The sequence below is a fragment of the Python bivittatus genome, unplaced genomic scaffold (genome assembly GCF_059951505.1).
Source record: "Python bivittatus isolate LINGU-HERP-01145 unplaced genomic scaffold, Pbiv_v1 ctg000730_np1212, whole genome shotgun sequence".
Lineage (NCBI taxonomy): Eukaryota > Metazoa > Chordata > Lepidosauria > Squamata > Pythonidae > Python > Python bivittatus.
In genome coordinates, this window is record NW_028277109.1 from 796,089 (window position 1) to 1,321,940 (window position 525,852).

At 54.4% G+C, this 525,852-nt stretch overlaps 10 protein-coding genes and 1 long non-coding RNA gene across 26 annotated transcripts in view; 3 read left to right on the forward strand and 8 right to left on the reverse strand.

The window, feature by feature from the left end:
- Nucleotides 1–4,794, reverse strand: part of LOC112542744 (acrosin-like) — an 8,826-nt gene extending 4,032 nt beyond the window's left edge. The window contains exons 1-4 of the mRNA XM_088129069.1: nucleotides 4,716–4,794; nucleotides 4,090–4,291; nucleotides 3,343–3,611; nucleotides 1–128 (exon numbers count right to left, since the gene is read on the reverse strand). The exon at nucleotides 1–128 is cut by the window's left edge and continues 18 nt beyond it. Coding sequence (XP_087985195.1) covers nucleotides 1–128; nucleotides 3,343–3,611; nucleotides 4,090–4,291; nucleotides 4,716–4,794 — 678 coding nt within the window. The remainder of the gene's footprint in view (nucleotides 129–3,342; nucleotides 3,612–4,089; nucleotides 4,292–4,715) is intronic.
- A 3,548-nt stretch (nucleotides 4,795–8,342) lies between these two features.
- LOC148213997 (uncharacterized) lies at nucleotides 8,343–25,806 on the reverse strand. The gene is given in 5 exon segments (XM_088129070.1): nucleotides 8,343–9,842; nucleotides 19,684–19,829; nucleotides 20,327–20,595; nucleotides 21,864–22,065; nucleotides 25,645–25,806. Coding segments are annotated over 5 exon segments (2,229 nt in total). The 5' UTR covers nucleotides 25,757–25,806.
- A 718-nt stretch (nucleotides 25,807–26,524) lies between these two features.
- On the reverse strand, nucleotides 26,525–39,095 carry ARSA (arylsulfatase A). 3 transcript variants are annotated; one of them, XM_088129035.1, is made up of 9 exons: nucleotides 38,964–39,095; nucleotides 34,820–35,226; nucleotides 34,259–34,499; nucleotides 32,955–33,173; nucleotides 30,345–30,514; nucleotides 29,563–29,687; nucleotides 29,319–29,446; nucleotides 28,188–28,290; nucleotides 26,525–28,076 (listed from the first exon to the last, which is right to left on the reverse strand). In XM_088129035.1, the coding sequence occupies exons 2-9, from the start codon at nucleotides 35,053–35,055 to the stop codon at nucleotides 27,775–27,777; spliced, it is 1,524 nt and encodes a 507-aa protein (XP_087985161.1). In that variant the 5' UTR covers nucleotides 35,056–35,226; nucleotides 38,964–39,095; the 3' UTR covers nucleotides 26,525–27,774. The 3 variants fall into 3 exon arrangements, with proteins under 3 accessions (XP_087985161.1, XP_087985159.1, XP_087985160.1); XM_088129033.1 differs by lacking the exon at nucleotides 38,964–39,095 and adding an exon at nucleotides 38,416–38,539; XM_088129034.1 differs by lacking the exon at nucleotides 38,964–39,095 and adding an exon at nucleotides 37,986–38,333.
- Nucleotides 39,096–44,706: 5,611 nt separating this feature from the next.
- Nucleotides 44,707–64,938, reverse strand: LOC148213998 (uncharacterized). The gene is made up of 4 exons (XR_015793565.1): nucleotides 64,245–64,938; nucleotides 60,792–61,968; nucleotides 59,862–59,945; nucleotides 44,707–59,519 (listed from the first exon to the last, which is right to left on the reverse strand). It is a non-coding gene; the product is annotated as an uncharacterized LOC148213998 (long non-coding RNA).
- A 3,590-nt stretch (nucleotides 64,939–68,528) lies between these two features.
- SHANK3 (SH3 and multiple ankyrin repeat domains 3) lies at nucleotides 68,529–386,025 on the forward strand. Of its 5 annotated transcripts, XR_015793568.1 has the most exons (25): nucleotides 68,532–68,549; nucleotides 76,625–76,753; nucleotides 113,187–113,805; nucleotides 164,474–164,677; nucleotides 167,651–167,722; nucleotides 186,179–186,287; nucleotides 190,940–191,091; nucleotides 196,072–196,239; nucleotides 196,815–196,931; nucleotides 197,494–197,571; nucleotides 200,217–200,283; nucleotides 208,622–208,955; nucleotides 242,245–242,450; nucleotides 269,532–269,645; nucleotides 304,198–304,273; nucleotides 316,255–316,337; nucleotides 330,683–330,807; nucleotides 341,494–341,629; nucleotides 346,269–346,349; nucleotides 353,440–353,567; nucleotides 354,714–354,807; nucleotides 362,854–365,161; nucleotides 368,050–368,102; nucleotides 368,214–372,904; nucleotides 378,971–379,111. XR_015793568.1 is itself a non-coding variant. In XM_088129076.1 (24 exons), exons 3-23 carry the CDS (start codon nucleotides 113,344–113,346, stop codon nucleotides 368,075–368,077), a joined length of 5,142 nt encoding a protein of 1,713 aa, XP_087985202.1. In that variant the 5' UTR covers nucleotides 68,532–68,549; nucleotides 76,625–76,753; nucleotides 113,187–113,343; the 3' UTR covers nucleotides 368,078–368,102; nucleotides 378,971–379,108. The 5 variants fall into 5 exon arrangements, 3 of the variants coding, with proteins under 3 accessions (XP_087985201.1, XP_087985202.1, XP_087985200.1); XR_015793567.1 differs by lacking the exon at nucleotides 368,050–368,102; XM_088129076.1 differs by lacking the exon at nucleotides 368,214–372,904 and having other exon boundaries at nucleotides 378,971–379,108.
- Nucleotides 386,026–389,413: 3,388 nt separating this feature from the next.
- Nucleotides 389,414–434,952, reverse strand: MAPK8IP2 (mitogen-activated protein kinase 8 interacting protein 2). 2 transcript variants are annotated; one of them, XM_088129020.1, is made up of 12 exons: nucleotides 431,252–434,952; nucleotides 420,641–420,746; nucleotides 418,238–418,468; nucleotides 407,290–407,419; nucleotides 404,071–406,299; nucleotides 403,643–403,718; nucleotides 403,033–403,205; nucleotides 401,473–401,582; nucleotides 393,372–393,491; nucleotides 392,354–392,424; nucleotides 391,723–391,821; nucleotides 389,414–390,801 (listed from the first exon to the last, which is right to left on the reverse strand). In XM_088129020.1, the coding sequence occupies exons 1-12, from the start codon at nucleotides 431,314–431,316 to the stop codon at nucleotides 390,729–390,731; spliced, it is 3,483 nt and encodes a 1,160-aa protein (XP_087985146.1). In that variant the 5' UTR covers nucleotides 431,317–434,952; the 3' UTR covers nucleotides 389,414–390,728. The 2 variants fall into 2 exon arrangements, with proteins under 2 accessions (XP_087985146.1, XP_087985147.1); XM_088129021.1 differs by lacking the exon at nucleotides 392,354–392,424.
- Nucleotides 434,953–435,077: 125 nt separating this feature from the next.
- Nucleotides 435,078–445,101, reverse strand: LOC103067663 (uncharacterized). Of its 3 annotated transcripts, XM_088129028.1 has the most exons (6): nucleotides 444,948–445,101; nucleotides 443,798–443,953; nucleotides 441,434–441,535; nucleotides 440,614–440,739; nucleotides 436,063–436,172; nucleotides 435,078–435,296 (listed from the first exon to the last, which is right to left on the reverse strand). In XM_088129028.1, exons 2-6 carry the CDS (start codon nucleotides 443,951–443,953, stop codon nucleotides 435,239–435,241), a joined length of 552 nt encoding a protein of 183 aa, XP_087985154.1. In that variant the 5' UTR covers nucleotides 444,948–445,101; the 3' UTR covers nucleotides 435,078–435,238. The 3 variants fall into 3 exon arrangements, with proteins under 3 accessions (XP_087985154.1, XP_087985155.1, XP_087985156.1); XM_088129029.1 differs by lacking the exon at nucleotides 436,063–436,172; XM_088129030.1 differs by lacking the exon at nucleotides 435,078–435,296 and having other exon boundaries at nucleotides 436,063–436,304.
- Nucleotides 445,102–445,260: 159 nt separating this feature from the next.
- Nucleotides 445,261–458,012, forward strand: CHKB (choline kinase beta). 2 transcript variants are annotated; one of them, XR_015793564.1, is made up of 12 exons: nucleotides 445,261–445,505; nucleotides 446,725–446,833; nucleotides 447,895–448,008; nucleotides 449,001–449,134; nucleotides 449,436–449,540; nucleotides 449,928–449,986; nucleotides 450,129–450,216; nucleotides 453,409–453,517; nucleotides 455,688–455,794; nucleotides 456,039–456,120; nucleotides 456,619–456,786; nucleotides 457,816–458,012. XR_015793564.1 is itself a non-coding variant. In XM_088129027.1 (11 exons), the coding sequence occupies exons 1-11, from the start codon at nucleotides 445,297–445,299 to the stop codon at nucleotides 456,673–456,675; spliced, it is 1,173 nt and encodes a 390-aa protein (XP_087985153.1). In that variant the 5' UTR covers nucleotides 445,261–445,296; the 3' UTR covers nucleotides 456,676–458,012. The 2 variants fall into 2 exon arrangements, 1 of the variants encoding a protein (XP_087985153.1); XM_088129027.1 differs by having other exon boundaries at nucleotides 456,619–458,012.
- A 5,360-nt stretch (nucleotides 458,013–463,372) lies between these two features.
- Nucleotides 463,373–480,444, forward strand: CPT1B (carnitine palmitoyltransferase 1B). Of its 6 annotated transcripts, none has more exons than XM_088129024.1 (21): nucleotides 463,373–463,389; nucleotides 465,919–466,062; nucleotides 466,977–467,079; nucleotides 467,196–467,355; nucleotides 467,836–467,975; nucleotides 469,062–469,239; nucleotides 469,477–469,578; nucleotides 470,254–470,391; nucleotides 470,583–470,660; nucleotides 470,782–470,889; nucleotides 471,860–471,944; nucleotides 472,962–473,157; nucleotides 473,368–473,553; nucleotides 473,930–474,035; nucleotides 474,251–474,367; nucleotides 475,676–475,840; nucleotides 476,021–476,155; nucleotides 476,913–477,065; nucleotides 477,663–477,776; nucleotides 479,261–479,353; nucleotides 480,135–480,444. In XM_088129024.1, the coding sequence occupies exons 4-21, from the start codon at nucleotides 467,215–467,217 to the stop codon at nucleotides 480,222–480,224; spliced, it is 2,325 nt and encodes a 774-aa protein (XP_087985150.1). In that variant the 5' UTR covers nucleotides 463,373–463,389; nucleotides 465,919–466,062; nucleotides 466,977–467,079; nucleotides 467,196–467,214; the 3' UTR covers nucleotides 480,225–480,444. The 6 variants fall into 6 exon arrangements, with proteins under 6 accessions (XP_087985150.1, XP_087985149.1, XP_087985151.1 ...); XM_088129023.1 differs by lacking the exon at nucleotides 463,373–463,389 and adding an exon at nucleotides 463,959–464,759; XM_088129025.1 differs by lacking the exon at nucleotides 463,373–463,389 and adding an exon at nucleotides 463,959–464,759 and having other exon boundaries at nucleotides 465,919–465,990.
- Nucleotides 480,445–480,907: 463 nt separating this feature from the next.
- On the reverse strand, nucleotides 480,908–484,669 carry LOC103049704 (rheacalcin-1-like). Its single transcript, XM_088129031.1, has 6 exons — nucleotides 484,274–484,669; nucleotides 483,104–483,178; nucleotides 482,823–482,917; nucleotides 482,100–482,243; nucleotides 481,868–481,976; nucleotides 480,908–481,170 (listed from the first exon to the last, which is right to left on the reverse strand). Exons 2-6 carry the CDS (start codon nucleotides 483,159–483,161, stop codon nucleotides 481,109–481,111), a joined length of 468 nt encoding a protein of 155 aa, XP_087985157.1. The 5' UTR covers nucleotides 483,162–483,178; nucleotides 484,274–484,669; the 3' UTR covers nucleotides 480,908–481,108.
- Nucleotides 484,670–501,977: 17,308 nt separating this feature from the next.
- Nucleotides 501,978–514,469, reverse strand: GARIN1A (golgi associated RAB2 interactor 1A). The gene is made up of 6 exons (XM_088129050.1): nucleotides 514,326–514,469; nucleotides 513,471–513,649; nucleotides 512,624–512,875; nucleotides 511,262–511,354; nucleotides 510,484–510,548; nucleotides 501,978–509,988 (listed from the first exon to the last, which is right to left on the reverse strand). The coding sequence occupies exons 1-6, from the start codon at nucleotides 514,467–514,469 to the stop codon at nucleotides 509,762–509,764; spliced, it is 960 nt and encodes a 319-aa protein (XP_087985176.1). The 3' UTR covers nucleotides 501,978–509,761.
- Between the last annotated feature and the right edge of the window lie 11,383 nt (nucleotides 514,470–525,852).

The window sequence follows — 525,852 nt, forward strand, 5'->3', positions numbered from 1 at the left end:
TCCATCCTCATATCTAGCACACAAGGTGCCAGGACTCATGGCCCCATTGTACCACCAGCTGCTGTTGCATTTGTTGGTCTCCAGAATCTTCACCCTGGCTTCCTGCAAGATATCAGAGGTCTTCCTGCCTATGAGCAAAAAATACAGATCAGCTGGGCGCTACTCTTCCTGAGGGTTGCTCTTCATAACTCTTCCTTCTGTAAGATCCTTTCACCACCTTCCCCTCTCCCTACTCCATCTTCCAGCCTGAATCCATGTACCTGAGAGCTCCAAAGCAACTGCACGTAGTTTATACCATTAAACAAACCAAGCCGAATGAAGAGTAAATCCACAATAATGTCACAGGCACGAGGGTGGCCATTCACTCCCTGAAAGAGTCATAATATTTGGGCAGGAGCCTGATTTGCACAAAAGGCAGGACTGCTCACCACAAAAACCATCAGCTGTAGCACAAATAGTATTTGGTAAAGGTATAAAAAGTGAGAGCATTCGATAAATACGGGGGGATGAAATAAGTTGAGCAACCTATAAGAGCTCTGCTTTTCTTTTTTATGTTCTGGCTATTGGCCATTTCAGTCACAAAATCATACCTCAGCTCCTCTTCCTAGGTCTGTGCAAGGGAGATAAACCATCTAGACAGGTATGAAGGAGCTTTGCTAGGCTATGCTTCCAAAACAGATGTCAGTGCCAAGTTAGGTCCTAACGTATGTGATGTTGATATTGAGGTGGCATCAGGAAAAGATCAGAGTGGAGGACTTAAAGACTGAGGAGGCTCTCTCCGTCAACAGAAAGCAAAGTCTAGAGGGGCTTCTTTAATAAAGCTCTGGTAATGGAGATAAATGTCAGCCAGATAGCTTTGCATCAACCCGTAAGAGGTCAGGTGCCTAACGGTGAGAAGAAACATGCTGCCGATCCTGAAAAAGAATACTTCCAGACTTCCTCTCCTCTCTTTTCTTTAATCCAGAGCAAAACAATCACAAAAGGATAAAAATTATAAGCATTGAGACTAAAAGGAAAAGAGAGAATAAAGAAGTGGAAGCAAAGAATGGAGAAACTTCCTTAGGCCGCTCCTGCTGCGAGCAAAGGAAAGCCGAGTGGGAAGGCAGGATCCGCACTCCTTGGGGGTGCAGCTAGTTCATCCGAAGCATTTTTCATCTATGCGACATTCCCAGATGAAGCTCTGAGCAGTGCAGAAGCCACATATTGATGCACAGATACCCAGAGAAGAATCCATATTGAACCTGCCAACACAATTATCTTCAGCAATTTGAAACAGAGACATCAACAAATACATTTATGGCTGCCAGCAGGGGAGTCAGGAGCAAGCTAGCTTCTCTCTCTGAGGCCCTGCCAGATCTGGGGGCTGTGTCAAGCTGAGTTTGGTGCTGTCCCCTCAGTTCTCGCAACGTTATAGGCCTTTGGAAGCCGAGTTGATTAACTATCAGCTTCTACTTCAGAAAAGACATTACTGTAGTAGAGCAGTTGAGCCCATAGGATGGAAAGCTGGAAGCCTCAAGCCTCACCTCCCGGAAGTCCTCTGGAAGAGGTCCACCTCACGCTTTACGGTAACAGTGGCTTGATCGTTCCCACTGCCACCACCCATCTTCCAGGAGGAGCCTCACCAGAGATCCTCCCAATCCTGGCATATGCGAGATATGGAGCTCTCAAAGCCCATGTTCCCTTTCTGCTAATAAGAGATATTTTTCAAAAAGGAAATTTCTTAATTTCTATAATGCAGCCCCAGTTGTAGGTGGGGCTAGAGAACTTCAGCCCTCCTTGGGAGATTTACCAACCTCGCAAGGCATGGACGAAATCAGTTTTGTTACACACCCAACCACCCACCCATCTTTTTAAATTTTAGATATCCCAAATGCAAACATTCAGAAGTGCAGCAGATAATTACAGAGTTCTTCAGATTTCAGGAAAACAGCAGCCTGGTTTAGTATGAAAGAAAAGAAAGAAAAAAAATATTTAAAAAATCTTATGCTCTGAGCAGAGCAAAGATGCCACCTGTCTACGACAAACGGGATTTCTCCATCACAGAGTGAAAAGGCAGGATGTCATTACTATTCTTGCAATAGTGGTACAGGGTGATCTGATGGGAAACTTCAGCACAGCACGGTAAAAATAAATAAATGAATGAATGAATGAATGAATGAATGAATGAATGAATGAATGAATGAATGAATGTTTAGCACAGCATTCCCAGCTAAACATTTTTACATTTCTTTACCCAGGTAGCTATTTTCTGACAGGTTTCTCCTGGTTTCCATTTTTCTTTGGCTTCTAACTTCTTGCAAGTTCCTTCTGAGGCTGCTGAGGAGATAAGCGATGCCTGTCCCTGACCCCACCCTGGTCTGCGGCTTCTTCACAGGACTCCGCATGTGTTTTCCCGCCTCCAGCAAAGAGGGAGGACTTCAGGTCCTTGGGCATTCACAGCAATGGTAGTTTTGCATTCCTTTCTCTGGAGCTGCCTGGTGGATTCCCACTGGCAGGGACTGAGGAGAACAGATCACAGTGGTGAGGACGCTCTCCAGGGATCATGAAAGATTTGCAGAAGTTAGAGGGACAAGGAAGGTGGCTATGTGGAAGTGCCCTGAGTTAATGATAGCGCATGCTCAGGAACCCATGGGGACGTTCCAAAAACAGTTGGACGGAGTTCTTCCAGAACAGCAACGGGTAAGCTTGCAGACAGCCTATGTTGTGGACCTGATTTTCTCTACGTGTACACTTGCACATTATTATCTATGTGGTATGTATATGAAATACTTACTTCTCAGGACTATTCTCCATGTAGCTGATGGGGCAGTGTGACCTCTGGATAATAAGTTGATGGGTTGTTAAGATGCCACAAGATGCTTGGCTGGCCCGACATGAGTTATCAATCTGCAGGATCTGCAGTAGGTTGAACCTCTACTGGAACACAAGCCCGGTGGACTCAGAAGCCACGGCACAGCTTGCCGTGAGCGTCTGTGTGTGTGTGTGTGTGTGTATGTGTTCTTTTGCTTTCTACTCTTAACTCTTTTATACTTTTGTTTAGGCCGGCATCGCAACCGCATGTGGGTTTTCCACTATCAGATCAAGACTAAACACGATTACATCAAAGGCAAAATGGGTTAGAGGCAAGTCTGATACTCCGGTAACCCATTTTGCCTTAAACAGTCTGGATCTGTTTAAAATAAGCTCTGCTTTGCAACGCTGCAAAACTCAATGCAACCAAAATGCAGCCTCAGCAGCAAAAGCCGTTATCTCCTTCTCCGCTTACACCATCGACGCCGCTGCATTTTCAGCCAAACCCGAGCAAAACGCTTCCCTCGTCTCCCAACACGCCTCCTCGCTTACCCTTCTGGGCGGTGATGCGCCAGCCACTGATGTAGCAGTCTGAGAATAAGGCTTCGGAGTCCATGGTGACGTGCGGCAAGCAAGCTGGCTGAACGTAGTTGTTGAAGGTCACAGGGCTGCCGAGCTCTATCAGTGCAATGTCATTAGCCTCGGTTTGTGGATTGTAGTCATGGTAGGAGACGATGCGGTACACAGAGCGTAATTGTACGGTGTCCAGCAAATTGGAAATGTCTGTGGCACCAATCACAATCCTCAGAGGTGGCAACGATCTGTAAGTGTGAGGCCAATGGGTGCTTCAGAGAGAGCCCGGCCAGGTTGGTGCCAGAGTTCCGCTTTATCAAAACTCTTGAGGTCTACCTCTGCCTAATAACAATCCACGTGAGCTGAAGGCCATTGCACATGTAAATTATTAGTATCAGACGTGCAAATGACATGTGCATCTGGCCCCAAAATAATTGCTTCTAGGGCACGTATTAAGGTCCAAAAGGACATCCTCAGGTTAAACCCAATTGTGACCCTGTGGCTGTCCAGGAGAGTTAGTTAAACATCGGCACAGATGAACTGTGGAACATACAAATCTGGGGTAACTATGGGTGGCCTTCCAAATCCTGAAATACGTGTCTAGGAAAACGAGCAGGCTCTTCCTGAATGGTCCCCCAGGGCTGCCTGCAAGTGGCAAAATCAAAACCACCTCACGCTCCTCTGTGCTTGCAGAGACCTCTGCGGTCTGAGATGTTGCCGTCTTACCTCTTCCTGGGCTTGAAGCAGTGAGCGGCAGTGAGCACCCAGTGGGGGGCAAGGATGGATCCAGCACACAAGTGCTGAGTCCCCTCGGAAGAGGGCGCCTGGATGCTGACCAACCATGGCCATGTCCCGGGCAAGGTGTCGATGCCACCCACAAACTGCATACTGTTGCCCTTGTCAGGTGCCAAAGGCCGCTTCCCGCAGGCTGAGAAGAAACAACAAGTGCAGGGATAAGTTGTGGCTGGATGGAAACGCGAAAGCAAATCCTTGAGGAAAGTGCTAAGCAACTGGCGCGCTTAAAAGCATCTCATCTCCCAGAGAATTTGGCTTGAGCCAGATACCCCGAAAGCTGCTTTTGCGCTTCTCCTTTAGAACTGCTAACAGTCCCAGCCTTGGAAGAACCTGGTTTTCCCCAGCCGCCTTCACCAGCAGCTAATCTGAAGGGGACGCTGCGCCAACATCATCATCTACTTCTCCCTGATACTGAGAAGTCCTGAGAAATGGGTGAAGGCAGCCTGCAGTCAGACGGGAGTAGCTACTGAGCAGAGGTGCTGCTGAAGGATCCCCCGGGTACGCCTGCTAGTGAGAGCATCAGGCAGACCCCTTTCCTACCCACCGGCCCTGCTTACTGGTTGGGCTGGAACCGTGTGTGGCCACCAGCTGCAACAGGGCCCCAGCCAGCCAAAAGCACTCCCCTGGCACACCCATCTTGAGTGATGGCCCCTGGCATCTGTTCCACATTGTTCAAGTCATCCTCAGGACCCAGAGGCTGACATCAGTGGGTTCTCCTTCAGGGTTGCTAGGAGACAGGGGCTGGCCTTGGGCAGTGGGTGGGCTAGGACAAGAGGTCCTCCTGAGTGGGACTGGCAACGTGGCTTTAAGAGGCTTGTGATGGCACGGCATGGGCGGCCTCCTTCTCTTATTCAATGGACGTGGTGGGTGTGCTGGTGTAAAATCCCAAGCTTAGCCATGATCTCTTATTCATTCATTCATTCATTCATTCATTCATTCATTCATTCATTCATTCATTCATTCATTCATTTACCATATTTATATAGCCGCCTATCTCACACAAGGTGACTCTCTTCCAACCAGGTCCCAGGAAAGAAGTGTGTTAGCGGTCTTTTGGATTACACAAGTGTTGTAGGTTATGGAATTCCCATACCTTTTCTCCGAGAGCTTTGTTACTTTTATGCGACTGTAGCTTTAAGAGAAAACCTTCTTCTCGTTTCGGTTTTGTGTTTTAGAAAAAGACAAGTCTTCCTCCCCATTTCCTTCCTTCTTGCTTCTTCACCCTTGAATTCTGCCACCCTCCTGCTTTTCCATTGTCATTCCAATGCATGGCAGCAGGACTGGATCTTTCCCACCTGCTCAAGAGATCAAGTCTCTCAGTTAAGATTGACCTCCTGCAGTGTTTCTCAGCCTTGGCAACTTGAAGAGGTGTGGACTTCAACTCCCAGAATTCAACTTCAACTCAACTTCAACTTCAACTTCAACTTCAACTCCCCAAGGCTGGCTGGGGAATTCTGGGAGCCTGCGGGAAACACTGGTGTACATCCTCCTTTGATGGGCTAAGTTGCCAAGGTTGAGAAACACTGACCTACTGTATACTTGACCACAAGTATGCATTGAATACATTCTTCCTGTTTGCATTCCTCCAGACTTTCATTATTTTGTTGTTTTATTAGATCTCAATGAGTCCTGTGAATGGTTGCGTCTGGCACTCTTCTTAATCACGTTAATAGTTCAACCTTTGGACTCCTAAATGTCATCAGGACGGTCCCTCTGTCATTATTTCCATAATTTCCTCTCCTTTTTTGTAGTGTCCTATTTATTCTTATTTATTTATTCAGTTTTGATGCTGCCCAACTCAACCGACCGTGGGCAGCTATCGGTTTATAGTCTACCTACGTACAAGAAATGTGTACTTTAGCCAAGGGGGAAAAGGGGAGGGACTTGCGATGGGGAAGGTATATAGTTAGGCCGGAGTGTGTATGTGGGCGTGGCTTCTTATTTGCAACGAAGCCCACCAGCCTTTGCAAATGCTTCCAATAAAACTTTACTTCTGACTAACCCAGAGAGATTTGTGGTGCTTGTTTCACACAGCACTGTTCACCATGAAAGAGAATACCTTAAGTAGCTGCAAGATAAGCTCACCTATTTCCTCCTGGGCCAAACGTCTGACCCCCTCTTTCTGAGTGGGCTCTGGGGGTCACAGAAAAGCCACTGTACAACTGCCTGCAGCCCCAGGGCTTTCTTTTCTGCACCCCCTCTTAAGAGTTAAATGTTATACAAGTACTCATTTAGTGACTGCCTCACTTAGTGACCGTTTGCAGTTACGACAGTGATGAAAAAGTCACTTTGCGACCAGTCCTCCAGTTATGACCTTTGCAGGTCTGTAAAGCCAAGGGAAGCTGAAAGAAGATCATAAGCACCATTGCAGTATCGCTTAGCGACCGCTTTGCTTAACAACTGAGTTGCCGGTCCCAATTGCAATCGCTAAATGAAGACGACCTGTACTCAGAGGCTTGGAGAAACGAGATCCTTTCTGGAGATCTAGTCTGACCCCTGGAGCTGGAGGATTTAAATGAAAGAATCAAATGATAAATATGATCAATGCCTTACGCACCTAAGAGCCACCGTGTGCACGGCAACATAGGGCCTGTGCAACTTCCTCTATTGTCGTTGAAAGAATGGTCGCCTGAACAGGGCTGCACGCAACAGTGCTCAAAAGAACAGCCGGGGACAGCGGAGTCCCCCAACCTGTTGGGTGGTGTGCAAGGGCCCCTGAGGCTACAGGGGACCGTCCCGCAGGACACGGCCCCGTTCCAAGGGATCTCCCACATCCCCTTTCTGCTCAGCCCCTTTAACTTGCCCTTCTCTTCAGCCTTCATGGGTGCATCGGTGACTTTACGGACTTTCTGCTGACACAAGAAAAAAGAGAACTTCTCATTTACGGGTTTGATGATTAGAAAGGGTAGAATATGGAAAGAAGGAAATGATGATGTCGCCTTAGAGAGAGGGTAAAGTATAAACGTACTTGTAACTGCTGTTAAGAAGACCAGAAGTTGCTTCTTTATATTTCCTGTTCCCTTTTCTCTTTTCTATTTCTTTCTTTGCACTTCTTTTCACTTACTTATTACTCTTCTTTATTTTATCCACTTTCTTTTCAAAGTCTGTAGTGTTTTTATTCTCTTAAAAATTTCTTTAATGAAAATTATATTTAAAAAACCTTCATGGATGCAATGGTTAAAGGGAAGGAAACCGGTCAAAATGGTGTAATCCAGCGTTCCTCAACCTTGGCACTTTAAGAGGGGTGGACCAACTCCCAGAATTCCCCAGCCAGCCTGGGGAATTCTGGGAGTTGTAGTCCACCCGTCTTAAAGTTGCCAAAGTTGAGGAACCCTGGTGTAATCTACAGGGCGGCAGCCATCACAGGGAGGAGACCTGGAGGCTCTGAAGGATTCAGGAACTGCAAAAGACCCTTTCATTTTGGAGGGGGTGTAAAGAGATTCTGGTCAACTCTGACTATGTGGTGGTTTTAAGATGTGATTTCTCTCTGGAGAACTTGCTAAGACCTCTAGAGATACAACCATCTCCAAAGGGGTTCGCTGAGGCATAAAGCCGCCCAGAGTCACTTGGACCGAGATGGGTGGCTATCGAAGTTGCATAAATAAATATATACGGAGAAGTTTCTCTGGGGAATTTGTACTGGCCTCAGCTTTGATGGGCCCCAGCAAGGATCCATTTGATCCCAAAGAGCAACCCTCTCTAGATATGCAGATCACTGGGCCTGGAAGGTATCTGAATGCTGGCCGTCCCCGGGAGTTGAGTGTCTACAACTCATAACTTATCCCACAAGTCCTGCCAGACGCAATGAGTACTTCAAGGCTATGAGTCGGGTTTGTTTGTTTATATACCTTCCCTAAGATGTTTCCCAGGGCAGGTCAAATAGCATCCTTTAAAAAAAAAAAATCCATTACAAGAAACAAAGGCAGCTTGCAAAAATGGAAGCAGCAATAGTTGTAGCTGGCCTTTCCACTCACTAGCACCGTGGTCGTCTTCGTGAAGGGGCTCCAGCTGGGTAGACCAGAGTTTGCTGCTTCTTTCTGAACCAACCCACTGATTGTTTGAGTCCCATCGTATCTCCTCTGGCTAGCAGTGGGTCTCCAAGGTTTCGGGGGGAGAGGGCACGTGCTCCACCTACTGCTCTGGGGGCTGCCCCATTCGTCGCACCTTGGACAAATGAGAGGATTTCAGAGTTTGCCTGGAGGAGCTGCTCGCCACTCGCGGGAGCCCAGAGTCCCTGGGATGAGATATGGGGGCTCCAGGCCCACAGGCAGTTCCTGCATGCGTTGGCCAGCTGGAGGTTCAGCTAAGCGCTGCTGAGGGTGGTCCATGTGGGGCACCTTGGGTGGCTCCAGCGAGTGAGTTTTCCTTCGGCGGATGTAGAGGGGCTGTAGAAAGCGAACTTCCTCTGGAGGAGTGTCCAAGGGCCCCAGAGAGGCTGCTGTCTTGGGAGGGCCGTGCGGGAGCCCTGCAGGAGTCAGCAGGGCCCTGGGGGAGGCGTGGCGGTGCCTCCGGTATGGAGGCCTCTCTGGGGGAATATACGGCTCCTCCAGGAGAGCGGGGGCCTCTTCAGGAATGTAGGGGGGCTGCGGAGGAGTGTATCGGGGCTGCCGGGGGGTAAAAGGGCGCTCAATGGGATACGGTTTCTCTGGGGGAGTGTAGGGGTGCTCCAGAAAGGCGGGCGTCTCTGCAGGAACAAAGGGGGGCTCCGGAGGAATGTACCGGGGCTGCCGGGGAGTAAAAGGGCGCTCGACAGGGTGAGGCTTCTCCGGAGGAACGTAGGGGCGCTCCAGAGGGACCACAGGCACTGGGGGGATATACGGAAGAGGTGGAGGAGTGTAGGGGAGAGCCAGAGGAATGTAGGGGTCCTCGGTAGAGTGGGATTTTCGTGAGGGAACATGTGGGGGGTCTTCTGGAAGAATAGATGGGGGTCCTAGAGTTCTTTTGAAGGAGGGCTGCACAAATAGAAAGCTGTAGGCAGTTGTCTTATCAGCTGGTGTGCGGGAAATATACTTGGGCTCTGTGGGCAGGATGGGGGGCTCCGGAGTAACGTAGGGCTCCTCTTCAGCAACATACGGGGGCTCCAGGCTTACCCTCGTTTCGGGGGGGACGAACGGCACCTTCAGAGAAGGGGGAGGGATTTCTTTAGGGATAAAAGGAGGAGCCAATGCGGTGGGAGGTGAATCCTGAGGATAGAAGGGGGGTTCCAAAGTGACCGGTTGCTCCAGAGGGATATACGGGGGCTCCATAGACGGAGGTGAAATTCGTGGGGGGACAAAGGGGGCTTGTAAGGCAATGGTGGGCTCTGTTTCTTCCAGCCGCGTTTTCAACGTAGTCCCGTCCCACTGGTGATCATCGCCATTGCTGTGTTTGGTGGAAAGCTCTGGAGAGCTGTCTGTGAAGTTTACCTCCAGGAGATCTTCTGGGAGTTGGGAAGTCGCTGTTTTAAGAGGAAGGAGTGTGACAGGGTCCTTAGTTCTATGCTTTGGGGGGTGTTTCTTCTCTGGGGCTGCTCCTCCGTCTATTTCAATCATTTCCCCCAGGATCCATTCCAGGAAATGCCGAATCGAAGTGTAAATTCCCGGACTGTTGGCCTCACCACAGCCCTTGCCCCAGCTGGTGATCCCGACCATGTAGAACAGAGAGGCGGGGGACGTCCTGCACATTAGCGGTCCTCCGCTGTCCCCCTGTAGAGAGAGGGATGGGCAGAGGCAAAGGTGTCACTCGGGCGACGGGAAACAGGGTTAGGGTTGCGCCCAGCTCCCACGGACTGCAGCTCCAACACCCCCCTTCTAGGAGCCAAGCACCATGAGGTGAGGGGCTTCCTACACTTACGCTCTGTGACTGAAGCTGAAATCTTCAGGAAGCGACCCGCCTTCCTCCCCTTCCCTCTTCTCCCCGCCCTGGAGACCCCCTTGTCCGTGGAAGGGCGCGACGGCCAGCTCCAATTCGAAAGAGTCAGAGGGAGCGGCTCAAGACGCTCCGGACGAACACCAGCCTCGGGGGAGCCCAGCAATCTGGCCCCGAGGCGGACGTGGCCGAGGAGCATTCAAGGCCGCCCCAGAGCATGGAGGGCAGAGGGCAGAACAGACAGAGGAGATCGGGGGGGGGGGTTCTCCCATGGCAAGGGGGGTCCCCTCCACGCCTTGACCTCAGTATAAGACGGGCCGAGAGGAACTCAGACAGGCTTCCGAGATTTTTTTTAATTCTGCCCTACAGCAATAAAGGACGTTCCTGGAATCCCCACGGTGCCTGTTTCTTGACCTGGCCTACCTCAAAGGACTGGCTGCACGTGTCAATTATTGTTGTGGTTGTTACTCCAGTGCCCACAATCCTGTGTTGCAGCAAACGTTGGGCAGTTTTCTTCCTCGTGGTTCAGACCTACCCAGGGCTTAGTCATTTACTGTAGGCCAACCTGGCATTCGGCGGCAGCAGCAGCCGCCGGGGCCCAGGGCCACCAAGGGTCCAGTAACTTGAGAGCACTCCTGTGGGCTGCATGGGGGGATCACTCTCAAACAGCAAGGCTGCCATCCCTAAAAGACGCCCACCATATCTCCCCCTCATCGCCCCCAGGTCCCTCCCCCCCACCCTCCCCCCCAGGTAAAGGCACCCATTCATCGCGCTCCACCCTCACCAGCCACACCAACATACCACACTTGCCCCAGACCTTCACAGAAGCACTTCAACCCCACCTCCAGGTTCACCTGCCCGTAGGCACTCGGCAGCCCCAGGGGGAGGAAGTCAGCTTCAGGGGCAATCCCCTCACACGCCCCGTCACCCCAACCCCCCCACCCACCCAGTAGAGGAGCAAGATCTGTTATCAGGCTAGAAGGCTGAGCTGCCAGTCCCCGAGTGCACAAGAGGCAGTCAGGGGGCTGGCACCCGGCACCGGTCCAGAGGACAGCCCCACCAGGCTCCAGGGGGTGGCACGGATCTTCTGGTGACAAGGTGACAAAGACGACACCCAGTGCTTCATGGTATTGAACCTAATGCCCCAAGAGCAGGGGGCACTGCAGCTGATTTCTTCCACATTTTTGCAATCTCTATTTGCAAATATAATTATGCTGTAATTTATGTTGTCATCATTATTATTTCATTATTGTTGATGGCACAGCCATCCGGATGTTTAGACTGGGTTTGGCGTTTTTATCCACCTGTTGAGTCCTTCCCAAGGACCTGGGATGGGCAGATGTTGTCTGATGGGGTTAAAGGGATCGTCGCAGGGTGGAAGCCGTTCCAAGCAAAGCTGCCTTTTGCACTTGACTGATGGCGATTTTGTCCATGCCGATGGTCTTCAAGGGGTGCTCCAGATGTTTGGGATTGCACCCAAGACGCCTATTACTACTGGGAGTCTCTTTGCTTTCTTCTGCCACAGTTATTCTGCTTCTCTTTGCAGGTCTTTGTGTTTTGTGATTTTCTCCAGGCCTTTCTCTTCTCTTCTGCCGTCTCCAGGTATTATTATTATTATTATTATTATTATTATTATTATTATTATTATTAGCCACCAAGTTGGTCTCAGCCCTTGGTGACAGAATGGGCAAATGCTCCCCAGTTCAAACTGTCAAAGTTCTTCCAGTGAATGTCATTCCTGTTTCTCTTCTTTTACTTCCCTCAGATCTGCACAGCCCTGTCATTTTTTTTATAATCCATCTTTCACCTCACATGTTCCAATAGATAGTTTTCAATCAGAGACAGCTGATTGAAGTATAATGTGGCCTCACTCGTGGGCTGGGAACAATATTAGGCCAAGGGCCAACCCAGGTGACGCGTTTTTGCTCAAGTGGCACAGGGCTCCATGCTTTGGTCACCTGGCATGTAGGCTATCCAAGGCACCTTAGATGGGACTGCTCTTGAAGATCACTCAGGAGCTGCAGCTGATCCAGGATGGGGCAGGTGGGCAGCTATGGGCATACCTCAGTACACCCACGTTACACCACTGCTCTGTGAGCTGCGCTGGCTCCCTGTAGCTCTCGCCTAGAAAGCCCTGCATGGCACGGGGCCTGCCTATCTGAGGGACCGTCGTCCCATACGATCCAACAGAGTTGACCTGCTCCTGGTCTCATCGATCAAACAGTGTCACCTGATGGGACCCAGGAAGTGGGCCTTCTCTGTCACAGCACCAGCCCACTAGAATGGTGTCCCTCCCTCCCCCCCCCCCAGTTTTGTTCAGCCCCCACCTTGCTTTATTTAAACAAAGCCTTAAACCTGGCTCTTCTCCCAGGTAGACCCAAGTGGCACGTTTGATTGTGTTGCTATTTTTTTCTAGACGTTTTCTGTTTGTCCTGTTTCTATGGTTTTATACTGCACGCTGCTCAGAGTCACGATGGGAGTCAGGCTGCCTATAGATTTAATAGCAAACAAATATTTGACATTAAGCCCAGATTTTTCACTTTCAAGTCTTATTTTCATAAGAAGTCTTTGTCTTCTTTACTTTTGGCTAAAAAACGGCTGTCCTTGGCGTTTCTCAAATTCCTCGTTTCGTCCTAAAGTTTTGATTCCGGTGTTATTTCCATTTGTGCTATCCATATAAAATATTTGCTGTCTTTTCTGGGAACAACACACATCCTTGTCCCACTCCTTTTCCTGTTGTGAACCACTCTGCTTCTCCAAACTGGGTTCTTAGGGTAGTTTCTCATCCGCTGGAAAGACTCCGTGAAGAATCATCAGGGCTCCGTGACCGGCAGAAGCCTTCGCATGTTCCACGCAACCAAAGGCCTTGCTGTGGGGGATTAAGCAAAGATAAGGCTCCTCCCTGCACCTTCTTGCTCTCTCCATTGACCACCTGACCATCTGACTACCTGATCTCATGCTCCCCTGCCTTTTCCAAAATCCGTTCGCTCATGTGGCATTTCCTCCTCAGTCTGTGGCTGCATCTTTCTTTGCAAGACCTAAAGCAACATTTTGCTTGTCTGAGGAATCAATGTAATGATTCAGTAATTTGCACGTTCCTGTGCTTCTCTCTTCTTTAGTGCACTGTGCATCTGCAAACCAATATTTTCAAGTCTCTTACGGTTATGTTCCACATTTATTGATGTACAGCTGTTAGCTTTTAACTGCCTCTTCTCCTCTGCACCTCTATAAAATCACACAGCCTAAAAACTCCTAAAGGCTTGTAATAAAAATAACACAAACATAATAAAGCAATACCTTGCTATAAAATTACTCCTGAAAATTACTAGATGTCTACATCCAACCACAGTCTTAGCCATTTAGCACCTCTTGAACAGTGAGGCTTTCATTCACCGTTCAGTGAGCGTTTTATCTGTGCCTGGTGCTGTCAGATTTCCCACCCGGCCCAGCAGAACATCTCAAGTCTTCAGGCCCTTGACTCTGAATTCAGGAAACTGCTTTGAGGAAGCTCAAAGATACACGTTGGTTGGATTTCTTCTTTCATGGCAGGCACGATGAAGGCATATATACATGCAGACCATCTGCCTGGGTGGTGCATAGAACTCAAAGCTGTGATAAGTAAGTTTGCTCCAGAGTTATAGTGGATCAGTTCCTGAACGTATTCTCACTCTCTGCAAAGAGTGATGTAGTCTTTCCATCTTCCTTTAAAGTCATTAGGTCTCTTCTGTGATTACTCTTGAGTATTCCTATCTCAACCGTAAGCCTTCCTGTGACCTTCCTTCCTTCCTTCCTTCCTTCCTTCCTTCCTTCCTTCCTTCCTTCCTTCCTTCCTTCCTTCCTTCCTTCCTTCCTATTGTTAAAAGTCTTGATTACAATATCTCTCCTTGTCTTTTGCTTGATGTTGGAAGCCTGATTCAGTTGTCATGCAACCTTCTTGGTGCCCAAGGTTGCCCCCTCCATCTTTCTATGGCTATTTTGATAGCTTGCCCTGAAAGTCACTTGGATCTTTTCCTCTTTGAAATATTGGGAACATTATTTTGAGAAAGTCGAGAAATGTTGTTTCCCTATTTTCTATTGTATATTGCTCAGTCATGATGATGATGATGATGATGATGATGATGATGATGATGATGATGATTTATTGGATTTCTCCCCTGCCCATCTCCCCCACAATAGGGAACTCTGGGTGGCTGATGGAGTTGAGCAGCCTATAAATCTAAATGATGATGATGTTAATAATAATAATAATAATAATAATAATAATAATATTGTTGATAAGACAAACAAAAAAGTCCAGATAGTGGACATTGTAATACTTGGAGACAGCAGAAGAGAAGAGAAAGGCCTGGAGAAAATCACAAAACACAAAGACCTGCAAATAGAAGCAGAACGACTGTGGCAAAAGAAAGCAGAGATAGTCCCAATAGTGATAGGCAACCAACCATCATCATCATCATCATCATCATCATCATCATGATGTTTTCATAATGTCTCTTAATCTTCCCGTCGTTCCTCAGATGCTATTTTCCAAAAATTGAATGTACTGAATCTTTTCCTTAGATTGATCTTAGGTTCTAACTCTACGTCCTGAGGTCAAACCTTGCTGGCGTGCTTTCTCACTTTGACCCCATTAATTCATGGTCAGTTCCACAATTTGCACCTGGAAGTGTCCGGGCTGACTAGACTGTTGCCTGGTTCCCCCATTTCTCCAATTTTTGCTTTCCAATGACCCATTAGTCATACTGAGTCCTTTAACGATATCGCTTAGCATCTCTCGCCTTTGGCCATGGAAGTCAAGTCTTCTTCCACTGTATTTATACTAGATGCATATTCCTGTTCAATAACATTGATGCTCCTTGGATATCGGTGAATTCAGATGTATATGATCCTATCACTTATTAGGTTACAGCCAAGCACATAGTTAGCCATTTCCTTCTTGACATCAGGGCCGTGCATTCATAGGGACCCATGTTCTAGATAGCATTTATCACCAAACCACCAGAATTAAAATGGCCATTCAGATCCATTTAAACACCTGATTTAGTACATTGTGTTTCTGCTTCAACAAAATCCAGTTTTCTTTGTGTGGAGTTTAAAAGTTGCGATCCTTTAAAAGTAGACTTTCTTAGTGAAGGCATTGATTTTTCTGTTTGAATCACGTTTCCTGTGTCAGTGGAAAATTGCACAGGATTGAAAAGGAGGTTGGGATCCAACTGCACTTTAAACCAATTGCAAGGCAGTCACCCTGAGGAATGAAGCAGGAGCAGATAACGAGATGCAGACTTGCATTTCAAGGGACTGTGTGGAAAGGGTCACTTTGTCATAAAATAGGAAGGGAGGTAGATCAGGGTTGACCACAAGACCGAGGCTCACTCTGGCTGACCACATTCTTGCCATACAGAGCCAGGGGCGTTTCCTATGCAGGTGACGTTATTCTTGTTATTTTATCCCACCTTTTTTATATATAGCTCAAGGCAGCGAACATACCTAACCCTCCTGCCTCCCGTGTTCCCCACCACAACCGCCCTGTGAGGTGGGTGCTGTAGGGAGGGGCTGCCCAAAGTCACCCAGCCAACTTCCGTGCCCGAGGGTGGAGGAGGAATCTCGGTCTCCTGGTTTCTAGCCCAGCGCCTTCAGCGCTAGCCAAACTGGTGATTAATTATCCATGACTGTTGATGCCCCTTTTCTATCCCCTGGATAACCCTTTTCCTGTCTACTGTCGGGCCTCTTGGTCACTTGGGCTGGGAGCCCAATGATCACGGTTTTAGGGTGTTTTAGTAACAATTTTAAAAAACTGCTTTGGCTCATATTATAATGGATGGCTATTTTTTCCACCACAACCTGGCATAGGCTGGCAGGATATCCTGGACATCCTGGGCAGGGAAGTGTAGAGGGCTGTGCGGGAGCAAGTCTGAAGTAGGTAAGGCTCACAGCTCACCCGCCCACTCTGCGGGAGGAAGTAAGGGGTGACGTGCAATTGACAGGAAGCGTAGCTAGCAAAGTCACAGCGAGCGGGCTTAGTTGCACTTTAGACTGAGTGCCGTCGGATCAGGATAAGGAGTGGATCGGGGCGTGCTGGGATTCGGGTGGCATTTACCATTGGAAGTTATGTGTCTGATAGCCAGGTGTCCCAGGACCGGGTGTTGATTCCCATGTCCTTATGTGTGAGAAACATTTGCGTGATTTCAATGAAGGGGAAGATTTAGGTTAATTTGCTGAAAGGAGAGTGGAATCTTCAGATTTTTTCCCCACCTCTGGCCAAGGCTGCCCACTGGATCGCTTACCCATGCCCACCCGAGAGGTGTGGGAAGCCCCACCTGGTGGCCTTCTGTGGCTGGAAGACTGTGCTGCCGGCTTCACTGGTGATTGTGTTGGTTCAAGAATGAGCAGATCGTGCTACTAACCAAGGAGGATATGTATCGTAATAAAGTGTTGCAATAAAAATGGGGCAGAAGGTGTCACAGGGTTCTCAGGTTGGACTCTCTATGAAGGGGACCCCTGCCATGGCATCTAATGACATCTAATCACGGGAGCAGATGGCTCTTTACTGACAACGATCGTACGGCCCAAGTGGACAGAAGGAGATTGTGCCTTGTGTTTTCCTGCAGCAGGCACTTGAGATGTGGAACTATTAGAATACCTGAAAAAACTATTGTTGGCTAAGGATGTTGATCAAAGGATGGTAGACATCTGGGGGGGGGAGCTACAGTGCTCGGGGGGCGGGAATCTCTCATTCAGGGGTTGTGAGGTGGGCTTAATGAGGAGAGTTAGGTTGGGAAGGATGGAGATGTCAGATGGTGAAGGATGTTGAGAGGAAGCTGAGGATGTTTCAGATTTGTGTGTGTTTGTGAACCAAGTTCTGATGGGTAAAGCAGCTAGGAGGGGGTGGAGGGGAAGTCTCAGAGGAAGGGTTGGAGGGGAGGTGGTGGTGACCACCAAAACTATTACAAAAATTAGGGAAGGTGAAACAAGCAAAGAGCTTCTTGTGCAGTCCTTGGTGCTCTCTGAGCTGGGCGGTTGGCTTGCAGACATTTCATTGCCCAACTAGGTCACATCATCAGTGTGAGTGAGTGTGGGGTTTGCTCCCTGTTTATATACAGTAGCTTGCCCTGCCAGTCTGGGTGGGGTGTGGTTTTCTTCTTGGTAGTTCCCTGATAAGAGTCTCTTGTTTGGGACATGTCTCGTGAGCAGGAGTCCATGGGTTGCCACCAGAATGGATCTGGTGGCTTCCTTGCTTGAGGGCCCCTACTCCCCCACACAAGCTCTGGTCCTCCCTTGGGTCGTGGGGCCCTGTCAACAACCAGATTTGCTGTTCTTCGTGCCCTTTTATCAGCCCTTCTTAAGAAAGACGTTCCCCTTAATTGGAGAAAAGGTATGGGACTGCTTTCCAGACGACAGGTTTCACCCAACTCCCTGCTTGGGGATCTCCAGATTACAAACTGGCTTCTGTACGGTATTGTCATGAACAAAACGGTGTGGCCACAAGGGTCCTTACACAACAACATGGTGTCAAAAGCGTCCTGTGGGGTATTTTTCTTACACATTGGACCCTGCACATGCTGAAGGCATAGCAGTAGTTAAAATTCTGGAATATTCAGCTATTGCTGGTAATGATCTGGTCCTGAACTTTCTTCCCGGTCTTTGCACTTACCCCTCCCTCCCTGAACAAACTGGTTGAACTGCAAAGGAAGCTCCAGGGGCAGAAAAAATGCAAAGTTGTTCTCAGGATCACTTTGAACTTTGAAGGGCCACTGACAGATGACCTGGTGGTCCCCCAAAATTATTCCCTACTGTTACTAGGCTGGCACACACAACGGGAGGGAGGGCATGAAGCATCAGCTGCACCAAGCTTAGTTTGCACCTGGCTGATACAAGCAACACATTCTGTGGTTTGTGTTTTACACCCCACAAACTATCCAGGTGGTGCATTATGGCCACCACAGCATGGAATAGGGTGACTTGAGGCCCCTTTTTGAGCTTACAGATGGACTTTCTTGATTTGCCACTGCCAAAGGGAGGCAAACAAGTTCTTGTTTGTATGTTTTCTAAACGGGTGGAGGCGCTCCTAACCAGGAAAGCGGATGCCATTTCAGTTGCTAAATTAGCCAAGACTACAGGGTACAGACTACCCTGGTCTGATGCCCTCCCACTTACATTAACAAGCATCCAAAATTGTCCAAACGGGACTTTAGGACTTACTCCCCATGGGATCTTGATAGGCTGTCCTGTTGGCATTTTCGTGAGCTGATCATATATGGGAGCATTTTATGTTTCCCAATTGTTGTGGCACAGAATGCACTTGTTCCGCCTCCTGTCTTTCTTGTTCCCAAAGTTTTCATTGACACTTCCAGTCTAATCTTCCCCCTTTGCCAGAATGGTCTCCTTATCACTCAACTGAACCCCCTTCTTATGAATCTGTACTTGTTGGGGAGACCAAAGAAATGGGGTAATGTGGAGTTTAAAAGTTGCGATCCTTTAAAAGTAGACTTTCTTAGTGAAGGCATTGATTTTTCTGTTTGAGTCACGTTTCCTGTGTCAGCGGAAAATTGCACAGGATTGAAAAGGAGGTTGGGATCCAACTGCACTTTAAACCAATTGCAAGGCAGTCACCCTGAGGAACGAAGCAGGAGCAGATAACGAGATGCAGACTTGCATTTCAAGGGACTGTGTGGAAAGGGTCACTTTGTCATAAAATAGGAAGGGAGGTAGATCAGGGTTGACCACAAGACCGAGGCTCACTCTGGCTGACCACTTTCTTGCTGACACAGAGCCGGGGGCATTTCCTATGCAGGTGATGCAATTAATTATCCATGACTTGATGCCCCTTTTCCATCCCCTGTATAATCCTTTGCCCATCTGCTCGTGGTCACCTTGGCTGGTGGCCCAGCGATCACAGTTCTGGGGTGCTTTGTTTCAGACCTCCAATGCTTTGGTTCATATTATAGTGGGATTGCCTTTGTTTCATGCACCTCACATTCCATGTTCCAATTGTTTGTGGCCTGGAGGACAAGGAGCTCCTCCTTCAACAGTGGTTTCCTCAATGACCAGACTCCCTTGCTGCTTTGATCTGATCTGGTCATCACCTCCCGATCTTTCCTGAAAGTTCAACATTTGTCCCAGGAACTAATGGAGGGCCTTCCGAGCTGGAAGTCTCATCGTCCAGCACCAAAGTTTGTCTCCTTCAGCTATGTTCAGTTTTCCTGGCAGCAGTTTAGACCCAATTCGTCATTGTCTTCTCCTGAGTTGGCTTCAGTTATGTTTGCAGAGCCCACCAGAAATCATTCCCTTTTGACTTATGGGCACTCTATGAGGGGCTCCTGCTGGCATCTCCCTGAATGGCCACCACATCAGGGTGATAATCCCTGGGAGGGTTATGGCTGTTGTTGTTGTTGATAATGGACTTTTTTAAACTGTTCTGCGTTTATATACATTACTCAGAGATCTTCAGCTATATGGAGGATCAAAAGATTGTGAAAGAGCAGGACTAGTGGAGCTGGGCAGAACCTGAAGGATTCAAACAGAACCTGTCATGGATGTTTTAATTTGGATTTCTGCCCCGAGCAGAGGTTAGACCGAATGGCCTTAACGTTTGTTTCCAGTTCTAGGATCTCATGACTTATCTCTGTTAGGTGCCCTCGTGAGCCACGTCAATCAGAGTAAGAGCAGGGGGTTCCTTACCTGGCAAGTATCAATCCCTCCTTCCTCATATCCAGCACACAAGGTGTGAGGACTCATGGCCCCGTTGTACCACTGGCTGCTGTTGCATTTCTTTGTGTCCAGAATATTCACCCTGGCTTCCTGCAAGATATCAGAGGTCTTGACACCTCCGAGTAAAGGGAGCAGATTAGTTTGGCTTCTACCTTCTCGCAGAGTTGCTGTTCATAATTCCTCCCTTCCCAGCACCACCTGCCCCTGACTATTTAAGAAATAATAGCAAAACCTCCACAAGTATCTCAAGAACAATAGCTTATTTGACCCCTAGTTGCATAGGGGCGTAGGAGAGGGCAGGTCTGAGGGATCTTCTCAAGGTTTGCATAAGTCAGCTAAAAGAAACAACCCACTCACTCACTCACTCACACGCGCGCGCGCACGCGCACACACACACACACACACACACACGGAAGCACCACAACCTGCATGTAATCTAAGAGAAACTTTGGTTAACCCTTGTTCTGTCAAATCTGAAGGGGGGGGCGGTAAGTAAACACTGCATGCTTCAGCAGAAAAGAAAAGCCAATTAGGAATTCAGCAGTCCTCAATCTCATCTGCCCTGTGGGATTTACAAGCTCTCGTTCTACCATATGGAAGCCCATCTTCTTACTATTTTGGGCAGTGATTCCCCAGCCACTGACAAAGCAGCTTGTGAAACTGGTTTCAGAGCCCATCGTGACCCGAGGCAAGCAGGCCGGTTGCACATAGTCATTGAAGGTCACTGGGCTGTCCAGCTGTATCAGCGCGATGTCATTATCCTCCGTGAGGGGATTGTAGTCTTGGTGGAGGACAACTTTGCTCACAGAGTGTAGCTGCACATCATCTGGCAACTTGGAGAGATCTGTTGCCCCCACCACAATCCGCCAAAGATGCAATGAGCTGCAGGAAAACAGAGCACCCTTAGTGTAAGGCCCACTGGAACCCTTCCCAGAGAGCTCTCCCCAAACTCCAGGTTGTCAACAGGGGTGCTATCTGTTACGCAACAACCAGTACACATAATAATTCCTTGTGGCCAGGATAGTGTTGCCCCAGCAGCAGGCCAGGCCAGGTTGACAGGCTGCAAAGCGGGGAGAGAGGCATTCGCTGGATTAAGGCAAAGGGAGAAGATGAGACATGCTGGGCCACCACATGAAGCATCACCAACTCTGCTGTCTCCTGGGGAGAGAAGATTCTGTTCTTGGTTCCCAGCCCAGTTTAAAGGAGGGTGGAGGCAGCCAGAGACCCGGAGGTGGAGCCCCATGTAGGCTCGCAGACCCAGAAAAGATCCAGAGGAAGTGAACAGAAGTTTCTGGCTGACAGTGGCAAAGGAGGCAGCGGGGTTGGAGAAGCAGGAGAAAGGCCAGCTTCTCCCATGGGAAGTCCTGCCCAGCCAGCCTGCCAGAATCCTCCCTATGTTCCTGACCCATGGGGCTGCTGCTATTGGGATAAAGAGCACTGTGGACCTGGAGACGCTGCCCCAACAGGACAGTTCCTCAGCCTAGCACAAGTTGAACCATAGCCCTCATCATTCCCAGCCAGCTGTCAAGGGATTGACAGCTGACCTTGAGGAAGGAAGGAGAGCGCCATTAAGAAAGGTCCTGGACAAGAGATGGCACAGTCCAGAGACTGAAGAAAGTGTGAGAAAGAAACTCAAGGTAACCCAGCTTTGATTTTGTTTAGCATCAGACGGAACAGAGAGAAACTTGGGTGGGCTTTGAGGCTGATGTGAGCCCTTTGAGTTAGGTCAGGTCAAGAAACAGACATGGCTGGGATCCCAGGAATGCTACTTTATTGTCGTAGGGTAGAGTAACAGAATCTAGAAAACCTGTCAGAGTTTCTCTCTGTCCCCCCTTGTACTAGACAAAATCAAAGCGGGGTTATCTTCAGTTTCTTTCCCACGTTTCCTTCAAACACCGGACTGTGTCATCTTTTCTGCAAGTCCTCCTGGAACGGCTCGCTCTTTCCTTCCCCAAGGCCAACTCCATATTCCTTTACTCCGGCCTCTGAAGAAAGCAAGCCGAAGGCTGATTAGGTCATGTCCATCTTCAGAAAGATTGCATGTTCCTCACCCAGGACAGCAGCCTCAGCAGGTTACCCAGTGACTGCCTCACCAGCCTCCTCGCCACAGAGACACGTAGCTCCCTGTGAGACGCCAATTTCGTACTCACCTCTTCTTTGTCTTGAAGCAATGAGCTGCAGTGAGGACCCAATGCTCGGCAAGGAGGGACCCCCCACACGAGTGCCGGGGTCCCTTGGAAGAGGGGATCTGGATGCTGACAAGCCAAGGCCACATTCCGGGCAAGGCATCGATGCCACCCACAATCCGCATATTCCTGCCATGCTTGGGTGCCAAGGGCCGCTTCCCACAGGCTGAGGAGGAACAAAGGAGGGGGTCACTTGGGGCTAAGAGAGTCACCCTCTAGCTGTGTGGAACTGCCAGAGCAGATCCTTGTAGAAACCACCAAACAGTCATGAGATTCACAGGGTCCAATAGCACCTGACTCTACACTGGCATCGGGAAGGGTGGGCTGGGGCAGAAACTGGCACTGCTTCCAGTTACTTCGCTGGTTACACATCAGCCTCGGTCTCCTTGGCCAGTCATCAGCCACTCCCCAGCCTTCCTTTCTGATCTGTTTGCTACCCATCCTGATGGAACATTGTAGGAAACGTCTGTTTCCACACAGGACTGTAACCGTGACCTGGGCTAATTAAAGAAGACCTTTAATATGGATTTTGATCATTTTTTTAAATGGCTATTTCAGCACTTTTCACTTTGTAAGACTGTCAGAGCCTGGAGCTATCACCTCAAGAAGAAAATGTAATATGATTTGAGACAGTGTGTGCGCGTGTGTGCACCCATATGCGTGTGTCTATGCCTATGTCAGGTTAATCAGTCAGCTGGAACCTTGAAAGGGGGTTAGATGGACTTTTGGACCATTAGTCCAGGAGTCCCTCTGGATGACCTCCAAGATCCGAGGCAACCATTTTCCAAAGCATAAGCAGGAGATGGTTATGCCTCATGTCGTCCTCCTCTGGTTCCTGTGGGGAAGTAGGATGGGCAGTGGCAGAAGCGGCTTTGGCATGATCCAGAAGATTCTGTCAGTGGGCATTTAATTGGAAGGGCGCTCATGGGTCATTTTGTTTCACCTCTGCTTGGTGCTCTGTGTGTTTAGTACAGGAGTTGTATGCTGCTCCAGTTCCTGGTGGACTACAGTTCCCACCATTCCTCTCACTGGCCAGGCTGGCCAGCACAGCTGGGAATCATAGTTCAGACACAGCTGGAGTGCCACACATGGCCAGCCCACCCAGGAACCTAGAAACTGAACCCTCAATAAGCACTCTGACATCCTTCAGCACTTACAGTCTCAGAGCTGTGGCACAGATCCTCAGGGGCTTGCAGTAGTGACTCCGGCGTACAGTGGTTAGGAGTAAATACCACTTACATCACATCCAGTGGCTAATTTCTGGCTGAGCCCTGGAAACTTTATTAACCCACCAATAAGGCTGTCCTGGGCCTTTTCCTCATAGCAAAGTATAGCCTCTTTTAGAATCACCCGACCACCGTTGTGCCAAGATAAAAGGATGGCGAGCAGGCTTTAGAGTGGTGAGTGGGGGATGCGCTGAAGACGCTATAAGTCGATAGCAAGGAAATGTCCGAAGAGACACTCTTACAATCACACACACGGTTTGGATGTACTTGCACGACACCATTAATGGGTCCGTTAGAGACGTACCAGCTGCATTGACACCATGTGTGAAGTGTGGCTAATTTTAACCTTGTTCTGCATGTGCCTGGGTCACTGAAGGTTCTGCAAATTCTACTTTTTTGGTTCCTCTATTATCCAACATATTGTGTGAATCCAGAGAATGGGATAATTGGGTATTGAGGGTAAGTGTGCTAAGTGTGTTGGTATCGCATGCAGCACCACAACCTTTGTGAGTGCTATGCTTGTGTTGTACACCTCTCCTTCACATTCAGTCACTTAGTCAGGGTATCCTTTGACACCTTTTGGTCATCAAGAAAGTCGGTGCCCAGGAATGCACACCTGGCATCTCGAGGTTTGCCAACTGGTGGCCAGCCTGTGGCCAATTTGCACAAAGCAGTGTGATATTCCCAGGAATCCGATCCCAAAACGTTAGCTTTCTGGGGGTATCCTGAGGAAGTTTAAAATTGCCCCGAAACAATGGATTCACAACTGGGTCACATTTTAGGAACTGGCACAATAGATAGAGAGAAACCCCACATCTTTAGCTGTAATAATGCTTCCTCTTCCCATTTTCCCCACAACAACCTGGTGCGGTGGGCTGGGCTGAGAGAGAGGGGCTGGCCCAAAGCCACCCAGCTGGTTTCCATGCTGTAGGGCGGAGGAGGACGCGCAGTCTCCCAGCTTCTCATCCAGCACCTTCACCACTACGCCAAGCCACCTCTTGTCACCTTCTCACGCTTCACATGCCCTAACCCCAGCATTCATCCCTGGCTGTGGGGTGCTGAAATGTGGGCCTGGTTTTGTGGACTCTTTACCTTTTCCCTTCCCAGGTGTTGGTTGATAGGGGTTAACTCTACTGTCATTCCTGCTCCAATTGAAGCCCGTTTCGGAATGTGGTGTCTTCATACTTACACTAGAACGTGAATGCTTATGACAAACTTAAACCAACTTAAATTGCACACAGGGGCTGAGTACTAGAGAAAGAGATGGATTGTGTAGGTTACACATTTGGACCATCCTGTGTGGCCTGTCACACCATCATGCTGGACTGCAGTCTCTTGGAAACAGGAGGAGACGGGCTGGGAGCTGGCAAAGGAATTCCTGGTAGGCATTCCCAGGTCTTGATGGGCCAAGAAGATGCAGTGCATCGTTTGCCAATCAGAGGGGCCCAAAAGGTAGAAGGATGCCGTGAACGAGCCACTCCTGAGGGAATCAAGCTCAGGAGGTCCCGTCTGGAGAAAGGCAGCGCGCCCACAGGGGGGTCAAAAAGTCAAGATGGCAGCTAGGCCCGTGCCCTCAAAGCCCTGCCCCCCTTTGGACATGCATCATGCACAAAAAGGGACGGAGCTTCGACTGCACTGTCACGGTCACCATCTTGACTTTTCTGACCCTGCTGGAAAGGCAAAAGCAGAAGTGGACTTAAACCAACGAAAGTCAGGGAGCTTTGACACAGCCAGGGCTTTGAAGGAATAAAATAGCCTTGCGTTTACACACGTGAAAGGAGTTTCATCGTCTCCTTTCCTCTCAGCTGCACTTTTAGCTCTTCTCCATTTCCAGGGAACTCGAGCACCCTTGCCTCTTTCCAGCCAGACGCAGAGCAGACTGGCCGTCTTGCTCCTGTATCTGCGTCTGAACACATTCCTATTCTTGTACCTCGCTTCTGTCTCCCATAGGTTTTAGGCTTGACATGTGAAGTTGCAAAATGCCTCAAGTAAGTCAAGGATGCATAAATGCGGCCGTTCCTTGCATGTGCCCCATGGCTGCTCCCAGGGCCTGTTGTGCTTCCTGAGAGAAGCACGCAGCAGCGGGCGATTCACAGCCTGCTGAGCATGTGGCTGCCAGAAGCAGCAAATCTGAACTCTGGGGCTGGAATGAAGGGTGTTAGGGTAGCAACTGAACTTGAGAAGATCATCACAGTGAGCTGCATTCAAGGGTATCTTGCAATTATCAAGAAGGAGCGTGACCGCTCTTGGCGCTGGGACACTCTGGGAACAAAGGTGGCTTCACGCCTTGCCTTTTTGGGGTCAAAGGATGTTTAGATCAGGTCAGAGCCTTAGACGGTTACTGCTTGGTTCTGCCCACGTTCCTGCACCTGGATGATGCTCTGCGTCCCAATGATATTGAGGAGTCCCAGTTGGGCTTAAAACAGGACATTGCCTTACAGGCTCTGCTGGAGCCCCCGGGGCATGGGCCACAGCAGGGATCCCCTCCTCCTCCGGAGGAATCTCCAGATCTTACTCACTCTCTGGATTGTAGCCCTGTGTCCCCCACAACTGCAGCAAGACCACGATCGGCAGCAGCAGCCCTGGCTGGGCACCCATCCCGAGCTATGGTTCTTGGCGTCTGTTCCACATTGTTCAAGTCATGCTTCAGCACTGAGATGTTGACCTCAGCAGGTTCTCCTTCTGAGTTGCTAGGAGACAGGCCTGGCCTTGCTTCAGGAGTGCAGGCTGGAAGGAACAGGTTGCTCAACCGCTCCTGGCCCAGATGGGTGGCCTTCACCATGGAAGAGCTCCCTGAAAGGAGCCAGCCCTGCCTTGTATTCACGCTGCACCAGCCATAACAGTGGCTCTAAAGAACTACTGGAAGAGAGCTCCTGGAATCATGCCAGGGCTTGTGGAATGTCTACACAATAGAGCAGTGCTGGCTGGGGAGTTGAATTCTGGGAGTTGAAGTCCACACCTCTTAAAGTTGCCATGTTTAAAAAACACTGCAGTAGAGCTTCTGGACGCTTGAGCAGTGCCAAACTACATAAAACAGCCTGCTTTTGAAGTTTTCAAGAGTTTTATTTCACCAATCATCCCAGTGGCACCCAACCCTCAGCCATATCAGAAACTGGTGGGAACTGGGTGGTGGCTGTGACTGACTCCCACGTGGGGTGCAGGAGATTCCAGGGCTAAAAGGATCTGGATCTCAGCAAATCCAAGAGATCCTCTACTGAGAAATGGAGATACTGACCAATGGTCCTGAAATGCCCCAATACTAGACCCAATCCGGCTGGTGGGTTTCCAAGATCAGAAAGAAACTACCATTACGGTTTATAGTATGTCCTGCCTTTCCACCCACAGGGTTTTCACGCACCTATCATGTAATACGTTTAAAAAAAAAAAACTTATTGCACATTTAATAAATCAGAATTTATTTTCCAAATGCAGAAAATCACCCAAGACCCTTCTCCCCTCCAGGTAATTAATTTTCCTCCTTTTACTCAGTGTCTGCAGCATGAACATTAAACTCACAACACTTCAAGTTAAACAATTACCACGTTCTCATCTCTGGAGAAAGCAGCAGAGAGAAACCAACTTCACAGAAGAGGACCTGGGGTTTTGATTAGAGTTTTTTAAAGTGCTTTTGTTAGAAATATTCCTCACTGACAGGACTGAAGTTATGGAAAAGCCTTCCCAAGACACAGTACTGAATTAAGAAAAGAGGAAAAAAGTTAATTTGCAACATTAAAGCCAGGACGAGGAACGTCCCCCCAAGGGCTTCCATATACGGAAGGCAGATATGGCCAAATTAAACCTTCTTCCGGTCCTAACATGCCTGTCTGTCTCGCCTTCTTTTCCGTCCAGCTCGAAGGTGGCTCCCAGGCTGCACGGCTGCCTCTCCAGGACAGTGCAGTTGGGTTTGCTGCAGATTGCAGAGGGTTGGATTAGATAATGGGGGGTGGGGGCTTCCAGGTTCACCGTTCCATGATTCTAGGTCTCTGTCAGGTTCTCTTCCCTCCATGTGTGATCTTCCCCCAGGCCCTGGACATTCACTGGCCTCATCCTCACGTTCCAAAGAGAAGTCCTATCTATCTCTTGTCTAACTGAAAAGAAGATGTCTCAGCCGGAAAACCAGGAAACCATGGGAGGACGGGGAGATAATGCCCTCTCGTGGGGAGAGATGCGCTGGTACCTAATGACCTGTAGCCAAGGCAGGGCGTTAGCACTGCCCTCTGGCATGGCAAACATGATCTCATCCAACATGGTCAAAGGACACGCGGGGGCCCTACCAGCTTCCCCTTCGGATGCGTTAGGTTCCATCTCCCTTCAACCTCCGACCGCAACAGCCTTTGACAGGGAAGGATGGCAGGTGGCCTTCAATCTGTCCTGAGGTTGATTTCTTGATTTCTACCAAGGGTAGAAATGCAGCTGCAGTAGAAACCTTATCTTATCTGTGCTAAAGCTTGGAACCTGAACACTTCACCCAGCAAAACAGGTTGCGCAGGATGAGGGAACATGCCCAACTCAGAAGGCAAGATGTGATTTTTCCTGATTAAAAAAAACTGCAAAAACTCTTTGGGAGTTAAATGGAATCAGCTCTTCTGTCCACCTGCAGAAGAGAAAGGCATGGATTACAGACGGGCTTGTGCAGGGGAAGAGGGAGGCTAAGAGGCACAGCGGCAGCAGGATGGCTTGGGACTGCACTGGGGAGCACAGCAAGGTTGAAGCAGGGGGTCACTGCCCATGGCCGTTTGGCTTTCCCCGAATGTCATGGCTTTGTCAAAGGACGCCTTCAGCAGGCGGGCCTCTTTTAGGACCTTCAGAATTCCAGATGCCTGGGCACCATGCAGAAGGTTGTAGTTCTCAGCAGGGTCTGACTCAAGGTCATACAGCAAGGGAGGCTCATGGGTAAGAAGAATGATCTCACTGCAGGTGGGGTCAGGGGTCCAGCCGCTCTTTATGTCTCCTGGAGATCAAAACAGAGGAGGAGGAGACGTAAGGCTCTGTCTCATTCTAGGTTGGAAAGAGACAGAGACAATCTCCTCCCGACACTTTAGGGAGACAGGAAAGGACTCACCTTTGGTGAAGAAGTGAGCCTTGTACTTGTCGTAGCGGACAGCAAAAACTCCAAATAATTCATTGGGAGCAGGAGGGTAAAAGAACATGGTCTGGCGGGGGCTCTGTCAGAAGAATCAGAGAAGAGGCAGGTAAACATCATTAACAGGAATCTGTGTGGGTATACAAGGGGGTGGGAATCACCTCCTCCATGCATACATGGTTGCCCACAGACTCAAACTAGTCTGCGTGGGAGCCATCTTTACTCCAGAAACTTGGTGCCATCAGGAGGCTGACCTCTCCCCAAGGGGGTGCCATGTTCTTGCAGGCCCATTCCACAGTGCAAGGCTGTGGAGGACTGTTGACCATACAAGGTCCCACCTTGTTTTCTCATCCATCCTGGAGGATTGAGAAAGATCAGCTTCCTCAAACTGAAGCCCTCTACAAGTGCTGGGACTGCAATTCCCAGAATGTCCTGACAACATGGGCAAAGTCCTACCAGCTGGAATTTACAGTCCCAACGTTTCTGCAGGCACCAGGAGAGGGAAAGCAAGTTTAAGATAATGTTCCTTATGGGCTGTTTTGGGAATGTGTAAGAGTAAGCTAAAACAGAGTGGGGAGTCTGTGGGGAAACCCAGCCCTTGTCTCAGCAGATTGAGCAAATCCCATTAAACCGTTAAGGTGTATGTGCTTGGGCAGATCATGTTATATAAATGCACCAACTGCATTTGTTAATCCAGACTGGAGATTTAATGGGCATGAGAGTGTGGCTGTTAATGAGCAGGTGGCATAAGCACTGATGTGCCAGTTTCTAGATAACCATTGGGTGAAGCATGGAAGGGAGGCACGTCTGCAGAGAAAATCTTCCTGCAACAATTTCCACGTGTAGCTCAAGGAGGTGAAATGGCAGCTCTTTCCCACGCCCTGCCCCGAGTTTCCATTCCACCCTTGGCTCTTCTCATACCTCCTCCCCTCCACCACTCTGCATGGCCCAGGAACAGCCGCCTCTCCCCGGGATCATGCTGTTGCAGGGCGTGGAGGGAACCAGACTGGGGGGCTACTCGTAGTCCCAAGGCAGATCCACTGCGATCAACCCGGGCATGGAAAGTGAGGCCATCCGACCCACTGCCAGCGGACTGCCCCAGAAGCCTACCTTTCCCTTCCCAAAGAGGACGGGGCTGAGGTCATATCCATCCAGGGTGATGTTGGGGAGAGGCACCTCAGCCAGAGCAGCTACAGTGGGCAGGATGTCCAGCGTACTGGCCAGTTCATGCGTCACACCTGGCTCCAAGAGGAAGACGTCAAGGGGGGTTGGGGGAACATCCCTCTTGGACCTAAAGGCGCCCACTCTGATCCTGCCCCACTACTAGCCAAAGACATCCCATCCCATGACTTACCTGGCGCAATACGACCAGGCCAATAAGCCACAGCAGGTTCCCTCATGCCCCCTTCATAGGTCGTCCCCTTCCCACACTTGAGTAAGCCGGAGCTGCCTCCGCGGGAACCACGCATCGTCTCAGGGCTGTCAAGAAGGAGCAGAGTCGTGGTCTCCCAGGAAACCCCTCTGAACTTCAGGAGCAGTCCAGCAAGTTTCCAGCAGTTCAGCATTTAAACAAAACAAAGTTCATCGTCTCATAAAGGCTCATTAAGGCTTGGCTTATGATCAGCCAAGCCTCACTCCAGGGCTCTGTTTTAATTCAGCGTGCCCTCTTTCTTCACCACACAGAGCTTCCAAATTCTGCCTCGTCCTTTCACCCCATGCAACTGCTTCTGGGGAGACACCCCACCCAGGAAGCTCTGGATGATGGACACAGGACCGCAAGCGGGGAAATCAAGACTGGTCTTGCCCAAAATGGGATGGGTAGTTTTGAGATTCAGCATCTGGTAGGAACCAAGCCATTCCCTGAATCAGTTGGGAGAAGCTGGCCGTCTCACTGAACCATTACAGGAGTATCCAGCTGAGTAGCATGAACGCAGCCACGATGTTCTGATAAACTGGATTTCTGGTATTTTGAGAACCCATCCAAACTGGGCAGAGGTATTTTCATGGCAGCAGGATTCATCACAGATGGTCACAAATGACTGTCTGGCCTAATCAAACCTGGATGCTAAACTGAGCACCGTGCTGCAGCCCTTCCCTCATTCCTGAGCCAAAAGACTGCCCCGGTTGCACACTTACCCGTTGTCAGAGGTGAAAAACACCAGCGAATTTTCGTGGACCCCGGCATCCTGCAAAGCCTGCAAGAGGAGGCCAACCGTTCCATCAAACTCCAGGAGAGCGTCACCGTAAGGCCCTCTAGAGGACCGGCCAGTGTAGTTCTGGCTCCCAAACTGGGGATAGTGGGTATGCTGGAAAGAGAAACGTATAGGACTATCAATATTTGGAGATTTCGGCTTTCAAGTAACAGAGCAGCTTAAAAAGAAGACAGGAACAGCTCTGCTCCTAGGTCAGCCCACCCAGTCTGCTGCAGCTCAGCCCACTCGACGGAGCAGGGTTATGGAGCCCCAAGTCCCAGGGCAGATTCCCACCAGCTCTAGGAAGGTCCCCCTGTTGCTACACACACTACATCAACTAAATCCCAAACAAAGCTCTGAAAAAGAAAGGGCCGCACACATTGGCCTCCACCACTGGCATCCTATAGTCAGACTTAAAGAGCAAATTTTAGAATGTTTGGATATTGAAAAGTGCGGAAATACGGACTTCCGGTGGGGACTAACGACGGTTTGACCGATTCCTTTCCTTGGGAATCGACCCCACAGCTGTGGGGGCCGGGGCAGGATCCCTGTAGCCGAAAGAATTCTCCGGATGTAAAGGAGAATCCATTAAATCAACCCAGATGCTGTCTGGGCAGCCGTTTCCTGCGAGGAGACCCCGAAGCAGAGGACTTTCTGATCGACTTGTGGTGAGCAGGGGGGCTCTTCCATCCTGTCCGAGGCTGTGGCGTAGCCGAAATTTAGGACACTAAAACCACCACCCCATTTCAAAAACACGTTTTAAATGGTCCATCACTCGTTCAGACAGAGAGAGGCTTTTTCGGCAACAGATAAATGTATCTTCTCGGTGCTTTTCGTATTTTCAACACTTATTTAAAAAAAAACTGATTTGGGCTTTGGGATTTACATACTGAGCAAAGATCTGAAGGGCTGAATTATTGGGTGTTTGTATGAAACAAGTGACCTTTTCTTGGACTTTAAAAAAAAGTTAGTTTTGTTGAATCTGCACTTGCGAGACTGAAGCTTGAGATCGCTGATTAAAGATTTCTCTGGGAAAGCTGCTTTTTTTCACTTTCCTGTGATGCCGATTGGAGCAGCTTTGGGACCAAAAGTACTCCGAGACCTTGCTTTTCACCAGTTTTGGTTTTCCCCGTCTGCGAGGCTTGTTACGGCTGCAAGTCCAGCAAAGGGAATTTAAAGAGACACTTATACGTTTACTGGAAGGTCTCACTACTAGAATTCTACAAGTGACAGAAATTAAATCTGAAGCCTTTGAGAAAAAATTAGGCAGATTTGCAGACAAAACTGGATATTGAAAATAAGAAACCTGGCAGCGTTGCAGGGCGTGAAGTAAGGCAATCTCCAGAAGAATAGGAGATCTGGATACGGATGGAGGGCTGGGTGATTTAGTTTATCTTGAGCGTGGAGATAACGAGTTCCTTATAAAGCCCAGATTCACAACAGAAATCTTTTTTGACAATATCCAGACCGTAAAGCAGAAGAATGTTTTGGAGATTTTTCTCCTTTTGAGCATGCAGGAAGACTTATTAAACCTCTGAAGACATCTTTGATAGCAAAAAAGGACAAAGCGACAAGAAATTACTACTTGAGATTTCAGTTGAAGAAAAGATTAAATGCAAAACGAAGAAAAAGGCATTTAAAGTGGACTTATGGGACCAAGGTTAAAAAGTGCAAGTTATGATTTTGGATCAGTAATACTGGAATTTATTTTTGGACTGCGATTATATGATAATGTTTGTGGATTTTACTGCTACGGAAAATGAACAGAGAGGTGTTTTTATGAAACAGACAGATTAACTGACCCTTCAAATGCTAGCAAGGACCCTGGGATAATACGTCTGTATAAATTTCTTTGTTTCTATTTAGAAATTACTTTTGGGATTTTTGCTTGTAACTGAAAGAAATGAAATTCTGACTTTGAGATTTGATATTCAGAATTGTTTTCACTATATAAATATTGTGTTTTATTGATATTACTAGAGGAAGAAATTAACGTATTACTTCGCTTATAACTGTACCGAAGAAAGTAGGAAGTTGTTCTTTTCTTCTTTTCTGTTTCTTTTTCCTCCCCTCCCCCTTTTTTTCTTCTTCACATTTCTTTCTTTTCTACTTTTCTTCTGATGTCTCTGTGTATTTTATTCTCATTTGAAACTTAATAAAATTCTTATTTAAAAAAAGTGCAGAAATACAGAAACTGACCCCCGTGTTTCCTCTGCCGGGCGCATTCTGCTCAGCAAGGGAAGGGCTGAATGTGAAATGGGGCCTGCTGGATCGCATGAGCTGCGCCATCAACTCCCCAGACTTTGCTCTTGGGGTAGCCTCTGAGCGGGTGGGCAGCGGGGAGAGAGACAGAGAGAGACAGAGAGAGGCAGCAACGCCCTGAACAGCAAAGCTGCACCCACGGGATGCCAAGGGCAAAAGGCCTTCCAGCTGCCCGTTAGCCGCCCCAGGTGAACGGAGACCAGAAAGCAGGGCTGATGTTACCCGCCCCAACCTTTCTGCTCCAGCCCCACGTCCCGAGTCTCACCCCATCCCAGAAGCGCCTGAGACTCACGTGGGAGGCATAATACAGCAGGAACGGCTGCTTGCGCTGAGCACAAGCCCTGATGAAATCCCGCGCAAATGCGTCGTAGCGGGCCTCCAGGCGGGGGAAGTTTATCGGCTGCTCCACAATGCTCTGGTTCAGGAACAGGGGGACGGGAACCACACCCAGGTCGCAGGTCCCAAAGCACCGAGTGCTGGGTGGGAAGCAGGTCAGATTCTGGCAGGGGCCCTGCAAGAGGTGGGGGGGGATGAGGACGGAGCCACGGGGGGAGATGCCCGGCAGAGCCCTTCCCGTGGGCCAGAGGCTGCCCGGCCCCTTCCTCTCCTCTAAACAATGCCACCGCCACCCCTTTTAAGGCCAAACAGGAACGATTACAGCACCTTGGGTGGGTTCACAGGTAGCACCGAGCCACAAACGGTTGTTTAACAGGAGTGAACCCAGCCACTATTTGTAAATCCAAGATTAGTCATAAGTATAAACCAGTTACGGCAGCATTTTTGACAAACCACAGTTGGCATTTTCCTTCTTTTTGCCTGAGTCCCAAGATTTGAGCAGCGTATTAAAAAGATGTATTAATAAATAAAGTGTTTAAAAAACCTTGTGGCTTAACATGATGCACGAGCTTGGCTGCTGCATTACCAGTTCCATAAATTCCACATTGATTGAAAAGATTTCATTACAGACCCAACCATTTCCGATGCAAGGGGACTTCAGTCAGGAAAAGAACACACAGAAGCCCATGACTGGTTTATTCGAGTCTTCGGAAACAGAGATTTGCAAAGAAATTGTGTGTTCCACTAAACACATCATGCATTTCGCAGAGCAGGAATGACCCTCTAGATTCATGTTTTCCAAACTTGGCAACTTTAAGATGCGTAGACTTCAATTCCCTGCATGGAGGTCGGGGAGTTCTGGCAGCTGACATCTACACCCCTTAAAGTTGCCAAGTTTGAGAGCACTGATCTAGATCTTGCTGGGTTGTTACTGCCATCAGCAGCTGAGGCACACACATACGCTTCCATACATTCCTCCTCCGTGCCCTTCGTTCATCTCCTTTTCTGTACCCTTTTCTAGACAACTAATGTGTCTTCCGTGGCTGTTAAAATCTTGAGGCAATTGTCCTCCAATTCAGGCCACCGTTCGGTGACTCCCTCCATTCCCTCACTCTGTCATTCTAAACACAAGCGAGGCAGAACAAAGTGCCATCCACCTATTTCCAAGCTGCCTCAGGCTCTTCCTCCCAAGCGGATCCAAGCAGACGACAGCCCCAGGGAGCCCAGAACCCCCGCCACGTCACGCCTGCTGCTTCTCACCTGGTCATGTGAGTAGGGCACACCCAAGAAGTGGTCAAAGCCTTGGTTTGTGGGCAAGAAAATCCCCTTGGGGCCCAGGCCCAGGTGCCACTTGCCGACCATGGCAGTGGCGTAGCCCCGTGTCTTCAGCAATTCTGCCACTGTCACCTCTGCCAAGGGGAGGCCTCCCTTCGAGCCAGGATAAAAGACACCAGGATAGACGCCAGAACGGGTCTGGTAGCGTCCCGTCAACAGGGCTGCCCTGCGGAGAGAGCAGGAGTGGCAAACCAGGGACAGAGGCCTACGTCCAATCATCATCAGACCCGGAGCTCGAGGCCATAACCCCTCCCCAAGGAACTTATGGGCTGGAAGGTCTCAGTGGGGGCACAGGGCCTCCCGAGAGGCAAGGTGACATCTGTGGCCCCGTGCCTCTGTTGGTGCCTGTTCTCATTCATGTGGGGCTCGAGGCCAGGAGTCTGCTTCATGAACAGTGTCAGGCAAGGGGAGCAGAGGGGGCTGACAAAGAGGGGCCCGGGACTCCTCTGAGGTGACTATCAGAAGAAGAGAAGGGGACCACTGTACCTAGAGGGGCTGCAGATGGGGGAGCTGCTGTAGAAGTCAGTGAAGCGCAGGCCCTCGGCAGCCATCTTGTCCAGGTTGGGGGTGGCAGACGTGGGATGCCCATAGCTGCCCAGGTCCCCAAAGCCCAGGTCATCAGCAAAAATCAGGATGATGTTGGGGGGTTGGTAGGCTGATCCGAGGGAAGCCAGCAGCATCAGGCACAGGGCGAAGAGCCACGCTGGAGACAAGGCTGACATGGCTGTCCGAAGGGCAGGCGGGCTGCCGGGATGCTGGCTAGGCGAGGTCAGCAGACCAGCTGCAGGAAGTCCGTCTGAGCCACAACGTCACTGCTGGAGTGCTGCGGCCTCGACTGGAGTGGGGCGCCAGACGCCCAGCCTGCGGCATGCCCCACTGCTCTCCAGCCATCCCTGTGTGAGAACAGTATACAGGACTCAACGGTCACTGACATGACCTTCTGCCCAAGGCTGACTCTTAAGGTCCCCACACAGGGCACACCCCTCAGAGCTGGCCGAGACCCTGTGCTCGGTCCGAGGAAAGGCTGCAAGGGACTGGAGGAGCACATCGCATAAAAAACACACTGAAATCAGAGCAAAAACAAATGAATAGATACTGCTGAAGCCAAAGCCAGCCAGGGAACTGGAAAAGCTGCTGGGTCAGATCCAAAAGGGGGTAGAAGGAAGGTAAGGAGATCACAGGCAAGCAGAAGGAACCCTTTGCAACTAACAGGACGGCCACCTGGGAAAGTAAGGTGAACAATGGGAGCACAGGGTGGAAATTCTAGAACAGGGACCCCTACCTGAGGCATCAGACTACATCTCCCATCACATCTAGCCAGCATAGCCACTGGTGGTGGTGGGGAGTCAGCTGGGAAGGCTGGTTTAGGCCTTCCTGAAAAATGGAAGCAATTCATCCCTGAGATGAGCTATGGAATTGCCAGTCTCTAATAAACACGTGTAATATGTCCGTAAGACACCTGTCTTAGGAGGGAACTAGAAAGCAAGCCTCCCAGCAGAGGTATCGGGATCAGAAATAAGCTTAGCGGTGGACCACTGGGCGGGGAGGGGGCTCCCCTTCACTGGGTGTGCTTGAGCAAAGGGTGGACAGCCATCCGTGGAGAGCCTTAACTTGGAGGCTGGTCCCGAGGACCTCAGCAGCCCCTCCCAGTTCTGTGAAAATGAGAAGGTCCTTCTTTTCTGCTTCTTCCGGAGATTTTGGGGGCATTTATTTACTTACAGGACTTATATGGCCGTCTATCTCATACAGTGACCCTAGGTAGCTCACAACAATCCATAAAACAACAAAGGTACCCTTCCCCCAGCATTAGACCAAACATCCTCCCAGCTCAACGCTTGGAGGAAGAGCCAGGTCTTCACAGCCCTCCAGAAGGCTAAAAGGGTAGAGATCCCCCAGATCTCAGGAGGGAGGCTGTTCCAAAGGGCTGGGGCAGCCACTGAGAAGGCATGTCTCCGAGGTCCCATCGGGAGCGCACCCTATCAACCCCCATCCTAGCCCAATGTTTGGGGGAAGAGCCAAGCCTTCACAGCCCTCCAGAAGGCTAAAAGGGTAGGGGTTCCTCAGATCTTAGGTGGGAGGCTGTTCCAAAGGGCCGGGGCGGCCACCAAGAAGACGTGCCTCTGAGATCCCATCAGGTGGCAATATTTAAGGGAGGGGACCTGAAGTGCACCCACCCTATCTAACCTAGTAGGATAGGCAGATACCCTTAGAGAGAGGCGGTTCTGCAAGTAACTTGGCCCCGTGCCATGTAGGGCTTTAAAGGTAATAACCAGCATCTTGAATTGCACCTGGAAACCAACTGGAAGCCAGTGCAGCTCACACAGCAGTGGTGTTACTTGGGTGAACTGTGGGGCACCCAACACTACATACGCCACTGCATTCTGGACCCGTTGCAGCTTCCGGATGTCTTCAAGGGCAGCCCCATGTAGAGTGCATTGCAGGAATCCAAATGGGAGATGACTAAGGCATGGGTGACTGTGAGCAAGGCCTCCTGGTCCAGAAACGGGCGCAATTGGTGCACGAGATGAATTTGGGCAAAGCCCGCCCTGGCCACGGCTGCCACTTGCTCTTCCAGCAGGAGCTGTGAGTCCAAGAGGATCCCCAGATTGTACATTAGATTTGTACGGGGAGAGTGTTACCCCGTCCAGAGACAGAGATGCCAACTCTTCTGACCCTAGGAGGCCAAAAACCCACAACCACTCCATCTTGCTAGAGTTGAGTCACAGCCGGTTTCTCCCCTTCTAGGCCCTTACACTCTCCAGGCACTGAGCCAGCACCTGAACAACATCATTCACCGGCCTGGGCTAGAGATGTATAATTGGGTATCATCAGCATCATCTCTCCTGCCCCACTAACACTGACTGGTACTGGCCACGGAGAAAGGAGGAGAACCACTGCAAAACTCCCAATCCTCAGAGCCAGTCCAGCAAGAGATCATGGCTGATGATATCAAAAGCTGCTGAGAGATCCAGAAGGGCCAGGATGGACACATCGCTCCCATCCCGAGCCCTCCAAGGTCACCCACAAGCGTGACCGGTGCTGTCTCGGCACTATAGCCCAGCCTGAATCCTGACTGAAAAGGGTCCAGATAATCTGCTTCAACCAAGACCCTAACCCTAACCCTTAAAAGGGAAGGTTAGATACCGGACAGAAGTTATTCAAAACTGTAGGATCTAAGGTGGCCTTTTGAGGAGGGGACAAACCACTGCTTCTTTCAAGGCTGGCAGAACTACTCCCTCCTGCAAGGAGGTATTTACCACCGCTTGGACCCAACCACATGCCAGCTCCTGGGAGGCCTTAACCAACCAGGAGGTGCATGGCTCCAGATTACAGGTGGCAGAGCTCACAGCAGTAAGGACCCCGCCACTTCCTCAGGATTGAGTGGCTCAAATTCCTCCCAGATAACCAAGCCAGGACATGCCTCAGTCGCTTCCACTGGATCTGCCCAGCCAGAGTCCACCTCTGAACAAAGTTGAGCAACTTTATCCAACGGATGCCTAGAACAGTCCGCAGAGTGATCCTGCCTGCAAGGGCTCCCCTGCCCCCGCTTTACCCAGGAGGGCCACTGGTCGCCCAGCTGCAGACACAGTGAGAGTGGAGAAGCGCTTCACGGCTCTTACTGCCACAAGTCAGCCCTCCCACAGGCTCTTACCTGTGCCAGCCGGCTTCATCCCCAGGAGGGGGCACTGCTCCTAAAGGCCACTAGACCTCCCGAATAACACCGTGACATTATCAAGCCCCCCCCCGCCCCCCGGAAGCCTTCCCGCCCGAGATCGGTCAGAGACGCGGGTCTACGGGCCCCACCATCCCCAAGCGGACGGCAAACCTGCCGGCCCTGCCGGAGCGTGAAGCCCCGCGCAAGGAAAGAGCGGCCAGCACAGGCGAGGTGGCAGCCGCGACGGGGCGCGAGGCTCTGCCGGCACTTGAAGCCAGAGGGGCGCCCGGCACCCCGGGAGCGCCTGGGGTCGGAGGAGCCGCGCAGAGCCGCGTCGCTCCAGCCGCCCCCCGCCTGTCCTCACCGCTGCGCTGCGCCCCGCCCCGCCCCGCCCCGCAGCCCGGCCCCGCCGGCTTCGCAGCCTTGCCTCGGCCCCGCCGCCCGCTGCTGCTCGCGCCGCGGAGGTCCAGCTGTGCCGGGCACGGCTCGAGTCACGCGGCGCGGAGCATGCCGGGACTTGTGGCCTCGGCGAACGTGACGCTGAAAGGGCGGTGGTCCTTGGCTGGCACCTCGGGGCGGGGCTTCCCTTGGCGCGCGGGCGGGGCCTCTCCCGCCCCCTCGCGCGCCCGAGGGGGCCCGTCTCCCTTGCCCGGCCCCGGCCCCGGCCCCGGCGCCTCGCCGCCCGCCGGGCTGCTGGAGGGGCGCCCCCCAGCCCTCGCCGGGCGGCGCCCCCTCCGGAGGGTCTGCTCGCTCTTGGCGGAGCGCGGGCTCGGAGCCCCCGCCCCCTGCCCGCCGGGGCAGCCGCCGCGGAGGGATGCAGAGGCAGAGGCAGAGGGGTGGCTGCGCCGGGGCCGGGGCCGGGGCTCCGGTCCAGGGCTGGCCGTCCCCTGCGGGCGCGGCGCGGCGCGGGACTGGTCCGCCGCCCCGAAAGATGCAGCCGGTTGGCCGGCGGGGCTCTCCTCCGCTAAGGCTCACCTTGCGGCAGCCGAGGCGCGCCCCTTCTCAGCGCATTCGCCGAGATCCGCTCTGCCCGCCCTGCCCCCTCAGGGCGCTGGCTCGCGCTGCCTGGGTGTTGGGTGCCCTCCCTCCGCCGGAGTCTCCTGGGAGCTTTTTCCACCGCTGCCCCCCCCCCCCGCCCTCTCGGTCCCAAAGAAATGGCCAGCCCAGCAGGGCCGGTTCACGTAGAGAGGTGGGCGAGAGCCGCTGCTGTCTGGCAAAGGGTGGCAGTTCTGGGAGGTGGCACGAAGCCCAGCCAGGAGGAGGCCCCCTGCCATGCAGAGGCAGGGACAGCCAGTGCCTCGAGGGTGAGCCAGACAGCTGATTACGGGCCTGATTCCGTGCTAATCCCTTGCCAGTCCGGACCCGGCCCTTTGAACCCTGAGCTGCTGCCAAGGAGCGGCCAGAAGCAAGAGGAGGCTCTTGGGTGGCGGGACGGGAGAAATCACCAGGGCACTAGCAGGAACACCAGATGCAGGGCAGAGCTGCATGCTATACGTGTATGTCCTGATTCCCACAGCCTGTGTTTCGCCACATAAAATATCTTGGGATCATCCAATTGCAACTCTCCATTTATTAATAAAGCCGCCTGGTTTTGTGAAACTTGCTCCCCTGACAATTCCAGAACAAGAGCAGATGCTACATAGATTTCACGGGGGGGGGGGGGGGGGGGCATCCTCCTGCTTAGATTTTAAAAAGGGAAGGGTCAGAGTGGCAAACACTGGGTTCACACAATATACTAAACCAAAATGGATCTCCCTTTATGCCAGTGTTGTCCAAACTTGGCCACTTTAAGACGAGTGGACTTCAACTCCCAGAATTCCCTAGCCAGCATGGCTGGCTGGGGAATTCTGGGAGTTGAAGTCCACTCGTCTTAAAGTGGCCAAGTTTGGACAACACTGGGGTTATCCTAGTTACAAATTATAGCCTTTGATTTTATCTGATTGCCAAACAGGCTATTTGAGCATGGCTGGCTGGGGAATTCTGGGAGTTGAAGTCCACTCGTCTTAAAGTGGCCAAGTTTGGACAACACTGGGGTTATCCTATAGTAACAAATTATAGCCTTTGATTTTATCTGATTGCCAAACAGGCTATTTGAGCATGGCTGGCTGGGGAATTCTGGGAGTTGAAGTCCACTCGTCTTAAAGTGGCCAAGTTTGGACAACACTGCTTTAAGCCAATGTGTTATGCAAAAGAAGCCGCTGTGGTTTATTCGATTCAAAGCCCTGTTGAGAACCCATCAACCAGCATTCTTCAGTGCTTAATGGGAGGCTGCAGCGATGCCTCCAGCAGGCCCAGGGAAAACCTCAGGAGGCCAAGATTGCTGAACACCCTTGGCCTACTGACTCTGGACGGGCATACATGCCCATCGTGCCATTTCTTTTTTGGGTAAGCAACATCATTCAAAGTGCAGAAAAAGTCAAAAATAGCACTCCCTAGAGTGATCAGGGTTTCATCCTGGTTCTTGGAAGCTCTGCAGCCCAGTCCTGCAGTCCCACCTTCTCAGGACACACACACACACACACACCCCGCAGGCTCTTAGGTCTTGTGCGCCGTTCGAAGGACCGATCCTTGACCTCCTGGCTGAAAGGTGCCTTCCCTGCATGCGATCTGCACCAGGACTTATGTTCAACTCAGGACTCCCTCACATTTTTCTTGGCCAGTCCAAGTCTCTGCCAGGGTGTTCTGTAGCTGCCGTACAAAGTCCACGATGGCTGCTCCCTCCCACTGACAACGTCTCGGCTCCAGGGACCCTCGGACATCCTTCCTGTACATCAAGTCTAAAGGGGCCGGGCAGGACCAGGTCCCACTTGCTGGAATGCCCCTGGATAACCTCTTCATCGTGGCACCCAACGTTGCATCCCATTTTCCCACCAAGCCTTTTGTCTGGTGTCGGCAGGGGACGGAGGCGCGCCGCTCCCCGTCAGGGGCAGCCCATGACTTCTCTTCAGGGTCTGCAACGGGCAAACCGTCCCGACAAAAATGTCAGTCAAGACCCGACTTTCACTCTCAGCATCTGTCCAGCTGAGAGCTGCTGCCTTGGGCCATCTGTGGCAAAGCCCACAAGCTCAGTGCACATTGTTCCCCACAAAGACTCCAAGTCATCTACTGCTGCCTTCGCCTTCTCCTTGCTGATCCCAACTTCTGGCAAGCCTCACAGCATTTGACACATTCAGTCACATCCTTCCCATATCTAATTCAGTAAAACTGCGGTCGGCTTCATTGGGTCCTGTCCTCTGCCCCGTTTCATCTGGGTGAAGAGTTGCCCTTACAAAACCTGCTGGTCTCATCTAGTTGTCCCTGGCACCCCTCCCCGTGTCCTTGTGGGAGACACACAGTGGCCTTTTTCTTCTGAGGAACCTGCAGTTCTGAGCTTTGCTGAGCGTGGGAGTTGTGTTCTAGTTCCTCCTGGATCTCAGACAGGTCTCATGGTGCTCTTGATCTCTCTTGTGTCACTGGGCTTCTGAAGACTGCCCCTGGCATCTGTATGTCTCCCTTCCTTCCAGAGAGCCAGAGAGTTCTGTGTCAACTGCTTCTGGGACTCTGGTGGGTGAGTCCCCTCTCAGCTTCCTGAGCAACCTGCCCTTCCACCTTGCTCCTTTGCTTAGGCCTGGACTTGTATTCAGTTCTTCTCCTCCAGCTGGGGCTCCTGCCTGTATGTCCCTGGTTTCTGAGGGAGGCTCTGGGTGATTCCTTGCTATCAGATGGTCCAACTTGGTGGACTCTCAAGCCTTCTTTCCTGCTGGGAGGGACTCACAGACGTGTCCTGCTAGATCTTCTTCAAATTGTGTGGCAGTCCTCCATCACGCAAACTCTCACTGTGTGAGACTAGGCTGAGGATGCCATAACTAAAAGATGAAGCAGGCACCAAGCAGAGAGGACAAACGGCCAGGAATCTTGGCTAAAAGACCCTTTCAAGGAAGTAGGTAAGAAGGAAACAAGTCCTTAAGGAAACAAAGTGCCATCTGAACCATTCAAAGGAAGTTGGGCCTCAGCGCATGGAAACCTCCCCCTGCCCCCGGCAAATCCCATCAACAGCTACCCGACTGTAAATTAATAAGGCAAGAGCAGTTGCCAGTCTTGTGAATCAACAAAGCAAAGACTTTGGGGAATAAAAGGGGTTCCTGAAGCCCACCCACTCCTTGAGTCATCTTTGGATCTGGACTTGGTGGCTTCATCCCTCTAGCTCAGTGTTTCTCAACCTTGGCAACTTTAAGATGTGTGGACTTCAACTCCCAGGATTCCCCAGCCAGCAAAGTAGTACATATTAGTACCCATTAATATGTTTTAATGTTAATTTTGATTACATTTAATAAAAGCCAAGCTAGCTTTGATATGGCCTTTAGGGCAATAACAGGAAATAAGTAAACTTGCAAGACAAAGCAAACTGCTGATGGGAAAAGACGTGACAAGGGCGAATGGAACAGGGAAGTCTGGTAATGTATGGTAATGTATGGTAAAATTAGCACCAAGGACGTTATGATTCAGTTGCAAATCCTGGGAGTCGTGTCTGTGGTCTGTGGTTGTTGAGGATAAAAGGGATTGCAACTAAGGGGATGGGACCATTTTGGTCAAGCTGTCTTGCCTGACAGCCTGTTCTTGTTGGTCCGCATTGCAATGTGAATCTAAGTAAGTACCTTGTATGCTATTGGTTGAATTTTACTTGCTTGTTGAACTAACATTTAATAAGCTTTTAGAACTTTGAAGTGACTTATGTTCTGGTGTGTCTGTCTCCCGTGTTTAACATGGTTTTTTGCCTGACACTCTGTAGTTACGAGTCTCATCAGGAAGGCGTGATCACAGGGCTTGATGGACAGTTGGGCCTGAACAAGTTGCAGCAGCTGTTTGATTCTTTCAGCAGTTTGTTCCCACATGTTCACACCAGATAGTACAGTGGAACCTCGGTTTACGAACTTAATTCATTCCGTGACTCTGGTCATGACCCGAATTGGCCGCAACCCGAAGCAAATTTTCCCATAAGGTTCAATGTAATTACCATTAATCCGTTCTGGCGTGGAGGACAGGGAGGCGGCTATTGCTTGGAGGGAGAGTCCCCCTCCCTACGACCATGTGTCAGGGGCGGAAAAATGGCCGCGGATCCTGTTCGTGACCCGAGGCGGAATTCGCGAACTGAAGCAAAATTTTGCGGCCGGAGCTGGTCGTCAACCGAAAAGTTCGTGAACAGAAGTGTTCGTAACCCGAGGTTCCACTGTATATGCTCTTTCACTTCATGGCCAGAGTTCGACTGAATCAGGTGCCTCCCACCGTAACACCCTGAAGTTCTTCCTAGTGCTTTCGGATGACAGTCCTAGCCAAGACTTCAGTGCAGTCTTGAATTGTACATAGTTGTCTATTTTGTGGGAAAGAGCTGAGCTTTAAACACCCAATTTTATAATTTGCAGAGAGAAATAAAAGCAAGAGGCTTGACACCGTAAAGTAAAGGTCATTCAACTAAACGTAGATTCCTGGCCAAACTTATTCCTTATTCCTTAGAACTAGAATGCCCTTGAAACAGACATTCCCTCTGTTTCAACTACCTGCATATCCTTTAAGTTCTTTGCACATCCAAACTCTCAATCCGAAGCTCTGGAGAGCAACACCTGATTTTAGAAGCACTTGAAAAGGACTTTACATTTTCCAGTCTCCAGAGAAGAATTTGGGGGCCCTTCTCTGGGATGAAGATGTAAATTTTGTCTAAGATGAGGTTGTGTATTCTGTGTCTGGGATGAGGGGCTGATGAGCAGACCACTGCAGAACAGTAGTGGGGGGGGGGGGGAAGAATTATAGGTGAAAGAGAAGGGGAAAGAAAAGGAAATATAGCCAACAGTAGTTTATGCCAATGCTATTCACCATCCTCCATACTTTCTGTACTTCCAAATTCCCCTTGTTTCTCCACACCGATACACGCTTCACACAATGCCTTTTGTGCTTTAAATGCAGCTAACCGAAGAAATTAAAGGCGGAAGGCAAGAAAAAGGAAACAGAGCTCTTCAGATGTATGCCGAGGCCGCTCACGATACTTCCCCATATTGTCCTGCCGCCCTAGCTCCCACGAAGCCCACACGCCACTCCCTGAATTGCTTTTTGTTCACATTTCTCTTTCTGAGGATCTCAAAACCATCCAAACCTGACTTTCTTGACCTTTCCCTTCCTCTCAGCCCACTCACTTCGTACATTTCTTTCGAGATTCAATCCTCTCTCTATTATCATCAAGCCACCTCTATGTATTTTTTAAAATACTGTTGTATTCAGTCCGCACTCGTTCATCTTCGTGTTTGACCCCAACTCTTCTGTAAGCCATTTCTACTGCCTTCAACTTACTTTTATGTTTCTTCTGACATTCCCAACTCTTGTGTCTGTATCACAAAGGGGAGAGAAGCACGGTCTTTGAGGCAGTTTTTTGACAAACTTTCATGACTTATCACAGGCCAAATGTTATCCACTCTGCTGGTATCTGTCCACCCATTTTCCTGTCTTTAGTAAACATTCTACCACAGCGCACAAATTCTCAGCATGATGGTTGCCATTATTATTATCATGATTATTATTACTACTGCTCTTACAACAACTCCTCTTTCACTTTCAGATTCTCTTTGGGAAAGAAAAGCCACCCCTGAAATCTTGTGATTCATGCATGGGCTGCATACTCCTGCTCAATTCCCCCCCCTTTTCTTGTCCATCTTGTCAGAAAACGACAGACACGGGTTCGGTTGTCCAGTAGACAGAAGTTTTTATTGGGCACGTTTGCAAAGGTGGGTCCCTCCCGCAGCAATGGAGGAACCCCGAAGCAAGGTCTGACAGGTTTTTATACCCCCTATCTGTCCTCCCCCTCCTGCGAGGGCTTGGCTCACAATCTCACCTTTTTTACCGCCCCGGAGCGCCGCTAATTAACCGCAAAACCGCAGACATTCCACTTCCTAATCCAATCAGCGCAATACAGATTGCAATCCCCACTTGACCCGACAGCCGCCCCCTGCCGTCCCTCTTCATTCTGGTGCGAGTGTGCCTTCTGCCCATCCTCCCTCCTGCCACCCCCCCAAGGCTGCCCCATGGTGCACAGCGCTCTCCCCTAGCAAACATGGTTCGTTTGAGGCCCTCACTTCTCCCTGCCTTCTCACAATCTGCAACAGGTGGACAAGAGGTTTTAGCAGCTGGCCCAGATAAAGACTAGAGCGAGGTCAAGGAGCCTAGCCAGGCAATACCTACTAATTACTAATAAATGCTTTTAAGCTGCAGGCCGTAGTGGAGAGGCTAAACATAAGACCCCAAATGCCGCAGCTACAATTAGAATTAACACAAAATATTTCCTTAAAAATTAATGTTGTACAAAAAAAACCCTGCTCTCATTTTTCACCTTATGTATCACCTGTAATCATTCGCTCCATTTTTCCTACTGAACGCCCCCATCTCTGTCTTTGATAGACTGATCTGCCGGCTCCGTGCTCCTCACTGGGTTCTCAGCCGACAGCACGGGCTCCATCTGCACCCAAAAGTACACACCGACTTGCACCCTCAGCCATCACACCTCCAATATCACCACAGTTGTAAAAATGGATTGATTCAGCGACCAAAATGCCTGCTGCGTGAGCGGAGCCGTATTGTGCCAGCCACTGGCTGCAGGCACATCTTCAGCTTGGCTAATGGCTTCGCTCACTTTGGGGTTTGCACAGGGCTGAGCTAGAAATGAGCCAAGCGACTGGGTTTGCACAAAAACCTAATCAAGGTTAGGACTACCTGTTGCTTGTGTGAGTGCAACTTTTAACCGGATTTCTTTGATTTATCCTGGGAACATAGTTAATGATTGCTTATGCCAAACCATGGTTTGTTTAATCAGGATTTATGCTGTAATCCACAGTTGCCTGCCTGTGTTCATGCAATAATTTAAACCTTCAGTGAGTAGACCGTGGACAAGCTACATTCTGCTGTGATACGTGACTTCCAGCAATAGCCATGAGTGGGGGAGGAAGTGCTGAAAACAAGAGGGAACGCGGGCCTGGAACGGAGTGTCCTGCAAGCGGGCCCAGGGGGTTGAAGCCCTGCGCATGGCAAGACTCCGCATTCCTCTACCTGAGTTGGTGGACTGCAGCTGGCTGGCTGCTGATATGGCCCTGGGGCAAGAAAAGACTCTTCTTTCCCACAGCCTCCCTCTGCTGAGCTGGTTTAAGGAGAAGGGAGTCTCTGGGCACCATGCCACATACCCACAGAGCTCTCCTGGCACCAGCTATTGAAGGGCATGTGCTGCCTAGCCCATCGTGCCCAGGGCTTCATACCCAGGGAGGCTGTCTGGGTGGTTGCTGTAGTCGCGGGGCAAGGCCCCGCCTGTCCCTCCCACGGCCCACACTGAAGAGCCTTTGTGTGCCCCAGCTGGGGGCAGATGCCAGCAGCCGCTCCTGGGGAACAGCCAGCGGAGACTGTTAGCCTTCCGTGCCCTTCAGTCGTCCGTGCAGCTGAAATGCCAACCCTCTCCCTTGGTCCCTAAACACCAGCTGGGCCGAGTGACAGCTATACGGCTGTGCCCCGCTGAGCCTCTCCGTCAGCTGTGTCTTCCCAAAAGAGACCACGGGAACCTTCCTGTCTCCACACTTGTGCTGCCTCGTGGGGCACGAAAGTCCAAGGTCTGCACGTCTGCCCAGACTGGTGCCGATCCCATTGCCCAGGAAGGTGCTGAGTCCCTTGGGAGGGCCTTGCTCCCCACCCTCAGCCACGCACCCGATGGCGCCACTTTGTCCCGATGGCCTCCCTCCAGATCAAGGACGGGGAGCAGCCTGTTCTCTCCGTCTGGGCCAGGCTGAGAAGATGGTGTCACCTCTGGGAAATAAAACCTTGTGATTACCTCTGAGCAAAGGCCAGAAGCTAAAGTGACTCAGACACTGCAGTCTGTAAGCCGAGGTCCAGGATTAGTGTTGTGTACAAAGCTACAATTGTGGTTTATTCCATAGACCATGATTCAAACCATAGCTTAGCATGATGCATGAACCCAGCCATGAAAACCTTTCCTGTTTTCCCACTGTACAGACATCGCCCCCAGGATGCGTGTTGAGGATTCCCTCATTAAGGGATGAGATGCTAGCGCTGCAGGCGACGGTCTTTCCGTCTTCCTTCTTCCTCCATCCTCCCCGCAGCCTCCTTCCTGATGTGGGAGGCCCGCCACCCTCCAGACTTTGCCCCAGGAGCCCCCCGGCCCCCTCCAGGCACAGAGAGCCAGCAGGCCCATCCGCTTGGGCAGCCGTATCGTTGTTGGCATTAGCCCACCCGGTGAAGATGGCCATTGACATCCAACAATTCTGGGGAAGTAAAATGCACCTGGGAAGAGCTCTGAAACAAGCGTCTCCAAGCTGGGGCTTGGGCATGCAGATCGTTCAGTGCAAACAAGTGCAAAGTATTGCATGCTGAGGCAAACCACGCAAATAAATCGTCCGTCCGTCCGTCCGTCCATCCATCCATCCGGGGCTGGCAGTCACTGAACAGCAAAGGCTTCTTGGCAGCTTGGTGGACAGGTCATTGAAAATGCCAGCCCTGTGCAACTGCTATGAGAAAGCAGGACCATTTGGGAAAGAACTGGGAATAAAGCTAGCGATACCAGCGTGACTGTGCAGCAACCAGTGGGGACGCACACAATAACACGCCACTCAGCGTGCCTCTGTTGTGGGCCGGCTGAGAGCCAGGGCCTTGGCAGTTCCTTCCAGGTGGAGCAGTCTCTGCCAGTTGGGCTCGCTGGGAGGGAATGGGCCACCCACCCCCCCATCCCGCCACACAAGGGCTGGGATTGCAAGACATGTTTGGTTTGGTTCAGTTGCTTTAATCTTGTTTGGCTTTCACGTGGTTGCATGTGCTGTGCAAAAGTAGCCTCGTTGGGTAGCTTGCATTTTTGCGCATCGTGCAAAAGAAGAAATGCACCGGGGTATCTGCTCCAGTTCCTCCCCTGTTGCCCCTGTGAGGGGCATCCTCTATCTGGGCAGGCTGAGTCCTCGCAACATTCTGAAGCACAGACTAGCCAATTGTGGCGTAATCGTGCATGTTGTGCAAACCCACCCCATGGTTCATTCACAGTTTACTGTAGTGTGTCCCACAGGCCCACCCATTGGGTTGACTCTGCCACAGTTCATTTAGCATCATGTGGGCGTCCTGGGAAGACAGCCCAAGGACTTGCTCTGGGGGCTCCTCTGGAGGCAGAGGGAAGACTTCTCAGCCGCAGCCCTCCTTGGAGAAATCCAAGGGTGGGTCAGGCAGGCGGGGCAACAGAGCCCTAGCTGGGGAAGGGTTCGCTGCAGCTCAAGACAAACAAGAAGAGTGCAGGGAGGGCTTAGCTAATCTGAGCAAATTCACATCTCCAGGGCCAGATGCACGACATCCAAGAGGGCTGAAGGAATTAGCAGAGGCGGTCACAAAACTGCTCCCCATCATCTTAGAGAACTCCAGTAGGATTGGCAAGATCCTCGTCTTCAGGAAGGAAGGAGAGGATCCAGATCTGTCAGCATGAATTCTTTACAGGGCAATGTCCTCAAACAGATTATCCGACAGTATGTATGTGAGCACTTCGGTGGACATGCTACAATTAACAGGAGCCAGCGTGGCTTTGTCACAGACAAATCATGCCAGATCAGCCTGTCTCCTTCTCTGAGAGAATTACTAGCTCGGTAGGTCAGAGGAATGCTGTAGAAATGGGGTTCCAACCTCAGCAAAGCCAGCAGAGAGATTTATGAAATTCTCCTTCATAAAATAGTAAAATATATATTAAATGATGTTACAGTTAGATGAACTCATGTCTGGCTTATGATTGCACCCCAAGAGGGCTCATTAATGGCTCCACTTCAGTTTGGAGGGAAGTATTGAGTGGAGTGCCACGGGGCTCTGTCCTGGGCCCTGTGCTGTTCAACACTTCTGTCCATGACTTGTTGAAGGAATAGTAAACATGGAAGGTGGCTCATGTTCCAGAAGAGACAGAGAAGATCCCATGAAATCCAGACAGGCATGAGCAGAAAGCTGAAATGAACAGGATGGAGTTTAGCAAGTTCTGCCTCTGGGTTGGAGAAATGAGAGGCGTAAGTCTAGGATGTGGGGAGGCCCACCTTGGCTCAGGTAGATGTGAGAGTCCTTGGGCGTTCTTCTTGACCACAGGTTCAACTTGAGTCAGCAGTGAGGGGCAGCAGCCAAAAAGGTCAATGTTATCTTTGGTTAATTAACAGGAGCATATGGAAGTCATTGTCCCACCATGGTCTAGTCCCACTTAGAATACCATGCCCACTTCAGGGCGCAGCAGTCTGAAAAGGAGGTCGACAAACCATAGTGAATTCCAAGGAAGGCTACCAAGATGGTGAGGGGTTTGGAAACCAAGCCCTAGGAGGTGTGGTCAAAAGAGCTGGATAGTTTAGACTGCAGAAGAGATTGTAGGGGAGATATGATGGCTTCCAATATCTGAAGCAGCACACAGAAGAAAAAGACCTCTTCTCAATTGCCCCAGAGAGCAAGACCAGAACCAGTGAACTAAAACTACAAGGAAACAGGTTCAGGCGTCATGAGGAACTATCTGGCTATATCAGTTGCAGCCAGTGTAACGGGCTGCACATGAAGTGGTGAGTTCTCCTGGAGATCTGTTGCATCTTGATGAGGTTTTAGAGAGAGGAGAGTATGTTTGTATGTGACCTTTGTAACCAGGCTAGTTAAGGGTGCTATAGGAAAACAGCTGTTTGACCTCCACCCTTGGCTTTAGAATGAGGCAATGTTGGGCGGGGGGGGGGAAGTAATTGTTGGAATGGGATGAAGGAAAAGCTTGCTTATAACCTAGGGTTTTGGGGGGGTAGATGAGGCTCCCTCGTGGGGCTCAGTGTTTATAGAATGGCAGGATTAATGGATCCCCATACCTTTCCCTTTGGCTGTCGGAGGCTGTTCCTCCAGGAGAAGCTGTAAGTCATGAAGCCCAGAACTTGGTTTTGCCCCAGTCTTTGCTCTCCTCCCTTCCCTGCAGAAAATATTCCAGCCAAGTCTAAAAATGCAGGCTCATTGTGGGTTCTCTCCTATCAGCTTCATGCTCAGCAGCTAAAACCAGCATCCACAAGGGGTGAAGCAGAACATGGGCACAATCCCCAAAGGGCACGAATGTGCTCTCTGGCCCAGGAGACCCTCCGTGGTTCTGCAAGTTCAGGCTACAGAAGGAGGTAGGAGCAGGTGAGGGAACCTCATCCATGCTCACACTGGCACACTGCCTCCCTCCCTCCCTCTTCCAGGCATAAGAGATCAGAGGAAAGATCCCTAAAGGGCCGAGAGAGTACAGCTGTGCCCTAGAAGAAGATCCAGAATGGAACTGAAACAATTCTGTTCTCCTGACACCTACTGATAGACAAACTCTGCCACATTTGGTCCCTCCAGAAAATTTCTGACTTGCCTTGCTGGAGACTTTCTCCTTCAGAGGATGGCGATGGGCACAAGAGGATCAGCTATTGTTGACTTGATGCTAATCAGTAGCAAAGACTTAGCTGAGGAGGTAGAAGTAGCAGGAACCGTGGGGGGAAGGAACCAGTCCAGGACTTGATTTTAAGAGAAACCCAAACTCAGCATAATGAAAGGCTAATTTTGGACTTTGAAAAGTGGATTTAATAATCTCAAAGCATCCATAAGTAGGAATCCATGGCAGGAGAAGTTAATAGGAAAAGGAGCTCGAGGTGGTGAGAGTCCCTAGAGAAGAAGACACTAAAAGCACAGTTGAGGGGGAAAAGAAGGAGGACAGCAGAACAAAAGCTTGTGAAGTTTTGAAAACACAAAAGTCCCGTCAAGGAAGTAGCGAGAGAGGCAGGTCCCCAAGGAAGAGGACAGACAGGTAGCCCAGCACTGTTGAGGGGGCATCAGGGAAGGAGAAGCTCAGGATGAGCTGAGATTGGCAAATGATGCTAAGAACAACAAAGGGGGCTTCATTAGACACATTCAAAGTTAAAGAAAAGAATCCATATACCAGCTACTAATAAATGCTGACAGGTAGCAAAGAAAGAGCAGAGCAACTCTGCTCTTATTTTGGTTCAGTCCACCAAGCAGGAAACTGAAGAGCTGGCTGAAGGTGCAACTCTGAAGCTTGAGCTGGACAGAAAGATGGTCAGGGAATCTATTTATTTATTTGTTTGTTTGTTTGTTTGTTTGTTTATTTAATTTGTATGCTGCCCATCTTCCCCAGAGGGTGACTCTGGGCAGCTATTTCCTTTGAATGAGTCTAAACCTCCAGGGAGATGAACTGCATCCCAGGGTACTAAAAGAACTAGCTGAAGGTTTGATGGCACCTTTCGTAATTCTCTTTGACAAATCCTGGAGAACTGATGGTGCCAGAGGGGAGGAGGAGAGCCAGTGTTGACCTGCTCATCCAAAGGGGAGCAAGGAAGATCCAGCAAACTAAAGACCAGCCACTCTGACATTGATATCTGGGAACATTCTGGAGCAGATCGGACTTTGAAGGCCCTTGCCAACAATGCAGAAGTCAGAACAAATCTTGCCAGACTAACCTTACCTCATTTTTTGATCAAGTAACTTTCTTAATAGATTGCGGGAACGCCACAGGTGAGACAGTTGACAAAGTTACACATGACATGCTGATACCAAGCTAGTTAAGTGTAGGCATGACATATAAGTGCATACAGAGCTGGCTTGAAAATCATCCTCGGAGACTGCTCTTCAAAGGTTTCTCATCAAACTCAAGAGAGGTATCAGGTGGGGGGGCCACAAGGTTCAGTCCTTGGTCCTGTACTCTTCAATATTCTGCTTTGCAACTTGGAGGAAGAGATGAAGGAAATGCTGATCAAATTTGCAGACTGCGAGGGTTATGTTGAAAGCTAAAATTCCTCAGAGCAGGAATGCCATTATGTCTGTAACAAGCCTGAGAAGTGCAAAGCAAGAGGTCTGTTTAAGCTGTGGGAAAGGCAAAGAAGAAGAAGAAGCAACACTGGATTTAAACCAGAGTGAGTGTCGGAAGGGATTGCACCTTCATGTCGACAGAGGGCAATCAACAGCTTAAAATGGCTTCACCGTAACGGATGATCAAGACTCTTATCTAGCTATGCCATGTTAAGAGTCTGGGAAGCTTCTGCTGAATTTGCTCCAGCACACCTGATGGAGATGACACAAAACTGGGTAGGAGAGGCAATGACAGAAATACAATTCAAAGCCATCTTGAAATGGGTCAGAAGTAACAGAATGAAATTTTGCATAGACGAGTGCAACGTTCATTTAGGACACAAAAATCAAATGCATCTTTACATCTGGATTGGTGATTGATTGACTGATTGCCACCAAGTTGGTGCTGACTCTTAGTAACCACAGAGATAGATCTTCCCCAACATGGTCCTTCAGGTCTTCCAACAGTGCACCCATCACCGCTGTAATCAAGTCTGTCCACCGTGCTGCTGGTCATCCCCTTCTTCTCTTTCTGTTCACATTTCCCAGCATTATGGACTTCTCAAGAGTGGTAGGTCTTTGAATAACATGTCGAAAATATGGTAATTTGAGTTTGGTCATTTGTGCCATAAATGAGACTTGTGGACTGATTTTTTTCTATGATGCATTTGTTCATTTTCTTGGCTTTCCACAGTATTCTCAGGAGTCTTCTCCAACACCAAAGTTCAAAAGCCTCAATTCTCTTCCTATCCTGCAACTTCAAAGTCCAATTTTCCCTTCCATACAGTGTCACAGGGAAAACACTTACCTGCATGATTTGGATCTTTGTAGGTATAGACACATCCCAGCATCTGAAGATCTCTCCCAAGGCCTTCATTGCTACTCTACCAAGTGCTAGTCTGTGGCATATTTCTTGATGACTGGTTCCTTTACTATTGAAAGTTGATCCTAAAAAGCAGAACCTATTCACCACTTCAGCGTGGTTGCTGTACCTATTGTCATTAGTTTAGTTTTCCTTATGTCTAATTGTAGTCCCGTTTTTTTTCACCGCGCTCCTTGGCTTTCATTACTAGAGCTTCCAGATCATTTTCATTTTCAGCTATCGGCGTAGTATCATCTTCCTCCAGTTTTCAAACCATGCTCATCTTCTTCCAGTCCAGCTTTCCTTAATATACATTCAACATATAGGTTGAATAAATAAGGGGAGAGCATACAGCCTTGTCTTACTCCTTTGCCCACCTGCAGCCGGTCTATTTCGCCATGTTCTGTCTGGACTGCGGCTTCCTGACCTGTATATAAGTTTCTCATGAGCACAATGAGATGCTCTGGGATTCCCATTTTTATGAGCACTTTCCACAGCTTGATGTGATCGACACAGTCGAAGGCCTTTCTATAATCAATGAAGCTCATACAGTAGTATTGACTTCTTTTGGATATTCTTTCGCTTTCTCAATGATCCAGCACGCATCAGAAATAATGTCTCATGTTCCTCAGTCAGCCCCTGGCCACATGTTTGCTATTATAAGTGAACTCTTCCACCTCCCTGTAGCAATGATATAGTCGGTTTGGTTTTTGTGTACTCCATCTGATGATGTCCATGTATGTAGGTGCTGTTTTGGTTGCTTGAAGACTGTTAACAATGAAAAGATCATTGGATTGGCAGAAACTGAGATGTCATTTCCCTGCTTCATTTCTGTCTTCTAAGCCATACAATCCAGCTATATTTTCTCCCTTAATATTTCCAGCTTTGGCATTCCAGTCTCCCATCATAAGTAGCACATCTTGCATGTTCTGTTGATATATAAAACCTTTTCACCCCTATGGGTGGTCTGTGTCTTCCTCAATCTCGGGTCCTCTCTTAGAGGCCTGGGAGTTGGAGGTTTCTCTGCAGGATCTTGGCTGTTCCTAGCCCTGCACTCTTCTGGGCAGAGAGCTGTGATGTTGTTCTTGCCATCTGTTGGAGCCACTCTCTCAGCTTAGGAGTCACAGCTCCGAGTGCTCCTACCACCACCGGGACCACTTTGGCTTTTACTTTCCACATCCTCTCTATTTCCTCCTCCAGACTCTGGTACTTTTCCAGCTTCTCAGACTCATTCTTCTTGATGTTGCTGTCACGTGGCACCACTACATCTACCACCACCACTGTCTTCTGGTCCTTGTCTACTACCATGATGTCTAGTTGGTTGGCCAGTACCTGCCTGTCCATCTGGATCTTTAAAGCGGGGGGAAAGTAAAAGAAAAATAGAAAAGAAAGAAAAAAGATACAAAGAAGTAGCTTTTGATCTTCTTTACAGCAATTATAAGTACAATTATAAATTTACCTCTTTCTCTACAGTTACAACTTTCTATAATCTATCCTGTCTAATCATCAAAACCATAGAACATAAGTTTATTTTTGTCTGTTTTATGTAAAAACTCCATAAGGGTTTCCAGTCAGCAATAAATGTAGTTCTTACCTTTTCTCTGATGAAAGAAGTCAATTTGGCCATCTCAGCAAGTTCCATCATGTTCACCAACCATTCCTCTATTGTGGGCAATGTCAAATCTTTCCGTCGATTTTGGATTGAATTTGGTTCGCTGATGACAACGTGTAATCAATTCATTTCATATTTCACTGTATTGAGCTTCCCACATTCATTCTTCTTACTTTCCATGTAATTCTGCACCTTCAGATTTTGTTTTCCTGCATGGCAACATCAGCAACTAGATGTCCTGAAGGCTGTCATCTGGCCAGGTCATAAGCACCATTAGTACTCCAAAAGATCTTCAGGTCAGTTAGATGTTGGTTGCCACCCAATTTGAGGGGCCCATTATCCAGCACACGTTGTCAACATCTTGTCTATCCCTATGGTTTTCCAAAAGTGGTTCAGCATTGCCTTCTCCTTCACTGTATGAAATGATGACTTTGCTGTTGTCACTTCTGCCTGCAGCCTCTTCTTCGACTGCTGTTGCCTGGTATAGGTGTCTGCTTCCTGTAGCTGGGCAGCTGGGATGACCTTCACACCTTGGGTGACCGTGCTGAGCGTGCATGCTCTCAGCGTACACTCCCAGTGTCCCTTGCTTATCCCCTCCTCCAACCCCACCATGATGAGGCAGCATAGCAGAACTTGAGGAAAGAGGCTGATAGTATCGTATGGATAATAACATCTGTGAGAAAGTTCTTCAGATAGCAGTTGAATGAAAATTGAATGTCAGCGTGACACGGCTGCAAAAAAGGGAAACCTGACTTAGGCTGCAGGAAGAGAACTACAATATCCAAACCAAGAAAGTAATTGTTCCACTCTGTTAGACAGATGATTGCTTTGTGGAACAAAACAACAGAGGGGATGTGATAGCCCTGACAGGTTGTCACACAGCAGAAGGTCAAGGTCTGTTCTCTCCTGTACAAGAAGAGGAAGAACAATCGTGAGCCACAGGAAGGCAGATCCCGGTTGAAAGGTGGGGAAACCTTCTTCAGAGCAAGAACATTTCTGCCGTGGTACCCCTGGCCCAGAGAGGCGGGGGGTCCCCTTACTGGATGCATCCAGGAGAAGGCTGGAGAGCCGTCCCTCTGAGCTGCTTTCACTTGGATTCCTGTCCTGGGCAGAACCGGGACTCATCCCCTCTGCCTCCTATCTCAGCTGGTTAAAATGCATCAGGAATACCAAACAAACGCCATTCTGTCACTCACAAGGGAAGGGCTGGGTGCCTACGACACACTAAAGCCTTTCTCTAAGTCAACAGGTTGCTAAGAGTCCCGGAACAAGCAGGGCCCAAACAAGTGACTCATGTGATGGCTTCAGTGTAGGAGGAGAACTGGGCTAGTCTAGGGTGGCAAAAAATCAAAAGAAGTCGAGTAGAACCTTTTCCAGCTCACAAATTTTACTCAAAGGCATCTTCTTCTGTGATCCATACACATTACGATGTTTGATTAATTCTGTGCCATCAAGTCTGTGTCGACCCTTAGCAGCACCTAGGTAGATTTTCTCCATGATGATCTGTCCCTGAACTTGGTCCTTCAGGTCTTCCAACGGTGGAGTATTATCACTACGTTACTTGCAAAAAATTGGGCTCAGATAGCACATTTTCCGACTCACAAATGTTATGCAAAGGCATCCTCTGCAGCTCATGAAAGCTGATGCCTTTGAATAAAATTTGTGAGTTGGCAAAGAGGCTACCAGACTTCCTCTGATGATGGCTCTAAGTGCAGCTTGATGCCTGCTTGGGTATGATTTGGGTTCACTCAACACGCTGAGTCCGAACCAGACGCCACCTCACCCTGTTTTGGCCTATTTGGATGTGCTCTGCAAACCTGTCCCATATTTCATTCTTCCTGCCCCCTTCGGTCCAGGGCCCAGGCCTGACTCTGTTGTCGATGGTGTAAGGTCAGCGGGCTTCGGAGACAGCCCTCCTTGAGAGTATCCAGAACTCCTTTTCCATGGGCTGAGATGCCTTGTTAGTACAATTCGGGGGGGGGGGGGTGTTATGAAGAGGCCTCGTCATCTTCCACCTACAGTGCTCCCACTTTTCTTCCCTGCTCCTTGTCTCCCTTTTCCTTTTCATAAAATAGCAGAAAAGCAAAAATCTCTTCATGGGGCGGGGGGGTGGGGAGAGACAGGCTAGCTGCACAATGGCTTTTGATTGCCAGCTGAATCAAAAGCGGCTGGGTGGGCGGTGCTGCGTGGGACTCTGAATGGAGGCAGTGAGGCACGGAAGTTGGAGAGAAGCCGGTTTAGCACCCAGCCAGGGAGAGGTCCAGGCCCTCGGCTGGCGGAGGCCTCTGCTAGGACCCTGGCCGAGGTGAGAGGGGGGTTCTGGATGGGCTGCAAGGCGGGTCACCCCAAACGCTGGGAACGCAGCTCGGCACCCTTGCGAAGCCCAGGAGCACCCTCCTTCTCTGAATGAGTTCCTGCCCATTGCTGCTCTCTTCCTGGGGACCAACTGGGTGCCCCAAATGTCAAAAGACCCCAGCCAGCCCCGGCCCAGGAGCTCAGCAGTAGCCCGCTGGCCGGGGTCAGTTGAGTCCCAGGCACGGGAGGCTTCTGGCTTCCACTCCTCCCTCCCACCAACGGTCTTGCAGCGCTGGGCCTCGAGGCAGCTCCCGCGTTGTGGGTTTTCGGGCAGCGGAATCCAACGTGGCCCCTGCAGGTTGGTCCCTGGCCCTCTCCCTGCTTCCCCACTCAAGACGGCACTGGGAGGGGTCAGGAAACTGCCCAGGAGCGGGGCCAGGGTGCTAGCCCCACTCCCCTCCTGCCCTCCTGCCCGTGGCAACTGCAGCCTCGGCCGAGCCCTCTCCGTCGCGCAAGCCGGAGCGCTGAGAGGCAGAGCGTGTCTACACAGGCGCACTGGCACAGACAGACACGCAAAGGTGGGAGGCCGGCTTGCAGAGCCTGATTTATCCTCACCGAGGTCACCATGGAAACCATGAGCAAGAGCGGGGAAGACTTTCTCACCCGAACGAAGGTGCCGGAGAAGGTGTGGAAGAAGTTGGGAGGAGGGGGCCGTTCAGCCAGCAGCCTGCAAGGAGACCCGGGGGAGGCGAGCGGCGGAGAGCTACTGCAACCCGGGGGGATGCCTGCACGACCACAGGGTTGGATCTGCAAAAGCCGCTCTGGCGCTCCTCAGCGGGGCCAGCCAGGACCTCTTCCAGACCAGCTTCTTCATGTTCTCCTGGACGGCAGTGGGGTAGGGGGTAGGGCAGTTGCTTCAGGCCCACTTTTAGAGCAGAGAAGAAGGCCCCAGGCCAGCCCGCTGACCAGCAGCGTTCCCAAAACGATGGCTGGCAACTCCCTGATGTCCAGTGCAGGGAGATCTTCTGCCAGAAGCCTTTGCCCAGCTGCATCTGCTGCATCAGTTGTGGCCTTTCCTAGGCGGGGGGGCTCTTCAGACAGCCACTCATGTCCTAGTCACCTTACAGCTCAACTGTTGCAATGCACTCTGCATGGGGCTGCCCTTGAAGACCGTTTGAAAGCTACAGCAGGTCCCGAATCTAGCAGCATGAACAACAATTAGCAGGCTGTGCCATGCCCATGTAACACACATGCCTGGTGAGCTGCACCGGTTGGTCGCTCGTGGGCTTCCGGGCGTGATTCAAGATGCCACTTATGGCCTCTAAAGCCCTACATGGGCCAGGTTATCTTCCATGGCCCCTGCCTGGCCGGTATGATCTGACAGGTTGGCACGCTCTGGGTCCCCTCAATTGACTAGTATAATCTATCCGGAGGTAGGAAGTGCCTTCTCTGCCACAGCCCCTGCCCTCTGGAAGAGCTCTCCCCTGAGGCCTGGATGGCATCCTGGCCCCACCTCCAGGCCTCGGGTAGGGCAGAGGAGCGCCCGGTCAGAAGCGTTTGGCATCGATCGCGTAGGTTTGGGTGTTGGTCGCCTGGACTTCCGTCTCATTCATTGCAGCCTATTTTTCATTGCATTGTGTTTTATATTGCGAGCTGCCCAGAGTTGGTTTGGAGTCGGGCAGTGCCAATAACAGTAATAACAATAATAGTAATTCATGTGCCTAACCCACAAAGTCATGGCGCTATTGAGGTGCAAGGAGCGGAGGGGAAGGCTTGGCCCCCTACGCCTCTTGGGAGCTCCTTCTGGCCAGAATGGCCCACGCCCTTTGGACTGACCGGGGGATGCCCAGGACCTCCTCAGGCCGCCCCTGCTCCTTGTTTCCTGCTCGGGGCTTTCCAGTGGAGAACAAGAGCAGTGCTGGGCAGCACCGGGTCGCCACGTTGCATGCTTGGGCCAAGGCCAAGATGGCCCCCGGGTAGGCAAGCCCACCCAACTGGCAGATTCTGTATGCTCTGTGGGAAAGGCCTTGGGAGACAGGAGGAAGAGCCGCAGCCGGGCAGCCGTCGCGCAAAAGGAATCTCAGCCCACGAAAGGAAGGGGCCGTGGGAAGCGTCTCAGAAGGGACCCTCCCTGGCTTTCCGGAGAGTAAAAGGAGGGGAGGGGGGAGGGGAGGGGAGCAAGGCTTTCAGGCTTTCAGGCTTGCAAGGCTCCATTAATGTAACCTGACAGCAAAAGTTGTGTTAGTGCCCATGCTGTGCGCCTCTTGTCTGGGCCACCTCAAAGGGCTGGCAGACTCAGCATGGGGGCTAGTTTGCAGGGCGGCTGGAGCCTGCTCTGCCACAAGCAGAGACTGGCTGGGGGGCGAGAAGGGAAAGACGAGTTGCAGCCCGAAGCAGTTGCTTCAATAGGTCCGGCCCTGGGGCCAGCCCCACCCATCTGTGGATGCAGAACTAAAAGCAGCGAAGCAGCCTGGGGCACAGGGGGGTGGGGCTGGGGGCCACAAAAGTCAAGATGGTGGTTACAGCTGTGAAATCAAAGTCCCGCCCCTTTTTATGTCACAACCACCGTCTTGACTTCTTTAAAAACACACACCCGAACATACGTGCACACCCGACCGCCCCGGGGCAGGCCCTTCGCATGGACTAAAAGGACTTTGGGGTCCCCTGAGCCAGCAAGCTCCGTTTGGTCTGCAGGAGGAAGAGCCTCGTTGTGCTGATCACGAGAGAGACGGCCCCCCTCTTGGCACTTCCCACGTCCCCAGGCGGCCACAGCAGCTGCCACTTCCGTCAGCCCCAGCAGCTCGGATGGGCTTGGCTGAGCTCATTTCCGTAGCCCCCTTCTTGGCGGCCTGTTTTTAGCTCTGACGACGGATCCTCCCCCCACCTGCATATCCTGATAAGAAAGAAAGAAAGGAAGGAAGGAAGGAAGGAAGGAAGGAAGGAAGGAAGGAAGGAAGGAAGGAAGGAAGGAAGGAAGGAAGGAAGGAAGGAAGGAAGAAGAGGGGGAGAGAAGAGAAGAGAAGAGAAGAGAAGAGAAGAGAAGAGAAGAGAAGAGAAGAGAAGAGAAGAGAAGAGAAGAGAAGAGAAGAGAAGAGAAGAGAAGAGAAGAAAGAGTTTTCAACCTCAACCATTGAGAGCATCAACACACAATGTCCTCCCAGCCCTTCCCTCCAGCGGGGGGGATAAAGCTCCCTCCATGCCCCAATTTGACTGATTCTTCGCATTTCATGCTTACTTTTGCCTCCTCATCTGTTCTCCAGAGTCTCAGGAGCGAACAGCAACTTGAAAGTCCCTCAAGCGGAGCCTGTCTAAGGACGGCCTTGAGCAGTAAACAGAAGGCGAAGGTTAGAAGTGTCGGGATGGCCTCTTCGGCTGGTTCACACCACACGCCTGATCAGGTCAGCTATAAACCTAGTGAGCACGTTTAAACAATGCACAAAACTTGGCTTGGCTTAGTATTTTTGTGACTTAGTGTGTTAGGCAAGTCCAGCCTGTTTAACACATTTATGGTTCAAACATTACAAGAACCTAGAAAATTGGTTAATTCTGTAATCAAGTTACAGACTGTAATCAAGCTGTGTAAACTCGGCCATGGTTTCGCGTCCTGGAGCTACTTGTGGCCGGCCAGGCCCCTGAAACCCACCGAATATACCGGAGGGGTAAGCGCCCACACGCTTGGCAGGCGAGATGCAGGCGTGGTGCAAGGCGTCGGGGGCGAGGCTGGCAGAGGTGCGGGTGGAGGGAACACACATGGCGGGAGGGGCTCGGTGAACGAGGCAGCAAGGCGTGTGAAGGAGTCAGAAAGCTTGGCTGGAGAAATGGCAGCAGGCAGGCAAGGAAGGGGCACGAGGGGAGTAAGGACACAGGCAGAGAGGGGAGGTGGCAGAAGTGGAGCTGGGAAGCCGAACAAGGGGAGTCGTCTGCACGGCAGCTTACTGGAGGCTGAAGAGGAGAAGCAAGCCAGGCCAGTCAGCCCTTAATCAGAAAACACACAACATCTTGAAAAGGAAGAGCCAGAGAGTTGGTTAGGACCGCACTGAGGTCAAAAATGTAGCAGGGGTCAAGAGCAAGAATGCGTGAAGTGCAAAGCCAGATGGAAGACGGTCCCTGCGTGGTTTAAATCCTCTCCCCGCTAAGCCCGTGAGATGAAGCTTTCCTTGCTCACCAGCTGACAATAGCGAGGCGCCAGGCTTGTTTGCAGAGCCAGCGTCTTGCCATTTACTCATGAGGTGCTTCCTTGGACTCTCAGGCCGGGGTCTTCCCTGCTTCTTGGCACCCGTGTTGGCCAACAAGAGGCCAGTGCTGGCCAAGGAGGGACCTGGGAGAGTGTCAAGTGTCTGTCTACTGAATCAGCAGGTTCAGCACCTGGTGGAACCCGGTCCACCTGGGTCTTGGAGCCTGGCTCTGGGGCCACGGCAGGAACGGATGAGGCCCACATTTTGAACCCTATTTTCTGCACGTTTGGACAGTTGTAAGAAGCAAAATGGCTAGTCCTTGGAGATGCGGAAGGCACCATGTAGACCTCCTGAGCCTCCTTCAGCAAACTGGTCCTGCCCCCACTCACTTTGGGAACGTAATCCTCAGTGGCCCCCACTGTCTGGAGTGGCCCTTCAGCCAACAAAAGTTGCACAAACTGAGTGGCGGAAAATGAAGGGTACCATTCCGGCATCTGTAAGCCTTCACCCCAACATGCCTGCTTCTTGGGGGAGTTCACACAAAATGCAGACTGGCCTCAGAGGCAGAGTTTTGTGTCGTGCAGATGAGTTCCTCAAGTACTACCATTGCAAGGCGTAGAAAGGCCAGTGTTTGGATACGCAATGAAGAGAACTTGCATCCTGTCAGTCAAATAGATATATAACCCAGGCATTGCAGGAAAGTTGAGAAACAAGCGAAGCTGGAAGGGGTTTGCAATGATTGATTGATTGATTGATTGATTGATTGATTGATTGATTGATTATGTGCCATCAAGTCGTTTTTGACTCCTGGCAACCACATGGATTTTCTCCATGCCAATCTGTTCCCAGTCTGGTCTTTCAGGTCTTCTAACGGTGCACCCATCACTATAACTGACTCCATCCCCTTGGCTGCTGGTCATCCTCTTCTTTTCTTTCCTTCCACCTTTCTCAGGTTAGAGCCAACTCCAGAGAGCTGGGTCTTTTCATAATGTGTCCAGAGTACGATAATTTGAGCCTGACCGTTTGTGCCTCGAGGGAGAACCCTGGGTTCATTTGTTCTAGGATCCATTGGTTTATTTTCTTGGCTGTCCATGGTATTCTCCGGAGTCTTCTCCAACACCAAAGTTCAAAAGCGTCAATACTCTCCCTTTCCTGCTTCTCTTGCTCCTGCAAGGAAATAAGTTGGGTGCTTAAGAATCTTGGAGCCCAGTATTTGTACTTAGTAAGAGCTAGGAGAGGAGATATGAAGATAAATTGGGGGGGGAAGTAATTAGATCACAGGATGAGATAACAGGCTTCTTAGCAGACAACCGGAGCCTGCAAAGAAAGACCAAGAGGGGAAAGGAGGTCACCTTTTAAGAAGTGAGAGGAAGACACCAAGTGTACAGGTTGGGTGCAAAACCATGTGTGTAGGGTGCAGCGGGCTTCATCCTGAGAGAGGACAAGCACGGAAGAAATGTCTAGGAAAATGAAAGGAGAGGGTTTTCTTGCGGAGAGGAGATTAAAAGGAGGCAGAGATTTAAAGTGAGAAAGAAGTTACTCTGGAGCAGTGTTTCTCAACCTTGGCCACTTGAAGGTGTGGACTTCAACTCCATGCTGGCTGGGGGATTCTGGGAGTTGAAGTCCACACCTCTTCAAGTGGCCAAGGTTGAGAAACACTGCTCTAGAGTAAAGGAGAAAGGAGGCAAAGCTTTAAAGTAAGAAAAAGATTACTCAGGTGTTAGAGTTAGGGTTAGGAGATAATAAACCAAATGTTCCAAAGTAACTAAGACGGCTTGTGAACCCGAGGCGAAGGGAGAAGGCTCATGCATGCCCTGTCCGTCTGCCTGCCTGCAGCTCGGGCTCCAGAGGTGTGGAAGGGCCAGCAAGTTCCCCACAGGAGAGCATCGCCCTGCGGTCAGCTGGTGAGAGGAGGGAGGCCAGGGGGTGAGGCACAGCCAGGGTGTGGCTAGGGGAGAGCGGATTGGGGCAGGCCAGGCCAAAGGGGACAAGTAGATGACAGCATCTGGAGGAGCCAGCAGGGAGGTCTTTCAGGTCACCCAAAGGGGGCCTTTGGCCAAGCAGCCTTGCCGAGGGGAGGGAAGGAAGAGTTGGACCCTGTCGTGGATGTCCAGGGTGTCAAAGGGCTGAGCATGCAGTACGCTGTTCAGATGGGCGAGGAAGATCCTGGGCGAGCCTCTGGCTCTGGGAGCTCCAGCCCACAAAGGTCAAGGGTTTATCTTGAGTAAAGCCATTATTGATTTTAGAGACTATTGTTTTTGTTTATTTATTTTTTATTTTTATTTTTTAAAAAAGCTGTTCCCAGCCTTTGGTTATACTCAGAGTTGTAGTTATACTAAGTAGACTCAAGAGATTATTATTTTGGTACTGGTGGATTCCTTCTTGAGCAGGGGGTGGACTAGATGGTCTCCCTGGTCCCCTCCAACCATGGTGTTCTATAGTTGATGCTGGATTCTCCAGTCAGGTCAGGGCTGGCTCTTTGTTGGCCCAGAATCCATGGCCAATGACAAAGGTCTCTCATGCTGGCAGGTGAATTGGCGGGTGGGAGTGACCCCTCCCGCTAAGACCTCAGTGAAGATGCTTGGGGGGACCGGAGGAATTGCAGCAGAGCACCAGAGGTTGTTCTGAGCATGTTGGTTGCAGGGCTGTTGGGGGGCAGGGTGGGGTGGGGGGGATGTCTCAAAAGAGTCAAGATGGCGAGGGCATTCACATACTCAAAGCCCTGCCCATTTTTAAGTTGCGTGGCTGCAATGGCGGGCTTTGATTCTTGACTTTTTAAAATGAGCATTTAAGACAATTATTGAAATCAAAGGAAGCCAACTGTGGGGGCTCAATAAAGGACAAGGAAGGCAAAGATCCCCTGGGGAAAGAAGTGTAAAGAAGGGAGGGCAAGGACATTAAAAGCAAATGATCAAAGCCTTGAGGATTCTGCTGCCTGCCAGACGTGCAACGGGGCTGACTTTTGTGCAACTCGCACAGTTGTGCTGAGTCGCGGTGAGCCTTGGTGAAGGCAGGCCCGCCTGCAATGCCAGGAAGAGCGGCCCCGCCAACGCTCTCAGCTCGGCTGGAGCAACGGGGCTTGGGCCGGGGCTCTTGCAGACTCAAGGCTGCCTTGAGGCAAGTCGGGCATCTCGAGCCCCCCATCCCCGCCCCCTGTCCTGCTGTGAAGAGGGAAGCGGTCGGGGTCTCCGCAGAGGCTGGCTTTGAGTTCAGGGCACCCTCTGCCACCCTAGGGCTGACTACACGTGAGCTGCCTCCAAACAACGGGTGACCAGGATGCGCCCCCTCAGGGCCAAACAGGGCCAGACCCGGTTAACACTGGGACGGGACAAAGTGGGGTGTCAGCTAGGCTGGGGCATCAAACGGACATCCACAAGGCCACGACTCCTCTCTGGGCTGCCGAGAAGGCGCTGCATCTGCGGAGCCGCCGGAGTTCACCCTACCTTGCCTTGCTTGGCCCAGCGCATTAGCGGTAAATTAGCCAGGTGGGTTCCCTGGCGGAGCGCGCGAAGCCCCCGCAGCCCAGGAACAAACCAAAGTGAGAACCAGCCGAGCCCCCGGTGCTGTGGAAAGCCTTGGCCACTCCCTGGCGTGCTTGACCCGGCTGTGCGAACACAGCCGGAACCTCCTCTCCCAGCCCGGCCTCGCCTCTTTCTCCCAGGGTGTTCCTCACGGAGGGCAGATGCCCCCTCCTCTGCACCGAGCTCCGAGGGAGGGAGGTTTTTCTCTTTTTTTTTCTTTTCTTTTCTGGCAAGGAAAAAGGTGCGTGGTGGGTGAGTGTCCGCTCTGGAAAAGCCGAAAGTGCTAGATGGCAATATCTAGAGCCCCTGCAGAATTCTGGCTGCAAAGCAGGGCAATTGCAAAGGTTAAACCCCCAGCCGCGTTTTCAACCCATGCAGCAGGAGGCAGCCATAAAGTCCCTGCGCCTGTCCTGGAGACAGATAGATGCTCGCGCGCGGGGTCAGAAGGGGCACGCTGTTGATTTCTGCTGCCCCGCTTTTTTGGCTGCTGTTGTTGTCCTGTCCGTGAGCCAGATTCGTTACTGGGAAGACTTCCTGGCCAGGGCTTTTTCCTCTCCCCAGGACCAGCTGATGTCATTGCTCTTCCTGAGCACCGATCCCCCCAGTCCCGGGGGGCTTCATCTGGGCGCTTCCTGTCCTGACAATAATGGTTGAGGTCACTGGTTGCTCGCTTCTCAACTCTTGGCAAATAAGCCTGTTTGTTCAGCGGTGCAAGAAGAGAACGGTGTGTGTGTGTGTGTGTAGTGAGTGGGTCCAGGCCAGCTCTTTTTCCCTTTCTGTCGCCCTGGACCAAGGACCAGCAGCCCCAGGCTGGCGTTTCTTCTGGGCTGGGCCGCAGCCAGCAGGAGGGCCACCTAGTTCAGCCCTTCCCCGCCTGCTGCGGGCAGAGGGGGTGCCTCAGGCCTCTCCACCATTCGGCCTTCCAGAGGCCTTGGATTACAGCTCCCATCTGTCCCTAGCCTACTGGCCCAGGATGATGAGAGCTGCAGTCCTGCGCCTGTGGGGGTTTCCAGGTGGGAACCCTGCTTTGCTCCAGCTGGCCGGATCGCTTGAGGGGCTGCTGAGCAGTTCTTCTCCAGCGTTGTCCCACAGCTCTTCCAAGGAGGGTTATCTGGCCTCAGGCCAGGCCACTGGCAGAGGCTTCACTGGTGAGGGGCCAGCCTTCCTTTCGCCAGAATGGTGGGCAATGATTCTGGGCACACCCTCCAATCGCCCGCCGGGAAGACAGGCCAGCCCTGGTGGTGCGACGCCAATGCAAAGAGAGCAGTGGTGCAAACCAAGGAAGAGAGGAGGGGGCAGAAGCCCCCCACCGCTGCCTCTTCTGGCCCCACGCATTCTGGGAGGACCTGCTTGCTGTGAATATGCCTTCCCAGGGGCTGAGCATCAAAGAGCTCCGGGCCTCAGCAAAGAGGCTGCTCTCCCCATGAAGCCCGTAAGGAGCCGGCTGGAGCCCCCCACCTGGGAGGCCCCATCCTGCCCTGTGAGGAACGGCAGCAGCGTGTGGCCCTCCCCAGCCCTTCTGGGGAAGCGTCTCCGGATTCTGCATCTGCCCAGCTACTTTTCCTTTCTCAGGATGTTTTCTGCACATCCCTTTCGAGATTAAGGTTCGCTCCATGAGACGGGAGTCTGCAAGTCGGTTGGCAGTGAATTGAAGCCCAGCCCTGGGAGCCTGGAGGTGTGGGGTGGAAGCAGGGCGGGTTGCTGCTCTTAAAGACCCCCGCAGGTGAGATCAATCAGTCCAACTGGCGTTTCAGCGAGCAAACCTCGAGGGCCTTTGCACGGGGGCAGCAGCGGCATGAGGGTGCAGGAGGGCCACGGCTGGACCTCGACAGATCAGCAAGGCCTGCAAGGGAAAGAGGCCAGCTAGGCAGTCTGAGACGCCACCCCGACAATCGGCATCGTCCTGCCCAGAAAGGCTCCCCTCATTGATCTCTGGGGCCTGCTCTTCCCTCGGCCGCCAGCAACAGCAGAGAGCAGGAACCCCAGCCGAGGAGGAGGATCTGGATGGGATTTCCAGCTCAGCGGCTTTGGAACGGGAGGAAATTGCAATCGTGGCTCTGGAAACCTGCTTCCTGCCTGTCCTGATAGCTTGCCCTGCCTCTTTCCTGAGACCCCCGACAGTCCTTTCCCTGGCGCTCGGCCTCCAAAGGTCATGTGCAGCACCGCACACTGGCCTCTGACGCGTGACATTGCGCTGTGTGCAGGACTCCCTCTCTCCTCTTCCGTGCCACCCCGTGGAGCTGTGGCCCCTAGCGTGGATTAGAAATCCAGCCCTAACGTCACAGCCAGCCTTGGGTCAACGCGGCGCAGTTCCTCCTTTGGCAAGGACCCAGAGGGCGCCTCGTAGTTCTGGCCCTGACCAGGACGACCCCAGGCACTTGGGGCGTGACTCCACCTCTGCCTCAGCTTCAGCAGAAGCCTCCTTCCAGGGTGGACCCCCTGCTCCCAGCCGTGCAGAACCGTTGTGCCAGAGGGTGGCACTTCCAGGAGGAAAAGCGTCCTCCCCGAGCCCTTCGTAGCAGAGCTCCCGGAGAGAAAGGCTCCTCCAAACGCCTGCAGCTGGACTGGGCCAGGCCTGGCGGGCCAGAGCGGGGAGGCCTCCCCTGGGCTCTGCCAGCTGCCAGACTCCAGCTGCCTCCTGGCTGTCCCCTGGCTCGGCAACCAAGTCTTCTGACTGAGTTTGCTTGCTTGCCTGTGCCCTGCTCTGCCCTGCAGGGCTGCATCATCCTGCCAGATGTTGCTCCAGCGCTGGGCTCTCCAACAGAGTTTGCGCCTTGATCCTAGCTGGACCAAAGGGGAGCCCATTGCGTGGACTGGCCTGATTCCTCCTGGGGTCTGCTGCTCATGCTTTGGGGCTGACCCCCTTCTGCCTCCTCACAGACCTCCTCCAACTGGACTCGTGAGCAGGCAGGCTGAGGATGCTGGGGTCACGCCGAGGCGGGGAAGAAGAGATGCCTCCAAGGCTGATCTGTTCCCTTCCGGCTTCCCCAGGGGCCAGCCAGATGCCTTGATCCAGGACAGGAGGGGGACAGCTCCCGCCCCCTTGGGCTGCCAGGAAACGCTCCAAAGAGACCGAGCACATCAAAACGCCTCGTGACTAGAAGCCTCTGTGGGCCCGATTCGGGTCAACTGTAGAACTTATTTTTACCGTGAAAGATACTCACGTTTCAGATCACTGTAAGCTGTTTTGAAGTTTCTGAATAATTCCTTTTTTTTTTAATATGAGGCAAAACATAAACCAGCGTTTTCAGCTTGGTTAATTTGCCTGCTCCTTGGCAAAAGGGTTCTTCTCCAGTCCATCACCTTTTAAAGGAAAGTTCTGAGTCCTCGTGATGGTGAAGCGGTGGCTGAAACACTCAGAAGCACCGGGGGGGGGGGGGTTGCGTGTTGGAGCAGATCTTCCAGAGTGATGCCTGGCAGGAGATCCAATCCCCCTTCCTTGAAAAGCAGGCGTAAATACCCTTCAACTGCATCGCCATTCCTGATTTCCCTGCCGAGTTCAGCCTTGCTGTTTCCAGCCCATTGACTGAAGGGTCCTCAGCAGAAGGCTGTTCACCCCATGGTGGTCGGCCAGTGTTTCTCAACCTGAACAGCTTTAAGTGGTCTGGACTTCAACTCCCAGAATCCCCCAGCCAGCCTGCTGGCTGGGGAATTCTGGGAGTTGTAGTCCAGACCGCTTAAAGTTGCTCAGGTTGAGCAACACTGCTGTAGGCTGTGTAGGCATTTATACAGGCTTGACCTAACACCCATTCCTTGGACTCGGGGTGATTTGCAACAAGCAAGGCCTATTTCCAAAAATGCATCGCCTAATATAAAAGCAGGAGAGGCTAATTACCTGTGGCTGCCTGCGCACCCCGATTTCTATGGCGCACCAGCCTAGCGACGTGGTTTGGCTGGTTTGGGCTGAAGGCGACGTGGGAACCAGGGCAATTTTGTCTGGTAGAGCAATCCAGCATCAAGGCGAGCCTGTCCCAGGCCTACAGCAGCCCCCCGCAGCCAGCGCGGTGCTTTCCCAGCTACGTAAATATGGCTGGAGCTGGGAAAAGGGAAATCGCCTGTGTGTGAGTGAGTGTGTGTGTGTGACAGAGAGCGCAAGCTGGTGGGTGTCCTTTTCCTGGCAGGCTGGGGAAGGAAGGGGACGGAGGGAGGAGCTGCCCTTCTCCTCCTGGCCCAATCTTTCCTGCGTCGCGAGGACAGCCAGACGCTGACCACCAGCCTCCGTGCGAGGTAGGAAATGGGACTTTCGTGCAATTGGCATGGGGGGTGTTGCCGTTTGGCTTCAGGATCGGGCCCAGGGGTACAAGCCATCCCCGGGGACCCAACTATGCAAAACCGGAGGCAGAGTTGGATCTCCAGCCCCCAAACCGCCTCCTGCCCGCGAGGGTCGAAAACGCTTGCCCGCTGGGGCCAGAGCATACGGCAGCTTTCTGCCTAAAACACCGTAAAAGCAGCAGATCCCTGCTTAGTTCGGTTCTGTTTTCAAGCAGAGGAAGAATCTGTAAAATGGGCGCAAGTACGCGGTGAGGCTGCAGTCAGGACCCGGGGTCATCCCGCTCGGCTTTCTGCAATTCCGGCAGGAGAAATGTTGGAGGGAGCCGCCAGCGGCTGAGTTTCTGGCTTGGAGGCACTGGGGACCCTCTGAGGCCGGCGGGGTGGGGTGGGGCTGGGACACGACAGGCATTGCAGAGTTAAGCAGGTGTGTTGCCAGGGGCCAAGCCTCAGGGCTTCTCCTGGGAGGAGGAGGAGGAGGAGCGCCAGGACGCTGAGCCTCCCAGCTTTCTCGATGAGCCGGAAGCCCCCCGGCCGTGCTTGGATGCAGCAGGCTGGCCCCCCGCCGCACCACCCAGCCTCCAGGAACACCCTCATCTGGGAGAAGGCAGAAGGCAGAGGGGCTGGGACCCTCGGCTTTGCTGGAAATGGTCAAGTCTCCTCTGGATCCACCTGTGTGCTGGGCTGATCAGAGGCCGCCGGCGCTGGGGAAGCCCCCGGGCAAGGCAGAGCTGCCAGAGCACTGGCCTCCTGGGCAGCCTCGGCTCCCCTGCTGCGTGGAGGGCCTGGCACCTGGCCGGCTTCTCACGCGACCGCTCAGCCTTCAGAGTCCAGGGCCCGCGCTGCACTTCCCATGGCGAGATCAGCTCGGCGGATTTAGGGCGGCAATAAACCAGACCAGAAGCCTCCACTGGGTCGTGGAGAGAAAGGACTCCTTCTGGCTCTCTCCGGACCAGGGGCCCTAATGGGGCCAAGCTCTGTGCTGGTGCCCCTGGACCAGGGCGAGGTCTGGCCCCGGATCAGGCCATTCGCCCTGCAGCGTCGAAAGACCTGCTGCGCCCAGTGATGCCAGGCGGCCTTGACCAAAAGAGCCTCCTCTGCTCAAAGGGGGCGATGCAGAAGCAAGCTGCCCAAATGCCCCTCCGGGGTTTGCTCAATGGCGCCTGGGGGGGAGCGCGCCTCCCCCCCGTTCTTCTCCCCTGATGCGCCACCCCAGCTGGCATGATTAGCTTCCTCTTGACCAGGTCCCCCCGATTTGGCGGGAGCTTCCTTAAGAAGCGGGGGCACCCCAGGAGAGGCCGCAGGGCCCCCGGGCTAAGGGCCTCTGCCCCCTTGGCTCTGCTGGCCGTCCTGCTCCCTAGGAGGCAAGCAAGCTGTGGGTTCACCGGCCACTGTTCCTGATGGCCACCAGCCGCGCTGTAGCTCAGGGTACAGTGAGTCTGGGGGAGCAGCTGGGAGTTCTGAATTCAAATCCTATCTCATCTCAGCCATGAAAATGGTTCAGACAGCCACCATCTGTTCCCCTCTCTCTCTGCAAACTCAGTTTCCTATCTTTAAATTCCGTTGGCAGCGAGAGTGAATGACCCAATTCTGTCTCATCGGTGGGTGCAAGCAAGGACAAAGACGACCATTTCTATTAAAACTAGGCTCCTTCCCTTTCTAATAATGACACGACTCTTGATTTGTATTAATTAATCTGCGTGAATACCTTGCATTTCCTCATTAACTCAAAAACTGGTGCTTTGAGGTCGCAAATGTACATTTGAAATACATGAATAGCATATATTTTAGCAATAAAGGGGAGGTGGGAACGAGGAGGAGCAGTGTGGAGGGCATTCGCGGTTTTAAATATAAATGCTTTTCAAATTTTCACATAAAAGAAATTGGGGGAAATAGCTAACACCATAGAAGCAGATTCAGGACTGAAAAGGATCTTGACAGGCTGGAGCTAAGAAGGAGACCTTTAAAGGAGATCAAAGACCGGAGCCTCCGCTGGGGGAGTCCTCTCTTAAGTGAAGGGAATTGAGGGGCCTTCGAAAATGGCATCAGAGGCCATGACAAGGCCCGTGAATTGGCAGGCTTTCTTAACGTCCAGCACCTAGGCCACTGGGAATGCTCCTCTGCATTTGTCAGATCCTCTTTGGAGTCCACCGCCCAGTTCCATGCCCAGCATTTTAAGATGCCCTGGAGCGGGTTTCCTCAACCTGCTCCAGGGCATGGCTGGCTGGGGAATTCTGGGAGTTGAAGTCCACCCATCTTAAAGTTGCTGAGGTTGAGGAACCCTGCCCTGGGGCACGCCTAGCCCAGGAAAGTGTGGCCCAAAAGGGGATAACATCCAGTAAAGAAAATGGAAAGAGCAGGGGCAGCTTAACCTGGAGAAGAGAAGATGAGGTAACTCTCTTGAACTACCAGAAAGGCTGCTGGGCAGACCACGGGCAAGAGCCAGAGGGCAGGATATGAGCTGGAAACAAGAGAGTAGCCAATATCAGCCACGTCTTAGAAGAAACGTGGGTGAAAGCAGTTCTAGAAGCCAGGGAAACCCTAAGCATAGGCTTCCCTTTTCTCTTCCTGGAGGCATTTCTGCAGAGGATGTCCCTGCGGTGAGCAGGACTAGACCTTCCCTGCATCTGAGGGCTTGTTCCACCTGCACAAATGTGCTGTGTCCCAGGGATAGGGCCTTCATCTTGTCCCCAGCCCATGAGTGAGCCCCTCCGGTCTGTGCCAAGTGGAGTTTCCACCCAAGGGCCACCTCAAGGTGTATAAAATCTGGGCTTTGCCAGCCATGATCTTGAAGGGATCTCAGGAGACTGCAGAGGCTGGAACAGAGGCAGTGGGAATCAGATTTCACGCTGGGAGAATTTTCTATGGATGGAGAATACTTCCCCTCGATGGTGGAGAAAGTCTCTGAAGTAGGGAGTGCATATGGATGGCAGCTGCTATTAAGGGTTAAATCTGTAAAGAAGAAGACCTAAGAAACAAAACAATTTTATGTAGGGTTTTCTTAAGTTGTCTATCCACTGTTTGTGAAGGTGAAGCAGGAAGTCCATTGGATAACAGGTGGCAAGAGCTTCTCCTTCCTTTCTCTAACCATCTGGGCTTGCATGAAGCCACCAACGCTTGTCTTTGGGAAGAAGCCAGTTGACAGGAATGTAATCTACTTGTACATCCTCAGACTGGAAGACTTGGAAGAACAAGTCTGATGCCTGTGATTGTTCATGTTTGTTAAACATATTTGAGGCTCTCATTTGAGGCTCAGGTACAGTAATAAGCATTACAATTTCTGAAATTGGTGACAGTCATAAACAGCGTCGCCTTTCCCCAGTCAGAACCTTCGGCCATCCTGAAGGAGCCAATGAAAAAGAAATAATTGTATTTTGAGTGGTTTCTCAATGACTTGCAATGATGCATTCCAGAGATGACTCCCTAAAGCATCTGCAGGAATGCCTAACCTTCATCAATTAATTTGCCAAAAGGTAGATGACTAATTAGCTGATGGCTTCCTAATAATCTCTCTGCGAGTTTCTTGCTGTGAATGTCCTTGCTCCTATAAGTTTTGGTCTTGAGAGTGCAGTGGGGAGGGAGGGAGGGAGGGGTTTGCACTCCTTGCATCCTCATTCAAGCCCCCTCTAAGTAAGCCAGATGGTCCCAGGGCTGCCTGTCCTGGAGGGAGATAAAAGCAAAGAGGGCTCACAAAGAGCCAAAGAAAACAAGTTGCATGCAAAGTGTTTTTGCTGTCCTATCCTCTGCCAGAAAGAATGAATTTTCACATTGCCTTTGCTGAGCCCAAACTTCTTCTGGGATGCAGTTAATGTGCCCAAAGGCATCAGTGTGTGCGTGTGGCTGATGTCTTGAGAGAAAGGTGGCTAGTGTTAGCTATGGCCTTCCTAGTCCCTGGTGGGCTCTGGGTCAGTTTCCTAGCCTCTTAGGAATCTTTCAAAGTGGTGTTGGCTGAAAACAAGGGTTCCTCTTCCTAGGGAACCCAAAGAAGAGCAGGACATGCCCATGACACTATTGAGCTAGAGAGATCACCCCAGATCTCTGGAAGGTGATACCTCAGGGCCTCCTTGTAGACAGAGCAGCTGCAGCCACGGTGCCACAAGGGCTGCAGCCAGACTTGCTGGGGACATCCACCCTGGCCTCGGAGATGGGCAACTTTGCAGATGAGTCTGGATGGGGCTCAGAACATTCAGTCCTGACTTTTAGGAGGTGACTGGTGGGAACAGGATCAGGTCACCAGCCTGTAGTCAGTGGCCTCACCAAGCTTGATGTTTCTTTGTGTTGGACTATATGTGCTTCCGACCTTGTACTATGTTTCCCTCGTTTCTGAACATTGTTTTGATCCAGATCAAGTGGGTCATAGGTGGATTTCAGACATGAAAGGCATGGGTTGTGGGGTGAAAAAAGTCAACTTGGTGGCTGAGACCTCCGGATCAAAGCTCTGCTCCCAGGAAAAAGATCTTGCAGTCATAGTGGAGAATTCAGTGCAGGTACTGGCCCATGCATGACAGCTCTGAAAAAGGCAAATTCCATGCTAAAGATCTTTAGGAATGGGAATCAAAAATAAAACTGGTGATATAATATAAATCTATGATCTAGCTCTGCACCTGGAGTGCTTTGTACAGTTCTAGCTGCCACACTTGAAAAAGGATATAACTGAGCTGGAAAAATTTTCAGACAGCAACCAAAATGATTCGAGGATCCAAACACCTTCCCTACAAGAAAAGTGTAGAACGCTTTAGCTTGGGAAACTGGCAATGGAGGGAAGAAAACCACGGTGCAGAATATTGTGCACAGCATGAAGAAAGTGGATGGGGAGAAGTTCTCCTCTCAAAATTTTAGGAACAGGGGCCATCCATTGAAGGTGGCTGGAAAGAGGTTTAGAAAAGACAAAAGGAAGCATTCCTTCACAGATTAATTCCTTCACTGACCTGTAGAATGTTTCACCCCAAAATGTGATCACGGGTGGCCTTAAAAGAAGGTTGGATAACTTCATGGAGGACAGGTCTATCAACAACTTTCTCTCTTGTAGACTCAACCTGACCTCCAGGTTGGGGACAGCCACGCTCCAAATCCCAGAGAGAGGGGAGGTCTGCATAGTCACAAGCCTCCTGGAGGCACCTAGGTGGCCATTATGAGAAACCAAATGCTGGACCAAGATCCAGAAGGGCCTCCTGTGCAACTTCAATTGCTAACACAGAAATCTCTGTACTCTTTGGGCCAAATAGGACCCCCACTCATGACTTCAACCTCTCTTGTTCCCCACACTGACTCAGCTTGCCCTCAGTGTGTGGGCAAAGAGCAAAGCAGGCTTGTATCTGGGCTTTCGCTTGCATGAGGTCTTCAAGCAGAGGCTGATCAGCCACTGGCCAAGAAGGCCGTACCTCTAGACTTCCTGGAATAAGCACTGGTAGGTTCCTTATAAGACTTTTGTATTCCAACTGCTGTGGAACCTTTCCCAGAGTAACCCCGAATGGCTTGTTACAGCATGATCTACTGGGGGTGATGATTGAATTAGGTCCTCTGCTGTGGTTACTTGCTCTGAGAAGTTCTCCTGATCCTAGTCCTTCTAACAACCCTGGGGTGCTCCCTTGAAACCTCCCCTTTCTGGGGCCAACCCCCACCCCAGCCTTACATTCTGCATCTTTGTGACCTTCAGGTGTGTTTGGCACCCAACATGAGGTGGAGAGGGCAGGGAAACTAAACTAACCCAGCCCAGATTTTTTAATGCTTCCTTCTCAGGGATAAGGCTTCACTGAATCAATAGGAAGGCCGGTTTCACGCATTATACCTAGCCATAGTTTGCTCACTCACTGTTTATTGAATACATGCCAATTGCCTGGATTACCACAATGCGTTACGCATAAACCACAGTTTACAAACCTCAAGGCTGGGGTTTATATAACACACTTAGCCCCAAGCCTCACTTTTAGCCATGGTAAAAACCCCTGTGGTCTCCCTATAATATGCACAGGGCATCTCTCCTGGTTGCTGAAAGAATTCAGCTTTCCAACATAGGAAATTTACATGGTTTCCAAAGGCAAAGAAAAAATTCAGGCAGTTCAGGTCACAGACCTGATTTGCCAAAGAGAAAACCTTTTGCAGATTTCAGCCAAGACCATAATAGGCAGGGGAGAGGATGGACGTAAGGAAGTAATAATCCCAGGAGGAAAAGGCTGGAAGCAGAGTGCCGGTGGTGAAGGTACCACGTCCAGGGTGGAAAACTGTGTTCTTCGTGTGGCAAGATTGTAGGGCACTGCTGTGGGGGGAGCACAGGGGTGACCTCCCTGTAGGCCTTGATAGATCACCATCATCTTAACAGATCATCAATTTCTGGCTGTCAGTTCCTGAAGAGAAACAATGGGTCGGTTCTGCTTGGCGTGCTTGGAGTAGAAACCAGGAGTCGGTTTTCATGTGTGAACTTGGCCAGACTCTTTAGTCAAGTATGTGCCCAGGAAAAAAGGTAGCTGTACCAAGTGAAGTGAGTATGTGTAGCTCAGGGTTGAACTGTGGGGTCCTTGGGGTTCTCTGAGCTTGGTTCTTTTCTTGCAAACGTCTCGTTGCCCGGCTAGGTGACATCCTCAGTGCTAGAATGGGTGGGCTTTGCTCTCTGTTTATGTGCTGGGGCCTGCCCTGCCAGTGTCGGTGGGGCTGGGGGTTTTGTTTTGCTCCTCTGGTAGTTCCTCGGTTAGGGTATTGTTCACTGCTTGATTGTGTGCCTGGTGGTAATCTCTGCTTATCTGGGTGATGATGGCTGGTGAGGAGATGTCCTGGTCTTTTGTTTTCCTTTTTATTGTGTCTTTTGAATAGTGTGTAGATGCTGTTTATCTCTGTGTGTCTGTTGATGGCCGCCTTGTCTGAATACCAGGCTTCCAAGAATTCTCTTGCATTTTTGGATTTAGCTTGGTCTAAGATGCTGACAGTTTCCCAGTTAAAATTCTAGTTAAATTCCCAGTTAAAAGTCATTCTAGCACTGAAGATGTTACCTAGCCGGGTAACGAAATGTTTGCCAGGAAAGAACCAAGCTCAGGGAGCCCCAGGGACTCCAAAGGTAGCTGTGATGGACATAAATAAGCATCTGAACTTTCCACTGGCCAATACTTTGAGGAAGCCCACTCAGGGGACCTTGTTCCATGATTTTCAAGGTGTCTTCTCCTGCCCGCCCCATTTCTTTTTTATAATGGGGATCTAAGAACGGATCCCAAGCTGATCCTATGGCACGGTGAGCAAAAGGACTGGTGAAGCTTGGCCGCTCTTCCTGGTGGCGTTTCAGTCAGAAGGAGCAGTTGCTTGTCTGCATTATTTTCCAGCCAAAGTCTGACCTCTGCAAAAAAATAAACGTGGTGGGAGGCTGCAGCGCCTCCTCAGCTTCAGGCCCATCTCATCTCACCCTCGCAGGGGCAAAGCACTGATACAGCCTGGGCCAGCGAGGGGCCTCCATGAACCCTTGTGTAGCGCAAGCCCAGTCCCTGAGAGACGCACAGCCTCCTTGCAGGGCTGGCAAAGGCTCTTTCGTTCCCATCGAAGCGTGCCAGCCTCGAAGGAAGGGCTTGTCCCCCCCCAAGCCAGACATTCGCCTTGGGTGCAGAGTGTGGCAGCCTCACCCAGCCGCAGCCTAGAGCCTGCTTTCCCCGGCTGGTGCCGGGCACCCCGGCTCCCACACTTGGTTGAAGCGGAGGTGACCTTCCGGCCGGAGAAGGCCTAGGCCTCCCCTCGGGAGGGGAGCCGAGGTGGGCCAACGGCCCCGCCGGCCAGAGCCCCAGCCCGCTCCGCCCCCGGGGAGCCTCGGGGGCAGAGCGGCTGCAAAGGGCAGGCCCAGGAGGCGCCGGAAGCCCGCGAGGGTGGCGCTGCCAGGCCGGCCGGAGAGGCTGCCAGGCAGCCAGCCGGCGGGCAACTTTCCCTGCCGGCCTTCCTCGCCCCCTCGCCGCCCGTCCCTCCATCGCCATGGCAACGCTGGAAACTAACGCGCCGTTCCCGGCTGCCGAGGGGGCTGAGTTTGCGGCAGAGCAGTGATCTCTCTGTTTCTTCCCCTCCAGATCCTCCCCACCCCCGCGCCACCCGCCCCCCGCTCCGCGTTCCCTCTCGGAGCCCGCCGGAGCCCCTCCGGGCACTTGGGACCCGCCAGCCGCGCCCGACCGCCAGCGCTCCGCCGGGACCCTGCCAAGGTAAGGGCTGGGCTGGGCTGGGCTGGGCTGGGCTGGCGCCGGGCATCCTCGGCCCTGGGGAGCGGCGCGGAGTCCGGGGTCCCGGGCCGGGGGCGGGCGGGGGGCGGGCAGGCAGCCGCGCTGGGCGGGCGCCCGAGCGGCCGGCCCGCACCTCTGCTGCACGAGCGGGGAAGAGCCGGGGAGCCGTCGCGGGCGCGCCGAGGGAGCGCAGCCGCTGCGAGGGAGCTCAGCCTCCGGGGACCCCGGCGCGCGCGAGGAGGGCCGGGTCAGCTCTGCGGACAGCGCGCCCAAGCCGGCGGGCAGAGCGCGGGGCAGCCGGGTGCAGGTGGGCCGGCGCCGGCTCGCTGCTCGCTGGCTGGCTGGCTGGCTCTCGGCGCTGGCGAAATGCGCTTGGGAGCCGGCGGCGGTGCCGGAGGAAGAGCCCCGAGTCGGGCGGCGCAGCTCGCCCGTGCCGCGCCGCCGCCAGGAGCGTGGGGCACGGCCAGGCCGGGGGCGGGGTGGGCACCGAGGCCCGAGGCCGGAAGGGCCGTCTCAGACCGTCCGATGCCTGCTGGGAAGCGTAGTCCGCCCCGTCTGCCCGGCTGCTCTGCCTTTCTTAGGCTCAAGGGTGCCCGCCTGCTTCTCGGGAGAGGCGTCAGCGTGTGCCCGGCCAGCGCTCGGCACTGGCGGGGAGGCTGTGGGAGCGGGCAGGACGTGGGTGCCTGTGCCCAGGGGCGCAAAAGCACGTGCACCTTCTTGACTTTGTGGACACCCCCTCGCCCCAGCGGACGCCCCTGAAGAAGAAACTGGTGTGCGAATGCGTGTTTCTGGGAATAGATTGAGGATCAACAGGTGGCCCTTCCATAGGGGACAACCCAACCCGGGGCAGAGTGTTCAGGGAGGGAGTTCCCAGGAAAGGGGCCATGCCTGCCCTCGCACCTCCATTGCCAGCTGGAAAGCTGGGGGGGGGCTCTGCATGGTGCCCATTTTTACCCATTTCAGGATAGGCTGAAGAACATGGCGGGGGGGTGGGGGGTAGCAGCTTGCTTCCCCAGTCATAGCTGTAGGTCTTGCCGCATTGGGCCTCTTGTCTCAGAGAACAAAGGCCGGATTCCTGGGGACTCCTTGACCCTCCCTGTGCCCTCTCCCTGGCAGCCGTGCAGGGATGGCTTAGCTTGGCCTGCCTTCTTCCCAGAAATTTGGGGGCTTCCCGGTCTGGCCAGCCGCTGGGGATTTCCACCCAAGGAGAGCAAGACCAGCTCTGCTGAGCTGGTCAAGTTTGGCCAGGTTTGGCTTGGGGAGGGACTAGTCCCTGTTTCAACATCCATGTGGTGGGCGAGCCCGAAAGAGGCAGAGGGTGGTTTCCGTCTCGGGGTGATAGTTCCAGGGTTAGAAGATGGGGGTTTGGGAAACTGGTCGCTGGACTGGAGAGGAGTTCCCTCTCAGTTCCGTAGGCGAGGGGGCTGGCTTTTAAACAAAGGCTAACTTTGGGCGGACGAGCATTCTGGGGTGGCAGTACCCAGAACGGCTATTTCTGTTACACCCATGCTCATCTGTGGTCATACTGTCATGAGTCAGCTTTTGCAATGCTGTGCGTGCACACACACACGCACGCACGCCACACACACAGAGAACTCACTTCACCTCCTACGGAAAGCTCCAGAGCGGTGACCCCGTCTTATGCTGACGGGCAGGAGAAGGGCCGTTGGCGGCGGGAAGTCCGTCCCCTTCTGATCCTGGGAGCCCCAGCAGCCCTTCTGGCTCCCTCCCACCTCCCGATCGCTCCCTTGTGCAAGGGTGGCCCTTTGGCTCCCTCCCCGAGGGGTGCCCTGTAACCCGCCTCTGAGCCTGGTTGTCACGGGAGATGCAGCTCTGTGGCCGGAAGACGCGGGCTAATTGGCCAGCGCTGACTCAGGCCATTAGAGGATGGAAATCGGCTGCTGCTGAGAGGAGTGAGGGGCTGCTGTGGCCTGAAGAGGGGTTGGGTGAATCCTGAACTGGTAAGGGACCAAGGCTTGGGCTTTCCTGTGCATGTGGGGTCCCCCCCCATTTATTCTAGGAGTCACTGCCATTGTTGCCTCCCCAGAGAGCGTCCAGGAGCCCCACTCCAGGGCGCTTCCCTGGGCAGCTGCCGTTTGAGGGGCCCCTGGCTCAGGCGGGGAGCCATCCCCGCGGCTGTCTTTCCTTCTGGTCCCCCGCTGGCAGATGGGGCCCGTGCAGCTCCTGTGGCTTGTGGCTCTTCTCAGGGCAGCTCCGTCTCTCGAGAAGAGGAAGCGTGGCCCACGGGGGGTCCTTGGGGTAGCCAGCTGGCCAGGGGTGCGGGCGCCTGTTCTTGCGAGATCTTGTCCCTGGGTGGGACGTGAAAGGCAAAGCTGCATGGAGGAAGGGGGAGACGCTACTCCTATTCTCGGAAAAGATGCAAGAATATTGAACTCGGCACAGGATTCCCTTGAGTCCAGCAGCCTTGAAGGTAGCCGCTGAGTTGAGAAAACATGAGGAAAAGCAACTGGGGGGGAGCCAAGATATCAGCAGAGGCACTCTGGGCGTGTTCAGATGTCCTCTCAGCCTTGGCTGGAGACCCAACTTGCATTATTATTGCTACGGTTAGGATGGTCATGACTGGAAGCATCCGTGTGTGTGCCAATGTGCCCAACACAAAGTCCAAAAAATAATAAAGGGAGGTCGGCCCTTGACCTGGGCACTGTCAACAACTGAGGAAGAGGAGACGGGAGGGGGAAGGGGGAAGGGGCCCCACAAGCCTGGCACTGGGGCTGAGCTCCCAGCCTTCCCTCCGGGCTGGGTGGCATCAGGGAGGGCTCTACCCCAGCCTGAAGGCGCCAGGAGCAGGAGCCTCTTCCCCTGGGAAAGGCCGGCTGTGTTCGGAATTGCTCACGCTTCCTGCCCAGCGTTTTCTGCCTTTTTATAGACGCTCCCAAAGAATGTCCGGAAAAGCGTCCTTGGCCAGGCCGGCCCTCAGCCCGGTCGGCATTGTTTCAAGGGGGCAGGAAGAGGCTCCGGGCCGCTGGGCAGGCCCTGCGCCAGCTCAGCGGGATCCCAGGAGGCCCCGGAGCAAGGCCAAGCAGAGCTGAGGTGCCCAGCAGTCCGGGGGTCTTCCTCAGCAGCCCTCCAGGGACCTGGCCGGCATGCAGGGTGACAGAGTCCGTCCTTCTGGCTCAGCTCTCCGTCCCTGGAGGCTCCCCAGGAGGCCTGCAGAATTTAAATGCAAGGAAAGCAAATGGGCGGCTTTTGGGGGGCACTGCTCAGTCTCGGAAGCAAAAGTGTTCCTGGGTCCTTGGAGTGCACACGCATGTGCACACACACACACACACACATGGTGTTTCTGGACGTTCATCTGGCTGATGCTTAGCTCTCTTACTGACTGGAAGGTCATCAAAAGTACTCAGAACAAACAGGGGGGCGCGCCCTGCTAGGAGAGCCCAAAACGCCAATGGCTGTATGAATGCGTGTCCCTGCCTCTCTGCACACTGCCTTTAATAACCAAAACGGTCCCTAGATCTGCAGCAATGTTTTAAATGAAAAACGGGGGTTCACAGGTGGGGGAGGGGTCAGAAAAGTAAAAATGGCAGCTTCACCCTTGTAATAGAAGCCGCATCCTTTTCCTGTGCATTGCAACACACCAAAAAAGCCTGCAGCTTCATTCGCCTGGGCACAATGGCCCTCTTTACTTTTTTGCTCCGCCCGATTAAAGAGCAGCCGACTCTTTTGGGTTCTGAGTCCCAACTGGAGAAAACAAGTTAATACTTTATAAAGAAAGAGCGAGAGCAGTTGGACATCCAGGGGGGCAGCCTGGACCTGGAACAGCCTGCAAAGGAGCACCTGCTTGGCCCCAAGGTTGCATGGACAGAATTCAGCAGCAAAATGACCGGATTTGTGCAGCCGGATTTCAGGCTTTTTAAAGGGTGAGAATGGAAGTGGTTTCCTCCCAGGGACTTCCAGTCCCCTTCACATGCTTAAACACCTCCCCAAAGCAAATATGGGTCCAAAAATTGGAGCACTGCTTGGCCTCCTTTCCCCTCTAGAAGGTTGGGAGGCTGAGCAGCAGCCCCAGACTCTGAAAACCACCCCCTCCCCCCACTCTTAACCAAAAGCAAACTGAAGGAGGAAGTTGTTCGTGCCCACTTCAGCAGCTGGGCATGGGGATAGATTTCCTAAGCCCTTTGGGTGTCCCCCCAGGCAAGACCCTGTTTCTTGGGCCTGCCAGAAATGGCCAAGGACCTCTGGCCCATCTGGAAGGCTGGGCGGGTTCCTTCTGTCCGTCCGCATCCTCCTCCCTCGGCCGTTTAGCACTCCGGATCTTCTAACAGCCGCATTTCTTCCAGTCGTGTGGTGTTTTAAGGAACCTAATGCGAAATCTGAGATTGCCACGGTTTCGGGGCTGGAGCCGGAGGCCCACATTGTTCTTTTTCATTCTCCTCTGTGTCTGCTGTTAGCTCCACATCTCCTGCTTAGCTTGATGAAAGAGCAGCTAATTAAGAAACTTCCCTCCACTCAAAGTGAAGACTGTAGTCTCGAAAAACCTGTACAGCGGAACATAGTGAGCAGATTTTGCAAGGGACCCTCCTTAAGGGTAGAACGCGTGTTCCCCAGAACATGGGTGTCTCGGTACTGAATGTCCCTACTGGAGGGCTGCACTCTGGAGCCGCCCAGAGACAAGATTTTAATTAGACAATTTGCTCATCACTTCCGTGTAATTTTGAAGCGGGGGGGGGAGGTGTGGCAGTGCTCTTCCCTCTTTAGTTAATGGGATGTGGGAAAGACCTCGGGCCAAGAGACGCTGCCTAGGGAGCAGTCTGCAGCTGGGTAGTGGGCGGGGTGAGGGGCGCAGCAGGGGCCCTCCCTAGTTTCTCGGGCTGTAAAGGAGACGGCGGGAGATTGGTACTTGCAGACTCGCAAGATTCTAGTGATGTAGCTTTCCCATAAAGTAGAATTAGCTCATCTGGTTCTGATTCCTATCTGGTTTACCCTGCAAGGCCAACATCCATCTTGCAAGTCTGAAAGTACAATTCTCCCCCCCCATCTCCTTTGCAGCCCAAGAAACTAAGGAGGGTCCCTCCTGAGCCCCTCACCCCTCCCACTATCCAGCTGCGGGCTACGCCCTCTCTTATCTGACCGTTCCCTTGTCAGCGTCTCTTGGCCCCAGGGTCTCCCGAGGTCTTTCCCACATCCCATTACATCTGCCCATGTTTCCCTCCTATTTCTTCTGTCCTTTGTCTTACCAGAGAACATTTGTGGCAGAGAGAAAGAAGGGAGGGTTACGTGGGGCCTTTGGGTGGGTGGCACATTCAGAGCTTTCCTTCCAGAAGCGTCTTTCGTGGTGAGTTCAGCCACCTGCTTGGAAGGGAGGGGCGAATCGAAAGAAAAGTGGGAAGGTTTTGATTCCTGGAGGCGGAAGATCTCTGAGAGAAGGCAGCCTTCGAAGCCTGGAAAGCGAAAGAGAAAGTTGGGCAACTGGGCACAGAGAGTTTGGAAGTCAGTAGAGAAGTTATAAATTGCGAATCCACCCAGGTCTCCGTATTCTGAGGTTCGTGAACGGGCTTCAGAGTCGGGCCTCTTGAGGAAGCAGAATGAGGAGGAAAGTTGGCCGTGCTTCTGTCCAGGAGCGCTGTGGAATTCCTCGCTATCGCTTACGTGGAGTCTGCCCCTAGATGGCTCAGCAGAGCCGCGCGGGCGTTGAAATCAGGAGGCGAGACCTCTCTCAGCTTTGGGAAGGATCTTTTCAGCAATCAGCCACTTCTTCAGAGGGGGCCCATGGATTTGGATCCCTCCCTTCCTCCCTCCCTCCTTTCTCTTTCTATCTCTCCTTCCTTCCTTCCTTCCTTCCTTCCTTCCTTCCTTCCTTCCTTCCTTCCTTCCTTCCTTCCTTCCTTCCTTCCTTCCTTCCTTCCTTCCTTCATCTCCCAGGTCTGCGTCAAGGATCCCTGGCATGTTCTGGTAAACGTGTGTCAAAATATTCCCCCCATCTCCCTATATTGACTTTTCTATCTACTTTTGGATATTTTGAGGATGTGGAGACAGCTCTTCTGTGCATGTGTGCAGATTACTGGCAGTTAAATGCAAGCAATATAAGTGAAGCATATTGAGATCACAATCAAACCCAATGAAAAATCTTTGAAAAGTATGTTCATTAAGAATACGGTAGCCAACCAAACTCTGGACACAGATCGTTCTTGAAGCCTCATTCCCACGAATAGTGGCACTGGGTAAATTAAAACGCAACAGTTTTAAAGCCTTAATTAGCAGGACCTCTTTGGGTCCCTCAGGAACGGATTTCTGCAACTTTGGCCTTTCCTCTCTAGTTTGGAAAGCTCATCAAAATACTCCAGATTCTGTTTAATTTGGTTTCTGCTGCGGCAAGAACCCCCAGGATCGGTGCTGATTCACTTCTGCAAAGTCTCTGCCTGCTTGACTGTGTGGATCTTAAATAATCTCACCGGGATATGAAAAGACCAGAAGCACAACTAGTTAACATTATGTTTGTCTGAAGTGACCGGTCCTAGATGTCTTTGGAAAGCTTGTCTGTGGGGATGCTAGAAGCAGCATTTCCCATCTTTGTTCTTCACCATCGGAGCAGCAAGAGGCGCATCTCAACTGTCCCCCGAGGGGGATTTCCTTTTCAGTGAAAAGGGGCTAAGTGTAAATACATGTAATCAGCCACAAATCGAGCCATCACAACCGTTCCTTCTCTAAATCTGTTAGATCCTCTTTTGAAGTTGATCCTGGTAGGGACCCTCCCTACATCCTGTGAAATTGGATTCGGCACCATGTAAGGAAATCCTTTTATCTGTCATGAATCTCCCACTGTTCAACTTTATTGGACGAACCTGTTTGGTGTTATGACAACAACAACGCAAAATTTCAACCTACTGAAATTTAATTTGTATCCTTTTATAAAAGCTTGTCAGCTCCTCCTTTACTTCAACATTATCCTCTTCCCTTGAGGATCAGTGGTACTTTCCCGGGGTCAGGGTCAGGGACTGGAAATAGCAGAAGTGTGTTATGCAGCCAGGGTCCCACTCCAGGAAGCGCCAGCCCTGCTGGACCATCGTGCCGGTCCCAGGTCCAGCCACCAAGCCCAGGGGAGGCTCCAGAGAGTGAGAGCAAGGCGGAAATCGGCAGGTGTCCCTGGAAGGCTCTGCCACGTGGCTTTCTGATGTTCAGCACAGCACCGTTCCGTGGACTGGGTGGCTGCCCAGGGGTTCAGGGGGAGTCACAGGGCCTGATTCATCTGGTGCCAATGTCCTGGCCTATCTGCGCTCTCTGAGGAGCTGTCCCCAGCCTGCGAGTCTTTTCTGCACCGTTTCCAGTTCCAAAATCATCCTTAGTGCTCCGCGGAGAGCGAGTGCACACTCACCCATGGAAGTTCACTGACCAAATTATAAAATATCCATCTGGGCTTGGTTTGCCCAACCAAATAAGCCACAAAAGAACTAACCAAGGTTAGCAGTGCATGTTGTGTGAGTGCTGCCCCAAGTCTTCAAACCGAGTTGTGGAGTCCTAGCATGAAGCTGGCCCTTTTCACCCTGGGACTAAGCCGTCAGGGCACTACATCATGGCTGCAGGAGCTTTCAACTGGCCTTGTCCATGCCAGTCCTCCTGGACCCCCGACACTATGAGCAATTACCCCAAAATGTGCTGGTATTGAGCCAGGCTTCCCTATCAAGCGGGACTGGGACCAGGGAGGCAGGTTCACAAGCATCCAGGAGATCTTTCTTGAAGCCGTAATGAAAGCGTTCTAGCCACTGCTGGGTTTCAAGAGCAAGCCCCATTTAGAGACACCGTGTTGAAACCTTTTGCCCCTTTTCTCTCTCTGCCTGGCCCCTCTTTTGTTCAGGAGGGCCACTTGTCATCTGCCCCTCGGCTTGGCCACAGCCACATTCACAATTGTCATTTTCACTGACCATGTGGGAACCAGTTCTCGCCCCTGCCATTTTATCGCCCCGGCCCAATTCGGAGAAGCGGGTTTGGCCTGAATGACCCAGCATCATCTGCTTACCTGGTCCCTCAGCCGCTCATTCCTGACTCCGGGTCAGTTATAAAAAAAGTAAAAATCCAGCTCCCTGATCCAGTGTGGATCCTTGGGAATCTGATATGATTTTTCTTTTCCCACTGTTAAGAACTGTCCCTGAATATTTGCACAACTTGTGACTTTTTCCAGCATGACTTTGCCTTTGCTCACTTTATAGCAGGCAGGCAAGTCACAATATGGTCCATATGGAGGGGACCTTCCTAGGCAGCAGGACGTGGGAGAAGGATGCAGGTGTCTTGGGGGGTCCCAAGCTGAAATTGGGGCAGCCGCCAAAGAAGCCAACCCAGTCCTTGGCTGCATCGCCAAAGTAGCGTGCCAAGATGAAGAGGAGCCGTTGTTGCCCTGTCCCCTGCGCTGGTCAGAGCACACCCAGGATATGGCGTCCAGGAAGGACCGTGGCACGCTGGAGGGTATCCAGAGGCAGCAGTCCTGAGGACATGGGACCTGGAAGGAACCACTTACAAGGAGTGGCTGGAGGCGCTGGGCATGTTTAGCACGGAGCAGAGAAGAACGTGGGGAGACGCAATCGCCATCTTCGAGTATCTGAAGGGCCTCCCGGTAGAAGATGAGGCAGACTTGTTCAGAGCTCTTCCAGAAGACAAAACAAGAAACAAAGGGTTTAACTTGCAAGGAACCCGATTTCAGTTGGATTTTGGGAGGAATTTCTTGATGGTAATAAGCTTTCCAACAGTGGAACCGGCTCCCTTGGGAGGCAGCAGACTCTGCTTGGACTGTGGGGTTGGAAGAGAGGCTGGACGGCCATCTCTCAGGAATGTGGTGGCCCCGGATTCCTGCGCTGGGCAGGGGGTTGGATGAGACCATCTCCATGGTTCCTTCTGACCCTTTTGTTCTTTTCTGCAACTCTGGAGACCCCTGTCACAACCCCCTCTTCAAATGGCAAAATTCCCATGTATGACGGACTCCTAATCCCTGGAGATATCTTTTCAGCGCAAGAGGTCTTGTAGCTTCTCCCTTAAATGAATCTCCCCTCTCCTTTGGGCCTTCTCTCTTTAAAGTCTGTTTTCGCTGGACCTGGAGTTTACTGCCCAGACCAGAAACCGGCAAGGGTGGCAGCAACAGGGACGTGGTGGCATGAAGGTAGCGTGCTGTTTGAAAAGATCAAAGACGCCCCGAGAGGCAACCGGGAGAGGTCTGGCTGGAAGGAAAAGTGTTGCCTTTGCGCGAGGGCTCTTGGCTGACAGTTTCTCCACCTCAGCAACTTTAAGATGCTGACTGGAGAATTCTGGGAGTTGAAGTCCACGTATCCTCCAGTCGCTGAGGTGGAGAAATGCTGGTCCAAGGTGTGGGACGGATGAAGAGGTGGGGCTGCCTGAGCAGAGGGTGGCTTCCTTTCCATGGCTGCCCAGGGAGGGGCACCTGTGCAAAGCTCTTCAGCACTTAAGTGCCTTTGAGGGAATTCCCACGGCTGAGCTCCTCTGGCACAGTGAAACTCAGTGCTCTGGGCTGGAGGGGAAGAAGGCTGCAGAGACAGCAGAGCGCTCTCGGCACTGAAACAGGAACCATGATGGGCATGATGGGCTTGGGAGTGCCACCCTTGCCCTGCTCTCCGAGGCTCAGGAGGAAAGGGAGGCAACGTGGGCTGCATCTCCCAGCACCGAGGCCCTCGGCTCAAGCCCCTTTCCAAGTGGGTTGCAGGTGTTAGAAGGACAAATCAGTTTTGGAATGGACAGCAAGGTGTGAAATGTCTCCGCTGAGAACAGCACGGCAGTTTGGGGCACCTCCTGGCCAAGTCACAGGAACCCCCACTTTGGTCAGGAAGGACTGAGAAGCACGGCCAAAGACTGAGCCCAGAATTGGTCATGTCCCGCAAGCCGTGCTGACCACCCTCTGCTTTTGTGGCCAATCTGCTGAAAAGATACCCCTGCCCTGCTCCGCTTTGAGCGACTGGCCCCGGACTGGAGCCCAGGAAGTCCTCTGTGGTTTGGGGAAGAGGCTTAAATGTCCCCAGGACGATCACACCTGAACGTTTTTCTTCAAGATTCAGCACCAGCTCATCTGCATAATTTATTTTCCTTGAAGAGATCTAATCTATCTGTTCCAATAAAAAACACATACATCTCCTGCCAGGTTAGAAGGAGATGGGTAACGATAAGATGCATTTAATTTATCACCAGAATCACCTCCTGGCAGGATTGGCGCTCAGGACAGGCTCCCTTAGTGCTGCTGGAGAGCCATGGGGACGGTCAGGGCGATCGCTCGCTCATTTGCTAAACCGTTGCAGCCGAAGGCCTTATTGCACAAATCTAGTCTGCTTGGTTAGCTTCTGGTTCGAGCCGCTGCGGGAACCGAGGAAAGGGATAAACCCAGGAACCAGGTTCAGCATGTGTGAATGCAGCCAATAGCCCTGTTTGCCTGGCACGCTTAACTGGATCAAGGGGGCGGTTACTGTGTCGTGTCGACAGCTCCACGTATTCAGTGCGGCAGTGCGGGTGTTAGCGGGGCTTACGCCTTCACCTGGCCAACGCAGCCCCAAAGCAGCACTTTGCGTAACTGTCGTGTTTGCAGCTGACGCGTTTCTCCCAGCCTGCAATTTATCCCGTGCTAGGGGTGCTTCCTACTGGCGCTGGTAGAATATTCCCTCTCTCTGAGAGCTCAGCAGACCCACTGCCCTGCTTTGCGGGCCTCTCCTCCCTTGTATCTGAGGAGCTGCTGCAGAACCAGCGTGTGCTGACGGCCTCGTCTTCCTGCTGTGCTCCCCGGCCCGACCTCTCCACGCTCTGGCCTTTGTCTTGCGCGGGCAGCAGGGCCTGGCTCTTTTAAACCAGGCCCCCGCTCACTGCACCCGAGAGACCGATCCGACAGGGAGGGGGCGATGGGGAGGCTGCGTGGCACAACCGGAGGGCGACTCCTGCTTCACGGCGCCAACCTGCCCCCCTTCAGCTGTTAGCCAGGCTATTTTTGGACACGGGTTTAGCGCTGTTCTGAATGAATACTAGAGCCGTGTTCAGACCTTTAGCCTGACGGACGCACTGAAGGTTGCACGGTGCGGTGGAAGTTTCCCTCCACTCCACTCCGCTGCGCTGCGTTGCGTTGCAAAACCGATGTGATTCCTGCCCAGTTATGCAAACGGGGAAGAGTCTGCAGTGCAGTGGAAGTTCCTTCCTGCCACGTTGCTCCACCTCCTATGCCCGTCAGCTGGTCTGGTGAGTTGTGGGCGGAGTGGGACTCTCTGGGTTGCACCCAGAAGGTTGGTAGCCTTGGGTATGAAGCCCCACCCAACTCTGTTCAGTGGGGACGGAGAATAAAGCATAGCCATCGTGGCAGTACGTGCCCTCTTAGTGCCAGTTGCTGGAAAGTGGACGTGGGTGGCACTGTTGCTGGGACTCCTTTGGGTGCCAGGTTGGCCGCTGCAGGACCAGAACGGCCTCTGGTCAGATTGGGCGCATCCCGCCATCTCCCCCGTGGATTTGAAAGGCTTCTGCCCCGCTGGATCGCGGCCCCGGGCCCTTGACAGCAAGAGGCTGTCTGGCGCTAGACCAGCACCGTGTGAGAATGCAGCCACGATGTGTGGAAATGTCCAGAAGGAAGGAAGGAAGGAAGGAAGGAAGGAAGGAAGGAAGGAAGGAAGGAAGGAAGGAAGGAAGGAAGGAAGGAAGGAAGGAAGGAAGGAAAGTTTTATGCTTGGTGGAGTGTCTTCTTCAAAGTGGGCAGACGCCAGAGGAAGACTGTGCGCTTCCTCCCCCAGGCAGATTTGGATTCTCCTGCCCGTTTCCCTTCAAAGCACGCCACAGTGCCCCCAGACCCACATTTCCTGGGCATCATAACACGGGGGGCTAAATTCTGCCCTAGACTTTTGGGGCTGAGCCTGGCAGCAGCCCTGCTTGTTCCTATGGCAACCGTGCCTGCTCGGGCTGGCTGGGGACTCTTTCCCACCTGGAGGCTTCATTTCACCCGTTAAGATTTTTGTACCGTCCCCGGCATAGCTCGGGCAGCAACAAAAAAGCTACATCAGAGTCAGGAAATGAAGGCCGTGGGCAGAACGAAATCCTGCCGGTGAAGTCGAATATCCTTGGAAGTAGCTGGTTGGGTTTTCGAGGCCTGCAAAAGGTGCCCCTCCAGTGCCCCATGAAATGCCAGTGTAATGTCACAAGAGGAGCCACATCCCCCATAGGAGGGGGGCAGGGAGCTTGGCTTCTGGAAGCCAAGGGGCATCTTGACGCAGAAACGCCAGAAAAGGAGCAGCGTTTGGAGCCTTCGAGGGGCAAAGACGCCCACAGATCCCCCGCTCTGCCAGCTGCCTTTCTTGGCATCTCTTTCTTTCTCGAGCAGGAAGAGCCACGGCAATGGGAGGAGACGGGGAGACCCGAGAACCCGGGGCCATCCCGTGGGCTGGCTGAGAGATTAGGGCAGAGGCTCCACCTGGGCCGTCTCTAATCTGTGAACCCCCCTCCCCTCCCTGCTGCAGGCTCTTTAAAAGGCTCAGAGGAAGGAGAGGAGAGAGCAAGGTGGAGACTCCACATGCAGAGGCAGTCTACCTCTCCCATCAGCTGCTGGGAGCAGCAGCACAGGAGGGTGCCTGTGCTCCAGGGAGTCAAGACAATGCAAGCTTTACTTAAGTATTTCCTCGATGTATATACCCGCCCATTTCACATTCATGACTCTGGGTGGCCTTATTAAAATAAATAAAGACCCATACAGTGCAAAAAAGAAAAGTGAAATCAGACAGCAGCCCAGAATCGTAAACATAGCCATTAACATAATCAGCAGAGGCACACGCAGGGCCCCAGGCCCAGGCACAGAACCGGATCATTTAATTGTAAATTAAGCTTTATTAAAAATAGGGAAAGAAGAAGGTGTCTTCTTTCCCTTGTGCTCTAAAAAGTCCTCCAACGGTTGTTAGAGAAAACAGCCCTGTGGTGCTACGAAATCCCCACTCAGCCCGTTCAAAAAGGAGAATCGTTTATTTATTTGTTTACTCCATTTATGGCTGCCGTCTTAAATTTACCCCCCCCCGCCCCCCCCCCGCAGGAATCCGAGGCTAAAACCCGAGGGGCGGCAGAGCATTTAACGAGGGACACGCTTTAAAGCGAAGCATAAAATCCCGGCGGGGGGCTCCAGCCAAACTGGTTTAGGTCCCCCCACCCAGGAGGAAGGCCTTGACTCAGCAATTTCTCCTCCGTGGCTCAGGGTGGGGGGAGATCCGCGCGTGTCTGCGGGGGCGAAAAACCCCAGAAGGGGCCCGGGGGCCCTTTTTCCGACACACGGGTTTTATGCAGAGGCGTCGGCTTTCGTGACCCTGCAGCCCCCTTCGTCGGGTTTCACTCCATCGCCAGGGGAAGGGAGCTCGGCTCATAAACGCTTATGCCTTTTCAGAAAAGATGCCCCCAGCCGCCACCGCCGCCACCGCCTCAGTTTTTTCTTGCGTCACTGTGGGGTTGACTTTCTTTTCAGCTTTTTTAGCTTTTTGGGAGGGGAAGGGCCCCCCGGACCCTTCTGGCTGTTCCTGCCTCCCTTTGCCCTTTGGGACTGAAGTGCCTCCCTGGGCAGGCTGGCCTTGTCTCCCCGGGCAGCCCCACCACCCTGGCCATGCCCGCCTGGCTTAGACAGAGATGTTGCTGCCCTGCCTGGGGATCAGCTGCCAATCTGAGATTCAGCAAAGTTGGTGAATGGAGGGGAGGAAGGTTTGCCCTTTCTCTGCAGCAGAGCTGGCAAAGTAGTGGCGGGGGGGGCACCTTGCAGCCTCTTATGGCACCAGCTCTTAAAATTCCCTGTGGCGAAAATGCGCGGCTTGCTCCTCCCCGGGTGACCTGCTTGCCCTCCGTCTCAGGCCCTCTCTGTCAGGCAGCACAGGGCACAGGGTAGCTCGCCTTCATGGCAGGGCACGGATCCCTGGGTGGGTGATGCCACCTGGGTGGGGCTGAGCCTCCAGGCACACATTTCCCTATTACGCTGAAACGTGGATTCCAGCCCGGTGCACTTACGTGTCTCTTCGGTCTAATTAAGGCCAATCGGAAGTCCTGATTTGCAACCCATGTCCACTGGCATAAACCTGCTCAAAAACCGTCGTGCTGCGCGGTGGCACTTGGTCGGACCTCCGAAAGGTGTGCCTGACAGAGGTTTTTTGTCTTTTTAATTGTTTTTCACGGCTCTCTGCAGCTATCTTAGTCTTGGGTATGCCTCTGTAGGTTTCTCAGTGCGCCTCTCTCTGCCCCGCCAATCTGTTCCCCCAAACCCTTTCCCTGCGCTTGGAGTTTAAGCCGCAGGATTTGCCAGCAGATTTGTTCCGGTGAAGTCCCTCTCTCAAGTCCAGCTGGATTCCTGGGGCCAGGTAGGACTTGGGGGGAGGGGTCGGCCTCCCTGGGGTGGAGGAGGATGTCCGGGTGCTCCACAGCCAGGGAGTCTTCAGGGCTGATGCTCTTCTGGAACATTTTCTCAGTTTCTCAATCTAGCCCACCTCTTCTGCGGTAGCTATTCGTTGCATTTTAGGCAAGTAAACCATGTTAAAAGCAGTCCTAGGCATGGGGTGGCAGGAGCCAAGATGTTTCACCGATGGCGTTGGCCAGGACAGCCGGTCTGAGGAATCCAGAAAGAGGCACCAAGCAGCCGCTGTCAACAGGCTCGACTAAGCAGACCTGGGTTTAGCTGTGTCTTGATAGAAATCCGAACATCGTCTTAGCCTGTTGTCTGAACCAGGCCATCACCTTAAGCTAGAACATGGTTTATTCGTTTCTCAGATCATGTCTAGAAACACAGCTATCATGCTTTATTAACCCAGCTTTCGGGTTTAGCATATTGTATGACCCAGTCCATGAGCTTCACAATCTCCAAATAAAGCCTTTAGCCCAAAACTGTTGTTATTTCTATGTGCACTTTTAACCAAGAGTCCATCGCATCATGGCTAGCAATCTACTTGCCAGTGTTTTAGGGGGTACTGCCTGTGGCTTTTCAGATCGGATTTGTGATTATTTTAGAATATTCTTGCAACACCAATCTTTCCTTCTTTCCTTTCCATTAAACGTTTCGAAGCAAATAGCAATAAAATAGAGGTATACAGTTTACAATAAAATTACTACCAATTTATTTAGAAATGTCCCTCCTTTACCTGCTACCTGTAATTCCTCCCTGTTCAGTGTGGTTATGGCATTTATGGCAATGTGCTTCTGAACTGTGCTTTAATTAGTTCCTGTTAATCCATGGGCGGAGAGGCTTTAATAACTGGATTTTTCCCCCTTTCTTCATTGAGACAGAGTGTTACTATGGCAACCTGTCTGAGCCTTCCTGCATCCCACTGAAAACAGTGTAATGCTGATGGATAGATTCTGCATTCCGATGCGCGTCCTCAGGTTCACGGCCAGCTGTCCTCGGCGCTGAGAGGTGTTCCCTCTCTGGCTAGCAGGCGAGGGGAATAATGCCTGTGGGTGTGTCCCTCCAGCGCATCTGAGCTCGGACGGTAGCGAAGCCCAGTGAAACGGCATTTTATTCAGCAAAAACTGGACCTTGTAGAAGCTTGGCGCTATTCCCTTTTCTGCAGTGGCACAGATCCCTTGTTGCAGATATTAATTGGGAGCCAAAAGTCAACGTGCCACGGTAGAAAATTGACCTTGTACTGTGCCAGTTTCTTTCCAGTGAGCAGGTCGTGGCCTCAAATGTGGACTTGGTTGCACCTGATCTGTGCACCCTGTTTGGGCCTGTTTCTGCTCTCTCCAGGTTGCTGATCCACCGGCAGCTTTCTCTTCGAAGCCCCAGGCAGTTCTTCCTTCCTTCCTTCCTGGCCTCATCCATTGGCTCCATTGCTGCTCGCCATCGGTGCTGGCCCTCTCCCGACGGGCCTTGGGCTCTCCTGGGTTCGCGGGAACTCCTGCAGCAGAGGCGGGCTGGCTTCTTGGTCTGCTGGATCACCCGTGCACTGATAGACAAGCAGGCAAGGAGCTTCGCAGGCCAATATTTTTTCCTTGTTGAAGGCAGTCTCGTCTACTGCAATGACATCAGATGAGAGCACCACTAGTAACATCCTTGTGCAAATGGGGCAGCTACAAACTTGGGCTCTCACGGCTAACACAAGTCCACGTGTCGTGGCGTTTGTATGATGCTGTCATGCACATTTTGTCGTTTTCCCCCTGCCCCTTGCAGGTGCCCACGTGGGAGGTGTTCTGCTCATAGCACCTATCGATTCATTTGCGCCTATGATCATGCATAATTTAGGGTGGCTAACAGTCAGAACCAACGCTGAGTTAAAAGAGTTTAAAGAGAAAGCTAAGGGCAAGGCTAAAGGAGTTTATAAAAAGGAATTCTAATAAAGTTATGCAAGAAGATCAGGCAGAAATAACAGAGCTTCAAGCATCTTTTTAAAGGCATTCCCCGGTGATGGTTCTCTCTTGCAACCTTGCCATGAAAACATGCCAGTCCTGCATTCCCCTTCTCACTTCAACGGTCTCCAGCCTCGACTTGCCCCACATGTTCGGAGCGGATCCCTCAGATCAAGCTCCTGGGAATCCGCGGATGCCGTCTGTGCCCACACCCAGTCCTTCCCCTCTGTGAAACTTCAAGCCCAGCCTTCTCCAAACTGGTGCCCTTCAAATACCTTGGCCTTCGGTTCCCATAATCTTGGACATGCTGAGTTGCAGGCCAGGATTATGGGCCTCAACCATAATTGTGCAGGGAGTCAAAAAGGTCCAGAAGATGGCTCAAACTGAATGAACAAAGCTCTAAACCATTTTTTACGTGTGATACGTGGTCACTGCTGCCATCTTGACTTTTTTACCCCTCTCCCCTGTGTGGGCTGACCGTTGCCAGCATGCACACGTTGGAGACGGGCTGAGCTGCAACTGTGCGTGCCTCCTCCTTGCATGTCCCCAGCGAACAGAAGTGGTGAGATTCAAGAGTCTGAGCTCTACATTCCCTTGGAGATTTTCCATGGCTTTCCCCCTGGGTCAACGGAAGAGGATTAGCGTATTGTGGGAAGTCCAAATTGAGGTCAGTTGATCCAATCGTCTGACCCCTGGGGCTGAAAATTCAGCCTAAAACAGATGGAGTCATTGCCAGGGTTAAACTGATCCCCCCCAGTCTTGTGGGAGCACCACAACCTTTCGGCTGGGTCCTCCAAGGAAAAGAGCTGGAGCGAACAAGCGGCCAGGGCAGCAGTGCACGATGGGCAAGGGCTGGCGAGGCCCCAAAGCCTTGCCGATCGATGCTCTCCGGGGGCAAGGGCTTCAGTGGAGAGGGTCTCCCTGGAGGAAGGGGCAGGAGGGGCGTGGCACTTCCCAGATGGAGGTTGCTTTTGCCCCACTTAGTGGGGCCACAGCACCACCAGGAAGATTGGACTGGGTTCGTGGCGTGGAGGGAGCGAGGCTGCCATGTCTGAGTGACACTCGAGGGGCTGGGCAACGGGTGAGCAGATGAGGGTGGATTCTGGGCCATTGCAGCAGCCCCTTTTTTAGGGCTAGAGGCAAAATAGGAGGAATTGGGAAAGGCGGCTGTGCCAGGCATTCGGGGAGCAAGGAACAACTGTGCTGAGCCAGTCGGTGAATTCCTGCCTGAAATCGCTTGCTGGGCCTCTTCTTGCATTGACTGATGTTACGGTCGAGCAGGAGCTTTTGAAGCAGGATCCAAAGAGGGGTGTGGGCCCCCAGGCAGCATCTGGCAAGGGGCCAGCATGGTTAGTCAAAGGCCTCTTTTGAGCATTCTTCCACTTGGAAGCCCGTGGACATTTTCAAGCTTGCGCAGTCCTCCAACTGATTTTCGTGCCAGCAGGGATGGCAAGGGGCTGCCCTTCCACGTGCCACTTTGACTCCTCACGCCAGATGTTCCCAGGGAGATGCAGAGCAGGAGACAAACTCCCACCCTGCTGCTCACCCTGGAGTCAGAGGCACGTGGCTCCAAGCCCCGAGTCTCGCTTGAGCTGCTATGAGGAAAAGATCTCCTTCCATTCAACTGTCCCCCCTCCACATCCCTCTTTTGATCCTACTTCAAAAGCTCCTGCTTGACCTTAACACCCATACGAAAGGGCGTCTTGACTTCTCTGACGCCCCTTCAGGCTCCCCGGCCCTGGACAAACCATTTGCAGAGGGTGTGAATGAGAGATCGGAGGGCAGGAATGAAAGAACACCGAGTAGCTCCCTTGCCCAATTTCTGAAAGAAGCAGGGTGTAAGGGAACCTTTCTGGCAGGGCACAGCTTCTTGCACACTCAGCCATAGGCTTTGCACAGTCTGATCCAAGAAATGTGTTTTGGGATGCTGCAGGAGGGCTCAGGGCCACGACACGGCCATGCCACACGCCCACAAGGTCCCTATCAATGCCAGTCTAGCTGGAGAGGGGGTGGCAACTGAGGGAAGGAAGCACTTCTAGAAGATCCCAGCTCATCCCCAAGGAGAACAACCCTGAGGGGCAGGGGGCCTTTGGGGGAGGCAAAGAGGCATAGATGTCCGTACAATTTTGCACCTGCTGATTTGTACACAGAAATGCACATTTTGCAATTCTTACTGTGTTTGATAGGACTTCTATCGGCTCCCGTGGAGGGAAGGTTAAGACCAGGGGCTCTTGACGCTGGTGGAAACTGTATGTCCCACCCCCCCACCCCCCGAGGGTGCTTAACTTGCAAACGGTCTCAGAGGGGCACTGCATGAGCCGCATCTGTGGCCTCCCTCGGCAGCCAGATGACTGATCCATCTTCGTTTGCACAACACGATGAACCTGTTCGGAGTTAACTTGTTTTCTGGGTTGGCACAGCACACTGAATCAGCAGCATACCCAACAACTAGGAGTTGCACCTGGACTAAACCACAAAGAAATGCAGCACCGTTCATAATAAGGAAGCTTTGCATGATAGTTGTGAGAATGTATCTGCTGGGCTTTACCTGACTTGCTGAAGAACACAGCCTGTGTGTGTGTGTGTGTGTTTGTGTGCGTGTGTGTGTGTGGTTATACCCTGACAATCTGTTAGGACCTTTCTAAGGCTGGTATAAGAGCGGGCAATGGGGTGGACAGGGGCAGGGGCTGGCAGAGGAGGGTCTGTTGTCCCCCTAGACGGGCAGCCTCTGCTGGTTGTCCTAAGGGCCTTCTTGAGGCAGATAAATCTGAAGCCATGGAAATAGCTGCCCTTTTTCCCTTAAAATTTGGGGAAACAGAAATGTACGCAATATTTATTTCTTAACAGACCCAAATGTATTTTACTGCTTTAATGACATGTAATGCATAATTTATAACTTGGTTAGCGTATAACACTGCATGGCTTGGCATATCTATAAAACATGCAGCAAGGTCTTATTTATTCAAATGTTTTCCTGGCAGCGCTTGACGGGAAAGCCCTCCCAAGGCAGGTGGGCGTAAAGAACCCCACGCGGTTGCACTTGGCTGGCAAGGAGTACTTCTCAGGGAGAGCCCAGAGGGCCACACAGCAGCACAGCCTGGTGCTCGGCTCTGCCCAGCTCGGCGGGGCTTACTTCCAGGAGAGTAAGAGCAGTAATCAGCAAAGTCACAAATGCAACAGCTCCCAGGGAGGGGGGGATGGCTGCAGCTTTGGGGGCCTAAATATTGATCCTGGTTATTACTAGTTAAGGGCGGGGGGAACCTGATGGTGATTGATCCGAACCAAAATCGTTTGCTGTGGTCAAAGAACCGTGTGCTCAGATACTACCATCTTGAACTCCACACCCTGCCCAGGATTTTTTTTCTGTTGCTGTAGACTGGCCTTCACAAATGCTTATCCAATAAGTTCTAAGTGAGGAAAACCTTTCCTCAAAAAATCTCTGATGCGTTCCAGTAGAGGGGAAAGGTTTTGTGCAACAAGACCCCAAATTTCTTCTTGGCAGGTTTTGACGAGTCTCCATCCTCTTTTCCCCTCTAGTTCCAGACAGGCCACTGGGTGCCACCCAAGGTGATGGGGATGCCAGGGTGGGTGGAGAGGTGAGGGCCAAGGAGATCAGGATAAAGGCAGAATAAAAAGCAGCGGTGAGATGATGCACGCTTAAAATGTGAACGGGTTGAACTAGCTGGACCACTTTGCTGAGGAAGATGAGTCTGTCCCTAGAGCCTGTGGCAGGATCAGTTGTGCAGGAGAGTGTGTGGAAGGCCGAGGAATGCACAGGAAGGAGAACCGGGAGCAATACTGGGCAGAGTAGGAGCGCTTCTGGTCCTGCCAATCGAGCAGTGTCACTACCGGGGCCCGGGAAGCGTGCCTTCCCTGCCGTGGTGCCCACCCTCTGCACGGGTACCATCCCCAGGAGCCATTGTTTGGCTCCCGCCCTCATGATGTCAAGCAAGTCTTTAAGGACCTGCCATTCTTCCAGGCCTTGGGCCTTGGGATAAGGTGTTTGTGGACCCCCGGCTGGTCAGCTGTTGTGCAGCTGGTCCAGGTACTCTGGTCCTTTTTATTGCTGTCCTATTTTAGGAGTAAGTCAGCCAGAGTCACTCTGGAGTCAGGCGGCTTCTATGTCTCATAAATAAATAAACTAAGCCAGGTTTGGGCCAGGTTTCTGTGGTTCTGCTGGTGGACAGCTGCCCCCCTCTGGCCTGTGGACCATGCCGGGCAGGTGCATCCTTGCCAGCGGTTAGCTGGGCAAGGGAAAGGGGTGAGCAACTGCCAGCCTTCTTGACCTGCGTATGTGCAAGGGGTCTGGCTAGGCAGGGCTGGGTCTGGAGGGAGGGAGGGAGGGAGGCAGTGGAGCCTCTGGGCTGGCTGGGGGGCTTGAAGGGGCAGATCCAGTTTCTGCCCCACAAGCCTCCTCCTTGGCCGCTCCGCTGTGAGTGCCGATGGGGGTCCGGCCGGATGCGCCGTTCCGTTCTTCTTGCTCCGTTACCTCTTTGAGCCTTTGCAGTCGGGAGCCAGGAGAGCAAGGAGGAAGAGGACGGCCTCCTGAGGGGTGCTTGCCACTCAGTTAACGACCAAGCCTTCCCCCAAGATGCTAAGCTGGCTTCGGGTTTATCTGGGTTCGCTTTTTGGGTGGTGCGAACCCAGCCTGTTTCATAGATTTATTTTGCACTATTTTGTGGAAATCCAGGAAGTGGGGGAATTCCATCGGCCGTCGAGTGCACTTGGGGGGACGGCAGGGTGTTACTTCATCACGCACGGCTCCTTTGGGTTGCCTGGACCGCATGGCCCGGGACGGAGGTCTCAGTGCAGGGGGAGGCTGAGTCAGTGGGAGTTTCCCCTATTTTCCTGCCATTGGCGCCAAACTCTATCTGGGTTTGAAAGTGAGACCGTGACTGAAAGGAACGCCGCTCCCCTGCCCCGTCCTCCCGCCTCCCCAGGAGGGCCATGCGCAGAAGTGCCCGTTTCCCTTGGCCGGTTGGCTTCCGTCCCGGGCTTCAGCCTCTCCTTTGGGAGGGTCTCGGGACCTGAGCGAGGCTGGCCGGGCTGGGGAGTTGCAGCAGCCGAGCTGAGCTGACAGTGAGAGCATTTCCCTGCCTTCGGCTGCCTCCTTCCTAAGCGCAGGGGCTGCCACCCCTTCCTGACCGTGGCAGATCTCAAAAACATTCAGCGCAGTTGGGCGGGAAAGGACTCGGAAGTCCCAAAGCTGCAGGCTGGACCAGGAGCTCAGATCCACCTCCCGGAAGAAGTGAGCAGCAGGCCGCTTCCACTGCCCTGCCTCTAATGCTGAGTGGGGGTCTCTGGGAAGCCCACGGAGCTGGCCTGCTGTGTTTCCTAGGCTCAGGTCTGCACGACGCAGGGGCGTCTGCAGGGTGTGGTCAGAAAGGTCAGGATGGCTGGACAGCCGTGGCAGTGCAATCAGAGCTCTGCCATCTTGATTTTGCAACTGCACCCTACCAGGAGAAGTCGGGACTGATTTTAAACAAGTATTGCCACATGGTGCTCTCATGAGAAACACCCGAATTGACTTTGATTGCTTTTATCTGAATGATGATCCCACTTTAACCTAGATTAGGCTGGCCTTTTACAAATTCAAGATTCATGCTTATAGAAATGTCTTACCCGCCATCTGTTAATGAAAACCCTTCAAGTTTAACATCCTGGCTTCTGCCTAACTGGGGTGGGGGGTGGGGGAGCAGGGGAGAAGCTTAGTTTCCGCTTGAGCTTCTTGGGGATGGGAGAAATGGGTGTCCCACCGAAGCCCATTTCAGATGGACAGATGGCTTTGGCAAAGATGGCAGGGATGTTGGAGGGGAAGGTGGTCCGGACCACCCTCCTTCCATCCCTTTTGGAGGGCAGAGCTGGCCTCCCTCCAGGCAGCTGGGCAGGTACCCCAAAAAGATGCTTGCTCTGGGTAGGTGCCCCACGTGGGTGCAACAAAAAGAGGAGAGGGGGCGCTTCTCTTCCAAATGAACAACGCCCACTTCTCACATGGCGCGCCAGGTGGAAAGAGTGGCGCCCTTGAGCATTTGGGGAGGGTGGCCTGGATCCCTGTGGGGGGCGATGACACATTTGCCCTGTCTGTTGCACTCGGGGGTGATGTTCGGACATGCCCTGGGCCCTCTTGCCTCAGGGCCGCTGCTGCTGAGCAATGCCACCCAGGTTCCTATGGTTACCCAGGTTTGCATATTCACCAGGGTTCCTATGGTGACAGCTGCGGCTTTGCCTTCACTCTCTTCCTCTGCCTTGGAAATCTTGCTCTCCCCCCCCCCCCCCGCCGTGCCCCCAAACCGTCTCCAAAGCAGAGGCTCCTCCTGCCAGCCTAAAGAACTGGGGAGCCTGGAGAACACAGGTGCGAGAGATCACGGGCACCTTCTAGATGCCCCCAGGCAAGCCCCAAAGACTGGCATTCCCAGCAGTAGAGTGTGTTTGGCCTTTGGCAGAGCCTGGTTCAAGCCCAGGTAGCCCAGCCCTGCAGTCTCGGTTTCGTTTAAATGGAGGATTTATCTATAAGAAGCCTCTGCTCTGCATCAGCAACTCAGCCGGCCTTTGCTGATCTTGGAAAGCTGAGCGGGGTCAGATCTTCTCTCCCACCCCACAGGCAAGACTGGGAAGGCGGGAAAACAGTAATGGAGTGGCCACACACAGTGGCGTCCTTGCCCAAAAACTACACAGGCAGTCAGGAGCTGAACTCAGCCTGATGGAGGTTTTCCTTTCAGGATGGCTGCAGAAGAGGGAACAGTGAGTTGGTCGTCAGATCTCACCTTGCGTACCCAGAGCGCAGGGGACAGGTTCAGAGGGGGCAGCAAGGACAATCGGAGGACAGAGGCCGTGAAGAGAGAGGAAGGGGCCGTGATGTTCCGGCCTGAGAGGAGGAGGGCAGGACCTTGCACGTCCCCGCAAGGGCATCCCGTAGGATAAGAGCAAGGCTGCCCATTCTTCCTCATCCCAGACGGCAGGATGGGGGGTCACGGTCTGAAGTCACGGGAAGGCAGATTCTGGTTGACAGGTGGGGAAACCTTCTGCAGAGCAGCTCGGCCCAGAGAGGTGGGTGGGCTCAAGGAGGGAGGCAGGAGAGCCCTCCCCTCAGAGTCTTTCGCTTGGATTCCTGCTCAGCACAGGGCTGGACTGCGTGGCATCAGGGGCTCTTCCCAGGCCACGTATCCCACGATTCTGAAAGAAGGCAATTTTAGACGATGCTGGAGAAGTCACAAAAAATCATACCTCCACTTCATTCTGCATTAGCCTGACCTCCTCTAGAGAATACTGCCTGGCTGTTGAAGCTCCACTGAAGAAGGAGGCAGAGAAATTGGAGCAGGCCCCCAGGACTGCCGCTGGTGCAGGCAGAAGGGGCTTCTCCTCGGTTCTCACAGGCTCAGGCTGGGACTGATGCCAGGGGCACCTGCAGTGCCCTGTCCGCATCGGTGCCTGCCACACAGGATGCCATCTTGTCTGCAACTGCCTCCAGCTTCTAGGAAAGGCGGGGAGGCGATCACCTCCCCTGAAGGGATGCAGCAAGGCGGTCCCCCACCCCCCCAAGTTGAAGATGGGCTCAGCCAAGAGGATCTGGGGGCGAGCAGCATCTGAGGCGGAACTGATCAGGAGAGCTTCCTCTAGTTTACAGCTCACGACACGCTAGACTAGGCTAAATCGGATTGACTAGTTGGTCTCTTGGCATGTGTGGGGAACCCAGCCACCGTCTGTGCAATATGAACGCAGCAATTATGAATTGCGACTCCAGGGTTAGGACTTAAGTTGCGGTCTGAGCCAGCTTCGGTCTTTTGCAACAGGAAGGGTTCCACCCCTGTCCACCATGGCTACGAGGAGCACGCGGTCTGCAGGTTTTCTGTGGGCAGGAAGAAAGCCCTGGGGGAGCACCAGAAGTGGTGGTGGTGGAGCAGGAATCTACTCCTAGCGCGGATGAGCCTGAATGTCAGCAAAGAAAATGGGGAGGCTGCCTGCGGGGAAGAGAATTCCAAAAAGGCTTTTCTGGCTGACAATTACGGGCCTCACACTTCTGAAGGACTCCTGGGTGGGTTTTACCGTGGAGCCCCCCTTTTGCACTAGGGCATGGCACCGCAAATGGCCTCCGCATGCTGCTTACTGGGCGGACCCTGCAGGAGAAGCCAGGATCTCAGGGGCCAAAACTTCAGTGGCGTGAAGCCTTCACTGGTACCTAAAATGGCGAGGGCAGAAAGAGACAGGCGTATTTTACAACCTATAAAATGTGTTTCCCCAGCTTGGCCTTCCTTGTGTAAATAACAGGCTGTGCTCAACGCAGATGCAGCCATCATCCAAAAGACCCGCTGTAGGGGAAAAGGGCACGTTGAGAGAAAACAGCCCCAGGAGCATAGGCTGAGCATGGGTCGTGTGCCACCCTGAGTGTGGCGTGCGTCACAAGGATGGGATATAGCACAGGGAGTCCCCAGTTTAAGGACGAGTTCCATTCCCAAGGTCTGTCCTTAAGTCGAATTTGTACGTAAGCCAAAACAGTATTATTGTGTAATACTGTATAAGCAGCATTGTGTAATGAACTCAAATCACTGTGTATTTAACTCGAATTTTGCTACAACAGACTCCGTTCTTAACTATGGGTCGTCCATAAACTGGGCGTTCTTAACCTGGGGATTACCTGTATAGGATGTCCTGGGATATTCCTAGAAAGCTTGGTCTGCATTGCATCTTCTCCAGGGGCCAAAAAAGTCACACTGGGGGCCACAACCATGCAGCTGCAGCCTGCTTCTTCTTTACCTGCATCACAGCACACGTGAAAAAGGAGCAGAGCATCAGCCATCTTGATTTTTTTTTTTTTACTCTACCCCCTGCAGATGCCCCTAGCCTTGTCCCTCTTTTTGTGGCAGTTGCTGTGGCTGGCCATCTATTACCCGCCTCACAGAACCTCTCCTTTCCCGTGAGCTTGCCCGCCCGCCCGCCTGCCCACCCTGTTCCCAGCCTCGCAGAATCTGGCTTCTGAGGCCGTCCTCGGTCTGTCTGCCCCGCCTGTCCCTCTCCAGCTCATCAGGGCAGCACGGGGCTGACCTTGCTGTGCCGGGGGGGGGGGGGGGAAGCCAGCAGAGTCGGGCCTTGTCCGCAGCGGGGTGGGAGACCTCCTGCAAGGGACAGCAATGTCCTCCCTGCTCTGTAGGCACAGATGTTTCCGAGGCTGCGGTTTTGGCTTCCCTCGAGGGTGGTCCCCCCCAGCTTCCAGAGGCCATGGGAGCTTCCCTTGCTTCTCCTGAGACTGCACATGCAGAGCCCCTTCCGCACAAGCCGACCTATAAGAGGGGTGGAGTCTGTCTCCCAGGGGTAGGAGGCGCAGCTGGGCAGTTGGGGGCGTGGGTGCTGGAGGGACAGCTGAGCCCTTCACTCCAAGGCCTGGCATGGGAGAGAGAGGAAGAGGAGGAAGCTGGCGTGAGAGACGGACCTGCTCTTGGCTTCCCCCCCCCCCCAGCAAAATAAAGTCCTGCACGTGGTGACACAACCCCGCTTACCCTCCCCTGGACTCTGTCTGCAGAAGAGGGACTGGCGCTTGCCAGCCCAAAGTGGGAAAGAAGAAAGTGAAGGCTTGTTTAACGGGCTCCCTCGGGGTCTCCCCTAAAGCTGAGCATTCGAAGCCCTTCCCGTAGGTGAGGGGGCTCCCCCGGCGGTGTGTGCGCTCGGTGGCAACAGAGAGAAGCCGGTCTTATAACGAGAGGAACAAGTTGTAAGGAAACATGGGGCTGCAACAACCTTGCGACAAGACCTTCATGCACAAGACTGGTGAACCTGCACGTTTGACGGTGTGTCCCGTCTCTGAGTCTGGAGGTTGGGAAGAGAAGGCAATGGGCGAGGGCTTACCGTGGGAATGAAGGAGCGCAGAGTCTCCTCGGGTCCAGATCCAGGCTGGGTCTTTCTTCTTCCTCCTCCTCCATTGTAGAGCGCTTCTCCCCCCATCCCTCCTGTGGATCCGCAAAGTCGTGCCGGCTTCCATCTCCTCTCTCTTTCTCCGCCTCTCTTTCTCCAATGTCCTTGACTGAACTGCCTCAGCTAAGGGCTCAGGTGGGTCTGCCCAGTGACGCCCCATTCCCAGGGTGCTGTTGCTCCGCCAGCCGGCCTGGCCCAACCCAGCCCAGCCCAGCCCAGCCCAGCCCAGCCACAGGTCTCTCCGTTCCCTGCAAGGTAGAGTTGTGAGACTGGCCTGCTGGCGCCTAAGCAGAGAAGCCCCAAAGCTGTTCTCCAAAGTGACGCTAAAGTCCCACGTCCACTGATGTCATGCCTGATGCATATTCCTGGCAGATAGACTCCTGGAGCTGGAAGGACCTCCGAGGTCCCCAGGTCCAACCCGCTGCGCACTGTGGGATTCCCTGCCCCATGCCCCATAGAGGACTCTCCGGCCTCTGTTGGGAAACCTCCAGTGAAGGGGAAGAAACCCCTCCACGAGGTAACCTGGTCTGCTGATCGGCAGCTGTGGCTCTCAAGAAGTTGTTCCCAAAGTCTACCCATTCGTTCTCCTCTTACCCTCTGGAGCAAGTCGGGATGAGGGAGAGCCCTTCAGATGTTCGAAGACAGCCATCACGTCCCCGCTCAGCCCCTTCCTCCACAAGCTAAACAGACCCAAGTCTTTTCACCGTTCCCTGTAGGCCTCGGGGTCCACTCCGTTCACCATCCTGGCCGCCCTTCTCAGCCCACAGTTCCAGGCCCGCTGTGTTGGGGGGGAAAGGGAGCCATTGCTCCTGTGGGGACCCTGTCTCGCTGGGGCATTCTTGGCGAAGGACAAGAGGCACCGCTCAGCCTTTCTGCCAACTCGACTAAAACGTCACATTCCCGGCCTTTGCTCTTCTGTTACGCATCTGCTGTTTTCTACATTCTGTGTCACATTAAAACTTTTTTAAAGCATTGGGGCAAAGAGGCACATTAAATGTCATGTAACGCAGGGTTCCTCAACCTCGGCAACTTTAAGATGAGTGGACTTCAATTCCCAGAATTCCCCAGCCAGCATGGCTGGCTGGTGAATTCTGGGAGTTGAAGTCCACCCATCTTAAAGTTGCCGAGGTTGAGGAACCCTGATGTAACTGATGATGTAGAAGCCCAGTTTCTGAGGGTGATTCCTGATGCTGCTAGAACAGAAAGGCCCGCGTGATCAGCGGGGGCCGGATCCGTCCTTCCAGCCTAGCCCCTATACAGAGGTGTTGGCAAGGAGGGGGTCAGAACAGTCCGGATAACGGCCAGAACCGTGCAAGTAAAGCCCTGCTCTTTTCTGTGCGCGTCACATGGTTGTGGCCGCCACCTTCTGTTTTGCCCCCTCCCTGCAGACACCCCAGCCCCCAGGCCAGACACGGGAACTGTTTGCCAAGCTACGCCGCAAGGGGAATCTGGAGTCCTAGACCTGCGACGTTCCTCCGAACCATCCTCAAGCCAAGGGGCATTTGGAGTCAACGACCAGGGGCAAGTTGGTGAGGGTTGGGGCAGCAGGTGCCCGGAGTAGTCCCAACTGAGGAAGTGGCTTGGCTGGGGACAGACATCTTGTAGGGCCCAACAGGAAGCTGGCTGAGGATCCCCGGTCCTCCTGTTCCTGACCTCATGGGGCTTGCCTGGTGCCCCTGAATTGTCCTTCTGTCCTCCATCAAGCTCAGGTTATTTTCCTCCCTCCGAGGATGGCACTTGGCAGCCGCGGGCTCTGAATCAGTTGTGCATCCCTGGGGGCCCACTAACCTTGGCAAAAGGAGAGGATGGAGATCAGCTGGCGACAGGATTGCGCCTCCAACTTTGCTGAGTGTCCCTCCGTAACCGGCGGGATCAATGCTCCCCCAGCACCCCCAACCCCTGGCGTGAGACGCTTCCCGCTCCTTGTTCGCCCAGTAGGCACCGTCCATCGATGCAGCAGCTCCACAGCAGGGCTGGCCACCCACGCCAGCCCAGCCCAGCCCACAGCTGGGCACCTCAGCCCAGTCAAATCCTTGGCTTGCTGTGAAGCTTTCAGGGGAAAGAGAAATCCCGCATCTGTTTCTCGAGGGCAGGGCTTTGCCTCTACGGGGGGCGGGAGCGCTGCTGCTAAAATGCCACTGGGGAGCAGGCGCTCGGGGCAGCTGCAGCACCTCCGTCCCCAGCCCTTCAGGGGCACCCACAAGCGCAACCACTGCTGCCTTGTTCCACGGCCCAGCTTGAATCCTGCTTCGAAAAGGCCCAGATAATCCACTTCGTCCGGGGCCTTCCGCGTACCACCCTCTAAACCACAGATGCTTCCAATTGCTCAATTATATCCTTTCCAGAGAGTTTGATTATAGCCTCTGGAACTGAGGCGGATGCCACTTCCACTGGGGCAATGTAGGATTTAATCTAATTGAGTGAATTAAGGAACGATCATAGTACTCTAAGGATGCACCAAGGACTTTATCCCAGTGTGAGCGTGGTCTGCTGTGGCACGTCTTCCTTTTGGGATTCCCCTCCTGCAGATAGGAAGTCATGGGATGCACTGATTCCCTGTTACCTCGTCGCATTCATAGGAATTTCCTGGAAAAATATTGTCATCTTTATTCTGGATTCTTCCCTTGCCTTCCCACTGCTGCTCCTGTCTGTCTTCTAACCAGAAGAAGTCCGTTAAGGAGGAGCAGATGAAGTAGGTACGGGTGGAGCAGAAGGACTTTCAGCTTCTTGGAAAGGATCCAGGGACCCAGTTGCGCTTCTGCAGAATCATTTCTGCAATTGTGGGGAAGAGGCAGTACACTTCCCTGCGTGATCAGGGCCTGAGGAAGTCTTCTTCGGAAGCAGATATATACATCACAGGCCAGTGCCCTCAAGTGGAGACCTGGCAAGAGAGGCATGCTGCAGCTGGAGCCTTGGCAAACGCCCAAGGACAAGGTCACCCAGGTACTAGCTGGGTTGGTGCCACCAGAAGAGCAACAACGCTAGTGGGCCTTTGTGGCTGATCTTAAACAAAGTCAGAGGGCTCCTGGGCCACTGCCTGCAGGGAACGATGCTATCTGAGGTACCCTCACCCCAGCTGCTGGCACCTCCCAGCCTATTTCCATCCCAGGCTCTTCCTTCTAAGGAAAGTCAGCCATGAAAAGCCTTGCATTCAGGAAGGCTGTTTCTCTCCCTGGCCTTGCCCCCTCCTGGGTTCATCAGCCAAGTTGTCTTCAGGAGCGGTCCAGAAGATCAACTGCCTGCCCCAACCATGTGCCTGGAGCATCCATGATCACTGGCGCTGGTCATTCCCTGGCTATGTAGGGCAAGAAGGCTATTGGGGATACCCAATCATCAGAAGAAGAGTAACAGTATGGAAAGTTCAAGGGCTACTCCTAACTGGGAAACCTCTGTTGCATCTGCTTCCATTGGACATCTTGATTTGACTGCTCAGGCTTGAGGTTCAAGAAGCATTCAGAAGATCAGATGGATCAGTCACTATATCCCACTTATTTCACATCATGTTTCAATGAGCGAGTGAGTGAGTGTGCATAATGGGCTTCAGCAGACTGCAGAACATGCCTGGGGGAAGGAGCTGTTCCTCTGGTGAATCGATCTCTGAGGCATTCAGGCTGGGATGGCCGACAGCGGTATGTACGATGTGGAACTGAATGGTCTGAGCTAACCAGCGGAGGCGAAATCAGGAGAGGCCTTCTGATCAGTATCTGAGCTCCTGACGAACATATCCCACATCTGCTTGCTCAGTTCTTATTTTGCACTGTGGCGGATCCTGGTAAGGCCCGAGGATGGCCAAGAATCCAACACGCTTGAACGTCTCTGCTGCCACACTGATACACCCCCCAGAAAACAAGGTGACAGTCCAGAGAAGGGCAAATACTGGCTCTGCGTGTTTTTTAAGTGCATCAGCAAAAGATTCTGTGCCACTTGTGGGCTCTGCCTGTGTGCCTCAGTCGGTGGGTGAGAAGGAGGAGACAAGCAGGGGTGAGGCAGGAAGAGGAGCAAATGAGGAGGACTTGGGTTCAGACCTTCTGCAGAAAGCTTCTCAAGGCTTGGGTAGCCTGGTTTGCCCTCAGCCATAAAGGTCTCTTTCCAGGCCCAATTTTTCAGCCACCAGGGCTCAACACAGACCTCAAGAGACTTTAGAAGGTCGGTGCCCCTAAAACATTCTGAGAAGCTGTTGGCGTGAAGAAAGGAACAATGGCTGATTTCTCCCCCTTTCTAAAACCATGAAATCCAGCTCTCTCCACCCTTGGGCAGAGCACAGCCATTCTTTGGAAGAGAAGAAAGCTGGCATTTTTTATTCTTTTGAACTCAAAAGCATTTTGGAAAGAAATTATGTAAAGGGGCTTAGGACTGCCTGAGAGAGAAAGAGAGTTTCAGGAGAAGTCTCTGAAGATGAGTCGGCCGAAGAAAGGACAAGTCCGAAAGCAGCTGGTCAGGAAGAGAAGCTTCTCAGGCCGCCCCATTGCAGCGTCCCGGCAGGAGAGAAAGCCCCTCAGGGGGCAGCCAGTTGCTCCCTTCTCAGCCTGCCTCCCTCCCAGTCACATGGCCCAGAGCAGACGTGGGCAGCCCGCCTTGCGCTTCCCATTGCACACATGCACACGGGTGCTTCGTGAGGGGAGAGCAGACACCCCCCACCAGGCAACATGTGTGCCCCAACCCTGATTAGACCCTCACAGACACAGGCACAGACAGGCAGGGAACACACAGGCATATGCCCTGATGAGTTTCTGGGGAGAAAGTGCACACATGCGGATACAAAGACATTGTGACAAATGTGTGTGCATGCGTGTGAACAGACACTTTCTCTTCCTATGGTCATTGCTGGTAAAGGGAAGAGTTACAGAAGGCCCGCTCTGTCTTCTTATATTATCAGTGCTGACCATCGTTAGATGGCATACAAAAATCATAAAACTAGAGAAAAACTGCCCCCTCTGGGAACGTGGGCTGGCCGGACTGATCTTGCGCGGAAGGAACATGTCTCGGCGGCCCCTCCTTTAGGGCACGTTCGGATTGAGTCTGGGGGAGATCTGAGAAAGGAGCCTGCGTGGGATGATTCTGGAGGGGGGACAGAGAGAGAGCAAGAAGGCGGTGGAACTGGTGGGGCCCCCAGAGCCTAACGGATCGATGTAGCGAACCCCAGTCTTGGTTCAGTTGCGGCACTTGTGAAGCCACGCTGTAAGTCTCTGTGCCCCTCTTCCCAAAGAAGCCAAGGCTGGCCCGGTGTGCTTGCCCTGAACTTCTCAGCAGGCAATGCTTAGAGGTGCTGCCTGGGTAGGAAGGTGGAATAGAAATTGGGTGGGTGGGTGGGTGGGTGGGTGGGAGGGAAGGAAGGAAGGAAGGAAGGAAGGAAGGAAGGAAGGAAGGAAGGAAGGAAGGAAGGAAGGAAGGAAGGAAGGAAGGAAGGAAGGAGAACTGATGTAATACCCAATTTCATGAAGCTCGGCCACTGAGCTGTCTATCCAGATTTTAAAAATGGCAAGAATTCCTTCGAGTTGAGCTTGGCTCCTAGTGATCCATGCAGGTAGTTTTCTTGGCAACATGGCACAATGGGTTGATCACTGCTGACTTCTTCCAGGGTGTGTGTGTGCTTTGTTTTCTCAGTCTAGAGTATAGTCCTGATTTTTCCTGGGGATCTTCCATCCAAGTGCTAACCAGGTCTGACTCTGCTTAGCTAAGGCCAGCCAACTGTGGCTCTCTGTGCGCCAAATAAAAAAGAGGTTGTCCCCTAGATTCTGAAGGAAGATGGTTCCACAGCTATGATTGGAGAGGCTCCGATGACCACAGCTTGACCAGAAGGCTTGCAAAAGAGCCCAAGTTGTGTGGTGCAGGGAATTCACCCAAAGAGCTGGCAATGTCTCCCCTGGGCATGTGATGGTGGAAGTATCTGAGAACAGCTGCTCTTGGTCAGGATGTTTACATGGAGTTGAGCCCAGGGACTCCTCATTCCAGTTAACTGGGTTGCATTTACCTGGGTTGCTGAATCAACCCACTGGTTAGTTGGGTGTGTCCGCTGAACCAAACCATCAGTTAGCCAAATGGTTTGGATTTACACAGTGTACTAGGACACCTACAAAGCTTAGCCAACATACAGACCCAGGCTCTATACTTGCAAAGTGTACTTACTATGCAAATGCAGCCACGGGGCCTTTAGCTGACCTGACTGAAGCGTCTTGTGCAAACAAAGGCACTAATGGCCAAGTGTTTCTCTTCTGCTTTACCATCTGCTAGAGGAGGTCCGGAATTTTTAAAATATAGACCATACTGAATTTTGTAGAGATTCACCTCCACAATTTATGCTACTGCTGCATTTATCTGCCCTCTCCTCCTCCTCCTCCTCCTCCTCCTCCTCCTCCTCCTCCTCCTCCTCCTCCTGATCATACCACACTAAGCTGTATGTGGCATCTTCCACAGATATATGAGCTGGTCCTGCCCATAAGGAGCGTGTGGTTTCAGACACGACTAGAGAAGAAAATTAGGGAGGGGAGAACAAAGACAATTGCTGTTTCACATAATTAAAAGTTGGTCATCTTGTAATCTTGTAATCTCCATTTGCACAGCACACTTAACCTCATTACTGAATGAGCTCATTTTCTGGGTTCACGCAATACACTGAACCATAAACTTGCTAACTGTACTGGGTTTCCACATCACAATAAGCTGCAGAAAAATAACCTGAATTAACGTTAAGTGTCTCATCCTGCAAATGCAGCTGCCAGATCTTCATCTGACCTGGGTGACTGTTTTGTGTGAACACAACCCGTTTGTTCCAGGGCTAGACGAAAGTCCGAAATGGCAAACAAAACAGAAACAGGTGGGAATGTGCTCTGACACTCAACCTAATGTCCCCAACTGGTGCTATCCTCTTGGGTTGGACTACAACTCCCCAAATCCCATGCAGTGTGGGAATTAGGTCCAACTCGTCCTGCCAGGCTGGAGAAGCCTGTGTGAACAGAACCAGGATTGTTTGGGTTGTTAGCTGCTCAGAATGATTGGCATGCACTTGGGACAAATTAATAAATTAACCAGCATCACTAGTCCAGCTCAGCCTGCTTCAGCAGAAGCCACCAAATGCCTGGGGGGGGACCCTGAAGCTCAACCTGAGTGCCACGGACATCTCCTCCAGGGCCTCCGTGGCTCCTGGCAGCTTCCCAAGCACTCCTGGTCTTTCAGCTCCAACACCATCCAAGCAAAGCCCCGTCTGAGGCTGTCCATCGCTCGGGGTCTCCCTTTCAGCCCCTTCGCTGCCTGCCGGGGCTGTGTCTCGCCTACCTTCTCCAACCCAGCTGGCGGGCACCATTTTGTGAGGGGCTGATCTGGTCTTCGGCAGGCAGAGTTGCTGAACGGCTCCAGAGCATGATGTGCTGCATAACCCTGGCTCCCCAAGGGAAAGCTTCCCAGGACCTGTACAGGAAGGGTGCACCCTGGGTCTGCCATCAGCTAACAAGGATGCCAATATAAGGCACAGGATCTGCATAAACTACCTGCTGATCTTGGGAATGAAATCCTGCCCAGGAAGGGGCCTGAAATATACTCCTAATCAGGTTGTCAATCCAGGGCCCCCCTGGAAGGCAGCATCTGGGGCCTGTTCAGGAGAAGGTCTGCATGGAAAGGTATTTAAGGTGGCAGGCAAACAAAGTAATTTAAGCCCCCCCCCCCCTTACATTAAAAGACTGGAAATGCCACAACAGCACCTGGCTCAAAACTCCCCCCTCAAGTTAACTCTGTTCTGCAATCCACTCTTTTGTTGGCATACATTGGGGGGGAGGGGAGGGGAGGGGCCCCATGAAACCTGCAGTGAGTGAAAATCCTGTTCCCTTGCTGAGTGCTGGAGGCTGGTGCCCCGCTGGGCAAGAGAGCAGGAAATGCGTGCCAAGTCCAGCTGTGGCTGGTCAGGTTGTTTTATTTCTTGGGGCAGGAAATGGTCACGGGCACACACGCCCCCCCCCGCAATAAAAATAGACTGCATAACTACCCCAATTTTATAACTCACTGCACCCCCACTTCCCCAGCCACCGTCACTCCTGCAAACTCTCCTCTCCCCCCTCCCACGAGGCGCACTGCGAGACTCGGCTCCGCTTTGCCCTTCTCAGCTCAGCTCCTTTCCTGAGCACCCTGGCAAGGAAAGGGGGCTTTGCAGGGGCTGGGCTGAGGCCAGCCTCAGATACTTTGCCCGCGGCTCATTATTATTAGCTGGTTTATTGGTTGAGTTTGGATCCAAGTCTCTGGGCCTGAGCTGCAGGGCCCGCATCTGGGGGGGGGGGGGGGGTCCCTCTCCTCAGAAGCTGGGTGCTTTGCTGGCAGGCAGGCAGATCAGGCCGGGCAGAAGATGGGTGACATTTGGGGATGGGGGCGGCTGGACTGTTTGCAGGGGCTCTGAGAATCACACTGAGAACTCCAGCTTGGGCTGGGAAGCCAAAACAGCTGATTCGGCTGCCAGGCCCCAGGCTGACGGGCGCAGACTCCAGGGCAGGTGGAGAGCTCCCTGTTGGACCTGCTCAGCTTTCTCGTGACTTCTTCATGCGCAAAGGCCACCTCCTCCTCCTCCTCCTCCTCCTCCTCCTCCTCCTCCTCCTCCTCCTCCTCCTCCCTCTACCCCACTCCCATTTCCCTCCACTCCTTGGGCTGGATTCCCACAGCAGGCCAAGCCACCAAAAGTTTAAAACTGGTCAGTCTTTGCACGTGATGCCAGCGTGGCTACGAATGCTTTCACGGATTCAACTCAAACAGCCTATTTTCTGAAGATGTGTAGGACACGCTTAACCAGGTTGTGTTAGTCCAACCACTGTGTCCTGCATTGCGGTTATGTTCTCACAATACGCTAACAAAGTTTAAGACGAAGTTCGTTCTCGTGGCATTTTGGATCCTTTACAGTGCAATACCTTGTGTATCCCAGAAAATGGGTTAATTCAGATGGGTGTGCTGACAGTTAATTCTGCATTTGGGAGTCATGCAAAATGCCCCACCACACGGCCGCAGTGATTTTACTGGGCCTGGCACCCCAATGAATGGTCAGCTGAGAGCATGAACCGCTGTTCTGCCCGACAGAGCTGCCTTGAACACCTGCCTGACACATTCACACTGAGCAGTTTTATTGCATAGTTGTGAACAAGAGGGGCGGGGAGAGATGCTTGGTGAAGAAACACTTTTAAACATCTATTAGGTTGCTAAAGAAAAGCAAGCTAGATTGTTTAGTATATGCACTTATTCATTAGATATACCTTTGAATATAAATCAAATAAATAATACATAAGCACAGATATAATCTGTACGCAGTTTGTTACTGATACAACAATACAGATCTCCCTAATTCTTCCTTTCTTTGTTAGGTTTCTCCTTTCTCCCCCCCCCCCTTTTTTTTTTCTTCTTTGGGTGGGGGGTTGCTTTTTATTGAAAAAAATAATCACTCAAGGATTAAAGAAGAAAATATAAGATAATAAAAAAGGAGGATAAAAGGGTCTGCCTTGAGCTCCTGGGGGAAAAGCCGGCCAGGCTGCAAATCTAACCAATAGGTCAACGCACACATGATAAGGTTGCTGGGTGTAGAATAAGCGGGTGGCTCTTCTTGGTGAGCAGACCTGGCCCGGCCCGGCCCGGCGAGGCGAGCGAGGCAAAGGGCCTGAGCTGGTGCTGGCGCTGGCGCTGGCTCTGGCGCTGGGGAGGGAGGTTCCAGAGCCTGTGCTCAAGGAGGGGCAGGTGGCATGGAGGCTGTGGGTCATGGGCACAGGAGCGAGAGGGATGCCAGGGGGCACAAGTGAAGCACTCAGCATCTGCTCAGCTGAATCATGTTCTGATTGAGATGGGGGCCAGAGCCGAGCCAAGCCAAGCCAAGTGGGATTACCCGGGACCTCTTGCAATGTTGCCAAGGAAGCAGGAACCCAGCAGCATTGGGGCACCTGCTGGTGGCATCTGAGCAAGGTTCTTTGCCAGCTTCAAGGCCCTTGGGGCTGAAGAAAGGGAAGGGGTTACTGTCTGGACCCTGGGCCACTTTTTCCCTTTATTGGGGGTTTGGGACTTCTGAAAAGTTTTGCTTCTCTGTCTTTTAGGAGTAATTGCCCACTATTAAACAATCTCTCTCTCTCTCTCTCCCCCCCACCCCTTCTCCCCCCCATCTCTCCAATACCCTGGGGTTGGAATGTGTGCGTGTGTGTGCGCGCATGTTCTTGCTTCCTCTGGGAACCCTGCACTCCCTGCTGCGCTTCCCCTCTCTGCGGGCCCCCACCCCGCCTGTCTGCAGCCCCCTCCCTTCCCGCTGCCCTCCCCCGTACCCTGCCGGCAGGTGCCCTGGGCCGGGGGGTGATGCGTGCCCGCTAGCTGCCCTGCCCACTCCCCGTGCTTTCCCCCTGGCCCATTCTCACGCACACGCACACGCACACGTCTCCGGCACACAGAGCATGCCTCTCAGTCCAGCCAGCGGCAAACATGAGTCTCCGGAGCAGCAGCAGCAGCAGCGGAGGCAGCAGCAGCAGCAGGAGGACGAGGAGGAGGAGGAGGACGAAGAGGAGGAGGAGGAGGAAGAGGAAGAAGAGGAGGAGGAAGAAGAAGAAGACGAAGAAGAAGAAGAAGAAGAAGAAGAAGAAGAAGAAGAAGAAGAAGAAGAAGAAGAAGAGGAGCAGCTTCCGCCTCAGCACCACCGCCCGCAGCCCTGCGTCGTCAACGGCGAGCCTGGGGAGAGCACGGAAGGCAGCCTCAAGGAGGAGACCCTGTATGATACCATTACGCCTGCCGCCGCCGCCGCCGCCGGCCCCGGCCCTTGCCCCTCCGAGAAGCTGGCCTCACCCCCGCCCGGGCGGATGGACGAGCCGGCTCCCAACGCCCTGGTCGTGCGCATCGCCATCCCAGACCTCCAGCAAACGGTGAGCGGGCGCCAGGCGCGGGCCGGGGGCGGCATCAGCACCAGGGACAGCGCCCGCGCCGCGCTGGGCCGGGCCGGGCCGGGCCGGGCCGGGCCGGGCCGGGCTGGGCCGCGCCCGGGGCCGCTGCGGGCGGGGGCGGGCGGGGGCGGGCGGGCCGCCGGCCTCAGCCCCCGAGAGCGCGGGGAGGGGGGGCGCAAGGTCCCTGCCGGGGATGGCGTGCCAGCAACCTCCCCCCGCTCTGCTGCCTGTGGAATGGCTGCTGGCTAAACTTTTACGCAACTGCAGTCCGGGGAGGGGGGCAGCAGCCCCCTGGGATCTCCGCCTCCCTGGCGGGCACCTCCACTCTGCAGGTGCTCCGGGTGGTCCGGCCGTGAGCAGAGGGCGCCCCTCCCGCTCAGGCCGGCGGTTCGGAGTTGGGGAGCCTCGGGAGGGCCATCTTGGAACGCCCGCCCCAGCCCGGCCGGGCGGGCTCGGCCACCGGGGGGGCACCAAAGCTCGCCGCTCGCCCTTCTTTCCGGCGGCGCCGGCCGGGTGAGGCACGGGGTGCCTGAATGCCCCGCGGGATTTTCCGGAAGGGAGGGGGGCAGGCTGGTCTTTGCCGCCTGCCTGCCAGCCAAACCGTGCGAGAAGGGGCAGCGGGGTCCGCTTGGCTCAGGCTCCCGCGAAAATGGGCAAGAGCGATGGCATTTGTAATCCGGGGTGTCCTATTTTGTACATTCTGAGTGGGGTTCTGCGGCGCTTCAGCCGTAAGGAGTTGGGGCACGGAGGGTCCATGGCTCTTTGGAGATGTGGCATACGCCCCTCCCACGTGGGGTGCTGTGGAGGTCTTTAACCCCGTGGGTTTGTAAGGGACCGGTGGAGTGCTCCGGCTCTGTGGGGCTGGACGTCTTCGGTGGAAGCAGAGACTGGGGGTGTTTCAACTTTGGGGGAGGAAGCAAAGAAGGGTGGAGACGCTCTCTGTGGTCTCTTCTGAAGTTTGAGCCCCAGTTCTGTGGGGCTACAAGTTCCAACGCACAAGGTGCCAACGCTGTTCAGGGGCTGGAACTGGAGTGCTCCGTGTGTGTGTGTGTGTGTGTGTGTGTGCGCGCGCGCGCACGTGCCGCCAGCCCAGCAGATGCCCGGGGCTGGGAATGCAGAGGTCCTGCAGAGGGCCTGTGCTGGGGAGGAGACTTGCCTGATGGGGCAGTGAGGAGAGAAACCTTGAGGCACCCAGACTGGGTGGGGGCAGAGTTGCTTGGGAAGGAGACCCTGCCCTTCTGGTCTCCCTGGGCTGGGGGAGGGTCCCCCAGGGCTCCTTCTGGGGCTTCTTGGGCAGGAGCAGCCCCACAGCCCATCAGCTTGCACAGCCTCCTGCAGCAGCACAGCCTGATCCTCTGGCAGGCAAGAGGCACGGAGGAGGGCCTGAAGCATTTTGCCAGTGCTGCCAGCAGCCCCCCTTGGCCCTTGTGGCCATGCTCGGTCCTCTCTTGCCCACCTTGGTCTTATCCACTGCCTCTGCTAAGAAACAGAATTTCACAGGAGAAGTTCCAGAGTGGTGGGGAAAGTGGCAGGGGTCTGCAGGGCAGGGGGGTGCCATTTCACAGGTGCTACACCTGGATGGGAGAGTTGGGGGCGTAGGCAAGGATTCCGCCATTTTCCCAGGTCCCTGGTCTTCTGCTGTCGTGACGACACCCTTCTGTGGGAGGTCTGGCAAAGCAAGCTGATTCTGGGGCAGAAAACTCCTTCTTCCTCGGCCAGGCAGCAAGGCTCGAGAGGGGACGCTGTGAACAGAGGGACATTTTCACTAGGTCTTCCGGGGGGTGTTGGATGGAGGCAGCTTTTCACTGGTAACCCTGGGAAGACCTCCAGGTGTGCTGCCCCCGATGCAGAGTTTTTCCTCTTTCTTCTTTTGCATCAAGAAGAAAGGGAAGGGGAAAGGGGATGTCAAAACATCTGGGTTTCTACTGTTGAAAGAGCTTTGCCCGCAGTCCTTGAGAAAACCCTGCGAGGTAGGCCAGGGCTGTCCGTATTCCCTCTGTGCCTCTGGCGCTGCTGATGTCTCCTTCCCTCGGCTTTCAGGGGATAGAGGGGCTGCTGGGGACAGGCAGCTGATTCCCGGGAAACAAGGATTGTTGAGGGAGATTGATGAAGCAGCTGAACAGGGCGGGGGTCCTCTCGCCCGCAGCTCCCAGGCTGGCCCAGCTGGCAGTCTCCTGAGCTAAGGGGCTCAGCCCTCTTGCCGGCGTTGAGACTCGGGGAGCAGGTGGCCTGGGAGTCCAGCCAGGAGGAGCAGTGCCCACCCAGCGGAGCAGAGGGCCTGGGAGGGCATTTGGAGAGCAAGTAATTGCCAGATGCAGGGGGGGTCAGGAGGGGAGGCAAGCTGGTGAGGGGGGCTGGAGAATCACCCAACTGGAAGGGGTCCCTGAAGGCCATGCAGTCCCTCCCCCTGCCCAGGGCAGGAATCCGGACTAAAGCCTCTCTGGCAGAGGGCTGTGCAGCCATCGGTGGTGGGGAGCCATCACCCCGGCACCTTGGCTCCACTCTCCAACTGCTCTCACTTTCAAGAAAGTTCTTCTAACCTCCAGCGGGACGTGGTTACCCTGTGGGCCATCCTCGGCTGCCCCGCCTGGCCAAGGAGCAGCAGAGAGCAGCTCTGGACTTCCTTCCCTGCGGTGCCCCTTCAGACGAGGGCAGGGGTGCCCCCTCAGTCTTCTCTGAAGGCGAAAGACCCCAGCCCCCTCAGCTCTCTTCCCAGGACCCACAGCTCTTCTCAGCACCCTTCCAGGGTCCCTGGTGCTTCCGAAGCCGTTGGGGAGATTGTGGGAGAGAAAGGGGCCTCCCGCTGGGACTGCGCATCAAGGCTTTTGCCTCCGGAGCTCTGGACCTGTCTCCCCTTCCTTCTTCCTTCCACCTCCCCCAGCAGTATGCCCAGCGCAACCCCTGAGCAAGGGGGTGAGAGCGAGGCACTGATGGGAAGGGGGCTTCCCTCCACCTGCTGGAGCCAGGTTGCAAGGCTGCATGACGGGCACCTGGCCAATGGAAGGGCTTGTCCTCCTTGAAGTATCAGCTCCAGGTGGAAGTCCTTCTAGGCCAGAGGACACTCCGGTCTCATCGCTAGGTCTTCTGTTCTTAGCCATCGCCCAAGACTTGAGAGGTTTCCATATATCTCGGCCCAGGACAGTTTTGCGTCCTAGGAGGAGGTAGCCAGATCTGTAGGCTGGGTGCACAGGTGACATAAACCATGATTTTCTTCATTGTGGCTGATTCACTAATTTACGGTTGGCTGAGTACACATGAACTGCAAGGAAGCAGGTTCAGACTAGGCGCCTGGAGGGACTTCCTGGCTGTATGAGCTGTCGGCCAGCAGAGCCGGCTGCCACTGAGGCCACAGGTTCTCCTTCACTGGAGCTTTCCAGCAGCAGCTGTCATCCAGGGCTGGACCTCTAGGGCCCGTTCCCACTCCATGTTTCCGTGAACACGTGCTGGAGCAAAACAAACAGGTGTGGCTCTGAGTGCGAGTCCTTTGCCAAAAGTAGGGGGATCCCTCCCACCCTCCTGTGCCCTGCTTTGCACTCAGGGGTCCTGCTGCCCACAGAGGCCTCTGCCACTGCTTCCCTCCTGCTACAGCGAGGCCAGGGCGCTTCCTGAGCGGGAGGACTCGGGAGAAAGCCGTCCTGATCCGCCAAAGCAGCGAGGCCAGTTCAAAGGCCCTGGCTGCCCCGCCAAGCTCGAGTGGGGTGCCACGCAAGCTGCAGAGGGGCATCTGGGGGGGTGGAGCATGCAGGCAGCCCTCCTGGCACCTGGAGGAGACCCTCCGGGGTCCTTGCAGGCTGGGCTGGGACGGGCTTTTTCTTTCTTGTGGCTCCTGGCATTGCACAGACGCAACCCGAGCGGCACGCTGAGGGCACTGTGTATCCTGCAAGCTGAGAAAATGGGCCGATTCAATCCGTCAAGCCTTTTCCACTCATTCCGCCATTTCTACACTGTGCTTATGGGACGCATTTCAGAGCAGAGCACAGTCTTAGAGAAAGGAATACCAGCTAATGTTTCATTTCCCCGCCCTTCGTTCGCTTTAATCATGCCACCTCCTATGTGGCATAGAAAGAGGTTACACGAATTATACGCTGAAATTAGATGAGGGCCCCTTTAGGACAGCCGTGACAGCAGAACCGAGCCTCTGTGTTTAGAGGCAGACCACCTGACGTGGGAATGAAGGGCAGGTGGGACCTTTCTTTGAGCCCATTTCTGGATTCTTTAGAACTATCTAACTGCCCCCCCCCCCCGGTTGGACGCAGGGTGCTGGTCTGGTTGGCCCCCCTTGGACTGGTCTAGGCAGAGACTCGCCGGGAGCCTGCTGAAGGATGATGCGGCCTTCTGCCCAACTCCAGCACAGATAGGAGAGGCGCACTGGCTACGCTTGGCAAATGTGCATGGCAGAGCTGACAGCACCGCTGCTGCCCGCTGCTTCCTCTGGCCCCCCAGTCGCTGCCAGCATCCAGATCGGAGTGGTGGGGATGCAGGGCGCCTGGGTCCTGGAGAGCCACAAGGCAGGAAGGGGAAGGAGAGACTGTGCCAGATGCGAGGCAAGTGAAGCCTTCCGGGTGGAGCCTAGCGCTCCCTGGGAGCCCAGGCCAGGCGTCTTCGCCAAGACCCTCGATGCGCCTCCAGTGTGGGCTGCCTGGTGGTGCTGCTGGTGCTCAGGCCAAAGAGATCCCTGGGCAGCGTGCAGTCCAGGCTTCCTGTCTGGCCCAGAAGCTGCCCGTCCGCCCTGGGATGCGGGCTGAAGCTCTGCTCCGCCTTGCGGAAAGCACCCCCTCCCTGGCCCCATCTCCAAGCCCGCCTCTCATGCCCTGGCCTTACCCCTCCCCTGCTCTTCCTAACCCCAAGAAACAGGTGTGGGATTCCGATACACCTGGGCTCAGGAGCAACTTAGCAAGAACTCCCGGATCTGGGTTGAGAAAATCCGGATCCCCGTCAGCGCTGGAGGGGAGAGGATCTCGGGGGTATAGTTTCCAGGCAGGCAGATCTCAAGGTGATGACAAATGTTGCTGTGGGAGGGACTGGAGCCATTTTATGTATTTATTTATTTATCCATTTATCCATCCATTCATTCAGAAAATTTGTAACCCTGGGCAATAAGCAAACAATACATAAAACTCAATTAATGAAAACCAATATAAAACAATACAGAATCCAATTAAGAAGAATCGTAATACTATAACCCGAAAACCACTCACAACACCAAGAAACTCGTGGGGCTCCATTAACATCCTGGCCCAGGGAAGAGCCAGAGCTTCACGGCCTTCCAAAGGGCCAGCGGGGTTGGGGCCTGCGGATCTCGGGAGGGAGGCCGTGTCACAGAGCAGGCAGCATAACCGAGAAGTCGCATCTCCCGGGTCCTGCGAAATGGCCTTCTTTCTCAGAGGCAACGTGGAGCCAGTTCTATGGGATGGGCAGAAGCCATCGGTTAGAAGTGGTCCTGAAGTAACCTGGCCCCGTGCCATGCGGGGCTGTAAAGATGGCCCCCACCCTGAACTGCACCTGGAAGCCTACTGAGAACCAGGGCAGGTCACAGAACAGCAGTGTTACATGGGCGTACCACGGTGTGCCTAAAATTGCCTGCGTTGCCACACTCTGGACTGGCTGCAGCTTCTGAACACCCTTCGAGGGTAGTCCCACGCAGAGCTCATTGCCAGCATCAAAACAGGAGGCAATTAAGGCATGCGCGACCATGAGCAGAGCCTCCCAACCCAGGAACGGGCACCAGAAGAATTTGTGCAGAGGCCTTAGCGACAGCTGCTCCCTGCCCCTCCGGCAAGAGCCATGAATTATTTGGGATTAGAGGTAAGGCCTAGAGTTGCAGGGCCCAGAGTTAAGGGAAAAGCGAAAAAGCCCAGGCCGATGCCCAGTCCTGCTTAGCTAGCAATGTGGTGGCATCAAATCTGCTTCCTGGCATCATCAAAGCACTTCGGACAATGAAATCCCTGTTTGGGGGCACCCAGGCGAACAGAAACGCATCCTCAGGGGGACTGGGCAAGATGCTCCCAGCAGTTGTGGGCGACCGACAGGAGCAACATAAACAGGGAAGGAGGGAGGCAGAGCGCCTCCCAAGCGGGGCAGATGAGGGGCCAAGGTCTCCATCTCCGGGCCGTGGCTGGAGAGGGACTGAATTCAAGCGCCAGAACCTCTAACCGCATCGAGCATCGGCGTTTGAACGAAACCAGAGCGAGGCATCTGAAGGAGCTTACCTGAGAGCAGGAAGCCTGCTCCGACTCTAGAAATGCCCGTTCCGGTGGAGAGGCAGCCGGAGGCCCACGGATGCCCACCCAGCCACTTCTCTTGACAACAAGCACAGTTTCCGGGAGGGAGCAGCTTGGGACTTTCACTCAGCAGGCAAAAGGCAGGGGGGCTTTTTTGCCATCCAGAGAAGAGGGAGGGAGGAATCTTGGGCTGTGAGGAACAGAAAGGCCCAGCCTTGGGTTACCTGCGTGGCTCCGATCCCCGCCTGAGTTTCCAGTGATCTCTCAGTGAGTAAAGGCAGGACAATCAGGACTGATTTTAACCAGCACCGTGAGATGAAGAGCAAAGTGAGGGAGAGAACCTGTGGGGCAGAAGCAGCAGATGAGGGTCTAAAGGGGCCTGAGAACGTCCTGGAGACCGCCTGTGGGCTTCCACACACACCTTTTCGTAAACCTTGCAATCAAAACCTTGCCCCTGTTTAACATCGAGGTGCGCGTCAAAGAGGGGCAGGATTTTGGTCACGTAGCTGTGGTCGCCATCTTGACTTTTTGGCCCCCTCCCTCAGGCACCCTGGCATATCTGTGTGCGTGTTGCAGATCGCTGACCACGGGGCCGGCTCCACAGCCTCCCCATCATTCACACACGAGACTGAGTCAGCCAATGGGAAACAGAACAGCTGCACTGGCGTGCATTTTTACATGCCAGTTGACAGTATTTTTAACCTTGCTTGGCATTTTGTGGCAACACACTAGATGCAAACCCAACCCATTGGATGAGTTTATTCTTAACATATTGCACAGCCCCAGGAAAGGGGTGGGTTTGGTAAGGAGGCGAAGGGTGCTGTGTGAACGGGGCTTCCCGTGGGCCAGTTTTGTGAACAGAGAATAAGTTCCAGAACAGCCTTCAAGCAGCCTTGGAGCCCCCATTTTGTTTTCATCCTAGCTGGAGCACAGCAGAGTCTGCAGTGAGGCAGATGGGATCCTGGGGGGGGGGGTCCCCCTTTGGAGCAACCTGTCCGCTTTCTGAAAGTGCTGCCTGATATCCCCCAGTCCTTTTCCCCGGGGGAGCCTGCCAAGGCCCCACGACCTCACTAGCCCCCTTCCATTCAACAGGCGAATTGGGAGGCGTGGGCTGTGATCTTGGCAGTGAGGTCTATAAGAGAGAGGCTGGCTTTTCCTGGGGCTATTTCTCTGAGGGGGGTGAGAAATGGGGAAAAACGGGGGGGGGGTTAAGTGTCCTCTGGAAGCAAGGCCAATGCTTCCATCCCCGCCTCTTGGTCCTCTTTCTGTCTTGTTGTATTTAGTAGAGCCGCTTCTTCACGGAGAAGACGCTCCAGCTCGGTTGTTGCCCAGTTGGCCTTGCCCTGCTTGACCGCCTGTCTCTGCACAGCAAAGGCAACGAGGGCTTGGATGAAAGGGCTGGCACATGGCAGCACCTCGATGCCTCTGTTGCCAGACCTGGACTGCACGGAGATGAGAGCACCGGGCACGGCCTGCTCTTGGAAATTAGAGTCCTCTACCCAGATCTGCCGGATGCAAGTGTGGCCATCGCGGCAGCCATGGGATTCTCGCTGCAAAAGACATTAACCTGCCTTACTCAGTGGCACAGTGAATGGTTAGCAAAGCCAGGCAAGTGACCAGCCACTACAGGGGTGAGTTAGCAGTTCGGCAGATGTGGGTCTAAAGGGGTCTGAGAACGTCCTGCAGACCGTGCGTAGGTTTCCATACGTACCTCTTGTGAATTGGCAAAGGAAAGGGCCTGTAACGCCGCTCGAAGCGTCTTCTGTGCTACGGAGGGCCGAATAATCTTGCCTCATTTGCCTCTGTAGAGCTGCATCCAAAAGCCTTTGCCTCCCCCGGGCTGGACCTTCCCAACTGCAGCAGGCAGTGGGCATGGGGGCCACCCCAGGACCCCTTGCGGGTTGCAGCTGCTGCAGTGCAGGAGCTCCTCGTCAGTGGTCTTCCAGCTGCACGCTGGAAGAGGTGCCACTCTCCAGTGGGGCAGCGGAAACATTCGAGACCTCCAGAGCCTGCGTCCTGCTTCTCTGCCTCTGCCTTTGACATGGCATCACCCTTCATCCATCCCTTCTAAGGGGAGGACAAGAGACAGGGACCATATGCTCATTTCGAATAAAATGTTAAAAGGACACCAGAGCAAAAGGACGGACTTGTTGACAAAGGCCCCTGTGTGGGCCTGCAATGCCCCTCTTCCTCAGCCAGCCTTACTAGCCAAACGTTGTGCTAGCACCTCTGGGAGGTGCAGTTCTGACCCCCTCTGCTCCAGTCCCTCTTCTCCGCGCGGCTGGACTTCTCCACTCGGAGCCCTCACAATCTCATATTGTGCTCAAGTAGCTTTACAAGAGCATTTTTCTAGTCCTTAAAGCTGCAAAGATGGGCTTGAAAGTATGTGGGGCAATTTCTGCTTGAAAACGTAGCACTTCCTAGGTTGTGCCTTGCAGAGACCTCTACGGGGAGGATGGTCCAAAGCTTCAAAGTGGCTGCTGTGACCTTGCAGTCAAAGACCCCCCCCCTCCCTTTTGTGTACATATGTGTGATGCATGTAAAAAAGGGGCAGGGCTCTGATCCCCCAGTGGCAGCTACCATCTTGACTCTTTTGACTCTCCCTCTGTAGCCGCCTCTGGTGCCTTGGAACTGTTATCGGTCTGGTGGTTTATATAGGAAGGCAGCATAGAAATGACATAAATAAATACAAATCCGATAGGTTTGCTCTTGAACAAGGTTTGGAGAGACTGAAGTTAGATCAAGTATCTTGAATCATTTTTATCCATCCCAGTGTGGTCCATACCAGAATAAACTATATAACGGAATAGCAATGCGAGAAGAAATGATGCAAAAATCAAGGAATGGTGTGGGGCGACAGGTTGCAGAATGCTGGGCACAAGGGAATGGGCCACCCCTGGGGACAGTGCCGTGAGCCATGGTTGCCTTCGGTCTCAGGCCTCCTTCAGCTCTTCTGGTGGCAGCACCCCAAGCAGACCTTTCTAGATGATCTCTCAGGATGGGCAGAATCATCGGATGGGGGCCCCTAGCGGGACCTGGCACCATGCTATATAGTGCTTTATGGGTGATAACCAGTGCTTTGAATTAGGCCTGGGAGCTTAGTGGAAACAGTGCAGCAGTCGCAAAACTGGTGTTCCTCTGCAATGGCAGAGGTCTCCCACCAGCAGCCTGGCCATTGCACTCTGTACTAGATTCAGAGTAATCCTCAAAGACAGATTAGAGACTGATGCACCATGCAGTACCAACTGCATGGCAATAAGGAGGGGAGTCACTGTCAGCAGTGTCACCCGGTCCTGGTAGGATTGTAATGGGCAAAATAGCCAGACCTGGTCAAAACCCCTTTAGGCGCAGCCTCCACTTATGCTCCAGCAGAACTACAAATCCAAGAAGAACCCCAGGTTGTGAACTCAGCCCTTCGAAGGATGACAACACCCGACCTAGAGTAACCACTGCAGCCCATGTCTCAGGGAAGCCTAGACATCTATGGATGAAAAGCCATGACCTCAGTTGCTACCTCTTCATGACTACCAGCTGGAACTGCCCGCTCTGGTAGGAGCAGAGCCACCATAGATGGTGCCTCTAACCCCCAATTCTCACAGGCAGTCCAGAAGGATACCATGGTTGATAGTATTGAATGCCACCAAGATAGGACTGGGAAAGCTGCACTCCCCACACCCAGGCCCCAGCAAAGGTCATCCACTAGAGCAAGCAATGGGTCCAGATTGGAAGTGGTCTAAATAATTGCTTCTTCTAGTTCCCACTGTAGCTGATTCCCCCCCACCTTCTCAACAAACTTCCCCCTAAAATTATTTCTCAGAAGATAACCAAATGTCTTGACCTCTCCACTGGTTGCAGCCTCTTCTCCTCTGTCCAGGTACAGCTGCATAAATGAGCTTCAGCTTCCAACTTGGTTGGCACAGCCACCAAGGCTTGGCACAGAGCTCTCTAAATCAGGGAGCAAATGGATTACATGGTGGAACCGATTAGGAACCATCTGTTCCAAGATGGCCATCACAGCAGCCTGCTGACAAAGGGGATTCCTTTCTGGACAGAGCCATCTTCTCCAAGCCAAGTTGGGGGATAACCTGGAAGGTCAGGCAGTTTGCAGCAGTGGACGTTTGACACCCTCCTCCTCAAGGGTATCAGATTTTTGGCAGATGTAGCCTGCTCCATCACAGCAGACTTTCATAGAAATCAGCCTGGACCAGAGTTGGTTGCCAGGGGGAGTGCTTGTCCTCCTTTCCTGCCTCGGCAGGAAACAGCAAGGAGGAAAACTCGTGGTTTCTGCCCATCCCACCAGATCATGCCGAGTAGGCCTGATCCAGCCCCCTTGGTGAGTCCCAGGAAGCTGCTGTGTCTGTATGGAGCCTGCCTTGTGGAACAGCCTCCGCCATGAGATATGGACAGCCCCAAGGCTGCTGGCCTTCCAGAGGGTCATAAAGACCTGGCTAATCGCCAGGCATTGGGGCCAGGGTGCCAATGGCGCTCTGATGTGGGTGCAGGTGGATCTATCATGCTACTATTGAGGTTTTTTAGAAGCCTCAAATTGTTGTGGTTTTCTCCCTGTGATGGATTGTGACTTTGCTTCTGTTTTTATCTTTGTTCACTGCCAGAGTGCCTTGGTAGATGGGCATCATATAAATATGTTAAATAAATAAATCAGAAATCAGAAGCTGATTGAGGCGGGATGCTGGCAGAGGCAGATCTGAGCTCTGGCAGGTCCAAGAACAGTCAGGACCGTGGAGAGCTCCGTGCCAGGAGCCCCAGGCTGGACTGGCTCCGGAGAAGGGGGACTGTTGCCCCCGCCCCGGAGGAGCTCCGCGGAGGCCTTCAGGGACTGGTGAGGGCCCCACAGGCCCCTGAGTTGTACCCCACCCCCACCCCCTTGACCTGACTTTGGGTTTTAGGAGCCCCCAGCTCTCCTAAACCTGGCTCTTTTGTGGGTGAGGAGCTTTACAGGAATCGGAGTTTCAGAGGGTGGGAGGGCTGCTGTATCTCAGGCCAGGGTTGCTGGAAGCGGGAGCTGAGAGTTTCCCCCGAGTTAGCAGGACCTGGGTCCTTCATGCTCTGTCCCAGGGTTACGACGGCTCCTCGTTTCCATCCTTCTGCTCCGAGTCCAGAGCTCATACGTTTGAGGCTGCCAAAATCTGAGGAACCACGAGACGGCAGCAAAGCGGTATGGAAAACTGCCTCGTCGCTGCCCTCTTGTGGTCATCCAGATGTCTGCTTAGCTAGGTCAGCCAAAGCTGTAGCAGCTGCAGCCACACAACGCCTCCAAAGCCGGTCGATTTTTATCCTGGTGGTGTGGGTGGTTTAGTATGTCGCACGGATTCAGAAAATGAGGTAACGCAGTAAACAAGGGTGGTGCATTTGTACGTGGATCCCAGACACACTTGATCGCACTCATCTTATAGGCATCCCACCACACCATCCCTTTTGGGGGACAAGCAGCATTATGCAAAGCAGAGAAAAGGAATAAGAAATAGCAAGCTGAAGAAATTCGAGGCAAGATGGGATAAGAGGAAACAACGGGAAACAGAGCTCAACTGAGTGCCAAGTCAAGCTTGCACCAACACCAATCTTTATACCTCTTCATACTGCTTTATCTTGCAAGCCACCCTTCAGCCACCAGGTCCACGCACTGCTTCCCACGTTGCCTTTGGCTCTTCAGCCGTTCGCTTCGTAATCCCAGAATGCAAACTGAACAGCAAACAAACTCTCCCGGATTTATCTGAAAGGTCCATCAGGGACCCTCCATGTTGAGGCTCCAGGGAAGAAAAGAAGAAAGGTTGAGTAAGATGTAAGTGGGTTCAACATTTGCAGGTCAAGCAAGGTAGTCAGGGCCCTACCCTGCCCAACATGTGACAGCCCCCTTGCCCCCTCGGAAGGCAAAAGATGCAGCCATTTGAGACAGTGGAAGAAAAAAATCAACTTTTTCTTTCCTCTTCTTCCCACCCTTCCTCCTCCTCCTCCTTCTGAAACACATCACTTTAAAAGAGGGACAGCATCACTGGAAAAGTCGGCTTACAACGGCACCAGTTGATTATTTCAGTTAGACTGAAAATATGGCAACGATTTTGATTTAATTAGAAATAAACCGGTCTGTGGTGCTATCTGCCTCTGACGTGCAGCTTCAAGTCCTCTGCCCTCCTCTGTATTTCTCTGCGGCTTCTTTCTCTTCCCATTGCACGGCTGCCCTCTCCCACTGCTGCGGCTTTTCTGCCAGGGATGAGCTTCACAGAAACGGCCCCCAGGGGCCACCTTGCTGGGAAAGGCGCCTTTCCTTGGGGCGTTTCTGCTGGGCGAGACAGGGCCAGCTGAGCGCAGGGCAACTGGGGTCCGTCTGCCAAAAGTCCCGACTCAGGGCCAGACGCTGCCTGTCCCAGAGAAGATGAGGAACGAGACAGGCCTAAAGGCCTGTTCCTGCGCTGACTGGATCACGGAGGCCAGCGCTCTGCCTTCTTCCCATGCTCCTGCTCCTGTGCGGGCTGCTTGAGGTCCAGGCCTGTGCCTCTAAACGCTGCCTGACATCAAATTGGCCTCGTGTTGCTCCATAGTTCCTTACACCTGGACTTTCCTCTCTTTGAAGGACTGGTTGCTTTGAGCCAGTTTCTCTTCTTTTTTCTCCTTTTGTTTCGTTTCTATGGCCCCGTTCTCCCCTGCCCTTCAGGTTGCATAACGCTGAGCTTTCCATTTGCCAGCCCATGAATGAAATAGCCTTCAGTCGCCACTCAGTGCACGGGTATCAGTGTGGTCCTTCTCCCTTTCAGCGAACGCCACCCCACCAGGGTCTCAGATGCTGCTCCGTCATCCTGGAGGCAAGATCTATTGACCTCTGTGGTGTGACCAGAGGGAGTTTGGAAGTGTAGGCGGCTTTGCTCACCAACCAGACTCCACCCCGCCTTCTCCATTTGCACGTGGGTCCCCGACTTCCTTTCATACCTGTCACATCCCCCCCACCCCCACCCCCAGTTCTTGTTTCCAACCTCTGCTCCTCTCCGAGCTACAGCAAAGCAGAGGCAGCAGACCTCCGCCCCTGTTTTGTTTGTGGAAGAAGAAGAAGACAGGTTTACGTATTGCTGGAACTTTGAAATAACCAGACCTCCAGACACTATCAGGAAGAAGCAGGCGTACAGAGTCACAGAATGGTAGGGTTGGAAGGGATCTTGAAGGTCTTTTAGTCCAACCCCCAACTGGGGCAGGGATCCTTAGATCATCCCAATCTTTGCTTGAAAACCTCCATGACTCCAGGAAACAGGCTATTCCACCACTTTGTGGCTCTTACAATCAGAACATTCCTCTTGATTTTGAGCTTGGATTTCCCTCTTTAAAGCTTCCACCCATTGGTTCTTCTCTTACCTTCAGGTGCTCCAGAGAACAACGCCCCACGCTCTGCCCTGGGGCAACCCTCCAAGACCCGGGAGACTCCTATCACGTCTCCCCTCAGTCTTCTCTTCTTTAGCCTAAACGTCAATTTCCTTCAACTATTCTGAAGGAATGGCCTTGAAGGACAGGAGGAAGAGTCGCTACCAAGGCAACGGTCAGATAAGAGGGGCTTGAGCCCAGGCCAAGAACGTAACTTGAGGAAACGTCCCAGATGAGCCCTTCCCTAGTTCACCCAGAGATAAAGTGTGGGAGCAGGAGGCACGTTCAGACCTGCAAGATTCTGCTGTTACTGGATGGGAGCACTTCCCCACTCAAGAGTGGTGAGCAATCGGGGGATCCTCTTGGACTCACAGCTCCTGCTCAAAAAGGGGCCTTTGCACAGGTCCATCTGGTACACCAGTTGTGCCCTTCAGACAGTCACTCCCACCCTAGTCACTTCAAGGCTCAACTACTGCACCGTGCTCTACGTGAGGCTGCCCTTGAAGACCACCCGGGACTTCAACTGGCCCAGAGTGCAGCACCACGAGCAACGAGGCGTATGCTTTGGTATGCTCATGTGACACCTCCACAGGGTGCGCTGGGTGCCAGTTTGCTTCCGGGTGCGATTCAAGGTGCTGGCGATGACCTATGGAGCCCTACCTGGCATACGGCCAGGTTATGTGGGGGGTTGCCTGCCTCCCATGGCCTGGCCGATGTGAGCCAACAGGGCTGGCACGCTCTGGGCCCCTCCGGTCAAACCGTGTCATCTTTCAGGAGCCAGGAAGGGCCCCTTCTCTGTTGCAGCGCCTGCCCTCCGGAATGAGGTTCCCCCAGAGATCAGGGGGCTCCCCCCCACTGGGGTTCCGCAAAGCCTTGAAGGCCTTGGGCGAGGGGGAGGACCCCTTGTCGGATGCGTTTCGTCTATGTTTTTGTACGGGGCGACCAGATCCCCCAGTTTTGCTTTGCAATGCGTTTTTATGGTTCGTTGTTATTCTGCGAGCTGCTCAGAGTCAGCCAAGTCAGGCGGGGCCTAAACTGAAACCGACCGACCCGGTCTTGGCGACCCAGGCCTGAAGCGGCACCTGAAGGAGCCAAGCGGGGCATCCGCGGAGGTGGCCCTGGCCAAAGCCCGCCTAACTAACTAACGTGGCCTCCTCAGAGTAGAAAGGCCCCGCTTGGGATCCCACGGGCTGGGAAAAGGCGGATCTTCGGCGTTTCGTCATGGGGCGAGAGGCGCCTTCCCACCCGGTCCTCCCCAGGCCTGGTTGCCTGCCAGCAGGCTGCTGAAGGTCCCGCTCTGGGTCACAAGCGGGGTTGTCTCTGCAGGGCTGGCCGTGGCGTTCTGGGGGCGACACGTGCGTGTGCGTGTGCGTGTACGTGCGCCTCAGGGTCTTGGACGATGGGCTTCTCTTTTTCTCCGAAGGAGGGACTGACAGCTCCCCGAGGCGGCTGGCTGAGGGAATGGTGCCATGGGCAATTGGGGGGCAAGGAGGTGCTGGCGGTGGGCCCTCGGCGGCAAGGCTGCTGCAGTCCCCCATGTATTTGTTCTGCTCTCCTTCTCGTTTGCCCTATAACCTGCATGTTCCTGGCAGATCACAAAATTATTTAAAAATTAATTATTTAAAAGATTAATATCGAAACACTGCAAAAGTAATTTAAAAGTACCTTAATAAACAGCACAGTGAAGAGATTAAAGGCGATAATAAGTGCAGCCCGGATAAGATTGCTCCGTGCCCCAAAAGGTTTTCATGTGACGGAGAGAGTGCCTGAGCTAGTGCAGAGTGTTTTTCCTCCAGCAGCGTGGATAACACAGCCCACACACACATGCGCACACAACCCAAATTGGGCCAAGCAGCGTTGGTGCACGGCAAATAAAACCCAAAGGGACCCCCCTCTTCCCAGCCCCCACCACCCCGCCAGCAGTTAAGGTAGCAAAACTAGGCAGGCTGCAAACCTTTACAGCGCGACCCGTTTCTGCTCACCAGTGCAGTCCACGGACGTCTTGTTTTATTTTTTAGTTACTGGAAACCTTGACTTTTGCTGCTTTTCAGATGCAACCCCCCCGCTTCCAAAGCACATTCAGTGGTGTGAAATCAAAAGGCCAACTGAGCTTCACGGAATAAGCCCCCGCCACAGGAAAAACGGATCTCGAAGCCTGCCAGGCCGGGGGCTTCTGCCCGAGCACCCCCAGCTGAGGCTGGAAGAGGAAGCGAGCCTGGGAGGGGCGGGGCAAAGAGCCGAGAGGGGTGTTCCTGCTTGCTTTCATGCAAGAGGGGTGGCAGCCGCAGGGTCCCCAAGAGCCCCCGGCGGGCGGCCTGCTCCCTTCCGCCGCTCCGGCCCCCTCCGCCGGGAGACCCAGCCCAGCCCTGGCGCCTGCGCGCACCGGCGGAGAGGCTCTGGCGGGACCTGCGTTTTCCGAGCACGGTCATTAATCACCCTGGAAAGGTGTGAGCTGCAAAACTGCCACCTTGGCACTTCCCGCTCTAAAACTGGAGAGTCAGGTTTTGCTGCAGTGGGGAAAGGAGGCAGCGCCAAGGAAGAAGTCAGTGGTGGGACCTCCCAGAGTGGGGCTGGGGAAGGCCTGTCCTTGCCCTGTCCTCCCCGCGGCCCCCAGCCCTTGCCCTCTCAGAGAGGAGTGGGCATTCTCACGAAGACCTCCTGGCTGCCTTCTGCTCCGAAGGCCGTCGCATCCCAGAGCATGAGCCAGCTGAGAGGGGGACCCACAGAGGGCTCTGGAAATACGCCCTTCATCCTCATCCTCATCCTTCATCCCCATTTGTGGTCACTAAAGAAAAACAGTGCCAAGATAACTGCATAAACAGTGTTCCCAACCTCGGCAAGTTTAAGGTGGGTGGACTTCAACTCCGAGAATTCCCCAATTCTGGGAGTTGAAGTCCACCCACCTTAAACTTGCCGAGGTTGGGAAACGCTGGCTTCAAGACTCCAAAGCGGTGTGAAAAGGCCGCCCAGCTAAAACGCTTCTCCATCTCATACCCATTTCTCAGATGTGTATTTGCACCAAAGCCCCAACAAATCAGTCAAGATGCAGACAGCAAAGGTGGCTTCGGAGGCTCCAGGTGGAAAAACGGGCTTTCCACGCTCCAGGCTACTGACTCCTAGACCCGTGGGCCTCTTTGCCACCGGGAAGGGCAGCAGGCTATTCCTGCCGAAGCAGAAGCGCTCTGGGGAAGAGCAACGCTCACCGCGGGGCGGACAGCTGGGCCGACGCAGAGCGGACCGTGCGGCTTTGGGGAGGCCTCCTCGGCTGCGTCAGCCTGGCCTTGGGGTGGGAGAAAGGGGGAAGCGCACGAGGCTGGGATATTGGCGGATAAGGAGATGGAGAAGGGCGTGCTGTTGTATTGTTAGTGTTTTATTATTATTATTATTATTATTATTATTATTATTATTATTATTACGGGCGTTTGCCAGCAGGCTGAGTTCAGTGCCTTTTTTCTGGGCCGTCAGAGGCCCAAAGCAGATCGCTGGGTCTCCATAGACCTCGCTGGGCTTATGTGCTGCCAGGGCAGGTGCCAAGCAAGCAGACCCAGGGGACGGGGCGGGCAGGAGGAGGCCGCTGCAGAAGAGCCGAAGGGCGAAGCCAGCCTGGCCAGACCCCAAGCCCACCCTGGAAAGGGTCTCTTGGTTTGCCAGCCGGGGGACTGCACCTGCTCGGTCCTGCCCCCCCCAAATCAAGGGCTAAAGCTTCCTTCGTCTTGCTGCCCCCAGAGAGGGAGACCTGCTGGGGGGTTCAAGCTGATGCAGAGGCCTGAGGAACGGCCAGCACCAGACCTTTGGCCCCCAGCAGGGCCGGGGCAGCCACAGCCTGGCCTTGAGGTCTGCAGCATGGGGCCACCGGTCCCTGTCTGAGGGGCCCCGGTGCAGAGTCAGAAGAGCAGGCAGGTTCCCCGGGCCCCCAGGGACCCGTGAGGCAGCCCTCCCCTCCCCTTGCCCCTGGGCTGGTGGATTCCTGGGGAGGCTCCCCCCGGGGACGAAACCGCTGCTGATGCAGGCTCTCTTCTGGGCTCGGATGCAGGCAGGGCCCTCCCTGGTGCTGCAGCAGGGGGTCTGGCGCCGTTGCCCCAGCGCCAGCCTTGGCTCAGCAGCTCCACCACCTGTGGATGCCCCTCTGCCAGCTGCTTTCCCACAGCAGCGCAAGGCGAGAGGATGGGTCGCTCTCACAGCTGTCTGTGGCTCCTGCCATTCCTGAGACCAGAGTTTGCTCTCTGGAAAACATGCTCTGCCCGCCCCGCCCCCCACCCCCGCCCCTGGCCAATGGCTCCTGGGGCTGAGCTGCTCCAGAGGCTGCCTCCCCATTCCCTTCCAGAGGCCCTGCAGCCACTGCAGTGGCCCCCCCCCGGCTGGCAGAGGTGCACCCAGAAGCCACTTGCAAGGGCTTGGGGCCCTCTTTAATTTCACAAGAGGCCCTTTTCCCCCCGGCGGCCCTGCAGAAGAGGGCTGGCCTGGCAGGAGTGACGGCGGCTTGGCACTTCGCTGGCAGGGCCCTCCAAGCATGGCAGTGCAGCAGCCTGGCAGAGGGCCCCACGTGGGCCCCCCTGGCCAGGGACATTCGGGCCAGCTGCCACCCACGGTCCCCTCAATTCCCACCTGGGCAAAAGGGGGATTTGTGGGTGGGCAGAGGGGCTGGCAGGGACAGGAGCCCGGAGGGACCCCGTCTTTGTGGTGCCGTCAGGAATGTTGCACACGGTCATTTCCGCTTCTGGAGTTCCAGCGTCCCCCAGGAAGGCTGGCCTCCGAGGCAGAACAAGGGGAAACAGGTGGCCTCCGTGCTGGGCCGCAGGGCCAGCCTGCTCCAGCCGCCCAAGCACCGAGGTGCCGGGCAGGGATGGCCAAGTGGGGCAATGGCCGCCGCCGCCGCCTCCTTCCTTTCGTGGGTGTTGAGTGGGTGCTCATCAGAGCTCAGGTCCATTGCCAGATTCAAACCGCTTCGCTTATTAAGCCCGCGTGCTCCGGTTGATTAATTAAGCCTCCAGCCACGTGCACGAGCTCCGAAGGCACTGCGGGAGGAAACGCTTCTGCGGCTGAGGCGACGGAGCCCCCGGGGAGGAGCGGCTGCCTCCCGCAGGGCGCTCCCAGGCTGCAGAAGGCCCCAGGGCCCATTCAGAGCGCCAGGGGTCCTCCTGGGCAGCGCGCCAGGGATGCCAGCCCCCTTGGCTGGAGCTGACCCTGCCCTCCTCTGCACTGCTGGGAGGGGAGGGGAGGGGAGGGGGAGCCGGAATATCCATAGGCGTCCATGGGGGCTCCCTGCCCCCCCGCTGGGCAAGCCGCTTCCTCTGCCAGATGTGGCCGTCCCTTCGGGCCTCTGGCTGCCTTAGCGCAGACCCCTCCCCACAGCCAGCCAGCCCCTCAGGTTAAGCCCAGCTTCTGCTCTGCTAGGGCTGAAAGGAAAATAGGAACCAGGCCTTGCATCCTTTGAACGGAGCTGTTTATGTTTCCTTGTTAGAAATAATACAATAAAACCACTATTTTAAGATTTCTCAAGCCCCGCCTCCCCACTCAGTTAAATGCGTTCGGTTCCACCTTTGTGCACTTCCCGGCCTGGCATTATGTGGAAGCTGCGCTGTGGTGCCTTATTTGTTCAGCTGATTTATTATAAAAATATATACCCTGCTTTCCCTATTAAAAGTCCAAGGTGACTAATAACAGTAAAGCCACAAAAGTGCAACCGTACACAGTAAAATAAAAGGGACGTTAAAGGCACCAGTCCGCTGAAGCAAACTGAGCGTGAAGGGGGGAGCGCCAGTTCCCAGGGCGTGTCAAACCAGGGCGGACTTGGCACGTTTGGCGCAGATCCGAGAAGTCGTTCTGCCGGGTTCTGCCGGGGAGAGATCCGGAACTCCTGGGGCAGCCCCCAAGAGGGCCCCCCGCCTGCCCCCCAACAGCCCCCCAGAGGGGGTGAGAAGTGAGGAGAGCTCCTCCAAGCGTCTCAGGAAGCAGCTGACTGGGGATCCCTGGGAGACGGGAACGTCCTCCTGCCCCGGTGCCTTCCCTGGTTTCCTCTCGGGGGGTGGGGGGAGGCAGAGCGACCGGTCCCCAAGCACTCCTGGACGAAGTCGGTTCTCTCGGTCCATTTCTGTCTTGAGGCCTGGAACTGAAGCTGCTTGGTCTCAGGTTTTTGCCCGGCAAGGTGACCGTTTGGGGCATGGTGGTCTCCGGAATGGATTCGGCAGCCAGCTGTTGGGGAGACGGACACGAGGAGTGCCCCTGGGTGTGCCTTATGGCTGACACTCAGCTCCGCTGAATTGCCCTCAACCTGGATGGTTCTGGGGCATGTGAGTGCACAAGGGCGGCGGCAGCAGCCAGCAACTCATGAAAGCAGCCGTGTCTCTTTCCAGAGTGGTCTGGCTGCAGCAGAAGCTGTGCCATGGCAGCCCCACAGCCTGAGATAAAGATCTGGCTGCTTTGATGAGGTGCAGACAGGGGCTGGGTTTGCAGGCCCATCGTGCTGAACCTCCTCTTCTGCACTGGCTCTCGAGCGTTGCGCCATCCAGAACGGTAACCGCCTCCGGTTTGGTTTCTGCCTATGGCTGCATCCGTGTGTTGTTCTCAGCCCTAACACGGTTCCTTGCTTTTGGCTTCGGGCAATGCGTGAGGCTAGCCATTGGGGCTCACAGCTTGATCTGTTGTGAACCAGGTCATGCAGTCATATTCAACAAACCACTGTTAAAACAAGCCATGGCTTAGGGCAATATGCAGTCCTACTCTCTACTTTTGATAAAACAGTCACACCCAACTTTAAAATTCAAGCGCTTTTTTCCTGCTTTTTTTTTTAAAAAAGCAGATTTCTCTTTACAAATCTTATGTACTATCAAGACCCTGAAACTACGTCTGTGTGTGTGTGCGCGTGTGTGCGTGTGTGAGAAAAAGAGACTGGAAGGAAGGATGGAAGAGGCCTGATGGTGCAGCCCGCCTGCTCTCTGCCGCGGCTGGCTGTGCCTCGAGGACAGAGAGAGCGTAATTGAGCAATAACTCAGCGTTAGTGGAGGAATCCTGGACCATAATGTGAGGCGCGGCACTGTGGTTCTATATTACAGCCCTCTCCAGGGGAGATTATTTTTATTAAAATCTGGGTTGATGGCAAATGCTGAGATTAACTTCATTTTTAATGGATGGTTCCCCGTGGAGGCTTGCGAAGGGAGGCTCCCAGAGCCGCCTCCACGTGCCGGATGTGCGGCCGGTGTTTGCTTGCTGCGAGTCGAGTACAAAAGATGCTGCTATGGAGCACGGCCAGGAACAAGCCCTTTCCCCAGCTGGTGGATCCTCGGGAAAAAGATGCCTCCCCACCCCACCCCACCCCCCAGAACCAAGCCCGGGAATGGCTGGAGCAACTGCGCAGCTGCTGGGAGCCAGAGAAAGAGAAAGCCCCGGTTGCTTTAGGCCTGCCTCCCCAGCAGGGATGGAGGGGCGAAGATGAGGAGACCTGCCCCCCACCCCCCCAGCTCATGCCCCAAGTTTCTTCTTGGCTTCCGGGCACCTCTCGTCCTTCCCTGGACAGGTGCCACTCACCGGATCCCAGAAATGCCTCCGGTGCCCAGTTAAGTCCTTCACCTTGCAGGGGGTGCCACCCTTTGTTTTCATTGGGGTCCCTGTTCCCTGGATGAAAAGGCTTTGCCCTCTCTGGCTCCCATAAGAGAAATAATTACGAAGGATGTTCCTGTCGAAGAAATTCCTTCAGCAAATCTCTGCAGCTGGGGGGGTCTACCTTCGGCCCCCATCCCTGCTTTCCTGTTCCTCCTTGGGGACCGCTGGGTAGAGAAGGCTTTAAACCAGAACCAGCCCTGCTCTTCCTCCTCCTCCTCCTCCTGCCTGCCGACAACCCAACCGTGGATGTTCCAGCCATTAGCCTTCCTCTCATGGAAGCGCCCGCTGGGCCGCTGGCTCCTTCTTCGGTTGGCGCCCGGCAGCCCTGTTGCTAAATGGCCGTACTGGGGCGTCGTCTTCAGAGTGGTGCTGCTATTGCATATTGAGGCAGGACATGCTCAGCTGGGCCGCAGACGGGGAACAGCAAGTCTTGCAAATACCCGACTTGGTCGCTTAACTCAAAGGGGTTACTTTTGGGCCCCGCACATCAGCTGCTGGGAAGACGCGGCTGACCAGTGGGCCTCCTATCGCCCTGGGCTTCTTCCTTGGGCGAGAGGAGGCCCGCTGGTCAGCCGTGACTTCCCAGCAGCTGGCCGGGAGTTCAGGGGCCCCTTTGCCTTCTGTATCAGGGAGAAGGTCCAAAGGGAGGGAACTCCTCCGGGCGGCTCTCTCGCTGCTTGGGTTTTCCTCCTGTCCAGCCACATCAGTGTGCAGGAAGGGGCCAGGACGGTGGGGCTGGAGATGCCTCGACCCCCTAGGCAAAAATGCAAGCGCCAGGAAGGGGGAGAGAAAGGCCTGCCCCATCGGCCTCCCTCCAGGCAGCTGGGAGGGCTGCCGGATGGCCAGCTGGAGGAACCCCCCCCACCTCCCCAAGTGCTGCTGGCAAGGGGGCGGTGCCTGCGGCATCCGAAGACAGGCTCAGTCAAGGGCATCCGTGCCTTTGTCAGATTTCTGTCCTGTCTTGTCACTTTCCCCGGCCTATTTCACCCTCAGACCGGATGACGTGGGAGACAGGTTGGGGGCACGAGGGCACAGCCTGGGGCTTGGGCTGCATGCATCCGCATCTGGGGGGCCGGGGGGGGCAGAAGGATGAGGCCATCCTCGCAGAGTCACAACGCAACCCCTTCTGCTCTGCTCTGCTCTGCTCTGGTTAGGTGCATCTGACGTGGCACGTGCGCAGGAAACGGGGGGCGCTTGCAGGGTGTGGCCAGCCTGCTGCTTTCACTTTCTGGGAGGCCTCTGAGACAGCCTGGTTTCCCCCCAAGTTGAAATGTGGCAGGAGGGCGAAACTCCAGGGTGGTGAAGTGGTCAGGGAGTGGACGCAGGAGGAGGGAGACCCAGGTTCAAGTCCACCCTCAGCCTTGGAAACTCACAGGCTGGGATTTAGGCCAGGCACTCCCTCTAACCTACCCCACAAGACTGTTGTTGCAGGGATAAGATGAAAGGCAATCCCCCTGAAGCTGCGCGTGCTCCTTGAGGAAAGGTGGGACGTAATTCTACTCTAAAAAACCGGAGAGAAACGTAATGGAAACCAGATCAGAGCTGAGCTTTCTCTTGGCTCCGCCTGTCACTTTTTGGAGCGTGTTCCCCGGCATCCCTGGCTCCCTCCCGCACCCTCCCGCGTTGCCTTCGGCGCTGCGTCTGGCTGTCACGGTGCCCAAACAGATCCACAGAAAGGACGTTGGAAGAGACATTGAAGGTCCTCCCGTCACATCGGAACGTGGGCCCCAGGGTGGGCCTCATCCTTCTCTTGGCAGACTAGGACTGATTAAGAAACCATCAGTTGTGAATGTCCAGTGAACCGTGATTAGACAAACCATAGTTTCGCCCTGTGTGTGGCCCAAGCTTCAAAGGAGCCATCTGGGATATTGGTCAGGATGACCGCGAGCCCCCTGGAGAGGCCCTCCCTGCCGTCCCCGATAACTCGGCCTCGTGTCCAGGGGAGGCTGGCGCTCAGGCCGGGCCTCCGCGGGGCCTTTGGGCCGAGGTCATCCGCGGACCCAGGGACAAGGCCAGGGCCTGGGACGCTTCGGCTCGAGGAGGAAGCCCCCAGCGGTTTCTTCCTCCTCTTGGGTTAAAACTGAAGGCTGCCGAGGCTTCCCATCGAGCTCTGCATTGGAGGAGGACTCTTGGAGAAGCGGCTGGGTGGAGGACAGCTGTGGGCAGAGCTTCGTGCTGTGTGAAGTGCGCGATCAGCGTGAGCTCTGCCCGCAAGGCTGTTGTGAAGAAGTGGAGAGATTGCGGGGGGGGGGCAAAACCCTGCCTTCTTTGGACTTGCCTGGCGGGGCGTTGGCTTCTCTGGGGCTCAGGGGAGCAGCTCTGGAAGTGAGCCACGTTCTTCTTCTCTGTTATTCTGGAGAAGAAATTCGGACGCCGTCCGGCCCCGTCCACGGCAAGGTGAGAACACACGGGGCAGCCTGTCAAAGCCCGTTACTCACCCCCTGGCAGGCCACAGGGCCAGATCCCCTCAGTTAGGGTCCGGCTCCCCTAATTCCGGGGGAGGCCCACAGGACGGAAGGACGAGCGCGGGCCAGAGGGGGTCCTGCCGGCGGTCCTCTTCTGTGGAGCCACTGCTGGGACGCGCCCAGGCTTTTCCCCAGAAGGACTATGTTTAATGGCTTCCCCCCGGGCTGAGGGCTCATCGGAGGGGCCCCGCCCGCGGCAAGAGGAAGAGGGGCAGTCCTCTCAAAGGTGTGGAGGTGGGAGCCAGAAGCAAGGAGAGGAAGGGGGTGCTGTGTTCACGGCTTGCTGCTTCCTGAAGACGCTCGGTTTCCATGACAGTCCTCCTGCCTTGTCTGTGGGTGTCTCCTCAAAGCCACACGTGCTTCAGCCCAAATGAGCGAATCCAAGGGCGGGAGCACCCAGTGGCGCCTCTCCCGTCGCACGGCTCAGGGGCCCAAGAAGCCCCCACGGAGGCTCGTCCTTCACGGGGACTCGTGCTCCTTCGCAAACATTGCTGCAGGGAACGGGGGCGTCGCTGGCTCCCTGACCCCCCCCAGCAACCTTTGCTTTAATTTATTTCCAGGTGGCTGGGATTGATCTCTTTTAATGGACCTTATTTTTAAAAAATCAACTTTAATATTGTTTTAGCAATATTTAGAAAGAGCCCTAAGGGGCGAATAACTGCCTTTTTAGAATAAGGATTTATGGATCTGTTCTTCCTCTGTGCAATGAAGGTGCCGTGGCCTTCTGGTGTTGGGATGCAGCCACTGATCTGTCTTGAGCTGAGGGCCCTGGAAGGACCCCCTCGTTTTCCAGAGTCCGGCCTGCCTTCCATCTTAGCGTTGTAAAAGCACCTGCATCACCACAATAACGAGTCAAACACTCAAAGGCTGCTCCTGGGCTCGTGACGTTTCCTGAAATGGCGCTGCGCTGCCCACCCATCTCACAGGCAGCGCTGGCTCCAGGGCATAGGGCACCCCCAAGCCACCGCCACTGGTGAGGCCACCTCCTGCCGATGCAAAGATTTGCAGTTTTGGGATAGCCTTTGTTTTCAGGAGGAGGCACAGCGCTGGCACCCCAGAGCTTTGCTGCCCTAGTCCAGCGCTTGCTTGGCCTTAGCCTAAGCCAGCCCTGCTCGCAGGTATTCTGCCCGCAGCGGGTCTTCGAGCTGGGCCTGGATAATGGCAGTAAAAAGCCAAGGTGGGATTCAAGGGCATCAGGGAGGGTGGACAGTCCCCAGGTCGGCTCTCCCCCGCCCATCGCCTCCAGAGGCATGGACTTGGGTGGCTCTAGCCCAGCTCAAGGGGCAGGGAGGTTGTCTCCAGCTTCCTGAATTGGACAGATGTGGCTGGAAAGGCAGGAGCTGGTACAGGACTGGGCATCAGCTGAGTCCACGCCTCCCACTGCAACCCGCCCAGGCAAACTGCAGCTGGGCCACCCCCTCAGCGTCTTTCCTGCCCTGCATCTGCTCCGGTCCTGCCTGGGACTCAGAGGCCAGGAATGGGCTTCCAAGGATAATAAAGCCTTGAAGGAGAGCAGGGAGGAGGAAGTGCTTCCCAATCCTTAAGCCCACCCCCTCCCCACGGCCCTTGGGGTTGTGCTGCCGGAGCTGCTGCTCCTCCCAGAATGAACTCCGGTTGCTTCCTGGCCGACTGAGGGGCCTGGTCTCCAGACGCAGCCGCATCTCTTTGTCTCGCGGGTCTTCAGCTGGAGGAAAGCTGTCCTAAAGGAGCAGGGAGAGGCTGCATGGAAGAGGAGCCCTCTGGCAAGGAGGTCGCCACTCCCAAGCAAAACCCACCTGTTCTGAACCAACCGGAACAGCCCGCAGCTTAGCAGGGAATGTGATGGTGGACATCAATATCTATGGGCTCATTTGGGGATGACTGTAGCATATGGAAGGTTGCAACCAGGATGGAAGAAGTCAGCAGTAAAGAGCATGAACTGACAAATGGGAGAAAACAAGATGATGAGTGAGATATAGGCAGTGGTATGTTGGCTTTCAAGGAGGAGGAGGAGGAGGAGGATTGCTACCCCACTCCAAAAGACCCTCCGCAGCTTACAATGTCCAAAACAGAACAATAAACAATTAAAAACATTCAGGAGAGATCTTACTTGGCACGGAAAGAGTGTGAGCATGCTAGGGGTAAAACTGGGCTGTGGTTACACTTGCGGGGAAAAGGACAAATTGTGCCAAAACTGGGACTGTCCTTGTCATCAGCAGTGGCACAGATAGGATTAAGGCTGGCGATTAGGACTCTTCTGCAGGGCAGCCCTAAGCTGCACGTCTCCTGTGCTGAAACCAGCTGGAAATGAAGCCGCGTAAATAATTGCTGTCCAGAATTCAATCCATTCTTTGGCTTCGCCAGTGTGGCTGGCCGAGCGTTTGCTCTAGATGGTGGTTCCCGTGGTCCCAATTGAGGGTTCTCCTGCTTCTTTTCCTCTCACACCATGCCAGGAAAGCGAGCACCAATCGCTTCTCTTTCGTTGGGTGGGCCTTGGAGGACAGGCGCTCCCCACCAAGACCTCTTGCATGAGCCCCCCTCTTTTGACTCCCCCTTGTACTTGACAACTTCCATCCAAAATACACAGAGAGACACGCACATCCCATGGTGAAGGGGAAACTGGCAGAACTCGGATTAAAAGGGAGGGAGGGAGGGAGATTTCAATAGTCCAACATAGGAAGGTCCCTTCTGAAGGGAGAAGCAACCCAGCAGCCACTGCCCACAGTAGCGAATTAGAGAAGAGGTCTTTGCCAGCAACACAATGCAGTGCAACAGGCAGGCACACAGCACCACTTTTGCCAGCAGAAGTCAGGAAATGGTACTTTTGATAAAGAGCAAGTGAAGAAGTTGCTTTCAGAGTAGGCCAAGGGAGGGTTGAGAACGCTGTGCGCCTGTCCTTGGAACATGGTTGGCGAGCTGTCCTCACAAATGCCAGAGCAAGCAGGATGTGCAGACGACCCCTAGCCTAGATCTCCTGTGTCTTCTTAAAGAGCCTTGGTTAGCCCAAGCCAGGATGGGCAGTGGAGGTCAGTGTCTGTGGGCGGATCTCCTGACAACCGAAGCACATGGAGGACAGCAATTTGGAATGTAAGAGCAGCTGTTGGCAACGTGCATGAATTAATGAATAAACAGAAGAAAGAAAAATAGGTTTTCTTACCTCCTGCCTTTCATTTGTTTGCCCGCTACTCCCCAGTTTTCTCTGCATTTTGCATAATGTTGTTTATCCAAATGAGAAGAGCATGAATGAAATCAAAAAAGAAAATGTTTTGTGTCTGTGAAACTAGCAGAAAGGAGAAAAGTGGAACAGATCTGAATGGAGGGCTGATCCTGTGGAGCTGATAAATATGTGCAGAGAAGCGTGGGTGTGGGTTTCATTATCACTAAAAAGGCTAAAATGTATGTCAGGAAATATGAATTGATGTCATCTGGGTTGCTGTGGATGTGTAAGAGAGGAGGAACGCATAGGTTGGCGATAATTGCATGTTATGCTCCAGGGAATGGAAATAATGGAAGAATCAGATATTTATTTTCAGCAAAAATAGTGCAACATTTGGAAGAACGTGATCTAAAGGAGAAAGGATCCTGTCAGATGCCCTGAAGGGATGTGTGTGAATGAGACAAGAGAGCGCAGAAGAAGTGGCCATTCAAAGGCCAAGAATGGATGGTGACGATCGCTTTGCTGAGCATCCACTTAGAAAAAATTCTGTTAGTTTGGAATATTGGTCTAAGCATAGGTCTGTTCATAGGAGGAGATGGCCAAGGAATGAATATAAATCTGAAGGCGTGATTGATATGGTTTTTACGATGAAAGAGAGAATTGGGGAATAATTACATAGATGAGGCAGTGTCAAAATCAGATTTTCGGAACCAAGAGTCATGGAAGAAAAGGAAAGAAGGGAAAGAATCTAGGTGAAAATAGAATAACCTTAGGAAGAGAAAGTATGTAACGGTGTAAGAAGATCAATTAAAAGAATGAATGAGGAATGGATGCAAGGAAAGAAGCTGGTTGGAAAAGAATTAAAAGAGTTACGTTCCTGGATGCCACAGAAGTGGGGGGTGACACTCCAATGGGAACGATGAAATGAAAGAAGTTGTGAATGAGAAAAATGCATATAAGAGAATGATTGCTGCAGAAAATGACAATAAAAGAGAGATACTGTATAACATGTGTATGGAGAACAGCTATAATGAACATAGTCGAAAAAGAACAAGAGTGTTTAAAAGAGGCATAGAAAATGCAGAGTGACTTTGATGGAAATAGAAAGTTTTGGAAGTGGTTGAAAAGAGCTAAACAAGTAGTCTCCAGGAGAGGGAACAGAATTAAAAATAGAAGTCATGATATGATTTGGGATGAAACTGAAGTGAGGGAAGGTCGAAAGGATTCCACTTGGAGGCCAGATGCGAGGAAGGCCTAAGGAATCTCTTGCTGAGGTTGAAGGCAGAGAACCCAGTCTCATCTGTTGTTCGATAATGGTTTTAAAAAACACCTAAGATTATGTCAACAGGTCATGCCAATCCAATATAAACAGATTGAAAAGAAGTTGGATAAGTCTTTATCTTCCTAGGCTCAAACAGGGACAGTGATGACAGTCACGAAATAAAGAGATGACTGCTACTTGGGAAAAAAGTACGATAGAGCCAGAAAAAAACAAAAATTAAAGTGCAGGGACATCACTATGACAAAAAGATATGTAAGGTCAAGGCTATGGTTTTCCCAGTTGCAACATATGACCGTGAAAGTTGGACTGTCAGAACTGCGTGCCTGGAGCAGGTATTCCCAGCAGGGTCTCCCAAGGGGAGAAGGTCATCCCGGCTGACCAGCTAAAGCAAGCAGGCGCCTATACCGGTCAGTGGTGATGGAGGAAGACGCTGGAGGCAGAGGATCACTTTAGTGACAATGGCAAAGGCCCCGATTCATACTGTGCGGGAGAGGGCCATGGTAAACCTCTCCTGTATTTTACCAAGAAAACCACATGGATAGAAAATAAAAAGTTATAGACGATATAGAGCCGAATGACAGACCCTCAAGTCAGATGGCACTCAACGTGCTACTGAGGAAGCTCTGAAAGGTGAAGTCCCCTTGGTTTTTGATGTATCCATGGATAAATATATAAGGAATAGTTGTGATGACGTTTGAGGTGTGTTGGCTGGGGACACGAGGTATAGATATTGTGTATATAGATGATATTGTGTTGCTGGCTGAGAATGCAAACTATTTGCCACAAACGTCAGGCAATGAGGAGTGTGGATGTGAAAATTAATACATCAAAGTCCAAATTAGCTGTGTTAAATAAGAAAATGGGAGTGAACAATTGCAAGTGACACATAAAATGACAAAAAACAGAGCAAGGAGACGATTTATTTATTTATTTATTTATTTATTTATTTTTATTGCTTTTAAAATAATGACAGAAAAAGAAAAAAAGGAACAAAACACAAAAATAATTATACGCAGATACATATATTCTTGAAAAAAATGCATAAAAAGTGCTTTTTTAAAGAAAAGTTTAAAAAAGCACAACAGAAAAAAGAAGAAAAAAACCTGAAGTATAATATATCATTATAACAGTTAACTGTTACAATTCTATATATATCTAACATAAATGTAATTCAAGTACATACATATTTATTTCTAAATCATATTTATTTATTTATTTATATTTCAAATTTAGATACCGCCCATCTCACAAAAAGTGACTCTGGGTGGTTCACAATAAAACAGCAATAAATATTAAAATACAATAAAAACAATATAAAATACAATAAAAATAGAATAAAAACCAAACACATACACAAATAATATCTTCCAAGATGTTGATGGTCAGTAAGATGTTAACATATGGGAGTATCTTCAAGGTGCTTTAACTGTTATTCGTCTTTAACCTACTGTATTTTGTATAAATGAGTCCCATATTTCAGTGTACTTGTCCATACAAAGTCTATGTCTATAGCAGTGTTTCTCAACCTTAGCGACTTTAAGATGGGTGGACTTCAATTCCCACAATTCCCCAGCCAGCCATGCTGGCTGGGGAATTCTGGGAGCTGAAGTCCGCCCATCTTAAAGTTGCTGAGACTGAGAAACACTGGTCTATAGGCAATCCGCTCATAAGAAGCAAGCGCAATCAGTCTTCGGTCCGTTGAGTGAATGGGGCCCTACGTCTATCTTCCCAATGCTGCAATGTCCGTCTTTTGGCCACAGGAAGGGCACGGAGAATCCATTCATGTTGTCCAGTTGTCAAATTCCATATATAGTCCAAAAGAATATTATCCTGTGATATTTCTAGCTTTTGGCACACAGTCATATCTCCAACAAAATACTAAGACAGACCTTTTCTATACAAACGCAGTGGAGTCCAATAAATTCTGAATATGATTTTTTGTTATTTAAATATGATTTAAGTCGTAGTTAAATAATCCATTGACACTCTTGCTACAGAAGTTCAGACACTCTCCCATTGTCTAGACAACATAGCAATTTCTAATTCTTTATCCCACTCATTTCTTAGCATCTGCATATCAAATTGATAACAAATATCTATAAAAACTAATAGGGTTTTTTTTAGTTTTGAAGGATTTAACAAGTTGTTCTAGTATCTCAGGTGTCTCCGAAGCTGAAGATGCTGCTGGTCCAAACAATGTTGTTAACAAATGTTGTGAATGTAAATATTGCCATTGGGTTAGATCTGATAGATGATATTTCTCTCTTAACGCAGTGTATGTTAAAATTCATCTTCATCATGTATCAGTTGATCCAAAGTCAAAATCCCCGCTTCCATCCAATTTTTCCATATTGCCATCTTTTTCCCAATTTTTAATACTGGGTTTCCCCATAAAGTCAATTTAGCATGGGAAAAGGGGTCAACTCTTCTTTTATTAGACCTTCCACGCCGTAACGTTCTGGCACAACCGTTTCCAGAGATACCGGAGTTCTGTTGTATTTTGATCCTAATCCTGTCCATCCAGCCAAAGGGGCTATATATGTATATTCCAACATTGCCCAAATTGGAAAATTAACACCAATTGTTGGCTTCCAGTATTTAATACTTGACGATAGGTCACCTTGATGATACAGCTCCAGATCTGGAAAACCAAATCCTCCCTCATTAATTGGTAGTTGCATTTTCTGTAAAGATATCCTTGGAACCGAAGAACCCCCTAGAAATGTTCTAAACAACTTATTTTCTGAAAATATTTTCCAGATCTATGAACTGGGATTCTTCTCAGAATATAAATCAATCTGGGAATAATATTCATTTTGAGAGTGTTCACCTTTCCCCAAAGAGTGAGGTTTAATGACTCCCATCAATCGATAACTGAAGAAACCCCTCTATATATTTTATTTATATTACGTGTTACTAACTGATGTATATCTTTTGGTATGCACATACCTAGATATTTAATGGATTCGGTACAAATACGGAATTGATATTCCTTAAATGGGTGGGTAACCATTCTTCACCTACTGGCATCAGTTCTGATTTGGACCAGTTAATAGAGCATCCTGCCATTTTACTAAAGGCACCTCTCCTGTGCATCAGCCCTGGAATATGCGAGGTTTAGAAATAAACCAGAGAACGTCGTCTGCAAATAAAACCAATTTGTGTTCCACTGAATTATGTACTATTCTGTAGATCTCCCAGTGTTGTCTAATAGCCCAAGCCAAGAGCTCCATGCAGATACTAAAAAGCAAAGGTGAACGTGGGCAACCTTGTCTAGATCCTCTAGATAATGGGAAAGTAGCAGAAAACACGCCGTTAACCTTTATTTTAGATATGGGCGACTCATCTAATATCTTAATCCATTTTATGAATTCCAAAGGAAAGCCGAACCTGTTTCATATGGCAAACATGAACTGTTTATTTATTTTGTCAAAGGCTTTTTCAGCATCTAATGATAAAACTACAAAGTGATCTTTGTTTTAATTCAAGTCTATTAAATCTACAACTAACCTAATGTCTGCTGCTTGCTTAGTTTTTATAAATCCTGCTTGATCATTCTTAATAACAAACGATATCACTTGCTGTAATCCAATTCCTAACACTGCTGTTAAGATCTTTGTATCAGCATTAATCAATGAGATTGGATGATAATTAGCACATTGAGTGTGCTCTTTGCCTGCTTTTGGTATAACCGTAATATAAGCCTGATTAAATGCCGCTGATAAAATTCCCTTATCAAATATCTCATCATACAGTTGACCAGGTTTTAGCACCAAAAGATCTATAAATGTTTTATACCATTCTATAGGGAATCCATCCAATCCTGGTGTTTTACCACTTGCCATTTTTAAAATTATTTGTTTAATCTCACCTCAGATAGTGGAGCAAATAAAAATTGTTTTTGCGTATCATCTAAATGTGGTAGGTTAATTTTATTTAAAAAGGCCTCTATATCAACACATTCTCTGGTTTGCTATATAATTCTGAAAAGATTTTAAAAATTGACCATTTATATCCACTGAAGTTTTATATACTTCATCTCTTTCACCTCTAATAACTGGAATCACTGCCCTGTCTTTCTTTTCCTTTAAGCGAGTAGCCACAATCTTACCGGGTCTTCTGCCAGGCCCCCGGTATCTCTGTCGTAAATATGCTGGCATGAATCCTGTCCGAGCTAGCAGGTGAATCTGGCAGAATGTGTACCGAAGATGGGGAAATAGGCGGAGAAATGCTAAGACCTGCAAATGCTGTTAGAAAGTTAGTGGCCGGCTTGTGATCTGTTGTGAGGAGTGATTTTTGTTGTTGTTGAAAGAAGTGGAAATGGTGGAGTATCAGAGGGTCTTTTGTTACAGGATAATATATAAGGAGAGCTAATATATAAGATAATATATAAGAGATGATATAGATGATCTCTCATATAATATAATATATACAGTAAGAGAGTATTTTGTTATACGGAAGAGAGAGTTGGGCACATCAGGAGAAACATCCAGGTGAGTTTACTGCAGGGGGGAGTGGGTGCCGCAAAGGGGGCCGAGCCCTGAGCGGGCTGAGCGTGGACGGCATGCAGCAGTGAGTGACCAGCGACTGGTAGACCCTGCCGAGGTTGTTTTGTCATAGAAGAAGAATGAATGAATGAGTGAATGAATGAATGAATGAATGAGGACTGAATTGCAAACCGGGTATACGGAAGATGCGTAAGTGGGTTGAGGCCAGGGGAAGTGGAAGACTCGAAAGTCGTGGCTGGATGGAGCTGATGAGATTCTCAAAATAGAAAGGTGAGGAGTTTAAAGAACAAAAACTACGGAGCAATTTACAGTCGAGGTGGAAGCAAGAATAGTTTACAAGGGCAGAACGGCACGAGGAGTTGTAGTGAATGGTATCAGTGTCAACTCGATTGAGGGACATGTCCTTTTCTTATCTCATGTCTTCGGCCATTTCTTGCTCCCCAGCAAATGCAGTCTAGACGTCCTTGGCCGTCCGGGGGACTGCTACCGCAGCCTTCCAGCCCTGCTCACCGTTCGTAACCAAAGGAGGCTCGGAGGCGTGACGGGTATCCTTGCTGCTCCCTGCAGGAAGAGCAAGAAGGAATACGGTGGCACTCCTTTGCTCGCCTGATGCTTTCTTACACTAGGTCCTTAGGGGCAACGATTGTCTGCTTTCTTTGAAACTCGGCAGTTTCGACAAAGGGGCTGGAGGGAGCCATTTCACCAGATCTTATTGGATGGGCAGATAACTATTGGGAGTCAGGGGTCCTGCAGACATTCAGGTCCTCAGCCATGAAGGGCCTCAAAGTAACCACCAGCACCTCGAACTACACCCAGAAACCAACTGGCGAGTAGTGGTGTTCTACGGGTGGATCGGGAACACCCGCAATTACTGAAGCCACTGCAGAGCCGGCTGCGGCTGCTGAACGCTCTTCAAGGGTAGCCCCTTATAAAAGGTGTTGCAGTGGCCCAGTTGGGCGGTGACTGTGAGTGGAGCCTCAGCGACAGGGGTTCTTCCATTCATTACCTCTGGCCAGCCTGGTCAGTGATCAAGGGTGATGGGAGTTGCCGTCTCAAAGGTTTGGTTGCTTGTGGGGCCTTCTCGGGGGTGACCTGGAACTGATCTGGTTAAGCTTGTGTGGAAGCCACCATTACGTGACCAGCTGGTCTTGCTTCTCTTGGGCGACATCGGTTTGCCCGAGAGGTCTGTTGAGCGAGTGGCCCTCGTTTCTCCATTTTAGGGCTGATCTCAAGCAGTTGTAGAAAAACTGCATTGACGTTGACTCAACACCACCATCACCCCAGCGCTTACGCAGGGCAGATGGATATTGGCAAGCTCTGCCCTCCGATCTCCAGCTCTGATGATATAAACCTGGCTTGGCAGCAGTGGGGGTTGGGTTGCAAAGCTCCCCCCCGCCCCGCAAGTTTCCACTATCGAACTAAGAAGAATAAGAGCTGCCCTGGAAAGAGGGATCGGTTACCGCCTCACAGCCTGTTCTGTTTCATTCCAGAGCACAGGAAACAGGATACAGTGAGTAATTTAAGCTGTAGAAATGAGGAGTCTCACTGCATCTTAGAAGAAGCTTCTTCGCAGATAGCGAGCGCCTCTGCACTGTGTACAAAAGGGGTTGTGAGCCAGGAGTGTGATGCAGTTGCGAAGAAGGCAAATGCCATTTTAGGCTTCATCAACAGAAGGACAGTTTCTAAATCCAGACAGTTACTGTTCCCTTTATTCTGCCATCTGCTTAAGGATCACGGGTTCTGGGCACCACGTTTCTAGCCCTGGAAAAAGATGATGGGGTGTGTGTGTATAATTGCTGTGTCCAGTCACCAGAAAGGTGTCGGCTGCTTCTCTTGTCCAGATGGAAGTTACAGAAAGGCAGAACCGAGGGAAGTTTAGAAAAACATGCTCTGCGTTGGACAGAACCGTTTGTGACCCCGAGCGATGGTGCACTCCCCTTCCCTGGACGCGCTCCAGCAGAGGCTCCGTGGCCCTCCTTCTGGGAGGCTTCACGTGGGATTCCTGCCCTGAGCGGAAGGTTGGGCTGGATGGCCTCAAGGCCGCCTTCCAGTGTGACTCCCGCTAACCACGAGAACGCCCCGCCATGCCAAGGGTACCCTTGAGGCAGAGGTGTGGCATGGCTTCCAGACAGACGGCCCTCCCCTTGACCTCCCCACTCAGGTATCCGGGGGGCCTGAACTGGGAGAGGGTCTGCGCCAGCAGCTGCTGAGCGGCTCTGCTTGCCTCTTTGAATCTTTTAGCCCCCCGGGTGACCCTTGTCATTGCTCTCTCGGGGACCAGCTTTTCTGCAGGAAGCGTTGCTTTGCCTGGCTGCTGCCTGAAAGGGAAGCGCGTCTCGTGCCCTGCAAAGAAAGGAATACGGCGCCTGACTTTTCTGTAGAAACGGATCTGAAATATTTATAGAAACGCGCTAGCCTCTTTTGATGCAGCGTGATGCTTTGGTACACCCTAGACCCAAAGGCCTTCCATCTTCTCTCCCCCCACCGCCCTCCCTCCAAATACGTTCAGAACAGAAGGCTTCTTGCAGGGCTCTGTAGCCCCCCTCCCTCCCCCCGCCCCCCTTACTGGAAGGGGCTGCATAAGAGGTTGGAGCCCCCCTTCCCCGGCTCCTTTCGCCAAGGACGCCTGGTGAGCGTGAGGGCCGCGGGGGGGTCAAAGCTGACCTCCTCGAGTGAAGGCAACCCAGGCTTTTACCATCTGCAGAGCTGTTGGACTGCAATTCCCATTATCCCCACCCAGCAATGCCCAAGCTGATGGTAACAGCTGCACCCTGGATGTATAAGGTCTGCTTTTTAGATTATTTCCTTTCTGAATTATTTCTTTTTAATATCCGTAAAACTTAACAGGGCGCAAGCCCAGGACATTAATGATAAGATAAACAAGAGGAAACATAGCTGAACCAAACGGATACCCGTAAATCCCCTTCACGATCTCTCGCCATCGTTTCTATCCTTGCCAACCATCCTGGTTCTTACCCTAATCGTAGGTCACTCAGAACATCGCCTTTTGCTCTCACTTCTCCCCTTCTGAGGATCTCATAGAAACCCAACTTCCTTGGTCCTCCGTTTCCCTCCGAGCTCTTCCTTCACACGTGTGTTTGGTGATCCTCATTCATGCTGTCCACACTGCCAGACAACCTCCGTGTGTCCTTTGGGTACCATTCACTCCGCTTGGACTTAGTCAACATTCATTTAGCCCCGTCCACTCTGTGCTCCTTCTGCCCCACACCCTTCTCAAGTACGCCTTTCTCACTGCCTTCATTTTGATGCTCCTCATCAGGGTTCCTCAAGGCTGGCTGGGGATTTCTGGGAGTTGAAGTCCACCGGTCTTAAAGTTGCCACGGTTGAGGAACCCTGCTCCTCATGACATGCCCAACTCTCTTTTCCTTGCAACAAAATGGACAGAAATACGCTCTTACGCATAGCCATCTTCACTTTTTTTTTTGACAAATATTCATCCCTTGCCCCAGATCATATATTACCTTCTACAGTACCAGCATTTGTACATCCTAAACTTTCTCCATCTGTTTTCTCCATCATTTCCCACGGCACATCTATCCAGACACCCGAATTCATCTATTTGCCCTAGTTTTTTGCCATTTACGTATCGCTTGCAATCCTTCACTTCATTTTCCTGTCAAATGCAGCTGTCTTGGTCTTTAGTACGTCCATTTTCAAGCCCATGCCCTTCATGCTGTCATCCGATCCAGAGGTGTCCAGCACAAACTGCGACGATGAAGAACATGGCAAAACGTGCGTGGCCATGTCATGACACAAACCCTGGCCTTTTGTCCCTGTGTCCCAACATCAGCTGCGGTACATCAGTCTTGAGGCTGGGGCCACGAGACACATTTCTTCATTTCTCTCCAGCCCCCCTGCAAATACCTGGGATGGAAACTCCCTAACATCTGCTGCAAATCGCCGAGCTCCTCAGCCCACAGCGCAGCATCGTTTGTACACCAAATGATATGCACGTCCACGTCCACAGCCAAGACTCCTCTGATGTCACCACAAGCACTCCTTATCCATTTACCCAGAAATCCAGCAAAGAGCCGCTGAGTGACCTTGTTTTATCCCCGTCTCAGTGCCGAACCAGCCCACTGGCAGCCCACCGCATCACCTCCATCCCCTCCGCTCTGATTGCATTCAGCAGCCGAACGCCATAACCATTCGACGCGTTCCATCATTTGAGAGCCTATTCGCTTTATGATAGATTTCCTCCGAATCCCCAAATGTGCCATAAGCTTCCTCTCTCATATTAACATGTTTACAGTGACCCGCTCACGAGCAAAACGCTGGCTGGCACGTTCCCTGCACCGCACGCAGCCGCACTGCCCTTCCCAGATTCTGCCCGGGCCCCTCTCGGAGCCCTTGGGTTCAAATTCTGCCCGAGACCTTCCCAGGCACACTCCCAAGCGGGTCCCGGCCCTCTTTGCTCCCCTTCTCTTTGCAGAGGGAAGGGATAAAGCCCCCCGCCCAGCTGCCGGGTGCAGATGCGGCCACCCTGTCCAGTAAACAAGCTGCACCACTCCTTCGCAAGCAAGCCGCGTCCAGGTTTTAGCCCTTCTCGAGGGCGGCATCTGCCCCAAAGCCTTATCCTTTTCCCATGTTCTTCCCAGCATTGATGACTTGCTTTCCATTGTTTTTTCTTAAACGCCAAGACGTGTAGCATTTGTTTCGATTCCACTCTTGGGCACATCATTATCGTGGCTGTGCTGTGCAGACCTCTAAAATACCCCGCCTAGCATTCCCTCCCTTCAGTTTTGTCCCAGATCATGGCCTAACTTTATTCTCCATTCCACTCACACTGCAAGAGGACCCTTGTTCAGCTCCTCTTCGCTCACTTCCATGACAACTTTTTATTTCCCTAAAAGCCACTCTGCACTGCCTCTGCCTCTTTTCACCCTATCTGTCCTGTGGTCTCTGGCTACGTGCTTGGCAGCTCTCTTGACTCTCTGCGCACATTATACAAGCATCCTTATTGTCTGAAGCATTCTCTTATGTGCATTTTCCCCTCATCCACAGCCTCCCCCCGCCCCCCGTGCCACCAAGCGTCCTCTCGCTCATCTCCCACTGGGATAACTCCCGAAACTTCTGTGGTATTCCGTAGCATAACCCTTTTCACTCGGCTGCAAGGCATTTCCACTCCCTTTTTTCTGATGCCCACTTTCCATGCATTCTTTTGCAAGGTTAATCTGGTCCTTTTGCACAATGGACTCGTATTTCCCATTCCTGTAGTTGTTCCACTTCCACTCTAGTTCCTTCCGCTTCCTTCCTTTTCTTTGTAACCATTTCCCCGGCATTCCACCCTCGACGCTTCCAGAGAATGTCCTGTTTCACATTCAGAACCCCTCATCCTGTTAACACCCTCGCTCTTTCATCGTAAACAGTCAGATCAATCTTATTTTTAAATTTCTATTTGTTCCTTTACCATAGATGTGTATGAATAGATTCACACTGAAGCCATATTCTCAAAGCAAACAGAGCTTTTTCTAAACAGATAGTTACCAAATTATCACCGTTTCCATTTATTCTCAAGTCTCCTAATAGCCTAGTCATTTTTCCTGTACCTAGCAGAATAAATTTTTTCCCTTAGATCACATTGCATCAGGGCGTTGTAGACACCCAGGCGTTCAAAGACCCAAGGGCTCGGAGATGTAGAAAGCAATGAAGCTGTAGGACAATGTTGCCGCTCTTGCCTGCTTAGAAATGCCCTCGTTACAGTAAACTCAAGCCTTGCGTTCTCGGGCCCCCTTCTTCCGCAAGCCACTTCTGCTTGGGGCAGTTCCCACTGACTCTTGTTTTGTAATGGCCAGACAGGATGTCTAGACGATTTCCTCTGAGGGTCACATAGCCTAGGCTATCAGCCTTGGGTTCAGGGTCTGAGCTAGGCTTAGCCACCTACCTGCTATGGAGAAGGGCCAGTTCTGGCCCACGGTGGCAAATGGACCTTCAGCACAGCCACCGTTTTGCCCCAAGCAGGCTCTCTTTCTTCTGCGCAAAGGAGGATCTCCACAGGGGGATGACTTGGAAAGCCAAGAGGTGTTAACCGAACCCCATCAACTAGGGGGCTCCTGCAAGGTACAAGTCCTCAGGACTCGAGGGAGAAAAAAGGAAAAGAAGGGAGTTCATCTTTACTTTCCCCCTCAGCTGGGGAGCCGCACTGCCAACGAACAAAGGCCTCCTGGGGAACCCGGCTGGGGAGGGCTCGTCTAAGGACAACCAAGCCCAAGGCCGCTCCCGCCCCCCTCTTGCTGGCTGACCAGCACAGGCTGAGAAGGCATTTTCCCACCCAGGCACCCCTTCCCAAACCCCTCCAGCACACACCAAGACACACAAAGCAGATATCCAAGCACAGGCGTCCTGTAGCAGTCTCAGTGCCCTCACGTGTGTCGTAATGTCATCGTGCAAAGGATCCAAATGGTTGAACTTATGGAATTTGATTGATGATGTCATGATGCACATGACGCCATTTGTCAGAATGGCATCATGTTGCGTCATTTGCACAAGAGGCTCACGATGCACACAGCATCCCCCGCCTCCCCCACAAGCGACCACGTAGCCGAGTGCAGTGCATTGTGCGAATTCGGCTGCACGTCTCCAACTGGCCCGGTGAAGTGAATAGTACAGCCTTCATGTTTGTGGGTGGGGAAGTATTTGGGGCCAGAGAGCACCGAGTGTTGCTCACAGCTGTGCCTCCGTGGAACTTGGGGCCCTCAGCGAGAGCGGAGCATGGACTGGCCTCTGGGATGTGGGCTGGACTGGCTGGGTTTACCCAGGGCCCATCACACGAATCATGCCAAATTCACCAAGCATCTTTCTCAGCTTGGTGCCCACAGTGGACATCTTCTGTGGGCATGCCGGCTGGGGAGGATGACAGCTGCAGTCTCACGCATGCGGTGGGAAGCTCTGGCAGCGATCCGGCTACTCTCTCTGGAGAAAGCCTCCATCTGTCCTGGCCGGCCCCTGATCTGGAGGGTGGGTGGCTTTGTGGGCATCGCCTGCTTTGCATTCCAAGCAGACACAAGCGCTGCTTTAATTGCTTCACAAAAGCCACCCTTAATTTGAGCCTGTTTTGCCAAGGATCCTTAATTGCCAAACTTTCCCCTTTCGTTAGCTTGTTAAAAAGCCTGCCTTAAATATGCCGTTTTCAGCAACCGGCTTTCTTTCGATTCAGCATTAATTCCACCTCCCTTTTCATGAATTAATGATTCTAATTCTCCTGCCCAACCTGAATGCGTTACTGGACGCATCTGATGCTTCTTCTACCTATTTTCATGCTCTCCCCACACACAGAACTGTCCTGTAGGATGCTGTCACCTTTCTCCAGCAGGGTAGATGAGCGACTGTAAGGTCTCCCCCAGGAACACAAGGCTTTGCACCAAGTGAGGAAGGTGGTAATGCCACGTTGCCATCATTCTCTGCTTGCCAGGCCGGGTGGCGTGAGACAGCACCCAAGATGCCTTTGGCCTAGAAGATGGATTTGGGGTGGGAAATGGAGTTTTTGATAGTAAAGCGTAGCACACGCTTCATCCCTGGGTGTCCCCTAAGCAGCATCTGTTTAGCTGCAGAGTTGAGTGGGCACAAGAGGGACACTGAGGAGGGGCTCCAGCTGAAGTGCTTCCCACCCCCAACAAGGATACCGCTTCAAGACACCCTCTAGACCTCCAGGAGTTTTGCTCCTATGCTCCCCAGCCAGCCAGCATTTCCAATATGCCTGGATGACTGCGGTGCCCAAGACTCGGACTCTTCTTCTCAGTCTGAGGAGAGAAGGATGCTGTGGCAGAGACACCCTACGGAGCAGCACCTCCATTTTGGCATCGCCCTAATTCAGAGCTGCAAAAAGCATGGCCTGCCAGCACCCCACTGGGGGCCCACAGAGACTCTGCTGAACTGGGTGGGGCTCGAAATGTTGGGAGTTTCTAGGAGGAGTTAGGAAGTTTAGGGTTATTAAGAACTGTGGAGGTCTAAGGTGCCGTTTCACCCCCTGTGACCCCTAAATAAATGAAAACAAATATGGAGTCTTAGCCATGTTCACATGTGGAGTGCACCTTGCAAAGCCTGAAGCGGCCTTTGAGCCAATGGAAGTTGCGCACCCCGGCCTAAGCCATGTTTAAGGAAGCCTGGCTGTCGCTCGAAGGGAGTTTTCAAAGCATGGTCTGTGTTAATGAGGCTTTGGTGTCCTAACCAGATTGATTTGCCACCCAGGCAAGGTACCGCCAACGTTGCGCAGCGGAAGCCAGAAGCAGGCCAGTTGCTCAAAGCCCAGCTTTGTGCTGAATTCATGGCTCTGGGAGCTGTGGCAGCCTCCACTTCCAGTGACAGAGTCTTCTTCAGCACAGGCAGGTGGTGTGTTTGTGTGTGTGTGTGTGTGTGTGTGTGTGTGTAGATTCAACCTTGGAACTTCTGCTGCTAAGCTGCTGCTTCACTATTGCTTTACGGTGACCTCTCAGTCACAGCCTGTCCAATCAAACCAGGTTCACAAAGCATGCACAGATGGACAAATCCGAGTGCAAGCGTTCAAGAGGAATTAATCAAATGGATGGCAAAACTTTTCCGCTGTTGCCAGACATTTTACAGTGCCAGAAGATTTTTTTTCACATCCAAAAAGGACAGTGAGGTTTCCCTGATCTGTTAGAGTCATTCTTTGCTCATCATCTGTTGGTGGCCAGGGGGAGAACAAGCATCCAGTTCACTGACGGGAGGAGCGCTTGGCAATTCTCTTCCTGACATTTTCCAACTGCCAGATGGGATTTCTTGTGAATTGTCACTGCATCGAGTGTGTCCATGGGCTAGCGTCTTCTTGTTTGAAGGTGTGAATTCTAGATGGAGTGATATTTGTTGAGGAACTCCTACATCACGCATGGTTGTCTATTTTGGGTTGATTCAGTTTTAACTAGAGAGACAGATGGTTGGTCGGTCGGTTGGTTGGTTGGACAACACCCAACTCCCATCGATACTGGACGGCTCACAGAATAAATCAATTAATACATCATTCTGAATTAATGATTGATAGCACCTTCTACAGCAGTGTTTCTCAACCTTGGCCACTTGAAGATGTGTGGACTTCGACTCCTAGAATTCTCCAGCCAGCCATGCTGGGAATTATCACCCTCCAGGCCAGTGTTTCTCAACTTGGGAACTTGAAGATGTCTGGACTTCAATTCCCAGAATTCACCAGTCAGCATGGCTGGCTGGGGAATTCTGGGAGTTGAAGTCCAAACATCTTCAAGTGCCCAAGGTTGAGAAACACTGCTCTAGAGTCATCCAATCATCCCCAAGCCAAAATAGCAGTAATGTGAACAAGCTTTACACTATTTTGGTGATGGCTGGGTGATAGTATGAGGACACTATAAGTCAGAATTGAGCACAATGTCACAGATTTCACCCAGTCTCATCTTCTGGGATGTTTCTCTGAGCCCCCATCTTTCCCAGGCCCCCAAAATCTCAACTGTAATGCCCAGATGAAACTTTAGACCTACCCCAGTGCAGAGCTGAATAATGCATACCGTATATGCTTACCTTGGTGCATTCATCTTTAAACACTGCTTCTCATCAGGGCTGCGCACAGTGCAGCCAGTTTGGCCTCACATCGCACCCATTGGAAGTGTCAGCAAAAAAGGAAGGCCTGAAATGCAGGGGATGAACTTGGCTCCTTGAAGGCATCCATCATTCATAAGGGACAGGAGAGGCTAGCAAAATTCTGACGACACAGCATTTCACAATATGTGACCTGCTGCATGCAGGAAAGCTAGTTCGGGCCTCTGCTGCTTCCAGTGCTGGGTTCATAAACTCAGGAAGAGCATGGATCAGGACATCACAGAGAGCTGTGAGTTTGGCCTGACTGATTTGGCCACCTCTGCCACGCGTTTCTGGAGCTGACGTGAGAGAAAGACTTGTTGCTGAGGGACAAATACCAGGGTCACTTCTCTGGGGCAACTTTACAGGTCTACCCTACTTTTGATGTGGGAGACCCCCGATCCCCTGTCCTTCTGTGAAGCAGGAGCAGCAGTGCTGGAGTTAGGGAGCTCATACAGAACGGGAGATATACTTCAGATAGGTAAAAGGACCTGTGGATGAACTACTACTGTCTGTTCAGCAACGTAACTCTAATTTGCCCCAACCTGCAAGGTGGAAGTTCTCCTTTTGATATCTAGTATTATCAGCTGTATCCAATATCTTTTTCATGCCTGGTGTTGTCCCTGCAGCCCCAGATCCTTAAGAAACTCTGTCTTAGTGGATTTAACTGATTCTTTACAAAATAATAAGCCTACGGCTATTACTTATAAGTATTCATTAAATATTCAAGAGGACAGGGCACAGTTTAAGGACCTGGCATGTCCTTAAGATGCACTGGGTGGGAATCTGTTTTGCCCACAAGAAGTCCCATTTCTGTAGATTTACAAAGACAAATTAATTCAGCAAAAACTATTTCATCTCTACTGGCCACACACCCTTCCTTCGGGGAATAAATTGATGGATTCAACTAAAGGCGGGCAGGGCGGTGCTCCAAACGCCAACAGCGGTGGTGCATCTGACGGAACTCCATGCCTTTTGGCTGAAGGTTGGTTTTGTTTTGAGACCTGAGGCAGAGATGGCAAGAGGAGAAAGGAAAGCACACCAAATGCTCTTATGGTAGCCAAAAAGTGGATATTCGGGGATACAGAGGCTAGATCTTTTGTTCCATTTCCAAACAAGCTTCCTATTGCCAGGAGTCTTCAGTGGAGGAGTAGTTAAGAATTTGGTCTGGTGGATCTTTAATTTTCCATTTCTTTTTCTCTTCTAATGTTAGGTAAACCAATTTAAATGCAAACAAATTAATTGTGTGGCGTGGTATGAATATATATGACTAAGTTATTAATTTGCGAGTGACTAATACTCATGTAAATTCTTCCTATTCCTTTCTTCCGCCTTTTCCTTTTTGCAAATGATTCAAAAAGAAGCTTGGGTGGTGAAAGAGCAGGAAGCTTGGAGGGCCGTTTCTGCCACAGGCAGGCGCAGGCGAGATGCTTGTTAAGGGGAGACCAAGAGCTCCTGGGAGCAGCGCCCCAGGCGATTCCCACCCCGATCCAAGTACCAGGGGAGCCCGCTCAGTTTTGCAAGGAGCAAGGTTGGGACCCCCTTTTTCCCTCTCAAAGGACAGGCTTGTTTGCCCCCTCACCTTCCTCTTAAGCAGACCGTCTCCCATGCAGTAATTCTCAGGCTGCACTTCTGAGTTTGGGGGAAATCGTTTTGTCGCGGGCATTATCTTGAGGGCACTTTCTACTTACACAAATCTGCAGCTCTCAAGAATTACAGAACAGGAAGGGTTTCCTTTCAAGACCAAATGGGATTTGGTGCAATCCTGTTAAAGTATTGTGGTATTTGTGCTCGACAAAGCCAGTTCCTGCATAGCATGATTACACCCTGCGCCCACTCCCATTCACACATGGCAGCTTTAATTCACTGATCTCAGGTGCTGCATGGGACTTTCCAGGACGCTTCCAGACGGGGAGCAGCGAGTGCTGCCATCAAAACACATTAAGCAGCAACTCATGCTCTGTACTCTGAAGAGTTCTTTCTGCTAAAAAAAACAAGATGAAAGGAGCAGTGGGAAAGGATGGTCAAGCTTGACTCCTGGAGTCAAACATGGCCATGGAGTCAAACATGTCCCTGGAGTCTTCCGGGCAAGCTGCCTTCTCCTGGGAGGTTCTCACTTCCACCCTATAGCCCTGAGATTTCCTGGTAGTCCCTCACACTAACCACATCTTAACCTGCTTAATTTGGGGGTGGGGGGAATCAGCCCAAAAGTTACCGCTGGGAGCTATCAAATGGAAGGTTACCGCATCTCGAACCTTCTGAAGACTTACTGAAAGGGGTGGAGAAACCATCCCAGGCTCTAGGTGAAGTAGGACATCTCAAGAGCAAACCAGCACCATGAAACCAACATCATATCCTGCAGAAATCTTTTCCCAGGCTTTGCCCAGGAGAACTTTCTATCGGATGAGTTAAAGTGGTGATTTCTCTGCTGCTGCGGTGGCCCCTATGGCACCCACCAACCTCAGCTTCAACACGCCGCTTTCCTTTTGATTCGCCACCTCGATGGCTTTTACGCTGAGCGAGGACCTGAAGTCGTATAAGTGCAAATAAAAGCAGCGCGATGGAGCTACCCCTGGCCTGCCATTGGCTTGTGGCCTCTCAGGGTCCTTGGAGGAAGCCTGGACTGGTCAGGGTGAACTCTGGGGGCGGAGTGGCCAGCAAAGCCGCCTGGAGCAGAAGACGCAGGGCCTGGTCAGGGAGCTGCCTGCCCACCCGCCGTTCGGCAGGGCCTCCCGCAGTGCTTCTGCCACCTTGGCTGAATTTCCTCGGACACGCCTTGGTGCCCGTCCAGAAATACCTCCGGGCCCTCCCAGGAGCTGTTCTGAGCGCAGGAGGGGGAGTCCTGTTCTGGCTCTCTCCGAATGCTTTTTGGATTCTGAAGGAAGAAAGGAAAACATGTTAGTGCCAGGCAAGCGCTGGGGAACGGCCAGCCGAAGCCACGTGCGGCCCAGAACTGCCTCCAAGCCAGCTGATGGCAGGGGGGCGGGGGGCAGAGATGCCAGCTTGGGAGGGAGGAAACCAGTCCTGCTCTTTGGGTCTTGAATCAAAGCCCGCTAGCGCAGAAAAGAAGTGCGTGGAGATCTCCCCTTTCCGTCTCTCCAGGCCAGGGAGAGTTTCGCTACGTGGGGTCGGTCTGCCGACCAAGCTGCCCGTAGAGGCAGATGACTAAGAAGGGCTCAAAGGGCCAGCCCCCGCGTCCTAAGCTCTGCCTCAGTGGGGAGGCTGATGCGCCAGGGCCCTCGTGGTGCTCCCCGCTCAACAGCCCCCCCGCTTCCCCCCGGCTGCCCTGCCAACGCCGGCCATGTTCCCTCTGGCTGCTCCGGGGTGGGGTCGTCCTGCGGGGGCCGGCTCCCCAGCAGCTGCCCTCAGCTCTCGCTTGCCCCCCCCCGTGATTTTCGGCGTCAGATCCGGGCTTGGGTCAGAAGCGGGATGCTCGAAAGGCGTGGCTGCTCCAGAGGGTTTTGGCCATCCTTATCCCAGTATCATTCTTTCCCTGGATGCCGAACTACCTGGGCGTGGAGCAGGGGCTTCAGCCGGGGAGTTTTGACTTCCACTTCCAGGGGACTCCACAGGCTGCGGTCAAGAACGTCAAGATGGCGGCCAGGAGGGTGTGACTGAAGCGCCCCCTGTCTTTATGGGTGCCCCACGGCACAGCTCCAACCGCAGCGTCATGGGCACCATCTCGACTCTCTTGTCCACGTGCTGGGGACCCCCCGTCTCATATCGAATTTGGGAATTGGCTCTACAGCTTTCCACTTTCCACCTTTTTGGGGTCAAAGTAGAAGGAAGATTTAGAGGTGGGACTGCTGCCTTCCTCTGAGTGTTCAAGAATGGGGCACCGTCGTTCTGCAGGAGGGAAATTGGCCCCACCGGGAGGCAGCTGCGCACGGATTGCGGCCCAGCGGCAGCTGCCTTGGACAGCGCCCTGAGGCATGACCCTGCCTTCAGCGCACACATCGCACCCCCCCACCCCCCCACACACACACCCCGCCCCTGGGGAAAAAAGGATCACTGCAAGAAAAACTCTCTTCAGGACCAAATGGGGCTACTTTCCTTCAGCGGGGCAGCAAGCGATGGGCAGCACGTTTGCCGGTAATTAATTTCACCCATTGTGCTAAGATGTGGTTTGCTTAACCTTGATTTATGGCAGGTTTTGTACAGCCGCAAACGACGGTTTACAAACCACATGGGCCTTGTCCAGGCAACCTGCAAAGTCAAAATCGAGTAACCACATGATGGCTTCATGTGATAAACAGTGATTCCTGCTGCAAGAGTTGGATGCTGTGCTACTGCTGTTTTAACTGATGTAAACTGCTGCGGAGTTTTGCCAGATAGCAGTGTGTGTGTGTGTGTGTGTGTGTGTGTGTACTCTTTAGTCGAGTTTGCCCACCGTGCAAAGCAAGGAGGGGAGAAAAACGAGAGTTTTGCTGCCCCTTCCCCATCCTGATCCTTCACATTAGCCCAGTTCCTCCTGGCACTTTCAGGGAGCTTCCTGAGAATCACCCCCTCCTCCCCTGCTTTACAGGAAGGAACTCTGATTGGGCTCTCTTCTTTTTAAAGAGAAGTTGTGATCAGGGGCTGACTAAAGCAGAGGGAGGAAGCCGCTTTTGTGCATCACTTACCAACACTGCCACAGCTGCTAGTCGTTGTATAGAGGCAGTATCATCATCATCATCATCTTCAAAGAATGTTCCAGAAACGCTGGTGGTTTAGGATCAATTCAGACTTCATCCAAATATCATCACGATGTGTCTGTGGTTCCAAGCAAAGCTGTTTTTTGTAAGCTAAATGGTGTGGGTTTGAATAATTGAAAAAATTTTTCAGCTGATTTGACCATTCTATGCTCCAGTAATTATGGGGAAAACTTTGGCCGGTTTGTTCCATAATCTCTCTATTGCAGTTGTTAAGTCCCAATATTTTGCAATCTTTTCCATTTCCTTTTGCGCCACTCTGCTGTCATTTCTGCATCTGTAAGTAAGACTTGCTTTTCTTCAACTACGGTGATGTCTGGCATGTTGCCTTCTAGACGTTCATCTGGATTTGGAAGTCCCATAAACTGTTGACATGCTCCTTCCAGAGCACTTTTTCAACATTACGGTCACGCCAATACTTGGCGTACTTACTTACTTATTTATTAGACTTATATGCCGCCCATCTCCCCCACATCAAATCCACATCCTGTCTCCTAACCTAATCTGGGCAAATTTGCCACCTCATCTCGGTGGTCAACAGCCTTGTCTCTCTCTTTGCATGGTCAACATGAGTTGTTGTTTCCAGTTTTCTGAATTTTCGTGTTAAGGCATTTGTGGCTTGAGTTTGTCCTCACGCTGCAAATATTACTCCTTCTGTTTCTTTTTGATGGAGCCAATCTGAAGCCTTGCCAAACTGTGTTACTCTTCACCTTGCCTTCAGTTTATTTTGGATACAGACCAGGCAGAAGTTGCTGCTCTTATGCTTTCAGAAAATGCTCTTTTTCTACAGAGGCTTGGTCCTTTTTCCCAAGCAGTAACACCTTGCAAAGAGGCTCTCCGTCCCTCGCCTGGGGGGCCAGCTGGGACTTCATCTCCTCCTCCTCCTCCTCCTCTTTCCGCCCAGAGGCTGCGAAGGGGGTGGAGACCTGCTTCTCCCCTCTCGGTGCTCTGAATCGGTCAGGCCGTCCTTCAAGAGACCTGGAGGGACCTTGGCCCCACTTTGGCCTTCAGGGGCTATGGCAAGCACGTAGGCACCCCAGTTTGGGGAAGAGGGTGGCAAAATATGACTGCTTTCAGGACTGCAAATTATAGCAGTTAAAGTGCTTTCCGTCTGATCTGATGGCCTTACAGCTCTAATAAAGCATTATTATTATTAATAATAATTAATAATAATAACCATTGGGGGCGTCTTCATTCTAGTTCTAAGAGCAAGGGGGAGGCTAACGCAGTCAGTCCCGAGCGTGGGTTGAGGGGCTGGTCTTGTGGCAAACAGTGGCCCCATTTTTCAGGATACACCAGCTGATTTTCACTGGATTTCCAGCACAAAGGCTTCTGAGAATCGATGGGTGCCCATTCAGTGAAATGTCAGAGCATGCATCAAAATGTCAGGGCGTGGGCTTTCAACCGCACGTCCAGTCCTCGGCCGTGGCTACCCGGTAGCCGTCCGCCTCTGCGCAAGGCCGGTCCTCAGCCAACGGGCCTTTCTTTGTCTGCTGGTCGTGGATGCTGGCAGCCAGGCAGTATTCCTCTGGTTATTATTTCAATTTACACCTCACCTTTCTGCCCAGATGGCACCAAGCCGTGTTCGGTGGGAAAGAAAGTATTTTCTCACATGAGGCGGAATAACCCAATATTTAAGACGCAGCGGCAGTGGCGTGTTTAGGTACCGTTACGCAGAGGAGGCAAATTCGGGGTGTTCAGTGTGCCATTACTGTATTAAGCTCAGAAAAAGCTGAGTCTTCAGGGCAGGGTTTCTCAACCTCAGCGACTTAAAGATGGGTGGACTTCAACTCCCAGAATTCCCCAGCCTGCCTTGCGGGCTGGGGAATTCTGGGAGTTGAAGTCCACCCATCTTAAAGTCGCTGAGGTTGAGAAATGCTGCTTCAGAGGCAGCTGTGCCTGTCCTTCTCCCCTAGGAAACCCTCACACCTTCCCTTTGGGCTTCCAGGTAGAGGTTAAAAGAGGCTCGATGCTTTCAGATTCTTTGGCACTCACATTCAGGCTCAGTCGTAAGAGTGCCCGGCGTTGCAGCTGGCATTGGTCCTCTGTGTAGTGCCACCTGTCATGGGGATGAAACCTAAGCCTGGATTCAGATGGGAAGGAATCACTGCCCCCTCCAAGCTCCTTCTCTTAAGAAGCGGGAACTTATTCGGAGCAAGGACCCAACTGATTCCAGGCAAGCTGGTTGGCGCTGTGTGCCCACAGAGGGTACAGCCATGACCCAAAGGGACTGAGCTGTCCAGCTCTGGCGATGAATTTCTAAACATGTTCATCCCCAGACAAGTAGAAGGCCCTAAAGCATTGCAGTGGGTAGGTTCAAGATGTGTCTTGCATCCCCGAGGCTTCTGCAAAACTATTTCGGCCCAGATGTGGAACATGGTTTTTGTTGTCAGGTCATGGGCAAGCTCTTTGATGGATGGTAGTAGAAGAGGGAATTGTGGGGGCAAACATACAGAAAAAAACCCCCGTTTGCTGCTGTCTCCAACTGCAACAGCGGACATGGTTGGACTTCCAGATGCTGGTGAAATAGCACAGCCGATCAGGAAGGGTGTGGAGGGGACCAAATGGCAGATTGTTGGGGGGGCGGGGGTTTCCCCACATTTCTTTTTCCTGCACCAAGAATAAATCCTCCCCCTATTCTCTTATGGAGGCAATGGGTCCCCTCAGCAAGAAGCCTTTGCATTATTCATTTTCATCCTGAATTCAGAGCTCTCGCTTTTTCTCTTGCCTTCACATCTGCAGATCTCTCTCTCCGACTCTCCTTTTATAAAGTAACCACCTAGCCTAAGGAGAGCTGTGATTTTCTTGCTGGGCATAGTCAGTCCTAAATATCAGAAACAAGGACGCGTTTGAGCCCTGTCTGGCCCGGGGAGCAGGGAACAATTTCTCAGGGTAGGGGCCCTTCATTTTGTTTAGGGCTTTAAAGGCCAGGCCAACACCTGGAATTGCACCCAGTGGGCAACTGCCAGCCAGAGCAAATCCTCCAGGAGAGATGGAAGATCCCAGAGGGTCCCGGAACCTTGCACTGGTCAGCAGCCCGGCTGCCACCTTCTGCCCCAGTTGCAATTTCAGGACCTGTTGCAAGGGGAGCCCCACATAAAGCACACTGCAGTAATCCGGGGGGCTGTAGCCAAGGTGTGGATAAGTGTTGCGAAGCCCCTCCGGCTCCACAAGCGCTTCAGTTGTAAATTTAGCGGTTTCTGATCTCCACCTCAGGGGAGGCTGTTCTTTCTGCTCCAGATCAGTTCTGCGCAGGACAGATGGGCAGAGAGAGAGTCTCACGCTCCTGAAATAAGCCACCCGGTAGAGGGTCTTTTCCCCATCCCCCCCAAATAATGACAGGCATTTGCACCCCTCTGAGACAGGCAGCAAAAGCAGCTTGGTGTCAGGACGCTCTGCATTGTTGTGGCATCTCATAAACTCTGTGTTGGCTTCTGTGAGTGTGCAGAGGGTGTCCGGAGGGTAGGTCAGCTCAGACATTGACAGACGTCCCAGAGATTAACCTGCCCATTCTGGAGAATTGCAGCAGTCGAGGGGGGCTGAAAAGTCGCCGATGGTCCTTCGACCTGCTCCAGAGCAGAACTGCGCTCGGCTCCCTCCCCTTCTCCGTCTCCTCCTCTGCCCTTTGGAAGAGAAGAGGGTTGCATTTCTAAAGGGCTTCCCTCCGGTGCCCCGGAGAAGCATCAACGTGGCGGAAGCGGAATTGCACGGGCTCTGGCGCACGCCACGTCAAGCGGGGCGGAGGGGCAACCCTCCTGCACCGCCTGCGTCTGACTCTCCCCCTTTGCGTCTCTCCTTGGACAGAAGTGTCTGCGGCTGAACCCCGATGTCCCCATCTGGACCTCCAAGCAGCGCATCCTCTGCACCTTGAACCACAGCCTGAAGGACGTGCTCAACTACGGCCTCTTCCAACCAGCCTTCAACGGCCGGGCGGGGAAGTTCCTGGACGAAGAGCGCCTGCTGAGGGAATACCCCCTGAATCCAGACACCCCGGTCCCTTACCTGGAGGTACTTACTGGCTTGCAGGCGCGGCCTCGTCGGGGGGCTGCCCTCCCCACCTAGCAGCCTCTGCCCCCCACCTGGGCTCACCTGCCCCGGGGCCCAGCAGGCAGCTTTGCCTGGGGCTCAGGAGCTCCTCGGGGGTCCAGGGAGTGCCGGCCGCTCCCTCAGACTGACTCCATTTGAAAAAGAGGCCTTGCCGGTAGAGATGTGGGGTCAGGGTGGCCAAGTGCTGGGAGGCCAGAGAGGAGCCCCCGCTCAACCCAAAGCCCAGGGAACCGGCCTGGGCAAGGTGAGGGGTCCTGCCAAACAAAGACGGGGCTGTCCTGGTGCCAAGAGGGGTTTCTCCACAAGAGGATTCTGCAGAGCACGGGCCTCCACCCCCACGCCCCATCTGCACAGAAAGCGCACTGTGTCAGAAGCCTTGCAGGGATGCCGGGCTGGGGGGCCGAGGGGGCGGGTGGCTCCTGGGATGGCAGAGTCCTGCACACGGTGGGTCTGGCAGCTGCTCGCCCGTGGCAGAGCCACCCCGGATTCCAGCCGAGGGCTGGCTGTGCTGCACTCGCACAAGCTGCTCAGCCAGATCCAGATGACCAGGTTACGACTCAGTGCGACGTGTGTAGAGAGGCTGGAGAGGCTCAACGGAGGCTGGAGGGGGGTGCTGCCCAGGGGAGCCCGGCTGGCCTTTGCAAGGGAAGGAACAGGTTTTCTGTCCAGCAGAACTCCTGACCGGAAGGATCTTGCTCCCGATTCCTTGTTCTGAATAAGTGGGATGGGTCTGGCTATAAACGGAATTGCCCCATTTGACCCCTTGCTGCTGTGGGTTCCTTGGTGATGGTTAATTCTTCTGCTGGCCTCAAGCAGCTACTGAAAGCCCCACTTCAAAGAGAACTTTTGCATTTAGCACTAGCAGGGGAGAACCTGGCTGGCTGGCTCTGGCCCGGCACCTCCCCGAGCCTTGTGCAGCCGTGAACGTTGTGGCAAAGGATCGTGAGGGGCTACCGGCTGCAGCTGGGACTTTCCCTTTGAGGTTCTCTCTTGTGGTTCCTTCCCACAATAGCTGTTCCCTTCCCCACCTTCCAGGCCCCTCTCTGAGGCAGTGGCCAGGCGGGCAGTCAGGTGCCTGCTGTCGCCAACGGGGCCCGTAAAGTGCTCCTCGTGGAGCAACAAATAGGCCCGGTGCCGGTTCCTTTTCAAATTGTCAGTGCTAAAATGCCACCCCTGCCTGATGCACGTTTTCAGGGCTGCTGCAAAACAGCAATTTACCTCCCTGCTAAATTTAGGAAGTTAGCCACAGGAGGGGAGAGCCGAGTCTTTCTCCAAGTGGTGTGTCTGGGAGAGCGTTCGAATGCCTCTGATGTGCCTCTGTGATTTTGGCGGAGTCCGTGTAGGGGTGCATGATATCTTATTTGCACCTGTGAGATCTAAAAGCTCACTTCACCATGGGGAAGCTGTGCTACAGGAAGTAAATTCTGCAAATTACTTTATGCTGCATTGCGAGAGAACCCAGAAGATGCGTGTTCAAAACTGACTAACACCTAGAATGGTTCCCTTTCCCAAGATCAAGATTTTGACATACATATCTCCCAAAAGCTTGACCCCAACATACCTACCTTTGTTTATTTTACTTTATTTCTCTAATTGATCAATTGTCCTCCACCCCGAAATTTTCCCAGTAAGGTGCGTGTATTAAAATAGGACAAATACTATGTAATTTTAACAGTAAATTCCAGAATAAGAGTTAAAATCTATCTGAAATTTCCCAGAGGTGAAAACAGGAGAGCCAAGCTGGGGTCCAGGCAGAAGAGTCAGCAAACCAGGGAGGTCTGCCAGGGTCCAAGATGCCCCAGCTGCAAAGCCTCGCAGGCTGTTAAGGGTTGCTTCCGTGGAGGAGCCCCTCCCAGATTCATCACAGCGGGGCTCGGTATCCTGTCTTATCAGCTGGGATACCTCCATCCCGATCTGGCAGCAAGGCCATCCAGGCGCACCAAGGCACCCTCAAGTGGACCTCCTTTCCAAGGGCACACCACTTCATAGCAGCTCTTCTTTACCTTCGGATATTTGAGGCTGCACTAAGTGAGTCCCAGTCAAGCCCGGGGCCCAGAGACCCCGCTAGGAAGGACCAATCCTGGGCCTGGTTGAACGGGCCCGGCAGGCTAGGCAGGATCAGCGGCCATCTTCCTCCTCCTCTTCAGCTGAGGCCGTGGCCATGCGCCCAGAACACCACTTTCTCAGACGCAGGAGCCGCTGACCCCCAGGGCCTCTGCCTTCAGCTTCCCGCTTCTCACGCATCTCCTGCGAAGAGCAGATTAAGCCGTCGCCCCTTCTGGTTCCCCGTGGCCTCCGTTCCGTGAGCACTATCAGTAGGAGTCACGCTTGCTCAGCCAAGACGTGCATGGTTGGAAGGAGGGTGTTCTTGAGGTGTCCACTGTGCACCCGTAGCTTCGCGCCCACCGTCCCTCCCTCCCCTCTTTCGAAGCCTCCTCAGGCATCTCCCTCACAGCCTGAGACCCTCTAGAAGGTGGGCTGTTGCCCTCCTCTGAGCCTTTGATAGCCAAGGGGAACCAAAGCTTGGAGCAAGGGGCCTTCAAAACGCACCCTTTTTATTGCAGGGTGTTCACTAGCTGCCTTCCAGTCAGCAAGCGCTGGGGCGGCCATGGCCCTCCGCGGGCCTTGAGAAGGGGAGGTGCTGGGACTTAGTGGGAGGGGAAGCGGTGGGTCTGCAGAGGGCCTGGGGTGGTCGGAGTGGTTCAGTCACTGGGTATACCGTTGACTGGCCTCCCAAATCTCCTGAAGCAGTGCGCTGCTAAGTAGCTGCCGTCAGAAGAAGGCGTGGGCCGTGACGCGGCCCGGCTACGATTCTTCCTTGGTGGCGGCCCTTGCAGCAGCGAGTTCCACCCCGGCCAGGGGCCGCCCGACGCACCTGGCGCGGACGCGGAGGCCGGGGGCTGACGCTTCTTCCTCCCTTTGCTTCCGCCCCAGTTCCGCTACAAGAGGCGAGTCTACTCCCAGACCCTGCTGGACGACAAGCAGTTTGCCAAGCTGCACACGAAGGTAAGCGACCGCCTCGATCTTGCCTGCCCCTCAAGGGAGAGGGATCCCCTGGCTGCCTTTGCTTCATCCCACCGGCCAGTACCCGGAGGCCAGTGGCTGGGCTGGGCTGGGCCGAGCAGGAGGTGGTCCTCTGCAGTCCCTCCCCTGCGGCAGCCAGACCCCCTCCCACTCAAGGGAGCCCCATTTCCAGGGGCAAGAGAGAAGGGATGTGCGGAGCCAGGCAAGCCTCGAGGGACCCCCAGATCTGCGGCCGAGCCCCGGCTCCCTTTGCCGTGGTCTTTTGGGGGTCTGAAGGGTGAGCCGGGAGCAGCCCTGCTCCCAGTGAGGGACTGGCTGGCCCCCTGGGGCATCTCCTCCCCAAGGCTGCTGCCTGGCTCCACCTGGGGAAGCTTCTCCCCCGGGCCGGGGGGCACGTGCGTGCCGGAACGGCTGAAATTGGGCTGCCGTGGGCGGAGTCAAACGAAGGAGGCGCGCCTTCCCTTTGAGGCCAGAGCAGCACGGCCAGCTTGGCTCAATGGGGGTCCAAGGCTGGGGGACGGGAATCGTTTCCCTCCCTTGTGAGGGAGGACAGGGAGCCCAGGAACTTTTAATCAAAGCTGGAAGCTGCGGTTGCTGCGAGAGCAGCCCAGGTGGCAGATGCCAAGCCAGCAGAGTGAGGAAGCGATCTCCCTGCAGGGCCGGTGCATCCAGATGGAGCCTCCAGCCCAGGAGGGGAGGCTGGCAGGCAGGCAATCTGCCCCTTTTCAAAACAGGGCTCCCACCCTTGGAAGATCCAGGTGGGTAGCTTCTCCTGAGGCCGATGCCACCCAGAGGGCTGGATTTGTATTTCCATCGCCCCGCAGGGCGTGGGCCCGTCACAAAAGCGCTCCCTCCGCCTGGTCAGAGGAGGGTCCCGCTGCATCAGCCAGGGCAGGCCCTCGAGCAACGCTGGCCCTCACGAGGCTCCTTGTCCTCCCCCACTTCTTCTGTTTTCCTTCCTTCAGCAACCCCCTGAAAAAGGCCAAGCAAGGCTAAGCTGCCCATTGGCCAAGCAAGCATTTGGGCCCGCCCCCAGCATCCATTAATGGACCTGAGGGGGACATGTTGAGCCAAACGGGGGGAAGGAGTTGGACAGCAGGATGCTCAGGAGCCAGTCCCTCGCCTCTCATATGGACAGGGGCTTCTGCCCAGAACCTGGAGCTGCCCAAATCCTGCCTGCCCCACTCCATAAGCCCCAGCGGCTGCAAGGAGACAACTTCAGTGATGGGGGTCTGGTCTCGGAGTGGTCCTCCGAGAAGTCAGGGAACTTTTCCAGCACACTTTTCTTCAGCGTGCATCGTGCGGCAGAGGAACTTCTGTTTTCAGTGGTACGAGGCTGGCTGTGCTCAGTGCGGAGGGGAGCGTCACTGGGAAGTGAATGCCAATTTCAGAGTCTGTTCCTAAGAACCCTCTTTTATTTACTCCATCACCAATTATTGCCACTTTGCCCACTGACACTGTGCTCTTTTCCATCAAAACTGCACCGAGTTAAAGGTTTGCATTGAGTTAATGTTGCAGATATTATCAGAAAAAAATATTCTCAGAAATGCCTCATGGATGCATCATTCAGCAGTGATGCAAGGCAGGTTTTGGACTATCCCTTGCCCAGATATGCTGAATATTGTGGTCCTGGAGAGCTGTCAAACTCTTTTTCATTAAAGGAGTTGATTAAAGTCACAGGGCTTTTCATACTGATTTTATATCAGATTTTGTGTTGACTTTCCACAAAGATGTTGCAGTAACCATGCCCAGAAGAGCTATTGAAAGGTTGGTGCATCACATGGTCAGAAGAGCCTTGAGGAGAAAACACCTCCAGGCCATGCTACCTGAGAGGCATTGAGGCCATCCAGTTCCAATTTGGGGGGCCACAAAACAAGAAAGTCCTTCTCTCTCACCTCTGCTGGTGCAGAGAGAGCCCCTCTCTTCTCCAGTGGTCTTCTCGGTGGTCTTCTGGGGCCTGGAGATATCCCATTTGAGGTGGCCCCACTGTCACCCAGAGGGTAGTGCTGCTTGTAGGAGCAAAACAGTGCATGGAGGGACCCTCTCAGTAGAGGAGGGTCAGAGTCTCACAGGCGTATTATATTTTGGTCTCAGGTTTTTATGTACATCAACATTTGTGGGCTAAACTCACTTGGGATGATCCACCCAGGGAATTTCTGTCCCCAGCATGACCCCCATTTGCCCAGCGGATAGAAATGGGGTGCCTCCATCAGGCCTTTGGCAAAGGGTCAGGGCAGTGTGGTGGCCAGAGCGCTGGGCAGGGGAGTCCCTGTTTCGAGTCCTTACCTAGCCCAGAGTGGACTTAGGCAAGTCACCCCCTCCAAGCCTGCCCCACCCCACCCTGGGCTGTTGAGGTTGTGAGATGGGAGCAGAAGGCCTTGGTGTGCCAGCCTGAGTTCCTGATGAAGGGTGGGAGACTAAAGCAAGTCATGCAGTCAGAGATTTTCTGCCTTGCAATAATATCGACTGTTTCCACCGCCACTCCTTGCCTTGTGGATGTGAGGTGCCCCCTTGCTGCTCGCTGCTTTGGGCTCCTGAGTGGGGCAGAGGGGGGGCGGCTGGAGCTTCTAATACAAAGGGACCCCCATAAAGCACACTGGGCCACCTGGCCACCCTCCCTTTGTGGCCTTTGGCAGCCCAGGGAGCTCCTTGATGCTGCAGCTGACCCCGCCGGCCCTGGCGGCTGTGCTGGCTGAGGGTCCCACGAGTCCCCGCCTCAAAGTCCTTCCTGAGCTGAGGGGGCCGGCAGCATGCAAGCAAGGCGGGGAGGCTGAGACAGCTGGCCAGAGAAGCAAGCAACAGGCAGACTTCAGCTTTCCTTGGCTTTACAGACCTGCGAAAGTTGTAGATGTGAGGGGTGGTTGTAAATGTGAGGAATGATCACAAAGTTACTTTTTCATCACCGTCGTAACTGCGAACGATTGCTAAGTGAGGCAGTTGCTGAACAAGGACTACCTGTAGTTACTCTTCATTAGTGTTTTGCTGAAGTGAGGTTTGGTAGTGCACTGTTCAGCCCGTTCTGGGAACCTAGACATTGTCTTGGCAGATGCTGAGAAAGTTGCTCTCCAGTGGGGTATCTTGTTTAGGAGTGAGATATTCTGGGCAAAAGCAGCCATGTTTTCCAAAGCCAGGTTGTGGGTTCAGCCTGTTGGGTGAAGCCAGACCAAGGGCACCGTTTGCTGGAGGATGCATAACCTGCCCTTGTTTCTGAGGTCTGAGAACCAATGATGTTCAGCAGCTCTTCACAAATGGACACCCTGCAGATGGGTGGGACTCCAGTGCCCATAATTCCCACCCACCAAGGCCACGGGCGTGATGGGAGCAGTAGCCCAACAGGTGAAAAGGCTGCCATCTGTGGTCCAGAGACGCTTTCCCCCTCTCTCTTGGACCTGGAGATGGCAGCCTTTGAGCGTCAGGATATCGATTGGGTGGCAGTGGGCGGGCGGGGATCGCTGAGACACCCTCTTGCTTGCTGTCAAAGCTCGTCGGCTTGGCAGTGTATTTCTGGATACACTTCTCTCCAGAAGGCATCCGAGAGGGAGCCCTGCAGAAATATCGCCCTCCTCCCAAGCCCCACCCCCTCGGCTCGGGGCGTCCTGGCCTTGGCACGCTGGCAGGAATGCCCAGCTCCCTTCCGGGGCTTGGCCTTTGGCTCGCTGGCTGGGGACGGAGCAAGCAAGTGACAGCTGGAGGCCTTTCTGGCAAGAAAATAGAGATTCACTGATTCCCTTTCATGGTAGTACGAAGGGGAGGGAGACCTTCCCTTCAGCCCCCGCCACGGCCTTCTCTTCTTCCCGCCACTCGGTTCCTTCCTTCTAACAAGTGAGCTTCTCTGCCCCTTCCCGCTTTGCCTCAAGAGGCATCAGTTTCCTTGCCCTTGCTGCAGTTAGGGGAGAGCGGGCCGCGGGGCTTTACGTTGCCAGCCAGGCAGCCAAGTGCTCGGCTCCATGCCCTCCACCCGCCCCCCGCTTCTTCCCCGGCAGAAGTGTCTGGAGCAAGGGAGCCGCACAGAGGCTCAGCCACTGAGGTGATTGGCCTGGAGCTCCCCAAAGAGAGGCTGGCTCCCCCTGGAGAAAGGGGGGGGGTCTCAGGGAGCCCAGGGAAGGATGTTGGAGGCCGGCCTCTTTGGCTTCAGTCAGGCCTGTAAACGGATGCACAGTTCTTTCCTGATCCAGTGGATTCATGGCATTGTCTCCCCCTCCCCCTCCCCCTCCCCCTCCCCCTCCCCCTCCTCCTCCTCCTTTTCCTTTTCCTTTTCCTTTTCCTTCTCAAAAATGGTGCTCAGATTGGCTAGCAATAATATAAAAATGAAAAGCACATTCATGAAAGCAGCAGTTGCAATGCCGGTGGCTAGACCTCCTGGTTCCCACCGGCTGCCCAAGAAACCCTCCTTGGCATCCCATCAAGCAGGTTGGCGATGGCGGAAGAGCCCCCTGTCCCCCACCCGACAGAAGCTTTAAGAAACCGCCTTCGCCCTGAATTGCGAGGGGGAGGAATGCTGGCCAAGGGGAGACTCGGATAGGCACTGAGCCTCCCTCCCCTCCCCAAACAGGCAGAGAGACTGGAGGGGGCATTTTCTGGTGCCAGACAGCCAAGGGCAGAGCAGAGGGTCATTCAGCCTTGTTCGCAAAGTGGCCTGTGGTCGGTCTGTGTGCAAGGAAGGAAGAAGCCTCAGTGCAAAGAACCAGCTCTACAGATGGAGTAGCACAAGAAGGAACTCCTGAATATTTTTTAAAAAATGAGTGGAAGTCCATGTGCCAATTCCAACTGGTGGAGTTTTTTAAAGCCTGCAGTATTCAGAAGGAAAAGATGCTGTTTCTACGGAGGCTGAATTTCGAGCCAGTCCCCAAAGTAGCAAAGTGCACAATGGACAGGAGGCAGGCAGGAGGCAACACTGTGCACCCTGAACCCACTCCTAAGAATAACGTATATTTGTTCCCTTAAAAGCCATCCCTAGCCCATTGTAAAGCTTGGGCTCAAATGGTGCAGATGGTTTTGGAGACTGACAGCCTGTCCTTCAGTGCTCTGTGTTTGATCTTTCCTCGGTAGAAAGAATAGCCGAGTCTCCGGGCCCCCTGGCAGACAGGCGGAGGGGTGGCTCTGCTCAAGCCTCTTCTGGCCATTCTCTCCATCCGAGCTCGGACGCTCACCCTCTTGGTCTTCGTGTCCCGTTATCCAAAGGGTCCCCATCCACCAGGAGAAATGTTGAAGGCTCTTCAACTGATTCCACGCAGACTCGGGGCAAGATCTCCACTTGACCGGCCCGGCAAGTGGAATAAAGGCGGTGTCCAGCCTCTTCCCAGTCTTCTCTGGCCTGTTTGGAGCAGCCATGGCACATTCCCGTCCCCCCGAGGGCAGCTAGCCTGCTCATTGTTCTTTCCTTGAGCTCTGGAGAGAAATCCAGCGGGGACAAGAGCAAGCGGGAGCTTGACTGTTGGACTGTGATGTCCACGAATGAGGGGCCTCCGTGCTTGTGGAAGGACAATAGCAGGAAGCCTCCCAGAGGTCTTCTCCTATCCCTCCCAGCCTCTGGGGTGCTGCTCTCACTCTCTCTCACGCAGCAGACACATTCTTGTCTGCAGCTTCTCCAGCTGTTTTTACCTGGAGCCCTTTTAAGAAGGCTGCAGTCTTTCATCCTTCAGCCTGATGGACATTAAGAACCAACACTCTTCTCCCTGGCCCTTGATCAGGCAAATGGGGACTTGGATCTAATCCCTTCATTCTAGTGCCTTCATGGCTTGATCCCACTTTAGATGCAGCCCTTTCTCCCACTTGGGTTGGAAAGTGTTCTTTCCCTCTTACGACAACCCTGTGAGGCTGGCTGCTGCCTCCCGTTTTTCAGCAGATGCTCAAAAGAGAACCATCAGCTGAGCCAGATGCAAAGTCCCTCCCACAGAGGCCTACAGGGGACTCCCATAGCTCTTCTTGACCTGCCTGGGCTGCCCGTTTCCTGCTTCTCCTTGTCAAAGAAGCTTGTGGGCTTCCTTGGCCACAACTGAGCCATCCTTTCCAATAAGAAAGACAAGGAAGGGTGAGTGCCTACCGGGCTGTTGCTCAGCTGAGCCCCACTAAACTAAACAGACTGGTCTCCCAGGCTGGTCCTAACTTTCCAAGCTGGGACAGAGAGCTGGAAGGAAATGGGTAGAGCACTTCGCCCACAAGGAAGGACCCCAAAATCTGAGGCTGCTTCTCTTAGATGGTAGGCCAGAGAGAGGACACATTGATAGCAGTACATCAAGGCATGTGTATTGGAGGAAATGGGAGCAGGGGGAACTCCTGATCCACAAGGACTTCCTCTGATCTTTGGTGACAGTGTCCATCTGCCAACAGGTGATGCCTTTGGGTTCCCAGGGTGGTCTGTGGCCCTCTCCAGAAGAGCAGATTTTCACTGGCTGGTCAGGTAGACAATGTCCACAGGGGGCTTAAGCAAGGCCATCGTTGCCTGCCTGCTAGCCTGGGGGAAACAGAGCAGAAACCCCCTTCTTCCCCTAGAAGGGATTCCGTTTAGGGAACGGGAGTGCTTCTATCCCAGCCGAGGGATGGGAAGGACAAGACGTTTGCTCAGTCCCCGTCTGGTGTCAGCCAAAGAGCACTGAACGACTCCACATAGGCTCTAGTCTATAAGCTTCTGTGGTTTGGCACAGGCCCACTTTTCATTTCTGTAATTGCACGGAAGGTCAATTAATTGAAAGATCTGTGTTACTCTATTTTTATCCACTTTTGAAATTGGAGAGGTGGTGGAAACGAACTCCCCCAATCCACGGCTTCTGGGCCCGTGCCGAGCTGAAGCAAACCACTTTGCTTAATGGGCCGGCGTCTCATCCCTGGGACTGCCAAAGGCCTGGGGCTGCTGGGGCCTTCAGGACCTCGGACAGATCCAAAGGGGGACTCTTGCTCCCAGGACCGCCCTCTGCCTTTCCATTGGCGTTGCCTGAACCGCAGCTGTTGACTCTTACAGCAGAAGGCGGCGAGGACTGCATCGGATGGTGCTTGAGCGGTGGATGATGGTTCTCCGGAAAAGTCTCCCCCTTACTGGGTCTCCCCCGGTTCAGGAGAGAGCAGGGATGCAGGCCGGAGCATGTGAGGATCCGCGTGCATGTCCCTCGCCTGTGCTCCTGCCCCGGCGTTCCTAAGCAAGCGACTCATTCCTGCGAGCAGCTTCGGGTTTATTCTGGCTGCTTCCCACTTGAGTCTCTTCCTTTCGCCGGGACTTCGTTATCCATTCTGTTTGCTGTGGCTTTCTGCAAAGCCCCTCGCTTCTGCCAATGGACCTTGCTGCGGCGCGGCAGAGTGGAAGCATCAAAGAGAATTGCCAAAAGGGGATGCCCGGGTTGCCTGCAACCCACTCTAAGATGGCAGAAAATGCCGGAGCTGGGCAAGCCCCACAGTTCCAGCGTCTGACTTCAGATGTGCCAGGACAGCCTGGTTCAGTCCTGATCTGAAAGGGATCCGAAGGAAATCCGGCTGGAGGTGACCCAGTGTAATTTGCAAATAAGAGCGTCTTTGCGGGACCAGTGTTTCCCAGGGCAGTTAATGAGTTTGTAGATTACACACACAGAGATCTTCCTTTCTAAGGGCGCCTTGTGGATCCAGCGGTTGGTTGACCCAGAGAGGCCAGATACTTCTTTGCAACCCTTGCAGGTTGGTGGGTGGAGGACATGCAGCCTGGTCTTGGGCTTCTCTCCTTCTCCTTCCTGGGCCACCACCTCTCCCACAGGCTAAGCAGAGCGGGGGGCTTTTCCAGCCCTTCCCCTGCCCCTCCCTCTTTCCTGGAGAACGGAGCCCTCCAGGTGGGGCCTGGTGTTCTCACGAGCCACTTCGGGATCAAACGCCTCCGATGAAGCAGCCCACAGAACAGCCCGTTTCAACTGTTGGAAGCGGTTCTGACTCTAAGGGCCTTGCACACCGCAGCCCACCTGGCCAGCAGCCGTGGGAAAGTGTGCAAGGGGAAGCGCTGGGCTTCCCCCACCGGGACCCCTCTTAAGAAGCTGAGACCACGCGAGGGGTGCAGACTCAGCAAAGTTCAAGCTCGAGGGACAGACAGAAAAGCAAAACTTAAATTTAAAAAACCGCAAGGTTGTATGGGTAATGAAGTCATAAGATTAAATAAGAAAACCTATTGCTTCTCTGCCGAGATCAAGCGTAGTACCTGCAAGTAATCTGCACCAGCAATCTACTTCTGTTGGAGGCGGCGGATTTGCGTACCTGCATTCCAGCTCCTGTGAGTGTGGCCAGCAGCCAAGGATCCTGGGAACTGTAGTTCAGCACAGTCTAGACAGACACAGCTGGGATGGCGGTGTAGAGAAATATTTGGCAAACTCCCTTTCGTTTCCGTATCTTTTAAACGTGCTCTGTTCTCTCTTCCCTCCCCTTTCGTTTTCATTTGTTTATTTAGGAAGAGGCCCTGCCAGCCCCCCACAGATCTCATTCCTTAAGGAGGGGAGCTGAACGCGGCCTTTCCTTGCAGTCCGAACGTTTGGGTGGATTCACAGCTTGGTAATCAGTTATGCGAGGTCTGCGCATAAATGAGCCCCTGCTCTCCATATTGGTCGGCGGTTCACAGGCTTTTTTCAGGGGTGTCTGCAGGGTACGGTCAAAAAGGTCAAGATGGTAAGAATGGGAGAGCTTCAATCGCACCGTCGTGGCCGCCGTCTTGACTTTGTTGATACTCCTGTTGAATATCGGGAAGGGAAAAGTCCGCTTCTCCCAGTCTCTGCTAGCTCTCAGCCTGCTTGGTGGACCCTTTCCTGCTTGGGCCGACTCTTCTGCCGGGACCAGGAGGGCAATGGCCTCTGTCCTGCCCCTCTCGGCTGCTCCGCATGGCTGACCTCGGGCTTGAGCCAATGTCCCAGGAGTCCCTGAGCAAGATGGACCACGAGGCTGGGGAGCCAGCTGGCCCGGGCGGGAAGCAGACCCTGAGCCTTCGGGGGAAGCCCGCGGTGTCTGGCAGCCCCAGCCGCTAAGCCTGGGTGGTGGCCGGAGCCAGCGTGGATGGGCCAGCGCCCTCTTCGTGGCCTTTTCCTGCCCCAGATGAGAAGTGGCTTTCAGGTCATACAAGGACACAGAATCGGTCCTAGTGGCGAGTGCAGATTATGCAAAGCAGGATGGTGTTTGGGGTGTGTGGGTACGGCTGTGTGCTAAGATGAAGGGGTGCCAAAGCTGGGTAGCATCCAAAGGTCGGTCAGCAGAGCTGCACCCGGAGGGTGACTGGAGGATAGGCTGCCAGCTGGCTCTCTCTGCAAGATTGCAGAAACTGTCTGGGCCTTTGCCTAACAGCTGGCCGCCGGCTTCAGGGAATGGAATGCGCAGCTTGGTTCCAGCACATCTGGAGCTGCCGGGCGCACAAGGAGAAAGGGCTCCCACACAGCTGCCTTCTTTGTTTCTGCTGTTTTCCGGTTCTTGGTTCTGCCTTTTTTTCTGATGTTGTTTCAGTAATGTGGGACCCGCCGTGACAGTGACGGTCATCTGGGGCTGAGGTCTAAGGTTACGCACAGGGAGGATCTGGGTTCAGGGAGCATGCTGGCTGGGGAATTCTGGGACTTGAAGTCCACGCCTCTTAAAGTTGCCAGGTTTGAAAAACACTGCCCCGGAGGGATTTCTCGGGGGTTTTCTGGCTATTTACTGAACCGGGCTCTGCTCACTTGTTTTCCTCTGAGCTCCCGGACATCGTTTTGGCATCAGGCGGGTCCCACACCAAAGAAAGCCACTTCCATCCCTTCCCTTCTTCTCTTGGCTTTGGATGGGAGCGATGCCCGTTGGGTCGCCAACTACCGTGTGTCTTGTGAACAGGGGCGGGGAAACGGTGTCGCCTTTTTTGCCTGCCGGTGCCCGGGCGGGTCCTGGTTTGTGTTGGGAGAGGCAGCAGATGGTGCAGCCCCCACGGAAGATGCAGAGCCAGACCGGCAGCCCCGGGAGTCCTCATGGAAATGGCTGATGGGCGTTGCCGCTTTGCCACCCCAAGCTTGCCTGGCGCTTCTCAGCCTGGTGCCATGTGCCCGGGGCTGTGGATGGAACTGGCATTCCTGCCCCGAGAATCTCCTGCCCCCAGCCAACCTGACCCACATTTAAACCCCTGCTGGACTCCTTCTGAAAGCCTCCTGCAGCATGGGGGGAGGGGCCGGGGAGGGGCCTCTGCTGTTTCCTAGAACCACCTGAGAGGAGAGGAAGAGGAGGTTACACAAAGTAACCCTGAGGGTAGATCTGGCGGTCCAGGGGACTGGCTGGGTGGCCCGGCCCCAGCCTCTTTCCTTTGGCTCCCTGCTTTGCGATGGGAAGGATGCGGGTCTGTTTTGAAAGGGGGCTCTGGGAATAAATGAAGGACGTGCCGATGCCGGTTAAACGGAGTGTAGAGCAGAGCTGCGGTTATCCAAACCAAAAGAAACAGATCAGAAGCGCGTTGCAAAAAGGGCTCTCTCCCCAACCCTCGGCCACTTTACATTTTTGCAAATTTTGCAAATTGAATTGCTGCAGAGGAAAGAAGGCAGGAAGGGAGAGAGGCCGCAGGAGCCAAACAGCCTGGAAGGGACTGCAGGGCACCCGGTTCTAGGAGCTGGAGGGAAAGGCGGGGTGGTGGTCTCAAAGAGGGCCAGGTTAGGCCAGAGGCACCAGCCCCTCAGCAGCCTCTCTGAGCCCAGCACCGCCACACGGGTGGACTCTCTCTCCCAGCGCCCCTGTCCAGGATGACTCTGGGCCAACGAGCTGTCTTCGCAGGAGGCGGCTCCGCGCCATCAGTAAGCAAGTGCGCCCTCCAAACGTTCAGCTTCGCACATTCCCCGCGTTCTGAACATTCGTGAAGCTCTCTTTGGGTTAACACTGAGGAGCTTGGGGGGCTTAGAGGCAGCTCCCTCTGTGGAGTCCGTGGGGTCCTCTGAGCAGCTTCCTCTCTGCCGTCGCCACCTGTTGCCCCTGATCTGGGCAGTCTCCCCCCTCCCTTGGGGCCCCAGATAAGGGAGATGGGTTGTCCAGACCCAAGGGGGGATTCGACTTCTGCCCAAGACGCAGGTCCTGAGGAAGGCAGCTTTCATCGCCCGATGGGCTGGCTGCCAAAGCGACGGGAGACAGCAGAGACTGACTGGGATGGCTGGCACGCGGGGTTTGCGCGTAGGAACCCTTGCACGTGGCAAGATCAAACTGGACTGAGGGCAAGTGTGAATGGGAGGATTAGTGCACAACCACCAGCCCCCCGACTGGGTTGCAGTGGGGAAAACACCCATTCTCTTATGCCACCGACCCCTTCTCGGGCCCTTCAGATGTGTTGGACCACGGCTGCCGGAACTCCCACATCTGGAGGTGTCAGCCCTTCAGCATCTTGTGACCTGCTGACCACAAGGTCAGGGGAGTGAAAGTTGCCCTCTGGGCCCCCTCCTTGCCTCTCCCTCTGCCCACTCTGGGTCCAAGCAATCGCTGGCCTGAAGTCCCTTCCTTCTGCCTTCCCTCCCAGGCGCACATGCCCGGAGCAGTCGCCTTTGATGCTCCTCAGAGGGCGGGATGTAACTAATGGGGTGCTAGGCTTTGCCCATTTCTACCCCGTATTTCCCGTAAATAAATCTGTCGTGCTCAGGGTACAGCCCCACCCTCAGCAGTGCTCCCAGGCCCCCAGAGCGGGCTTCCACCTCCCACAGCAGCGTCTTCTCCCAGGCGCAGATGAGGTGCCCCGTGGGAGAGCAGCAGGAACGAGATCGGCGGTTCAGGAAAAGCTGGGTTTTTTGTAGTACAGAAAAATCCAGAAAGCCTCAGATATTGGTCCTTGGCAACCATCTGACAGAGGTAAAATTTTGGCTGACGAAGCATATTGGTGCCTTGAGAAAGTGCTCTTCAGGGAAGACTCCTTGCGGGGGAAAAAATGCGACGAGAAAGTTTTGCTGCTCCTGCCCGAGCCAGAGCCATTCTGGAAACCCCAGAATCACCAGAGGGCAGCGTTTGGGGCGAAGGGCCAGGAGCCCTTCCGGTATTGCACAGGGAGACACACAAAGCTTCAGAAGCCCCCTCTGCCTTCTGTTTTGGAAAGAAGAAAGGAGGGAGGGAGGAGGAGGAGGAGGAGAGCCGGCAGCAGCAGCAGCAGCAGCAGCCAAGGCAGCATCAGTGCACAAGCCTGCCTCACCCAGCAAACAGTTTCACGCAGACCCCGGGGGTCTGCAGTTGGCCCAGCTAAGATGGTTATGGGTGTGAATGCTGCCGGAGAGTATTTCTGAGCTTATCGAGAATGTCAGGACACAACAGGGTGATCCCAATCCCAAGCCAGGTCATTGCAGTAAAGGAAGTCGGGGGGTAAAGTGGGCAGTCCCATGGCAAAGGGCAAGGGGCTGATGGATGGGAGAGTCTTGCCAAGAGTGGCAGCTACTGAGGGAGCCAGTGTGGTATCATGGTTAAAGCACCAGGCTAGAAACCGGGAGGCCGTGAGTTCTAGTCTTGCTTCAGGCACAAAGCCAGCTGGGGGACTGTGGGCCAGCCTCTCTCGCTCAGCCCTTTGGCCGGCCTGGTTGGGCTCCGATAGGCTTCCTCACTTTTTCAGAACCTCGTGAAAAGGGAAAGGGTGCCCAGACACCCCTCACGGGTGGTGCTAGCCCAGCAATGTGCCGCCAGGTCTCTCCAGGAAGAATCAGCCCCGGCTTAGCAGCCCTGCGGGGACCCAAGAAAAGCCAGTGCCAGGCGAGGGGTGCCTTCTGACGCCACCATGGAGCACAGGCAAATCCGTTGTGCCTGGATGGTCCTTCTGGCCTGCGAGGGTTAGTTGGCTGGGGACACTGGCTCAGTTCACACAACATGTTTGACGGGGCCAGGGAAAGACAGCAGCCTCATTCACCTACACAGTGGGTTAGATATTTGGGGCTTCGCTTGTTGTGTAAACTATCACGGGGACCGTGCTGGGCTGGGCGGCAGGGCAGCTCTGCTTTTCAGAGAACGGCTGGGGTTGGGCACAGCCTTCCAAGAGGCCCAGCTTTGCAGCCCGAGGCTGGTCCAGACTGCACTGCTTGATTGCCAGCCTGCCTAGATGACTCGGGTGGAAAGACCCCTTGCGTGTCCCCAGCAGAAAGCAGCTCGCAGGGAGTTTGGCCTTCAGCGGGGTTGGTTTGGGCCCCAAGGGCCCCAAAGGGCCCAAAGCCTCTGATGCTCCAGAGGGGATGAGCTCCAGAGGGCGAGGGGCAGGTGACCAGCAGAGGCCTTGCCCTGAGACGCCGCGCTCTTGGTTGGAGCTGTGGCCTCGGCTGGGCCCGCAGTCCTGCAGCGGCCAGGATCCTCCCCGTCCCCTGTAAAGCGGGTAGAAGGGGACCCGGGACAGCTCTCGCAGGAGGCATTCAGCCTCTCTTGGGGGCTGTTGCTTGCTGGCCCCTTCCTGAGAGTCGGTGGGAGGGTCAGAGAGCCTGTCTCCCGCCGACAGCCGCTCAGGGCCCAGGCAGGCAAAGCTCTGCTCCCACCCGCCAGCGTTCCCAGAGAGTCGGACGGCAGTTGCCAGCCTTGAGTCAGCCTGCGAAGCAAGGGGAACCCTTGCTGGCCGCCCATCTCCCTGAGTTGCCCGCCGGCAGTTGGATGTCTGCGTGGGATGCAGAGGGGTTGGCTACGAGGCTGGCAGGCACGTGGCGGTGTCTATTTTTGTAGGCAGAAGCGCTGACTCATCTCTGGTGAGATGGCACTTGGGCAGATCCTGCTCCTGCTAGCTTGGAGAGCCGAGCAGTGGGGTGTGGGGAGGAAGCGAGGTCAGGATGCACCCGGTCGGACTCCGGAGCCCTGGGAACAGAGCAGCCTTCAGAGCAGAGGAGGAAAATGCATCATCCAACCCGCGGGCATAACCTGCAGATCCGAAGGTTTGCCAGGGCAGCCTTTCCCACCTGGGCCTCCACGTCTATTGGAATCTGTGCCCCAAAAGTCCCAGCCAGCGTGGCCTCGAGGGGAGCCGTAATTCAGGAAATTAAAGGAGGGCGCCTGGCCGACTGAAAGTCGGGGCTTCCTTTCTCTCAGGCCATGTTCCAGATCTACTTCACATAGTTTGCTTCTGTCCCGTTCGAGCGATGACAGTCCTGGGAGCTCCTGTCTTTGTGGCGGCTTTGGAACTGGCCTCGAGTTTGTCTCGCCAGCTTTTCTCTCCAGAGCTTGGAAATCATCTCCTGCATTTCTTTAGCCTTCGGAGCAGGTGTGCCTGGGCACGTCCCAAGGGGGTTTCCCCATAAGTGAGAATGGCCAGGAACAGACCCCACTGGCTGAGACACACGGGATGCACCTAACCTGGTCTGGGGATTTTTAGGCCTGCACACTGCACTGAAGCACAAACTTACCGAAAGGGCCAGGACCCCACGAGATGCTAAGCCACCAACTAACCAAGACTGCAGCCATGAAGTCTTCAACTGACCCACTTAAGGCTGTTGTGTGAGCCCAGCCAAGACGTGGCCTGTGGAGCCACGTGGCTCAGTGAAGAAGCCCACACAGCCTGCAGCGTGTCCAGGGTCTCTCATAGCTGGACATGGAAAAGCTGCCCCCAAGAAGAACTGGGTTCTCAGAGGAGAGGGGTAGGGGAGGCACCGAGCCCCATCGAAGCCCCAAAGTGGTGGGGGAAAGAGCAGCTGGGTCTTTCCCAAAGGTCTCCTACAGAGGATGGCAGCAGCCCTTAGGTCTCTTCTTCCAGGACCCATCAGCCACCGCCGAGAACGCTCGACAGCTGCCTGGCACCTTCTTCGGTGGACTTGCCCTGGGGCCTTGGAAGGAGGCTGAAGGGCAAGACAGGCTGAAGGACGCTGAGCCGGGAGCCCCCCCGCCCCAGGCTGCCTGGAGACCTCTGCTGCTCCCTTGCCTGGTGTGCTTCCTGCAAGGGGCTCGGTCAGCTGGCTGCTGCTGTTCCGCCCATCCCTTTCTCTCACGTGGCACCCCTGGGTCTGAAGGGCATAATGCCCTGTCGCACGGGGGGAGCCGCTTCTTGAACCTGGTGACCAAATTCACCCATCTTCTGAGCTCACACCGTACACTGAACTTTAACGCGAAGTCCCAGGTGCAGGTGTCCCTGGAGCATGGTCAAAAAAGCCAGGGTGGTGTGATCAACGTTTTTTATGTGCATTGCATGTGTGATGTAGATAAAATATTGGCAGAGCCTTTGTTGCTGATGACTATCTTAACTTTATTGGTCATCCTGTGGATTTGTACCGCACGCAACGCCCCCACCCTCCAGAGAACCACGTCTAAGCAAGGCTCAAGGGATCCAAATGGAGCGCATTGTGGAAATGCACCTGCTCGGTTTGGAGCTGCCTTCCTCAAGGATGTGGCGCAAACCCATGAAAGGTCCGCCAGGCCAGGGCACCAGGGTGGTCCGTGGGGAGACTCCTCCGTGCTTACTAATGGTAGCTGCCACCAACTTTCTCCTTCATTGCTCACCAGAACAGCAAGAAGTTACTGGAGCACGCCTTGTTTGTGCCCTGCAGCTGCCTGGCTTGGTTCAGCTGCTGCGAAGAGTCCCCCTTCCAAGGGGAAGGCTTGTAGAATTCCCCCCATCCAGCAGCCATTGCACACCTTCACCCACCCCGGCTGAGGAACCGGAGGGGAACAAGGACCAGGGAGGCTCCTGGGGAAATGGCCAACTTCTCCTACCTCCAAACAGCCCTGGGACCTGGGTGTGCTGGAAATCCCTCTCTCTTGGCCGTCTGCGGGCTCAGCTGAGTGTCCGTCCGGGACCCCAAGACTCGGGCCGTTGAGGTGCAGCAGCTTCAGCAAAGGAGAGTGGCCGCTCTGGAGGCGTTGTGCAACAGGAGGCATCCATTTCCAGCAAGCAAGCAAAAGGGCCCGGGACAGTGGAGACGCCAACCAGCTGACGGCAGGGTAGAGGTTCTTCTCACCCTCCACAGCTCCAAACTGGCTGGAATGAGTGAAAGGCCCCCAGGTTGCTGGTGGAACCATAACTTCCCATCCTTGCCAGACCTTCAGCCCCCAGAGGTGAACACATTGTGATTTCTGCCCTTGGAAAATCCAGCTGAGGTTAGGACCAGCACTGGGGTAATTCAGCTCCTCTGGAGCCAAGAGGATCTACCAGGTCGCCCAACTCTCGGACTGTGTTCACAGCCCACCCTGGACCACAAGCCAGCCAACAATATTCAAGCTAGCATTTTGTGCAAACCCAGCTTCGAGTTCAGGCAGAGGCCCAAGCTCAGAAAATTATCAGTAACCATTTGTTTATTGATTTATTTTCAATAACTGTATTAGATTCTAAGACCTCAAGATGGCATAGAGGAGGTGGCCTGGGCTGAGAGAGGCTGGCATAAGTCCCCCGGGGGCTTCTTCAGCTTGAGCCTCCCTGGTCCTTGTCCCACATCCTCATCATTGCCCATACCAAGCCTTTTACTGGATCAGCTCCATAATAGTGATAATGATGGTGATGATGACGATGATGATGGTAGAGTCCGGGAGGGGCTGTTGATGCAGGTTCCTCCTTTTCGGTTGTTTCCATGAACAGGCTAGTATTCCCTTGCCCTCAGAAGCCAAGCACTCTTAGGAAAGCCATGAGACTTTATTTTATTTAACTTTTTGAGGATAGCTGGAGAATTTACTGAGTGCTTAGTAAGACCCTAACGTGTGGTTCCATTTCCCCTTCCTGGGGCTGAAGTCTTTCTTAGGCCCAGCGGGGAAAGGTTTCCCCCCAGGGCAGGCCCGGAGCTGTTGTGGCCTGGCCAAAGATTCGGAAAGGGGCAAAGAGGGGCAGGTCAGCCCTCCCCCCCCCACACGCCCAGGGTGAAAACTGAACACTTCCAAAGCATGAAATGAGGCAATGCGTTTTTGAAAGGGAACCGGGTGCTGAATTTCAGCAGCAAATCACGCGGCCAAATTTTGGACGTATAATAAAAATTGTCCTACTATAACTAGGCTGCAAAAATCTGGATGCTGACTAAATGGGAATAAAGGGTTAGCCTGTATCTCTTTACTGACGTCTAGTGGTCGTCCAGCGGTTTGCAATCTGGGTGTAGCAGGCCTGATCAAAGGGACCTCAGATCACGAAGGGGGCTTTCTGGCCCAAAGTCCTACATCACCGTCTTCCTCTTCCTCTGTTTGCCGGCAGGATTTCTTTTCTGGCAAAATTTAGCCTTCCTCCTTGGTATAAGTCGGGGGGCATCCAATGGGCAACGAACTGAGGAGCTTCAGCACAGATCAAAGGAACTAATGATTAATTCGCAGAACTCACTGCCAGAAGATGTGGCAATCTCTGGTTTAGATGTCTTTAAAAGAAGGTTCAGCACATTTGTAAAGAATAAAGGACACCGTGGTTAGAGTCAGAACTTTTCTGTTTGGAAAGAAAAGTGGGTGCCAATTTCCACTTTCTCCTGCAATGGAAGAAAGGTCTTGTGGCTGTGGGCCTGTGGGCTTCCCAGACTGGTGTGTCAGGGCAGGAGGCAGGAGAAGCCTGTTGATCAGTGTTTCTCAACCTCAGCGGCTTTAAGATGTGTGGACTTCAACTCCCAGAACTCCCCAGCCAGCTTGGCTGGCTGGGGAGTTCTGGGAGTTGAAGTCCACACACCTTAAAGCAGCTGAGTTGAGAAACACTGCAGTAGACTCGGTGCCTTTTGGAGTCAAAGCTCTCGGTTTCGAGTTTGGAACGATCTCTTCCAGCCTCCCTAGAAGCTTTCTGGGCACCAGGTAGTCTCATCTCGAGCTCAGAGGGAGCGTTTCAAACTCAGAACAGCTGAAAAACCTCAGGTTGACCTCAGAAGCCCTGCTTGGAGTCCGAATGGCTTCAGAATTGGAAGTGTTGCCCCTCCTGGGGCAGAGACCCGCTTTTTGCCTCCTTGCTGGCTCAGCACTTGGGCTTTGCTAAGCAGAGCTGGACTGAGCTGGAAGGATGAGCGAAGCAGAGGAGCAGCAAGGGGGAAACCCTGCGTTGGAAGTCCACGGGGCCCCACCCTTGAGACCCAGAGCCCCGCTTTCCTCCAGCCCTCTCTGGGGACCTGTTCTCTGTGGTGTGGCTGCAGCCGCCCAGGCGGTTTTCGGGGCCAGGAGGGCCCATGCAACCCCTGGCAAGTTCAGCCCTCCTTGCTTTGCCTGGAAATTGCCTTCTGCCTACAAGTCAAGGGCATTCTGGGAAGGCAAATCTCAGGGTTTTGCACATCCTTCAGGCTTTGCACGGGGCAAGGGTGGGGGTGGGGATGAATCTAAGCACCAAGGCCAGAGATTTGCAACCTCAGCCCCCGCCGGACCCAGAGAAGGGACCAAGGAAGAAGACAATTAGTTCCCTGGAGGGAAAACCTAGCAGCTATATTTGGTTAATGTACTGTTCATTAAGCTAAAGTTTGGATGAAGCTCAGGGCTCTTCTCCTGACTGCCCCTGCTTTCTGAGGCTGGACTCGGGCACAGGGCACAAGACCCAAAGTGGCACTTCGCTGCCAAAGATGCTGCCCACGCAGGGACAGGAGCAGGGCTTCGGAGGAAGGGGCACTAACCAGCGTGTTTCCCTCCTGGGTTTTGTGGCTGCAGGCAAATCTGAAGAAGTTTATGGACTATGTGCAGACCCTGAATGTGGAGAAGATCAGCAGATTGCTGGAGAAGGGCCTGGACCCCAACTTCCACGACCCGGACACTGGAGGTGAGGTGGGGGGGGCCAGGTCGCCGCCGAACCCGGTTTAGCCCTTCAGAGAGGAAATCCTGAAGCCGAGAAGCCGACCTGGGGGCACGCGGAGTCAAAGACCTCCTGCGGGGGGCGGGTGGATCCAACGTCCAAGAGGTTTCCGGCGCTAAAGAGATGCAGGAGCCCCACCAGCTCTTCTTTCCGTGGTTGAAGTGGGGGGCGGAGGGGGGACTCGGAGGGCAGAGTGCGGGGGGTTCGCCCAGTCTTGCAGGGCTGCTTGGGAGGCAGCCACAGTGACCCACGGCTTCTTCCCCCGGGTGCAAGGGCTCCTCCGATATGGGCCTGCGGGGTGGGCTTCTAGGACGGGTTGAGAGGGGATGGAGGAGGCGCAGTGGGAGGGGTCTCTTTCGGGGCAGCAGGAGGCCCTGGCGGGGGCTGGACTCACACCTTGCACCAAGCTATCGGGGGGCTTTTGGGATCGGGCTTTGTGTGATCTTACACAATTGTGGTTTATAAAGCACAGTGGTTAATATGGCTTAGCAAGCTGGGTGAACCCAGCCCGTTGTGGCATATTCAATAAACCATAGTTTAACAGACTGTGGTTTAAAGTAGTGAGTGAATTGAGCCCCCAGCCTGGTTCACGCAACAGCGAGCCTGAGCGTCAGACACTGCAGTTCTTAATTCCCAATGAAAAGAAACCTTCTCTGGAAACTCAGCAAGTCCAAAAGAAATTCAGTTTATTGAGGGTCAACATACAGTCCGTAGTAGAAATTGCTGAAACTGAAAAGCCTGCGCATAGCAATGCTTTAACTCTTTTTCCTTTCCCCCCTTCCCCCCCTCATTCCTTCTGGCGCCTTTTGCTGCCCTCGCGCTGGTACGACCTTGGCATTCCTGAACAACAGCCCATCTGCCCTAACCGTTATTCACCTAACTGCCCCCCCCCACTACAATCATGGCGGAACTGAGCGAGCGAGCAAGCGAGCAGTTACAATACAAGTTAATTAATTGCGAGGTTCTGACATTGAGCAGGCAGCCTGTTTCGGATGGAAACCTTTGGGATGTTACGTGCCGGTGGCCGACGCGCTCCCAAAGGGCAGCCAGGGCGGGCACGGCCTCACAAACCTCCCGCCTGCTAGGGGCTGGACTCGCTGGCCAAGAAGCTGCCTTGCGGGGCTTGATAAGTGCAGCGCTAGAAGCTGGTGGGCTGCAACGCGTTACTTCTACGAGAGGGCCTCTTCAAACGTCCGAGGAGGCAGGGAGCCTGGTGGGCCTCAAAGGAGCGGTCTTGGGGTCTGCTGGACCGCCTGCCGCCGCCCCCCGAGCCAAAGGGGGGGGCTTGCTTTGGATTTGGCCTGCTGTCTGCATCCAGCCAATCCTGCTTTGCACAATAAGCCAACAGAGTCGGGGTGCTGCATTCAGTGAGCCTTGGGTGCGGAATCAGTGACTGTGTTTCCCCCGCGGACTTTTGAAAGAGCACTTCGTCCCGAATGGCGTTGTATCCTTGTACGTGTTGCCTGTTGCTTCACTATCGGGTTCTAAGTTCAGGTGACCAACTTGTGGAACAAGCAAGTCTAGAATAAATCACAAAATAAGGGGAGGGATGACGGAGGAAGGCTGGCAGCCTGGCGTCCCTGCTGTGCCCCTGGCGAGAGGAGAACTCTGCGTCTGGAGCACCTGGGTGCAGAGAAGGATGAGAGGCTGCCGGGGTCGTGCAGTAAACGCACGGCGGCTCAGGACCCCTCCCCAGCCCCCAACCCTTGGGGCTCTGACGACCAGGAAGCCGGCTGAGACACGGGTGCCAGGGCGCCCAGAGCTTAGTTGGCGTCTTCCCCGGTTCCTCAGAGCAGCGCCCCAGCTTAGCAGAAGAAGAGAAGCCATCTGGCCTGACTTTGGGGAAAGGGCATGACTGGGCAGAGCCAAGGCTGGGGGGGACCTGGCTGGGACCCACGGAAAAGAGAGGGGAAATGCTGGGGAAGTGGGGATCAGGAAGAGGGGAAGGGAGGCTCGTGGAAGGGAGTGGAGGCAGAGGGGTCACGGCCCGCTTCCTTAGCGCTACCAAAGGCCATGAAACGCATCAGGTACCGTTAAACGAGGGGCCGCTTCACCCTGCAGCACCCTCTGCTGTGTTTACGGAGCAGCACTCTCTGCTCTCGTGCAGACGGTAACCGACGGCCAAGCTGCACCGTGCCAGAGATGTTAGTCCGTCTTCTTTTGCCACATGGGAGGAAAAAGCAAAGTACAGCGCAGTGGCTTTGAAAAAGGGGAGCCTCCTGGCTTCCTCGCAGAGGCGCTTCCAGGCCAGGGCTGCAGCATCCTCTGTTGATCACTTGGAAGAAGAACGAGGCTGCTGTAAATGGCACAGCTTCTCCTGGCCCTGTTAGAGATTGGGGACTCGTTTTGACGTTATTTCTTTGTTTCTTTGATTTATTCCTTGTATTTATCGGGAACACGGGCCTCTCTTCGGGGGGGGCACGTTCCAGCCTTGTGATTTAGAACAAAGAAGGGTCCGACCCCACCCCCAAGCAGGTGCTTCATTCGCTGCTTTGCACTTCAAGCCCATTTCAGCTTGTTCCACATTTTCCTTATTGAAAGCTCGAAGAATTACCTAAAACTATTGGCTTTCTACCATGACAGGAATCATGTCCTTAGATATCCTGCTCCAGAAGTTTCCTGCGGCTGGGTCATAAGAGCCACCCGGTGCCCCTGGGCACCTGTGGCTTCTGGGTTTCCTGAGATTTTGGAGGATCTGAGTATTTTACTGGGGTTTGTGAAGATGGAGCCCACCAGAGGTTCTGGACCATCTTCCTGCCACAGACAGGCACACACCTTTCCCGGCTGGAAATCCTCTAGGCGGCACCATTTTTTGCATTTAATAACTTCATGGAGGAAGGGCAGATCAAGCTTTGTGCAAAAGGCTTTCACAGGCGGAGACTCTTGGCTTCCTCTTCCCCCTCTTCTTTTGACAGGAGATCCAGACCCTGCCAGAGATCTCTGGGCTGCATGTGGCCCCAGAAATCTTTGGGCGCATCCTCCAGGCCTCCAGAAGTTACTACCACATTGTAATGTTGGATGGGGCAGAAGGAGAAAATTGTTAAATGCATGGCTGGCAGTTGATCATTTAACTACCTTCAAAGAGAAATGAAATGAAATGAAACGAAACTACTTTTGGGAGTGTGGCCCCTGCACCATGCTCAAAAACCAAGTCTGCTCACTGTTCTTGGTCTAGGGAAAATAGGCCAGATACTCAACTCCTCCGAAGGTTTTAGATCAGCTTTCTCCAGCATCAGGCTTCCCTTGGTCAGCTTGGCTCGAAATTGCAGAAATAGATTTCCAAGGAGTCTGAGGCTCTGAGAAGTAGATGGACTGCAGCAAAGTTAACGAAGCCCTTATGGAAGACTGCAGTGACTGCTGTGTATCAAACACGAGCCCTATTTAAAGGGAAATCAAGGTTCGAAATCTTGCCCCTCTTTCTTCTGCCTGCACAGTGTGTAACAGGCTGGGGGGGGTCGTTCCCACCCGCCTCTTGTTTTGGTTTCAGGCTGTTGGCCAGCAACCTCGACTGGAGCATACCTGACCTGGTCCCCACATGGCACTACCCATGGCTTATTGAATAAATCACAATAAATGGCTTTTTGAATAAATCACAAGTGCCCAGCTGGCTAGGTACGCATAGCACAGTAAGCCACAGACAAGCAGATCATCTACCAGCTTCCTGCGTCACGTGCCGCCAGCTAGTGACAACTCGGCCAGACATTGTCCTCTACTCATGTTCCTCATGGAGCCCTTCAAAATGTCAACGTGATGATTGATGCTGGACTCAGGCAGCAGGCTTTGCAGGACTCCCAGCCCTCCCAGGACAGCTCTTGAAAGGGCAGCGTGTGTGTGCCCACGTGTGTCTGATGGAAAGAGGGCCGTGACGTTGCCCTGGGGTGCAAAACCAAAGGACAGGAGTCCTGGCTTCTGCCACGTCCAGCAGGCTGAGCCTGTGGGGGTCTGAACTCCCGGGGGAGCTTCGGGCCCTGCCTTTAGCCTGTTCTGAAATCGCGTCTTCCAGATTCTGGTCTGGGAACAGTTGTGGTCTGGTCCTGTCCTCGCTTTAGAGCCCGTGGGATGTTGCGCAAGCTTTCTTTCTCTTCTGCGGCCGGCTGGGCGAGCATGAACGAGGTTGAAGAGTTCGGTCTAGCATGTTGTGTGAAGCCAAACAAGTAGGGTGGCTTCTCATCCACCACTGAGGAAAGATGTTTGTCTGTGGGGCAGCTGATCCCCACAAATGTGAACTTGGCTCTCTCTGCTTGCAACCCCCCCCCCGCCCCCCAGCTGCCCTGGCCATCCGTGGACCAATCCCTGCTGCTGGCAATAAATAAAACGTTACATATGAGCAGGAATGTTTTACACGTGCCTTCAGCATTTTGTTTAATGCCTGCCTGAGAGGTCCCGGTAGAGGACTGCGTGATGCGGTTCCCAGCTCAGGCTGAGCAGGGCTTTGTTCAATCAAGGTTACTTAAGGGAGGAAATGTGGCTGGGTTCACTCCGCGTGGAAAGCCCAAGGCCACCTGTGCAAGGGAAGGGACTGGCCCAAGGGGTCCGGGGGGAGGGGGATGGTGGCGGGGAGGCCGAAGGAGACCCTTGGGGACTCGCACTGAGAGCTGCCTCTCCTCTTCCCTGACCAGAATGCCCCCTGACCATGGGTGCCCAGCTGGAGTTCTGCACCGAGGTGATCAAGGCCCTGAAGAATGGCGGTGCCCATCTGGACTTCCGAACCCGCGAGGGGATGACGGCTCTGCACAAGGCCGTCCGATGCCGGAACCACACAGCCCTGCGGGTGAGTCTCCCTCCAGCCCGGGGTCCATTTCTCCCCAGAGTTGGGGGGCACAGGGGAGCCTCTCTCAGCCTGGCCGGCCGGACCTAGTTCTTCAACGTCCCCAGCAGACCCTCCTTGCACCAGACTGGGATTGCGGGAGCTGTGGGCATGGCAGAGGAAAGCTGGGCAATGCCACAGCGGCAAAACATGCGAAGGAGTCCGGTAGCCCCTTTGCCAACTCACCAGCTGTATTCCAAGGACGTCTCACCACATTCAACTTGGACTCCGGTGGAATCTTTGCCGATTCCCAAATGTTACTCAAAGGCGTTGGCTGCAGCTTCCCAAAAACTTCTGCCTCGGAATAAAATTTGTGAGTTGGCAAAGGTGCCACCCGAGTCCTTTGGATGCTTGGCTCGCCATTGCTGGCCACTGAGACGCGTATTCGTGTGAGAAAGAAAATGGATTGCTGGCTGCATGTTTAGGAAAGGGTATGATCAAGTGAATAGGCCCGGATGATGGAACGCTTTCGAGAGCGGGAGGGTGGCGGCTGAGCGCGATAAGCGTGGTCGGTGATGGGTGTAAAGCGGGCGGGATAATAAATGGAAGCCGAGTGAATGGAGCAACGTGGAGCAGGCAGCGTGATTATCCCCGTGGTTTTATAATGTATTTATGGACAAATCTATAAGGAATGCAAGTGGTGACATTAGAGGCTGGGGACGGGAATGTGTTTATCCAGAGAGAGGGAGGGAGGGAGGGAGGGGAGTTGTAGGCTGATAACTTGAGTGATTTACAGCAAATGCCATGGGTTTCAAGGGAGTGTAGAGGTCATCTAGTCAGGGCGGATCCACTAGGGCAGGGTTCCTCCACCTTGGCGAGTTTAAGACGGGCGGACTTCAACTCCCCAAGGCTGGCTGGGGAACTCTGGGAGTTGAAGTCCGCCCGTCTTAAAGTCGCCAAGGTGGAGGAACCCTGCCCTGGATACCGCTGACAGGTGACCATCCCGCCTCTGTTAAGAGTCCTCTAGCAAAGGAGGATCCACGGCTGCGTGAGGCAGCTTGTTCTGCTGGCTGGCAGCTCGCACAGTCCGAAGCCCCCTCCTGACGTCTAGCCCCCACATCCTTCCTTGTGAGTTTAGCCCACTCGATCTGGCCCTGTCCTCTGGGCAATCCAGAACAAGTCCATTCCCTCTTCTGTGAGCAACGGCCCTTCAGGCGTGTGGAGAGCGCTGTCATCTCTCCCCCCAGCCGCCTCTCTTCCTTAACTGTCTCCCGTGGGGCTTCCGGACCCTCACCCTCTTCACAACCATCCTCTGCCCCGTCTGCCATTTCTGAACTGTGTTCTCCTGAACTGGATACAGCATTCCAAGTGGATCGATTTCTTGCCCTGATCTGGACCAGGCACCTGTGAATGAACGCCAGAGAACATTCCCTTTTTAGCTGCTGTGTCACGCTGCTAGCTCATGGTCAACGAGGACACCCAGGTCCCTTTCGCATGGACCGCTTCCAAGCCAAGGCAGCTCCATTCTATGCTTTGCCTTCCATGTTTCGATAGAATACATAATGCCACGAGGGATATGCATCAATGCATTGAAGACCAGAGGGGTTGTGTCTGACAACGAAGTTTTGCAGGTTTTATACAAATGGGGAAAAACAAGAGCAATGAATACCTTGGTACGATGTTTACTAAGGATGGGGAAATAGATGGAGAAATCACCAGAATTTCATTCCTACCAACACAGGTAACAATATAGCGTGGAGTACATGCTCTGTTGAGAGGTATAAATGTTTATTTTAAAAAAGCAGAACGGGCTGGGTATAAGAGCATACTTGTGTCTCCTTGGAAGAGAGAGCTGGGTACGTCCAGGAAAACATGGGTTGGGGTTAGTGGAGTAAAACAAGAAAAAGGAGGGGGCGCTGAAGGAATGTGGGTTGAATCGACGGATTATGGGCCATCAAGTCTGTTTTGACTCTCAGTGACCACAGAGATAAGTTGTCTCCAGAGGACCTGTTCTCAGCCTGGTTCTTCAGGTCTTCCAACGGTGCCCCCATCGCCACTGAACTGCACGGACTGAATGCCAAAGTGTAAAAAGTACATTTGTGGTGATTTGATTACTTTGAGAGAATGAAATGAAGATCAAACTGCAAAACAAAAATATGAAGGGAGAATAAATAGGTAGAGAAGAAGGAGAGGCAGAGGAAATGGTGGTTTAATGGAGTTGATGAGATCCTGAAAAAGCAAGAGGTGAGAAGTCTGAAGAACGAATGGCCGTATATGAGGCGCAGGATGGACGGGGTGGAAGAAAGATGGTTTGCAAGGGTAAAAAAGTGCGGAGAGGGATCCTGAGTGGGGCAGGTGTGAACTAGAGGCAACTTTTCCTCTCATCTTTGCTTCTCACCCCACGCCTTTAACTTCTGTGGCTCATCCAAAGGATGGGTGGAGGGATGGACTCGCTTGGCACCGCCTCAAGCCCTCTTGGCACAGAATGGGGCTGATGTTCATCTTGGCTTCTGTTTGCAAAACACATTTCATCTGAATTTTCCAATGTCAAAAGATCTCATTTCATGCTTCAAACACTGTCCACATCCAGGAGATAATTCAGGCACAAATCTCTTTTGGGTGGCCTGTTTGAAACTCAGGGCAAGGTTCTGAAGCTGGGTTGTTAGTCTATTTGGCCTCCTCCTGACCCGCAGGGGCAGCTGAGCCCAGGGGTGAGTAGATGTCCCTCGCTGTGGCAGGACCCCTCTTTCATGCTCCTCCTTGGGTGGCCCCCATGTGATCCTGCTCCTTCCGGACCTCTCGGCTGATTCATCTCCATCTTCCTCAGAGATGGATGCCACCAGGCTGCTGAGAACTCTGGACCAAGTCCTGTTGAGAAATGGGTGGCTTTTCCCTGGAAAGAGAAGTTTCTAGAGAGGCAGGAAAGCAGCCTTCCGGTGTTTGAAGAGATGGAGCAGACGGCAGGGTTGAAATGTCACCCAGAGCTTGAAACAGCAGGGAAGCAGATTTTTGAAAAAAACCCAGGAGCTTGAGGGGGTGAAGGGTTCTGCTCATGGAGATATTTTATTGGAGCCTGGACAGTCCTCTCTCAAACAGTCAGGATGCTCTGGGTGGACTCTGTGTCACAGAGATGGGTGGGGGTGGCCTCCATAGGCCCTCTGAATCTTGGGGGCCTGCGTGGGTCTGATGTTCCTCTATTAGCCCTCCCAAATAAATGGGTCATTTAGCCTGTAGGCTGAATACATGTTGAAGGAAGGTGGTTGAGAAGAAGGGGAGCATGGTTGCAAAACTGGAGGAAGAAACAGCAATAAACTGAGCTATGCTGATGACACTACCCTGATAGCCGAAAATGCAGAGGATCGGCAAGCTCTAGTAGTAAAAGTCAAGGGGCACAGTGAAGAAATGGAACTAAAATTAAATATAAAGAAGAGCAAACTAATGGCAACAGGTAGAACAACCAGCCTTAGAAAGGACAGTTAAGATATTAAAGTGGTGGGGAGCTTCTGCCTTTCAGGATCCACCATCAACAGTAAAGGAACAAGCGGTCAAGAAATACGCCGTAAACTGGCATTGATAGAGCAGCCATGAAGGCCTTGGAAAAGATATTCAAATTTATTTATTTATTCTTAAACTTGTACGCCGCCCATCTCCCCCAACGGGTGACTCTGGGCGGCTCACAATAACAAAAAAGGAAAAAACGCCAATCCCTCCAACAATGGCTAAAATCCATAAATAATTAAAAATAGAAACATACATTAAAAATCCTAAAACCCCCCCCCTGTAATTTTTAGCCTTAAAACCTTCAAGATGCTGGGGGGGGGGGAACCAAGCCCATCATCCCACCAGCCATCTCCACAGATGCGAGCCCCCATCCGGCCCCCAGGCCTTCTGGCAGGGCCAGGATTCAACCCCTTTTCTGAAGGCAATATCAAAAGCCTCGATATTCCCTGTGGCTCTCTATGGAAGCAAAAGTTGGACTTTGCAGAAGCAGGATAGGAAGAGCATTGATGCTTTTGAAGTTCGGTGTTGGAGAACGCTCCTGAGAATACCGTGGGCAGCCAAGAAAACAAACCAGTTGATCATCAAACAAAGCAGCCCAGAGTTCTCACTCGAAGCACAAATGAACAGGCTCAAATTATTCTACTCTGAGCACGTTATGTGAAGATTCAGCTCTCTGGAGAAGGCTGTAATGCTGGGAAAGGTGGAAGGAAAGAGAAGGAGGTGCCCAGCACCAAAGTGGACGGACTCGGCTACAGTGGCTAAGAGTGCACCCTTGGAAGACCTGAAAGACCTGGTTAGGGACAGATCCTCCTGCAGAAGTTCTACCAGTGGGATAGCTAAAAGTCAACACCAACTTGATGAAACATAATTAATTAACATGCCAACCTTTTAAACAGTATCTCTATCTATCATCTATCTATCATCTATCTATCTATCTATCTATCTATCTATCTATCTATCTATCTATCTATCTATCTATCTATCTATCTATCATGGTAAGTTTTGGAAATAAGATTTGGGAACTCAACCATGGTTGCATTTAGCTTTATTTTGTTTTACACTGTTTTGAATTAAACTTCAGAAATGGACAACCATCTGCTGGGGAAGCTTTAATAAGCACTAAGTGGGGGGTAGAGAGGCCCCCTTTGGCTGAAGGGTTTCATGGATGTTGGGGAACTGATGAAATTATATTTTAAATAGCACCTTTTGCATCTTTTTAAAATGCCCCATTTTGCTGCAAAGTATGTGTGCATCTGTGTGTGTGTGTGTAGTTGAGTTTAAAATGAACATGTATTGGCCAGTGGCAGAGGTGTATCTCTGGGACAGCCTGATCTGGCCTGCACTGGGCACCTTCGGTCCCCAGGCAGCAGACCTTGCACCCCGCTTGCCAGATGATACGGAAGCCTCCTCCTGCCTTCGGGGACTTGTGCCCGCCATCCTGTTGGGCCGAGGGGCCGGGCACCTACTGATGCCCCCCACCTGCCTGTGACTGTATTTGCACAGACGCTGCTAGACCTGGGTGCCTCTACGGATTACAAGGACAGCCGTGGATTAACCCCTCTGTACCACAGTGCCATGGTAGGGGGAGACCCCTACTGCTGTGAGTTACTCTTGCACGACTACGCCAAGGTGGGTTGCATCGATGAAAACGGCTGGCAAGAAATCCACCAGGTGAGCTGTGCAGCAGGGCCCTTGGATGCCGGCGCTGGGTGCGGAGGCTTAGCAAGGGAAAGGAGGCGGCCCAGGTGAAAATGCTCTGGCCCTTTTGCTCCCGGCAGTTGTGCCCCTCTAAAAGTGGGTCTGTGGGGGAACCCGGGGCTGAAACCCCACCCCTGGCAAAGAAGAGGTGCAAGTGGGAAACCCTTTCTCCAGCCCTGTGGCCCCCGTTCCGGGCAAAGACTTCTGCGGCAAACCTCTGTTGTCTGCCCATGGAGTGGGGGAAGCTTTAAAGCAATTTTGGTATTCAGTTCCCCCACCTTCTCCTGCCTTGGAATTCTACTATGGAGTTATTGCAGACCCAAAAGATAAATACTTCTGAATTAGGAGGACTTTAGAGCCTGATCCATCAGGCCTTGGTGCGGCAGTCTGGCCGGCTCCAGAGAGCCACGTTGGAGGGTGGACACGTGGCATGTGAAGTCCACCCGCTCCGGAGAGCCCTGGTTAGGAAAGCCCCACTGTAGCGCAGAGGGTGGCGGGCCTGGAAATGGGCTGTGAATGCGAGACCCTTCTTTCCCCCTTCTGAGCAGGCCTGCCGCTACGGACACGTTCAGCATCTGGAGCACCTCCTTTTCTATGGGGCTGACATGACTGCACAGAATGCCTCTGGAAACACTGCCCTTCACGTCTGCGCACTCTACAACCAGGTGAAGCCCCACACGCACCCCTGCTGCTCCCCCCTCCTCAGCCTTGGGCCTTGCCCCACAGGAGCGCCAAGCATCATCCAGGCGGACCTCGGCAGCCAAGGGCGCCGGGTGCCAAGGGAGCCTGTGGGGGGAGGGCCCTTGGGGGGCCCAGCCTCCTAGGGTGCCTCTCCAGGGCCTGCTGGGCCCTTCTGAAGAGTCTTACCTGGCACTGAAAGAGGGTTTTCTTCCCCCCCCCAACAAAAATGGCATAGCTAACCTGGGTCTGGCAGGAATTCCAACACCCTGCCAACGGTCAGTGTGGCAAATGTAGGCTCAGGAGCCTCCTCCCTTTTCTTTCACGTTCCCTTTTTTCCTTCCCGGAATTAACTACCAAGTCCAGTCGAGTTTCAGCTGGTCTGAGGCAGGTGGACTTTGCGAAGGGGGTCACGTGCCCAGTGGGGACAGGGTGGCCCAGTGGCACCCTTTTGGGTCCCTAGACCCTGGAGGGGTGCGGAGCCCCCCGGTGCCCCCTCCTTGCCCCAGCCCGAAGGAGGGCTCACGCTGTCCCTCTTTTCTCTGCCAGGAGAGCTGCGCCCGGGTTCTCCTCTTCCGGGGAGCCAGCAAGGAGATCCGGAACTACAACAGCCAGACGGCATTTCAGGTAGGGCGCAAAGCAGGCTCTGGGAACGGGACTCTGCTTCCCTCTGGGAGCCTCCTCTCTCTCATAGCCGGGGGTGCCGGGAGAGACTCCACCGGCCGGAGAGGAAACGCTCCTGCCCAGTCCCTGTGCCAGGCCAGGACACCACAGAGCAGGCAGAGGCAAGAGCTGCACCAGCCAGGGGGTTCCCACCCCACTTGGAACGCAGCACTCCCTGGAAGCCCCATGTCCTCCTGTCCTACCCCCAGCTGGTCCAGGACCCTCAGCCGGTGCATCTTGGGGCTCCTTCCTTCATCTTGCCTTTCATTGGCGTGTTCTGCCCCCCTCCCCCCGCCTTTCCTCTGATGAAACGGGCTGCGGTCCAGGAACCCACTTGAGAGACCGCAAGACTCGCTGGGCTTTCACTGCAACACCCGCGTGGCCCTGGCAGCAGGCAGGTTTGCCAAAAGGCTCAGATTGACAAAGGCCCTGCACAGTCCTTTCCTTCTGAAGCACCTGTTGCATGGCAGGGATCGCACCAGCAGCAGCGCCCTTCCCGGCCAGGCCTGCTAGGAGGAGCCTGGCGTGGGCCTTAAGAGGACTCTCTCCATCTGCCAGGTTCAGGGCAGGGCCCAGTCCTAGAGGGGTGAACTCTGTGGGGCATCTGCAGCTGCCTTCCCTTTGGAGGGCCTCTGAGCATGTAAAGAGTGCCTCCTGCCCTCTGCTGCAGTCACAACCGGCAGACTAACTGACTGACCTCCAAATTAGTCCTAGAACTTTGTGCCAATGAACTTCACTCCCACTTGCAGAGAAAATGGTGCTGCCTATGGCTGCAGAGAGGATCCACTGGACTAAGCAGACACCTACAGTATTTCCTGTATCTAGAAAAAGACTTTGGCCCGGGGATCAGAAGCCCCACAATTTTTCAACCCCCTCAATATTTTATCCATGCATGGGTGCGCAGGTGTGAAGTACCAAGGAGCAGACAGGGTTGGACCTGCCTCTCCAGAAGCAGGATTTGATGCTGCAATAGACAGGGCCATCCACTCGCTCGCTGCCCCCCTGCTTTACACACACACACGGTCAGTGTGTATCAGAAGTAAAGCGCAGAGCACTCCATTAGAGCAGAATCCAGCTGGTTTATCAAACCGGGGAGTGAGGCGTGCCCCAGAAAAGCAACCAGGGCCGTTTGGGATCAGCAGTGCTCTGGTCCTGACCGAGCGCAGGCAGGACGGGGCATTTCCTGGGCCAGCGGCCTCTGGATCCTGTTGGGGGCTCTATCATGGCCCCTTGAAGCCCTGCTGCTGGCATGAAGACCCCCCCACACACACTTCTGGATTCATCCGTCTCTGGCAACGTGAGACAGGCCGCTTTGCGATTTTCCATTTGGAGAGCACCATTTCACGCTAGTCTGTATCCATTACATACTTCAAGTCAGGCTGCAACATCTTGGATCCGTCACGGTTCCAGTGCTCAGCCGTCACGATGATCAGCCGGGCTCCTGTCTCCTCCGCCCGAGGGACCGAGGGGCACCGGAGGGGAGGTGGAGCCTTTGGGGCCTGGGGAGAAGGCCAGGCTAGGAGGGAGGCACCCAAGCTGGCCCCAGTCATTCCCACAGTTTCGGGAGCTGGAGAAAACCCTGCAGAAGAGAAGCGAGGCTGGGGCCAAATCGGCCCCCCAGCTGCCCCTTCCCACCTCCTGCTCTCGGCTCGCCTTCTCCCCCATGGGGCCATCGCCCCGGCTGCGTTTGGCCGGGGATGACTGGGGCTATAGCTGACCCACCTGGGAGACGTGCACAGGTGCGCAGAACGCATCACCACCGCCCCGGCTGGATTGCCCAGCTTTCCCTCGCTTGTGTGGTGGGCGACTAATGCCCGACTCTGCATCTTTTGGGGCCCAGTTCCCAGCCTGAAGCGGCCTCGGGCCTCGGAGGAATCGCTGCTCTGATTCCTGCCAGCCCTTGGGGGGATCCGTGCTGCTGCTTTTCCTCTGAATAGAAATACATGGGCAAACGTAGGGTAAGGCGAGTCCTAATTTTTATTTGCTTATATTTCAAATTTAGTCTCTGCCCACCTCACTCAGACAGCGACTCTGGGCGGATTACCATAAAAATAAGAATAAAAACCAGTTAAAATACAACAAAAACAGTGTTCATAAATAATCTATTCCAAGGAATTGATGGCATATAATAGGGGATTGACCTACGGGAGCCTCTTCAGGGTGCCAATGTAGCCCTCCTCACGCCCCAGGCGAGCTGGCAGAGCCAGGCCTTCACCCCTAATATCCTTGGGAAACTAGCTGAATAGACCGTTAGGTGCACAGGTGTCTCCGCGCCCGCCCCCCGGCCAGCCCGCGGCCCGCTTCTCCTGACCCCGCAGGGCCGTCCGCCCTTTCAGAGGCATCTTGCCCAGCTCTTCCCCGAGGCTTCGGGGGGCTCCAAGGGCCCGAGCACATGGCCTGCGGCACTCGGCTCCTGCAGGGTCTGGCCCTGCTGCGGACCAGCACCCCTGGGCTTGGCGGGCAGATCGTGTCTACCCCGTCCCCCGCAAGAAGTCGAAGCCAACAGCGTGCTGTACAGGGCTGTGGCGAGGTGGAGCGGTCCTCAGAGAGTGACGGGCCTTCGTGGCCGGTGGCCCCCCGTTTACCCCGCCATCTGTGCTTGCTTGCAGGTGGCCATCATTGCGGGGAACTTTGAGCTGGCCGAAATCATCAAAACCCACAAGGAGTCCGACGTTGGTGAGTGTGGCCTTGGGGCTTTGGGTAGGGCTGGGGGGGGGGGTGGCAAGGGGCACGGCCATGCAGCCCTGCCGAGGAAGAGAGGATGCCCGCCCAGGAGTCTCCGGCGGGGGCGGGGGGTGCAGGGCAGGCAGGAGGGAAGGTGAGCAGCCATGCCAGGCTTCAGGAGCCGGAGGAAGCCACGGAGCCCCTCCGGCAGCCACCGTCGTCCTCCCGTTCCCGAGCTCAGGGCTGGCCAAGTCCTGCTTCTCTCAGCCTCTCGTGGCTGGGCCGAGCACCTGCTTTTCTCCAGCTCCCCCCCCCCGCCCCCCAGTCGGTGGTGGAAGCACGTCTGAGGCAGGCACTTCGCGTTGCCCTCCCCAGCATCTCCCTTGCCCTCTCCTCCTTTCGGGAGCTCAACGATGTTGCTGCTGCCGAACGAACAGCTTTAAAAGGCACGGAGCCTCCAAAATGGGACCCCTCCCTCAAGAGGGGCCTTCTGCTTGCAGCAAGAAGGGAGGGGTCTGCTCTAGCTGGTCTTTGCTCTTTTCCTGGATGCTCTCAGTCAGACAGGTCGGAAGAGGGAATCTGCTCACCGCCTTCTGAGCTATCCCACAAATGCGCGTGCAGGGACGACGTTCTTAGCACATCTGAACTGGCCCCTGGCCTCCTCGTGCTATTTCCGGTGTCAGGGCCGTGCTGTTTCTGTGCTTGCAGATGCAGAATTCCGACCATGGGGGGGGGGGGAATCCTTCACCCATGTCTCCCCACCTGTCGGATTCTGGTCCCCCATCACTGCTTCCTCTCTGCAGCCTCTGCCCAGAGATTCACTTGCACCCATTGCCCGCCCAAAGGGCATTTCCTTGCAGGGGTGGCAGAGGGGAGCTCCCCGTCCCTTCTGGAGGACGCAGAACTGGCCCTCCATGGCCAGGTGTGTTGGAGGCTAGAAGACCCAAGGGTGCCTCCTCAGACTTCTGGCGATGGCCACCAAGAAGCTTCAAGTGAGGGGCAACAATTAGCACCCTCTTCCACCCCCACTGCCCAGCCTTCCATTTTATGAGCTCCAATGGGAATAGCAGCTGGAGGGGGCATCCGTGGGGCTCAGGCACCTTCCGGTTCTTCCAGATGGTTCCTACAACTCAAAGCATGAAACTTGGGCATGAATGGGACCAGGGCCAGCTTTAGGCTAAGGCTGAATGGCGCTGCCTAGGGCACCAAAGCTTGGGGGCCGCCAACACCGCCCCTCCTTCCAAATCTTTCTAAAAGTGCAAATCTTCGCCATATTGGCAGGAGGTGGCACCATCAGTCAAGGTAGCCTAGGGGTGCCATATACCCGGAGGGGGCTGGGTCAGTTTAGTAGCCCACCCGCTTCCTTTCCATGTTCAAGAGGAGGAGGAAGACGTGGTCCTTGTGGTCCCTTCCAGCTCCACAATTCTATGACCCTGATTCTGGGAGGAAGAGGGCAGCCTGTGGGTGCTGCAGCCTGAAAAGATGCAGAAGTGGCAGGTCAGTCATCTGGCCCTGCCAGTTCAATGCCAGTCCAGGGCTCCCTGAGATGGCTTCCCAGGGCTGGTGACTTTGCTTCTGCCAGAGCACTCGCTGGTTGGCCCTGGGCTTCCTCCTGCCACTCGTGCATGCCCCCACCTGGCAAGCTGGGTGGGAAGAGACCCCACGTGGTATCTCGAGGGATGCCAGACTTCCGGGCTACGCACCACCCGTGCCTGTCATGGCTGCACTTGGAAAAGACAAGATCTTTCCTTTCCTGCTCACTCCAGAACGCTGGACACAGAATCATGCACTTAAGCCACGGGATGCTGATCGGATCCTTAAAAGACAAAAAGTCCTGCAGAAAGAAACGGCTACCAGATTTGGGGTGCAACACGCTGGGTGATCCTTAGATCACAGCAAGGAGGCGGTGTTTTGATAGAAACCAATTACTCTGATGTCCCCACATGGTTGTATGTCACTGTATGATTAGTTACGGTGTAATTAACTACGTTGCCCAGAAGTGAGCCAGATTTCCTTCCTTAATTGGTTTCTCTGGTTTTTTGGGGCTCCCTTTGCGAAAGGATTTTACCCGAAACCCGTCACGACTGGCAGAGGCCCCGAACAGAGCTGCCCCACTCTGGCCTGACATCTGCTCCTGAAAGGAGACAGGGCTAACTCGCCAAATTAAGGCACCAGGGCTTAACCCGTGCTGCTGCTGGCTGGGTTCAGGGGGTTCGCTGAGCCCCAGGGGAACAAGGGCAACGCCTGGCCCAGCCCTTTGGAGACGCCAGCCAGGCCAGGACAGCTCTGGGCTCTGCAGGTGCTCTCGCCTGTTCAGGTGGGCCTCCCCTCTTCCTTAGGAATGCCCTCCGTTCTGATTTCCTTGAAGGGCCCATATTGTTTGGTAAGAGCCCTCTTATCTCATCCTTATAATCTCCTCTATTTTTTCCAGTTTACTTTTACTTCTGAGGCCTCTTTCCTGCATTTTGCAATTTACAGACTCTGGACACCCAGACTCCTAGCATCCAAATTCTTTCCTTGGTCTTCATGGCAAACCACTGTCAGCTTGATTCATTTTTCCCTTTACTGCAGCCCCATGGGTTACGCCAGTGTTGTGCAAACTTGGCCACTTTAAGATGAGTGGACTTCAACTCCTAGAATTCCCCAGCCAGCATTCTGGGAGTTGAAGTCCACTCATCTTAAAGTGGCCAAGTTTGGACAACACTGGGTTACGCCTATGTGAGCATGCTTGGAACAGAGCCTCTGAGGGTCTGCTGAATTCTCCGGGCGGCGGTCCACAGAAACAGCCGGGCAAGAGGCTTCTGGGCATGTCTCTTCTCCATCTGGGTGGGGCCAGAGAAAGAGGGGCTCCGTCATGGCGGTGCATGAGAAACGGCCTGGCTCTGAGGAAGGGGTTCTTCTCTGGCCCCCAGCCAAGGAGGAGCGGTCTTCGCCGCCCCGAGAGGCCGGAGGCAGCTGCTGCCGCCTGCACCCAGGAGGTCTCTGCCGCTGGGGGAAAGGCTTAACCGGCAGGCTGGCAAAGCCTCCTGGGAGGTTTCCGGCAAGGGGGGGCCTCCGTCCTGGCTGCCGGCAGCCATGGCAGCGGAGGGGGGCGCAGAAGGGTCCAGCCTTTTTAGGATGGGTGCGCCCTCTGAGAAGGGCAGCCGCCTTCGCGCAAGGCTGATCTTGGTTAGTGCTGAGTGGCTTAGCGTGTTGCACGAACTCCACTCCCTTGGCTAATTCACAGTGCAGCAGCGTGCGCAATTTTGGGTGTGTCTTGTTGCGCCCATGGTGCACCTTTCCTCCACGAGCTGCAGTTGGCTTCTGGGGAATTTGGGTGCTGGCGATGGCCCTCGTAGCCCTCCATGGCACAGGGCCAGGGTATCTGAGGGACAGCCTTACCCCTCCTTTCTGCCTGCCCCATTAGGCTGGGCGGGAGGGGCGTGCTCCGGATCCCATCTTTGAGGGGTGTCGCCTGGCCTGGCCTGGCCCAGAAAAGGGCCTTTCCATACCTGAGCCTGCCCTCCGGGAGACCATCCCGCCCAAGACTCGGCTAGCCCCGGCTGAGCCCGCCTTTCAGAAGGCCCGAAGGCCTGGCTGCTTTCACAAGCATGGGGGCCGGGAGAGGAATCGAGCCTGTTTGTGTTAATTGGCTGGGAGCCGTGTTTTTTATTTTTCAAATATACATGTACTTATAGTGCATTTTCATTCTTGTTACTGCCCAGAGTCACACTGGTGAGACAGGTGGCTGTATAAATCAATACCAATAAATCATTCACCAGCTCAGTGGGCCATGCCAGACCAGCTCAGGGCTGGCAGCTGAAGGTGCCCAGGAGAAGAGCCGGCTGCTAGAGGCAAAGGGGGGGATGCCAAACGGGACCATCCAAGTGAGAAGCGCCCCTGGGCGACGCTCCCCAGGTCCACCTGCCAGCAGCAAAGGAGGAGGAGGAGGAGGAGGAGGAGGAGGCATCCCTTGGCTGGCACTTAAACACTTCTGCCAAAGGAGCCGCCCAACCCAGGTCACACTGTCACCAGGGCCAGGCTGCTGGTGGCGGGGGGGGGGGTGCAAAGGCAGAAGCAGAGGGATGGGGAAGAGAAGGAGTTGTCCCAAAGGAGAAGGAAAGATAGGAGCAGGAGATCTTAGGGCAGCCAGGGGAGGAGGACATGTGTCTGGAAGCCAAGGACAACCCAGCAGTCTGTGTGTGTGTGTGTGTGTGTGTGTGTGTGTGTGTGTGAGAGAGAGAGAGAGAGAGAGAGAGAGAGAGAGAGAGAGAGAATGCTTAGGAGATGCCAAGCTGGAACTCCAGAACCGCTACCGGGAAGCAGGAAGGAAGGGTGTTTTCCTGCTTTCCAGATTTTGGCTGCAGGCAGGCTCGGAGACCCTCCTTGCAGGGGTCTTGCTGCTGGAAGGACCTCCAGCCAGGCCCCCAAATCCAGCGCTCCAAAGGCAGCTCAGGACGGCTGGCTGGGGAATTCTGGGAGCTGAAGTCCACAAATCTTCAACTTGCTCAGGGGGAGGAACACGGCCACGTTCCGTTCCCGGGTCTGCAGTGACTTTTGGCCCGGGCGGGGCCATTCAGTTGTCCGCCCCTTTTGCTCCCAGGGAAATCCTCCCAGAGGGTTTCTAGAGCAGGAGGCGGGAGAGCAGGGTCGGGCCTCTGGTGAACCTGGCGTGTTTCGGGTGCAACCCTTTCTCAGAGGGAGCCCCCAGAAAACAGAGAAATCAGTTAAGGAGGAATATCTTGCCGTCACTTCTGGGCAACGTAGTTAATTAAACCGTAACTAATCATACAATTACATACAACCATGTGGGGATATCAGTGTAATTGGTTTCTATCAAGATTACCAGTACGTCTGAAATCAGTGATGATCATTAAAGAAAGCCAGAACCCAGGGCTGTGAGATGGTTTAAAATATTAGGAAGGAGAATGAGTTAGAATTTGAAGCGGTAGGACTGTTATCTACAGATGAGTAGGATGGATGGATTGCCTAGATCCATTTCAGTCTGGATTCAGGCCAGGTAGTGCCCCCAAGACCTTCCTTCCTTCCTTACTCATTAGATTGTTTATATGCCTGCCCATATAACAATAATTACAACCATAAAAATAAAAGTCAAATAAAAATGGCCTCAACATTAACATTAATACAACGCAGCCAAGATTCTTCAGAACCATCCTTCAGTTCTACAACTATATAACCGGGATCACCTAACACCCTGGCCCAATGCCCGAGGGAATGCCATTCTTTTAAACGCTTTTTGGAAGACATTACTTGCTCTTCTGGATGACCCACGGTAGGTCTGAGATGGGTAAATCCAGCCCTCCGGGTCTCGTTTGATCTCTCTGATGCCATCCATCGTGGCCGCTGGAGGTTGGAAGGGGGGCACTAAATTTGGCAGTAATTCTCCTCCTTCCTCCTCCTGGGAGTGTCACTCAGTGGTGGTGGTGATGGGAGAGAGATTGGTCTCTCAAGGCCTCCATTGGGGCTGATACAGTGCTCTAGTCTCTTCCCCCTCCTTTTAACATCTCCACACAGCCCCTGAGAAAGGATGCCCCTCAGCACAGGGTCAGGCAACATCCGTAGGTGGGTGATGCCAGCCATACATCTTGACCCTGGGCCAAACAAGAGATGCAGTCGAGGTGCTATCCCAGTTGGGGTGAGAAGGAAACATCCTAGCTCAGTCCCAGCAACATGGAGCGGCGGGTTTCAGGTGCCAACTGAAGCCAGTGCTATGCCATCTTGGGTTCTGGGTGGGGTTGTGCCCCCTTGGATTCAGCTGGTTCCGCCTAGACTTGCAGGCCCTGCTTGAGGAGCAGGTGGCAGCTGTGGTTAGGAGGGCCTTTGCACAATAGTGATGTGCCAGGAGTGTCCACTTCTGGATCAGGAGGCCCTTGTCACAGCCCCTTGTCCCTGAACCGTTGCAGCTCGCTCTCTACGGAGGGGCACCTCCCAGAAGCCGCAGGTGGCCCAAAATGCGGCAGTTCATGTAATTAAGAATGCCCCTCTGTTTGCCCAGACATCACCATTTCTCCGTGGCTTTAGGTGCAGTTCAAGGTGTTGGTTGTCTCATTTAAAACCTACCTGGCCCAAGATCTGAATATCTTCAGGACCATCTGCTCTCAGCAGTTCGTAGGATTTACTAGGGAGGGCACCCTTCAAGTCCCATCCTTGAAGGAATGTTGTCCTCAGGCCGCACAAGGATGGGCCTTTTCTGTTGCTGCCCCCCTCCTTCGGAACTGCCCCCCCGAGTCAGATCAGCCCCCACCAAGCCGCTAAGGAACTGAGGAAACGGTTGGTCCCCGCCCTGCAGTAGGCAAAGGCGTTTATTGAGAGTGACGTTGTTCGGTGGGACGGATGAGTAGTTAAGATTACTATTTGCTTTGCCTCATGTTACGATAATTTATGGTTTTAATCTTTCTTGCTTCCCCTATTGGGGTGCACTTGGCTTGCCTCCATCTACCGTTGAAGCGGTCTATAAGCAAACAAATAGATCGATGCTCTTTAAGGTGGTAGTTTGAAACCAAAACAGTAACAGCATTTGCAGGATTTTCAGAGTTGGGAGGGATTTAAACGGCAAGGTTCAACAGCTGGGAAAAGGCAGAGTCTGTTAGGTCGGGAAAGACCAGCGTTCAGCTTTACCTGCTGGCATAAGCAAATTTCAACTACTTTGGTGGGGGGTACGTGTGTGCCAAGTAATGGCAAAAGCAGCACAAGCTCTGGCCCTTTTGTGGGCATGTGGTGACAACGGTGCAATGCTTCCTTCATCGTCTTGGGGACAGCCTCGCTTCTTGCCATAGCAGGGGAATGGTCAGGATGGAGGAGGAGGACAGGTTTGGGGGATGGGACGTTATGCAAAAATTGCAGAATTAGAACCAGGGTAACGGCTGCTGGACGTAGTTAAATACTGGCATTTTCTGGATGTTCACACCACGGCTGTAAGCTGTAAAAGGCTTCTCCTAAGACGTCCTTCTCTGCTTCTTTAGACCTGGATTGGCTGGCCTAGGAGTCCGTATCCCTGGCATGACGGGGCCTGTACTGGGGAGCTCACTGCCAGCGGATTCTCGCCAGTCATTTCTCTGCTAGCTTTCATGATCATCCCCCCACCCAATACCTGCAGGTATTGTGGTTTGAACAAGCAGGAGCTGGCAATGGGAAGCAACTCTTTGTAGCCCCCTCCTCAGTTACAAGGGCACATTTATTCCTGTTAGAAAAGGGAGTCCGCAACCTGACCAGATAGGTGACAGATGGGGAGTTTCGGGGAGCTGTTTTGAAAACCCTGGTCCCCAGTTTGGGGCCTATCCAAACTGTGGCATCTCTTAAGCACCACGAAGTATGACCCTATTTTTTAAGCTGTTGGGTCCTTTCAAAGGCCCCATTGCCCAGTAAAGGGACACACGTTTCAGTCACTTTGGATCCCACCATTCGAAGCCAGCGCATCGGAGGGCCAGAGTTTGGAGAGCTCCCTTTTCAAAAGTCGGCTGCCTCTTGGGTACTCCCCACATCCAGAACGTTTTCTGGGGGTGCCTGAAACAGAGCCAAATTCACCAGAAATGCCTTCCCCCAAGGAAGAGGGGCTCAGCCCCTTTGCTTGCATAAGCCAGCGGGGGCCGCAGGCGTTTAGAAAATCAGTGCTGGGCGGGGAGCAGATAGACAGTGGCTGGGCCATCTCTTCAGGCTGCTTGGGCCCCCCCCAGCCCCATGACAGCTTGGCTGCCACTGCCTGAGCACCATGGGGGTGAGGGGAATTGGGATCTCGGGGATATGGAGTCTCGCTGTGGTGTGGCTGCTTGAGCAGACTTGGGATCATGCCAGACGTGCCTCCAGGCCCAGGCGAGAGACGGGAGGCGTCCCCAGGCCCCGCCGTTCTCCCCTGCCTTCCGCCTTCTGCAGCCCCATGGAGCAGAGAAGGGGAGGACCTGGAACAAGGCAGGGGGGGGCTCCCTTCGCTTCCTGAAGGCAGGTCCCCCGCAGGGAAAGGTTTCTCCTTCTGGGAGGGGGCTGGCGAGACAGAGCCCCTGCTTCTGATAACCAGGGCCCCCAAGCTCCCAGTTCTGCCCTCCTGCGAATGGAGAGTTCTGGCTTTTCTGCCTGGAATCAGAGGCGGCTGCTGGACGCTGTGCTAATTCCGAGGGCCTGTTTTAGAATAGGTGTTTCCCACTTGATGCTGACATTGGCGCAACTGTTGCTAAGACTCTTTCGGAGAGATTTACACTGCTGTCCTCCGCCGGAGCTCCGCGCGCTGTCTGAGTTAAGTCAAAGTGCATTGGAGTTAATTGGCCAGCCGTGAAGTACACTGGAGCGCGTTGTTGTTTCGCCCTCCTAACCGCCAGGTAATATTTCTCTCCCCTGCCCCGCTCCCGCTCTCTTGCAGTGCCTTTCAGAGAAACCCCGAGCTACACGAAGAGGCGACGGATCGTCGGGGCGGGCGGCCTCTCCTCCCCGCGCCTGCTGCAGCGGTCTGCCAGCGACAACAACTTGAAGTCCGAGAGCCGCCCGTCCTACTCCCCGGTGCCCTCGCTCCGCGGCCTGCCCCCGCAGCTGCTGGCCCAGATGCAGGAAGCAGCCGTCGGGGCGGGCGAGGGCAGCCTCGTGAGCACGGGCAGCCCCCGGAGCGCCCACAGCCGCTCCCCGTCGCTGCAGCGCGTGCGGGAAGAGAAGGAGGCCGACGCCCCCACCCTGCGCCGGACCAGCCGCGCCAAGGCCAGGTGAGCGCCGCCCGCGCGCCGGGGGCGGAGGGGGGGGCAGCTCCGGGGAGGAGGTGCTGGCAGCCCCGCGGGGCAGCCTCGGCGGGGCGCGGCGGGGCGGGGCCGGCCGCCCGTGCCCCCCGGAAGGGTGGGGCGCGCTCTGCCGCTCGGCGTCCCCGGGGCTGCGAGGGCCAAAGGCTTCCAGGCCCCGGGGACCTTCCACCGCGCCGCCGCCGCCGCCGCCGCCTCTCAGAATCGCGCGCTTGTGCGTGGTGCGAGGATGCCGCTGCGCGGGGCTCGCGGGTCGCCCCCTGGGCCGCTTTGTTCTACTGACTCGTTCGTTAAACGCAGGTGGCCGCGCCTCTCACGGCTGGGACGGTGGTCGTTGGTCCCTGGCCTGGCCACGTCTCTTTTGGTCCCAGGGGCGGGGGCGGGGGCGGTGCCCATGGCTCCTGGGCGGTGCAGCCACAAGCAGTGGCCCCTCCCCCGCGAATCCGGAGGGCACCAAGATGGGGGTGGTCGGGCCCAAGCGGGGTGGTCCCTTTCTCGGTGGATCGGTGGGTTTGATCCTGGCTAGCGGGCTAAAATCTTTGGCTATTTGTGGGGGAGGGGCTCGACTGCTGCTGCGCCTCTTCTACGTGCCTAGCGCTGTAGCGCAGCCGTTCTGCGCGGAAGGAGGCCGGCAGGCCTGGTGAACCTCGAGGAGCGCCGGTGTAGGAAGCTTTGCCCTAAATGACCTCATCCCCAGCTTAGGTTGTGGAAACTTTCTCATCCCAGTCCCGACTCTGCTCTTCTCCTCAGACATTAGTCCATCCAGGGGTGGGTTGCGCATTGGCTGGAGATAGCTAGAGGCAATAGTTAACCTTGGTTTGCACTTAACTGAAGGCACAAGCCACCCATCTGGGCATCTTCCGCAACCAGCAGCTCAAGGTTCTGGGAGTCCTACCAAATCCCTTAAGCTGGAGTTCTGGGGTGCGGGAGGAGGCAAGCTGGACCCCCAGATCCCTCCCAGTGGCAGGGCGCCTGCCCGCCTGCCCTAGCTGAGCTGCTGTTGGTTTGAGGGTGGATTCTGGGAGAGGGACGAGGGCTCCGGGGGCTCCGGGGGCTGTGGTGACTCCACCCGACTTCTAGGGAGAAGCACCCAGTTTTCAGGAAAGGAAAGACAGGTGGGGGGAAGCAGTGACAAGGTGGTCACCAGTCACCGTTCGGGACCCGAATGAACCCGCTGAGTGAACGCGCTGAGGATCTCGGCAGGCAGCCTTGTACGTCCACCTGGGGCCTCGCCCATTTTGTTTGGGGCCGCACGGGTGCCTCCAGTCACGCTGCTCCTGAGCAAAGGCCTTTCCGGCAGAGAGCCCCTGTCCAGCTGCCTCCTCCGTGTCTCTTCTTTCCTTCTGAGATGTTTATCTTGTTCCAAGCTGATGCTCTTCAGATGTGTCAGGCGCACCTCTCCCCTCCTCCAGCCTGAGTGGCCGATGGTCATGTGGGTAGAGATGACTCCATTCCCTTTGAGGGGGAGGCCACATGAGAGTTTACATGTGCAGGCGGTGTTCGCACAAGCCACCTTTTCCTTACAGAAGAAGAAGAAGTTGCAGCTGACTGTTCCCCGTCCCCTTCCTCCTCCAGCACACACATGTACGCATGTCACAGCGATTCCGGGAAGAGAGGCCTCGCTGTCAGTGCGTGCATACAGAACCAGTGATGTGGGATAGTGAAGCTCCCTTGGCCGGCTGGCCGGGATGCACAGAGGGGACGTTGTTGGAAAGGCTGTGGGGGAAGAGAGATTGGCTGCAAACCGCAGGCAGAACTCCTGATGCGGCACCCTCAAACCATCGCTAGCTAAGGAGTGGTCTGAGTGGGAGCCAAACAGGAGGGCCGCCCCACTTCTAGGATGCTGGAGACAACCGCCCGTGGAAACTCTCAGATGCCATGGCTGGCTTCCATATATTTCACCCCTCAGAAAGAAAATGCCTTAAAGTCACCAGGCAGGGCATTTCACCCATCCTGAAAACATGACCCTGAGCGATCAGTAGTCTGAGGGTGTTCACCAATATTGCGCATGGCTCAGAGAACCGGGCCCATAGCCTGATGGAGGTTCCGGGTTGCTGACTCCGTGGTCTTTCAAACTCTTCAGGAAGGAGGGCAGCGTGGCACCATCTCCGCTAAGGGGGAAGGAGGGGCAGGGGCGAGTTCTTCAGTTGCGCTAAAGACTCAGCCGCTCTCCCGCTTCTTCCCTTTGGGTCTTTGGAGCCGGAGGGGCTTTTAGCCAGGAAAGGAAAGAAGCCCCACTGCAGAAGTCCAGGACGTCCCCTGGGTTACTCTTGCCTAGGCCACGTGGCTCCACCAGTATGACTCCCCCTGTTGCTCATGAGGGCCCCTTCCCCTCGTTGAGGCACCGCCGAAGAACCCCTCGGCCGGTGTGAGTTCAGGCGAGGATCAACATGCTGCAGTCTGCACCAGCCGGCATGGAGGCTGGCAGGGGGCCAGGGGGCTGATCCTCCGGCTGGGATCGCTGACTCCCAAGCCTGGGCTGCAGAGACGCCGGGCCCCCTTCCTTCCGTGTTTGTGGGACCCGGTCTCAACAAGAGGCCTCTGGCTGTGGACGATGGTGGTCATTCTTCTCCATGCAAGAAAGTAGTATTTTTTTAAAATACAGGTTCCATCCCTAGGCTGAGAGAGGGAAGGGGAAGAAAATGAAAGGAAGGGATGAAGCCACTAGGGCCACGTTCAACCGAGTGCCACGGTTCTGGAAGGAGCAGAGGGAGGGCGGGATCCAGTCTGCGTACTGGGCTGGCTGAGTGAAAAGCAGCAGGTAGGTGCTCAGTGGCTTTCCCCAGCTTCTGGAGACGTGCCTGCCTCTCTTCCTCTGGGGCTCCCAGCCCGCTTTTCTCCCTCTTCTCTTGACGCTTCATGGGTCCCATCTAGTCTCCTCCTCGCTGGGTCCCCCGTCTTCCTCCTTCCCGCCCCCCACCCCCCTCGTTCTTCTCCCCTTCCCACCCTTGCCCCGCCATTTGGCCAGGTCCATTGCCCATAACAGCGGAGGGTCAGCCGGAGCCCCACTGCCGAGGGCCGTGAGGAGGGAGCCGGGGTTATGCTATCTGATCTTAGTGATTTTTAGAAAAGGTGAAAGTGATTTCTGGTGACAGCGGATCAAAATGGCTCCGTCTGCCGGGATCGGGCGGGAGCTGGTGCGAAGCAGATGAGGCTCTCTCGGGTCCGTGGCGGGGAGAGCCTTGACGAGTGTGGAAGCTGGTGGAGGATTCCGCCTTGCAAACGCTTGGCTTCGTTCAGCAGTGTGTGCGCGTGTGTGTCTGTGCCGAAGTTGTTTGTTTTGTTTGGGCTCAGTGTGGACTGACTGACCGGTCGGATTTAGGTACTGTAGCCACCCGTGTCCGTCTTGCGCTCTGGGAAACACACAGTACAAAACATAAAAACAAGCCATCATAGGACGACGTCGCAATGGAGACGAGGCCCCTGAAACCAGTAATCCTGCCTCGCCCTCCCTCTCGGCCTGTGCTGATGCCCGAGGGAGAAGCCGGGGCTTCGGGACTTTCCGGAAGGCTGCAAGGGCTGAGCCCGCCTGGTCTGGGCGGGCCGTTCCAGCAGGCCGGCGCTGCAGCAAGGAAGGTCCTGTGTGAACTCGGCTAGCTGCAGTTTGTAAAGTGTCGTTTACATGATTTCGCACAGTCCATGAATTTATTTATTTAGACAGTTTTTATGGCAGTGAACTCTGCCATAACTCTGGGCAGTGAACAATCAGTTCACAAAACACAGTGCAAAAGAATTAAAAATAATCCAGTACAAAGAAGAAAAACCCAAGGCGCTATGAAGCAGAACAATTTCACGCAATAGACATACTTATCTTGGGTTCATCGAAGACCCCAGCCCTGAGGGCTGGGGAAGAAGCCAGGTCTTCCCGGCCTTCCAGAAGGGCAGGAAGGTCGGGGCCCTCTAGATCCTGGGGGAGGCTGTTCCTCAGTCCCACACGATGGCGCTCTTTAGGAGGGGGGGCCTGAGGCGTGTCCACCCAGCCCTCTGCTACACAGAGCCTTAAAGGCGATAAGCGGCACCTTGAGTTACACCCAGAAGCATACTGGAAGCCAGGGCGGCTCGCGCAGCAGTGGTGGTGTACAGGGATCGTTGGAGCGCACCAAGGTGTGCGTGGCGCTGCATTCTGAGCTTCCGATTGTTCTTCAGGGCCACCACGTGGAGCACATTACAGCAATCCGATTTGAACCCAACCAGCTGTTCCCCATTCAGTGTGTTCAATAAACATGGTAAAACAAACCATGTCTTAAAACAATAGGTGAACCAGATCATCTTGCTGCTTAAGCACAAAATAATGGAGAACTCGTAGCTAAATGTCTAGGGAATCGTCCAGAAAATCTTCATAGGGTGAAATATCTATAAAATTATTCTGTCTTGTTCCAGAGCGGAGAAGAAGTACTATCGCTTAGTCTCCGGGTTAAGAACGTCTGGGCCGCAGACGACTCATAGTTAAGAACAGAGCCTACGGTAGCAAAATTCGAGTTAAATACACAATGGTTCAAGTTCATTACACAATACTAGCTATACATTATTATATAATAATACTGTTCTGGCTTACGTACAATTTCGACTTAAGGGCAGACCTTGGGAACGGAACTCATTCTTAAACTGGGGACTCCCTGTACCTCTGCCTAAAATTACTGTGATGATTGAGACGGCATAGAGGTCAACCAATACAGACAGACAAACATTGGCCAGAGGCGTGCTGGAGTTGGAGGCCAGGCTGTCCAGCCCCCGGCCGTGCCTGACATCCACGGAAGGTTTGCTTTAGAAGGTAGATCCCTTCTTGCTGCCCAGCGAATTCTGCTTCCGCAGGACGTACAGGCAGGATCAGTCTAGACAGGATGGTGCTGCTGTGGGTAAATCAGACACTCGGATTACATTTTCCCCACGTGGAAACTCAGGAAGGGAGGGGTCAGCTGCCACCATCCCCTGCTAGCCAAGAGGGGGACTGGTTCTTGCGTCCTCAGCGTTTGGGACCCTCCCCACTTCAGAGGTTCCTTCTCCTGCATTGGCAGAGGGTGGGGAAGGACCATAAGGAATGGTTTGGGGGCAGTGCCTCCGTGGAGGAGACAAGGAAGCCGCCGCTGGGGCTTTCTTCTAAGCCTTCTCCAGCCACGGTACAATGACACCTGTGCCAGGGCTGCCTCTAGAAGGAGAGATTTTTTTTATATTAACCATGGTTAAGTCTGTTTGCTGCTCTGGTTCATCCCGAAGGAGCCTGGAATCTCCACTTTCTGGAGGAATAAAACACACTCTGTCTTCAGGAGGACATTGTGCCCACCCTTGTTCTCCATTGGGAAGTGGTGGGGGAGAAGAATTGCCTGGGGGGCAGGATCAGCTTGGTCAGAGGCCAGTTTGATTGGGCTCTCCCTGCTGTCCAGGTGGCCCCCTCTAGCTTTCCACTTGCCAGGGCCAGAGACCATGCTGCTCTTCCTTTGGGTCCCTCAGCCTGCTCTCAAGGACACCATTTGCCCACCAGGGACCCACTCATTCTCAGAAAAAAGACCCCTCTGGGATCTTTTGGAAGCAGCTCATTCCTGTGGCTTGTAAGGGTCTTCAGCGTCTCCCGCTAAACAGCCTTTCTGCAGTTGCTCCTCCTTCAGGCTGTCACGGGCTATCACAGTCCAGCGTGGGATCCACGTGCATTTACGCTTTAGGGGATGCAGGCACCCCAGTTCACCAAGCTGAGAAACCAGATGTCAGACTCCTCCCCTTGCAGTCTAGGCGGAAACCGTCAATCCAAGGAAAAAGAATACAGGAGTCCCGATTCGCAGAAGGAAGGTTAACGTTGCCGCGCAAGAATTCCAGCCAGGGCCTGTTTTCAAAGGAGACACTCATATATAGGCAGTTTAGTGCAGCAAAACCTTTCTCCATTTCCTCCTGCTTTTTCTCTTAGAAGGATGGGAGTTTGCCACTTTTGCATCTGTTCCCTGTTTTGGTAATGGCCCTTCCAATCAGGATGAGAAGAACCCCTCGGCCCAGAAAAGCATCACTGTAGTTGCTCAGGGAAGCCAAGCGTGTGTGCCGTTGAGGAAACACCATCAAACTGGATCTTGGCTGTCTGAGATATTCCAAGTCCTATTTAAATAAAGTTCCCCAGAGTCCTGGATTCAGAGTCCTTGGGTTCAGAGCGGTGCTGCCCGGGAGCAGCTCACCCGCCTGCTTTCCCTTCTCTTTTCAGTTGTTTTGGGGATCTAGAGGAGGTTGCCAAGGCCAACACTTCAAGAAGTGCAACTTTGAAACTGAAGCATGCAGGGTGCTCTGGGGTGAACTCCTGACTTCAGATGCTGATTGCGGATCATGATATGGAGTGTCCTTTTTTCCTTGTGCAAGATCCTTAGGAGAAACATGATCTGAGAAGAGGAGCCTTTTATTTGACCTCTGACCACGAGAAGATAAAAGACCAGAAACAGCAGTAGCAGGAAAAGCAGAGAGAGCTTCATGGTAAAGTGAAAGGCTTTGCTGAAGCCAGAAGCTGGCCCAGTCAGGTCCCATTCTAGAAGGAGCAGTGGCCTCTCCACCAGAGGCTACGAGGAACCTCTCTGTGGACCTGGAGTGGAAACGTCCTCCTTTTGGTCCTAGAAGGAGCAACCTTGAAGGCTTTGGTTGGAGAGTCTCTGAGTATATATCCTCTGGGAGGACCCTCTTTTGCAGGGAGCAAGCAGGCAGCCAGAGGACTCGCATGCCTCCATCCCACCACGAGTAGTGCACGTGAGGGTGCCTCCAGGGTTTGCTGTAGAGAGCAGTTCAAGCCGACCGCTGTCCTTTGTACAGATGCCCATCACACCATCCCTTGGTTCGTCTAATTTCAAAAGTGCTTTTACTGCTTCAGTCATCCAACTCTAAGTGGCTGTAATGTTACGAAAGTGCCGAAAAGAAATAAGAAATAATAAGCTGAAGAAATTAAAGGCATGAAATCAGAGAGGGAAAGAGAAGCATTGCTCATGTGAGTTGACACGAGCACCACTCCTTATCCCTGCTCTTCGCCAATGACTCCTCTCATGGCCTTCCTCACAGCAGGTCCCCAGGAAGAGAGAGCAACCCATGGGGCTTGTCCCATTTTGAGTGGGGGGTTGGCGGAGGCTGTGCGAGGTGGGGGTGGGGGGAGAGACAGGCAGTCTCCGCATGGACAGACATGGATGCGCCAGGGAGAGGAGCCACTGGCTCTGGAGAGATGCTTCCTCCCATTGTGTGACTGTGGGTGGGCTTCATGGGGCAGAGTCGGGCCCACCAGGCTCTTTGGTATGGAGGGAGCCTCTTTCACCCCTCAGATTAGGCCTCAGCAGCCTGTTGCGCCAGCAAGGCCGCTGGTCTCCCCAGACATTGCACAAGCCGGCTGGCTGGTTGGGAGGCAGATGCGAGCTGAGCCGAGGGCACTCTCTTGCAGATGAAAAGGGGTCCTGCCCCCCCCCCATGAGCTTTCCCTGGGCTGAAAAGATTGCATTGTAAGCTTTAATCTTTTCTGCTCAAGCTTCCTGCAGGGTTAAAATATTTTCACAAGGGCTGATATTCCAAATCATTATTTTTCGCTTCAGGTAGGAATTATGGTATCACGAATTATGCTCAGTCTGTGAAACAGAGAACATTAGGCCTGCGATGCGATGCGAGTCATCCGTTCCCCCTGCTCTTGCTGCAACAGCAACTGCCCAGAAGAGGAGGAACCGGAGGCGGCTGGAGCTGCTCAGCTCTGCCCTGGGGTTGGCCTCTTAGTCGTCTGGAAAGATGGTGTGGCTCTCCGCCCCATCTCTGTCCGGACATGCCTTCAGGGTCTCTCTTTGTCCCAACCCTCTCCTTCCATTTCAGAAGGAAGAAGGTTCCCGGCTCCTCTGGGATTCTCTCTCACCGAGCAGCATTAATGCATCTGAAGTGGGTTTATCCCTCCCTCCCTCCCCTTCAAAGTTCTCCTGTAAGGGGCTTAGTGGTGAATATGCCACATTGTCAGGCTGTGCAGCTGTCAAGCAAATATTGAACGCTCCGTGGCCAAAAACGGGGAAAAAAGAAGGATCAGGAAGACTTAGTGCTAGTTTCACTCCCCATCGTCCCAAACTAGCAAAGGAGGCCATGCCATCTGAGGGGGCTAAGAATTGGAATCTGAACCCTTCTTTAATGGGGTGGGGGCCATGAATTAGATAGAGAACTCCAGCCGGGGTCTGACCAAAGCAAAATAGTCTGGTACGATTACTTCCTGTGATTTGGAAAGTACGCTTTTATTGATGCAGCCTAAAATGGCATTTGGCCTTTTTTTTATATAGCCATTTCAAAAATTCAGTTTGCAGTCAAAATCTTTGTTGCAGGTATATCACCAAGCTAGGTACGCCCATCTATGCACATGCATTTGATTTTTGCTTCTTTAAAAGAAAGAACTTTACCCTTGTCTCTGTCAAATGACATTCTGTTCTTTAAACTAAAAGTATAATTCCGAATTTCATTGGTCATCAGCAAATTTGATAAGCATTCCCTCCAAACCTTGGAGAATAGAGAAGTGTATACTCGATGTCCTGGCCCTGATGCCAGCCTCCAATCTGCTGAACACTCTTGGGATATGAAGTCTGAGCCACCTACGTATGCGTCCATTCATCGGTCATGTCATCTAGCCCATCCTTAACTAACTGGCTATTCAGCACATCGTGGGGTCTTTGGACAAATACTTTGCTGAAAAGATGCTTTATGTCTACAGCATTCCTACAATCTATTAAGGAAGTTGCCCAGTCAAAAGATCAGTCTGGAAAGGTTTCTTCTTGGCAAATCCATGCTGATTTCAGGTTATTATTGCCTTGTTTTCAAGATGCTTATAGACCAATTTCTTTATGATCTGCTCTCAAATCTTCCCAGGTATTTATGTTGGGGGGATCTGTGGCTTTTTGACAATAGCAACAACATTTGTTTACCTCCAGTCATCTGGCACTTCATCAATTCTGCAGCAGTTCTCAAAGATAATACCAAAGTGTTCATCTGAACCATCAGCTAGTTTCTTCAGGACCCTAGAATCTAATTTGACTGGTCCAGGAAATTTAAATTCATTAAAAGTAAAGAAGCATTCCCTGAACTTCTCCTGTTCTTTCCAATTTCCCGATGGAACACAAAGAACGCAACCTGTTATATTCTTTTGGGTAGAAGACTGAACCAAATAGGAGTGTAATGGTTCTGTTAGCATTTGCTGCTCCCATTAGTGGCTGGTATATAGGTTCATTCATGAGAAATGCCAGGCTGGAAGAATCATAAGCCAGAATTAAGATTGCAGGGAGAATCATCAACAACCTCAGATATGTAGACGATACCACCCGAATGGCAGAAAGCGAAGAAGAACTAAAGAGCCTCTTGATGAGGGTGAAAGAGGAGAGTGCGAAAGCTGGCTTGAAACTCAACGTTAAAAAAACTAAGATCATGGCATCTGGACCCATCAATTCCTGGCAAATAGAAGGGGTAGAAATGGAAGCAGTAACAGAATTCAATTATTTGGGCTCCAAGATCACCGCAGACGGAGACTGCAGCCATGAAATTAAAAGATGCTTGTTCCTTGGGAGGAAAGCGATGGCAAGCCTAGATAGCATATTAAAAAGCAGAGACGTCACCTTGCTGACAAAGATCCGCATAGTCAGAGCTATGGTTTTTCCAATAGTAATGTATGGCTGTGAGAGCTGGACCATAAAGAAGGCTGAGTGCCGAAGAATTGATGCCTTTGAACTGTGGTGCTGGAGAAGACCCTTAAGAGTCCCCTGGACTGCCAGGAGGTCAAACCAGTCAATCTTAAAGGAAATCAACCCTGACTGCTCATTGGAAGGATCGATAATGAAGCTCAAGCTCAGATACTTTGGTCACCTAATGCGAAGAGAGGACTCTTTGGAGAAGACCCTGATGCTGGGAAAGATGGAAGGCAAAAGGAGAAGAGGACGGCAGAGGATGAGATGGTTAGAGAGCATCACTGAAGCAATGAGCATGAAACTGAGCAAACTCAGGGAGGCAGTGAAGGACAGGAAGGCCTGGCGCGATGCAGTTCATGGGGTCACGAAGAGTCGGACACGACTTAACGACTGAACAACAACAACAAAATATAGGTTCATTTCTTTGTCTTTAACTTCAAATGTGTCTAATGAGGCCCCCTTTGTTGTTCTTAGCATCATTTGCCAATCTCAGCTCATCCTGAGCTTCTTCCCTGATGCCCCCTCTACAGTTCTGGGCTACCTGTCTGTCCTCTTCCTTGGGGACCTGCCTCTCTCGCTACTTCCTGGACGGGACTTTTGTGCTTTCAGAACTTCACTAAGCATTTGTTCCTCCTCAACTGTGCTTTTAGTGTCTTCTTCTCTAGGGACTCTCACCACCTCGAGCTCCTTTTCCTATTAACTTCTCCTGCCATGGATTCCTACTTATGGATGCTTTGAGATTATTAAATCCACTTTTCAAAGTCCAAAATTAGCCTTTCATTATGCTGAGTTTGGGTTTCTCTTAAAATCAAGTCCTGGACTGGTTCCTTCCCCCCACAGTTCCTGCTACTTCTACCTCCTCAGCTAAGTCTTTGCTACTGATTAGCATCAAGTCAACAATAGCTGATCCTCTTGTGCCCATCGCCATCCTCTGAAGGAGAAAGTCTCCAGCAAGGCAAGTCAGAAATTTTCTGGAGGGACCAAATGTGGCAGAGTTTATTTCCCCACAGATGTCTGGGTAATTAAAGTCTCCCTTCACTTGATTTCATGCCTCTTTGAAATGTCTGCTTTTTAAAAATTAATTAATTAATTAATTAATTAATTAATTAATTTGTATTTCAGATTTATTCACCGCCCATCTTACTCAGAGAGCAGCTCTGGGCAGTTTACAATAAAAGTAAGAATAAAAACCAATAAAAATACAATAAAAACAGTGTCCGTAAATAAATAATATTTGGGAGGCATCACCCAGCTCTTCTCTTGTTTGATAGAACAGTGTGAGACACCAGCTACAATGCTGCTTTCTTCATTCCTCTGCTTCCCTTCTCTATCCCAGATGCTCTCCGGCATTGCAAAGTCCATTCATTTGGATGGCTGAGCAGAAATGAGTATCTTTAACATACATACAATGCAATTCCTCTCCTTTTCGATTACTTCTGTTTCTTTCGAACCAATGGTGTCCTTCAGGAGTCTTCCCACCAAGTTTCTGTTATGCCTATTAAATTGTATTTGTCCTTCTGTACTGAGACTTCCAGCTTCTCTTATTTATTTCTCATGCTCAGAACAATAGTGCAGAGAGATCCTCCTCGTTCCATTAAAGGTGATGCTGCAAGGCTGACAGAGGAGTTCTCAAGAGCTTCCCACTTCCTTTCGGAGCAGTGGTTTTAAGAGCTGTCCCCTTTTCTCTGAGCTTGTGGCGTTTCTACTTCTGGCCTCTGGTGCCCAGTTATGCTACTGACTGTGATGGAGAAGGACACTGGGGACAAGGCCGTGTAATTAATGGATGTCCTTCCCTTTGGTCATTTGTCCCCACCGCAGACTGGGCCATCAGAGGCATCTTGGCGATGTCTCAGAAAGCACTGAGCAGAACCCAGGTTACCTGGTGGTTTATTGGTGCACCACCCTCAATTTTGCTATCCCCTGTGTGATTCCTTGGGATTGCAATCTTCTGACGCTCCTCTGCTGAGAAGCAAATGCCTTGCTGGTCTCCAAGAGAGTGAGAGTAGCGAGAATCTGGAACGAGGGAGGTTTGCAAGTCTCTTGGTTACCTGCCTCCTCCAGTGGCTGAGTGTGAAACTTGGCAAGAATTAGCTCTAATTAGCGATGGGCTGCATCCTCCGTATCAGTACAAGGAGGGGATCAGAGATGAAAAGCTTCCAAACAGGCTGTGAACATTAAAGATTGTTTGGGCCTGGCAAGACCAGGACTGTAAGAACAACGAATTGGGGTTGGAAAACATGGACAGATGCAACAGGAGAATTTCCCCACCACTGCTGAAGAACCAGGGCGGCTTCCATGGCTGATATTCCTGTCTCTTCAACTCACTGCACCCTGCCGTCAGTCAAGACAACATTTGCCAGTCATGATGTCCTTCTTAAGTCTCGAGGGTGGGGCTCCTGGATAATTATTTACCCAGCCAGTACCCTTCCTGTCCCAACCCCAGGGCCACCAGATTTATATCAACATGAAGCGGAATGTTTCACACAACACATTCAAACAAGGCAGCTGCATTTCTCAAGCAGGCTAAGCTCGATCAGTCTTCACTGTGACTTGGTTTTCTAGCGTGTGCATGTGCGTGTGGTTTGGCACGTTGTGTGAACTCAGCCAGAGGGGTTCATTTGTGGTTCAGTGTGTTGTGTGAAACCAGCAAATGGGGTACAGTTGAATTGTGTGAATGCCGGCAATATATAACTCTAAAAACATTTCAACCAAGCAATAAAGTATACCAATTTATTAAAATTGCTTTAATGCTTGAAAATCAGCCATCCAGACCACCGTCAGCCTCCCAAAGGCCCCTGTGACTTCCTCGTGGCTTGCTCGCTCTCCTTCCAGCCTTGCCTGCGTGGAGGGCCACCTCATGTTGACTTGGGGTCCTTTGAGTTTGGCTGCTCCAGTGAGCCCTGGGCTGGGCTGAGCTGCGCAAAGCCTCCCCTCTGGGATGTGTGTTGTGCAGTCCTCGATGCCAGTGCCAAGCGTTGTCTTCTCCCTCGCTTAGCAACTGCAGTCATCCCAGGAGGGAGCAGAGAGCCAGCAGCATGCGTTTCAGGCATCCTCGTTCTCCCCAGGCAGTCACTCAGCTTGAAAGGCTGGCAGACTGTTGCACGTAGTAGTAGCAGAAGTTGTACAATGAGAGAAGTGGATTTCAGACCGCAGGTTGCATTAGCCTCCGTAGCCCATTGGGCTCCTCTGAAGAACAACGTGGCCTCTTATAGGCAATGCTCCCCATCACGTTCATGGGCCGAGCTGACGTGGAAGAACCTCCCCCTGCTGTGGGCTTCGGGGCCCTGGTCTTATGGAGAAGGTCTGTGCGTCTGACTTTCAGTGTCTCTGGACCCCTCCAGCCGGGAGGCTCTTCTCCCCTCGGATCAGCCAGCCCCGACCGGTCCCCTCCCGATTCATTGAAGTCCCTCTCCCATCATCCCCAGCCAGCATGCCCAGGGACATCTGGAGGATCTCAAATGTTGTGGATTCAGTGGCAATCCAGGAGGAGATCTGTCAAATCCCCCTGCTGCTCCTTTTGCTGCTGTTTTGAAGTATCATGTTCATTTTTGTCTTGATGATTAATTAGTCACTTACGTAGTACTTGCCAAATGGCTGGCCTTATTTTTTAATTACTCCCTGCACATTGGATTCCTGTGAAAATGGTTGGATAAAAAGTATTCGGATTCCTATGTCTTTCTCTCTTCCCCCTTGCCTTTTTGCGTGGACCCTCCGTGGAAACCAACCAGGTCTGGGAAATCCTTCCAAGGTGGACTAGCGCCTGAGGAGGAAGGAGGAGCGCGCTTTTCCAGTGTTAGCCATGCTTGCTAATAGCGACCAGGGTGACCTCCCTGTGCAGAGGAGAGGAAAGAAGATCCACCCACCCACTGATGCAAAACCTGTTGGATGAGCCACGTGACAGCAGAGGCTTAGACACGCCGTTCGGAGCACGCAGCATCTGTTCATAACCGGCTCAAAAGAGGTACAAAGGTGGAAATACAATGGCAGATCCCGCTTCCTGCATGACCATGAGTTGATTTGGAAACCTAACGCGAAGCACAAAGGCGGCTCTTCTGCGCACGCACACACATCCACAGAGCTGGAGTACAGCTGAATGGCGTTTGAAGAGCTGTTGGGAATGTGCATCAAGGAAGAGCTTGCTTCCAAGGAGATGCGTCCCTTCTGCTACTGTTCTTAATCAATGACGCTAGAAGGAAATCTGGAATCTCTGCACAGGATCCAAAGGGCTGCCTTAACGTGAGCAAAGGGATTGCGTTCGGCTTGATGCAAAGGGGGAAGGATGGAGTCGCCAGGCCAGGTCTTTATCTCAGGAGGCGACGCAAGACGGACCAATTCAAAAGCCAAGCCAGAGCACAGCGCATCTGGGGGATTCTCCCCAGCTGTGCCTGGATCTGGCCGCCCCGCATCCCCTCCCCAAACACATCAGTGACATCCCTGCCAAGAAAGCCTTGGAAATCATGGCTGGTCAGTTTCTCCAGGGCTCAGCAAATTCTGGCTGGGGTGGTAAAGAGCGTGTTGCTGCTCCTCTTGTAATGCCTGGAGGCTGGGTCCCCGTGGAGCCACCCTCCTCCTCTGCGGACCCACTGCTGCCCCGTTGGGGGACGGACATCAACTTGGAAGTGCACAAAAGAGCCCAAGACCAGCTATTGACGGCCGCTAGTCAAGAGAAACGAAAGGCTGAGAGGAAGTCGCGGCCTTTCTGCTCCTCTCGCGGCCTCTGGCCGGACCCCGCTCTGCTCGTCTTCATTGCAGGATGCTAATCGTGATCTGGGCCCAATTCCGCCCAAGTGGTTGAGCTCCAGTTTCATCTGCCAGGAGTGTCTGCAGAGTGTGGTCCAAAAATCAAGAGGGCGACCATGATGGTGCAGCCGTGCCTGTTTTTCATGTGCACTGTGGCTGCCATTTTGACCACACCCCGCAGGCACCCCGTCCTCTGGTAAACTGTCACAGGTCAGCACACACCTAGGGATGATGCCTTGGTGCGCAATAAAGCTGTTAGGCACTAGCCTTTGTTTATTCGTTTACCCAAGTTTAGAGAACCAAATTAACTTGAGACGAGGCTGATTTTTAGCTAACAGAAGTTTATTGGCCAATAAATATTCTGGATGGCTCATTCAACACAGTGGCAACGTGTTGAGGAGAACCACCCCTTGCAAAGCAAGTAACAAAGATTTTATAGGCATCCACAATGTAATCAGACAGTACATCCCCTCATACCCATACAAGGGAATTTTTGGGATGACCCAGGGAGGAGTAAAGGTGGATCCTAAAGAGGTGAATCTAAGTTGAACTTTTTTCTTCTGGTTACCAAGGAAATACCTACCTCCTTATCTCTCTCTGGCCTTCTTTGTAACTTCTTTGGAATTCGGTGTCTCTTCTGGCAACTTTCCTTTCCTGGCCCCAAGCTGGTTTACAGCTTGCTTGGTTCAAAGACAGTCAGGCATCTAACGGCTAATTGCTTCTAAAGGAAGTGGGGTGGGGGAACGCTGTGCTCTCTTGGAAGGCAATCAGGCATTCAGCAAAGAGATAAGGTGGGGAAAGAAACGCTGGGCTCTTTACAAAGCAAGTTAATCCTTTATAAGTAAGATAGAGTGCACTGTCACATGCATGCCCACACATTATGAGAGAGTGTAAAATTGTGTATCAAAACAATGCCCTTCAAAGCCAAAGGGTGCTTGTCTGAATGCCCCCAGAGTTTCTAAACGTGAGTTTGGCGGTTACGCAGTAGAGGTGAGCAGAGGTAGGAGTCGGATGGGGCTTTTTCGCCTGCTAAACTCTGCAGGGGCAGCATCTTGAGTAGAGGGCCTGCTGGGCTAGGAAGCCTCCAGCTGGCGTTCCTGAGTCAGCCTTCAGGAATGCCAGAGCTAATGCCAAGGCTGTGTGGCCTCTTAGTGCATCTGTCCTGGCCTGGATGGTGAAGAAGTGCCCTCCAGAGAAGCTGTACCTTCTCTGAGCCTCTTCTTCAGGGACCTGAATGAGTTTCTGAAACTCAGCCTGGGTCAGGTGGCCTGGTGGTGGTTGCTCTGTATCGCCACTGGCTAAAATACATATATAGATATATATGAGGATGTTTCTCCATCCTTCTATTCCTTTTAGTTTTGCCTTTTTGTTGAGTCATTTTGTTTTTCTGATTGCATGACTCCACAGCAGCAGAAGAGGGCTAATGCAAACAAGCACGTTGCCCACCCCGTGGAGACTGGGGAAGCCGCCCCCTCCTCCAGGGCCCTGGACTGGTCTCTGCCACCTCCCTGGAGTGGCCTCTCAGGCCTTAAGAGCAGGGCCACTGAGGTGTCATTTCCAGCTCGTTTCACCCTCTCCTGTTTGGCTTATCCGCTGCCAATCATGATTTAGTCTGAAATGCCATTATTGCTTTCCTTATTTTGTCCCAGCACACCTCTGCCAGCCCCTGATGCCTCTTCCATCCCTCCCTCCCTCCCTCCCTCCCTCCCTCCATCTCATTATCTTCATTCGGCCATTCTTCACTCTACCCTGGCTTAAGGTTTCTGCCCACAACTCTTTTTGCTGGGCCAGGCTCTGCTGTTTTGGCGAGGCTCCTCCTCGCAGGATTTCACCTGCTGCAAGTCCTCGTGGCTGATGAGAACAGAGGCAGCTGGGGCTCTGCCGCCCGGTCATGTCGCTCCCGGGGAGGCCTTACTCGGGGGCCAGAGTGCTCTGGGTGATGGATATTGGATGTTGTTTAGCAGGTAGCACCTAGAAAACCTTGACTGATTTGGAAAGCTAAGCAAGGTTGGACCTGGTCAGTGCCCTCATAGGGATCTGCCTGGGAAACAGGGCTGTAGAGCGGACTAGGAAGCCGAAAAATCCTTTTGAAAGAAGGAAGAGGCAAACTGCTTCCCTCCTGTTACCAAGAAGACCGAACGGATGTGTCCGTAAAGTCAAGCTTGACGTGAACGTGGCCTTGCGTTTAAGGGTGACAAAATACAATCCACACATGGGGGACCATCCTTAGGAGGCTCTCTCTGAAGCCCTACTGAGGTGGGCAGAGCTGTGCAAGAGAGAGGGGCCTTGAGGGAAGAGTGAGCAATGTACCTCTTCATGGGATTGCCCTGGATGATCGCTCAGAAAGTAGAACTGGGGACCCTGCTTGACCTTCTGCAATGTTGGATCACCCCCCACTCCTGCCTGGTAATGTTCAGGATGTTAGTTAGAGCTGTGGAGCTCTAGAGAATTTGGATCCGGGTGCCTTAAGGTCCCCCGGCAATAGCTGATTCGTGAGGGAGAGAAGGCCACCCGTGGCTGCGTTATAGAAAACTCTTTTTGCCAGATCACACCAAGGCATCCTAGTCCAGCCTTTTGTTGCTCGCAGTGGCCAGCTGCGTGCCTCTGAGTCGCTCCCAAGCAGAAGATGGGACGTAGCTCTCCCCGTCTTTGCTTCCTCCAGTATCACGACGGCTGTCAGCAAGCAGTTGTGGGGAGCCTGGTTGGGGGGGGAGATTGTCCGCACCAAGGTCACAGTGGAGACCGAAGAGCCTAGACTCCACGGCCTGTGGCCTGACTCAGCCGAGTTCTTCCGTATTCTTAACCTGGGAGAGTTACTGATTTGGGGCCTAGCGGCTTTAGCTTGGAAAGAAGGTGGAATGGGTATGAGATAGGGCATGATAGGCATTTTTTTTTTTTTATATATACATATATATATATATAATCAGAAGATATAATATCATACAACCAAAAATTCAGTACTGCTAGAAAAAGATATATAGGATAATGAATAAGTGAGTAACATTTGTAGAAACTAAGAATATATCCATAAAATATTAATATAAAGCTAGCTCAGTCCTTTAACAAGTTATTCAGTCTAGTCATATAGACCATCTATTGCTCCAACTTCTCAATTTTAGTACAGTATGTTATTTTCACACAACAATATTTATATAATATGCTTAAATTCTTAATATTCTATTATGCAAGTGCCTTAGAGTATTAAATGTAAATAAGCGTAAAGAAAAAATGGATACAGGTAGTCCTTACTTAACAACTATTTGTTTAGCAGCTGTTCAAAGTTATGACAGCACTGAAAAAAATGACTTACAACTGGTCCTCGCACTTAGGACTGTTGCAGCATCCCCACAGTCACATGATCATGATTCGGGCACTTGGCAACCGGCAGTATCCCATGGTCATGTGACTGCCATTTGCAACCTTCCCAGGCGGCTTCCGACAAAGTCAATGGGGGAAGCCAACAGGAGGGCGCAAATCATGGTCACATGAGGTCCTCACTTAACAACCCATGTGATCCTCATTTAATGATCACAACCAGGACTGCTGGAACTGCTGTCATAAGTCAGCGCAGTCATGTGATGTTTTGCTTAACAACCGCTTTGCTTAGCGATGGACTTGCCAGTCCCAATTAAGGTCATTAAGCAATAGGCATTTATGACCATATGCCTGGTGTGGCAAAAGTGAAGGATAGGTTTTCTCCCTTCTGACTATACTAGAGGCCATCCCATCCAACTGAAAGGTGAGAAGTTCAGGCCACATTCAAGGAAGGTTTCCCCATAGCTATAAGTGATGGGTCCTCCATGACCTCCAATATAAAAGGCAGGGCACCTTTTCGTGCCAGTTACTGGGGCGTGTGTCTGGGAGGGTTCAGTGGCATGTGACCTGCTTGTGGTCCTCTCTTGTAGGACCTGGAGAACATCAAGCTGGACTAGAGAGGCCTGTGGCTCTTTTTATGCAAGGGCCAAATCAGGATATCAGCCACCTCCAAGGAAGGTTCCCGTCTGGTTGCCCCACAAGACAGGAACCCGCTCTTCTCTTCAGTTGGCCAAAAATTCTGGTTCAGGAATAAGAGCAATTGAGGGAGACGGGAAGGAGATTAGCTCATAGAGCTAGGAAAGTGAAGAGGTCTCTCTGTTTTTCAGCCAGGCAGCATCTGCTGAAAGTTTCTTCTTGAAGGTGCATCAAGTGCTGGATTTCATCGCTCTTCTCCTCATGGTCCAGGTCTCTCAGTTTAGGACTCTCCATGCACAACGAACAGGCCTCTCTGCGCTCTTGCTTGGAGGGGATCCCTGTTTTATGTACGGGTACCCCCACTCCCCATGAGCAGGTCCGCAAAGCAGCACCCGTCGTTAAAAGGAAAGCGTCGTAAGCCCGTCGCCTGTCCCTGTTGGGTGCCAGTCCACCCGCTTGTCCAGGAGGAGCATTCGCTGTGGTGGTTTTGGCAGGTTAGAAATCTTGGTGGTCAAAGTCAGCCACCACGATGGGCTGCCGCCCGTGAGCCGCAAATCGATCTCCGCAACCGCGTCGCTTTGCAAGCTGCTGAGGCCCCTTAAGGGGTCTCTGCATTCGCCCACCGGGGGGAGAGGGGGCTCTAGTTCAGTGCTTGGCATGCAGAACTCTTCTAAATAGGTTGCTATGGGAATGGGGAGGGGCTGCGTTTGGTCTGAGACGTCTCCGCAGAGAGGGTCTGCTGGACTCGTTCAGCAGTGACAGTCCTGTCGAAAATATGTCCTGAACCGGCGGAGCCCGCGGCTAATCAGCATCGTCGGCTGCCTGCCTTCGCATCATTGGCAAATCCGTCTTGTGAACTTGGCAAGGGGCTCACGGCCCTCCGTGGGTTTACATGCACGCACCCCGTTGATAGACAGGTATCCTCTGTTGACAGGGCTTGGGACGAAGGAGAGCTTCGGAAAATGCTGAAGCTGGGGGTGGACTGCAGAAGACGAGCATATATGCCATGGGTTTGATTTTGCCTTCCTCCTTCTGGAGCATGGCAGCACAGTCTATGTGGCAGAGGTGCAAGGATTACCTGTTCAACCCTAAAATGCTCAAAGTTGGTGCTCTCAAGGCCTGCCAAGGTCACCGTGGTTCTGGAGCGCAGGATAAAGAATGGGGTGCTCCTGGGGAGCGGTAAACCCTCCGGGACTTTCACCCGCCACCAGCCCCCCACCTCGTTTGCTTTGTTTGTCTTCTCTCTTTTCTTTTTTTTAGATTCCTTTAATTTCATTTCTAAGAATAAATATATAGGAAGTCACTTTGCTGCCAAATAATCCTCAGTCTTCAGAATTATCTTTCTTCCCCAAATCCTCCCAGAAGCTCATAGGCGTCCGCGGAAATGAAAAGGTGGGGGTGCTGGTTTGGGAGTATGCCCACCGGCCAATTAAAAAGGAAGTAAGCTCTTTGGGGGCTAGAGAGGATGGTGGGGGGCAGTTTTAGGAGTTTGTCTTCCAGAAAATGGGTGTGCTGTGCCTGGCCCACTGCACCAGGAAGACCCCAAAGCTTGGCGACTCTGTGGCAGGGCCTGGTTCGTCAGCCGGCTAGGAGCTCAGTGCCTGTAGCTGAACCCAGCTGGACGGCGCCGGGGGAGAGCCGTTCCTATGCCTGGGGGCTGGGGAATGGGGGTGCCTCGCGGCAGGGTTGCCTGTTGCACGCATTTCTTTCACAGGCCCTTGGTGTGGCTTGTGCCCCAGCAGGCAGGGCTCAGGAGGACAAGGAGCAACTGGCAGGGGCTTCCACCCGGCTGAGGAAGAAACCAGCCCCTTGAGATCCCGGATGCCCCCCGGCCCTCTTCAGTCTAGCTGTTTGCATCGAAACCTCACTCAGGGAAGCTGGCATGTGTGGAAACGGTGTCGATTTGTCACCTGGAGAGAGCGGCGGTGACAGGAAGTGTCAGCGCGAGGGATGCGCAGGACGCCTCCCCTCCCCTCATCTCGGGCTGCGGCAACTTTCCAGCAGCCTTTTTCCGGCTTGCAGTTGAGCATTGGCGTCCGCCAGTCCCGCTGCTTTGCCGGGCAAAGGCGTGCCAAGCCCCACAGGGCAAAGGCTGACCCACCCTTTCGCTCTGCGAACGTGGCGCTGCAGCCTCAGGTATTTGGGGTCGTCGGTGAGGCAGAAAGCTTCCACGTCAGCGAAGCAAAAGCTGCAACAAAGGGAGCACGTTTCATGCCAGCAGAGTTTTCTGCCAGCTCAAGGAAGGGTGAGGAGCACTTCAACTCGGGGGGGGGCTCCCCGAAACTCTGATCCTAAAAGCTTCTGAAAGTTGTAAGGAAAATAAGCTCTGCTGCTCCTGCTGCTCCTTCCAAAGGGTGCTGTTCGGGGATTGCAGTATATCCCCCTCGGCCATTGTTAAGCCTGACGGTGTCTGTAGCCCAGCTGAAGTGGGCAGGGCTCCTGCCGGAGGCCACAGCGTTGGGCAGCTGTCCTTGGTCACCCTGGCTGGGGAGGATGGAGGGCCCCAGGTCGGGGAAGATGGTCTCTGGGCCACCTTAGCCCTGATCCTAGCCATCCAACAGAAAGCAAGGGCAGAAAGGGCTGCTAATTATGCTTTAATCAGATCGTGTGACCTCCCCTGTGGGGCAGAAGGCCCATACAATACTGCTATGGCATGGGGACCTTAAACTACCGTATAAAGTCATCTTGCATTTTCTTCCTGTCCCCCCAGAGGGACGGCCTTTCTGGCCATCTCAGATCCCAGCCACTTGTTCGTCCCCGGGGTGTCCTTCAGGGCAAGTAATCCAAACGCGCCAGCAAGGGCTCTTGTCCCCTCTGGGTTAAACCCCGGAGTTGCTCTGCTCATTATCTTCACGGAAAGGCCTCTGCCGCACCAGGAGGCCTCTCAAAGCATTCCTTCCTGCAGGCCAAAAAGGCACTTCGTCAACCTGGCGCTGACGTACGTTTTCCTGCTCTTTGATGGCTTTCAGCATTTCCTTTTTTGCATCCTTGCAGCGACAGGCATCTGTTCAGTTATCCTTTTATTCCAACGACTCCACGGATTGAGGTACAGAAGACTGGGATCAGATTTAGAGGCTGGCCTGCGCAAGACCCCGGTACACAAACCTTTTGCATGTGGCTTTGAGGCCCAATTCTATCCAGTTCTTCTACGAAGGTCTCAGTGGGAGATCCTGTTCCCACTGAGTGGGCCCAGCTCACTGTGGCAGGAGAAGGGCCTCTCAATGTCTGCACCCCAATTATGGGCCACTTTTCTGAGAGACGTTCAGCTGCCTCTATTGTCTTCCTTCAGAAAACAATTGAAGATACGCCAGTTTACTCATTACGGGGTAACGTCTTCTTGACCAGATTGCCATTGAGAGTGATTGAGTATATGCCCTCAGTTCAGTGCTGACTCTTAGCAACTGCATAGGTGGATCTTCTCCAGGATGACCTCTCCTCAGCCTAGATGCTGGTCATCTTCTTCTTCTCTTTCCTTCCACCTTTCCCAGCATTAGAGCCTTCTCCAGAGAGCTAGATATTTGCATAATGTGTCCAAATGTTGTTAACTTCAGCCTGGCCATTTGTGCCTCGAGTGAGCACTCTGGGCTGATTTGCTCCATGATCCATCAGTTTGCTTTCTTGGCTGCCCACGGTATTCTCAGGAGTCTTCTCCAGCACCAAAGTTCAAAAGCATCCATGCTCTTCCTATCCTGCTTCTTCAAAGTCCAACTTCGTTTCCAAAGAGCATCACAGGGAATCCCATGGCTTGCACGATTCTGACCTTTGTAGGTATAGACATGTCACGGCATCTGAATATCTTTTCCAAGGCCTTCGTGGCTGCTCTACCAATGCTAGTGTATGGCACATTTCTTGACTGCTTGTTCCTTTACTGTTGATGGTTGATCCTGAAAGGCAGAAGCTGTCCACCACTTCGATATCTTTATTGCCAATTCTAAGGCTGATTGGCGTGCCTTTTGTCATTAGTTCGGTCTTCTTTTATTTAATTTTAATCCCATTCCTTCACTGTGCTCCTTTTATTACTAGAGCTTCCAGATCCTTTGCATTTTTGGCCATCCGGGTAGTGTCTTCAGTATAGTGCAGACTGTTGATGTTTCTTCCTCCAGTTTTAAAACCATGCTCATCTTCTTCAAATATAGCCTCTTCCAATATATGTTCAGCATATAGTTTGAATAAATAAGTGGGAAGTATGCAGCCTTGTCACACTCCTTTGCCCACCTGCAGCCGGTCTATTTTGCCATGTTCTGTCCAGACTGGGGCTTCCTGACCTGTATATAAGTATGAGGACACTGAGATGTTCTGGGATTCCCATTTCTCTGAGCACTTTCCACAGCTTGATGTGGCCTTTCTATAATCAGTGAAACACACACTGACTTCTTCTTGGCTTCTTTCGCTTTCTCAACTATCCAGCCTGCATCAGCAATAGTGTCTCACGGTCCTTGGCCTTTTCTAAAGCTGGCGTGAACATCTGGCATCTCCCTTTCTGTGTAGGGATCTAATCTGGATTGGATGATCCTAAGCATTATTTTGCTAGCGTGGGAAATTAAGGATGTTGTATGATAGTCCCATGTTCATGCTTGTTCCGTGCCATGTTTCCACTGCAATTCTGTGTTTGCGGCTTTGGAATTTCTTTTCCAGCGTGTCAACTTCAGCCGCTGAAGGCGTTAATGTGGCCGTGTCATAAACAACATTTGTACATCAAAAGGGTATACAGGTAGTCCTCGAGATCCGACAGCAGTTGGGACCAGAATTTCCATCGCAAAGCGATGCAGTCGTAAAGCTCGACGTCGTGACCGTATCGCTTAGTGACGGCAATCCTGGCACTCCCCATTGCCATGATTAACTGAATCCCACCAGTCATTAGCCGAGGACCCGCCCTGATCCAAGCCATTCCCATGGTTCCTCCCAGCCCTGAGCCTTGGTTCTTCCAAGATAAGGGACTGCTCCTCTTCAACTCCCCCCAAGCGCTTATTCCCCCCCATCTCTGCCCTTTTGGCCACCTTGCATCTTGCCACGTGGGGCAGCCAGCAGCTCCAGAACCGCGCAGCTCTGGGGCTGCTTGCCACGCTGCGGCTCTGGGCTTCTTGGCTGAGCCGCAGCATGAAGCTCCAGTTGCCCAAGGAAGCCCCAGCCCAGCCCACCCCCAGCCACCCTCGCCACCCTGAGCTCCACTGCCCCAGCTGACCTTCGCCCTCTTCTTGCTCCCACTGCTGATGCGGTGCGCCCGGCCTGGCCCTTCGCGAGGCAGCTGCTGGCTGTGCCAGGCCTTCTTCCCCAGGTCTCATGAGGAAACCTTTGCACGCGACCTCAGGAAGAAAGCCTCACCCAGCTAGCAGCGGCCTCACGAAGGGCCAGGCTGGCCGTGCTTGTCAGCAGCGGGAGCAAGACGACAATGAAGGTCCGCTGGGGGTGGCAGGGGCCGCAGAGTGCAGGGGGCCAAAAGGGCAGAGATGGGGGCGGATAGGCAGCTGGGGGGATTTGAAGTGCCCCTGCGGTCGTAAGTGCATGCGGGCTGCCAAGTGCCTGAATTTTGATCACATGACTGTGGGGAAGTTGCAACAGCTGTAACTTTGAGGACCGGGCGTAAGTATTATTTGTTTAGCAACGCCATAATTTCAAACAGTCGCTGAATGAATGGTCAAAACTCGAGGCCTACCTGCATTATTTCTTCCTCACTAGCATATTGAGTGCCATTCAACCTTTCCCATCATCTAGTACTACATCTTCAATCCTTTTACATTGATTATCCGTGTGGTTTAGCACGGCCTTCTCCCACGCGTATGAATTGTTGCCTTTGCCGCTGTCACTAAAGCGATCCTCTGCCTCCAGCGTCTTCCTCCATCACCACTGACCGGTATAGGCGCCTGCTTGCTTTAGCTGGGCAGCCGGGATGACCTTCCCCCCTCGGGAGACCCTGTGCTGGGAATACCTGCTCCGGGCATGCGGTCCTGACGTTCTTCGCTCATCCGTCTCCGGAATCCCCCCGCCCGCTCACCAGCTATGACGAGGCAGCACGGCAGTTTTGGAGGGGGGGCTTTAAGAGTGCCTTTAACGTATTTTAGTTTCCTCTTTGTTGAAATGAACTTTGTTTCACACGCGTATTTACTGTTTTTAGGCATTGTGGATTTTATGGCAAAGGTTTTACCCGGGATTGCCCGTTTTATTCTCTCCTGTAAAATGCCTCGGGATCCTTGACAAGAAAGAGTGGTAGAGAAATCGCATAAATAAATGGGGGGGCAGGGGAAGGAGGTGCCACCTCACTGCTTCCGTAATTATTGACCAAAAGACGAAGGTTTCATCGAGCAGAGAGGTCCAGATCCTCACAGTCCTGTTTCACGGGCTGGCTTTCTCCCTCTCTGCAGGGGCAAAGAAGGATCCATCCACCGCCGTTATCTCAGAGAGCATAGTTTGGCTCGGCTGAACGTTATAATGACTGGGTGGGAGACGCTTCCTCTTCAGCAGGCCGGGAAAAAAATGGGAGGAGGAAAGTTTATTGTTGGCTTGTGGAGTTACAGACAGCGCGTGATAAAGGGAGCAGGGTGGAATTATGGAAGGTTTCGTGCAGGTAGGAAGGTGGCGGTTGACTGCCGCATATGAAGGAGGTCAGGCGTGCATGAGCATAAATGGAGTAGTGAGTAAATAGTTCAACCCTCAGCAGGGAGTTTGACGAGGATGTGTGATTATCCCTGTAGCTGTCTAATGTGTTTATTGATAAATGCATACGGCAGTGTTTCTCAACCTTGGCAGCTTGAAGATGTATGGACTTCAACTCCCAGAATTCCCCAGCCAGCTCTGCTGGCTGGGGAATTCTGGGAGTTGAAGTCCATACATCTTCAAGTTGCCAAGGTTGAGAAACACTGGCATAAGGCACGCTTGTGATGAAATTAGAGGTGTCTTGCTTGGGGATGGGAACGTGCACATACCTTTGTATGCCGATGATAGGTTGTTGGCTGAGCATCGCAATGATTTGCAGCAAACAGACAATGCAGTGCAACGAAGTATGAATCTGAAAAGCCATGTATCAAAGGCCAGACTGGTTGTGTTTGCAAGAAGAAAATGGGGCGCTAATTACAAGTTATAAATAAACCACCGAAACATGAGAGCAAGTACACGAATTTGTGTATCCTGCACTACGGTTAGGAAAATGGATGAAGACGTTTTAAGATGCGCAAATGTTAGTGGAAAGACGGGGTAGTACGTGATGTGTTGCGAGGAGTGAATGTTAGTGAAAAGGCGCAAAGCGTGCTTGCTTTCAGTCTCACACTTCATTGCGGGAAACCCCTCGCACACAGTGATAGGAAGTCATGAAAAGGACTGTGTTGACGCTGGATCTTTGCAACGGGGAATCCCTGTTCTTCTGGGCATGGCGTGTTTATAGGAGGCGATAGAAAGGCACGACGTTTGGGCGGACAATTGAGCATTGCTCTTAACGCTGATGCTCTTGCAGACGTAGAGCAAAGAAGCTGCGTTGGCAACTTCCCCTCGATGCCCATGTTAGGGCAACATAGCAGACAGACTTGTTGAGCTAAACATTTCCGCATTTTGTGGCTCGTTCATTCAGCCTATCAAGTGGAAACAGGAATAAGCTGTTGAAAATTCAGGGCGCTGTTTTTCACAGCATTCGTTTCTGAAGCACCAGAAGTCAAAAGAGGCCCTTTTGTCATGTCTCTGTTCCGTTCCCCATCCTTTAAAGTAAAATTCCTCCATGTAGAGAAGGTGCTTCTGGCTTTTTAAAACCATTTCTTTTTGGTTTTTGTCATTAGAATACCAAAAGCTAACAACCAGCAAAAAGTAAACAGTGCACAAATTATTTTAAAAAGAAAGGTAAAACTATTTTTAAAGAATGAAAAATATGCAGGGCATACAGTCACAGACATGGGTACTTATATAAAAACATTTCAGTAAATGGTGACTATATTTCATGACACTCATCCATAGCTAAATTGCATCAGTAAGTCACTCCTTTGTACACTTCTGAGTTAGAATCACAGGGGTGGAGGGACCTTGGACCTGCGAAGAAGCTCCCTGCCACTAAGCTTGGAGACTCTCCCGCCTCCCTGGGCATTTCTCAAGCCCTACGCAGGACCTAGAAAGCAGGAATTTACAGGGTCTTCGTTAGCACTCGGAGTAAATGCAGTCTTAGAAACGGCAAGAGGCATTTCAATCCTCATTTATTAGTGAGTTTGTTAAGATGGAGACTTAAATTTGAACAGTTTCTTCCCAGGTTTCTCACCACCTGGACCATGTTGCCATTTATGAGCTAATTATATTGCCATTTATGAGATATTATCATACTAACATATTGCCATTTATGAGATAATCTACCAACAGACACCTCTCCTATTTATTTTTATTTTATTTATTTATTTATTAAATTTTTCAACTGCCCATCTCCCCCCAATGGGGGAACTCTGGGCGATTCACAACAAACATTAAAAACATAAAATATATAATTACATAAAACCTTAATTAAAAACATTACTAAAAAGGAGAAGGAGAGTACAAGAGGATGAAAAATCTGAGGCTGGAGGCAGAAGGCCTCTATGGGGCTAGCCATCCCCATGCTTGAGGTATTCCCACCCCACCCCAGGCCAGGTGGCAGAACCAGGTCCTATCTTGGTTGTTTATGTCTATCGTACGTTCCGTACCTCTCCCAGCCTCCCAGAAATTCTCACAGCATCTGCTTCCTCCCCTGCTACATTGGTCTGAGGGGCTTCAACTCTGAGAAGAGCTCTGAGGTCAGATAAGGCCAAGGGCCCGTCTAGCCCAGCATTTGGTGCCCCAGAGTGGCAACGGGGGGATCCATGAAACTCACAAATGTGGATGGGAGGATGGTTGCCCACATCCAGGTTTGTTCCCCAGCAGCTGGCATTTCAAGAATGGGGCTTGCCCTGTTTGACCCAAAGAGGTCAAGAAGCCTTGAGGGTCCCCTGGACCTTAAAATGGAGAATTCAGGCATGTTCCTGGCTAAGCAGAGTTATATGACTCCAGAAGGAAAGGAGGAGAACTGGACAACCAGCTGTCTTGTACAACGGTGTTGTTCTCTCCAAAAGCAAATTGGAAAACTGATCTGTAGGTGACCAAGATGGCCTCACCTCAAGAGTGATCCCTGGGGAGGTAGACTACAAATGCTGGTATCAACACAAAGATGTTACTGTGGCCAGGACAAGTTTGCTGGCCCTGGAAGGATTTCCAATGCAGATCTGACCTAGGCATCTCTTAAGAATAGCCTGGGAAGGATGTTCCTCTGTGACCCTGGAGAGACATCTTTTGTTGTAGGATATTTTAGAAAAAAGTTAAGTGGTAATCAAAGTTTTCTTTCACTTTATCACTTCAATCTACAATGTCCTTGATCTAGAGGTCAGTTCTCTTTCTTGCTTTTTTTCCTAAGGAGCCACTGAAACACTAGCTTGTAACAACTGCACTGAGAGTTATGGAGTTTAGGACATCCCAAACCGGTGGCTTCCTCAGGAGTGGCTGAGAAACCATGAACTAGGAGGTGTGCCCAATGACAACCACCATTTTGACCATCTAATCTGCCTGAGGCCACAGCGTTTATCCTTTGGGATGGCCATCCCCCAGCATTCTACGTGGTGCTTGTGGAAATGTGCATCAGGGAGAGCAGACAAACACTCCGATGGTGCCTGCCCTTTCTTCCTCCTTTCAAGTCCTGTAGTCAGATCTTGTGAAGAGGAACCTGCTCATGCAGCTCCTAGAAAATGATTGAACATGTCTGAGAGCCCAGATTACGGAGGACATTGTGGCAAGAAGAGCAGCAAAACATTATTTTTCCACCGTTATTGTGTCTGCAGATAACTGGCCAGCTGCCCTCTTTAAGGTCACCCATTCCCTGTTGGGGAGGGAGAGCTCACAAGAACATTTTCAGGGCCACTGTGAGGATGACTCTAGGCGTCCGATGGATCATTCAGTCCAGTCATTCAGTCTGGAGTTGGACTCTGACAGGATAAGTCCAATTGAGTAGACTAAGGCACAATCTTGTCTTGTTACCTTAGAAGTGTTTGATCCGTAATTCTTGAGGAGTGGACAAGATCCATCGGACTTTTAACCCAGCCATCTGTCTTTTAAATCCATGTCCTACCTGGCTGGTTAAGGGGATGGCGTGTGGTTGGGTCTGTGCAGTGATTAATTCCTCTTTGAGAGAATGGTTCCATCTTGAGGAGTGCACCCTCTCCTCAAAAAGCCATCTCTGTACCCAACAGTTCTGGATAATTTGAGAGGAAAGTTATTGAGAAGTCTGTTGGACTGCAGCTGCAGAGAGCCCTGGAGTAAGTGGATTTTCTGGAACCTTTTCCACTGGGGTTCAGGCCAGGACACAGTACCAAGATGCCATTGACGGCACTTGTCAGTGACTTCTTGCAGAACCAGGATGGCCGTGGTGCAACTGTCCTGGTTCTCTTTGATCTCTCAGTGTCTGTTGACATCACTGATGGTGATGTCCTTCTGGACTGAGTATGGGGACCAGGAATGGGAGGTATGTTGCTCTTCCTTTCTGCGTGGCCAGTTCCAGTTGGTGTTGATAGGAGAGGATGACTGACCCTGAAGCTCCTGGTTTACAGATGCTACAGGGCTTACCACACTTGCCCCTTCTTTTTAACATCTACACGAAACCACTGGGAAAAGTCACCTGTCAGCCCAAGGTCAGGTATCACCAGTACATGGACGATACTCAGCTGTGTATCTTGACTCTTGGATGCCCACATATCTGGAGGCTGTGGGGGTCTGGCTAGGGGGGAACCTGCTCAGGCTCAGCCTAATAAAGCCGAGTGGTTGTGGGCTCACGGACCGTCCAGTTCTGAGGGTTTTCCGTCCTTGGTCCTGAATGGTGTTGCACTGGAACTCGTGCAATTTGGGGTCTTCAAGACTCACAGTTCCAGCTAAAAAGATGGTGTTTGTGCATTCATCTTGTGCACCAATTGTGTTTTTTCCTGAACTAGAAGGCCCTTCTCCTACCTTATTCACTGTGTGCAAAGTCCTGCAATGTGCTTTATGGGGAGGCTGCCCTTGAAGATCCTTCAGAAGCTGCAGCTGGTCCACAATGTAGCAGCCTGAGCAACTACAGGCACACCTCAGAGTGCCCATGTAACATCTACACTGGTTGCCAGCGAATCCAGGTGCGAATCCAGGTGCTGGTTGTCACCTGCATAGTCCTTCATGGGACTAAGAGCAACCACCTCTTTCCTATTGTTTCTCCCGTCCTGTAAAATCCAGCAGAACAGGAATGCCCCAGAGACCTTCTCTGTGGGTGTGTCTGCTTGAATGGGATTAATATGGTTGGGTTTGTCAGTTTCCCCCAAATATAGCCATCTTTAAAAAAAAAAAAAAGTGGCCTATTGTTGGGTGGTGTTTTTAACTTGTACACCAGCCAGAGTTGGGTGGCCTTATAAAGATATATAATAAATAAGCAATAAATGCTGCTCCAAGCTCTCCCAGATTTTTCACAGCTGGGACACCCTGACAGGTTTGAGGATGGTGCTGGGCAGAACCGTACAGTCTCTGGGGACCTGAGTGTGGACGGTGGCTCTCCAGCCATGTTGGCGTGGGGAGGGGGGAGGGAGGCCATGGGGGTCTATTTGTTCTCCTCCCATCTCAAACTTGTCTTCAGTAGAGCATCTGCTGGAGCTGCTTGTGTTGCTGCTGCTGTGCACATGGAGTAGACGGCCAGGAAGCGTCACATACCTGGTGGGGAGGGCCTAAGAGATTCCAGCTATGCCCGTTTGCCCAGTCTATCGAGTCTGATTACAACTTCTGTACTCCTCAGTCAGTATAGTATTGAGTGTTGTAGTCCATGTGAAAGCAGTTGAGTTGGCCATCGAGGGATGTCTCCCTCGGTTTCTCCTCTGGCCAAGAAGAGGTTTTTCAGTCCTGTGAGATTCTCTGTAAGTGCATTGAACTTTTCAATGGATCTGACACCCTGGTGGATGATATTGAACAGGCCTGTGCTTTCCAGCATAATTCTGTGCCTTACAGTACATGCATTTGGGACCTTCTGAGTCAGGCTGCAGCCCTGTAGCCATTGCAGTATGGTGGCTTCATGGGGTGCCAAAGTTGACTGCAGGTCCCAGGAGAATGAGGTCAAGAGCTCAAGGGTAGCATGGCAGGAGCACATGGGCCTCTCTTGCAGAGCAGGAGAGAACTGATCAACAGGGTTGGCTTTGTCTAAGAAAGCTTGCAGATTCCAAGCCCATTTGAATCGGGCTGAGAAGAGGGTGTGGATTTATTTTCCATAGTGCCCAAAAAACAGTGGTTGGAAGCTTTACAGAGGGAGATCCAAACTTAAAATGAGGTGGAATTTCCTGCCCATGAGGGCTACGAAGCAGTGGAAGAGCCTCCATCCTGTCACGGGGCTCCATCCATCATTGGAGGCTTTCAAGAGAGGTTGGACAGCCCTGGGTCTGGGGTGGTCTGAGGATCCGTCCTGAGCAAAGGTGGGATGAGAAGGCCTCCAAGGTCCCTTGCTACCCAACAATTCCACGATCTCATTAATTCATAGAAATAGGGCCTCTCCCCCCCCCCCCGCGAAAAAAGCTCCTCCTTTTATGTTGCAATTAAGGTTGCTTCTAGCAGTGATGAAGGGCTGGAGGGCCAGGAGGGAACCTTTCGCATGTGTGCATTTTTACACAAGGCCGCACTTCAGAGCAGGCTCTGTTGCGTGTTAGGCGGCTGCAATCCCTGAGGGAGAGTCCCGCTTTGGGGTAATCTGGAAGGCTGAGAGGGAGGCCCGATGCAGGACGAGCGCATTGAATTCATTCATCCATTGCCTTTGGAGCCCGGTCCACTTGCTGGTGATCGAAAGCCCGTCTTCTCAGGATTAACCTTTTGTGAACTTCACACCCACCCACACGCGGTTGCCTTCTTTCTCAGACCTGCGTTTCCCCAGGCCGATGCACGAGGGATGCGTGTCACCTGAAAGCGTTCCTTTTTAATAGGGTCCCCCTCCTGAGCTAGTTGGAGGGGTCCAGTGGTGATGTTGGATTACCTGAGGCTCCTGGTGGGGGGTGGGATTTCAGCATTCTTGCTCCGGTGGTTTAGCCCAAAATAATTCAGGGTCTTCTACTCCCAGCGGACCTCCCCCTCCCCCCTGCCTCTCCCAGCGCGTTCTGTTGGGCTGATGATGCCAGATCCGGTCAGTGTTGGACTGGTGGAGGGCCAGCCCAGGCCCCCGATGATCAAAGTTTCTGGAAGCTCTGGGCCATTTTTCTGCCCCCCCTCCCCCTTGGGGATACTGTCAGACTCCTGGTGGTGCCTCGTTTGAACCCTCTGCCCCTTGCAGAGCCAAGCCAGCTCCAGGTTGAACAGGCAGCTGGTGGGTTAGCGGGACAGATGAGCTGATCCACTGGGCTAGAATGGGCTCACTGGTTTGTGGTTCAGGGTTTGTTGTGTGTGTGTGTGTGTTTGGTTGTTGTTTTGCAAGAACCTAAGAGGGAGGGGGACTGTTGTCACCTCTTCTCGCTGGAGGAGGTGGGCAGCAAACAGGCTGCCCATTTGGGTTTTGGTACGCGGTTTGTTCTGTGCTGCTTGAGGCTGGAGAACAGCACTGGAGGGGGGCAAGAGAGATGCAGGCCGGGCTGAGAAAGGGCTGTGAGGAACACCTGCCCCACGCTGGGTGCTCTGCGCCGCCCCCATAGGTTGGGATGGGGGGAACCAGCCGTGCCTTGGTGGGCTGGGTTCCCCAGGCCACCCCATTACGCCCTCGCGCCATTTATTTCCTGGGGCCCCTGAGAGAGGGAGGCAGACTGCGCTTGGGGACCCGCAGGCCCCAGCGGGGTGGCCGATTTCAGAAAGGAAACGAGCCGATCGGGATGGGGGCCACCGGGAAAGCCACCTGCAGTGGGCAAGGCTGGGGAGCCACTTCTGCAGGGGAGCCGGGGGCGGGAGTGGCGCCCCCCCCGAGGGAGGCGCCTTCGCTAGCGTGTTCCCGGCGGGTGGGCCCGGAAGCCCTGACCGGACCGAGCGGGACGTCCCTCCGGGGCCTAGCCTGGCGGGGATCCCCGGCCTGGGCAGCTCTACCGGGTTTGCCACGGCCCCCTGCCCCTGGGGAATGCCCGCCTGCCCGCCCGCCTGCCGCGCGCGTCTCGGCGGCGAGAACGCCCGCACCGCACCGCACCGCACCGCACCGCATGGCCCCCGCGCCGTCTGGCCGCGAGTCCGGGCGGAGAAGCAGGCGGGCAGCGAGCGTCCTCGCCCTGGCGCGCCGGCAGGGACGGCGGGGGGCTGGCCCGGTGGGTCCCCGCCCCCCGCCCAGGCGAGGGGAGGAGCGGCCGGCGCGGCTCCTGAGCGGCAGCGGCCGGGGGAGGCAGCCGGAGCCGGCGAGCCGAGGCAGGCGGGCCGCCCGGCGGGGGCTGCCGGCAGCCGAGCGAGCGCCTCCCCGCCGCCATGTGCGGGCAGCGGCGGCGGCAGCAGCAGCGGAGCCGGCCCCGGCGGCAGCGCCCCGCGGACAGCCCTTGAGCCGGGCCGGCAGGGTCCGCCGCGGGGTGGCCGGAGCGGCGGCGGCGGAGCCATGGCGCTGGCGCCGTCGGAGGGGGCGCCGGCCGGAGCAGGCGGCGGCGGCGGCGGCGCCCGTCCCCAGCAGCCTGACCGCCCCGGCGGCGCCCCGGCGGGGCAACGAGCGGCGGGGTCCGAGTCCTGGCGGCGGCGGCTCCGGCCCCCCTCGCCGCGGCCGGCCGCGATGGCCTGAGCTCCCCGGCGGAGGGCCGAAGCAGGAGGCCGCCGCCTCCGTTCCGCCGCGCCCGGCTCGTCGCTGCTGGCGGAGCCCCCCTGCCCGCCTCCCCCCGGCCGCCCCTCCACCTCTCCGTCCCGGGCGGCCCCGATCGGAGGGGGCCCCGCGCCGCGGCCATGGTGCTCCTGCAGCAGCCGCCGCCGCCGCCGCCGCCGCCGGGCATCAGCACCGTAACCTACGTTTTCGTTTACAGCCCCAGCGGCAGCGGCAGCGGGCCCGGGGGGGCGCCGGGCGCCGGGCCGGGCGTGGAGCACACCCCGCACGCTGCGCCGGCCCCGCTGCGGGGGCCCAAGAAGAAGCTGTACAGCGCCGTGCCCGGCCGCAAGTTCATCGCCGTCAAGAGCTACACGCCGCAGGGCGAGGGCGAGATCCAGCTCAACCGCGGAGAAGCCGTCAAAGGTGAGCCAACCGGGCACCGCGGGCGGGGGTCGAGGAGGCACGCCCCTTCCCTCCTTTCCCGGGAGGGGGCGTGATCGCGGGTGGGGGCGCGAGGGGAGCTGGGCGGCCTGGGAATGGCCGCCTCCCACCCCGCTTCCCGGCGGAGTTGGGAGCGGTGGCCGGGAGGGGCCGGCTGAGGCCGCGGCCGGTGTTCGGGGGCTGGAGCGCGGCAGCAAGTTTTGCTGAGGTGGGGAAGGTGCTGGGGTCCCGGGCGCTCGGAGAGGGCCTCCTTCCTGGGAGCGAGTCTGGGCAGCGGGGCTTCAGCTTGGGCGTGGGAGGGGTGGAGAAAGCCCCCTCTGCTGAAGGCCTTGTATGGCGCGGGAGGGGGCGGTTGTCGGGGCGTCTCTTCTTTGGAAAGGGCGCCTTGGGGAAAGAGATCGAGGGGAGGCCCCGGATTGACTGCTGCCCTTCCAGTCCCAAAGCAGTATGTGGGGGAATTCACACAACTGGCTTGATCTAGTCAGTGAAAAACTTGCTGGCTGCCCTTGGGCAACATGCTAACCTTGGTTAGCTTCAACCTTGGTTACCTGTTGGGCAGCATGCCCTGTTAGATAAACCCAGAACACTGGTGGATTCTGTAACCAGGGGAGGTGTGTTGTGTGAACAACCCTTATCTTTCTAGATTGGTTGAGTTGAGCATTGCAAAGCGATACATAAATTGCTCTGACCACTGAGGGTCCAGTGAAACGTTTAATGTGTGAATTGCTGATCAGTAGATCTTGATGCCAGGGGTCAGTTGCATCAGTTGGTCCTCAGTCAGTCTTAGGACGTGTTTCTTACACCTTCCGACAGACGGGGAATCAGGGCAATTGTGTATATGTGTGTGCAACAGATGAGGGAAGAGTCAAGAGTTCTGACCGAAGCCGTCCTGAGGGTGCAGAAGGGTGTTTGGGCCCAAAGAGAAGATCTGGGGAAGAATCCTCCGTTGGGTGGACATTGACTCAGCCAGAGGCACAGAGCTGCCCTCCCATGGCCCCCGCTCGCATCCTGCCCCGTGCGCGTTACGCTACGTTCGTTCTGCATTTCCTGGGCCTCCAAGGCACATTTTTTACAGGGTTTTTTCTTTTCTTTTATTTGTGGGGTTGGATTTTGGTGGCGGCACAGCTGCGCCTCCCTGGCCACGTGGTAGAAGCGGGCTGTGCTGATCCCGGGTCTTCGCATGCTTGGGACTGGCTTGCTTTGGGCTTGGGATGAGGGACTGGGCTTCCTCCCTTGGTTGGAGGGTATCTCCCCAGGGCTGCAGCGGTGTCTGAGCCCGGACGACCGGCTGGGTTCCCTCGGCGTGGCCGTCCCCACAGGCAGTCAGAACTGGAGGCCCCGGCGGGTCATGTTGTGCTCCCACCGTAGCGCCTATTGTTTGCTCACCAGCACGACACCATCTGGAATCCGATGCATCTTTTTCACCCACTCATCTCTGCAGACGCTGCCGCGCTGGCTGTGCTTGCAGGCGGCATGAGGTCATGTTGCCAGGAGGCTCCAGGCGGTGCCCTTCCCATGGTTGTCCTGTGGAGGGGCACCCGTAAAGCCAGAGGCTGCTCTCGCTGTTGGGTTGCAGGGCCCCCACGAGAGGTTTTGCGGGGCTGAGGGAGGTGACGCTGCCTGACGCATTCCTGGCCGGGGCTCCCCTGGGTCAGCATCCAAGGGACGGTACCGGCCCTTCGGCGCGTCCGAAGCAGCTTCCTGAATGGGGCTGCGCTGCTGGAAAGGCTTAGTCCGGCACGGCGCAGAGATCGCCAAGCCCAGGTGGCTGAAAGCATTCACGGCAGGTCGTCTGTGGGGCAAGGGCACCTTTCAGTGACGTTAATCGGAATCTGCTGTTGTCTTTTGAACTGGGTGACTCTAATTTGTCTTCTGCATGTGGGAGGATAGGCTGTCTTTGTCCTCCTTCTTCCCCCTCGCTGCGCTGGGTTCGCTTGGAGTCTAGACAGAGTTGCCTGCTGGGGCCGGGGACTCTCCGGGAAAGTTCCAGAGGTGGGCCAGAGGTCTGGGCGGGAGGGGAGGGCGCGTTCGTGCAGAGTGGATGGAGCGAGAAGGGGGCTGCTGGTGGAAGGGGCTGAACCCTGGGTCTGTGCGCCGGACTGTCAGAGTTGCATCTCTCCCCATCTCACGTGCCCCTCCTGGTTACAGTGCTTAGTGGCAAACCGCACCGCTAATTGCTCTGACAGCGAGGTGCTGATGCAGGCCACCAGAGGGGCAAAGGTTAAAGCCCCCCCCCGCCTCAGTGCTGTGTGATGTGCTCCCCAGAACTGTCTGGCCTCCAGGTGCCTCGGGTGCCTACCGCTTGCCCTGGCCGTATTGTCGCTCGTGGGCTGGGTTTGCACACAACAGGCAGGCTCCGTGTGTGGCAGGGACCCCATCACTGACTTCGGATGTTGCATGAACCCGGCCAGCAACCAAGCGGTGACACCTTAGATGAGAACAGCTGCTGAGGCTCGGCACCCATCTTCTTCCCCAGAACATGCAGTTTTGCTAAGAAACACTCTAGACCGATCGGCTGCAGGAAAGGGGGGGGGGCAGGATGGAAAGGCTGGGTCCATGCATGGGTTGGCTCCTGGAACAGAGCTGCTCGATGGTGCTGTACAAGTGGAGTCTCGCATCAGGGGCAAGTTGAACCAGGTGATTCTTTTAATTCTGACAATTGGGGGAGGAACTTGGAGCCGTAGCAACCGTGTGTAGCTTGAGCATAGTCAGGAGCAAGGAAAAAGCTGCTCTGAGTCCTGGCTCCAGAACTGTCTAGGTGAATCTAAGTATCAGCAACCCAGTGCATTTTTATAGCATGCTGAATAAATTACCCCGTTTATGAATTTGCAGCATACATGCAGATGGCCTGAGTTGTTGTTGTTGTTCAGTCGTTCAGTCGTGTCCAACTCTTCGTGACCCCATGAACCACATCGCGCCAGGCCTTCCTGTCCTTCACTGCCTCCCGGCGTTTGCTCACTTTCATGCTCATTGCGTCAGTGATGCTCTCTAACCATCTCATCCTCTGCCGTCCTCTTCTCCTTTTGCCTTCCATCTTTCCCAGCATCAGGGTCTTCTCCAAAGAGTCCTCTCTTCGCATTAGGTGACCAAAGTATCTGAGCTTGAGCTTCATTATCGATCCTTCCAATGAGCAATCAGGGTTGATTTCCTTTAAGATTGACTGGTTTGACCTCCTAGCAGTCCAGGGGACTCTCAAGAGTCTTCTCCAGCACCACAAAATGGCCTGAGTAGGGCAGAGCAAAAGCTAACTGGTATTAAAATTAAGTCAGCGTGGCACGTCTCGCAAATGAACCTGTTAGATCTTCCACAAACCCAGTGAAGTATATTTTACAAAGCCAGTCCATGTCTATGTGGTTGCTAAGTGTTCATAGTGACTTGATGGCACATAATCAATCAATCAATCAATCAATCAGTCAATCAATTCTTCTGCACTCAGGCTCAGTTTCATCCCTCTGATACTCTGTGGTGGATGGTTGAGCGTGGGAGAAATTGACAGAAGGCGCTATGATCACTGGTTATCTGGCTGCCAGCTGCTCAGAAGCATGAGAAGGAGAGTCATTTTGTGGTCCTGTGGGCTTCCTGTGGCTGGTCCCTGCTTGGCTGTTGTGGAAACAGGCGCTGGGTAGGAGACCCTTGGCCTAATCCAGCCACAGGCTTGTACTTAATGAGTGAAGCAAAGAGAAGAGGGCTGGAGAAGAGCTGGATGGCAGCCAGCAGGTGTCTGAGCTCTGGGTGGTTGAAGTTCAAGACGTTGACTGTTTGTTCCTCCTCGTTCCCTAAATGTATTTGAGCAACACAGACCCGGCTGAGGACGGTGCAGCCCACCCGGAACTGAGGCAGATAGGCTTCCTCTGTTCGTGCATATGCGTGTGCTTGCATGTGTACCACACGTGCAGATGGGCGAGAGACTGAGAGCTCTCCTAGCAGTGTGGCTCATTCACAGCAGATTGATGCACTGTGCTTACCAAAAAGAAAAGAAGTAGGGAATAATTACTTCTGAATAGGGAAAGAATTAGTTTAAGCAGCCTCTCAGGTCCAAATACAGAGCAAAATACTGTTTCTAATAGTCCCGGCGCAGAGATCACACTGGGGGACATGTGCGTTTGGCTAGCAGTCAGCAGAGGAGGATTTGGCAGGGCGGCGTTGCTCTACGCCAGGAGCAGGGCTAGTGCAGATGCTGTGTCACTGGCGCAAACGAGAGAGGGGAAGGAGATGAAGCTGCACAAAGGATCAGTCCTGGGTTGGCTGTGAAGAGCCAGGAAAAGTACCTCCGGGGGATAGTTCTCACACGGTCAGTAACAGAGAACGCAGATGCGAATCTGGCCGTTTGCAGAAGCAGATGGAAGCCAACCAGAGAGGGGCCAAGTAGTCCATTATGTAGAGCAGGAAGGAGGAAGGGGTGCCAAAGGGTTGGAGCATTGCTCCTAGATCGAGGCCTGGTTCTCAAAACACAGCCGTTGCTGAAATCCTTGGGTGATGCGCTTCCTAATTTCGTCAATAAGTGTTACTGGTCAGAAGCTTTGACTGTGAATTTAAAGAGGGCGAAGATGCCTCGAGCTTCCTGGGCCTGTCTGGCCGAGCCAAAAGGGCTGCTGGGTTGACTGTGGCACGTGAGAGGAATCGCTTCACTGGACTAAGCCGTGCTAGAAGCGCATGATGCCTGAGAGGCCCGCTAGTAGTGCTACTCCTACTCTCCAGCGATGGGAAGGATATGCCGTCAAACAGGTTAGTCTTTAAGCCCAAGAAATGGCAGCGGTTGGGTTAAACGGAAAAGAGCCTTTTCGAGGGTGGCTCGTGGCAGTAGGAATTCCAGAGCCCTGTCTTTGGCCCAGCCAGGGGCTCACCCGTGGCAGCTCCTTCCAAGAAGCAGCTTTTGAAAGGGCAGGAGCTGCAGGCGAGGAGGAGCTGACGGGCGGCTTTGCCGTGAGGCAGCCAAATGTGCTGTGAACCCGGCAGTTCCTAGAGACAGCAGACTAGGACACCCTCACCAAACTGGGACAAAGAAATATTCTTTCAGACTGGGTTTTGAAGCCTCTCCACAAATCACTACTTTAGTAATAGAGACACACATTTATTTTTATTTATTTAAAACATTTATAGACCCACCCATCTCGTACCAAACTCCAGGCAGCTCACAGCCAAGAGGTAAAACCACAACTATGTACAGATAGCCCTTGACTTAAGTCCTCGTACTTATGGCTGACACAGCATCCCCGTGGTCATGTGACCAAAATTCGGGTGGTTGGCAACTAGCATGTATTTATGACAGTTGCAGGGTCATGTGATCACCATTGGCATTCTTCCCAGGGGGCTTCCAACAAGCAAAGTCAATGGGGAAAGCCAGATTCGCTTAACAACCGTGGCAGAAAAGGTCATAAAATTGGGTGCACCTCACTTAACAACTGCATCAGTGACAAAAGTTCCTGTCCCAATTGTCATAAATTGAGGACTACCTATAAAATAAAAATATTGCAACCAAAGGACCTGGCACCATAGCTAAACTTTCCCATGTAGCCCACCACAGGTGCATCTCATGAAGCTCACTCTGTCCCAGGGCTTGGGGGAAAAGCCAGGTCTTGAGTGCTTTTTGGAGGGTTAAAAATGAAACAGCAAACTAATCTTAATAAGCAGTACATCCATATAAAGATAAATATAAATCTCCAGCAAGAGAAATTGGAATAGGATCATCCCCTCTGAAGAATGAGCAGTTCCACCTGCACGCTGTTATGAACAGGCTAAAGTCTTGAGGTTGGTGGGTCTTAGTAAGGGGTACGTAGGAGGCTCTCCCATGTTAACTTCTCAGGATTGACGGCCTTCTTTCCAAAGCGGCGTTGACTGATTAGCCCTCCCCTCGGTACCCCGGTGAAGGAGAGTTTGAGGGAAGAAAAGCGTGGCTTCGTCTCTTCAGGGCAGCCTCCCATAACCGTATCCCAAAAGTTACAGTGCGCTGGATTTGGGCCACATATGACCTGGCTGAGGCGAAAGTAAAATGGAATAAAATAAAATGATTAAATAGAACTCTCCCCCTCCTCAAATTCAAGAAATATGAAGTTGCAAGTGAAAGAGCACGTAAAGGATGCAGAGACGTTCCTCTGTGCTCAGCTCTGTGGTGGTCACTGAGCAGTTGGGGGTAGCAGGAACACCTGAAAAGGAGCCCCTCTCCACACATCCACCCAAAGCTCAAGGAAACTTACCCAAGAAACACCCCCAAACAAGGAATGGTCTCCTCACCTTTTCACAGAACTGTATTAATACAGTTTAGTGGGTCTGCATAGGCATTAGCCTCACCTGTTCCAGGAAAACCCTCTAAATCAGTGTTTTTCAATCTCAGCCACTTTAAGATAGGTGGACTTCAACTCCCAGAATTCCCCAGCCAGCATGCCTTCCAAGTATTGTCTGATTGCAGTTCTAGTGTGGGGGCTATTCCAGGTTGACCACTGTCCTGCCTAATTTTTTAAAAAAATTATATATATTTATATATCGAATTTGTCACCGCCAATCACATTAAACGACTCTGGGCAGTTTACAAAACAATTAAAAAATCACAAAGTTACAATAATAAATAGAAAATAAATAAATCCAAAAATAATTGGCAATCACTCAGGGAGTGTCATCGATAACGCTGACAGGAGTGGGCTAGAAGAAGAGTCGTGTTGAACCCTGACTGGTAAATAAGCAGCCTCCCTCCTTGGCTGTTTCTTGCACCGGCTTTTTAATAAAAATACAAAATCTCTAAGCTTGCCTGTACATTAGATAAGGCGAGCCCCCTCCCCTCTCCCCACGTGTGTTCATTTCTTTAATAACGGTAATTCGTACGTCTTGCGGGTGGAAGGACAGCCCCCTCCTCTGAAGCTGCAGGCCCACCCTCAGTCCCAGGGCCGTCCAGGGAGCTGTGAGAATCCAGCACAGGGAATTCTCTCCTGTTCAGCTGGGAGGCAGGCAGAGCAGGATGGTGGGCAAGTGCGGGCTGGTGGGCTCCAGAGGCAGACGGTTCTGCCCATTGCAGGCAGCTTCCTCCCCGCTCTCTCCTTGCCCCCACCCCCAAGTCTCCTGTCGGACAAGCTGTTGTTGGCGTGCAAGGACTTCTCCACGGCGTAACTGGCTGGGTCACACAGCACGCTCGTCCTAGCGGTGGCTTCCTGATCAAGCCACAGCTGGCTGAGTTCACGCACGGTGACCTGAGCCACAAGACCCATTTCCTTGGGCTGAGGGCTGTGCTTGTAACCTCTATGCCATTAGCCAGTGCGATCAGAGCGGGCTTGGGCATCCTGGCCCCCGGGCATAAGCCAAGGCTTACAAAACTCCTTGTGATCTAAGCCAGGCAAACTGATCTGGGGATCAGATCTCGGGAGCCTGTTGGGTGAGCAAATCTTATTTGGGGCCCAGAGGTTGGAGTGGACCGTTCCTCAACCCGTTTCTAAGCGCTTTGAGGGAAGGGACTAATTCGGACCAAGGGTTGGCCACGAGCTAGGAAGGAAAGGTGGGGAAGGGTCGGCCAAGGCCAGGATGGTTCTGAGAAGGGGCCCCTGGAAATGGGAAAGCGGGTTCGGCGACTCCTTGGAGCAGCCAGCGCGCAGATCGGCCTGGCTGTTGCTGCGGAGGACGTGAGTTGCACTGCCATGGTGACAGAGAAGGCATTTTTCAAAGCAGCTTATGATGTAGAGCCGCTTGTCAGAAAGGTGCAGGAGAGAGAGAAAACACCCCAGCCCTGCAAGAACGAGACGAAGAGGCATCTCGGGGCGGCTGCTTCGACAGATAGGTAAAAGCAAACGCTGGGCGATGGCGGCGGCTGCTCGCCTCGGAAGAGGAAGGTCCCTTTTGGTCGCTGTATTGGCTAGAATGCATTTGGCCTGCAAGTGCTACCCCACCTGAGTCATTGTGAGCACCACTTTGGATCAAGACCCTGGCTTTATTTGTTCAATTTACCTTTGGAGGATGAAGCGAACCTCCAACATCCCAGCATTTCGGTGTGCCCAGTGGTGTCATGCCACGCACTTAGAGAGCGCCAGCTTGGAAAAGGCTGCCTCAGAGGAGGGCAAGCTGGTCCCTTTTCACCAGGTTTTGCAAGTCCTGAGCACCCAGTGGGTCACCATCTTGCATACTTTCTGAACCTCTTCACTGTACCAGTGTTGCAAAGGAAAAAAATCCCGTTGGGGATGGGATGTGGAACACAGTTGGTCTCTGATACGTACCCTTCAGTTCTTCGGTGCCACTGAACTGAGCGATCACCTGCAGCCTTTGATTTCCAACATGGGTTGATTAGGCAAGAGGTGCCTTCCACCATTGGTGAGGCAGCTCTGAAGCAGCTTCCCCAACCTTGTGGTTGGATTCCTGATGTGAAAGAGGGCACCAACTTAGGGAAAGTTGGTCTGTCTGCTGTCTGTCTGTCTCCTTGGCTGCCCATCTCATCCTCTGGCTCCGTGTTACCCCAGGACTGTGCCAGACGCTCCTGCTCACGTTTGGATCCTTATTCTCTTCTTTGGCTCTCCTGGGTTTAGCTTAAACTAGTTCAAATATGAAGGGTGGCCACCATCTGCGCTGTCCCAGCCTGAAGCTCTTTTGTTCCTGAGAATTTTGATCAGCCTCTAGCAGTGGATGCAACCAGAAGGTGGTGACTGAAATGTCTCCTGTTGTTTCTGGGAGCAAAGCTGTTTAATTTACCTGTACTGCAAGATCCTCCGTCACCAATTATTTACTAGAGCCCAGAAAATGAAGAGATGGATGGCAGCGTGCAGTCAGAGTAAATGATGGTCCGTCCTCCACCCTTAGCGAATGCACACCAAGCCCTTTGCAGGCAACAGCCTTGGGTTAACCCTGTGCTCCATCTTGCCCAATATTCTCGGTGCTGGCTAAAAAATACATGCCAATATGTTCATGTTTACATTCTGCGTTTCAGAATGGCAGATCTCCTCTTCAAGGGCTTACAAATGGCAAATAACTTGTAACTGAGGGGACAGGCACCGATGCAATTGCTTTGAATTTCAGAACATGGGCTAGTTTGGGGTCCCGTGCTTCTCCTTCCTTTCATCACCACCTTGAGTCCCTTTCTCTTCCAGTTCTGCTGCCCAGCTGCATCTGTTCTAGGTCCCAATCCTTGTGTTTTGGAGTTCCTTACCTCTTGGCTGCCGCGGCATTCACCTCTTCTACTGCCCCTTTGCTTTGCCAACTCTCAGATGGATCCTGGGCCCCTCGATGGGTGGGTGCCTTCCAGCAAAAAGGTTTCTCTCAAGACTGAGGCCTCCTTTGTGACAGTCTGACGGAGCTTTTCCTGAGATCCAAATGACCAGGCTCAAATTATCCTACTTCAGGCACATTCTGCGAAGACCTGGCTCTCTGGAGAAGGCTCCGATGCTGGGAAAGGTGGAAGGAAAGAGAATGACCAGCAGCCAAGGGGATGGACTCAGTTATAGGGGTGATGGGGGCACCACTGAAAGACCTGAAGGACCAGATTAGGGATGGATCGTCATGGAGAAAATCTGTCTATCTGGTTGCTAGGAGTTGACAACAACTTGATGGCACATAATCAATTAATTGCCAGCCTGGAGTCTCTTGTCTCCAGATTCGCTTGTCCCCGTTGAAACATCCAGAGTGCCCAGCGCCATCCAAAGTGGGAGAAGCGCTTGTACCTCTCCCCTTTGGGTTCAGCATAAGGAGGCCGTGTATGATGGGAACCAGACTGGAGCAGCTGGTTCTGCTTCAGGACAAGGACCTCTGCGCCACACCAGCCTGTAACCTGGCCGGGGGAAAGAGCTGGGGGAGAGAAATGAAGCCCGTGTAGAGAAGGGAGAAAAGGGGCAGCCAAGCAGTGGGGGTTCAGGGGTGAGGGGCAGAGAATGAATCCATGCTACAAGTCTATGGGCAACAGCCTTCGATGGCGATTGGCCCACCTGGGCATCTCTCTTTCGGCTGGCCCTGCAGTGGTGGAAGAGGGAGGAGAACCATTTTTAGGGTCTGAGAAGGAAGAGGTCCAAAAGAAATGGCTCAGTTTAAAATCGAAGGTTGGTAGACATCTCTGTGAGTCCTTTGATTTGGGTGCCTCCTACCCCATCAAGAATGTGTGTGAGCTCCTGCTGTGCCAGAGGAGTTCCTCCAAAGAGCTGTGGAAGGATGAGTTCGCTGCCCAGAATCACCCGGTGTTTCTCTACTGGGGGGGTTGTTTTTCAACAGGCTTGGGTCTTCCCTGTTCTCCCCACCCCACCCCGCAGGCAGCACAGCCTTTCCCCTGGATTTCTAGCAATGCCAGCCTCCCAACTGTAGCATTAATTCTGGTGGTCATGTTTATCTTTTTGGATTCTGTCTTTTCATATGGTTACCTGGGCTGAGTTTTGGCTTAGCAGAAGAGCAGCTTAAAATGAATGAATGAACTAATGAAGTCGGTGGTTTATGCGTTTTTGCTGGGTGCTTACCACACGCCAGCCATGGTTAGCAAACCGTTGGTCCACCTCAAAGCCACTCTTTTAGCCTCCTTTGCAAGGCAGAGTCTGTGTTTTAGCTTTCTTTCCTCAGAGACTTGCACTGCTGGTTACTCCCTTCTTCCGTTCCATGTCCATGCTCCTTGTAACTCTTAGCTCGCTCAGAATGTCCCGATTCATCCATGATGGTGCTTTTCTCATTGGGAGGGTGTGCAGCTGCCCTTCCGGTATCTTGGTTCTGAGAAGTTCCCAAACTGCCTGCCCTCTGGTCGGCCTGGAGATTTCTTTCCACGCGTCCTGCCTATCATTCTCTCCATTTCTGTTGAAACGGGCTGTCCCGAAATCCACTGTGCGCGTGTGACGCTGCTCCCACTTCTGTTTCTGGAGGATCTTGAGCCCGAGACGGTTGGCTGCTTCCTCCTAAAGCTCCCGCTGCGGTCACCTCCCCAACCTGCTCTTGATTTGGGTCAGATCTAGGAGAGCAGATCCCCTGCTCTCCTCGTCTTCTGGAGGTGGAACCGATGTTCGGTCTCAGGATCTCCTGTCTGCAGCCAAGCTGCCCCCAGCGCTGCAGGAGGCAAAAGCAAAGGGCTGCTTCTCAGAACGGGCCAGCGGCAGAAGGGAGAGAAGGCCAAGTGGGTCGGATGCCGAAGGCACCCGAGATTGCTTTTTGGAAGGGCACGAAGGGTCTGCAGCAAAGGGTCACAGCGCAGAGAGCTTTGTCTTGCCTGCCAGCCTCGCCCTCTTCTGCAGGACGTTTTGTGCCCTGTTGAGCCCTGTTACTGGGGCGTGGAGCGTTATATGCACATGTACAGCTTTTATTTATTTTTAAAATTTAGGCCATGGCTACAAACCATAATCAGTAGCCAGTCTTGGGGTTCAAAGCCGGATCAGGGCTTCCTCTTCCAGATGTTAGAACAGTTTAAACTTTCTCTTGATCCCCAGCAGCCTTTTCCACGGGGGATTTAGAGAAATGCAGCCGTTTGGGCAGTCCGGTGGGCGGGAGGTCAGCAGGGCGTGCAGTGGCCTCGAGAAATGTCCCTCCCCTGCTGATATTCCTGGGTTGCCCCCTGCCGGCCAGAGCACCAAGGATGAAGGATTGGAAATCCTGGATAACAAGGGAGCTGGAACAGAAAACGGCCAGTTTCCAGGGCCTCTCAGGGCACTCCTATTCCCAGCTTGGTCAAGGTGGGGGTGCTGCAGCCTCTTTCAGCCACAATTGTTTTGAGGCTCTGCTGGGTGCCCCAAAGCTTTAGCTTTTCCGTGGCCTGGACGCCAGGCCACCCAGGTACCCCCACCCGGGTCAGCTGAGGTAAATGTATTCAGCTACTTAATCAGCTCAAGGCCAGGCAGTCGGGGGACTAAAAATACCTTTGGAATTGATTGGCCTTCATTTGCATAAGGGCTCCCACCCGTGCAGCCCAGGAGACGCTGCACGGCGCGGGGAGCTCTGCTGCCCGCCTCTGCACCCAGAGAGCTGCCCCGCGGGATGTTGGGCGGGGAGACGGGAAGGACGGGGTGATGGCATGAGAGGCACGAACAGGCCCGAGAGGCGTAGGGCCACCCTCTGCTCCAGCGGCCTCACAGGCCTAAGACAGTCGCCAGGCTCTCAAGCCCCCGGGCGAGAGAGACGGGCCTGGCTCAGAGCAAGGGCCCTGCCAGTTATCCCGGGGAGCCCGCTGGCTCCAGAAGCAAGGCCCTGCCGTTCCCCAGCTGCTGGCACGGAGGGGCTCCTGGCAGGGAAAGCTTGGGGCGTCCTCTGCTCTGCTGCTGAGAGCTGTGGGCCCTGTGAGCAGCCCTCGGTGGAGGCTCTCCAGGGCACCTTGGAGAGGAAACGCCGCTGCGTGAGAACCAGCGCCACCCGCAAGGAGGCAGGCTGGGGAACGTACTCGTATTTGGAGGCACCAGCCCGACAGACGACTGAAGCCTTGAATTGCCCCCAGACGTGGAAGCTCCGGATTTGATGCTCTTTGCTAACTCTTTAAGGCGCGTTCTCTTGAGAACAGGCTGGGGCTCCGGCGTCGTCCCGGTCCCATGAGCCTCCCATGTTGTAAGAGCGAAGGGAAGGGCCCAATCCAGTCCCCTCTGCCTCAGGAACTCAAGGCTGATGCCTCATCGGGTGTGACGCTCTGGGACAGCCACAGGGACAGCCAGGGGGATCCTCCAGGCCCACGCCCCATCTTTGTGGGCCCACCATGGCTGGGGATGATGGGAAGTGAAGTTGCTGCAAGTGGGGGAGAGGTTAGGCAAGGCTCTCTCGTTGGCATCTGTCTTGGCATCAGAATTGCTTTGCAGCCTCATGGCGCTGGGCTGCTAGGCCATCTGCGTAAATCAAAGGCCAGCGCGGTGTCCCCACCTGCCGTTCACACACACGCAATGAGGTTCACGCAAGCTGAACCCTCAAACCACACCCTCTCGGACTTGGCTGTTTGGCTTGCCCGTATGTTTGTCCAAACAAATAGGCCCCAGGTTGGCTTAACGTGACGCTCACGGAGCAGCTAAATGAGCAGTTCATCTCTTTCAATAGCCCAACCTGACTTCAGCGCAGTGTTTCTCAAACTCCGCAACTTTAAGAGGCGTGGAATTCTGGGAGTTGAAGTCCACGCCTCTTAAAGTTGCGGAGTTTGAGAAACCCTGCTTTAGCGGGTTGCCCAGCCACAGCACCACCCACCCTCCCTCTGGCTTGACCGGGGAGAAAGTTCCCCTTCGGACAGCCCACGGCTGCTGGGATCGCCACTGCCTTCCCGGTAGAGGAGGAGGAGGACCCATAAACGGAGGCCAAAGCGAGGCTCCCTTCAGCAGGCCTCCACAGAGGGGTCAGCGCAAAGGAGGCAGTTGGGCAAACTGGGTCAGCAGCCGGCGCCTCCTGGGCCCAGCCCGTATTTGCTCCGCAGGAGATTTGCACCGCCCTGGTTCCGAGCCCGGGAGCAACCCCGCTGCTGGGCAGGGAGAGCTGGTGACAGAGGACAGGTCTACCGATTCGAGTCGCACTCTGGTTGGCCCCGTTTCAGCCGTGAATCTGCAGCCGCCTCGGTTTGCCCCAGCTTTTGTGAGCATAAATAACAATTGGGGCGTTTGAATTACTGGACTCTTCAGGGAATAACCTTCCGTTCTTCAGTTCCACGAAGGCTGCTGACGTGCAAGCGCACAGGGACGCAGGGCGAGCAGGGATTCTGAGAGTGGGAAGGGGCCCTTGAGGCCCCCGAGTCCAGCCCCCCCGTCGCTCCCTAGCTTGCCCCCCAGACGCATCCCGTGAGGGGAGGCCACTGACTCTCTGGGTCAGTAGTCCCGCTGTTAAACTGCTCTTACTGTTAGGAAGTAGTTTTTCCCGTGATTCAAACCCGCATTCCACGTTCTGCCCTCTGGAATGAAGCCGAACAGGTCGCGAACATCTTTTCAGGGATTTGGAAGCTCCTGTCATCTCCTTCGGAGGCTAGACATCTCAGCTCCTTCCCTCTCTTGTCATCGGAGTTAGTGTCTAGTCCCCAGATCACTCTTGCTCCCTCCTCTGACCCCGTGTGGTGCCCCAAAGTGGGCCCAGGACTTGGGCGGGGTCTGACTTGCAGAGATTTGGCGGGTGTGCTGCTGTTCGTGCAACCTACGATTGCGTGTGCCTTTTTTGCAGCTACGTCACAATACTGACTCTTACTTTCTATCCACTACAATTCCCGGATCCACTTCGTAAGCGCCAGTCCAGGAATCCCCCACCTTCCACCTGCTCGTTCTGTACCTGTTTCCTAAGTGAGGAACTTTGCGCTTCTCTCGGTTAACTTTCGTTTTGGTGAACATTCAGCCCATATCTCCAGCCTAGAAAGACTGTTTGGATTTTATTTTTTTCATCTAGGTCATTAGCTCTCCTACCCCGTTTTGCGTCACTCGCAGATGTGACAGGCGTTCTCTCCGGCACGTCATCCACCCTGCTGATGAAAACGTTGCAGAGCGCGAGGCCCAGGGCTGAATCCCGAGGATGAGTCCGGAGCCCCCAACGTTTCTGTTTCGTTGCTGTGCCGTCCCCCCACAAATACTAGCTCGCTAGCCGAGGTGTCATGGAGCGCTTTTTCGGATGCTTTGCTGAAATTGAGGTATTATGTCCGCCACACCCCTTCAATCTACTAAGGAGGTTATCTGACCAAAAAAGGAAATAAAGCTAGTCTGGCGAGTACTCTGCGCCTCCAACCTTTTCTTTTCTTTCAGCCACCGATACAAGTTTCCACCTGCTGCCAGCGCCTGCCAGGCTGGTTTCAGTTAGCAACACAAACACCCCACAAGCGTTGCGGGTCCGACAGCAGATTCCTGTCCATTCATGGTCACGCGTTTCTTAAGGCACCATCTGCACCTTAAGATTATTTGTTCTTGTTCTGTTTGGGGTTTTCAGGCTAGCCAAGGACACGCTGTTGCTGGAGAGGGAAAATTTGAGGTGGGAGGCCAGAGCGAAGGAAAGCCTGTCCGAAGCGGGTGTAGAGTCCCAGACTCGGCTGCAGCGTAGCCTCGGCCTCCCTGGACGGTGCGGCTATCAAACAGAACCGGTGTCCCTTTCGCTTCTTTTCAGCCCGTTCGGCCTCGGCGGCGTTCTCTGCCCAGCGGCGCACGCACGTAAGCGGGCAGGGAGGTCCGGATCACCGTGGCTCCTTCAGCCGCCCGGGCGCCACGAGCGCCTCCTCCGCCCTCCCTCTCTGCCCCGCCTGCTGCAGCTGTTCTGGCTCGCCCGGCGCTCGCAGGCCATCCGCCGGCCTCCCTGGGGAATTTGGTAGCCCACACGCCTGCCTCAGATGCCCCGCGGCTCTCTGAGATGCCGTGCGCTCCCAGCACATCTGCCCTGGGTGGACTTCGTGGGCACAGCGGGGGGTGGAAATTGGCCCCCGTGCTTTTCTGGGGTTCGGGAGGAAGAGGATGCCCAGGGTGCCCCCTCCCCCAGCAGCCGTGGACTTGGGTTGTGGGTTTGAAAACAGCTTGTTCGCTCTGTGGAACTAATGAACTGGTGAAGCTGAAACACGCTCATTAGCGCGAGGGAGAACAAGTTCCCCTCTGCCCGGCTTGCTTTGACTGGCGCGCTTCTGCGCACGCATATCTCATCAAAGGCGCAGGGGCTGGCGCGATCGAGCGGTTGAGGCGCTGCAGCTGCGGCGGCGTCTTTCGGGACGAACTCCAGAGGCCTCGCGGGGGGCCTTCGGAGCAGCTTGACCCTCTATCCCGCCACCCCCAGGAGCTCCAGGGGCCGTGCGTGGTGCTCCTCCCTCCCATTTTCCCCACAGCAACAACGTCCCTGTGGGGTAGGCTAGGCCACGGGAGTGGGACTGGCCCAAAGCCACCCAGCAAGCGCCCGCGGCTGAGGCGGGCCCCGCTTGCGTCTCCCCAGCCCTGGCCGAGCCGGCCACGGAGGATGCCCTTAAGTGAAACAGACCCGGGTTGGCCTCGCGGTGAAGGCTCCGGGCGAGAAAGCGGGAGACGGTGAGTCCTAGTCCCGCCTGAGGCGCGAGGGCCGGCCGGGCGACTTTGGCAGCCCAACCCACTCACAGGGCCGTGGTGGTGGAGCACAGGAAGCCGAAGGATTAGGTGCGCTCACCGCCTTGAGTTATATGTAAAAGTAGGAAAGGTGGGATTAAAAAAAAAGTGCGGAGCCTCAGCGAATAGCAGTAAAGGAAGCCCGCGTGCCCGTTAGAGGTACAGAGCAGCGTCCTCAGAACCCGAGCCTCTCCGACCCTCCTCAAGCCTCCGGCAGTGATTTGGGGGCTCTCCCTCTTTGCCGGGGGGGCTCATGGCGGGACGCAGCCTGTGCCACTCTGGACGCCCGAGTCTGCCCTGGCAGAGGAGGGGACCGGCCCCGCGAGGGGGGATGAGCAGAGCAGTTCCCGCTCTTCTGAAGGAAGCGACTGACCCTTGCTTGGCATCTTTCTCGTCTCCCTAAAATACTGATAAGCCTTTCTCATTAAAAAGGTGACTCAAGAGGCAACCGTAAAGACGTCCTCCGGAGTCTGCTGAAAATATGAAATCCGTGCAGCACGCTTGGCAGGGTTCAAAAGAAGTAGTCTAGGTAAAATAAAACAGGGTCTTTGCTTCAAGAAAACTTACTATTTCTGTAGATAGAGGCACACGGGGGGAACTGTTTCTTGACTCCCCCCCCCATGTAGTGCTAAACCAAGTCAAATTGTTTTTTGTTTTCTGTTGTTTTCCTGTACAAGCCAGTGAATTGTGTGTAATTCAGTGTTCATTCACACTTTAGGCTTCGTAATTTCCGTTTCAAAAACTTTAGATCATAAGCTTTCTGTAGAATATTCTGGAGAGATCTCATATTCTGACCAAGAACTCTGCAAAGTAGGCCGGCACCATCTCATGGACTGCTCAGAGCAATGCATTTTCTTTTTTAAACAAGCCGCATTCATCTCCTTCGTTATCAAAAGCTTGTCTTTTGGACATTTGAAGATTTTTTTATTTTATTTTTTTTACAATCCATCGTCTCTTTTTTCTAGTGAAGTTTTAATTTGCTTATCGCTTGGGAGACTGACGTGTCTCCACAAGGGAGGAAGGAAGGGCTGAAACCTCTCGTCATACACGTCTATGCTACATGGCCACGGGGTTTCACTCTTGAATTTAGATCCGTTTTTCTTCTGTATTTATTTTTGTTTTACCTTTCAGTTGCCAAAAAGGCAGCACGGGGTGGGGGAGCCCTATCTCCCACACACCCCTAAATTAAGGGGGGGATGGCCGGTGGGGCAGTTCCTGCAAGAGAGGTGGCATGATAAGAACTGCCAGGCTACTGCCACAAAGCAATAAAGACCCGGAGGGCTTCTGGAGGAGGAAGGCTGAGAATCCCCAGCCTCCCACCCCGTGGGCTCCGCCGTTCTGCCACCCATTGGCTGCAGTGGAATCGAGTGGGCCCGAGAGGGAAATCTGAGGTTGTAGTTTTTCCCCCTTTCGGTCAAATTTTTTGAAAGGACGTGCTTGTCTTGTGCCTAACGAGGGACCTTTTTTTTAACCTTCCCTTCTTTTTTTAAATTTTTCCTAAGTAGTTTCCAGCATAGAAATAAAAAGACTGGCACGCCCAAAACTTACTTCTGTTTCTAGGCTCCAGTTCAACAGGGCAGTTAGGTGTAATGGTATGTGGGAAGGACCCTGGGAGGCAGGGAGAAGAGACGCGGCCAAGGGAGCGGTCAGGCAAAAGGCAGCTCAGCCCGCGGCAGGAATGGAGGTGTGAAAAACATCTCAGGGGAGACCTTCCCTAGTTTCTTGGGCTGTAAAGGGGGCAGGGGGAGAAACGTGCTTTCAGACTTGCAAGATTCTGTTAATGCAACCTCGCAGTAAAGTAGAATTAGCCCATCTGGCCATGCTTCCTGTCTGGTCTACCTCGCAAGGCTGACGTTAGGTTAGGGTTGGAGGTCAGAGCTCTCCTGACTGCTCTTGTGAAACGGGAAGACATCTTTGCCTGTCCAGCCAGCAACAGCCTCTCTAGGGACAACGTATCAGACTCTGAGACTGGGGTACATGAGGTGGAAGCAGCCACCACCTTTGAGCTCCAGTCAAAAAGAGTGGAACCAGGGAAAGAGAAAAGCCCTGAAAAGTTGAACCCAAGAAGGAGAAGCTTTAAGAAATGGAACTGGGATTTTAAAAGGCTGGGGCTGGAGAGAACAAAATGAACATGCCCGTTAGTTCCAATTGAAGAGGTTGAACAGTGGAAGGTCTTCTGGCACAATTAGTCCCACACAGCTAGCAGTTCTGTGGAAAGTGCAAGATTGCAGAATACAAGAAAAGTGAAGAATCTGGCCACTTCCTGGGCAACTTTGAAAAGACTTACCAGAGCTTCGGGGTGGGTATAGATGAGCATATGCAGTTTTGGAGGCCATTTTAACTTTAACTTCACATTTTAACTTGCTGTCTACAACATGTCTCAAGTCAATATGGAAAGCTACGTACCATTCAAGGTCAGCGTCTCCTGGTTAGGACTGATATGGGAAAGAGCAACAGAACTTTAAGGTGGAAGGTATCCAGTTCCTCTCAGACCTTTGCTTGCAAGTTGAGAAGGTATATCTTCCTCTCACACCAGCCTCCGTGTGCTTCAAGCATGGAGAAGTGGCGTTTCTCAAGAGGACTGCTCCAAACTGAAAGCCCAAGTCAGCTAGGTTGAGTCTGTAAGTCACGGAGCTCCAGCTGCCTTCAGCCTGTTTCATTGCCTGAAGATGCTCTGGAAACCGAGGGACCTTCTGAAGGATTTTGGTAGTATCTTTTCTGACTAACCAATTTTATTAAAAGGTATAAACCTTCGTGAGCTGCAGCTCACTTCATAAATGCCTGGAGTAGCAAGACTGGTGTAGGACTTAAACTGGGATGGAGAAGGAGGAGGAGAAGACCAAAGATGGAGTGGTTGTATGTGGTCCAGGCTATAAGTGATACAGATCACAGTAACTTATCAGTTAATACCTATAATGTGTTCAAAGCCCGTTGTGTGTGTTGAGACCTTCTGAGATAGCCTGGACTCTCAGTGTGTGATGCATGTGAGTTCAGCAATCTCTCGCTCAATTGTCCTGGTAAAGTTTTTTTTTTCTGAGACGGCCTTTGAAATCTGTAATTCAGCATCCTAAATGGTTGAAATGCTCCGATGCTGCTTTGTCCTCCTTGCTCTCCTTGGACTTTGTCTCCGCAGTGGTTGTCCTGCAAGACGAAGGGCATGCAGAGCCGTTGATTCGCATAGAATAGACAGGTTGCGTGCAATGGCTGGGAGAGGACGTGTTACCTTCCTCATTTCCAGCAAAGGTGGGTGACTTTCTCCCCGCCTCCCTTCAGCTAAGCTGCTGCGAGAGTGAGGCTCCGGTTCCCCCTGCCAGATGTGGGTCTCATGCCCACAGTCTGCAGCACGTGGTGTGGGGTTCACCGAGGGAGACGTTTCCTAACCAGTGAGTTGGCTAGTGGCCCATCAGTGCAGGAAGCCACCTTCCCGGGTGTTCTCTTCCATTCTGCAGCCTCATCTCCAGTCCTGAGCTTTCCTGGTTCTTCCCCATCCAGCTGCTAATGAGGTCTGGTCCTGCTTAGCTGCCTGGCATCAGTCGGAGTTGGCTGATGTTGCTATCCATGATGACACTGACTACATGGATGGAGCCCTGTCGTCTTGTGGGCTGAAACGCAGAAGTGACTGGTTCTTCTTTTCGTCTTTACGTCTTACTTTCCCGTCTTCCCAACAGCCTTAGTACTTCCTGGCAGTCCTAATTAGCTCCCCCCCCCCCCCCCCGGTGAGCTTTTCAAAATCAGCCAGGCTGGTCTTGGTGCTGCCCCGTGCTGTGACTGTGGGCAGGGGTAGCGATGCAAAACTGGAAGACCAGAACAAGGGGTAACGTGAGCAGCTTTTCCCCCCCTCTTCTTTTCAGCTCGAGGTTCCGGGGCACAAATGAGGTATGTGACCCTGTTTTGCATCCTCACAACCTACTTAATGTAGCATGGAGCTGTCTAGAGGACCTCTAAGGCTGCCCTGGAGGGAGCCTGAAGTCGTTTTCAGTCATTCAGCTGTTAAAGTGGTGTTTTCCCTTTTCTCCCAGTACAAATCTTGTGGTACGGACAATTCATGATGCTTCACGGCTGAGATCTGCCCAAGTCCCAGTGGCTGCTTAAGTCAGCTGCAAGAACACCCTCTTTGTCTTGTGCACGGGCACCGCCCACAAAATCCATTTTGGCATGGGCTGCCAGGGAGATCTGACATTGCAAAGAGTAGATCTATCAGCCAGGGGTTTTTGGGGGGGGGGGGATGATCAACGGTCCTGCATCCAACCAAAACGTTCCATTCATTGGCCAGTCAGGAGGAGCAGGAGGAGCACAGGATGAGTGGGAGGGAGTTCTAGCCATCTGCACGTGAACCCCGTCCAGGTACGGGGCTGTTCTGTTCTGTTCTGTTCTGTTCTGTTTTTTGATTCCCGACTGTCAGTCTCCCAGGAAATCAATATTTGTGCAGCGCTATTGGAATGGTGGAGAAATGAAGCAGAGGGGTGGGAAAGAGCGAGAGAAAGATTAACATTTCCCTTAAGCGAGAGGAGGCCCTTGGCCTTGAGGCGCCGGGCTCCCTCTCTGCAAAGTTGCATTGAGATGCACCAAGAAGGAGCAGATCACGCTTGGAATGCCAAGGAAGAGCCCGTTTCTTGCCCTGTTTGTTTTAATTCGGAACTGTCTCCAAGGAGATGAGAGAGTTCATTGTCAGAAAGCAAACACGCACGCACCTTTATGCATGAGTAAGCTTCAGTGCATTAATGATGATACTTCTGAGTAAACGCGCCTAGCAACACAGTAATTGTGGATTGGGAAATTAATGCAGAGTGTGCTTTGTTTGCTGTCGAAATGTTGAGAGAGATTTTACAGACTCACCCATGTTTTAATCTTTAAGATGCTCTGGAAAGTTCCCTAGAACAGCTGCTTTCCTGTACGAAGGAAGAAGCAGATAAATTTAGGATATTGGGAAGGACGAGGGTGGGCAGAAGACCCAGGACCCTCGGCCTCTTGCGCCGGAATGAGCGAGAAGTGCGCCCTTTCGGCTGACGGGCTGGTGAGGCAGGGGACAGTCCCGGGCTGAAGAGGGGTCTGCTCCAGAGCCTCCCCGCCTGTCCCTCCCCACTTGCCCTGGAAAGCTGCAGGGGGTGGTCTTTCCTCCTGTGGAGGGGAAAGGAAAGGAGACCCAAAGGTCAAGCAGCCACTGCCCTCCCACTGTCCTGCGTTGGGCCCCTGAGGACAGCGCCACGCCTGGCCTCGTGCTGGCGGCACAAAAGCTCCACAAGTCACGTCCGTGCCCTCTTCAGGTGGCTCTAGGGCAGGAGGCACCCCTTCCCCGTGGCCCCAAAGACGGGCCCCCAGGCAGGTGATTCTCTCCTGAATCACCTGCAGCGAATTCCTTGCGCTTCTCTGCAGCCTCCCTATTCTTCTTGAACATCCCTTTCCCTCCTTTCTCCTGTATCAGCCCAGCCATTTCTCGGGCTGTTTTCTTCTTCCAATGTATTTTAAGAAGTTTGAATTATTCCCCTTAATTTTTTTTTTCCTGTTTGCCAGATGCTCCTCAAATTCTTACATTGCACACTTTTTTCCGGCCAGAGCGAGCGCGGAGTTTTGTTTTCCTTTCTATTCTCAGAAGAAAACGTTCAGCCTCTTGAACTTCTGCAGTGTCCTGCTCATGACTGGAGGGCCCCGGTCTCCTCCTGGTCTCCTCCTGGATTTGGCTGCCCGGTTCTGACATGGTGGAAATTCAGTTGTGAGGTTTTAAATAACCTCCAGATGCTGTGAAGCGATAGGGCCCCATTGACCTCCTTCCAGTCTCTTTTTCACCAGGGTTCCTACTTTTTTAGAAGTTTTCTCTTCTGTAGTCCAGTGTGTCTGTTTTGGACATCTGTGACAATTTCCCATTTGCGTGCATGCTAAAATAGGAGCGCTGAGGTGATTGTTTCCTAATGACGCCATCTTGCCCCGAGTCATGGTCACCTTCTTAGGACTAAATCTAGGGCCGATTCTGTGGTCAGTTCCAAGACCAGCTGTTCTAAGATGCCATCCTTTAGAGCAGGGCTTTTTCAGGTCATGGAACTTGGTAGGTAAAAAGATAATTTCCCAGAACCCCTGCTCAAGAAGCAACAGTCTGGTGATCAAAACGGGCTGGGCTCAAGTGAACTCTTTTTTTTTATTATTTATTTATTTATTTATCTATCTATCTATCTATCTATCTATCTATCTATCTATCCATCCATCCATCCATCCATCCATCCATCCATCCATCCATCCATCCATCCATCCATTGGTATCTGATGGAACTCCAGGAGTCTACGGAACACAGTCTGAAAAATCTTGATTTAGAGTAGCTAGAATTTTGGTTTTGTTCTCATGCCATACGTGCATGCACCCAGTCTTCATGAAGGTAATTGAAGTCCCCCATTACTATACAAAAAATTCTTTTATTTCAGCATCTCAATACCACCCTCAGCATTTTGATCAGGTGGGCAACAGCATATCCCTAGGTCTAACTGAGTTTTGCAACCAGATGTTGCCACCAGCTGCAATTCTGTGAAGGAATCTGGTCCTCCCGTGTGCCCCTTCGCTGGATCTTTCTGCAAAATTTGTCTGCAGGAATAACCATCTACTCCTGATTCTCTGCATTCCATCAGGTTTCTGTTAACATTCACAATATCGCTATTGTCATTTGCGATCAGGTGCTCCAATTTCCCCATCTTGTCTCAGAGACTTCTAGCACTGGCATAGAAACACTGATACATTATTATGTTCTTTTTCAGAGGTTGCTGGCATGAGCTTTTTAGGTGGTCTTTTTGTCTCCTAACTATGATATCCCTCATTAATCCACCTGCAACATTGGCCCTGTCTCAACCCCGCAAAAGAACCACAAATCATGCAGCCAAAATTTGGTAGTAAAAAGATTAATTTCAGTGTGATTTCAGGCACTTTCGTTAAGGCTGCAGATCCCAAAGGCCTCCTCGTGCCATTCTCTCTTATTTGGGGGAAGACAACACACGCAGACACGCTGATGCCAAGGACAGAAGGGAACGTGTGAGCAGCGAGCGCATGGCGTGGAAGCAGAGGTGCTTCGGAAGGATAGAAGGATATGGAGAGGCCCAGTGAATAGTGCTGATTAAGCGTGATTTAGTTCTTCTTGTATCAGCTGCCTCTCAGTTCTTTGGCTTACCGTATGTTGTTTCTTTTCTGTACTCTGCATCATGTGGCTTACCTTGATGGAGTCGTCCACGTGCAGATACGAAAAGAAAAAAAACAGAAGAACAGTCACTGTGCCCTGAGGGTCGCAGGGGGCCAGAGGCCCCGTGACCACTGCTGGGGACTTGCAGTAGTCCATAATCTCGAGGACTGCCCAGTCCCTCCACTGAGGAGGCAGGACATGACTTTTCTGTAGGGGTGCGGGCACCTGAGACCTCTTTATACCACTTCACCTTTAAAAAGTCCCCTCCCCGGCCCACGCACAGGTTCCCAACCCTCAGCGTTGAGGTCCAGCTGTCTGGCCAGCCTCTGGTCCTTCTGTAAGAATTGCTGCTCACGGAGGGAGGGGAGGGGGCCGAAGTGGAGTTTGGGCGCTTGGCTCCCTCCTCCCTGTGGGTGCCAGCTGCTGCTGAGAGCATCAGCCTCCCATTTGCATTCCGACGAGTGCCCCCCCCTTTGCTGCAGCCATTAACACCTATTGATGTATAGCTGAATGCAGCTTGGCGGCTGAATTGGCTCCCTCTTCCCCCTCCCTCTCGGCACGTGTGCGCTCCCTGCATAATCATCGTATGCATTTATTTAAGCGGGCGTGTGGCCTTTCTACTTGCAAGATCTTGCTAAGAGCCTCACTTGATTCAGTCATATGGAATGATACAATATACTTAATTAGAAATATACAGGATTGTTAAGAAGAAACGATGGCCGGGGCCAATTCTTTTTACCGTCGGTGAGCATCTTTCAGTCTGGCTGTTCTCTGCACTGACACGCACTCGCCCGGGCCGAAGGGGTGGGCCAGCACAGCCCTTTCCTGCCCCGCTGGAAATAGCCCAGGAAGCCGGGCAGCCCCCCCTTGATCAGCCCCGGGGCCAGGCTGAAGCATCCGGGACGGAGGGTGTCCCGCCTCCACCAGAATACGTCCGGTGGGGGTGGCTCATCCTCCCTTTCGGTCCTGGGGGTTCCTTACACTCTGGCACGCGGTCGGAGCCTCCCTTCTGCAACCCACCTACGTCCCGCAGGCCGGAGCGAGAGAGGACGGGCCTTGGCCTTCCTCCTCCGTGGGAAGCCCTTTGTTGGCTCTTTCAGGGCTCAGCGTGTCCAGCTCCTCCCGCCCGTCACAGAGCTTCACTTCTACTCCCCTTCTCTGAACTTGTTCCTGGACCCCTCCTCAAGGGTGGTGTCCAGAACTGGACTCTGGACTTGAGTCTGAACAAGAGAGAACGGAGTGAAATGATGACTTCCTGTGATTTGAAAATGAGACTTCTGTTGACATAGCCTAAAATCGCATTGGCCTTTTCTGCAGCCACATCACACAGAGGCCTGATACTCAAGTTGCAGTTAACTCCCTTTCTTGGATCTTCTTTGTATGTTCTGTTACCAAGTCATCCTTTATCTTTGCATTTGATTTTTGTTTCCCAAGTGAAGAACTTTCCACTGGTCTCTATTAAATTCCATTTTGTTAACTTTCAGCCCGTTTTTCTATCAAGATTGTTTTAAAAGTTATTTCTGTCTTCTCAGGGTATTAGCTCTCCCACCTGGCGCTCTTTTATCTGCAGAGTTGATCATTATTCCTTCTATTTTCTCATCCAATGCTCTCATAAAAATATTATCCAAACCTTGTGCACCTCTCCCTAATGTGATCAAGAGCTATTGATGATTACACTGTGAGTACCATTTTTAACCAGCTCGGAGCCCGCCGTTTAGTTGTCATGCCATCCAGCCCACCTTTCGCTGGCTTGCTGATCGGCACATCAAATGCTTTGCTGGAGTTGAGTTATATTACGGCTTTCAGAATCCCCACAATCTATTAAGGAAGTTACCCAGTCAAAAAGTGAGAGTTTGGTGTGGCAAGATTCACTTGCGACAAATCACTGCTGATTTCTGGCGACTGGTGCATTACTTTGAAGGGGCTTGCAAAACAATCTCTTTATGATCTGCTCCGGCATCTTCCCTGGTATCCATCTTAGACTGGCTGGCCTTTAGCTTGCTAGATCTTCCTTGTTGCCTTCTGGAAGAGCGGGACGACATTTGGCGCTTCCCCAGTCTCAGGATTTCCCAAAGATAGTCGGAAAGGCTTCGTCCAAGCCATCCCCTAGAATGCAGCTTATCTGGCCTGGGGTCCTGCAGAGGAAAGGCGCGCTCCCTGGCCAATTGCCTCCGAGCTCTTTGCAGTCCTCAGCTGGAACGCATCTGTTCGGTTGAAGAGACCGAGCCAGAATAGTTGAGTAGCTCTTCGATGCGGGGCAGCATTTTGCTGCTTTCACGGGGCATCTGGTACCCCTGCTTCTCTTCTTCCCCTTTTATTGGGAGCCTGTCGATAGAAGCCCGTTTTGTGGTCATTGCAGCCTTCTCCTAGCCTCAGTGCGCACGTGCTTGAGCTGGAAGCTGGGTGGTTTGGCCCCAGCCCAGCAAAGGCCGACAACGGGAACTTCGCAATGCAGGGCTCTTTCCCGCCACCTGCGGTCATTTGCATGCTGGCTGGGGGATTCTGGGAGTTCCATAAAACTGGAACGCTCTCACCCCAGAGGTGCGGGCAAAATACCTGTTGACTTGTCGGAGCAGCCAAGAGCCTCATTCGGACTTTAGGTTAAGGGATAGGCGCCCTTGATATATCCGTACTCTTGGGGTTGGCTCCTGTTACTTATTTAGGTTTTTAATGCTTCCTGGGGAGGCTTTGTGGCAGCGTCTGCTGGGTTGGGGCAGGCTACCAAGCTTCCAAAGGAGAGAATGAAATAATGACGCTCCCACTCATTTGGCTAAAATATGGTGGCCTCGGCTCTCGTTCCTCACCAAGTTCTGTCGGGGTGGGGGGAATCCTCGCCTCCTTCCTGCCCCTTTAATGAAGCTGAAGCTTGCTTCAATCCAGGCCTTGGCCGATGGCCTCCTAGCCCCCCACCCCACCCCCCAGTTGGGCCAAGCTCCCAACTCCCAGTGCTTTTCTTAGTCTCGTCCCCCTCCTGCTTAGCTGAACCTGGGCGGGCAAGGAGGTCTCCTTCCGTCCTCTCCGGTTCCCCGAGGACTGGTGGGGAAGGGGGGTGGCAGCAGCAAAGGGACATCATTTTACCCCCACCCCAGACACAGTGAAGGGGCTGGACGGCCCAGGGCGCCTTTTCCTCCTTCCAGGGGCAAGGGGGTGGCGGCCATCAGCAGGAGGACAACTGGGCCCCCCACCTGTCAGGCTGGCAATACTTCCTCAACCCGTTTCGGTCGAGAGAAACACCTCGGCCGACAATGGGACAGCCACAGAGGCAAAGAGCAGGAAGGAGTCGCCCGCCCACCTCCAGGGCTCCCAGAAGGGCTCAGAGGCCATGCGAGCCCCAGGAGTCTCTGCGCCCGCCCTGGCCAGAAGCTGAACGGAGCCCTGATTCTCAGGTCTGCGGGGAGGGCCACACTGGACCAGCACGTGTGCTTCGGACCCGCCAGAGGGAGGCTCGAAAGCCCAAGAGGACTCGCCCAAGTGGCAGAGAGGCTGGGGTGCGACAGGGCAGCTTGCTCCGTTGAGAGGTTAATGCCCAGCACCCTAATTCACGCTTCCTGGGCCGCTTTGCAAACAGGAAACCGATTCTCCCTTCACTTCAGCAGTTGTCGGAATTTTAGGGTGTAGCTCCATCAGAAAGTGCCTACTTTGGGCAAAATGGTATTTGTTAGAGGAAGCAGTGCACCACCAGGCATATGTTGGGGGCTAGGCAATACAAAAGTGTTTGCAAGAGGGTACAGATTGCAAAAATGCCAAAGCGTACGCCAATTTTCATACAAATGAAAGTGTATGTCTGCTTTGAATAGATACTCTGTCAACAGGCCTATGAATGGAAAATGTGAACATTACAGGAAGCGAGAGGTCAACGTGGGTCTGCAGTGAGGCGTCTCACGGGGGCACGTGGCATGGTGGGATCTTGTCGCTGAGGGAGGGGCACCCTTTTCTGCCCTCTGTGTTCATGCTTAGCATCACTGGGTCTGACTCTCCCCCCATTTCCCCCCGCAGTGCTCAGCATTGGAGAAGGAGGCTTCTGGGAAGGAACCGTGAAAGGGCGAACAGGCTGGTTCCCGGCAGAATGCGTCGAGGAAGTGCAGATGAGGCAGTTCGATGCCCGACCAGGTAAGAGCCCTTCAGGGCAGAGGGGAGGAGGGGCAGCCAGGACCGGCGTTTGCCAGCCCCAAAGGCCGCTACGCGCGAGGGTCTGAGGGCTAAGGCCTCGGCTGTTTGGTTCCAGGGGGCCCTCATGGTGCCAAGGGGGCCTCTGGAGGGCGGGGGAGGGCTCCCGTCATAGGCTGGCTCCAGGGCTGCTGCCCCTCACGGTGGCACCAGCCCCTTTTTTGTCTTCGGTAACTGAAGTTCTGCCTTTAGCCGAGGAAATGTTGTTGCTCCTCATCCTGATTCACAGCCCCTGTCTTTCCCCACTTCTTTCTCCCTAAATATCCTTCCCCATAGATTTCCCCCATCACCTTAACAACCAACCTGTACAGTAGACTGGGAAACAGCTGCATCTTCATCGATGCCCCTGAAACGTTTCTGGTCCGTTCAAAGGAATTGCAGAGTAGGGACAGCCGGGTGCCTTTTCGGGCCCAGGGGATCCGTTGAATCAAGGGAACACCTGCCTGCTGGAAAAGGCTTGGAGATGCCATGCCCAAGCCGTTCCCCCCAGCAGGGTTGCAAACTAGAAGGTGAAGCAGACGTTGTGTGGGTTCCCAGCTGCATGGGTCCTGGGTGTGTTACCTCTGAAGGTGAGAGAGAGAGAGAGAGAGAAAGCGGATCCTATGTGCGCTTCCACGTGATGCTTGTGACAAGCTGGCTTTGAGTTGTGCCTTTCTGAGGTGACCTAGACTTACGCTCAGAAGATAACGGAAGCATCGTCCAAAGGTGGCTGCTGTCTAGAAATAACATACAGAAATTGTCCTATACTTGGAGGGAACCACCAGATGTAGGGTTCTGCATTGTCTGCAGGGTGGCAACGGGGTGGCTAGAACCAAGGCAGAACATGGAGCTTTGTGGGCACCGGTGAACATGAACATGAGATGATGTTTTCACACATCGCAAAGCTGTTTTGCACGCAAGAGTCCTTTGCAGCGATCGCCTTGAGCATCGCTGTAAATCTTATGAAGTAGGAGGGCTTTGTTCTGAGATGCTGAACTGAGACTGAGAAGGGATTCTCCTGAGCCAGCCCGCAAAGGAGGCGGCTGCGGTGGGCTAGGAAACCAAGGCATTCCATTTGTGGCAGGAAGCGTTGGCACACATGCCAGCCTACCCACTGCCATGCTCAAGGTGGGTCTCAGCTGTGATGTTTGTCATCTTCTAGTGGTTTTGAGAACCCTTCTGTGTGAGGAGGAGCAGTTAGGAGGCTAATGCCAAAAAAGGAGAGCTCCCCTGTGAGCCCGGTAACCAGATAGAAGCAAATATGTGCAGCTCAGGGTTGAACTGTGGAGTCCTCGGGGTTCTCTGAGCTTGGTTGTTTTCTTGCAAACGTTTTGTTGCCTGGCTAGGTAACCAGATGCTGGAGGGACCAGGAGCTGCTCAGCGGCCTCCTTTGGCCCAGTGCACCCACATTCCCTTCAGGGCTAAGCTGCGTCATCCCAACGTGGGTCCAGGATGGTCCAGGAAAGAGGGCTTTGGGTGGGTGGCTCTGGTACTAAAGCCAAGTGAGACAGGGCCTCTTTCACACAGCCCACCAACTGCAGCTCAGACACCCCACCGACTCTTTGTAGAGGACATGTCCTCCTGACACAGCCCTGGTCTCATCCTCAGCCTGTCACGAAGTCAGTCTAAAGTGGTCCTTAGCCGTGCCAGCTTTCCCCCAACACAAGCCATGGGGAATAGACATATGACACTCGCTCACAAGTCTTGGTGGGGACACGGTCACTGGCATCTGCTGAGCTTTACTGGTAGTTGAGGCTGCTGGGGCACTGCTCTCCATGGACATTTGGACCTGGACTGCAGGAGAAATCCGACTCCATTACTGGTTTTCGGTGGTATTTCTCTATTTAGGATATTCAGGCAGCAGAGTAAAATTGACATGAGTTGTGTCCGTTCCCCTTTTAGCCCAGGTTAGAGGAAGACCAGTAAACCTGTTTATCAGTTTCCTATAGAGGAGTAAGGAGATGACCTTGAGGAAAATATGCCACAGCCATTAGGAGAAGATCCACTTAGCCCAGAAGAACAGGAAGGAGTGAGGAGCAAACTCAAGATTTCCCCCCCTCTTGATTCTCTCTAGTACAGGTAGTCCTTGCTTAACAGCCACAATAGGGACTGGAAAATTCGTCGTCAAGCAGGGAGGTCGTTAAGCGAGGCATCACATGACTGGCTCTTGAGCTCCTTCCTTGTCCATCACCCCACGGCTGATTCCCTCCCGAGGGGTGAGAGGCAGGAAGCCTTTTTCTCAGCTGCAGCACCTTCCAGTTGCAAGGAAGAGTTGGGTGCCCGGTGGCCTTATTCGGGGCGCAATCCCTCCTGGTCTAGGATTTCCTTCTAGAGGCCTCAGATTACAAAGGTGGCAGTCTTTCCCTTCCTTTCTGGCATCCGATTGCAGAGGTGGCAGAGGCAGAGCAGGGTCTGTGGCCCTGGAGAGAAGCTCCGTGGTGTCTGAAAGCCCCGCGCCGCAGGCTGGTGGTGGAATGAGGCAGAGCAGACCTTGCTGGGAGGCCATTGCTCCTCATGCCCTCCAACGCTCACCACGTCCTGGGACTGGGAAATGGCTTCAGCAGCAAGGAAGAGATCCCGGGAGGCCAGATCCTACTTTTGCTTCTGTTTATTAATGAGGAGCCTTTCACAGCATCTGCCTGGGTAGGACTTGCAGGGGAATGGACTGAATTTCAGAAACTTGGTGTGTGCCTCCAATTGAAAACTAAGGAGTGGACAGGGAAGAGGCGCTGCAGTCAGTGAAGAGGCAGGGATGTGCAGAAAGGTCCTTGTGCAAATGCAGGCGAACAAGGATTTCTGTGGGTGGCTTGGGCTTTAATCAACTAGGTTGCAGAGGAGGCTTTCTGTGGGAGGGAGGTGGATGCTGGACAGGTGTTGCAAGTGAAGTGAGACGAATGGGGCTTAGAGACAGCCCGGATGCCCCAGCTCCAGGCAGTGGGGTTTGGGGCAGCAATGAGTCCCTGGCTTGGAATTAATTTCTACATGCAGCTGTTTGCTGCAGTTGCCCGAAGAGGTGTCAGATCCAGCAAGGGCTGGTGATGGGAGGATTCCAGCTGTTTCAAATGTGTGGCTTTGCTTATAAAGCCAAGCAGGAGAGCTGCTGCTTCTGCAGAACCTCTAAGAGAGCGTCTCTCAACTCATGCCTGCTACGCCCCCTTCATTCCAGCCCCAGCTAGCTGTGTGATTCCAGAGGGAGGGGCTGGGAACATAGCTCAGCTCGTGCCCCTTGCCTCCCTGGAACCCCTCCTCGGTGGAGGTATCTGGAAGCCTTGGAGCTGTGCTCAGAAGCGCCTGCAGCAACTGCCCTGTTGGAGGAGGCGGTTGGGTCGCTGTAAGCTCCAGAAAGGGCCAGGAATGGGCCGACCTAGGCAGAGGTCAAGGAGCTGAGCTGCCAAGACAACCCAACAGCGAAAGCTCTTTTGAAGGACTGGAGCCCCTCCCACGATCTTGCCCTCCTCTCTTGCCAGCTGCTGGAAGGATGCAGCAGATCTGATCTTCCATCTGGACCCATTTTTAGTGGTTCCCATGAATCAACAAGCCAGCTTTGCAGGAGGAGAACCTTGTTAGTTCGGTAACAAAAACCCAGGAGGAGCCTAGGAGCACCTTTTCCAACTCACAAATTTTACTAAAAGGCAGAAGCTTTCGTGAGCTGCAGCTTCTGCCTTTGAATAAAATCTGTGGTCAGAAAAGGTGCTACCAGACTTCCGATTTTCAGCCAGTACCATGTCAGTGTGTGAGGGCAGTTTTCCCTGCCTGTCCTTGCCCGTCCCGTTCGCCCCTCGGGAGAGTGGATGGAAGGGAGAGGCACGACTGGGTGATGGATGAGGAGTCCAGACCCACCCAGTATTCTCTCTCTCCAGCAGTCTCAGTCATTAGTCTCAATTACCTGGGATGAAGGGAGCCCTGCGGGGCTGGGCAGCCATCTTGCGGTCTTGAGCAGGAGGGGACAAGAAGCTGGCTCTGTGGCCTCCAACTTCAGAGCAGCTGGAGAGCCGCAGCGCCTGTCGTGTCCGGGCAAAGGGCCTCAGTCCTGATGGTCCTTCTGCAAAGAGCTGCGGGCGTGAGCAGGGTGCATCCGCAGAATGGCCCGGGCGGGGCAGTGGGCAATCGGGCGGGCAGAGGTGGGTTGGCCCAAGGGGCAAGAGGATCCCTCGCCTTGCAGGCAGCATCCCAGGTTGGGTTCGACAGCTGACGCTGTGCTTCCTACTGCTTTTCCTTTGCTGGACCATATTCACCTTTCCCTCCAGAAGCTTAGGACCCCTCCGCCCATTTTTCTTTCTCACAACAACAGAAGGAGAGTGAGTGGTCCAAAGTCCCCAGGGAGCTTCCACGGCTGACAGGACCTGAACCTGGGATGCCCTCGTGAGAGCCTGGCCCCTTCGCCATGGGCCCACCCGGCTCCCTTTTACCTTTGGATGATGAACGGCCTTTGCCCAAAGGCCCGCTCCTTGTGGTGGCTTCCAAGCTGCTGCAGTTTGCATGGGAGGAATGCTGGTTTCATTCATAGGCATCTTGCCTGCGGCTCTGGAGTTTCTGTGCAGCCATTTTGCTGATGGAGGTATCCACCATGAATTCGACCAGTGCAGTCCCCCAGTCGTACAGCATGTTCCAGGAAGGTGGGCTTCCCTTTGTCCATCCAGAATGGCCTGCCTGCCTACTGTACTGGACAGTTCCATAGAGAGGGTGATGGGTGCTTAACAGCTGTCTCTGGGTCATCCCCTTGATAGTAGCTTGTCTGGAGCCAATCTAGCCTGTCCAGCCTCCTGCCGCGCTAAACCAGATACAAAGCTGAGCCGAAGCCCAGGGACGCCTCCCTCTCAAGCCCCCAGATCTTCCTTGCGCTCTGCCTCATCCTCTCCTGCTCTGGCTCTGGGGGAAGGAGGCACCTGGCCAGGATGCTGAAGGAGCATCAAGCCCTGAACTTCCCAACTACTCACAGCACACTTCTGCACTGCTGGCTTTAATGTCAGCCCCCAGTCCATCTTCCCTCCTTGCAGGAGCTCCCTCTTTTCTGTGCACAGACTGTTTCAGCACATTCTGGAACCCCCCTGCTGCTTTGTGCTGCTGGATCATTGTTCCTCAGTGGGGCAGAGAGTGTGAGATTTGCCCCGTTCGACAGAGAAACTCTCGTGACACGTGTGGTTCACAAAGAAGGTTTACTCATGCGTAACGTAGTAGTCACAAGCAAAGCCAGGACTGGCTTGGTACAATTGCATCACTTGTTATATTCCCCCCTTCCCGCGCTTTTTCCCGCCTCGTGATCGCGTTGCGGCTGTGGGCTATTAGGCCCCCCAATGTCCCCCCTGATCGTTCATGATGGCAGGGTCGGTCAGAGTCCATTGTCCTTGATTGCCAGTCCCCCTCCGGCTGGGTTGGTCCCTCCCTGCTACGTGCAGACCCGCGGGTTCTGTGCTGCGTTGCGATCTTGTTTCGCTGCCCTGCGGCCCCGTTCCTTGCTTGCTCGCGCCGTTATCAGTTCATAGTTAAAAGCTTCCGCTGCGGTTTTCCTGTTTAGCTGGCCGCAGGTGGCTCGTTAATTAGCGGCGCTTTCGGTTCCTCTTTTCCCCGCTAGCTACCGCCGGTGGATTCCGCGTGGTCTGGCTGCGAGCTTCCCTGCAACCCCGTGCTTCCCTGAAGCCTCGTGCTGACCGAACCTGACATGCCGCCCCCCTGACGACAACTCCCCCCCCTCGGTCCTATTTCGGCTTCCCGGGGTATTTACTGTAAAAGTCCCGCACTCGGTCCGGCGCCCTTATGTGGGTTTTACTCACCCATTCGCTGTGGGACTTGGGGAAATGTTTCCATTGCACTAGGAGCTGGGTCTGCCCCTTGTGCCTCCGGGCGTCCAGTATCCGGTTGATTTCGAAATGCTGCTCCCCCCCGACCATGATGGGTGGTGGTACTCCCTCCGCCTTGTGCCAGGCGTTCCCCGGCTGGTGCAACTTTAGCAGGCTGCAATGGAACACCGGGTGGATCTTCCCGAGGCTTTTCGGGAGTGTCAGCCTGACGGTCACCGGATTGATGACCTCCGAAATGGGGAACGGCCCCACAAACCTCGGGCTGAGTTTTTTCGATGCCTGGTGCGTCTTTAGGTTTTTGGTTGACAGATACACCTGGTCCCCCACTTTCCACTTTTCCTCGGGGAGCCTCTTGCGGTCCGCGTGCTTCTTGTAGTCGGCTTTGGCTCTTTGCAATGCCGCGTGCGCCGCTCGCCGGGTCTCGTCGATTTGGGCGAACCAGGCGTCCAGGGAGTTGATCTGGGATTCCGGCTGAGGCAGCTCCGGCATGGGGACGAAATCTCTCCCGGTGGCTACTTTGAACGGAGAGAACCCGGTGCTCTTGTGGACGGCGTTGTTGTATGCCACCTCCGCGAATGGTAGTAGCTCCGCCCAATCGTCCTGTTGGTGCCCCACGTAGCAGCGCAGGTACTGTTCGAGCCCCCCGTTCAGGCGTTCCGTGGCTCCGTCCGTCTGCGGGTGCGCCGCGGAGGATAGGGCTTGTCTCGTCCCCACCCGCTTCAGGAACTCCCGCCAGAACCGCGCGATGAAGTTGCCGCCCCGATCGCTGACGATACGTCGAGGTGCGCCGTGGAGTCGGTAGACATGTTGCACGAACAGTCTCGCCAGCCCCTCGGCCGTGGGGACTCGCCGGCACGCTACAAAGTGCGCTTGTTTGGAGAATAAGTCCGTGACCACCCAAATGGCGGTCTTCCCCTTACTCTCCGGGAGCTCCACTATGAAGTCCATGGCGACCTCTTGCCAAGGGCCGTCGGGTTCCGCTACCGGCTGGAGTAGGCCTCTAGGTTTGCCTTTGGCTCCTTTCGCTGTTGCGCACACCGGGCAACCCCCGAGTACGCCTCCACGTCCTTCCGGAGCGTGGGCCACCAAAACTGCCGCCGGATTAAGTGGAGTGTCTTTACGAAGCCGTAATGCCCCGCGCTCCGGCTGTCGTGGGCTCTCTCCATGACCTCCCGTCGGCAACCCTCGGGCACGTACAGCTTTCCTTCGTGCCACCACAACCCCTCTTGGCCGGTTAGCGCCTCTCGGTTCTGCTTGAGCCAATCGTCCCGCTCCGCCGCCTCCGCGAACCCTTGCCTTACTTCAGACGCCGCGTCCCGTCGCTCCCCCTTGGTCTGGCTTCGGGTCACCGCCTTTGCAGCCAGCCTGCTGGCGGGGATGACGGAGTCCACGATCTCCTCCCGTAGGCTGGCGTGTTGGGGCATGCGAGACAGTCCATCCGCTAAGAAGTTGCACTTCCCGGGGATGTGTTTCAGTGTGAACCTGAACCTCCCGAAGTATTGGGACCACCGTGCCTGTTTGGGGGATAGCTTATGCGGGGTCTTCAGGGCCTCGAGGTTCTTATGGTCCGTCCACACCTCGAACGGTTCAGTTGCCCCCTCCAGTAGATGCCTCCACGTGGCCAGCGCCCACTTGACCGCGTACGCCTCTTTCTCCCACACCATCCACCTCCTCTCCGTCTCGGTGAATTTTCGGGAGGCGTAGGCGCACGGGTGGATGGCCCCCTCCGGGCTGGGTTGGAGCAGGACTGCTCCCGTTGCCACGTCTGATGCATCCACTTGGATTATAAACCGCCGATCTGGGTCGGGATGGCGCAGGATCGGCTCCGCGGTGAACCGCTGTTTTAGTTCCTCAAACGCCCCCTGGCATTCTGCAGTCCACGCGAGTGCCATGCTGGGCTTGGGGGTTTTCCCAGTGCCCTTGGTTTTTAGCAGGTCGGTTAGGGGAAGGGCGATTTGGGCGAAGTTCGGGATGAACTGACGATAGAAGTTCGCAAACCCTAGGAAGCTTTGGAGTTGCCTCCGGGTTCGCGGCGCTTCCCAGCCCAGGACATCCCTTACTTTCGCCGGGTCCATCTCAATTCCCCGGCTGGATATTCGGTAGCCGAGGTAGTCTAGTTGCTCTCGATGGAACTCGCATTTCGAGAGCTTTGCGTACAGCTGTGCCTTCAGCAGTCTCTGGAGCACCGTGCGCACCAGGCTCACGTGCTCCGCCAGGGTCTCGGTGTAGATGAGGATGTCGTCCAGGTAGACCAGGATGCCCCGGTAGAGTAGGTCGTGCAGCACCTCATTTATTAGCTGCATAAATACCCCCGGGGCCCCTTTTAATCCGAACGGCATCACGGAAAACTGGTAGCTTCCGAGCGGGGTGTTGAACGCCGTCTTCCACTCATCTTTTGCGCGGATCCTAACTCTGAAGTAGGCTTCGCGCAAGTCCAGTTTTGTGAACACCCTCCCCTTCGACAGATGCGACATCAAGTCCTTCATCAGGGGGAGGGGTATTTGTACTCCGTGCTGATTGCGTTCAGCCCCCGGTAGTCTACGCACATACGGAGCGAGCCGTCCTTCTTCTCCCGGAATAACACCGGGGCCGCTAATGGTGACTTCGCGGGTTGGATGAATCCCCGCGCTAGGTTCTTGTCTATGAACTCGCGCAGGGCCCCCATCTCCCTCCTCGACAGGGAGTACATTTTCGGCTTAGGCAGGGTCGCTCCTGGCTCTAGCTCGATGGCGCAATCACTGGGCCGGTGTGGTGGGAGCTGGTCGGACTCCTTCTCCCCGAACGCTGCCGCCAGGTCTCGATACTGCCTCGGGATTCCGCCGCCCGTCGGGGGTTCCCCGGGTCCGGCCCCTCGCTTTGCAGTCGCCTCGCCAGTCGCCGCTGCCTCCCCTCGCCTCGGGATCATGGCGGGTCTCCGGGGTCCCGGCGCTGCTGCTGCTGCTGTTGCCGCCCGGGTCTCGGGCCCCATCTGCTCTCGCCCCGTCTCCCGGTGTCCCGGACCCTCCGCTTGTCCGCCGGTGGTTGCGGCTGCCTCCGTCTCCACGGCTCGGTCCCCTCTGCTCTCGCCCCTCGCCGGTCTGTCGACCCCAAACCGCACTGCCTCCGCCGTCCAGTCGACTCGTGGGTTCCGCCGCCGCAGCCACGCCAAGCCGAGTACCACCGCGTAGTCGGCCACCGGGACCACCACGAACCTCAGTTCTTCCCGGTGACTCCCGATCGTCATCTGGACCGGCTCGGTGTAATACTGAGCTGGCCCCCCCCCTGCCAGCGTGCCATCTAACTGGCTGAATGAAATGGGCTCCCGGAGGCGCCTCAGCTGTAGCCCGAGCCCCGAGACCACCGCTGGGTGCATCAAGCAGTGGGTGCAGCCCGAGTCCAGTAGCGCCCGTAGCTGCGCCTCCCCTCCGGATCTCACCCCCGGACGTGTATCCTCACCCGGAACGGTGGGCAGTCCTCGTCTCCTATTGGGTCCGCGCGCCTCGACTCCCCTGCTCGCACTGGGACGCCGTTCAGTGCGAGCGCGCCTCGTTTCCCGCCGGCTCCGAGTCCTCTCCGGAGGATGCTGTCTCCGGGGTCGACCACCCCCCGCGTCCTTTCTCGGTCACCGCCGCCACTGCCCCCTTCCGCGGTCGGTCACCGGTCCTTTTCCCGTTCGCACGCGGGGTTTTGACTTCGGGCCGTGGTGGGGCGCCTTCCCGCTCCGTCGGGCACTGCGCCGCTCGGTGGCCTCTGCCTCCGCATCGGAAGCACAGATTCGGGGCTCTGGTCGCCTCTCGCCTCCTGGTGGACTGCCGTCGACCGCTCCGTCTCTCCTCGGGGGTCCTCTCCCTCGGCCGGTCCCTCGTCTGGTCCCGTCGTCTTGTGCTCTGTTGGATCTGCCGCCACGCCGATTCCGCCGTTCCGGCCAGCCAGATCCAATCCTTCACTGTGGACGGGTCGTCCCGCCCCAGTGCCCGTTCCAGGATCTCTGGGTTGAGTCCCCTCTTAAAATACTTCACCTTCAGGGACTCCGGCCAGTCCGCGAGCTTCTCGGCCAACCTCCGGAACTCCAGGGCATATTCCGATACCGATTTGCCCCGCTGTCTGAACTGTAGGATGTCGTCCTCCGCCCGCTTGGCGCTCAATGTGTCCTCGAATCTGTCCCGGAGCGCCTGCATGAAGTCCGGGAAACTCCGTAGTTCCGCCGCGTTGGCATCGTACAGCCTGATCACCCAGCTGGCTGCTTGGCCATCTAGCAGCTCGGCCACGTAGAATACCCTGTCCTCGTCTCTAGCAAATAGGTGACCACCCCTCTGCATGAACCCCCTGACGTGCGTCAGAAAGTGCGGCAGCTGTTCGGGGTCCCCTGAGAACTTCCCAGTGATACCTCGAAGTCTCAGGGCGTCTGCCGCCCGTTGGTCCTCCGACCGGGGCGCCGTGGGTGGTGCCGGCGGGGGTGTCGGACCGCCCCCCCTGTCGCTCGCCTCCTCGTTCACCGCCGGTGGCCCCACTCTCTGTAGTAGGGTCTGGAGCATCGCCTCCACGGCGTCTAGGCGTCGCTCGACTCTCTCCTCTAGTCGGGCGAATTTCTCGCTCCACTCACGGTCCCGGAACCCCGAACCCCGGGTCATCGTAACGCCTGAATCGTCTGGTCCTTGGTTCACGCCCATCGACCACCGCTCGGATGGAGTGCGCCCGGCCCTGGCCGCCGCCCCGTCGCTCCCGGGCGGCTCCGACCGCCCTTCCGCGAGCCTGGATCCCTCGCGCTCCAGCTGACCCACGGATTCCTCGTCGCTGGTCATGCCTGTATTGAGAAAAAAAACGCTCCTCGGTGGTACCGGGTAGCGCTGACGGTGAGTCCTGGCTTTATGTGAGATTTGCCCCGTTCGACAGAGAAACTCTCGTGACACGTGTGGTTCACAAAGAAGGTTTACTCATGCGTAACGTAGTAGTCACAAGCAAAGCCAGGACTGGCTTGGTACAATTGCATCACTTGTTATATTCCCCCCTTCCCGCGCTTTTTCCCGCCTCGTGATCGCGTTGCGGCTGTGGGCTATTAGGCCCCCAATGTCCCCCTGATCGTTCATGATGGCAGGGTCGGTCAGAGTCCATTGTCCTTGATTGCCAGTCCCCCTCCGGCTGGGTTGGTCCCTCCCTGCTACGTGCAGACCCGCGGGTTCTGTGCTGCGTTGCGATCTTGTTTCGCTGCCCTGCGGCCCCGTTCCTTGCTTGCTCGCGCCGTTATCAGTTCATAGTTAAAAGCTTCCGCTGCGGTTTTCCTGTTTAGCTGGCCGCAGGTGGCTCGTTAATTAGCGGCGCTTTCGGTTCCTCTTTTCCCCGCTAGCTACCGCCGGTGGATTCCGCGTGGTCTGGCTGCGAGCTTCCCTGCAACCCCGTGCTTCCCTGAAGCCTCGTGCTGACCGAACCTGACAGAGAGGATGTGGACAGGATTCCTCTTCTTCCCCTTCCTTCTCCTCCATTGCCTTCTCCCATGATCAAACCAGGAGGCTGCATCACCTCCCATCTCCAAACTGCCTTCTTCCTGCAGAGGTGGGAGCACCGACCCTCTATTTTCTTAGCACTTGCTTAACAGAACTGAGGACACCCTGCTGTTATGCCTTCAGCCATCATTCTCCCATGTGGTCCAAGGAGCCGTCACGGCCTAACATTTTTGTTAGCAGTGGTGCTCCCCTGAGAAGTGAATGGGGCTGCTCGTCTCTGGAGCTCTCAGTTCTGGTTAACCGCCAAGGGGGCTGTAGTCCTAGCAACCCTGTGGCTTCCTAGGTCCCCATCAGGGAATGTGAATTAATGGAGGAGGGTGAGACTGCTGGATAACCTGGGGGTATGCAACAGAGGCTATTCTCCCACCCTCCTGGAATTCCAAGGTTTGTGGAGATACGGTGCTGGCTAGAAGCTTGGCTGGCTTCAGGAAAGGGTTGGACCAATTCATGGAAGTCCTGGAGATCAGTGGCTACCAGCCTTGATGACAGTGGGACTGCTGTGAAGGCCATCTTCTGGGAGATGAGTGGGCTTCCTTGGGCAGTTGATTGGGCAGTGGGATAAAAATGTAGTAATAATAATAGTGAAATAATAATAATAGTGAGATGATGATGATGATGATGATGATGATGATGATGGTGAAGAAGACCTTAAAAGTCCAAACTCAGTGGAGGAAATACCATCAAGGCAGTTAACACCTGGGCAATTCCAGTCATTAGATACACAGCTGGAATAGTGGACTGGACTCAGGCAGAACTAGAAGCCCTGGATAGGAAGGCAAGAAAGGTAATGACAATGAATTATGCCCTTCATCCACACAGCGACGCTGACAGACTCTACTTACCAAGGAACATAGGTGGGCGTGGAATGTTGCAAGTATACCAGGCAGTTGAAGAAGAAACAAGGGCGTTGGAAGAATATCTGAAGGGCAGCAAAGAAGATGTACTGAAGCTAGTACACCATGAAGGCTTACTGAATACTGAAGAGACCAAACTGGCCTACGAGAAAGACCAAACGAAGAATAGAAAAGAGACACGGCAAGGCAAGGCAAAGGATTGCATGGCCAGTACACAAAAAAACTAGCAGGCGAAGCAGATAACAACAAGACCTGGCAATGGCTGAGAGCAGGAAAGAGACAGAGGGGCTAATTCTGGCTGCACAAGACCAGGCCTTAAGAACAAATGCACACAAGCCAGAACTGAGGAGACAGCAACAAATGCTGCTTCTGCAAAGAAGCTGAAGAAACAGTGGACCGCCGAGTCAGCTGCTCCAAGAAGATCGCAGACTGACTGCAAACAACGGCATGGCAAAGTAGCAACGGTGGTGCGTTGGAATATCTGCAAGAAATACCATCTGCCTGCAAGCAAGAACTGGTGGGACCACAAAACAGACAAAGTGACCGGAAATGAGGGAGCTCATGTGCTCTAGGACTTTAGGATTGAAACAGACCAGCACCTGCCACACAACCCCCAGACTTAACAATTGTTGATAAAACAAAAAACTCTGGACAGTGGACGTTGCAATACCTGGAGACAGCAGAGGAGAAGAGAAAGAACTGCAGAAAAATCACAACATACAAAGACTTGCAAATAGAAATAGAAAAACTCTGGCAAAAGAAAGCAGAGAGACTCCCAGTAGTAATAGGCGTCTTGGGTGCAATCCCAAACACCTGGAGCACCCCTTGAAGACCATCGGCATGGACAAAATCACCGTCAGTCCATTGCAAAAGGCAGCTTTATTTGGAACAGCTTCCATCCTGCGACGAGACCTTTAATGCTGTCAATCAACAGCATCTGCCTATCCCAGGTCCTCAGGAAGGACTCGATAGGTGGATAGAGATGCCAAACCCAGTCTAAACATCTGGATGGCTGTGTGACCAGCAATAATAATGAGCTGCTCAAGGCATCCTGATCTCAGGCCGTCTCCCAGCCAGCCTGGATCATTTGGGGGAGGGGGCTGATACGCTGCCCCTCCCTGTTCTCACAGCAAATGACTAAAAATGATGTTGCGGCCCCACAGTGACCAGGGGTAGGGTGGAGGTTGCATTTGGTATCAATTGCTGCAGCTCAACCTTGCGCTCTTTGCGTTCCTCACGTACATTCCCAAATGGGATGCAGCTTCTGCGGGAAGTAAGTGGGAAGAGGAAGCTGGGAGTGGAACTGACCTGCACACAGAAGAGTGTGTTGGGCCAAGCAGGCCAGAAACCTTTTAAGAGATGGGCTTCTTCACAAAATGCTGTGCTCACAAGGAAATGCTGCGCTTCTGAGCTGCCTTTACTCTTTTTGGTCACCCCCCCCCAGCCAAAAGACCCCAGGCTGATCTTAAGATGGAGAATGAGAGGACGGCGGTCTCCAGCAGAGAAAGTAAGGCTATTACCAGGGATTTCAATTTCACCGGGACAAATAAACATCCTAACGAGGACAGGACAGTGGCATTTCTCCCTGCCCTAGTCGTCACCTGGCCATGCGGGATCCATCAGAGACACTGAATTTATTCCATGGGCTCCCCAAATTTCATAAGAGACGTTCAGAGTTGTTGAAGCCCTTGAAACGGGTCAGAGTGCCGTAGAAGTTAATTTATGTTAATTGCAACTTTGCCAACAAATCCAAAAAGGTCACTTTTGAAAGAGGACATCTTCCCCAGAAATGAGGGTTGTATTAAAAGGGAGAGGGATTGAAGAATCCCAGCAAACTTTCACTGTGGTTAGAACGACTGTTCCCCTTTACAAAATTCTGTGGTCCCCCGCCTGCTCATTTGTTTCTGACCGGACTTGCCGGCTTGCGGACTTCCACGTCCGGATCCGTTGCTGGCTTTTGAAGGGTTGGGTTTGGGTCCAGCCCGCTTTTGAAGAGTCCTGCTCGGATGCCAGCTGAATCAAGCAAATCCACCACATTGCCCCTTGGAATGCAACCTGAGCAGGGGATCAGGGTGTACGGAGGGCAAATTAGTCTCGGTATCTGTTCTGATGAATGGGTGGTAAACAGTCAGGCATTGAGAAGGACGTCCTGCTACAGAAGAACCAGCGCGGCTTTTTGGAAGGCAACTCCTGTCTTGCTGAGTCCTTCAAGGGTAAGCGAGAGCTTGGCTGGGGGCTGGGGCAGATCTGGTAAAAGTAGCCAGCTCTCCAAGTGGAACTAATGGCAGAACTGCGAGCCAGAGGTGGGGGAGCTTTTGCCGGCCAAACATCTGGCTTCCTTTGTGGAATCTTAGGAAATGGCCAGCCATCCACTTTCAGCACTACCGTGTTCTCCCACCGTTTTTCCTTTTTCCAGTCTGTGGGAAAAAGGCCTGAAAAGCCGCATACTGTATTTTGACTGGTAATGCTAGAGCTGTCTGACTGCAAGTCTCTTGCCCCTCCGCCCCCAAATACGCACGGTTCCTGCTGCGGGGCCATGGAAACTGCAAGGCCTCCCTGCAAGAAACAAGTGTCGCTTTCAGCTGGGGTGGCCAGTGAAGCTGCACGTTTTTCTGGGAACTCCAAATTATTCAAGACTGTAAAAACGGAGTTGGAAAGAATTCCGAAACCATTTCTCCAAAATGGTTGGAGATGAAGCATTATTATATGTACCTGTGTGAGAAAGGAAGTTCATTATCCATCTGTTCAGTTAGAGAAAGCGTGTGATATACTGAATCATAGGGGGTTTTTTGATAGCGACCATTATAAGTAGCTACAGGGAGGCAGTGGACGCAGCTTCGCTTGACTTCAGCAAAGCTTTTGATAAAGCGTCCTGAGAGATTCCAGTACAGAAGAAGGAGAACGTGGGCTGGGATCTGCTACGGGTACAGAACGGGCTGAACATTCGTAGCTGATGAGTTCATGGCAGAGTCTCTGCATCAAGTTGGAAGTGTGAATGACTTACCGCAGGTCTCCACTGTAGGCCCTGTGCTGCTCAACATGTTTATAAACACCTGATGAGGAACTAGAAAACATGATTATTAAATTTGCAGATGATCCAAATATATTGGAGATAGCGAACATCATAGGGGACAGCATCAAGATCCAGGAGCATCTTGGCAAGCTGGAACCATGGGTAGAAACCAGCAGGATAAATTTCAACCTGGACAAATGCCAAGTCCTTCATGTGGATAGAAAACCTCAAACACAGGACGGGGACGGAATATGCTGAGCAGCAGTAAATTCAAAAAGTACCTCGATATCTTGGTGGGTCACAAGCAGAACATGAGCAACAGTGGGAAAATGCAGTCCTAGGCTACATCAATGGAAAAAGGTAGTCAACTTACAACCATAGTAGGGACCAGAAAATTCATTGTTAAGTGGTGCTGTTGTTAAGCAAGGCATCATGTGACCACACCTGATTTTACATTTTTGTGGCAGCCATTAAATGAATCACCTTGGTTGTTAAGTGAATCACATCATTAAGCAAATCACACAGTTGTTAAGTGACTCACACGGTTCCTCATTGATTTTGCTTGTCAGAAGCCAGCTGAGAAAGTCGCAAATGTTGATCACGTGACTCCCGGACACTGCAACTGTCATAACTACATGCTAGTTGCCAAGTGCCCAAATTTTGATCATGTGACCACGGGGACGCTGTGACTGTCATAAGTGCGAGGACTGTTCGTAAGTCACTTTTTTCAGCACCATCGAATTTTGAATGGTTGCTAAATGAATGGTTGTAAGTCACGGACTACCGCTACAGCGTCCAGTAGAAGAGGTTCCTCTCTATTGTGTATTGATCAGAGCACACCTGGAATATTTCATCCAGTTCTGGACACCACAATTCTGGATGGACTTTAACAAACTGGAATGTGTCCATTTGTTAAGAGCCAGGAAAGAAAAACGAGGAACATTTGGAGGCATTGGGCATGTTTAGGACATGTTTTCAAGTATATGAAGAGCTATCATATAGAAGATTGGGTAGAAATACTCAAAGTTGTTTCAGAAGGTAGGACAGGAAACAAGGAGTTGAAATTACAAGAAAGAAGATTTTGGTTGGACATCAGGAAGAAGTCCTTAACAGTAAGAGAGCCGTTCAGCAACGGAACATGCTGCCCCAGGAGGTGATGGCCTCTCCTTGGGGAGGCTGCAGTAGTGGATTCCTGTACTGGGTGGGGGTTGGGCAGATGACCTCTATGACCCTCCCAACCCTTCCGTTCTGTGAATAGACTTGAATTATGGAAAGTTTGGTGTGCATATAGCATTGATTGCCGAATGCGATGAGCAGTATATGATAGAAGTAAAGCGTGCAAGAAAATAAACGGAATATTGAGCAGGGAGTCAGAGAAGGATGCATGAAGCCTCTTGATTGCTTTATTGGTGGAAAATGTTTAAGGAAGGCTTGCAGTAGCATTAAAGGTGTGTGGGTTGGGCATATGAATGGACGTGGACTTTTGTATTCATGCGAAGCTGTGTTATTGTCTGAGAACCAGAATGCTGTGGTGGTTGTTCGATAGATTGTATGATGCAGTGAGGAATATGGATTTGAAAATTAATGTGGCAAAGATAAAAGTAGTTGCTTTTGACAGGGAAAATGGATTGAACAATTGCAGGTTGTACATAAGTGGCAAAAAGAAAAAGCTTAGAACCAGTAGATATCTGTACCGTGGCAGGATGTTTACTAAGGATGGGGAAGTGGTTGGAGAAATTTAGATATGCAAATACTGGTAGAAGAATAATAGGTAATATGTGATCTGTTGAGAGGGATATTGGAAAAGTGAAAACAGCTGCACCTGAGAACGTTCTTCTAACGCTTTGTTCCAAGTTGGGGATGTCAGGAGAAACATCCTATTAAGCTGAATGCAGTGGAAATGGGGTTCTTAAAAAGTGTGTGTGACAAAGCAAGATGAATGAATTAATGAATTAATGAACGGGAAGAGCAGGATGGGGTTGTGCATGTGGTCATCTCAGTTGCCAATAGCGTGAATGGCATCACTTGCTCAGTCCTCTGCAGAAGGTGGAGGGAGCCCCCATAGGTCACCATCCTGTGCAGGGCGCCTAAGACAGAAGTGGAAGCCACCCTTCTCCACCTGGGGATCTCCAGATATTTTCAGCTACAACTCCCGGAATTCATGGTCATTCCCTAGGCTGGCTAGGGCTGGGGCAGAGGTGCCAGGGTCTCTCTTGGGACTTGTTGGGCTGTGGTGAGAGAACAGGAAGGGTGAGGCTTGCTGGAGAGATCCTGAAAAGTCAAGAGGGGCAGGATGTCACCTTTTCAAGGCAGATCAGACTAAGGAACTAAAGTCATGCAGGCTAATACTACTTTTATTATCAGGTTTTAGGAACAGAATCTTGCAAGTCTGAATGCGCTTCCCCCTTCCCTTTGTGAGAACTAGGGAGGGTCTTGTCTGAGACCCTTACTCTGGTTACAGTTCTGGCCCGGACTCAGATTTCTTTTATCCGTCCATTGTCTTGGTTGCGGCTCTTCCTCCTGTCCCTCAAGGCCATTCCTTCTTCCCATTACGCGGGGTTAGCCAAAGGGGAAGGTGAGAGGCAGAGCAGCCCTTCAGAAGGGTGGGAGATGGGGTGCCCAAGTGAACTGGGGGTGGTATGAAAGGAGGACCGGAAATTTGATGAGGGGGGATGTAGATTGGGTCAAGTCCGGGGGTTGGGAGTGAACTGGGCAGAAGGCTTGGGAATGTCCTGCAGCTGGAGGGGGCCCCACAGAGGAGGCCACAGGAACCCTGTTGTGGTTAGCATGGACCTGTCAAGCAGATAGCCAGGCAGTAGATGATGCGAGTGGGGTGAAGGGAGAACAGTTTTGCTCCTAGGGAGAGGCAGGCGCTGGCTGCAAGAAGGAAAAGCACAATTCCACTAATGAGATAAAAAGGCTGGAGAATATTGCTGATGTCCTCACCAATTCTGTGTTTTACTAGATAGATTCCATTTTCTGCTGTCTCTCCCTGTCTCTCAAATCAGGAGCATATAATTGTTGAAGGCGTCATGGGCAATTGTAGATCTCAGTCATCGAGCTAATTACTCAAAAGCCATCCTTGATTATCGGCATTTTCACAGCTACGTGCTGCAATCAGGACCCCTTTTCAAGAGAGGCCTCGTCACGCGGGTGCCTCTGGCAGAGCAAGCGTCTCTCTGGCCAGGACAGGTGGAGCCAGGCGAAGGCTGCGGAGCCTCTTGGCATCAGCGGCTGTTGGAACGAGGAAGCCTTCGGGCTCGTCCGGGGCTCCGGCCCACTTGCCCTTCGCACTTCACAAGCAGCCGGAGGGGAGCTGGTGGGCTCTGGGATCTTAGATGCAGCAGGATGGAACCTCCCCTTTGCAAGCCCCCAGAAGGAGCCCATTCGGAAGTCCGAGTGCAGGGGGAAGTTGTTGTTGTTGTTTAGTCGTTAAGTCGTGTCCGACTCTTCGTGACCCCATGAACCATATTGCGCCAGGCCTTCCTGTCCTTCACTGCCTCCCTGAGTTTGCTCAGTTTCATGCTCATTGCTTCAGTGATGCTATCTAACCATCTCATCCTCTGCCGTCCTCTTGGGGGAAGGGTCTCCCTCAAATCCCACAGTTGGGCAACAGTTTTAGTATTAGGACCAACCAATTTAAGATAAAAGGGTGCTCAAGCTTCCACGTTCTCCCAAAATCACCCAAAAAAGGGGGGGTTGGGGGGGAAAGAAATTTTAAAAATTAAGTGGGAGCTTCAAAGAAAATGTGACTTACAATTATGGTCAGATAGTCAAGGAGGCAGCCACAATGGTGAGATCATAGCTCTGCTTGATGCGCAACACCCAGGAAGGGGTGCTTCAGTCGCATTGCCTCGGCCTCCGCGTGGCCTTTCTTGCCATACCCTGCAGATGGAGGTCACGGGCTGAATGCAAGGCTGCCTTGGGTAGTATGGCATCCTGCAGGGTTGCCCCTCCCCGTTGGCACAGCCGAGGGTCTTAGCCAATCCTGGATGATCTTGCAAATCTGAGCAGGGTCCAACTTGCTTAAGGAGATCACTGGGAAATCCTAGGCTAGACTGGGAAATGAAATAACTTTCTGGAATACGGTAAACCAGTTCTGGGTGGTTGCTGAGAAGCCTACCTGGAAGGGCCCCTGTGGTCACCCAGAATTACACTCAACTGGCGAGAGAGAGTTTATTCGAACTAAATGGTCAGACTCTGTGCGTGTGAATATTGTCACCCTTTGCATGCTCTTCGCCCGGCACCAGGCTCTAGCACAGAGTTCCTCAACCTTGGCAGCTTTCAGAGGTGTGGACTTCAACTCCCAGAACGCCAACTCCCATTGCTGGCTGGGGAATTCTGGGAGCTGGTCCACTCGTCTGAAAGCTGCCAAGGTTGAGAAACACTGCTCTAGCTAGCTTCCAGTGCCCTGTTTGACATACACACACACGCAAACACACAAACACACAACACACCTCGCTTCTGCACGAACCCCACCATTCCAAGTAGAAACTGAAATTCAGCCAAACTAACATGGTTATGTGTGTTGAACCTGGGATTAATTCCCCCCCCCCAGTTTTGGTTTATTAAGTATTTCAGAAAAGAATGTAAGCCTTGAAAAAGGAAAGGCAAATAAAAAGAATAAGATACAGTAGTACAATAAAAATAAACAAACATGGGATCAGAAATGTCGTGGAGGTTCACTGTTTTTCAGTACATTCTTAGGTGCTTATAAAGATATGACTTTAGTTACCTGGGTTATTAAAATAAAGCCTAAAAGTCACTATTCAACATTACACTTAAAGTACCTGGTTAACAAAGTATAGATCGGTAACTAAAGCTATAGTTATAACAAATTAGCCTTAGGACTCTAATGTCTTATAAAATTGAACTATGAATTCTAAATGTAAGAAGCCCCAAGTTCAGGATGTGCTATAAACCCACACAATGAATCACAGTCCAAGAGTGTTTTCCGGTTAGAATTGAATTTTACACCGTATTTACTTTTGAAATACAAAGTTATTCTAGACACCAGAGCATTATTCTGTAACTTGATTAGCCATTTTTCCGGCCAAGGAAGGAATTCATTAAAGCAGCCCCTAATTTCAGTAGAAGAGAATCTGTGTAGCTCAAGGTTGAACCGTGGGGTCCTTGGCTGGAGTCCTTGGCGCTCACTGAGCTCGGTGGCATCACCAGTGCGAGGGAGGGCGGGGTTTGCCCCCTGTTTACATACGGTAGCTTGCCCTGCCAGTGTGGGCGGGGGGGGGGGTGTTTTCTCCTCGGCGGTTCCTTGATTTCTGCTGGATTGTTTGTCCGGTGTTAATCCCTGCTTATCTGGGTGTTGGCTGCTGGGGGGGGGTCTGTTCTGGTCTTTCTGCTCCCTTCTTAGCTTTTTCTTATTGTCTCTTTTGAATGGTGTGTAGATGTGGTTTATCTTTATGGTCATGGCTGTTGCGTCTGAATTTGCATGCATGTGGGAGAACAAGCAAGGTTGCTCCCCCTCCAGCACAAGGCGGGTTCCCTTCCCCACCCCCACCCCTGTGGGGCTGGCCCATCTGCAGAAGCGTAGCTGGGGAGGGGCAGCCTGCCCCCCAGCCCTGCTCCCTGGGATTTGAGAGGGCGGCCTTTCCTTTGGCTGAACTGTAAAATCCTTTGATGTTCTCCCCCTGTGGATTTGCATTAAGAGAAAGGGTTTTGGAGAGCTTGTTTAGCGAAGATGGTTTTTAAAAAGCAATTGGTTTTGAGGAAAGGAGTCTTAAGTATTTGTCTTCCTAATTGCTTCCATTAAGTGTTTTATCCCTTGTGAGGAGAAGGTCGTTACCAGGCCCATTCCTCCAGAGGGGCTACCGAGCTGAGAGCAACGATCCTTGGCTGGCGAAATTCTTGGGAGCTGCTGGGGCTAAATGCATCCCAGGGCCTGGCGTGGCTGACTGGTTATTTAAACCCTCCTCTTCGGCAGGCAGGCAGGCAGGCAGGCGCTGTTCTCAGAGTTGCTTTGCAAAGCCTTCTCCTGCATGTCAGAGTGATTAACAGCAAAGCAGACAAATCCGAACACATCTCGCATCCATTGTTACTACAGATGCAGAATATTTTTATTGGTGTCAAAATCATTAGTCCATCTTTCCTCTCCCCAGAGAAGAGAAGAACAGGATTTCCCTTCTGACCACACTAGAGACCTTCCTTGGACGGCAGTGGGGAAAGCTAGAAAGGCTTTCTCTTTGGGCCAGGAGATGCTGGGTGGCTTTGGGGCCATTGTCTACCTCTCAAGAACGGCAGCTAGAGCAAGGTTGGGCGGAAGGCGCCCTTGTCCTAATGCGGCCACTGTGCTAACAGGAGACTGGGCGTCTTTCATTTGCTCTGGCGTGAGTCTCCTGATGCAGACCGGGCCCAATACTGAAGTTAGAGACAAGACAGTGGTCCACAAGAGCTGGCATTAGGCCCCATGACAGCTTTGCACAAGGAGATGGCCTTAGGCTCAGCATGGCTCAGTGGCCAATAGAAAGTACTCTGCACATGCCCTGAATTGCTCTCTGAAGAGGACCTGCAAAGAGAACCATTGTGTATGTCCCCCACTGAAGAAACTGATGCAGGCCTTTCACTGGGCTTCTTCCAAGGAACCCTGGCAAGCATGTGCCCAGGTTCTTTCCAAGCCTTGGGCATGCTCCTCCTGATCCGGGGTTGAGAGTTGGGCTGGTTGGAAAGGGATTTGGGTGTGAAGCTGACAGATGTCTTACCTAGGATAGACTGGGGGCCATTCTTTCTTCTCTGCTCCCTAAAGGCCAACTCCGGAGGGCACCTTCTTAAAGATGAGGGAGGAAGAGCCCAAGGGAGGCACCCCGGCCCTCATGATCAGAAAACGCTGGGACTGCACAGACCTTGCACTCTTCCTGGGCCAAGATAGTCTTTCCTTCTGACGCAAGGGAACTTCACCTTCTCTCTTGTCCTCTCCCTGCAAGAATGAACAGTCAGGACAGGTTCTCGTAACAGGAAGGAGAACCAGCTGAACATCTGCCTTCCTGACTGTGCTCAGAAAGATTGAAGAAGGCCCCTATCTAGTGACCACACATCTGCCCAGCTGTCAGCCTTCAGTGGGAGAAAGGCTGTTGCAACGTGACTTGCCTCCTGCAGGCAAAACCTACTCTCTCCCTGCCCTATGGTGTGAGGCCCTGTCCCCAGGACCACCTTATTCACCCCAAAAACGGGGGTCAAACACCATCCTGGAAAACGGAGGATGTTCTGTTATTCAGCAACAGTGCAGAAGGCCCTTGAAAAGAGTATCTCCTCCAGATCTTACTTCCCAACTTATTCAAACCAAGACGGAGGTCCCAAATCCATTTAGGATTCAGAAGTCAACCCCACCATCTTACGCTGGCCCTGAGAAACAGCTGGCAGCTTCTGCAGATCTTACCACAGCAGCCCTATAGCCCATCAATGAACAGCCTAGCTGCTGAATTTTGTAGCAACTGAAATGTTCAGATTCAGGCCAATGGAGAGCGTGCTGCAGTCCTCTGGTTGTGATCCAACAGGCACAGCCAACCCTGAGCAGATCCAGCAGGCTCAAAAATGAGAAATAAGATAAGAAGTTTGATGTTAATCAGTGCTTTTCGTGGGCCTTATTTCCGTTTTGATGACTAACCCATTCTTTGAATCTTTAGTTTGAATTGTCTCGGTCTGGAGCAGGTACCACTTCTGGTTGGCTTGCTGGGGCATCCTCCTCCTCCCCTCTTTGCTCATTCTGCCTCCTGGAGCTTCCCTGCCCATCCCTTTCTCTCCAGCTGGACCTCTTCTGCCTTCTTCTTTCCTCCTCCTCCTCTGTTCTCACCATCCATCAGTCCCGATTCCTGCTTCCTGCCTGACAGCTCCATTAAGGGCCATCTCACAGCAGCTATATTTAGAAGTCAGGAGAAGAATGAGCCTCCTGGCTGTGGACAGCCCATCAATCCTGTTCCCGCCACAAAATAATGTCACTTCTGTTCTCTGATCTGGAATGAGATCCATCAGAGTGTTTCAAACGAGGAGCTGGAAGTTGGAGTAAACCAGCTGGGAAGGAGGGGGGAAGGGGCAGCAGGAGAGGAAGGTTGACTGCACCCAGAATGACAGCTCCTTCTCCCCCCCCCCACCCAATACTCTTTGGGTTCAATTTTTAGTCAGACTTCTTCCAGAAGCTGTTCTCCAGATAGGTTGGTATTTCAGCTCCTAGCTTCCTCCACCAGCAGGGCCTGAACGGTTGAGCAACGGGGATCTTCCCATGCCTGAGTAGAGTTCTCTTCATCTCTTGGTCCAGCCAGTTGGGATGGAAGGTCCCATCAAAAGAACTGCTGGGCAGGGGGGCTCCTTCCCCCATTCTGGGTCCAAGAGCATATGATGGGGCACATCTCTCCTCAGTGGTCTTCATAAAATAGCCTTACCAAAGTCTTTCGCATTGCGGTTGGCTGGATCCTTTGGGAAAGCCCACAAGGGCTGTCTGTCAGTGTGCGTGCGTGCCTGTTGGGGAGGCAGCAGCGGGTCCCTCCTGTTGCCTCCTAAGGGTTGGAGCTCTGCGCCAAGCGCCTCTGTCCTGGGGGCTCCGGGCTGGTTTAGAGCAGTTTCCTTCTCTCTTGCCTGGCAAAGTCCCACCTCCCCCCCGCCTCCTTTCAGACCTCTTTCCCACTGACTCAATTACTGGGTGATCAGAGGACGTATTTACTTATTTGCTTGCTGCTCTTCTAGACCATCCCACAACTGCAATTCCATGGGCAGTGTACAAATCAATTATAAGCATGAAAAAGATCATTAAAAACTGCTCAGAATACAGCACAATATGCAACAATAAAAATAGCAATAAATCCAGCATAAAAAGCATCGCCATAAAATGCTTGAGGCGTTTGGAACCCCAGTTCAGCTTGGCCTGAGGCTCCGTTTCCTTGGAAAGGAGGGTTGCGGAGTGAGTTCAGGGCTCCTGCTGCGCTTCGTGGCTGGCTGAACCCACAGTTTTGGACTGGCATAACCGTTGAGCCAGGAGCTGACCAAGAAGTTCTAGGCTTAAGCAGCGCACGAAGCACTGAAGAGCCACGCGCAGTTAGAGCTAGCGCAGCTTGGCGTGCCTCAGAAACGCTGCCACTGGGTTGCTTAAGTGTGAACTTAACCACTTTCAGTCAAACAGTTTCCTAAAATGCTTGACAGAATAAAATATCTTCACCTGGCTCCCTTGTAGCCTCCCATCTGATGTCATCCAGTGGGGCACCTGAAAAAGGACCTCAGGTAAAGGTCGTGGGGATCCAGGTAAACACGGGTGGAGATGCTGTTGCCGGAAGAGCTTCTCAGGTTTGTTCCAGCCCATCGCGTTGGGTTAGAAGCAGACGCGGAGCCACAACCACACCAGCCAGTCCCAGTTACCAGTCAGCTGCCCTTTTTCAGCCGCTGGGAGCCTTGGATCGTCTGCAGAGGCAGCAGCCAGTGGGCAAGATGCTGTGATGATCCAAATGGGGGTTGGCTTTGTAACTGCTCCTTGAAGGTCTCTGTCCAGAGAGGGTCATGGCTGATGTCTCAGTCACACGAAATACCACGGGTGGTATTCAGGCCACTTGGGACATCAGTGCCAAGGCCAGATCCAAGAGTTCCCACAAACCACCCACCTCATCCTTTAGGGGAAGCAAAACCCCTCCCAGGCCTCCATGAGCAGCACTCAATAGGAGAGACAGACCAGTCCCAAAGCCTGTGTTTGCGAGACCCAGTGGCCTATAACCAGCCAGCCTCCTTTTATTCTAGCATGTTGTACAAACCCAGGCCATATGGCAATTCCTCTGTAGTGGCCGTTCTACAAATGTGCTCTCTATGTGCTTTCGGTGCCCCCCCCCCCCCGCCCACAAGCACAATAGATTGCTGGAATCACGTCCTCCGAGGAGACGCATCCAAGGGTTGCAGTTTAACCTTGTCCAGGAGAATCGGATGCCAGTCTAAGCGGTGCTGTGAAAATGCAGCAGCTGGTTGGGACGGGCAGGGTGACCCCCACCTCAGGGTTCCAGAGACCGAGGGCAGGCTGGCACTGAAGCTTCACGAGCACAGGGGTCCCCCAGCCTTTGACTGGGGAGCAGCTGTGTCAAAGCAGAAGCGCCTCTGCCGTAGCCCTCCAGTGTTGTCCATTGCTTTGTCTTGCTGTGAATCTGCTCTATAATCCATAATCTCTTTGGCTTGGTAACCAGCTTCTCAGCCCCCGGCTCTAAAAATCATTACCCTTTTGTGCTCATAATATTCTTCAGTCTTGGCTAAACATCTCCTTGAAAATGTTTAATGGGCCTCTTTGAGCCATAAAACAGAACAGCCTATTTCTGGTCAGGCCAGCGACTTGTCAGAACAGCCCCTGTTGGGGCTCGTACAACCTTGGCATCGACGCCCAGCCTTTCAGCGCCTCGCCAAGAGGCTCTCAGACAGCTCCAACTGGGAGTTGGGTGGGTAGCCCTTCAGGAGACCCCTTCCACCCCGTCCCAAGATAGACCATCTAAATAAGCAGGAGACTGGAATGGGAAATGGTATCCCTCTAGATCCCGCAGGCATCTTCTCCCCAGCCCTGCAGGAAGTGGCATCTGGGAATGCTGGCAAGCACGATGGCATATCTGCGGTCTCTCCAGGAGGTTTTCGCCTTCTCTTCCTGTTTCCAGCCTCTCCCGCTTTCCCCTCTTGTCTGGCGTTCAGTGGTGAGCTTCACTGTTGCTCTACCCGGAAAAGCCTTCAGGGCAAGCCTGGCCCAGACTCTGCACTCCTGATCTTCTCGACTTGTCTCAAACTGCTCCGAATATTTGGAAAGGAAGGTGCCGTGGGAAACATGGTGGCCAGGAAGAGGTGGTTATGTGGAGGTCCTTGCTTTTCCTTGGCTGCCTCCAGATGCTCCTGTTCTCTTTGCCTGGACTCCTGTTCTCTCCCTTCTCCCCTCTCCTGTCCTCAAAGAGAAGGAAGAAAGACTTGGCTTAAGCCACACAAGTCCAACTGTGGGCATTTGCCTCCATTTTCTCAGCATCCCTCAATAAAATCAGAATTATGCAAAGTTCAAGCAGGCTGAACTATCTGAGTCAGCCGTCACTTTCTGCAGCCTGGAAGCTGAATGTGCTCATCTGGACCCTGCCCGCTCCTTGCCCCTCGCATGTCCTCAGCCTGCCTCTCCTTGGTTCTGCTGATGCCTCCAGGGCAGCATGACCCCAAACAGCCGACTTGCAAGCCTAGAGCCTCTCCTGCTGGTTTGGTGCCTCCTTGCAGGCCGGGATGCTGATTCCATGCACCGGCATATGCAGATTGACCTCCTGCACTCCGCTCCAGCGGGTGCAGTTAAAGGATCAGCACATCCTGATGGCAGGAGGAGAAAAAGTCTGGCCAGCAATCATTTTTAGCCGCATCAATAGCTAAATAACCAACAAGAGGTCAGAATCCAGGGTTGGAAGGGGACCTTGAAGCCATAGTATCCCTCCCCTGCCCAGAAGAGGAATCCAGATTAAATCATCTGAGACAGAGGGCGGTTCAGCCTCTATTTGAACGTACCCACAGGAGGGCAGCACATCTCCTTTCTGGGAAATTGGTTCCCCGGCTCTTACCCTTGGAAATTTCTCCTACATCCAATCAGAATTTTCCTTCCTATGGCTTATATCCATTATTCTCCAGTGTCCTCCAGTCTGGAATAAGGGAGAACATGTTTTGGCCTTCCATGGGCATCCTTTTAGGCATTTTAAGAATGCTGCTAAAACTTCCCTTGGTCCTCTCAAGGCAAAACGGCTCCAACTCCTTCATTATTTCTTCATAGAACTTCATAGCACTTAGTTTTAGTCTCCTGGTCTTCCTCAGTGTCCTCTGAAGCCAGTTGGTCTTGGAAGCTAAACAGTTTTTCTCTGAGGACGGCTGCAAGCACATGCCCTGGAAATATATGACAGGTGGTTTTTAAGCAGGAACGGAAATATCCCATAAGCACTGCAGAACACAAGTGTACAGTCTTGTTTGCTCATCTTTCACCTCTGTTTCTTCACCCATCAGTAGTAGAAGGGCTTTTTCCAGAGGTGAAAAGGTATAAAGGATTTCCCCTTGAAACTGACCCCCTGTTATTGTATGTGGGAATGACCTTTGGAGACAGGGCCAAGAGACGCAGCCAAGGGAACGGTTAGATAAAAGGCAGCTTAGCCCCCAACAGGAATGTGGGTGGAGAAAGAGGCTCAGAAGAGACCCTCCCTAGTTTCTTGGGCTGTAAAGGGGATGCGGAGAGAAATATTTTCAGACTTGCAAGATTCTGTTCATGTAGCTTTACAATAAAGTAGAACTAGCTCATCTGGTTGTGCTTCCTGTCTGGTCTGCTTAGTACGGCTGACATCCCCAAACTTCTCTATCAAACTCCTGTTTGCTTTCTCTGTTCGCTTCCATGGTTCACTGGCTCTCTGGAACTTGACTGCGTTATATTCCTTCTACAGCCTCCGCTTATTCAGCAGGAAACACTCCCACAGTGGGATGTCAGCAGGCCTCTGGGAACACCTCCCACCACACCCTCCAGTCAATATTCTGAGTGGGGTCTTTTCACTGTTCCCAACTGCACTTAAAAACCCACAGAACATAAGCTTCTCTGGTCACTCTCTCCTCCCATTGAATCCTCCTGCCACAGATCAGAAAGTCACAGGTCAAAGACAAGGACAGGCAGGAGAAGGCAGCTGCTTTGGCCGGAGAAATCTCGGCCTCTAAATTTAATGTGGAACGGCCACAGGGCAGGGGAGGAGTGAAGGAGTCCTCCCTCCTTCAAAGCTTGCTTTGCAGAGTCTCTGTAATTAAAGTCACAGCAGTAAGTAAAGTCGCATCAAGAAGAGTTAGTGGCAGCAAACCTTAGCACTGGCTTCTTCACACTCCTCATACCTTCCAGAGGTGTGGAATGGTAGGAGTTGGCGCCCAGGGCCTCCGGAGGGCACAAAGACACTGACGAAATGCACCCAGTCAGCACCATGGAAAGCTCCCGGTGAACTTCCTCCTGCAGGAGCTTTTCCCGTATTTTAGGAATTGCAGGCAAGTTGTCGTAGCAGAATGCAGAAGCCATCTGAAGTCCTGCAAGCAGAGTAGGCCTGTTCTGTGTTAATCTCCACCAGCCCCTGGAACTTGCCAGTCCTATTCTGCTGGTCTTTCATCTGCTGGCTTCTGAAGGGCCAGAAAATGTCAACACTGCTAGGATTCACCTCCTAGCCTGTAAAGAGAAAGCCGGGCCATGTCCTCCAGCTTGGATGGCATGGGAGACAGCACCATAGCCTTCCGTACACCGAGGCTTCCTTGGGCCTGGTGCCACCATCACCGCATGCTTAGACTCGAGGACCGATTGGCTGGGAGAAGGGTAGAGTCTAGCCCGGCAACCTCCCAAGACTCGGGGCTGTCCTCGGGGCCCCTATCAAAGTTGTACTCTTCCGGGTGACAGAAGGATAATTATTAAATAGGAGGGCAGTAATCGTATTTAACTATATTTAATTCAAATTAAATGTGCTCAGGAAAATGGGAATCCCAGAACATCTCATTATCCCGATGAGAAACTTGTAGATAGGTCAAGAACCCACAGGATGGACAGAACATGGCAAAACAGATTGGCTCCAGATTGGCCAAGTGGTGTGACAAGGCTGTACACTGTCCCCTTATTTATTCAACCGGTGTGCTTATGTAGTAGAGCAGTAGTAGAGCAGCTGTGAAGACCTTGGAAAAGACATTCAAATGCCGTCATGTGTCTGTATCTACAAAGATCAGAATCATGCAAGCCACAGTATTCCCTGTGACCCGCTATGGCAGTGCAAGCTGGACTGTGAAGAAGCAGGATAGGAAGAGTGTTGATGCTTTTGAACGTTGGTGTTGGAGAAGACTCCTGAGAATGCCGTGGACAGCCAGGAAAACAAACCGATGGATCATGGAACAAATCGGCCCAGAGTGCTCACTCGAGGCACAAATGACCAGGCTTAGATTGTCCTATTTGGACACCTCATGTGAAGACCTAAGTCTAGAGATGGCGCTAATGCTAGGAAAGGTGGAAGGAAAAAGGAGGATGCCCAGCAGCAAGGTAGATGGATTCAGTTACAGTGGTGATGAATGAACCATAGGAAGACCTGAAAGGCCAGATTAGGGACAGATCATCATGGAGAAAATCTATCTATGTGGTCTCTAAGAGTCGACAACGACTTGAAGGCACATAAATCAGTTCAAACTAAAGGAATTTTTGTTTATGTCCTGATCATACCCACTTCTTGAAGTTTGAGCCCTGGCATGCCATCTGTGGCTTGTGGGCTGAAGCAGGTGGCGATCCTGTTCCATGCAGGAGCCACAAAGATAATTCTGTGGTGACCTGCACGCAGAGGCAGAAGAGCCGAGTTCTACCTCCCCAAGGCCTTCAGGGGAGGGAAAAGTGGCTTTCTGTTCTGATGTCCTCGTTCTCTTGTTTTGTATGGATTGAAATCTGCCATGAGATTCTCTGGGGAATAGGTAGGCTATACAGGTAGCCCTTGAATTAAGACCATACGACTGTTCGAAGTTACAGCAGCACTGAACAAATGGGACTTATGCCTGGTCCCCGAAGTTATGGCCATTGCAGTGACACCACGGTCACATGATCAAAATTTGGGTGCTTGGCAGCCTGCCCACACTTATGACCACGGGGCGCTCCAACTCCCCTCACCCGCCTCTCTCCCCCCCCCATCTCTGCCCTTTTGGCTGCCCTGCACAGCGGCACTCCTCGGCAGCAGCAGCGGTGCTGGGGCTGAGGTAGAGGCTGGGGCCTTCCGCCATCTCAGCCAGCTACCATTCCTGCCACCCTGCGCGCCACAGACCCTGCCGCACCCAGCTGACCTTCGTTGTCTTCCTGCCGCTGCTGACAAGACACACCCGGCCTGGTCCTATGCGAGGCAGCTGCCGGCCGCGCCAGGCCTTCTTCCCGAGGCCGCTTGTACCATTCTCCGAATCGCGCGGGCCATTCTCACGACACTTCGGAGGGCTTCGAGGCCTTCTAAAACCTCGCAGGAAGGCCGCACCCACCATTCTCCACGTAGCGTGCGGCCTTCTCACGATGCTTCAGACTTGCGTTTCTCCTTTTTCCTTGAAGGAACAGGGACAGGATCCGCGGTGCTTGCCTCGTGCAGTGCCCGAGCTCAGGCTCCTCTGGCCCAGTCCCGCGCACGTTTCCTGTCAGTGGCGCTCAAAGCGTCCCAGGCAGGGAAGGACGCTCCCCGTCTGTGGGGCTCCACACCTGCCGTTCCCCTTCCCCTGCTCTCCCTGCCGATGGCCGAGCACCTTCCCCGGTCCTCCCGCCATCAGTAGCACACGAGTACGTGTCAGCGATACGTGGGGGTTGCTTTTAAACATCTGGCTGACTCCGTAAGGCCTGTGGAAATAGTCCCGGTTTTCCTTTCAGTTAACCTATTCCTGTTGACGCTTTGATTCATGCCTGCTTGTGGATTTGAAGATCGCCCATCCTTCCCTTCAGCCAGAAAGGCTCCTTAAAGCTTTCATAGCCGGTGAATTCATGCGGGCGGAGCGTCTGGTATGAGGAGAACAGTCGTCTCCCGCTCACCTGGTTGGAGATCTGTTGATGTTGTTGTTGTTGTACGAACCCAGCTAATGTTTCTTCATCCTGTGATGAACATAATGCAGTGCAACATCCGTGTTGGGAAACAGAAGGAGGCATCCCAGATAGTCCTCAGGACCAAGGGGACGGCCTGCTTGCCAAGGAGAGTCCTCCTGCTGGCTCTTCGGGCTTCAGGCCTTGGCCTTCTGTCTGGCGAATGGCTCAGGCGCGGAGCCAGCAAAGTCTGTCCCGTGGCCTGGCAGACGCCCACCATGGACTGACCATCGCGGCCTCGTGCTGGGCAGGCCTTCCCTCCTGCGGTTCCCACCTCCTCCTCCTCAGGGTTCTTGGGGCCTGAATTTGGCCCCCCAGCTGATGCAGCGCCTGTGGGGCTCGGGAGCTGACGGCCTCCTTGCACGAGAGAAGGAGCGTTTCCCAGGCTGGGGCTGAGGGGTCAAGAAGCAGGTCAGAAAGGGTGGCCGAATCCCTGGGCAGCTGGTCTGTTTGCATTGGGGCACCTGGAGAACGGGGAAATCGCTGCTCGGCCGGCACGGCACGTTCCTCGACAAGGTCTTCCTTGATCCGCTTGCTGGGACAGGTCCTTTGCTGTGGGGGGTTGCAGTTCAAAGGCTGCGGGGGGACCTGGAAGAGGAATAGCTGGTCTCTGTGGAAGGAGGACTTCCCGGGGGGGAGGGAGGGGGCCTGGCAGTGCTTCTAGGCAGGACGGCGGGTGCCTCTTGAAGCCCTGCCGCCCGGCCCGCCTGTCCTGGCTCAGTGGCTTCTTTGGTGTGGGGGACGTGCCCCCTCTGCTGGCAGTGGGGAGGCGCTGCACCTCCCTGCTTGCTAGTCGCTCTCTTTGCTCTTGTGGGCTGCTGCAGCGGCCTTCGGGCGGCCGCCTCTGGCCATCAGGACCACGGTCCCCCCAGACTTCTTGCTGTGGGGCCCAGCCTGCGGAAGGCAGTTGTGCCATCTGCCCACATTTTGGCTTTATCTCCTTGCACGAAGGAAAGGGCTGATTGGGAGAGGAGGAGGAGGAGGAGGAGGAGCTGTCGCCCCAGCTGAGAAGAGATGCTTCTCGCCTTGCAAGCTCCTAGGACCAGCTCGGGGAGGAGAGGCATGGGGGCCGCCAGATTCCCTCGCAGTCCCTCCAAGAAAAGGCTGAGTCCCAGGCACCACCACTCCTGCCTGGAAGACCTTCCCCTGAATCTCTGTGTGTGGGGGGGGGAGCCTCCTTCCCTGAGACCGGCAGAAGTGGCCATCCCGGGGGGGGGGGGCAGAGAGCTTCCAAGACAAGCTGGAAGCATCACAGCTCCACCCTTCTCTCCATGAGAACAGGGCGCTTGGGCGACCAGCATTGGCCTGCTGGAAATAAGAGGGTTGGAAACCCTTTCTGCCTCCTCCTTGATCTCTCTTAGAATCCGGGTGGTCGGGCAGTGGAGAGTCAAAGCGGGGGGGAGGTCAGGGGCCAGCCTCCCCCAGCTCCCCCGGACCCTGCCCTCGAGCCTCTTGGCAGCCGCCGGGCAGCCTGTCCCGACTCCAGCCCTGGAGAAGCAGCGCCTGCTTCCCGTTCCTCAGCCTGGAAACAGAACGATCTGCTTCGTCTGCAGGGCAGTCCGGGGCACCAGCCCCACCGCTGGCCGAGCATCACCCTGCTGGTGGCCTACAGCTCATGACCCCAAGGGCCCCGTGCTGGCCCGGCGGCTGGGCAGCGGGGGTGCTTTGCAGGCCAGTTGGTGGCCGGGGCCATCCGCTGGGGGTGCAGAGGGTGGAATGGACTTCAGGTGGTCTTTCTTTAAAATAACTTGATTAAATTTTAAAATAGAAACAGTAAAAACAAACAAAAACTAATATTAAAGGAAGACAATAAGAAAAAGAAAGGAAAATTAGAAAAAAGAATGACCAAGGTCAAAAGTGCGAAAAAACTCTCTTGCTCTAAGCTTACAACATAACTTTCATTATTACTATAATCCCACATTATTTCTAATCATCAAATCTATCCAACGCAATTTCATTTTTTCCTTTTTCTCAGAGAAAGTCCAAAATAGCTTTCCAATTAACGTTAAAATTACAGAATATCTTTTCTCAAATCAAAGCCATCAACTTCACCATCTTTGCCAGCTCCATCAGCTTCACCATCCATTCTTCCATTGTAGGGAATGTCATCTTCTTCCACCTTTGTACATATAAAAACCTTAGTACAGTTTTCATACCTAAGAACAAAAATTCCATAAATTTGATAACAAATATATTTTAATCTTAGTTAAAAATAAATCCATTTTATAACCCAACTTATCATTTTCTCTAACAACAAAAAAAGGAAATGAAATCTCTCCCCCTTCATACACAGATCCTTAAAATCTCGTCATTCAATCCTGGTCAGAAAAAGATCCCAATAATAACTACCCAAACCCTCAACATACAGTATATATTAACCGTAACCAAATAAGTTCACTTTGTAAACCTTTTGTTCACTTTGAAAGAGCTTAATCTTTCATCCTTTCAAATAGCATCCCCCAAGTTGATTCCCCGCCGTCCTCTCCTTGTCTTCCCTCAGAAACAGCCCCAGTAATTTCTCTTTGTCTCTTCCCAGGAACAACTTCACTGATTCAACACGTTCCTTTTGCAAATCCAAGATAAAAAGTCTTTCCAAGTCGTTCTTCCTGTCCCTTATCTGTATGTCCCCTTGGATCATGGTGACATCAGTGGGCTTCATCTGTAAATCCATTCTGGCATCACTCTTATCCTTTGGCATTTTGACAAGCATTTTCGGATCCACAACATCTTTGTTCATACAACCTTCACAAACCAGCTTTTTTCTGAACTCCAAATCCACATTCAAGTCAATCTCTACCTCCATTTCAAAATTAACCATCTTATCCAATCTATCTTCTTTTCAAGAGACTTGAATTTAGCTCCCAGTTCATCAAACATTGATTGGAGTAAACTTAAGACATTTTATGTTCTAACTCTCTTTTAGCCATTTTTTTCTTCCCTCAAAGCAAGCAACTGTAGGTATTATATAAGGAAAGTCAGCAGACAGTTCACGCCCTCTGATGCTTTTCAAGCTGTAACTGTACGAACGTGCCAACAGGGAATTTATTTATTTACATTTCAAATTTGTCACCAAAAAGCTCAAATTACTCTTCTTTTGCTTTGAAAATCCAGCCAATTAACAGCCACATCACAGAAAAACAAACAGTTTTCCCATAGAAAAATCAAATCCAATTAATACAGATGGAGTTTCGTAAAATTAAATTTATAACAAATAAATCTTCCCCTTTCACCATAAATAACTTATATGTCTTTTTTGTATTCTCCTTATCTTCCAGCTTTTTGTGAGCGTTCAAATTACAATAAAACTCTTAATTCTTTTTAAAGTTATGGTCCCAGAAATAATGAAAAAACACCAAGAGAATTGCTTATCTGTTGCAAAGGAAGGTCTCTCTTACGTTAAAAGATAGTTATATTCCAAAGTGGGTTAGAAATGGGGTTCGGCCAGCTCCAGTGTCCCTATTTAGGCTGCACCACAGCTGTGAATGAAGATGGATCCCCCGCCTCCCAGCCGCTCGCTTGCAAGCCGTTTGCAGAAGCTTCCACTCTTGCAATTAGATGCAGTGGAACATGGGCATCGAGGGTACATGGTGGAGTCTCTCACCCACACTTTTTCATGTCACCTGTCCCCACCTCAGAGAAGTGGTGGGTCAAGGGTGATGCTCCAGCATCTTCCTCTGCATTAAAGAGAAGGGCAGAAGTGTTCTGGGGAGAGCTCCATGGAGGGGGTGCATGGGTGCAGGGTGGGGTCGTGGTAGGTGGCCCTCCCCTCGCCTGCTGGGTTTCTGAGGAAGGCTGCTCTTTCCCCACAGAAACAAGAGAAGACAGGACCAAGAGGCTCTTTCGACATTATACCGTGGGCTCCTATGACAACTTCACTTCTCACAGGTGAGCTCAACCTCTGTTTCCTAGAATCCTCCTGTTGATGTTGGCTGGCTCCTGCCCCAAATTGCTGGTAGCCTTGCATACCCTGTTGAATATTTGTGTGTGTGTGAGGGAGAGAAAGAAAGAATGAGCATGGCTTCATGCTTTCTTCAGGAGAAGCTTTGGAAGCGTGAAATGGCCTTAACCATAATTTCCTAATGTCAAGTTGAGGCCAAGAAATTCCCTTAAAAAGATTCAGAGTTGGCCAAGAAAAGCAACAACTCTGGGCTTAGAATGAAGCCAGCATGGAGAGCCCTTGGCCATGACTGCAGAGATGCCAGGCTCCCCTTGGCGGAGAAGTCATGGAGTTGGACCGGGTGGTATCTGTATGTTCTCGGGAGGCCCGTAATGCAGGGAAGGCCCTCAGCCCCTCACAGTGTTCTGCAAGAGAGAAAAGGGGGCCACTTTCACGAGGGAAGATTGGGGAACACGGCAGAAGCGTGTGGTCTTCGGTTACGTCTGTCCATCCTGGTCCATCCGGTAGAGCAGGCCTGCTCCAGGTCCCATAGTTAACACAATGGCCTGTCGTGGGACCTGCTGCCCTCCTGAAATCCACGTGGCCCTGAGCCTGCCGCCGTTGAGGAAAGTTCTGAAAACGCAGCTCTTTCTGCAGGCCCTGAGGCAGGGCAGTTGTGACCCTGCGTTGCCATCAGGACATTGCTCCTCGGCGTTTGTGGTGAGAGTAATATTCAGTTTGTCGTGCTGGACACTGTTTTTCCTACTGGTCTTTTATTTCGTTTTGTTTTGATACGTTGCGCATCGCCGGGAGTCGCTTAGATCAGGGTTCCTCAACCTCAGCAACTTTAAGATGGGTGGACTTCAACAGAATTCCCAGAATTCCCCAGCCAGCAGGGGGGGTTGACGTCCACCCATCTTAAAGTTGCTGAGGTTGAGGAACCCTGGCTTAGCTGGTTGCGGTGGCTTATACGTGGAACAAGCAAGCAAAAAAGTAAAGTTAGCCACATTTAAATGGCTCACCTAGAAATGAGTTTTTCCCCAAGCGTAGGAGGGCTCAAACGCTGGAGGGACTCCGGAGTACCCATCCTGCCCCCTGCAGTGCCAGACCCCTGGCCTACAGCAGCGGCTCTCCAGTCTTCCTCAAACTTGCCAGGGGTCGGATTGGGACCTTCAGCAGGCAGGGCACGGGCACGGGCACGAGCTGCAGCCGTTCCCTTGGCGAGCAGCATGCCACCCGAAAGCCTTGGCAGCCTTGCAGAAGTGGCGTGCCTCTAGCCACAGACTGCTCACGGCTGCTGGAAGGCAAAGCTCTCTCCCAAGCAGAGGCCGATGCAGCCCAGCAGGGTAAGCATGCGCATGGTGGCGCGTGCCCCCTCCTCCGCTCCCTGCCAGTGCCCCCTTTGCGTAGGGCAGGCCGTGCAGCTGTTAGCAGGGAATGCCGCGTGTGGCATGGGTATGGCTTAAGGCTGGTAGCCTGGTTTGCGCCTTCTCAGGGGAGTCCACAGGGCCCGGTCACAAAAATCATGAAGGCGCCTGACACAACAGTGCAATCAGTGCTCTGCCTTCATACAGCACAGGTTAAAAAAAAGGGGCAGAGCTTCAACCGTGCCTTTATCTGCCAGGCCCTGTAGACACCCTGCGCCTCCTCTGCTTGTCAAACAGAGCAAACGCTAAACCCGGTTGTGAAGGCTTTGACTGAGCAAAGCCGTGCCGGGCAGGGACGGAGGTCAGTATCGATGGGACCGCCTGTGAACGACCGGGGCGTGCGGAAGATTGAGCTTCAGAAGCGCGAGGAACCAGTGGTGAAAGGCGTGACATGAAATCAGAATAGATTTTTTTAGGAAACAAATAGCTTCTCGTCAGCTGTGTTTAATTTCTTTTGTGTGGTACGTCCTTTTTTTTTCTTTTTTTTTTTGGCTCCTTGCTTCCCAGATGGGAATGGTGTGATGAGTACGTATAGATGCATAATAAAGACCTGAACATTGGTGTTGTGTGTGTTTTCTAATCTGGGTTTCATGTGCTGTGTGAACCCCGCCTTGGTAAACCCTGGAGTTCTCCCCGCAGGGAACGGCCTGAAGCCTGCAGTAGATGAGTCCAGCCGAGGTCAGGCCTGGAGAAGGCGGCCCTGGGAAGGAGGCGATTCAAGAGCCGCCCTGGCTCTGCCAGGCAAATCGGCTTTTTAGCAGAAGGGAGGATGCCTGGTTGGAGGGGGATGCTGAGGGCTCCTAGTCCATGTTCTTGGGCCCTCTGGGGCCACTCAGAGGCGCCTGGCTACAGCGAGAGACTTTGTTGCCTCCATTCTGGTGGGAGTTCTTGCCCCTTGGCTCTTGAAAAGATGAGCTGCGCGTTAACATGCCTTGCTCGTTAGCGTCTTTGAGTCCCAGAGCTCGGGTCATGTTTGGACAAGCGGGACCGCCCATCCCCAGGCAGAGCCGCCAGACAGCCCGTAGTCCTGCCTGCCCTGGGCTGGTAAGGCCCGTCGTTGCAGAGCTGGGAGCACACATTGAGGCCACATCAGGGGGGTCTCCCCCAAAGAGGGCTGGGGACAAGAAGGGGGGACCTGCCAGAAGTGGAAAGCTGGTGTTTCCTTCAAGAGGGCGAATGCCATTGTGCCCCTGGGCAAGCGTTTCATTGCACTGAATTTCTTCTTTGAAAATTAAGGCTCTGGACTAGGAGGTTGCTGCTAACTCTCGCGGGTCGCGGTGCGCCGCTTCTGCTTCACTGATGGTGGTTGTGGAATAAAGAGGCGTCGAGGTGTAGAGGCCAGGTCCGTTTGCCTGCTCGCTCACAATGGCCCCCCAGGCTGAAGTGGGCACAGGAGATGGAGGTGTTGTCTGTTGGTGATTTATGCTGTCCTGAGTTGCCACTGGGTGTCTGGCTTAATTGCTTTTGCACTTTTAACCCCCCATTAACCCCCCAGAGTCACTGTTGGGAGACGGGTGGAAAAAAATATCTATCTATCTATCTATCTATCTATCTATCTATCTATCTATCTATCTATCTATCTATCATCTTTATATCTATCTATAGATAATAGGAAGTGTGTTTTTAACATGTTTTAATCAATTAATTAATATTTATCTATTTTAATCAATATTTATTCTATTTTTACTGTAAACTGCCCAGAGTGAGATGGGTGGTGACAAATTTGAAATATAAATAAATAAATAAATCTATCTCTATCACTATCTATCAGTATCTATCTCTGTCTCTCTTATCTCTCTATCATCTATCTGTCTGTCTACCTATCTCTCTATATCGCTCTCTGTCAGTCACTATCTATCTCTATCTCTCTATCATCTATCTATAGCTATCTGTATCTATCTATCTATCTATCTCTGTCTGTCCGTCTCTGTCTCCGTCTGTCCATCATCTACCTGTCACTGAGGTGGTTGGTGAGGCCGTCCCGCCTTCTTCCCACTGGTCCTGCCCGGGTCACCATCGTGGACTGAGGCTGCTTTGAGTTGCAACCTCCGTGGCTGCAACTTCCTGTTGTGCTTTAACTTCTTTGGCAGGCGGCCTCCTCGCCCAGCCTTTGCCCAACGTTGCTTACGCGAAAGGAAGCAGCACGGTGGGTGTTTATGGACAGGAGCTTGTGGGCAGGCCGCTTTGAGAGATCAGCTGTGCTAGACATAAATGTGTGAAATAAAGCCGTGCAGCCGAATGAGCGAACAAGGCTTTGCCCTGAGAGACCCGCACGAAAAAGAGCCTTCCTGTGCCTCAGTGGCAGGCGAGCGTCCTGCATGAATCAGGCCCCAGCGGAGCGCTGGCCGGGACGAGGCCGCGCTTGCTGGTCCTCCTTGGGGCCGAACGGGGTCTCCACGCAAGGCGACGCAGCGGGCAGCCAGGAACCTCCGCCGGGGCGACTCTCAGAGCAAGCTGGGCGTGTTGGCCCACCACAGACGGCTGGAGGGTTGCCCGTGTTAGGACCCGAGTGGAACTAACCCCGTGAATCTGGTTGCTGAACCAAAGTCGGCAGGATCCCTCGCAGGGCGCTTCCAGAGCAGTAGCCCTGGTTGAGCTGGGGGGAGCGAGATGGAGGAGGAGCGCGAAGCAAAGCAGCAACTCAAGGTGCTCAGTCCTCAGCGGGGCCCTGGAGGACCCCCGTGACCTCCCACCACCACCACCTCCTCCACAGCGGGCATTGTGGTCTTCGGCTCCCAGCTGTTCTTGGACTGGATCTCGACTGGATTTGCAAAAACCAACATTACGGATTTAGTCACTTTTCTTAAGAAGATCGTTTGAAATTCTTCCTGTGATAGGGCAGATGTCTATTTTTACTGGTGTCCATTTGATAGGGCGCCATTTGGTGGAAAGGGACATTCAAATGATCTAATGCTATTGTCGCTAAGGCGGGTTGCTCTGGTCACCAGTTCCTGGGTAGCCCAGGCACTTTCCAGATGTGCTTGATTACAGCTCCCATGGCCAGTGCCCTGTGGTTGCTGGGGATTATGGGATTTGCAGTCCAGTTCATCTCAACTCTATAGACGTTGTTTACGTGACTTTCCAAAGGATTTCGTCAAAATCCTTCTCCACAGAATCCTGAACCAACGAAACAGGAGTGATCCTCTTAGGGAGGGTTCCTCAATCACAGCACTTTAAGATGGGTGGACTTCAACTCCCAGAATTCCCCAGCCAGCCATGAGTTGATGCCCACCCATCTTAAAGTTCTGAGGTTGAGGAACCCTGGCTTAGGTACTGGAGCTGGTTGGAGAGCAGGAGGCTGAGCACGGGAGACGTGAGCAGCCCTTGCAGTGAAGAGTTTCCCCAGAACCTGTATTGGCCCCAGAGCTTTTTAGCTTGTTCATCAATGATTTGTGGTTAAGGGTGAAGGATGAGGAGATGACAGTTGCCGGCGACACCTGATTGTTGAGGACGATGTTTCAGATCAAAAGTGATTCACACAGTTGTCCTAAGTTCAAGGAAATGGGTGAATTTGAACTGATAGCACCTGATCAGGAGTAAGATCTTACCACAGGTAATGGCCAAAGTCTACTTTGTGTTTGTGACGCCGTGATTTTCATGAATTGCCATAAGTTCATTGAAGCATCTTCCTTTTTTCTGCCTCCTTGATGGTCAGCTTGCATTTTTTTCCTCCCCAGCGGTGTGTCCTTTTTTGGCAAGTCCTCCCATTTTCAAGGAAGCTTTCTTGCCTTGAACAGCTTCTCAGGCTTGGTCCACCAAACACCCCAGCATCCCCCCGCCCCCGCCGACCCTGAGCTGAGCTAGGAAGACCAGGGTGAGAGCCGGCCAAAGAAGTAGAGCGTAAAGAGGATGACATGGGCAGAGGGGAGATCTGTTATCAAGGCACTGAGGATCCCAACATGGCTTGAGTCCAAAACAAGAAGGAACCCATGCGCATCTCAGACAAGCACCCCCCTAATTCATACCAGCATAAGAAAGGGCAGAGGGGAAGCATAGCAGAGTTGCAAGACTCCTCCACTGTAGTCCCTCTTAATAAGAGTAGCTTTGGACCTCTGGAGTTCTGAAATCCTCCCTGGCAGATTCCTTCTTACAAGGATTCCCACGAAAAAGAGAAGCCAGGTTGCCGCCAGTCAGGCTGAACCTCCGCCCCCACCCCTGCCTGCCCAGCTGGGGTTTCTCAGTGCACGATTTCCAACCCAGCTCAAGAAAAGAACAGAGGAGGGTGCGTTGGACCCCCCCACTCACCCCCTGCTGCCCCTCCACAGCCCAGGAATACAGGAATCAACAGACTCTGTGCCAGCCATGAAGCCCAAGAGAGAGCTCTGAAACCCCCCACTTGCATGCAGGGCACCTTGGAATGAGAATTAGGCGTCCCAGGAAGCCAAATCTCTAGATACAAGGGATTTATCAGGAAAAGTGGCGTGCAGGGAAAAGAAGGGAAGGAAAGAATCACCACGTACGATTCCAAATAAAGTAAGTTAAACTAACCCACTATTACCTCCTTCCATAAGTGCTTTCTGAGTTCACTGCAAAAGGATCTTTGGAGAGGGATCATCTGGGCCTCCTGCTCGGGTGTTCACAGGCAGGCCCTCCTTGCTCCTCCCCACCAACACCACAGAGTGAATGGAAAGCCAACCTTTTAGGGAGACTGATGGTTGCTTCCTACGGCCTAAGAAGATGCTCCCTCTGTGATGTCTGTGTTTAGCCAGGAAATCAGAAATTAGCTAGTGGCTAAGAGCCTCCCTGCTCCCCTGGATGGAATTAGAAATGTGTTTTCACCACTTATTTAAAGGGGATTAGATAAGAGGCTCCTTTGGAAAAGAAAAGGTGAATTCCATTTGGCGGGCCTCTCAGCATGGAATTAGTTTGTCAGGGAGAGATCATCGGATAGTTGCCGTACTGCTTAGATTCATCCATATACATATGTGTGTGTGTGTGTGAGAGAGAGAGAGAGAGAGAGAGCGTGTGTACATCTGTGTTGTGCGTGTTTTTCGGGCCCCTGCCTGGGCTCATGGGTTCCAGTTGCTTAAGTCTCACTGTTTAATCCTGGTCTCTGGACGAAGGACGTGGGGAGCGTCAGCTGGAACTAGAGCTGGGAAGCGAAGCTTGCGGAGGGTTGTGCCAGCTCCCGGGCAAGATGAGGAGGTGCCAGGGCAAGGGGTGGGAGGTGGACAGGAAAAGCGTGGAATGAAGTGGGGATCCAGAAGAGCAAAGAGGAGCAGAGCAGCGACATGGAGTCACCCTCCAGAAGAGACCCTCGTGCAGTCGGGGGCCGTGGGCTGCCCCCCCCCGTTGCTCAGCCAAAGACCAAGGGCGGGAGGGCTGCCAAGAAAGCCCCGGGGGCTCTCCGCCCACCCACACGCTCCCCCTTCATGGAGTCAGCTGCAGAGAGGGCGGCTGCCTTACGTTCAGCCCAAATGTGGCTTAATGTTTGGGAGCCACGGCTTAGCACAAATATTATTTATGGCTCAGCCCGGTATAGCTTGATCCCCAAATCCTGGTTAACTAAACTGCGTTTAGCAGAGTCTGGGATTGTTCCTCCCCTCCCTGCCACCTTCATCAGGGAGCTGCTGCCAGGTTGGAGGGAAAAGCCACGTCCTTCTTTCATTTCGTGTGGCGTCTGATTGCCTTGAATGCTTGATGAATAGAGACGTACCGTGCAGTTGATTATTAAGCTGGGCCTCCTAAAAACCCTTTTAGATTTTTTTCTTATTCTGACGGTGTAATCTCTGCTCAAGATACCTAACAATTTTGAAAAGGCCAGTTCAACTCAACCGTGAACTGGGTCTTCTGTGGACTTTCAGCCATAAGCAGCTTTCCCACAAAGGGAGGGGGCGCCTGTTATTAGCCACCCGGCTCCAGCGGACCCCGGGCGGCGTAACTTCTGCGGGCTCTGCGGTGGGTGCCAGCATTTCAGCCCGGAGCGAGGCCCTCTTCTCTGCACCCAACCAACGGATCCATTTCTGAAATTGGGGTGGGGGGGCTGGAAGAGGGCCCATCCTGCTGACCGGGTGTGCAGACCGTTTCCTGCTGAGACAGGCAGGACCTTGAGTTATCAGCCCCAGTTACAGGTCAGCGCAGTCCAGCTTTCCAAGGGCTGGGCAGCCCCGGATGTGCCTAGAAAAGAAGGGCCAATCATTCAGGTAGGGCCCGGATTACAGACGACCCATAGTTAAGAACGGAGCCTGCTGTAGCGAAATTTGAGTTAAATACACAAGGATTCGAGTTAAATACACAATGGTTCGAGTTCATTACACAATACTGTTATGCAGCACTGTACAATCACACTGTCCAGCTTACGTACAAATCCGACTTAAGGACAGACCTTGGGAATGGAACTCATCCTTCAGCTGGGGACTCCTGTATTTCAGCCTCAGCGCAACCTGTTGCCGATACTGTGGCCGTTCAGTAACTAGACCCTCCCTGAGCCACTAAAGGCGGATTTTCAAAGAAGCGTGGCACACCTTTCCGGCCCCAAGCTCTGGCCAGAAGGGGCCCTCTCTCCAAGGAGGAGCCCCTCGGAAGGTCACCAGCCGGAGCGATGCGTGCACGCGTGTGGCGCAGTGACGCAAAGCATACCTTTGCGCTTCATGAGATGTGCGGGTTTGGTGCCGGACCTCTGGGAAGGAAGCAGCCCAGATTCTCTCAAGAGTCTTGGATGGGAAGCCGAGGTCAGCGGAAGGGCCGGCTCCTGCCCCTGGCCCTCCCCACCCAGGGGTGCTTCCCAGGGCTTTGGGTGCGCTGCCTGGGAATCTGGGCGCTGCGGTCCCCACCACCTGAGGAGCACCAGCTTGGGGAAGGATGGGAGGTGGGCTTGGCTGGCTCGGGCTGAATTGGGCCCCTTCCTCTGCGCGCCTGCTTCCCCGTCTCAGTCTTCTCCAGAGTGCCGTTTCCATGGCAATCGGGCTGTCACTGGGGAGTAGCATCTCTTGGATCCATTGCAGGTGAACTGGCATCCCCTGCCCCTCCTGATGCTGCGGGTAGTCCTGTGGCATCCCCCGTGCCTGGGGCAGGCGGATGGGGTGTCCGGACGGGCCCTTCCTTCTTGGTCTTCAGCCTCCACTGCTATCCTTCCCTCGGGCGAGGTGGGGAGGGGGATCTTTGGCCGCAAGACCATCTGCACGTGGCTGGCTTCACGCGCGTGCTCAAACCAAAGCTCAGAGCGGGGGAACGGAAGGGGCCCGTCAGGATCGGCTCCGGAGGGTGAAGAGCAGGGCCTTGCCAAGCATAGCCAATGCTTTGGGCCCACCCCTTTTAGCCTCATCCAGCAAGTTGTGGGACCTCAGTGAATGAGTATCTAGGACAGTGTTTCTCAACCTTGGGAACTTTAAGATGGGTGGACTTCAACTCCCAGAATTCCCCAGCTAGCCATGCTGGCTGTGGAATTCTGGGAGTTGAAGTCCACCCATCTTAAAAGTTCCCAAGGTTGAGAAACACTGATGTAAGAGAAGGGAGATGAGACAAGATGGGTGGCTAGCTGGGGTGCCTTTGGCTGGGTTTAACAAGCCGGTTTCATTTTAAGATCACTGTGGTTTCTCCCAAAGTGTTCCATTTTTCTTTCCCAGAAGGCCCCCATCCCACCCTGGACACCTTTTCCTGACAACCGGCCACCTTTACTTGAGGATGTCCAGGAAGAGGGTCCCACCATTTCTCTCAGGGTCCGTGTCACGGTGGAAGCCATCACCCAGAAACCGGGGGGGGGGCTTCTCCTTCACAGGAAGCTTTCAGGCCGAGGTTGGCCAGTGGTCCCTGGGGGGGTGCTCTTCTTTAGATTCCTCCCCTGAGCAGAGGTGGGGCTCTCTGAAGAAGAGGTGGGCCAGCAGAGCGGAGGCGCCAGGCTCGAGGTCAGGGAGCCTCTCTTGGGTGTCGGGTGCTGAAGGACCCATTCACAGGACACAGGGACTAAACGAAGCGGGTCTGGGGAGGGCACACCAGCTCTTGTCTAAACGCACCAGATACGTTAAAAACGAGAAGCCGGAGTTGCTCTGTAGCAATACATTTGGAAGGATTTTGGACTCAGAAGTCCTTTGTAGGTGACTAAAACCCCGTGTGTGCGCGCGCATGTTTCTGTACACCGCTTCTGCTGCTGCCCGATCGTCCGTCATCCCAGGATTTCTCCGTATTAACCTTAGCGCAGTCCTTGCCCCGGAACAATTTGGACTCACGGGGTATTCACACACGATACCCGATCAGCGAAAGGTCTGCCACAGCAGCGTCACTGGCACAGCATGCTCGGCTTGGCTTATTGGGGAGGGTGGGGTTAGCGCGGAGGAGAAGCGGTCCGGTGGTCTAGCTGAAGGATGGGACTTGCAGGGACACAGAAAGCGGGTCGTTTCGGGCCAACAGATGCGGACTCTTGGCTGGGGCGGGGCGGGGGGGAGCGTGGAAAGCGTCTCAGGGACGTTGGAGGGGGCTCGAGGAGTGGAACTGCGGCCGTCCGGTCTTGGGAGCCAGGTGCCCCCATGGCTGGCGTCTCCTTGGGTGGGATGGGGAGTGGTGGCTAACTGGGGCCCAGAAGGACGTTCCCAGGGGCCGCAGTGGGCCCCTTTCCCAGCTGTGTGATGAGACTCCTGGAGGGGAGCTAATCTGGAAAAAGAGAGCTGTCGGTTAAACATCTGCGGGACAAGGGTAAACAAGGGGGTGCTTAACATGGGCTGCAAAGAGGGGCAAACCCTTTGGAGGCGCCGCTGGCCCCTCGGGGCGTCTGCAGGGGAGGTGACCAAGTCAAGATGGCGGCTGCAAGGTCTCGACTTTTTTGACACCCCCTCCAAACGCCTCTGGGAAGGTGTTCTTTGGTTTTTGCTTTGCCTTGTGCGTCCAGGTAGGAGCTCCTCCTGGCCTCCCCCCCGGGAGGGCTGAGAGCCCCGGTGGCCCCCATTGCCCGTCACCCGGGCCCGATGGAACAGGGTGCCTTGTCCAGCTGCGCCTTCTGCTCTTGCCAGGCACCGCTCCTCCCTCCCACCAGCCCTTCAGAGAAGCTCCGTCTGATCATCAGGGATCACCGAGATCCTTCCGGAGATGCTCCTTTGCTCCCCCGAGTAGATAGATAGGACGGGCTGGTTCGCTGAATTTGCAGACAGGCTCTGGGTTGCCCCTCCATTGCAGAGCCGAGCTGGGGGGGGGGATCGCTCCTGCTGGAAGCTCCTGGCTGTTCTGCTGGGCGGGGGCTAACCTGTGGGGGGAGGGCCAGGGTCCTCTTGTTTGCCTAGGGACAGGTCTCCTTAGGTGAGGCCTTATCCACTGCCTAGGGGAGCGCATGGATCCGTACTTGGCCTGTGCAGCGCTGCAGCATAAAGCCAGCCGGGCACGGAAATGCAGCCCCGGTCCACACCCCCCCCCAGAAGGGAGTCACCAGCGGCACCAGCTTCAGACTGTCTTTCTGAAGCTCCAGGGCAGATTGATACCTGTAGAGGGGAGGCAGCCAGATCTCCTGGTGGCCTCCCATCCATGTACTAACCAGGCCTGGCCCTGCTTCGCTTTCTGGAATCGGATGCAGGAAACGCACAAACAGACAGAGCCAGCGAAGGCTCCCAAAGGTGCTGGCTTGTCTCTTGCCTGTCGTTTGATTCTCGTAAGATTTAGGAGTAGCCACTGGGCTTGCTGGCTTTTTCCTTGACTGAGGAAGCTGGCGGGGCTCTCTTCCAGCAGCCCCCGCGCCCCGCCCCCCGCCCCGAGACTCTGTGCCAGCAGGTGTCCTTGGAGGCAGGGGCTGAAGGGGGCAGCAGCCTCACGCTCTGGCCGGGGGCGGGGGGGGAGTGTGTGTGAAGGAGCCGGGGGTACGCGTGCATCTCTGCTGCAGTGAGTGTGAGCACAGCACATGTGTGTGAGAGGAGCCTCCCTACCGCACAGGGCTGGCTTTGGTCTCCTCTGAGTCTCCAGGACTTGCGGGGAGGGCAAGGGGGGTTCCCGGGGCAAAGCTCAGCTTCCCTCAAGCGGCCTGCAGACCCGGGAGGACTCAGCTGCGGGGCGGGGGGGCGGTTTTAAGCAGGTGGGATGGCTTCCTCCCCCCTTCCAGGAATCCATTCCGAAGGCAAGACGTGCTGGGAAGGAGCCCCCCCCCACTCCCCCTTTCCTCCCATTGAGGACCACAAGCACAACCCTCTTCCCCCGCCCCCCTTTCCAAATGACAGACAGTTACTTAGCAACAGGGGAGGGAGGGTGCAAGGACAGGAGCCAGAGAGAAAGTCCACTCCCGGGGAACTTCAGCCCCCCCTTCAGCCCCCCAAACGAGGGAGCTGCCACCGCCCGCCCCTAGCATGATGGATAGCTTTCTGCCTGCCTCCCCTCGCCGAGGCGGGTCCATTGAACGGAGGCGAAGCCGCGCCTGGGATCAGTACGCGCTCGGCATCCACATGCAGGTGACTGGGCGGTGGGCAGGGGGGTGGGACCCGGCCCCCCCGAACCCGGGAGGAAAAGGACGGCGCCTTTGCCCGCCTCGGTGCCCAGGGAGCGGGAGGGCGCCGGCTGCAATGAGCGAGGGGCTCGGAGGAGGCCCCCGGCACCCACACCATGGTGCCGACCGCTCCCCCCAGCCTCATTTTCTTGTGCTCTCTCCTGCCCAGTGACTACATCATAGAGGAGAAGGCGGCCGTCCTGCAGAAGAGGGAGCATGAAGGCTTTGGCTTTGTCCTGCGAGGGGCCAAAGGTAAGCGGCTCGCCCCGCCCGCCCCCCGCCGGCAGCCGGGGGAGCTGGCCCGCGGGGAGAGGGCAGGCGGCGGGGGCGCGTCTGGCACCTGGACGGCATTTCCCCGGGCGACAGGGCGAGGCGTGCGCGTGTGCGTGTGTCAGCCCCAGCGACCTGATTGTTGGCTTGAATGCATGCGTGCTGGGGTGAGGGTGAGGGTGGGGGGAAGGTGTGTGTCCAGGAGGGATGGGGCGTGTGCCTGAGGCACAGGAGGAGCCCCCCAACCCAGCGGGCACGGGGCTTCTCTCAGGAGCTGCCCAGCTTCTCCGGGTAGAGCAGCCGTCATGGCTTCGGATGCCTCCGCGGCAGGCCTCCTGCGGAACTGAGCGAGGGGCTTCCTTTCTGTAGATGTGCTTCTCCCCCTGTCACAAAGCCCCCACTCCCTCAGCCCCGTGTTGATCCGATCCCCCGCAGAGCTGCTGTGCCCCTCCCCGGGGCCAGGAGTTTGCCTTCGTTTGCGCCCAGAGGAGAAAGGTTTCCGCCTGAAATGGGGACAGGGGAGCAATCGCTGTCTCGGAGGGGTATTGGGGGTGGGGGTTGTGCGAAAGGCTGCAGCAGGTCATGCCTGCTGCTCGGGTGGGCGGGAGAAGAGGCCGGGGGTCCCTCGATCGGTCGGTTAAGAGTTTCCCTCTCCACCACGAGGGCCAAGGCTCAGCCGGAGCAGCCGGGAGACGGAGGGAGGGAGGTCTGAGCATCTCCCCCCCCCCCCCCGCTTCCTTCATTCCTCTGCTCTGAGCCGTCTGCACCAGCCTTCCTTTGTCAGCTGCCGGTGCCCAAACTGACCCGGGCGGGAGCTCAGAGGAGCCCCTGGTGGGCTTTGGCGGAAGAAGGCCCGGCCATTTGCTGACCGTCAGGTGTGCACTCTCCTCGTGCCCCAGGGCGGGGCAGGCAAAGGCCTCCAGCGCCCCGGTCCGGAGGGCCAAGCCTGCGGAGGTCTCCCTGCCCACGTGCGGGGCCCGGGCTCTGCTTTCCCCTCGGGGCGGGGGGCAAAGACCCCTGCAGAGCCAGAGCCAGAACCCGTCTTGGGCCAGCGCGCGCTTGCCCGCTCATTCCCAGGCACAGGCCGTGCCTGCTGGGTTAGGCTCTCGGTGTGACCCTGCGACCGTCTCTGTCCCCAGGAAACAGAAGGAGCCGGATGGCCTGGGGCTCGGCAGAGAGTCGAAGCCTTGGGCGGTGGCCTGGGCTTTGCGGGTGGGCTCCGGAGGGACCCCTGTTCGGGCAGGGAAGGACCTCCGGGAAGGCCCCGAGCAGCCACGCTGCCCTTGTGCTGGCCAGGAGCAAAGCGCAAGCGGGCCAGCTTACGTCGGGTCGCCTGCGTTCAGGCTCCGGGTAGGGCCGCGGAGGTGCTTGGCGGACAAGGAGCTTGGTCCCGCGAGGAGAAGCTGGTCGTGCGCAAGGCGGAAGAGGGGAGGTCCGCTGCAAGGGCCCAGGGGCAGCGGGACACAGCATCATGGATCCCGGTGGTAGGCAGGCCAACCGCAGGCAAACGTAGGAAGTCATCTTAACGATGAAGAACCGCTTGACCCAGAAAACATACTGGAGCTCTTCAGGGGGGTTCCTGCACCAGCGCTGGGGGGACCCGGTGACCTCAATGGCCCTTCCTAAGGGCTGCTCCTCCCTTGCCCCCTCTGTGCCCAAATTGGCCGTGGCAGCATTTTTTTTTATGCCCTGTCCCCCTTGTCTTTATCTTGTCCCCAGCCTATGAGGGAGACAAGCGCAGGTCGCCCTGAGATGAACCAGGGTTGCAATAGCATTTACTCCCCGCTTTATTCTGACGCTATCTAAAAGCAGCCACCCGCTGCCTCGGAGGCTTGTCAGGGGACCTCGGTACCTGGGAAGAGAGAAGGGTCGGCGGCGTGGATGATGTTCCGAGCTCTCTGTGAACTCGGATGGACGGGAGCACGGTCTGGCAGTGGGGGAGGCCCCAGTTCTAGGATCTGTGCCGCTGACCCCGTTGAGCGGAATGGCGGGAGGAGGCAGTCCCTGGATCACAGCGGTGGGAGGAGCCATAGGCCCCCTCCGGGGCCCTCGGCCTCTGCATTCGGCTGGCCTTCGCGGATTCCGAGGTCAGTGCGGAACCCGGCCCCGCCACCTCTCCTGGCGGATGCCTGCGGTCTGGGCGCCAAAACACCCCGGGGGGGGGGAGAAGGGGCATGCAGGGGTCCCCACTCTGCTCTTTCAAAATGAGGTGGTGGAGGAGGAGGGAGAAATGGGGCCGTTGGCCTGAATGCGCCATTTCGCTCATCCAGGCAACGAAGCTGTGGCTTTTTTGGAAAGCTGAATCGTGGGACATGCTATTCGTGGTTCAAAGGAAAGCAGATGCTTCCTTTGGCAGTTTGTGTATTCATGACAGCCCGGGAGGCAGTGCAGAATTGGGCCGATCTGGGCAGGAGGGTCTGGAGTCAAAACGCCCCCGGCTCCAATCCCCGAGTCCCACCTGCACCCACTGCCTGCACGGCGGAAGCTCCACCCCAGAATCCCGGAAGGAGGCCGCTCGGCCTCTGTTCCATAGACACGCACCGAGGCTCTTCCGGTCAGCGCTGAGAACCTGGTCTGGATCCTGGTTTCCCAGGAAGCCCTCGGTGGCCTTCAGCGGAGGGCTCCGGCTGGCACCCTCCCTGCCCTCTCAGCAGTGGGGCAGCCTCCCTTCCTGCACCGTAGCCAGGGGAACAAGGCAGCCGCGTCCGAGGTTTCAGAACCACATAAACCATATGGGGATGCCAGTAGCTGCCCGGACCTCTGCACTGAGGTCACCGGGGCCAGCGTTTTGCCCTGGGAGCAGAGGCAGACCTGCGAATCTTGGCTTTCCCCGGCTTTAATTAAACGGGCTTCAGTGGCTTCCTAATTGCTCCTGGTCTCCAGCCCACTGGCCCCCTTTGCTCCCTGTTTCTGCAGTGTCTCCCTGGCCTTGCACCGCTTCCCCTCCGCTCTGGCTATTCCTCCCCCCGGCTCCTTTATTTAGCTTCATCCACATAAATCAAACATCGATTACCTATTTTTCTGCCGGGGCTCTCTAGGCATCATACAAACCAGAACCATTAAGGACAATGAAATAATAAACCATAATCAGAAATCACACATGTCGGAGGGAAGAAGCCAGCCCAAATGACCCCCCATGATCAAGCCAGCGGTGATGCTCTCCCCACCCGCCCCAGGTGTGTCTTCTAGTTATCCCACAAGGCCTCAGCAGTATAACAAGCTTAATAAATAAAATAATAAACGTGCAGTGTATTCTTGGTCATCCCAAGAATTTTGTTTTCATTCTTTCTTGACCTCATTGCTGAGGTGGAAAGAATCATACCTCTGCATCAGGGAACGCTGCATCCTTGAAACTGGAAAGCGAATTGAGAGATTGTGAACTCCTGCAACTGCCGCTTTGGGTTCCGCCTGGACGGTGCAGAAACAGAAGGAGCCCTGAACTTTAGGACTGTACGCACCACGAAATCCTCAAGGGAACACACAGAGAGTCTCCTTTAATCTACAGAACTTTTATTAATTACAATTGCTTGAGCACTGCACGTGCGTGTGCACACATGCGCACGCGCACTCACTTGCCCAGGTGATGCACAGGGATTGGAGAAGTCAGGAGCGCTCAGGTGATAGTTGCATGCACAAATAGCGCATCTTCCAACTGGACCCCTGCCCGCCTTTCTTTCTCACCTCTTGCCCGCCTCATTCCGTCAAAGTCCTCTCGTCTGCCACCTCAGCTGTCCTTTCATTGACCTGGCAGGTGGCTGAGTGGAATGCGACTTGCTGCATGGCAGTTAACTTTCTTATCTCCGGTTGCTGCTTCAGAGTTGACTTCCTCGTCTCTTCAGCTGGCTTGTTCCTGGACACGTGCGCGTTCTCCTCTAGGCCACGCTTTGGCCACTCTCTCCGTCTACTTCTCCCGTCATTTTCGTTCTTGTAACGCCAACCCTCTGCGCAAGGCAGGGGCCTGATCAAAGCACACCGGACAGGTGGCTCTCTCTGGATCGTTATCTGCCCCGTAGAGCTGTTTTACCCGCAAGAGTATCCAGACAAAATCTGCCTTTCTGTAACTTAAATCCATTTTTCTGTATCAAATCTATTAGTCCTGCATTCCGGAATGGGAGGCAGGTTTTGTCCGATGTTTGGAGAGGGCTACCGTGTCCGCCCCCCAACTTCTCTCCAGGCCGAAAACGCTCGGCCCCTTCCGCCTCTCTTCTGAGGGCTTCGTCCCCAGGCTCTGATCGTCCCCGTTTCCCTTCTCTGCGCCTGTTCCTGTTTCTCTGACTCCTCCTTCAGCGAGAGGGTCCCGAACCGAACAGAGTGGTATCTGAGCAAAGCAGACCGCAGTGGAGCTATGACTGATTATACTTTTGAAATTGTATTAACGTTGACAGAGCCAAAAGTTGCATTTGCCTTCTTTTCAGCCATATCGCACCGCAGTCTGCAATTAACTGCTATTCCACTATTTCCTTCACAAGTATTATTGTCAAGCCGTTGATAAGCACTCTTGGAGAACAGTTTTCAAGCTAGCTACGTATCTGTTTATTTGTCACATTATCCCGCACACCCATCTTACTTATCATCATGCCGTGGAATACTTTGTCAAATGTGTTGCTGAAATCAAGATACGTTATAACTACAGCATCCCAATCATTAATTGCAGCCATCAAAAGTTTTTAAAAAATAGCCATCAAAACATGAAATAAAATCAGTCTGGCAAGCTTTGTTCTTGATAAATCCATGCTGACTTCTGGTAATTAGAACATTTGTTTGTCAAGGTGTTTGTAGTTCAATCTCTTCATGATTAACTCTAGAATCTTCCCAGGTATCAGTGTCAGAGTGACTGGTACATAGTTCAATGAATCTTCATTTTTTCCCCCATTTTGAAGATACGGACAACATTTGTTCTCCTCCAGTCATCTGGCACTTCACCAGTTCTGTGGGATTTCTCAAAAATAATACAAAAGGGTTTGGCCAGACCATCTGCTAGTTCCTTCAGTACCCTGGGATGCAATTCATTTTGTCCTGGAGATTAAAAGTCTTTCAGAGTAAAGAGGCATTTACTGAACATGTTTCTGTCAGTCAAGCTTCTGCCTTCCCTTCATCCTGCTCTTCACAGTTTCCTAGTAGAACAAAAAGTTTTCTGTTGGAGAAGACCAAACCAAAATAGGAGTTCGGTAGCCCTGCAGTTTCTTTATCATCTGCTAGCATTTGGTTTCCTCTTTGGCTGATATTCGGACTCTTTTCCTTTTATTCTGAACACCGCTATTAAGGCCGTTTTGTTTATTCTAAGCTAGCTTGAGATCAGCACTTGAAAGTGGAACGAATGCAGCCCCTCCACCTTCCCCTCCCCTCCCCTCCCCTCCCCTCTGCAGATGTTTCAAGGGGAGCAGATGAGCCTAATGCCATGAGATGTACTCGGTCCCTTCCAACAGCCACCTGACTCACAGGGAATCACAGAAGGAGCCAACAGGCCAATACTCCGTATGTTCTAACCGCCCACGATCGTCACCGCTGTTGTCTAGGACACCGGGGCCTACAGGTCTTCCTCCGGTTACCCCCTTCTCCAGAAGCAGAGCAACCCACCTCCAGTCCCACCCACTACCATTGGGTTTCCTTGCTGGAAGATGGTTTCGTTCTTCATACTGCAGCTGCAATCTTCTGCCATAGTTGCCAGGACCTGAGGCCTCTGCCTGGGGAGTCACAGGCAATTTCATTCCCATGGGACGGTGGCTGCCGGTGGCCACCATTTGACCTTGACGCTCTCTTTTACGTCAGCCTGCTTCCAAAGAGAGGCATATGTGTCGTTATTTATTTCAGCATGATAAATTGGTTAACAGAAGAAAAAGTATACTTACCTACTACCTAAGGTATGAACAATATAACATCGAAATTAATAATCATGCTAAGAAGGGCAGGGCAGGGCAGGGCAGGGCAGGGAAGTGGGGAAAAGGCCTGGAAAGTTAGGTTGTAAAAAGAGCAGCTCCAAAGAGTTTGACCATATTGCTCAAAAGTCCTCTTTCTTGTTCCTGTCAGAAAACTAATTCAGTACAGACTAACGGCGCAGATGTCGAGTTCTCTTCCAGCGTGGTATGATCAGTCTTTTAGCCAGCTTCTGTGCCTGAAACAAACCACAGTTCTTGATGTCTTGATAGTGCCCAAATATTAGGGGTATCACCAGAAAGGACCTGTGCGCCTCTAACACACATTGGTCAGTTCAGACTATATTAACGGTCCCATTGATTTCAGCCCAAAAATGAGGAAGAATCCAAACCTTTTGAATTAATGTAGTTAATTGTCTAACTCCTGAGTTGCATCTTCAACGGCAAGTTGATTGCAACCAACGTTTTCTGAGCCATCCAGGATAGATACACACACACACACACACATGCATCTCCCATCCAAGGAAACTAGTTTCGGGACATTCAAGCTCATTATTCCATCGGTAACTGATAACCACCAACTTCCTGCCCAAAGAAAGCCTCCCTGGCTGAGCCACGGCTGAGGACCTGAGAAGCCGGCCGGCAGCCTCTGGGCCAAACAGCCGGATGATAAATGCTTGAGCCGAATTCACCTCGGAGAAGCACTCAGAGGAGAAGCAGGCTTGTTGTTTTAGTCTGCAAAGATGTTAAAAATGGCTTTCTCAGCACTGAACTGCTCCTAAGCAGTTTACTCCTCAAAAGGGATTTAGCAGCTGCCACATAATGGAAGCTTTGGGGGGGAAATGGATCAAAATTAGACCCAACTGCAACCCAGTTTTCCCACATACCTCCAACAGCTTTGTGGAAAGGTTGTAAGAGGAATCGAGGGGCTTTCCGTGCTGCCATTCCTTCGGAGCAGATTTCTTTTCTGTTTTGAGGTGAGCTGGCCTTGACTCAGCCTTGACTCTTAGCCGGTGTGTGGAAGATGCCCACATCATTTTCTTAGCCACAGCCCGGGGGGGTGGGGGGGGTTGCCCTGCCCTGCCCTGCCCTGCCCTGCCCTGCCCTTTTCCAGGCAGCTGGGTAGGGGTTGCCCCTTTCTGCCCCATCCTTTTAGAGGCAGCCAGACTCGGGCAGGGTCACTTTGCACTGCTCCAAAAGGAACAAGAGCTTGTCAATTACGCAAGTCATATAAAATGAGACATTAATATAGTTAATGTGACGGCACCTGGGGAAATGCATTCACCAGGCCCATTCATGCACGTGGCATCCACTCTCTCCTTTCATCCGCCATGCTTTAAAATGATCCCCTGAGCAGTAAAGATACACTGGAATCTTTTTACAGCATTGTAAGATCTTCTCCTTTTTACGGTCTTCTTTCCTTCGTGGCTCCCATCTGCAGCCATTGGGGGGCGTGGCTCTGTTCTTGCCTTTTCTGAGGTTAGAGGCAGTTCTGCAAGTTTCTTTCATCGTAGGAAGGGGGCAAGGGAAGTGGGCAACCCTGAACCAAGAGTACCCTGATACTTACAAGTGATGTGGCTTCCCTATCTGATCCTGCCTTGACCTCCTGGCCGCCAGCAAACGGGGAATCACAGAGCCTGCCATACCACGAGATCTGCTGGGTCCTGAGTTGGTCAGAACGGATTCTTGCTCTGGTGCTGAGAGCAAATGAATACAGGAGACTCAGGTGCAGAAGATACAGTTCTTGATCTACGGGCCCCGCCTATTAGTAGAAAGAATGAAGCGACTCAGCTGGTGCCCTTGCCAGTTTTTCTGGAAAGGCCTTTTGCTTACTTATTCCCCACCTGCTTCCAGATAAATTTATCCTCTGTGAAAGCTGAACAGGGAGCCAAGTGGAGCGACTGAAGGAGAGGAGCATCTGGGTGGCAGGAATGGAAAAGGAAGTTGAGTGGAGGCCTTTGGAGAGGGAAGACGCAACGAGGAGGCCGTCAGCAGGAGACACGGCCTTGTGGCAGTTGCCTAGACCGGAGCTGCCCGGGGTGTCATCGAGAGTTGGTGGCTTGCAAAAATAGGAGCCTCGAGTGTGGTTCAGCTTCTTAAAAAGCTAATGCCATTCTAGGCTGCTTTAATAGTAGTACTGTGGTTGGTCCTGTGAGGAGTCCGGTCTCCAGTAGCCACATCCAGTTTTCGGCAACCCGTTTCAAATAGGAGAGGGTCAAGCTGGAGAAGGTCCAGAGGGGAGGAGAGTGACAGGATGCTGAGAGCTCCATAAACACGTCCCGTTGAGGGATATCTGAACAAGTTGGGCTTTAGGGGAGGGAGAGGCAGAGGCGAAACGAAAATTTCAGGATCACGATTTTCAAATATCTGAAGAGCTTTTATGAAGAATAGAATCATTTCCTGCTACTTCAGAGGGCAAGGCTGGAACCTGGGCTTGAAGCGTCACGGGAGCTGATTTCAGCCAAGCGCCACGCTCCTACCACTTAGGGCTCATTCATATCGGTGTGGTTGCAAAGTAATGGAAGGTGCAGTTGGCATCTCCTCACACAGGGAGACTTGGCAAATTAGAATTTGGTCCAAAGGTCGGATGATGCCCCTCACCCTCTTTTGTTGTGGGTTCCTTATATCTAACATTTATGACCTTGGGGAAGACTCTGGGACAAGTGACCTCTCCCCAGTCCCACTTCCCTGGAAAAGGGTGCTCGCCATAGCAGGCCAAGCTGCATAGTGGTTCCTATCCCAGGAACATGCTGTTTCTCAAACACGAAGCCATTTCCTTGCAGCACCCTGATGGGTCTCCAGAGGAGTAAGCCAGGCCGCCAGACCTTGCTTCTCCACAAAGACGAGAGCCAGGGGTACCTCAGCACAGGACCGGTCATTCTGCTAATGCAAATAAGGATTGCAGCAAGGGAACCACAACCCTAAATTTTATAATCATGCCTTGCATCTGGTTCTGTGCAGGTTCATCTTAGGTTGGGTGACCAAGCATCACTAAATATTGCTGCAGTGCATCAGAATGGAGGAATACCTGATTTAATGTAAAGATTTAGCTCACCAGCAGTGAGAATGGTCCACAGAGGCCAAGCACCCTTGGGTGGTTCCAGTGGAGGAAACTCTGGTGCGGAATCAGAGGGAAAGGTGCCAGAGGAGGACCCGTAAGCCTTTCATGGACTTTCAGTGAGTGGGGAGGCCGTGCCAAAAACCATGGACTGGGCCACCTTCCCCACTTCCCCTGGCATTTCATTTGGAGATCCTTTAATGCTCATCCCTTGATATCAGCCATTCTTTCATGCATCCTTGTAAAGTCTAGCCCAAAGACATCTCAAATGGGGGGCTGACACCAATCGCTGGTATGTAGCCTTTCAACCACAGTGGGTCTGGGACATCTTCTTTGAACATTTCATTGCTACTCAGCTGCTGTATCAGCAACACTGGTGTCCTTCCCGGGACTCCAGAAAGGCCCTTGGGGTGAGGATGCCAAAGGCCTCGTTCTTATTTGATGTAATGGTCTGTGAGAAAGTCCTTGGGAGACAGGAGGAAGAGCCGCAGACGAGGCAATGGTCAGTTGAGAGGCAGCTGAGTCTGCAGAAGCAATGGGGGAATGGCAAACCTCTCGGAGGGACCCTCCGTAGTATCTTGGACTGTAAAGGTGAGGGGGGAGAGATGTTCTTTCGGACTTGCAAGATTCTGTTACTGTAACCTTACAGTGAGAACCAGTTTGGTGTCGGGATTAAGGCGTCAGGCTAGAAACTGGGAGATTGTGAGTTCTAGTCCCACATTAGGCACAAAGCCAGCTGGGTGACCGTGGGCCAGCCCCTCTCACTCAGCCTTAGGAAGCAGGCAAGGGCAAACCACTTCCGAAATCTTGCCAAGAAAACTGCAGGGACTTGTCCAGGCAGTCGCCAAAAACAACAACAAAAAAAACCTTACAGTAAACGTAACGTCAGTACTCGTGGTTGGTGCTTCTTGTCTGGACTCCTCGAAGGGCTGACATTTGCTGATGGTCTTCTGTGGGTCACTTCCCAGCTCGCATGATGAAAGCATAACTAGCAGGTTGCTTTTTCCATCTTAAGCTCCTATGGGCCTTTTGACTTAACCGTCACCTATAGACTAGATTGCTCCCCCAAGTCCTGCTACACAGCCTCATCGCGGCAGAGGTGGGGTGGGGATCCAGGGAGGGATGAGCGAAGAACGTCAGGACCACATGCCCGGAGCAGGTATTCCCAGCACAGGGTCTCCCGAGGGGGGAAGGTCATCCCGGCTGCCCAGCTAAAGCAAGCAGGCGCCTATACCGGTCAGTGGTGATGGAGGAAGACGCTGGAGGCAGAGGATCGCTTTAGTGACAGCGGCAAAGGCCCCGATTCATACTGTGCGGGAGAGGGCCATGGTAAACCTCTCCTGTATTTTACCAAGAAAACCACATGGATAGAAAATACAAAATGATTCGATGATACAGTGTCAGACGACGGGCCCCTCAGGTCGGATGGCACTCAACGTGCCACTGAGGAAGAGCTGAGGATCTTTTGGGGTACTGATGGTGTTTATGATGTAGCTAGATTAAAGCCGTCTAGTTGCTGATGCTGCCATACAGGAAAAGAAAATCCGAAGCTGCAAAGGCAGAATTATAGTAAGAACATGGAACGTAAGAAGCATGAACACGGGAAAACTCAACACGGTGCAAGATGAAACGAAACGACTACAAATTGGCATCTTGGGCATCAGCGAATTGAGATGGACTGGGATCGGACACTTTCAGCCAGAAGATCACATTGTTTATTACTCACAGTGTGAAAAACCAAGAAGGAACAGCATTGCTTTTATAGTTAGGAAGGGAATAGCAAGAACAGCACTTGGCTACAATGCAATCAGTGACCGAATATCATTAGACTTTGTGGACAACCCTTTACTATGATGATCATTCAAGTATACGCTCCAACCACCGATGCAGAAGAAGAGGAGGGTGATGACTTCTATGATAAAGTTCAGTTTGAAATCGACAGAACATGCAAGCAAGATGTGCTACTGGTGACTGGAACACCAAAGTTGGCAACATGAAAGAGGAGAGTGTAACTGGATTGTATGGCTTAGGAAACCAACTTGCCATTTTCTGCCACTCCAATGATTTCTTCATAACTAACACTTCCAAACAACAAAAACAACACCTCTATACGTGGTCACCACCAAATGGAGTATATAGAGATCAAATTGATTATATCATTGCTAAAAGGAGGTGGAAGGGCTCAATTATAACATCAAAGACATGGTCAGGTGCTGACTGTGGAACAGATCATGAACTGCTCATGTGCAGGTTCCAAATTAAGCTAAAGAAGAAGAAGAAAGCCAGTCAGTTTCCATGATACGACCTTGAACTTATATATACCCACCATTTTCAAGGGGAACATCAGGAATCACTTTGAAGTCCTAAATCTCATTGACAGAGAACCAGAGGAATTATACAAATGAACTTAAAGAAGTTAAGGAAGAACATGAAAAGAGATTGCCAAGAATGAAGAAACAGAAGAAAGCAAACTGGACATCAGAACAAACTCTGGAAATTGTGGAGAAGAGAAGCCAAAGCCAAGAAAGACAAAAAAGTGTAATGGGATGTGGGAAAGACCTCGGGAGCCAAGAGACGCTGCCTAGGGAGCAGTCTGCAGCTGGGTAGTGGGCGGGGCGAGGGGCGCAGCAGGGGCCCTCCCTAGTTTCTCGGGCTGTAAAGGAGATGGCGGGAGATTGGTACTTGCAGACTCGCAAGATTCTAGTGATGTAGCTTTCCCATAAAGTAGAATTAGCTCATCTGGTTCTGATTCCTATCTGGCCTACCTGGTAAGGCAGACAGAAAGGAACTTAAAGAGTTTCAGAGACCTTTTAGAAGAGACAAGAAGCAGTATTACAGCAACTTCTGTAAAGGCATTGAAGATGGAAAGAAACATGCAAAAAAGACATGCAATTTTAGGCTGCATCAACAGAAGTCTAGTTTCCAAATCATGGGAAGTAATCCTTCCACTATAATTTGATTTTGTCCCAGAGAAAAAGGTCAAGACTCTTCTCTTGTTTCAAAGTGGTACCACCTATCTTGGAGCTATATATCTGATTTTTCATACATAAGTGCAGAACCCTATATTTCAAATCACTGTTGGAAAAGGCCCTGTGTTCAAGTTTATCAAGACCCTTTTGAACTTTGGGCCTGCATTCTGAGGTGTTACCAGTCTCCCTTCCAACTTCTATCTGTACATTTGCTGAGCATCCCTTCTATCCCCTCATCAGAGTTATTTCTAAAAACGTTGAAGAGGTCTGGGACCAGGACAGAGCCCTGAGGGTCCCCACCACCTACCTCTCTCCATGAAGATCCGCTAAGGACCACATGTTGCATACAGTTGTTCAACCAACTGCAAATCCATCTTGCGGTGGGACCATCCATCCCACATTGTTCCAGTTTATCAAGAAGGAGGCTAGATTTGTCTGGCATGAGCTATTTTTAACAAACCTGTGTTGGCTGGATGACCTGGATTCTTTCTAAGTGCTTGCAAACCCACTTGATTATCATTTGTAAGATTTTTCAGGTATTCGCGTCAAGCTGACCTGTCTATAGTTTCCTGGATTCGAGTTTTTTTCCCTTTTTTAAAGACTGGAACCATGTGAGCTCTAAGTTAAGTCTTCTTGCGCTTCCCCTGCACTCTCAGAGTTCTCAAGAATTACAGTTAGTGGTTGTGAGATTGTGTGCGCCAGCTCCTTTCACCTCCTGGGGTGCAATCCATCTGGCCCCCATGGCTTGAATTCATTCCAAGGAGCTGGGGGTTCTCTCGCCACTTCCTTGCCTGTGTGACCTGCGTTTCTCTTCTGCCGCATATAGTGCACCTTCTGACAGGCTGGACCACTTTCTCCTTTTGCAAAAAGACCGATGCAGAAGAGGAACTAAACAGTTCAGCCTTCTCCCTGTGGCCTGTCACCATCTTGCCATCTTCTGCAGCCAGCCGACTGACTGCTTTCTTGACGTTCCTCTTGTTCCGCACACACCCAAAGAACCCCTTTTAGCATTCATGGCGAGACTTACCTCATTCCGAGCCTTAGTTTTGCTAACCCCGTCTGGCATATTCCCTGATATTCTGCTTTCATTATGTGCCCCTCTTTCCGTTTTTTAAACTTTTGTTTCTTAGTTTAGTGGAAAACTCGTGGTGCAGTTCCACCATCTCATCCGTTGACGCCTACTTTTCTTTCTCTTTGGTTGGTTTGTGTTTGGGCCCTAATTGGCTCATTTTTCAGAACTCCCCCCTAACTCTCCTGAACTGTTTTTCCCTTCAGGATTTCCATCTGTGGGATCCTTCTTCCTGGCGACCTGAAGGATCAGAGGCCCCAACTTCATTACTTACCAATGAGTGGAAGCACATATAAGCTTCCAAGATTCCCCTTTGCCTTGCAATAAGTCTAGTAAGGCTCCATGGGAGCCAAGCTTTCTTGGTGGATGGGGGCTTGACAAGGGCCTTTTTCAGTAGACATTTTGGTTTAGTTATTCCCTGATACAGGAGGTTCTGGTATTTGTTGCCTGGAGCAGTTTAACTAAAAGATTCTGGATTTTACTGTGCAAAAGCATATCTTTTTTGTGTGTGGGGGGGAGTTCTAAGTCTCATCCGTTAACCAGCAAACCATTCATGATACGGGAAGCTCTGACAGATGAGTTAGGGGCCCATCAAGGAAAGCCTTGTGGGTGAGACAGTGAATGGGTGCTGCATCAAGGTGATCCAGCTGCCCTCAGCGGGGACGTGGGCAATCTGGAATACGTCTTTCTGCTCCAGCTTCCCATACTTCTGCCCTGACCAGCTACCAAAAGGTGTCATCCTGCTTTGAAGGATATGCAGCACATGACAAGCAGGGTCATGGCTTGGGGCCTCTGGCTTGGCTGTCCTCCCACATTAGCAGGAGAAGTGGGGCTGAAGCAGAAATGGGACAGGTCTGACCATAGGCCTCTAAACTCCTTCCCGTGCCCGTCCTCCTACAGCCCGGCCTGTTATAACCCAAGTTGAATAAAACTTCAGAAAAAGACAGAAGTCGTGAAGGAAGCTGAGTCACCCAGATTCCTCTCCTTAATCTGCCCTTTCCTCTCTTTATATAAGCCTCAAATGCCAATTCCAGGTCCTCCGTGTGTGCCCCGTTCAGAGGCAAATGGTGTCTGTCGTGACATCTGCGGGGCTGGTTCCCCATCTCAGAATCTCCCTGGGAGGGGGGCAGGGCGGTTGCTCACTAGGACCCTGACTTCCTTGGAATCTTAGGGTTACAGCAAGTGAGAATGGTCCACAGAGGCCTGTGGTGATCTGGGCAGCAGGTCCAAGGCAACTGTGGCCCAGCAGTGAGGCAGAAGGGCTGGAACCACCAGCCAAAAGCCTTCTGCTCCACTTCAGCCATGCAAAGAGGCGCTCCCTCATTCTGATCTGGAATTTCTTTTCTTCTTTCTTTCAGCGGAAACTCCCATTGAGGAGTTCACCCCAACGCCAGCTTTCCCGGCACTCCAGTACCTGGAATCGGTGGATGTGGAGGGTGTGGCTTGGCGAGCAGGACTGCGCACAGGAGACTTCCTGATTGAGGTGAGTCCATGGCAGGACCAGGATGAGGCTCTGCTTTCTTCTCCACACTAGATCTGCTCGGCACTGGAGAGGGAGGGGGAGGCTGAAATTCATCTTGTGCAGGGAGCAGAAACCCTCACAACATCGCCTCTCCACACAGCTGTGCACTCAAACTGATACAACACTGCTATGGGGAGACATTTTCCACAGCTGGGAAATGGGCATTAAAGGTTCTATTTTGCAGTTTTAGGTATCAGGTGAGGGGAAAAAATCTGATTACAAGGAAGGCAAATTGAGTCTCATCTATTCAGGCTCTTGTCCAGAGCCACAAACTCTTAGTTGGTTTCTTCTGTTAAAAAAAGGCTGTTGTTTATTGCATCTTCTAAAGGTTGGCCTTTGACAGGTTGTTGTGTGCCCCTAAGCATGCCTGACTATGAACACAGGCAGGGCAGGGGCATCTGTCATGGCAGAAAAGTTCTCAGCTCCTCCTCCATCCTTCCACTGCAGTTGTCATTAGTGGCATCCAAGCCATTTGCTTCCTCTGGGTTAGGGTTATAGTGATATTCAGCCTTTATAGAGCAAATAGCAATGTATTCAAGGCTGAGTAGATAGCAGCAGACAAGGAAAGGAATGTAAATCAAAACAGATTCTCTGGGAAAGAAAGCTTGCCTGGGCAGTTTCGCTTTCAGTAGGGGCATGCAGAAGAAAAGTCAAATCCAGTCCAGAGTTCAGAGAGCAAAGGCAGGTTTGTCGGCCAGTCCAAAGGTCAGGGTTTCAGGAATCACAAGCAGAATCACAGGAACAACATGCCTGAGCAGGAGATCAGACAGTTGTTTCCATCAGAGAAGCATGGATCTTTAATTTAACTCTCTTAGTTACTCACCTGCTTGGCAAGGAGCCTCACTGAATGTCTTTGCTCTGCTCTCCACTCTGCTCATCAAGTCTGAGGGCTTGAAGGCCGTGCCTCATCATCTGGCTGCTCCAGCTGTTGTGATGGTGCCTGTGTTGGATCAGCCTCAGGTGATTGCTGGCTTGGTATCTCCTGAGGCTGACATTCCAGTGGTTCAGCTGGAGCAGCCTCTTCGGAGTCAGAGTCTGTCCTGGGCCATGGCAGGTTTTAAAACTGGAGGAAGAAACATCAATAACCTGTGTTATGTTGATGATACTACCCTGATAGCTGAAAATGCAAAGGATCTGCAGGCTCTAGTAATAAAAGTCAAGGAAAGAAATGGGATTAAAATTAAATATAAAAAAGACCAACTAATGATAACAAGTAGAACAACCAGAACTTAGAATTGACAATGAAGATATCGAAGTGGTGGACAGCTTCTGCCTTTCAGGGTCAACCACCAACAGTAAAGAAAAAGCAGTCAAGAAATATGCTGCAGACTAGCACTCGGTAGAGCAGCCACGAAGGCCTTGGAAAAGATATTCAGATGCCGTGACATGTCTATACCTACAAAGGTCAGAATCGTGCAAGCCATGGGATTCCCTGTGATGCTCTATGGAAACAAAGTTGGACTTTGAAGAAGCAGGATAGGAAGAGCATTGATGCTTTTGAACTTTGGTGTTGGAGAAGACTCCTGAGAATACCGTGGGCAGCCGAGAAAGCAAACCAGTGGATCATGAAACAAATCAACCCAGACTCGAGGCACAAATGACCAGGCTCAGATTATCCTACTTCGGACACATTATGCAAAGATCCAGCTCTCTGGAAAAGGCTCTAATGCTAGGAAAGGTGGAAGGAAAGAGAAGACTATGCCCAGCAGCAAGGTTGATAGACAGTAGCAATGGGGGCACTGTTGGAAGAGCTGAAGAACCAGGTTAGGGACAGGTCATCCTGGAGAAGATCTATTTATGTGGTCACTAAGAGTCAACAAGGACTTGATGGCACATAATCAGTTAAAAGGTTTTCAGACAGGATTGATTTGAAGGATTCCTACGATCTCTAAGATCACTTCCAACTGAAGCAGTCTATGAATCCATGATTGTAACTACAGTGGAACCTCAGTTTACGAACTTAATTTGTTCCATGACTCTGGTCGCACCCCGAATTGGTCGCAACCTGAAGCAAATTTTCCCATAAGGTTCAATGTAATTACCGTTAATCCGTTCTGGCGTGGAGGACAGGGAGACAGCTATTGCTTGGAGGGAGAGTCCCCCTCCCTACGACCACGTGTCGGGCGGAAAATGGCCATGGACCACGTGTCAGGAGCGGAAAAATGGCCACGGACCATGTGTCAGGGGCGGAAAATGGCCGCGGACCACGTGTCAGGGGCGGAAAATGGCCGCGGACCACGTGTCGGGCGGAAAATGGCTGCAGACCACGTGTCAGGGGCGGAAAATGGCTGCAGACCACGTGTCAGGGGCGGGAAAATGGCCGCGGACCACGTGTCGGGCGGAAAAATGGCCGCGGACCATGTCACGGGAGGGAAAATGGCCACATATCCTGTTCGTACCCCGAGGCGGAGTTCGCAAACCGAGGTAAATTTTTGCGGCTGGAGCTGGTCGTAACCCGAAAAGTTCGTTAACAGAGGCGTTCGTAACCCGAGGTACCACTAGTATTCCCAATGGCTGAGTCTTCTGTTAATACTCTGGTCTTGGAGGTATTTTGGGTATTTCGGGAAGCTGATGGCTGCCCCAATCTTGTGCAAGATACACAAACACACACTGTCTCATCAGAGCTGTAACTGGAAGCATTAGCAGGGATCCTCCTTATTCTTCTTGTCTGCACCTCAGGATGGGAGATCAGGGAGAATCAACCAAGTGGCAGTGGGGTACAGGCAGTGCCCCAGGAGGCATCTCTGGTTGGTGTGAAATCATGGAGGAGAGGAAAAGTAGGGTTTCCCAGCAGCTGCAGTGTATAGGACTACATTTGCAGGATGTCCTATCTGGTGCTTCCCCTTCTTCTCTAGAGATGGTTATGCAGTCCTTGCTGCCTGGTCGTAGCGCGTTCTGGACACAGGGCGTGCGGAACTAAGCCAGCCTTCCCAGATATGTGACTCCCCAGCCAGGGCTGGAGGAGACAAGTCTGGAGAAGGCTGACCTAGACATTCTGAAAGGGCGAGTTGATCTTTTGGGTGGGGGCCCTGGAGAAACAGCACCCGCTTCTCCTGGAGTGCTGGATCGCCAACCATAGCCTTTGCAAGCCAGCATCCTGGTGGAAGAGTGGAAAGCTGGCGAGGACAGTTCAGTTTCCACCATCCCCAGCAGATGTTGGGGAAACCTAGGTTAGCTAGATTAAACCTCTTCCAAATCAGACCCTCGGATAAAATTGCTTTTTTTGGAAGCTGCTGTTGCTGCCTTGGTTTTTTTTTTTTCCAATGTGCAAAACCAGTTATTTTTGCAACAGCGCTGAGGGGAAATGACATTCAGCACATTTAACTAACCATTTCTATTTTGAACAAATGTTTCATTTTCTTGACTTGAGAAAAATTAAACTGAGGCATGTCATTAGGAGAAGCTGGCACTGAAGCAAGCAGCTGTGGTTTCCAGCTGCTGCTGCGTGGCAGGCCCTGCTCTCTGCCACTGTCTAGGCCCTTGGCTTTGAGAGGCCACCCGCCCCCGTCAGCCTGGTCAGTGCTGGGCGACCGCGGGGTGAAGTCAGCCTGGTCATCATCAGCTCCTCTTTGGGAGCAGTGCAAGGCTGCCAGCTGTTTTCTTCTTCTGGAAGAAGGTGCATTCAGAGCCGAGGTTCACAGGTCATGCTCCCAAGAGTGCCCAGAAGTCGCACGGCATTGAAACAAGCAAAGCAGAAGCCCCCAAGTTGCTAAGTGCCAGGAGATCAACCGCCCAGAGTCGCTGGGAGTCAGGCAGCATATAAATTTAATAAATTACCATCCTCCTCCTCCTCCTCAACAGTTGTTGTTGTTTAGTCGTTAAGTCGTGTCCGACTCTTCGTGACCCCATGAACCATATTGCGCCAGGCCTTCCTGTCCTTCACCGCCTCCCTGAGTTTGCTCAGTTTCATGCTCATTGCTTCAGTGATGCCATCTAACCATCTCATCCTCTGCCGTCCTCTTCTCCTTTTGCCTTCCATCTTTCCCAGCATCAGGGTCTTTTCCAAAGAGTCCTCTCTTCGCATTAGGTGACCAAGTATCTGAGCTTGAGCTTCATTATCAGTCCTTCCAATGAGCAATCAGGGTTGATTTCCTTTAAGATTGACTGGTTTGACCTCCTAGCAGTCCAGGGGACTCTCAAGAGTCTTCTCCAGCACCACAGTTCAAAGGCATCAATTCTTCGGCGCTCAGCCTTCTTTATGGTCCAGCTCTCACAGCCATACATTACTACCAGAAAAACCATAGCTTTGGCTATGCGGATCTTTGTCGGCAAGGTGACGTCTCTGCTTTTTAATATGCTATCTAGGCTTGCCATGGCTTTCCTCCCAAGGAGCAAGCGTCTTTTAATTTCATGGCTGCAGTCTCCATCTGCGGTGATCTTGGAGCCCAAATAATTGAATTCTGTTACTGCTTCCATTTCTACCCCTTCTATTTGCCAGGAATTGATGGGTCCAGATGCCACGATCTTAGTTTTTTTAATGTTGAGTTTCAAGCCAGCTTTCGCACTCTCCTCTTTCACCCTCATCAAGAGGCTCTTTAGTTCTTCTTCACTTTCTGCCATTAGGGTGGTATCGTCTGCATATCTGAGGTTGTTGATGATTCTCCCTGCAATCTTAATTCCGGCTTGTGATTCTTCCAGCCTGGCAGCCTGGCATTCTTCCAGCCTGGCATTTCTCATGACCTCAACAGTTGGGGGCCCATCAAATGAAAGGATGCCAGCCTATCTTCCTGCTATACACCCAATTCTTCAGGTTAGCACCTTCCCAGCGTACCTCAAACTGGAGTCTAGCTTTCCATTACTTGTGGTCTCCCACTTCCAGGTTAGACGTCAGTTGCAAGAATGCCCAGCATGGTCTCTTGGCCAAGACAGCCAGAACTCTCCTTCACCCTCTGCCATCTGCCTGCCCTCCACCTCGCACAGGACCTTGGGAGCTCTTCTTGTCACCCCTTTGCACCCCTTTGTAGAGCTGACCAGCTGATAGGTCCAGGCTAATGTGGCGGGGAGGGAGGGATGCAGAAGCCTCAAAGGAGTCTTTGGGCTGGCAAAAACTGCCCTTCTGCCCTCGGAAAAATGGTGATGGCAAAATTGGTGAAGCTGGCAAAGTTTATCTCAAAAGAAAGCACCCTTCCCCCCTCCTTTTTTGCTTGGGTTCGGGTGCAAGTTGGGGAATCCTTCCAGTTTACCTGCAACTTAACTCTCCCACGTGATGAGCAGGAGACCAGTAGCGCTCCAGCCTTCAGCTCTGTTTAGAAGTACCTCTTTTAAGAGCACCGGACCGGAATCCACAGAGCCAGCATTTTCCTTAGATTTCTCAGAGGAGATTCAGGGAGTTCTGAAAATCTCCTTCTGAAGGCCCTCTTTCCACCAGAGCCTGCGCTGTGGATGCCAAAATCTGGACTTGTCTCACCTGTAAGGCCTCCCTTCAGCCAAAGCTGCAGTTCACAGGCAAGGACCACTGATCTTTTCAAAGTGGCACCAGAGATGTGGCAGATTAAGGACCAAACATGAGCTGGTTAAGAAATAAGCTGTTTTGCAAGAAGAAAAAAGAAACAGGGAAACCGATTTCGCTTTTTAAAATTATGCTGGGAGCTTTCCGCATTCCACCAAGCTCCATAGGCCAGCAGATTGCAGCCAATAAAGGCCACTCTCTTCGCAGAACTCCAGGGCCAATGTCCTCTCAGGGCTGTGGACAGTTTCAGCTTCATTGCTGCCTTCTTATGGTGGCTGTCAGGGCGTCATAAGCCCCAGCACCGTCTCTCTGCTGGGGGAAAGACCCGGGTCTGTCCAGCTGAAGCGCCGAAGCCGCTGTTCCAGGCCGTAGGTAGCCAACTGCACATCCGCAGCACCTCTGTTACGGACTATGTTTATGACTCCCAGCCCCCAGGCTCCTGTTGAGCAGTGCCCCCAAGGGCTCCGTAGGGCAAGGGGGACACACCATTGGGACAGCATCTCTCCCAGGAGCCAGAGATCCTGTCACTACGTCCTCAGCTTTGTGGGACCCCCACAGGTATTGCCAACATGTTACGGTGGCACCTCCGTCTCAAGTAAATCATTTGAGCTTCCTTCCACAAGAGAAATGCAAGATGGAGACGAGGCCTGCTGAGCGTCGCAGGCAGATGGTACCGAGCCGCTGGAGGGTAAAATAAGTCCAAACAAAAAATGACAACTTAATGAAAGCTGCCCCTGTAGTTACCCCGCGGCCGCTGAGCAAAGCCCGTGTGCGCGGGTCTTCTCCCAGATGCAGGGAAGGAGATTGGCCAGCCGAGGAAAGGCCGGCCGGCCCTGGGTCCATGTTGCAGGGAGCCCTGCGCGTGACAGCTGGGCTCCGTGGCGGACAGGGCGCAGCTCCCTGCCAGGGCAGGTCCAAAACCCGGAAGGGGCATGGTGGAGGGATCGCTGGGCAGAGCACTTGCAGCAGGCCAGCACTCCGAGGAGTTCCCGATTCAGGGGGCCGATTCTGCCCTGGGAATCTGTCTCTGTGCCCACTGCTCCCCACCTGCTCCCCTGATCTGGCAGACAGGCTCAGCTGCCCAAGCATCGGCTGCTCCTGGAGCAACCGGGGGAGCCGCGTCCTGAGCCCTCTTCCTTGTTGCCCAGGTTCTCTGTCCCCCCTTCCCCCTGGCCCAGGTCCGTCCAAAAAGGGAGGGAGGCTTGGTCCACAGGGGCCTCGGCTTGCTTGCTGGAGGCATCACCCGCTCTCTGCTCTTCAGGAGCCACTGACTGGTTTTAGCCTCTGTGTGTAGCCACCAGCCATCATCTGGGTGAGCGGGACTGTGCTGTCCTCTTCCACCTGAGGGAAAATCTTGATTCTAGGATTAGATCCTGTTCTGAAATGGCATTTTGGGTCAGGTTGCCATGCTGATCCTTGTCCTTCTCCACATGCATCTTGTTTCTTCAGTAAATCATTGATCACTTCCTCCTCCTCCTCCTCCCCCTCCTCCTCCTCATTTCCCCTCTGCATCGAATCATTGACTAATATTCTTTGAAAACACAGTTCTCTTTATGAATGTGGAGTCTGTGAGTCAGAGACTGATTACTGGCCTCTAATTTGGAGGCCTTTACCCACAAAGGCACTTGAAGTCTCTCCACTGAAGCACTTTCTCCCCCAACAATGACAAATTCAGGTGAAGCCTTCAAAAGGAGTCTCACGGGAATGACATACTAGAAGCCCACGAGGAAACATCAGGGAGGACCATATTTATGGTGGCATGAGGTTTCATGAGCTACAGTTTGCTTCCTAAGGTCAGTGGAGGAGAGCTGAGAGAGAAGTATTACAGTACCTGTGCCCCCATGGCTGGAACTGGGGAGATAAGCTGGTAGGAAGAATTACAGGATCCTTGCATGGGTGGCCGATTAGCACAGGAAGTATGGTAAAGCCCTGTGAATTCTCAGTGTGAATTCTGAGAATTAAACCTAATAAATTCCAACTTTGTGATGAAATTAGTCTTTGTAGTAACTCTTCTGTTCAGCAACAAGGTCCGTGGCATAATGTCCTGGATGCTGAAGTGTTCCCCCACTGGATTTGGCTGTTGCCATGTCTAATGTCAGATTTGTTTCCATTTCTCCTACACAAGGACTGGCCAGGTGGACTTCTCTTGGTTAAGGATGCAACCTTCCCCCCCAGAGATGCAGAATCCTCAGCTGTTGTGGGGGTCTGTCCTGTAATGGTGTTGCCAGAGGAAAGTGGGTCAGAGTTGACATCTGATTTTGCCATAGCTTTGGGTGTGTTTTTGGCATTGCTGTGATATAGCTTATCACTGACACTTTCTCTTCTGAGGCAGACCGTCCAGATCTTTTCCTAATCGCCGGTAAGGCCTGGCCAGAATTGTCTTGCTGCCTAAGGTGGAACAGGAAATAGTACCTCTCTGCAGTCCACGGACCTGAGCTGAGACAATCAATCCCACTGTGAGCGAGATAGAAGGATACGCAGACATGTCATCTTCTGCCTTCTGAGACACTTCAGATCAGCAGGTTGAGGCAATTGTCTCATCCTGTCGCGTGCTCTCTCCAGCCCTGGAGGTTGAAATTTTCCACAACTTACTTGTAGTTTGACAAACGACTTTGTAGGAGTGACTTTAAAGTAAGAAAGGTCATTCCATATATGTTTTTCTGCATAAGATTTATTATGTCCCTGGGGCCTGTAGGATGAGAGCCTGAATTTTGCCTGGTCCATTTCAGGTTTCTTGGATTCCAACTTAGGTCAGTGATACCCAAAGTCATGAAAATTTTACTCCAACAAATCTGGAGAACAGCAGCTGGGATAGGACCCTGTGGCGGATGTCTTGGAGGGAAAGGGGATTTAAGAGATACTACTTGAGCCTTGAACTTGGGGTGCGCCTTCAGGGCTCCTTTATGATCCTTTTTAAAGGGGGGCTTTGTCTTTGCTGTGAAGAGACTGAGATGTGGGATGAAAGCTTCCCTCAGCAATGCAGAACTCCAGTCAGGCATTTTGGAAAATTGCTCCCAGTTTCCCCCAGAGGCCCATATTCTAGAGTTTGTCCTCATTACGCAAGAAGTCAGCCCTTGAATAGAAGGAACACTGTTATGGTCATCCTGTACAGAGGGTAAGGCATGTCCCGGTGGGGTGGGCATGGAGGGAAGTATTTCATGCAACTAATTGAACAGCAGAAATGTACCAGACAGAGGAACCCATCGGGGATCCCTTGCTGAGGTTGGGATCTACTAAATTTTCCTAATTGGATTAAACATCCCACCGGATGGGCATGTTCCAGTGTCATCTGGTGGGACCTAGGAGATGTGCTTTCTCTGTCGCAGCACCTACCCTATAGAACAGCCTCCCCCCAAGATCTGGAGGGCCCCAATTCTCTTGGCCTTTGGGACAAGACCGGGCTCTTCCCCCAGGCGCTGAGCTGGGGTTTTTGTCGATCCCAATAGAGGTCCAGTTGTGTTGGGCATTTGCTATGTGCTACATTAATTTTCTATGTTGTTGTTTTTAATTTTTTTTTGTATTTCTGTTTTGAAGGGGGGTTATGTGTTTTGTGGATTGTTGTTAGATGCTCAGGGTTATATACTGAAGATGAGTAGCCATATAAAATTTCTAAATAAACAAACATCTGCCCTCATGGTAGAAAGCAGGCGCAACTATCGAGGGCAGACAATATCCATCAGGCCACAGATAGGATCGTGGCGGGTTCTTCTGAGCAATGAACTAAGGAATTATTGGCTCACTAGTGAGGTGGTCAGAATGCTTCATTGGTGGAACTTCTGAACCATCTAGAGAATATTCCTCCCCTAACCTTCCATTACTCTGGTCTACTTTCTTCCCACAAAATATCTCCTGAAGAGCGAAGGACAGAATTGCTGTCCATCTTATTAACAACAACACTGAAGCTGTTGACCTAGAAGTGTAGGAAGGGATCTTCTGGTTCCCTTCCATGCCTTCTAGTAGTTCTCCAAGGCTTTCATCATTTGCCTGCCAAGAGGAGGTTCCACCACGGTGCACACTTGAAGCTGCAGCTGGGGCTGGATGTCAGAGAAGAGGGTGAGAAGGATGCAGTCTTTGTAAATCCTGATACGGAATTGACCTCCTCCTTAGCTCCTAAGCTAGTGTGTGGTTTAAAGTGTGCATTTTGTATGGTTACAATTTTGAAATTCCATTCTGGTCTCTCAGTCCCATCTCAGAAACATAAAGGTTTAGAAATGCATGTTGTAAAATAATTTTACAAATTATACTATCTGTAAAACATGAGGTTGCGGGGAGTAAAGTGGTGGGGACACTGGGGGTTGCATGATGGAAAAATTCAATAAATGTTTGTAAGACAATTAGTTTTGAGCATGAATAAACAAATTGATGCAGATTAAGTTGATGGAAAAGGACTACAGCGAGCATCACAATAATGCCCAGTTGATTATGATTACGTGCTATCAAGCCAACTCTTTGTGACCACACAGATTTTCTCCAGGAGATACCCAATTACAAGAGTCCCTATTTTTCCTGGAGTTTGGCTTCAGAACTGTAGGTGCTGACCTTGGAGCCTGCACTATGGTTTCTGTGGGTTCTGCCTCTCTCCATGGCAGAAAACGGGGCTGCTAGTTTGCAGCAGCCAGGAGGGTGCAGGTGGCACGCTCTGCCCCGCTATCCGTCCCAACCAAGCCATCCGTCCACCCTGTTGCTGAAAATAAATCATGAGACTGAACTGTCAACATCTTTCTTTTTCTTTCCCTTTTGCCTTTTTTCCTTTTTTTGCACATCATAAAAACTTAAATAACTGTATATAAATAAGTCATTAATTCAACTAAGAGAAAACAAAAGTTGAGATGTTTTCAGTTGCTTGAAATGATAAGATGGCCTCAAACATTTTGGAAATGCTTGAATTCTTTTTTCCAGTTATTGAACTGAGATGGTGCAACATTGAATCACTTCCTGTTATTTCTTGTAATGTTTGCGAAAGGTTATTTGGGCTATTTTGGTATTAAATATTCTTTGCTAAAGTTTTTCAATGACTGAAAACAAACCAGAACAGTGTACCTGCCTGTGGGGGGCAGCCAGCTGTTGTGGCCAGCTGTTGCCTGCAGGGAGTGGAGGGAGTCATGGGATCACGCGGGGGGGAGCTTTCCCTCTGCTCATGACGGAGCCACCCTAATAGTGCCATTCCTCTGCTCATCGCTCCTCTCCTTGCTGCACAGGTGAACGGCGTGAACGTGGTGAAGGTGGGGCACAAGCAGGTGGTCTCACTCATCCGCCAGGGGGGGAACCATCTGGTGATGAAAGTGGTCTCTGTCAGTCGCAAGCCAGAGTCTGAAGACGTGGTTCGGAAGAAAGGTGAGTGCAGAGCAGACCCCGCCTCTTTAGTTCAAGTCTCCGTCAAGGGTCTCCGCTGCTCTCATGTGCTTGGAAGAGTGGGGCTCGGCCTCCCTCGCTGTGGCCGCCTCTTCATAGCCTGGCTGTCATTCCCCTCTCTCTGGGACAGGCACGTTTGCCACTGCCCATTGCTTCCCATGCCCCCTACCCCCTCCCCAGCTTCCATTCTCTTTTCTTCTCCAGTCTGGCACTCACTACTCCAGGCCCTCCGTGCATGAAGCAGTGCCCTTGTGGAATATTGGGCACTAAGAACTGATCCTTGCCACATGGTGTAGCCCAAAGGTAGATAACTGCTAGTGCACATTTGCTGCGGAGAGATGCTGTGGGGTAGAGCTCCATCAAGAGAGCAGGGTCCTGCAACCATGGCCGAGAGAGCCAAGAGGTGAGAAATGCTGCCTTGGCCCGCCTACCCAGGTTTATCTCCACTGGTGGAGAGGCAACACAAGCCCTCTGGGTCAAGAATGAATTGCCCCATAGCAAAACTAAACACTTGGTGCTCAAGACCAAGAGAGGTTCCACCTTGAACGGTAGACCACCCTGCAGGCATCTCTTGAGAGTTTCTGTGCCGGATTCCATCCTGGATGCCCCATTCTGATAGTGCCATAATACCAGGGCCCAAGACTGGAAGGGCTGGATTTTGAGGGTGGACTCCCTTGCTTGATGCAAGACATGCCAGCCACGACCCAAGAATGCACCTGGTATCAATACAACAACTTGCCTAGCTATGGAAAGTTCCACGTTCCTTGGCTATCAAGTGAATGGGTACCATGGAGCCAGTCCTTGGTGGCAGTGGCTGGAACTCCAAGCGGGCCCTTCGTTCCATTCAGTTCATGTGCTGCTTCATGCCCCACTCTTCCCTTAGCTTTCCCCTAAGGGGAACTGCGGTTGAGGGGGCTCTCTCAGCACCAGCAAGTGTTCATCATTCAGATGGAATTTAAACCCAGGGAAATTCCTGGTCCATCAGGTGTGGTTCTCAAGTGCCTTTGATCCCTAGGGAAAGCTTCTCATCTAAACTGTCTCCTCTGCTTTTCCAACAAATGAAAGCCTCCTTTTCTTCTGCCAGTTGTGTAAGATTACAGTCTCCATGTATCTGGAGGGAATGAATCCTTCCTGGCTTAGAGGACCCCCAGAGACCCTGCCTTTGGAGGAGCAGACGCTTCTTTGGAGGCATCTGGTGAACATTCCAGCCATCCAGCTCATTTGGCCTTTTTCCCTGTGGAGCAGACACGGTGTCCAGAAAGCACCAGGAGCTAAAATGCTCTCCTCACATCTTGTGGCTTTCAGATTGGCAGCCCTCTGAGACACGGGTCAGCGAGCGGCCAGGATCTGGAAAGGAAAATAGTTTCCACGGGAGACACTGGAGTCTCTGCAGGCATGAAGGGGGTGTGGGTGTCACTCTTTGCTGAGCGCGAAGTGAAATGATGTGAAGGACTACCAAAGAGGAGGAAGTGATAGCCCAAGCTGTCCCTGTGCCCTAACCTCTGATGAAGGCTAGAAGCCAACTGCTTCCAATTACCGGATGCCACCTACGTGGGGTCATCATTTGGGGGCTTCCTCCATCTCCACAGCCATCCCTTGTCGTCATGAGAAATATTGCAGAGTGCAGAATGAGGCCACTCTGTGACTTCTTTTGTCCATCTTGGAAAAGTGATTGAGAAGAAGGGCCTGGGGGACCTGGGTGGCTGCAAGGGAACCCTGCCTGCTGTCTGAAGAAATAGGTACCAGGAGGGCTAGCAGCAACTTAGACTAGGGGCGAGCAAACGTGCATGCATCAGAGCTCCCTCCCCCCTGGCTGGCTTAACCTTCCCTTCCTCAGCCGTCCAACTGAATCTCCAGTTGAGAAGTGCAGAAGTCAATAGGCTGCCCCTGCTTCTGAGGCCGGGCAAGGCTTCCTCGTTTCATGTCTTCTTTGGGAAATGTTCCGTCTTAATTCTGCAAACCCTTCGGCTCTCACGTCATTCGTGCTGCAAGTCTGGGCTCTTACTGTGGAGGCACATTCTCCCACATCGTGGCAGCCCAGCCCCTCAAGGCCTCCAAGCCCCCCGCTCTCTTCCAGGGCTTGGCCTAAGGCATAAGTGCTGAGGAGGGGGCTTGTGCTTCTACCCCAGTTATTGGGCGGCTGGAAGGAAGAACCTTCCCCCCAAAACCCCTCCCTAGCCCCAGCAGACCTGGCTTTGGGCTGGCAGAGGGGGAGGTGGGCTGGAGTGCCTAAAGCTCGTCTACCCTGCCCTCCAGCCGATGGAGGGACCCACGGCTCGTTCCACATTTCTGCTCTCGAGTGGCTCTGGAGTCTTTCCGCCAGAGAGGCTGAAGGTGCCTTGAACAGACTTGGGGCACCACCTGGTAAGAGCCGAAGAGGAACGGGGAGCGACAGGAGTCCCAGGGAGGGCAGTGCCGTTCAGCATAGCATTTTCACCTGCTATGCACCCCCCCCACACACACCATTGCCGGAAAATCAAAGGCAGAATCAAAGCAGAGAAAAGACTAGGCAGCCCCTTCCTCGGTTTGTTCAGCGGGCCAAATAGAAGCTGCCTTTCTGGAAGCTCCAAGAAGACCAGAACGGTGTAAGAAGAAGCTCAACTGGTGTGTGTTCATGGCCAAGTAGCCGAAAGGCGTTAAACAAAAGAAGTAAGCAATGAACAACTCTGAGGCTTGCATTAATTACAAAGGCAAACTGGGCAGTTGTTACTATGGAATATCGGCATGAGCTTTAAAATCGTAGCAAAATATGCCAACTTCATTTTATTTCCGTACCAATTCCAGGAAGGTCAGGCTGGCATATTCAGCCTCACTCACACCCACGGTGTTTGCAGTCCTGCAAGGTGGGCTATAGGCAGGACTGTCTGCTGGACCAGGAGCCAGGGATCGGATGCGTTTTGGCAGGGAGTTTGCCATGAAGCCTCCGGGCACAGCAGGAAGCCGGAGGGCAATGCCTCACCAGGGGCTTGACCTTGCCCCTTCCCAGCCATTCCGAGTGCCAGGATGAGCCGGCAAGTCTCCTCTTCCACCGGAAGGAATTATTTGGAGGGGGGGTCAGAAGGAGGGGCACCAACTGTGCCGGGAAGCTGCTTGGATGCAGAGAGCACCCTAAACTCTCCCCAGCACCCTCTCCCCCGAGCGAGCACGGAGGGCGGAAGGGTGGGCGCTGCAGCCTCTCGGCCTGGAAGGGCAGCTCAGGGCCCAAGCTCTGGGGCCGCACCCCGAGCCAGCTGAGGGGGCTGGAAGGGGGAGCAGCTCCCTCCCGTGGGACAGAGGGGTGAGGGGGAGGCAGGTCTCATCCCTGTTTCTATCTGGGCGGGTCTGGGTTGTGGGGAAAGGCATGGGGGGCCCCCAGGTCGCTGATGTGGGGCTGAAGCTCTTCAGGGGGTGGGAGGCCGCCCAGTCCCCAAGTGAAGGGAGGGGTTGGGAAGGGGGGCTCCCTGAGCCAGCGGCAGAGGGAGGGGAAGAAGCAGGCAGCGCGATCCGCCGGCTTCCAGAGCCGGAATTGTGGGGGGCGGAGGCGGGGGCTCACATTGCCCCTGCAGCTTGCCCGCCCCAGTGCCCGGGGGCCTGGAGACCAACCCGACCTGGGGTGGCGGCTGCCGGCCGGTCCTTGGGGCAGAAGAGGAGTGGGGCCCCTGCCCGCCTCCCTCGTGGCAGGGCCGGCCCCGAAGCCTCAGGTCCTGCGGCGCCCCTTCTCTCCTGGGCCTGGAGGGAGCCCCTTGACCCTCGCCGTCCAGAGCCCTTCCCTGGGAGAGAGGCGGGCGATCGCCCCCCTCGAGCCCGCCTCCTTCGGCCCGGGCTGCCCTGCTGCCCCCGACGCGCCGGGCTTTCGGCCCTCGGCCCTCCACCTCTCCTCCTTGGCGCTTTGTGTGGGCATCGCCGCCGCGTCCTCCGCTCCATCCGCCCGTCTGGGGTCTCTGATGCAGGCAGCTCTGGCAGAAGCTCCAAGGGCTGGTTCCCATAGCAACGGGGAGCGTTGAAGCCTGCATTGTTACGGCTCGAGCGGGCGAAGTGACGAGCGAGCCTTCGTGCCACTCCTGCAAATCCGTGGCAGATGGAGTCTTGCTCTGGCCCTGCCGCTGGCTGGGGCAGCTAGGGAGGCCCTCTCCTCGGCCCTGCCGGCCGGCGCCTCCCAGCGGAGCACACCCTGGCAGGGCCGCCGGGGAGCCACGTGCCGGGCCGCACAGAGGCCCCGGCGACTCCCGAAAGCCAGCCCGGTGGAGGAACGGGGGCTGAGCATGAGGGGGAGGGCTGGAGAGCAGGCCCAACCACCCCGTGGCCCATGGCACGCCCGGGGGGCAGCAGGCCTGCCGCCTGGCAGAGGCAACCCTGAGCACCAACCTTCTGGCCCAGGCAAGTCATGGCTGGGCGCCTCCTGAGCTGAGGTCCTGGGGACCACCTGCCCTGGGTCAGCGCTCCCGCCCTGCCCCGCCTGGCCGCAGGACGATGAAGAAGTTTGCCTCCACCCGCAGCCTCAACAAGATTCTGCAGCAGTGCGACTCCTCCTCCCGGGAGTACGAGGAGATTCAGGCGGTGGAGAAGAAGTGGCACCTCCACCTGGCCACGCCGCGCAAGCTGCTGGACAGGAAGTGCAAAATGCCCTCTCTCTTCCTTTCAGCTCCGCCGCCACCCAAGAGAGCCCCCAGCACCACACTGACCCTGCGCTCCAAGTCCATGACCGCTGAGCTGGAAGAGCTGGGTAAGTCCTGAGGCGTGATCCCGGGAAGGAAGGGGGTGGCAGCGCCTTACCCAACCCCTCGCCAGCACAGGGTGCCGGCCTAGCTGGCAGCAGAGAGGCTTCTTCGTAGCCACGCCGTCCCGTGTGACCAGCGCCCCATTTTACGCTTGTGGTCTGCTGTTCTGCGGAACTCGCTAGCCCCCACCTTGCACTTCCCTGCTTTTCCAAGGAATTCCCGTCTTCCTTCCCCAAGTTCCGTAGTGAACATCTGCATCTGTCCGGGTTGCTTGTACTCCTGCACAGCTGTGATCCCTGCCTTGCAAGGGCTTTGCCACCACGGTTATTTATCACCAGGCCAAGCCATCTCCTAGGCCGGCCGCCCATCTGCTTGCGTGCATCCTGCCTTTCTTCCACCTCAAGGCAACCTCCCCACGGATTCCTAGGCAGCCCCCCTGGCAGGCCCTGCCAGGCCCATCTTGCTCTGTGCCTGAGAGGCCTTTGTCCTGGCCCGTGGCCTCTGGGCCCACGTGTCCCCAGAGTTTTCCATCTTCCTAGGCGCTCCTTGCACCTCCCCTGTTCCTGAAGGACCCTCCCTGCTTACGCAAGAGAAGGGCAGGACAACAGCAGAAGAGGGCACCCCAAAGAAAACCCGGTGCCCCAGACTGCTCCCTGGGCCATCCCAGAACACTTGAGGGAAACTTTAGGGGAAGCGACACCTCTCCAAACCAGACTTTCCCCTTGGGGGTGTCTCTGGTCTCTTCCCTCCCAGCCACCACGAAGCCTTACACGTTTGGAGAGAAGGCTCCTTGTATGGTTGACATGGGCTGCTAGCAAGTTTTCCTCGCTGTTGGTTGGGCATCAAAGGAGAAACGGTTTATAGAGCAACTGTTTGTTGCTTTGACCCCTGTCCTTATGGAGTCCTGCTCCTGAAGAGCCTGCGCTGGGGACTCCTCGCTCTCCTTTGGCTCTCCAGTCACCCAGTTCCTCAGCCGGATGCCAGTTGGGGCATCTCCTTGTGGTCATCTTCTCAGTGATCGCCGTCCCTATCTGGGAGAACCTCAGATTCCTCCCACCCCCAGCTACAAACACACCCAGACCCCACAGACCTTTCAGCAACGCACGTTTCATTTACCAGCTCCGGCTGCTGGAATAGCGACTTAGGCCTTGAAGGTCCTTTTCTCCATAAAAATCACAATGGGACCCTGAGAGCGGGCTGAGGGGCTGGGGGGCTGGGGGCTCTTCCTTCCTTCTCTTCTAGCATTTTTGCACAGCTAGGGATGGGACAGGTGGGTTTCTCTGACAGGTGTGACAATCACTAGTCCCTTACACACCTGAATTGGCTCCGGTGGTTCAGCAGCGCCCCTCTTTGGCCAAGGTGTAACTATTCAGCAGGTGATGACCATGGAGCCCTCTCCCTCTTGGCACCTGGAATCTTCTTTGGTTTCTGCCATTTCCACCGACAGTGAAATGCATTGTGCAAGTGAAGGGCATGGCTGGCTGGACCCCTGAGAGGCAGAGGCGGGGGGGTGGCTGGAAAGAGGAGTGCCCCTAAACAGAGTTCCCAGGTAGGCGTGTTGGGGCTCCAGTCCCCAATGCATCTGTCGAGGCCCTTCCTGTCTTTGTGAGGTTGCTGGGTGGTCCCCGGTCACAGAAGTGGCAGATTTGCTTGACAGCCCCATCCCAGAGTTGCTGTGAGGTGGAGGAAGCCGGTGCAGACCTTGCCCTTCATGGCCGCGAAGGGGAGGGAGGGAGGGAGGGGGTTCTGCAGTTGGGGAAAGGGAGGCCCAGGCCCAGGCAATGACTTAACGTTTCTGTGTTCTGCTCTTCAGGCCGAAAGGCTCCTGATGCACCTTGTGGTTCAGTTGGAAGGGACCTTCTTTCCCCTCCAGCTTGTGATGTGCAAAGGAAAGAGGGCTGGGGAGGGGAAAGGACGCCACGGACGCCCTGGTTCCAGCCCTTGCTGCTGTGGGGAGGAGTGCATGCCGGGCGAGGGGATGGGGTGGCACGGCTGCCTTGTGGGAAGCATGTCCAGGGTTGCATCCCAGAATGCTGCTCCCCCACCCCACCTGGGGGACAGACCGGGCCCTCAACCAAGGCACTGTCTCCTCTTGGCAGAGGCAGGGGGTGCAGCCCAGGGGAGGAAACGCGCCAACCTGCCACTGACGTCTTGTACTTTGTTTCTTGATTCCAAGCCTCGATGCGGAGGAGGAGAGGGGGTGAGTGCAACTCCCCATCTTGGGGGCTCATCTGGGTTCAGGCGGCCCCTCCCTGCCCCTGCCCCGCCCTCCCCGGCAGGGAAGAAGGTGCTCCTCCAGCCTGCGCAGGGCCGACGGCAGGAGGGGCCCTTGGCAGCTGCCTGGGAGATGCGTCCTGGGTGGCCCCTGCTGGAAGGGCAGCTTCTGCACTACTTCCAGCTGTTCCCCAGCTATTCCCGGGCCCTTGGAAGCCAGCCAGGCTGGAGGGGTGCTGGCAGAGCGATGCGGGTGGGGCCGTGGGCCCGTCCTCTCTCCACCAGCGCACAGGATGCTCCAGCCACTTGCAGCCCACCAGGGATGAGCGCTAGTTCCCAGAGAGCTGTCTGGGATATAAAGATTCTTTTCAGGGGGATCTAAAGAATGGGGGTATCGTAGGTAGAGGGTCTCCATCCATGGGGTAAAATGCAGTATGCCGTAAAGTGTGTGTGGTGTGTGCGTGTAGTTTTTCCACAGGTCCCTAAGAGAGAGGAGAGATTTCCCAATAACCATTCATATATGCCACAGGTGGACACAAAATGGTTGTGTTCTTTGAACACAAAGCATTTGTGAAGACTTTGAAAGCGGGGGGCCCACTCGGTCAAACAGGAAGACCCCAAGGGACCGCCTCAAAGCCAACTTTGGTGCTTTGAGGCGGGAACCAAACCCATTCTCTCCAGGCCTTTTACCTTCTTCTGACCAAGAGGAACTACTTGGCTATTTCCACATTACTTTGGGGATCTCTCCGGGGACTTCTCCTCTTCCAGCCTCACCTCTGCTCGCTAAAAGCAACTTCCCCCCGACATGATGTTTGCTGATAAAATGGATCGATCGATACACACCTGGGCCTGTCTGGTGTTGACTGAGTCACCTTCTGAACTCTAAATGCCGCCTCATCAGTCAGGGAGGCAGCGGTGGCAAGGCAGCTCCTGTTACGCCCCAGTGCCAAGGTCTCCAACAGGCGTTGGTGGAGGGACCGGACAAGATATGGGGGTCTTAGCTGTTCCTTCCTTCTGTCTTGAGTGGAGGGAGCTCAGGCTGAGAATGGGGTGCCGAGACTTTGCTGGTTCAATATGGCAGCTGTAGTCTGACATGACCGGAGGATGTCAGGTTCAAGTTGGCCTAGATAGGGCAGTTGATGGTGGAGTTGCTTCTCGATGAATGTGGATTCTGGGCCCGTCAGGGTTCCTCCTGCAGAATAGGGGGGGCCTCCCACCCCCCGCCACCATTGGCGAGTTGGTTCCGAGATCTGCTCTGACCTAGAGGCCAAGGCCATCTGCTTGTTGTTGCTCTGCTGACCCAACGCTGAACCCCAGAAACAGCCCTCTGACTATTTTATTGTCAGTGGCACAATGGTTGAACCATGGTCTGATTCTGCATGAGGCAGCCAAGGTTAAAATGGATTTAGGTAGTTTGCAGTTCAGCCTGCTTGCAGCCTTAACATGTGGTGAGGATCTGATCCCCAAACTAAGCCATGTTACAGCTTGTATGTCTGGACATAACATGTCATGTGAACCCAGCAATTGTGTTTTGTTAGCCCAGGTTTAGGACTGAGTGAGTTACATGAGCCGAGCCAGTGAGTTCAGCACATCAGCGAGAGATCTTGTAGCTGCGTTCCCACCTCATGCTACGTCTGCTTAGTGTCTGTGTAGCCTTAACGTGAGTGCTCCATATCAGCGGCAGAGCTTGGGGTGCCAAGGCAGCTCGCGAGGAGAGGAGAGGAGATCCCTGGCCTGGAGGAGCGGCTGAGGACCATCTTGTGCCACCAAACCGCTTGGAGGCCTTCTGGAGGCCATTCGTGAGCTGGAGAAGAACCTGGAGAAAGGGAGAGGGTGGCAAAATGGAGCTGGAAGGACAGGAGACCCATCAGCAGCAACATCTTTCCAGGCATCTCCAGCAGGGAGTGGGGGGACAGACAGACTCAGGAGGGGTGGGGTGCCTGAGCAGGAGCAGCAAGGACAGGAGGAGGCCATAGAAAACCTTCGTCCTGCAGAGAAGCTGTCCTGGTCCAGCCCTCAATCTGGAGATTTTGGAAAGGTTCTGGCAGCCGGGAGAGATGGCATGGATCCCGCAGGGCAGCAAGTTCTGCCCATGAGGAAAGCTTTCTTGTGCTCTGTTGCAACAGCCCTGCTGGAAAAAGAAGACATCTTGGAGGCTCTGAGGACTGGAAGACACGCTCTCCTAATTCACCCAGCTGGTCCCATCCAGGCGGCCTTCCAACAGCATGTCTCCCGCGGAGGGGCGGGGAGCGTGAATGTCCTGTGGAGGGGCTTCTTAGAGAGGAGCGATGCTGGGCAGGGCATGGGTTAAATGCACTTCCCCATTGCTCATCCCGAAAAAAATCCCACCCCAAACCCAGGACTGACCTGCGTACGCTGGGAAATTCCGAATGAAGTGGAAACGGGCCACTGAAACATGTTTGCAAGGAGGGTGTGGCAAATGGAGGCATTTGGCTGTTAGACATTCCTCCCATCCCGGGGGGCCTGGGATCCTGGCAGGAAGCCAGCCAATGCACAGGGTGGGCAGTGGAGAAGAGAAGTGCTGGTAGACGGGCAGGTCCAAAGGGGTCCAAAATCATCCAAATAATGTTTGTTGGGGGCCATTGTGGGATTTGGGGAGGTTTAAGGATGGGAGACTTTATTCTCAGAGGATTCCTGCTCCCATCCCTCCCCCCTTAAAAGTCTGGAAAAAATAGGGCAAATGTTTTGGGCCCTACCCATTCCAGTGGTTGCCAGGTCTCTGGACCGCCTTCTGCAAGGCTGGACGGCAACTCCCAGTCCCGCTGCAGACCAGGTCATCCGTCCCTTCCCCCATTTTGGTCAGGCAAACTTCTGGTTCAATGTCCGCTTGCTGAGGGGTCTCCTCAGCTGAAGTCATTGGGCAGGAAGGAGGTGATGACTGCTTGGCTTTGGGTAACCGTCGGGATTGAGAAGCTGTGGTCAGATTTCAGGCTGCGTATTGGAATCACACACGGGAGCTTGCCGACTGCAAAACATCCTCTCAGAAAGGGAAGATGAAATCACTGTCATGTTTTTTTAGCCCGAAAACATGTGATGTTTCCTGCTAAGAGCATCTTTGCACTTTCCCTTGAAGACACTGGTGGAAGACTCCTGCAGCTCTTTAACCAGCCAGGAGAAATCAGCCTTCTGTGACTCATCTGGTCTTACAAATATTGCAAGTGCCAAAGCTTTTTCACATCTTGATCTGGTTTCTTCACAGCATGATGCCTTTAACCATGGCTTGTTTAATAAGAGTGCCTGTTCATACACTGTGGCTGTGTGGACACTTCACTGTGGGCTGAAAACCAGGCACAGGCCAAGACCGCCGGATCCAGGACAGTCGGGCAGAGCAGCAGTTGGTCTCCTGCCCGGCTGTGTCCAGAGATCAGGAGCCTTTCTCCTCGGGCGCAGCAAGGCAGATGACTGGGATCCAGTGCTGGTAGGCAGGCAGGGTCCAAAGAAGTCCCAAGCCATCCAAATAATGTTTGTTTGGGGCCATTGTGGGATTTCTGCGCCCACTAAGATCCAGCTTAAACTCCAGCGTTCTCACTGAGATCTGAAGCCGTGAAACCTGGTCTCTTCTTCTGATCCAAGTGTGGAGATTCTAACCGTCTGGCTGAAGACCCGGAACTGAAGTTCAATTTTGAGAAGATGGAGGCGTGAGGGATGGTGGTCTGGCATCACTTGCACCTGGAAGGGGAGTGGGCTCCTGGTTGCTGTGGGTGGAACTTCCAGCAGCCCAGCTCGTGTGGTGGTTGGCCAGGGATGCGTGGCAACAGGTCCCCAGCCTGGTCCTGAGGGGGCAGCTGGGTTAGGAGGCTCTTTGGCTGGCCTGCTTGGCTCAGGCGGTTCGCCAGCTGCATTTAGGGAGCCTGACTCGTTCTTCACATGCTGGTCACCTAGATCATCATGTCACGAGTTCACACAATGTACTTAATCAGGTTACTGAATTAGCCCATTTTCTGTATATACCCAATACAGTGAATCCTGAACTCACTACCACACTAAGCAACTAAGCAGTGATTTTGCAGTTGCTGAACCTTCAACTCACCTGGTTAAGTATGTTCTGTGAACACAACCAGTGTGGGGGCACCACTGGGGACAGAAGCGAGTGCAAGATCCCTGCCCAAGGTGTTGAGGGCTCAAGTTGGAACCTCTCTAGATCTGAGTTGCTTTGCAAGCACACACTCACCCAAATATAAGCCCCTCCTGCTGATGGGGGCAGAAATAGCATGGAAAGCCGTGGCTTAGCAGTGAGTTGCTGGTCACAGAGGAATCCTGTTTGATGGTGGGATCCTGCAGAACAAGAGACAAGGGCAAGTAATTAGACCAGTTCCAAAATCTTGGAGGGGCACAGAACCCCTGGACGTAGACCCTCAGTACAAAGAGCATTTCAGGACCAGCTTCTGTTGGCATTCTTTTAAAACAAAATCTGAGAAAGACTGAGGGGGTGAAGTCAATCTCCCGGACACTTGGGCCTGAGAGTGAAGGAAGATGGGAAAGCTCCTTATTGCTTACTGAGCCAACATGGCTCCCTTCAGCTTAGCCAGATTAGGTGCCAACTGAGGAGGGGGGAAGTTGGAAGGAGCTCAGCTTGGACACAGGATGGTCCCTCAGCAGTTGGGAAGACTTGGGAGCCCTCCTGCTCTCCAGGGTCTGTGCATTTGGGGAGGGAAGGCGGTGCTCCTTTCATCCTCTGAGGAGCTTCAAGGAGACCTACCTCCACAGGTGAAGGGTGCACCACGTTCTCCTCTTTCCATCAGAAAGCTCGGGCTTCCCTTCTTGGCACTCCCCACTCTGCAGGATAGTCTAGGTTCTGTGTCAGGCACGGTTCTCAAATGCAGGCCTAGCTAACCAGATGTGGTGTGTCTGACTTTGCAGAGAAGTTGGATGAGATCTTGGCAGCAGCTGAGCCCTCGCTGAGAGCAGACATTGTAGAAGCAGATTCCCGGGCAGCCACCGTGAAGCAGCGACCAACCAGCCGGCGGATCACTCCTGCGGAGATCAGTGTGAGAGAGCTGGGGAAGTGTTGGGTTTGGGGCTGCACCCTGAAACTAAGCGGAGGAAGGTCAGAGACATCTGGGTGAGGCACGCCGGACCTGAGCCATTTCCTCTGCAGACAAATTGATGCGGGCCAGGTGACGGTGACCGTAGCTTGATTGAAGCTGCCTTTTGGCAACTGAAATGCTCGTCCTGATCAGAACGCAACACCCCTTCTAAATTTCCAGAGTACAAGCTGAGGCAGGCTGGCCGCCGTACACCATTCCTTCAGGCAAGGGGTAGGGGGCAGGCTTGTGACATTCCCACCCAGCATGGCAGAAGGCCAAGTATGGTGGGAAGTCTGGAGAGGCCAGGTCAGGGAAGGCTGCATCCCACGGGCCTGTGAGAAATGTTCACAGGAACTCCTGAGGGCATCACACATGGAAGAAGGTGAGCTACAGCATGTCCTCTCAGAAGCCCCGGGAATCGGTCACGCAGTGCGATTAAGTGTCCCTGTAGGGTTTATCTTGCATGGGCAGGCCAGCCTGTTTGACCAGAGGGTTTCCAGGAGGAAAAGTTGTGCTCGTGAGACGCTGGAGAAAAGGGCCGTTTCTCATGTCGGCATCCCAGCTGGCCTTCCCCACCTCACGTTTAACCTGGCCTCTACCTTAACCCTTTTTTGAGTTTGCAAAGCCTCCAGAATGGCGTGCTGGGTTTTCCACTGGGCGGGTCAAGCATGCTGTGCAGATGGCCCCTGTGAACTGGTGGTCCACCCCTAAAGAACGCTGGTCTGAACTGGGATCCAGCTACGTCAGTCCCAGGGACTCAGCCACCTCTGCCTTCCCAGCCCCGTCACCTTTGCGCCTTCTTGACAGAGAAGGGCTGGCCTTCCTTCCACAGCCATCTTGTGCCTACGGGGACAAGGGGGTGCACCCTCATCAGCCCCAGGCAGCTGAAGCAAGCAGGGCCTGACCACGCTGGACTAGAGGGGGGTCGAGGCTCTCTTGCGCCCTGCCCTGCCCTGCCCTGCCCTGCCCTGCCCTGCCCTGCCCTGCCCTGCCCTGCCCTGCCCTGCCCTGCCCTGCCCAGGATTGCTTCCAAGGGGAGGGAAGAGAAGCCGCCACGGCCTCCTCTCCGAGCCAGCGGAACTCTGCCTTGTCCCGTTTCTCTTCTAGTCCCTCTTCGAGCGGCAGGGGATGGCAGCGCATGCTGGGCCAGAGAAGCCCCACGTGTCCCTCCGCAAAGGCCTCCCGCGGACCAAATCCGTAGGTAGGTGTGGCGCTGTCTTTGTTTCCCGTGACGCGAGTGGCCCTTCGGGGGGGTGGCCTCGTCTTGGGCTTCCAGCAGTTCAGCGGTCCAAAAAGCCAACATGGAGGCTTTGATAGAAGCCCACTCCAGTCAGGGTTGGGATTCTTTGGAAGGGGGAGGGGCGTCTGTCGTGGCCACCTTCTTGACCCCTCCTATAAGCCCCTCTGCCCGTTTCTCCAGAGGAAGCAGCGAGCAGCTTCCAGGAGACGGAGCTGGCTGCCCGGAGGGAGTCCCCGACTTTGCCACCCCGGGAACAGCGAGGCCCATGTTGGTTTGGCTGCTCGTAAAACAGCAGTGACGTGGAGCGTGAGGAACAAGCACGGCGGCCCTGTAGCCGAGATCACGTGCCGGGACGGGCTGGGTTGGCCTGCGGGTAGCACTGGGAGCTGGCTCTCTAGCCAGCATCATCTGGGTTGCGGACAAGCGAAGTGCTTGTCCCTGGGAGATCTCCACGAGTTGCAGACGCTGTTGTGGAAAGCCCGTTCCCTGGGCAGGGGGCCAGCTGGGAGACAAAGCACCTTTCTGGCTGGGCTAACAAGGGCGAGCAGTTATCAGGCAGGCGGCCTTAATTATGGGCACTCCAACCATTGTTTCCCAGTGAGAGAGCCCTAATTGACAGATGCGAACAGGGCTGTTGCTGCCTGATCAAACCCTTGCAAGGCCAGGGGGACATGCCACGGCTCCCACTCTGCCCCGGCTCTTACCAAAATAAAACAGTTGCTCTGAATAGCGGCTTTGGGAACAATGTACAAATTAAAAGGATCCTGTGACTTCGAGCCAGGGCCCAGGGGCTTCTTCCAAGCGTGCAGATGGTCCCAGAGAATAGGCCCGTCTGACTGCTGTTCACTGAGCTGCAAAACTGATTTGTGAGCAATGCCAAATAGGAACTTGGTGGAAGGAGGGAATGAATGCGTCTGCCTGCTTACACCTCGCATAGCAGGACACCAGCAGAATGAGTGTCAAAAACATCAGCGTCTGAAAGGATGCAAGAGAAAAATCTCTGGGAAATTTTCCTGCTGGAGCTTAAAATAATTCAGTGCTCTGGAATGAAAAGACCACCAAATCGGCCTGGTTTTCATAAAAGAGATTGTGGCAGGTGGAGAAGGAGATGAAGCAGTGAAAGGGTTCCAGCTGGAAGCAGAGCAGAAGAGGAGCCTGGCGGCCTGCAAACCTGTGGGGAACGCCGTGGGGCTTCTGGTGACATTCCCAAGGGCTGCCGCTGCATCATCTGTCGGTACCCAGAGCGAGGGCCACAGGGCCCTTCCCACTGAGAAGAGATGCCGGCCATTCTGCCTGTGAGACAACGTTCTGGGGACGGGAGCAGCTGACAAACGGCAGCGACTCATGGCCAGAAGCTTCCGAGCAGGTTTTCCCTCTGCGTGATGCTGAAATGTGTTGGGGCCAAGCAGAGACCCAGGACCGGATCTCTCTCGTGGAGTCCTTCCAGGTGGGGCCAGGATTAGAATCTCCGCAGGCAGCTAACAGAACAGAGCCGGTCCTGATGAGGAGGGGGGCAGCCCCAGGAGATGAGCACAAAACCAGTTACTTTGGTTCTCAGGCTTTGGCCCAAGGGGTTGAGCTTGCTGCAGTCGATGATCCTGGCTTCGGTTTTAGGACTTAGCCCTGTTTCTCGCCTTGAAGTCCTTGGCTCCAATTATCCTGCTAGACTTTTTTCAAGATGGTGACACGCCAGTAAGTAGCCCAAGGCCCCTGGTGTTGATGTCCTGGCTGGGCTGTGCAATGTGGGCGACGCAGGCGGTTGGCACCACTGCTCCTTCCTTCTCCAGAGCGGCACCATCCCTCGGATTACTAGAGCAACGCAACAGATGGAACATCAGCTGGAGCACAAGCGGAGGAGCCCCCAGGAGAGAACATTCCTGTGCAGGACGAGGCCCATCTGGAGACCGTTTGAATTCCTATCCTGCTACGGTGGAGGGAGCAAAGGGGGCGTCCACCGCTTTGTCTTCTCCGTCTCTGTCGTATCAACACAGAAGAAACTGGCATTGTTTTTTAGGTTGGTGAGCTGGGAGCAGCTTCCACAGAGCTTTGCCAACCAAGTCAGTCGCATTTTTCTTGACTTGCACAGCAACATTGGGGCAGGACTTAGGGGTGTAATCTTGGCACTGTTCGCCCTTTTTTGCGTTTGTAGATTTGTCTAGGACACGTGTAGAGGTGAGGGACACCAAATACTGAAAGACCCCTGCCGTTTCTGTCTGATTAAATAGGCCCTGCCCCGTGGTTAAGGGGCAGTGCGTCCTTGTGGCAGGAACGTGTTCCCCCCAGCCTAAAGGAGGTAGTCATGAGACTTTTCCTGAAGAAGCCCACCCTCGATTTGACAATCTCTACAGTTCTTACACGTTCCATTTCTGCCTGTTCTAGGCCAAGCGTGTACATGGAGATAAGGTTGCAGAACTTAACTTAGAGTTGCAAAGGGTTTACAAGCCAGCATGACAGGCACTGGGGCAGGGGCATGCGTGCTTCAGGAGGGTTTACAGGGAGAGAGAGCTTGCCGGCAACTAGTCTTAATTCAGTAGATCAGCAGTGCAGTCAGATGAAGGTCCAGGATTCAAGGCATTCACAGGAAAGATGTCGGTCAGTCCAGCTCAGAATGATAAAATTTCTGGATATATGGGATTCAAGGGTTGCGCATGTAGAGTCCAGGTTGAATCAGTTGTTCCCAGTGGAGAGGTGTAAGCTGGCGGTCAACCTGATATAGGTCCATGGCCATGTGAGAACCAATTAAAGCTGACGCTTCTCTTACCTGTTGAGAAAGCATACTGAATGCCTCTGTTCTGTTCCCTGGAGCATACAACATGTCTGGGGACTGGGCAGTTGCTCAGGATCAGGACCCTAATCATCCAACTGCTGGTACAGCTGTTCTAGATGATTGCCAGCAAATTCAGCCTCAGATACTTGATTGCTTGCTGACATTCACCCGGTGCATCTGGAGCAAGCCTGTTGGCATCAGGATCCTCAGAATCAGAGGCAGGTGAAACAGGCAGGTGAAATAGCGACAGTGGAAACGTTGAATCAGCTGGGGAGCATGGACATGGTCTGGGCCCTCCCACAAGCTCTGAAGGCGATGGCTCCCATTGACTACGCAGGGAGTCATGGACCTGGAGCCACTTGAGTCCCAAGACAACTGTAAGGTAGGGAGTGGAGGCCAGGCAGAATTCAGCCTGCCCTGTGGGATCCCTGAGCTGCGTCTGGAACTTTTTTGTTACCCAGGCCGTGGGACCAGACAGCGCAGTTTGCCCATTGATGGTCTCGATGACGAGGGGAGGCTGAGTGCCATGCCTGGGCACCAGCAAACTTAACATCCATAAAGTTCACAGGGCTCCCTGAATCAAACATTGCCCAAGTGCAACATCCTGGCTTGCTGGGGATCCAAAGCACAGGGGTGACCTCCAGGTGCTTCAGCAGAGTACGGTGTGGCTGTTAGGCTTGGTGGACAGTTGAAGTGCCCTAGGCATCAGACCCCCATCGATGTTGGGACTTCCCAAGGGTTAGTAGAGGTTGGAGGCCAATGACTTTCACGGGATCATTGGCTGGAGGTTCTACTGGAACAGGAGGTCTACCGGATGCGGGATCTTAGCAGTGCTGGATCTGGCCCTTTGATGTTCACTGCACAGGCAGAATTGAATAAGTGCCTGCAATGTCTCTGTGTGGTCAGTCCAGGCCTGTTTGTTCACTATTTCCTTGGACAGCTCCACTTGGATCTGGCCAATGAGAGCCACTTCGTTCCAAGCCCAAGCCTGAGCCAGCAGCTGAAAGTCGCTCAGGTATCAGCCACGGGATGTGCCTCTGCCGCAAATTATCACTCACCCGTCGGCTGTCTGAGCCCTAACTGGGTCTTTGAACACGACTTGATGTTGTCTGCTGAATCTCTCCGTCACCCAGGAGGGGGCTCTAGTGCAGCAGGAGAGGCATGGCCCATCTCACAGCAGAGCCCAATGAGAGGCTTACCATGAATGCCACACGAATCCCAGTGGTTCTTCGGAAGGTCCGTGGGATGCAAGCTCACACGTTTTACGCTGCACAAAAACCGCAGGAAACTGAGCATTCCCTCAAACTTTCCCGGCACTGTGACGGGGTGTTTTTGGAGGAAGAGCTGCTGCTTCAGCTGTTCGTTTTCTGCGTGTCTCTGCTCCCTTCTGCGGCTGAGGTGAGGGAGGAGCCAACTGCTCCTCCCTGGAGATCATTGGGCTGGACACACACTGTTGTGTTCCAGGCCAAGCAAGCACATGGAGATGAACTTGCAGAAGTTTACTTAGCATTGCAAAGGGTTCACAAGCAGCAGCCAGCTGCACAGGTGCGTGTCCAGTCACATGCAAGCTTTGGCAGGGCTCACAGGAAGAGAGTTTGCCTGCAGCAAGACCGAGGGCGCATCAGCAAACCAGTAGCACAGTCAGGTCATGCTCCAGAATTCAAGGTGTTTGCAGGTAGGCCAACAGAGTGACCAGAGTTTCTGGATGCGCAGGTTTCAAGGCTTGAGTGTGCAGGGTTCAGGTTGGGTTGGCTATTCCCAGTGGGGAAGTGCCAGCTGGCGGTCACTGGCAGCCACCCTGAAATAGGGCCCCCACTGGGTGGAACTGTTTAAGACCGACTCTGCTTTTGCCTGGCAAGGAGGCATGCCAGCACCTGCTCTCTGGAGCGTGTGGCGTGTCTGGGGACTGAGCAGTTGCTCGGAATTGGGACCCTCATCGTTTGACTGCCGCCCCAGCGGTCCTGGATAATGGCAGTCAGCCTGAGGTGCTTGTTTGCTTGCTGATTCCTGGCATTCATCCAACACATTGGCATCAGAACCCTCTGAGTCAGAGGTGGACATGACATGACACTTTCCGGGAAATTGGTTGAGACGGTAGCAGACTCACAACTCCAGATGCATTTGAATGAAACTGACTATATAGACCGCTTTCAATTAAACAAGGTGGAAACCGGACCAGGAGATACAGCCTAGCTCTTCTGGATCTCTCCATGACTTCCATCGCCATCCCCGTTAGCTATCTGGTAGGGTTGATTCCGGTCCTTTCTATAAGGCTGCATCCAGAAGGGTCAGCCCTACAAAGAAATCAGTGCCATGTAGGTCAGGACTACTTTCATTGTAACAGCTCTAGTAACAGAATCTTACAAGTCTGAATGTGCTTCCCCCTCCCTGACTTTATCTTCATGTGAATGAGGGAGGGGCTTGTCTGGAACGTTTTCTCACTCTTTCTTGGCCCGGGCTCAAGGCCCTCTTATCTGACCATTGTTTTGGTAGTGGCTCTTCTTCCTGTCCTTTAAGGCCATTTCCTATGCCCTCTACATCATTGTGGCGCGGGGGGGGCACTACTTAGGCTTTTGACAAGACTTAGGCTGTTCCACAAGCTTCCATCGTGGCTTCCCATCCACGTGAAACCACCAGAGGAGGTCATTCAGAATTCCAGAGTGGGACGCCATTGGCATGTTGATGAACTCAGCTCTTCCTCCTCATCGTTGAACTCCAAGGAAGCGTTGATTACCCTTGAACATTGCCTGCATGCAGAATGAGAGTGAACAAGACAAAAGTGTGGTTGACATAGGAGGATTCAATCAAAAATTTATTTATGGTCCAAGATGAAACACAATAAAAGATCAGCATACAATACAGTAACTATAAAAAGAAATTTTATAATTGTGAGAAAATCCTAAAACAATTAGCAGCTAACAATTAATAGTACAAGGGAGGAACTAGACAGCTTCTAACATCTATAGCTATTGATAAGAATTTTGCAGCCTTCTTAAAGGTTTCCGAAGAATGGTCACCCAGGAGAAGGATGACCTCGCTGCGACATCTGTCATCCCATTGAACGCCAGGGTTGATTCGGCCGATCTGTCTGGCTAGGCAGGTGTCCCCTTCCTCCCTCACCACTCCATGCACATCCTTCCCGAAGCTGGAGAAGAAGATGACCATCCCAGGTAGAAGAAGTATATCAATCTTCAGTCGAGGATATACGATAACTGGATTCGCCTGCTAGAACCTCCAAACAAGTTCTCTATTTGTAGGAGAACGTAGGAGGATTCTGTCTGGGACAGGGTTACCCAGTTCATTTTTATTTATTCATTTGTTGATTTATAGGGACTAGGGGTGGGTTACACAACTACAAGCGATATAAAAATCATAAGCAAAGCAGAAAAGAGATCCCAAAAAGACATCTCTCCAACTCAACAGAGAAAATGGAGAGAGGCTCGATCTGAATGAAGGGAGACAAGGAGCCGCAGGAATCTCTGAAGGAGTGCCCTGCAGAAGGCAGGCACAGCGACGGAGGCCCTGCCTTCTGGGTTCCATCAGATGGCTCTGTTTGATCAATGAGGTCTGGCATATGCCAACGCTCTGATTGAACAGGACCGGCAAAAACGTTTCCCCTTAGAACCCAAGTCAGTGTACCCTCTTGCCTTCCATTTTTCCCAAAGTTGTCCCAAAACAACCTGTTTTAGATGGGATCAAGAGCAACCAGCTTCACCAAAACAGCAGCTTCACCATCTGGGAGTGCACCCTGATCCTTGAATGTCACCAGATTCGCAGGTGGTGTCTGCAGAAGGGAGGGCTTTTGTGCAATTATGCCCGCTGCATTACTTGCCACCCTTCCCCAGCTGGCTGGGTGTGGTGATGGCTGTCTGTGGCTTAGTCACCTCCAGTCTTCTCTATTGCAGCGCCTCTACAAGGGGCTTTCCTTGAAGCTGTCCAGATGTTGCAATGGCTGACAGGTGCAAGGTATAGAGGTCCTACATTGCCTGTGGCCAGTGACGCCTGGGCACAGGATGCTGGCGCTGGCTTCAGAGGCTGACTCTTGAACAGAGCCTCTCCACCCCCCAGTAGGAACCTGTCTGGCCTCAAGCATCTGTGGGAGAGGCTACTCTATAGGTGCTCTGCTGTCAGGTCTGGAAGATGGGCCTGCCTGGTGTGGAAGATGGGCTGCTGGGGAACGGCCTCCCTCAGAAGCCCCCTGCCCGCAGCCTTTCCAGAATCCTTTTGCGGGCTCTAAATTGTAAAATGACCTTAATACATACATCATTATCCATTTTCATCTGTGTTTTTAATTGTTTACGTGCTGCTTTCATTTTTAAATCCTGTTAGCTTTGTTGGGTGCCAAAGTAGAAAGGCAGGGTATAACTCCAACAGCCAAATTCTTACATGGGTAGAATCTAACGATTTCCTGCAGGCCCCCACCCCCATTTTAATGACCAGCCTCATCGCCCGGTGACCGTGCATGTATAGAAACCTTGTTTTGGTGGACTAATTGGGGGGGGGCTGTTATTCCCCAGTCTGCTCTATGGGAGAGTCTGTCATTGCATTGTAGACTGCGCACATGACATAACTTACTCCATTCATGTGGTGACAGAAGCAGCAGTGGGATTAGGTCCCCTGCGCATGAGGCCCCTTGCGCTGGTCAGTCAGGTCCCCCATCTGGAGAGCCATGTCCCAGCATGCCTTGCAAAGGCTGCTGCTGCACATGAGGATGCTCAGCACAGTGCGGCCTAGAAGACATGGCACAGCTGCACACGGTGTGTGCTTCACAGTGCCTTTGCGCATTATGCTGCCTGGTACAAGAGGCCCAGCTGGCTTGGCCCTGCGTAGCGCTGTAATTTTTTAGACTGCAAAGGAATAAGAATTGCTGCTCACGATGCTAAGTGTGCTAAGCATCGTGTGTCCCTAAGCGAGGGACACGGGAAAAATGACTCTCCGCTTATTGGCCCTCACCCAGCCCCCAGGCGCTAGCGCCGGCCTGCTCGCTCAGCCTGCTTGCTCGGCCCTTCCCAGTCAGGGGCCCTGGCCCCGGTCTGCAGCCGTGTCCCTTCCCCCAGGCCATTTCCTGACTCGGGAATGCTGACCGCCTGAGGGGAAGCTGCATGATGGAGACCCCAGAGCTTGCCTAGCCCCCTCCAGTTGCAGGCTTTGAAGTGCACCTTGCTGGCCAGTAAGATGGAGAGAGGCATGGTTCTGTCCCCCGAAGGAACTCCAACCTTTCCTCTTCTGCTGCTTTGCAGGCGAAGACGAAAAGTTTGCGGCTTCCCTCATGGATGGAAAATTTCCCCGGAGTACATCGATGCAAGACACTGTCCGAGAGGGGCATGGCATCCCACCCCCCCCGCAGACCGCTCCTCCCCCTCCCCCCTCCCCCTACTACTTTGACACCGGCCCACCGCCCTCCTTCTCCCCGCCCCCGCCCCCGGGAAGAGTCTACGACACCGTCCGGTCCAGCTTCAAGCCGGGCCTGGAGGCCAAGCTGCATGGGCTGTCCCCAGGGGTCAGCGCGGCCGAGATGTACGACCAGGCGAGGGCTTCCGTCCCCTACCCCGAACGGCAGAAGCGTGCCCGCTCCATGATCATCCTGCAGGACTCCTCCCACGTCCCTGTGGAGCCCACCGACATCCCCCGGCCAGGCCCCTCCGCCACCCCGCCCGAGAAGCTGAAGAGGAAGGGCCGGGGGGCAGACAACCCTTACGCCAACATGGGCCAGTTCAATGTCAGCCTCTTTGCCCCCACCAAGCCTCAGAGGAAGAAGAGCCCCCTGGTGAAGCAGCTGCAGGTGGAAGACGCGCAGGAGCGGGCGGCGCTCTCCATCGCGGGGGGCTTCCCCCGGGAGCCTTCCCCCACCCGCCGCGGCCACCGCCTGAGCGGAATGGAGTTCCCGTCCCCGCAGGTGGACGCCGCCAGCCTCCCCTTCTCCACTGCCGTCGCGGGGGCCATGAAGGACCGAGACCGCCGCCTCGATGAGAAGCGGAAATCCACTGTCTTCCTTTCAGTGGGGGCCATAGAAGGGAGCCCCCCCACCATAGACATGCCATCGCTGCAGCAATCCCGGTCCATCGACGAGCGCCTGCTGGGGAGCCGGGACGTTCTCCTGCCTTCCCCCGTCTCAGCTTTAAAGCCATTCCTCAGCGGTTCCTCTTCAACGTTCATCCACCCACTTACAGGGAAACCCCTGGACCCCAACTCACCCCTGGCGCTGGCGCTGGCTGCGAGAGAACGAGCCCTTTCCACCCAGGTCTCCTCCAGAGTGCCCACCCCCATCCACAGCCCAGACTCGGACCGGGTGGCGCCCTTGTTTGTGGACATCCAAACCAAAGACCAAGAGAGGGGGGAGCTCGAGGGCCGGGGGTCTCCTGCATATTCACCTGGAGCCAAGGCTGCCACTCCCAGCCCGCTGACCCCGACACAGAGCCCCTGGGGGATGCCCGCAAGTGCAAGGAAAGAGGGCGAGGCACAACCTGAGATGCCTGTGAAAGAGGAGAAGAAGGCAGAGGACAAGAAGTCCATGATCCTCAGCATCGTGGACACGTCGCAGCAGAAGACGGCCGGCCTCATCATGGTGCACGCAACGAGCAACGGCCAAGACCTCGGCTTTGATGTGAAGGAGGAGAAGACTCCTGTCCCTGAGGGAGGCCCAGAGCCGGTGGAAGTGTCCATGGCGGAGGCTCAGCCTAGCCCTGTGGGGAAGGCTCCCGTCAGCCCAGCGTTGGACAAGACTCTCGGACAAGGGAGTTCGGAGGAGGAAGTAGAGACGTATACGGTTACTCTGCCGCCCGCTCAACTGTCCTCGAGTGATGAGGAGACCAGGGAGGAGCTGGCTAAGATTGGCCTGGTGCCTCCCCCTGACGAGTTTGCAAATGGGGTATTGGTCACCACCGCCGGCACACCTATCAGCCAACTGGCTACTCCAGCCATTGCCACGCCATCTGTACCAGCGGCAGCAGTCATACCTTCTACCACTGGTGGAACACCCTCAGGGAAGCCCTCTGATGCCCCCACCGCCCCAGAGTCTGCTGCAGACTCAGGAGTGGAAGAGGTGGACACCAGAAGTTCAAGTGACCATCACCTGGAGACCACAAGCACCATCTCCACCGTCTCCAGCATGTCCACGCTGTCCTCCGAGAGCGGAGAGCCCACCGACACCTACACTTCCTTTGCGGATGGACACACTTTTGTACTCGAGAAGCCGCCAGTGCCTCCAAAGCCGAAACTCAAGTCCCAGACCAGCAAGGGGCCGGTTACTTTCAGGGACCCACTTTTGAAGCAGTCCTCGGACAGCGAGCTCATCTCCCAGCAACACGCGGCCATTCTGGCTTCCGCCAGCGTTGGCCGGCCACGCTACCTCTTTCAGCGAAGGTCCAAGCTGTGGGGGGACCCCCTGGACAGCAGGCCCATCCACGGGGCCGAGGATGACAAACCAACTGTGATCAGCGAGCTGAGTTCCCGGCTGCAGCAGCTGAACAAGGACACACGCTCCCTGGGGGAGGAACCTGCCGGTGGCGTGTTAGACCCTGGAAAGAAGCCTCCCGTGGTGGCAGCACGGTAAGACCCCAGGCAGCCGGGCAAGGAGGTGGCTGGCGAGCGGCCTCCTGCCCTGGTCACAAGGGCCTTCCGCCAGCGGCAGAAGCGCCTTTCTCAGCCTCTCCCCTCCTTGGCCAGGCAGGCTGTGGCCCTGCGGGGGAAGCATGCCCGACGAAGCTTTAAGGCTCGTCACCATCAGGGTTCTGGGGGAGGCTCGGAAAGGACGCTCAGCACCCGCCTGCTCCGACTTCTCCCTTTCTTCTTGGTCCTGCTCGCTCTAGAGGGGTCCCTGCCAGCCCTTCGGTTCCATCTTTGTGCCCCAGGACCCACGGACACACACACCGAGCAGAGGCTTCATCATCCCCCCCCCCGCACACACACACACACACACACACACACCCTGAGAAGGGCTTCTGCTGCGTACACATTTCTCCCATAACATCCCATTGAAATTGAGCCACTGCAGAGCATGGTCCCTGGCAGAAGAGGGAGGGAGACATGAGGCTGAGCTGCCAGATGTTAAAACGGGCTTCACCTTCTGCTGGAGAGGAAACACCAAACACTGCGCTGGCCACAAGCACCTTCACATTCTGCACTGCAGTTGTGGGTGGCCGGTGCCTCCTGTTGTGGCTGCGCTGCCCTGCCCTGCCTCAGAGGCATAAAACGTGCTCTTGCTTTCCTAGACGTTTCTTGTCCGTGTGCATTTCTGAGTTTAGGAAGGCAGGCAGGCAGGAAGGAAGGGTCTGCCCTGAAGGGAAAATTCCCCACGACCCAGTTGACAGGTGGAGACCACGCAATCTGCTTGAGCCAAGTTTACTGGAACAGCGCTGGGGACAGAATATAAGGTTCTGCCCACTTAAGGAGGGTACAGACAATCTTTATGTAGTGGTCTTATAGGTAAACTGACTATTAAGGATGTCAGATGTCAATCTTATTTTTGATAACATGGCTTAGATTTTCTGCTTACAGTGAGAATACACAGTAACGTGGAGATGGGCACGAGCCAGCTTTTGTGGTCAGTTACTTCCTGGAGCCCATCTAAAAGTACAAGTGCTGATTAAGACAACTCACGAGCCAGGTGCCTAAGCAAGCTGTTAGGGAGGCCTCCTTGAGTCCAGGGCCCCTGGTCCTTTGAAGTCTTGGTTTGGCAGTATTTGCTTCAGCTCCTGCCTGGCTGCACCTACCGTGTAGGTGCTCTGTGTGTGTGTGGGGGGTCAGGATTCCCTAGATGAGGAGGGAGGGACCTGAGCAGAGGCACACGCCCAAGTGGAAGGGAGGGACTGGGGTTGAACTGTCCACCCCAGGACATAAACCGCTGGAGAGGAAAAGTGCGTCATGCAAGGAAGCAGTAGAAAGATGAGGTTTGGGTTCCACCGTCAGGGCACTGCCTTGCTTCGAGACGTGGAAATCTTTCAAGCTGCTTTCTCTGGATTTTGCAGAGGCTCTTGAGATGCCATTTTGCCTCCTAGTCGGGATCCACTTGAAGCGGGGCAGGAGAAGACAGGCCATCTGGGTCCTCCAGCCTTTCTTCCTCTTCGCTCAGTGAAAAAACAAGGAAAATTGGCGTGCTGCACATAATTAGACTTAACACATCTACATCTCTTCCCTCAAAGCTACCCCCAAATCCTTAAAAATCTCTGCCCTGTCTCCTCCCATGACATCACTGTGCCAGGCCCTGTGGTCGCCAGAAACGTGCGTATGCATGTTGTAGATGTATATAATTTTATAGCATGCGTCCCCTCCTGCAAAAATGGTTGCCTGCCTCTGCCGTACAACCTCTCACTTGAGGAGGAGTGACCAGAATTAAGTCTAGACAGTCAAATATGTGTGTGTGTGTGTGTGTGTGTGTGTGTGTGTATACATACGCGCACACATCCTGCCATTATAACAGTTGCAGTTACCACAAGATCTCTTCTGTGAGTAACCATAGAATCCAACAGGTCACATGCACAAATAGGATTGTACTTTATTTTTTCCTCCAGTCTGCATCATGTTGGACTGATCTTGAATTTTATTTGCCAATACCCAGCTTTCCATTTTGCCTTGTTCAAAATCTCAGCGGAGTTTTTCCTATTCTGAACAACTTGGATCACAACTGCAAACATAGTTGTCCCAGCAGATCCATCTTCCCCTCTCCTTCTTCTGCCAAGTACACAAACAAGGAGATCAGCAGAGACTCCGGGACAGATCCTTAAGTTACCAGCATGCTACCTCTGTCGTACTTCAGGAAACATAATCCATTTTACTGTGAACACATGCCAACATTTGTTCTCTGAGAGGCCATTTCTAGCTTGAAGCCAGAGCCCTCTGGCACCTTGGGGATTTGGGATCCCAAGTCCCCAGCCGGGTGCAGCCCTGACAATCCCCTCTGCTGGTTCTCCCAGAGCTGAGCTCAGGATCCAGGTGGCGGTGAGAGCAAGGGAGAAGATGCGGTCTCGGATTCCCCTCCTGGGGGTCGGAACAGGTCTCTGACCTCGGAAGAGAAAATCACAATATCTGGTACTCCTGGCATTGTCTCCTTGGATCAAAAGGCTTCGCCACCTTAACTCAACCTTGGAAAGTTCTAGAAGGAGACGGGTGACCTGTCGGTGGACCCTCTCCTTCTTTTTCCAGCTCTGAAAGGGCTGCCCTGCTTTTGGGGAACAGCCTTTCCTTTGAGACCCATGTTGCACTACATAGTGGCTTCTGTCTCCTGAGGTGCGCGCTTGGAAGGCAGCCCTGCTCTGCTCCGGGGATGACCCGACCCAGCCCAGCCCAGGGTTTCACCTGAGTCCAAGTCCACCTTCTTTTCCTCAGCTGGTCCAGAAGTCAGTCTCTAGTTGGAGGGGTGGAGAGGGAGGACTGAAAAGAAGGATTTTATTGACTTAGTTTGTGTTTGGAAAACCCACAATTGTTTTGTATTCCTACAGATCTGAAAAAGAGGTTGAAGAGAAATAAGCCTTTTAAGCCTTTAGCTTCTAGGGTAAACCTTCCTCTTTCTATATATACTTGCTAAATAATTCTCAGTCAAAATTGTAATATTCTGGTATGAGCTTCCAACTATGGCAATTAACACCTTCGCATTTCCTTGTAGGCTTTGTTGCCACGGTCTTACACACCAAGAGGCTGGCAGGCCTGATCCCAAATGTGGGCAAATTGGGGGCAAATACAGCTCATAAAGGAGCATCTTCGGTACCTCTCGGATGCCACGTAGTGGGAGTCTGGAGCGTTGCAGCCCAGATCCGCAGAACTGAAGGAGGTTCTTCTGGGATCGTGAAACTGTTTTTTGCCACGGGAGTCAGAGAGAGACCTGGCAGCACTAATTGTTTCACTCTGACTCTTTGGCTGCATTAGAATTTTATTGGTGTAGCTTGCTGACAGCACATTCACCATGTATGTTGAGTCATTTGGTAGCGGGCCGCATTCTTTATCATTGTGAGAAATGTGCTGAAGTATCCGTAGACCTGATTTCCATTCCAGACAAATAATTTCTGTGCAAGATCACTATACAACCACTAATGGTAACACCCCGCCCCCGCCCCCCCCCAAAAAACTCTCTAGAAATCTCTAAGAATTAAACAAAGGGATCAAGATCAGTGGAAACACACTTTTCTTGCATGGGACAGGCCCCAGGTTCGTAGAGTTGGAAGGGAACTTAGAGGTCACCTGGTCCAACCCCCTGCCAACACAGAATCCACTAGAACATCTCTGATAGACGGCTAGGTGGACTCCAGTGAAGGCCTGGAGGCCTTCCTTGGGATAAGGCAGCTTCTTATTTCCAAATGAAGATCTAATTGACGTCCACTGTAATTGGAGTTTAAGCAGGGGCATTTCCAGGCCCATTATGAAAACTGCATCTCCCATCTGTGTGCTCAAGTGGGAACCCTTTTCAGTCCAGAAATACTGTTTGGGGTTGTCCCCAGCATCCCATTGTGCCATACCGTCTTCTCCAGCCCAGTGCCCTCCATGGGTTGGGACTCACCAAATTCCCTGAGAATTCTCCATATTCCTGGCAGGTGGGTCTAGAGAAGAGTGGAACTCCGTAGCTCATAGAGGAAGCGGCTCGCAGTATTGAATGATGAGACAAGGACCCTCTCTTTTCGAGTGTTGCCCCTCTCCATCCTTGACATGGAGTTTATCTATCAATGATTTTTGTACCCCAGGCGCCTCTGGCAGTGCCAGTGAAACACACCTCCTTGACCTTCTTCATTATGTACAAGACCAATACCCAAACTTTTATGGCCCCCCTGCATGGGATAATTCATATTCTCAAAGAAAACTGGTATGCACTGCCTACAAGGATACAGGGGTAACAGGGCCGTTACGGGTAACGAGTCATGGCATGCGTTTATAATCTATCAATCCCTGGCAGGCTCACTTCATCCATCTGCTAACCCCTTACTAATCCTGGCTTGCTTGCCCCATTGGGGAGATTCACCATGGGGCCTGGTCCTTGGCTCCTGCATGTTCCTGGAGGGCAGTGGAGCAGGCAGGAGAGATGGCTTTCATACATACTGTGCCCCTGAGAGATGGTTTCAGATTTTGAAGGAGAAGTCAGAAGCATTTTCTCTTCTGTGCCAGTCCAGCACTGGAAGTGACAAGTAAGGAAAGATAAGGGGTTTTTTTGTTTTCAGAAAAGTGCTACTTGAGTTTACAGTAACATAAAGCAATTTGCTTATACAACTTTGGCCCTGAGCCTGGCTTTCCGTAAAATCTCTTTGAAATAATTCCAGCACAAGGTTCAGAGATCTGGCAGCGGAACTTTGAAGTCATCTCATGAAGGGATCTGCATACAGGTGGTCCTCACTTAAAGACCACTCGTTCAGCAACCGTTCAAACTTGCAAACAAGTAAAGTCAAGGGGGAAGCCAGCAGGAGGTCACAAATGGTGACCACGTGACATCCTCGCTTAACGACCTGCGGTGATTCACTTAACGATGGCAACCAGGACTGCCAGAATTGCTGTCGCTAAGCAGCGTGGTCATGTGACTTCACACTTTATAACCGCATCACTTAGCGACAGCAAGTCCAGTCCAAATTGCTGTTCTTAACCAAGGACTACCTGTATAATATTACATGATGAACATACTTCATTCATGTAACTTCTGAGGCACAGCTATGAGCAGAATCCTTATCGCCTTGCAGAATAAAGTTTTCTCCTCTACACAAGGCGATTGCAAGCATGGCATTCGTGGCCTGAATCACTGGGAAACCTGATTTCCATTGCCATTGTCCCCAGCACAATGGTCATCCTGAAACCACATATTTCTAGATTATAGATTGCCTGGGAAGAAGTTGTTTTTCTACCCCCCAAGGCCCCTTACCGTGCTAGAGAATAAAGCCAAGCGCTATAGAGGAGCATCTGTAGACGCTGTGTTGCGGATGGGAGTCTGCGCTTGTTGAAGGTGGCGCTTGATAGATTAAGGCTGAAGGTCATGGCTTTTATTTTCCTACCGCTCTTCCTCCCCTGCAGTGGGGCAGGATTCACCTGGCCCTTCTCCCTGTGCGCTGGGTCGGGAAGAAGGTAGCCAAGAGCAGCCGCAAGAGGTGACTTCTCTTCCTCTGGGTCCAGAGATGGATGCCATAGTAGGCGGGCAGTGGGCGTGTCAGGAAACTTCCTTGCTATCGGGAGAAAGCGCTGTGTGGTCCTGGAGGCGTGATGTGGCCAGGGGCTGGGAGTTTTTCTTTTCCCTCCTCCGGGACCAGGTATTGCGGGCTCAGGGCTGGAGCAGGTGTGCTGGTGGTCCAGGTCACCCGCCTCTTGGCTTTCCCCGCTGGCCATGACATAGCCCGGGGTCCATGCTGCGCTCAGAGGGATTGGCTGAACGGCACCTTGAGTGGAGGGGTTTCTTGTGGGCTCCGTCCAGGGCCATCTGTGGATTAGTTGAGGGGACAAGTGAATTTCTGGGCCTAGTTCTCTGCTTAGAAGGCTTGCCGAGTGGGCAGGCAGTGGCAGGGCAGGAGATCTAGGGCCTTGGAAGTGGGGCAGTTCAATGGGCTGGCCTGGGGGCTTTGGAGAAGAGGGGAGGGTTTCTCTCAGGAAGGGCTTGGAAGGGCGTCCCAGAAGAAGATAGTCCTGCGGGGAACTTGGGCAGGCAGCGAAGACGCCTTGGCACAGTCTCCCCTTGTTCTGCTCTGGTTTTTCCTATTGGCATTTCTCATCACCTGCTGCCCTCCAGACATGCTTGTTTATTTACTTGTTGACTTATTTCCAGCATTTCTATATCACCTCAATACGTAACTCCAGCAGATCGCTATCAGATTATGTACAGCGTTCTGTAGTTCCCAAAGCATATAAAAGCTCTTTGGGCTCATCGCAGCTAGAGAATATCAGGTTGAGGAAAGGTGCCTTCCAAAACCCCGCATGGTGGCCTCAAAGGTGCAGTGGGCTCTTCCTATCCAAATTGTGTCTTTTTGCACAGGAGGACAGGTCTGGTCTCCTGATGGACTTCACTTCTGCTCCTTGTAGTTTAAAGGTGATGCACCCCAAAATGCACTGGAGTTTCACGAACAGGAGAGGCTGATGAAGAAGATTTCTGTTACTGCCCAGCACGGACTTCCAGTGGCCTTTAAGAGTGCTGCATCCTAGGTCTATAACAGGACCAGGTTCTGTTTGTTTTCTCAGAAGTAAATGCTACCATGGTCAGTGAGGGTCATTCCTAGTCAGTGTGAACAGATTTGCTATCTCACCAAAAGCAGAACAGGGTGTCCATTTCACCGTGGACTTCCTTTTTTCTGAGTGGGCTGTTTGGAGGAAGAATTTTAGATCCGTTTATTTGTCTCCTGCAGAATGCCCACCAGCCGAGGGGAGACGTGCAGCTCTAGGGCAGATGAGGGACAGGTGTGGGGCCCACTGGCAAAGGTGCAGTGGACAGCTCTCAGTGAGTCAGAGGGGATCCATTCAGAGGCGTTGAAAGGCCCTTCCGTTTTCTGCAGAGAGGCCACCTGCCGATGCTCTCTCTCACGGGCACACGTTCTCCACGCAGGCTCTCTGGCTCCAGCCACCAACTTTGCAAAGCGGGATGAGCCATCTTGTCCAGTTTGCACATTCTGGGGCACTCAGCAGGAGCCACAATGAACTAGGGTACCCTGCTCTCCTTTGGGCCTGCTCCCCACAAAGCCCATTCCCCTCCCTCCCTCCCTCTGCTCCCCCGCCCAGCCCCTCACCTCTAGCCACCCTCCCTTCCTTCCTTCTGCCTGAAGCGCCACGGCTGCTTTGTCTCAGGCTTTGGCTGACAAACCTGTGTGGTTATGAGCGCCCAGCTCCTTGGGCAGACCTGGAATGTGACTCAGGATATTGAACTGACCGTGACTTTGGTGCCAATGGCCTGGAACCCTTGACCATCTTTGGCTCAGGGCAGGGCTGCTACACTGGGCTTCCGCTTGTACCCCTGGCCAGAGGGGGCTGGACAACCCCCTCAAGCAGGTGGACGATGCGCTCTCGGTGCAGCAGCCCTCCCTCCTGGCCAGCAGAAAGGGAGGGTGGTCTTCCAGCCCTGCTGGGCCGGAAGGCAGCCCCTCTGCTGCTGCGGCCACGCCCAGCACCTCCAGCGCCCCCTTCCCCCTCCTCTTGCCAAGCCTGTGCCCGGCCAGCAGGACATGCTTCTGGGCTGCAGGACTCCAGACCAGCTTGTGACAAAGTCTGTTCATTCTTCTCAGTGTTGTTCCCGGCGCCTTGGACTGATGCTAACATCTTTCTCATTGCCTCTCTTCCTGCTCTCCCATCTGCATGTCTCCGCTGCTCTGTCTAGCACCGCCTCAGGCCTCAGGAGGGTGGGCGAGCTGTGTAAGTGAGCATGTTCTCATCTCATAGCAACCCCATGTTGGTCTTCTGTCCGTTCCCCTGTCCCGACCCTCTTCCTGCTGCCGCTTGTGTGTGTGCCGTGGGCCGGCTGGCTGGGGACTGCAGGGAGGGGGAGGGCAGCGCTTGCAGTGCAGTGTGCCTGTGCCCCTCCCCAGCCCACCCTGCCCAGCATGTCTGTATCCGTCTTGTGATGCTCTGTGCCCCGGAATTCCAGGAGGAGGTGCCCGTCTGCATCCTGAGTGACACCAAGTGGGCCCTGGGACGGGTGAGGCCAGAGCCCCTTGGGAGGTATCCCTGCAAAACTTTGCTTCCTGGAAAAACAAGAAGCAACAGGGTGGGTCACCCTGCCTCCAGGTCCCACCTGTAGGAACAGGCCCATCCTCCAGCATAAAGACGGGCCCAGACAGGAAAGCACCCTGCAGCTGGAAACAGGATACTGCCTTGCCTCCGGAAGCCAAAGTCCAAAGCCTTTTCCTTTTCCTTTTCTTTTTTTCCTTTTTCCTTTTTTTTTGAATGGGCGGGAACTCTAAAGGCGTCTTGTGGCCTGAGGGTCCTGCTGCTCCATGCAACGCCCAGCACTTGTCTCTCGCCATGGAACAGCCCCAGGACCCATGATCCCAGGCGGGCTCTTTCCCCTCAAGGTCATAATTAGGAGCAGGTGATCCCCCTGCCTCAGATTCTGACGCCCTTTTTGGGTACTAATCTTGTTCATCCAGAATCTTCCGGCAATTGGGCAAGAGTAGGGCCACCAGGAAGCCAGTGAGCTTGTCTTCCTAAGGTATCCTCTACAAGTCCAGCTGAGGTTGGGCCTGGTGGGTCTTGCTGCATATTATCAGTAAGGTAGACTGATAATAATGCCAGGCTCAGTAATGCCAGGCTGGCTGATTTCGGTTTCCACCCCGGTACAGTTAGGCATATGCATCAAAGTTCTGCCCTCCGGGAGGCTCCCAGCTCAGCCTACGTGCCACCACCCATGGGGCTGGCTAAGCCGCTCCGACATGAACCACCCAGATTTCCTTTCGTTTTTAAACCTCGTTCATCCATTGTGAACATGAGCGTTGTCCTATGTCAGCTCCATCTACTCATGTGTGATCTTGGAACAATGTTTTGTCTCTGCCCTCCTGCTCCACCCAGTGACTCCAGTGGAGCGAACTTGAGCTTCAACTGTGTCTTCTCATGCGCTGCTTCCTCCATCTTGCATTTCCAAACAGCCTAGCTGAGAAGAAGTTCTGACCTTGAGGAAACAAAGCCAGTGAGATGCTCATTACACCGCCACAGCCGGGTATTGCTTAGCTTTAGGCTGCCGAGTGCAAACTTTACACGAGCGTGAAGGTGAGATAGCATGGCCATAATCAGGCAGGTTGGACGTTTTCCTACGGAGCAGGCATTAGAGTTATTGGCAGTCGTAATATGCGGTCCATCCCATCTTTGTGGAACATGCACTGTGGACGAGAGCCACCCTTTAACTGTGTCCTGTATATGTATTCTCTGGAGCTGAGCTCCTTCTCCTAAACTACTGCATTGCCCACCTGGTGTCCACGCGTGATACTGCACTCAGCCACGGAAGCGATCGTCATCTTTCCCTCCTCTTCTTCTTGCTGAAGTACCTAGTCACTGGGAAGAAATGCAGTGCAAGACTCAGGAGAATCCATTTCTGTTACCCATTCAGAGATAAATCTTGCTCCTGCAGCACAGCGTCTCTTTCTGTTGCAAGGAAATGTTGCAACTGAAAATGTTTAAAGCACAACCACGTTAAAGGTTCTCATGGATTTTTGTCTGTGTGGGAACGTAAAGCAAAGGATTACTCTTTAACATTTTCAATTTAATAGAGAAAGTGCCTGACTTTGCCCAGATTGTGCTCTTTTGTGAAATTTTCTCTAGAAAAAGCCAAATGGGAGGACTTCGGTAAAAGAACAGTGGTTTGAGAATTACACTTTCCATTCAGTGCTCATCTGTTTTGGACACAGGCAGGTGATACTTCCTACCTTTTCAAAAAAAAGAACGTTATTAAATTTCAACCAAGAATAAAGTATAAGGAAACAGAAAAAAGGATTGAAAAAGAGAAAAGATCAGGAAAAGAACGAAATTTAAAGTGCAGAAAAGAAAAAGTAAAAAAAAAAATAACTTCCAACTTTCTTTGGTACAGGTATAAATATATAATACATTCACTTCTTACTCTAATGTTTAAACTGATATAAAGTATTTCTATAACCATAAAGATTATCAATCATCAAAACCCAAAATTAAAGAAAGATTGAAAGAAAACATGGGACTTTATTTCTTTATATGATAACAGCAGCAAGACTCTTAGACGCACAAAAAAGGAAGGACCCACAAACATCTGCGACTGAAGAATGACAGCGAAGTTAATGGAGGTGGCGAAACTGACCGCTTGGGTTAAAGAAAAGACTTTGGCTGGCTTTGTTTCTACTTGGAAACACTTTTGGACTTCTTGCTTGAAACTGAAAGAAGGAAGGTGGTATTTCAAAAAGCCCTTTAGGATTCTGCATTCAACTCAAGAAGATATTCCTGAATTCTCCAGTCTGTCCTATGCTGAAAGCCTTTCTCATCTTTTCACTGTCTGACCATCAACAGACAACAGAGAGAACCCTTTTCGAAACAGGCCGCCAATGGCAAGCTATTCCATTTATGGCCAAGAGCTGTCTTATTCGGCACCTTCCAGATCGCTATGAGTTTGCTGCATTACAAACCCATCAGGAAGATTATGATCCTGGGGAGGAATCATGCCAAGCCCCACCTTCGCTGCCAAGGCCAACCCAAGAGTTATTTGGGGGTGAGCAGATACGAAGAAGCCATTATGAGTCCAAAGTATTCTATAACCGAACTTCTCTTCGCCCTTCTTGATTGCTGTTACCTTACCTAAGGTTGATGAGCCAGAACTCAGAGAGACTTTGCAATGATTACCACGGGTCCTCCTTCAACCAAGTCCCTGGCTCTTGGAAACAGCCTTGTGGCCAAGTGGGGCAAGTGCGCCTCTGCCTGGCCAACCAAGGGTGGATCGGGCACTGATTCTGCAGAGCAGTCTCCAAAACGTGGCCGGTCTTAAGCCCACCCTTGTCCTGGCTCCCAAGCAGAGATTCAGGAATGGTTTTGTAAGGGATAGACCCAGCCCAGCTGCAAGCCACACACAGCGGTCCATCCCGCATCTGCCGGCTAGCCAAATTCTGGGCCACCTTCCTGGGCCACCTTCCTGCTCTTCTGCGGGACAGGGACCTTCCTTGCCTGTGCAAGCAGTAAGGCCTGTCTTGACAATGTACATCAAAGGACTGCTGCACGGTGAAGCCGTTCTTTGCTCAATCACGGACCTGGATCGCTCTCCGTTGCGCAGCGAGAGAAAGCCAGCCAGTGCATCACTTCCTTGGGCGCTGGCCAGAGCAGCAAGCTCTTGGCGGGCCCTGAAATGTCTGCTGCAAGCCGAGGATCCTGTCCTGTTGAACGGTATCTGGCCCAGCTTCCTGAGGACCCTCCTCTCAAGAGAGCCATCGCTTCCTTTCCTGGCTTTCCCTGCATGTTGTAGAAAGAGATGTATTTTTTTACATGCCTTACCAGGCAGATGCGCACGTGTTGTGATGCAAAGCCTGTGAAGCAGAGGCAGATCCCAGTTAATCACTTGTGAGGAAGCACAATTGCCAGTTGTCTGCTATTGATGAAAGTGGACTAGTTCATTTCAAGGTTATGCGAAAAGTTGTAGAGGCTGAAGATTTCCCTGCACGACGCTCTGTCTTCTTGCTTGTGGACAAAGCTGGGCCACCCCCAGCTTCTGCTTGCAGCAGGGAAGGAATTCGGCAGAAGCCCCGGGCAGCTTCTCAGTGCCTTCCTGCATCATCCCAAACCAGTGGGCCCTTCTGCATTGTTGAACCTGCCGAGCCAGACAAGAGGCAGCGAGCAAGCTGGCAGCCAGAAAACCCCTGGCCAGCCGATGGGGTCACATGGTGTCAAACCAGATGCTCTGGAGAGGCTCCCACTCTGGAAGGCCACAATTGTCCTCTTCTCCCAGCAGCTGCCAGGAAGCTTGAGGCAGGCAAAACTAGGAAATCGAAGTCATGCAGACCAATGCTACTGTTATTATAAAGTTATAGTTACAGAATTTTGCAAGTCTGAATGTGCTTTCCCCCCTCTCCCTTTATCTTCATGAGAACGAGGGAGGGTCTTGTCCAAGATGTTTTCTCAGGTTACAGTTCTGGGCCAGGCTCCGGTTTCTTTTCTCTGACCATGGTCCTGGTAGCGGCTCGTCCTCTTGTCCCTCAAGGCCCTACATCAAGAGCGCATTTTGAAGACTAGTGGCCGCGAAGGCCTCTCCTCTGTGACTGGCTCCTTTTATAAAGCTTTGAAAGTTGGAGGCCATCATCACGTCTGAAGGTCACTTGCGGTCAAGAGGAAGCTGGTCGTGTGGAGAGCTTGGTTTCATTGCCCGGGCAAAATGCGCAGGAGTGGCATAGGCCTGTTGGTCACAAAGGAGGGGGCAGGAGGTGCCCGCATCCACGCCCTCTGCACCCCAGTTTCTGAGAAGCCACTGGGGGCCACTTTGTCTGGCCTCTTGCCTGAGCAGGAGCAGGTGCCCAGGGCAGGCGAGCTGCGCAAAAGGACCTTTTTGTCCACAGTGTGTCACGTGCTCAGACATCAGGGGCACATATCTGCTGACTTAATAATGCCTCAGCCCAGGTCTTTCATCCGCATTCAAGGATCCTAACATACAAGGGTGTCCTTGGGTTCCTTTTTCTGAGCTGTGGCGGCGGCTGTTCCTGTGTAAAGCAGGAGAGGGGCTTCCTGCCACCGGCTGGGCCTTTTTGTGTGCATCTTCTTAGGCGGTCCCCCGTCCACCCTCAGGCGGCGGTGCCGCCTCTGACCAGGGACAGGGCGGCTGGTTTCTCAGCATTCCCAGAGGAGCCGCCAAGAGGCTAGGCCTTTCATAGATCAACTCCAGAATTCAAACGTCCCCCAGGCCCCTTCCAGCCCTCTGTCCCCAGAAATAGGACAGGCCGCTAACCTTGCACCCTTGTGCACTGGAGACGTTTCTTCCTAATGGGCTCCTGGAGAGATGGCCTGGAAGCAGAGGGACCATCCCCTGGGCTCTGGCAAGGATCCTCCAACACGGGCAGTGAGTAGCTGCCTCCTTGTTGAAAGGAAGGCCCAGAAGGCCGGAATCTCAAATCCACGGTCAGCAAAAGCAGCAGGCAGAGCACAGTTCGCCCCGATTCATTCCTCATGTCCACCGTGCTGGAAGCGGGAGGCTAAGAGGAGACCCGCTTGCCTTTGTGAGCAGCACTGAGCCAAAGCATTCCCCTCCCAGGACCCCGTTTAAAAAAGAAAAGAAAAGTCACTTTCAGCCCCCTTTCGTTTTGCCCAAGGAAGTACCGCACCCGTTCCCTCTCTCTAACTATCCTGGCCCCTCCGAGAGCTTTGCAATCTTCTCCTTGGTCTGCTCCTAGCAGACCTTCACAGTGCCCTCCCAGGGGGCAGGGGCTTTCCGGAGCTGATGAAAAATGGAACCAAGAAACCGACTAGCCCTTCCCTCTAGACAAGCAACTACTTGCACACCTGTGCCACCATCTGCCCCAGGTTGAAAGCTGAGCCAGGGCGCCTTCCCCTCCCTCCATGCACCTGGCACTCCACGGGGCAGATTTCTCCCTGCTCCCCCAATTCCACCTCTCTTCCACCTCTGTTGCTGCGGGGACATGTTGTGGACTATGGGAACTGAGGACTGAGGAGGGTTAACATTAGCTTTGGAAAGCCGGGGCGGTGATTACTGGGCAGGGTCAGCCGCTCGACTGACCAGCAGTATGTCTGGGAGAGAAGGCGGTGCCCGCGCAGAAGGACCCTTTGTTAGGCAGAAGAAGAGCTCCCGAGGGGCTGGCAGGGGGACCCCCCTGTGGGCGCTGCAGCTTCTGTGGCCCTGCTGCCCTGCGGAGGTTGTGGGGTGTGTGTGTGTGTGTGCACGTGCACCTGTTCATGTCTGGGAACCTCTCTCACCACTGCTTTTGCCGTGTCTCTCTCTCTCTCTCTCTCTCTCTCTCTCTGTCTTCACAGACTTTTCAGTAGTTTAGGAGAACTAAGCACCATTTCCCAGCGCAGCTCTGGCACCACCTACACCGTGCGTCCTGGCAGCCGCTACCCTGTGACCCGCCGCACTCCCAGTCCGGTAAAGCCTGCCCTGGATAGGACAGACCCGCTGAGCACCGTGCGGCCCTACGGGCTCACCCCGCCCACCATCCTCAAATCTTCCAGCCTTTCCATCCCACACGAACCTAAGGAGGTGCGCTTCGTTGTGCGCAGCGTCAGTGCCCGGAGCCGCTCCCCGTCCCCGTCCCCCTCCCCGGGCCCCCCCCTGCATACCCTCCACCCCCCTCGGCCCTTCATGCAGAAGCCCCTCCAGCTCTGGAACAAATACGACGTGGGGGACTGGCTGGAGAGCATTAACCTGGTGGAGCACCGAGACAAGTTTGAGGACAATGAAATCGAGGGCACCCACCTGCCCGCCCTGACCAAGGAGGACTTTGTGGAGCTGGGGGTGACGCGGGTGGGGCACCGCATGAACATCGAGCGAGCACTCAAGCAGCTGGCAGACAGCTGACCATCCCGGCAGCCCGGGCTCCTCTCCCGGGGCCACGTCACTCAGGCGCAGGCAGGGCATTTCTGCTAGGCCAGTAGGCAGGAACCCACCGGACCTCTTCCTGTCCTGCTCGGACTGCTGCACTGAAGGGCAGGGGGCCAGCAGGTGGGCGGGCACCTCCTCTCTTTCCCGACCCACAGGTCCCCAGCCACCCTGGCGCAGAGCCCGACGCCTTGGGAACAGGCACGGGGCACGGAAGCTCGCCCCCTTGCCTGCTCTGCGCCCTTCCCCAAGAGAGTCGCTGCGGGACAGGCGGTTCCGGGGAAGGAGAGGTACTCCCTCTCGGAGAACACTTCGGTAGCACCCAGCACCGGCCCAGAGGGGAGGTGGGAGGGGTGAGGCACTGAGAGGGAGGGGGCCAGTGTGCTGGGGTTGCAAGGCTCTGGCCGGGCCTTGACGGACAGTATTTGTACTCTGTGGTGCTGCGGTTGCTTGCGTCGCGTTCGTCCTTTGGAAGGCCAGATACTGACCGACGGGGGCATCTTGGGGAAGGGGCCACAGGGAGCCTTGCTTGCACCCGAGCAACTGCTGCCGGAGGAATTCTCCCTGTGAAGGTCAGCAGGAGCTCCTAAGAGAGGCCGCGGAGCAGGTTGGGGGTCCGGAGAGGGGAACGCTGGTCAGCAGGGCTCCCACCCATCCCAGTTCCTTCCCCCCGGCCCCGCCCAAGGACCATGGCCGGGAAGACGAGAAGACAGCGTGCCTGGCACGAGACAGAGACCCCCTCACACGGAGAGCAGGCCCTGCCTCGCGGAGAACTGCCTCCTTCGCCCCTGGCGAGCGGGCGGGCGGGCGGGCGGGGGGGAATGATGTCGCATGGATCGAAGCATGCTTGGGGCATAAAGGGGAGGCGACGGGCGGATCCGGCAGCTTCTGCTTTGCCAGCCTTCACGGGGGAGGGGGGAGGTCTCGTTTGGCTCTGGGGGTGCGGGACACATTGAAGGGGTCTCTGATCTCTGCATTTCTGTAGGTTTGGTGATCCAAACGAGAGGATGCCCAACAGCAGGATCCCACCCCCACTCTGTCCTAGTCACTCATTTTTGCATCTTTTTAATCAGCTATATATTTGAAAAGGAAAAAAGAACAAATATCTATATATCTATATCTATAGCCACCTTGTTTTGTTATGGTTTACTAAAGCTCTATCTTGCTGGGGGGAGGAAGGGGCCTCGTGGCTCCTTCCTGCAATGCTTGTGGGAGTTTTTAGTGACTGAATGAATGTGAAAAAAGAGAGAATCTTTTTAAAGTTCCTTTTAGATGTTCTGAATTTTAAAGATTTGGGGAGAAACAAAAAGGCAACATTGCACTTGCTTCTGGGGACGCGTAAAGTCTTCCATTCTTGCTGGACAGGCCCTGACCGGAGGCAGCTGCTTCCGCCTCCCTTCCCACACACACACACACACACAATTGTTTGTCCCTTGCTCGAGCCCCTTCCCCTGCTTCCCTGGAGGTGGGGTGGGGGGTAGGAACAGAGCGAAGCAGATGGGGAGGAACCCCAAGTCCTCAGCCTTTCCTTTGCCCCCTTAGTGCCATGGGACCCCAGCCGCAAGGGCAGCAGAACCCCACGGCAGAGCTGCTGCGCCAGAGAACCGCGGAGGGTGGAGAAAGAAGGAAGGCCTCGCTGCTTTGCAGAACCCACCAGCCCCAGGTCCTGGGGGAGGACACCAGCCCGGAGGAGCTCCCAGCTTGGGCCCGATGGCATAAATAGCCGAGAGCCGGTCTCTGGTCCCGGCGACAGGCCTCTAGGGTGGGCGCCTGGTCTGTGCCCCTCCTACCCCTAACCCTGGCCCCAGACCTGCACTCTAGGGACTTCTCAAGGGGTTTTGCTCCCTATGGCCCTCGCCTGGAGTCAAGAGGAGCCTGGTGGCACCTTTTAAGATGAGCCCGTTTTTATTTTAAGGCAAAACCTTTTATTTTAAGGCAAAACCTCCTAGACCCTCGCTAGCCCTCGCCCATCTCTGACCTTTCCCAGCTTATTTTCCATTTTTACAAATCGCGGCCAACAGCAGCCTGCTTCCTGCCAAGGGCTCTACCAAATTTCAGTGGGGGGGGGAGGCTGGCGAGTGCATGGTCTCTTCCCCCGGGGGCGGCCAGCCTAAAGGCCCAACGAAAGCTGGGTAGGGAATGGGCGGGGCGGGCCCCTCTCTTCTCCCTGCAAGGAGCTCAGCAGGTCTTTGCAGCTCTCGGTCTGCTGGGAAGCCCAGGAGCTCTTGCTAAGCCAAGGGCTCCCAGATCGACCGCAGAGCCCAGGGACCATCAGGCCATTTCTGCAGCTTCCCACCTGACCCCCCACCGAGGAACTGATCCCCCAGGGCAATGCGAGTGGGGAATACAAGGCCCGTCTCCTCCCTCTCTCTGCACAGGCACTCCCCATTGGTGGCATCACCCAATTTTAAATTTCATAGTAACAGGAGGATGAGGAAAGAAACCAAATTCCAAAATTTCAGGGCTTCTGAAAAAACTAAGAAGCCCCCACATTCCGTGGCAGATACCAAAATATGTACTTCTTTTTCCCCTCCGTATGAAAAACTTGTTTGGGTTAAGCAGGGCATGTCCCGCATCTGGTGCTCTCCCACTGCGTTCGGCTGCGGCTCCCCTCATTCCCAGCCGGCGTGGTGCAGTGGAGCGCTTCCTGAGACCTCCTCTCGGAAGGCGCCCGCCCCCTGTGGGGCCCCACCAGCCCTGCACCCCCCCAGCCCTCGACGCGGAGCCCTCGGCTCGTTCTCCAGAATGCGGTTTGCCTTGCCAGGAAAGGCGCGGGCAGCCCCAGGAGGCCTCCCCGGCCTCCAACGTGGCCTCCCAGGTCCTGCGGGGCCTTCGCTCCTGCGTTGGGCGGCCTCGCCGTCTCCAGACTTAGTGGAGCCCAGAGGGGCTGCACGTTCGCCCCAGGGCACCTTGTGGCCCTGCACAACTAACTCCGATGTGGGACAAGCTGCCTTTCTTTTAGGTGGCTCCCTGCGCCCCAACCCCGCATACCGGTCCTCCCCCGTCAGGACAGCATCTCACGTGGGGAGGGGGCTGTGTAGTCCACGAAAGCAGATGCCTTAGAAAGGAAATAAAGTGCTAAAGGCTGGCTCTTTTTTGCTGCCAGAGACAGGCAAGATCAAACCGTGGGACCCATCATACCTTTCCTCAAAAAAGCAGCAAAAAATCAGCAAATCCCATCTTGATTTCAGAACGTTTCCCAAGTCTTCAGAAGGAGAATGCCTCTGCCTTTCTCCAGGGTGAGGGGCTCTCCCCTGGGATGTGGCCCACCTCAGCTTCCAGGCTCTCGGCGGCCCAAATAAGCACCTCACACACGCACCCCGGTTCTTCTGGAGCTGCCACACATCAGCTCGTCAAGGGTGGCGCGCAAGGCAGTGAGCGAGGGTGCCAGCCTTTGAGCCAGCCCCCGAAATGGCTCCTTGCAGCTCCCAGCCTGCCCCTTCTTCCGTCCCCTGGCCAGGGAAGTCCACCGTTCGTCAGGCTGGCTAAGTTACGTGCCCGAGTGCGGCAGGCGCTTCCTCCGGTCCACGCCTCGTGGATTTGGCGTCTCCGTCCCTTTTGCAGCTGTTTCTGGGACAAGAGGAGACCATGTCTGCCTGCCCTCCCGCCTGCCCGGCCTCCTCCCTGTGGAGGCCTGAAGACTGCAGACCTTCCCCTCGTCTGCAGGAAGTTCATTTCGGGACTGGGGAAGCTGGATGCCGCCTTCTTCTCGGGGAAGCCTCCTCTCCCTGGTGCTGTGTTCCCCCGAGCAGGCTGAAGAGCAGCAGGGAGACGTCTCTGCTCTCCTGCCAATCAAGAAGGCCAGTGTAGCCCCCCCACTCCCGTGGGGGCCGCCCAGCTTCTCCTGCTAAGCAGCTGCAGCCGTAACTGTGTTTGCAAACACTGCGTGACGCCCCCAGTGCGCACCGGAGGCCTCAGGCCAACCGGCACGGGGCCACCACGGCTAAGTCCCGATCAGGCATAGCACGAGGGAAACCAAAGCCCGGCCAAGTCCTGTCACGTGGCCGGCGCCTGATGCTGAAATGACCCCTTGGTCCCCTTTTCAAAATCTTGTCAGTGCTGGGCCAGAAAGAGCCGAGCACAACCTGTGACCCCAGCGCTCAAACTCCAGGCTTTTGCAAGGAACCGTTTGAGCCCCTTCCTGCTGAAGCAGAACTACTCCTCCCTTCCTTCCCCCCACAGCCCCCACCCCACCCCCAAATAAAGGTCAGTGATAGAAATAAATGCAAAAGCTTGGCCCGCCCCTTCCTCAAGCCCAAATCTCCTCTTCGGAGGCCTCCGTAAGCTTCAGGAGATCTGTTTACTGTGCGGTGAGGCCTCCTAACCCGAGTGGAGCCAGGTGTGCCGGGGGGGTTGGTGGGGGTGGGAAGTTGCTGCACGACAACATCCTGGTGGAAATGCAATGGTGCATTTCTAATTGCTCCAGGGGAGCTCGTCCCCTTCTTCGCAGGCTCCTCTTCTTCCAGACAACGGCTCTGTCCATGCAGGGTGTTCGGGTCGGGGCACGCTGTGCCACCTCTGGGTTCCCCTGGTTTGTCTTTCTGGGTGCACGTTCAGCCCCCGCTTGCAGAACACATTACGAGCATCTGTTCACAAACCAAGAGCACGGATCGATCTTTTTCCACTGCAAAGATACTTGAGCAAACAGCACGCTGGTGTGCAGAAGTGCCCACGGGGAAGGGTCAAAACCAGCGAGGTGGCCACACCAGCGAGAGGGAAGCGCAGGGTGCGTAAAGAACAGGCCGAGCTTTGACTGCACCGTCCCAGCTGCCACCTCGACTCTTTTGACCCTAACCTGAGGACTCCCCTGCTGGCGTGGAAAGCGAGGATTCGAAGCCCGACATGCTCGGGGGCATCAGGTTGGGAGACACTGTCCTGCAGTGAAAAATGCCCAATTTTTCCATGTGCCTGGCAGAGTGAGCCAACCTCTTCGACCCCATTTCTTCCAAAATAACATAAATAGCCACAGCTGATGTCCTACTGCCCAGTGGGGGGTCTGCGGCAGCCGAGTACCTTCCCAGTCACCCCCTGAACAGGAAGTTGGCCAAGTGCGCGTGTGCACACACACACACACATGCACACACACACCCCAGCAGGAGGCAGGAAACCAGCGGAAAAGGTCACAGATCGCTGCTTTGATAGGGCACCTTGATATAGAAATACAAATTCAAAAAATTAGCCAGGCAGAGCAGGGAAAGGGGCTGGGTCTGGCCTCTGCCAGAGGAGGAGAAGCAGCCACAGGTTGAGAGCACGTTCTGATTTCCAAAGGGAACCATGGTTTGTCCACAGAAAACCCATGGCTTCCTCTTGGTTCAGCTCTGGGCTTTGCAAGGGAACGGGGGACACAGCCCCGTCCCCCGCAAGGGCCAGCTGGAGGAGGAAAGGGGAGAGGAGGGAGCAAGGCCTCTCGCCACGTCCAGCCGGCTGCTGGCTGACCAGCTTTGCGGAACGTGCTGCGCTCCTCCCCCGGCCGCAGCATCCCGGACTCCGGTGCGTGCGAGTCGTATCCTGCCTGGCAGGCTTCATCAAGGGCGCCCCTCATCTGCTTCTGCCTTTGCTTTCCCAGCTGCCGGGAGAGGCTTGGTTATGGCTTGCTTCCCTTCATGCTGTGCACTAGACTGGCTGCCTGCTAGAAGGAGCCGCCTGCGGCTCCGCAAATGCCCAGGCCGGCCTCCGTGGCCCTTGGCGTCAAGGCAGCCGGCGCTCCCTGCATTTGGCTTCCGGCTGGAGCGAAGCACACCGCTTTGCATGCGCCAGCTTGCACTTTCCTGGTTCGGACTGCGCCCCCCTCCACCCCGGGGACGGGGCCCGCCTGCCTGTACCCAAGGCCTTCCGAGCAAGCCTGTCCCTCCATTCCCCAAAGCCGTGCCAGAGAAGGCCAGCAGGGCTCCCGGGAGGGCAGCTCAGCAGAGGGGTCCTTCTGGGAGCCCACCCGGGTGGGCAGCCTCAGCTGCCCCGGAGCTACTGTGATTTTTCATGGCCTCTCAGTGACTTCTGTTACCTCCTTGATAAAGCTGGGTCACAAGGTTTTGCTTTGGGATTTTTTTAAGGCTGCTGGTTTTTATTTGGGGTCTTGATCCGGCCCGCTGGTTCCTCCATCGAGAGACTTCCGTCGCCTCTCCAGACGTTTGCAACAGGCAGGAGCACGCCCTCCGCAGCCTCTTCTCGACAGCAACTGCTGCCTGTCGGGGGCCAGAAACAGAGCAGGGTTTCCACTCCTGGGTCCCAGGACACAAACGCACACAGACGAGGCCCGTGGCCTCACGCCCTGTCTGTCACCCACCCCCCACCCCCCACTCTGCTGCTGTCCCCCTTGGTTTGGTTGAAGGTTCATTAATTGACAGGGTCCGTTTGACGTCACCCTTATTTTATAAAGATTTCCTGAGGAATTTCTCCTTCTGCAGAGTAAGGGAGGCCTGACTCGCTCACCTCCCTACCCCGATGTTGTGATACGCCCCCCCACACACAGAGATCTATGTTTCTTATTATTATTATGATTATTATTATGATTATTATTATGTAATAAATTTATAAGAAATCACTTGGCTCTTCCTTGGTTATTTGCTCTGTCGAGAGGTGAGGTTCAATCCTACGCCCATTCCTTGCCCTGCACAGGTACGGTTTAAATGCACCTGTAAGTCTGGCACGTGGGGAGCCAATGTCGGGGTGCTCAATAGCAGGTTGGGCATTGGCGCTCGCCTTAATATCTCGGCACAGTTTGGCCCGTGTTCCGAGTACCGTCCACGCCTGTCTCCTGCAAGCCACGCTGGCTTAACGTTTGCAGACGTCCTGAAGGAAGCTGAGCCCAAGAGAGGTTTCGGCTTTCCGGCCATCTTGGATCATTCAGGAGCTCCGTGACTGGCCCATTCAATGGACCGGGCATGTCGTACAGAGAAGAGAGGACGGAACCGCTGGATCACGACAGCTGTGCTGCTGGGAGGGGTGACAGGAGGCAAACACGGTGAAGGGAGGGAGAATCACACTAGTTGCACCGGGGGCCTTTCCCCATATCCATGTAACCACAGCACGAACATACCACGGCTGCCTCGTTCTTCTGCCATGTCCTTGTGATGTTCCTGCCTTATCCCCAACCCAGGCCTGAGGCACCCTTGGCATCTTCCCCCTTATGCAGGCGAAGGCTGCTGCAGTTCTGCCATGGGTGGACCAAACAGATACCCACTGGCCACTTTCGACTATTGTGGACCGGCTACTGCCCCTCTGGCCCCTGGACACTGTCTTCCAGAGGGCATCAGCTCTGGGCACCAGGAAAGTCCAGTTCTTCCATGCAGGCCTCTCCACCTAGATCTGCCAGGTATCTAAGTGGTGGTGGGCAAGGGGCTGCAGGATGATATGGGAAAAACAGAAACCTTTCTGTTGCCGCAGGACACAATTCACCCCACACCTATCGGCTATTTTTAAGTTGCTTTTGAACATGGACTCGGTGGTCTTCGGCAGTAAACCCAGCCCCCAAAGGGGCTCTGGTTTGGGGCGACCATCTTTTGTACATGGATTCCAAAGGAAGGGCAGTCAATTGATCTCAGCGGATCATTGGGCTTCCTTTGGACTCTTGTTTAGCCCCAAAATAGGCTGAGTGAGTTTTGAGAGATCACTCGAGCCATCTGTCAAAACCTTGTAAGGAGAGTGACTGGGGATATTTTCCCACCCGCGAGAGCATTTGGTGGGAGAGCAGGGAAACTAAGCCAGCAGAACCCACCAATCCTCATCCTTAAGATGCCACCTTAAGCAAAGGAAGCACCATTTGCCAGCACTGTGCAAGTCAACATTCACGCTGGTAACATTTTCGGCTGATTCAAGGACTGGTGTAGGCACTTTAGCGTGGCTCTTGGGAAGACTCCATAGATTCAGGGACCACGTTTACGTGACCTGTTCAGCCAGACTCAGTAAACCCCAACACTGCATTTGCATCAATGGCTACGCTTGGGCCGAGTTCGCTTTTTTGGTGTCTGTGTCATGCGAAGCTGGCACGTCTGGTTCACTGTGTGATATGAAGCAGGAAACAGACTCGTTCGGCAACAACGTGGGCAGGGTGGGCCAGCCCAGCCAAAAGGTTTAATCACCCAGAGGGCACAGGAGCTTTTCTTCCCACGGCCTCCAGGACCACAGCGCGCAGCTGCCTTCTTCGCGCAGCACAGCGCTGCCGCCTGACTGTCGCCACACTGCAGGCAGCCCTGCAAGCTGGAAATAAGCCTGGGGCTGGCCCCGCTTCGGGGGCTTAGGCACCAGCCCCGCAGATCCCCTGCGACTGTGCGGTGCTGTAGACTTCCTATACCTTGACTCCCTTGAGGCATGATCATTGGTCCCACTTGGCTATGGAGGGCATTCGTTCTGGCCCTCCACGACCTCTCCGCATTTTCAGTGTCATTGGCCATGGTACCCTCTGGGCCAGGTTGCAGCGGGGGGGCAGGATGTTGGCTGTTCTCCTGTTACTGTTGGTGGGAGGGGAGCAGCCTTAAGTCCCTGGCTTGCGGGGTGCCCTAGGGCTCCCACCGTTCCCCATGTTTGTTTAGCATCTACATGAAACCACTGGGGAGGCATCATCAGTATGCTGATGAATTCAATTGTACATCACCGCCCCAGGCCAAATGTTGCTGTCAAGTTGTCTCAGTGTCTAGGGCCTGGGGGTCTGGAGGGGGAGAAACACGTTCGACTCTATCCCAGGAAAACTGAGGGGCTATGGCTTTTGGGGCCCATGGATCCCAAAACTAGGCATTTTCCAACGTCGTTTTGAGGAGGAAGTTGCTCCCTGCTCAGAACCAGTGCACAATTTGGGATCTTCTTGGGTTACAGCTCCAGCTCATGAGCGTAATCGCTGTGGCCAGAAGTCTTGCACGACTTCAACTGGAGCACCAATTGCACTTGTTCCTGGACTGGGAGTCTCTGCTTGCAGCCGCTCCCCCTCAGACACTTCCAGGCTGGATTAGTGTAACACGCTCTACAGGGGGCTGTCCCCGAAGACGCAAATGATGCAGGATCCAGCAGTGTGGTTAGTCACTTTGCAAGCGTGTTGGCTCCGGGTGCAATTCAAGGTGCTGGTTATCACTTACAGAGCCCTACAGGGCACGGAGCCAGGTTATTTGTGGAACTGCTGCTCTCTGGCTGTAACATCATATCCCACACAGCCTTCTAGGATGCCCATGTTCCAGGTCCCCTCTGAGTGTGATCCTGTTGGACCTAAGAAGCATGCCTTTTCCACGCCTCTGGAATAATCTCCACCCCCCCCCCCCGAGATTTGACTGGCCTCAACCCACTGGCCTCCTGCAAAGGATTTAAACTCTGGGTTTCCTCCGGACGTTTGGGCTGGGATGTTAGACATGCCTATCTTGGGGACGGACGATGGCTGGAATGTATGTGTGCTTTCTAGTTTTGTTCATAATTGTTTATAATGTTTTGTTCACCACCCAAAGTCACTCTGGCAAACTGGGGGCCATCTCGGTTGATCTAAATAAATAAATACCGTAGGCTGGAACAGCCTTCCACAGGTTAGCAAATCCAGGCAAGCACCATTTGTCACAAAGAGGGCTGGAGCAGAACGGCACGTGAGAATCGCTGGGACCTTGCCAAGGACCCAGCTGACCGGCGAGCCTGGGACCTGCTCCCCGGTCTTGCTGACATCATCCCCAGCATCTGAGCCGGGCCATTTTGGCGCTCCTGGAGAGAAGCTTCCTGGGCCGGGACCCAGAGCAGAAGGCCCTCCTGACTGAACCCGGCAGGAGGACAGCAGAGGACAATTGCGGGCAAGGGTTCCCCAGCAGCCGCCAGCTGGCCTCCCAGCCACCCTCCGGCCCATGCTGCGAGTGTGCACGCAGGCGCTCACTGGAGCTCCCCAGAACTTCACAATCACACAGCCACATGGTGACACCAAGCATATATTTTATTGAAAGTCCAACTCATGACCAGGCAGTGAGTAGGGAGGGTCCCCATTCAGGTTTGTACAAGTCACTGCTCCTCGTGGGTGAAGTTACAGATAAATATCGTTACATGGACGGACAGCGGTGAGCACTAATCACTCAGCTCGTACTGAGTCGAGGCAGGCGGGCTGGCAAGCAAATGTGTTCACCAGGCACAGCGGGGGTGGGGGCAGAGAAGAGAGCCGGGGAGGGGTCCCCCAAGGGGCCTGCAGCCAGACTGACCCTCCACCTGTGCCCAGACCTGGGCTCAGGAGAAGAAAACTAGCACAGGCATCCTTCTCGGGCCTCCGCAAAGGCTGACCCAGGGCCTGGGTCGAGCGTGCAAATGGGGAACGTCGACCCTCTCCTCTCCTCCCCTCCCAGCAGGGGTGGCTTTCTAGCCATGGCAGGAGCAGAGGGGACGGAGGAGTCCCCAGGACAGGTGGAACCCCATTTCCCCACTCCCCCCCAGGAGCTGCCTGCAGAAATGCCCTTTGGGCTCCCAGCTGCCGTGCAGCATGCGGGTTGCTATCTTGGACTCCCCCCAACTCAGCTGTGCCTCTGGAAGGGTGAGAATTAGCAGGAAAATATGCAAGGGGGGGCCAGTCCTGTGGTAAGTCATGGGGAGGGGGGGTGCACACATATGGCCCTCTTCCTGAAAAACCAGTTTATGGAGGGTGGGGCCGGAACAGTAAGACCAGGCAGGCCATGGAGGCAGGGAGCAGAATGGGGGAGGCGGCACCGTGTCCCTGCCCTCCCCTACCAGAAGGAATAAAGTGAGGGGGGAGCCAGCAGGTATCGCCCACTTTCCAGGGACAAACCTTCTCCAAGGAAGGGGCCATGGGTGCTTCCCCGTGCCCCCAGCCTCCCTTCCAGCCCAAAAAGGAACCTCATACAAAGGCCACAGTTTTGGGGAAGCCGCCCCCCCCCCCGCACACACAGGAAAGCTGTCCCTTCTCAGGGTCCTGCAACTCCCAGGCCGCCTCCTGCACCCCTGCTCCGCACTCAGGTTTCCTCCCAGCGAAGCCCTCCCCCACCCTTGAGAGGGTTGCCTCCAGCTGCTCCTCTGGCCACCTCGGGATGTTGCGGGGGGGGGGGAATGTATTTGGGGAAGGGAGGAGAGAGGGAGGAGAGAGGGCAGTCGCCCACCAGACCGGCCCCAAAGCCCTGGACGCCGGACCCCGCCAAGCAGGGATGCTGTGGGCTCGGCTGCCTGGCAGAGCTCAGGCGCCTGGGTCCGACTCTCTGGAGGGCGTGGAAACCGGGGCCCCCTCCGGCTCACGTCCTACTCCAGGTAAATGTCTTCTGTGGGGCAAGCGAATTCAAGGTGCTCTTGGTAATATTCCTGAAAGGCGCGGCTACAAAGGGAAGGAAGAGCTGAGTTAGCACTGCCGGGGGGGGGGGGGTCCAGCCCAGAGAAGTGCCACATGCTGCCCGCCCTGCCCCACTTAGAGGGGAGCCCCCAAGGAAAAGGGAAGAGCCAGCGATATGCTCACATGCAGCCCCCCTCTAGCCCCCCCTTTCTCTGGTTTTCTTTGAAGGAGAGCAACCCCCCCCCCACCCAGAAGAGTAACATGCAGCTCGGCAGCCAACATGTCAACAGTTCCATGGAGGGCCTCTTCCTGTGCCTGTGCTCTCCCCCTTGCCGGGCACACCCCTTGTGGAGGTGCACGGCTGCCACAGCTCAGCCCAGACCAAGCCCCACAAAGTGGGGCGTGTGCGGGGAGGCAGTGGCGCTGCGGCTGTGCCTGGGCCCCTCCAACCAGCCATGGGGCAGGCCGGCCCTGCTGCTCCTCTAGACCCGCATTTGGGTGCGTCGCCTCTTTGGACGAAGACTGGCCTGGGTGACACAGGACGTGCAGGCCGTGCGAGCCCGGTGGGCCAGGTCTCTCCGAACGCCCACGACACCCAGGATCCCGCCTCACCTTTCTGCAGGTGTACAGCCGGCTCCTCGCAAGCCTTCACCCGGCCTGCCCTCGCTGCCTCCCCAGCGAAGCGGGGGAGCGGCAGAATCACCCCCGGCTGCCTCCTTTCCCTTCCCGGCAGGACAAGACTGGAGGCTGCTGGGCACCGGCACTTGGCCCCTGCCAGTTCTGCAGCTTTAGGTCGGGGGTAGCTTACCACCCGAGGCCCTGCCGGCTCTGGCTTGGGCTCCCCTAGCCAGAAGCCGTTGCCCTGCCGTGCCCTGCCCTGCCCAGCTGGGCGCTGCTGCTTCTGCAGCCCTCTGCCTGATGGGGCCGCACCGACTTCGCTGCCGCAGCGCCTCCCAGCCTACTCACCCAACGCACTCGGCCACCGGCCGCATGGACTCCTGCGAAACGAAGACGTGGCAGGCAAAGCGACTCAGCACGGGGTGCTTGGTGATGAAACCAAAATAGCTGCAAGGAAGAGGGGCAGCGTGAGCCAGAAGCAGCAGAGGGGCTTCTGGAGGAGCCCAAAGCCTGCGCTTGGCCGCGGCTGCAGAAGTTGGCATCCCAAGGGCACACCAAGAGGGGCCAGGGGAAGGAAGGCCCTGGTGGCCCATGGACCGGCAGCTAAGTCCTCCTCCTGGCCCAGAGAGCCAGCCCTTCGCCTAGGGCTCAGCCTGCCTCCTCCTTTCTACAGCTTGTTGGAGGCCGATGCCCGTGTGGCACCAGAGTCTCACTCCCTCAGGCAAACCCATCCCGGCACCAGCAGTGCCACCGCTGCCTGGCCTCGGCCATTGCCGCTCTCTTGCCCCTGCGCCCACAGAACCTTTGCTGGCTCAGCGCTCCCCAGGCCAGCTGCTGCGACGGAGCGAGCAGATTTGCCCTTCGGTGAGCCAGGCAGGGTGGGAAGGAAAACTGCCGCCCCAGTGCACTTCTCTCAGTGGGGGAAGACCCTGCCAACTGAACTGGGCCCTCGTTGGAGGAGGAGCAGGGAGCCACTCACCAGCTATTGCGGGGGTGGCAGCCACAGAACGAGACATTCTTCATCTGGAAGAAATGGCTGCAGCGCTCAAACTAGAAGGAAGGAAGGAAGGAAGGAAGGAAGGAAGGAAGGAAGGAAGGAAGGAAGGAAGGAAGGAAGGAAGGAAGGAAGGAAGGAAGGAAGGAAGGAAGGAAGGAAGGAAGGAAGGAAGGAAGGAAGGAAGATGGCAGTGAGGCAGCCGGGTCCTCTGCCAACCCCACGGCCCGGGCGGGAATGGCTCCCGCAGCCATTTCCAGAGTCGCTGCCTGCCTACCCTGACCTGACCTGGCCCCCTCGCCCCATCCCCCTGCGATCCCTGGAGCTTGGCCTGGAAGTGGGGTGCTCCACCGCCAGCTGCTCCAGCCCTGCCATGCGTCTGCAGGCCTCCAAATGGGCCCCAAGGTTCTGGGCACAGGCCCTGCCTCTGCCAGCTGCAACACCGAGGGCAAAGAGGCGGCAGAGAGAGAGCAATCCAGGCCATCGGTGACTGAGGGCACAGAGCTGCTGGCAGGCCATCCCCTAACACGCTTTCCCCCTTCTCTCCCAGGAACGGGTCTCGGGCTCACCGGTTGCATGGCGACTGGCATCGCTCTGAGTCTCATCCCGCCGTCCTGCCAGTTGGAGCATAATGGCTGCACCAACCTCCCTGCCTGGTCCTACTGGCCTTGTTCCAGGCCATCATGCAACCCACTTCACCTGATTAACGAGCCAACTAGCTTTTGGGTTTAATTGAACAGAGTTTGCACAACACATTCAACCCATCAATTTCCCCAGCCAGAATTAATACAAACCAAACTCGGCCTGCAGTGACCAGCTCTTCCCTTTGAGCTGGTGAGCACAGAGTTTCCACGCACGGAAGTCAAGGCAGACTTGAGCCTGCAGCTGCACAAGGCTGGATCCTACTCAGGAGTCACCCTGGGGGTCTCCCATGCCCTTTCCGAGGGCAGCCCTCCCCTCCCCTCCCCGCTCGCTGCCTGGAGAAACCACGCCAGACCCTCACCTCTTCCTCCTGGCTGTACTCATTGACGGTCAGGATCAGCTTGATGCCCTGCAGGCCGATTTCCAGGTCGCAAGTGGCCGGGGGTCTCAGGTGGACCGTCAGCTTCCGCGTGGTAGCAATCTGCAGAGAGAAGCAGGAGAGGACTCAACCCTGCCCTGCCCCGGCAAGCAGAACCATCCGCAGAGGAGCCTCCCCCTGGATCCCCCCAGGTGACGGTTCCACACAAAGTTTCACTCGCCCCAGCTGACACGGGCACAAAGGCTTCTCCCCGCTGGCATTCCTGGGTTCAGGGCTAAGAGGGTGGCGTGAACCCAGCCCATGGGTCTTCCCGGGACCGCCCTCCCCACCCCAGCCTGGAAAGCTGAGCCAAGAGCCCTCCTGTGAGAACAGCACCACCGCCTTCTCGAGCCCTGCTCTAGAAAAGCCCCTGCCCATCCCTACACGTGGGAAAAGCCTTGCCCTTCAGAAAGGCAGCTGGGCCGCCCTCGCTGTTCCCATGTTTCCCAGCCTGAGATGCGGAATTAATTTCCTAGAACGCCCAGCAATGGCCTGGGAATTGTAATGGATGCGAAACGCTGCCCTAGCTGGAGACAGAGAGGGCGAGAGATTTGCCGGGGGACTTAAGCCCACGGGGCAGGCCGGCCAACGCAAGCACAGCAGTGGAAGTTGCTGGCCCTTCGCGAGGCTTTGCAGGGGAAGGCTGGGCCGAGAGCGAGCAGAGGGCCCGTGGGCAGGCTCTGCCGGTGCTGGGCTCGCCTCCGCCCCTCGCTGAAGCCCACAGGCCGGTTTTCCAGGAGCGCTTCCAACACGAGCTGCAGCGTGCGCACGGTGCCTCTGGGAAGCCGCGTCCCTCCGCTTTCTCCTGCTCTGCCGCCACCCCAAACAGTGCCGTGCCTTCCACACAGCCTCCGTCTTCGCCCGGGGAGCCACCACCGCTCTCCTGCCTCGCCCGGCAACAGACAGCGCCGCGCCTCACCGTCCTGCTGCTTCCTACCTGGCCGGGCCTGGCAAGCTTCCTTTGGCAGATGAGGCTCTGCTGCCCTGCCGTGCTCACCGCGTGCATCCCAGGGCTGCACCCTTCCCCAGCGCCCAGATGCCAGGCCAGCAGCAGAAGGAAGACAGCGAAGATCAGCTGCAGGCAGCGGCAGGCAGCAGGGGCATGTGGCAGAGTGCAGGGCAGCCAAGTGGGCAGAGATGTGGGGAAGACAGGTGGGTGGCGGAGCTGAAGCAAAGGCGAGGGCGGCAGGGCAGGAGAAGTGTGAGGTCCTCCTCTAATGATGGCACCGTCCTGACCTAATGACTGTCAGGTTCGGTCAGCACGGGGCTTCAGGGAAGCTCGCAGCCATACCACGCGAACTCCACCGGCGGCAGCTAGCGAGGGAAAGAGGAACTGAAAGCGCCGCTAATTAACGGGCCACCTGCGCCCAGCCAAACAGGAAAACCGCAACGGAAGTTTTAACTCTACACTGATAACGGCGCGAGCCAACAATGAACGGGGCCGCAGGCAGCGAAACAAGATCGCTGCGCAGCACAGGACCCTCGGGCTTGCACGTAACGGGGAGGGACCAACCCAAGCCGGAGGGGGAGTGTCAATCAAGGACAATGGACCCTGACCGAACCTGCCATCATGGACAATTAAGAGGGATTATTGGGGGGCCGATAATCCGCAACGGTAACGCGATCGCGGGGCGAAAAAAGCGTGGGAAGGGGGGAATATAACGAGTGATGCAATTGTACCAAGCCAGTCCTGGCTTAGCTTGTGACTGCTACGTTACGCATGAGTAAACCTTCTTTGTGAACCACACGTGTCACGAGAGTTTCTCTGTCGAACGGGGCAAACCTTACATAAAGCCAGGACTCACCGTTAGCGCTACCCGGTGCCACCGAGGAGCGTTTCCCTTTCTAATACAGGCATGACCAGCAATGAGGAATCCGTGGGTCAGCTGGAGCACGAGGAACCCGGACTCGAGGAGGGACGGTCAGAGCCACCTGGGAGCAACGGGGCAGTGGCCAGGGCCGGGGACCCTCCAACGGAGCGGTGGTCGATGTGCATGAACCAAGGGCCAGACAGCTCAGGCATCACAATGACCCGGGGTTCGGGGGCCCGGAACCGCAAGCAGGACGAGAAGCTCGCCCGACTAGAGGAGAGGATCGAGCGGTGCCTAGACGCCGTGGAGGCGATGCTCCAGACCTTGCTACAGAGAGCGGGACCATCGGCGGGGAGCGATGGCACGAGCGACAGGGGTGGCAGCCCGGCACCCCAGCTGGCACCACCCACGATGCCCCGGTCGGTGGACCGACAGGCGGCGGACGCCCTGAGACTTCGAGGCATCACCGGGAAGTTCTCAGGGGACCCTGAACAGCTGCCGCACTTCTTGACGCACGTCAGGGGTTTCATGCAGAGGGGTGGTCACCTATTCGCTAGGGACGAGGATAGAGTATCCTACGTGGCCGAGCTGTTAGACGGCCAAGCGGCTAGCTGGGTGATCGGACTGTACGACGCCAAAGCGGCGGAACTGCGGAGTTTCCCGGACTTCATGCAGGCGCTCCGGGACAGATTCGAGGACACATTGAGCGCCAAGCGGGCTGAGGACGACATCCTGCAGTTCAGACAGCGGGACAAGTCGGTATCGGAGTACGCCCTGGAGTTCCGGAGGTTGGTAGAGAAGCTCACGGACTGGCCGGAGTCCCTGAGGGTGAAGTATTTTAAGAGGGGGCTCAATCCGGAGATCCTAGAGTGGGCACTGGGGCGGGATGACCCGTCCACAGTGAAAGATTGGATCTGGCTGGCCGGAACGGCGGAATCGGCGTGGCGGCAGATTCAACAAAGCGCGAGACGACGGGACCAGACAAGGGACCGGCCGAGGGAGAGACCCCCAGAGGAAAGGCGGAGCAGTCGGCGGCAGTCCACCGGGGGGAGAGAGGCAACCAAAACCCCGAACCTGTGCTTCCGGTGCGGAGGCAGAGGCCACCGAGTGGCGCAGTGCCCGACAGAGCGGGAAGGAGCCTCACCACGGCCCGAAGTCAAGCCCCCGCGTCCTACTGGGAAAAGGGCCGGCGACCGACCGCGGAAGAGTGCAGTGGCGCCACTGACCGAAAGAGGACGGATGGGGTGGTTGACCCCGGAGACGGTGTCCTCCGGAGAGGACTCGGAGCCGGCGGGAAACGAGGTGCGCTCGCACTGAATGGCGTCCCAGTGCGAGCAGGGGAACCGAGGCGCGCGGACCCAATCGGGGATGAGGACTGCCCTCCGTTCCGGGTGAGGATACACATCCGGGGGGTGAGATCCAGAGGGGAGGCACAGCTGCGGGCGCTGCTGGATTCAGGCTGCACCCACTGCTTGATGCACCCAGCTGTGGTCTTGGGACTCGGACTACAGCTGAGGCGCCTCCGGGAACCCACTGCATTCAGCCAGCTAGACGGCTCGCTGGCGGGGGGGGGCCAGCTCAGTATTACACCGAGCCAGTCCAGATGACGATCGGGAGTCACCGGGAAGAACTAAGATTTGTGGTGGTCCCGGTGGCCGACTACGCGGTGGTACTCGGCTTGGTGTGGCTGCGGCGACGGAACCCATGGGTTGACTGGACGGCGGAGGCGGTGCGATTCGGGGTCGAGAGGCCGGCGAAGCGCGAGAGCAGACGGGACCGGGCCGTGGCGACGGGCGCGACCGCAACCACAGAAGGGCAAGTGGAGGATCCGAGGCACAGGGAGGCGAGACGAGAGCAGACGAAGCCCGAGACCCGGGCGGCGACAGCAGCAACAGCAGCACCGGAGACCCGGAGACTTGCAACGATCCCGAGGCGTGGGAAGGCAGTGGCGACTGGCGGAACAGCTACAAAACGAGGGCCAGAATCCAGGGAACCCACGACGAGCGGCGGAATCCCGAGGCAATATCGAGACCTGGCGGCGGCGTTCGGGGAGAAGGAGTCCGACCAGCTCCCCCCACACCGACCCAGTGACTGCGCCATCGAGCTAGAGCCAGGGGCAAAGCTGCCCAAAACGAAAATGTACTCCCTGTCAATGAGGGAGATGGGGGCTCTGCGGGAGTTCATAGACAAGAACCTAGCGCGGGGATTCATCCAACCCACGAAGTCACCATTAGCAGCCCCGGTACTATTCCGGGAGAAGAAGGATGGCTCGCTCCGGATGTGCGTGGACTACCGGGGTCTGAACGCAATCAGCACCGAATACAAATACCCCCTCCCCCTGATAAAGGACCTAATGTCGCACCTATCCAAGGGGAGGGTGTTCACAAAACTGGACTTGCACGAAGCTTACTTTAGGGTCAGGATCCGCGCAAAAGATGAGTGGAAGACGGCATTCAACACGCCACTCGGAAGCTATCAATTTTCTCTGATGCCGTTCGGATTAAAAGGGGCCCTGGGGGTATTTATGCAGCTAATAAACGAGGTGCTGCACGACCTACTCTACCGGGGCGTCCTGGTCTACCTGGACGACATCCTCATCTACACCGAAACCCTGGCGGAGCACGTGAGCCTGGTGCGCACGGTGCTCCAGAGACTGCTGAAGGCACAGCTGTACGCGAAGCTATCAAAATGCGAGTTTCATCGGGAGCAGCTGGACTACCTCGGCTACCGGATATCCAGTCGGGGAATTGAGATGGACCCAGTGAAAGTAAAAGATGTTCTGGGCTGGGAAGCGCTGCGAACCCGGAGGCAACTTCAAAGCTTCTTGGGGTTTGCGAACTTCTACAGACAGTTCATCCCGAACTTTGCCCAAATCGCCCTTCCCCTGACAGACTTACTAAAAACCAAGGGCAGTGGAAAACCCCCCAAGCCCAGCATGGCACTCGCGTGGACTGCGGAATGCCAGGGGGCGTTTGAGGAGCTAAAACGGCGGTTCACAGCGGAGCCGATCCTGCGCCATCCCGACCCAGATCGGCGGTTTATCATACAAGTAGATGCGTCAGACGTGGCAACGGGGGCGGTCCTGCTCCAGCCCAGCCCGGAGGGGGCCATCCACCCATGCACCTACGCCTCCCGCAAATTCACGGAGACAGAGAGAAGGTGGATGGTGTGGGAGAAAGAGGCGTACGCCGTCAAGTGGGCGCTAGCCACGTGGAGGCACCTATTGGAGGGGGCAGCTGAACCATTCGAGGTGTGGACGGACCACAAGAACCTCGAGGCCCTGAAGGCCCCGCGTAAGCTATCCCCCAAACAGGCGCGGTGGTCCCAATACTTCGGGAGGTTCAGGTTCACCCTAAAATACATCCCCGGGAAGCGCAACTTCCTAGCAGACAGGTTGTCTCGCATGCCCCAGCACGCCAGCCTACGAGAGGAGATCGTGGACTCCATCATCCCTGCCAGCAGGCTGGCTGCAAAGGCGGTGACCCGGAGCCAGACCAAGGGGGAGCGACGGGACGCGGCGCCTGAGGTAAAGCAAGGGTTTGCGGAGGCGGCGGAGCGGGACGCTTGGCTCAAGCAAAACCGAGAAGCGCTAACCAGCCAAGAGGGTTTGTGGTGGCACGAAGGGAAGTTGTACGTGCCCGAGGGGTGCCGATGGGGGGTCATGGAAAGAGCCCACGACAGCCGGAACGCGGGGCATTACGGCTTCGTGAAGACGCTCCACTTAATTCGGCGGCAGTTCTGGTGGCCCACGCTCCGTAAGGACGTGGAGGCGTACTCGGGGGGTTGCCCGGTGTGCGCGATGGCGAAAGGGGCCAAAGGCAAGCCTAGGGGGTTACTCCAGTCGGTAGCGGACCCCGACGGCCCATGGCAAGAGATAGCCATGGACTTCATAGTAGAGCTCCCGGAGAGTAAGGGGAAGACCGCCATTTGGGTGGTTACGGACTTATTCTCCAAACAAGCGCACTTTGTAGCGTGCCGGCGAGTCCCCACGGCAGAGAGGTTGGCGAGGCTGTTCGTGCAACATATTTACCGGCTGCACGGCGCACCCCGACGGGTCGTCAGCGATCAGGGCGGCAACTTCATCGCGCGGTTCTGGAGGGAGTTCCTGAAGCGGGTAGGGACGAAGCAAGCCCTTTCCTCCGCGGCACACCCGCAGACGGACAGAGCCACGGAACGCCTGAACGGGGGGCACGAACAGTACCTGTGCTGCTACGTGGGACACCAACAGGACGATTGGGTGGAGCTACTGCCATTCGCGGAAGTAGCATACAATAACGCCGTCCACAAAAGTACCGGCTTTTCTCCATTCAAAGTAGCCACCGGGAGAGACTTCGTCCCCATGCCGGAGTTGCCTCAGCCGGAATCCCAAATCAACTCCCTGGACGCCTGGTTCGCCCAAATCGACGCCACCTGGCGAGCGGCGGACGCGGCATTGCGAAGAGCCAAAGCCGATTACAAAAAACACGTGGACCGTAAGAGACTCCCCGAGGGGCAGTGGAAGGTGGGGTACCAGGTGTATTTGTCAACCAAAAACCTAAAGACACACCAGGCATCGAAAAAACTCAGCCCAAGGTTTGTGGGGCCGTTCCCCATTGCAGAGGTCATCAATCCAGTAACCGTCAGGCTGACGCTCCCGAAAAGCCTCGGGAAGATCCACCCGGTGTTCCACTGCAGCCTGCTAAAGCTGCACCAGCTGGGGAACGCCTGGCACAAGGCAGAGGGGGTGCCACCACCCATCATGGTCAGTGGGGAGCAGCATTTCGAGAACAACCAGATACTGGACGCCAGGAGGCACAAGGGGCAGGTCCAGCTCCTAGTGCAATGGAAACATTTTCCCAAGTCCCACAGCAAATGGGTGAGTAAAACCCACATAAGGGCGCCGGACCTACTGCGGGACTTTTACAATAAATACCCCGGGAAACCGAAATAAAGTCGGGGAGGGAGTTGTCTTCAGGGGGGCGGTATGTCAGGTTCGGCCAGCACGGGGCTTCAGGGAAGCTCGCAGCCAGACCGCGCGAACTCCACCGGCGGCAGCTAGCGAGGGAAAGAGGAACTGAAAGCGCCGCTAATTAATGGGCCACCTGCGCCCAGCCAAACAGGAAAACCGCAGCGGAAGTTTTAACTCTACACTGATAACGGTGCGAGCCAACAATGAACGGGGCCGCAGGCAGCGAAACAAGATCGCCGCGCAGCACAGAACCCGCGGGCTTGCACGTAACGGGGAGGAACCAACCCAAGCTGGAGGGGGACTGTCAATCAAGGACAATGGACCCTGACCGAACCTGCCATCATGGACAATTAAGAGGGATTATTGGGGGGCCGATAATCCGCAACGGTAACGCGATCGCAGGGCGAAAAAAGCGTGGGAAGGGGGGAATATAACGAGTGATGCAATTGTACCAAGCCAGTCCTGGCTTTGCTTGTGACTGCTACGTTACGCATGAGTAAACCTCTTTTGTGAACCACACGTGTCACGGGAGTTTCTCTGTCGAACAGGGCAAACCTTACAATGACCACAACTGGGACTATTGGAACTGTCATCACTAAGCAGTACAATCGTGATTTTTCGCCTAATGACCCCATCACTTAGCGATGGAAATTCCCAGTTGCCGTCATAAGTTGAGGACTACCTGTATCACTTTTCTTTTACTTTTTTTTACTTTTACTTTTCTTTTTCCTTAAATTTGTATTGTTTTTATTCTGTAAACAAATTCTTCAGTAAAAATTAATTTAAAAAAAATAGCCAGTCAGGATTATCGTATTCCGCGGGGCAGACCAGACAGCAGAGGTGCTGGGGACCAGGGAGCGAGATCCACGCGGGGCAGACTCCCACCCCATCTCCCTGGACAGAATCCTGACTGAGTCGTCATGTTGGACCCAGGCCAGAAGGACCTGGACCTACCTGACTCTCTCTGGCTGACCTGCACCACCCTTTCTGTAACTGGTGTATCTCACAGCACTGTGGTGAGGATGAAAGGAGCCTCTGCGAGCTCCTTGAAGTAAAGGCAGAGCAGAAAATGGTGAAAAAGTTGCAAAACGCAAGGCAGAAATGGGACGGGTGGTTTGCAGTCCAGCCTCCTGCAAAAACTTAGCCATTGGCGTCGATCAAGCCCCCGCGCTGAGCTAGAAGAGGGCTGCTGCACGTTCTGTGAACGTGGCTGTTGTGCTGCACTGATGCCCACTTGGGGTTGCTAGGCAGCCCTCACACACACACGCACCCCCACGGGACTCACCTTCTGCATGGCCGCACACAAGATGCCATTGCCCTGATGGTACGGCACCTCCACCGAGCCCAGGAACTGCACGTTGAAGCGCTCAACCCAGCAAGGATTCCGCTTCAGGCCTGCAAGGAACGCCCAGAGTCACATCTGGCCTGGCCTCCCGCAGTGACTCTTCCCCTGCCTTCTGGCACCCACAGGAGGACCACATCAAAAAGGAGGATGAGTCTGGAAGAAGCCATGACTTCTCTGGAGGGGGTTATGGGAGCCCACTTTGTGCCATCTCCCACCACCCACACCTGCCTAGGAACCTCTGGACCATCAATGGAAGGATGGGCAGATTCCCACACCCCACAAGTTGTCATCCTACTTTGCGACGCTGCATTTTTCTATTGCAAGCTCCTTGGGGCAGAGGCCTGTGTTTCCAGCTCACGTCCCCATGTATTGAAAGCCCCAAAACTATGGATAGGACTATTCATAACAGATCACACTCTTGCTATATGCAGTTGACAAAAGCAGCTGTGCTCTCAGACTGCCAGCCTGCGGGCCGTGCAAGGAAGGAGCAAATCCACTTTAATCTTTATTATGGCCAGAAGACTGGCAAGAAAGGGACAAGCGGTGACACGCTGACCGCGGGGCCCATCAAGAGCTGCAGCATATTGTGGGATCAGGACCGTGACACTGCCGCCAAGACCAATTTGTCCTGCTGTGTATTTCCCCTTGTCATCAAAATTGGCAGGCTAGTCTGAGCAAGATCCACCCAACCCCCCTGGCGTGGCCTGGCAGAAACGGAGCTTGCTGGAAGGAGGGAAAAACACAGGTGCCAGCCAGGCTAGTGGAAGGACCCCCAAAGCCCCTTGAGATGCAGGCTTTGTCTCAACCAGCATTGCCTGCCTTGACCACCTCCACGAGCTCCAGACCACACCTTCGGAGAATTCATGTATTTATTTGAATGTATGAGCCCCCCAGCTCCAACGGACTCCTCTTGTCACCACAAGGGCTTCTATAGCGGCTTCACCAGAAGCAGAGTGGGGGCCCCACTCCATATCTGAGGGCTTATGGAGTGGTGGAAGGGGCTGGGAGGGGGCTCTTCCAACATCTGTTTCCTCTCGTTTCTCCTTGTCCTGACTTTGGTTGTGGGTGGCTCAGGAAGATGCCCGGCCCTGGCCCTAGAAGGACCCAGACCCGGCCAGAACGAGCAGTGGAAGGGACCACATTGGAGGATTCAGCCGGCCCTTATGCTGAGTGGTCAAGGCAGGGGGGCGTTCCCAGCTCTTCACCCCCTTTACATGCCCCTGGAAGGTTCGACATGGGGATGGGAGCAGGAACAGCTCAGGCCCAGGGGCTCTCTGGCCTTGCTGCCCAAGCCCCCTGCTGCTGAGCCTAAGCATCCAGAAGGAGCAGCGCCACTGCATCCCCACGTGGCCGCTTCCTGCTCTCGGCCAGGAAGAGAGAGTCCGGCAGGCGCTCAATTGCTCCTGGGGGGATGGTGGCTCTACGCAGGACCCTCTGGGCAGTTACAGAGGAGTGGGGAAGGTTCTCCCCCCTTGTCCTCCCCCGTTGCCTGCAGCGTACCTGCCACTTCCCTGGCCTGGCTCACCACCTCGTGGGCATAGAAGGCCGGAAAAATGCCACGCTCCCCCGTGCGCATGTTGTAGCCCCGGTACCAGTAGTCGTCCTCCTCCAGCTCCACCAGGATTGGGTCGTCCACATCCAGCTCCAGCTCGTCTTCGTGGCGAGGGATGAACCTGGAAGGGAGAACAGCCCGAGGGGGGATTCCAGGGCAGCCCCACCTCCGTGGTCTCACGGCCAGGCCTGCTTCCTCTGCGGGCCTGCTTCCTCTGCGGGGCCAGCCTCACCCCGGGCTCCTCTCTGTTCCTGGATGACAGCGATTAACACCACTGCCGCCACCACCATCTCATTTTGCACGGAGAAGAAAGATCTCTTCAAGGAGATGTAAATGACTCCAGGCCAACCCAGCGGGCAGCTGAAGCGCCCCCTGCAGGTGGTTGGAGGGGCCCTCTGAGGCGTTGCTTGTTACACCTCGGAGCTGGCCAAGGGGGCCTGGACGCGGGGCTGAACCGGTCGTGCCCGGGGCTTCTGCCTTCCCTCGTGCCGCAGCACTCTCTGCACCCCAGACTGCCTGCCCCGCGCTGCTCCGGAGCATACCTGGCCCCCGGCTCACCTGAAGACAGCTCGATGACTCTGCTCTCGCTCCTCCCCGTTCACCATGCAAGAAAACAGACCAAAGGATTCTGTGCCTGGGGGCAGAGAAAGGATCCCGTGGGCTGAAGAAGCTGGGTCAGAGGAAGCAGGGGCCGGCTGGTCAGCAGTGGCCCACCGCCAGCCAGGGGAGGGGGAGGGGGAGGGGGACAGAGAGCCAACGAGGGCCACACCTCCAGGAGGACAAAAGCCCATCGCTCAGGTAACCAGGAAGCACCGGCTCAGTCAGCAAAGGAAGGTGGGAGAGGCAGCAAAGGCTGGAGTCTTTGGGGGCGAAGAAAATAGGCCCAAAGGGCCCAAAACCTGCACTGAAGGGTGGAATGCAACAGGGGCCTGCTCCGGGCTCCCGGAAGCTTAGCCTCCCTCCCCACCCCTTTCCCCAGCACTTACTGGAAGAACGGGAGGTGCTGTTTACAAAGACATTGAGGAACTTCTTGGAGAAATGGAGGTCAGCCTCTGGAGAGGAGTCCTCTGAGGAGGAGCTGCGCCCGTCAGGAGCCACCAGCCCTTCCCCAAAGTCACTCGCAGCATCCTCCGGGTCGGTGGCATCGCAGGCACGGAGCAGCTCGCTGTCGTCACTCAGCACCGAAGTGCAACGCTTGAGGCTCACCAACTCCAGCTGGGTGTTCTCATCCACAACCAGGGTGTACTTGACCGAGTCGTAGGCCAGGGAGTCGTCCAGCATCACTGCGGGAGGGGGCAGGGATAGCTCCTCTGGAAAAGGGGACCCCTTCAGGCTGCCCAAGCCGGGCACGTCGTCCTCCTCGGGAGAATAGGACAGGTTGAAGCAGCGGTTGGTCTTGGCAGTGGAGACCTCCAGGCCCTCCTCGCACTCTAACCGGACATCGTCAATCATGTCGTTGTCTTCCAGGATGCCCGAGTCCAGGTCCCCATCCATCGCGCAGTCCTCCTCCGCGGCCGGGTCATCCTCGTGGGGGGTCTCCCTGGGCGGAGCGGTGGCGACGCAGCAGCCGGAGTAGGGCCGCCCTGGGAAGACGGGGGTGATGACGTCGTTGGTGGAGTTGCTCATGAAGAGGTAGGGCCCCGAGTCCCCTGCCGGAGGCGCCTTCCCAACGGCAGGCTGGTCCTCCAGCGGCTTCTCCTCCCCAGCCCCCTGCAGTGAGCAGCGAAGCGTCTCCATGTCCACCAGCTCAATGCTTTGCTGGGAGCACGGCTGGGGGCCGCTCAGGGCCTCACTGGGCATCTCTGGCTCCAGGTCGGAGGCCGGGGAAATTGTGTCGGAGAGGGAGTGAGCTGCCGGGAAGCATTCGTCCGCACACTTGACGGGGTAGGAGCCCTCCGAGATCATTTTGTTCACCAGGTTGCTGAGGAGCCACGGGGAGTCCGAATCCTCGCTCAGGTCAGGCTCCGACCCGGAGTCCGACTCAGAATCGTACTCGCTGTTCCCCTCGGCTTCCTCCCCCTCCCCCTCGGGCAAGAGCTTGCGTCCCACGGGCAAGTAGAAGGACCGCCGCAGGGTTTCCAGGCTGTGGTCCGGATCGATCTCCAGCTCCAGAGGATCCGAGGGCAGCCTGTCTGTCTGGCCGATGGGGGCGGAGGGGTCTTCGTAGAACTCCTCGATTTTGAGCGGGGCCAGGCTCTCCTCCGCAGGCAGCCGCGTGCCCTCCTCTTCCTTCTTCGCATCCAGCAGGAGGGCATCCTTCAGGCCCATCACGCCCGGGGCCTCCAGGTCGGCCTCCAGGTCGGCCTCTGACCCCGGCGAGCTGGCTTCCTCGATGGAGTTCGTGAGGTGGGAGGAGCGGCCACTGCTGCTCTCGCTGCTCAGGTCCAGCTCCGTTTCTGAGATGCTGGAGATCATGTTACTAGCCAGACGGCTCCCGCTGCCAGCAAACGCTGCCTCGATTTCCCCTTCCACATCAGAGTCCGAGCCGGGGGAGCTGAGGTCCTCGCTGTGCTGGGTGCACGGGGGGAAGGCCTTGGAGGTCCGGCTGGTGAGATCTGCCTCGATGCCAGGGTCCGAGGAGGGAGACGTGGTATCGGATGAGGCAGATGGCAACCCTCGCAAATGGTGCCCTGGAGGGCCCTCTCCTTCGGGGCTCAGTGGGGCAGCAGCTTCTCGTGCTGGGCTTGCATGGGGTCCCAAGGAGCAGCGCTCTCCAGGTGCACCATCCCTGGAGCGCTTGGTGGGCTCCTCCTGAGAGAGGGCCACGTGGAGCCCATCCACGGGGGAGCCTGAGGGTCCGTGCCCTGCTGGGTCCCCAGCCAAGGCAGCCCCCTCCTCTTTCTCTGGACACGCCACCGCATCTCTCTGAAATCGGGCACAGTAGCTCTCCGTGGCCGGTGACCTGTGAGGGCTGGCACCGTGGGGCTGGGATCCCGAGCTGCGGGCAGGGCTGCTCCGAGCTTCGAGAGGCTTCACGGGCGCTGCGCTGGGCAAGGCGGAAGGGGGTTGTGGAGCTGAGCCCCGGGAGACAACGTTCATGTTATAATCCTCCCCGGCAGGCAACCCAGGGACGCCTCTCTGCAGCCCCTGGCTGTTGCCTTCCGTGTCCAAGAGTGGGGGCTTGCGAGGGGCCTGGGGCAGACCCGGCTCTTTGCTGCTTGGCATGTCCCTGCGGGGTCCATCCTGGAGACAGGAGTGCAGGGGAGACGATCGCTCTGCGGAGGAAAGCAGAGAGCCCCATTAGACCCGGGAAGCCGGAGCACCATCCGAAGCCCTTAACGGGAGTCGGGAAACTGAACCAAAGGCAGCGTCCTGTTCCTGCGGAAATCGGGATTTTTTTCTTCTTGGTCCCAAAACAAAGCATTCTGTGGGCAGCATATAGTGGGAGTCTCCCGCCCTTGCCTTTAATCAGGAACATCTGGTAGGCAGGCGCCCGAAATCCCCTTAAGGCAGTTCAGTGCCTCCTCCCCAGATGGCTGGAAAGAGGGAGGACCGGCGGGGAAGAGCTCTGCCCCTCACTGATCCTCACCCCACCCATCTCCAGCTCTGGCAGGAAGGCAGCTGCTGAATTGCCCCCTCCACCCATTCTGAACGGGAAGACGGGCCTCACTCTTCCGCTGCCCTGTCCGAGAGCAGTTAGCAATTACCGGGGTGCTGGGCCAGGCGCCCTGCCTGGGCCGGATTAGGCCAACAGTCTCTGGAGTCCCAGATGACCCATACAGTTGCCCTCGGCTCTCCAGGCAGGAGTGTCTCCAGCCCTGTTTGCAGAGGGGGAGCCAGCAGAGGCTGGGGTCACTTAGCTTCCAACCCCCGCCCCCTTTGCATTTTCCAGGCACACCCCACTGCGTCTGGGGGTCTCCCAGCAGAGGCCTGGAGAGAACATGCCAGCTGGAGAAGTAGATCCATTAAACCCAGATCTGTGGGAGGGGGTTTACTCACTGAGAGCTGCTCTGACTTTCCAAGAGAAAAAGGCTGAAACTGTTTTTTTAATGTTAACAATGTTTTTCAAACAATTGTTTGATGAGGGGTGGTCCTTGGGGGGAGTTTATGCCCCAAGAGCTGAGTGCCCCAGGAATCTTTGGGCAAAGTCCCCATGGCATCTGAAGGTCTACAAAGTCAGACAGAACAGCACACCTGTGAGCAGAACCGAGAGCCAGCCACCACCTCTGGGAATGTGGTTTCCTGGAAGAAACAGGAGATCTCACCTGCGTGGGAGGCCGAGGAAGAGGAAGAGGAGGAGGAGGAGGAGGAAGACGAGTGCAGCAGAGTCTCTTGCCAAGTGGCCCGCTGCAGGGGGGCAGCCATGTTGCAGCCGCTGTTGTTGTTCAGGGAGTCCTGGTTGTGGAGAAAATGAGAACACAGCGAGTCAGCCGGGTAGCATCCAGGAGGAAAGCCCCGGTTTACGCCCTGCCGTTGCCAGCTTGGCACACGGGCTTGGCTATCTTCGAGGCCCCGGATCAGAACCAGGGCAGTGCCAGAATTGGGACTCCATGGAAGCTGATTTTGCAGATCAGCTCCATCGGGTTACCTGAGGGACCGTCTTCTCCCAGTTGTTTCTACCTATCCAATCCATCCGGCAGGATGGGCGCGCTCCAGGTCCCGTCAGCCAAGGAATGTCGGCTGGCGGGGACCAGGAGACGTGCCTTTTCCACTGTGGCACCTGCCCTCTGGAACATCCTCCCTCCTGAGATTAGGATGGCCCCAAGGCCTTGAAGACCTGGCTTTGTGCCCAGGCCTGGGGCCCCGAGTGTGCGAAGGGCCCTGTTTCATGGTTGTGCTGACACCAACAGTTTTTTAAGATCTCTTGGCTATATTTCTATTTCATTTTCTGTATTGTTTTAAGTGTTTGATTGTTTTATTACTGTTAGCCACCCAGAGTCACTGGTCTGAGATGGGTGGCTATATAAATTGAATGAATGAATGAATAGATAAAAATCCAACAGCAGAACAAGAGGTGGGCATAAGCTCCTTTGCACCCAGGGCCTGCTGAGGCGTTCCAGAAGAGGCCTGGAGGGAGGGGAAGGGCCGGCCACTGCCCAAGGAAGGCAGGGCCAGGCTTGCTAGGCGAGGGCCGCCGGAGAGAGGGGAGCGCGGGCTTTGCACGGATTCTGCTCAGGCAGCCCCTGAGGCCGCTTTGGCCGGAGAACCTGGAAATCGGTTGCCAAGGCGAGGAGGGGCACTGGCTGGCACCAGCGAAGGCACCTGCCAACACTCCCGCTCCGGTTCAGACAGGGACGAGTCCCGACTGCAGCTCGTGCCCCAGCCTGAAGCAAAGGCATCGATGTGGGGGCGACGGAGGACTCTCTCGCCGCGCCCAGGCTGGCAAGGACACACGCGCTGCTCCTTGACCACCTGCGGCAGTTTTAAATTTAGAATTTAGGTCTATAAGGCAGTATATATATATATATATAGTTTCTCTGACTTGGGCCTTTATCTTTTGGATAGGGTCCTAGTTTTAGTTTTCAATGATATTGTGATTTTAGCTCTAGGATTAGTATTATTCTGCTAGAATATTATATACAGCATTCATATCTAAGATGTCACCCGAGAGGACGTTCCCTGATGCATCTCATTCTTTTTATCTGCTGTTTCTTTGACTGCCTCTTTTTATGCTGGGCATTGACCAAAATAAGGGTGGACTGACTGAACTGGTGCCCCTCAAGCACTGTTGATTTTAACTGCATTTCCTAAACAGCTGCTCGTGGGTTGCTTTATTCCCCGTCAGTATACATTCCTGATTTTGTTCCTTAGTTCGTCTACAACCATCTCCAACAACTTCCAGAATCTATCATTAACTTTGCTAACCTAAGACATGTTGATATGGCAACTGCCTTAGCTGAGAAATGTTGCTTTTACACCAACTTTATTCTTCCATTTAACATCATTTTTACAAAAGAGCCAGTAATGTCTTTCCCAGGTCCCTGGATTCCCGTGCAATTCCTTCTCCTGATCTAGCTACAATTACATGGCGGCCCGTCCACTACGACCGTGAAGGTCGCAGACCTCAAATTCCTTTAGTCAAGAGTTCCCTCCTTCCTATTTAATACTGATTTGGAATTAGAAGCAAACTGCTGCTTAGTCAGTTTTTGGCTTTAATTACTGGGTTCTTTTAATAATTATTTTTCCTCTTCTAAATGCTAGGTCTTTATAAAATTAGGACAGTAAGGAAAATAAATGAGTAACTTCCTCATTGCACAAAAAGTGGGCATAAAAATGTACGAATCAGAGGAGTTATCTACAGAAATACAGCGAGCAACAAGAATCGGTCAAGGTTGTAACCAAGCCATGCCAGCAAATCTGGAGAAGGACACAGCGGCCCACTGAATAGAAGAGGTCAGCCTACATTCCAATACCAAAAATAGGGGACTCAACAGAATGCACAGACTATCATACAGCATCCTTAATTTCACATGATAACGAAATAATGCTTAGGATCACCCAAAGCAGATTAGAGCCCTACATGGAAAAAGAGATGCCAGATGTTCAAGCTGGCTTTAGAAGAGGCTGAGGAACATGAGACATTATTGCTCACCCGTGCTGGATAATTGAGAAAGCCACAGAATTGCAAAAAAGAAGTCATTATGTGCTTCATAGATTATAGAAAAGCCTTTGATTGTCGTAATCACGTCAAGCTGTGGAAAGTGCTCAGAAAAATGGGAATCCCAGAACATCTCAGTGTCCTCATGCAAAACTTATATACAGGTCAGGAAGCCCCAGTCTGGACAGAACATGGCAAAATAGACCGGCTGCAGGTGGGCAAAGGAGTGTGACAAGGCTGCATACTTCCCACTTATTTATTCAAACTATATGCTGAACATATATTGGAAGAGGCTATATTTGAAGAAGATGAGCATGGTTTTAAAACTGGAGGAAGAAACATCAATAGTCTGCACTATACTGAAGACACTACCCGGATGGCCAAAAATGCAAAGGATCTGGAAGCTCTAGTAATAAAAGGAGCACAGTGAAGGAATGGGATTAAAATTAAATATAAAAAAGACCAAACTAATGATAACAAGTAGAACAACCAGCCTTAGAAATGACAGTGAAGGTATTGAAGTGCTGGACAGCTTCTGCCTTTCAGAATCAACCTTGATATGTCTATACCTACAAAGGTCAGAGTCGTGCAACCCGTGGTATTCCCTGTGACACTCAATGGAAGTGAAAGTTGGACTTTGAAGAAGCAGGACAGGAAGAGCATTGATACCTTTGAACTTTGGTGTTGGAAAAGACTCCTGAGAATACCGCGGACAGCCAAGAAAACAAACTGATGGATCGTCAAAGAAATCAAGCCAGAGTTCTCCCTTGAGGCACAAATGGCCAGGCTCAAATTATCCTACTCTGGACACATCACGCAAAGGCCCAACTCTCTGGAAAAGGCTCTAATGCTGGGAAAGGTGGAAGGAAGGAAAAGAAGAGGATGACCAGCAGCGAGGTGGATGGACTCAGTTACAGTGGTGATGGGGGCATCACTGGAAGCCTTGAAGGGCCCGTTCATCTTGGAGAGGATCTATATGCTTACTGAGATTCAACACCAACTTGATGGCACATAATCAGTCAGAGGAGAATTTAGTGATGTTATCCATTATTAATCAGGAACCATTAGGAAGGGCAAAAAATGCAAGAGGAAGCTAATAAATAAGATTGTTGATCAGGATTTATTTCTAGGTAATGTCCTAGAAAGACCAGAACCATAGGGAAATGGTATTGTTAGACAATGTACTGCAACCCAGTGCCCACTATAACTTCCATTATCCCTAGCTAGCCCAGCTCTTGGGTGAATGAGGATGATCTGAAGGGTACTGGATCAGAGAGACTGCAAAAGGAGGACTCCACCCCCAGAAGAACAGTAAGAGCAGGCCTACTGGACTGAGCCAAGGCCCATCTTAGCCAACATTTTGTTCCTCAGGTGTTGACCTAGCCCTTTCCCATTGTTGTCCCCAACTTGATCTGCTGCATATTATTCCCAGAGGAGGAGGAATTTCTACACCATATTCCTTGAAATAACAAATGTGCCTCAGTCTCCTGTCTTATCATGATGGTCCCACTGGTCCTGTTCCTTGCCTGGTCCTGTCCCTTCTTTAGCACAGGAGACTCTGCTTTCTCCTGTTACAAAATGAATTGTTTTTATTAGACTTCTATCCCAGATGGGGAGTTCCTTGTCAGTTTTCCACCCAGGCCCAGAGCAGACCCAGAGCTCTGTCAGTTTAGCCATCATGGACAAGCTTCCATGTTGGAGCAGCCTCTGAAGTTCTAAGTGGTTGGTGGCTGCAGAAAAACGTACTCTTGGCTGCAGTGGTTTCCAGGGACAATGCAAGGGGTTAGCCAAAATCTTTGAAAACCCAAAGTGAGTCCAAGGTTCCTTAGGGGCTGCCTCCTCCCATCTTGGCCCACTCTGGTGGACAGGCAGAGGTTCCACCTAAGCTCTGGAAACCCCTGGCCTGGGAGTCCCAACAGGTAAAGATTTTTTTCTTTTAGGGAGACATTCTCTCCACAAGCAAGCCGTCTTCACTTCAGAAGGTGGCATCGGTTCTATCAATTTTATTAAATACTCATATGTTTATAGCTTTGTTTTAAACATCATATGGGTCATAAATGCCCTAGGTCACCCTATGCATAAGAATGCATATGCATAAGAAGGCAGATAGAAAATTTCTATTAATTATTTAATAATAATTCTATTATTATTATTGGGAAATGGTGTTTGCCCAAATAGGCCAAAAGATGTGCAGGAATGGCAAACATGTGACAACAAAACTCGAGAGAAAGGCTTTGTGCTGTGCGGTGGCACCACGACTGTAAAACCAGAACAAAGAACATTAAAATTGGGATGTCAGAGGCACTGATTCCTCCCATACTTCTTAAAGAGCAAACATCCCAAATTGAGAAAAAGTTTTGAGAAGAATGATAGGAAAAATGCACAGAAAGCTCAAAGATTGAGCATGTTTTTATCTACATTAATATTTCATAATTTGGGAAAGAAAATAGACCATCATTGGTTATCTGTCCATGTCAGTCTGTCAAACATGAGAAATGAATTATTAAACAATCAGATGGCGAGAGGAGTAAAGAGGACCGTGGAGAGAAGCCATCTCAGCCTCTGAAGTGGACCACTCAGCTCCCCCCTCGGGTGCCGGTGGTTCAGAAAGGCTGGGATTTTCCAACTACCGTATTTTCACAAGCCTCACAGTAGACATTGGTACCAATTTGATGGATGTTCTGCTAGACTAGCCTGCCTTGGTAATCCTTTGATGCTGTTTTTGCCTGCTCTGATGAGCAAGAGGCTTTTGCCTTAGTAAAGTAAGACAATCAGAGGCATCCGCCCGGAGGGGCAAACAAGTCAGGACGGCAGACTTTTTTGACCCTGACCCCCCCAGACACCCCAGCAGAACATGTTGCCTTAGAAAGCGAATTAAAGACAAGTCCAGAGCAACGTCCCAAGAATGCTGGTGGGCTGATAGTAGAGGTGTATGGACTACAGATCAATAATCGCACTCACGAAGGGTGGCCTCCCCTCATTCTTCTCACCCCGGTGCCTGCCTGTCCTCTTCAGGACCAAAAGCCCTTTTACATGGCACATGAGGTTATCCATCTAGCATCCATGTAGTGTCAGTTAGATCCCACCGTATTGCCTCTCCTCTGCATTTATTTTGTGTTTTGGACTGTTTGTAGGCTCTGCTGCTGAGATCTTTTCATTCCTGGTTGGGGGGGGGGGCAGAGCACCACATCCTGACCTTCAGAAGGGCTGCAGGAGGCAATTTGGTGACCTTGTACTGCCAGGGGAAGAGGCACTGATGAAATTTTTCAGCCCGCTTTTTTAGACTTTTAGGGCTTACAGGTGGGCGTGGGCGTGAAAGGCCTCCAAAGGCCGACCCCATTGACTCTCCGTGGGCTCCGGAGGCACCTGGCTGTCAGGAGTGGCTGCTTTGGGGTCCTCTAAGCTCTTCCTTGGGTCATCAGGGAGCATATCCAGCTGCCCTGCGGCCTTTTTTTGGTTGATTTTTCCAAGCATGAAGGCCTTCTCCAAGGAGATTTCGCATTATATATCCAAAATATTTAAATTTCAGCTCCACTGTCAGCATTTCCAGGGAGTAACCTGGTGAAACATCAGTTAGGACTGAATAACTTGTTCTCCTTGTGATTCAAAGAGTTCTCACCAATTTCCTCCAGCACAATTCAAATTTCTTCATCTAGCTTTTCAGTGTGATGTCTCTGTACTTTATTTTGTCCAGATCTGTCATAATCTTTCTTCCAAGTAGCAGACATCTCTCTAGTTCATGATTACCTGGTTTCTGAACTATGAAGATTACATTTTTACTACTTTAACTTCTCTGCCTATTTGCACTGAGTTGGCATGGTCTGTTAACATATTCTTAGTTTAAAAAAAACAACAACAGTAGTCTATCCTTGGCACTCTCTTCTTCCACCTTCCTTCCTGCCTTAGGTCTTCCACAGTTTCAGCCATCAGTATATCATCAGGCACCATCAGTGTATCTGGACTGTTGATGTCTTTCCCAGCACTTTTAATTCCAGTTTCTATTTCTGCTAGCCCAGAATGTCTCAGTATATATTTTGTATGTAAGTTAAATAAATAGAAGTTACAACACTCCGTTCCCAATTTTGAATCATGTATTGCTCCAAATTCTATTTGCCTGTTGCTTTCAGGTCATTGTGCAAATTCTTCAACAGGCAGATGAGGCAGCCCAGTTCACCTGTGTTTTTAAGGGCTAGCCAACATTTGTTGTGGTCTCTGCATAATCAACAGAGCAAAAAAAAAAAAAAAATCTGTATTGATCTCTCCTGCCTTTTCCATAACCCAGCGTAAGTTGTCATGAGATCCTGGGTATCTCTGCCTCCAGGTTATAGATCTGGCAAGTTCTTGTATCATGTACTGCTGAAGTTTGGACTGCAAAGTCTTGAACATTATCTTAAAAGGAATGAAAAAGGGACAGCTGTTCAGGTTAAGCATCCTTTATTCTCCGGGAATATAAATGGATCTTTTCCAGTCCCTCGGTCCCACCTATGTTTTCCATGCCTGCTTACAAACCACAAGCAGCACTTTAACTGCATTATCGTGTAGAGTTTTAAATTGTTCAGATGATATTTTGTCATCACCTGCAGCTTTGTTGTTAGCAATATTGCCATATTTCTGTAGATAACCCCTTTGATTAGTACACTTTTATGCCCACTTTTTGTGCAATGGGGAAGTTACTTATTTTCCTTACTTTCCGTATTTGCCATTTTTTATTATTATTAAAAGAACCCAGCAATTAAAGCCACAAAACTAACTAAGCAGCAGTTTGCTTCTAACCCAAAATCAGCATTGAATAGGAAGGAGGAAATATTGGTCCTTTGTGCCTCGAAGGAGAACTCTCGGTTGATCGGTTCGATGATCCATCGGCTTGTTTTCTTGGCTGTCCATGGTATTCTCGGGAGTCTTCTCCAACACCAAAGTTCAAAAGCATCAATGGTCTTTCTGTCCTGCTTCTTTATTCTAAATTTTGCTTCTATAGAATGTCATTCTTCAGATTTACTGGCAGAGCCTGGTCAGAACCTGATTCTTCTTCTGTTGCTTGCCATATTTCAGTCCCTGCAGCCTTCCGACTTAGTAACGATCAGAGTGCTCGTCTAACTTCATCTCCTAGGACTAGGTTCTTGTAGGTAGGGAATATCCTTTAAGGTATCTTGGATGTTGGCATCTCTACTGTACAGCATTTCAGTCTACTCCTTCCATCTTTGTTTGATCAGTTATTATCGGTCCACCAGTGTCCTTTAGCATAATAATTTGAGATGGGAACCTTCTGAGTTCAGAGATCTTTTGAAAGATGTCCCTTCTTTTTCCATGTCTGTTGCCATCCTCAGTGTCTTCACAGATGTCGTTGTGATGCTACTTCTCGTCTCTTCTGACAGCCCTCTGAACCTCCTGAGATTTTTGTCTTTCCTGACTTTGGTTTCTCTTACCTTCTTGGCAATTTCCACGGTTTGTTCTGACATCCAGTTTGGTTTCTTCTATTTCTCTATTTTTGGCAGTCCCTTTTCACATCCATCCTTGAGGACTTCTTTAAGTTAACTCCACAAACATCATTAATTGGTTCTCTATCAATGAGGTTTAGGATTTCAAAATGATTCCTGATGTTCTCCTTGAAAACGGTGGATATTTGCTCAATATATCATGGAGTCTGCCTGGCTTTCTTCTGCTTTAGCTTGACTCGGAACTCTCACACGTACATACGAAACGATGCCTGTTGTTGTCATTAAAGTGACCATCCATCTTTAATGGCATCTTCTTATGGAATATGGGTGCTTGCTTGTTTTAACAGGCCAGCTGGGATGACCCTCACCCCTTGGGTGACCCTGCTAGGAGTAGGTAATCTTGGTGTACACCCTGGGGGTTCTTTGTTCATGCCCCCCCCCATAATGCAGCAGTGTAGCAAGACTCGAGGGGGATTTGTGCATTAGAAACTTATGCATCTGTAAATGTAGAATATTAATATATTATGCTTCCTCCAGGTGGACTATGTTCAGCTCAAGAGGCCTACCTTCAGCTGTTGTTATTAACCTCGATTCCTTGCAGTTGACTTCTCTTTTTATTATTCTGGTTGTTGAGAGAGAGGGGATTAGCCTCACACGGATTTTATTGGGAGCATTCACCAATCTCTTCCTGCCTTCTAGTAAGGTTTAGGAGGAAGAATGGCCATCAGAAAGAGCTTTGAGGCCAGCCTGAAGCCAACTGAAAGTTGACAGTATTGGCAGATTAGAAGAATGGAGGGGAACCATTAATCTCAGTGGGGATTAGTGATTGGCATAGGACATAAACTGGAGACTGGGGAACACCCGCTCAGATATCTCACAGGGGACCAAGCAGCCTCGTGGCCATGGGAGAGGAAGGGGACGGACAGCAGAGAAGGGAACCCAGCAGCAGGGGCCAGGCAACCCTGAAGTGCCTCCAACTTGGTTAATATGTTCAGTGCTACACTGAAAAATGAAGAAGAGCCATTTGGGGATATTGGCTATACTTTAAAACAGCACTGGAACGCATTCATTCATTTATGTATGTTGTTTGTAGGCTGCCTATTCAAAGGCTCTGAGTGGCTTTCCGTGATCCAGCTAAACTGCCTTTCATTGTCCATATCTGTCTGGGCTGCTGATTTCTGCAAGATAACACGGGCTGGGATACACGCAAAGTAGTTGGCGCCTATTTGTGTGGCTGACGCAGTGAAGCCACGGCCACCCCGGTTCCTGCACCACAGAGCGCCGTCAGGCCCTTTCCAAGTTCATTCAGCAGCAGGAGCAAAGGCGTTTTGGGCTGAACTCTCTTCAGGACCTTTCCGGTCCTCTTTCTGGGGGAGACGCCTCTTAGGCACGTGAAGAGGCGGGAGGGAAGGGAAGGGGATCCAGGAGAGGCTAAATCGACAGTGGGCCTCTAATAAAATACCAGGGAGCCAACTCAGAGATGGGCCTCCAGCATTGCTCAGGACACAGAAAGAGTTTGGGGGACACATACCCCAAGTCTGGGTTCGGACCTCATGCTCAGCCCTAACCTGGTTTGGCCTGGCCGGATGCATCCTGTGCCATATGAACCCAGACACTTGCTTGGCGCGTGACTCGGTGCGATGGGCAACTTCAGCCACTTAGTGCCTCGGGGCAGAGGTCGAGCCCAGCCAAAAGACCCAGGAGGGTCTCGGAGAGTCCAGCTCCCCTCCTTGGAGTTCACTGAGCTTTCTCCAACCTTGGCACTTTCTGTACCGGTTGCCCATCCAGCCTCGCCCTCAAGGGGGGCGGCTCAGATTGCAGGCTGCCTCTGGTTCCCTCGCGGGTGTCCCTGGCAAGGCCAGCTGCCTCGACTGCTGGGAACGCCCACGTGAAGCAGCCTGCTGTATCCCAAGCCCCGCCTGGCGGCCTCGGCTCATCTCCCTGCAAGGCCGGGGTCTTTGCAGAGAAAGCCTCAGCCGGAGAAATTCGTTTCCTGCAGGGCTTTGTTTAAGGGCCAGGCATCAGCATCTCCTGCCACCAGCCACACACTTGCTATGCTGCTGCTTCACTGCCACGTTTTTCCTCAAACAGTGCACAGAAAACGACAGTCTGAGAATCCACGTGCAGGGACGCATTTTTCAAAACTGCTGTGTGAGTGCACTTTTTGCTACGTGGGTTACAGACTGTCCCAGCAAGCCCAGGGTGGAAGCCTCTAATGGCAGCTGGACTCAGAGCCAGCCGGACTGCTCCAGCTGTTTGGCCAAGGGCCAGGTGTTGGTGTCACGAGCACGCCCATCCCTGCCTCCTGCAGTCCCCAGCCCTGTCCCCTGCCAGGCCTGGGTCTGGGCCAGGTTTACCCTGAGGCCACCGTCCAGCAAGCGCCCCCTCCAGCACCTCCCAGTTCTTTGCCCCCATGGAGCGCTGCAGCCGGGTGCTGGTGACCCGGGCTAACGCTGGGCATTTTGCTCCACGCTGGACAGAGCGCTCGCTTCTCAGGCATTGAACGAGTCTCTGGGGAGACTCCTGCAAAAAGCACTCTGGTCTCAACATCCCGGCATCGATTTCTCTGCGCGCGCACTGAAGCACTCCGGATTCCGCCGGCTCTGCCAACTGCCATGGGCAACGGAGCAGAGGGGAGCTGCCTCCTTTGGCCGCCCCGCTTGCACCGTGCTCTCCTCCATGGCTTATTGATGATGCAGAAATGCTTCTGGAGCTGCGTGCTCCCACTAAGTGGGGTAAGAGCCCATCGGAAAGCTCTGGATCCACGTCTCACCACAGAGGCGCCCTCCTGCAGCCTCCTCTCCGGGATGAGCCCAGCCCAGGCGCTCGGCTTCTTGGAAGTCCAGCATCCCCCCACCCCTTGAAGCAGCTTTTCTGGCCACCTGATACATTTCCCCGGTTTTCTTCTGGTTTCATAAGACTGTGGGAGCATCTCAGCTTCCTACCCCAAGCTCCATTATCAGACACATTTTTCCAGTACATGCACGAAACAGGGTGGGACCGAACGGACCGAAGGCTGCCTCCAAGCCTCATTTCCGAGAGCAAAGATGCCTTCCCGGGGCTGCAGCTCTCTCAGCTAGCCCGGCTGCAGCGCTGGAGGGGCACCCCTCCCTGCCAGGAGCCTTCCCCAGTCTGGCTGACTGCATACGGGCTCTGCCAAGTTTGGGGACACAACCTCACCTGGGTGCTTGTGACGGTCAAGTTGAGGGTGGTGGGACGGAGCTTCTGGGTGTCCTCGGGGGTGGGTGAAGGTATCAGAGATCCTGAAGGGGAGGGCGGGGCCTCTTCCAGCCCCTCCTCTTCCTCCTCCTCCTCCTCCTCATTGTCATCGATCATCTCAAACTCCTGGAAATCTTCCTGGAAGGTGCAGGTTGGGTGGGGCTGCTCGCCCCTCCCCAGCACCAGGCAGTCCTGGAGGGAACAGAGGACAGGTCTTGGCCCCTGGGGAGGACACGTCCTGCCCAGCAGGGGTGTGTGCAGCTCTTGGGCTCCAGGATCCCTGCGGGAAAACCCTCAGCCAGGCTGGGCGACCCCAGCAACAGGGCCCCTCCCTCAGAAAGGCCGACTGGCAGAATTCACAGCCACCCTGCCCAAAGCGGGCAGGCTCAGAGGAACGTGGCTTGCTGGCAGCGGAAAGTCCAGGCCTCTCTTTCTATCTGCTGCGAGGCCGAGCATGTTCGGAGCCAGCAGGATGGGCCCCGCGAGCCCACAGGGAAGCGTTTATCCCACGCCGACAGCATCCGATCCCAGGCTGCTCGACATGGTTTTGCTGTTGGGCTGCAACTGGCCGACCCCCCTCCTCACAGGCCAGGCGCTCAGGCCCGGCCCCCAAATCAGGGTGGGAAGCCGCCAACTGACCCTGGTTATGCAAGGGGCTGGCCTCACCAAACCACACGGCGCAATGCCCCTTGACAGCCTGAGTCTGCCTGGGGCCCCCATCCATTTTGGGGGACTGTGTTTTAAGAGGATGCAGAGAAACGGAAGAGGCCTCCAGCAATACGGACTCCAAGGCCAACCTCGGCCCAGTGAAGCCGGGAAACGGAGAAGCCCTGGCTACGGACCCTGAGGGCGCATTCCCGGGAGGCTGAAGGCTCCCTCTCTGCTCCGGAGGGCCAGGTTGGGGTGGCCTTTGGGCGGGAGGCGCCAGCTGAACTCCGGAGGAACCGCTCAACAGAAGGAAGCGCGTGATGGGGCTGGGGGTCCCTCGCTGGACCCCTTCCAGCAGAGGCTGTGCAACCATCTTTGATAGGGCAGGTGTCTGGTGTGTGTGCATGCACACACACACACCCCAAATTAGCTGAGCCTAGAAGTCCGAGGAGGAATAGCCGCCTCCCCTGGCTTCTCCTGGTGGCACAAGAGACACAAGGTCCCTCTGTCCAGTCCGGGCCTTTGGGCCAGGCCTTGCATTAACTCCTCCATCTGCTTCCTGCGTTGAAGCGCTGATTAGGCCGCAGCGATGGGAAGAGGTGGGAGGAAGACGACCTGGGAAGGTTCACCCCACCCCCGCCAGGAAGCAGAGACTCCCTTAGCCTGGGAGACCCAGCAGGAGCCCCCCGGGACAGCAGTGGACCCACTCCTTCCTTGGTGGTTGCACAGGCAGGGGCAGGCAGCTCCGTCCCCAACAGCCCCCCAGGAATTTCATTAACACCCTCCCATGCATGGGGGGTGGGGGGCTGCCTGATAGGCTGCTCTTTCAGGCAAGCAAGGGGGAAATCCAGTGGGGCAGCAGGGGGGCAGGGGGCAGGGTAGGCAGCAGCTTCGAATACCAGCTGGGTAACCCACCTGACTGATTGCTCGCAGCCTCCCTGGCAGGACTGCATGCACTGCTGTGGGAATCTGGGCTGGTCTTTCAGCCCCAGGCCCGCAAAATAACATCTCGTTCGATGATGATGATGATGATGATGATGATGATGATGATGATGATGATAGCGCGCGATTTGGATTCATGGGCAGAGAATTCAAATTCCGTGGGGGCTCAGTGCATCTTTAAGGAGGGTTCTCGGTTAGGAGAAAGGCCCCGAGGATACCTCCTCGAAGGCGCTCGGCTGCGGGGCCTGTGAAGAGAGCCGCTTCCCTGCTTGCAGGATCCGCTTCCTTGTGGGAAACCGGGGTGCTCCCGGCCTCCCTGGGGTCCCAAAGGTGTCGTGTTCATTTCACCTCAGCTCTTTTTGCTGCGGCTGTTGCTACCGAAACCTGCTGAAGGGCCTGATCCAGGCTGGGACCAAGGCCAGCCCGACCAGCGCAGAGGGGCAGGCAGGGAACAGGCTCTCCCCCGCCCCTTCTGGAACAAGCAGCTGCCAGTTAAAGGACAAAGCAGGGGGGTTGCCCCCTGCTCAGCTCTCCCAGGAGGATCCACGCGCGGTCACTAACGCGTTGCTCCCTCACAAGCAACTTGAAGGCAAGTCAGCCGGTTTTTCCTGCCAAGGAGAAGATGCCGCCCAGCTCTGGAAGTGTCCGGGCGCTTCCCCGTGGACAAGAGGGGAGCAGAAAGTCAGGCAACAGGAAATTTAAAGCGTAGGATCCCCCCCATTTAAAGAGAAAGGGGTGGACCTGGAGCTGGGACCCCCGGCCAGCTTCTCTCACCTTTTCATTGTGGTCCGAGTCATAGTTCAGGCCGATGCCGCAGTCATCCGTGATCTCGGACAAGTCCTCGTCGTCAAATTCCTCCAGGCTGATGTCCTGGGAGGGTCTGCAACAGAACCAGGAGAGCCAGTGAGGCCCCTGCGCTGGGCCAGATGCGGGGAGGGGCTCGGCAGGGAAACCGTCGCCCCCCACTGCTTCGCCCTCCCTCCCGTGGGACTTGCTGGGCCCGTAAACAGGCTGAGGCTGCCCTTCGCCTTCCTTTTTAGCAATTAGCTTTAATTGCAACAGCTGAGGCCTCCAGCTGATTATGGAGGGGGAGGGCAGTTCTCCCTCCTCCCCCCCCCTTGGGGGACCTTGAAGAGCATCTTCTGCTGGAGCAGAAACTCCCACTCTCCCTGGGCACCTTCTGACCTTCCACGCTTTCTAGGCTGAAGGATGCTTAGCCCGGCTACGGGCTTCCTGGCCAGCACCGGCTCCCTTCTGCCGGAGCGCAGAAAAGTCTGCCCATAACCGAGAAGTAGCATTCCTTCCTGGGGGAAGCTGTACGTGCTCCTTCCCCCGAAGCTGCAGGAGCCCCCTCCAGCACACAATCTGGGCAACCTTTTGCCAGAGGAAACCCCACCTAGGCTGAGGCTGGTCCAGCAGTGGAAGAGTTAAGCAACCTGATGAGAACATGGTTGTTATGGAAACTGGTCCTTGAAAGCCAGAAATTCTAGGCTAATATGTACATTCAAATCATGTAACCAAGATGGAAAGCTGAGGACTGCAGCAAAAGTTCCCCGCCCACGTGGCCGGACTGATGCTCCGCGAGGGAGAGCCGCCCGACATCAAGGCCTCGCACGGGGACATCGTGTAAGCCAGCCAGAGGCTCTCTCTAGGGAGGGGTTCACCCAAGGCGTTCAAGAGGGCGTGGGAAACCCAGCTGGCTTGGCTAGTATATGATCTTCTGTGCTGGCCAGATGCAGAGAACAGGTCAGTGCAGCACTTCGGGGAAATGCTTCCCTAAGCACTGCCACTGTCTTGAAATGTGGTTGACCACTTTGTGGTCGAGTGGCTGCTCTGCCCAGTGCACTCAGGTGGCCGTAAAGGAGGTTGGGCAGTTTGTAGTTCGGAGGTTCTGGGAAGCCAGCTGTGATCTGAGGGGTGGGTGAACAAGCCATCAAGGAAGCCAGCAGAGTTCTGCCAGGGCGGTCACTGTGTTTCCTTCACCCTGGTTCAGCCGAGAGCAGAGCAGAGCATCTGTGCTGCGCGCCAGAGGGCCCAATCCAAGCCCTCTGACGTTACAGGACTCTTGGCAGCTGGAGGAGGACAAGGCGCGGATGTGAGATAAGAGCCCCCACCTCACCCCACCCCACCCCACCCAGCCCCGGTGAAATGGGCCAGCAGATGACAGAGTCCAAACTAGTGTTGTGGGCACAAAGAACTTTTCTTCCCATCCCTATTGCTGCTTCAGGCTGGGGCAACTTGACAGCCCACCTGACGGGCTCTCGCCCATCGTGGGCACAGATGTGGACCTCTTGAACTTTCCAGTGGAGGAGGAGGGAACAGCGGTGGCCCTCTCTTTCCAAGCTGGATCATACACCTGCCGGGCAGAGCTTAGCTGGACTCTCACCGTCGCAAGTAAAGCGACCGCACACTGCCGCCGTCTCCTCCTGCAGTTTCGTCCTGCCTGCAGCTGTTATGACTGTTGAGGCCCACGTCAAAGCTCATCCTGGCTGGCAGACCGATGTGGGCAAGAGCCACCCTGCCCAAGAAGCTGTCGTCTAAATGAGTACTAGACCTGCGTCTCCTCCTGCTCCTGATGCACCTTCTCCCTCCTGGCTGGGATCTTTTCTGTCTCCATCTTTCCAGCAAGGGCCCTCCAAAGCTCGCCTGCCAAATCCTAGGGCTTTCTGCAGCATTCAAGCACCAAGAAGCAGGATGAGGTCATTCTTGTTTCTTGCAATTAACGTTTTCAACATAATGTGGCTCTTTTCCTGTCAAGGCTTGCGTCATCATTTTTCCATGCCACACCCTTCGCCCAACTCTGGAATGCTCGGCAGGTGTGCAAGGGGGCACAGAGAGGGCCACCCTTTCCTCCTCTGGATAAACGAAGGCATCTGGGCCATCCCTGAAGCTCTTGAAGGGTTGGGTGAGAAGTAGGACTAGTGGCGGGGGGCAAGGCAAGCAGGCCAGGCTGGGGCCGGCCCTATCGTTAGGCCGTGATGTGGTGTATCCTAGACAAGCTGTGTTCTGCTCCTGAAATGCACCGGCTGCCTTCAGTTATAGAGGAGGGCACCCAGGTATTCAAGAACGGTTGGACTGCTTATCCAGTGGGCAGTGCCAACCTGTTATTTGCCAGGCAGCAAAATGCCTTGACTGGGGCAACCTCAGGCAGGCTGGGGGAGGGTGTCCCTGAAACTGAGGAGGGAAAAAAGCCTCAGGGGATGGACTTAATTCTCCAGCAGAACTGGGTCTGTGAGATCCTGGAAATATTTTTAAATTGTTAATTCACCCATACTATAAACATCCTGAATTGAGCAGAATACAGGAGGGTGGCTGGGTGCATTAACAGCAGACCATCATCTGTCTCCTCTGGTGTGCTGCTGCGCCCTCCATCAACCTCCTCGCCCGTCCTGTCAAACATCCTGCCTGGGGAGGAGGCGCCCAGCCCATGGGACACTGGCCGGACCCCGCCCTGTTTCCCTGATTGCCTTGTGAGCCTCGGTGGTTCTCCCGCCCCGTCTCCTTGCAGTATGTTATAGCCACTTAAGACTAAAAGCATTCCTCTGCAAAACCCTAATGGTCACCCCCAAGGTTTATCTCAGTGTTTCTCAACCTCAGCAACTTCAAGATGTGTGGACTTCAACTCCCAGAATTCCCCAGCCAGCCATGCCATGCCATGCTGGCTGGGGAATTCTGGGAGTTGAAGTCCACACATCTTGAAGTTGCTGAGGTTGAGAAACACTGGTTTAACTGATGCTGAGAATGAGAGCCTTTAATCATTGCTCATTGCCAGAGCCAACTGGGGAAAATTACATAATTCCAACCAAAGGCATGGCTGACCATGTGCAGAGTGCACACCACTTGTGCTGCCCTTCTCCGTGCCTCCCACGGTAGGGAACAAGAGACCAGCAGCACGGCAGTTGCCTGCAGGGAAAGCAGCTGGGGAATCCTGTGGAAGGGGACGTGCTCTCTAGGGCCCACATTTCACCCAAAGTCTGACCCCGGTCAGACGGATTTTCCATGGGATCAGCCATTCTCACAATACATTTGCAAGGGCCAGTGTGGTGCACGATCCACGTGTTGGACTAGAACACGGCAGATCTAGACTCAAGTCTCCCCAGAATGACTCTGGCTAGTCCTGGTCTCTCAGCCCAGCTGGACTTAAATGCTGCATTTAATCAAGGTTAGCACTGGGGGCAAGCACAGCCTGCTCTGTCTTGAAAGGACCTGCTCAAGGGCGCGGTGTGAACATGGCCAGAGACTTTTTCTAAACCTGGTTCCTGATCTGTGTGGAGACAGCCACTGCTCCGTTCTTCCTCCTCCTCCTCTGCACCAGCTGAGCAGTGTGCGGGCCCTCTGGCTCAGGGCTGGGCAAGAGGGCACCCCAGCTGCCAGCCTGAGGCTTTTCCCTCCCTCCCTCCCTCCCTCCCTCCCAGAAACCAGAACCAGGACTTTCTGCAGGCAGAGCAAGGGCAGCACCACAATTTCTGCCCTGTGGCAATGTGTTGCGTATTTTGAGGGAATGGCAGTTACTCCAGAACACAAAGAAAAGGATGCCCCGTCTCAGCTCCTGTGGCTGCATCCGAGCAGTTTTCCTGCTGTGATTCTGAAGTGGTTTGCCACGGACGTCTCTGATCTGTGGTCATTTGCCCTTGTCCTCAATACTGCGGCTTCTTCCTCCGCGGCACCTGCACTGTTCTTCTCTGGCGACGCTAAATGCTTCTACTGAGGCAGCATCCCTAAGCTTCAGGGAGGCAGGTGGACCAACGTATCAGAAGTGAACCTGAAAAGGGGGGGGGGGGCAAACACAGCCATGGCAACTCTCGGGCGGAAGGAAGGGAGGGAAGGCCTTGAAAACAAGCAGGTGGAGGCTTCCCTTTGGGAACAATCCCCATTCCTGACTTAGGGTGCCCACCTTCCCCACCATATTTCACTAGCACGTAAGACGTGGTCCAAGATCCCACAAAATTCCTGATCCTGATCAGCCATTGCGATCTGAGTATTTGGTCAGTTTTCACTATTTTATTTTTTTTTCCCATTCACTTATTTACTCCCTTCCATCCTCTTACGCTGTTACATTTTTTAAAGGAGTGCAGAGGGTGAAGAGATAATGTTGGCAAGGGAATGCAAGGACCTTTAGTGGAACGGTTTAAGAGGACAATAAAGGAGAAAGTAAAGGACAGCTCAGCCCTGGGAAGAGAGGAAGGCAACCATTCAAAATAGCCTCGATTCTGCTGGAGCAGAGGAAACTCTGGCAGGCTTTCCAGGCTCTGTTATTTTCCAGGCGTTCTTGTGGCGTCTGCTTCCCGTCCTGGCCTACCTGAAGGGCTGGCAAGAGCCTTGATTTAAAATGCACCCAATTTATGCAAGCCTCTGCAGACTCAGCAATTCCCACCAACAGAGGAGTTCAACTTACACACGTAGCTTTAGCCAGTGATAATCAGGACTTAAGCTTCGCACCATTGTTTATGCCTAAAAATGCACAGAATCTGCCACTGCTGCAATTTTATTTGCTGAAACCGTGGCTTCCTCTGCTGCTATTCCAAGGGCCCAGTGCAGCCCGCATGTTACAAGCACCCAGTTCGTGAGCACTGGGGACTGGTCCCCAGACAGAGGGCCAAGCCGCCTTTCTCCTCCAAGCCCATGCTCGAAGGGCAGGGCAGGGCAGGGCAGGGCAGGGCAGGGCAGGGCAGGGCAGGGCAGGGCAGGGCAGGGCAGGGCAGCCCAGGCCCTTCCGAAGCATTACAGCAGCACAGACCCCTCCTCGCCAGCCACCGCCTTCTGCAGGCTCAGGGACGGGAAGAAGGGCCTTTCCCAGCCCCCCTCAGAGACCTCCCCCCACGGCCCGTGTGAGCTACTGGGGCTCCACCACCCCAGAATCTCTGGTGGGAGTTGCTGACCGCCCTGCCCGGGATCCCTGCTCTGCTACTCGGCTCTGCTCTGCTCTGGGCTAGGAGCACTTCCAAGGGCTTGAGCCAAGCAGAACATGGCCTTGAGCTCCCTTTTCAGCTGCCTGGGCTGGGGTGACGGGAACGGTAGTAACTAGGTGTTTGCCATTTCCACAGCACAGCTTCTCCACTGTCCCAGGGCTTTCCCTCCCATGGGTGTGACTTTCGACCATCTGTTCAGGGGGTGGCGCTTGAAACCCTTTTCAGCCAGTGCCAGCTGACTGAACTCCGGCCCTCACATTCCTTTGTGGGATCCGTGGAAAAAACAGAACGAGGCCCTGCATTTGGAGGCTGGTTGACAAGCGATCAACTCTCCACGAGGCCCCAACAGAGAGAAGGTCCCTGCCCGCCCAGGTGGCCAAGGGGAGGTGATGGACGCCAAGAGCCCGTGGCAGGCGGCAGCAGAAACGGCCCTGGGCTTCACTGCAGCCCCTCTGCATGGGAGGGGCCAGGAAGCAGAGGACAGGTGTGGCTGGCCCAGAAAAAGAGAATCAAGAGGCCAATATTGGACACCACCAGGGCCCCTGGGGAGGGTGTCAGAGCAAGTCCCGAGCTGGGACAGTTGCACCTCCCTGTAACAGATGAAGGTTTGGTGCCAGCTCTTGAATGCCGGGCAGAGAGGAAAAGTCGCATGTTTCAGAAATGAGCACTCCAGGTCTCTGGAATGGGCTGAATAATGATTTTAGGGCTGTCTCCGGGTGGGTGGGTTGGTTGTTAACTTGAGTTTTAATTATTTCAGAATTTGTTTTCTTTTTACAGAGCTGCCTTGGGTAGACTAGGAGCTGAAATAAGAAGTAAACATGATTCCGTATCCCTTACCACCCAGGGGTTACCCAGCAAACCTGCTTGCACTTACTCGTAGTTGGCAGGAGTAAGCACAAGCTTGACCTGAGCCTTCTTGAGCAAGGAGTAAGCCTTGATCCCCCTTGCCTCAGCTCCTTGGTGGGGCCCCTATCCCCTTGGGAGGACCTTCTGAAGGGGCCAAAGTGGGGAGAGCACTGCCTCTACTCCAAACAGAGCTCTCCTGCTCATGCGCAGAGGCTGCACTCCAGGGCCTAGGAAACAGCAATTACTGCTTTCCAGTGTAATTCATGGATGCATGGGGCGGGGTGGGGGGGAGGAGAGAAGCAAGATTTATATTGCAAGATTTCCCGTTGTAGCATCTTTAGCTGAAGTAGGTAACACAACTTATTGATGAACCAGATTCAAGCAGCACGCTTGACCCTAAATCTGGGCTACCCAAATGTAATTGCTGTGAATGTGCAGTGCCCAAATAAATAACCTGATGGCCTGGTTCCCACCCCATGCTGAAGCACGAGCTGTCCAACTTCCATGTTGTGCAAGCTGAGCGACAGTTTCTGCTTCAATCATTAAACTATACATTTCCTCCCCCTCCTTCATATTTGGCCAAATAGCACTCTCTGTGCTTCAGCTCTGACTCCTGAGGAGCTCCGTAACAGTGCCACCATATCCACCTTGGAGCATTTTCAAGGTCTAGCTGGGAGAAGCACCTATGGAGGTCTCTCACCCAGAGAGTAAGCAAGATGCTTCTCGGGAGAAAGAATGGATCTAGTCCAGCTCCTCAGTAGTTGAAGCTAATACCTTATTACGTACAATCGTGGGGAGCTGAGGACCTGGCTGAGGGAAGGGCACCATTGCTTGATGGCATGCAACATGGAAGATGGGCCTGGATGAGTGCAGGGCCTCTCCTGGTGGTTCCTGGAACAAGTCCTGCTTAAACACAGCAGAGACGAAGCCGGACCAGGCCTGACTCCGTTTCTGCGCTTGGTCACTTTTCATCTTTCACAGCAAGTTGCTCCATTGGCTGCATCCTCACACAGGCTTAACCGCTCACTGAAAGGCACCCTGACTACACCTGCGTTATCTGTGAAGCAGGTTCGTTGTCTGCCCCACAGCCTGTTTGGGCATTCTGCAGTTCAGTGGGATGTGCGTATGCAAAATGCAAGTCAGGTCAGTGACCAGGTTAAGCATGTGGTGCAAATCCAGCCTGAATGGGCGTCCCAGAGGGAGAAGTGCACATCACAAGCGCAGGAGACAACCCCAAGGGCATGGCTTTGCGTGCGTGGCATCAAAGGAACGGATGCCCTCTATTAAACATGGCGTCTCACCAGCTCTCTTCAGCCGTGGTGCTCCAATGTTTTGTTACTCTCCAGACCTCATCCCAGCAGACAATGCCCCTCTGTGGGCAGAACAGCCACACAGAATGGCCTTTGCGAGGGAGAGCCACGCAGGTCCGTCCCACTACATGAATCTGCTGGGAAACCCCATGGCGAGACCCTCCCAGTGTTGGCTTAGGCCCTACATTAAGCAGGGAAAGAATGGGCTGTGGTGGGCATCTGAAGCTCTCCAGCATCCTGTGGCAATGCCTCTTCCTTCCTCCGCCAGGCCATGTCTGAACCTATCCATGATGCTCCTGGTCCGGGGCCCCCTTCTTACCCATCAGGCTCTTCCGGCCACGGTGCTCAGTCCCTGGAGTAGCCTGGCTCCTGCTGTGCCCTCGTTACCAATAACTTTGAGCCAACAGATGGCTATCTTTTCATTCATTCATTCATTCAGCTTATAGGGGCACCTAACTGACTAGCAACTTAAGGCAACTTACAAGTTGGGTAAGGCAATAAAACAGCAACACCACCCAGGAGGATAAAAATGTAAAATATAAATGCTCCAGTAGGTTCACAACTTGCCCTGCTGGAAGAGCAAAGTTTTCAAAGTTTTCCTAAAGAACAGAAGGGTCAAGGCCAAGGATGCTGTTCCAAAGGACAGGGATCCACCTGGGATCCACCAGAGGTCCAGCAATGCTTCTGCAACACCAGTGAAATGACTGCCCCCTTCTCCCTGGTCCCAAACAACTCCTCGCACAGTAAGTCCTTGGCATTACTGGCTGTGCTATTAACAGGCCAAGCCCAACATGCAAAGAAGCCAAGCCAAATGTTGCCATCGACTTATCTGGTTCAGTACGTTGTTTAAATGTGGTTTGGGGCTGTGCACGTATGGCAGCCTTATGGGGAGCGTGTGTTTTGTCTTCTGCCCCTGGCGGTCCAGGATATGAGAACGTTTTTTCAGCTGTGCCAGATCCTGAAAAGAGGACCTGAGACTCGCACGGTTCATCCCTGAGCAACGAGCCTCCCTTGAGGTGTCCACAAATGTTTATTGCCAGAGCCATCTATCTCCTTCTGCTGTCACACTGCCCCCCCCCGAGAAAATAGGCCAAAGACAACCCAAACCTCCTTTTAGAGTGGGGCACCCACTTCTCTTTCATCAGAACCACGGAGCCCACCCACCCAACTGTAATTCTTGCATCCGAAATATACACACACACACATACACACCGTGTGGCACCCTCCAGGTGGCCTGGTAGACTGCCAGCTGGCCAAGGCAAATGCTCTGCTAGTTAGGAAGTCCAAGAAGTGCCACACCAGCTCCTCTGGAAGGGCCAGATTGGGAGGGGTGCAGTGGGGCTGCTCAGCCCAGGCCAGTCTGCAGAAGGCCACGCCATCCTGGACTTCATCGCATCCCCACCTCCCCCTTTGTGCTGAAAACAGATCTCTAGGATCCCTGCTCATCCATAACAGATCCCAGGAGGGGAAAAGGGGCTCTGAATTCCACTGACAATATTCCTGCCCTTTCCACTGATTTCTTTATTTGATTCCTATCCTGTCTTTCTTCCAGGAGCTCAAAGTGGCTTACTGGTGGCTCTCCCCTGATTTTATCCCACCCTGGCAAGCCGAGAAAGAGGCAGTTTCTGGGGCCCAGCCCAACACTTCAACCTCTACGCCACACCCTGCTTCTTTGCACCTCGATCCCCTGCAGCCACATCTCTGGGCGGAGGGCAGCGTGTTTCCAAAGACCCCTTTCAGGAGAACAGCCACAGCAGAACAATAGGTCTCTCCCCCTCCATGTTGTGAGCTCCCCAGAAGGAGGGCATCTAGTTGGCCACTGGGAAAAGCCAAACCCTGGACTAGGACAGGCCTCGGCTGATCCACCAAGGTGCTTCTTGTGCTCTTACAGCCACCGGGATCCATCCGTGTGCCTTCCCTGCCCAGACATGCACCCCCCCCCACTAGATTTCCAGCTGCTTGTCTTGCCCAAGGATCGCCCTTCACTGCAGAGCCTGCCCTGGGTCAGGGTCCTTCTCCCAGATAAGAGAACATGGGTTCTCAGTGGGAACCCTCTGGGAGCAGCTCTGGCCTCATGGTGGAGGCTGGAGTCCAGCACCTCTGGAGGTCCCCAAGGAAAACTCCTCCATGGCCAGGAGGACCAGAAGCCCCACCAAAAGGGGTGCTACTCATTCCCCGATACGCAGGCAACACCCCCCAAAGCCTCCCTCTGGCTTGAAGATGGAGGCCCGCCAGGCAGGCTGGAGCCTCTCTGCAGCCCTTGCCCCACTGCTGCTGAGGGCCCCAGGAGGGACAGGCTGCCGCCCATCTGGAGAAGGTGGCGCTGGCTGGCTGCCTGCCAGACTGAGCCTGGCGAGGAGAGAAAGGAGGGCGCAGGGAAGGCGGGAGGGGGGGGGTCTGCCACCTGCCCAGCTTGCCTGTTGGTGGGGTGGGCAGCAACCAGGCCCACTAAGGCCCAACTCTCCCCTCAGGACCACTCATGCCCAAGGTGGCCTCGGTGCTCAGCCTGGCACCTTCCGAAGGAGGGTCAGGATCAGAGGCCAGCCAGGACCAAGCTCAGCTTCGGGCCCTCCTTCTGGCAGAGCCTGAAGGGAAGGAGCGCCGGGCGCCCAGCAGGAGCCGGAGAGGGCTCCCGGGCGGGACCGGCTTCTCTGAGGCCGCTCCAGAGCCGCCGAGTCCGGTACAAATTCTCCTTAATAGGAAGGGCCGGATGGGCACCGACGAAGCGGTGAAACGCCTCGGGTGCTGCAGCCCCCGGACGGGAGGAGAAGCAGGCTCGCTCCTCCCCTGGTCCGAGCGCCCCCTCCCCCTCCCCGTCCCCCGACGCCGACCAAGAGACGGATGGACGGGTCCCGCGGTGAACAGTCACGCGGAGCGGCCGACCCGGCCTCTTGGAAGGGCGGGGAGGGAGCGGCCGGCGACCCCGCGGACCAGGCAGGCCCAGCGCAGGCTGCTGTCCGAGCGCGGGCGAGTTAATTCCTGGCCCAGCTGTCGCCCGAGGCCGGCGGGGACCAGGCCCGGCTCCTCCCGAGGAGCCGCCCGTCGCTCAGCCAGAGGAACCGGCCCCGGCCTGCAAGCGGAGCGCCCGGGCCGGCGGGAGCGCCTTCTCAGCCTGCCCCTCCCAGGCCCGGCGCTCCTCCGCACAGGGCTGCGGACGTGGCCCCGGGGAGGGTGTCGGAGCCCGTCGGGCCAGGCATCTCTCCGCCGGGGAGCCGCGCTCCCTCTCCGGCCCTCCGAGGGCTGCCTCCGGGCTCAGTCCTTCCCTGGAGGCCCGGGCGGCGGCCGGCGAGGGGCGAGGGGCGCGGGCGGCGGCGGCTTACCTGCAGCTGGGCGGCGAGAGCGAGTGGAAGGTGGAGAGCGAGAACATTTCCGCCCGATCCGCCATCTTCTCCGGGCGCAGCGCCGCGCCGCGCAGCCGAGCCGAGCCGAGCAGGGGGAGAGAGAGAGGCGAGGCGCCGCGGGCGAGGCGAGGGGGAGGCGAGGCCGGGCCGGTCGGGGCGGTGTCGGCGGCGGGTCTTCACTGCGGATGCTGCCCGGAAAGGCTCGCAACAGCCGCAACAGCCATGGCGCGCTCGCGCTCGCGCTCCCTCCGGCCGGGCCCGGTTGAACAGCGCGGGGGGGTCCGCGCCTCCCCCTGGCTGCGGCGGGTGCGAGCGGGGCGGCGCAGCCAATACCCACCCGCCCGTCGTTCTCCGGCGCGGCGCGGCTCGGCGGGAGGCGGAGAGGAGGAGGGGCGAGGCCGAGCGAGGCTCCACAGCGCCCCCTCCCCACTGCGGATGCGCGGCGCGACACCGCCAGCCGACCGGGTCGGGGGCGACGGCGGCGGCGGCGGCCGGAACGTCCCCGCCCCTCCCTGCGCCCCCAACCCGGCGGGCGCCTCCCCCAAGACGGCAGAGCAAAGCGGGCGCCCGGTGCCGGTGCAGAGGCGGGGGAGCTCCGGGGGCGGGGGGCGCTTAGGGGGCGGGCGGCCCCTGGAGAGGCTGGACGGCCCGGTTCGGAGCGTTCGGGCGCGGGCGGCGGACCCCGCGGCTTGCCGTGGGGAGCTGTCCGCGCCGGTGGTGCTGAAGGGCGGCCGCGAGGAGCTGTCCCTGGATCGGGCGCTGAAGAGGGAAGGCGCGGGCTGCGAGAGGGCGCCGGGGGGGCGGCTGCCGGCCTGCCCGCCGTGGCTGCAGGATGGGGGTCGGCGCGCAGTGCTGGGCCCCCGGTTCTCGTGGGGGGACGATGGGCAGAGAGGGTTCGCCGCCTCCGTTCTCCTGGCAGCGGAAGTCAGAAAGGCCCCGATTCTGGGAGCAGCTGCTTCACCGCAACAGGGCCCCGGTGGCGGCCGAGCCCTCTGCCTTGCCAGCCGTCAGACTCCGCGCAGAAGCGGCCTGAGCAAATTGGAGCACTGTGGGCCGAGAGGGAGGCAAGAGGATGCCTCCCTCCCCAAAGAGCCAATTAAAGAAACTCCAATTAGAGGCAGGTCCTGTGGCTCGGGCTTGGCACACCAAGCAGGGCTCCTGGGGCCTTCCCACTAGGCCCTGCCCCTCCGCCCAGACTCCTGGTTGCTAAGGTGCCTGGGCTGCCCGCAGGGTGGGCAGGCACCAGCTGCTGTCTTCCCAGGAAACGCGGGCCAAGAGAAGAGAAGCCTAGATGAAGCACCCTTCCCCAGTCCGGTGCCTCCCAGAGCGTCCCGCCAACAGATTCGCAGTCCAGGACGTCTGGAGGGCAGAAGGTGGTGGGAGTCTTCTCTGAGGTCCTTCTCTGCTTTGCCCCTTTCTGCAGCACATTCTCTGCTGACATCGATTGAAAGAACGTCCAAGCCTAGCGTTAGACTGTGAATGATGGTAACTCAACACATTGGGATTGGTGTGCCAGACGGGGGGCCACAGATTCTAACTCTGAGAACATCTCAGCCACGGTGTCCCATCAGGCGCAGCTTCAGCCAGAATGACAAAGCACAGCTTCCCTCCAACACAAAGACCCACAACTCTCCATGCCAATGTCCTTGTGTCTTCTGGCAATGGAGGCAAGAGGAGGTGCCCTCCCAGCTCAGGGCTTCGGAAGGCCTGACCCTCTGTCCAGCACCAACCTTGCAGTGAGGGAGGGGGAGGAACAAATGGCCCAGAACAAAGACCAGGCCTCATGGAGCAGCCCTCCCCCAGCGACACAGATGGCCCTGACCCCGTGGCCTTCAGGACACCAGTGACGACCTATCCTACCCGCCCAGAGATCGTGGCCAGGATGGTGATGGTAGCGGCACAGGGTGATTGGCAGATGGGTGTAAGTTTTTATTGGAGCCTCAACAGAGTTTGACTTAAATGGTGGCTTTTAATGCATTATTTTTACTTTGTCCACCACCCAGAGTTCCTTTTGGTAGATGGGCAGCTATATATATTTAATAAATAAATAAATAAATAAATCATGCAGACCCACAAACTCATTCCCTCTCTTTAGAGTAGTCTGGTGTGTTATGAGACCATATTGCAAAGCATAATAGAAAACTGCTGTTAAGTACAAATGGGGTGACTCCTGCTTCTTCTTCTGTGCACTCGTACGTCCTCCATTCTACCTGTCCTAGGATACTTCTCCTGGGAGGGTCTCCAACTGTTGCGCTCAGTTTCATCTCCTCCTTGCCAACCCTACTGGTATTGCTGGGCTCCACAAAGCGTTTCAGCAGATGCCTCTTTTGTCATGCTACTTCCACTTGTGTGTTTTTATTATATACTGCTACACACACACACACACAACCCTGTGAGGTGGGTTATCATGGTCATTCTAACTTCCAGTTGTCAGAATCCTCACAATCAACTGACCACCTTACTTGCCAGCTTGCTTGCTTGGGTTCAGAGACGGGGGGGGGGGGGGAGTGCTGGAAGGAGCTGGAAGGATGGATGGAAGAAATGACCGTTAGAGGCAGATGGGCTGTTATCAAAGACCGAGGAATGCTCAAAGTCGTACCAACGAGCGAGTGTGAGAAGACTGGGAGGTTAGGGGGTGCAAGGGAGAAAGAGAAAAAAGGGTAAATGCAACTTTTGGCAGGGGCGGGCTCAGTCTTAGCAATGCGTTGGAACTGTACACTTGTTCCCCATAAATGAACTTTCTTTTGAATCATTACTGGTTGCAAGGAGAGTTACTGAAGTTGGGAGTTGTGTGGGGCAGATTGTTACACCAATGCGCCACAGTGGATATTTAAAAAAAAAATCCCCAGGATGGTTGGAGAGGAAGACAGCCCTTTCAGCATCCGAGAAGACCAAAATATGTGGCCACCTAAGAAGTCCAGCCTTCCTCTCTCTGCCACTGGCACACGGAGGGGAGTCTCTTGATGGCAGAAGGGATGCCTGGTCGCCCTCAGCATTTGACCTCACCAGTGAAAGGTCAAACTTGTAAGGCTGGCATTTTAAGAATGGTTCACCTCACAGACCACGTCTATCCATCTTCCAGGTCAGTATGCACCACCATTGCCACAGGTTCAAAAGGGCAGTGCAGAGGGACCAGGTCCACACAAGCTAGGCCAGCTTAGCTGATTTGGCTTCTCTTTAGTCTGGTGTGTGAACCTAGCCAACTGGGGCTTACCCAATAAACCATGGTTAACTGAGTCATGGTTTAGCATATGTGAACGAAGTCAGGGCTTGGTGATGGCCAATCCTATAAAGCTCCTTTTATCCTTCAGCATGTAAGTCACAGGGGAAGGGGCAAGACATCTGGGGCTACGAACCTAACTACAAAGATTCTTGTACCCTGCAGACCATTTAACGAAGACTCTTATTAGCCAGAAGCTGCTACCATCCAAGAAAGCTTTTTCCTTTGGCAGCCAGAGAAGGGCTCCTGAGGACCCCTCCAGCTTCAGAGAGTGCCACTTGGGCATTTCTACACCTGCTTCATGTGTCTCAAACCACACAGGCACATAAGCTGATAAACTGTACATACTGGGGGTGGGGGTGGGGTGCCACATCACTGAGTTGAAATGGGGGTGGGCTCCTAAACTCCTTTTCAGGAACAAAGCCCGCTGCAGTCTTCCCACAAAGACACCTCTGTCAGAACAGGTCCTCCTCGGGCAAGACAAATTTTGATCTGATATAACTTAGGATCTGTGGTCTTCAGGTACAAAATAAACTGCTTTTCCTGAACAGGCTGGCTCACTCATTTTTCAGTGCGCTCATCTCAGCGTCCATCACATTTTATTCAACCAAGTGGCAAGATGACCCCAAGATGTTCTCCAACCGTCACGATGGTCCACTGTCACAGATGGGACTCCCCTCCTGCCAGCAGAAGGTCCAGGTAAGCCCCACTGATCAGATCGTTCACCTCTATGCCCAACCTGCACATCAGTTGCCGGGCCACTTCCTCACCCTCCTGGAGACTCTGTTGTTCCTGTAACACCACCTGCAGAAAATGGGATATTGCGCTCACAGACGCGGCAAGGAAGGGAGTGCTGCCAACCCCCACATGCGAAAGCCTACCTTGGGAGACCATGCAGGAACTTATTTGTAAGGGCCCGAGGTAGACAAAAGTCGGTTCCTCTGAGAGGCTGCCTTTTATGGCTGACAGCACAGTAAGCAACATGGTGCTAAAGCTGGTTAATTAGATGGGTCTTCGGATCCGCCCCCGCCCCCACGCCCACCCCCGTTCTCCTGCCATAACCAATGTAAAAAGGTTGAAATTCAGTAAAGCAGCAGATCACTGTATGATTCCAATTGCTGTCATTCAGCGATTAACTATTGCCCTGTTTGCACCGTAATGCTTCTTCGAAGGCAGTGCAGCCAGTCTGTGGTTATCCGTGTAACAATAATGAAGTTCCCCTTACATCTAATCAAGGCCTCAGATAAAGCGTGGCTACCGACCACCGTGGCTGGCAGAACGCTGATCTTCTCCTTGGGAATTCTGCGCGGGGCAGAGAGATCCCACAAAGCTTGGTCCTCCTCTTTCGTAGTTACCTACATTCACCCCAGAGCCCACCGATCTTCAGTGGTCTTCCATCCGTGCCACAACTGGTATTTCTTCAGCAGACCAAACTGCCCTTGGCTTGCCAGCCGCCCCCTTCTTCTCCGTCTCTCCCACTCCGGGAGTTCCCCTCCTTCCAGTTCCTTAGCCGCCTTAACTTCCTTTCCGCTCTCCCCGAGAGACCGTGCTCTGTGCATGAAAACCTTACCTGTTTCTTTCACAGCTCTTTTCTCCGACCGTGTTTATCACCTCCAGGCACGGTCTGGCTGTCTGGGAGATCACGCGGCAACATGGCGAACAGTGTTTACCTGCTCCGTTCTGCCATCAGGGACAAAGGAGGAACAATTCAGGGAAGCGTCTCCCGTATTCCAGCTTTGGGAGCCGGGGGAGGGGGGACTCCTCTGCGTGGCAGATGCCCACTCCCTCCCCATTGCTAGAGGCGCTGGGCATCTGCAACACAGAGAATCAGAGAGGTGGAAGGGATCTCAGTGGCCGGCTAGTCCCACCCCGTCCGGTGCACGACCGAGTAAAACGTTTCTGACAGATGGCCATCCAACCCCGTGAAGGGGAACACGCCTCTTCCACTGAGGAACACTCTTACTATCAGGAGTTCCTCCTAATAACACGATTCTGCTTTCGCAGAGTTTCACCTTGTGGCTTTTGACCCCGCCCAATGATCTCTCCCTCTTCTTTACGGCAACTCAAGAGACGTCGCGCAATCAGCGTCAGAAGGGTTCTCAGAGGCCATTTAGTCCAGTCTCTCCCCCGTGAGTTTCTCTGACAGATGAACATCCAGACCCCACGAAGACCCCCAGTAAAGAATTTACATCTTCACAGGGCAGTTGGTTTTACGGGCCGACAGTCTGTACAGTCAGAAGGCTCCTCCTCACGTTTAGCGTGAACCTGCTTCCTTGGGGCTTACATCGCTTTAGGATTCTTGGTTCTGCTCCTGTCCTCTAGCCCAGCAGATGCTTAAAGACGGTTCTTCGTAGGGGTCTGTATTCCTCCTCCAACCTCTCTCTAATTTGCCTGGTTTTTTTTAACCACTTGTATTCCAAGTCGGGTCTGACCATGGAAGAACAGCACAATTACTTCCCATGGCCTGGGATCGATCCTTCTGCTAAGACACTCCAAGACAGCATTGGCCTTTTTAAGAGCTGCGTCCCGCTGCTGACTCACGTTCAACCTGAGGTCAGCAAGGACATCCAGATCCCATTCCTTTGCACCACTGTCAAGCCGAGTCTCCCGCATCCCAGATCTGTGCCTTACATTCTTCCTATCCAGAGGCAGAACTTTCTGTTCATCGACTCATTCAGCCTCTTTGTTCAAGCCTGTCTGGATCTTTTGGAAACTTTCTTTTCTTTTAATAGTAATTTTATTAAAGATTACAATTTACAACAATAAAAATAATACAAACTAAAAAAAAGAAAAGTATAAAAAGAAAAAAATAGAAGGTGCAGAAAAGAAAAAAAGAGAAAAGATAGAAAAATAGAAAGAAAAAAATAAGAATATAGTAAAGAGAAGGAAAATAAATATGTAAAGAAGTATGTTCCCTTGATCACAAGTATAAACAATTTTAGTAATTTATCACCTTCTCTTAAAATACAACAAATGATCTCTTCTTCCCGTATCCCATCTCTTATCTATAAGCAAATCCATAAAGCATCGTCATTTCAGTTCTGGGGTCACCAAAAGTCCATTAAGGGTTACCAGAAATAACAACGTATCTATTTTAACTTTGTTCAAACAAGCCAACTTTATATTCCTTCCTTTTACTTCTAATAGTCTTGATATTTAGTCCCTTGATTTCTTTTCATTTTTTCCTTGTCCCTTCTCACAAAATTCTTCAAAGCTTTAACAAGCCTCTTTTGTAAATCCAGTATAGGAAAATTAACCAGGTCACTCTCTTGGTTTGTTATTTGTTTATCCCTTTTAATTATTAAGACATCAGCTGGTTTCTTTTGTATGTCCAGCATAGTATCTTCTTCCATGTCATTCTTGTAGCCTGTCATTTTTAAATCCACTTTCAAATCAGTCTCAATCATGTCAGGTAATATTTGTTCCTCTTTCATAGCATCTTTTAAACACAGTCTATCAATAGAGGCAGACACTCTTAAAATTAACTTCTCGGTTCATTGTTCAAAAATATTCTTCAATATGTCCAATGTTAAAATATTTTGCTTCATTCTGTATTTGTAAGTCAAGTTTGAGTGTTCTTCTCCTTTAATTGTAATCTTTAGTTCCTTCAAGTTCCCTCTAGTGTCCAATTGTTAGTCTTTTTTATTTATTTATTTTTAAAGAATTCAAAACAAAAGCATTTTCCCACAGGAAGGATTCTTTATAATTAATTCCAAAATCTTATTTCAAATTTATCTGCACCTTTGGTCTATTTGCAACTTTCTAAAATCCAAGTTTTAATCACCCTTTTGCTGTTTATTCCAGAATTTTTTTGGGGGGGGCTTAAACTTGTATTTAAAACTTCTTTTGCTAAGGATTGAAGGACACTCAGCTAGTGCTGTAAAACTTGCCGATCCAAAGGTTCCTAATAGCTGAAAGGAAGTTAACAAGCAATTTCCGAAAGTGATTAGAAAAGGAAATATGCGAGCTCAGTGTCCTTTCAAAGGCGCCGACCAGAGTTTGTCTTGCAGTCTCTTCACAAGGAGCAGCTGTCTGGATCTCAAGTCCTCTCCTTGTCTGGAGAGGAATTACGAAGAGCCGGTCTACTCACCAGCTCTTCGTTCCGCCCCAGTCATAGACTTTAAAAAGAAGACAGAGCCATCTTCAGTTCACCGTTTCTTCCCTGGAAGTCCACAACTTCTATGAGAAACTTTCTTTTCTAAGTGCTAGCCATTTCAACTGTCATGACCTTTGCAGACCCCCTGGAGAACAAAGGCTCTGACCCCAAACCCTTGCAGGCGGTCCAGAAGGATACCGTGGTTGATGGTGTTGAAGGCCACAGAGAGAGATCCAGCAGGAACAGTGGAGTCGCTCACCCACCTGGGTCCTGCTCTGGGTCATCGGCGAGAGCAGCCAACACGGCTTCCACCCAGGGCCCAAACCTGAACCCTGGTCAAAACGGGTCCAGAGCCCTTTGTGGCTGCCTTTGTTCTCAACAGCCTTCCCCCAAAGGAGAGGCTGGGCACTGGGCGGCAGCTGGATCCAGGGCAGCCCTTTGAAAAGGGGCTCTGGCATCTCCCCCTCCCACAGGGAGATCCTGTCCCCTCCCCTCCCTGGCAGCTCATCCCAGTCAGGGTAGGGGTCTTGCCCCCAGGTGGCGGAGCGCATCTCATCAAGGGTTACGCCCACTTCCTCAGGAGCAGAAGGGTCCAGCTGTTCCCAGATGATAACTCAGGATGTCATTGTGGTCACCTCTTTGGACTTTAAGCCATTGCTTTTTTAGATGTTAAAATTCATGCATTTTCTGTATTAGGAAGATGATTTCCCAAACTCCCTCATTATCCAGTTCACTGGATGCAGCTAGCAGATGTAGCCAAAGGGGTAGCCAATACGGGTCAGCCAGCCTGCTCCTTCTCCTAGATGAGCTAAACAGATTGGGTGAATACTGGCTAAAGGGAGCCGAATTCTGGACAGAGGGACCCATGGACACGTTGCAGCTGCACAAGTTGCTTTTGCATCTTTAAGGACTGTAAAACACATTTGACATAAAATCTAAGCACTGAGATGCTGCCCCCTCACATGGAATCCATGACTTGGAGCATAAAGTAATAATTTGTTGATTTATATACATCTTGGCCGTGTTTAAGCTTAAACACGGCCAAGATGTATATAAATCAACAAATTGTAGAGTCTAGACTTGCGCTAGCATTTGCTGCACCTCCACCTCCAGATAAGGGGTTCCTCATGAAATTGTGGCCAGGAGACACAGTTTGGAGATGAGAAACCAGGACTGCCAGCCCCCAAGCTCCGTATCACAGAACCAGGATGAGCAAGTGCCTGAGTGACGGAGCGCACAGAGCCATTAGGGTCTCGTTTCATTCGGATTCAGCGCAAGTTAGGAACCGTGCCCCTATGGGGTGTAACCCATCATTTGTGGCTTACTCCATGTGCAAACTAGTATGATTTGCTCAACAAACTGCGGCTGAAACGAGACATACTTTGCACAAGGTGTGAACCCACATGCATTCCCCACGCTTGCACTTTCGCCAATTCTTGTGCATTATCCAGGCAAATCTGCTCCCCTTTATGCTCCTTTGCTACTGGCTGATACAAACCGTGAAATTACCCCCCAGGTAGCAAAATGTTACTACCTTGCTTACCAACTGCACAATCGGATGTTAGGGTTTTAATTGGCACTAATGGCATTTATTGTTTACTGGCATGTTCTTTATGTCTTAATTCGTACTTTGTACTGAATTGTACCATTCTGGCTGATCTTTGATAAACCGGAACTGGCGCTGAGTTTCCTGCCCAGCTGCGGCAGCAAGAGGCGCTCGTTTGTCTGTCTGTCCGTCTGTCGGCAACGGTTGGGTCTCCCGGTCCTATCCTGGACTCTGAGTTCTCCTGGAGGACGTCGTCTCCCCTAAATCCCCCCCCCCCGCGCTGATCTCCCTGGCGCTAGCAGGTCACCTGCTCCGCCCCCTCCCTCTAGCTGCTCCAGACCTGACTTGCTGAGCCCCCGCGGAGGGGTCCAGGGACCCACCGTTCCGCACCCGACCGTAAGGCCACCTCTCGCTCTCGCGCTCGCCACGTAACGGGAAGGCTTCCCACACACCGCTCCTCACCAGTCAGTCCTCCTCACCTCCAGCTCCACAAAGTCGCCCAGTCCTTCCACATGATCCACGTGGACGCGGGTCTGGCCCACCATGTAGAGATGGCGCTCCTTCTTCACCACTCCTTGCTCTCCGAGCGCCTGGGACAGCACTGCCTGTGCGCGAAGAAAGCCATGAGCTTAAGGCCTGCAGCACCCACCGTGGCATTACGCCAATTTACCACCTACCGCTCAAGCAGTGGAACGCATCCCAGATCGCAGCCCAGAATCCCATCCTAAGAGATCTCAAGGCCTTTCTCTCTCCTCCCCTGGATACGGGGCCCACGGGATCACCCAGGAGTGGAGCAGCTACAGCGGGGGAGATGAAGAAGAGGCTGTGGGCCTCTCAAGGCCAGTCCCTGCAGCACAAGAGCAGGGGAGGACCGCCGATACCCCTCAGCTGCTGGAGCATGGACGGCCCCCGTGGGAAATGGGAGAGACCAGATGAGGTGGACCCTGCCTGGACTGATCTACCTTCCAAAGACCCTCTAACTCTGTACGGGGTTACTCTCTGGTCCTGCCTTCCTTTCAAAAACTGCAAGGCGGCATCCATGGGGGGTTCCCAGGCCCAGAGCTGCCGAGCCTCAGCCGCATGGAACGGACTCTGCCCAATCTGTTTTGGTGTTGAATGCGGGGCACTGCCTGACCTGGAAAAATACCCAAACCATTCACTGGATCCTGGGAGCAGGGCTGGTTTCTGTTCCCTTCCGGAATGGCTGTTCCGTGGCTCCAAACGCCTTGGGGTCCACCACACCAGCCCCCTATTGCTATTCCCACAACAGGCCGCGCTTCCCAGTCCACGAAGCATTACCGCAAGTCCTCTGGGGTCATCTGTGGGAGAGATGGTAAAGTGAGAGAGCTTGGGGCCTCTGGAGTTCGGCCGGTCATAAAACACCAGCTGTCCACGGCCATCCTGCAAAGGAAACATCGGTCAACAGCCCGCCTTGCCTGGTGAAAGACTCAGGATCAGGCCAAACAGGTCTGCAAATTAATCTCATTTTATTAAAACTGGCTCCCCAGGCTGTAGTTCAAGGAGGGGCTGGAGTTTTGACAGAAGCCTTCTGCAATCTGTTGCTATCGAGGCAGCACTCGCTCACAAAATCCCAGCCAGAATGTCCTAAGGCTATGCTGCCTGAGAATGATAGGCATTGTAGTCCAACACACCAGGGGAAATCTGCCTGTAGTCTTTCTCAGTTTGCACCTGTCTTGCCCATACTGCAAATGCGAAAGGGTTCCACCCTCAAGGCCACCTGCCGGAAGCACAGCTAGCCGTCCTGAAGGCACAGCTTGGGTACAGCACACGCCCGACTCCTGAGTTACAGCTGTTGGGGCTCCTTGGAGGTCTCTTAGAGCTGCTTGCCTGCTTAATCCCCAGCATGAGGATCCCAGCATGCCGAACGGGGAAGGTCCTGCAAAGTTTAAATGAACCTGCTGGCTTAACTTGTTTATAATTGAAAGTTCATGGACAGAACAGCCAAAAGGGGGATGGGGGGAAGCCACTTTGTGAGTAACATACCAAGAGTTGTGACATTTCAACTTCATTATTTTCAAGAGCTTACTACAATATAGTTGACAATGTTCACATAAAATGAAAAATTCTGATTTGGAAGCTGGAGTACTAACACCAACTAAAAACATTTCCAAATCCCACAAAATTGTGTCTTTAGCAAAACAGCGAGCAACATTATCCCCACGGTGAGTTGGAGTTACATGCAGTTGGCCCCGACTGGCCGGGTGGTGTTCTCAGCTCTGGAAAAGCTTTCGCGCATCCAGCCAGACACCCCCCTTGAGCCCGCCGAAGCTAAGGGATGCAGCTCTGCCTAGTTCAGGCAGATCTTCGCAACGTGGAGCCTTCCGGATATGTTGGGAAAGTCATCGCTGTCGGCCAGCAGACCGGAGAAAGGCCTTTGATCTGAAGCCCCACCAACCTGTTTCTTTCCAGAACTCTTATCCTGGGGCTCAAAGGCAGGACAGGCTGAACTGGTCACACTCGTTTCTGGCAGAGGAGAGAGTGCGCGGGCGTGCAAACTCCAGCTTCTTCTAGCGCACGCCTGACCGGGTCCTCGACTTTGACCATAACACAGCCAAGGAGGTAACGCACGCTTAGACTGACAGCCTGGCGACTGCCTCTCTGCCCACAAGACCTTGAACTTCTGTCCTCCAGAGCAGAGGCTGGTTGTCTACTCAGATTCCGTCTTCTCGCAGAATAGTGCGGCCCACCCGCACTAACCAATAGGGATCCTGTAGAGTGTCCCTCCCCCAGAAACTGGTAATTGTCTTCTAAGACGATTGGTAGAAATGTGGATTGAAAACTGAGGAAGAACTATTCTTTCAAGAACCTCGAGGCTGGGCAGATCAAACAGGGAGCTCAGGGGAGGAGCTGTTCTAAACTCAGGGCAAACCAAGTGTGTGTTCCCAGACAGGCAAAAAGAGGAGAGTTTGGCGACCTTGCAAGAACCGGCAGGAAAGAGAGGGGAGGGTCAGAAAGACCGAACACATAGCAAAGGGTCACTAGGACCACCACTTCTTCTAACGCTGAAGGAAAATTCTAACATTGGGTCACTACAATTACCACATTCCGGAACACTAGATCTCAGCACTGGGATTCAAGCCTGGGATCAGCCTAATTTTTTATACACGAGCGCTACCAAAATCATTAGATTTAAGCATAGAGGAGCACTCCTTAGCAGTGCCAGCAGCGGCAGTAAAATCAGAGATAAACGTGACTGCTTAGGAGACCTGCTTAAGCAGAAACTGAATTTTGGCGGTAACGCAGTTTTGCCTGCTCTGAAAAATTAAAGAGGGCAGAGACAGCACGTTGGGAAGACTCTCCCTCATCATCAGAAGGGGGGTCCGTTCCACCAGGCTGTGTGGAAAAAGAGCACCCGAAATAGGAAAGGCACCTTAATGCACCAGGTAGGGGCGGAAGGGCTGGGGATAACGCGAAACTTTTCTGGATGCGTAATAATGATCCTTAGCAGACATTTAACACGCTTCTAACTACGTTCTCAGACATCTGATTGGGAACCAGAGTCAGGGACTCACAAAGGTCAGGGACTCACACAGGCCAACTTTAAAACCAGAGGCTCCCTTGAGGAGGCAAAACGGGGAGCCAACGGAGCCCCGCGTCCCTCTCGGCTGGCTGGCTGGCTGGCTGGCTGGCTGGCATACTCACTCTCAAGTCGCGAAGCTTCAGCCGTCCGCGGGGAACAGGAAAGAAGGTGTCTGTCTGAAGCAGGACCTGGGCAGGGGACCCGCTCAGCTGCTCCACCCTGCTGATCAGCTGGGCCAGATCCTGCACCCGGGCCTTGATCTCCACGTTTGCTGGCATCTGGAAGACAGCCCGAGATCCCTGGATCGGCGCCAGGGCTTTTTAGGAAACCCCTCCGCCTCCAAGGAGCTCAAGGGCAGCCCTACTTGTGGCACGGGTGGAACGGACTCCCAGGGAAACCCGGCACCCGTGCCCACCCTGCTCTGCGCCTGGAAGAGCAGCGGGCAGGCAAAGGGGGCAGGGCTGCCTTCTGAGCCACGCGTGGGGGGCGGCGGGGAGCGCCCGCAAGAGCCCCGGGGGTGGCCCTGATGGGGGAGACGGCGAGGCAGGCTGCGCTGGGGAAGGGGCGCCCGGCGGCCACGGAAAGTCCCGGAGGTGAAGCCCGCCCATCCCCGCACCGCAGCGGCCGTGAGAAGGGGAGCGGCCCGGCCCGGCCCGGCCCGGCCCGGGCGAGGCAGGCTGTTACGGGGCGCAACCCCGGCAAAAGCAGCGGCGGGCAGGTGCTCCGCGGAGCTGCCCTCGGAGGCGCGGCGCCCTCCCGGCTGCCGAGGCCGAGCAGGCTTTTCTCTCCGCCCGCGGCGTGGCGTGGCGTGGCGTGGCGTGGCGGCGGTCGGCTCGCAGACGTCTCATCATCCCGCGAGGGGCGACCCGCCCTCCCTCGCCCGGACGGTGCGACCGGGACGCGAAGCGCCCGCCAGCCGCCCGCCCAGCTCGGGGAGCCGCCGCGCCCCCCGGGAGACCCGCGCCGCTCGCAGCTGGCCCCGCGCCCCCTGCGAGAGGCCCCGCCCCGCCACGGAGGGGGCGGGCACAGCAGGGTCCGGCCGCGCCGGCCGCGGGAGCCTCCGGGCGCCCGCTTGGCTCAGCTCAGCCCCGGGCGGGCGGGAGGAATCTCCCAAACAGCCCCGCCCAGGCGGCCCGAGAGGGCGGGAAGGGCGAGCGGCCCCGTGATCGTGGGGATGCGCAATATTTCCGCGGCGCACCCGGCTGTACCCCAATTCTCCTCCCCCGCGCGAAGCCACAGTCCCGCTGAGCTCGCCTTCTCGAGGGAACGCACCTTCCGTCGCGAGTCGGAGCGTGCTCCGGCCCCGGTAGCGCGTTCACACAGACACCAGTACACGTGTCGCCTCAGCGCCGCTCCCGACCACCCTCGACGGCGTCCGCCTCTCCGCGATTGGCGCCGCGCTTCCCTACGTCACGGCCTCCGGGCGGGCCCGGGAGGCAGCCCCCGATTGGCCGCGGCCTCGGGCTTGCCCCGCCCCCTCCCCTCGGCCGACCTGCCGCGCGGCTCCCTTCCGCCGGCGCCGGAATGGGCCAATCGGGGCGACGGTGGGCGGGCGCAGGGCGACGGGCAGGCCGAGGGGAGCGCCGCCATTGGCCGGGCGGCTGAGGGGTGGCGCGCGGGGATGGGCGGCCGCGGCGCCAGCAGGCTCGCGATGGAGACGCCCGACGGAGACGGGCCCGAGGGGGACTACGCCGCGCCCCGCTCGTCCCGCGGCTGCCCGGCCGTGCCCGCGCCCACCCGCCTGCGCGCCTTCCTCTGGTGCCGCGAGTTCCTGGCCGGGGGCTGGCGCCGCCTGGCGGGGCCCGAGGAGCTGGGCGTCGTCCCCGTCAGGTGAGCCGCCGGCCGTGACGTCACCCGCCCCGCCCCCTGCCCTCCCCGGCGCGCGGCGCGCCCCCGCGGAACGCGCGGCCGCTGCGGGGCTGCTGCGGCCCGGAGCCGCGGAGGGGGAGCGCCGGGGCGCCGCAGCAGCGGGTCGGAGCGGGGGCTCGGGCCGGGTGCCGCCGCTCGGGCCCTCCTCCGCGCGCCTGCTGTGCCCCGGCGGCCCGGCCCGGCCCGGCCCGGGACCTGCCTGGCTGGCGCTGGAGTCCCCTTGGCCGAGGCGCTCGGGTCAACTCTGGCGCTGCGCGGGGCCAGGTCGTCTACGTGCCCTCAGCCTCTGCGGGGGCCGGGTCGTCCCCCGCTCCGGACAAGCCCGGGCGCTCGCGGGGTTCCAGTGACCCGGCAGCCGTTCTGGCACCGGGCAGCCCCCGCGCCCCCCACCCCCGGCTTTTGGCACGGCGCTCCCGAGCCCTTCCGCCTGCTGGCCGATGCCGGGCGGCGCCCAGGCTTATCCGGGGCTGCGGGAGAGGGAGCCTTGACGGGCTGCGGGGCGCCTCCTCCCAAGAGACGCGCTGCTGCCCCCCCGAAGCAGGACCCCGAGACGGCGCAAGATCGGCTGCCGCCGTTGACCTGGCCGGGGTTGGGCCTCCGTCCGACCAGGTTGCCTTTCTCCTGTCGGTCCTACCCGCAGCTGAAGATGAGTCCGAGTCTGGGTGATTGCCACTGTTGCTCTGTTAATCTGCGGTTGGGTAATTTTGTTATATTTTGTGTCTGCTCAGTTTTATTAATAATTGCAGGATCGATGTATTTTTATTGCGGCATTCTCTGGCCTAAAGGCTGTAAATCAAAAAGGTTTTGATGGGTGGCAGGTCTGATCGCTCCATAGGCTTTAGCCACACGCTTCCCATTCCCATTCCAAGCCAAGCCCCCTCACGAGGAAAGGCCGGGCTGGGGTCAGGGACTTCCAGGCTGCTCCGGCCTGCTCCTGGCCTCTGGGAGGGCAGCCCCGCTGGGTCCTCTCCACGCGACGCAATGCGGGATGTTCCTCTGTGACCTCCTTGCCCGGGGCCTGGGAGAAGCAGCAAGCCGTGCACTTTCACAGGATCCGCAGTCACTCGTTTGTGTCCTCTGGGAGGAGGCAGATGCCGCCTTTCTCTGGTCCACCAGTGGACGCTCTCCTTGGCTGGCTCCATCTTCTTCCTCAACCTTCCTGGCTCTGCTTCTTCAACAGCGGTGGGCTGAGTAACCTGCTGTACAAGTGCTCTCTGCCGGATCACATCGTGACTTCGGAGAATGAGCCGCGCCAGGTCCTGCTGCGCATCTATGGCGTCATCCTCCAGGTGAGTCCTTCGGCTTCGCCCTCTCAGCTTCCCCTCCAGGCCTCGAGTACCTTTTCATCTGCCTGCTCCCAGGGCTGGAGGGTATCCTGACTGATGATATCGAAAGCCACTGAGAGATCTAAGAGAAGCAGGGCGGTGCCACTGCCCCATTCTGATTCTGCCAGAAGTCATCTACGAGCCAATAGCTTTCAGTCGGGCATCTCGGTACTGTGTCCTGGCCTGAAGCCTGACTGGAGAGAGCGATCTGGTCTAGGTCTTCCTCTGCTTCGCTTGGGAGGGTGCCCATGAGGGATGGGGTCACTCCAGTCTCCATCCTGCTAACGGTCCACTTAGCCACTTCACCTGGTGCAGCGGTCCGCGTCTCCCACGGACAACCAGGGAAAGCTCGCAGGAGGGGAGAGGAGGCCCCTCTGGAGGTGGTACTGAAGGATGCTGCCATGATGCAGGGTGCAGCAGCCATCAAGACTAGGAACTGTGGGGAACTTGGCTCTCAGGCAAATGTCCCCTTCTTTTTAAAACCATCTAAATTAGGGGCCACCAATTTGCCAGGGGATTCTAGTCTTTCTCTGCGGGAGGATTCAGGATCAACAAAGGGATCCGGAGAATCAGACTCATCTTTGTTTTTGCCCGGGCCTGCCTGCGATTCTGGGTTCCCTGCATTTACTGTTAACAGAGGACCCTGAGTTCTAGTCCCGTGAGAGAAAAGCTATCTTCTCTTTGCATTTGCCACAAGTGATTTTATGCCTTCTCACCCGTCTCCCTTCATGTGAGCTAACCAGTCCCAGTTGCTGCTAGCTTTCCTTGCAGAAGAAGAGCTGAAGGAGCAGTCCCTGGGCAGTGGACTCTCCCACACCGGCTTCAGGCTCTGATAGTGTGTGGTCCACTTGTACAGGCCATTTCAACCCCTTCTGGCTTGCAGATCAGGGGCTGCCCCGCTGACCTCAAAGCTTCTGGGGCCTTGCCCTGCTGGAGCCCGTTGGAAGGCCCACGCCCTTGTGAGACTGGCATGTTCTTGAGAGCGGCCCCTTCAGTTCCCCCATCTCTCTCTCTCCCCCCCCCAGGGGGTCGACTCGCTGGTGCTCGAGAGCGTCATGTTTGCCATCCTGGCTGAGCGGGCCCTGGGACCACGGCTGTATGGCATCTTCCCGCAGGGACGCCTGGAAGAATACATCCCGGTACTGTGCCACCCCTTCCCTGCACACAGGACCTGCCTCCAGAACAGATGCAGAAGTCATCAGGCTGCAACCTGAGGCTGAACCCAGCCTGGCAAGGCCACCAAACACCATCTCCCATGACACAGTGATCCTGCTGGATTGCTTTCTCCTTGACTCCCCCATTCGCATGTACATAAACCTACAGACACATTTTATGAAATCATGTGAAGAATTAAATGGTGGCAAGCACAGTGGGGTGTGTTGAGGGGGTGTCAGTGCCTTTTGCCTGTGGCTCCAGGATCAGGCTTCTGGTTAGCGCCCCGTCCTTGCTTCAAGGCACTCAGGCTGCCATCCCCAGCAGAAGGGGGCAGGACTCTCCTCACAACAACCATTCCAGGTGTCCCGAGAGCCCATGGTTGCTGTCGGAGATGCATACTGTGCAGAGGTTTCGACCTGCGTGCAGATCAGACACAGCCCTGCCTTGCATGAAATTTTTTTTTTACTTTATTAAATTTAGAGGCCATCCAACTCCAAACAACTCTGGATGGCTTAGAATTTAAAAAGTAAGGGGAAAAGACCCACAAAGTTATAGAACAGGCAAAAAAGAACCATATCTGGAAACACACATGTAGTATAAGACAAAGACAATTGACAGGGGCTCATCCCCCCACAAGGTTTGGGAGAACAGCCAGGTCCTCAAGGGCTTGGAATGTCGTGAGGGTGGGATGTTGTGTTATGCCCAACCCAGACAAGCCTGCTTGTGGCTTTGTCTGATGCGTGTCCCTAGTCCTTTGCTCCTTGCAGTCTGGCTCCTCCCCCCACCCCACCTGGTTTCAACAGATTTTTTGCAGTTTACCAGGCTTATAAATAAATATAAATTCAGGGACTCCCAAAGCCGCCACAGCCTCTCCTCATCAACCCGCTTTTCCACGATTGTTAGCAGAAATGCTTTCAACTCTCCCTCCTCCAACCTGCCCATGGCCTCAGGACTGCCCTGTGTCCCCCACCCCCAGAGCCGCCGCCTGGTCACGGAGGACTTGCCGGACCCCAGCATCTCAGCGGAGATCGCAGTAAAGATGGCACGCTTCCATGGCATGGTGATGCCCTTCAACAAGGAGCCCAAGTGGATGTTTGGGACCATGGAGAGGTAGGGCCCTTCAATGCCACTGAAGGTTCTGGGCTGGCCCCTTGGCTGCAGAAGCTCCAGGCCTGCTGGGGCTGCTCCATGCAAGAGCAGGTCTCTGAGCGGGCTGGCCTTGTGCGTTAGCATCAGAGGCCTCCCAGGGAGGGTCTTCAGGCCTCTCCACCCTTGCTGCAGATCCAGAGGAGACCACAGAGGTTCACTCTGGGGCAGGGAAACCACAGTCCTCCCCTCCCAGAGTGCCGGAGCAGAGAGGCAGGGAGTCATTTGTCTCCTCCTCCTCCTCCTCCTCCTCCGTTCCTGGCAGGTACCTGAAGCAGATTTCCGAACTTACATTTTCCCAGGAAGCCCAGCGGCACAAGCTCAGTCAGCTCAAGGCATACAACCTGGAGGCCGAAATGTGCAGCCTCAGGTGAGCAGGCGCAGAGAGAGGCTGTCAGGTTGTGACCCCAGGCCGCCCTTTGGGTGCCCCGGGCGCCTGAGCTCCAGCTGGGCCATGAGGAGATCGTTCCTGTCAAGCCTGCCTGGCTTCCTGTCAGCTTTGCGATCGGCCCCGCTTGGACCATGGAAGGGCTGCCCGGAGGGCAGAATGGGTGGATCCAAGCAGGCTTGAGGCGCTCTGTTTCACACCCGAAAGGCAGCTTCACATTTGACACAGGGAGTGTCATGAAGCCACACTTCCAGTGGTTCAAAACAATTTCCTTGCTTTCGTTGCTCCTCCCTTACTAGGGAAAGGGGGTCTGCTGTGCAAAGCGGCTTTCCTCCTTTCCAGCGCTCTCTCTTTCTTCTGGCACTGTAGGGCTCTGCTGGAGGCCACCCCATCCCCTGTGGTTTTCTGCCACAACGATGTACAAGAAGGTGAGGGCGTGAGCGGAAGAGAATCCAGGTGCTCGCTCGCATCTCTTGGGTACATGGGAGGAGCCCTCCGAGGCGCTGAGCGGGCTGATGGAGCAGAGGCAGGGCCCTGGCCCACTCACCTTCCCCGTTTCTTCCCACCCAGGGAACATTCTGCTCCTGGCTGGCCGTGAGGCCTCCTCTCCTGACCGGCTCATGCTGATCGACTTTGAGTACAGCAGCTACAACTACAGGTAGGCCCACTGCCCCAGCTTGACAGGGCAGCCCCCTGCCTTCTGGATGCTTCAATAGAGACCGGATCAAGGGGGCATTTGCTAGTTATTTGCTTAAGGTGCCACAGTTGCAGGTCTCCAGCAGATTCTCAGACAAGTCACAAAAAACGTAACTCTCCTACAACTAAAGCAAAATGTTTAATAGTCGGATATGGAGATGTCAGTCTCGGGCTACTCTGCCTGCCTGTGCCCACATACAGTTGCTGGGCAGTAGGAAGCACAGTGAGAGATGCCATTCAGATGCTGCCTGTTGGCAGGCCTGGTCCCTGCACACCATCATGGGTGGTGTTCCTGTCGGCTGGGCTCCTGCAGAACCCTTAACCCGATCCCTACGTTAATGAAGCTCAGCAGCTTGCTGTGCCCAGACAGGCAAACTGTTTGACAGCTCAACATGACAGCCTGGCTCATGTATCACGCCAAGACAACCAGTGCATGTTCACAACACGCTAAACCACAAATTTTCCAACCTCTTCTAGCCTGTCTAATGTGTTTCCGTCGGGGTTCAGGCCAGGGCGCAGCACTGAAAAGGCATCAGCTGCACTCGTCAATGATTCTTGGGGGGCTCAGGACAGGGGCAGTGCAACTGGGCCACTCGGTGGCTTTTGATACCATCGGCCGTGGTATCCTTCTGGACCGGCTTTGGGGGGTGGGAGGTACTGTGTTACGGCGGTTCTCCTCCTCCGTCCGCAGCTGGTTCCAGTTGGTGTTGGTGGGGGAGGAGAGGTCGAGCCCTAGGCCCCGGCACTGTGGGGTGCCTCAGGGCTTGAGCCTTTCGGCTCTCCTTTTCAGCATCTACATGAAACCGCTGAGGGAAGTCATCCGTTGGAATGGGGTGCGCTATCATCAGTATTTCATTTCATTCATTCATTTATTTATTTACACAATTTATTAGCTGCCCATCTCACTTTTTCCAAGCAACTCCAGGTGGCGTACAACAGGGTTAAAAAACAATCAATAAATACATTAAAGAAGTATAAAAATATAAAAAATGAAACTAAAACAGAAGATAATAAGCAAAGTGACATTAAAAATAACGGAGCGACCTCACTAGATCACCCACCCCCTGGGCTCCCCAGGCCTGCCGGCACAACCAAGTCTTGAGGGACCTCAGTGACGAGGCCAGCCTCACCTTAGGAGGAAGACGATTCCACAGTGCAGGCACCACAGCAGAAAAGGCCCACCGCCTAGGGCCCGCCAAATTGCTCCCTAGGCATCGGAAGCCATAATGTGCCCTCTCTGCCAGATCCAGTAGGATGGGCAGATGAAAATGGAGAGAGGCGGCCCCTTAAGTAACCTGGACCTGTGCCCTGAAGGGCTTTAAAGGTCAACACCAGCACCTTGAATTGGACCCAGAAACAAAGTGGATACCAATTCAGCTTGCGAAGCAGAGGTGTGATGCGTGTTCTACCAGAGGCACATATAACTGCTCGCGCCACTGCATTTTGCACCGGCTGAAGTTTCTGGGTACCCTTCAAGGGCAGCCCCATGTAGAGCACATTACAGAAGTCCAACTGGGAGGTGACCACGGCATGAGTGATCGTGAGAAGGTCCCCCTGATCCAAGAACAGGTGCAACTGGTGCACAGTAGGAAGTTTGCAAAACCACGCCTGCCGCCTGCCTCCCAAGCAGGAGTCATGGGTCTAGGAGCGGCCCCAGATTGTGCACAGGGTCTGTTTGGGGCAGGACAACCCCATCCAGGACCAAAGATGGTAAAGTCCGAAAACCAGAGGGGCTTGAAACGCAGAGCCACTCCGTCTTGCCAGGGTTCGGTTGGAGCTGCGGTCCCCCATCCAGTCCCTCACAGCCTCCAGACACCGGGATAGGACGTCCACAGCCTCGCTTAAGTTTCGGGGTCAGAGATGTGCAATTGAGTATCATCAGCACACTGACGATGCCTCACCCCGTGGTGACGGATGAGCTCACCCGGCGGTTTCGTGTAGATCTTAGTATGTAGTATGCTGGTGTTACTCAGTTGCGTATCTCCACCCCTAGCCAGACAGGTGATGCTGTGGCAGTGCTGGCCGAGTGCCTGCAGGCTGTAAGGGTCTGGATGGGGAGGAACCGGCTTCGACTCAATCCTGGCAAGATGGAGTGGCTCTGGGATTTTGCCCCCCCCGGCGATATTTCATCTTTGACTCTGAACAGGGTGGCACTCCCGTGGACTCAGCTGGCGTGCAAGTTGGGGGTGGTCCTAGACTCACGACTCCTGCTCGAGGAGCAGGTGGCAGCTGTGGCTAGCAGGGGCCTTTGCACATATTCTTCTGGTGTGCCAGTTGTGCCCCTTCCTGGACTGGGAGGCCCTGCTCACAGTCACTCATGCCTTGGTTACTTCCCATTTGGATTACTGCAACGCGGTCTACATGGGCCTGCCCTTGAAGATCACCCAGAAGCTACAACTGGTCCAGAACACGGTGGTACACACAGTGATGAGTGCCCCTAGGCTTACCCATGTTATACCTTTGTTGCGTGAGCTGGACTGGCTCCTGGTTTCCTTCTACATGCAATTCAGGGTGCTGGTTATTACCTTGAAAGCCCTACATAGCATGGGGCCAGGTTATCTGCGGGGCTGCCTCTCCCTAAGGACATCTACCTGTCCTACTAGATCAGATAGGGTGGGCATGCTAGTAGTCCCTTATGGGATCTTGGAAGTATGCCTTTTCCGTGGTAGTCCCTGCCCTATGGAACACCCTTCCCCCAAAGTTCAGCAGCCCCCCCCCCCCCCCCAGCCTTCCAGGAAGCACTGAAGACCTGGCTTTTCCCCCAAGGGCTGGGATAGGGTGAGATCGATGAGAGTTTTTGTGGTGGACTGTTGTTAAAGTTTATTATGGTGCCAGGTTTTTTACTACTTTTACTATTTTTTAATAGATATGTGTATATGTTAATTTTACAATGATGCCGTTTTAACTGTTGGTTGGGAACCAACCAAAGTTCAGAATAAAATGGGCGACTATATAGACGTTTTAAATAAATAAACATAGCCAATTCTGTAAAATTAGCCTGGAGAATTCGCTTTTGGTTTAGTGGGTGGTACAAACTCAAAAAAGTGGGTTACTGAGTAGACAGAGGTTGGGAGAAACACGGGTGCATGTAGAGTAAACCCAGCGCTTAGCCCTGCCTCTCTTTCCCAAGACACAGATTTCCTTTCTCCTGCAGGGGCTTCGACATTGCCAATCACTTCTGCGAGTGGGTCTACAGCTATGCCCACGATCAGTGGCCTTTCTATAAAGCCAGCCTAGAGAACTACCCCAGCCACGAGCAGCAGGTAATTGCCCTGGGCTCCAGTGAGGAAAGCAAGGGGCTGGGTTGCAGGGGGAGTAGAACTGCGGGAGCCCCAGATTGACCATTCCATGCTTGTCAAATGATTCCTTTGTGTGGGGTCCTTGGGGTTCTATGAGCTTGGTTCTTTTCTTGCAAACGTCTCGTTGCCGGCTAGGTGACATCCTCAGTGCTAGAATGGGTGGGCTTTGCTCTCTGTTTATGTGCTGGGGCCTGCCCTGCCAGTGTCGGTGGGGCTGGGGGTTTTGTTTTGCTCCTCTGGTAGTTCCTCGGTTAGGGTATTGTTTACCGCTTGCGTGCCTGGTGGTAACCTCTGCTTATCTGGGTGATGATGGCTGGTGAGGAGATGTCCTGGTCTTTTGTTTTCCTTTTTATTGTCTCTTTTGAATAGCGTGTTTGAACTGTGTGTTCTGTTTGAATAGTGTGTGTACTAAGCAGAGATTACCACCAGGCACACAATCAAGCAGTGAACAATACCCTAACCGAGGAACTACCAGAGGAGCAAAACAAAACCCCCAGCCCCACCGACACTGGCAGGGCAGGCCCCAGCACATAAACAGAGAGCAAAGCCCATCCCGTTCTAGCACTGAAGATGTGACCTAGCCGGGTAACAAAACGTTTGCAAGAAAAGAACCAAGCTCAGAGACCCCCAAGGACTCCACAGTTCAACCCTGAGCTACACATATGCGCCTCTATTGGTTCCTTTGGGATCAAGGGTTACCCAGTTCCTGCCCGGTGGCAGCTTGTCATTGAATTGCCAGAGTTTTGATAGCGGCAGCCGGAGTGAAGCACCCTGATGGAGCTTCCCTGCAGGAGCAGAATATGCCCGCTTTAGCCCCACAGAACTAAAAGCAGCCGCAAGATTGTTTGGGGTGCCTCCTTTAGAGGACCTCAGAGGACCCTGTTCCCCACTTGGTCACCCACCACCCTAATTCCCCGAGCATCGGCTGGTCCCTTCCAGGCGAGAGCAGCAGTTGGGCACCTCCACTCCAGGGGAACTGAGCAACAGCCGGACAGGTGAGGCAGAGCTTCGGCCCTGGTGTCACCCAGGTGTTCCTGTTGGCTTCCCCCAAGATTAGTTGCCCCGAATGCCCGAGGCGGCCTGTTTAAGCTGAACCGGTCAGGTCAATGCAAGCAGCCAATCCAAACCCGGCTCCTCTGGAAATCAACAGCTGACATTCAAGAAAAAGGTTTCACGTTCAGCGCTGTCCTGCTTTCTGGCTGGAGAAGGGGAGCAAGGCAGAGGTCCGCTTTGCTTGGCCACAGAAGGTTAGAGGCCGAGCCCCTCGACCGAGGCCTCCTGTTCTCCTGGCGGCAGAACTGCCTTTTCCGTAGACTCATAGGGTTGGGAGGGGCTCTGGGGGTCATTTTGTCCAACCTTCGGCCCAGGGCAGCAGTCATCTACCCTTTTGCCCAAGTCCGTGGAGCAGCGGCTCGTGGGGGCTGCTTTTCGTTTGGCAGCGGCTGCACTGTGGAGTAGCCTCCCCTTAGAAGTCAGGTTGGTCCTGACGGATTTGGTCCCTGGGAAACTTTTGGAAACCGAGTTATTTCAGCTCAGTTGGACTCCCACGCTTGTCTGGTTTTATGGGACTTGAGTTAGTGAGTTAGAATCTGGTCTGTTGATTTGTCTTGTGTTTTACTGTGGATGTCTTAATTTAAATGCCTAGTTTTTTGCTGCTCTTAATGACTGTAAACTGCCAAGAGCCTGTTTGGCCGTTGGGTGTAGAGCTGACAAATGAATAATTTAAGCACCTCCAACAAAGGAGAATCTTCAACCTCCTGAGGCATCTGTTCTGTTGCTAGGAATGGGTTATGAAACTCTTTGGGGTGTCCAACCAAAATCTGCTCCCTTGCCGTTTAATTCCATAGGTTCTTGTCTTGTCGCTGGCCCTATTTTATTTCAGCAGCAGTCCTCCCTCGGGGGCTCTGAATCTTTGCATAGTGGAGGAACAAAGGCTCAATTCCTAGGGACAGTCAGGGCACAGCCATGCGGTTTCTGTAGCAACGGGAGATGGTTTGCCTGCCTCTTTGGGGATTTTTCGACTTCCCAAAGTAGCGTAGGGCCCAAGGGATCCTGCAGGTGTCCTGGCAGAAGGACCACAGCTGAGGGAGATCCCCCCAGCCTTGTCTGATTTCCTCGGCTCACCTTTCCCCAGTTACACTTCATCCGGTGTTACCTGGAGGAGGCAGGTGGGAAGGCCGCAGCCCCCTCGCCTGAAGAGCAAGAGCGCCTGGAGGCCGAGATGCTGCTGGAGATCAGCCGGTCAGTCTTGGGGACAGAGGAGGGAGGTGGCCTCATTCGGAACCGCCTAACGAATAGTGTGTCCGTACAGGCGGTCCTTCAGGGTTTGGGGTGAGAGCTGTAGCCTTTCCGTGTGAGGGAGGGGGAGGCATTGCGTAGGCCTTCTGTCTCCTCCTCATTTCCACAGGAGGGCCACGTTTGCTCCCATTTGGGGCAGGGATGGCAGAGTCTCCCCCTGCACTGACTCCTCTCCTCCCTCCTTCAGGTTCACGTTGGCCTCCCATTTCTTCTGGGGCCTGTGGTCTATCTTGCAGGCCAAGATCTCCACCATTGAGTTCGGCTACCTGGTGAGTCCCGGGGGCCAGCTCCCTTCCCTTTGCCCAACCCAGGGCCAGTGCAGGGAAAGGCCATCTCTAGGCCACTTCCCCTGGGCTGCTGCCAGCACAGCAGGATCCCAGAGACAGCCCCGAACTCTGGGATTTTAATCTGCTGCAGCCCAAAAGCTTCCCAAGTTGCTCTGGCCAAAAGTAGAAGATTCGGGGGGCAGGGGGGGCAAGGAGTTCTGAGGGCTGCAAAGGAAGGGGTCCACACTGCCCTGTGGCTGAGATTTGAGGGGTTCTTGAGACATGCCTCTATTAGGGTTTGTCTTAGGGTTTTCAACTCTTTCCCCCCTCAAAATGCCATCAGTTTCCAGGACGCCTGATCAGAGGGCAATCGCAAGGGGCATTATAAGGGGCCTCAGGGCGCTGGGCTGCCCTCCCTTTTTCTAGAGCACAGTGGGCCTGAGGGGGAATGTGGGTCAGCATGCACAGCAGGGCCTGACGCATCGTCTGTCTTCTGCCCAGGAGTATGCCCAGTGCCGCTTTGAGGCCTACTTCCAGCAGAAGGCCAGGGGCAAGTGACTGTTAGCTGGCCTGACCAGGTGCAACATAGGTGGACCTGAAGGACCAAGGCTGGAGGGTTGGCTGGCCAGCCCTTCTTCTGCAACACAGCCTGTCTTCGTATGTGCTTAGGTACAGTTCATCAATGCCTGCATTTTACAACTAACCCAATTTTGGGGGTTCCAGTGACACGCTGCAGGGACCTGGACCGGCTGTGGGGGTCAGGAGGAGGAGACTCTGTGCTCCAGTGGTTCACCTCCTTCCTCAGCGGGCGGTTCCAGTCAGATTCAGTGGGGGGAGGGAGATTGCTTCTGCTGCCCCTCACACGTTGGGCACCTCAGGACTTGACCCTCTCCTGTTCAACATCTACAAGAAACCACTGGGTGAGGTCATCCGCCATTTCGGGGTGTGGTATCATCAGTATGCTCTACCCCCTGGGGCAGAGATGTTGCCATCTTGAATGGGGAAGTGCGTGGGGCTGCACTTCCCCATTCAAGACTGGTGCGCAACTTGGGGGTCCTTCTGGACTCGCAACTACTGCTCAAAGAGCAGGTGGCAGCTGTGCCCAGGAGGGCCTTTGCACAGGTTCATCTTGCGCACCAGTTGCACCCTTCAGATGCTCACTCGTGTCCTGGTCACTTCACGATTGGATTACTGCAGTGCGCTCTACCTGGGGCTTCCCTTGAAGACAACCCAGAAGCTACAGCTGGTTCAAAATGGAGTGGCACAAGCAGTAATGGGCACCTCTTGGTGTGCCCGTGTGTCCACTGCACTGCTGCATGAGCTGTGTTGGCTGCCAGTCGGCTTCCAAATGCGATTTACAGCACTGGTTATTGCCTGTAAAGCCCCGCATGGCTCAGGGCCTGGATGTCTGAGGGACTGCTCATCTCGGATCATTTTTGCCCGTCCAGTGTGTTCCAGCAGAGTGGGTGCGCTCCAGTTCCCCTCCATTAAATGTCATCTTGTGGGACCTAGGAAGCGTGCCTTCTCTGTTGCGGCCCCACCCTCTGGAACAGCCTCCCCCCAGAGATAAGGATGGTGCCCTCCCTGCTAGGGCTCCAGAAAGCTCTGAAAACCTGGCTGAGGTCCCAGGCCTGGGGCTGATGTTTATGACTTGTTCAGCGGTCCGTGTTTTGTTCTGTTAATTTTGTTGTTTATTAGATTATTTTAGTCTGGACTAATAAATGTCTGGCATGGATGACGCTGATGCTGTGAGCTGCGCCCCAAAAGAGCTTGCTTGCTGTCTGTTCTCAGGGCAGTTCATCGCTTAAGAACTGGAATACAACTCTGCAGTTGTTGATAAACGCTTTGCTGTCTCAGTCAGGATATTGTACAAAATAAACATTTGTAGAAAATTGCATTTGAACTTGCATATTTGTATATCAATAAGAAACGAATAGGAAAGAATATTTTGTAAGCCCCTTGATCTGTGAGTGTTCTTGGAAAAGGCGGATCTGAAGGCAGAAAGCTTGGAAAATGCTGCAGCTCCGGGGCGGTGGGGGGACTTGCGCTGTGCGGTCCAGGACCAGGAGGGCAATTTCCCCGTGGCCGTGCCAGGCGGCTGCGGAAGGACCAGTGGATGGAGAATGCACCTGGCCAGGAAGGCTGTAGCTGTATTGACCCAATATCCTAAGCCGTATTTGCTTAGTCTCTGCATAAGCCACGATCGGCTCGGTTCACGCATTGCGCTAAGAGGTAACCCACAATGGGTGGGTTCCCGTGAGGGGCCATGAGGCCAGTTGCAACCTGTTCCCGGTCGATCTGGCAGCCCAGTCACTGGCTGGGTCAAGGGCTGCCATTTGGGGGGTGCAGGAGCTCTGCCCGCTTTCCCCAAACTGGACTCAGGAGAACTTCTGCAACAGAAGGCAGACCGAGGATTTGGCAGCGGGTCTTCCTCAGCCCTGCGTGTTTCCGCGGCTCTGTGCCGCCATCCTCCTTCCTTGGACAACTGACTGGGATGGCAACATTTCTTTCCCTGGAGCACGTCCTTACCTAACCTTGCACCTGCTTGGTGACAGGAGCTGAGAGAGAGAATTGTGCCTGTGCCAGGCAAAAACCCTAATTGCTATGGGATCAGCCATCCAGAAATAACTGGGTTCCTGAATTCCTGCAACACGGCCTGTCTTGTGCAAGTGCTGTGACTCGTGACCAACCTGGAGCACTTTGTTTCGGAGCGCTTCTCCCGCTGACCCTGAATTAATAAACATCAACGTATTTCTATTCCGCTTACTCCTGGACAAGCCAGTCGAGGCCCCGGAGCCCTCAGAATTGCTCGGTTAAACCTGTGCAGCAGACTCAGATGTTAACAAGCAAGTTGCGTTTTGGTTTCATGCTGTGTGAAGCTCGCCAACCACAACAGGACCAGCGAAGCCAAGCTGATGGCAGGAACTGGACTGCGATGTGCCAAACCTTCCAGAATTCAGGGCTATAATCACCCCAGGTGGGTCCCATCCGCCCACAAGCTGTCTGCCAGGGCCCCGGGGTCGCATGCTGAAAGCCACATGGTCGGACACGCCAGGGCCCACCTGGTGCTCAATTGGGTTCGCCAAGGGGCAGGGGCAGAGCGAGTCGCTCCAGCCTTCCGGAGGCCTTGCGCTGGATCTGCCCACCTGGCAGGGCAACGGGCTGCTCCAGCCAGGAGCTGGGCTCGCCTGCAGCCTCTCCAGGTAGCTTCTCGCCTTCACGCTCCATGGGGCCTTCCCCCAGCTGCTAGGCCAGGACCACCTGACCACATGCGTGCTGCGGGCCTGGCGCAGACCTTCTACATCTTCTGGTGCCTGGAGCTCATTCCCGGAGTCCTGGGCACGCTCCCTGACTCAGGGTCTACCAAGGAAGAGCCAGGGAGTTCAAGCTAAGCACTGTCTACACAACCCCTTCCAGCTTCTAGGTGTCCCGAGGGACTCTCCAGGTCAGGGAAAGGAGGGGAGGCAGAAGGGCGGTATCCCACCGTGCGAGAGAAGCACCTGAGTTACCACCGCGTTTGCACCACGCGGAACTACCTGGGAGCAGCAGGTGCGTAGGCCATGGGAAGAGCGAGGGCAGTTCCTCCAAGGCTGAAAACGCCCCAGGAACGCCCCAGCTGCAGCCCACTGGCCCAAGCCCTTCCCACACCCCGTGGTCCTGCCTGGCACCCCTGCTGCAGGAAGCCACCCCGGTTGCCCACGGCTCCTTGAGCCAGCCGATCAGCCGTCTCCCTGCCTGGCGGGACGATACGACACAGCTGGCAGCCAAGAGTGCCTGTCCTGAAGCTCTCGAGACCCCACACAGATGGGCAGCCGGAACTCGAATGTGTGCCTTGGCACTTCAGGTGCCCCGGCCTGGCGGAAGAGCAGCACTCGCCAGCTGCCTGCTGCTAGCTGGGGTCCTGCAACTGGCAGGGGTAGCTAATGCTTTACATGAAAGGTCCAGGCCGGCTTGATCGGGGGGCTGAGAAGAGCAGGACGGGATTTAGGAGGAGGAAGCAGAGGTTGGTTCTGTCTCTGAGCAGGACATGCGTAAGGCACAAATCTGGGATGGAGGACCCTCGGCTTGATCCAAGTAGATGGGAAAGGGGTCTCGTTGACCCGGCTGAACAGAAGCCAGCAGTGGGATCCAACTGCTGAAAAGGCAAAGGCAATCTTGGGGAGCGTTACCAGGAGCCCTTTTCCCCTTCCCCCCTCTCCACACTAGGATTCCTAACTTCACAATCACTTGCCTTATTTTAGAAGCCCAATTTTGTAAGCGTTTGCTGAGCTTCACGTAGAAGAAACAACACCTGACCTTTCCTAATCAAGCCTGAGCTTTCGGTAAACAACCATCAAAGGCAAACCTGGTCTCGTTATTGAGCCCATTTCCTCAAAGGACACAGAGGGGTGCGGCTGGCGCGCCGTGGCATGGCCATGCCCAGAATGACTGAACAAGACCTCTAGGGCAGTGCTTCTCAACCGTGGCAATGTTAAGATGTGTGGACTTCAACTCCCAGAATTGAAATGAAATCCGCACATCTGTGCTAAGCTGCCAAGGTTGAGAAACCCTGCTCTAGGGGATCTCAGCCAAACTGGCAGGGATATCGCTGAATGTCCTGGGATGCCCTCACCCCGTGGCGACGGATGAGCTCACGCAGTGGCCTCACGTAGATGTCCAACGGGGGGGGGGAAGAGTACCGAACCCTGCGGCACCCCACACAGTAGGGGCCGAGGGTGGGATCTCTCCTCCCTTACCCCCAGTAACTTGAGCTGGCCCTGGAGGAAGGAGGGGAAACAGCACCACGCAGTGCCGCCCACCCCCGGTCCCCTGAGAAGGATACCACAGTCGATGGTATCGAGAGCTGCCGAGAGGCCAAGCAGGGCAAGGATGGACGCACCACCTCATCTGGAAGCGCGAGCAAAGCCGCTTCTGTCCCGTACCCGGGTCTGAATCCTGACCGAAAGGGGTCCAGACAGTCCGCTTCATCCAAGGTCCTCTGAAACTGTTGCGCAACCACCTTCTCAACCACCTTAGCCAAAAAGGGGAGGTTAGGCAACTGGCTGAAAGTTGTCCAGTATGGTGGGATCTCGTGATGGCTTCTTTAAAGGGCAACGGAACAACCCCCTCCCCCCAAGAAGAATTCACCACCACTAGAGCCCACTCGCACGACACCCCCCGGCCGCTTTCACAAGCCCGGAGGGGCGTGGATCTAGGAAGCAGGTGGCTGAGCTTGTGGCTCAGAGGACCCTCTCCGCTTCCTCAGGTCCAGCAGGTTCAGGCTGTTCCCAGGTAACCGGGCAGGACTCTTCCTCAGGCACCTCCTCTGGACCCACAGCAAAGCCAACAAATCCGAGCGGTTTTATCCGACAGATGCTGAGCAAATGCCTCTGCAGAGGGGGCCCCGGGCCCCCTTCACCCAGAGGGCCCGTGTCACCCTGCTGCAGGACGGCACTCTGCGGATGCAGCGAGGGCGGAGCGGGGGGGATGTTAGAAGAACCCTTCTGGGCGGCCCCCTTGCTCTGGGTCACTCTGCCCTGCAGGATCCAGACAGCCCCGAACCAAAGGAAGGCGGCGAAGGTATTACTTTGCTCTGGAGCACTTGTCATGTTACAGGATGCTTGTTTTCGAATTGATGGTTTTTATGGTTTTTATCATGTTTTTATGTAAGCCACCCGGAGGTTGGGGAATCAGGCAATAAATGTGCCATGATAAAATGGTTTTTGTTATATGGCGGTGAGAGATGAGTGCGTCAGAAGAAACATCGAATAAGTTGAACGCAATAGGAACGAGGCCCCTTGGAAACGGGCGCAGGAAAGGGAAGACCGTGGAGGAGAAGGCAGTCGGGTGGCCTGTCCACGTAGAGGACGGGGGTGTCCGCAGGGGGTGGTAAAAAAGTCAGGAGGGCGGCAAGCATCGTTTGCACCATCTCGGCCTTGTCGGCCACGCCCGCAGCCTCGTCCCGCAGGGAGACCAGGAGCGCATCCCAGGATCCAGCAAGGGCGAGGGAAGGGGCTGCGGGGAGGGAAAGGCTCGTCGAGGGAGCGGCGACCGTGAGGCCGGGCGGCTGGCGCGGAGGGCCGGAGGAGGGCGCGGGCGTGGACCCGAGGGAGCTGCGCAAGGCTTCCTCGGAGCTCCGGCCTTTGACTTCTCTCCTCCCGCCTGCTCGCCGCGCCCGGCCTTCCGCTGAGGCCTGGCCCGGCAGCTGCGCCCGCAGGCCACGCTCGGCCGAGGCAGCAGCGTTACCCGGGGGGCTTCTCTGGGGCGCGGGTGGGCTGGCTGCCTGCCTGCGCCCGGGGCACACCCAGGAAAAGGGCAAGGGCCGGTCGTGCAGGACGTGCGCGCCCGGCCTTCTGCACCCCCGTTCAGAGGCCGCGTATCTCGGGCCGCCGCTCCCGCTGGGGAGATCCCGGCGGCTTCCAACAGCCGCGCCGTCCGGGGGGGCTCCCGGGCGAGGGGACGCGGGGCCTCCTTGCGGCGGTGGGGGCGGGGGAGGGCGCGCTCCTGCCCGGGCCAGCTGCCCTTTGGCCCACATCGCGGCCTCTATTTATAGCCCAGGCCTGCGCGGGAGGAGCCTCCTTGCTCCGGGGACAGCTGCCGAGCCCCCGCGGGCTCCGTCCCCCTGGCCGGCCCGGGAAGCCCCCGCCCAGCAGTGCCCAAGCCAGGCAATGGTGGTTAGACACCGAGCGCTCATGAATGAACCGTGGCTTAGTTGAGCACGCTTTGTGCACGGGGATGCGGGCCTCTGGGCTGAGCCCCCTCCCGTGGGCCGCGGGCCTGCTCAGGGCCTCCCCAAACCCCCGGCCGACCTTTGACCTGCGGCTGAAGGAAACGGGGTTCCCACTCCCGGCCCGCGGCCTCCCCCGGCGCAGCTCGGGCGCTCCCCGCCGACCGGAGAGGCCGCGCGGCCGCAGGCGCCGGGCCGGGCCGGGCCGGGCCGGGCGGCGCGGCTGCTGGACTAACAGACGGCAAGGAGCCGTAAGCCAAACGGGCCGGCTGAGCGCGTCGTGCCAACGCGTCTGCCGGGCGGAGCGCCCGGCCCGGCCCGCCACCCAGCCGAGACGCGCCGAGGGAGCCTGCCCGTGGCCTCCCCGCGCGCGGGTCGCCGTTGCCGCGCCAGCGACCTGGGGAAGGCTGAGCCGCGAGGAAGTGAAACGAGGCCGGGCCAACCGTGCCCGCGCTGGGCGTGCCGGGCGAACGCGCCTCCCGGGCCTCCGCGGGCGCGGGGAGAAGGCCCGCCCGCGCCTTGCCTTCCCTGCCCCGGGAGCGGGCGCGGGGCCCCTGCGCCGGCCGGTGAGCGCGGGCGAGCGGAGGGCACGGCCCGGAGGGAGGCGGCCCAGGCCCCCGGGTCCCCGCGGCGCCCGAGCGGCCGGGCTCGTCGCTCTGAGGCCTGGTGTGTCGCGGGAACGCCGGCCGGCCCCGCCGGAGGGGGCGCGGGCAAGGGCCTTCGCGCCTCGGCCCTGACCCGGATCGAGGGCCGCGCGGGCCCCTGCGGAGCGGGCTCCCTCCGCGCGCGGGAGCGGCCGTCGGCGGCTGCGCGGCCCCGGGGAGGCGAAGCGCCCCGCGCGAGGGCCCGCGGAGGGAGGCGCGGCGCCCGCGCAGCCAGGGGCACGGGCACGCGCCGCCTCCGCCGTTTGCGCCCGCGTGCCAGCGCCCCCCGCCCGCGGGGCCCGCCTCGGGACTGGCGCGGCGCCCGGGCACGGAGTCCCCGCCCGACTTGCGCCCGCTGCCAACGCCAAGGCCGGGCCGCGGGGCTCCGCCGGAGACGGAGGGGCCGAGTCCTTCGGGGACTCAGCGGGACTCGCTGCTCGCGCTTCCGGTGGGGCAGCGCAGATGCGCCACGGGCGAGGGGGCGCGGCGCGGCGCGGCGCGGCCCGTCCTCCGGTGGGCTGCGCAGCCTCCGGCCCCCCCGACCCGGCGCTGGGTCCGAAGGCAGGCTGCGCGCGAGCCAAGGAAGCTCAGCCCGCGCAGGAGGAGCGCGCGGCCGGTGCGGGAGGGAGCGCCTGCGCGGGCCCGGCGGGGCTCCGTCGCGCCGGGGCGGGACGCCTGTTCCGATAAGGGGGCGCGCCCCAGAACTCGCTCCCGCTCGGGGCGCCGCGGGGAGGCCCGGTCCCGCGGATCGGGGCCGGCTCCCGGCTGACCTTCCGGGCGCGGGGCGCGGGCCGGCTCTCCCCCGCCCCGGGCCTGGCCCTGGCCCTCCCGAGGATCGGGGGAGGGGCTGGAGGCGCCGCCCGCCTCCTCCGCCCAAGTAGGGCCGCCGCCGGGTGTCCGGTTACAGGAGCGCCGCCGGCGGGGGAGGCAGGGGAAGCGGGCCGCCGCGGCGACCGGCGAGGGATCCCTGCTCCTCCTCCTGCGCGGACCCAGCAGCCTCCCCGTCCGGCCGGTGAGCTCCGGGGCTGTGCGCGGTGCCCGGCCCTTCGGCTTGCGCGCGGCGCGGCGCCCGGCTGACCCTGCCTGCCCGCCCGCCCGCCGAGCGGCTTTGTCGGAAGGGTCCAGCGAAGCGGGGGGGGGCTCCGGGAACCCGGAGAAGCTGCAGCCCAGCTCCCTCCCCCCCGTGGCCCCTCAGCCCCCGGTGGACCCTCTCGAGGAGGGGGCGCAAGGGGGCTGCCGCCCCCTTCCCCGCCCGCCGCCCGTGACCAGGGTGGGGGCCTCCGAAGATGCGCGTGAGTACCCCCCCACACGCCCCTGTTAGGTCTCTCGAGTCAAGATGAAAACCTTCACCTTGAGAAGCCCCGGCCCCGGCCCCGGCCCCGGCCCCGGCCCCGGCCCCGGCCTCGGCCTGAGCTGGGAGGCGCATTCATTCACCGGCCGATGGAAGCAGCGGCGGCGCTGCCCTTCCCAAAGGACCTTGCCCGCCCCAGCGGCGCTCCCTTTCTCTCCGCTGCAGCCCCCCACGCTGAGTCCTTCTGGGGACGCCCAAGGGAGGGCCCTTCCCTTCCGCCCGGGGAGGTTTTTCCGAGGCAGCTGCACTGGCAGAAGGGGGTGAGGGTGGGGTCCGGAAAATCCACTGGGACCAAAGGCTGTGCTGGGCATCAAGGCCGGGCCTGGGCTCCTGTTTCCAGAGAGGAGGGTGGTCTGGCGGGGTGGCAGCGTTTGGCCGGCCTTGGCTAATCTCCAGCAGGATGGGAGCCCCCCACACATCCCGGGCTGCAGAGGAAGATGCATCCCAGGAGAAGTCAGCGGCCTGCAGTGCCCTGGAAGAGGACGTGTGGGCTTGGGGCCCCCTGCTGCTGGGCTCCTTTCAGACCCGCTCTGAAGCAGCAGCAGGCTGCGCGGCCCGGCCCGCCCTCCAGGTCTTGCCCAGAAATGGTTCCCTCCCTGTCTGGGTTGTGGCCAGGCGCGAAGGAGGGATCTGGCCCTGAGTTATTTAGAGTCCAGCTCAGCTGGGCCGGAAGGGGCTCTCCCTGCCTGCTCCCTCAGCACCCCTCAGCACGGGCAGGATCCGAGGAATCCCTGGGGGGGAGGGGGGAGGCAGTGCATCGCCCCTTCTGAGCTGTGGGGGGCCTCTCTCCCCAGCAGCCTTGGGGCCTTTTCCCTCCCACCTGGGGCTGGCCCCCTTCTGGCTCAGCAGGGAGGGGGCACCCAGCCTGCGCCTGATTCCAGGCCACAGGCAGCAGATGCCAGCCTCACGTGATGGAAACGGGCTTCTCGAGCCAAGTGGCTCCTGTGCCAGCAGGGCATATAAACACACCTCGGGCCAAGGATGACGGTGGCTGCAGCTCAGGTGGCTGGGATCGGTGGGAGGAGGCCCCACGGGCAGCAGACCTTTGCCCCCGGGCGGCCATTGCCACCTTGACCCCGGTCCATCCGCATTCCCCGCAGGCCTAGGAGCAAAAGGGTTTGAAGAAGGCGAAGAAGAGAGAAGGGAGCCCTCAAGCGCTGCCCCTCAAAAAGGTACCGGTGCCCTTTCCAAACTGCCTGGAAGCCGCTGCTGACACGGAACCTACAACCAGCCATCTTCCTCTGGTTAGCCTGGGGGAAATGGGAGGGTGCCCCAGCACAGGCCCACCACTAACCCTCTGAACGGGGAGCCGTGAAGCTAGGTGCTGAAGGGAGGAGGCATGTGCACCGGGGGCTGGGGCAAGTGGGGCAGGGCTCGGCTCCAGACGGCGCCCGGTTTGGGGAATGAGAGAAGACATTTTGGTACAACGCAATAGGGAACAGCTGTAATTCGCACATATTCCAAATGTGGAACGGTCCTAGCCACCAGTGGGCGCTTCCCTCAGTCTCGTCGGCCCCTTTGTCCGTCCCCAGGACTCTACCCACCAAAGGGCAGGGAGGGAGACCTTCCCTCTCCCTCAGAGGCAGAACAGCCCCAGTGCGTGCTGGGGGGCGAGGCTGGGCAGCCTGGCCATCCCCTGGTGGGCTCAGCCCAGCAGTTTTTCCCAGAAGGTGGGCAGTGAGGCCAAAGTTCTGCCCACCCTGGAGCTGAGCTCCTGCCACTCCCGCCTCCTCTGAAACATCGGTGAGGGAGGGTCCCTTTGGAGCAGGTCTGTGCCTGAGATTTGTGCCCGGCCTGCTCAGATACCTCCAGCTCTGAGAAGGGAGGGAGGGTCCAGGACCCGTAGCCAGCTCCCCTTTCCCAGAGGGCTCGGGCGTGACTGCCCCAAGCGCCCACGTCTGCAAGCCGGGGGCGCTTCCTTGGGGATCCTCTGCCTTGCAGAGCTCAGGTAGTCAGGTCCCTTTGCCGGCTATAAAAGGGCCAAAGAGCACCCCCAGTTTGGCACCCCCCCCGGAGTAGAGGGCTGAACTTTGCCTCCGAGGTGGGAGAAGCCGAGCGGTAAGGGGCTTCAGGTTCTGCTTCCACCCATCTCGGTCAGGATCCCTTTATCAGGTGTGGTTCTCGTTAACTGAGTTTATTCTCTGCGTCCCACATACAGGCGAGCTGCCTTGCCGCAGAGCGTCAGTCCCGTACTCTGCGCGTGCTCTGAGGGCTCTGCGCTTGGACATATTTCCTTCCTTCCAAGATCAATAGGATTGGAGGTAGGATCTGTCTGGGGGGGGCGGGAGGAGGCAAGAGGCGAGTCCCAAAGAATTGTGTGAGCCTCCCGATGGAGCAGCAACCGGCTGAAGGCCCCCTGCCCGATTCCTCTTCCCAGGCAGCGGCGGAGACCCAGGATGGCGGAAGCCCACCAGGCGGTTGCCTTCCAGTTCACGGTCACCCCAGAGGGGGTGGATTTCCAGCTGAGCCGGGAAGCGCTCAAGCAGGTCTACCTTTCGGGCCTCTCGTCCTGGAAGAAGCGGTTCATCCGGGTCAAGGTGAGCTGGGGAGGGGGCGCACACGGGCCTTCCTGGCATAAGCCGAGGCAGCCCCATCACGCCCTCACCCCTCCCTGTGCCATGGGGCTTTCTGGCAGCCATTGGGGTCTTGAGGGGCCCCCTTGGTGAGCAAGCCACTGGACCTCGGCTGGCCTTTCTTCCTGGGACCCCTGGCAGGCGGAGGAACCAGGGCTGAATCTGAGTGTTGCCCCAGAGCCCACCCCACTCGCTGGGACTGCTCACAGTTCTGCCCGGGGACCCCAGTTGTCTGGCCGTTCGCCTGGGTTTGCGAGGCGGGAGAGTGGCGGGTGGGGTCGCCCTGCGGTGGCTTGGAGGTTCTCTTCCCCAGGTTTTAGGGATGCGGGTGGGTGAAAAGGGGACCGTGGTGGCTCCCAAGGCTCGACAGGATGGGGGCTCTGCTGGGGGGGTGGGGGGTCCAGGTCCTCCTGATGCCGCGGTCTGACAGTGCTGATTTCACAGAACGGCTTCCTGACTGGGGTGTACCCGGGCACGCCCTCCGGCTGGCTGGTCGTCACCATTGCGACGGTGAGCTCTACGTGGGTGCACGTGGATGTCTCCAAGGGGCTGATCAGCAGCATCCAGAGGCACCTGCCCGCCAGGTGAGGGCCGGCCCCAACAACTCCCTCCTGGGCCTGGCATCTCATCCCTGGCAGCAGAGGCAGGGCAGGCACGCTGGGAGTAATCCAGCGTCCGGCTCTCCAGATGGAAGCGCGACGGCCCGGCCCGTTGCAAGGGGGCCTCCTGGGGCGTGGGGATGGCTGGGCTCTGGGAAGACCTGGGGGTCTGGGAGCCGTAGTTCCACTCTCTCGAGGGCTCCGTGCAGCGCTTTGAAGGGGCTTCGGAGCACGAGGGGCAGGGATGGCTCCCGCAGGCAGCCGGGCCTTTCCCGAGGGAAGCCGTTGGGCAGAGCCCATGTCTGGGGGGGAGAGAAGGGCCTTCGGGAGGGCTGCTTTCAGGCTTAAGGGGGCTAATCAGAGTTCTGCATTTGTGGGGAAGGCCGGGGGGGGATATTTCCCCGGGTCTGGGCAGGAGCGGCACTGGTGAAGAGGCGCCGGGCTTAGCTGGGGCTTCCCGAATCCTCGTGGCTGCTGGGACTGCCTGCTCTTGAGGCTGCAGCAGGCATCCTTGCCCACCGGGCCCCCCCGGGCCAGTTTGGCCTAGCAGTCCACCCCACCAGGGGGAGCCGCTCTTCGTCTGTTCCCCTTCTCTGGCCTCCAGGGCCGAGCAGCTGGGAGCCTTCCCTCCTCACTCCTCAAGGCCCCTCTTCGCGGGGCCCCTTCCCGTGGGCACCAGGCAGCCCTCTTGACCTCAGCACACAGGCGTTCTCTGGGGCAGAGACCCCCCTTGGCAGGGCCCTTGGGAACCACCCAGCACCTGGGGCCCTGCTCCTCTTGCTCCTCAGAGCCCTCCGGTCTCGAGCGGGGGCAGAGAGCGCAGCTCGGCGGGTGGAGAGAGAGCCTCCCTAGCGGTCCACCCCCTTCCCTGTCTGGGCGCCTTGAGGTGCATGGAGCCGCAGCTCCACTCATCCAGCCAGGCTGCTGCTCCCGCCTACGCAGAACCGGGAGGGTCCTCAGAGGTCATCCAGTCCAGCCCCCCTTTGAAACCTCTGGTGAGAGGGAAGAAACCTCTCCCGGCTCGGACCGCCCAGAAATCCCTCCGTGTGCCCCCCCTTCCTTCTTCCCCAGCTGCAGCTGCTACTTCAGCCTCCGCCAGCAGACTCTGCTGAGCGCCCTGCTCTTCTCCACGGGCGTCTGGCTCGCGGGCATCTGGCTGCGCCGCCAGATGCTCAAGCTGCTGCTCTCCTACCACGGCTGGATGTTCGAGCCCCACGGCAAGACTAGTTTCAGCACCAAAGTCTGGGTGGTGAGCTGCGGGGGTCCGAGGCGGGCCTCTCCCCGGCAGAGGCCGCAGGAGGGAAGCCGAGCCCCCTTCAGCCCGCGTTGTGTGGGCGCCGGCCCTCCCTCTTGCTCTCCGCGGCAACGGGCCAGGGGGCGGGGGCTGGGCCTGGGGCCTGGGGCCAGAGCCAAGGAATGGGGGGCTGCTCCAGGGAGAGCGGCCCCTCCCTCCCTCCCTCCCTGCCTGACCGCCGTCCTCTCGCAGGCCATGGTGAAAGTGATGTCCGGTCGCCACCCCATGCTCTACAGCTTTCAGACCTCCTTGCCCAAGCTGCCGGTGCCTTATGTGGAGGACACCGTCCAGAGGGTAAGGCGGCTGCTCTTTGCCCGGGGGTGCCCACCCTGTCCCACAGCCGCACAACACAGTGGGGAAGTGCCTCGTCGCCCTCCATGCCTCGCTTGCGAGGGGGGAGAAGGGGGTGCTGCCATTGGAGGTTGGCCAGTCTGTCTAGCAGCTCACGCTTGCGGTCAGTGCTGGGGTGGTGGCAGGTGGGAGCCCGGAGTAGATTCTCCGTCTTCGCAGCAGTCCCAATGCCCGAGGGGGTCCTGCCCCGTGGCTCTCGCGTCTTCCTGCTGGGAGGGAGGGAGGGAGGGAGGGAGGGGGCAGGCAACTTTCCAGTTGCTGTTTCTGGCTGGGTGGGGCCTGGAAGCCTTCCGCAGTGGGGCTGCAGCAAGTCCGGAGTTTTGGGCGCCAGTTATAGCTCTGCACAAAGCCCCGAGTGTGTCGTGCCCGTTTGAAGGGTGGGCTCCTCGTGTCCAGAGAGAAGAGAGACCCTCCCTCCCAGTCTGGTCTCTGGGGCTAAGGCAGAGGCTGCCTGATGAACTGGGGTTTGTGCCGATGCTGGGGCCCTGTCGGTCTCGCCCCCTGCCGAGGGTGCCCCTGTAGTCCATGGGTGAGGCTGGGCCCAGGGAGATGAGCGGGATCAGCAGCCCCTATGCAGGGCCCCAAAGTAGCGGACCTCTGGTGCCCTTTTGCCTGCAGTATCTGGACTCTGTCCAGCCCTTGCTGGACAAGGAGAAGTACGACCGGATGGAAGCTCTGGCCCTGGACTTCCGGAAGAACGTGGCCCCTCGGCTCCAGAAGTATCTCATCCTCAAGTCCTGGTGGGCCACCAACTACGTGAGTCCCTTGGCTGGGCTGGCGGGACCCACTCCGCTCCTGCTGTGTACACGCACTGCCCAGTTGCCCCCGGCCGGCCCCAGGCCCCCTGCTCCTTGGAGCACAGCCTAGGGGAGCCCCTGGAGAGAGCCCTCCCCCAGGAGCAGGGACCCCCATCCCAGCAGCCCCCGAAGGATGCTTCTGTCTCACAGGTGAGCGACTGGTGGGAGGAATACATTTATCTCCGGGGAAGGGGTCCCATCATGGTGAACAGCAACTACTACCTCATGGTGAGTAGCCACTGCGTGGTTCTCTTCAGCCGTGGGAGGGGGCGGGGGGGAACTGCTGACCGCTGAGGGTCCCCCTCCCTGCCTGCCAGATAACCAGCTGCCACCCTGTCCCGCTGGGCAGGATTTTCTCTACACCACCCCCACGCCAATTCAGGCTGCACGGGCTGGCAACTGTGTGCACGCAATCCTGATGTACCGGCGCCAGCTGGACCGGGAAGAACTTGTGCCCGTGAGTACAAATTGTGGGGGACTTCAAAAGGTCTGGCTCCCCACCCAGTACCATCCCATAGGCCTTCTAGAGGGAAATGTGCCACTGCAGGAAGGCCTCCTCCTGCCTCCTGGCAGAATGTGCAGCGCCAGGGTGCCGGGTCTCTGCCTGGCAAAGCTCCCGCTTCCCTTCTCCAGAGGGCACCCCTGGGTTTCCACAGGGGGAGGGGCTTGGCCAGGCTCAGGTGGCCATTTGGAATTCTCCACCAAATCTGTGGGCGGAGAAGTTGGAGAATAGTTTCTCCCCAGGTGGGCGGGAGGAGAAGTTCTCCTGGAATTCCCTCTGGACGGCAAGGAGGGGGTCAGGGGAGGCTGTACCCAGGAAGGCAAGCCCCCGGCCAGGTCAGCGGGACACAGCTGTTCCTATATCGTCGTCCCGTGCTTCCCAAATGGTGGTCCAGCTGAAGGTGAGGGCGACCCAGTTTGCACGATGCACTGAGAGGGTCATTCTCGTAGTGCACTGAACTGTAAACTACCCACTCACCCCACCCCACCCCACCCCACCCCCTCTACAGCATTCTGTGAACTCAGCCAAAGCATGCAGCCTCCTAGGCCTTCTGCAAAGGGGCTTTGAAGACAAAACCGGCGCTTCTGCGTGAATGAGCACTGGCGGAAAACCAGGGAGAACTGTGCCCGTTACAGGCGGTCCAGCGAGGCCCTTTGCCACCCGGGGGTTGGGGGCGTCAGAGTCTGAGGGCGTGCTCTTTCCAGGGGGTCCTGCCTGCTCTTGCTCCCCTCCCCCGCCAGGGACCCTGATCTGTCTTCCCAAACTTGCAGCGGAGGCCTGTGGGTGCCCCTTCTCTGCTCAGACCATCCCGCCTCTTGCCTGGGGCCGTTTGACCTTCTAACGCCAAGTTCAGCACCGCAGCTGACGCATCAGAGCGTGGAAGCCTTTTCCCTCAATGAATCCCTTGACCTGTTTTTGCCACCAGGTGATGGCGCTGGGGGTGGTGCCCATGTGCTCCTATCAGATGGAAAGGATGTTCAACACAACACGCATCCCTGGCAAAGAGGCAGGTGGGCGGCGTTGGGGGGAAGAAGACACCCCTCGGGCCCTAAGCAAGTTGCCAACCCCCCCCACCCCCCCGTAGCCTGTGGTTTTCCTGCATTTTCTCTCCCGCTGTTTCCTTGGGGCAGCCAAGAGGTCTCAGTGCACGAAGTCGCGAGCCAGGCCGAGCGGGGATGCAAACGCTGCTGGTTTGCGCATGCAGTGCTGGATGGCTGCGCGGCTCGCTCCTGCTGGGCCTGGAAGGGGTTCTGGCAGGGCTCTGGGGTTGTGGTCCCGGGTTAGGGTTCTCCCGCTGCAGTCAGCAAGGCCCACCCCACTCCGGGAACCTCCAAGCAGGACAAGATTTCTTTGCCTCCGGCTTGGCGGTTGTGCTGGGGGGAGGGGAGAACAGCTGTGCTTTCCAGCAGCAGACGCGCTCAGCAGCCAAGCTGGTGAAGGCTGCCCAGAGTGGGCGGGGGCCGCAGGGGCAGGTCCTCTTGGCCAGCTGCGGTGCTCCAGCGGGGTCTGGCCTCCGCCTGGATTCCCAGGGGAATAAAAACCCCGTGCCTGTGAGGGGTCCCAGGGCTCCCACCCCCATGCCTCCTCCCCAATAACGGTTTTGTCCTGAAACCAGAAGCAGCATTCAACCCAAACGGAGTAATGTCACGTAGCCAAAGTGGGGGACGGGGTGGGGTTCTGCAGCTTTGTGAGGATGGGAGTCCAGCCTTCATGCCTGGAAGGTGAAGGGGCCTGAGGCCAATCCTGGGCGCGCTCCTCCAGGCCTCCGCAACGGAGAAGCAAAAAGCAGCAGGAGAGTTGGCCTTTGACCCTGGGGCCCCACGCCGTTGTTCTGATTTCAAGCCCCCGAAGAGAAAAAAGGGTCAGGGAGTTTATAGGTCAGTGTGGAGCAGAACCACTGCCAGTGAGAGTCAGGCACATCCCACAGAGACGCTCTGGAGATTGGGGACAGCCCCCTCCGCCCCGTTGCCCTTCAGAGACTGCCGGGGGGCAGCCGGTCATTTACCCCGCCCCTGCGCTCCCCCCAGATTCCCTTCTGCACCTGTCCGACAGCAAGCACCTGGCGGTCTTCCACAAAGGGCGCTTCTACAAGGTCTGGCTGTACCACGGGGGGAAGATGCTGCCGCCCCGTGACCTCGAAATGCAGTTCCAGCGCATCCTGGATGACCCCTCGCCACCGCAGCCCGGGGAGCTGAGGCTGGCGGCCCTCACAGCAGGCAGCAGGTACCCGTTGTGGGAGGGTGGGCAGCGGGGAAACCGAGGCTCCCCTGCAGTCGGTGGGGAGCAGGGCCCCACAGCCGAGCGTGCCGTGAGCCCTAGAGACCAGCGCGGGTGCAATGGCTGCTGCTGCTGCTCCGGGCGAAGGAAACTGGCCAGCAGGCACGCGTGGGACCCAGGCCCCCTCCTTCCCTCCCCTCCCCTCCCCTCCCCCAGGGTTCCGTGGGCCGAGGCCCGTGCCAGGTACTTCAGCCGGGGCAGGAACAAGGCATCGCTGGAGTGCATTGACCGAGCCGCCTTCTTCCTGACCTTCGACGAAGAGGCGCAAGACTACAGTCGAGAGCGGGAGGAGAGTCTGGACGATTACGCCAAGAGCCTCCTGCACGGACGCTGCTATGACCGGTGAGGACGGCTGGGTAGCCCTTCTGCGTGCAGGCAGCCGGGTGCAGTTGGGCTGGACTGGCACGCGGGGGCCGCTCTCCCTCCTGGGCACCGCTGCTTTCCCTTCGGGCTCGGCCCGCTCCCAGGAAACGCGTGGCTTGGCAGAGCTCCTTCCTCACTTCCTGAGCTTCAGGTGAGGAGGAGCGGGGCTCCTGCGGGGCCGTCTTCCTCATGCAGTGCCTCTTGGTCCCGGGGGTCCTGGGCCCCTCCCCACTGAGACCCCCGCGGAGGGAGGGGCTACTTCCTCCCATGTTCCTGCCCTTCCTCGGGGGCTCTGCAGCTTCCTAAGCATTGCCCGGAGCCCGTGCCAACTTTGATGCAGCGGGTGTCTCCACAGGTGGTTTGACAAGTCCTTCACGCTGGTGGTCTATCCGAACGGCAAGGTGGGCGGCAACGCCGAGCACTCGTGGGCCGATGCTCCCATCATGGGACACCTCTGGGAGGTGAGCGGCCATGCCGGTCTCCCTCTGGGGGTCCCTGCCAACGGCCCAGGAAGAGCCACGGGCTGCCTGTTTCCTCAGCACCGCTTGGGGATAGATAGGCTGGCCGAGGCTGATGGGAGCGGTAGTTTGGTGACACCCCGAGGAGAGCAGGCCGGGTGAGCTGTCTAACCGTGCGGCGGCCTTTCTGTCCTCCCTCCCTTCCTCTCGCTGCCCAGTTCACGCTGGCGACGGACCAGTTCCAGCTGGGTTACTGCAGTGGCGGGCACTGCCACGGGGTGCCCAACACCGATCTGTCCCCACCGCAGCGTTTGGTGTGGGACCTTCCAGAAGAGGTAGGTCTGGTGCCTTTTACTTCCAGCATGTGAGAGCCAGGGGCAGAGGTCTGTGGCTGCGTGCGCATGGCACGTCTCGCGCTCACAGGGCCAGAGAAGGAGAAATTGGCCCAGACAACCCCAGCGCTGTCTGGCCGAATGTGTGGGTCGGGCACGTCGCGCTGCTGCAGAAGCGAGGACTGTTGCGTTTGAGGGGGTGACCCCTTCCTTCTAGGACTCCCCTCTCTGGCTCTTCCTGCATTTTGCTTCTCAGCCCCACCTCTGCCCCATGGAGGGTTAATTCATAGAAAAGGGCAGGGCCTTGGTTGGGGGCCAAGGGAGCTTTTTGCCCTTGGGGGGTTTCTTTTCAAAATACGTACACGGCCAGAAGCAGGAGTCCCCCAGCCCCGTCTGCAGCAGCTGTAAGGCCGTCAAAGGGGTCCTCCTTCCGCTGGCTGGGACGCCCCAGTTGTCTGCAGAGGATGTTTGCCCTGGCGTGGGTGGCAGCAGCAGGGCAGCCGGGTCCTGCAAATGCAACTGGTCTGCAGCCAGGCGGGTCCCCTGGGGTGGGAGGGTGGGGCTGGTCCGTGGCAGTTCTCAGCCTCCCACCTCCACAGTGGCGCAGTTGAGGAGTGATCCCAGAACCACAGAACGAGGGGGGGGCTTGTTCTCCAAAATGAAAAGGGCTTAAGTGGGAAGAAGGTGGGCTCTTCACTTAGTGCCATAGCCCCCCAAGAATAACTCTACCCAGGAAGCGGGGGGAGACCCCACAACAGTCTCCATGCTGAAAACGTCCTTGCGGGGGGTGAAGGTTGTTGAGAGGCTCCCTAGAACTGCGTGGCAGATGCCTTAGGCCCTTCGGGTAGGATGGGGCCCTTGAGGCCATCCAGCCCAGCCTCCTGCTCAGGGCATGGATCCCAGTTAAAGCCCCCCGGCAGACGGTCTCCCATCCAAGAGGCAAAGGCCTGCCTCGCAGAAAGCCGTCGGAAGGCGCTGGCAGACCGGCCGGTTCGCAGAGGAACTGCACTGGGCCAAGCAGGGCGTCGTCATGGTTAAGCGGGCTGTGGAACCCAGCAGTAGCTGTGGCACGCTTTGCAAGCCCCAGGGTGGTCTGTTGATTTGATCTGTTTGTGCTTTGCTCCACACCAGAATTACTTTTTGCTAGCGCAGGTTTAGGGTTACAGGTGTTAGCTGACAGAGCCTTGTGGTCGCCGGCCCCTCTATTGATTCATGCGGAGAAATTCACGCACGGGGTGGGAGAGCCCCTGGCCTGAGGCTTGGGTGCTGCTGGATCGCCGGCGCGGTCTCAGGCTGGCATGCTCCGTCCAGTGCATCAGGGTCATTGACTCCTCCTATGGCGAGGCCCGAGCCCTGGCGGACGACGTGGACTTCTCTTGCTTCCGGTTCACCAGTTTTGGCAAAGGGCTCATCAAGAAATGCCGGACCAGCCCCGACAGCTTCATCCAGATCGCTTTGCAGCTGGCGCACTTCCGGGTAAGCCGCCCCCCCTTCCCCGCCCCCTCCCAGAGCCCTGGGCCAGGGGCCCAGGATGGCATTTCTGCCAGGCTGCAAAGGACAGGTACGCAGGAGCCGTGGTTGGCCTGAGGTTTTGTATCCCCCCAGGGGTCAGGAGGGCTGCCTCATGCGACCCCTCCTTGCCCTCTCCCCCTGCAGGACAGGGGCCACTTCTGCCTCACCTACGAGGCCTCCATGACGCGGCTGTTCCGGGAGGGCCGGACAGAGACTGTGCGCTCCTGCACCCAGGAGGCGATTGCCTTTGTGCGCAGCGTGGCCGACCCCAACAGCAGCGTGAGTCCCCCGATGGTTCGGCCCTACCCCATCCTGCGCCCTCGGCACCCCTCCCACCGCCTTTCAGACCGGCACTCGGCATCTCGGAAGTCCAGAGCCGGCTGGGTGGCTGCAGATCGGCACCTTCCGCCCAGCCCAGGAGGAGGGGCAGTGCTTTCGCCGAAGGGTGGGGTGAAGGCCGCGATCTCGGGGGGCTTGGTGCCTCCAGCGGGATGCTGGAGACCAGATCACGGCCCGGGGGTTGCCCAGCTTTTCTGCAGCGGGAATCCATCGAGGGCGCAGGGGACTGAGATCCGGGGCGCTTTGGATCCGGCTCCCTGCTCTCCCCTAGCCCAGAGCCGCATGGCGCCTTCTCCAACCTGCACGAGAGGAGAACAGGCGGGCAGAGCGAGTGGGGGCCTTTTGTTATCATCGTGGAATTAGGCTTAGCTTACAGGTGAAACCACGTCGGCTTTTTTCCACGCGAGCCTCGCCTTAAGAGGACTAATTCTTGGGCTTGAGGGGGGTGTGGAAATGGCACCCAGGTCAGGTCCTTCAGAACACGGGGAGTCCAGGCCAGCGCAGCGGCTTCATAACTCGGTGGAAGAGAGGGGAGAACTTGCAGGGGGATCAGATCATGGCAGGGTTGGGGGCTGAGGAAGGTCACTCAGCGTGAGACTCAGCTGAGCCCCAGCACAGGACACGCCTCAAACTGCCTGCCCCCTAGAAAACCCAAGCTGCTGGGCAAGCCGGGCCTCACCTCCTGCCTCCCCCGTAGCCCTCGGAGCGCCTGCAGCTGTTCCGGGCGGCTGCCGAGAAGCACCAGCAGATGTACCGCCTGGCCATGACAGGGGCGGGCATCGACCGGCATCTCTTCTGCCTCTACGTGATGTCCCGCTACCTCGGCGTGAGCTCCCCCTTTCTGGACAAGGTGAGGGGCCCTGGCCGTCGAGCTGTTTCTTCTGGCTGGTTGTGGCTGTGAGTCACTGGGCCCCAGGGGGGCTTCTGTGACCCACTGCCCTGGAAAGAAGGAGGGGCGCAAGCGCCCTGGCCACCCCCATGGCCCCTTCTGGCTCTCCCAGCAAGGTCCGCAGCGGGCGGTCGGGAACAGCAGCAGGCGGGGCAGTGGGCCCCAGAGGGAAGGGATCAAGCCCCCCAGGTTTCAGTGGAATTCCCCTGGCCTGGCCCATAGGGAGCTCCTGCAGGGAAGCCGTTCTGTGTGGGGGCCTCCAGAAGGGCCGGGCAGCGACAGCCATCCTGCCCAGACGGGCCACGAAGGGGGCTGCACGCCAGCTCCTCTGGGCCTCCGGCAGAGCAGTGCCGCCTTCTTGGGAAGCTGGCCTGGAGCACGGGAGCTTTTGGGAAGGACTCGCCTGCCCTGCCCTGCCCTGCTCCGTGCAGCGAGGGCCCTCCCCAGAGCGCTGTGGGAGGGCTGCCCTGCGGGGCTGCGGGCCAGCAGAAGCCTGTCCAAGCTTGGCAGGGGAAGAGAAACTGGGCTTGCTGGCCCTCACCCCTCCGCCCTCCCCAGGTGCTGTCCGATCCGTGGCGCCTCTCCACCAGCCAGACTCCGCAGCAGCAGATCAAGATGTTCAACCTGGACTCCTACCCGGATTACGTCTCCGCCGGCGGAGGCTTTGGGCCTGTGAGTATGGCCTGCAGGGTCAGAGAGACGGACCTGCGGACGTCCTCGGGTCCTCTTGCAGGAGTGGGGAGGGAGGGAGGGAAGGAGGCCGACACCGAGGCTGCCAGGGACGTGCTTCAAACTCAATGCCTGACCCACGTCACTGGCAGCAGGGCAAAAGGAGTTTGCAGGGCCTGCCCTCAAAAGACTTTTCCCACTGCCCAGCCCCATCCAAGACCTGAGGGCCTGACCCGGCTCTGCTTTGGGGATGAGCCAAAATCAGCCCAGCGCTGCCATCTTCTGGTGGCACGGGACCTCCAGGAAAGCGCCTGTGCCCAGTGAGGCCGCTCCGTGTGCTGTTAAGCCCCTGCCCTCCATACCCCCGCCTCACCACCGATGCGCAGGGGAGGCTGCCTTGGAAGATGCGGCCTCCTTCAGCGGGGCGCGAAAGCCCTGCTCCTTCAGGGCACCTCCAACGCTCGCCACAGGCGGTGGGACCTCCAGCTGAGTGGCCAGGGAGGGGCCGCCATCCCTGGCAGATTTCGACCGATCTGCCCTCCCCCGCCCGCTTTTCTTCCTTGCCTAAAAGCCACCCGGCCATCTGGCAGTAACTTTCGGGCAGCGCTTCCTGGACGCTGCCTGTTCTGCCTATGCTCAGTGCACAGACCAAGAAGTGTAACCCGACAGGCCGGCTTCTTCCGGCACCAAGCCGCAAAAGCCGACCAGACTGTAACGCGAGCCAAGCTTCACGTGCAAACACATTCCGGGGTTTTGTCCATGACGGGGGCGGGCATCGACCAGCATCTCTTCTGCCTCTACGTGATGTCCCGCTACCTCGGCATGAACTCCCCCTTTCTAGACAAGGTGAGGGGCCCTGGCCGTCGAGCTGTTTCTTTAGCTTCCGGGGTTTTGTCCCGGAGCTGGCGAAGCATCTTGCCAGCTCAGGCGCCGGTTCTCCGAAGAGCACCGGGCAGGAGTGTCCGCAGGGCGTGGTCCCAGAAGCTGAGAGGGCAGCCGTGGGGGTTCCGCCTTGACTTTTTCCCACGCTCTGCCAACACTCCCGCCCCGGAGAAAGGCGCTCGGGCGGCAGGTGAAGAAGAGCTGGCCCTGTTGGCCTGGGATTGTGGATGCCAGCCTGGGTGGTGGAGGCTCGTTGGATCCCCCCTTGTTTTGGGGAGAGCAGAAGAGTTAGGCCCGAGGGGTCATGGGCAGCGGGGCTGGGAGTATCCCCAGAGAGGAGAGGTGGGAAGGGGGCTGGAGGCGGCCGCAGCAACTGTCTCTTACTGCGTGACGCGCTTTGCAGCAGAACCCTGGGAAGGACGGAGGCCTGCCCGGCATCCGATTCCCAGAGAGGCTGGGCAGGGGCCTCGGGGACTAAGCCCAGAATCAGGACTCTGCCAGGCGAGCAGGGCGTCCTCGGGAGCGTCCTTGCCTTGTGCTCACGGGCCTGGAGGCTGGCTCCTCGGATCTTAGCGCGGCCTCTCGGTGTCCATACCTCCCTGCAGGTGGCTGATGACGGCTACGGGGTCTCCTATATCATTGTGGGCGAGAACCTGATCATGTTTCACATTTCCAGCAAGTTCTCCAGCCCTGAGACGGTGAGTGTGCCCGAGGAAGGAGCTGCAGTGGTGGAGGGCTGGGGGGGAGGAGGCAGCGTGCCAATGCCCATCTCTTTGGAAGAAGCGCCCCGGGAGGCCCTTGGCTAGGGGAGCCCCCCTTCCCAAACCTGCATCCCCCAAACGCTGCCCCTTCTGCCTTGGGGCCTGCTCAGCCACTGCGGCTTTGCGTACCACTTCCCCCAAGCTTTGGGTTTTTTTCTTTCTGGCCCTTTGCCTGTTTCTAAGAAGATGGGCCAAGGGCTCATGAAGAAGGTGGGGGGCTTCAGGCCAGGCACGCTGAATCACGGCTCCTGTGCTGCTCCAGGGGTGCCAGGGCAGGAGCTTGCCAGGCCCCAGGTTCTGGCTCCTCATCCATCCCCGTGAAGGAAGGAAGAGCAGATGAGGAGGAAGAGGAGACTGCGCTCTGGGCACGGGAAGCACCCCATGGAGGGCGGTGTCATCTGTCAAGCCCTGGGGAGGGGGCTGGTACCCGGCTGCTGCCCTCTGCCCGGCCCTTCCTGGGCAGAGAACACAAAGCTGTGGCCAGTGTGAAAGACCAAGTTGCTACTAGCCCGGGCGGTGGGTGCCTGGGGGACAGCAGGCGGGCCCCCTTTTCTTCCCCCAGGAGCCAATCGCGTCCCTCTGGCTCAGCACCTGCATGCGCCCAGGTCAGCCGCAGCGGGGAGAGTCCCTGGGAAGTCCCTGCTCCTCACTGCCATCTGCTTCCGTCCCCAGGCCCCTCCGGGCCTGCCAGTGACGCCCCTCCTCACTCCCCCCCCAGGACTCCAAGCGCTTCGGGAGGAACGTCCGGCAGGCCATGGTGGACATCGCCACGCTGCTTGAGGTGCAGGCCGGGAGAAGGGCCCGCTGAGCGGGGGGCCTTTGCTGAGAGCCACGGGGAAGCGGCAGCTGGCCTCGGAGCTGGCCTGGCAGGCCGCCTGCTGTGAGCATTGCCAAGACTTGTGCCAGCCGTCTGGCTGCAGCTCCTGCCCTGCTGAGCTGCACCGCTGGTGGATCGGAGGGTTTGTGGGGAGGGGGCAGCGAGCGGCTGCCCATGATGTCACTTATAAAGGAGGATCACTTTTGCCTGCCCTCGTGTGGAAGTGATGCCGATTTCGCCGGGGGGGGGTCCTGTGGTGAAGCCTGGGGTCAGAGGCCTCGCTGCGGAGGCCAGGCCAGATCGGGGGCAGCACACCTGGGCTCCCTCGCCCCTGGCCTCTGCGGAGCCGGCCCAGCCCCCGAGCAGAAGGCAGGAGCAGCCTGCACCCCGGCTGCTCAGGGCCCCCTGCCCTGGAGGGCCAGGCAGGGGCCCAGGCCAGTGGGGTGGGGGCGGTGACCGCCTTCCTGGCGTCCCACGAGGTGCTTGCTTCCCCCGTGACCCCCAGCAGAGCGAGCGCCCAACCAGCAGCTCTGCCAGATGGTGAAGTGACCCCCGGATGGCAGGCCTGGTGCTCAGCTGCTGTGTCTGAATTGGGGCGGGAGGGGTTCCGGCTAGTGGGGAGGGAGGGTCCCACTCCCAGGCAGCAGCCCCCAAGCAGTGAAGGAATGCAGATCCACGTGCTCAGGAGAGGTTTATTGTGAGACGGGCGCAGACGCGGAAAGGTGAGGGCAATGCGGAGGAGATGATGAGGGAAGGACGGGCAGGCGGGCGCGCAGCTCTGGGCTTTGTCCGCGGGTGGGGGCGCAGATTTGGGGCTGGCCTCCCTGCAGGGCCCCTGCGGTAGTGGCAGCCGGAAAGGGCTCCTGGGGTCCTGCCTACACCTTGCAGAGAAAGGGGTTCTTGTCGGAGCAGGATTCGTTGTCCCACAGCATGAATCCTGGAAACAAAATGGGGGGTCAGCACTGGGGAGGGAGTGGGGGGCTGCCAGTCCTGGGAAGGAGCTCTTGCTAAGCCGAGATGGGCCCTTGACCACCATTACCTTTAACCCAACTTGTGAATGGAAGCCTCTGGCAGCTCTTCCTTGTGGCTCCCTCTGCCCCTGGGAGCATTCTGGGTATTTTGTCCTCTTGCATCGTGCCAGCCTATGCCTTGCAGCGTTGGCTACCCCGGGATGCTCCTTCAGGCCCCAGGCAAGCCTCTTGCCCAGCAGAAGATCAGTGGCCACCCCAGGACCCCCTGCCTTGAAGACGGCTTCTGGGCCTCACCAGAGGACGGGAAGGAGCAGCTGCACGGGATAAGCTGGCTGGCAGAGGGACCGCCCTTCTTGCCCGAGGCCGCATCTGCCCTCCCCCTTTTTACGGATGCCAGCTGAGAACGCTCTGTGCTGCCCGAGACCAAGCAGCGGCCTTCGCGCCACGTGCTAAGCCAGGCTTCGTGTGTTGTGTAACCCCACCTCCCAGTTTTTGGGAATGGGTGGGGGCATGCAGAGACTGGCTAAACGGGAACTCTTTTGCCCTGTGTCAGGGAACCGTCGCCACCCTTCCTTGGGGCTGGGAGTTCCCCAGATAAGCAAAGAACAACCTTCCTGGGGGGGGGCTGCTGCACTCCCCCACATCACAGCTCTGGGCCCTTACCGTGAGAGTCGTCCAGGGCAGCACAGTTGTCGTCCCAGTCGTGGCGGTCAGCCTCTTCCCACGCAGTGTAGCCCAGGGGGCTGCCGTCTGCCCAGGCCCAGGCCCAGCTCTGCAGGTGCAAGCCAATACATCAGGACAGGTCATCCGAGCGAAGCAAAGCATGGGAAGGGGGTGGGCGGGGAGCCCCAGGGGGCAGAGGAGCAGCGTCTGGAGCAGCTCCCCGGTCACTCACGTGCGGTGAGAAGGAGAGTCCCAGCCAGACGTCCTCCTCCTCGTCCTCCCACTCCTGCACCTTTTTCAAGAAGTTAGCAACGGCTCGGTGCTCCCCTGGGTCCAGGATGGAGGCCAAGTGGCCGTGGTAGTGCTGGCAGAAGGCCTGGATGGGGGGCAGAGGCAGAGATGCTGCAGAGGGAGGCAGGACCCTGCCTTTGAGGGGGCACTACGGCATGGTTTTCAGCCTGGGCAGCTCTGAGATGGGTGGACTTCAACTCCCAGAATTCTGGGAGTTGGAGTCCACCCATCTCAGAGTTGCCCAGGTTGAAAAACACACTAGAGGCTCAGACCCACCCCCAGAGTTGCCGAGTCCTGTCCAGGGGCCCCCCGGAGGGGAACTTGCCCCCTTAGGAAGTCAAGCGGGGAGCAATTAACCTTTCCAGTTGGGACGGATGCTTGGGCCCTTCCTGCCCCCCCCCCGCCTTCACACGAACTGGGGCTTGTCCAGAAACCAGGCACAGCTTGCCAGGGCTTCCCTGATCAGCCCCTGATGGGCCGTCCGGTCCCTTTGCCCCAAAGATGGAACTCCGATTCCATGGGCTGCGGGAAGCTGGTCGTTGCAAAGAGATGTCTCCTTCCCCTGGCACCCCAGCAGCCAGGGCGTGAGCAGGGCTAATTCCCTGGTGGTGCCACGGCACACCTCGGGTGCAGAGGCCCCAACCCCAGCCGTGCCCCGACTCACCTCGGCCCGGGACCAGCTCAACTCCTGTGCGAAGTAACCGTAGCAACGCCCGTTGTGGGAGAGCCAGCCATTGCGGCAGGAGCCAGCTTGGGCACCTGCAAGAACGGGAAGCGGGCGAGGCCCCAGATGTCCACAGGCAGGCTTTGCGTTCTTCCAGAGCCCTGGGTCTTTCTCTCCCCCTCGGGGGACCCAGGGAGTTGAGCTGCAGAAGCCATGGGGGGGGCTGCCCCCTTGCAATTACAGGGAGTTATGCCTGTGCCCTTGGGGGAGGGGGCACTCACTGGCTGTCAGTTGTCCGAGCGCGAGGCACACCAAGAGGCCAAGGCTGAAGTGGGCCATCCTCCAAGTCCTCAGAGCTGCGTGAAGAAAGGGAGCCAGCGTGAGGGGGGGGGAGTACGGCAGCCGCACTGGGCGATCAGATACCGTCTTTGGAAGGGAAGGTGGGTGCCCTGCAACCGGCCAACCCCGCCAGTCCCTGCAGGCTTTTGCCCCAAGAGTGGGACCTGCCACAGCACCTCTGCAGTCCTCCTCTCCAGCCTGTGGCGCAAGCGCCCTGGATGCTCAGGGTCAAAGGAGGCGCTGCTGCTGCACTGGGGGGCGGGCAGGGCCCACTCATCACACTAAGGCTGAAGGAGGGAGACCTTCGTTTTGTGCAAACTCAGGTCTGCAAGCCCAGCCAAATCACGCAGCACAGTGGAACCACACACACAGGCTGGCCTGGGTACGGCTGGATCCCCTCTCCCGGCCCTCCCGGATCTCTCCGGGTGGGTGTGCTGGGAGCCTGTGGCTGGCCAGGCTGGTCCTCCCCGGAGTGGATTTGGGGATGGCAACTGGGGACAACCCCCCCCTCCTTTGGCCAGAAAGGGCCCGGGAACTGGTCATTGGGGACCTGGAGGGACTTCCAAGTGAAACGCCAAGGATGCCAGGCCCAGCAGGCCTTGGAGAGCTCCTGGCATTGGAAGGGGGACCTGCTTTTCCGCCTGCAGAACCGAGTTCCGAGCACAAGAGTTTGAACTGAACCTGGTAGAAATTAAGCTTTGTTCTGGGGCAGCTTCCCCAGATTGGTGCCCTCCGGATGCCACGGCCCCCAACCCGCACCTGCCGGCCCCCCCTCGCTGGGGGGATTGGAGGCGGGGGGGCGCTGTGCAGCTGGGAAAGCCAGGAAGGGCTTCTGGGGGCCCGGGGCCCTCCCCTCGAGCCGAGCGCTTGAGCCCTCTCAGCCGGCTTTGGCCGCCAGGCCCGTGGGGGCTGCTCGCTGGGGGCAGAGCTGCCCCGCCCCAAGGCAAGCCCCTGCTGCTTGCCTTCCGAGCCAGGGACCCAGAGGCGGGGAGGCCGGCTGCCCTGCCCCGAAAGCGGGAGGCTTCGCGAAGAAAAGCCGGGCTTCCGACAGCCATCCCCTGCGCTCAGCCGAGGAAGCTGCGGCGCTCCGGAGGAGGACGGAGGGGACTCACCGCTCCTATCGCTCCGGGAGGCGATCAAGCCGGGGCAGCCGAAGCGGGAGAGCAGCTGCTTCCACGGGGCTTATAAGCCGACCTGCCCCGCCCCGCCCCGCCCCGCCCCGCCCCGCCCCGGGCAGCCTAAGTGCCCCACCCTCCAGCACAGGGAACACCCAGGGGGTGGTCCCATCCGCACAACGCCTGGGACCGCGGCTGCTTATCAGGAAGCCCAGCGGCAGGGCGGGAGATGAAAGGGAGGGGGGCTGCAGGCTCAGTGCCCCGAAGACCCCCGGAGCCCCCCCCCCGCTCTCTTCCACCTCCCGGAGGGCAGGCAGCCTGCTCTCCAAGTCAGCCCGAATCGGGACTTCTCTTTTCCGAGAGAAATGCATGGGAGGGTGGACCCAGCACAGAATGTGCCCACGCTATTCTCTAAAGTGGGGCGGGGGTCCCACTGCACTTTACATTTGGGGGAAGCTGGAGTGTCATCATGGAAGGGGAAAGGGGGAGCAGATGTTCCTTCCGCTTTGCCCGGGCAGAATCGGCCATGGAAACTCTCGCGGGCCTGGAGTCGCTGCTCTAACGTGTTTCTTGCCTGAAAACCGTGAGCGAGTCTGTCCCCACTTTTCAGCCGCAGTTCTGGAGGGGGCACAAAGGAGGCTGTAGGGAGCTCACCCCTGGAGTAAAACCACACACTTTCCTCCTGTCTGCAACCAATCGACAACAGGCTGAAAGAGAAGAAGATCCGCAAAGCACGGGATCCAGGCGAGGGAAGACCTGGTCTCGTTCCTCTGGCCGGTGGGTGGGTGAGAGAAACAGAGTTGCCGAACAGAGGAATGGGTGCCTTGGGGGTTCACCGCTGGGTTGGTCAGTTAATTCGCTCTTAAGAGGGAGGAGGAGAGTGGAGTCCCCACGACTAGTGGGGTGCAGAGAGAAAGGATGTCTTCACACGAAGCTAGAAGTTGCAACCCTTCAGTGAAGCTGTGAGGAAACTGCACTTTTGACCAGCGCACAAAACCTTGCTTGGTCAAGGCAGCCTCTTCTTTGTTTAATCCACAAAGGGCAGGTTCTCTGGTTGCTTTGCTGCAGCCTAGTGATACGGAGCTTCCTGCTCTGACCCCCAGTTCGATGATTCTTTCTCACTTTTGCCTTAACTAGGCGCCCACTCCCCACTAGACGCTTTCCTGGGAGTTTCAGGACAGATAAAGGAAGCAGATCTTCCCCTGGCGTGCAGTTAGCCTCTGGAACTCACCGCCACGTGATGTGGCGATGACCAGTAACCTGGGCTGTTTGAAAAGGATAAATTCATGGAGGGGTAGGGGTTTCAGTGCCGCATGTGGCCGGATCCCAGAGATGCTGCTTCCTTCCCGTTGGGAAGGACTTCAGAGCTCTTTGAAGCTTTGGCTGTTTTTCCTGGTTAATGACCAGATGCCTTGGCTGAGAAGTTTATTACTTCATCTTTGATTGCTTCAATTTTTCCCTTGTCCATTTTTAAAACACGCGATACTAGTGTGCTGCAATGCAATAAACCCCACAGTTGTCCAGCCTAATTAAATTGACAGCCTAGCAGCAAATGGAGCTACTTGGAGGGGAAGGAAACCAGCAGAAGCTCACGGCCTGGTGACTGCAAAGGCTACGGATGCTCGTGCGCTGGGAAGCCCCAGATGGTCGCTTGCTTTCTCTATCACTAGGATTTAGCAAAGCCACAAACTTAGAACAAAACCTTTTTAAAGCAATTAAGCATCAGTATTCCTTTCTTAAAAATGGGAAGAACAGTTGCTATGCTCTTTAGGATTTAAACTGAACCCAGGATGGATGGAGAGAGAGAGAGAGAGAGAGAGACGGTAGACTGAATTGATCTAAAAATTAACAGTCCCAGTCCATCCCCATTTACACCTCTTAATCCCTGCTCCTGGCACACTTTCAGAATAAACATATTTGTAGCTGCAAGGACTTGAGCAAACAAGGGAGAGTCCTGTGAAGACGGCCCTCCATTCCTGGGTTGAACAAAGGACTCGCTTGTGGCGGGGGGGGACGACCAACCCACCCCCAGATCTTGCAGGCCCAGCTAGCAGTGCCCTTCTGCAGCTGGGGGACTTGGACTGGGCTGGAACAGGGCAAGGCTGCCGCCCTGTTCTCTATGGGGAAAATGAGAGAGATGCAGCAGCCTCTTTGTCTGGGGTCAACTGAGCCCCCCAGAAATCAGATTCCTCAGGCATGAACCAAACAGGTGTGGATGTCTCTGGCCAGGGGAAAGTTCTTCAGACCTTGATTTGCCCTTTCCATCACTTCACAGACAGGAGAATTGCGCACGGAAGCTCGGAGCAGAAACAGAGGGTCCACGCTCCATGCACATTGTCCTCTCCAGATGGCAAGTTCTCCCCAGCCTTCACAGAGGATTCTCCAGCCTTGCAAATGGCAGCGTGGGGACCTGACCCAGAGCTCAGCTAGGGACTGGCCTCCTTCCAAGGACTGGGTTCATACAGCCCGCCAGGTGCACGGGTGTCCACGGCACCTCCCTGGCTGCACAAGACCCAGTCACCCACGAAGCCTGCTCTGGGCCAGACAGTCAACAGACTTGGCTGCTGCTTGTTTTCCCCAGTGCTCCGACTGTCCCTGCGTGAATGGGGATGAATAAAGGGCCCTGAGATGGCTTAACAGCGGTCCTGCCCCGCAACAAGCAAATCCCTCAGTGTAGTCCAGGAAAATTGCGCACCATGTACCAATCTATCTCTGACCATAGAATGGGAGTTGCAACTAGGAGTAGTTCTGGTTCTGAACTTGGCACTCCAGGCAATTAGGGACCATGAGCCAACCATTTGTCGATGGTTGGGCCATGCTGCAACCTGGCATGCCTTGCAAAGTGTTCTCTACTCCCTCGTGGGCCGTGTTATGTCCTTGCCAGTGGCTCTTCCTGCACACGGTCATTCATCCTCTTACTCTATCCTGCCACATCTAAAGGACTCACCATAGTTTACAAGGCAAATAAATCACAAAGCCTAAAATTCATAAAACCCATAGCACAGCAATGACGGCAAATACCTAAAATCAAAGCAAGACAGTCATCCACAGCAGCTTAGCCTAATCAGAGTAGCACATCAGAGGCCTGGTGGCAAAATTCAGGGGTTGCAGATGATAGCGGGAGGGCTGCAAATTGGACGTCTGGGGAAGCCATTCCATGAGGTTGGGATGGCTGTGAAAAAGCTCTCCCTGGGCCCCCAACCTATCTTGGCACTCAGACGTTCCCAACCAGGACAAGAGCAGAGGACAAGCAGGTTCCACCTGGAGGAGGTGGTCCTGAAGAAGGTCGTCTTTGTTTAGCTCCTCTTCTCTCCAGCTTTTTTTGTTTTGTTTTTGGAGGACTAGATATGCAAAACATATTGATTAACTGCATGAAGTTGATTCAACCCTGTGCGTGGTGAGGTCTCTTTGGGGCCCAAATTTACTTTTCTGTATTGACCTCTTTTTGATGTTCCGTCAACACAGTGACCTCCTCTTTGATCTAAAGAAGTGTGTTGGGTGAACCCAGCTAATGCTTTATAGATGATTAAATGGATTAATGTTGTTATCTTGCCTATCAGTATGTTCCTAACCGAGCTCAAGCCCTTTGTAGTTGTGTGTTTCAGATGGAGGGAGACAGAACACGTCTGCACTGAATTAGTGCAGAAGACCAGGCTACCTTGCTTTGGGAGCAATGCCAGAGCATTTGGGTGCTGCCTATCGCATGGTGGGGTAGCATGTAGTCTTCCCAACTGGCATTACAGAAGCAAGGAGCCAGCTCCCCCCAGTTCTGAGTTTCCGGCAACAATACTCTGAGTAGTCAACAGTTTGCCAGCATGGCTACGCCTGCGTTGACTCCGACCGTAAAAGAGATCACAGGTCTCCTCTGCAGAGTCTCCCCTTATCTGACAGCCGTGCAATCTCCAGAACAGAGGTTCCTCTTCGACTTTCACTCTGTAGCTGCCGACAGGTGAGGTATCAAAGGCCTGGTGGTTACAAGAGAGCTTTCAAAGATTAAGGAATGGGGCCTGGCCTGCAAATACCATCAGCACCACCACTACCCTCCCCCCCCCGCCCCCTGCCAGTTGGCTGGAGCTTCCTTCCAAATGCCAGGATGCAGAGCCCTCTCCCTTCCTGGCTGTGAAGAGTCTGAGAGCATAACACGCCAACAGGACATCTCTCAGCTACCAGCTGCTACTGCCGAGGTGCCCTGCCTCAGCAAAGACCAGGACTAATCCCAGGAGCAGAAACCTGTGGCATCACTATGAACACTCCGCTTAGGAATGCACTGGCTTGGCTCAGCCCTGGTGTACACCAAATGTGCTCCCAGGAGCAGAAATGAGGAATTCATTTATCCATTCATTTGCCCAGCACAGCAGAGGAATGTTGCCAAGCATGGCTGGTTCACTGCAGCTGGTCAGTGGAGTCCCTTGATCTTCAGGCAGCTGTCCAGCCCCTTAATGGAGCTAGTTGTGCAGGAAGCCCCTTCCTGAGGGTATTCGTCTGCAACATGTTCCTCTGACCACCCCCAATCTTGGGCACCAAGATCTCCTGTAAGGGAGTTGGAAACCAGTCCCACAATGTCAGCATGCCAACCCCACGAGCTCAGCTGAACTGCCTCTGAACCCAGTCAGCACCACGTGCCATGACTCAGGCCACACTCAGCCTGAAGCAACATCTCCAGACCTTTTTGCCTTCTCTGTTCTTCCACTTCTCCTTTCTCTCTGGCCCTCTGCTCAGTTCGCGATCAGTTAACTTTGGGGTCCATCTTATCACACGAGGAGACGCAACACCCACTACCAGGCCTGACCCACTCTTGAGGAGGATTTCTTCCCACGAGGGCACCTGCAATAGCTGTGAGAATCTGAGCCCACTCTGGGCACATGACTGCACATCCTTTCCCTGACAATGGATTAATGTTGCCGAGACCATTCAGGCTCCAAACTCCAACCGCTCACCAAGAAGCACATCCAATGAACGTGGAAAATCCGGATTGCGTTGTGACTCAGTCGGTTACCTGCATATGGTCTAGATCATAATGTAGGACAGAAATGATGCATCAAGAATCTTGAGGCCGCATCAAAGGAGTGGCCTCTAGACCAGTCTTGTCTTCCCACCCTGGCCGTCCTGGTGCCATGGATCAAGCCAGGCGCAGAGGCCCCCCCCCACTTCTGTTCTCCACCAACCGGCACGGGGAGGCCAGCTGCGGCTGGCGCTGCAGCCAACGTGCAGCCAGCGGCCTGGAAGCCACTGCAGCGCCAGTATCCTCGGATAATCCGCATCCTCTCTTGCGGAGGCAGTCCAGACCGATGGCCCTCGCTGAGTCTTGTGCAAGTGCTTCTAACTGTGTAAAACATTCAGAGCCTTAGGCAATCAAAGCAGCTGTTTTGACTTCCTCCTCTCTGAGGAACCGCAAGGGAGGAACCGCCGTGTGGTCTTCCACTTGCTTTCGGAAATGGAGGGAGACTCCATGGCTCTTTTGGACTAATCTTACCCAGAGTTCTGGTGAGTTTAATGGGGCTTACTCTCAAGTAAGTCTAAGGAAGGTGGCCGCCATAGAGCAACCAAAGGCGACAAAATATCGAAAGCTTGTTTTGAAAGTAAAGTCATTTGCGCTGCCGCCTCCCCCGCAAAAGCACAAAATCCCTTTATGCTGGAACCAGTGTGCCAGAACGGCGGTCCTTAGAGGCTCCAGGTTTTCCTGGGGACCCCAAATCAGCCTCCCCTAGCAAGAGCATCAGCGGCAATGGTCAAAAACACCAAGCTGCCACCGCACAATGAAAGCCCTGCCCGTGTGTACACATGTGGCATGCACAGCACCTATAAATGGGGGCAGAGCTTCAGTTACGCAGGAACAGAGGCTATCTTGAATACTGACACCCCACCCCCACCCCCGCCCCCCGCGTGGAGCTAACCTGCTCTGGGCTCTTCAAGACAAGAACGTGAGCAATTGCAGCAACGAGCGATGGGCAGCCAGCAGGTGCCTCGCGAGGGGCTCAGAGTTTTGCTCAGCCCCGGCTCCTTCCCGCTGCAGGTGGGCGGTTTCGTGCCATGTGGGGCTTCCTTGAGCAGGCGGTGAAGGTGGCTGCAGAAGTGGCCGCTTGGCTTTCCAGGGGACCGCCTTGGCGGCAGTTTTAAAGATTTATTCATTTGTTCAATTGTCCAGCAGCATGCAAAAGGATAAAAAACACGTCATAACAACGAAAGAAGAAGAGAAATGGTAAACAGTTGTGCCAGGGAAATACAGAAACTTAAAATCCCATATCATTCCAGGTTCCCGGATGACCCAGTCCAGGGCCTGCTGGAAGAGCCCCGTTTTTAAAACTTTCTGAAAAGAAAGCAGGGACCCTCCTCTTGTCCCGCCTTCTGCTCCGGAGTGCATGGCAAGAAATCAAGGCTGGGTAAAGGGGCTGCGAGAGGCGGGATGGGACAGTGGTGACCTGAGACCCTGGCGGTTGCCTGTTCTACGGAGGGGAGGAATTTGTGCTTGGGGGAAAACCCCGAGGCGGCAGCGGGGAGTCTCAATCCTGGCTGGGCAGGAGGAGCAAGTTTGGGTTGGCTGCTGGTTTGCTGGGAACGTGGAAGACTTGCAAAGAAGTCAATGAGGGCAGGGTAGCAGCCAGGCGTGAGGCAACAGCAACGGGACCAAATGCAGCAGTGACAAGGCCCAAGTACCTCAGTACAGAAACCGAAATGCACGGGTCCATGCTCCTAGCCTTTGAAAGGCCTTGGAATAGTCCTTGACTGCCAAAAGCACGGGAGTCAGCTGCGTGTTGTGGTTGCCAAGAGGGTCAGGGCACTTTGAGGCCGCATCAACAGGAGCATAACTTCCAGATCGTGGGAATGGAATTGCTCCATTCCGCGCTGCTTTGAGCAGATGCCACCTTGAGAACTATCTCCAGTTCCAGGTGCTACATTTTAAGAAACGGGGAACAGGGGACAAGAAAGCAAGTTATGTGAAGAGAATTCATACACTTGGGTATTTTTGTCTTTGTATAAATATGTTAGTACTCTCCAAATGAACTGTAGAATCCCAGGGCTGGACAGGATTCAAGGCGGTGTTCTGGGCCTTGGTTCTGTCTTATCCCAAAAGGCAGAATGGATTTAAGCTGCAGGATGCCAACTGAACGTTAAAAAAACATTCCTAGAATAAGAGCAGATCAACAATGGAAGCAGTGATCCAGAGAGCTGCTGGGACAGATGGAGGCTGGACGCCCATCGGTCGGGGATGCTTCAGTTTGGATTCCTGCCTGGAACGGATTTGGACGGAGATGACTTGAGCTGCTCTCAGTAGTCTAAGCAGGGCCAGCGATGGTTCACATTTGGATGGGGACCACCAGAAAATCCCAGGGCTGCAGCTTAAACTGAGGAGTTAAAAAAAAATCAGAGGAAGGCCATGATGTAACTCCTTATCTTTTCCTCCTCTTCGCTGGAATCTGTGCTCTTAGCTGGAGACCTTTTTCTCTGCCTCTGTGGCCTTTGAATTTCTTCTTTTCTTCAGTGATTCTCAGCGTATTAAGCAAATTGACGTGTTGCTTTCTTTTGCTTCATCGCTAGTGATTCACAGATTATGTCAGCCCAAAATTCTTCAGATATTCTATTTATCAAATCTAATCTAAAAGTGTATTCTTTATTTTTACCTCATAATTATACGGAATATTGGTGAAATCGTGTCTCCTAGGCCCGATGATTTCATTTCTTTTCTCTCGTTTGAGTTGCAGTTTCTTCAGGAAGGGGATTGTCTCGTGAGCCACCCTTGGCATCAAGCCTCGTTCTTCCTGCTGGGACAGAGTTCCTCCATCTTTGCTTGTGGATTAGATAGTCAGCGATGTCCAGGCGCAGAGCTGTCTTTCAGGCTTCTGGAAGGAAGTGTGGGCTGTTAAGGTCAATTGGCTTGGCAGAAGCCTACTTGTCTGCCACCTATTCCATTTAATACCCCATGGCCAAGTTTCCCTCTTATTCCAGATGCTATTTTACTTCCAATGTTAACATTTCCATCTCCTATAATTAGCATAAAACCTTTTTTGTGTGTTCAGTCAAGAAAGAGTTGCAGGTTGCCAGAGAACCATTCACCATATGCTTCCTCTGCATCTATGGTTGGCGCATAGAGTTGGTTCCCTGTATTATTGATTACCTTGCTTCTATTCACACTGAGATCATCCTACCATTTTGGGCGGGGGGTGGGTCTTAGCTCGCGATTTGACGGCCTTCTGTCTATGATTTTCTTGTTCACGGGTCCTTCTCTGTTGTGAAGTGACGCCCTTCCGGTCCATCTCAGTTTGCCGATTCCCAGAGTGTCAATGTTGTTCAGTCTTGACATTTCTGTCCTGACCACACCGAGTGTGTCTTGGTTCATGACTTTGGCATCCCACATGCCAATGGTCTAAGTGCCCTTGAGCCTCTGTCTCTCGCCATATCAGCAGCTGGGCACCTCCCGGATTTGATCCAGCCTCATCAAAGCACCAGTGCTCCCATTTTCTTTCTTTTTCTTTCTTTCTTTCTTTCTTTCTTTCTTTCTTTCTTTCTTTCTTTCTTTCTTTCTTTCTTTCTTTCTTCCTTCCTTCCTTCCTTCCTTCCTTCCTTCCTTCCTTCCTTCCTTCCTTCCTTCCTTCCTTTCTACATCACATTCATATGGCCACCCATCTCACAAAAAGTTATTCTGGGTGGTGTACAACAATTAATTAAAACAATAAATATATAAAAACAGTCATTATTAAACATATAAAATATAATTATACTGTAAAATATATTTAAATACAAAATATATTTATATAAAATATAAATAAAATATAAAAGACGATGCTCCCATGCTTGCCCTCTGCTCTTCCCCAGTAGCTCTGGATTTTTGACCTGGGGACTCATCTTTCTGCATCACGTTGACATTGTCCTGTTTGTGAATTTCCTTGATCAAGTTCTGCAGCAGTTCGCCAGCCCATCGTGAGCGACCCTTCTGGGAGTGTAGAGTCACGGCTTCGTTGGAACGTGCAACTCCCTTTAGCCCTCAAAGTTTTGCCCAGCCCCTCTTAGGCTCCAGTGATTTGGTTCGTTGTTTTTTTTGGGAGGGTGGGGAAGACGGCCTCTCTCTTTTATAAAGGTTCACCTTGTCCAAAAACGTTTCCCACAGTGAACATGCCATCTAGGAAATCTGCAAAGATCCTTTGCCAACGGGAACGTGTTTGTGTGTGCGTGAACATCTGCGTGTGTGATGGGATGCATATACTGACGACCTGTGTGGGACACCAGACGTTTGACCTGGAGTCCTGAGAACGCACTCCATGAAAGAGGAAATGAAAGGAGGCATTCTGAAGGGTCTTAAGACGTTGCCTCAGGCCCTAGTCACGGGGAGGGTGCTGAGCTTTGCAAATGCACCGACCAGGATCCGAAATGTTTCCACTGATCTCATGGAATTAAACTGCTGATGCTGCAGGATCGGTTGACCTGCGGCATCCTCAGAGGGCTCAGTGACACAGGGTGACTCAGGGCAGGATGCCCCCTCCCAGCTTGGACTAGCGGAGGATCTCTCTGAGCAAGAGTGTGTTATCCTCCCATCAATCTTCAGCTGGCAAAGCCAAGCTGGGCTGGTGTGTATATAAGCTATACCCATGCTGGGTATTGGAGTTGGGATGGGAGTTGTAGTCCAACATCCCTAGAAGTCACAGAGTTGGGGTAAGTTGAACTGCAGTAGCAGAAGAAGAAGCAATAACGGGTTGGAGAGAGGGCTGTGCTTTTATCTGGAGGTATGGACGGTGCAAAAATATATTTTGCAATTATATGAGGATAATCCTAAACTGGGCAAACCGAGTGGATCTCGCATCCAGCGCCCCCATGTCTTGCCTCGTCTCCTTCACAAAGGGGGGCTGGAACCCCATAGAATAACATCTGGCTACCCACGTCTGAGGCGTCCCGATAAGACGAAACCGGTCATCTGGTACCTCCTGGCGGTCAAGGTAACTGAAAATGCCACGCAGGATACAGGCTGTGTAAAAACAGAGACGCTCCCGGGTGGAAGCCATGTGAAACCCATTCACGGGGTCACGTCTGAGTCTTTCTGCTCTCTCAAGGGAGGGTGAACTGTGGATACCATTCCGATCGTTCCTCCAGAGTGAACCTGAAGCCCTGGAGGCGCACCGCGACTGTCGATCTCCGCAGGGCTTCGGGGCTCATCCTCACATCCCGCTGCCCACAAACTGTTTCCAGAGGGCGGGTCCTCATGATGCAGCCTGAAAGCACTGGAGGGCTGATCTCCAGCCTGCGAGGGGAGCCGAAAGCTGCTCCCTGCGTTCCCAGCCCCCTTCCGCCTCGGCAAGCAGGGAGAGTCGGGGTCTGTGCACAAGGGAAGCGGGGGGAGGGAGGCGGGGGGGAAACGGCTCCGTCTCTGGCACCAGGCCCTGCTGGGAGAAGACCCTGACCGCTGCTGCTGCCGCCGCCACCAGCTCTCCCATCCCGTGGAGCGATCGCTCCTCAATCCCCGCCAAGGGGAGCAGGAGGGGGAAGAGTCTTTTGGGAGCCACGTCAGCCATGCTTTACCACGCATCATAATTGCTGGCGTCCCCCCTGCCCCCCATGACGTGTTGCTTCTCCAGGAGCTTGGATGGTGGACAGCTGAAGCCATTCCGGCCACAGCCTGGAGCCTCTCGGGAGGAGAGACCCAGCAGCTCTGCTTGCTTCTTCTCGACTCGGCCCGGAAAGGCTCCCTTCTCTTGCCATGGGGGCCGGAAAGGCACCCAGCTCAGGCCTTCGCTGCTGCGGGGCTCCTCCTGCAGAGAAAACTCTGCCAGCGCTTTAACTCTCCTTGGCAAGGAAGGCCGGATGAGTTCCACAACTCACGACACTCAGGTCACCACAACACAGTTCAACACGCAGCACCCAAGACACAACTCAGAGGCCCTTCTGGAGAGGTCGCTGTAGGGCAGGACTATATTCCTCCACCTTGGCAACTTTAAGATGGGTGGACTGAAATGCTGGCCGGGGAATTCTGGGAGTTGAAGTCCAGGCTGAGAAATGCTGCCGTGGTGTGGCTCAGCAACAGCTGGACAGTCACAGTAAAGGGGTCTCACCGGGCCCTAAAATGGAGGACGGATCGCAGCACAAGACTTGCTGCTTGATTCGGCTTCAGTAACAACTGGGGCTGTCTGTATTGTCTTAATGTGGGACAACTGATGCCTTCCCCCAGTTTTGTTTCCCCTCCTGCCAAGAAGCACCTGCCAGTGAGAAACCAGCCCCCAATCCCTCTTCCTGATGGGGGGGATGCAATGGGGTGGGCCGGACAAGTGGAGGCGGGCGCTTGGAGCAGTGTGTTCAGCCACCTGTCCACCTGCCCAGCTGACAGGGGCTCCGGGCCTTTGTCCCGTCTGCCAAGCTACTTCCGAACGGGCTGCAGCATCTCCCGGAGAGTCCAGAACGAGCCCAGCTCACAAGCTGCAGGTTCGGAGGAGGGGTGTGTGGTAGACGTCGGAGATCCAGTCGTTTCGGAATCAGCACAGCAGCTAGATATACGAAGAGCAAACATGAAGTCCAGGACGATCCAAGACGGCTACTCGGTGCTAGAGCCCCAGACCCCAGAGAGTCGGGGGGTCAGGAGCACAGGCAACATGCCAGGCTTTGCCCTCTCCCCCCCCCCCAATTCTTTTGCTCCCTCCCCATCTCAGGAGGGAGAGGGAACCAACTGACTCTCCTCCGGAAAGCAAGAAGGAAGCGGGCATCGGGTCCCTCTCCAGGGCTCTCCTTCGCTTTTGAAGGCAAAAGCAGCCAGCCGGCAGTGAGGCCAAGGACCGGAGGCGACTGCATCTCCGGGGAGAAGCCCCCTCCCCCAGAATGCAGCGCGGTAATTCAGATTTGGATGCTCCACAGCATGTTCGTGCCGAAGTTGGAGAAAGGGCAAGGAGATAAATGCTGTTGTTCTCACTCAATGGGGTGGGACAGCTTTCCCCAAGTTGATGTGCTCCAGATGTGCTGTTTTGGAACTGCACACCAGCAAGCCTGGGGCACCAGGTTGGGAAACTGCACGGACATCACCTCCAGGTGAAGGAGCGCCTGAGCAGAGGGGGAGTGGGCTGGCTCCCGGCACCCGTCGGAGGCTCCCTGCCCCACACCCGCAGGCTGGCCTCCGGAGTCAGAGAGCCGGAGGAGGGCAGAGGCTCCGGTCCTCCTCTGGGCAGGAGAGTTTAAGATGCCCAGATTAGACTTGCTGCCCCCCTTCTGGATTCCAGATAGACAAGGGGATGCCGCCAGAGCATCTTCCCCAGCCCTGTGTCCTCCAGACGCGTTGGACTCCAACTCTCAGGATTCCCAGCCAACATTTCTGGAGGGCACCAGCTTGGGGAACCGGTGCTTAAATGATGCCAGGATGTTTGCTTGAATGTGAGCTGCCAGAAGGCATTAATACAATAACTAGGAAAACCGAGTTCTGCGACTCCCACCCAGAGTTACCTTTGTTGGAAGAAAAAGTTATCTTACCAAGTCCGTTTCTGAGCCGGGAGTAAAGACACTGACGAATTGCAAGAAGTTAGGAGATTTATTCTTCACCCAAGTGCAGAAGCAATGACAGCAGGCAGTTAGGTGGGCGGCCACGCTGGGCCCCCTCCCCACAGTACCTTATATACCTTCTGTTACAGTCAGACCCACGTTAAGATGTCATGGCTCTCTGATCCAATCAAAGCCAGTTGCCTTGATCCATACTCCTCCCCTTACCCAGGACCCCTTTCTCTGATGCCGAATAAGGTTCTTCCTTCCTGTATGTAAACTAATTTCTATCACCTCGAGTGTTAACAGCCATATGGAAACATACATCCCTGAGAAACAAGGTCAGGACCGCTTATCTTTCTTTGTGAGGGGTCATCTGAACAAGAAGAGACTATCAGGTCAAGACAGTTTATCTGCTTCCATGAGTTGCCGCCTTTCCAGTCAGGAAGAGGCAAACCATGTCAGCAATTAACACATCCTTGAGTTTTTGAAAAGTGTTAAAGGTCTCATCCTCAAGAATGCAACCTTTTGATAATCTAAAGTACAGTCAACCATACATACAGGAAAGGGAATATTGGCATTTTGCTAGGCCTGCTTTTATTATAAAGATAAATGTTTAAACATCTAAATGTCTTAATATATAAAAATGTCTACATGCCCCAACCTTCTAACACCTTCTTTGACAGAAACAACCCACATGTGTGGAGCTGGCCGAAGAGAAACCGCGTGCCCCTGAACCGCATCTGCTTAGCACTGGAGGTTTCTCCACCACATTTGGAACGGGCAGTGCGTCTCTTCTTGTTCCCTTACCTGCTTTACTTGTGGCAGCTCAACTGACCCGTGTTCTGGTTGGCACAGTAATTGGAACCACCGGCTCCCCCAAAAGGCTTGGTTTGCACAGCCCCAAGCCCGGGTTGCAGCTCACGGCTGACTATTTTGTGCCTTTAATGAACCTGGTGAAGGTGTCGCACGAAGGAGGCATCTGCAACACCGGCAGCCGGAGACGGTCTACTTCCGCCTGTAACTCAGTGACGTCATGATGCAATGATGTGCGGCGGCGGCGGCGGCGGCAAATCGCAACCAAGAGCGACTTCCCAGTGTTTTCTCTTCTTCAGCCATTTCCAAACCAAATGGACACTTGCTTGCTTTTTAAATGTACAACCGGCGTTGCTTCAAAACCCCCTTTCAGCTTCAGAACGGGGCGGTTCCCGAGTGACACCACAAAGGGCCGCCGCTGGGGCTCAGCAGGGCCCCGGGAGCCGCTCCGCTAAGTACCCTCAGGGAGCTGATGCTGCAGCCCCGGTGAGCAGCTTGGTCTCCCTGTTCCGTTTCCCACCATGCTTATCCCCCAAGGCATTCTGGGAAGCTGCATGGGGCTGGATCCCACATCCTGCCAGCACGTCAGGCTGGGGCCCATACAGGACAGGCGCCAGCCGGGAGCCTCGGTGCCACGTGGGTCCTTCTTTTTTATATAGTAATTTTATTAAAGAGTATAATTACAACAGTAAAAACTAATACAACTAAAAAAAATTAAAATTAAAAGTAGAAGTTGCAGAAAAGAAAAAAAGAAAAAATAGAAAAATAGGAAAGAAATAAAAAATAAGAATATAGTAAAGAAACCTATAAAGAAGTGACTTCCCCCTTCATCACAACAAGGACTGACAATTTTAGAACCTTATCGCCTTCTCTTAAAATACGACAATGATCTCTCCTTCCCGTGTCCCCTGCCGCCTCTCTGGTGGAGGACTGAAGTGCTGAAGTTGCCGTACAGGTCCTGTGCAGAGACACAAAGAAAGGGGGAAGCGGCAGAGGAGAATTGAACCGAGGGAATTTCCCCAACTTACACAACTCCCATTGTCGCCTTCGAATAGCCACAGCCTTGCGAAGGCATTCTTTGGCAGGAGGTGGGCAACTTTACACCCTCCTTCAAGCATCTGATCAAGTGAGTTTTCTCAGAACTGATGATGGCGGAAATATCAAAACTGGATCTCCCTGCACCCCCAGGAAATGACACAAATCGTTTCTGGCAGCGAAGGAAACTTTCTTTTTTTATATAGTCATTTTATTCAAAATTACCATTAAAAAGGTAAAAGCTAATTAAACTAAAAAAAAGAATAAAAAGAAAAATAGAAAGTGTAAACAAGAAAAAAGAACAATAGAAAGAAAAATAAGGATATAGTAAAGAAAAAGAAAAGAAATATATAAAGCAGTATATTCCCTTCATCACAAGTATCAGCAATTTTAGTAACTTACCACCTTCCCTTAATGATCTCTTCTTCCCATATCCCATCTCTTATCTATAAACAAATCCTTAGAAGCTCATCATTTCAGTCCTGATGTCAGCAAAAGTCCATTAAGGATTACCAGAAATAACAACATATCTATTTTAACCTTGATCAAATAAACCAACGTTATATTCCATCCTTTTACTTTTAACAATGTTGATCTTTAGTCCATTCAAATCATGTAATAGGAGTAGAATTGCCTTTCATTTTTTCTTAGTCCTTTCTCATGAGATTCTTCAAAACTTTAATACAAGTAGTCCTCACTTAACAACCACAATTGGGACTGGAATCTTGACCTTTGAGTGAAGCGGTCATTAAGCGAGACACCCACGTGAAGCTTTGCTCAGCGACCACAGTCCGGGCCCTCCTGGTTGCAATCATTAAGCAATCTCCCGGGGTTGTTAAGCAGATGGAGTGAAAGAGATGCCTGCTGAAGGATTTCAGCTCTGCGTGGAGCTGAAATCCTCCTGGCAGGCAGCCCTTTGCCCTCAAATGTTCCTGCAGCCCACCAAAGGGTTTCCCCTTCCCTCTGTGCATGGAGAGGAAATTTTTTGTGGGGCTGCAGGAATGGAGCTGAAATCTTCAAGATTTGAGCTCCGTTCCTGCAGCCCTACAGAGGGTTTCTCCTCCCCTCCTTGGACAGAGGGGAAATCCTTTTGTGGGCTGCAGGAACACAGCTGAAATCTTCAGGGTTTCAGCTCTGTTCCTGCAGCCTGCCAAAGGATTTCCCCTCCATGCATGGAGGGGAGGAGAAACCCTTCATGGGGCTGCAGGAGCAGAGCTCAAATCCTGAAGATTTCAGCTCCATTCCTGCAGCCCACAGGATTTCAGCTCTCCTCCGTCCCCTTCGCTTGCAACCTTCCCTGCCAGCTTCCCCACTGACTTTCTGGGGAAGCTGGCACAGAAGGTTCCAAATGGCAATCATATGATTGTGGGGCACTTGGCAACCAGTCGTAAATACGTTGCCAAGTGCTTGAAATGTGGCCACGTGACTGGGGGGGGGCAGCACAATGTTTTACAATGGCTGGAAGTGCTTTACAGGCCATAAAGCACCCCTTCTGAGGTCATCTTAACTTCGAACCATCATTAAATGAATGGTCGTTAAGCAAGGAGTATCTGTAAACCTCTTTTGTAAATCCAGTATAGGAAAATTATCCAGGTCACTCTCTTGGTTTATTTTTTTGTATATCCCTTTTAATGATTAGGACATCAGCCAGTTTCTTTTGTATGTTCCATGTAACATCTTTCTCCATCCCATTCTTGTAGCCTGCCATTTTTAGGTCCACTTTCAATTCAGTCTCAGTCTTGTCAGGTAAAACTTGTTCCTCTTCCGTAACATCTTTTAGACACAGTCTCTGTTGACACTATTAAAATTAACTTCTGAGTCCATTACTCAAAAATGTTCTTCAGTATGCCCAGTGTTAGAACATTTTGCTTCATTCTGTAATTGTGAGTTTATGAGTTCTCCTTTAATTTGATCACACAGAAGCGCTGATGAGAAAAAGTTCAGGCACGGGAGAACGTGTGCTTATGTGGCACCACAGGTTAAGCCTCACCCCTCTGTGGCAGGATGAAGGGCCCAGCTGGAAGAAAGCGGTTGGGCCTGTGCCAAGGGCACGGATATTCCCAAGGGAAGGCAGATGACTCAGCCTGAGACCGAGAGCACGTAGGCAAAACCCTAGAGCGCACCTGCGCACATCTGCCTGACAGACAGAATGTAAAACGGTAAAAGGAAAGCGGGGGGGGGCGTTCTGTTTCTGAGGCTGCGGGCCAGGAGGGCGCTCGGTTGACGTGGAGTGGTGAGGAGGAACGACCCCGTCCGCCTGCCACGTCTGGAGATACCAGCCATGGGGTGGGGGCGGGGGGGAAGGCCAGAAGGAAAAGCAGCTTGTGGGAAGGTGGAAATGTTAGCAAAATTTGAGAGTTTCTGACTCTCCCCAATTAGGATTCAGTCCGGCAGAAGATCAAACACAAAAGTACCAGCTGAGATTTTAAAGTTTTATTTAAAGTTAGCCAATTGAGTCAGCTGGGGTCCCCCCTTAAGGCAGAGGAGACCCCCCCACACCCAAAGAAGACAATTTTATACATGTTCCTTACAAAGAGATACAGCAATTAACAAATGATTGGTTGAAATTGGCATAAGTTTTGGATCCTCCTTATGATTGGGGAAACTTATCTTCCTGATGACCTATTGGATGCTAGTCAGAGTTCAGGGCAACCCCCCCCCTTCGTCTTTATGGCCTCGGCCCTTATGGGGACAGGATGTGGAATGAGAGAAATGTGTGAGGATTCATGAATGTCTGTGTCTGTGTAAAGAAGTAAAGATAATGTCTGAGAGAGATGTGTGAAGATTCCTCAGTGTCCGTGTCTGGGTTATCCCTTTGGTTTTCAGATGTAAAGAAGTAAATATGATGGAAACTAAGAGCCCTTTTTCATAAGGTTTCAGTCCCCCCTTTTTAAATTCTTAATATTTTAAACCAAGAATTTAAACCTTGTAAGGAAAGGTTTTCTGTACCAAGACAAGGTACTTGTTTTTCTGCAGAGAACTGGGTCGTGTACAGGTGCTACGTGTAGAAATGAAGATGGGGAAGCAGTACAGACATGTGCAGATTAATAAACCACAAACAATTACAACTACTAAGCCAATAAAAAGATAGCGCAGCCATGAAAAATTAGGTAGCCAGGAGGTTAACCAAGACCAGTCCCCCCTAGAATCATTCCAATCTTCAACATACTCTTCTCTATCTTTTCGTATTTCTGCCACAATGTGAGCAATCTGTTTGTGGTCAACCAGGAGTCCTTTTGTCTGTGAATGCAAGAGAGCCCAAAATGTAGACAGGAGAGCCTGAAGAGTTCCTTGTGCTGAAATCCAATCCCCAACCCCCCCCCCAGTTGCATATGAGAAATATTTGACATAGTTCTGACACGCAATTCAATTCAATTCAATTCGGGAGGGGCTTAGAATTGGTCCTTACTTTGCACAGTTATTAGAAAGATCCCATGCCTTCAGGACGGAGAAAGAAAATGGCGTAGGCGGTTGAATACAGGGCAATCCACCCCTGCAAGCTCTCTCTCACAATCTGCACGCCCAGTCTTCCGCAGGATGGCCTGAGCTTCACTTGCGGGGTTTTGCTTGCCCATTGCACGTACTGTAGACACGTGGTATATCTACAATAAAAAGTACGTTTAGAGTTTCAGATGAGAATTAGAGAGAGCTGATTGCATGCCCACTCTCTCACAAGGTCAAAATAGTCCCAAGAGTCATCCGGTGGCTTTGTGTAGACAGGGAATCTTCCTTGCCAGTGATGCGGCATAGATGCGTAGGCCCAATGGTTATACTGCCGTTCAGCGATGCCAGTCTGGTAGTTGAAATGTCAGCATATGCAGCGGTCAGCGAGAGGAAGAGGCAAGGACTTTCAGTCAGCGCAGGCATCCATGATTTAAATAGATTCACGCCCCAACTCAAGAGCTTGGAAAACTCCTCCTGAGGTGACTGCCATACTCGTGAGTTCCTACTGAAGTCTACTGAACAAGAAGACAATCGTTAGTCACTCTTATAGGGGAGTCTTCTTCTATTTGGAGATGTGAAGCATGTCCCCCGCCCCCAGGACAGAATACTTTGCCTGCTTTCAATAACTCAGTGCCCCCCCTTCACCCACTCTTGCTCTTGTGGCCCCAAATTCTTTCCCCCTTTTCTTACTCTGTACAGGTCCAAGATGGCGTTAGAGTAGCAGCTGCTGTGAACAGCTCTCTCACCGTTCATTCTACTTCTCGGGGGTATCAGCATAATTTTAATGATAAACAAGGATGCGGAAACATAAATTAGAAATGAGAAGGACCTTGAGAAAAAGAAAAATCAAAACGTGGTACTCACAAGACACTCGTCTAAGAAAACATCCCAAGCAAGGCAAGGCGGAGATGACCACCAGACAGCCAAAGATAAGTGATTTATTACAGCCTAAGGGTGCTAAACCTAAGTCCTACTTTCCTTCACCTTCGACTCCTGTATCCCCTGATAACAACCTCTCCTCTTCATTAGATTGGGATGCGGAAGAGTGCTCTAATTCCAGAAACGAGGCAGTCAAAAGTGACAGAGGGGAGGATATTGTCCATACCAGAACAAACTTTAAAGATGATTTTGATTTGGCTGCTAAGAACTGCCTCCTAACAGCACAAACAGTAATCGCAATATTTGACCACCTCTTAGATGCTAACAAAAAAATAGATGAACTAAAAAGTTTACTGGAAAACCTTATCTCCAAACCGGTTAAGGAATTGGATAACAACATGAATACCTTAAAGTTTATCCCTGACATGCAATCTAGGCAGCTGCAGATGGAGCAGAGAAACTCTGGCGAAGACGAGGCAAAGAACAGGCTGGTTCTGCGGAGGCGTAAAATTTTGCTGCAGGTTCCTGACACGCCTCTGAACAGAGGTAGGTGGCACAACAGAGGAGCAATATTAAAGTCGCTTGCTCAATTAATCCGTTGCAGGGTATACTCAAATGAGCTTACGGGAATTTCTTGGCTGCCTAGTAGGTACAGAGTAAAAAGAATACTTCTAGCTTTCGTGCAGCCCACTTGACCAGCAATGCTCTTGAAGCTCAAGCAGCAGCCATGGCAGTATCATATCTTCCTGGTACGCGTGTTCCATAATGACTGTATTCAGCCTCCGTCAAACACCGGGAGGAGAACCAGGTGTGAGAGGGAGGCAAGCAGAAGCCTCGGAGTCACTGATGATAGCGAGCCCCTATCTGCAGAGAGAGAGAGAGAAAAACAACCTCCTCCTCCGCCAAGGCCAGAACATGACGCCCAAAGGGAAGAATCAACCTCAAAGCTTCAGGTGCTGGATAATGTAAGGAAAGATGAGGAAGAGATGATCCAATTGTTTGCCACCCTCCCCTCTGAGGAACAGCAATCGATTTGGAAGAAACTGGAAATAGTTAAAGCAATGCTCCCATTGGCCACGGAGGCAGCGGAGACCCGAGGCTCCTTATTCCCCACTACCTGCACCTCTGTAGAAAAGCTGTTAAGGCCTAGCCCCGAGAGTATAAAATTTCCAACAAAAAAAAACCCCAAAAGAAGTCGTAACAGCTCGGGGCAGGGTTGTAAAACAGAAAAGGCTACCCAACCGGTCAATGTAATACCACACCTAAATCACTATTCTGGGAACGGACCCTTAGGGGGTGATTTAAAACCCTTGCCGCCCGAGAGGCACCCTAGGCAAGCCCTAGAACCACTCCTGCAAGTGCACCATAATATGGACTCTAATATTGACTTTATCCAGCAGGAAGACACCCCACTTGCTGCTGATCATCCATCACTGCGTGCGACCAACACTAGTAGGAGCTTAGGGTCGGAGCAGCCCGTGGACACCGACTACCAGCCTGTCTCTGGCGATGTACTCTGTACGGGGGTTTCCCTTTTGTCACAGAGGGAAGGTGATTTTGCGCAGGATCGGTTGCGCCACGCTCCCTCTCTCTCTCTCTCCTGCTGTGAGGCTCCTTTCAGGTCTCTCTGGGTCTAGGTGGAGAAGCATTCCTTGGCAGCCAGGGTCTCTTCCATCCTCCCCCGTGCATCTAGCCCCAGTAGTGCCAAGGCAGTTATTTTTTTATTTACATTGATGTCACTGGGCACTCTCGAGTCTGCTCCTGCAGCTTCCTCAGTTGCAGCCACCAGCGGAAAGCATCGGATTCTACCTTCCACACATGGAGCGTGCAAACCTTCTCTCCTGGGGGAGGTTTTGATATTGGGCATAGACTAGGTGGAGGTCAACAAATCGTTGATCGAACTTCAGGATGGCTTGATCCAATAGTGGTCTCCACCCCTTCAACGATTTGTGGCCAGACAGGACGTGGAACTGCTGCTTTGGGAGGCCTTACCTGTGAAAACCCAGTGCCAATATCCCAAGAGATCTCCAAAAGACTGGCTTTGCCTCACAGTGCAGAGAGGGGCTGTGTTCCAGATCCAGTTGATCACCTCTGTAGGGATCCTTGAGCCTTGTTAGGATTAATTACCTGATCATGCAGTGTAGGGTGAAGCTGCTAGGCTGATTCTTACTACCATAGGGAAGACAAATCATGAGAGGTTAGCATAATTGTAGAAATGCATACCCAGATAGCAGGCCTTCATACTGTGAAAGGGTGTGGGTGAATGCAAGCAGCCCTGAGACAAAACTTGGACTGTTTATCACATTTCTACTTAGATGAAGACATCATTATATACTTCAACTGCTAAGGACTGTAACACCTCTTCATTCTTAACAATTTCCTAGGAGAACTTGGAAAGATGGAAAGAAGGAATCTACATTGACACAGGAATTTATAGAGTGCCTTGATTGCTTCCAGAGCCAAAAGTTGTTAAAAAAATTTTTCAGATAGACCATACCAGTTCGTGGAAGCTCTACCAAATATTGTCCTAAACATTGTTTCCCTTTTGTTCATAATATCCATATTGAGGGACAAAGATGAAACCTAGTAAAGTCTTCCTCATAACCCATTTAGTTTAAAAGTAAAACACATGAAGACCCCCTTTAGGGCCAACGCTGGATTCTTGTTGCAAAGCAGAGAATGAGATTGCTGATAAAGGTTGAAATGCAAAGCACTCTCAGGGGCACCACAGCAATTAAGCAATAGGGCAAAAAATGTACCTCCCTCCCCCTTCTCTGACTACAAAATACTGGGGCACGTTGCAAAGATGTTAGCCATTACAGTAGCGTTTAAGCCTTCAGACTTTTACTCCTACCTTCCCTTCTGGCCAAATGTTTTCCTGCACCAGGAAAAAGAAAACAGAAGAACGTGCACTCCTTTACTTCTTGGTGGGCCAAGTCTTGGTAGCTTTTCTGGTATAGCTGTTTTTTTTTAACCTTTCCCTGTGGTACCTTTTCCTTTTTATACCTTTCCTTGTGGTACCTTTTCCTTTTTGACCCTGGATTCCCGGTCTCAACGGCCCCTCCCTCCCTCCCTGTGCCACCTCCCAGCAGTCGCTGCCCTCAGAGAATTTAAAGGTGGTGGGATCGACCCTCGCCTCCCACCAGCCGACGCTGGCCGTTTAAGGGATCGTTCGAAGGGGGGCGTCCAGGACACCGGAATCCACAGGCCTGACTTCCTAGGAGATTTCTCGGGCCTTTCCTTCGGTTCGGGGTGTGGCCAAGCACCCTCTCCTTTTTGGAAGAACCTACCTCACCAGTTTTCCGTGCCCTTCCAATGCCAAGAATTCAGGAGGAGCCTCTTAGAAAGAAACGGCTTTTATTCGGCCGAGAAAAAGGAAGCTGGGTGGTCAGCAACCCAAAGCATAGGCAGCAAATATGCCAGGGTTTTGCCACGCCCACAGAAATGCAGACTTAGTTTTTATAGTCTTTGTTACAAAGATAAATTAATTTTTCTTTCGTCAGCCCAGACTGGGAATTTCCCAGAGCTCGCCAATTGTTCATTACACACCCAAGAGGCGTCTCCCTGTGAGGGTGTGGGTTACTGGCACATCTGCCCGTGCCAGAAGTCTTCCATACACCCAGTGCTAGGTTTTCTTCCCTGGTCCGGCTTGCTTTCACTCACACTCACACACACACACACACACACCCCGTCACTCGCAGCGAGGCGGGACACACTACTGGCGAACGGAGCACACCGGCTTTCAACTCTGGCAGTCGTTGGTCTCAGACCTCGTGCCAAAATTGGGGCTTCTATACCCCGTTCACTGAGCAGTCCTGGTCACCTCCGGGAGACAAGACAATAGACACACACACACCGTTCCTTTCAACCGGACCGCCAGTTTTTCCTTCCCCCTTTGGGGGTCCCTTAGGGGTCACCGGGCCCAAAGGGCCTCCCCCTTTTCAGGACCACCGGACACTTAACAAGATCCCGGACGAGCCCCCATTTTTGTTAGCAAAATTTGAGAGTTTCTGACTCTCCCCAGTTAGGATTCAGTCTGGCAGAAGATCAAACACAAGAGTACCAGCTGAGATTTTAAAGTTTTATTTAAAGTTAGCCAATTGAGTCAGCTGGGGTCCCCCCTTAAGGCAGAGGAGACCCCCCCCACACCCAAAGAAGACAATTTTATACATGTTCCTTACAAAGAGATACAGCAATTAACAAATGATTGGTTGAAATTGGCATAAGTTTTGGATCCTCCTTATGATTGGGGAAACTTATCTTCCTGATGACCTATTGGATGCTAGTCAGAGTTCAGGGCAACCCCCCCCCTTCGTCTTTATGGCCTCGGCCCTTATGGGGACAGGATGTGGAATGAGAGAAATGTGTGAGGATTCATGAATGTCTGTGTCTGTGTAAAGAAGTAAAGATAATGTCTGAGAGAGATGTGTGAAGATTCCTCAGTGTCCGTGTCTGGGTTATCCCTTTGGTTTTCAGATGTAAAGAAGTAAATATGATGGAAACTAAGAGCCCTTTTTCATAAGGTTTCAGAAAGACCAGGAGGATGGGCCGCGTTGTGCGCAGGGAGATCCAGACGCCGGGCGGAGGCTTTGCTCGCCAGTGGGACAGAACCGTCAGGCATCCCGGGATCGGTAACGCGACAAGGAGGGGGAGAAGCAGCCGTAATAAAGGAGAAGACTCGGGAGGGAGGAAAATTAAGTCGGTTAAGTCAAGTCGCTTGATTTTTGATACTTCTTACACTATTCTGTACATACCAGTTTGGGAAATAATACCTTCACTTGTATGTATCATCAGATCACATGACTTCATTAGTACAGGAATCACAGTGCCCAGAATAAAATCCTTCATTTGCTCAACGACTGGCACGTGCATGTCTGAATCAGCTCCTATCCTGACCCACCCTCTGACCCCAACTAACTAAGGTTAATGCTAACCAAGCTTAGTGCATGTGCACACAGTCACTAGCGTTTTCACTGAGCTACCACAGCGTGTTGTGTGACCCCGGCCATACTGGCAAAAGGGCAGGGTCCATCCCCGTCACACAGTTTCGCCCCGCTGACTCGAGAGCAGGTTGTTTCCGAAAGCCGCCTGACTTGGCCCAGAAGCCGGGATGGACCCTTGGCACTGAGCCGGCCGAAGCTCCCCCATAACTGGTGAGAGGGGGGTCCGGCTGGGGGGGGAGAGACCAGCTCAGGCTCCGAGCCAAGCAGGACCACACAGCTAAGCTGCAAAACCTGGAAAATGTGTTAAGCGTGAGCGCTTTGCAACCCTCGGCCCAAGAATTCCTCTTAGTGTTCGCAAAGACACCCGTTCTCTCCCAACCTCTCATCCAAAAGGAGGACAGACGCTGTTTCCCCAAAGGAAGGGGGACACAGAGAAAGCTACGTGGGGCCTCCCTGACCCAGAAAGTACAGTATATTGTTTTCAATGGCTCCCACAGAGCCCCACCCTCAGTGGCGTTTGCTCCTCAGCTGCTTCTCTTCTCTTTGGATTTCCATTTATGTAGCTTCAGGCAAGAATAAATGAGAATTTTCTTTCTTCAGGGTGAAGTTTCGCCCTGAGAATTTATATCAGTAAATAGGACACTGTTTAGAGTTTGGCCAGGATTCAGCTGTTCCGTTCACGCAGCAAAGGCAGGGAACCAGTGTTACTTTTACTCACGGGCATAATTACACTGCACGCACTCCTATCATCCACTTTAAGACGCTGCAAAGCACCCAAAGGTCGCCCAGGGCACTTCTTCCTAAATGGGGCTGATCCTGCAGTCGCCTCCTTTGGCCAAGAGAGTCAGCTGGAGAAGACCAGCCAGGGACATCTGCAAGTCTTTACTGTGAATCCGCTGGCTTAAACTCAGGGCTGTGGGGACAAAGGCCAAACTTGGCCTCGGAGTGGCTGGTTGCGGGACTGCGCTGCCCAGGTATTTGAAGGAAAGTGACGGAGGGAGCGGCTGGTGAGGTGATTCTCTGCACCCACTGCAGGGGTTGGCGGCCCAAGGCAACTGGGCCACGCAGGCAGATGTGAGCCCTGGCCCCAAAGTCGGTCGGGCCTTCTTTTGGATGACGGGGGGGGGGCAGGGGAGGGGTGGAATGGCCGAGAGGACTCTTCAAGTCGCCCTCCCCGTGCGGCAGCCAGCCCACCCTTCCCCGAGTCTGGCCTCCCGCATCTGCAGGGCGCCTGGCTCAGCGCCTGCCTCCAGACCAGGCGCCTGGCCGAGCCCCACCCCGACCCGGCCCTGAAGTTCTTTCCGGCCGGCCCTTTCCTCGTCCTCCTGGCGGGCTCCGGGCTAAGCGGCCCAAACAAATTCGGCACCCCCCCCCGCAGAAACGCTGGCCTTTGCCCCCTTGTTGGGAACTGCCGCCCGGGGGCCTTGCCTGGGCAGGTGAGGGACCTCTGACCGCGGGGTGCTCGGCCCGCCCTGCTCCGCCCGCAGGGCTCCCGCTCGAGAGCTGCGGTGCCATTTCCAGGTATGGGAGGACAGGAAAAGCGGGGGGGGGGGCAGGTGGAGGGCGGGCGAGCGCGCCACAGAAGCGGGCAGGCGGAGCACCCAGGAGGGCGAGGATTCCCCCAGAGGCCACCCTCCCCCGGCCGCGCCCACGTGCCCCCGCAGATCAAGAAAGCCTCCCCCGGCCGGCGGCCCTTCCGTTCCTCCCGGGGGGCGCGCCCCGCTCCCGCGCCGCTCTGACCCCGCGTCCGCCCGCCCGCCCGCTCACCCGCAGAGCGCGCGCCACTCCGGGCCTCGGGTCCAGCCGGTCGCTTTATTTCACCGCGTTGGCGCTGCCAGGCGCTTCTCTGCCCGCTTGGGCTGCTGCGTGTCCGGGCGGGCGGGCCGGCCCGCCCGCCCGCCGGGGTCCCGCCCCGGCCTGGCCCGCCCTACTTCCAGCCCGCGGCGGCCAGGCTGCTGAGGCGGCAGAGGGGCTGCAGCCAGGAGGGCGTCTCCTGCTGCCAGAGGCCGTGGCTCCTCCGGTCCGTCCAGGGCGCGAGGTCCAAGTCCGAGTCGGCGCGCCGGGCGTCTCCGCGGCTCCTTCGGGGCTCGGCCCTGGGCAGCCGCCCCTTGCATCGCGCGCACACCAGCGGCGGAGGCATGTCGTAGAAGAGAACTGCCGGGCAGAGCGGGAGGCGCGGGTCAGTGGGCGGCCAGGGGACCGACGCGGCCGCGGCTGCCAGAGGGCGCCCTCGGACGCTCCTCCCTGAGTAAGGGCAGGTGGTCTCGGGGCCGGCTAGGCGGCGCGGCCCCGGCGCTCTTTTCGCTGCCGCGGAACCTGCCCGCCTTTCGCGGCCGCTGGACTGCCCAGAGGAAGGCAGACCCGGTTCCAGGGTCGGCGTTGAGCACCTGGCGCCCTCGGGCTCCGCCGGTGGGTTGCAGCGCCCTGCTTTGGGGCAACCGTCCCGTTCCGGGGGCCGCACAAAGCCGCTCCTTTGGCGCCACCCGCAGCTGGACGTCGGGCGCAACCCCTTGGTGCCCCTGCCAAGGCACTCCAGGGCTTCCCAGCCCTTCTGGTCCCCGGAGGGGCCGAGCAATCGGCTGCCTCGGGCATTCAGGCGAGGCTCCCTGTTGCACCCCATCCCCCCTCCCCATCCGGGGCAGCGCTCACCTTTAATGTCGTTGGAGAGACCCGAAATGTCTTCCAGGCTCTGCTCCTGCGCCTGGAAGGAGACTCTGGCGCGGAAGGAGACCCCAAGTCAGCTCAGAAGGTGACCAGCCTGAAAACTGGGCCCCCCCAGCTGCCCCTCGACCTGACTCAGGAAACAGACCTTTCAAAGGAGGAAGCCGAGCCCCAAAGCAAGGGGCGAGTGAGAGCACTAACCCTAACCTGGCCCTAAGAGCACATCCATCGACTGTCACTCTGAGGCCAGTTGAAAGGGGACCCACTCTGCATTTGTATTATGTCTCGTCCCCTCTGCTGCCTCCTTCCCAGGGTGGCCCTCCCACTGCTGCTGCCACCAAGGGGCCAGCTCATTTTGTGCTCGGAGAAAGGCCCTCCAGACAGTGGATCCTCTCCTGCCAAGAGCCCACCGCCCCCACCGCCGCTCAGGGCATAACTCCAGATTGAAGCATCCCCAGTAAAGGGTGTCCAGCTTCTGTTTGGAGACCTCCAGCTCTCCCTGTCAAACCACTTTTGTCCTGGGGGGGGGAGGGGTCTGACGTTCAGTCTGAACCTGCTTTACAGGGACCGTGCCTTAAATCTGCGTTTTACTAATTGTTTATCCAGATGGGTGAGAAAAAGAGAAACATAAAATGGCTTCGGTGTAAAACCTGGCTGAAGGTGTAAAAAGGAGCTCCCAAGAGAAGGTGATGCAAATCAGAGGTCTGAGCCTGACCCAAACCTGCCGGACCCTCAGTGCCAGCCTCAGCTGCGTCGGCCCACTTACCTCCGCGGCCTTTCCTGGTTTTGCTTGGGTCTCCGGGAGATCTGGGAGATGACGCCGGACACCTTCCTCCCCACTCTCTTCATCACCCCGGGGCTCTTCAGCACCATCTCAGAGTGCTGTGGCTGGGGGGGCAGAGAGGTTGGTGTTAGATGGAGACCGCCCCCCCCCAGTTCCACAGGGTCCAGGGAGGACTGACCGATGCCCTGCCCCCCAGGCCAGGTGTGCCCCAAGATGGGGCAGCCCCTCAAAGGGGGGTGGTGCTGGACAGATGGCCCTGCCACTCTTTCGGCTGCTCCCCAGCCAGCTTTTAGGCACAACCTGGGCACTCCGGTGCCAGGCAGGGCAGCTGCTGCTGCTGCTCTCTTGTTTATTGCCAGGCGCCCTGAACCCCGGCTCGCTGGCTGCTTGGGCCTCCTGCTTGAACGCAGACAGGTGCACTGGGAGTCGTGCTCCTCCTCTGGGGACACTGCAGCCCTGCAGAGCGGGTGAAGGTGAACAGGGCCTTACTGGCTCGCGGTCAGGTTACGGCTCTTTTGGCCCTGGACTGACAAGTGGGGGGGCCTTCGGCAGGGGCAGCGCCTAGCCAACTGCGCTGGTCTCAGAAGCGAAGCACAGCTGAGGCCACATGGAAAGCCCAGGGAAGTAAGGACAGAACCCAGGAAGCAGCAGCAGCAACTCATGTCCATAATGCTGCCAGAAGCCAGGATGGATCATCCTGCCCACCCAGCAGCGGGGCCCGCCTGGAGGGCACTGGAGCTCTACTGGGCACAAGCATCCTGGCAGTTTTCCAGGCTGCCCTGAGCTGAAGCAGGCAGGGTCACGGGTGCCCCCCGGCTGCAGTCCCATCCCTGGGAGGCGGAAGGGAAGATGACTGCCCAGCTCCGGCTTGGTTTGCATCATGGCTCGCCTGAGCTCAGATCAGGTGGGGGTTTGGTCTGGGGTGAACCAGGGTGGCTCAGCTGAAGAGATGGGACCCAGCCCAGGAGCTGGGGGCTAGGCTGGCAGGAGGGCTCTAGATCAGAGGGGAGAGAGACTCTCTCTGGAAGCTCTCTGAAACCAAGGGACCAAGCCACAGTCCCCTTGCCCAGGGACAGAAGGGCACCTGGCCAGCCAGCCGGCCGGCCTTTAGAGCTGCTCCTCCTTTCACGCCAGCCACCTCTTCAGCTCCTTGGAGAAAGGGCTGCAGGCAATCCGCGGCCTCCGGTTCGTCCCAGGACGGGAAGTTCCCTGGCATGCCCCCGTCTGTCTCACTGCGGCCACTGCAACCGACCTGGCCGCACTTCCTCCCTGGCGCGACCAGTCCCAAAGGGCCCTGTGGTGGAGGGGGCTCCAGAGCTGGCGAGGTGGCGTACCTCGCCCGACAAAGTGGTGCTGGAGGTGCTGCTGCTGCGGCTGGAGACCAGGCTGTGTCGGATGGGGATGGTGGGGTCCTTGGTGGTGATGGAGAGGCCCTTCTGCAGGATGCGCGTCAGGCGGCTCCAGAGCGCAAAGACAGCCTGGGGGTGCTCCTGGTGCAGCTGCAGGTAATACACCTTCTTGGTCACCGTCTGGATGCGCAAAATGCGCTGGGGAGCGCTGTGGACAGAGAGCCGGACGTACCGGAGGGGAAGCAGCCTGGGCAAAGCAACAGAGGCGGTCAAGGACGGGGGCTGGGCGAGCACGAGAAGTTCACGTGGGCGGGCAGGGCTTGGAAGGCGGGCAAGAGCCCGTTGGGTGGAGCTGGGGGACGCAAGGTCCGGCAACTCTGGAGGGCGCCGGGTTGGGGAAGGCAGTAGCAGAGAATTCTCTGGGCCAGTCTTTATTTTACCCTTGGTTGCAAACAGAGCCTCTAGAGGAGAAAAGGTGCGGAGGAGCAGCTGGGGGGCTCTGTAGCTGCCCAACTGTCCGGGGACAGTTCCCAAAGACGAGGCTCGTGCTCCAGGTCAGAGAGTTGGCCATTTCTGGCCCAGGGTATTGGGGGCTCCAGGGGTTCCCTTAGCAGGTTGTGGGGACCATGGTGCCACCTGACCCACTCAAGAGGTCCCAAAGAACACCTAGCCCAGGGGAGCCCGCGATGGCCGGGCATTCGGAGGTCCCGACCGTCGCAGGACACAGGGCAGAGAAAGGCTCTGGCGGGCCAGCCAGCTTCCCCTTCAGAGCCAAGCCGATCCCGCCCGGGCAGGGGCAGGCCTGGGCCAGCGTCTCCCTCCTGATCCTCGCCCAACGTCACCTGGTCAGATCCATGAGCGACAGCCTGGGACTGCCAGTGTTGGCCCTCCGAAGAGGGGTCCGATGCTTGGCCATCAGGAGCACATTAGGGAGTGGGAGGCAGGGGTCCGAGGAGGTCACCCCCAGGGTCACGATGGTGGGCGTGTTGGTGATGTCCACCCACTTCCCCTTCTTTGTGACCTGTTGAAAGCGTTCCCACCCACCCGTCACCCCTAAGTTAATCAAAAGACTAATCGATTCAGCCCATTTGCACCCAGTCCAGCCGTGCCAAGCACCAGCTGCCCTCGCTCAGCCCCTGCCGACCCAACCCTCTTCCCAGCAGCACTTTGGCCCCCCTTCCCCTCACAAGGAAGGGCTGCAGGGTTGCCCAGTGCCTTGACCAGCTGGCACTTATGTGCTGGGGAAGGATGCTGTTCCACCTGGGGCTTCCCTCTGCCCCAGCTAAGCCCTGGGCAGCCCCTAATTCCCACCGGGCGGAGCAGTGGGCGAGGGTCTCCCTCTGACTCAGCCAAAGGCTCCCCTGCGTGGTCAGTGCAATGCACAGGAGAAGGGACCATTTCCAAAATGTGGGCCAGCTGTTCCCCCCCCCCGCCTGATGGTGCAGGACCAAGGCCAAAGGCCGAGTAGGGGTCTTGGGCACAGGCACTGCCTCGCAGCTGGCCTGCCTCCTGGACTGTGGTGAGAGGGGACTGCGGGGAGGGGGCCTTGAGCCCCTCAGAAAAAAGCACAAATGCAGGACGCACAACTGGACGGCCTTGGCTGGCAGGTGGCTAAGCTGCTTGCATTCCTGCCCTCCTTCTACTCAGAAAGGCCCCGCTCAGGACCAGAGAGGGCACCCCCCACTATCCCCCCAAACCTGGATGAAGTTGCTCTCAAAAACAGCTGAGTTGGGGAACAGGTTGTAATCCGGGGAGTGGATCAGCTGGCAGAGCAGCCCCTCTTCCAAGCCGAGCTCCTTGCCAGCATCTGGGCTGCTGCCAGCGAAGGCCCCCCTGGCCATAGGGTGTTGGGAGGCTGGGCTCAAGGAGACAGGCATGCCCCCGGCCCTCCCTGGCTTAGCTGGCCAGCCAGCAGGGGCCAGCACTGACTCAGCGGGGGTGGGGGCGGGGGGAGCTGGCTCAGCAACAAGTGGGTCAGGTCAGAGCAGAGGCTGTGTGCATCACAGTGGCATTGGGGTGCCACCTGGCAGAGGCGGTGATGTCACACTGGCCAGAAGGTGGGCTTGCTCCACTGAGATGGCATCAGAGCCTAGAGCATCTGGAGCGCCAGACACTGCCAAGAGGGCCGTGGATTGACAAGAATTCCCCAAGAGCGGCAGGGGAGGCCAAAGGTTCTCCCTGTCTGCCCCCCCGCAAGGCTTCTTGTGAGGTTTCACGGGCATCCATATACACCCTGGCAGTTTGGCAGTGTAAAGGCTGGGTTCACATGACATGCTTAACCCTAAGCCCAGGTCAACAAAACACAAACCTTCCTCGGCTTAAGAGGGCGATCAGGTTCAGTGCTTGGTACACAGATTTGGAAGGGTCATCTAGACCAACCCTCTGCCATGCACATCCTCGAGAGGTGGTCGAAACCTCCAGAGAGGGAGAGCCCACAACCTCCATAGGGAGACGGCCCCACAGATTTTACCATCAGGGAGTTTCTCTCTATATCTGAATTAAACCTAAGTCTGGTCCTAATTTCTGTGGCCAGGGAAAATGGTTGGTTTATCCACTATACTTGTATGACACTCATTCTCAAAGGCTATGAGTGACTAACCAGCAAATATCATCTAAAACACCAATAAATCCAGCCCCCCCAAATAATAACAATCTCAACAACAGCGTAACAGATGTTTTAAAAATTAAACGCTGTGTCTTCCCCAGTGCACCCCAACATTCAGAGCACGCCTTCCTCCTCTCTAGATGGAAAAACCAGGTGTTTCCTCAGGATTCACCCTAACCCTCAAGCTTCGTTAGGTTAATTATGAGGAAACAGCTGCTCCCGTGGGTGAAACATTCCTCCTCCTCCTCCTCCTCTGCAAGTCGGCCGCATCCCTGCGCAATGGCGAGAGGCTTGCAGAAATGGAGGCTTGTGACACGCTGCCTGCAGGCCTCGGGACTCCGCTCCCCATGTGTGGGGAGCAGGATGAGAATCGTCATCCTACAGCTCTGGAGAGGATTGAGCTGGGCTAGTGGAAATCACCCGCCCCAGAGGAGCTGCTCCTCAGCTGGCCATTTTCACCGAGCACAAGCAGCCCTCCTTTTCAGGGCTCCTGGTCGGTTGGCCAGCCAGGTGAAGCCCTCCTCCAATTCCTCCTCCTCCTCGGGCAGGGGAACAAACAAGTTTCCTTGGGGATCAAATGGGCCTTGGCTTTTTCCGTGTGCTGCTCAACGAGCCGGAACCTCCTTGTGGAGAGAGGAAACGCCACTGCTCTGCGCAGCTCTGCTGGGGCACCGAGTGTGGCTCTTGGCACAGACTGTGATGGAAAAATAATGAAATAAAGGCGCAAATTCTTCCCCCCCACACCACTTGCCTCTCTTGCTGCAAACTCCCCACCACTCCCCTCTGCCGCGTCTGCTCCCCGACCTGCATATGTAAAATAGGATCTACAGTATTTCCACTGCGAAGAAAAACCCTTTTAATCCTATCAGGTCAAAACAGTGGTAAAGCCCTCACCTGTCCGGTTCATCTAGGGGGCAGCCCCAGTGAGGACGCATTGTTAACAAGGTGAGAGAGGGCAGGCGTTCCACGTAATCAAGCCTGGGCGCCGGTTAGCTCAAGGCTCCATCCTTGTTAGCAAGGGAGTCCTCAGCTCGCTGCCTGTCGCAGGGGTGCGGCTTTTGTCTGACGATAGGAAAGCCCTTCTCCCCTGTTTAACACCTACCTCACTTCCCCGGAACTTGCTCCCAAATCAGATCCAAAGGATTTCCTGCCTCTCAGCCCCAAAGTGTATAAGAATCTGCCCTTCTCCTGTTCGGGGTCCCTCTTTCGTGGAGAGCAGGAGCCCAACAGTTGTTGAATAAAGAGCTGGCAGCTTCTCTTCATGGAGCCCTTGGTGCTCGCTGAGCTCGGTGGTTGGCTTGCAGACATTTTATGACCCAACTAGGTGGCATCACCAGTGCGAGGGAGGGCGGGGTTTGCCCCCTGTTTACATACGGTAGCTTGCCCTGCCAGTGTGGGCGGGGGGGGGGGGGGTTTCTCCTCGGTGGTTCCTTGATTTCTGCTGGATTGTTTGTCTGGTGTTAATCCCTGCTTATCTGGGTGTTGGCTGCTGGGGGGATCTGTTCTGGTCTTTTTGCTCCCTTCTTAGCTTTTTCTTATTGTCTCTTTTGAATGGTGTGTAGATGTGGTTTATCTCTATGTGTCTGTTGATGGCTGTCTTGTCTGAATGCCAAGCTTCCAGGAATTCCCTAGCGTTTTTGGATTTAGCTTGGTCCGGGATGCTCACAGTTTCCCAGTTGAAGCTGTGGTTGAGTCTGTCCCTGAGTTGTGGGATGAAGGAGTTTTGCACCTTGAACTGCACCCGGAAGCAAACTGGCAGCCAGTGCAGCCTGCGGAGCAGAGGTGTGGCCGTGCTCTTCAAGGGACGCACACAACTGTCCGTGCAGCCGCATCCTGCACCAGTTGATGACCATCCGGAGGGGCAGCCCCACGCAGAGCACATTACAGTAATCCATTCTGGAGGTGGCCGGGCGTGAGTGACTGTGAGTAGAGCCTCAAAGCTCAGGAAGGGGCGCAACTGGCACACAATGCGCAGCGGTGCAAAGGCCCTCCTGGCCACAGCTGCCACCTGCTCCTCGAGCAGGAGTTGTGAGTCTAGAAGACCCCCCAGATTGCACACTGGGTCTATCTGGGGCAGTGCCACCCCATCTGGTAAAATCCCAGAACCAGAAAGCCCCAAAACCCAGAGCCACCCAATCTTGCCAGGGCTCAGCTGGAGCCTCTGGTTCCCCATCCAGACCCTGAGGTTAGGCTGAGTTCAGAGAAGAGGGTTCCTGATTCCAGTTTATTTGTAGGTTCAGATGCCAAGAGAGATGCCCTGGGCCAGATTTGGGGTTCAATTCATCCTGCATGTAACTCCCTCTAGTATATGTCTTTTTCAGGGGTTGATTTTAGCTTTTTGGGGCCCATTTTTCAGCCTATTTTAGCATCACTGGTGTTTGTGGCATTTACTAAGGGAAGGAAGTTACATCCTCCCCACCCCACCCCCCATGCTTTTTTCCATCCTTATTCCATGGGGCACAGCTGGAACATTTGCTGAAACCAAAACTTACAGCTGCTAAGGAAAGGTCTCCTGGCTGTGCATTGAGCAAGGCAAGGTGGGGGTCGCAGGGTTTTGTGTCAAAGTACCCACAAGGTGACCTAGTTTGGGAATGAAACATTTGCCAGAGGACTCCCGACACGGCTGAGGTGGGCTGGGGGTCTCACAACTGGCCATGCAGAACCAACATTGCAAATTCGCTGAACGTGGTCAAGCAGCCAGAGTGCCACAGAGGTCGGAGGGTGAGCCTTGGGCAGCGTGGTGCTCCGGGCACTTGTGTCAGAGCACCCACAGGTCCTCTTGCCAAACCCCAGTGTGGAGGGTCCAGGCCAGCTGCTGCTCGGCACCTGCCCGGGATCCTCGCCTGGTGTTCCTAGAAAACAGCAGCATTAAAACGGTTGAAGAACAACCACGGACAGCGATCTGGGGCAGTCTTGGTGGCAAAGTTGCACCCAAAGCACAGCAGGAAGAACCCCCACCCCATGAAATCAAGAACACAGAAAGAAATGTTGGGGTTCCTGTAAAAGGCAGGAGGTGGAGGGTGGGGGAGCAGGCAGGGCAGAGAGTGGTTCCCGGGGAAACCTTCTGATCGTGCTGCAGTTCGTGGGCTCAGGCTGATCCCTGGACTTGGCTTCCCCAGGTCATCCGCAGCCCCACGTAAGTTTCTCCTCCTTCTCCCGTTATAATTCCCACCTCTGTGCTCCCCTCTCCTTTACTGGCCTCAGGGAAAGCCAAGCAAGGCACCAGCCAGTGGCTCTGGCCCCTTTTAACCTCCAAAGCGCAGCTCCCCCAGAGAACCAGAAGAGAAGGAGGTCCTGCCTCAACGCCCCCGGCTGGCCTCCCCCGGAGCGGTCGCCCCATCCCCGGGGCGCAAGAGCCACACGCTGCCAGCGGGCAGGCCAGGGCGGAGGCGTCGCGCAGGAGCTGCCCCTTCTCCCTCCCCCAAGGCCAATGCCAGCGGCTGCCGGCAGACCGGACCGAAGGACGGCCTGCTGGCTCAGGAAGCGAGCTAATTCTAGTTTAAAGGCGCGAAGGAAGTGCCGGGCCGGTGGGGCAGCTCAGATCCTTCCAACAGAACGGCCGTTCCAAGTTCCTGTTTGTCACGCGCGTGTGTTCCCAAGCAGGGAGGCGGATCAGTAGTGCGGAGGCTGCCAAACTGGCAAAGATTGGCTGGCCCTTTTGCTAGGTGGGGGCGGCAAGGGCCGGCCGGAGGGGGCCGGCCGGGGGGCCGGGCAGCGAGCGAACGGACGGGCCCGGCACTTCCCGCTTCCCGCTGCCGAGGGTCTTCCGAGGGGGCGGGCAGAGGCAGGCGGGCCACCCGTTTCCTGCCAAGCAGCGCGAAGCGGCCCTCTTCATTTCGTGCGGGTTTCACGTTGTGGGCTCCGCTTTCTCTCTTGGGTGGGGGGGTGTCTCCGAGGAACTTTTAAAACCTTTCCGCGAGTTCTCCTTTCGTCTTTCGGGGTGGGGGGTTAGGCTTAGGGGTTCCGCGAGTGTGTGTGCGGGCAAGGCTGCGGAGTGCATTGGTGTTTCACGCCACCTATTTCTTTACCTTGCCGGGGAGACAATTCTTACAGAGCAAAACCAAAGGAAGCGAACCAACTGTTCCGGCCCGCCCCCACTTCCCCGGCCAGCCCTGGAAGCTTCGGGCCGAAATGGGGACCACGCCCGCCGCGACTCCGCTGGCCTCCGCTGCCCGCTGCCTGCCCGGCTCCTTGCTGGCCCTTCTGCGAGACGTGGCAAGTGAAAGCGAAAGGGCGCGTCGGGGGGGGGGGCAGCTGGCGCATCCCCTCGCGCCAGGGGGACAGCTGTCCCCCCCCCCCGACGTCCCTCTGGCCTCTGGCAGGCGGAGGGCGGGAGCCTGCCGGGGGCGAGACCCCCGGCCCTGAACCCGAGGCAGTCCCGTGGCCTGACGCGCGTTAGCAGCCGACCCTTTGCTTGCGCACTGATTAGAGGCTTAGATCGCCGCAATCTTGGGGGTATACAAAGAAAGGTCCGCGGTACAATATAATAATAGGGCTATAAAACAACATTTATCACTGCTTCAAAACCGGGGGGGGGGGGAGCACTGGCTAGGAACGAAGTCGCTCGTAGCCTCCCTCGGAGTTCCAGGCAAGGAACAGCTTCCAATGGGAAATGTGCACCCTAGTTCACAGGGAGAGGGAAATCGCACTCTGCCCATGTCCAGAGGGCCGCTTGCTTAGCCCCATCCGGGACTTGTCGCGCGCGGGAGGGCCGAGCTGGCCGGGTCGCCAAGTGCCGCCCTCCAGCCGGGGCCGAGCTTAGCCTCGTAGCCTTCCTTGCTGCTTCCCCGGCCCGGGAGGGTGGACCGCCGGGGCGGGGCTGGGCGGGGACGCGGAAAGCCTCCCCGTCGCGCCCTGAGAGCTCCCGCCCAGAGCCACGCCCGCCGGAGCGCCGCCGCCGCCGCCGCCGCCGCCGCCTGGGGCTGCCGGGGAGCCGTCGAGGTGGCCGCGGCCATGGACGGGCAGGCGGCGATGGCGCCCTACGATTACAGCCTGATCGTGGGCCCAGCGCAGGAGCCGGCCCGGGCCAGCCCGAGGTCGCCGGGGCTTGACTCCGGCGGCTGCGCGACGCTCCACACCGGGCACAGGACGGCGGCGCAGAGGTACAACGCCCGGCTGCTGCGGGCCGGCCTGGAACCCGAGAGGTGAGCGCCGCCGAGGGCGAGCGGGGCTGCAGCGCGCGCGGCGGGGCTCCCGGGGTTTCTGCGCCGCTGCGGCCGGCCGGCTCGGTCGCTCGCTGCCGGCGAGGGCTCCGCCGCCGGTTCCGGCAAGGGGTGGGCGGCCCGCGGTGCCGGGCGAACTGGGCGCGGGTGACGCTGAAGGCAGCGGTCGTCTCCCCGCTATCCCGCAGAGCCCCCCTGCCCGGCCAGCCCTCGGCGTGGGCTTCAGGCTGGAAACCCGCTGCTTCTCCCAGGCCGGCGGGGTACGTCGCCTCCTCGCGCTTGGGGGAACGGACCGACCCCGCCGCAGCGGATCTCTTGGGCGTCCCGGATCGCCTCGGATAATTTTCTCACTCGCCTGAATATTCGAGCTTGACGCGAGTTTGAATTCTGCTTTTAAATCGACACCCCGGATTTAGAAAGCATGTTACAATTTTATTAAGTTTTCTTTGGGCTGAATGGATCCTCCATCTTGGGGAACAGTCTATCTCCGAATACCAGCTGCTGTGACACCCCGAGTGTGTGACTATTCTCTTCTTTGCTCCCAGCCTTCTCTGAGGGCATCCCTTGTCCTGTGGGAAGCAAGAGAGGCTCCCCCCTCCATTTGTCCCAGCATGGCTTTTCCCACTGCTGTATTTTAGCAGCTGGCGGGGTGAGTGGGACCAGAATTATTCCCCTCCTACAGGTTCAGCACTGAAGCAAAGAACAGCAGGCTAGGATAGGCAGGAACCCGACTTGACCACCATGACAAACAGTGTGTGATGTGTTGTCGAAGGCTTTCACGGCCGGCATACGACGGCTGGTGTGGGTGTTCCGGGCTGAGAGGTTCTGAGAGAACTCTGAGAGAACTGCTCCTGTCTGTGCTCCTGCCCTCTGAAGATGCCGGTCACAGGTGCTGGCGAAACGTTAGGAAACAAAACCTCAAGAACACGGCCACACAGCCCGGAACACCCACACCAGCCACAGTGTGTGATGTGTCTTTTAGCCATGATTTACTGAACAAGCTGTGTTTGTAAGATGCTAACCCATGAACTAGACTTTGCAAGCCACAGTGGCGGTGGGCGCACAAGACTCGAAGCCAGAAGCCAAGCCGCGTTCAGAGGATGCGTAAGTGCCAGAGCGCTTCGGCCTGGCTGCCCTCTTGGAGTCTCTCTCCACACTTCATGAGTTGCAGGCAAGACAGGAGGCGCTTTCTACCCCCCCGCCCCCCTCCCCGAGATTGAATTATGCTGCTCTGGCATTGATGAGTGCAGATTTTGCCCTCCCAAAGAGGACCAGCCATTTCTACCCAGCTCCCTGCGGGCAGTTTGGCCTTTGCCCGGCTGATACTGACATGACGCCATCCTCGCCCCATCCGGGGTGGCCCAGAAATCATGCAGACCAGTCAGGAAGGGGCAGTGCAGCTGCCATGCCTTCGGGGGCTGGGGGGTTGTGAAAGCTCCAGCAGAACTGGACAGGGAGGGGAGGGGAGAAGTCAGGCCCTCAGCCCACCCTTCTGCCTGGAGCGCTCAGAGGGAGATGAGCTGGTTCGCGCCCACGCCTGGGTTGTGCCTGGGATCGGTGTCCACGCCACACAGGCCTGTCACCAGCTGGCATGGATGGCTCAGATGCACGAAGTGGCCGGTTTTGGGGTGCAAAAGGGTGGGGGAAAGGGTCGTTGGTGGGAGCTGTGAGACACAGAAACAGGCTGGTTCAGGCAACGTGTGTCCAGGCAGAAATAGGGTTGGGTAGTTTACAGAATGTGCTTTGTTTGGCTTGGCAGGTTACCTGAAGGTAGCAAGGGTGCTTTGTCAGTCGGATTTGGGATTACTGTGTTGTGAGAACCCAGCCATCGTGTGAGCCTGGGTGCTTGAACCTTTGTGCCTGCCGCCTGCCATCCACGCGCGGGGTCTTCCCCTGGAAGCCCCTCTGCAGGCCCACAGGACCGACCCAGGCGGCTGAGTGGAAGGGGAGCTGTTAGCAGCGGGCAGAGGCCGAGGGCCCGCCAGCACCCAAACCATGCAGTGATTGGCCTGTTCCCCTTTCTGATTGGCAAAGGCCCGTGACCTGCCTTGAACCTGTTTGATCCCGGCCACCCGTAAACCCTTCACGAGTTTTGTTTGCACCGGAGGTTTGGGCTAAGTTGTCCTTGCGGCTGGACCAAGAGCCGAGCAAACAAACCAGCAGCATAAGCACAAGGTGCATCATTTGTATTTTCAAGCTGCCAAGAGCCTACTGGAGTGGGCGGCTATATTATTATGATTACTATTACTATGACTGCTATTATTGGTCATGGACCAGTGTGGCTCAGGAGGCCTGCAGGACCCGAGTTGGTTCACGCCTGGGGGTCCTCTTTTTCCGCAATCCTGTGAAGACCGGACTGGGGTGAGCCCCGTGGAAAACAGCACAGCTGCCACTGAGCCCACAGGGCGGATGGTGCATTTAAATAATGTCTGCGGCAGCCCGCTTTGCTCACCCTGAAAGTAAGCTGGAGAGCAGGTGTGTAGGATGGGGCTCTTCGACAGGACGGGGACCTGGGATTTAACGCTGGGGCTGACGGGGAGCGTTCCTTAAATGTCAGACACTTTGGTTTCCTGGAGCTGGTTGGTGACCAAAAATAAAAAAAGGATTATTTGCTATTTTGGAATTCCCACGTTTTCCACTTGTGCAAAAAAGAGGTGTGTGTGTGGGGGGGGGTCCATCAGAATTGGCTGCAATAAAAAAGGCCAAGTTTGGTGACAAGTTAAAAACAAATTGACTTATTCTGGCACACAGAAACGTCAGAAGGGGCCTCTAGTCTAGCCCAGCCTCCTCCCACCAGACCCACCGGAGGCCTTTGGGATTCAGCCCCGGGAAGGCAGAGGCCCAGGCGGCCTCTTGCTCGCACCCAGCTTGCTCTCCAACCCCTGAAAGGTGTGCAGTTGTGGTCCTTCTGTGCTTCTGCATGTGTGAACGTGTCTGTTTGCAAGAGGAGGGCAGGCATTTGATGCCGCTCTCCTCCAAACACCCCCATCCTCAAGCCACACCGATCCAAGGCCCAAAGGGTATGGCATGCCCAGCTGACCCTGATGGCCGGCCCTTTGGGCCATAGCACCCGAACTGTGGAGGGGGCGCGCCCACCAGCCCTTTGACCAAGAGAAGCCCACCTGGCTGGAGGGCTGCGCGGGTGGAGCCCGGAGCCCCTGCTCGGATGCCGCTGACCCTGCCAGGAGCGATGGCCAGGACTTAAATGGAAGGCTCCTGTGGCCCTGGGCAGACGGGGGCCCCTCCAGTGCCCACTCTGTGAGCCTAGTCAGAGGTTAGCAATTCCCGGCCCTCAGGGAGACCTTTGAAAAGCTTCAGCAGCAGGGGCTCCTCGGAGCCATGCAGAAGATTCGGGCGGGGCATAGTAATTGCTCAAGTTACCCGGATTCAGACATGCTACACGTGCACTCGTTTAAAGGGAAGGGAAGAACCATGCTTTGGATCCAGGCCCCAATGGGCAGAGCTGCTGGATCAAGGCCCCCGAACTTTGCCCTTGCCCAGAGCGTCCCGTAAGGGCAGAGAGTGCAATGCTCTGCGAAGGGGCCAGGCCGCTCCTGGGGCACCTCCAGCTCTTCAGAGGCCTGGGGGGGGTCTCTGCTTCCAGCCAAAATAACAAAACCACATCAGCAGCCGTAACTGCCAGCCAGCCTGACCTGATTCCCCCGGCCTAGCTGGAGAGTGAAGGTGTAGCTAGCCCGGTTCTTGGCAAGTGGTAGCCCGGGCTGTGCCACCATTTGGGGTGGGGTGGGGAGGGGAAAGGACAGGATACGGCCGTGGCCTGGGGGTTCTGCAGTCCCTTTCACACCGTCAGTCTGGGACGGACAAGGCCTGGCGATCTGCCTAGGCAAAGCGCTCCATCAAATGAGAGGCCCCCCAAGAGGTCGGTCACAACCTGCCTGGTGGCACTGTGGCCTTAAAGGGGCAGTTCTTCAGTAGCCCTCCGTGTGGTTTTCAGAACGCCGAGAGGCATTTGAAGGTATCTCTGCGATCCACTTTGTAGACGTCAGGTGGCACCGCACCAAGGCCCAGGAGCAGGTGTGCAGACACACAACAGCCTCCGGGCGAGGGGTGTTGCACTGAGGGCCGCCCCCGAGATGCCGTGACCTGCCACACTGAGGACCCCTCAAAATTGCCCAGCTGGCAGTTCTAAGGGGGCAGCAGCTGGGCTTCTGCAGCGCCCACCCCCGGCAGTCCTTGTCTGCACAGGGAACGCCCTCGCAGGCTTGCACGCTGGTCCTGGCACGTGTGCCCTGCCCTCGCCTCGCCTCACCTCACCTCAGGCACACTCCCCCAAGCCTCTTCCCCGAGCTCCTGGTGGCCCAGCCTGCCCTGCAAAGCCGCTTCCTCTCGGGCTATTTCTGCCTCAGGACAGAGCAGTGACGTGAGCCCGCTAATCTACAAAGCCTGGTTGTGGCCAAAGGGAGGGGGCTCGGCTGAGCCGGGCCCCCGGCTTTAGCTGGAGGAAAGCTCATTGCAGAAATGGGGCAGCTCAGCAGGGGCTGGACACCCGTCCCTGTTCTTCTATGCCCCCAAGCCAGGTGGGATGGATGCAATTGACGGTTGTCTTGGGAAAGCGTTTGGGTGCCAAGAGCTCGTGCCCAGCTCGGAGTCCCCGTGGCCTCGTCAAGGGACAGGCGGTTGGAAGGCGTTCACTGCCCTGACTGTAATGGCTCAGAGCGCTGGCCCTCCCAGCATGGACCGGAGGGGTTTGGGGATCCACCGGATCCCTCAGGGCCCCTGCCCTGGACTCCTGACCCAGATGGCTTGGCCTGGATGCCTTTGGCCCAAAGGGAGAGCTGGGATGGCCTTCAAGGCACGAAGAACCCACAGCCATTGCAGCCTTTATCAGTTCCCAGACGGGGGGTATGGTTATTTGAAATGTGGCAAACTGAGATTTGTGCCATCCAAATTTCACTAGTATATATTGTCTCAAAAACCTGGAATTCCTCCTCCTGGGATTTGCTGGCTCCCCAGAGAGTTTTATTTATTTTTTTCCCCTAAGCTGCCAAATTCCCTGTCTGGCCAGTCAGGGGCCGAGAAGAGACAGAGGCCTGTCCACTGTCCCCCGCCCCGCTCGGCCTCAGAGCCAAAGGAACCCTTTGCAGGCAGTTCTGGGGCCAAGCCGGCCTGGACGGGAGATGCAGGAAGTGCCTCCCTGTCAGGTCTCTGGGCCTGGCCTGCCCCACGGCTGCTGCTGGCGCGGGCCCTCCAGGTTTGGCAACCTCCCCAAGCTCAGAGCTGCATCCCTGGGAGGAGGCGGCCTTGGAGCCACATCTTGCTCGAGGGCAACGCGGTCGCCTCTCCTGCCTTTCTCGCAACGGTGCTACAAAAACAACCGCCGTGGTTGCTGGGGCCCGAAGCTGTTTTGCTGACTGCGGGGTCCCTGTGGGTGTAATTACTCAGGCAAGTTGTTCAAGGCAACAGGTGTGTGTGTGTGTGTGTGTGTGTGTGTGTGTA

Bases quoted from the DNA above. Each gene is read 5' to 3' on its own strand.
- CPT1B (XM_088129024.1), top strand. From the start codon at position 467,215: ATGGCGGAAGCCCACCAGGCGGTTGCCTTCCAGTTCACGGTCACCCCA. The intron at 473,158-473,367 runs GTACCCGTTGTG...CCCCTCCCCCAG, and splicing joins GCCCTCACAGCAGGCAGCAG to GGTTCCGTGGGCCGAGGCCC. The intron at 473,554-473,929 runs GTGAGGACGGCT...GTGTCTCCACAG, and splicing joins CACGGACGCTGCTATGACCG to GTGGTTTGACAAGTCCTTCA.
- GARIN1A (XM_088129050.1), bottom strand. From the start codon at position 514,469: ATGGCCAGGGGGGCCTTCGCTGGCAGCAGCCCAGATGCTGGCAAGGAG. The intron at 510,549-511,261 runs GTAAGTGGGCCG...CTTCCGCGCCAG, and splicing joins AACCAGGAAAGGCCGCGGAG to AGTCTCCTTCCAGGCGCAGG. The intron at 509,989-510,483 runs GTGAGCGCTGCC...TCTGCCCGGCAG, and splicing joins TCTCTCCAACGACATTAAAG to TTCTCTTCTACGACATGCCT.
- LOC103067663 (XM_088129028.1), bottom strand. From the start codon at position 443,953: ATGCCAGCAAACGTGGAGATCAAGGCCCGGGTGCAGGATCTGGCCCAG. The intron at 441,536-443,797 runs GTGAGTATGCCA...TTTCCTTTGCAG, and splicing joins TGAAGCTTCGCGACTTGAGA to GATGGCCGTGGACAGCTGGT. The intron at 436,173-440,613 runs GTGAGGAGGACT...CCCTGATGGCAG, and splicing joins GCGACTTTGTGGAGCTGGAG to AACGGAGCAGGTAAACACTG.
- LOC103049704 (XM_088129031.1), bottom strand. From the start codon at position 483,161: ATGGCCCACTTCAGCCTTGGCCTCTTGGTGTGCCTCGCGCTCGGACAA. The intron at 482,918-483,103 runs GTGAGTGCCCCC...CCGTTCTTGCAG, and splicing joins GCTCGGACAACTGACAGCCA to GTGCCCAAGCTGGCTCCTGC. The intron at 482,244-482,822 runs GTGAGTCGGGGC...CCCCCCATCCAG, and splicing joins TGAGCTGGTCCCGGGCCGAG to GCCTTCTGCCAGCACTACCA.
- ARSA (XM_088129035.1), bottom strand. From the start codon at position 35,055: ATGTCAGCCTTGTCTCCAGCGTGGCTCTTCGCCCTGTGCCTGATGCTG. The intron at 30,515-32,954 runs GTGAGTCTCAGG...TTCTCTTTCCAG, and splicing joins TGCTGTATTATGCCTCCCAC to CATACCCACTATCCCCAGTT. The intron at 28,077-28,187 runs GTGAGTCCTTTC...TTTGATCTCCAG, and splicing joins GGCTCACTTCTTCACCAAAG to GAGACATAAAGAGCGGCTGG.
- SHANK3 (XM_088129075.1), top strand. From the start codon at position 113,344: ATGCCTCTCAGTCCAGCCAGCGGCAAACATGAGTCTCCGGAGCAGCAG. The intron at 113,806-164,473 runs GTGAGCGGGCGC...CTCCTTGGACAG, and splicing joins TCCCAGACCTCCAGCAAACG to AAGTGTCTGCGGCTGAACCC. The intron at 191,092-196,071 runs GTGAGTCTCCCT...GTATTTGCACAG, and splicing joins GGAACCACACAGCCCTGCGG to ACGCTGCTAGACCTGGGTGC.
- CHKB (XM_088129027.1), top strand. From the start codon at position 445,297: ATGGGCGGCCGCGGCGCCAGCAGGCTCGCGATGGAGACGCCCGACGGA. The intron at 448,009-449,000 runs GTACTGTGCCAC...CCCCACCCCCAG, and splicing joins GCCTGGAAGAATACATCCCG to AGCCGCCGCCTGGTCACGGA. The intron at 450,217-453,408 runs GTAGGCCCACTG...TTTCTCCTGCAG, and splicing joins TACAGCAGCTACAACTACAG to GGGCTTCGACATTGCCAATC.
- MAPK8IP2 (XM_088129020.1), bottom strand. From the start codon at position 431,316: ATGGCGGATCGGGCGGAAATGTTCTCGCTCTCCACCTTCCACTCGCTC. The intron at 420,747-431,251 runs GTAAGCCGCCGC...GTTCTGTTGCAG, and splicing joins CTCTCGCCGCCCAGCTGCAG to ACCCTCCCAGGACATCAGCC. The intron at 418,469-420,640 runs GTGAGAGAAGCT...TGTTCCCTCCAG, and splicing joins ACTCGGACCACAATGAAAAG to GACTGCCTGGTGCTGGGGAG.